The 576,716-nt window shown below is 41.2% G+C and overlaps 5 protein-coding genes, 1 non-coding gene and 1 pseudogene across 12 annotated transcripts in view; 5 read left to right on the top strand and 2 right to left on the bottom strand.

The window, feature by feature from the left end:
- Window positions 1–9,446, top strand: part of LOC121443303 (sorting nexin-12-like) — a 9,743-nt gene extending 297 nt beyond the window's left edge. For 2 of the 5 annotated variants that reach the window (XM_041645007.1, XM_041645006.1), the window contains exons 2-4: window positions 7,007–7,102; window positions 8,236–8,360; window positions 8,868–8,985. In XM_041645007.1, coding sequence (XP_041500941.1) covers window positions 7,007–7,102; window positions 8,236–8,360; window positions 8,868–8,970 — 324 coding nt within the window. In that variant the 3' untranslated portion in view covers window positions 8,971–8,985. Of the gene's footprint in view, window positions 1–7,006; window positions 7,103–8,235; window positions 8,361–8,867 lie in introns of all 5 variants that reach the window. The other 3 variants (XM_041645010.1, XM_041645009.1, XM_041645008.1) reach the window with 2 other exon arrangements.
- Window positions 9,447–86,295: 76,849 nt separating this feature from the next.
- On the top strand, window positions 86,296–86,414 carry LOC121443327. Its single transcript, XR_005973652.1, has one exon. It is a non-coding gene; the product is annotated as a small nucleolar RNA SNORA72 (small nucleolar RNA).
- Window positions 86,415–145,500: 59,086 nt separating this feature from the next.
- On the top strand, window positions 145,501–150,355 carry LOC121443311 (cationic amino acid transporter 3). The gene is made up of 11 exons (XM_041645018.1): window positions 145,501–145,870; window positions 146,396–146,554; window positions 146,738–146,915; window positions 147,063–147,175; window positions 147,294–147,516; window positions 147,702–147,841; window positions 147,925–148,027; window positions 148,743–148,909; window positions 149,354–149,520; window positions 149,830–149,938; window positions 150,056–150,355. Exons 1-11 carry the CDS (start codon window positions 145,501–145,503, stop codon window positions 150,184–150,186), a joined length of 1,860 nt encoding a protein of 619 aa, XP_041500952.1. The 3' UTR covers window positions 150,187–150,355.
- A 31,923-nt stretch (window positions 150,356–182,278) lies between these two features.
- LOC121443313 (testis-expressed protein 11-like) lies at window positions 182,279–495,210 on the top strand (the record flags this gene model as incomplete). The annotated part of the gene is given in 29 exon segments (XM_041645021.1): window positions 182,279–182,292; window positions 190,972–191,095; window positions 194,970–195,054; window positions 198,350–198,429; window positions 207,243–207,323; window positions 207,407–207,526; window positions 224,201–224,281; window positions 237,947–238,032; window positions 281,113–281,167; window positions 284,824–284,919; window positions 289,438–289,519; window positions 292,660–292,738; window positions 325,530–325,681; window positions 336,177–336,262; window positions 345,384–345,521; window positions 364,624–364,726; window positions 373,310–373,434; window positions 391,623–391,708; window positions 393,809–393,865; window positions 414,103–414,143; window positions 415,319–415,405; window positions 417,087–417,157; window positions 418,440–418,556; window positions 434,745–434,817; window positions 466,387–466,536; window positions 467,193–467,301; window positions 468,305–468,425; window positions 494,253–494,417; window positions 495,055–495,210. Coding segments are annotated over 29 exon segments (2,820 nt in total), but the record flags the coding sequence as incomplete, so codon positions are not given.
- On the top strand, window positions 292,882–293,884 carry LOC121443290 (annotated as a pseudogene).
- Window positions 495,211–509,607: 14,397 nt separating the features above from the next.
- On the bottom strand, window positions 509,608–511,240 carry LOC121443299. Its single transcript, XM_041645001.1, has 2 exons — window positions 509,936–511,240; window positions 509,608–509,769 (listed from the first exon to the last, which is right to left on the bottom strand). The coding sequence occupies exons 1-2, from the start codon at window positions 511,238–511,240 to the stop codon at window positions 509,608–509,610; spliced, it is 1,467 nt and encodes a 488-aa protein (XP_041500935.1).
- A 15,166-nt stretch (window positions 511,241–526,406) lies between these two features.
- Window positions 526,407–576,217, bottom strand: LOC121443291 (disks large homolog 3-like). 3 transcript variants are annotated; one of them, XM_041644992.1, is made up of 21 exons: window positions 575,524–576,217; window positions 572,555–572,608; window positions 572,252–572,302; window positions 571,729–571,853; window positions 571,367–571,536; window positions 570,908–571,044; window positions 570,461–570,605; window positions 569,731–569,890; window positions 568,095–568,251; window positions 567,597–567,699; window positions 548,886–549,000; window positions 536,453–536,629; window positions 535,770–535,845; window positions 533,114–533,159; window positions 531,434–531,475; window positions 530,207–530,257; window positions 529,577–529,678; window positions 528,794–528,966; window positions 527,967–528,076; window positions 527,578–527,669; window positions 526,407–526,624 (listed from the first exon to the last, which is right to left on the bottom strand). In XM_041644992.1, exons 1-21 carry the CDS (start codon window positions 575,878–575,880, stop codon window positions 526,518–526,520), a joined length of 2,550 nt encoding a protein of 849 aa, XP_041500926.1. In that variant the 5' UTR covers window positions 575,881–576,217; the 3' UTR covers window positions 526,407–526,517. The 3 variants fall into 3 exon arrangements, with proteins under 3 accessions (XP_041500926.1, XP_041500927.1, XP_041500928.1); XM_041644993.1 differs by lacking the exon at window positions 531,434–531,475; XM_041644994.1 differs by lacking the exons at window positions 533,114–533,159; window positions 569,731–569,890; window positions 570,461–570,605; ... (4 more) ...; window positions 572,555–572,608; window positions 575,524–576,217 and adding exons at window positions 534,933–535,032; window positions 569,085–569,478.
- Between the last annotated feature and the right edge of the window lie 499 nt (window positions 576,218–576,716).

Raw genomic sequence — 576,716 nt, 5'->3', positions numbered from 1 at the left:
GCTGCAGACTCAGTTGTGGCCTGGGGGTACACAAAACTCCGGAGGGGACTTCGGGCGGGGGCGGGGGTGGTGGTGAAGGAAAACAAGTACTCACGAGGCAGAAGTGGAGCACGGCTGGACAGGGTGTGGAGGATGGACAAAGATTAGTGAGGAATTCAAGTAGATTGGAATCATGATTGACAGAAGGACGAAAGGGGAGGGTGGAAGAAGGCGGCGAGGGGGGGTGGATGGAAAGCCAAGGCGATGTGTCGCTGGGTCCCATAACTAAACTAGGTTATGGAAGTCATTCTGAAGGGGGGGCGGGAAGGCTGGGCTTCTTCCTAATGAGATCTCTCTGGGATGGAGTTAAGCAAACCTTTTAGTTCGAGGAAACACACCAGAAAGGGAGGCAGTGGGCTTGTGAGAGAGAGCAGAAGTAGAAAGGAACCCCGAGGAGACCGAACGCTTTGTTGACTTTTCTAAGAATTACATCTGAAAGAGAGAAATGTTTTATGTTTGAGTTTTCTTAGGTACCACAATGCTGTGTCTTATGTGAAGCCCGGCCCTGCACTGGGATTGGTGGATTGTCAGTTGCTGCTCCCATCCTCTGCTGATCCTTTAGATTTGAAGTATCCAGAATGTTTACTTCAGTTTTTATTGGCTCTCACTTGAGATTTTTTTTTTTTTGTAAAAGGCTATTTGCCTTTTCTGTCCCTGGTCTGTATTTACTTTAATACATGGTATTTCAGAATGGCTCTAGGAATGGCTTCTTCCATTTTGCACCCTAGGGGACTTTATTCTCTTAGTCCACAGTGCTTAGTCCATAGTGCAAGGATGGAATGTGCAGATAAAGTACATGGTTCATAAGTATTTTTTTCCCCAGTTGAAGTGGAACAGGCTACAGAAATTGAGAGCCATTTTTTTTTAGTTTTCTTTGTGTTTTCTTCTCTGTTTAGAGAGCCAGGATAGTCTTTGTGAAGAGCATCCCTCTTGAATACCATTGAAGATCCAAGAGGCATATGGTGCTCTCATTTTTTAGAAGAATTGAACGAGAATGTTCTGCCTGTGCTTGACATTCTTAGGAAGAAGCGGTTCTCTCCAAACCCAGGGCCAGTGAAAACTGCATGAGAGCCCTTGTCTTCCGGAGACGAGACTATTTGAAATGATCGCTTTGGAGAAGCGTGGGATTTATGTTCTTTAAACTACGCTAAAAGAGGAGTGTTAATGGAGGAAGGCTTAATTACTCAGGGAACTTAAGTTTAACTTGCTCAGGCAGTGTAAAGACTACTTTTAGGGTTTTGGAGACTTTGTTTAAATGCATGAGAGCCTTAAGGAATAGTGAGGAAATCGTTCTCTATTCTGATAACAATAGAGACCATCCATCTAGTCCCTACAATGGGTCAGGCACAAGCTAGGCTTTAGTTTCCTTTTTTTCTGTTTTTTCGAGACAGGGTTTCTTTGTGGCTTTGGAGCCTGTCCTGGAACTAGCTCTTACAGACCAAGCTGGTCTCGAACTCACAGAGATCTGCCTGCCTCTGCCTCCCGAGTGCTGGGATTAAAGGCGTGCGCCACCACCGCCTGGCTTTTTTTCTTTTTTAAGTTTTTTTTTTTTAATTCTGAAACAGGGTTTCTCTGTGTAACAGCCCTAGCTGTCCTGGAACTCATTCTGTAGACCAGACTGGCCTCCAACTCAGAGATCTGCCTGCCTCTACCTCCCGAGTGCTGTAATTAAAGTTGTCTGTTGCGACACCTAGATAGTTTTTTGTTTGTTTGTTTTTCAACACAGGGTTTCTCTGTGTAGCTTTGGAGCCTGTTCTGGCACTCGCTCTGTAGACCAGGCTGGCCTCAAACTCACAGAGATCTACCTGCCTCTATTTCCCAAGTGCTGGGATTAAAGGTGTGCGCCACCACTACCTGGCTATACCTGGGTAGGCTTTAGTTTCTGTATACATTTTGAAAAGTAGAAATTAGGAAACATGTAGTTTTAGTAATTTTCCCAAGTGTATATAAAAGTGTCAGATAGGGGCTGGGATTTGAAACTAAGTCTCTAACTCCAAAGTCCATGTTCTTTGCACTACTTTGTTAAGGCTTAGTTGCAAAACTTAGTATGCAAAGTGTACCTAGAACTTTTTCACCAGTCCCTTCCACAATTCTAGTTGTATAATGTGGTGGTTCTTCATTCTGTGAGTTCCAGTTGATTTGAGGCTTCCACTCTTGTAATGAACTCTGATTTTTGGAAAAATCTATAAAACGATTTGTATTTATTTTTCTGGTGCCAGGGATTTAATTCAGGCCTCATGCATGCCGAGGACACACTCTTCCATTGATCTACACCTTTAGCTCTGTATAATAAATATTGATGAAGCTATTCTCTTTAATTTTATTCAGGAATGGATCCTGCTTGCCTGAGGAGTCTGGAGAGGTGCTATGGTGGTCCTCACATCCTTATACATATTCATATGGATGTTTCTTTTTTTCCCCTGAGACAGGGTTTCTCTGTGTTGCCCTGACTGTCCTGGAATGCACTTTGTAGACCAGGCTGGCCTCAAACTCAAGAGATTTGCCTGCCTTTTCCTCCCAAGTGCTGGGGTTAAAGGCATGCGCCACTGCACCTGGTTCATATGGATGTGTCATTGTGGGCTTGATTTTTGTGTTTTTTTCTTCTCCTTTCACTGTATTTTGTGTTGAACAGAACCCCCAAACCCTCAATATCCTGTATTATACAATTCCTGCTTCCTCATATGATTCGTAGTTTGCAGACCAGACACTAAACTATGTAGAAGCTGTTTTCTTAGAAGGCTAGGTGCTGAGATGGAAGGACAGTATTTTCATCATCCTTTGGGGGTAAGGAAAGAATAGGGTTTTTTGTTTTTAGTTAAACAAAGCCCATAAAATGACAGTTTTAAAAATTAAAAACTTTAAAAAATTATTTATTTTATGTGTATGAGTGTTTTACTTAAACATCTATCTATGCATCACGTGCATCCTGGAACTGGAGTTACAGACAGCTGTGAGCCACCACATGGTGCTGGACTTGAACCCGCATCCTCTGGAAGAACAAGTGATCTTAAACACCGAACCATCTTTCCAGCCCCTTAAGTTTTTTGAATTTCTGAGACAGGATTTCTCTGTGTAGCTTTGGAGTCTGTCCTGAAACTCTGTAGACCAGGCTGGCCTTGAACTCACAGAGATCTGCCTGCCTGTACCTCCTGAGTGCTAGGATTAAAGGTGCGCCTCACCACTGCCTGGCCCCTTTAAATTTTTCAAATTACATCTCTATGTATTTATTTTGTGTTCAGAGGAAGGGTTGCAGCACATGTCAGAGGACAACTTGCAGGACTTGGTTCTCTCCTACCATATAGGTCCTAGAGCTGGAACTTGGGGTGTCAGATTCTGATGCAAGCACCTTTACTTGCCCAGTTATCTCATCAGCCTCCAGTTTTGTATTTATTCTTTTGTTTTGTTTTTCTTTTCTGAGTTTCATGTAGCCTAGGCTGGCCTAAAACTCAATGTGTAGCTGAGGATGACTTTGAACTACTGACCCTCCTATTTCCACTTAGCCATCCTGTTAGGTTACTTGTTTCTTCCTTTTTTAAAAAAAAATATTTAAATAAAAACATTTTTGATTTTTTTTATTAAGAATTTTTTTTAGTACAATCTTTTCTCATTTTACATAGCTTTCCCCATTCCCACTCCCTCCCCTCCTCCTGCCCCACCCTTTCCCTTGTTTCTTCCTTTTTTTTTTTTTGGTTTTTCGAGTCAGGGTTTCTCTGTGGTTTTGGAGCCTGTCCTGGAACTAGCTCTTGTGGACCAGGCTGGTCTTGAACTCACAGAGATCCGCCTGCCTCTGCCTCCCGAGTGCTGGGATTAAATGCGTGTGCCACCACCGCCCGGCTGTTTCTTCCTTTTTAAAAATAGTTTGGTTCTTTGAGAATTTCATCCAATACATTTTGACATTGTTCACTCCTACTCTCCTCCTAATTCCTTCCTGATCTATCTTTACCTCCCTCTCTCTCCAACTTTGTGTTGCCTTTAAAAATCAAACCAAACCATTGTGTTGACCATATACTTCTGGGTACAGGGCCATCCACTGGAGGGAGCATTGTGGACATATCTGGGGACCGCACTCTAAAGAAAGCTGACTCTCTCTCATTTTGTTTACTCTTTTAAAGAATTGTTTAGATGACAAAATGTTATATATAGCAGACTCCATGTAAACCTATTGATATTTCTTGAACCTTGAAGATTTTGGGTAGAGTTGGAGCTAATGTCAGCTGGCCAGTTATTGCCTGGGGAGGTGACTTCAGGATTTGTGGACTGTAAAAATAATGTAGTAAGGACCATCTGAAGCTCTACCAGATGCTCCTTTTTTTTCCTTTTTTGGTTTTTCGAGACAGGGTTTCTTTGTAGGTTTGGAGCCTGTCCTGGAACTAGCTCTTGTAGACCAGGCTGGCCTCGAACTCACAGAGATCGGCCTGCTTTTGCATCCTGAGTGCTGGGATTAAAGGCATGCTTCACCACCACCTGGCTCAGATGCTCCTTTCTTATCAAGAAGCGGTTGTGTTGAGAAAAAAGAGATGGTTCCACCCATTGCTCTGAATTGCCTGGCAAGAAATATGGTCTAGATTAATATATGTATTTGACCATTTTCATTTAGAACTTATAGACAGGAGTGAAGAGTTGGTCTTTTTATGTGTTATAAGTTCCTCACCACTAGAGCCTGAGGGGTCTTCTCAGTGACTAAAATGTAGGAATGAGGAAGCTACAGAAAGCTAACTTATATGGAGGCTGTTCATTCTGTATTTTTTAGGTAAAAGGGGTAACTTTCTAGTTAAGTTTCTAGTTTCTATTGAGTATTGCTAACTTACATTTTGGGAGAAGCAAAAGTCATGTGCTGATTTTTTTTTTTTGAGACAGTGTCTCACTGTGTCATACTGGCAAGTCTAGAACTCTCTGTAGTGGCTTGTTCTCAAACTCACAGAGATCTGCCTGCCTCTGCCTCCCGAGTGCTGGGATTAAAGGGATACACCACCGTGCACAGTCATGTGGTTGATCTCTTCTTTTTTGCTTTTTGTTTTGTTTTTCTTGTTTTTTGAGATAGGATTTCTCTGTAGCTTTGGAGCCTGTCCTGTAATTTGCTCTGTAGACCAGGCTGGCCTCTAAGGCAGAGTTCCACCTGTCTCTACCTCTGGAGTGCTGGGATTAAAGGCATGTACCACCACCTCCCGGTTCATGTGGTTGATCTTGAGATCATCACTTAGTCATGTAGACAACATACAGGATGCATAAAACAATGTGAAGAAAACCTAGTAATGCGACATTTTATAAACTGGAGATGGAAGGATCAGAAGTTCAAGGTCACCTGCATAACACCCTTAGAAATGGGGATGTGGGTGTGTTTCAGCTGGTATGTATTTGCCTAGCATGTATATAGATAGCCCTGGGTTTGATGCCCAGCACTGCATGAACTGTGTATGGTAGTACACACCTGTAATTTCATGAGGAGGCAGGAAGACAAAAGTTCAAGGTTATCCTTGGAGGTGTAGGAAGTTTGAAGTCAGCCTATGCTATAGACAGGGTCTCAAGTAAAGTGTAACAGGGAGGAGGTAGACCACAATATACCCAGCTGGTATTATCAGGAAAATTTTTCTGAATGAAGTGAGAATTGAGGTAGGACTTATAGGAACGATTGGGATAAGAAGGCAGAGGGAAGCATGCCTTGGAAGTCTAGAGAATGATCTGAAATAGCCGTACTTTTGATTTTGAATGAGTGAGTTTAATTGTGTGACAAGTCAGAGTAAAAATAATGTAATAAGGACCATCTGAAGCTCTACCAGATGCTCCTTTTTTTTCCTTTTTTGGTTTTTCGAGACAGGGTTTCTTTGTAGGTTTGGAGCCTGTCCTGGAACTAGCTCTTGTAGACCAGGCTGGCCTCGAACTCACAGAGAAAAGAATAAATAGCAAGAGATAGACAGGTAGCAAAACATTATCAAGTCAGGTACTCAACCAGCAGAAATTGACTGGGGAAGCACCTTTAAGGAAGCCAGCTGGAGTTCCTCAAACAGTCCCAGACAGTAAGAGTGTCACCTCAGGTGAGGTTTCCAAGTAAAAGGACAAATAGCAACAAAAACCAACAAATAGCATCGTCAAGTCAGGCACCTTTAAGGTCCAGCAGAAACTATCTGGGGAAGTTAGGCAGTCAGCTGGAGTTCCTGATTGAGCTTTTTCTTCATGGCTGAGCTTCCACTTCTCATTCCCACTGCAGGTATTTTTATATCACAGGATAGTAAACATCTGTTGGAAATGCTTTACCTTCTAGTTGTTCCCAAAGACTTCCCTCCATATCACAGAGATAGAAAGGGAAGCACATCTCCAGACAGGGGAGCCTTAGAGGACACTCTAAGACAACACATGATTTACTGATGTAATGTACATTCGAACATGACTGTAAGTCTTCTCTGTAAGACAAATTTAAGTAGCAAAGAATTTTATCTGTGTGTTTATGGGGTGGAACCAAGAGCCTTGGGCATGCTAGTCAAGTGCTCTTACCACTGAGCTATGTATACTCTTCAGCCCCAGCAAGGGACTTCTGATCCCCAACTATGGTAAGATTGGTTATGGTAAGGGTTAATATATACCTCGTGGTGCTTTGGAAAAATTTCAGGTATATGGTCCATAGGATCAATTTTTCTTTTTTGTGATGCTGAGAGTCAAACCCTGGTGCTCATATGGATTAGGTAAGTGACCTACCACTGAGAAACAGAGGAACTGTTTCTTCATTGAGACTTCCAGTGGTTCTGACAGGTGGGCCCCACAGGTTGGTTGAATAGAACTTATTGCCCATTTTCAGTTTGGTTGGTTTGTATTTTTGCAATAGTGTCTCACCATGTTGCCTAGGCTGATCTGGCATTCCCTATGTGGCCTAGGTTGACATCAAACTGCTGATCCTCCTGCCTCAGCCTCTTGAGTGTTAAAAGTGCATGCCACAACACCTAGCTTCTCTTCACTCGTTCTTTCTTCCCTGTAGACAAACCTACCCATCTTCAAGCTGAAAGAATCATGTGTACGGCGACGCTACAGTGACTTTGAGTGGCTGAAAAATGAACTGGAGCGAGATAGTAAGGTATAGCTCATCCCCTAATTAGAACCATTGGAGTAGGCAATCTGTATAGGCTTGGAGGGTATAAGGTCACAGCTCATAAAGTCTTCAAGTAGGTAGGAAGGGTGAACACATTCTTATAGACGCAATCCCAATATATTGGTTCCTTTGAAACTTAGAGGTTTAGGGCAGAGTTTTGTTATTGTTGTTTTTTTCTTGTTGTTTTCAGTATTGTTCCTTTTTGTCGCCCTGGCTGTCCTGGATCTAGCTCTGTAAACCCGGTTAGCCTTGAACTCAGAGATCCACCATCTCCCAAATGCTGGGATTAAAGGCCTGCACCATCACTGCTTGGATGACTGTATTATTTTTAAATGTGTGTGTGTTGTATATGGTGTAAGGGCACACACAGTACATACAGGCTAGAGGACTAAATTGTGTGTCCTGCTTCACACATTTTAGACAGCATTTCTCACTGAATTTGGAACTAGGCCGGCAATCTCCAGTGATCCTTCTGTCTCTACCGTCCCCCCACAAATGGACTTTTTGGTTTGGGTCCTGGAGTCTATATTCATGTCCTCATGCTTGTGTAGCCAGTGTTCTTACCCGATGAGCCATCTCTTCAGCCCCATAAACAATAGTTTTTATTGTTTTGTTTTGTAGTTTGTAAAGTTAATAAACTTCTATAAGTGTAAAAACATGTCAAGAAAAGCTTAGCTAAATGCTTGGATGGTGCTGGATTGTTGAGGAAAGTGAAGAGTGCTTGGAGTTTCCTTTCTTTTGAGATGGTAAATCTGTCTTACAGAAATCAAGTTGATCCACATGAGCTAGCCTTACTGTTCTAAGGCCTTAGCTGGACCTAGGCATGGTGGATCCCAGGCCAAAAAGAATTGAGATACACAGTTTCCCTGGCAGGCAAAGCCAGGAGGATCAGAAGTTCAAGGTCATCCTTGGCTACGCAGACAGTTTGAGATGTGGGTCTCGGGAAAGGGAGAGAGAAGGAGGAAGGGAGGGAAGAAGGGAGAGAGGGAGAGAGAGAGAGAGAGAGGAGAGAGAGAAAGAAAGCGCGCACAAGAGAGAGCACAAGAGAGCACAAGTGAGCCCTTTACCATCTTATTTGCTTTCTTGCCCTCTTCAACTGGGCTGCTATTTGACTGCAGATTGTAGTACCACCACTGCCTGGGAAAGCCTTGAAGCGGCAGCTCCCTTTCCGAGGAGATGAAGGGATCTTTGAGGAATCTTTCATTGAAGAAAGGAGGCAGGGCCTCGAACAGTTTATTAACAAGTAAGTCAATTTCCTAGCTGCTCTGTTTACTGTGTCATCATGAAATCTCTCTCCCCTATCTCCCCTGCCCACTTTTCTCCCCTCCCCCTTCTTTGTTCCATACTGTCCTCTTTCCCTTTTTGCTGGGGATTGATTCCAGAGCCTTGTGTATGCTAGGCAAGCACCTCTAAGCTATTATACTCCCAGCCCATCATGATCTTTCTACATTTTTTTCTTTGTCTTTTTGTAATAGGTAATATGATGTAGCGAGCAAACTGGATAGTAAAATTCTGATCCAAGGCCTGAGAGTGTAATGCATGTTAACCCTTATAACTAGAATTTCCCTACACTGTCCTTCTGTTCCATTTCCCTTCTACAATATTAAGGTTTATGTCATACTTCACTGCTGTCCTCTAGAGTCTCAAACCTAAGGGCTGACCATGCCCTTTGTCCTCTCTTCACATTCCTATTCCTGCCAATTCTTTCTGATCCCAGAAACTACTGATAACCTTTTTGGTCTCTTTATAGAATTGCTGGGCACCCACTGGCTCAGAATGAACGCTGTCTACACATGTTCCTGCAGGAGGAGGCAACTGATAGGAACTACGTCCCTGGGAAGGTGCGCCAGTAGGAGTCCCTCTCACCACTTGCCCTCAACTTTACCTGCTGAAATGACATTGGTTTTTACACTAAGCCTCTCTCTCTTTTTGATCTGAAGTTGGCTGCCCATCCCCTGGCCTGATAGACTGTCTTGCATTGTGTCCCTTGGTACCAGACTAAACCATGTGGGCACTGTGCTAGTATCTCTTCTCTGAAGAGAGGTGGGAAACCACAGGCAGATGCTCTTTGCTTGGGGTTGGGGTGGGGGAGGGATTGGAGTGGAAGGCAATTTTTGGGCATTTTACCCATGTCAGAAGGCTAACCTTGGAGGGTGGGGGGTTTGTGCTGGTGAGGCACTGGGATATATTACTGATGCTGCAAGTCTAGGGGCTTTTTCTTATTCTTAGGTTTCACAAGGAACACTGAACAGGGAGAACCTCTGCTTTTCCTACCTGCATGACAATTTTCCTTTGGGCGGGGGAAGGTAGTAGAGACCCAAAACTTCGTGTTTTTCTAGGCCTGTTCCCAGTTTTCTCAGCAATTTTTTTGTTTGTTTTTTCTCCCTTGTTGTTTTTCCTGGCAGTAATCCTCCTAGAGTTTAACCAGTCTGATATGTGGAGCAGGGTGTATGGGTATTATGGGCTCATCATCATGGTTACTGCAAAGTCAAGAAAGCCATAGGGTAGTAGGCTGCTCCTATTGCCTAGCCCCTAGCCCTTTATGGCTCCCTACTCTGACTGTCTATATTTTGCTCACTAGCTAATGAGTCAGTATGGGCCAGCAGTTCTCCCTCCTCAACCCTTGTGAATTTATGGGTTAGTTTTGTGGGTTTGGAGGAATAAGAGCAACTTACCACTGCCAGGTGACTTCCTGAATGGTGGAGGGGGTCATGTTCTAGGTTTCTCTATGTAGTAAGGAAGAGCAACATCACTTTCCTCCTTCCATTCCTCTATTTCCCATGTCATTTAGTGCTGTTCCAAGGGCAGAAGCACACATACCACAGCTTCTGGTTTCTCCTAAGCACTTTGAGCTATCAAATGGGGCTCAGAGGCAAGAGTTGTCTGCTGCCTTCCCCGGCTTGGTCACAGGGTTATTGAACTGCCTGCACTTGTTTCCCATGGAACTCCAGTGTTGTTCCCAGAAATGGAAATAGAGCTAGCAGCTAGCTAGAGAGTTCCCCAATCTTAGAGGCTAAAGCAGCTTCTTGAGGCTGGCAGCTCTACTAGTCTATTGTTTGGAAGGTGATGGTTTGTTTACTGGGACCTGCTGTCTGTCCAAATGGTGGGATGAGAGCAAGTTAACTCTGGTACTAGGTGAAAGTGGGGCCTCGGGTTAGACTCCTTATTGTGGGAGGATTTGTGTTTTCCATGTAAGTCCTTGGGGGGAAAGGATTGCTGATTCTGATGTGATCCTGGTCCGAGAGATGAGGATTAGATTTTGACATGGTCTTGGAGCCCATCTCATTGTTGAAGATCTTTGAGATAGCTCTCTAGCTGCTGTGCCCATGCTGGGGGCTGAGCAGCCCCTTTCCCACCTCACCAGTGTCCGTGTCCTTGCTGCCTTTTGATTTGTGTCCTCTGTTACAGATATTTTTTTAAACATTTCTTCTTTCATTGTGCACAAGTGCTGAGACTCTGAGGCCCCATTTCTGCTGTGTATATATCCTGACTCGGGGCTTTTATTCAGCAAGCTGTTCATTCTTCTGTCAGACAATGTCATATTCAACTCTGTTCATATTAAACCACTGTGAAGCAAGCCTCCGTTTTCCTCCTTAAGTTGTAAATTTACTGTTTCCTAGTGTTGAGCGCGTGCTGGGTATTGTGTAGAAGTCATGCAACATGGCCATTGTCCTGAGGTGATGAGTAAACTTTGCATTTATATTACATTACAGAAAAGTAGACTCTGCTTGTAGTAGCCTATGGTTTCTTGTTACTTACAACTGTCTTTGTTACATAGATAATATATCTCCTTCCAGGAAGTAGCCATATAATACCTGTGGTTTAGGTCAGATTGAGCATATTTGATTTTTACATTTGTGGAGTTTTGCTAATTTGAGTTGAATGTATTTACATTACATGTGTTTATATATGCACAGTAATGTGTTATAACTAAACATACATATAGACCCATCCTCTGGTGCACCCACACATCACCAACAAACAACGTCTTTCATTGTCTTTTTACCTCATTTAATGTTGCTTCTTTGTGTTGTTTTTCAAACAGATTTGATGCAGACAGGAAGGTGGGTGAAATCCTGAGAACTTCTGATGGGTCTATGTTTTCATCTGACTAATATGGTCTGTTCAGAATGGGTTCCAGGAAGGTTGGAATGAGGGAGGTAGGAATCTTGGCATTTGGTAAAGATAGTTTTAGAGCTGGATATGCTAGTACATGTTTGTAATCCCAGCATGTGAGAGGTGGAGGCAGGAGGATCAGTTCACAGTCAGCCTTCATTACACGGTCAATTTGAGACCAACCTGGTCGATATGGGACCTAGTCCTCCTAGAAAAGCTACTTTTAATTTACTTGAAAATGAAACAATGGTATAGAAAATGATGTGTTCAAAAGATGAGGACATCACAGAGACACAAGAGTGATAATTTGGTTTTAAATAGAAGAGCCAGCTGAATTAAAGAAGTTAAGAAAATTTTGATCATTAGAGAATAAGCTGACTAAAATATATCTGAGGGAATAGGAAGAATAGGTATTTCTGTGAGATAAAGGAAAGGGGTGATCAAGCCATACAACCTTCATAGGCAGCAGTGTTACAGAATGAACTGGAGAATAACTAGAAAAAGCAGCTATAAAATAAAGTACTAACAATATTTTAGGTAGATAGTAGTCAGCTAGGTAGGTGTAGGGTAGGGTGGTCAAAGTACAAGTAAGAAACATTCTGTTTCTTCACAGACTTCAGGATTCAAAAGTTCTCTATATAAGACAAAAATGAGAGATAAATATGAAAGAAGTTGACCATATCTAATTATCCCCTTTCTTCACTTACTCTCTTACCTGAGGCAAGGTTTCACTTTGTAGCCCATGCTAGTCTGGAACTTGTGATCCTCCTGTCTCTGCCTTCTGGTTGATACCACTGTATGGGTGATTTCCTTTTATTATTAATTTCAATTTTCAACAAGTTCAATTTTCTACTTTTGGAGGAAAATTGGCCATTTTAAACCCAGTCACTAGGTCCTTCCACTATGAACCTTAAATCCAAGTCGTCTTACCCATCCAACGAGTGTTTACTACTAATGAGTCCCTTTTTTTCATAGCTCAGAAAGATTCAACCTTATATTGGGTTCTAGGAGAGAACAAATCTTACACATAGCTAGACCTGAAAGAAGCCTACATTTTAACATTCCAAAGATGCCTTACCCTCCCTTTGACCTATTGGAGATGAGAAGTTGAGCTAGTAAAGGTGGGAGAGGTGAACAACAACAGGCTTCACGGGATTTTGTATGCTACGTATCCTAGGTGAGATACTTCTGTGTTGAAATACTTGGTGTAATCATTTAAACAGAATCACCTGCTGTGGAAATTCAGACCAGCAGCTCACTGAAATGGATATTTCTTCATGTCCTTGTTGGCTGTTGAGTCACTCCTGGTATTCTCTTAGGCACAATAACCATTCTAATTTTCCTTCACTTGGTTTTTTAACCCTTTTATCTTTATAGTTCTGAAATTTCTCCAGTCTTCACTTGTACCTAAGCAGGGAATCTAAAACTGAGTACTACTTTAATTATAGCCTAAAGGTTAAGTGGTTGTTACTCTGATTATACATTCCTAGTAATTAAGTTTTTTTTTTTGAGATGGGTCAAGTAGTTGAGGCTGGCCTTGAACTAGCTATATAGCTGAGTAGCTCCTGAACTTCTGATTCCATTCTCAAATGTTGGTGTTACAGGCTTGTACCACCACACCTGACTTTTTTAAATTTATTTTTTATTTTATTAGACAGGGTTTCACTTTGTATCTCAGGATGACCAAGAACTCACTATTTACTTAGGCTAGGCTCAAACTCTTGGGTGATCCTGCCTCATCCTCTGAATGCTGGAGTTGCAGGAGTTAAGTCATCATGACCAGCTTCAAGGTTCTTTTAAAATATAGACTCATGGATAATTTAGTTTGTGATTCTTTGCTCCCCCCCCTTCTGACCACCCACCACTCATCATTCATCTTTTCCTTTTTTGCATTGCTTATACAATAAATTGTCTTAATTTTATTTTTAGATTTTTCTTTCCCACTTCCCTGTATGTGCGTGTGTGTGTGTCTGTCTATGCTTCTTTTTTTAAAAAATACTCATTTTTATATAAAACAAAGTAGGAATAATTATCAATATCACAAAAGGATTCTTTTTTTTTGAGACAGGGTTTCTCTGTAGCTTTGTAGCCTGTCCTGGAACTAGCTCTTGTAGACCAGGCTTGGCCTCGAACTCACAGAGATCCGCCTGCCTCTGCCTCCCGAGTGCTGGGATTAAAGGTGTGCACCACCACTGCTCAGCTTACAAAAAGCATTCTTTAAACCCTTTGAGAGCTCCTTTAAATAGGTGGTTTCTATGGTGACTTTATTTATTTGTCTGTTTTTGACAGTCTTCACTCTCTAACAGTAGCTAGCCTCAAACTCATTATGTAGCCCAGGCTGGCCTTGAACTCTTGATCGCTCCATTTACTGTTTTATGCCAAGATACCTGATTTTTTCTCAGTGGTTTCCAGTGTTTGTATGTAGATAGAAATTCCTTTACCTAGAGAAACTGAAGGTAAAGGATAAAGATGGTTGACAGGAACTGTCAGCTGGGGATTAAAAATTAGGAGAAGAGGGCTGGAGAGATGGCTCAGTGAATAAAAGCATTTGTTGCTCTTGCAGAGAACCCTAATTTAGTTCCCAGCACCCACATGATGGCTCACAACCGTTCGTGACCCCAGTTCCAGGGAATCGGATGCTCTTTTCTGACCTCCATGGGCCCTAGGCATATATGTGCCTGTGTTGCACATATATGCAGGCAAAACATTCACATAAGAGAAAACAAAATTTTGGGCATGAGAGATGATAGCTCAGTGGGTAAGAGTACTGGCTGCTCTTCCAGAGGACCCTGGTTTAATTCCTAGCTCACATATGTCAGTTTGCAACCATCTATAAGCCCAGTCTCAGGGGATCCCACATCCTCTTCTGGCTTCCATTCACTGCTTTCACATGGTACAGTACACTCACAAAGGTATACAGAAATAAATTATAAATAAATAAATAAGTACTTTTTTAAATTAGGAAAAAGCTGTAGTTTATGAATTCGTAGAAATTTTATTCATGTGTTTCTTTTAAAGAAAATGTATCAACAATGCTTTTTCATCTAGTTGCAGTAAGCTCAAAATTTTTTTTCTAACAGGTATATACATTTTAGTTTGTTAAGTATTTTTATTCTAAAATACAGTAACTTTTTGTTGAGAATCAGTTTTTCAAGGCTGTGGTAATGGAGGTATATACATTTTTTGGAGACAGGACCTCATTATATAGCCCTGGCTGTTTTGGAACTCCCTATGTAGACCAACCTAATCTCAAACTCACAGAGATATGCCTCCCCAGTGCTTAGATTAAAGAAAAAGTGAAAGATTTTTTCTTATTCTTCCCTATTCCCATTCTCTAAAACTGACTTTTAACTGGTGTATCTTAAAGCTACCCTTCCCCTCTTCTTTCTCCCCTCTGTCCTCATATATACACCTATAGGAACATCCACACATATGTATAGTTTTTTAAATAGAACATTGTTTTACTACTATGCAAATTAATATGTTATGGAATGTACTATGTATTTCTTGCATTAATAATGGTATAACATGCAATAGTATAGCTTTATTGCAATTTAACAATTCGCCTATTAATGGAAACTTGCCTCCAAGCATTCACTGTTATAAATACTACATTTAATCTTTCTCCTGTGTCTAAGTATTTGTGTAGGATAGATTTTGAGAGAAGGAATTGCTGAGTCAAAGAGTGTGTGCAATTTTTACTTTGATAGCTACAGCTGAATTACTCTTTTTTTTTTTGAGACAGGGTCTCTCTGTCAAGCCCTGTCTGGCTGGGAACTCACAGAGATACACCTACCTTCCAAGTGCTGGGTTTAAAGATATGGGCTACCAAGCTGGGCTAAATTTGTTTTCAAGAGTATAGTTTAGACCCCACACTAATACCAAATGACTTTCTGCTGCTCCCCTCAAATGATGAAATTCATGTTTCCTCAAAAGAATTTTCCCTGCTAAACGTGGTACAAATTTAAATAATCTACAATTATCAAAAATATTTAGTGAAAGTGTTGTTTTCATAATTCAAATTTGCATTTCATGATGCATTTAGTTGTAATAATACCAACTGTTAGGAATTTACAAGTTTCCCCACACATTTAATTTTGGTCATTCTAGAAGCAGTATCTTTCTGTCAGTTAAACAAATTTAGTTATCACTCTTAAGTTAATGGCCCTGAATATTCCTATTTTTTTCTACTAGCCTTTGGGGGACAGTGAAGTCCATTAGTCCATTGGCAATGCAACCATGTACTTGCAAAACCAGTTCTGTCTTAGATTAGCACTACTTGAGGTGAAGTTCAGAGTAGCTCCCATGGATCCACATGGAAATATAATTTGCTTCTTGGGCCCCAGCTTGGACTTTTTGTTATTTTTCCTAGATCCAAATCTTAAATTCTAGGAAGAGACTAAACAAAATGGTGGTGGATGCAGGAGGGGACCAAGAACAATATGTTGATTTAAATAGGAGGCCAAATTACAATATCCTGCTCTTCTGGTTGGCTGTGTGTCAATGAGAAATGAGCAAGCCTGTAGTTATTTGTATGCTGTGGAAGCACATTCCCTCTCCTGATTGGTCTCTTCATGGTGGGAAGGACTACAGAAAGCCACTGGTATGAGAAACCAATGGGAACGCTGTGATACTGCTTTCTAAAGTGAAATCTGCCTCGCTTCTGTGTCCCACAGCCTGCACATCCTTCACAGTCTCACACTTCACATGTGTTCCAGAGTTATCACCTGTTTTGATGCAGTTAACTCAGGTTATAGGTTTTATAGCTGTTAGATGAAGTCCTCCCTAGACTGTACATCAAGGCCAACTTGGAGCTCTCCCTTGGGTGTGGTTGCTGGGGTCCTGGGTCAGAGCAATGGAACATTTGCTGGCATGTTTGACCTTCCTTGCTACAACATCACAACAGGTTGGAAGCAGGAAAGGCCATAAAAGGTGGAGACTGAAGAGCTTTATACTAAGTCCATTGGAAGAACAGATGTCTGACCTAGAAATTTGTCCATTCTATGCCACCATTTCAGCTAGTCCTCTGACATCTGATTTTACTCAGTGCACCTTTATACACACATCAATTTACCATAGGAAATCCATTTTGTTATGTTTTTATTTCCTCAATTTACCATGCTTAAATGCTTTTCAGTGTTTTGAAAATTTTATGTACTAGATTCATTAAATGTGACACAGTATACACAATATGCCATAGTATGAATATAAATGGCTTATTTAACTGTTCTCTTATTGATAGATTACTGGATTGTTTTAACTTTATTATTACTTTTTACAAACAATAGTGGTTTGATGATTCTTTGACTCTTCATCTTTTCAAACTGTGATCATGGGACTCCATTGAAAAATAACTTCTCTAAAGCCAAAAATTAGAAAAGTAAAATTGACATTTTTTAAAAAGTTTACATTGATGTGTGCCCTAATAAGATACAATTGAATTCTCATATCTGTTTCTGCCTTAAATCTTTTATCTATTGTTTCCACTGAAATATATCACATATATTATTGCAAGAATATGTATATATGTATGCACATATATACTATATATAATACTCTTCACTATTCTAACTTTCTTAAAAGATTGGGTTGTGCTATATAGCCCTGACTGGCCTGTCACTTCCTATATAAACCAGGCTGGCCTCAAACTCATGGCAGTCCTGATGTCTTAGTCTTCTAAGTGCTGAGATTACAGGCATGTGTCACTACACTTTTTTGTTGTTTGTTTTGCTTTGCTTTTGTTTTTTTTTTAAAGAGAGTATTACTATATGGCCCCTTGTGGTTGTAACTCACTGTGTAGACCAGGCTGGGCTTGAATATACAGCAGTCCTCCTGCCTCTGCCTTCCAGGTGCTGAAATTACAGATATGCATACTGTGCCTGACTGTTCTAACCATTTTTAAGTGACATTAAGCATGTCTGCATTGTTGCACAACCATTACTACCACACATCTCAATACATTTTTCATCTTTCCACTTTAAACTCAATAACACCTCATTACTCCTAGCAGCCACCATCCTTTCTGTCTCTTTGAATTTGACAATCACAAGTATCCTATATAAATGCACTATTCCTTACATTTTTGTTATTGCATTTTTTTTCTGAGACAGGGTTTCTTTGTAGTTTTGGAGCCTGTCCTGAAACTTGCTCTGTAGAGCAGGCTGGCCTTGAACTCACAGAGATCTCTGCATATTTATTTGTATATGTGTGCATTTGTAAGTGCTACAGCACACGTGTGGGAATCAGACGGAAACTTGCAGGAATCAGTTCTCTCCATCTGCCACGTAGGAAGTGGAATTGAACTCAGGTTGTCGGGCTTGGTGGCAAGTGCCTTTACATGCTGACCCGTCTCACTCACCCTTATTTATCTTTTTGTGACTGGCTTCTTTCACGTTAGCATAAAACTGATGGTCATCTATGTTACAGCACATGTCAGAATGCCTAGCCTTTTAAAGGCTGCATGTTTTTCATTTATTCCCCATCCCCTCTTGTTAATTGCATCTGCCAAGGACACTTGAATTGTTTCCATTTATTTTAATTAAAAAATGTAATTACATTTATTTATTTATTTATTTATTTATTTATTTATGAGTGTGTGTACATGCATGTGCATGCTGTGGCATGTGTATGTGGGTTCAGAGGACAACTTGTGGAAGTTGATTCTCTGGTTCCAGTATATGGGTCCTGGGGATTGAACTCAGATTGTCAGGCTTGGCGGCAAACACCTTTAACCTGCTAAGATGTCTCACAGGCCTCATTTTGTGAAATTTATGCATGTGTCATGTGTATGTGTGTGTGTGGGGGGCAGAGAACAACCTTGTCATCCTTAAGAACTCTATTCCCTCTCCTTTTAAAAAAATGCTTAATAAGTATATTTCCTTGAGACCGCTGCCTAACATATGTTTCTGTTTGAAAAGTGATGATGAACATAAAAATAATAAAAAACAACACAATACAAGCTGCTCTCAAAGTTTCCCATTGTTTTCCCACCCCACAAGGCTACTTGGCTGAACTGTGGGCTTACCTTCTCTAAGTAACTCCCTGTGTCAAAGTTATGAACCTTTAATTAAAGACTTTAGATGGTGATGATATGTACCTCCAGAAGGTGTTTAACCTTTATTCCACAAATTAGTAGTGTTTACAATAAATTTAACTGGGGACTCAAGCCTGGTAGGACTTCCTCTCCTTATAGTCAGCCTCCACTGTAGAAGACATTCAGTGCAGGATTTGCCTGAAGTTTTCTGCTCTGATACATTTAGAGTTTCTATTTCAAATGTTGGATTCTTTGCTTTCTTCAATTTTAACATAATTCACCCATGTTTTCAGGCTTCCTAAGTCCCTGTAGACGTTATGATGGAGGGTTGGGCATGGTGGCACACACCTCTAATTCCAGCACTTGGATGGCAGAGGCAGGTTGATCTCTTGAGTTTGATATCAGCCTGGTTTACTGAGAAGTTCCAGGACAGCCAGAGCTGTTGCACAGAGAAACCATGTCTCAAAAATACAAAAAGAGAAAAGAAAAAAGAAAAAAAAAGCTGTGATGGTGTTTTCTATCACTTTACAGTAAATCTGGGTTAATAGAACCCTCAGAGACCTCAGGTTTTATTCCTGATTTCCACATTCAACAATCAAGGGATTCTTCTCAAAATACCTACACGAGTCAATCTGCACTTCAAGGTTGCCTCCCTCTTTTTTCCCCCTTTTTTATTTTTGAAATTATAGTTACATAATTTCTCTCTTGCCTTTCCTCCCATATATCCCCATTTTGCTCTCTTTGAAATTCATGGCCTCTTTTTTTCATTAATAGTTGTTACATGTATGTAATGTATGTATGCATATATACATATATTCCTAAATACATAATACAACCTGCTCAGTCTATATTACTTGTATGTATGTTTTCAGTGCTGATCATTGGTGTTGAATAACCAATTGGTGTGCTCTTTCCTGTGGAAGACTATTTCTCTCTCCCTCTCCCAGAAATCCTTAGTTGCCTATAGTAGGGTTGAGGCCTTGTGGGCTTTTTCCCCTCCACTTTGGCATGTTTATTGTTGTTGTCCTTGTTCAGCTCATGTTTAGACAGTCATGTTGGTGAGACTTTACAAGTGTAGCTTCTGCTATTACTAGGAGACACAGTCTTGCAGCAACCCCCCAATCTTCCACGATATTGCCTGAGCCTTAAGTGCAGGAGTGTTTTATAGATGTATCTATTAGGACTGTGCTCCACGACTCTGTATTTTGATTGGTTGTGTTTTTCTATAGTGGCCTCTGTTGGCAAAGAGAAGTTTCCTTGATGATCCTTTTGAGATGTGGTCTCTCATTGACCTAAAACGCAACCAACTAAACCAGCAGGTCCAAGGGATCCTGCTTTTCCCACCTCCGCAGCCCTACAATTACAAGTGTGTAGTACCACCATGCCTGGCTTTTTTAGGTGGGTCCTCATACTTGCAAGGCAAGTAAATATTGGCTGAAGTATCTTCCTAGACTTTTTTTTTCCATTTTGAGGCCATTATGACTCAACTACAAGATAAAACAATTGATGAAATTTTTTTTGATATATGGTTTTGTGTAGCCCAGTCTGACCTTGACTTCACCCTGTAGTCACTTTCCAAGTGCTAGGATTCAAAGTACATGCTACCACACCTGTGGGTGTTAAATCTGGCTTCATATATACTATGTATGTTTAGAGAAGCATGCTATCAACCATAGCCCAGGAAAAGCATTTAAAAACTTAATTTCAGACAGGCTTACTATGTAGCCCTGGTTGCCTGGCAGTTACCATGAAGACCAGGATGACCTTGAATTCACAGAAATGTGTGCCTCTGCTTCCCTGTGGTGGAGTTAAAGGTGTGGTGTGTAGCCATGACTAAAAAAATTTTTTTTTGAGACAGGGTTTCTCTGTGGCTTTGGAGCCTGTCCTGGAATTAGCTCTGCAGACCAGGCTGGTCTCGAACTCACAGAGATCCGCCTGCCTCTGCCTCCCGAGTGCTGGGATTAAAGGCGTGCGCCACCATCGCCCGGCTCCATGACTAAAAATTTTAATCTATATTTATTCTTTGAGAGGCTCATATGTATATACAATGTATTTTGGTTATAACCACTGTTCATTCCCCTTTCTATCTCATCCTGAACCTCCCTCCAAAGTCTACCTTCTAAGCCCTTGGTTAGAGTGCAGTGGCTGGTGCACATATGTGTGTGCATGTAGGCGTAGGGTACTCACTGAAACGTGGGCAACCTCCTGAGTGCCAGATCTCCAAAAAATCACTCTCCCTACCTCAGCCCCAGAAGTCTACTAACTCCTCAGGTAGAGATCGGGCTTCTTGAGCCTTTCCCCCACCCGTGCTGGAATGCTGGCTGCAGGTCCTCCAGGCAGCCATGGCTGCTGTGAGTTTCTGTGTGGAACAGCCCTGTCATGTCCAGAAGACATTGTTTCAGAAGTAGTCTTATCTTCTGTCTCTTAGAATCTTTAAGCGTTCTCTTTCTACAGTGTTCCCCGAGGAGTGTGTGTGTGTGTGTGTGTGTGTGTGTGTATAAAGCAAAGCACTCCATAGCCACTTATTTTTTGTACTTTTGTACTGTGACCAGTTGTGAACGTCTGTATTAACTGCTGTCAACGACAAAAAGAAAAATTTAATGAGGGCTGAGAGCTGCAGTAATCCATGGGTATAAAGAATTTAGAAGGCAGTTTGATATTATGTGTATTTGGCAAAATAATAGTAGTAGCTTTACCCCCTAGGGCCTATGACCTCCCTAGCTATTCATTCTTGGCTAGGTTTATAGTACAAACATGAATTCCTCCCCGTAGAGCAGGTCTTGAATCTAATTAGCTTAAAAACTCTTGTAGTGCTGAGGATCAAGAATTTATCCAATACTAGGTTGTTCTGAGTGATATTTTAGTTTTATACTTGATGTATTTGACAATTTTATACATGTCTATAATACATATACATGTGTATAATACAGTTCAGTCATATTTACTCTCCCACTAAGTTTTATTCTATTCTTGAAACTGTTTAGAATTGGATTTTGTAAATGATATGTTTGCACCCTCTAATGTTTTTCTAGATAGGTGATTAACTGTCCCAACATTTCTCAGTGATTTGAAGTGCTACCTATGTCATATACTCAATCTTCTCTACTGACATCTGTTTCTGGATCTTTTGTTTTGTTTTGCTTTTATCGTTCTTATGCCAACATCACACTTTTCAAACGACTACCTTAGGTTTGTTACTTTTCTTTGACACAGAGTCTTTGTATGCTGACTATGGTCTTCTCAAAATTCCATGTTCAAATGATCTTCTTGCCTTAGCCTTTTAAAAACTGGGACTATAAGCATGTGTTGCCATGTCCAGCGTGCTATGAATTTTGAAATGTGGCAAAGTCTTCCTCTGTTTTTTAAACATTTCTTTAATAATTTTTAGAAATAGCCAAACATTCCACAGAAAGTCTTGCTGTTTTTTTTCTTTTTAATTTTTTGAGTCAGGGTTTGTTGGTGTAGCCCTGACCATCCTGGAACTCACTCTGTAGACCAGGCTGGCACAGATCCGCTTGCCTCTGTATCCTGAGTGGTGGGACCAAAGCTGTGTGCCATCACTTTCTGGCCTTTTTTTTTTAAGATTATTGAATTGTCACCTTAATTTTGAGAAAGTAGCTATTTTTACATTGTAGAGTTTTCCTGAGCACAGGACTGTAGTAGATTCCTCTGTTTAATCAGGACTTGTTAATGATGTCTCTCATTTCCTTTAGGCGTCTACATATTTTGTAATACTATGTTTACTCATCTGTCTGTCTCATCTATAAACTCTCTTGGATTTTTTGTTCGTTTTTGTATTTACAATGTCTGGCACAGACTGATGGACATTTTCTACTACAGTAGTTGTTCCGAATTTGATTAAAAACCATGGACTCACCCCATAGAAGAATGCACAGAATCTTAAATACTATCTCAAGGGATAAGTAGACACTGTGCCTGATATCTGTCAGGTCTGAGTGCCCTAATCAGAAGTGAGATGCTCTATAATAGCAGTTGAATACATTTTTGTGGAACTTGAGGGAACAATTTGATACTTTAAGCACAGGCTGTCACGGAAAGCTTTATAGCCACAGATACTCTCTTTGGCCTGAGACTGAATGAGCAAATAGGATTTTCTTTGATTGTGAAGGGCAGAAAAAGAACGTTTTAGGTAGACTGGTCCACCCTCTGAAAGCCTATTTATTCTACAAGATTTTGGAATAATTTAAAAATTTTTTTTGTTAACTTTCTTAAATCCCTTTGGGCTTTCTCTTACCTTTCTCATCTTCCCTTACTGCCCACTGTTTCATCCCTTGCCAGGTATTTGCATTGTTTTCCTGGGAAGCTGAAAGCATTGTAGATAAGTTTCTATACCCTAAGTTTCCTCTTAAATTATTTCTCCTTGCTTACTTTAACAGAAACTTGGTGTCTTAGGGGTTCTATCACTGTGATAAAACATCACAAACAAAGGCAAATTGAGGAGGAAAGGATTTGTTTCATCTTACACTTCTCCATCAGTCTCATGAAGGGAATTCAAGATGGGAACTCAAGGCAGGAACCTGGAGACAGGAACAGAAACTGAGACAATGGAGGAACCACTGCTTACTGGCTTGCTCCCCAGGGCTTGCTCAGCTTGCTTTCTGATACAATTCAGGACCACCTGCCCAGGAATGGCACCACCCACAGTGGGCTGGGTCTTCCCATATCAATCATCAATTAAGAAAATGTCCTGCCAGGTGTTGGTGACTCAGGGCGGCAGAGGCAGGCAGATCTCTGTGAGTTTGAAGCCATCCTGGACTACATAGTGAATTCCAAGACAGCCAGGGCTGTTACATAGAGAAACCATATCTCCAAAAACCAAAAACCAAACAAACAAAAAAGTCCCACAGACAGGCCAATCTGATGGGAGCATTTTTCTCAATTGAGGTTCCCTCTTCTCAGATCTCTGGGTTTGTGTCAAGTTGGTAAAACCAGCACTCCTGGATTTTCTCAAAGAGTTATACTCGCCCTATTGTTATGGCGCTTTTCAGATGTGGAGATCTCACTAGGGTGCCTTAACTGATCTCCAATCTCAAACTTGTGACTCAATTCTCTTGCCTCAGTCTTCCAAGTAGGCCTGTCTACAGGTGTGTGGCACAAGTATATGTAAGTTGCTTCTTTACTAATAAACATTTAGGCGGTTTTCAGCATTTTAGTTTACAAATAATATCACACTAAGCATCCAAATAAACGTATGTTCTTGTATATGTAAATGTGCTTATAGGATAGATTGGTGGAATCTGAACACCTGGATCAAATGCATGAACATTTCAAAATTGATAAGTAGGGATGAGAGGAGATAAAAGAGGGTGAGGGTAGAGGTTAACTAGAATATATTATATATATTGATGAAAATTGTTAAAGAACAACATTAATTAATGAAAGTATTTGATAACTACTGCCATTTTTATCTTAGATGTTTATTTAAATGTATGTTATTAAAAGAACACATCAGTGTTCATTTTCTTATATTTTACCAATACTGGAGCTTTATTAATTTGGGTAAGTTTTGTTTCACAAGGAAAGTTACTGTTTTGTTTTTTCTCTTTACTACTTTGGCTTTCAGTCTATTTCTTTCAACTCTTGGATTATAAATCTCTCCTTTGAGGTGTATGCCTTTTGCAGTGTTTCCTTCCTCCTTCCCTCTCTTTTTTCCTTTCTTCCACTCTCTTCCTCTCCTTCCTTCTCTTTCTTTCTCTTTCCTTCCCCCCTGATTTTTGTTTTTGTTTTTCTTTTTTTTTTTTTTGGTTTTTTTCGAGACAGGGTTTCTCTGTGGCTTTGGAGCCTGTCCTGGAACTAGCTCTTGTAGACCAGGCTGGTCTCGAACTCACAGAGATCCACCTGCCTCTGCCTCCTGAGTGCTGGGATTAAAGGCGTGCGCCACCATCGCCCGGCCTGATTTTTGTTTTTCGAGACAGGGTTTTTCTGTGTAACAGCCATGACTGTCCTGGAACTCACTCTGTATATCAAGCTGACCTCAAACTTAAAGATCTGCCTGCCTCTGCCTCCAGAGTGCTGGGATTAAAGGTGTGCACCACTACTGCCTGGCTTTTTGTTTGTTTTGTTTTGTTTGAGACAGGGTTTCAGTCTGGAACTCTGGCTGTCCTGGAAGTCACTATGTAGACCAGGCTGGCCTTACACTCACAGAGATCCGCCTGCCTCTGCCTCCCAAGTGCTGGCATTAAAGGCATATGCCTCCATCTCTGGTCCCTCTTTTTTAAAAACCGGGTTTCATATAGTCAGCTGGCCTTTAACTCAATATGTAATAGTCACTTTTGTATTGCTGTGAAGAGTCACCATGACCAAGGCAACTCTTTTTTGTTTGTTTGTTTTGTTTTTTTGAGACAAGGTTTCTCTGTGTAGCCCTGACTGTCCTGGAACTTGCTCTGTGGACCAGGCTAGCCTCAAACTCACAGAGATCCACCTGCTTCTTCCTCCCTAGTGCTGGGATTAAGGCCTGTGCCACCACTGCCCAGCTCTATCAAGGCAACTCAAGAAAGAAAGCATTTAATTAGGGGCTAGTTTACAGTTTCATAGGTTAGTCCACTATCACCATGGCAGGAATCGTGGTGGCAAGCAGGCAGGTGCTGGGGCAGTAGCTGAGAGCTACACCCTGACCCACAGGAAAGAAGAGAGAATGTGAGAGATCTGGAGAGAGAGAATTTGTGTGTGTGTGTGTGTGTGTGTGTTGTGTGTGTGTGTGTGTGTGTGTGTGTGTGAGAGAGAGAGAGAGAGAGAGAGAGAGAGCGAGAGAGAGAGCACTTAGACCTGCTGTCACGGGCATTTGCACAGCTTTTCAGGAGACCCTTCCACATTGTTGAAGTAGGGTCCTTCATTGTTCCTGTCACTGCCCAGCATGCCAGACTAGTTGGCCCTCGAGCTTCTGTCTGATTCAGTCTCTGCCTCCCACCCTGCCTTAGGAGTGCTGGGATTACAGATGCACATCAAAGCACCCAGCCTTTTATGTTGGTTCCAGGGTGGAACTCGGGTCTTTATGTTTCTGCCCCAAGTGCTTTTACCAGGGAACCACCTTCCTGACCACCGAGATGATCTTGAGCTTCTGCTTCTCCTCCCTTTACTGCTCATTTTGCCCGGATCTCAGGCATGTGCTGCCTCATCCAGTTCATGTGCTTCTGGAGACTGAATCCAGGGCCTTGTACGTGGCAGGCAAGTACTCTAACTGTGCCAAATTCCCAGACCTTTACAAGTCTTACTGTAAACATATGTGTGAGGCCCTAGGTTTGATACCTAGCACTACAAAATATTTCAATGATTTGTAAGAATTTTAAAAATATTTTCTGGTCTTACACACTTTGTCAGATTTATGTTTTGCAGATATTTTCCCCAACTCTATACTTACCTACTTCCCTTCCTTCCTTCCTTCCTTCCTTCTCTCTTTCTCTCTCTTTCTTTTTATTCCCTCGCTTCCTTCTTTCTGTCTTTTTTTTTTTTTAGTCAGGATGTCATTATGTAGTCTTGGCTGACCCGGAAATCACTATGTAGACCAGGTTGGCCTCAAACTCAGAAATCTGCCTGCCTCTGTTTTCCAAGTGCTGGGATTAAAGATATGCACCTTATTCATTTTCTTAATGGTGTTTTTTTTTACATAAACTGAGCTTTAAATTTGGTAAAGTCTAATGTATTCACACATGTACATGCATGTGCGTGTGTGTATTTCTGTATATATTTTAAGGTATGATCTGTTATGTAGCCCAGAGCCCTGATCTAGCCTTGCAAAAGCTAACATTACAGAAGTTTGGCCAGCAAATTTATTTTGTTATTTATTTATTGTGGATGTATGCATTATTTACCCTTTGTGATTTCTAGTCCCTTGGATTGAACTCAAGTCATCTGACTTGGTGGCAGGTACTTACCTGCTCAATTATCTCACCATTTCAAATTTATTTATTTTTTGTTTTTTCAAGACCTGTGTATAACAGCTCAGGAACTCACTTTGTAGACTAGGCTGGTCTTGAACTCACAGAGATCTGCCTACCTCTGCCTCCTGAGTGCTGGGTGGCATGTGCCACCACCCCTGCTCTCAAGTTTATCATTTTTATGACCATTGTTTTCTTTGTTTTAAAACATCTTGGTCCTCAAGTCTTAAAGATTACCTTTGGACTTTCTTCTAGAAATTGATAGGTTTGCATGCATGTATGTATGTGCACCATATATGTGCCTCGTGCCTGGTGAAATCAGAATTCTCTGGAACCGGAGTACAGATGGTTGTGAACCACCATGTTGATGCTGGGAATCAAATTCAGGTCTTCTGCAAGAACAAATGCTTTTGACTCCTGAGAAGAGGCTGGCCTTGAACTCACATAGATCTTCCTACTTCTGCCTCCTGAGTTCTGGGATTCAAGGCGTGTGCCACCACTGCTTAGCTTAACATGTTTTTTTTTTAACTTCTTTGAACTAATAAAGAAAAGTTGCAGGAATAATATGAAGAATGATCATAAATCTTTAACCTAGATTTATAAATTTAAAAAATGTGATGATGTTTGTTTTTAAATATAATTTTATCTTCATAGTTTTTCCTATAGTATACTGCTAAGTACTTTAACATGGTTTTCCTAAGAACAGGGACATTTTCTTACAGAAATCACAGAATAATGATCAAAATCAGATCTTACACTTAAATTTTGTGTTTTTTTTTTTGAAACAAGGTCTTGCTCTAGCTCAGGTTGGCCTGTAACTTACTATGTAGTTCAGGGTAGCCTCCAACTCCTAAGTGTTGGAATTACTGGCATGAGCATTACATCAAGATGTCCCAATAATATCCTTTGTAGCATTTTTTCCAATCCAGAATTTGATATTAAATTAGGTTGCTATATCACTTGGTCTACTTTAACCTAGGCTACTTCTTGAGCCATTTTTCTTTTTCTTTTTCAAGACAGGGTTTCTCTGTGTAACCTTGATTGTCCTGGAACTCACTCTGTAGACCAGGTTGGCCTCAGAAATCGGAGACACTTGCCTCTGCCTCCTGAGGGCTGGGATTAAAGGAGTGTGCCACCCCCACCCAGACTCCTGGGCCTTTTTTAAAGCTTTTTTTGTGTATGTGTGTGTGGTATTCAGATTCGTGTATTCTCATGTGTATTAGTTTGTGCATGCATGTGTATGTGTGTGCATGCGTGTATGGAGACCTCAGGTTGATGCTTGACATCTTCCTGATTGCTTCCTTGATTGCTTTTTCTATGTTGAAGCATGGTGTCTCACTCAACTGAGAGCTCATCAGTTAGTTTTACTTGGTCCAGCTAGCTGGCTTGCCTGGGATCGCCTGCTTTTTTCTCTGAACTGCTGGAATCACAGATGACTCTAGTGCCTGCCTCATTTTCTTGCGTTTTCCCTAAGGATCTAGCCTTCACACTTGTGTAGCAAGTGCTTTATTCCCTGAGCTGCCTTCCCTAGCCATTTTTCCTTATCATAATATTGATACTTTCTCTTTTCTTCTTCTTTTTTTTTTTTGAGACAGGGTTTCTCTGTGTAGCCCTGGCTATCCTGGAATTCACTCTGTAGACCAGGCTGGCCTTGAACTCACAGAGATCAGTCTGCCCCTGCCTCCTGGGTGCTGGGATCAAAGGCATGTTCCACCACCACTAGGCTCTCTCTTTTTTTTTTTATTTGAGACAGTATTTGTAGCCTGGACTAGCTTCAGACTCATTATATAGCCAAGGATAACCTCGATGATCCTGTCCCCACCTCTTGAGTGATGATGTGCTCCAGTATCCAGTTTATGCAGTGCTGGGGGTGGGGCCCAGGATTATATCCTCAATCTGTGCTTGAGCACTTCATTATTTCAGGAAGCTGCCCTGGAGACAGGCTCCTCTGTTTTGGGCAGCCTTGATATTTGATGTCCCTTTCTATTAGATTGATTTTCTCTACCTGTTTGCCTTTCTTGATACTAAACATCTGTACTCATCATTTGGGTTTTTCTGTTCTGTTCATACTTCAGTTCATTGCTACCTTGCTTTGAAGATTGCCATCTAGAACATAAGCACTGTTTCAAGTACCTGTTCTAATCAGTGGAGAGGAGTGGCCTGATGACTTTGTTCTAGACCCTCTGCTCATGCACACAAAGATTAGCCCCTCCCTCTCTGGCACATCAAAAGCTCTGTGGATTTAGGTCAAGCCTATAGTTAGTTAAAGTTTCTAAGACTTCAACTCTGCTATGTTTATACATTCAGTGCTTGAACATCTGTGGTTTAGGATCTTGTACAAGTCTTTACTTTGATCTGTTTTTTTTTAATCTTGCTAAATTTATCTATCATTCCTGTTTATCAGATGTATTTGAATCCCAATGCCACTCAGTTGCACTATCTTGTTTTCCAGCTTATCTGTAAACTGGATTATGAAGCCATTGATGTTTTCATACAAATAGCTGTTGACAGATGCTAAAACAATGGCAGTGTGGAGCTCAATTATTTCCAGCCTGATTATAAACTTTCTCCCATTGAAATCAGCTCATCTGATAAGGGTAGCTGCTGTTCTACCTACCCTCTTTTGCTGTTGAATATACTTTGAACCAATTTCTAGTGTTTTCATGGATTCAGTGCTTAAAGATAAATAGGAAGGTCTGATTTTTATAAAAGTGAGGGGAGGCGGTGGCAAGATGGTTCAGTGGGTAGAGGGGCTTGTCATCAAGCCTGAAGACCTGAGTTGGATCCCCAGAACCCACACAGTGGAAGGAGAAAACGTTTCCACAGGTTGTCCTCTGAGTTTCACATCTCTGGTGTGTATGCACTCCCACCCACTCCAAATGTCAAATAACTAACTAAATACCCAAAAAGCAAGAGGGGGTTTACATAGCAAGTTTGAGGTCATCCTGGGCTCCATGGCACCCTGTCTAAAGGTTTATTTAGTCACATTTCTGGAGGTTTAAAGTCAAAGTGACAGATGACAGAACATATGTGGGACAGTAAGCACAACTTGAACCAGAAAGCAAAGAGAAGAGGAGAAGACACTCTTGTTCCTTTTATAACAACTCTTTTTTAGGAACTTGCGAATCCCATGATGGACACCTGAGTACTTCAAAGTCCCATCCCACTGATCTAAGGACCTACCTTTTATGGCCCTGCCTTATAAGGCCCCACACCATTTCCCAACATTCTCATGCTGATGACCCGTCTTCCAACACATGAACCTTTTAGGAATGTTCAAGCCACATCCAAATCACAGCAAATAGGCTTGAAGATGAAGTAAAATAAAAACATAGCAGATAAAAGCAGCTATCTGAAAGCATATACCCAACACACCCTGAGAGACGGTCTTATAATAAAGTCAGTATGTTTTTCAAGTTTCCATCAAAGCCCTGAGTATGGTCTCCAGAAAAAGAGAATGAAATGTTAAAATACAAAGAAATCCTAATTTAGCTATCTTATGGTTTGGCCAACTGAAATTGTGATCTATTAATAAAGGAAGGGCGAAGGGAGATCTTTTGCAAAGAGCATGGAAAGGACAATATTTTGTTCATTAGCTTTTTCACAGTTTCTTTTTAATTAATAGGTAATATGTATGTGAATATATATATATATATATATATATATATATATATATATATATATATATATTGGTTTTTCGAGACAGGGTTTCTCTGTGGCTTTGGAGCCTGTCCTGGAACTAGCCCTGTAGACCAGGCTGGTCTTGAACTCACAAAGATCCACCTGCCTCTGCCTCCCGAGTGCTGGGATTAAAGGCATGTGCCACCATTGCCCGGCTTTATAAATATTATAAAAATGTTAAAACATGAGCCTAAGAGTAAATTCCCTTTTCCCAGTTAACTGGTTGGATTCGAACTCACAATCCTCCTGCTTAAACTTCTTGTTGGAATCATAGGTATACACATCATAAAACCTCACACTAGCAGGCTTTTAATATAGTTGTATTTAGTAGAGAATGGCCACCAGCGTCATAATCTGATATTACCATATCCTTCAGGATATGATTTCCCTTTATTTTTCATTTAAAAATACTTGAAAATGCTACTTATTGTATTTTATCTACATATTTTGCCTGTGTGCTTCTATAGAAGTACATCGTGTTTATGTGGTGCCCAGAAAGTCAGAAGATGGTGTTGAATTCTCTAGAACTCAGTATCTGGAGTTACAGATGGCTGTGAGCCACCATGTGGGTGATGGGTTTGGAACTAGGGTTCTCAGTGAAAGCTGCAAGTTTTCTTTACCACTGGGCCATTTCTCCAGCCTCCCTTTTTATACACATGTGTGCCCGAGTATGTGTATCATGCTTGTGCAGAAACCCACAGAATTACAGATGGTTGTGAGCTGCTGTCTTAGTTAGGGCTTATAATAATATTTTATTTTTATTTTAATAAATAAAGTTTGCCTAAAGATCAGCAAAATTAAGCCACCAGAGGTCAGGCAGTGGTGGCACATACCCTTAATCCCAGGATCTGGGAGACAGAGGCAGGTGGATCTCTCTGAGTTCAAGACCACGCTGAGCTACAGAAGATCAATGACGAAACAAATCCAGGTGGTAATGCCTCATCTTTAATCCCAGTACTAGGGAGTCACATGCCTTTAATCCCAGCACTAGAGGGAATATAAAACGGGAGGAGGGAGAGGATCTGTCTGCTTAGTCTGTAGTCACCCAGCGTTGGTAGAGGTAAGACTTCTCTAGTTACTTGGCTGCTTTGCTTTTCTGGTTTTAGGGTTGAGCCCCAATATCTGTCTCTGGGTTTTTATTATTCATGCTACAAGGGCTTCTACTGAACATCAGCTTGTGTAGGAAAGGGTTTCTTTCTTTTTCTTTTTTTTTTAAAGCATTTTATTTATTTTTTTAAATATTTATTTATTTATTATGTGTACAGCATTCCCTCCATATGTGCCCGCAAGCCAGAAGGGGGTGCCAGGTCTCATTATAGATGGCTGTGAGCCACCATATGGTTGCTGGGAATTGAACTCAGGACCTCTGGAAGAGCAGTCAGTGCTCTTAATCACTGAGCCATCTCTCCAGCCCCGGAAAGGGTTTCTTTCACCACATGACAGTCCATCATGTAAGAAGATGGGCAGGAACCCAAGCAGAGACCACAGAGGCATGCTGCTTACTGGATTGCTCCTGTGACTTGTTCCTCTGCTGAGCTTCCTTTTTTTAATACACACCATGACTACCTGCCAAGAGGTGGCATCACCCATAATGATCTGGGCCTTCTCACATCAACCATTAAGATAAGTGTCCTTGTCAGGCAGTGGTGGCACACACGTTTAATCCTAGTACTCGGGAGGCAGAGGCAGGTGGATTTCTGAGTTTGAGACCAGCCTGGTCTACATAAGGAGTTCCGGGACAGCCAGGCTACACAGTGGAACCCTATCTCAAAAAACAAAATGAAACAAAACCAAAAAGAAACAAAGAAAAAGAAAAGTGCCCTACAGACTCGCCTACAGACCAATCTGGTGAGGACATTTTCTCAAGTGAAGTGTGAAGTCCCTCGTCCCAGATGACTCTAGCTTGTGTTAAGTGGACATAAAGCTAGCAAGTACAATTGACTATTTTTCAACCTTGCACAAATACATCACTATTCAGCTAGAACCACACCTTTCTTGTACATCCCCAAGATCTCATATTAGTATCAACATCACAATAGAAAGCATTCCAACTCTTAAAAGTCCCACAGTTTTTAAAAATTCAAAGATGTTAAAAGTTCAGTCTCTGTTCAGTCTCTTTAAAACATCTAAAGCCTCTTTCAAAATCTCTCTAAAATATTCCAAAATCTCTGGAAAATTTCAACACCAAAAATTCCAAAGTCTCTTAACTGTGGGTTCCTATAAAATAAAAGAGGTTATACACTTTCTTATTCCAACATCAAAGACTAAGGACATAGTTACAATCAAAGCAAAACCAAAATTTAACATACAAAGTTCTGTGCTTGACATCTGGGTCCCACTCACAACCTTCTGGGCTCCTCAAAGGGTCTGTGCTACTTCTCCAGCTCCTCAGTTTGTCTGCTAGGGTCAAGCCTGCTCCACCCACACTGCTGCTGTCCTTGGTGGTCATCCCGTGGTCCTAGCATCTCTAAAATGCTGAGGTCTCTTCTGTAACTGGGATGCACCTTCACAAGTAGCCTCTCCCAGACTCTCTTCAGGGACTCTGACATTACCACACACACTACACCAAGCCTCAACTTCTCTCTATGACCCCTTCAATCCTGGGGTTTCTACTGCAATAGAGGCTCACCTTCACCAATGGCCTCTTCTGGCTTCTCAGTACTAAGACTCAGCTGCTCTCCATGACCCCTTCCTGCTTTCAAAACCAGTACCACCTGGGTGATGCTTCCACATTACCATTCTCAGCTGCTAGTGTGAAGTGCAGCTTTCACCTGCTCTGAACCACAACTTCTGTGCACTGACCCTGAGGAGATACTTCCAGAAGATTTCATCTCAATGATGCTGCTCTCTTCTTACTCCTCACTAACTTCTTACCTCCAGCTGACCACCATCAGTCATCCCAGCAAAGCAAAGGTTTCACTTTGTTGTGATGGGAGTGGCGGGCCGCTTCCCACCACCCGGCTAGCTTTACCCAAAATAATTACACAGAAACTGTATTCTTTTAAACACTGCCTGGCCCATTAGCTCTAGCCTCTTAATGGCTAATTCTCACATCTTGATTCACCCATCTCTAATAATGTGTGTAGCACCATGAGGTGGTGGCTTACCAGAAGATCTTAACCTGCATCCATCTTGGAGAGGAGAGCTATGGCGACTGACTGACACGGCTTCTTTCTCCCAGCATTCTGTTCTGTCTACTCCACCCACCTAAGGGCTGGCCTATCAAAGGCCAAGCAGTTTCTTTATTAATTAACCAATGAAAGCAACAGATAGATGACACTCCCACATCATCACTTAGTGGTTTCTTTATTTTTAAACTTTGTTTTATTTTGTTTTTTATTATTCATCATTCTAAATTCGTTTTACATACCAGCCACAGTTTCCTCTCCCTCCTATCCTCTTATTCCTTTCCCCCAACTCCCTTCTACCCCCCCCATCCATTCCTCTGTCCCCATTCAGAAGGGGCAGGTCTCCCATGGGAATTAGTAAAGCATGGCATATCAAGTTGAGGCAGGACCAAGCTCTTCCCTGCAGCATCAAGGCTGGGCAAGGCATTCCATCACAGGGAATGGGTTTCAGATAGCTAGCTCATGCATCAGGGACAGGTCCTGGTCCCACTGCTAGGGCCCCCACAAAAGACCAAGCTACACAACTGTTACCCAGATGCAGAGGTTCAGTCCTATGCTGGCTCCCTAGCTGTTGGTCCAGAGTCTGTGAGTTACCCTCAAACTCAGGTCAGCTGTCTCTGTGGGTTTCCCCATCATGATCTTGACCCCCTCTTGCTCATAAAATCCTCCTCCTTCTCTTCAGCTGGACTTCCAGAACTTGGTTCAGTGCTTGGCTGTGGATCTCTGCATCTGTTTTCATCAGTTACTGGATAAAGGCTCTATCTATAATGACAATAAGGGTAGTCACTAATCTGATTACAGGGGAAGGTCAGTTCAGGCATCTTCTCCACTATTGATAGGAGTCTTAGCTTGGGTCATCTTTGTGGGTTCCTGGAGTTTTCTTGGCACCAGGTTTCTCCCTAAACCCATAATGGCCATCTCTATTACGATATCTCTTTTTTTACTCTCTGCCTCCATCCTGCCCCCAACTCGACCATCCTGATCCCTCATGTTCCATCCCTCATCCCCTCCCTTACACCCCTCACTTCAGTTTCCCCAGGACATCCAGTTTCCCCAGGACATTTCATGTATTTCCCCGTTTTTATTTTATGTGCATCGGTGTTTTTGCCTGCATGTATGAGGATACCAGATCCCCTGTAACTGGAGTTAGACAGTTATAAACTGCCATGTGGGTGTTGGGAATTGAACCCGGGTCCTCTGGAAGAACAGTCAGTGCTCTTAACTGCTGAGCCATCTCTTCAGCCCCTGCTTAGTGGTTCTTAATTCAAAAGACCACACATATGGCCCCTATAGAATAATTTCCCTCTGAGATGTCACAAGCCAGGCCGCCATTGCATTTCTCTCGCCATTCTTATCGCCTAAGCTCACAAAGAACCATCTATAAGCTCTGAGCACATCATGGCTTTGCCAGCCCAGAGTTCAAATGCCACCACAACAGCACCCAAAACATGTGGTCAGGTCTATCACAGCAAAACCCCATAACCTAGTACCAATTTCTGTCTTAGGGTTTCTATTTCCATGATAAAGCATCATTACCAAAAGCAACTTGGGAGGGAAGGGTTGAACTCAACTTATAGCTGTAGTTCATCACAAAGGGAAGCTAGGGCAGGACCTTGTAGGCAGCAACTAAAGCAGGACCTTGCTTAACTTGCCTTTCTAAAACACCCAGGACCATCTGCCTAGGGGCAGCACTGCCTATAATGGACTGGGCCCTTTCACATCAATTATTGATCAAGAAAATGCCCCACAGGTTTCCCTACAGGCCAGTTCTGGTGGGGGTATTTTCTCAATTGAGGTTATCTCTTTTCAAATGACTCTGGTTTGAGTCAAGTTGACATAAAAGTACCCAGCACAGTTGCCGTGCGGGTACTGGGAACCAAACCCAGGTCCTCAACAAGAGCAACCACTGAGCAATCTCTCCAACCCTGCCTTTATTTTAAAAATATGTTTACAAACTAACCTTTTCATGTGAAAACAAACTAACCTTTTCAATATGTACTTTGTCTTGCCAAGTGTGCCTGCTTGTCTCAAGTGATTGCTATGTATATATGACCTGGCACCAGTCCTAGATATCTTTGTTTCCTTTCATAGTCCAATACATTGGCATATAGTTCAGCTAATTATATGTCAATTAGGAACCGGCTAGCTTGGCTCACTGATCCTCATACTCTCAACTGCTGCGGTGCCACAAATATATCCTTTACTGCTGACTTTGTTTTTCTATGGCTGAATGCTACTGGGATCACAGGTGTAAGCCGTCATGCCTGGCTCTACATAGTTCTTGAAGTGGCTTACAGGGTCCTATAGCTTGCTCTCTCCCACCACTGTCATTTTCTACCACTCTTTATGTCAAATTATGTACCTCAGTTTCCCTTCTTGGAGTATGCTTTGCTCTTCTTTTGTGTACTCCAAACTTTCACACATGCTAGTCAATGTCTGCTCTTTCCATTTTTACTTATGTTGTGGCTTAGCAGTGAGGACAGCTTTGTGACGACTTAATCCTCCCACTTAAAAATCCCTCACCGTGTCTCTCCTACTGGTTATCATCCCTTAGTCATCATTATTCGAATCATTTATTACATAAGGTGCTCCCAAATGGTGTTCCTTCTAGTTTTCTTCCTCCTTCTGCATCTATTAGCTGAAATGTGTTTGTAAAGGGTTTTCTGTTAGTGGCCCAGCTTATTGGTTTGCCTAAAATAACAGTGTGTACATCAATGTCAGGGTAAATGCTAAATTCTTTTCTGATGATGTCTCTAAAAGTTTATTTAAATTCGTAATTCAGAGTTTTGGACAAATTTATCAGAGAAACCACTTGTAAGTAGTGGCTATCCCTGCAGACAAAAAGCTTTCTTAATCCCACAGGTTAAATGAAACATTGCACAAAAGTTATAAAAACCAAAGCTATTTTGTAATATTAGTTATTAAACAGAAGAAGACTGCGTTTTAAAGTTTAACTTGAGTGCTAGCACTTGAGAGAAAAGCAATCTTAATTAGAGAAAGAAGTGGAGGGATACTTAGGGTGATTTGAAGTGATCTGCTGAGTATCTTTAAGGGTTTCAGGGTTTGACAGCACTGTTCTTGTGTCTAATTCCACTACAAATTTAAGCCATTTTCAGTTCTTTGGTGTGTGCTCTTAGCAGCACTTTTTATATTCAGCAGCTGGGGCCCATGATGAGGATAATCCTTGGCTCACAAATGGAGAGAGGCACATTTCCCAGTGTGAATGAAAGAAGTGGCTGTGGGCGAGTGGAGTGAAACCAGCTGAGCCCAAGGTATAGACAAGAAGAAGGAATAGAAATGTCCTCACTGGGACATTAGGTATGAGGGGGACTAGTATTGGAGCTAGCATGACGAAATCAATTTAGGCCTAGTGTTGACCCTGTACTTGACTGATCCATATACTGACCGCTTCTTTGAAATTCGTGTCATAAACTAGTGACTGGGGTCTGTGGGAAACAGGACAGTGAGAGTTATGGAAAACAGATGTTAAGTTTTGAAGAGTCCTAGTGACAGAGGCCCTGGACACAGGAGTTGTAATGTGGACAGACTTTGAGCTATAGATATGAATCAAGAGTCTCTATAAAGTCAAAATAGACGGAATATTGGAGACCAAGAAAGGCTTACTAAAGAGAGCATGTTGAAGTCTAAATGATAAACCTCAAAACAATTTCTAGGCCAAAAGCATATGGTAGAGCCGGTGGGGGTGGTGCACACCTTTATCCCAGCACTCAGGAGGCAGGGGCAGGTGGGTCTCTGTGAGAAGTGTATAGCAAAGACAACTATAGAGGCATGTAGGTATAAAATAGGAGGGTTAGTGCTGGAATCTAGGGAGTAAAAGAATTTGTAGGACAGTTTATAGTTTGGTAATATTTCTCTATGGATCTTGGGGAACCATTTGAAGAACTTTTTTTTTTGTTTTTGTTTTTCAAGAGAGGGTTTCTCAATAGCTATGGAGCCAGCCCTGACCCTTGCTCTATAAACCAGGTTGGCCTCAAACTCACAGACTCTGCCTGCCTCTGCCTCCCAAGTGCTGGGATTAAAGACTTGCACCACCACCACCACCCAGCGCAACACAACCAGGCTGGCCTCGAACTCAGAGAGCTCTGCCTGCCTGTGCCTCACAAGTGTTAGGATTAAAGGTGTGCGTCCCCACTGCCTGGGCCTGTTTGAAGAACTTTTATGTTTACAAGTTATGTAGCTATATTTGTACAATATACTTTAAACATTTCTCAATACTTTATATAAATAAAGACAATATTATAATGAACCCCTATCGATTCATTAATCACATTCAATAATTATAAAATGTTTGGCAGCCGGGCGGTGGTGGCCTACAAGAGCTAGTTCCGGGGCAGCACCAAAGCTACAGAAAAACCTTGTCTTGAAAAACAAAACAAAAACAAAAAAAAAAGTTTGGCAGTATTATTTCAGCTATTCCCCCTTCCCTTTCCTTCCTCCCCTTCGCCTCTCTTCCTATCCCCTCCTCTCCACTCCCCTCCCTCTCTCATTCTTTCCTCTTGCCTCAGCCTGCCAAGTGCTGAGATTATAGTTGTGTGCCACCATGCCCACCGCATTCTTTCATTTTAGAAAATATTTGCTAAAATTTCTTTCTTTTTTTTTTTTTTTGAAATGGCCTCGTGCCCAGGCCGGCCTTAAACTCAGTAACTAGATAAGGGTGACCTTGAACTCTTGATCCTCCTGCCTCCTCCTTCCTAGTGGCAGGACTGGCAGGACTGGTGTGTCCATGCCGTCAAGCCCAGCTTGTTGAAGTGTCTTCAAAGGAATTCTAGACTTTATGCTGTTTTTACGTCTGAATAGTTAGTAAATATGCCTGAGATGTGCGGACCACTCTGTCACAATGCTATCTTAAAAAATTAATTCTGGGGCTGGAAAATACCTCAGTCATAACGTGCTTGCCGCATGTGGTGGTTAATTTTGATTCTCAACTTGGTTAGATTTATAATCACCATGGAAACAGTATTTGGGTGTGTCTGTGAGATTGACTAGATTAGGTTAGTGAGGTAGGAGGACCCACCTGAAATATGGGATGGACCGTTCCATCAGCTGGGGTCCCCTTCTGACTAGAACAGAGGAAGTGAGCTGAAAATAATCACGTGTCTCTCTCTGCTTCCCAGTTGTGGATGAAGTGTGACCAGCTCCGCCCTCCTGTCACTGTACTTTTCCTGCAGTGACAGACTGCTGTAATCTTTGGACCCGTGAACCAAAATAAACCCTTACTCCCTTAAAGCTTATTTTGTCAGATATTTGGTCATAGCAATGAGACAAGCAACTAATATACTGGGCAAGCTTGGAGACCCAAATTTGATTCTGAGCACCCACATTAAAAGCTGGAGGGGAAGCCCATGAGATGGGTCAGGGAGCAAGAGCCTGGAGATTTGAGCTAAATCCATGGAACTTGCGGTTTTTTAAAATGTATTATTATTATTATTTTAGTTTCTTGAGACAGGGTTTCTCTGTGTAACCACCCTGACTGTGGTTGTCCTGTACTTGCTCTGTAGACCAGGCTGGTCTCAAACTCACAGAGATCCATCTGCCCCTGCCCCCCAAGAGCTGGGATTTTAAGTGTGCACCACCACCGCCCGGTTTATTTTGTTTGTAATGGCTGTGGTGGAACACATCTGTAAGCACTCCTACAACAAATTGGGAGGCAGAGACAGGTGAATTGCCTGGAAGCTCATGGGCCAGATAACCTGGAGTATGTGAGGTGGCAGAAACAAGGGAGACCCTGCCTCAACAGAGTGGATTCAGGCTTCCTCTGGTGTGCCATGTCATTTGCCCACCTGCACTCACAGACATATGCATCACACACACACACACACACACACACACACACACACACACACACATTCACGCACAGGGCTAGTGCTCGTGGTATGTGCTTGTAATCCTACTGATGGTGAAGTGGAGCCAGGAAGATTCCTGGGGCTCACTGGACTTAGCTGAATTTGTAAGCCTCAGGTCCCAGTGAGGAGACTCTGTCCCCACAAATAAGATAGATAACACCTGAGGATGACATCTGAGGTTGACCTCGGGATTCCACATGCACACATATGGGTGCCCAATTATACACATGTGCCTGCACACATGTGAACATATAAATATACTAGCACATACATAACCAAATATTTAATAATTTCTTAATGGCATTTAATACACAAGTCATTTTTAAATTTCTTAGTTTGTCTTAAAAATTATCTAGCAGTTGATTTATTTAGATCATAACCCAAACAAGATCTGATCCGTATATTATATCTAGTATTGTCTCTTAATCTAGAGTGCTCTGTGCCTCACTTTTCCCTTTTCCAGGTCTTTGACTAGTTAAAGAGAGTAGTCAAATGTACTGTAGTGTTGCTCTCATCTGGATTAGATAGTTTTCATTTTATGTTGTCATTTACTTATTCTTTCATGCCACATTTTTCATAGAGGAACTTGACTTTATAAGCTTGATGATATTCAGCTTCCTTTTTCTTTCTTGGTCAAGAATACTTGGGCTAGGGGTCTGGAGAGATGGCTCAGAGGTTAAGAGAACTGACTGCTGTTTTGGAGGCCCTGAGTTCAATTCCCAGCAACCACATGATGGCTCACACCCATCTGTAATGAGATCTGGTGCCCAGAATACTATATAAATAATAAATAAATTTTAAAAAAGAATATTTTGGCTGGGCATGATGGTTTACACCTGTTTTTGGTGGTGGTGGCGGCGGTGGCGGCATATGCCTTTAATCCTAGCACTTGGGAGGCAGAGGCAGGTGGATCTTTGTGAATTTGAGGTCAGCCTGGTCTACATAGTGAGTTCCAGGACAGCTGGGGCTGTCTAGAGAGACCCTGTATGAAAGGGAAAAAGTTAGACTTCACTGTAGGCTGAGGATGGAGGTTTGGAGGTACTGTGCTTTCCTACCGTGGGCACAGCTCTGAGTTTCAGACTCAGCACTGTGAAAATAAAACAAAGACCAAAGCTTTTACTGAGGTGACCGTGTAATTTATTTGAAATCACATCTGGAGACATACCTTTGCTGTGATTTTAAATTTTTTTAAATTTATTTTTGTTTTATTTGCATTAGTGTTTTACCTGCATGTATGTCTGTGTGAGGGTGTCCTGTCTTGGATTACAGACAGTTTTGAGCTACCACGTAGGTGCTGGGAATTGAACCCGGGTCCTCTGTGAGAACAGCCTGTGCTCTTCACTGCTGAGCCATCTCTGCAGCATTCTCCCCACTTTTTCAAATGATTCATTTTATTTCTTGTGTATTGGTCTTTTGCCTGCAGGTGTGTCTGTGTGAGGGTTTCAGATCCCCTGGAGCTAGAGTTACAGACAGTTGTAAACTTCCACGTGGGTTCTGGGAATAGAACTCACATCCTTTGGAAAAACAGACACTGAGTCATCACTCCTGACTATTGCACTTTGTTTTCACCATATAGGCCACACTGCCATGGAACTATTTTCTTTCTTCCTTTAAAAATTATTTGTATCTTTATGTGCATGAGTGCATGTGCCTATGTGTGTGGGAGTATGAGTGCACGCATGATATTGTACTTGTGTGGAAGCCAGAGAGCATCTTTCAGAAGCCAGTTGTCTTCTGCCTTGTTGAGCAGGGTTTCTCCACTTTTTCTCTGCTGGGCTGGATTCTTCAGGCTAGGTGAACTTCAAACTTCAGGTGAAATCTCCTGTCTCTGCCTCTCATCTTGCCATCAAAGTATTGGGAATACAGATGTGCCACTGCATTTTTTTTAATACTATGTGTTTCGGGGGTTGATCTTAGGTTGTTAGTCTTACTCTGCAAGTGTTTTATACCTAGTGATCAATCTCTCAAACTTTTTCTTTCTAGTAGCTTTTATTGAGTTTTTTCTAATTCATAAAATTTACCTTTCTTTTTTTTTGTTTTTTGTTTTTTGAGACAGGGTTTCTCTGTGGCTTTGGAGCCTGTCCTGGAACTGGCTCTTGTAGACCAGGCTGGTCTCGAACTCACAGAGATCCGCCTGCCTCTGCCTCCCGAGTGCTGGGATTAAAGGCGTGTGCCACCACCGCCCGGCAAAATTTACCTTTCTTAAGTAGACAATTCAATACATTTTAGTAAGTTTAAGGAGTTTTGCAACCATCACTATAATCTGATTTTAGAACATTTCTAGCAGACTAAAAGATCCCCTGTTCTGTTCTCTGATCAGTCTTCATATAGAGAATTCTAATTAGTATTAATAATAAAAACACAGAGTTAGATATGGGGTAAATGCTGAAAAATCAGAGAAGTAAAGGAGCCAGCCCACTGGAGAGACCTTTTACCTCTACCGAATCCTCAGACTAAATTAGACAAGATTCTGTTTCTAAGAATCCTCAGACTGAATGGCTTGAGCGCCTGTCTCCTTCCGCCTTATATTCTTCTCTCTCTGCCCAGCCACATCCCTTCCTGTCTCCACTTTCCTAGTGTTGAGATTAAAGGTGTGAACCAACACTGCCTGGCTCTGTTTCTCTTTGAGACTGGATTAATCTAGTGTAGCCTAGGCTGGCCTCGAACCCATAGAGATCCGTCTGCCTCTGCTTCCCAAGTGCTGGAATTAAAGGTGTGCGCCACCACCACCTGGCCTCTATGGCTAACTAGTGGCTTGCTTCACATTCTGATCCTCAGGCAAGCTTTATTTGTTATAGCACAAACAAAATATCACCACATATCTTCCTTACCAATTCCTTGACCTAGGCCACCATCGATATGCTTTTCTCTATATATTTGCTTTCTTCTAAATTTCACATGAATGGAATTATATACTATACAGTTTGTAAAATATGACTGTTCTCAGTTGGCATTAAGTTCTTAAATTGGGATATATTGCACATGTCACAAAATTTACCATTTAAAAGTATAACACGCCAGGTGGTGATGGTGCACACCATTAATCCCAGCACTCGGGAGGCAGAGGCAGGCAGATCTCTGTGAGTTCAAGGCCAGCAGCCTGGTCTACAAGAGAAAGAAAAATACTCTCAAAAAATTTCTCGAAGAAAAAAAGTATAACACTGAGCGAGGTTTAATGTCTTCACAAGGCTATACAATCATCTCCACCATTAATGTCCTCTTTCCTCTCTTCCTTCCCGCCTTTCCTCTGAGTCTCCCTTTATAGTGGTTTATTATTTGTGGGTTTTTTTTTTGAGACAGGGTTTCTCTGTAGCTTTTGGAGCCTCTCCTGGGACTTGCTCTGTAGACCAGGCTGGCCTCGAACTCACAGAGATCTACCTGCCTCTAATTGGCTCAGCCATTAAAGGCTAGGCTCACAACCAAAAATATATTATTTGTGTTTTAATAAAGCTTGCCTGAAGATCAGAGGGCAAAGCAGCCATACTAGTCAGCCATACAGGCTAGAGAGTGGTCGCACACAGTTTTAATCCCAGGACTTGGAAGACAGAGGCAGAGGGATCTCTGTTAGTTCAAGACCACCCTGGGCTACACAAGATTGAATCTGTCTAAAAGAGAAACAGCTCACACAAAGGTGGTCCCTGAAACACGTGCCTTTAATCCCAGCACTAGGGAGGTGCAGACAGGAGTGATATGGCTGGGTAGAGAGAGGAATGTAAAGGGGAAGAGAAAGGAACTCAGGAGTGTGGAGTCTAAGCACTGTGGTCTAGAGCACTGCAGGATCACCCCTTGTCTGAGCCTTGGTAGAGGTATGATCTCTCTAGTGGCTGGCTGCTTTGCTTTTCTGATCTTCAGCTTGAACCCCAATATCTGCCTCTAGGTTTTTATTATTTGTGCTACATCCCCCCCCTTCTTTTTGAGAAAGGGTCTCACTTTGTAGCTCTATAGGCCAGTATTGTGACTACAGGTAACTGTGATGTTGACTTTTTCTGATTATAGGACACTAAGTTTGCTGCTTTTCAACTTCGCTAGGAATGGGACATTTTGTGATCATTCCTGGTCAAGTAATTCCCCTCTGGCAGCTACGTTGCTGTTTTTTGAGATGCCTTGCTTTGTTCTTGTACAGTTAGCTCCAGGTACCTAGGAAGGGAGATGGGAGCTGCCTCCGGGCTAAAAACACCATAGTCTCCCCTTTTGAAAACATAGGATTCATAGGTCCTCTTAAACATTTCTTAATTATTGTTCTGGTTTTAGGTCCTAAAATGATTGTTTTTGACAAATTTGTATAGTTTTATCATTTTTCAAGAACAGGATTTTCTTGATTCCAGAATTCCTGCCTAATCTATGTTTTGAGAGACAGTTCTTAAGTGTTCCTACTGAAAAATGATAAATATGTGAGAGGATCCCCTGGCAATTAGCTTGATTTAGCCGTTCTACATTCCATGATATTTCAAAACATCGTATTTATACCATAAATATATAATTTTGTCAGGTTTTAAAAATATAATTTTTTCAAATTTAGATTTAGTGTGTGTGTTGCACACACGTTTGCACGCCATGACCTGTGTGTGGTTGTTGGAAGATAACTTTCAGGAATCATTTTTCCCCCCATGTGGGCCCCGAGGATTGAACCTGGGTCATCAGGTTTTACGGTAAACACCTTTATGCTGTTCCGCCTCATCAGCCCCCAAAAAAGATCATTTTGACAGCAGTAAAGGCTAGATTGTGTGGAGGGAAAGCTGGTAGGCACAGGTATAAGATTCACTTAGCACTACTTTGTAGGAATGGCTAATACAAGGGATTGAGTTTTGGATGGGGATTGACATGGTATGGTGGGAAGGAGCGGAAGTCTCACTGTCCGTGGAGTCTTCCCAGGTAAAAGAAGAAATGAAGTCCACCTGTAGAATAAATTAGTGGGTGTTGGTCCCAATGGTGCAGTCCTGTAATGGGAACTATTTGGGAGGCTGAGACAGGAAGACCCATGCCTAAGGTCATCCTGGGCTACAGAGAATACGTAAGAGAAGAACTACGTGCATGCCTGTAATCCCAGCCCTAGGGAAAAAAGAATAGGTAAAAGGGTGAATGGATTAAGGACCTTGAGAGGAAGTTAAATGGTGAATTTAAGGACTATAAAGTATAGAAAAGGCAGGCAGAAAAGAACTGCTAAGAGCACACTCAGTGTTCAGTTTTAGAGTAGAGCCATCCCCATTGTCACTACAGAAATCAATAATCAGTAAGGTCCTGCTCAACTTCCTTAGCGATCAGGGAAATGCAAATTAAGACAACTTTAAGATACCATCTTACACCTGTCAGAATGGCTAAAATCAAAAACACCAATGGTAGCCTTTTCTGGAGAGATTGTGGAGAAAGGGGTACACTCATCCATTGCTGGTGGGAATGCAAACTTGTGCAACCACTTTGGAAAGCAGTGTGGCGGTTTCTCAGGAAATTCGGGATCAACCTACCCCTGGATCCAGTAATACCACTCTTGGGAATATACCCAAGAGATAACCCTATCATACAACAAAAGTATATGCTCAACTATGTTCATAGCAGCATTGTTTGTAATAGCCAGAACCTGGAAACAACCTAGATGCCCTTCAATGGAAGAATAGATGAAGAAAGTATGGAATATATACATATTAGAGTACTACTCAGCAGTAAAAAAACAATGACTTCTTGAATTTTGCATGCAAATGGACGGAAATATAAAACACTATCCTGAGTGAGGTAAGCCAGACCCAAAAAGAGGAACATGGGATGTACTCACTCATATTTGGTTTCTAGCCATAAACAAAGGACATTGAGCCTATAATTAGTGATCCTAGAGAAGCTAAATAAGAAGGTGGACCCAAAGAAAAACATATGGTCATCCTCCTGAATATTAACCTTCATCAGGCGATGAAAGGAGACAGAGACAGAGACCCACACTGGAGCACCCGACAGAAATCTCAAGGTCCAAATCAGGAGCAGAAGGAGAGAGAGCACGAGGAAGGAACTCGGGACCGCGAGGGGTGCACCCACACACTGAGACAATGGGGATGTTCTATCAGGAACTCACCAAGGCCAGCTGGACTGAGTCTGAAAAAACATGGGATAAAACTGGACTCGCTGAACATAGCGGACAATGAGGACTGCTGAGAAGTCAAGAACAATGGCACTGGGTTTTGATCCTACTGCACGTACTGGCTTTGTGGGAGCCTAGGCAGTTTGGATGCTCACCTTGCTAGACCTGGATGGAGATGGGTGGTCCTTGGACTTCGCACAGGGCAGGGAACCCTGATTGCTCTTTGGGCTGATGAGGGAGGGGGAGTTGATTGGGGGGGGAAGGGAAATGGGAGGCGGTGGCGGGGAGGAGACAGAAATCTTTAATAAATAAATAAATTAATTAAAAAATTCAATAATCAGAATAGATGAAGATGAGTCATAAGACATGGCCATGTCGAGGAGATGTAAGGTTTATAAGTTAGATCATCAAGGGGGATAATAAAACTTTCAGTACTAGAAGAGAAAGGAAAAAGTTATCAGTGAGAATAGGGGGAGTTTTGGAGGTTGTCATTTAACACTGAGAGAGTGATGTAACTGGGTAGTATGAACATCAGAGAAATGGGCTATTGAGTTAAGATAGTAAAGTAATACTTTGGGGATTCAATGAAGGAAGGGATAAAAATACTAGCCTGATCCTGACTTAGGTGGCAGGGTGAGCAAAGGAAGGTAAAAAAGCCTCAAATAAAGAGCTTTGCAAGGGCAACAGCATGCCTTGGGATGACAGAATTTCATTTAAGGACAGAGGCCGGAGTTGAGAATGGCAGCACACACCTCTAGTCCCAACACTTAAGAGGCAGAAGCAGGCAGAGTTCTTGAGTTTGATGCCAACATGCTCTACAGAGTGAGTTCCAGGACAGCCAGAGCTACACAGAGAAACCCTGTCTTGAAAAATAAAATAAAGCAGAACAAAACACCTCCCCAAAAATAAACAACAAAAGAAGCAAGGCTGAGTGGATGGGAAAGATCCTCCTGCCTCTGCCTCCTGAGTGCTGGGATTAAAGGCATGCACCACCACTGCCTGGCCAAAGAACAAATATTTATTACCATGTTGGGGACTTATTGTATTCTAAAATAATATGTAGGCATTTGATGGTTACCTTTCTTTTTAAAAAATATTTTTATGGTTTATTTAACTTTTATTTTATGTGCATTGGTGTGAAGGTTTCAGATCCTTTGCAACTGGAGCTTCAGACAGTTGTGAGCTGCCATGTGGGTGCTGGGAATTGAACCTGGGTCCTCTGGAAGAGCAGTCAGTGCTCTTAACCACTGAGCCATCTCTCCAGCCCCAATGGTTACCTTTCTTGATGTAATATTCATTTTTTTATTTTAGCAGCCATCAGAGAAAGAGCTAGCGAAAACCTGTGACTTATGCATCCATCTCTTCTTTTTGAGCTGTGATATTGAACTCTTGGGCAGTTAGAATTCCAGTTGATAAGGCAATCTGTTTTTTTTAATTAATGTTTTTAAACAATCTTTTCTCATTTTACATACCTATACCAGTTTCCACTACCTCCTCTCCTCCCACTCCCCCTATCCCCCATCCAGTTCTCAGAGAGGGTGAGGCTTCCCATGGGGAGTCAACAAAGCTGACATATCACTTGAGGCAGGACCAAGGCCCTCCCCCACATATCTAGGCTGAGCAAGAGATCCCTCCAAAGAGAATGGGCTCGAAAAAGACAGTTCAAGCACTAGGGATAAATCCTGGTCCCACTGCAGTGGCCTCAAAGACTGCCCCAGCCACACAGCTGTCACTCACATTCAGAGGACCTAGTTTGGTCCTATACAGGTTCCCTGTTGTCAATTCAGAGTCAGTGCACTCCCACTAGCCTGATCAGGTCAGCTGTTTCAGTGGGTTTTCCCATCATGGTCTTGACCCTTTGCTCATATTCTCACTCCTCCCTCTCTTCAACTGGACTCTGGGAGCTCAGCCCAGTGCTAGCTGTGGATCTCTGCCTCTGTTTCCATCAGTTGCTGGGTGAAGGTTCTATGATGACAATTAAGGTAGTCATCAATCTGATCACAGGGGAAGGCCAGCTCAGGCCCCCTCTCCACTATTGCTTAGTCTTAGCTAGGATCTTTCTTGTGGATTCCTGAGAATTTCCCTGGTGCCAGGTTTCTCCCTAGCCCCATAATGGCTCCAACAATCAAGATAGCTCTTTCTTTGCTCTCCCTCACTGTCCTTCTCCTGTCTGTTTGGACCTGGTGGCACCAGGTGAGTTGTCTCTCTGGACTAGTTATATAGGACCTGACTCTCTGAAAAGGATGAGAAAGAAAAAAGCAAAGAAGGAAAATATGGAAAAATATAGATAGCAATCTTAGGCCTCAGAGGAGAAGTAAAGGCCCGGGACACAGAGCAGAGGGAGAGGGAGAGGGCCCTGAGGGTTGCAGGGAATCCTGCAGAGTGGTTTCATGCACTATAAGAACTGGGAGAACTGAATCTGTTTTGAAATCTGGCTGGACTTCAAGAATGAAGAAAACTAGGCTGCACAGTAATAAAAATATCTGCGAAGGCAAGGTTAAATAGGAAGGAAATATGCTTTGAAGTTAAAATGGGCAGAAGTTGATAATTATAATGAAGTCTCTTTTTCTCATGAAATACTAGCTAGAGATAATAATTTTATCTTTAAGACTTAGAAAAATTACCTAGCTTTCTTTGTCTATACATTGATAAGGCTTATATGGTTGTCGTAATAATGAAATAAAAAGCGTGTAAATCATATTGCATTGTGCCCAACACATACTCAGAGCTCAAAACATCGCCACTATCATCAGGCGGTGGAAAGAGTAAGCACAGTAGGCCTGTCAGAAGATGAACCAACCACTCACAGTAGATATGCATTTAGTTATTTCTTCTTGGAGCATCTTGGGGAGCTTTTAGGGTCAGAATCTCTTTGCAGACTGGTCTACACTTAGGGCGAATTTGGCCCATTTGAAAGAAGGTAATCAGATTTGTTTCCTGAGTTTGTAAGAAATTAGACTAAAAGTGTAGCCAACACCTTTAATCCCAGCACTCAGGAGACAGAGGCAGGTGGATCTCTGTGTTCGAGGTTACCCTGGTGTACAAAGCAAGTTCCAGGACAGCCAGGGCTACACAGAGAAACCCTGTCTTGAAAAAAAACAAAAAGAAATTAGGGCCAGTCAGTGGTGGTGCGCACCTTTAATCCGAGCACTCCTGGGAGGCAGAGGCAGGTGGATCTCTGAGTTCAAGGCCAGCCTGGTCTACATGAGCTAGGTCCAGGACAGACTCCAAAGCTACAGAGGAACCCTGTCTCTAAAAACAAAACAAGAAATTAGATCGTTTATGGTAATATTCTTTTATGCTGTAGCTTGAATCCAGGGTCTCTTGTATATTAAACACAGTTTCTACTGCTGAGCTACATTCCCAGTCCCAGAATGGTATTTTTTTTTTTTTGGTAGAGCCTCATATAACACAGGCTGGCCTTAAACACACTGTGTAGCCAAGGTTAGCATAAACTCCTAAACCTCCTGCTTCTATCTCCTAAATTGTAGGATTAAAAGCATGTACCACTATGACTGGCCAGAATCATATTTTGAAGGCTTATATTTTTAGTTAGCATTTACTGTGTCATTTAATGTTTTTGTGTTTCTCAGAGCTTGAATTTTTTGAGAAATTGACAAAGTGGTGGACAGATTAAGTAGCCAGATGATACTGGTTGAAAACAGAGGTGATTAGAGTATACAGTTAAATTTCCTCAATAGGCAGTACAGATCACACTTTGGCTAGAATTCCCGAGTTCGAGGCCAGCCTGGTTTACAAGAGCTAGTTCCAGGACAGGCTCCAAAGCTACAGAGAAACCCTGTCTCGAAAAACCAAAAAAATCTCCTATTCCATATGTTCCCTAAAGCCCTTACAACTACTAATTTTCCCTGTTTCCATGGTGTTAATATGGTATTTTAAATATTTTTATTAGCATATGTTAGTTATATGTAATAGGTTTCATAATTATATTTAATGCATGTACATAAATATTTCAACCATATTAATCCCCTGCTGTCCTGATTTGTTCACCTCCCACTCCTGATCCCCTGTCTCTTCTCAACTAGCTCCCTCCCCTCTACTACTTTTTTTTTTTGACACGGGGTCTCACTGTGTAGCCTTGGCTGCCCTAGAGCTCACTGTGTAGACCGGGCTGGCCTTGAACTCAGAGATCTCCCTGCCTCTATCTCCCAAGTGTTGGGATTAAAGCGCCACCGTCGCCTTGCTGTTTTGAGTGTTTTTTTTTTTTTTTTGCTTTTTTTATCCTATCTTTTCATGCTCTTGCTCGCCTCTTCCTTTGCATCTGTCTACTACTGAGAGACTATGGAGACTGTGCTGGCTAGTTTTTATCAACTTGACACAAATCTAGAATTACCTGGGAAGAGGGGATTTCACTTAATGAATTACTTCCATCAAATTGGCTTGTGTGTTTGTCTGTATGGTACACATGCGTGCATGTTCATGTGAGTGTGAGCACATATGTCACAAATACATATGGAGGTCAGAGGACAAACTTGGGTGTTGGTTGTCACTTTCCACCTTGTTTGAGGCAAAGTTTCTTATTTTCACCACTGTGTGTGTACCACAGGCTAGCTGGTCCAAGTGCTTCAAGGAAGCTCCTGTCTCCACCTTTCGGATCAGTGTGCGTGCGCCGGGATTATCCATATGTGCTACCATGTTTGGCATTGCACAAGCTCTGGCCATCAGAACTCTTGTCTTCATGATTGTGTGATAAGTGCTTTACCCTCTGAGCCGTCTCCCCAGCCCCGTCTATCTTCATCTCCTTCCTCTTTATTGTTACTTTCCCCATATCTACAAATATACGCACGCCCTCAGTGCGGAAGCACATATCCTGACTTTTCTTTTTAAAATTTTTTTAAATTGTATTTCATGTGTTTGTCCGTTTTGCCTGCATGTATGTCTGTGTACCATGTATATGCCTGATCAGGGATTTTCAGGGGTGGTCAGGTGGATATGTCCTGGAGTTCAGGTACAACTTTTTTCTCTCTCCTTTTCTCTCTCTCTCTCTCTCTCTCTCTCTCTCTCTCTCTCTCTCTCTCTCACACACACACACACACACACACTGTAAAAAATTTAAAGACAGAATAAAAACAAAAAGTAGTTACATTTTGTTAAGACAAAATATTCTTGAAGGCCTACATCACTGGTCAGTGTTTAGGTGATGGTTAAAAGGATGGGGACATAGAGATTGCTTAGTCAGCTTATGGATTACCTGGAAGAAAAGGCAAAGATTGGAATCCGAGGCTAATGTTTAAAGGTGACTTCTGTCTTTGGTTCTTTTGTTTTCTCATTTAGTATTCTCCATAGGAAGGATTTTCTGTACTCATGTTTTTGAGTGTTTTCTTTTAAGATTCAATTTAGTGGTAGAGTTTTGCCTGAGCAAGGCACTGGGTTCAGTTTCGGCATCAAAAAAAGAGTCTCAGTATACTATTTCTAAGGACCAACTGGACTCTTGCTTTCTAAATCTCCACACTAAGTTTCTCTTCTCTTCTCTTCTCTTCTCTTCTCTTCTCTTCTTTTCTTTCTTTTTCTTTTGAGACAGGATTTCTCTGTGTAGTCCTAGAACTCCATCTGTAGACCAGGCTATCATCAAACTCAAGAGAGCTGCCCTTCTCCCCACCCCACCCCTGTGCTGGGATTAAAGGTATGTTGCCACCACACCCAGCTGAAGTTTTTTATGAAAGTCAGTGCTTCAGCTACTCCAAATACCAACATCATCAAGGCAAGATACAGCAAATGCCTTGTTGAACATCTGTTATATGCTTGCCGTTATTCTCAGTGCTTACATGTTTTGATTTATTTTTATGAAGTGTTACAATAGTTACTTCCATTTTACAGATGAGGAAACTGGCACATAGAAAGGGAAATAATTTGCTTGAAACCACACAGCTATGAAGTGATTATGCCCAGATTTTAGTCTAAGCAGTGTGGCCCAGTACTTATTAGACAAGAATATTAACCACTGTGTTCATTTCTTTGCCATCCCTCCCTCTCTCCCTCTCTTTCTTCCTTTTCTATTTCTTTATTTTATGTTACCTTTTTTTCTTTTTATATAACATATGTATGTATTAATTTATATATAACTACTCAGTACTATCTGATACATGTATAAAGATGACTACACATATATAGTTCTCATCTTTTTGGACTATTTCAGCATAAAGATTGAGCAGCTAAACAATAAAACTAATTACAATACTTTGGAGATAACCTAGTCAGGAGAAGTGCTTGTTAGCCAGTCTACTTGTTGAACTACAGACCAATGAGAGGCCTGTCTTAGCAAAATAAAACAAACCCCCAAATGAGATGATGTCAATTGTGGAATGACACCTGAGGTTACCTTTTTTTATTGATTTTTATTGAGCTCTACATTTTTCTCTGCTCCCTTCCCTGCCTCTCCCCTCCCCACTTCAAGCCTCCCCCAAGGTCCCCATGCTCCCAATTTACTCAAGATATCTTGTCTTTTCCTACTTCCCATGTAGATTAGATCTATGTATGCCTCTCTTAGTGTCCTCATTGTTGTCTAGGTTCTCTGGGATTGTGATTTGTGAGCTGGTTTTCTGATTGGTCATCAAAAGAACAAATAATCCAATAAAAAAATGGAGTATCGACCTAACCAGAGAACTCTCAACAGAGGAATCTAAAATGGCTGAAAGACACTTAAGGAAATATTTAACATCCTTAGTCACCAGAAAAATGCAAATCAAAACAACTCTGAGATTCCATTTTACACATGTAAGAATGGCCAAGATCAAAAACACTGATGACAATTTATGCTGGAGAGGTTGTGGGGTAAAGGGAACACTTCTGCATTGCTGGTGGGAATGCAAGCTGGTACAACCCCTTTGGATGTCAGTGTGGCAATTTCTCAGAAAATTAGGAAACAACCTTCCTCAAGACCCAGTAATACCACTTTTGGGTATATATCCAGAAGATGTTCAATCGTGCCACAATGACATGTGCTCAACTATGTTCATAGCAGCTTTGTTTGTCATAGCCAGAACCTGGAAACAACCCAAATGGCCCTTGACTGAAGAATGGATAAGGAAAATGTGGTACATTTATACAACAGAGTACTACACAGCAGAAAAAAATAATGATATGTTGAATTTTGCAGGAAAACGGATGGAGCTAGAAAACATCATTTTGAGTGAGGTAACCCAGACCCAGAAAGACAATTATCACATGTACTCACTCATAAGTGGTTTTTAAACATAAAAAGCAAAGAAAACCTTTATTTTTTTTAAATATAGGGGTTGGCCTTGAATTTGGTGTGTAGGAAAGATGACCTTGAATTCCAGATTCTTTTGTCTCTACCTCCCAAGATTTGGGATTGTAGGTAAGTACCACCATATCTGCTACCTTTAGCTTCTATAGCATCCCACACTCTCAGTTTTAATTATTTTAATCCTCTCTTTGGTTTTATTTTTATTTTTTAAAAAATATTTATTTATTTTATTATATATGTGCACCAGGTGTGTACTTGGTGCCCATGGAGATCAAAAGATTGGTATGGGATCCCCTGGACCTGGAGTTCTGAATGGCTGTCAACCACCATGTGGATGCTGGGAGTCACACCCAGATTCTCTGCAAGACCAAAAAATGTCCTTGACCACTGACTGAGCCATCCCACTGGCCCTCTCTGGGTTTCTAAGCTAGAAAGTACAGTGTCATGTTTGGCTTACTTTTGTTTTCTTTCATTTTTTTGTTTTGTTTTTTTGAGACAGGGTTTCTCTGTGCAACAGTCCTGGCTGTCCTGGAATTCAGTGACCCACCCACCTCTGCCTCCCTACCAAGTGTTGAAATTAAAGGCATGCCCCACCATGCCTGGCCTTAATGTTTTTTAAACAGATTTCTTTTATGTGAATGAGAGATTTGCTTGCATATACATCTGTGTACCATGTGCATGCCTGGTGCCTGTGGGAAAATTATGTATGTACATGAATATGTTATTTATTTTGCTTTATTTAGACAGGGTTTACTGTGTAGCCTTGGCTTCCCTGGAACTTTCTAAGTAGGCTAGGCTGGCCTTGAACTCAGAGATCTTCCTACCTTTGCATCTGTTGTCCTTAAAGGCATCCATCAGTACCTGGCTATAATTTTTTTTGCCATGATTTGGATGGAGCTTAAGGTTTTGTACATGCTAGGTAAATATTCCACCACTGTGATACACTTCCAGCTCTGTGACTGAAGTTACACTGCTATAACTCACTACAGGAATAGAACAAGAAACTGGTAGATAATATAATTGGATAGCCAGAGGTCAGAGCACAAAGAGTCTCACCTGCCTTACTGTGCCGCATGCCTAATTGGTAGCTGTTGCAGAGTGTGTGTGACTGTGGAGGCCTCAAGAATATGCCAGATGCCCTGGAGCTGGAGCTACAGGCAGCTGTGAGCAGTCACATGTCTACTGGGAACTTGTGCCCTTTGGAAGAGGAGCAAGTACTATTAACTGCTAAGCCGCATCTCCAGCTCCCTCCATCAAGGTGTTTTAAAGGAAAAGATGAAGTACATGTTAGATGTTTGGGTATAGTGTGAAGAAAGAATGGGAATAGAAGCATCAGAGGTGGAGATTTTAGACAGCAGCCTCTCAAGGAAGAATGGTGGGGCCGGAACAACAAAAAGCAGGTGATCAATCCCCAGAGGTAGTTCTTAGGGGCAATCTGTGCATGTTTGCGAAGTGAGCATGGGGAAGGCAAATGGAGTTGATAAGACCTTAAAGCTGCTAGATAGTGTTGAAATGGCTTCAAACTTTAAAGGGCTCTAGTTAGGAGCATAGATCAATGAGGACACCACTAACCTCTAATGAGATTACCAGCAGCCAAACAAGTGTGGAGGGAGGTGATGGTGCTGATGCTGAGAACCTTCTTCTCACAACAAGTGACATTTTTCTTTTTTCTTTCTCTCTCTTTCTTTTTTTAATTAAATGATCACCATTTTTATATTAGAATTGAAGAAATTGACACAGATCAAGGAGCTAGTAAAGGAATATTGTCATGTTCATTAAATAATATGAATTTATATACTCATCAGTTTTGGAAAATATTTACTTGGGTTCTTTATGTACAGTGCTCAACAAGGTAATTTGGGGCCAGCCATAATTTGAGATATGTTCTGTCCTCAAGGTTATTTTAATTAAAAGAACAGTAAATAGCTAGGACTTGATTTAGACCCAGAGGTCCATCATAGGAAAACATTTTCAGAAGTAGAAATAGTATGGAGAAAGGCTTGGAGATGGGAATGTGTCTGGTGTAATCCAGGAAGCATGAAGGATTAGTTTAAGTGTAATGACAGATACAAGCATGAGAAGAACAGAAAATGGGGGGAGAATGATAGGAGAGCAAATCATGGGAGCCTTTAAAAACCACGCTGCGGATTTTTTGACTCAGTGAAGCTAAAGAGCTGCTGAGGTTTCTTGTGCAAGGGAGAACGGGTTACCAGATGCGTTAAGAAGAAACAGTAGTGGTGCATCATGGTCTAACCTAACACTTCCTTTATCTCTCCTAGCTCTAGTTCTTTTCTTTTTTTAAATTTATTTTTGTTTTTTGTTTTTGTTTCTCTGTGTAACAGCCCTTGCTGTCTTAGAACTTGCTCTGCAGACCAGGCTGGCCTCTAACTTATAAAGATCCACCTGTCTCTGCCTCCCAAGTGCTGGGATTAAAGGTGTGCACCGCTACCACCTGAGTTTCGTTCTTTTCTTGCATCTGCTCTCTTGTCATGTATCCTGTGAATTTTCTTCATGGCATGAGTCATTTCATGTGTACTTTCTCTTCCACTAGATTGTTGTCCTGTTTACTACGGAGCCCTAGAATCTGACCACCCCAAAATGTGTAAGAGATACATGCTATATGCAAGACTTAGTAAGCAACAAAGGGGATAGAATCACTAGTTAACTAATTTATACTGTTTGCACATTGAAATGATATGATGCATTTAAAATGTTACTATCACAGCCAGGCAGTGATGGCACACGCCTTTAATCCCAGCACTCAGGAGGCAGAGGCAGGCAGATCTCTATGAGTTCGAGGCCAGCCTGGTCTATAAGAACTAGTTCCAGGACAGGCTCCAAAGCTACAGAGAAACCCTGTCTCGAATAACAAAACAAACAAAAAAAATACTAAGCCATAGAGCTTCTGAAAATCTGATTTTCCAGGCGGTGGTGGCGCAAGCCTTTAATCCCAGCACTCAGGAGGCAGAGGCAGGTGGATCTCTCTGAGTTCAAGGTTAGTCTGGTCTACAACAGCTAGTTCCAGATTAGGCTCCAAAGCCACAGAGAAACCCTGTCTCAAACAACAACAACAAAAAAAGCAAAATGTTACTATCACATATTCAAATGGTATCAATGCTGTATTTCCATGACTTAGTAGCAAAAAATAATTGAAAGCAAGTGATAATTTGTATATAGTGTTCTCTTGTTGAAGTAAAGGTTGTATTTTGAAGACAATAAAAAAGAAAAATGTAAAGGTAATTAATAATACATTTATAATTTTCCAGATTGAAATGGTAAAATATGACATTTCAAGCTGATTTAAAGAATAATTTAACTTAATTTTGTTTCTATTACTTACTCATTAAAATGATAAACTATACTTTAGAGACTTAGAGAAAAGAATAAAAATTAGAAAAACAATTTTATTATTTCTATTTTTAGGGATAACAAGCTGCATTTCAATTTAGAAGGAAAAACATTAAAATAACTAATGTATAATTTACATGCACTATTTCCTTGATAACATAACATTTCAATGACTTAGAAAAGAGAATGCAAGATTAGTAATTTATTCTTACTTTTCACACTGAATGTATTTTAAAATTACAATGCAAAGCATTTCAAAGACCTTTTGAGATGTGAACGTAACTATTTATATTGCTTCCATATTCAAATTACAGTACTTGTGAAATTTTTGGTTAAATAAAGTATATTATCAAAATCTTTCAGTGACTGGGGAGATGGCTCAGAGGATAAAGTACTTGCCATGCAAGCATGAAGACCCGAGTTTGGATCCCCAGCTCCTATATCAAAATCCAGGCTTGGGAATGAGTGCTGAGGAGAAGAAACAGATGGGTCTCTGGAGCTTGTTAGCTAGCCAATATAGTTGAATTAGTGAGTTCCCGGTTCATCGAGATACCCTGTGCGAACAAAGTTCAATAACACACATTAAAAAAAAAGATATTCATGGGCCGGGCATGGTGGTGCACGTCTTTAATCCCAGAACTCTGGAGGCAGAGGTAAGGGTATCTCTGTGAGGTCAAGGACAGCCTGGTCTACATAGTGAGTTCCAGGACATCTGCATAGCAAGACCCTGTTTCAAACAACATAAAACCCCAAGATCATTAACTATAATCAAGTTAGCTGTAAATCAGAGATGTAGAAATGGTTCAATATATGTAAATCAATAAACGTTATAAATTTCATAACTGAACTCAAGGAAAGAAATCACATGGTCATCTTGATAGTCCAAGAAAAGACTCTTTGACATAGTCTCACATGCTCTCATACTAAAAACTCAAAAGAAACTCAGAATAAAATATATATGTATATTTATATACGTAAGAAAGGCTATGTGTACTGGGTGGTGGCAGCACACACCTTTAATCCTAGCTCGCAGGGGGCAGAGGCAGGTGAATTTCTGTGAGTTTGAGGCCAGCCTGGTCTACAAAGCGAGTTCTAGCTCAGTCACAGTCACAGCAGTTACACAGAGAAATACTGTCTTGAGAAACTTAAAAAAATAAAAAGAAAAAATGAAAAAAAAAGTAAAGGCTATATGTGACAGACATACAGCCCACATCATACTGAATGGAGAAAACCCGAAGCCCTCCTACTAAGTACATACACTATTGTTGGGAGTGTGAATTAGTGTAGCCGGTATGGAAATGAGCATGGAGTTTTCTCAAAAAGCTACAAATTGAACTACCATATGACCCAGATATACTTGGGCATATGCCCAAAGGACTTTGAGCCTTATAACAGGGATAGTTGGACATCCACCTTCATTGCTGCTCTATCTACTCACAGTAGGTAGGAAATGGAGTCAGCCTAGATGCCTATCGACCAATGAATGCATAGGGAAAATGTCGTATGTGTACACAACAGAAATTTATTCAGCGATAAAGAAAAATGAAGTTTGCAGGAAAATGGATGGAACTAGAAAAGTCATCCTGAGTGGGGTAACCCAGGCCTAGCAAGCCAAATGCTGCATGCTCTTTCTCATATGTGGGTCCTAGCTTCACATTCTTATATTTGTCTGTAGGTCAGGGAACTAGAAAATGATGGGACGAGCCATTAACTGGGAGACAGGAGAGTCGAACACGTGGAATTAAAGAGGAAACTACTGGGGGATCAAGGTTTAAATGGGGATGAGGGTGGGCGGTAGGGGAAGAATTAGAGGATTGATTAACTAAAACCAGACATATGAAAAAGCCTTATAGAAACTGCTTTTTCTAGTTTCAGTTCCGTTGTACTTTTTCTTTTGTGATGGTAGATAAGTGAATAAAAATTAAAAATGAAATGTGGAAAACCCTAAGCGAATTCAGTCGCCATTCTAACTGTATGGAAGTTCCCTGAGATCGATGGAATTTGGGATCAGACAAGTGTCTGAGCGGTTTCACTAAACCAGCTGTGTGATGTTTTCATTTGTAAGCTAATTAGAAAAAAGTAATTTTATTTATTAAAAAAAGGAAAAGAGAAGCTGGGTGGTGGCACATGCCTTTAATCCCAGCACTCAGGAGCAGAGGTAGGCGAATCTCCAAGTTCAAGGCTAACCTGGTCTACAGAGCAAGTTCAAGAAAACCATGTCTCAAAGCTAGTGTTTTGTAAGCTAATTAAAAACTACAATTGAAGGGGCTCGAGAGGTGCTTGAGTGGTTAGAAGGACCTGGCGCTTTTCCAGAGAGCCCCAGTTCAGGTCACTGTGGCCACTTCACCTAGCGGCCAGCTCTAACGTCAGCCCCAGGAAATGCAGTGCTTCTGGCCTACATGGTCGCCTTCACATACACGCACCCATGGCACCGCCACACATAGTGAAAAATGAATCTTTAAAAATATGGTTTAGAAGGGGAGTTTGGGGGCTGGAGAGATGGCTTGGCAGTTAAGAGCATGGGCTGCCCTTTAAGAGGACCCAGGTCTATCCCCAGCCCCTGCAAAAGGAGTTTTAATGGAGGTACCGTGCCTGGATAGGCATTGCTTCCCCCAGAAGACATGGGTTATTGAATGAAGTTCTCAGTGCCACTGTGGATTACCTTCAGATGCGTTATTCATCAGATGGGCCTCAGACACCACTAAAGTAACACAGGTATGGGGAACAGCTGGAGCTCTGAGGGAGAAAAGTCCTGAGGGAATGTGTGTTGACACAGGCTTGGCCAGGGCAAGGATCCCGATGCTCTCAACCCATAGGAATGACAAAATCTTTCCTGAGGTAGGCTCGGGGAAATGGATGTCCTGGTCCGAGCACAAATGTTGATAGTATGTGCATAAAATGTCCAATATAGCTACCCCCATGCTAATGGCCCCATGTTCTAGACTGCTTATACCGAGATTAACAAAACGTGCCTCCTTGTTTGGCTGTATGCAAAAACCCTGCTTCCCTGTTCAGCTGTCTGTGATCAAGATGCTGCTCTCAAGGGCAGACGCCACTGCAGCTTCTCCACCAGAGCTCAGTCCACTCTGCTCAGCTCTTCTGTGTTGGTTATTTCTTCGTGCCCTTGTTGCTCCAGTTGTGTAGTGATATTTTGTTTGTGATCTAACAACTAAAGCTTGCCTGAGGATCAGAGTGCAGAGCTAAGCCACTAGAGGCCAGGCAGTGGTGGCTCAAGTCTTTAATCCCAGCACTAGGGAGATGGAGACAGGAAGGGATATGGCTGGGCACTGAGAGGAATATAAGGTGGGAGGAGACAGGAGCTTGGATGCAGTTTGAGGTTTGGTGGAGACAGTTGCAATCCGAAGATGCAGTCTGGAGATGCAGTCTGGAGATGCATTCTGAAGATGCAGTCCGAGGACGCAGTCTAAGGACAGGATCGCTGTTTTGGTCTGACCATTTGGTAGAGGTAAAAGGTCTCTCTAGTGACTGACTGTTCTGCTTTTCTGATCTCTCAGATTTCACCCCCCTAATATCTGACTCTGGGTTTTTATTAGAATTCATGCTACAAGTTAGGTCAGTCCCTGGAGGTGAGCAGGATGTGGCACGCGGGCTGTTGGCATTGCTCTTGATTGCTCACCATCGTCAAATGGTGCGACCTACTTGCTGAAGACAAATGCTCCTGGGCTGTATAGGAAAGCAGTCTGAACAAGTCACATTAAGAAAGCCAGTAAGCAGCACTCCTCCATGGCCTCTGCATCAGGTCCTGCCTCCAGGTTCCTGTCCTGTGTGAGTTCCTGTCCTGACTTCCTTCAGTGATAAACAGTGATGTGAAAACGTAAGTAAAACAAACCCTCTCTTTCCAACTCGCTTTTGATCATTGTGTTTATCACAGCAATAGAAACCCTAGCTGCTACAGTCATCAGTGGGGTTGCCTAGTGGTAGAATGCCACACTTCCTACTCCTTTCAAATAGTGCCACTCCCTAGTGACCAAGCATTCACATCTATGAGCCTATGGGGCATTCTTACTCAAACTAACACCCTTTCAACACTGTTCAGAGAAGTGGGCAATGGTCAGTGTAGAGACTCATAACTAAAGTGCTGAGACAAGTGACAATTGAGTGCTCAGCCCTAAGGGGGACATTTGTATCTACCCTCCAAGACTCCGGTGACATCACAGAGGAGAGGGAAGAAAGAATGACAGAGTCAGAGGTTGAAAAGGCGTGCTGTCTTCTGAATATAACCTGGCTGCTGTGTTTAGGAATACACAATAATAGCTGTGAGTTCCTACAGGACCTACACAAGATCAAGCCAGTCAGTGTTCCATCGTGGGAAAGGCTCCACCCCCGAGGAGATATTCGCACTTGATGACTGCTAGGAAGAGAAACTATCTTTCTTTGGGTGTGGCTGCTTGTAGGTTGCTCGTGCCCTGAATGGCCTCATGCCCATGTGCATGTAGGCAGAGTTAATTGGACTCAGTAAGTTATACAAAAAAAGGAGAAGGCATCAAGGTGGGAAGAGGAATTATTGGGGAAGGGGTATCCGGGTTGGATACAATCAAGATAGATTGAAAAAAATAAGCTTGAAGGCCAGGTGGTGGTGGCACACACCCTTAATCCCAGCACTTGGGAGGCAGAGGCAGGTGATCTCTGAGTTTGAGGCCAGCCTGATCTACAGAGTGAGTTCCAGGAAAACCCTGTCTTGGGGGAAAGAGAAGAAAAGAAAACAAGCATAAAATTGTTAAAGAACGCTTCTTTTTGTTCTTTTGAGAAAGGGTCTCATTATGTAGTCTTGATCAGCTTGGGAACTTGCTTTGTAGACTAGGATCTTCCTGCCTCTGCCTCCTGAGTGTTGGGATTAAAGGTATGTACTACCATATCTCCCTTATCGAACAATAAATTTAAGATTCTAAAAAAAAAGTTTAAACATTTCTTTAAAGTAAACTTGAAGGTGAAGAGCAGCTGAAGAAGATGCCCTCACATGCATGTGTGCATGCACATACTCACATGCATCTCACAGGTCTGTGCATATACACAAACATACATACATACATACATACATACCTAAAGAAGAACACAACATAAAATAGTTTTAAAGTACATAGAGAATCTTGAATGATGTAGTAATGTGTTTTAACTTTATTTTTTAAGCAATGACAAGCTACAACAAGACTTTTGAAGGGAACACAATCAGATCTTTCTTCAGCATGAAATTGTGAATTCCTTATGGACAGTGGCCATCTGTTATGTGGTAAATAATGGGCACAGTTGGCATTCTGAGAGTGGACATAATACATGAAGCCATAATTCAGGGAAGGGGAACCTGGCTAAGATCTACCATTTTTGATTGGAAAGACAGGTTTCAGAATTCATTCAGTTAAGTTTGATGGCTAGAATTCGAAGGGGAGATCAAATATGCCTTCCTGAGATCTACAGTATTCAGGGAGTGCCTCAACACGTGGGGTAATAACACAAGAGCAGGGAATGAACCAGAACGGGGCAGAGCTGAGAGTGGAATGCACAGGGCATTAGTTTGAGTACTTAGAAGGATGTCACCTTAAGAGTGGGGACAAATTTGCTCTAGGCCAAAGGTTGCTCTGGCCGTGTTTAACAAAACTTAAAAGCAAGTTCAGAAGAAACTGTTTCTAAGGACCTTAACTGCATCTCAGAACCAACCTCAAATATATGTAAAGAAATAGTAAAGAAAAATCAGCACTGAAAACCATAAAATTCATTGTTTGACATCCAGTAACAAATTATTAGGTATGCGAAGCAAGGGAATGTTTCCATAATTATAAGTCAAGTGAATTAATAAATTACCCAGGAAGAAAATTCATGATTGAATCAGCTGACCATAACATTGAACTAATTATGAATGTGTTCCATATGTTAATAAGGTACAGGGAGACGTGATCATGAGATCATGCTGAGGAGAGACATGGAGGATATAAAATATAAATTAGTATAAATCAGACTTCTAAAAGGTACACAGTAGTAAACACCTGTAGAAGCAGAAGGGTTAGCCTTGGCTACATAAATGAGTTCAAGGTCACTGTGGGCCATAAGAAACCCTGTCTCAAAATATCAAAACCTGCTGGGTGATGGTGGAGAACACCTTTAATCTCAGCACGTGTGAGGCAGAGGCAGGTGGGTCTCTGTGAGTTTGAGGCCAGCCTGGTCTACAAGAGCTAGTTCCAGGAAAGGCACCAAAGCTACAGAGAAACCCTGTCTCGAAAAAAAAAAATCAAAACCAAACAATCAAAACCAGCTTCTAGAGATAGTGAATACCGTGTCTGAGGAAAGCGATATACTTGGTGAGATTAGCAGATTACATGCTACTGAAATAAAGATGGACAATTTGAAGGCAAGGAAATAGAAAACTATAGGGTCAGGAGAAGGCCCCTCAGATAAAGGCACTTGGTGTTCAAGCTTGGTGAGCTGGGGTTGATACTGGGAGCCCATGTACACAGAACTCTAAAAAGTGGTCCTCTGAGTTCCACTTGTGTTGCTATGGCACGTGCCTTCTCTTCCCTACACCATACCCAGTGCAAACACTACAAAGAAAAGAAGCTAAGGGAGACTGAAGTTCTCAGGCAGGTAGAGGGGTAGGCTGGCTGCTATAGAGGCTACCAGGCAGTCTGCTGTGCTGGGAAATGTCCAAGAGGCTTGGCTTTTTAAACGGTTATTGAGAAAAATCATAAGAAAAATTAACAATAAGAAGTTGGTGACTAGCCGGGCAGTGGTGTCATATGCCTTTAATGCCAACACTGGTCAGGGGATGCGGGGGTGCGTCAGAGGCAGGCGGATCTCTGTGAGTTTGCGGCCAGTGTGATCTACGAAGCGAGTTTCAGGACAGCCAGAACTGTTATACAGAAAAACCCTTGTCTCACAAACCAAAAAAAAGAAGTCGGTGAGTTCATGGAGCAGTTTTATTGGACTGGTCTGCCTTAGAGCCCACTTTATGTGTGCTGGAGAGGATGGTGGAAAGCCGCCGGAAAAGAGGAGACCGATGGCCTAGACTGTGATAAGTGCTTTTTCTGTGCAGGGGTCATGCTCAGGACCTCTGCCCGCTCTGTCCTGGAGCTCCATCTCTAGCCCTGGATTGTGTTCACCATTATACACAAAGTCAAAAGGTCAAACTTATGAAAAATACTTTAGATTTTTCAGAGAAGTTTGGGTTTTCAAAATTACTGATAAAGACTTTGGGGTCCTGCACAACTAATTGAGAAAGCAATTTGACACCTACTGGGACAAAAGTTGGCTATGTCTTCACCCTCTCAACCAATGAATTCCATTCCTAGTGCCAAAGAACCCGTAGAAGAGTGTTCATGACAACACTGCTTGCGCCAGGGAGAACTAAAAACACTAATGTTGATTAGATGGTGAACAAGTTGTGACATATTCAAATGAAGAAAGTTAGTGTCACCTGAACTACAGCTGTGTATATAATCGTGAAATGTCTAGTGTGGTGTCGCACACCTTTAGACCCAGCAGGTAGATCTCTATTGGTGTCAGCTTGATCTACATAGGGAGCTCCAGGCTAGCTGGGGCTACACAGTGATACCTTGTCTCAAAAAAACAAAAACCAACAAACAAATCACAATATGATATATTTAGTATGATTCTACAGAATAGAGCTGAACCACCTCCGAATCTAGCCACAGAAAACATTCGTTTGCTTAAATTCTGCAGATAATCTTAAGTAGAGCCGTCTGAGCATTTCTGTTGCCATGGCAGTCAGATGGGGACCGACCGATTTACTAGAACCTCGTCTGTATGCATGAACCTGTTCCTACCATGGGAACGTTTTAAAAGGGCAAGCCCTGACAAGTGCTTTTCCAGCCTAGGCAGGCTTAGCATTTGCAGACATCTCATTGGCCAAAGCAAATCACACGACCAGCTCCAGCGCTGGCAAGGAACTAGACTACTCAAAAGTGTGGATTCAAAGACTTGTAATTCATTGGGAGCCTTCCATGTCTCCCATAACTACATATTGTTTTAGACATATGTACTACAGGTGAAGTTTAAAACAGAACATGCGCTTAAGTAAGTAGGAAAGCCTGAGAGTGGTACTCTCTGGGGAGGGAGGGAAGAGGACCAGAAAGGATAAGTTCATGGGAGGCTGTCACTTTTTTAGTGGTGCTGGAAATTGAACCTAGAGCCTGGCATGTGCTAGGCAAGCATTCTATCTTTGAAATATATCTACAGTCTCAATTTTGTTTTAATTTAAATAAAAATAGCAGCAAGGGACTGAAGAAATGGCTCAGTGGTTGAGAGCACTGGTTACTTTTCCAGAGGAGCCTGCGTTCAATTCCCAGCACCTACATGGCAGCTCACAACTGTCGGTAACTTCAACTCCAGGGTATCTGGAGGCCCTTCTGGCCCTTTTGGGTGGCCATTATGCACACACATAGTGCACACACATACCGTATATAGTTCAGGCAAGGAATCCATATACATGAAATAAAAATAAATCTTAAAAAAAACAAGAATTAAGGGGAAACTGTGGTCAGTATGTAAAATAAATGAAGAATAGTAAATAAAATTTTAAAAAACAGGAATGAAATTTGGTAAGCTGATACTATTGGCAAACTAAACTGTATTCACATGAGTATTTTTTATTATATTCTTTGCTATCCTTTTTGTTCATAAAGTATTTTCAACTTCTGAAACAAATGGGAGGTATGAAAATACAGATTAACCTTTGAAGAAGTTTGGTAAAAGGAAAGGTTGATAGGAAAAGCAGGCAGCGCCTAGACAAGAGGGCGTGGTTGAAAGAGCATGAGTTTTTAAAAGCTGGGCAAAGGCTTGAGAACATAAATAGGTTGAAGAGGAGGGGTCAGTAGGTGAGGTTGCTGAAGTTAGTCCAAGAAGCAAAGCTCTAGAGAAAAGACCCTAGTCCATTCTGACGAGCCCTGCATATGAACTCAGTTTTGTCAGCAGACAGTGCCTATAGGTGAATGAATATTGAAAGGATACAGCTAGCAGGGGGGAAAAGCAAGGCAGCAAGCAAACATACTGGCAGAGAATGGTTTTAGAATTCATTTATTTGATGACCTTTATGAACTAAATGCATTAGGATGCAAACATTAGTAAGACTTTTTTCTATTTCTGTGTCTTGCTGTGTCGTGGGGGTTGCTATCATAGAAACAGAACATTCTCTGCTGCAAATGTAACGTAGTGCTAGAGTATTTGCTTAGCACACCCAAGGCCCGAATTTTCATCCCTAGCATCAAAAAAATCGGGGGGAGGGGGATATTATAGCCCAGTGTGGTAACTCATCACAGGGAAGTGACCAGAGAGCTAGGGGCTGCGGAAAGCAGGGCAGTCCACTGCAAATAGTGCACTTTCCCTGTGGCACACTGGCTAAAGTTCAAGTTTTCAAGATAGCTGTAAAAATCCTTCCACTTACTAGATGGAAACTTAATTAGCCTCCTAACACTCTGGCTCCATTTGTAAAATGGCCACCGCGACGGTAATTACCTCACAGTACTGATTGAAGATTAAATAAGTTAATGAGCGTAACTTACTTAGAAAAGACTGCTTGATGACGGCTAGGCTGTTTATCAAGAAGGCACATATTAAAGGATAAGTGAAAATAGGCAGAAGGTGATTCTAAGAGGCGGGATGCGGGATGTGGGGATGCGGGATGTGGAGACAGCGGGGATGCAGTATGTGGAGACAGGGAGGCATAGAAGAGTGTGGAGTGTTTGGGCACTGGTCGGGAAGTTGGGCTTCAGGAACCGATAGCCATTATGTTTGAAGCTCACAGACGTGGCTGGATCCTAACCTGCTAAACCAAGGAGTCTGTTTTCTGGTGGGCACCGAGAATTCAAAAGGATGGGTTTGGTTTTGTAATAAGTAGATCAAAGATAATTTTGAAAGCAGTTGTGGAAGTTGCCTGGAAGAAGCTTGATGGGTAGGACTGCTAGTTAGCAGATGTTGTCCAAACTCAGAGCTTCAACCAGGGCACGAGGCAGGCTTGACAGAATGGCGCAGGTTCCAATAATTAGGGCGGTATGCTGATTTGTTGCATGTGCAGGGTTATAGAGACAGGGTAGTTGAGGCAAACCCACGACCTAGTTTGAAAAAAAGAACTCAATTAGAAGTCTCATGGATTGTGGAGAGAGAAGACGAAGCTGGTCTCAGATTGGTGGAGCTTGAGCTACCTTTGTAGCCTGTAGGTCAAGATGCTTAACAGTTATTTGGAAATGTCTGGAAGTGAAGCAAGCATTTGGGGCTGTTATTAAACATTTTGCAATTCATCAGTGTTAGACGACAGTTGAAGCTGTGTAAGCAGTTGAACTTTGTCCCGTGTTCTTGGGGAAGATAAGAAAGTCTAGAGCATAATCTTGGCAAATCCCAGTGAGTAAGAATTGAGCAGAGGCATTCAGACTGGGAAAGGAAAGATAGGAGAATGAGGAGACAATAAGAAGTTTTGGGAGCTAGGCAGTGGTGGCACACACCATTAATCCCAGCACTTGGGAGGCAGAGGCAGGCGGATCTCTGTGAGTTCGAGGCCAGCCTGGTCTACAAGAGCTAGCTCCAGGACAGGCTCCAAAGCCACAGAGAAACCCTGTCTTGCAAAGAAGAAAGAAGAAGAAGAAGAGGAGGAGGAGGAGGAGGAGGAGGAGGAAGAGGAAGAAGTAGTAGTAGTAGTAGTAGTTGTTTGTTTTGGGAAACAGGATCAACCAGTTGCCTTAGACTTTATAAATGTGGGACAGTGAGTTCAGCCCTAGGAAGTCTTTTCCTTCCTTCCTTCCTTCCTTCCTTCCTTCCTTCCTTCCTTCCTGTCCTTCTTCTTTGTCTCTCTCTGAATTTTTTAGACAGGGCCTCACAATGTAGTTCAGGCCAGACTAGAACTCACTCTTATAGCCCAGCTTGACCTAGAACTTGAAATGATCCTCCAGCCCTCGTCTACCAAGTGCTAAGATTGCAGGTGCGTGTGCCACCACATCTGGCTTGCATTATAGTTTGATAACGTTCTCCCAGAAGCCAGACTGCAGTGAAGTGACTCAATGGAAGAGGGAGAAGGACAAATGGTAGAGAAAGATCCATGAGTACAGACCAATCACTCCAGACACCTGACTCCGAGGAAAGGATGAGAAAAGAAGAGCAGTCTGAAGCAAGAGAGCATGCAAATCCCATTTTAAGTTTCAAATGGGAAGAGGTGAAGTATATCTGTAGGTAGGGAGAAAGGTGTGGAGGACCCAAGAGAAAGGGGATGATGGCTGGAATTCAAGTGAAGGAAGACAATTCCTCATCGATTCTTCTGGAGATCACCATGAGTAAATTGCCTTAGATTCTTGAGAATGGAATGGAAGCAGGAAGTAGGCAAAAGGGAAGGAGATCCAAAGGAACAAGTCTGTGCTCCCATTCATGCTAGAGAATAGTTCTGGTGCACTGCGAAGAGCCCTTCCTTACGTCCTAAAAGATGTTCACTTCCATGCCTAGTGGAAAATGCAGCTATGTATGCACCCCTAGAAACAATCATTTTGGGGAACTTTAACTGTTTAGATTGTTATCACATTTGTTTTACAAAATTTTGGGAACATAACAGAAAAGAATCCAGGTTTAGTGGGCATATCTGTAATCTCAGCAACTGGGAGGCAAAGATGGGTGGGTTGGCTTTCAGACAGCCCTGGCACAAAAGAAAAGTAAAGGAAGAAAGTGGGGAGGCCGGGGAGACAGAAAGACTACTAACCGTTTCCTAAGTCGAGGTTTTAGCAGCATTTGTTTGGTGGTCCCAACAGTAGATTTATCTCTGCTAATAGCATTTACCGTGGGACTCCCCAAGAAATCTTACACTTTCCTTTTCCATCTCCCTAGGTTTGAGAGCATGGCCACAGCTATCTGTTTCAAGGATTTAATTTTTTTCTTCTTGCTTCTCCATCTGAGCACCTAATGCTTTTTGCTGGGAACTGTTTAATGAGCAGCACGGAGCTTTGCTTGGTGTGCTAATGAGTATGGCAGGAACTAAGAACTTGGAAAAAGAACTGCATACTGACTTTTTAATATCAACTGTCAGCTAAGAGCTGAGATTAACTACCTGTAGAAGTAATTTTATTTTTTGCTTGCTTGGTTTTTGTGTTTTGTGTTTGCTTTTTTGAGACAGGGTTTCTCTGTGTGCTCCTTGCTGTCCTGTCCTGGAACTCGCTCTATAGATTGGGCTGCCTGCCTCTACCCTCCTAGTGCTGGAACTAAAGGTGTGCACTCCCACCACTCAGCTATGTAGAAGTGATTTTTAGAGTTTATATTTGGCTAATGTTCTTCTTTGACAATTTCATACGTGTACATAATGCATCCTATTACACTCTTAGCTCCCTCCTGCCCCGTCACTATGCCCCACCCCTTGCATTCCATCTGTCCCTTTCCAAGAATCACGACTTTTTGTTTTGTCTTATGACCTGTTTAATTTAACCAGGGCCATCTTTGACCACGGCCCTGGGGCTGTACTTCAGCCAGGTGAATTCATCATTGGTCACACAACGGAAGGCCACGATTCCCTTCTCCCTGACTCTTTTGTTAGAAAATAGCTCAACAGTGAGGGGTAGGGAGTGATGATTGATTATAATTGGAAAACAAGCTAAACTAGAACTTTAGACTTAGAAGTTTTGTGGTTTACAAAAACATTTATGAACCAGGCATGGTGGCACAGGCCTTTAATTCCAGCATAGTGAGGTGGATCTCTCTGAGTTCAAAGCCAGTCTGGTCTATATAGTCAGTTCTAGGCCAGCCAGGGGTACATAGTGAGACCCTGTCTCAAAGAAAAATCCCATATTTGCTTATTTATCTGTAGGTTTATTTTTGTTTTTCATATATAAGTGTTTGGTTTGCATGTATGTATGTGTACCATGCACATGCCTTGTGCCTGTAGAGACTAGAAGGTGTTGGATTCCCTGGAAATGGAGTTACAGACAGTTGGGAGCTGCTATGTGGTGGTGGATTTGAACCCAGGTCTTCAGGAAGAGCAACAAGTGTTCTTAACCACTGGGCCATCCCTCTAACTCTCAAACCCATATTGTGTTGATTGATTGATTGATTGAGTGTGTGTGTGTGTGTGTGTGTGTGTGTGTGTGTGGTGGGGAGGGTTCAGGTGGTATGATGCCTATGTGGCAACTGAAGGACAATTCCTGGGAGTTGGTTTTCTCCTTATGCCATATGGGCTTTAGGGATCAAACTCAAGCTCTTAGGCTTCCAGCAAGTTCCCTGACCTGCTGAGTCATCTCAACAGCCCCTGTCTGTTTAGTTTTGATACAGTCTCACTGAGTACAGTACAGGCTGAAACTCATAGTCCTCCTGCCTCAACTTTTATATTATAAGCATATGATACCACTCTGTGTATTACATAAAAGTGTATAGGAATAATTTCATGTCAGTATATATAGGGATTCCCTCAATTTTTGTGATAATATGACTTTGACAAATTTCTCAACTTTATGGTTCTTTTGTTAAGGATTGGCAAATGAGGTGTGTCCTTTGAACAGACTCCTGCATATGCAGTTCAGGGGCATTGAAGCCCTCTCCGTTGTGGTACAGCCCGGAATCATTTTCTCTAGAACTTGGTCACTATTCTTTCCCAACTTTACAGCCGCTCCTTCATTAGCTCAGGCGGCAGAGCAGACACCTGCAGGGCCTTTCTAGCCCTTCAGCGGTAACTTCCGTTTCCTCTCAGCTGCAGAAAGTACTGCGCAACTTTGTGGGATAAATTGGACTGTTTTGGTTACTCATTTAAGCGGAATCATACAACATTTATCCTTTGTTCTGGGTTATGTATTTAGTTTGCTTCATTTAGTTCAATATCTTTAATGTTTATCCATGCTGCACTAGAGTTCCTTCCTCTCTTCCGTCTGTTTCTCTCTCCCTCCTCCTCTCCCCCATATCCACCCCTTCCTGCCTCCCCTTTTTCCTTCCGAGTGCTAACCTCGTGATGGTCTCATTCAGAGCCTCCTATATGCTAGCAAGCAGTCCACACAGAGCCGACCTACCTCTAGCCCTCCTTAAAGAAAAGGCTTTAAAAAGTATATGAGAAGATTGAGGGGGCGAAGGCGCCTGTAGCCAAGCCAAACCCTGAGTTTGATCCCTGGTACCCACACGATGGAAAGAGACTGACTCTCAGAAATTGTCCTCCCCCTGCCACATGCGCACTGTGGGTCATACATGGTCCCCTCCACAAATAAATAAAGGTAAAGCAAATTAAGAAAAAAATCAAAGCCAAATGTCATTCAATTGCAGGTGTGCCTCTTTTATTGTCTTACTTGGGTTTCTTTCTGTTGCTGTGATAAACACCGGACCTAAAGCAGTTTGGCGATGAAAGCGTTCATTTGGTTTACAGATCCTGATCACAATCCATCGCTGAGGGAAGCCAAGACAAGACTTGAGCCTGGCATGATGCTACAGACAGGGGCTGAAGTAGAGGCCATGGAAGAAAGATGCTGACTAGCTTGCTCAACCTTTCTTTAACACCCAGGACCACCAGGGGTGGCATTGCCCACAGTGGGCGGGGCCCTCCCACATCCATCATTAATCAAGAAAAGTGCCCTACAGTCTTGCCTAGAGGCCAAACTGATGAAGGCATTTTTTCTCAATTGAAGTTTCTCTTCCCAGATGACTCTAGCTTGTGTCAAGTCAACAAGAACTAACCGGGACATTTATTCTAGCCATTCATTGTCAAGGACATCTGAGCTCCTCTCGCCTTTTGATTGCTGTGAAGAAGGTTGCTGTGAGGAGGTGTCCTAATACCTGTTTTCATCTCGGGTGTGTGTTTAGGGGTAAAATTGCTACAGTAATTCTGAGGGATTGTTTTCAGAACCACACACTGGTTTTCACAGAACTGTGACATTTACCTTCTTGCCAGCAGTGGACAGAGTCTCCAGTTTTGCCACATACCTGCCAACACTTATCATATTTTGTTTTTAAAAATAGCTCATTGAATATAAAGTGGTTTTGAATTTGCACTTCTCTAATAATTGGCCATGGGTGGCCCTCTTTTTATGTCCCTATTGGTTGTCTCTATATCTAGTGTGCAGAAGTGTCTGCTTAAAGTCCTTTCCTATGTAAATGGGCTTGTTTTGTTGTTGCTTTAAAGTACATACTGATTTATTTTATATGTCTGGGTGTCTTGTCTGCATGCAATGGCTATGCATCACATGTGTGCCTGTGGAGGGTGGAAGAGTGTATCAGATCCCCTGGGACTAGAGTTACAGAAGGTTTAAGCCACCATATGCTGTGAGCTGCACTCAGATCCCTTGCAAGAGCAACAAGGGCTCTTCTTAACCAGTGAACAACATCTCCAGCCACTGTTTGCTTTTTTATTATGGTTGATCTTTTGCCATGCAGCTCTGGATGGGCTGAAGTGTGCACCAGGTAGTTCCAAACTTGAGATGATCCTCGAGCCCCTGCTTCCTGAGTCCTGGGGATTACAAATGGGTGTTGACATGCTTGTGATCTTTACCTTCAAAAGACAGTGTCAATAGAGAATTCTGTGTTGGTGTGTTTTTCTTTCAGGATATCAAATACTTTAGTGCCTGTTTTCCAAGAAGTCTGGTATAATTTTAATCCTTGCTCCTTTGCAGATGAGGTTTTTTTAAAAAAAAAATATTTATTTTACATCCTTACCACAGTTACTCCTCCTTCCTCTCCTCCTAGCCCCCACCCCCACCTCCCCTTTCGTCCCTCCACTCCTTCTGTTCTTTCTGTTCAGAAAAGGGCAGGCCCCCCCATGGATCTCAACAAAACATGGCATAACAAGTTGTAGTGAGACTAAGCAACTCCCCTTGTACTAACCGTGGGCAAGAAAACCAGTAGGAGGAGAAGGGTCCCAAATGCTGGCAAAAGGGTCAGAGAGAGTCTCTGCTTCACCGTTAGGAGTCCCACACTGTAACGTCTATGCAGAGGGCCTAGGTCAGTCCCATGCAAGCTTTCTCGTTCTTGGTTCAGTCTCTGGGAGTTCCTATGAGCCCATGTTAGTTGATTCTGTGGATTTTCTTCTAATGTCCTTGACCCCTCTGGCTCCTACATTAAAATGCTGATTTCTTCCAAAATTTGTTTTGCTGTGGTTTTCTGAGTTTGACTATGGTATATCTCAGTGTAGGCTGTTTCTTTTTAAAGGAAAGAGTGGGTTGAAATTTAAGACTTTGTCTAAAATTCATATTATTTTTACAAAATATTATAATTTTTATTTGAGACAAGCTCTTACCATGTAGCCTAAGCTGGCCTTGGAGCTCTTATTATTTTAAATTTATTTGTTTGTTTCTTCTCTCTCTCTCTCTCTCTCTCTCTCTTTCTCTCTCTCTGGTGTTTTGTTTAATGTGGTGCATGTACACATTTGGAAGCTAGAAGAAGACCTTGGATATCTTCCTCTGTTGCTTGCTCTCTGCCTTATTGCCTTCAGGCAGGGTCTCTCATTAAACCATAAACTTGCTGACTCGGCTAGGCTGCCCAGACAGCTTCTTCTTACCTGGGTACCAGGGATTCGAACTCAGGTTCTCATATTTGCACAGCAAGCATTATTATTCACTGAGCCATCTCCCCAGCCCCAGCTAGCCTTGAACTGTTCAGTGATGGGATTGCAGGTATGCACTACCATGCCAGCTTCCAGTTGTCAATTATTCTTATAGGATTCCAGTCATGCTGAGTATATTTCATATCTAACTAATTAGATCCTACATGTAGTTATTTTCCACACTGTGCCATGATTAAGCTGAAATTTTATTTACAGTTGATTATTTCTAATGCTTTCTTTTTTTGCAGAATAAGGCAGAATTTTCTTTTTTGTGATAAAATAAACATAATATAAAATTTACCATTTTAACTGTTTTAAAGGCTACAATCCAGTAGCATAAAAATACATTCAGTGCTGTGGGATCATTATCTCTGTTTAGCTGTAGAACATTTTCTTATCATTCCAAATGGAAACTTTATATCATTCCTCATTTCATCCTGCCCTTGGGCCCTAGCAACCACTAATCTGTTTTCTGTTTCTATGGATTTACATATTCTAGATATTTCATATAAATAGAATTATGCAATACGTGATCTTTTGTGTTTTGCTTCTCTCTGTTAGCACGGTGGTTTCAAAGTTCACCTGAGCTGTAGTGTATGTCAACCAGCTCACGCTGGGTAACATGCCATTTCCCCACCGCAGCATTGGACTCGCCTCCACCTTTCAGCATATTTGCTTAAAGTCTTCTTTGAATATCTGCTTTTAATTCTTTTGTTTATACACATAAAATGAAATTGCCAGGTCTTAATGATAATTCTTGGTGTAACTTGTTGAGGAACTGCAGAAGTCTTTCCCCAAGCAGTTGTACCATTTTATATTCGACCCGCTATTGATAGAGTCCCATTTCTCCGCGTTCTCACTTAGCATCTGTCTGGGCATAGTCACCCTAGTCGACATGAGCAGACTGTAATTGTACCTTGAATTTGCATTTTCTTAATGGCTAGATTGTTAAGGATCTTTTCATGTATTTCTTGAATGTTATTATATCTTTTCTGGAGAAAAAAAATGCTTGCGAAAGTTGACTTGATGTACAAAATTGAAACTGGATCCCTATTTTTCAACCTGTATGAAAATCAACTCAAAATAAATCAAATACTTTAATGTAAGGCTTGAAACTTTTTATGCATAGACAAAAGGGATTTTCTTTCTTTATTAAGTTCTGATTTTAAGACATATAAATCTGTACTCATAAGGGGCACACCACTGAAAACAACAAAAAAATTGATGCTTATCCCTACTTCCAATATTCATACCAGTTTAGGATGGTTCCAAATGGAGGTAAATGTAAAAACAACATGTACAACATGTCATCACATTTTCCAGTTAGTTGTTTTTCCTAAATGGTACTTTTAAGATGCAAATTCCTGGGTCTAGAGATGGTTCAGTGGTTAGGAGCATTAACTACTCTTTCAGAAGACCTGAGTTCAATTCTCAGTACCCACATAGCAGCTCACAATTATCTGTAACTCCAATCAGGGGATCTAACACCTTCTTCTGGCTTCCATGAGCACCAGGCATGCACATAGTGCATACAAGCAAAACACACATACAATAATGACATTCCTAACTATATCTAAGGGTTTGAAATGCCCAGACAACATATGGGAAACTCCCAAGAGCTAGGCATAGGCAATGACTTTTTGAATAGGAGCCTGATAGCTCAGGAAATATTAGCAAGAATTGCCAAAATGGGATTGCATGAAACTAAAAGGCTTCTGTACAACAAAGGAAACAATTAACAGTGAAGAGACAGCCAGCAGAATAGGAGGAAAGTTTTGCTAGCTACACATCTGACAGAATAAAACTCCCGAGTTTATAATGATCTCTAGGAATTTCACACCAAAACTCCTGGTTCGTTCCATTGACAAATGGGCAAAATAATTTTTCAAATGAAAAAGTAAAGACAGAGTGGTGACCCAGCCACAGAGGAAGCAAGATGTGACTGCCTCACTGAAAAAGGTACAAAGCCACATGGCTAACATAAACAAGAATTATGGGCTAATATAAGAGTTAATAAGAAGCCTGAGCTAATGAGCCAACCAGTTTATAATTAATGTAGACCTCTGTGTGATTCTTTGGGACTTAAGGACTGCAGGACTGGATGAGACAGAAACCTCTGTCAACAGAATGGCACACATGTGAACAACTGCATTTACATAAAGCCAGAGAGAGCTTGGGAAGTAATTCTAGACATAAAATAATAGAGTTAAGCATGGCTTATTGATATCAGCATTTTCTCAGGTGGGCTCTGTTTGCTAGAGGCAAATGCATCTCTTTTAAGAGAGGTTTCCTGGCTCAGTTTTAGCTGCAAAAACTTTGCAGCCCTTTTAAGAGGCTCTGCCACAAAACACTTAAAGGGTGTTTATAAATAGCCTACAGCATGCTTCTCAGTGGCAGTGTGGACCTTGAAACACCATAGAGTTGTAGCAATAAACATGGCTCTAGCCAGTACCTCCACCATGAGACTGGAATCTCAGAAAACTAAAGAATGGAGCTGGATCCAGCCATCAAAGTCACGGGTTTAATCCTGGCCATATTGCTTAGCAAACTAAAGACTCATGTGGTCAGAAAAAAGAGAGATACAGTAAAGATAGTTTCAGACAAAAAAAACTCTAAACAATTTACAGTGTGTTTAAAAATATATGTAGGCTTGGGAAAGAAAAAAAAGGACAAAGTACTTAAAAGAAAAAAGAGAGTAGATGGGTGTGGTGGTGCACACCTTTAATCCCAACACTTGGGAGGCAGAGGCAGGCAGATTTCTGTGAGTTCAAGGACAGCCTGGTCTACAGAGTGAGTTTCAGGACAAAGATTCACAGAGAAACCCTGTCTCAAAAAATAAAAATAAAAGAAATAGAGTTTAAAATAAAGCCACATAATGATGGAAAACACAGAGTCTGGATACTGTATGTTATTATGTTCTCTTTGAATTGTTTTAATGCTGAGGAAGGAGCAACAGCTGCTAAAAGATATTTGTTTATAAATGCTGCCGAATTAATCCAAGATACGTATTTTGAAAATACCTTGACTTCAAAATTGAAGTCAAAAGGTATGTTACTTTGGAGTAGAGATTTTGCTTTTGTTTCCACAGGAAATAAGCAGCTGTGGATTCATTCTTAGTTAAGAAAAATCACGTTTGATCAAGGAAGATCCCCTGAGAAATCTCTGGTAGGAACAGATGGCCCAGATGTCTGAGTTCTACATCCAGAACAGCCTCAAGACTGCTACCTGAGATGATCAAGCTTCACAGGATACTCCAGTCAGGACTTGATCATAACTCTAAATTTTCTTTAGGTCCCCATCAAATTATCAGTGCCCCCAATCAGCAGGAAGTAGCCTGGAAAACTATGCTCACATTTCCAAAAAAATGGACTATGGATATTTTCCTTTGTTTAGAATGTTGGTTACAAGTTGTTATGGATAATGGTCAGGAGGAAAGCTAAACAAAGGATATTAGATTCAGAGTTCTTGCTTTAAAAAAAAGTGGGGGAAGTGCTGTGGGACAATGGCCTTTTATCCTGTCACTTGTATTATTTTCAATAAAATGCTGATTGGCCAGTAGCCAGGCAGGAAGTATAGGTGGGGTGATGGCAACCAGGCAGGAAGTAGAGAGTAGAGACGTAGCAATGAGAATTATGGGAAGAGGAATGAAGTTTCAGTCTACAGTCGTGACCTGGCCACAAAGGAAGCAAGATGTGACTGCTTCCCCCCAAAAGCCATGTGGCTAACATAGACAAGAACTATGGGCTAAGTTATGAGTTAATAAGAAGCCTGAACTAATAAGGCAACCAGTTTATAATTAAAAAGGAAAAAAAGAAAAAGTAAAGATAACCAAGAAACACAGGGGAAAATGTTTCCAGAAAGAACTACCTACCACATTGTCCACTCGGTATCCACCATCACTGAGTATACACCCAAAGGTATCCAGGTCAGTGCACAATGGAATTACTTTTGCGTTTGTGTTTTTGTAGCATTATTCACTATAGCCAATATATGAAATCAGCCTTGGTACACATTAACAAATGAATGGATAAAAATGTCATACCCATACACAATGAAGTTCTAATTTATTCAGCTATAAAGAAAAGCAAGCGACTGAGATTGCTCAGTTGGTAAGGTGCTTGCCCCACAAACATGAGAACCTGAGTTCCAGCCACAGCACTCATGTTAAAAAAAAAAAAAGAAAGTTGAGCATAGTGTCACAGGCTTGTAATCTCAGTGCTGGAAAGGCAGAGACAGGAGGATCCTTGAGGTCCATTGGTCATCTGGCCTAACCTAATCAGCAAGCCTCAGGGGAGAGGGCCTGTTGCAAAAAATCAGATGAATAGCTCCTGAGGAATGATAGCTGACGGTGACCTTTCGTTTCTACATGCGTATGCACACGTATGTATGAACATGGGAACATACACTCACAGGCACATGCACATGCACACTAAGGGAGCTAGAGAAATGTCTCAGTAGTTAAGAACACTAGCTGCTCTTTGCGGAAGACATGGGTTTGTTTCCCGGCGCCAACATGGAAACTCACGACCCTCTGTAACTCCAACACCTTCTTTTGATCTCTGTGGGGGACTGTGTTACATGGTACACACAGGCAAAACAATACATACATAAAAATAAAAGCAAATCCTTTTAAATAGTTTTACTTTTTATTTTATGTGTATGAGTGTTTTGCCTGGAGGTATGTCTGCGTACTACATAATACAGAAGAGGCCATTGGGTGTTCTGGAACTGGCGTTACAGAGAGTTGTGAGCCACCAAGGGGGTGCTGGGGATATCTCTCCAAATGATTTTTTTTTACAAAGAAAAAGTTGTTATTTTTAGGAAATTGGGTGGATCATCATGTTAAATGAAATAAGCCAAGTTCAGAAAAGCAAATATCACATGCTTTCTCTCACATGGGAGTCTTGCGTTGTCCTCAGAGTGAATATGATCAAATTGCAGTATATGCAGTATGATAATATCATAATGAAGTCCATTATTTTATATAATAATTATATGCTAATATTATAAAATATTTGTTACATTTATCTATTTAGTGTGTGTGTGTATGTGTGTGCGTGTACGCATGTACAGGAGCATGAATGTAGAGGTCAGAGGACAATTGTGCCACAGCTTGTGGGAATCACTTCTCTCTTTCCACCACGTGGGCCCCAAGGGCCAAACTCTGGTCTTCAGCCTTGACGGCAAGAGCATTTACTGCTTAAGGCATCTCTCGGGTCCTATATGCTAATATTTTGTGTGTGTTACCAGGCATTAAATCTAGGGTCTTATGTATACTAAGCACGTACTCTATCATTGGCCTACATCCTCAGATATTTTTAATGTTGATTTTAAGACAGGGTTCTTCTCCATTACTCAGCCTAGTCTTAAATTTATTCAGGTTATCCAGGCAAGCTTGAAGTTGTGGTCCTACTGCCTCAACCTCCTAAGTAGCTGGGATTTAGACTTGAGCAAACAGGCCTGGCTCTACTTTTAAAATTACTTCCCCCTCTTTGTTATTCAGTAATTGATCTTTATTTTATTTTTTAATTTAAAACTTTCACTTATTTCTTTCTGGCAGGCACGTGTGTAGAGATCAGGAGACCGTTTGCAGGAGTTGCTTCTCTATTTCCACCACGTGGATTCCAGGGACAGAATTTAGGCCATCCGGTTGGTGGTAAATAGCTTTATCTGCTGAGTCATCTCACTGGAGTTGTATTACTTCTTAAAAATCTTTTTATGAAGCCGGACGGATGGCTCAGGGATTAAGAGCTCTTGAAGACAATCCCTTTGGATGTCAGTGTGGCTATTTCTCAGAAAATTAGAAAACAACCTTTCTTGAGACCCAACAATACCACTCTTGGGTATATATCCAAAGGATGCTCAGTCGTGCCACAAGGACATGTGCTCAACTATGTTCATAGCAGCATTGTTTGTCATAGCCAGAACCTGGAAACAACTGAATGATTTGCCCTCAACCAAATGCCCCTCGAACCGAATGCCCCTCGACCGAAGAATGCATAAGGAAAATGTGGTACATTTACACAGTGGAGTACTACACAGCAGAAAAAATAACGACATCTTGAATTTTGCAGGAAAATGGATGGAGCTAGAAAACATCATCTTGAGTGAGGTAACCCAGACCCAGAAAGACAATTATCACATGTACTCACTCATAGGTGATTTTTAAACATAAAGCAAAGAAAAACAGCCTACAAACCACAATCCCAGAGAACTTAGACAACAATGAGGACACTAAGAGAGACTCACATAGATCTAATCTACATGGGAAGTAGAAAGTAGAAAAAGACAAGGTCTCCTGAGTAAATTGGGAGCATGGGGACCTTGGGAGAGGGAAGAGGCAGGAGGGGAGCAGAGAAAAATGTAGAGCTTAATCAATATCAACAAAAAAAGAGCTCTTGCAGAGGACTTGAGTTTGGTTCCTAGGGCCCATGATAAGCACTTACGACTGACTGACTGCCTCTGACTCCAGTTCCAGGGGGTCTGATGCCTCTGGTCTCCATTGGTCCCGCACTCAGGTATACGGATTTATACAAATACACATCATTTAAAAGTTTTTTTTTATTAAAAAAAAGTTTTTTTATAATTTAAAAAAGTAGGTTTTTTTGAGACAGGGTTTCTCTTTGTACTCTGGCTGTCCTGGAACTCGATCTGTAGACCAGGGTGGCCTTGAACTCACAGAGATAGATCCTCTTGCCTCACTGCCTGGCTTGAACTCCTGCACCCCCCCTTTTTTTTTAAAAAGAATGCCCTCGTTGAGGTACAATCTGTAACCACACAGTTCACACACTTCACGTATGTAATTTGGTTTATTTTAGTATATACATAGGTGTCATCACCGTCACGTTCCAAAGTTTTCATAAATCCCTAAAAGAAACTTCATACTTGCAGTTAGTCCCCACTAAACTTTGCTTTTCTTGAGACAAGGTCTCCTGTATCTCAGCCTGACCTCCATCTCACCGTGTCACTTTGAATTTCTGACTTTCCTGTCTCTGTTTTCAAGAGCTGGGATTGCAGGTGTTGTGGTACCACATCTACTTTATGTTGGCCTGGCGGCTGAACCCAGGGCTTTGTCGTGGTAGGCAAGCACTGTCCCGACTGAGCCACACCCTTAGACATTCAACTTTTCTGAATTTTTTTTTCTTCTTCTTCTTGTTCTGTGAGGAGTGCGCATGCCAGGCGCCCTTGTGGAGTTGGCCTTCAGCATCCGGCTTTCTGTGGGTCTGGGGATGAAGCCCAGGTTGCCGGCTTTGTGCTACGATCACCAACTCACTGGCCCCTGAGCTGTAAGGTAGATTTTGTTTGGCCTACTTGTGGTTGGCCTTTAGAACAGCGGAGCTCTACAGTTATGGTAAAGCTGTCTGCTTCCTAACCTCAGGTGTTCAGGGCTACCCTCAGCTACACTGGGAGTTCAAGACCAGCCTAGGCCACATGTGACCCTGTCTCAAAACAAAAATAAAATAAGAGACATCACGCTAAATGAGATAAACCAGGCCTTTCTAACCAGCCCCGTTTCTATATTGAAACCATCATGTAGTGTTCTACTCTTTTCCAGGTGACCACGGGTAATGCCTATAAAAAGGAACATATAGTAACATGCAACACAGATTGCCTTTAGTGAACATCCTGTCCTTGGCTCTAGGTTCCAGACTTTGATCTTTCCATTCAACTTAAAATTTGAGAGTATAGTCATGTCACAGTCGACAATAGTAATGCAATCTGAGAAACGCGTCATGAGGTAGGTTTGTCATTATAGTAACATCATGTACATCCACGAGCCTGCCTTGCAGAGCCTACTGCGGAGGCAGGATGCGCAGTACATCCATCATGCCTGCGTCTCTCAGTGACTGAAATAGCACTTTACGCTGCACGGTGCTAAGAATTTCTGCCAGGGATGTTGCAAGACTTGAAGATAAAAGTTGAGCAAGACATAGTCCTTGTCCAGGAAGGATTTATGATTTTGTGGGGAGGGGGCGTGTGTAAACAGATAATGACTATGTTATAAAGTGTAAGCCTTAGAACAGGGGTGCTATGGGGAAGGAAGCAGGCGAGCTGGAGAGTGTCCGAAGATTTTAAAAATCCTCAGAGAAAAATTATTTGAGCTATTTTTTTGGGGGGGGAAAGAGCAGTCAGCAGTGGGACAGAACCTGGGGTCGTGTGCATGTTTGACAAGTTCCCCACCACCAAACAATGTCCTTAGCCTTTGAAAAAGGCTTTAAGACAGGGTGTTACTAAGTTCCCTGGGGAGGTCTTGAACTTGTGATCCTCCTGCCTCTGCTTCCTGGCTAACTAGAATAACAGACCTGTGTCCCCAGGCTCAGCTTTGAGTAGAACACTAAAGCATAAGCTATTTGGTAGGCAAAAATTGGAGAAAGCAACATGAGGACAAAGGGGAGAGAAGGAAGAAAGAATACAGGGTGTTTGGGAGCCATCTGAAGGCTTTCCTAACCATAGGGCACACTCCTGATGGCGCAGTGGAAAGGTAGGCTGGGACTACCATGCAGTTCCTATCCTATTCCGTCAAGCAATGTTTTCCAAACTTCACCCACTCTCTTTTGCCTCCACAGTTTCACGCCGTACCTTTGGAGCCAGGAACTTACGATATGTTTTATTTATATTAACACTAAAGAGAAGCTATTAAAATAATAATAATATATGTATTGCTATACTTCATATACACTGACATTTTTTAGAAAGCTAGTACCGAGTGCATTATTGAAAGATTATGTGGGGGAGGAACACAGGAGATTACATACATTAAAGGCTATTGAAATACTCAGAGACGACAACATTCTAAACTGAAAAAAGCTTTATTGGCAAGGGTGGTGAAGAAGGGAAGGGATTTTCAAAGAGATTTAGGATAGGATTTATGATTAATTAGAGGAAGGTAGGGCTATTTATAACTGGAGTCGGGATTTGGTGACAAATTAAGAAGGGTGGAAGATTACAGGAGGGGCTACCTAGAGTTACAGGTCCCTTGGCGCAAGTGGTAACACTATTACTAAAGCAGAAAAGAGCGAAAGTGTGTTTGTGAGGAAAGGTAGGTGTTTCTGTTTTTGTTCATTTCAATTTTATTTCTAATTAAAAATCCAGCATATTCTCACTGTAACAATCAGAACAACACAAAGACACAGGATGACCGAGTTAATATTCTCTTTCCTTCTTTGTTTATATAGAGCGAGACATGCAAAAAACAACTCGTGTGTAAAATAAGATATTTTACACATCTCCTACAGTTATTTCAGTGCATAAAGGGGACAGGAACCAGGAAAATATGTGAATAACCAAATAAATAAAATAGTATAATACCTTCATGAAGGTTTCACTATAGAAACAGAGAGATTATAAGAGTCTTGTTTATCTCATTTAGCGTGATGTCTCTTATTTTATTTGGTTTTGAGACAGGGTCTCATGTAGCCTAGGCTGGTCTTGAACTCCCAGTGTAGCTGAGTGTAGCCCTGAACACCTGAGGTTAGGAAGTAGACAGCTTTACAATAACTGTGCCAAACACAGCTGGGTTAGGCTTCCTTAAGCGGCTCCAACAAGGAGTCCTACAACCCCAGGGACTTTTTAACTACTTTTAACACCTCACTAACAATTTACAATATCTTTATAAGGACAGAAAGAATTTTATCAAAAATTCAGCAAAGCAACCCGGTGTGGTGGCACACACCTTTAATCCCAGCACTTGGGAGACAGAGGCAGGCAGATCTCTGTGAGTTGAAGGCCAGCCTGGTCTACAAGAGCTAGTTCTAGGATATCCAGGACTGTTACAGAGAACCTTGTCTCAGGAAAACCCAAAAGAACAACAACAAAGAAACAAGCAAAAAGCTCAGCAAAGCGGTAGCTTGAGAAATGCATTCTCTACTTTGATGTGAATCTCCTTGGCACTGTCTTCAGCTTATTTATCCTGGTACAAGCCACTGGAAATTCAGAACATTATTTGACTCTGCCCGTCGTGATGGCACATGCCTGCAATTCCAGCACTCGGGAGGCAGGGTTAAGAGATTGCTGCAAGCTCCAGACAGCCTGCTTTATGTAATAAGTCCTTGTCTCAAACAAAAAAATGGCTAGTGTGCTCCTGCTTACAGAGCGACAATAGTCACAATCGCCACCGTCACCATGATGTCTTCTCTTTCACATCCTCCTGCCATTTGCTTGCGACATCAAGGGGCCTTTGACATAGTCATTGCAAGTTTGTATATGCATATGTAAAAAGTCTGTGATCTTGATAATGGGTATTTTCTTTTTTAAAGGCTTGCTCTCTTTTTATTTCTGTGCTTGTGTGTGTGGATGTGAGTGCAGGTGCCCATGGAGGCCATGGCTCCCCTGATGGAGGTATAGGCAACTAGTAGTGAGCTACCTGGGTGCTTGGAAATGAACCCGGGTCCCTGCAAGAGCAGTCAAGTGCTCTTAATTGCTGAGCCATCTCTTCAGCCCCAACAATGGATATTTCTCTTATAAAAATGAGGTTATTTCTTTTATATACACACGTGAACTAGCCTGCCGCCTGACTTCCTCAGCTGACCATACTGCAGTGGATGAACTCTAGGTCATTCTATACCAAGTTAACCCACGCTTTTCTGTGGGGTACAGCTCTTTGTCCTTCTTTTTTCAAACTCGCTGTATTGCATTTAAAGTGGCTTCCCAGCAAATGGCATATTTGGCTGGTGATTTTTTTAAATTTAATCTATCAATTCTGTATTTTAATTTTGCATTTGCATTGAGGTAATCGTATTGGTTGCTGAGACAAGAGCCATTAAATGATAAATATTTATCCTGTCACACTTCTGGAGCCTGAGTTGTGTGCAGGGCTGTGCTCTGCCCAGAACCTCTGAAGGGAGGACCTTTCTTTGCCTGGTCCCTGCTTCTGGTGGGGTAGCCCCAGGCGTTCCCCTACTCGCAGCGGCTTAATTGCAGTCTCTGTCCTGTGCACATGGGCCGCCTCTCCTCTGCATGTCTTCACATGGTACGCTCCTGGCATTTTCATACTCATTTCCTGTTTGTTTCTTCTGTTTCCTGTGGATTTTTATTTTATACAGGGGCTTACTATATAACCCAAGATGGCCTCAAACTTGAGAACTTTCTGCAACTTCCTCCCAAGTGCTGGATTCCAGGCATCTATCACTCCATCTCGCCTATTTATGATGGTTTTTAATTTGAAGTTTAAATGAATTATTGGTGTGTAGGTGATAGGGTGCTGGAGTGAAGGTACGTGCAAGCCAGAGGCCAGAGGACAGCTTTCTCCAGAGGCTAGCAGTCGTTGTCCTAAGTCGTGTTCACTCTCCACCTTATTCCCTTACACAGGGTCTCTCCCAGAACCTAGAGCGAGGCCGGAGGCCAGCGGAGGCCAGCGGAGGCCAGCGGAGGCCAGCAGAGGCCAGCAACCCTGATTCCACCACGTACAGCACCGGGGTTACAGGCCTGTACAGACTGGCCTTATCCTGGGGTGGTTTGAACTCGTGTCCTCATGCTTGTGGAACTAGCGCTTTTACCTGCAGAACCATCATCTCCTTAGCCCTTAGGGTCCCGTAGCTTTTATCTGTTGTTTTCCATCTGTTCTGAGATGCTATCCAGAACAGCTCAGTACCATCAGTCCCCGTGTTTCCTTGGCGCCTCTGGATTGTGACCGTTTCTCACACGTTTATTTTTAAAACCTTGATGCTTTCAGTGACTTCTTGTCAGTTGGTTTGTAAAATAATGGAGTTTGTCTGATGCATTTGTCACGATTCAGCTGAGTTATGGACTTGGGGAAGACTACGTTGGAAGACAAATTTTCACCATGTCGTGTCAAGGATACTTCCTTTCAAAACACCCCAGCACCATCAGTGTTGATCTTTCTAGGCTGGCCGAGGTAGTGCTTGCCCGACTTGATTGTCTTTACAGTCAAGTTACTACCCCCCCCACTCGATACCAGGCTTTTGGAAGCCAGTACGTACACCCCACATGAAGGAATAGAATCGCCACCACTTCTTTGAGGGAGGGGAATCTCTAGATATTATCAGAATGGAACTTTTGTCTCTTCTCCCTCGTGCATGTATGTGTGTATGAATGTGTTGGTCTGTCTGTCCATTGGTCTGTTCAGGACCATCATTATTTTTTTATCAGCAGGGACTCATGGGTATGTATTTTATACTTTGGGTTATAATTTCGCAGCCTTTGATTTCTTGCTCAGATCATTCCAGTTTGGCCGTGGGAGCTCTTGTTGCCGCTCTTAGCCCTTCTCATTTTCTGAGGGTGCAGTTTCCTGTATTTGGGCACAGTTCTAAGTTCATCGTGTGGTCTTCTGCTGTGTTCTGACAGTTCATTTACTCAGCGCTTGAAAAACATCCCACTTCCTTCTGTCCTGTGTGGCTGCAGGTGAGAAGCGTGCACTCGTTCAGATGGGGGAGCTCTGTAAGTATTTCTCTTTGAGTTACTTCAAGACTGTGTCTTTTGTTTTGTGAAGATTCATGTCGATGTGGCTTGACATGTGTTTCCTGTAATAAAACCTTTATTGAAGATTTTTATTTATTTCTGTACCAGCTGGAGATAGGGTATCCCTGTGTAGCCCTAACTGGCCTGGATCTCAGAAATAGCTGCCTGCCTGCAGCACCACACCCAGCCCAGATTTCTTCATTTTATTTCATGTGGATCAGTGTCCTGCCCACATGTATGTATGTGCAGCTACTATATGTGCCCCTGGTGCCTGTGGAGGTCACAAGAGGGCCAGAGATGCTCTGGAACTGGAGTTATAGACTGTTTTGAGCCACTGTGTGGGTACTGGGAGCCAAACCCAGGTCCTTTGCCAGAACAACAAGTACTCTTAACCACAGAGCCATCTCTGCAGCCCCTGAAATTGACTTTAAAAAGATTATTTAACTCACTTATTTTATGTATGTGTAAACATGTCCCTGTGAGTGTGTGCATGTGTTTGTCTGCAGACACGTGGCCAGTGTGTGGCCATGGAGGCTTCTCTTCTATTGCCCTACATTTTTCTTGGAGGTAGGGTCTCTCCTGGAACCTACAGCTCACATTCTGTCCTAGGGCTGGAATGCGGCAAGCCCCAGCGATGTTCCTGTCTCGGCTGCCTCAGAGCTGGGATTACAGGCATACTCCTAATGCCGGGCTTGTTAGATGGAATCTAAACCCCAGTCCTCATGATTGGGCAACAAGCCCTCTTCCCAACTGACCCATGTCTCAGCCCTCTCTTTGTTGTTTTGGTTTTTGAGACAGGTCTCATGTAACCCAGGTTGGCTTCAGACTTACTATGAGGTCAAGGATGACTTTGAACTCCTGATCCTAGTGCCTTCACCTCCTGAGTGTTGGGATATTTTCCACCATCATCACTTTCTACATTGCTAGGGATCGACTCCAGGGCTTCCTGCAAGCTAGACAAGCTCTCTATCAGCTGAGCCACAGCTGCGGTCTCATGGGATTCTCTAGTAATTGCGTACTGTATTATAGGTGAAGATACTGCAATTTAACATATGTGCTGTAGAAAGAAAATTACCAACAGAAAGGATATTGATAGCAGCAGTATTGTCACTGACAAAACTTAAACTGTCGGGTCAAAGACAACATGTTATTAATTTGGACATTTCCCCAGTGATGCAGGCTGAGTTAATCATATTCCTCAATTTATAGCATAGTATTATTTGCCTTCCGTTTTCTGTTGCCACAAACATATTTGTACATGGATGCTTGAGGTGAAAGTATGTGTAAGCATGTGCAAGTTTGTAAGGGATATATGTAGGCAGTTTATTTAGTTAGTTAGGTTTTTTTGAGACAGCATTTCTCTGTGTAACATCCCTGGCTGTCCTGGAAGTTGCTCTGTAGACCAGGTTGGTCTCAAACTCAGAGATCTGCCTGCCTCTGCCTCTGCCTCCTGAGTGCTAGGGTTAAAGGCGTGTGCCACCACTGCCTGGCATATGTATGCATTTAGACTTTAATGGGAATTACCAGATTATTTTTCAAAAAGGATACAGAGGCTCATATTTCTATCACCAGTGTAAAAGTGCCTGTCTCCATGAATCTTCCCCCAATGCCGGATATTATCATTTTCATTAAATTTGTGAGGAGCACTGCGGTATTGCTTTATTTCTATTTCCTTACTAGGACAGATGTCCGCACCTTTGGCAACTTTCTTCTGTAGATGACCTTGTTCAGAACTGATTTAGAAACACACTGAGTTTACGGTAATTATAGGCTAAAGAAGCTCATGTGAGGATGGGGCCAAGGAAATCATGGTGACTGAAGAGATAAGGGCAGGTAAAGGGAAGGCAGACACTGCACACCGAAAGGCTTGAACTCATTTGAAACACCAGCTGCAAAACAAACCCCCTCATTCTTTTCAGCTGCTAGGCTTCTGGGCAGGCTAAACACTGACCGTGCTCCATGGATGTGTCCCCAGACCTAATTGTTTCCCTAGGTATGGTATTATAAACTCAGGTGATGACCTGGGTCTGATTTACTGTATGACCATCTGCTGCGGTCATATGATGGCTAACGTCTCAGTATCATTAAGCAATCACGAGAAGCGTGACAGAGCAGCTGCCGCGGTCACTTGCCTAGAATCGGTTGTCCCGACTAAGGAATGTGTAGCAACTGTAGGGAAACGTGAATCCAGTTGCAGGTGAGGGAATTGTAAAATGACTGTTTTTCTTTTTCCGAGGTGATTCTGATATCAGAAGCACACCAGAACAGATTGCTAAAAGGTAAACCACGCGAAAGTGTTAATTTGCTTGGAGAAAACTTTCCAGGGCTTGTTAAAGAAGTAAAGGAGAAAGAGGGAGAGCATGCCTTGATAAGAGAGCTCTGGAGGGGACGCTGTTTACACAAACAAAACAAAACAAATCAGGGCCAGGCACACCCCCAGACACGAGCTTCTTTTGATGACTAAGAACAGTCTGTTGATGTCTGAGTCCTCTTCCCCACAAGACCTGACAGTAGGAGGGGAAGTCACGCCCTGGTCCTCTGCAAGAGCAGTCAGTGCCTTTGACTGCTGCCATTGACTGCCAAGCCATCTCTCTGGCCTAGACCTAAGTTTTAAATTAAATTATTTCTTTTTTAAATCAGAGAAATGTCTGGGAAACTTGTTGGGAAGAAGAAGAAAGGTTCAGTCTGGGAGGTGAGAGTCAGTCCTGGGGGTGAAGATGACACGTATATAGCAACTACTCATGGATATATATGAAACCAACAAATGAAATAAAGAAATCTAGCAATGTTACCTTTGGTGCCATTTGGAACTAATGGCGGGGACATTAACAAAACGGCACAGACTGATTCAGGTAGCACTTCTAAATAAGGCACTAATTGTACTGTTCCGTCTACGTCTCTGGGAAGGAAGTGAGAGGATTAGGTCTCCCTCCTCTAATAAGGGAGAAGAAGAGTATGGGTGATGTTTGAAACTCTGCTGTGTGCTGTAGAACTCACTAACGTCCTCACTAGCAAAGACTGTGTGTGGGCACACTGTGTGGGTGCTCAATAAATATCTGAATTTCAACTGTTCCATTATTCATTTCATCTTTGCAACGACCCTATGAAGTATTTTTACCCACATTTTGCAGATTAGAATCCCAAGATTTAGAGAGTTCATCACCTCCCTTCTGATTCACAGGAATGTGCACACACAGCTTGTCCTCATGGGAGAGAACAGGCCACTCGGGTCTTGGGGTGAGAGATGAGGGAGATGAGGCAGTGGGGAAGAAGAGCAGCTCTTTGTCCCTGTTACCATGCTTTTGAGTAGTTTCCAGAACTTGGAACTTGGAACTTTGCAGCCGGATAATTCTCTGTAGAGGGGCTCTCGGGGGCTGGGGGTGATGTTGTACAATATCCCAGGCTGTCTCTAAGATGACAACCAAAACTGTCTCCAGACCCTTGTCAGGGGTTAAAATCCCCGATTGGCAACTATGGCTTTAGACAGTGATAGGACAGTGGCAGGACTGCCCAGGAGCCTCTTGACCCTCTAACAGAGTGTCTCTTCTCCAGTTTTTACCCCAAGTCAGTGATAATCAGCCTGGTGTGAACACCAACTGACTGTGGCCAATTTTAAGTCAGCCTTTTCCCTGGGCCCTGAATAGTCCTTTAACTCTGTTACAAAGTTCTGTTTTCTCGGGGCCAGAGAGATGGCTCAGTGGTTAAGAGCGCCAATTGTTCTTCCAGTTGAACCTGGTTCCAATTCCCAGCATCCACATGACAGCTCACAACTGTAATTCCAGTTCCAGAGAGCCGACACACGTGGCAAAACACCAATGCACATTAAATAAATTGTAAAAAGTTCTGTTTTCCAAACAGGTGTGCTGATAATGCCAGCACTTGGGAGGTCGAAACAGGAGGGTCTCCAGTTCAAGGCTAGCCTACGCTACATAATGAGTTCGAAGCCCATTTGGGTTCATATCAAGACCCTCCCTGAAAGAAATGAATAAACAAACAAGCAAAAATTAAAAACAGATAGTTTGCCCTTCCTCAGGTGTCCCCCAAAACCCCAATGTGTACCCTAGCCCTTCTCCTAGATCGCCCACAGTAGTCTTGGTGCGGAACTTTATGAGGTAGGGAGCTGAAGTCACTCAGTATGTTTGAATTTTCTGGTAAAATTCAGATCTCTTCTGCTACTAAACTTTACCCTAGGCCCCGAGGCTGAGTGGCTCTGTCCCCACATCTCTGTTTCTTCGTCATAGGTCATCTCTGTCTCAAGGAGATGACAGTCATATTTGTGGAATTCCATTTCGTCTCTAACAAACAGTGCAGTCGTGACGGTCTGAACTCAAGCCTCCTGTCTCTCCTCTACCCTAGTCCTCAAACGTAATCACAGTACCCCTAAAGGCAAATTTCCAGACTGAGAAAAACAACCAACAGGAAAACAACAACAACCAAAAAAATAACCAAGGATGTTCTATTAAATTCGAATATAAGTGTGTCCCAGTTGCTACAAATATTTTTGAGTTTTGGTAAGAAATTCATTTCTCACTAATCTGAATTTCAGACTTAACTGAAAATCCTGTATTTTTCCTGGCAATCCTGCTAGAAAGCTTATCAGAACAGAAATTCCTATTTGGTAGATCTGGATGGGGCCTAAGAGTCTGTTTAAGTTGGTTTGGGGACTAGACTCTTTGAGAGCCCCTGGCATATAGGATAAACAGAAAGATAAGGGTGTTGCCTCCCTCAGAGCATCAAAGGTAAAGAGGAGAGTAGCTAAAACTTGAAGCAGTGACTTGTTTTTTTAAGTCCCCCATCCCGGCCCCATCAGGAGTCCATGTGTGAAGGGCGTGTGAATTTCAGTGTTTTTAAGAGTGTGTTTGTGGTGCCCAGAGCAAACCACAGGCCATAGGCCCGCTAGACAAGCGCCTCTCACAGGACCGCAATCCCCAGCTCAGGCTGGGAATTTTAATGGTAACAGTATGGGCTAGCTAGTCAGAGCTACGACTTGAAACACAGATACAAAACATGCTGAGAATCACTTTAGGAAGTGGTTCTTACTACGAACTCATTGTTTGATTGGGATTAGGTCCGGGAAATGCCTCAGTTTATACTCTGAAGCGGTCTTTGTTTGTTTTGTTTTATGTTTCAAAACAGGGTCTCTCTGTGTAACAGCTCTGGCTGTCCTGGAACTTTTTCTGTAGTCCAGGCTGGCCTTGAGCTCACAGAGATCTGCCTGCCTCTTCCTCCCGAGTGCTGGGATTAAATAAAAGTGTGCACCACCGCACCCAGCTATTAATCTGAAGGGTTCTTAGGAGCTAAGAAACGTTCTTTTTCCTCCTTCCACCCCCTCGCTCTCTTGTCTTCCTCCATCTGTCTTTCCTTCAGCATTTTTGGTAATTACAAAAGTAAAACATGCTCGTTGGATTTCCAACAGGCATTCTCGCGAGTCACACTTTGAAGGAGAGCTCCTCTGCAATGGCAGCCCTGAGAATAGCTCTGTTGAAGGCTGCATATTTACATGCAGGCTCTGCACAATCCAATATGTATAGTCTTATTTATTTTATTAAATCAAAATGTGAGCATACTGAACATAGTGTTCTGATGGGTTTTTTTTAATTACTATAGGATTTGGACATCTTCCAATGCCAGTCCATATGGATCTAATTTTTAAAAGATTACTGTTTAGAATTTGTGTGTATAGGTGAGTGCCTGAATGTATGTCTAGCTATATACCTTGTGAGTGTCTGGTGCCTGGGAAGACAGGAGAGGGTATCAGACCCCTCTGAAACTAGAATTCCAGGCAGTTTTAAACTACCATGTGGGTGCTGGGAACCAAACTCTGGTTCTCTGCAAGAACAGCCAGTGTTCTCAGCTGCTGAGCTGTCTCTCCAGCCTAGATCTAATTTGTAAATTAAAATATTAACACTAACTGGCACTGTCCCCTGTCCTAGCCTTCTGGTCACCCCTACACTCACTCAGCTAGCTAATATATTTTATTCTTTCTTCCCCTAAGACCTGACTCTATTCTTGAGGCAGGGTCTCACTATGTAACCTTCGCTGTCCTGTCCTGGAACTCACTCTATAGACCAGGCTGGTCTCGAACTCACAGAGATCCGCCTGCCTCTGCCTCCTGAGTGCTGGGATTAAAGGTGCGCGCCATAACCGCCTGGCCCTTTCCAGTTGTTTCTTTCTTACAGTTTGTTTACTGAAGAAACTGGGATATCGGGCCTGTAGAATCTTCTTCAAGTCTGAGTTTTGTTGCTTGTCTCTTCATGATCTAGATTCTCATAGTCTCTGAACTGTATTTTCTTTAAATATTTTCTAAGTTTATTCTTTTGGTGTGTGTACATGATGCATGTGTGGGGGCGGGCATACTTGCCACATGGCACTTGTGGAGGTCAGCGGACCCCTTTGTGGAATCAGTTCTCTCCTTCCCCCTCCGCACGTTCTGGGCACCTGAATGTAGGTCGGCAGGCTTACTTGGCAGGTGCCTTTACCTGCGAGCTATTTTGGCAGCTTCTGTCCTTTATTTTCTTTTTTTGTTATTATTTTAAGAAAGGGTCTCATGTAGCCCAGATTGGCTGAGGAGAACCTTGAGCTGATCCTCCTGCCTCCACGTCCCCAGTGCTAGGATTACAGGCATGCACCATCATGCCTGACTTGTGTTTTTGTCTTTCTCTTTGGAGTTGATTTGATCAGGCTCAGGTAGGGGGTTGGGTAAGACTAGTGCATAGATGATTTTTGTATCCTCTTAGCAGAAGGCACACGCTGTTTGCTCATCCCTCTCTGCTATTAGGAGCCATTTGTTGCTTAAAGCCTAAATCCATTTATTAATTAAGGTTTGTAGCATGGTAACATTCGAATTCTATTACTCATCGTTTATCTTCTTGGATGAAGAAAAGCATCTATTATCTGGTTGGCCAATGGTATTGTTTGTTAAGGGAAAACAATGTAAATGTTTGCCTTTTCTCTGTAATTTTTTTTCAAAATAGTTATTTGGGTTTTTTTTTACTCTAAAATGTCAGCAATATAAAAGGCAGTCACAATGAACTCGGAAATGGAACAAAATTGGTGCTTCAGGCTCATTTTGTACATTTCCTGGCATAGTCCTGAAATCACTTCTCTAAAAAGGCCTGCTTTCTGTTTTGTGGGAAATGGCACCTGAAGGCCACTGCTGTCTGCATGCATGCAGCAACCCTTGCAGGTACGGAGTTGATCAGTGTTTCAGACCTTTTAAGGGGAAAATAGTACAGGAGATATTGATTTGCTGTTGTTTTCAAAGTCAGGTCTTCAGGGTTTGTCTGAACTGTCTCACCTCCCGATCTCTTTTCGTTCATACTCGAGAATCCACAGCGATAGGAGCTAATAGGCTTAGCTAACCATGTTATTCTGCACTGGCTTTATATGCCATGCCATACACAGCTGTCTCAACAGAATATTAATGTTCCCACCACTCACAGGAGAGCAAGTCCACAGGACCTGTTGGCTCCCTTGCTGCGTGTGCACTCCGTCTGTAGTGCTTGTAGACTGCGCTTTCATGCTGAGAGACATCACTGAGTCTCAGTTCGACGTGGATCCGTGTGTGTTTATATAGTTTGTTTATCTAATGCTCACAAACAGTCCTTTCGTCCATGTTTGCCTCGCGCTTTTATTTTTCTAGAATGTTTTCTGCAGCAGATTGCTTAGGAAGGGGTCATAAGAGCGGTATTTGCGGAATGAATGCATACTGACAAGCTTGTAGACTCTATCCTTGATGGTTATTTAGCTAGGGATGTCATAAAAAACACCAGAGACTGGGTGACAACATAAACAGCAGAAATATATTTCACAGGCCTGGAGGCTAGAAGCCCAGGGGCAGGTGTTGGTGCGTTTGATTTCTCTGAGGCATCTAGCCTTGGTTGGCAGATGGCTGTCTTCTTACTGTGTGGTCGCTCACACAGCCTTTCCCCTGATAGATGCCTTTTGCCTATTATTGTTTGAGACTGGATTTTGCTGGGTAGCTCAGGCTAGCCTTGAAATTTCAACCAGATGCTGCCCTGGCAGGTCTTTAGTGTGTACGAACCACCTCCTTTAAAATGGCTTTAACAGTATGAGGATGGAACCTAGAGGCTATGGAACGCTAGGCCAGCACTGCACGACTGAGCTCCATCCCTAGGCCTCCTGCTCTTCCGGACTGCAGGCAGATGAAATGGCCTCATCCGGCTGGACCAACACGTTTACAGGCCTTACCTTCAGACACGCATGCATTCGGAGATACTGGCGGTTAAAGCTTCAACGGGGACTTTTGTGGTTTGTGAGAGGGTGCAATTCAGTTCGTAACAGTTTGGCTACAAATGAAAATTATTATGTTTTTTAACTTTCGTGTCAGTAATTGATTTTGTACTCTGAGAATTTCAAGCATGTGTGTAATGTATTTTGGTCCATTTCATACCCGATTACCCTTGTCGCCCACTTCCTTCTACCAAACAAGTTCCCCTCCTACTTCCTTCCATGTCTTTTGTTTTGCCATGTTTTATTTAGAGTGTGTGACCCACTGAGGTTTATTGGGGTTGCCTGCAAGAGCCCGGATGGGGTTGTTTACTGGATCACCCACAGCTTAGCAGTGGTTGCATCCCAGAAGCGACCATAGAGCAGGGAGGGCTCCGGAGCCCCTTCCCTATCCAAGGCGGAAATTTGACTGCTTGGGTTACATATTTTCCTCTACATCAGGAATCTGTTGTTTTCTTTTATTCCAGCATTAAGTACTGTTGCCAATATATCTGATAACTGGCTCTTTTTCTTTGTTCTCCTCACTTAGATAGAATATCTCCCCCTAAAAATTGAGTCCTTGCTTTTTTAAATATGTTGTTTCAAGTCTTTGTTCTGAGTTATTTCAGGAAACTTTTCTTGTAGTCTTTACTCTTCTGCCTTTTGAAACTTTTAACTTTATTTTTTTGAGACAGGATTGATTACTCTGTTGTCCAGGCTTTGCTGGAACTCACCATATAGCCCAGGCTGGCCTCAAGCCTGTGTTGATTCTCCTGCCTTAGCCTCCCAAGTGCTGGAATTGCAACCCCGGGCTACCACACCAGCTGTTTTCATGGGTGTGCATCCATTGTGTGTAATGTTGTGTTTTGTACAGGCAATTTCTTTCAGCTACACTAAGGGGTTTTGATCATATTCAGCCCCCCTTTCCATCCCATAAGGCTCCCTTCTCTTTACCCCGGCTGCATTAATTTTCTCCCTTCCCCTAATCTCCAGCCTGCTTGTGTGCTGTATATATGAATGCTTTCCCCAATAACTCATAGCCAGGACTACACACACACACACACACACACACACACACACACACACACACACGAGAGAGAGAGAGAGAGAGAGAGAGAGAGAGAAGAGAGAGAGGAGAGAGAGAGGAGAGAGAGGAGAGAGAAGGGAGAGAGAGAGGAGAGAGGGAGAGAGAGGGAGAGAGAGAGAGGAGAGAGAAAGAGGAGAGAGGGAGAGAGAGAGGAGAGAGGGAGAGAGAGAGAGGAGAGAGGGAGAGAGAGATAGGAGAGAGAGGAGAGAGAGAGGAGAGAGAAGGGAGAGAGAGGAGAGAGAGAGAGAGAGAGGGGAGAGAGAGAGGAGAGAGAGAGAGAGAGAGAGAGAGGAGAGAGAGGAGAGAGAGGAGAGAGAGGAGAGAGAGAGAGGAGAGAGAGATATGCACACACATATTCTCTCTAAAGGATTCTGGCAACCACAAACAAAACACACTATTTATTCTTCTATACGCGGCTTATTTTGTTCCATTTTCCGTTTTTTCTTTTCTCCTCTATATATTTGGTTTCCTTTTTCCTCTTCATTTTTGGAGGGAGGCGGTAGGATTTGAGACAGGGCCCCAGGTTGACAAGTGCTGAGGATGGTCTTGGACCTCTGGGTCCTTTTCAGCAATCACTCCACTCTTTCCTTTCCGATCTGTCCTCAGATCTGAACGCCTAGCTTCTAGTTCACAGCTGGGGTTAATTTGCTCTTTCTGGCTTAAAATTCATTTTTATTTTCCCTTCCAATTCTTTCATTGTCCCTATTATGTCATGCTTTAGTTTTCCAGACCCTGACTTCTTCCTCCTCATCTGTCCTTTGTCTATCTGGGACTTGTCTGAGGTGGGAGGCTGTAGCTTTCGTGCCTCAGAATCACGTGCTTCCCCTGTGCTGTTGATTGTCAGAGTGAGCCGTCCTCGCTGTCCTTTTTCTTCTCATAAATACTGTTGCTCGTTTTCATATGAGTTTTATAGATTCATGTGTTTATTTATTTCCATCTTTCGAGACAAGGTCTTCTTCTGCAGTCCAGACTGGCCTTGACCTTGCGGGTCTCCCGCCTCTGCCTCCTGGGTGCCAGAATGTGAGGCTCCTGTCACCACATCGTTCTTGAAATCTTCAGAAGAATAGAGACAAGGGTCACAATAGCTCTTCCGTTTTCGTGGCTTCTAGCTCCCTCTTCTGTTGCTCTCGTGTAGTTCCCCAAACTGTGACTTCCTTTCTCCGAGACCTGGGCGCTTGCTCTCTGGTCCCAGTCGTTAGGGTCTCTTCCTATATTGTCGAATCTGGATTCTGTTTCCAGCCGTGTCTTTTGCTCCTGGCGGGTTAGTGTGGAGAGCTCATAGGGTCCACACCGCTGCAGACACGTTTTTTTTCCCTGTAACCCTTTAGGCCTCACCTGCTACTGGAATATGCAAAATCCTCTCAATTTTAGCACCTGTGGTTTGTTGCATCGTTTCCTCCTTGTTCCACTCACACACTCCTAAGAACACATCTGTTCCACAGCTGTTTCTAGTTTGTACCCTTCGCAATATTTGGGCTTAATAATCTTGTTACCTAGATTTATAAAAGTTAGGGTCTATGGGTTTTGGGGTTTTCTATAGCAGATTTTCTGTTTGGGTTGTTGCGTGTTTCAGTCAGAGCTTCTTTATGGAACCCAGGCTAGCCTCAAATTCCTGAGGCTTCTGTACCAAGTGTTGTGGTTCAAGTGTGCATCACGGTGACTAACTTGCTGTCTGTTATTTATTAAGCCATCGAGGAGTGAGAATAGTTTAAAAACTATACTACCTCCATAAACCTGCTGCCAACTTTCCCATCCATTCATTTTAATTGAAATATTATATTTATAATTTTAAATATTTTAAAAATAAACTTTGAAAGCCAAGTGCAGTAGCTTATTCTTATAATCCCAGCAATTGTGAGGCAGAGGCAGGAGAGGAGGCTCTGGAGTTATCCTCAGCTACATGGTGAGTTTAAGGCTATCCTAGGTTACATGATACCCTATCTCAAAATTTAAAAAACAAACACTGGAAATAAAGAAAAAATCCTAGGGATGGTAACATACACCTATAATAGAAACACTTAGTAGCTGGAAGCAGGAGAATCAGAAGTTCAAAGTCATCCTCAGATACATAGCAAGTTCTAGGTTGACCTGGGCTGCATGGCAAGAAGCTCTCTTAAAAATCCTCTCTTAACTCCAGAATTCAGGAGACAAAAGCTAGTGAATCTTTGAGTTCAGAGCTAGCCTGGACTAGTAGCAAGTTCCAGTCCCCCCCCCCCCCCCCCGGCAAAAAAGTAGGAACTGGAAAGATGGCTCATCTCTGGGAGATGACTATGTAATTCTAGTTTCTGCATAGCTCAGTTCACGGGAATCTGACGCCCTCTTTCTGGCAATTTTGGGTAATGCATGTATGTAGTACAAACCCATTGACGCAGGCAAAAAAGGGAAAAAAACCACATGCACATTCAAAAAGAAGAAATTTTACTTCTTATTTTGGACATTTTGCATTTTTTTATTTTTAGGGATTATTGCAAGCCATCTTCCTCTTGCGTTCACATTCATCTCACCTTCATTTTTTTTAATTTGAGAAGTTCATATATGTATACAATATGTTTTGATCAAGTCTATCCTACAATTTTATCAGTTCCTCTCTACTAGGGCTCCTTCCCAACTCCCTGTACTGTTCGTTCATATGTCCTTAAGACAAATCCCTGAAGAAAACCGACTCTTCCTCCTCTGGCAGCCATCAGCTGCCAACAGCTCCTCAGCTAGGGGTGGAGCTTTATACCCCTCCCCATCCATACTGGAATTTTGATTGGCATGACTTTGTGCATGCTGTCACAGCCACTGTGAGTGCAACAGACCTGTTATGTCCAGAAAACACTATTTCACAACAGTCCTGTGATGCTCAGTCTTTCTGCCTCAGCTTCTGCTTTGATCCCTGAATGGTGGTGGTGGTGCTGGTGGGGTGGCGGTGGGGTGGTGGTGCTGGTGGTGGTGCTGGTAGGTGGTGGTGGTTGTGGGGTGCTGGTGGGGTGGCGGTGGGGTGGTGGTGCTGGTGGGTGGTGGTGGTGGTGGGGTGGTGGTGGTGGGGTGCTGGTGGGGTGGTGGTGGGTGGTGGTGCTGGTGGGTGGTGGTGGTGGTGGGGTGGTGGTGGTGGGGTGCTGGTGGGGTGGTGGTGGGGTGGTGGTGCTGGTGGGTGGTGGTGGTTGTGTGGTGGTGGTAGTGGGGTGCTGGTGGTGGGGTGGTGGTGGGGTGGTGGTGGGGTGGTGGTGCTGGTGGGTGGTGGTGCTGGTGGGTGTGGTGGTTGTGGTATAGGTGCTGCTGTCCATGTCTCATTAGGTTTGAGCACTTTGCAGTTTCTTCTTCTCTGTGCTTTGAGCAACTGTGAATCTCTGTATTAAGTATGCTATATTGCAAAAACAAGTTTCTCTGTGTAGCCCTGGCTGTTCTGGAACTTACTCTGTAGATCAGGCTGGCCTGAAACACGCAGAGATCCACCTGCCTTTGCCTTCCAAATGCTGGAATTAACGGTATGCATGCCGCTGCCCGCCCACCTTGTTTTGCTTCTTTTTAACTGAAGCGTTTGATTGCCTTTGGTATTTTCTGTTTGAGGAGAAACGATGTTGCCAGTGTGTTCTGAATATGTGTTAAGTTCCTTTCTGCAGCTCTCGGCATTCAGTCTCAAACCTTGTATAAGCTTGAATTTGCTTGAATTTTCTACACAGTATATCCGTTGGTTGAAATCTATTTCATTTCTTTCTGTTCATCTGTTGTTGAGATGGGATTTCACTGGACTCTGGCTGGCCTGGAACTCGCTATAGCCAGACAGTCCTCCTCCCTCAGTATCCTGAGTCCTGGGCTTGTAGACCTGATCCACCATTCCTGCCTCCGATCTGTTTCATTCATTCTTCTGACGCATTCTTTTGGCTTGCTTCCCATGCCATCTTCAGAACTGTCACCCTGAAGTTTTGCTTTTCTCACTGGATATAAGTCTACGTTTTCTTATTCCCCATATACAGTGGTATATTATTTGTGTTTTTTAATATTTCTTATTGTTTATTTACTTTATTTTATGTGCACTGGTGTGAAGGTGTCAGATCTCCTGGAACTGGATCTTCAGACAGTTGTGAGCTGCCATGTGGGTGCTGGGAATTGAACCCGGGTCCTCTGGAAGAGCAGTTAGTGCTCTTAACCGCTGAGCCATCTCTCCAGCCCCTATTATTTGTGTTTTAATAAACAAAGCTTTCCTGAAGATCAGAGGGCAAAGCAGCCACACTAGTCAGCCATACAGGCCAGGGAGTGGTGGCCAGGACGCGGGAGACAGAGGCAGACGGATCTCTTCAAGGCCACCCTGGGCTACCTGAGATTGAATCCAGAAACAGATCCAGGTGGTGGTGACTCACACCTTTCATCCCAGTGTTTGGGAGTCACACACCTTTAATTCAAGCACTAGGGAGGTGCAGACAGGAGTGATATGGCTGGGTGGAGAGAGGAATATGAAGGGGAAGAGACAGGAACTCACTGGAATGTGGAGTTTGAGGATTCGTGGAGACAGGATCTTGCCTTTTCAGTCTGAAGATTTGTTAGAGGTAAAAGATCTCTCCAGTGGCTGGCCGTTTTGCTTTTCTGATCTTCAGCTTGTGCCCCAGTATCTGTCTCTGGGTTTTTATTATTCGTGTTACACCCATATATTTTTCTTTCTGGTATTTACCCTGGTTTTGTAAGAGTACATCTTAGTAGCACACACCTTTAATCCCAACACTCAGGAGGTAGAGGCATGTGGATCTTTGAGTTCGAAGCCCAGCCTGGTCTACAGTGTGAGTTTCAGGACAACCAGAAATGTTATACAGAGAGACTCTGTCTCAAAACACCAAACAATAGAACACAAAAAGAGTGCATCTTAAAGTAACATATTAGAAGAAATAGATGCTCTGTGTGTCTTTTTGTTGTTGTTGCTTTTTTGAGACAGGGTTTTTTTTTTCTTTTAACAGTCCCCAGCTATCCTGGAACTTACTCTGTAGACCAGGCTGGCCTCATACTCACAGAGATCCACCTGCCTCTGCCTCCCAAGTAATGAGATTAAAAGCATGTGCCACCACCACCTGGCCATGTATTTACACTTTGGGAAATAATCTTTTGTACGCAACTTGTTTAATAATTTGGTTGAATTTTTAATTTAAGTTCAAATTGTAATACTATCAATAAGAAATTTGTGGTTCCATCTTTTTATTTAGTTTTTTTTTTGATTGTTGGGTTTTTTTTTCTTTTTTGAGACAGAATTTTCTTTATATCCTGGAACTCATTCTATAGACCAGGATGGCTGCAAACTCACAGAGATCCACCTGCCTCTGCCTCCCAGTTGCAGAGGATTAAAGGCATGTGCCAGCACCGCCCACTTTAAATTAGTTTTTATTAATAAGTTTCCTTCTTTGATAATTTCACACGTAGCTGTTGTGTGTTCATCTTTCTTTCTTTCTTTCTTCCTTCCCTTTTTTTTTTTTGAGGTAGGATTTGTCCTGGAACTCATTCCGCAGACCAGGCTGGTCTCAAACTCACAGAGATTTGCCTGCCTCTGCCTACCAAGTGCTGGGATTAAAGGTGTGTACCACCGCCGCCTGGCTATGATTTCTTTTTTTAATATTTATGTATTTGTTTGTTTATTTATTTATTTATTTATTATGTACAGTGTTCTGTCTGCCTGTAGGCCAGAAGAGGGCGCCAGATTGTTGTGAGCCATCATGTGGTTGCTGGGAATTGAACTCAGGACCTCTGGAAGAGCAGTCAGTGCTCTTAACCTTTGAGTCATCTCTCCAGCTCCTATTTGTATGTGTGGGGGGTGGGGGGGGTCGAGACAGTCTTTCTCTGTGTAGCCCTGGCTGTCCTGGAACTTGCTGGACCAGGATGGCCTCAAACTCACAGAAATCTACCTCCCTCTGCCTTCTGTGTGCTGCGATTAAAGTCCTGCACTACCACGGCCCTGCCTGGGGTTTCCTTTTTTATCATCATCATTGTCATTGTCGTCATCATTTTGTGTGTGTGTGCTTGCTGCATGTATTAGCCTGCATCCCTTGTCATATACATGGAGGTGAGAGAACAGCTTGTGGGCTCAAACTCAAGCCGCCAGGCTTACAGGACAAACAGCTCCCTTACCCACTGAGCCATCTTGCTGGTCCTGTGGTTTCCTTTTGTGGGTTCTTAATCTTGTTAAAATGATTTAAAATGGACTCGGAAGCTTGGGAACCATTATACTAGAATTTGAAAGCAAAACAGCAAATCAGGCAAGCTAGAAATCTTGGCAGCTTCCAGGAGAAGGGCTGTTCAGCAAGGAGAGGGTTTTGTATTTGAGGGGTTAGGGTCCAGAAAAGCCAGCCTATTAGAGCATGCACAGGCTTTTGGCTGGTAGCTATAAGAGACAGAAAAAAGGAAAGCTGGGGCTGGAGAGGTGGCTCAGTGGTTAAGAGTACCGGCTGCTCTTCCAGAGGTCCTGAGTTCAATTCCCAGCAACCACATGGTGGCTCACAACCACCTGTAGTCGGACCAGATGCCCTCTTCTGGCAACAACTCAATAGAGCACGCATATACATCAAAATAAACAAGGAAATCTTTTTTAAAAAAATGAAAGAAGGAAGATGAAAAGGTGTGCTTCTTTTCAGTTAGAACTCAGAAAGGCAAGCAGGCAGGCTTAGCAATGCCACGTGGCAGAAGCTCTGTACACAAGTAAACAACTGGATCCAGGGAGAGACTTCTGGCCTATCATCAAGGAGGGTAATCATTTCTCCCTTCTCCCTAGCTTGTCTTCGGGTGAATGAGCTTTCTTCTGGGGGCAGTCTTTTAGTCAGTTGATTGACAGGCCCCGCTAGATTAACACATAAGGGACAAGGTGATGGTATATTATGTTCCAGTCTTTGGAGCAGAGACAGAGCTCAGATTCCATTTTACTTTTTAAACAGGAGGAAGTCACTTTCCCTTAATGGGTCTCAACAAAGCTCCAACACCTTCATCTGTTTGTATGGTACTTTAAATCCTAAGAAGGGACAATTGTGACTCTTTCCCTTCTGTTGTTACCAGGGAGACGAGAGGTGTGGTCTAAAGCAGACCGCAAGAGAGCAGCCCATCTTCACTTTAATGGCTTCTAAATCTGCGAATCTGCTAATGTCTGTAACATTCTTCTCTACCAAAAGTCTAGCCCTTAAAATCATTTAAGAGATGGGCTGAAATTGGGACACAGAAGGGCTTAGGAGCAGAGGGTCTCAGTTCTCCTCCTCCTGTGACCCTTTAATACAGTTCCTCCTATCCTGGTGACCCCCAACCTTACCATCATTTCATTGCTACCTCATAACTGCAATTTTGTCACTATGAGTTGTAGTGTAAATAGTTGTGTTTCTCGATGGCCTTAGGCGACCCCAGTGAAAGGGTTGCTCAACCCTCAAAGAAGCTTCGACCCATGGGTTGAGAAACACTGAAGGGTCTCCATCCACTCTTGCTGACTTTTAGGCCTTGGACGGTGATCAAGGAATTACATTGCAGAGGAAAAGAGATAAAATGAAGACAGCAATTGAGCACACAAGCATGATGGTTTGAAGGAAAATGGGCCCCAAAGGGAGTGGCACTACTAGGAGGTGTGGTTTGTGTGGCCTTAAAGTAAACGTCACTGTGGAAGCGGGCTTTGAGGTCTCATATATGCTTGAGTTCATTCCCTGTTCCCTTTGGATCAAGATGTAAGACTTCTCAGCTTCAGCACCATGTCTGCCTGCAAGCTGCCTTGCTTCCTGCCACGACGACAATGGACTAAACCTCTGAACTGTAAGCTGCCACCTCAATGAAATGTTCTCCTTTAGACGAGTTGCCATGGTAATGCTGTCTCTTCACAGCGACAGAAACCCCAACGAAGAAAACAAAGTCCAAAGCTTAGTAGCATATCTACTAAGATTATAATAGACATAGCCCATTTCCCCCATGCAAATTCAGATATCCGGTTCCAAAGTTCTTCGAGGGGATGAGTGTCTACATTGGAGTTCTGGTCACACTCACACGGCTTCTAGGTAACTCTGTAAAAGGAAAGGAGAAGAAAGATAATAAGAGGCCAGACCACAGACTAGAGCCCCCAAACACGTGTGGCATTTCTGGCCAAGGATGTTTTTGGCTTCTGGCCACAGATAAGGATGGCACGGCTTGTTTCTGAGGTCCCTGCTATAAAACTGCCTGTTCTCACAAGCATAGCTTTTTCCTTTGGGCATGTATAACCATCCTATTACTACCATGGAGCAGAGATAACGTGGGACCCACAGTCATGGCAAGTGAAATAAACAGAGCAAATACTGTGGTCACTAGGTCTGTAGTAAAGGTAATGGCGCTTTTAACATCCTGCCTCCTACCTGCATGAGACCCGAAGAGGGGAATGCTAGAGTAGACAGGCAGAAGATTAGAGGAGGGCTGCCGACGTCACTTCCTTGATATCAGCACTCGTGATGAGGTGAGGCTTTTCAGCAAGGCAGCTATTTTTGAGTCGCCTATGCTCCTTTAAGTAACCCCAATAAACTCACTGGTTCACCAAGTTGGACTTCCATGAAAGTGCCACTCTGATTTGTCATTGGTGCCCCATCTGAGGAGAAGAGAGGTTTGTTCATGTCTCCCCAGGGAAAGTCATGCAATTGTTCAGAGTAGTTTTTCCTCCGTCCAATGTTGCCAGTGAGAATTCTGATGTTTCTTTCATCTTTTTTGTTGTATAGAGGGTTGAACCCAGGGACTTGGGCATACATCAGGCAGGAATTCTACTACTGAGCCATATGCCCAACCCCTAATTTTTGTTTCTTTAGGGGTAATCAACTTTTTTATTTCTGAATGTAATTACAGTTTCTCTTCATGACTTGTGAAACATTTTTGTTTTCTTTTAAATGACTCTATAAATTATTTATTTATTTATTTCTGTCTGTCTGTCTGTCTACCTGCCTACCTGTCTGCACATCTGCTTGTGTAAGGTATCTGTGGTGACTTAAAGGGAGTGTCATTTTGGGCTGCAATTATAGGCATTTGTGAACTACCTGGAGGTTGCTGGGATCTAAACTCTTACAAGTTAGCAGCAAGCATCTTCTAGCTTTTTATTGATTCTTTGTGGTTTTCACATCATGGATCCTGATCCCATTCATCTCCCTGTCCCTTCGCATCCCCACTCTGCCTTTGCAACCTTCAAAAATAAAATAAAACTTAAAAACCAAAACCAAAAGCCCAAAACAACCAAACAAAAACAAAACAAAGAATATCTCATCGTGGAAGCGGTAGTGTGGCTCAGTGAGTCACACAGTCTACCCTTTAGTCCAGACATCTTGTAAGTGATCATTGCAGTGAGTCATCAGTCTGGCTCGAGCCTCTGGCTTCTGCTACGCTATTGATAATAAGCTCTCGCTAGGATTCCTCTTGACATCCTGTTATTATCCTGTGTCACGGAGAGCCTGTAGCTTTGGATCTGCAGGGCTGGTCTGTTCCTTTCTGTGCTCCAGCAGTTCAGAGATGAGGTGGATGTTGGGGTAGGCTGCCTCATAGACCTGGTTTGTGGGCCTGGATGGTAGCTGGGTTGGTCAGCCACCAGCTTTCTCTTATCTTCACTACCTGCCTACTTCACCCAATGCAGCCTGCAGCAAGGCGGGGGACCAGAAGCTCTTGCTCTCATGCCCTTGAGGGCCAGGTCCCCCTCACCCACACCACTAGGGGGTGCTCTACTATCTTTGCTCAGGAGAGGTGCAAGGCCCGAGCAGCAAATATTCTTAACTCCAGTCCTTAATTTTTAAAAAAATTTACTTTTAAGTTAGTATATAACATGACAGGTTTCAACATTGCATCTTCATACACATAAAGCTTGTAGTCCTTTGTTCCTTTGTTCTGATTTGTCCCCTTCTTGATGCTAATCCATGTCTTCCCTATCCCCTCTGGCTTCCTTGCCCTCTGCCTCATCTGTCCCTTAAGAGAGCTTCCTCTCCTCCCTTGACTCCTTTTCTAATTCAGAACACACACACACACACACACACACACACACACACACACACACACCCCAATCCAAGTTTGAAAGAACTTTTGAAAGAACACATGTAATGCTTGTCTTTCTGAGTTTGACTTATTTTGCTAAACATGGCAATCTCCAGTTCTATTATTTAGCTGCAAATGTCATGATTTCATTTCTCTTTATAGCTAAGTAAAATTCCATTGTGAATATGTACTGCATTTTCTTTATCCATTCATCTGTGGATGGGCATTTAAGCGGTTCTGTTTCCTGGCTATCACAAGCAGTGCAGTGGTGAACACGGGTATCCAAATAGTTTGTGGTATGCTGACTGGTAGTATAACATCATATCATATCTGCATATGGGTCATCCCTCTCCCTGTTGAGCTTAGTAGGCCCTAACGCTAGTCTCCTTTCTAAAGTCTCTGTTCTCTCTGTGGTTAATTCTGTGTTCTCTGTCCTTCTTTCCATAATGTTCTTTATCATTATGCATCCGATGGTCTGGAAATGTCTCTCTATATTTAAAAATGAAAGAACTGGGTGTTGTGGTACAAGCTTAGTTATCTGAGCACTCAAAATGCAGAAGAAGGACCGGGCGGTGGTGGCGCACGCCTTTAATCCCAGCACTTGGGAGGCAGAGGCAGGAGGATCCCTGTGAGTTCGAGACCAGCCTTGTCTACAAGAGCTAGTTCCAGGACAGGCACCAAAAACTACAGAGAAACCCTGTCTTGAAAATAAAAAAAAATGCTGAAGAAGGAACATTCTGAGTTCAAAACCAGCCAGAACTCTGAGCAAGACACGAGAGAGAGAGAGAGAGAGAGAGAGAGAGAGAGAGAGAGAGGTGGGAAGGAAGAAAAGAAGTTTTGCGTCTGGAGAGCTATTTGTTTGCCAGGTCTCTTCCTGAATAGGAAGTCTAATGAAGATGGTTGCATAACAGGTCAGGGCTTGTGCCAAGTAACTTGTCTTTTGACTTAGTTTAGGGAAGCTGCCTTTGGGCAGGAGCTTCCCTATTCCTGAAATTCCTTCCCCACCCCTCCTCCTACTGCAAACTGAGGTCTGATTCTCCCGGAGTTCACCGTGGGGAACCAATGCCTGCAGTGGGCTTCCTTCCATAGGCAAGAGATTACTTACAGGAGGTGGGAGCTCTGCTGCCCCAAACAAACTGCACTGGGAATTCTCTCTAGTTGGGATGATTGCTTTTCCATAGCTGCATAGGCCCCTCCCCTTGTCCCACTCCACCTACTTTCTCTAGCCCGTCTCCAAGACCTAGAGACCACTGTGCAGCAAGGGGTGAAGTGCACAGAGCTGGTTGGCAGGAGTGACTGGATACCCAGGTGAGCGTCCCAATATCCCACCTTAACCCCTTCCTTCTGTGAGGTCAGGTAAACAGTAAACTGGACCAGCTGTAATCTTTTGAGAGCCGGCCCAGCAGGACTCCTGAAGATGGTAGCTATTTGGATAGTGTAGGCAGAAGTTTCCTGTCCCAACCACCTGTTCCCAAATAACAGGCAGCCGCTTCCCAAATAACTGACTTGGAGACTTAAATTATAAATGCTCAGCCGATAGCTCAGGCTTGTTACTACCTAATTCTTACATATGAATTAACCCATATTTCTTATCTATGCCTTGCCACATGGCTCATGGCTTGTTGCCTCATTTTCTACACATCCTGCTGCCTTGGTGACTGGCTGCTGCCTCCTCTGGACTCAACCATCCTTCTTCTAGTTTGGTTGCACGGCCTATAATTCCTGCCTGGCTACCGACCAATCAGCGTTTTATTAAACCAATTTGAGTGACAATTTTTTCTTTTTTATTGATTTTTTATTGAGCTCTACATTTTTCTCTGCTCCTCTCCCTACCTCTCCCCTCCCCTTCAGTCCTCTCTCAAGGTCTCCATACTCCCAATTTACTCAGGAGATCTTGTCTTTTTCTACTTCCCATGTAGATTAGATCTGTGTAAGTCTCTCTTAGGGTCCTCATTGTTGTCTAGGTTCTCTGGGATTGTGGTTTGTAGGCTGGTTTTCGTTGCTTTATGTTTTAAAATGACTTATGAGTGAGTACATGTGGTACGTGTCTTTCTGTGTCTGGGTTTCTTCACTCAAAATAATGTTTTCTAGCTCCATCCATTTGCCTGCAAAATTCAAGATGGAGTGAGAAATCTTTACAGTGTACAAGAGCATTATTCCACAGCAGGACAGTTCTGTCCAATGCCTCAAAATGTCACATTAGCTGTGGGACATTAGCCCCTGCACTGCCTTAGCTTTTCTTAGGACCTCCAGGTGGCTTTTACTTTTTTTTTTTTATAACAAGGTCTTGTTATGTAACCCAGGCAGGCCACAACTGGGGGGCTTTCTGCCTTTGCCTCCCAAGTGTGTGCTACCATGCCCAGTTTATTTTGTTTTCTTTTTAAAAAGCTAGGTAATAATTTGGTTCACTGTGTGAAATATGTGGATAGTGGGGTAGCAGGGAGCATGGGCAGGATTTCACTTCCTGCTTTTCCAGACCCCCTTGATTTGACCTTGAGTACTTGCCAGCTCTGAAGTGGCAGCCTCTCTGGGATTTTTCCAGACATACTTACCCATCCCTTCTGTTTCATCGGCTGATGTATTTCCAATCTTCCAGAAGTCTGTTAAGTCCATTTTCTTCTTAAGGGCTTATTCCTTTATTAGCATTTTAATGGGATGCCAGAGGAGACATAGATAAGCACATACCTTTAGACAGGCATCTTTAATTAGAACTCCTGCATCTTTATAAAAGCATAATGGCAGACTTTTGCATGAATGTAACATAGTTTATCAAATGTCCAAGTAATGGACATTTGGGTTATTTTCAGTGTTTCACTCTTTAAGGAATAATGCAGTGAGCTTCTTTTGTAGATAAATCTTTGGACACTTGAACAAATATTTAATTTAAGGCATTGGTCCATTTTGTCAATGTTTCACTTTGTGTTTCTCAAGTACAAGTGAGGCTGAAAATTTTTCCATCAGCCAGTTTCTTCTGTGAGTTGACATTTGTCTTTTTCTATTAAGAGCTCTTGGGGCTAGAGGAATGACTTAGAGGTTAAGAGGGCTTGCTGCTCTCATAGAGGACCTGAGTTCAATTCTCAGCTCCCTCCTCAGGTGGCTCACAACCACCTGTAACTCCATCTCTAGGGGATCTAACACTCTCTTCTGGCCTCCTCTGACACCTGCACAGATGTGCACATATGCATGCAGACATGTACACCTAAATAAAAATAATTTTGAAAACTACTAGGACCTCTTTTTTACATTAGACATCATGATTCTGACTCTGGATTTATATCACCAGTAACCTCGGAAGCCAGGTATGATAGATAGTACATGCGTGTAAACCCAGGGCTCTTAGAGAGGCTGGAGCACGAGGCCTCTGGAGGCCAGGGTCACACTGGGCAAAGTAGCAATATCATGTCTCAGAATGATGAAGAAATGAGTATATGTGGAATATATAGGGTGAAACAAAACTCAAGAACATTGTTGTTTCTTCCTCCAGCATCTAGAACAGGATCTTGCTGTTTAATAGCCCAGGTTTACCTGGAACTGGCTGTACTCTTGCCACAGCCTCCTCAATGCTAGGATTAGTGGCATGTACCGCCAATCCTGGCTTCTAAGTGAGCTTCTTTATTATATGACTTTAGTCTTTAATGTAGTAATACATATTATGAAGGTGTGAATTTAGCATGCAACATTTCTCAAACTAGTGTGCTATAGGACAATGGTCTGTACCCTGTCACTTGTATTTTAAATGAATGCTGATTGGCCAGTAGCCAGGCAGGAAGTATAGGCAGGGTGACCAGGCAGGAAGTAGAGGCGGGGCAAAGAGAACAGGAGAATTCTGGGAAGAGAAAGAGTCATTCAGTCAGCAGTCCACACCCAGACCCAGAGGAAGCCAGACACAGCAAGCAAGATGTGACTGCCTTGCCAAAAAAGATACCAAGCCATGTGGCTAACACTGATAAGAATTATGGGCTAATATAAGTTAAAAGAGTTACTAGGAAGCCTCAGCTACTAGGCCCAACCAGTTTATAATTCATGTAGACCTCAGTGTATTTCTTTGGGACTGAACGACTGCAGGACCGGGTGGGACAGAAACCTCTGTCAACAGGAGCCTCAGGCAACACTAGTGTGATCAGGAAACATCTGTTCTTGTAACATCGTGAGGAACTGATGCTGAAGGACATTTCTACTGGTCTATCTAGTTCTATCTAATACTAAACTCATTGAGTCTGGGCTTTTGTCTGTCTCAGTCACCATTATGTACCCATATACTTTCTATATAGTAAACACTCAGCAAATATTTGTTGAGTAGTGTGTTAATAACTAATAAATTAGCATTTTTCTTAGTGTGGTACTCTGACGGACATGGTATGAGGTGTAGTCTCGAGGCTGGAGAGATTCAGCGGTTGGAAGCACTGGCTGCTCTTGCAGAGGACCTGGGTTAGATTCCTAGCACTCTCGTGGTGACTCCCAATCATTTGTAACTCCAGTCCCAGGCGCATCCAGTGCCTTCTTCTGGACCCTTTAGGCACTGCATGCTTAGTGCATAGAAAAACCGACAGACAAAACACCTATACACATTTTTAAAAAGTTGTTGAGATACAGTTTCTCTGTGTAGCCTTAGCTGTTCTAGAACTCACTTTGTAGATCAGGCTGGCCTCCAACTCACAGATCCACCTGCCTCTGCCACCTGAATGCTGGGATTAAAGGCGTGAGCCACCACCACTTGGCAACACATAATTTTTTTAATGGGGTAGGACACCATGTGGTATTACGATATTTTATCTAAGCAATAAGCAGAAGTACACCCTCATTTTATGTACTACTACAGAAGAACAAGTTACTGACCAGACAATTTTATCATTTAGAATTTATACCTTTCATTTTGGTTTTTCGAGACAGGGTTTCTCTGTAGCTTTGGAGCCTGTCCTGGAACTAGCTCTTGTAGACCAGGCTGGCCTTGAACTCACAGAGTTCCGCCTGCCTCTGCCTCCTGAATGCTGGGATTAAAGGCATGAGCCTCCACTGCCCGGCTAGAATTTATACTTTATAAGTGTTGAAGGTTTTATTCTCTTAAGACTGTTATTATTACTATATGTGTGTGTGCCGCTGCATGTGTATGGAAGTCAGTGTATGGGGGTTGGTTCTCTCCTACATGTTGGTTCTGGGATCAGGTCACAAGACTTGCATGGCAAATGCCTTTACCCACTGAGCTCCCTTGCTGGCCTAAAGATTTTGTTTTCTTTTTTAAAAAAAGTATATTTATTTTATGTGTTTGGGCATTTTGCCTGCGTGTATGGCTATGTACCAAATGCATGTCTAGTGTCAAAGGAGGCCAGAAGAGGGCATAAGCCTGGGATCAGAGTTACAGGTGCCTGTGAGCTGTCATGTTGGTGTTAGAAATTGAACTTAGGTCCTTTGGAAGAGCACCCAGTACTCTTAACCACTGAGTCATCTTTCCACATTTTATTTTATTTTATTTTTTTACAAAGACCACAGAAATTGTGCCGTGACTGTACTTGTCTTTCATTTCCACCAATCCAAAGGTCTGTGGGAAAGGTGAGAGTGGGAAACAGGGAAAGGGAGGGGAGGAGAGATTCCGGGTTCCAGCAGAGGAAAGGGAAAAAATGGCTGCCGAGGACCAGCCCCGCCCCCTAGGCCTGGCCATCCAGTCTTTACTCCTCCACACCACAAGAGTGACCAGGAAAGGGATGAGGCAGATGGGAACGATGGTCATGGCTAAGAGGACATCCTCTGGGGGATCGGAGAAGGTGGGCTGCACCAGGGAGCAGTTGGCAAAGTGTATCAGGTGAGTCTCCAAGATGAGCCTTTCTGCCAAAGGGTTTGGGAAACCCAGGCCAAACCGCTCCGCACGGTGCTCCAAGAAATATTGTAGGTCACTGGAATGCCTGCTAATCAAAGTCCAGTTGCACCAGTACTTGACAGAGACCATATGACTATTATAAAGAAACCAGCAACGTAGGACATACATTTCAAAGCTCCCCTCCACATTCCCTTTTGACAGCAAGCTATCCTCAGTGAGAAGAGATTGATTCAGGAACTCTGGAGAAGTTGAGACAGCTGGTGGTCCCGTGCTGGCCTTGGTAGTCCAGGCCCCTTCCCCTCCAGGACCTCCCTCATCTCCCACCCGGGCCCCGGCATTGCGCTCACCGCCCAGCAGCTTTCCAGATTTTCTTTAAGACTCACTTAGAAATGGATTTTCTTTAAGGCTCTGTTTATGTATGCACACACATATATTGAATGCATACACATGTTGTATTGTTAATGGTTTTGTTATTTGAGACAGGATCTAATGTGGTTCAGGTGGGCTTTGGACTCCCCCAAATCCTTTTGCCTATACCTCTTGGAGTGCTGATGTGAGTGCCTGCATGCTCATCTTGGGAGTAGACTTTTAAGGCAGGCCGTTCTCATGCATGTTACAAAAAACATTAAAATGAAATAAAGTGGCTAAGGTGTTAACCTAGTGTTTTTAGACTTGAAATCTGATACCTTGAATTACTACTGGACCCTGCCATTTGCTGTTTCTACATAATACTTGTTGCCATTAAGAACATGGATGATTTCTACGGGAAAAACAAGTGTCCCATCATTTTCTTTCATGTCCTCATAGTCATTGTTCTGATGCTGCTGTTTCCTTTATCTTACCAGAAGGTGTCAGGCAATGACAACTGCTGCCTGGCCAGCAGACACTCAAAGATTCCAGTAACTGTAGGATGTATTTGAGCTTCAGAAACATTTAAAAACACGGACAAATGTGTATCTTTGGATGGAATTCAGTTGGTAGAGTGCTGGCCTAACATAAAACCCTGGACCCTTTATAAACCAGATGTAGGTGGTAGAACAGGCCTATAGTTCTAGCAGGTGGAATGAGGGATATCAGAAATTCAAGGTCATCGGCTGCTGCTTTCTGAGACTGAGGCCAGTTTGAGTTACATAAGACCCTGTCTCAAAAAAAAAGGATGGAGGGAAATGGGATAGAGGCTGGGGGGGCTGGAGAGATGGCTCAGCGGTTAAGAGCATATGCTGTTCTTCCAGAGGGCCTGAGTTAGGTTCCCAACACTTATGTCAGTTGGCTCCCAGCCACCTATAACTCCAGTTCCAGAAGAGCTAGTGTCTCTGGCTTCTGTGGGCATCTGCCTTCAGGTATCCGCATGCATGCATGCGCGCGCACGCGCACACACACACACACACACACACACACACACAAATTAAAAATAAATCTTTTAAAAGGAAAGAGAAATGTGTATTGTAGAATCCACTAAATACGTAATTATTATCATTTTCCTTTTCCTGAATTAATTTAATTCTTTTCAGCTAAATTTAATTCTCTCTTGTCCTTTGTAACCCACAGTCTCAGAAGACAGGTCGGTACTTACTGTTCCTTTCTTTCTAGTCCCTCCCTGTTCAATGCATTCTGGTTCTCACAATTCCAATGGCAGTCTGTTCTCAGCCCTTAATCACAGCTATTTAACAACCAGTAAATCTGTATTGTCCATTGGAAAAAACGAGCCCAGCATCTTAGAGCTTGATGGTCACTTCACCCTGCTCTCGTTTTAAAAATTTTTATTGAAACTTTTATTTATTTTACATACCAACTACAGTTTTCCCTCCCTCCTCTCCTCACGTTTCAGATCAGCCAGAACCATGTGATGAGACCCTGTTTCAATAAGAAGGAAGAAGGAGGAGAAGAAGATAATGAAATTTCTTTTTTTCTTTTTTAAAATTAGCTTCACAGCTTTTAAAAAAGATTTCTTTTACATTTTATGTGTATGAATGTTTTTCCTGCATGTATGTTCCTGGTGCCTGAGGAAATCAGATGAGGGCATTGGGTACCCTGGGACTGGAGTATTTTAGATGGTTGTGAGTCACTTTACTGGTGCTAGGGATTTGACCTGGGCCCTCTGCAAGAGCAGCAAGTGCTCGGGTTGGGGTTACATTAACCATCTGAGTCATCTCTCCAGTCCCGAGGCTCTTCCTTTGATGACATAAAAAAGACAGCTCTCACCTCAAAGAGGATTTAAAGTAGTTTATTTTAGAGACAAATATCAGTAAACATGTTCTGAAAACACAGATTTAAGTCACCCAAATTCTGTATTCCAATGTGGCACCAGTTTCATGCAAGGTTTTTTTAAATTTTTATTTTATTTTATTTTTCTGGGGGGGGGGAGTACTGGACCAAAGATGATAACAAACGGAGACTCTTTTAGAATAGCAAGTAGGCAGATTACAGCAAAGCTGGGGACTCTCTCTCATAGCCCCCACTTGCTGAGATCTCTCCTCCAGGCCTTGCCTACTAATCACAAGGATGCTAGATCATACACATATCTTAAACGTTGCGCTTATGGGTTCGTACCAGCACACCTAATTTATGCAGTATTGGGAGTCAAAGCTAGAGCTTTGTGCTTGTTGGGCAAGAACAGCTCCGTGCTTGTTCCCCCTCTCTATAGCTTTGGTTTAGAATCCGTATATCCCACAATTCACCTGTGTACGTATTCTTGGCTGCTCACAGAAGTGAGCAATTATCAGGACAATCAATTTTAGAATATTTTCATCATCTCGGTTCAGAACTTTATACTCACTGTGAATTACTCTGTGTTCGCTCTCAACCCACCTAGCCCCTGGCAACTACTAATTTACTTTGTTTCTCTGTGTCTATAATGGGCATTTTGTATAAATGAATATATGGACTTTTGCGATCGGCTCTTCTCACCTAGCCTACAGTTTTCAAGATTCACAGAACTTATTTATTTGGAGAGGTATTTATTACTATTTTCTTATTTCTGAGCAGTGTCTTCCTGTGTGGGCCAGGCTGGCTTTGAACTTGCTGTCGCTTTGTCAGCACCCAGACTCCTGAGTGCTGGAGCTACAGGTGCTACAGGTGTGTGCCACTTCTAGTGCCCAGCATTTTATTCAATTGGTAGGTGTTTAAGGCTGTTTATTTTTTTTAGCTCTTATATTAACATGGCTATAAATACTAGGCATATACTTTTGTGTGCATGGGTTTTCATTTTTCTTTTCTTTTCTTTTTTTTTTTTTTTTGGATTTTCGAGACAGGGTTTCTCCGTAGCTTTTTGGTTCCTGTCCTGGAACGAGCTCTTGTAGACCAGGCGGGTTTTCATTTTTCTTGAGTATATACTTTAGAAAAGAGCTGAAATAGACAGGTTAGCCTTTTGAAGAACCTCCAGACTTCTTTACAAAGGTTGTGCCATTTTACACTCCCACAAGATCATTCCACGTCTTCACCAGTCCTTGGTATGGTTGGGCTTTTTGTACATAGCCATCCTATTGGTATGGTTTTGATTTTGAGCTTTCTGGTAGCTGCTTGTATTGAACACCCTTTCCTGGTCTGTTTTGGCTTTTTACATATACTTTAGAAGGGACATCTGCTCAGATGCTTTGCCAATTTCTAAAGTAGGGTAGTAGGAGAGAAAGGGAAGACCTTTCACAGTGCTAAGGAAGAAATAGATGGCCATCTTATTTTTATTGTGGTAAAATATGTACAACAAAAAAGTTACCATTTTGACTCTGTTTATAACTGAGGATGGACGCACCACAGCATACACAGTGTGTGGAGGTCAAAGGGGAATGTTTGGAAGGCAGTTCCTGCCTTCCTCCTCGCGGAGGCAGGGCCTTCTTCCTGTTTTTGCTCCCGTGCAGCAATGTCCTCTGGGCTAGACTGGCCAGTGGGTTTCTGGCCAACTGTGCTGTCTCTACCTCCCATCTCCAGGAAGAAATTCTGGGAATGCAATACATACCACCACATCCAGCTTTTTATATAGGTTCAGGGGATCAAGCTCAGGTCTTTAGGCTTGTATAGCTAGTGCTGATCCATCTCTCAGGCCCGTTAACCATTACTTAAAATGAACTTATATTCAATGTATCCACACACATGCGCAATGGTATGCATGTGAAGATCAGGGGACAGCTTACAGAGGTTCATTCTCTCTTTCCATAATGTGGACCCTTGGGGATCGACTCACATCTCAGATTGGACATCAAGTGCCTTTACCTGTGGAGCCGTCTCACTGACCTCTCTGAGCTATTTTAAAGTATGTAGTTCTATATTGTTAAATTCCATGCTATTGCGTTTCATAGCGTTCACATTGTCATGAAACTAACACCACTGTCCAATTCCAGAACGTTATAATTTTTCCCAGCTCAATCTCTGTACCCATTAAATACTGTCTCTCTATCTCCTCCTGCCTTCAATCCCTGGAAACCATGTTTTTTTGTTTGGTTAACTTTTGAGACAGGATTTCTCTGTGTAACGCTTCTGACTGTCCTGGTACTTGCTCTGTAGACCAGGCTGGCTTTTAACTTACAGAGATCTGCCTGCCTCTGTCTTCTGAGTGCTGGGATTAAAGGCGTGCGCCACCACTGCCTGGCTGAAAGCACCACTTTTTGTCTCAATGAATTTGACTGCTTTGCAGACCTCCCAGGAGAGGACTCAGGCAGTATTTGTCCTTCTGCTTAGTTCCTGTAGTGTGATGGCCTGAAGTTTTATCTATAAGCTTTCGTCCATTTTTCTTTCTTTTTGATGGGAGCTTACAAAGAGCCTTTATTGCTTACAACACTAAGTAAGGAGAGACAAGAACACATCAACAGTCACTCCAAGTACAGTGTCAGCCATCTGCTGGGAATAATACTTCTGTCAGTGTGGGTAGGGCAAGCATTGCTCAGGTCCCTGCCGTCCCTTTGTGTGAAGATACACCGAGGAGAGGAAGCGCTGAGTCCCATGAGATGTTATGTTTTAAGTTTTCAAGGAATCATCAGAATGTTTTCTGTAGTGACAACAGAATTTATATTTCAAGAATAGTGGACGATGGGTCCAGTTCCCTCATGTCTTCTCGGACGTTTGAGAATCTCTGGTTGGTTGGTTGGTTTGCTTTTCTAATGCAAAGGGATAGAACCCAGGAACTTGTGACTGCTACTGAGCTCTCAACCTTGGAGCCACACCCTCAGTTTGCTTTCCTCCCAGAGGTTTGCTTTTGCAAAAATCTTAGTATTATTGAGTTCTAAAGTATTTTAGCCTCCACCTCCCAAGCGTTGAGATCGTGAGTACACATATCTTATCTAGTGCTTCCATTTCTCTCTCTCTCTCTCTCTCTCTCTCTCTCTCTCTCTCTCTCTCCCTCTCTCTCTCTCTCTCTCTCTCTCTCCTTTCTTACTCCTCCTTCTTCTTTTGGGGGGTTTCAAGATAGGGTTTCTCTGTAGCTCTGGTTGTCCTGGAACTCACTCTGTAGACCAGGCTGGCCTCGAACTCAGAGATCCACCTGCCTCTGCCTCCTAAATGCTGGGATTAAAGGCGTGCACCACCACTGCCTGGCTAACATTGCTTTCTTGATGGTATGTTTGAAGAATAGAGTTTCTGGTTCTTTGTCCACTGCCCCAAGACAAGGTTTCTCTATGAAACAGCCTTGGCTGTCCTAGAACTTGCTTTGTAGTCCAGGCTGGCCTCAAACTCAACAGAGATTCATTCACCTGCCTCTGCCTCCTGAGTGCTGGGATTAAAGGAATGTGCCACTACGTCTGGCTTGAAGAACAAGAGTTTTAATATTTGTCTATCCTTAAACCCGTGGTACTGTAGTTTGTCATCATATTTAAGAACCAATCGTCAGGCCCATGGTCATAAAAATTTACATCTCTATGTTTTTACAAGAGCTTTGTGATTTTAGTGTTTATATTTAGGCCCTTGATCTATTTGAATTAATGTTGTATAGTTAGTTATATAATGTTGTACAGTGAGAGGTAGGGTCACACTTCCTTCTTTTATGCATTCATATCTAGTTGGTTTCAGAGTGACTTGTTGAAAAGATTTCTTCTTTCCTTACATTTCTTGGCACTCTTACCAGAAGACTCATGACTTTATTTGTGGACTTTCAAGTCTCTTTCACTAGCTTATATGTCTGCCTTTATGCCTGATACCATACTGTACTGATTACTGTAGCATTACAGTAAGCTTTTGTTTTACTTTATTTTATGATTTTTTTCCTCAAAGCTGAGTCACATGTGTCCCAGTCTGGCTTGGACTTTACTATGAGGTCAAGAACAACCTTGAACTTCTGATCTGCCTGCTTCCACCTACCACGTGCTGAGATTATAAGTGTGAGCCACCACCCCCAGTTTATATAGTGCTGGACACTGAACCTAGGGCTCCATGCACTCTCGGCAGGTACACTACCCACCGAGCTCTATCCTTCAGCCCTGTAGTATGTACGCTACCCACCAAGCTCTATCCTTCAGCCCTGTAGTATGTTTTTTGCTTTCAAAATTTTGTTTCCAGGTGGATCTCTGTGAGGTTGAGGTCAGACTGGTCTACACAGTAAGTTGCAGGACAGCCAGAGCTACATAAAGAGACTTTGTTTTAAATTATTTTAAATTTTTTTAAAAAATTGGTCCTTTGGATTTCTTTTCTTTAAACTTTTCTTTTTAATATTAGTTGAATATTTGATTGAATACATATACAGATAATGCTGTGATAAACTTATTTTAGAAATAATTTTTTTTCAAGAGCCACATGTATTGTTGTAGGCTAATTTTCTAGAAGCAGAACAATGGGGTGGATACAGAAACAGGAAAAGTAGTTTTCATTTCTTTTGCCCTGTGGACTACAGATGTGTTAGGAAGAAAGGCTGTAGGGGGCATTGGTGACTCTACTAGGTGCCCTAAGTTTTTGTCGTGTAAGTCCTTAACCAAATTGAGACATTCAGTGTTTTTATCAGCCCTTTAAATATACATTAAAATTTTTTTCAGATTATAATATAATTATATTATATATTATTATATATTATAATCATATCATTTTCCTCTCATGTACCTCATTTTGGTTTCATTAAATTTTCTGGCCTCTTTTTTAGTTGCTGTTCCATATGTGTGTGTATATAACATTTATGTATGTATAATTATGCTTAAATACATAAGCATATTTATATATGTTGTTACATTTGTGCATATATGCTTTAAATACATTAATACTACCTTCCCAGTCTATATAATGTTACTTGTATGTGTATTTTCAGGGTTGAGCTTTTTTTTTTTTTTTTTTTTTTTTTTTAGTTTTTCGAGACAGGGTTTCTCTGTAGCTTTGGAGCCTGTCCTGGCACTAGCTCTTGTAGACCAGACTGGCCTCGAACTCACAGAGATCCGCCTGCCTAGTGCTGGGATTAAAGGCGTGTGCCACCACTGCCCGGCCCAGGGTTGAGCATTTGGCATTGTATAACCAATTGATGTGGTCTTCCCTGGGGAAGACTATTTCTCCCTCTCTCGGCATTTCTTACTTGCCTAAAGTTCTGTGTGTTAACTTTTCAGTTGAAGTGTAATTTTAATACAGAAAAGGGTCCAAGTCATATGTGTTCAACTCAATGCATTAATATAGAGTGAAACATTATATAACATCATGCAGGTTGAGAAACAGAATATTCCATGCATACCAGAAACTCATTCCGAGTACTACTATATTGCTTTCAAAAATTAATCTGTTCTTTGATAATTTCCTACACATGTGACACATCTGATCATATTCATCTTTCCACCATCCCTTATCTTCCTCCCATCCCCACTGGTTCCCTGCTCCTCCCACCAAGTCCCCCTTTCATTTTTGTGTTTTTTTGTTTAATCAAGGCTGTGCCCTTGGACATGGGCATGAAGCTGTCCACTGGAGCATGGGTAATTGACCAGTAGCCACACCACTGAAGACAGTGACTTCCTCTCTCCGTGAAGCTAGACTGCCATTAGCTCCTCTAGTTAGAGTGGGGCCCAGAGCTTTGAAAACTCGAGGTAAATCCTATAAATCAAAAATCCAAGCCCAGCCAGGCGGTGGTGGCGCACGCCTTTAATCCCAGCACTTGGGAGGCAGAGGCAGGCGGATCTCTGTGAGTTCAATACCAGCCTGGTCTACAGAGCTAGTTCCAGAACAGGATCCAAAACCACAGAGAAACCCTGTCTCGAAAAACCAAAAGAAAAAAAAATCCAAGCCCAACAATTTCCATGTATACCAATAATAGTATCCACAAGACACAGACTGCTGCTGTACAAGAAGTTAGCCTTTAACGTGCTACGTGGTTAATATCTTCCTGTCACTGGTCACTCTTTGGATATGATTTTATAAAGCCTACCAAATATTAAATTCCATAGACATTTGCAAACATCCCTATGTTTTCTTTTTTTTCACCATTTTTTAACTTTTTTTATTGAAAAAAAAATTTCCACCTCCTCCCAGCCTCCCATTTCCCTCCCCCTCCTCCCACTCCTCTCCCCTTCCCCCCACTCCTCTCCCCCTCCCTCTCCAGTCTGAAGAGCAGTCAGGGTTCCCTGCCCTGTGGAAAGCCAAAGTCCCCCCCCCCAATCCTGGTCTAGGAAGGTGAACATCCAAACTGGCTAGGCTCCCACAAAGCCAGAACATGAAGTAGGATCAAAACCCAGTGCCATTGTCCTTGGCTTCTCAGCAGCCCTCATTGTCTGCCATATTCAGAGAGTCCGGTTGTATCCCATGCTTTTTCAGTCACAGTCCAGCTGGCCTTGGTGAGCTCCCAATAGATCAGCCCCACTGTCTCCGTGGGTGGGTGCACCCCTTGTGGTCCTGACTTCTTTGCTCATGTTCTCCCTCCTTCTGCTCCTCATTGGGACATTGGGAGCTCAGTCCAGTGCTCCAGTGTGGGTCTCTGTCTCTATCTCCATCCATCGCCAGATGAAGATTCTATGGTGATATGCAAGATATTCATCAGTATGGCTATAGGATAGGGTCATTTCAGGTTCCCTATCCTCAGCTGCCCCAGGAACTAACTGGGGACATTGCCCTGGGCACCTGGGAGCCCCTCTAGGTCCAAGTCTTTTGCCAACCCTAAGATGGCTCCCTTAATTAAGATATGTGCTTCCCTGCTCCCCTATCCAACCTTCCTTTATCCCAATCATCCCGTTTCCCCAAGTTCCCCCATCCTCCCCTTCTCACTTTTCTCTCCCCATCTCCCCTTACCCCCATCACACCCCACCCCCAAGATCTCAATTTTTTGCCTGGCAATCTTGTCTACTTCCCATAACCATGAGGATAGCTATATGTTTTTCTTTGGGTTCACCTTCTTATTTAGCTTCTTTAGGATATCAAATTATAGACTCAATGACCTTTATTTATGGCTAGAAACCAATTATGAGTGAGTACATCCCATGTTCATCTTTTTGGGTCTGGGTTACCTCACTCAGGATAGTGTTTTCTATTTCCATCCATTTGCATGCAAAATTCGAGAGACTTAACAGCCCACCTGAAAGCTCTAGAAAAAAAAAAGAAGCAGACTCACCTAGGAGGAGTAGAAGACTGGAAATAATCAAACTGAGGGTGGAAATCAACAAAATAGAAACACAGAAAACAATCCAAAGAATCAATGAAACAAAAAGCTGGTTCCTGGAGAAAATCAACAAGATTGATAAACCCCTATCCAAACTAATCAAACGGCAGAGAGAGAATTTGCAAATTAATAAGATCAGAAATGAAAAGGGGGACATAACCACAGACACAGAGGAAATTCAGAGAATCATTAGATCTTACTACAAAAGCCTGTATGCCACAAAACTGGAAAATGTAAAAGAAATGGACACTTTTTTAGATAAATACCATATACCAAAGTTAAACCAGGACCAGGTGAACAATCTAAATAGACCTGTTAGTCGCGAAGAATTAGAAGCTGTTATCAAAAAACCTCCCTACCAAAAAAAGCCCAGGACCAGATGGTTTCAATCTACCAGAACTTCCAAGAAGACCTAATACCTATGTTTTCAATGTTGTCACTCATCAGCTTACAGGAGGGAAGGTTGATTTGTGGCTCATGGCTTCAGAGGTTTCTGCCCAAGCTCAGGTGGCCCTGTCAAACCGGCTTAGGTTGAGGCCGATCATTGAGGCAGGGTGGGTGTGGTGGAGTAAAGCCACTGGGGACTAAAGAGAGAAGGTGCAGGACACAGACACCAGCTTCAGGGGCAGCGTCTGTCTTCTTCCAAGTTACTCCACCTTCAACTTTTTACCATGCTGTCAAATTATTTGACCCTTCTTGTAAGTGAGGAAGGAACAGAGTCCAAAGTTCCTGACTCCTCAGAAACAAATAGCAGCTGGGGCATTAAGCCGCAGAGCAGATATCGGCCTCCATGATCCACTGGGTTTCCAAAGGCCTCTCTGCACATCGCCTTAAAGACAGTCTTCAATGCCTGAACCATGTCGAAGATACTTTATATTTAAACCATAATAGTAATCCCATTTGTCCGCCAACACTCATAAGCAAAGCTTTAATGAATGATACAGGATAAAATTGTTCCATAACCTTGTAGTTAATTCTTTAAGAAAATTTAGGCAAACAGGATGGCTGATTAAAAGAACATTAACTTTTTCCTGTGATTTTTTTTTAAGCTGCCAGACATGAAAGCCAGGACCCTTCACATGCCTGGCAAGTTCTTTGTCCCAGAACTATACTCTCACCCCTCAAGGTTCTTGATTGTCTAAATCATTCCAGCCATCAGAATCTGAACACGTATATTCTCCCAGCAGTGAATGTGTGCACATTTTCTTTACTGCTATGATGCACCAAATATAGATACTCTAAAAGTCTTTGTAGACTTGCTGCAACCTTTGAATTTACATTTCAAATATATGTGAAGTTCGGCTACAAAACACAGGCTTATACTCACTTTGATTTCCTCAGGCACACGAGTAGGCCCTCCTCAAGCTGTGTGGCACCCGGTGACAACAAGCCACAGTTCACATGCAGCGCCCTGTCCTGCTGTGGAACCCTGGAGGGCCACAGCTGATGTTCAGATTTGCTGAGTCCCTGCTTTCCACACCTAGTGAAGGTAAAATGACATCTTCTCTTTGTGTGTTAGAGGACAGAATCCAGTGGAGAATTCCCTCCTGAGGACTAGAGGATCCTATCAGCCAGCAGTTCTGAGACTCTGAACTGAGGCCTGAGGAGACCTGAGACCTGGAGTTGAGGTAGGTGACACATAGGAAGTCAGGAGGTTCTGTCTCGGAGTGTGCAGTGAATATTGGTCGTCAATTTGACAGGATCTAGAATCACAAGGAGGCGAGACCCTGAGTACACCTGTGAGCCATTATCTTGTTTCCGTTAAATAAGGCAAGAAAACCGACTCTAAAGGTGGGCACCATTCCTGGGGGCCGAGATCCTTGACTTGACTGAACCGGGGAAAGCAAGCTGGGCACAAACATCTCTGATTTCTGCTTTTGGACTGCCGTTTCGGTGTGACCAGCCACCGTCTCAGTCTCCCACTGCAGGGATTCGGCCACCATGGAACCCTCGAACTGCGAGTCAAAGCAAACTCATTCCTCTTCTCTTAAGTGCTTTTCTCAGGATATTTTATCCTTTTCAATCAGTTGGGCAGTAGTGGCGCACACCTTTAATCCCAGCACTCAGGAGACAGAGGCAGGCAGATCTCTGTGGGTTCGAGGCCAGCCTGGTCTACAGAGTGAGTTCCAGGACAGTCAGGGCTGTTACACAGTGAAAACCCGAAGAAAACCCCAAGAATAAATTGTAAAAAGAGAGAAAAAAAACGCTTTTCAGTTAACTTTTCACTTCCTATACTTTCTAGCACCTCCTAAAATCATCTGCAGTGGGGGAAGTAGGAAGGAGTTCCTGGATTTCCATACAAAGTTCAGACTTACTGCATCTGTTTCTGTAAGATGTCAACTTGGAATTTTGACGACAATTGTGGCTATTGCTTAAACCCTCCTCTGGCAATTTGGAGAGTATTGCCTTCCTAACAGGATCAAGTCTTCAGACCCAAGAACGAGTGCTATTTGTCCATCTACCTAGGTCTTTGATTTCTTTCAGCTATTTTTTTTAAAGTTTACACTCTGATAAATTTATTCCTAAAATTCTATTCTTTTGATACTACTATAAATGCAATGAGTCCCTTATAATATTTTTATTTACTACTTCAGTATAGAAAAATTCAGTTCTTTTGTTTTGGTTTGTTTGTTTTGCTTTAGAGGTGGTATTTTGCTATGTAGCCCTGATTGGCTGATACAGTGTAAACAAGGTTGAGCTCAGATATGTAGTGATGGCACTCCTGCTTCTGAGTCTCTGAGACCTGGGATGGCATGTGTGTGCTGCTATGTTTGATCTTACTGTTGAACTTGTACTGTGCAATTTAGCTCAACTCATTCATTAGATCTATTATTTTTAGTAGATTCCTTGGGAAATAATTTACTTCTTCATTTCCAATTATTTTGCCTTTACTTCATTTTCTTGCCCAATTGCCCTGCCTAGGACTGATTATACAATGTAGAATAAAAATGACAAGAGTCAGGGCTGGAGAGATGGTTCAGTGGTTAAAAGCACTGGCTGTTCTTTTCGAGGTCTTGAGTTCAATTCCCAGTCCTCACATGGTGGCCCACAACCATCTGTAATAGGACCTGATGCCTTCTTCTGGCCTGTAGGTACACAGGCAGAGTGCTCAAACATAAAACATAAATAAATAAAAATTTTAAAGAATGACAAGAATGCAGACATTTTTGTCTTGTTACTGATCTTTTATGAAAAGATTTATGTATTTATTATGTATACAGAGTTCTGCAAGCGTGTCTGCCTGCACCCCAGAAGAGAGCACCAGATCTTATAACAGATGGTTGTGAGCCAACATGTGGGTGCTGGGAAATGAACTCAGGACCTCTGGAATAGCAGCCAGTGCTCTTAACTGTTGAGCCACCTCTCCAGCCCTTGTTGCTGATCTTAGGAGAAAACAGTCACCATTTGGCCATTAAATATGGTAGGCATGGGCTTTTATAGTTCTTGAGGATGCTTCTTCACCTGAGCTACTTCTCCAAGTGTCTATTGGAAGGGCAGGGTAAGACAGTAGCCTGTTTCTTTTGTAGAGAGATTCACACCTATTTGACTCAAAAGGTGTTTGAATGCCTTGGTAGCCTTGGTAGCCTTTGGCCATTGTGGTACCTCAGCTCTACAAGCTAGCTGTGACAAGGGCCAACAAGGTTGCGGCTTTATTTATTTATTTATTTTGAGACAGGCTTTCTCTGACTGTTCTGGAATTCATTTTGTAGACCAGGCTGACCTCCAACTCACAGAGATCCGCCGGCCTCTGCCTGGTTTCCGTTGCAGTATTTTTGTCTTGCTACATCTGAAAGGGCCTGTGCACTGAGTGGAAGCTGAACGGAGAAAAGGATTCCTTAATCTTTTAGCCTCATTTGCAGAAATTTGGCTGGCCTGCCCTTCCTGAGGATATACCACGGCTCCAGCTGGGACTTGGGATGAGAAGCACTGTCTTTTTGGTCATAGCAGCCTGTGGAGCTTTATGATGAGCTGGGCTGATTGAGGGTATAAGTTCTGTAATCGGCGAGAGTGGTTTAAGTTCCCTTGTTCTTATGGAACTTTAATTTCTTCATTTGTTCTAGGCTTCTATGGCAATTTCTAGAGCTTAAAGTTGTGTGCTTGTGTGTTTAATTAAATGATTCTCTACAGTTCTGTGTGTTTCACCAGGGAACATGGAGTTCTTTACACTGCCCTTTGTAAGTAGTAGCTCCTTCATTCTTTTTTTGTTGTTCTGTTTCTTTTTTCAAGACTGGCTCTCATTATGTAGCTCTGGCTGTCCTGGGACACACTACGTAGACCAGGCTCTCTTGGAACTCACAGAGATCCACCTGTCTCTGCCTCCCAAATTCTGGGATTAAAGAGGTGCACCGCTCTGCCTGTCTAAATTTTTTTTTAGAGTCTCCCTATGTAGCTCAGGCTGGTCTTGAACTCAAACCACTCTTGCCGATTACAGGCCTGCATCACCATGCCCAGCTTTTAAGTGCTTGGTTCTTCTTTTCTCTTAAATTTAGAATCTGCCTCAGCATGGCGAACATATCTGAGGTAACCCCATGGTGTCACACGTTGTATAACCCTGTCCTCTAAAGGACAGACAGCTCTTGGGACTTGCATCACTCACAATGTGGCCAAGATGATGGATTATACTCCCTTGATTAAGAAGCACTATATGACAATGGTGATAGATTGCCATTATAGCAGGTTTTAGGAAACTTGATTTCAACCAAAATTGAATAAGAAAAACTTCCCCATTACCCTTAAAGATGCAAATTACCATGATTTAAATCATTAGCGAAGAAGGCCATGGCAATCTCTAGGAACCGAGGGTGTCAGGGTGTCAACCCTACGACCATCAGAAACTAAATTCTGCCATTGGCCCTGTGAACTTTGAAGGACATTCTGCTCTACAGCTGCTAGCTTTGCCTACAACACATATTTTATGTCTGGTGGGATTCTGAGACGAGAACCCAGCTACTTTATGCTTGAACTCCTGACCCAGACGGCCTGAGATAATAGATAGGATTATCTTAAAGTGTAGTAGATAAGTAATACACTTATATTGTTGATTCATTTAGAATTTATTTCAATGAATGGTTCCAGGCATTTTTCCATCTTTATGTGTTTTCTTAACTCTGTTTCTTTTATTCTTATTTTTTAATTTTGGGTTTTTTTTTTTTTTTGAGACAGGGTTTTTCTGTGTATCCTTGATTGTCCTCAAACTCGCTCTGTAGACCAGGCTGGCCTCAAACTCAGAGATCCACCTGCCTCTGCCTTCTGAGTGCTGGGATTAAAGGCATGTGCCACCATGCCTGGCTACTCTATTTCTTTTTTTAAGGACTTTATCCTTTTTCTTTTCTCTCCCAAGTTTATTTTTAAACACACTGTAAAATTTAGAGATTTTTTTTTCATCTGAATATGTCTTTACTGCATATCTTTATCTTTTTCTGACCACATGAGTCTTTACTAAGCAGTATGACTAGGATTAAAACTGCAGCTTTGGTAGCTGGTTCTGCCCCATTCTTTAGCTTTCTGAGAGTCTAGCTTCATGGTGGAGGTACTGGCAGGAGTCATGTTTATTGCCACAACTCTGTGGAGTTTCTAGGTCCGTGCCACCACTGAGAAGAATGCTGCCAGCTGCTCATAGATACCATTTGAGGGATTCATGGTAGGGCCTTGTGAGCTTCACTATAGTCATTGCGTCATATGGTGGCTCCCTCCTTTACCTGTGCTTGATGGCAGAAACTAATGGAGCCAGAATGTATAATCCACAAATGGTACACACTAAATAGGTTTCCTAGAATGGGGATTTCTCTTCACCAGAATCTCTTTTTCCTAAAGTCTGTACTTACTTTAAGAATTAGGGAAGAATGAAGAGATGTCAGCCGGGCATGATGGCACAGTCCTTTAGTCCCAACCCTGGGTGATAGAGGCAGATGCACCTCTGAGTTTGAAGCCAGCCTAACTTACAGAGCAAGTTCCTGGGTAGCCAGCCAGGAACAGGGCTATACAGAGAAACTCTGACTCTAAAAACCAAAACCCAGAGAGAGGTGGGGGAAGAATAAAAAAAGAAAAAATGCCATCTTCTGTGTATAGTTGTATCTAGTGTGTACAATTTATTACTGGGACAAGGACATTACACAAAGTTTTAATCAAGGAAACCTGAATGTCTTCCCAGTTTTAAAAAAAGGTATATCTTTGTTACGTGTCTGTTTTGTCTGCATGTATGTCTATACACCACATGGTGCCTGTGTACTCACAGAAGTTAGAAAGGGACGTTGGATCCCCTGGAACTGGAGTTACAGATAATTGGGAGCCACCGTATGGATGTAAGGAACCAAACCCTCATCCCCTTGAAGAGCAACCGGTGCTTCTAACCACCGTCCTCAGCATCCTTTCTCCAGTTTTTAAGGTAGACCCTAGAGTATTTCTTGGCTGTAATGGAGGGGTTCATTTTCGCCCCTGGGGTAAAGCTGATACAAAGGAAATGGTTCAGACCATGATGCTGCGCTCTGCTTGAAATCAGCATCGTGGTGGTGTTCTCCGTAACAGAAATAATGGAAGCGAAGACTTTGTGTTTTACTAGGATTGATCTTAAGAGCAGATAGAGACTTTTCTAGAATGCAGAAGGAAAATTAATCCAGCTATTCTCTGTGTGTGTGTGTTTCAGGACAGGGTTTCTCTGTGTAACAACAGCCTTAGCTGTCCTGGAACTCGCTTGTAGACCAGGCTGGCCTCCGAATTCGCAGAGATCCGCCTGTCTCTGCCTTCTGCGTGCTGGGATTGAAGGCCTGCTCCATCATTCCTGGACTCCAGCCATTCCTATTGAAACAAGAATGTATCTTGCATACCCAGTTTTCTATTCTTGCAGCATTATTATAATAACGAAATCTGAAAAGAGGATGGTGCTTCTTTCAGGATGCTTTAACAGCGTGCTCTGCTGAGCTGAGTGTGATAGGACATGCTGCAACCCCCGACACGTGGAAGACTGTGGCAGGAGGATTGGAAGCTTGAGACCAGCCTGCCTGGCTCAGTATTTTTTTTTTCTTTTGAGAAAGGGTTTCTCTGTGCAACACCCCTAGCTGTCCCGAACTCACTCTGTAGACCAGGTTGGCCTCGAACTCACCTGCCTCTGCCTCCCTAGTGCTGGCATTAAAGGCACGTGCTACCACGCCTAGTTCAAAAAAAAACCTTTTTTTTCCCTTTGAGACAGGTTTTCTTTGTCAAAATATTTTTTTAAAAGTGCTAGGGATGTATTTCAGTGTTAGAGCAATTGCCTAGCCTGCCTAAACATTTTGGTTTCATTCCCAGCACTGTAAAGCAAACAAGGCTGAGGGTGTGGGTCAGTAATAGGCCATTTGCCTAGTATGCTCAAGCCTTGAGTTCAATCCCCAGTACTAAAATAAACAAAGACGCAGGAGTGGTCAATGTGGCAGAACTGACTACACTTACTTAATTTCCGGGGACATTTTAATTGTCAGTTGAGCACTCAGAATTGGCTCTTTTGAGTACACTTCTGCTTTTCACTAAGTATGGAAATGTACAGGGCTTGTCAGAGGAGGGGTTAAGTGCTCTACCACCAAGTTGCATCCTTGGCCCCCAAACAACTTTTTTAACCTGAAAAACTGGAGATTATATTCAACAGTGATACTACCGTCTACTACTCCAGAATGCTACTCTAGAACCTTTCATCTGGCCTCTCCATTGCCATCTAATTCGAATTCCTTTCCTGAGACAATGTTGAAATTAAAGCACCCACATCACATTTTTTTTAAGAGAAAAAACAAGTCTCCCTCAAGGCTGGCCTCAAACGTGGGATTCTCCTGCCTCTGCCTCCTGAGCACTGAGATTAACAGTGTGTGCCGTCAGCCAGGTTCCACATTTTCTCTATGGGAGTAGACTATAGGATGTCAAAGCAAAGACCTTGCCTGCGGGCAGACTCATGCGGGCAGACGCAGGCGGCAGGACTGGCAGGGACCCGTGCAGTGGCAGACACAGGCGGCGGGGACCGGCGTGCAACACCGAGAGCAGATCGCCCCACTACAATTAAATCAAAGAGGTAGGCCTTTTGTTGGCGAGGTCCCTGGCAAACAGGGAGCCTGGTCCTGTTCCTGAAGACCCTTCTGAGGGGTGAGAGGGATCTTGGCCCTTGGCAGGAGCCAGGAAACAGAGCGAGGGAATTTTGTAAGAGGAGCCCCTGGCCAGCAGAGAAACCTGATCCGGTTTTAAAAGACACATTAGATAGCATTGATAGGAGGAGATAGGCAGGCGCCAAGGCAAGAATTCACCCAATAATCTGAAAAACAACATGAAAACACCAGAACCCAATGATCTTACAACAGAAGGACTTGAACACCCTAACACAGAAGAAGTGGAAAAAATTGACTTTATGAAAGCAATAGAGTCCCTTAAACAACATGTAAAAAACGCCCTTATAGAAATGGATGAGAAGTATAACAGAAAGTTTGAAGAAATGAGTAAATACGTACATGATACCCTGGGAAACCAAGAAAAAACAATCAAACAGGTAATGGAAACACTTCAAGAATTGAAAATTGAAATGGAAGCAAGGAAGAAAACACAAACTGAGGACCAGCTGGATATGGAAAATCTAGGTCAATGAGCAGAGTCTACAGAAACAAGCATAATCAATAGAATACAAGAGATAGAAGAAAGAATCTCAGATTCTGAGGACACTATAGAGAAAATAAACGCACTGATCAAAGAAAACAGCAAAGCCAACAAATTCTCATCACAAGGGGGCTGGAGAGATAGCTCAGAGGTTAAGAGCATTGCCTGCTCTTCCAAAGGTCCTGAGTTCAATTCCCAGCAACCACATGGTGGCTCACAACCATCTGTAATGAGGTCTGGTGCTCTCTTCTGGCCTTCAGGTGTACACACAGACAGAACATTGTATACATAATAAATAAATAAATATTTTAAAAAAATTCTCATCACAAAACATTCAGGAAATATGGGACACAATAAAAAGACCAAACCTAAGAATAATAGGAATAGAAGAAGAAGAGTCACAGCTCAAAGGCCCAGAAAATATTTTTAAGTAAATTATGGAAGAAAACTTTCCCAACATAAAGAAAGATATTCCTTTGAATATTCAAGAAGCATACAGAACACCAAACAGACTAGATAAAGAAAAACATCCCCTTGCCATATAATAATCAAAACACAAAATATACAGGTTAAAGAAAGAATATTAAGAGCTGCAAAGGAAAAAGGCCAAGTAACTTATAAAGGTAAACCGATCAGACTTACGCCTGACTTCTCTATGGAAACCATGAAAGCCAGAAGGTCCTGGATAGAGGTACTACAGAAACTAAGAGACCATGGATGCAAACCCAAACTACTATACCCAGCCAAGCTATTGTTCACTATCAATGGAGAAAACAAGACATTCCAAGATAAAGACAGATTTAAACAATACGTAGCCACAAATCCAACCCTACAGAAAGTAATAGAAGGAAAATCACAACCCAAGGAATCCAACATTGCCAACACTGCCTACAATAATTCAGGCATCTAGCAACCCTTCACCAGCACAACTCAAAGAAGGGAGACACACAAACTCTACTACAAAAACAAAAAGAATAACCGGAGTAAACAACCACTGGTCATTAATATCACATAATATTAATGGTCTCAATTCACCTATAAAAAGGCACAGGCTAGCCGGGCGGTGGTGGCACACGCCTTTAATCCCAGCACTCGGGAGGCAGAGGTAGGCAGATCTCTGTGAGTTCGAGGCCAGCCTGGTCTACAAGAGCTAGTTCCAGGACCGGAACCAAAAAAGCTATGGAGAAACCCTGTCTCGAAAATTAAAAAAAAAAAGGCACAGGCTAAGAGATTGAATACGAAAACAGGATCCAACATTCTGCTGTTTGCAAGAAACACATCTCAACCACAAAGACAGGCATCTACTCAGAGTAAAGGGTTGGGAAAAGGTGTTTCAAGCAAATGGTCCTAAGAAAAAAGCAGGTGTGGCCATACTAATTTCTAACAAAACTGACTTCAAACTAAAATCAATCAGAAGAGATCGAGATGGACACTTTATACTCATAACAGGAACAATTCATCAGGATGACATCTCAATCCTGAATATCTACGCCCTAATATAAAAGCACCCACTTATATAAAAGAAATATTACTAGAACTCAAGGTAGACATCAAACCACACACACTAGTAGTAGGAGACTTCAACACACCTCTCTCTCCAATGGACAGGTCAATCAGACAGAAACCTAATAGAGAATTAAGAGAATTATTGGAGGTAATGAAGCAAATGGACTTAACAGACATCTATAGAACACTCCACCCAAATAGGAAAGAATATACCTTCTTCTCTGCAGCTCATGGAACCTTCTCAAAAATTGACCACATACTCGGAAACAAAGGAAACCTCCACAGATACAAAAAAAAATCAGTGTCCACCTGTGTCTTATCAGATCACCACAGATTAAAGTTAGAAGGCAACAACAATGCTACCCCCAGAAAGCCGACAAACTCATGGAAACTGAACAGTCAACTACTGAACCACACCTGGGTCAATGAAGAAATTAAGAAAGAAATTGAAGTCTTCCTTGAATTTAATGAAAATAAAGAGACAACATACTCAAACCTATGGGACAGGATGAAAGCAGTGCTTAGAGGAAAGTTCATAGCACTAAGTGCCCACTTAAAGAAAACAGAGAAAGCATACATTGGGGACTTAACAGCACACCTGAAAGCTCTAGAAAAAAAGAAGCAGATGTGCCCAGGAGGAGTAGAAGACTGGAAATAATCAAACCGAGGGCAGAAATCAACAAAATAGAAACACAGAAAACAGTCCAAAGAATCAATGAAACAAAAAGTTGGTTCTTGGAGAAAATCAACAAGATCGACAAACCCCTATCCAAACTAACTAAACGACAGAGAGAGAACACACAAATAAATAAGATCAGAAATGAAAAGGGGGACATAACCACAGACACAGAGGAAATTCAGAGAATCATTAGATCTTACTACAAAAGCCTGTATGCCACAAAACTGGAAAATGCAAAAGAAATGGACATTTTTTTAGATAAGTACCATATACCAAAGCTAAACCAAGACCAGGTGAACGATCTAAATAGACCTGTTAGTCGTGAAGAACTAGAAACTGTTATCAAAAATCTCCCTTCCAAAAAAAGCCCAGGACCAGATGGTTTCAATGCAGAATTCTACCAGAACTTCCAAGAAGAGCTAATACCTATACTCCTTAATGTATTTCACAATATAGAAACAGAAGAGTCATTGCTAAATTCCTTTTATGAAGCTACAGTTACCCTGATACCAAAATCACACAAAGACCCAACCAAGAAAGAGAATTACAGGCCTATTTCACTCATGAATATCGACGCAAAAATTCTCAATAAAATACTGGCAAATCGAATCCAAGAACACATTAGAAAAATTATCCATTATGATCAAGTAGGCTTCATCCCAGAGATGCAGGGCTGGTTCAACATATGCAAATCTATCAATGTAATCCACCATATAAATAAACTGAAAGAAGAAAACCATATGATCATTTCATTAGATGCTGAAAAAGCATTCGACAAAATTCAACACCCCTTTATGATAAAGATCTTGGAGAGATTAGGGATACAAGGGTCATACCTAAATATAATAAAAAGCTATTTACAGCAAGGCGACAGCTAACATTAAATTAAACGGAGAAAAACTCAAAGTTATCCCACTAAAATCAGGAACACGACAAGGCTGTCCACTCTCTCCATACCTCTTCAATATAGTGCTTGAAGTTCTAGCAATAGCAATAAGACAACATAAGAGGATCAAGGGGATTCGTATTGGAAAGGAAGAAGTTAAGTTTCGTTATTTGCAGATGATATATTGTTATGATAGTATACATAAGCGACCCCAAACACTCTACCAAAGAACTCCTACAGCTGATAAACACCTTTAGTAATGTGGCAGGATACAAGATCAACTCCAAAAAATCAGTTGCCTTCCTATACATCAAGGATAAGGAAGCAGAGAGGGAAATCAGAGAAGCCTCACCTTTCACGATAGCCACAGATAGCATAAAATATCTTGGGGTAACTCTGACCAAGGAAGTGAAAGATCTATTTGACAGGAACTTTAAGTCTTTGAAGAAAGAAATTGAAGAGGACACCAGAAAATGGAAGAATCTCCCTTGCTCTTGGATTGGGAGGATCAACATAGTAAAAATGGCAATTCTACCAAAAGCAATCTATAGAGTCAATGCAATCCCCATCAAAATCCCATCAAAATTCTTCACAGAACTGGAGAAGAAAATAATCAACTTTATATGGAAAAACAAAAAACCCAGGATAGCCAAAACAATCTTATACAATAAAGGATTGTCTGGAGGCATTACCATCCCTGACTTCAAACTCTATTACAGAGCTACAGTATTGAAAACAGCTTGGTATTGGCATAAAAACAGAGAAGTCGACCAATGGAATCGTACAGAAGACCCTGACTTTAACCCACAAACCTATAAACACCGGATTTTTGATAAAGGAGCTAAAAGTATACAATGGAAAAAAGAAAGCATCTTCAACAAATGGTGCTGGCAAAACTGTAGAAGAATGAAAATAGATCCATATCTATCACCATGCACAAAACTCAAGTCCAAATGGATTAAAGACCTCAATATCAGTCCGAACACACTAAACCTGATAGAAGAGAAAGTGGGAAGTACTCTACAACACATGGGCACAGGAGACCACCTCCTACGTATAACCCCAGCAGCACAAACATTAAGGGCATCATTGAATAAATCGGACCTCCTGAGGCTGAGAAGCTTCTGTAAAGCAAAGGACACTGTCCCTAAGAAAAAAAGGCAACCCACTGACTGGGAGAAGATCTTCACCAACCCCGCAACTGAAAAAGGTCTGATCTCCAAAATATATAAAGATCTCAAGAAACTAGACCGTAAAAGGCTAATCAACCCAATTATAAAATGGGGCACTGAGCTGAACAGAAAATTCTCAACAGAAGAAGTTCAAATGGCCAAAAGACACTTAAGGTCATGCTCAACTTCCTTAGTGATCAGGGAAATGCAAATCAAGACAACTTTAAAGATACCATCTTACACCTGTCAGAATGGCTAAAATAAAAAACACCAGTGATTGCCTTTTCTGGAGAGGTTGTGGAGAAAGGGGTACACTCATCCATTGCTGGTGGGAATGCAAACTTGTGCAACCACTTTGGAAAGCAGTGTGGCAGTTTCTCAGGACATTCGGGATCAACCTACCCCTGGACCCAGCAATACCACTCTTGGGAATATACCCAAGTGATGCCCTATCATACAACAAAAGTATATGCTCAACTGTGTTCATAGCAGCATTGTTTGTAATAGCCAGAACCTGGAAACAACCGAGATGCCCTTCAATGGAAGAATAGATGAAGAAAGTATGGAATATATACATATTAGAGTACTACTCAGCAGTAAAAAAACAAGGACTTCTTGAATTTTGCATACAAATGGATGGAAATAGAAAACACTATCCTGAGTGAGGTAAGCCAGACCCAAAAAGAGGAACATGGGATGTACTCACTCATATTTGGTTTCTAGCCATAAATAAAGGACATTGAGCCTATAATTCGCGATCCTAGAGAAGCTAATTAAGAAAGTGAATCCAAGCCGGGCGGTGGTGGCGCACGCCTTTAATCCCAGCACTTGGGAGGCAGAGGCAGGCGGATCTCTGTGAGTTCGAGACCAGCCTGGACTACAAGAGCTAGTTCCAGGACAGGCTCCAAAACCACAGAGAAACCCTGTCTCGAAAAACCAAAAAAAAAAAAAAAAAAGAAAGTGAATCCAAAGACAAACATATAGGCATCCTCCTGAATATTAACCTTCATCAGGCGATGAAAGGAGACAGAGACAGAGACCCACATTGGAGCACCGGACAGAAATCTCAAGGTCCAAATCAGGAGCAGAAGGAGAGAGAGCACAAGCGAGGAACTCAGGACCACGAGGGGTGCACCCACACACTGAGAGAATGGGGATGTTCTATTGGGAACTCACCAAGACCAGCTGGCCTGGATCTGAAAAAGCCTGGGATAAAACTGGACTTGCTGAACATAGCGGACAATGAGAACTACTGGGAACTCAAGAACAATGGCAATGGGTTTTTGATCCTACTGCACGTACTGGCTTTGGGGGAGCCTAGGCAGTTTGGATGCTCACCTTACTGATGGAGGTGGGTGGTCCTTGGACTTCGCACAGGGCAGGGAACCCTGATTGCTCTTTGGGCTGACGAGGGAGGGGGACATGATTAGGGGAGGGGGTGGGAAATGGGAGGCGGTGGCGGGGAAGAGACAGAAATCTTTAATAAAAAAAAAAAAGACCTTGCCTGCCATGGTCTAGCAACACCATTGGCTGTGTATGAGCCCAAAGCCCCCATCCGTGTGTCTTCAGATTCCCCTGAAACACTCATTTCTCTTCACTAGCATGCCTGTGCCTGCTCACTGCCGTCTTTCGGGGCTCTTCTTTCATGGCTCGAGCCCGTGACTTGCATCCTTCTGCCTTTTCTTCAGATACTGCTGGTTTAGCCTGCTCACTCACTCACACCAAGTGTTCTGTCTCTTCCTGCCAGGTCCTCAGGTCATGTGCCTGCTCCCAGCGCAGTCTATAATTAAAAAGACAAAAAGTTGGTGAAGGACAATGTGGCATTCGTTAGAGGGTTAGCATTCCTAAGGTAGCCTCAAGCAAGAGTTTAGTGAAAAGATCAGGAGTAGTCAGATAGCAGAAAAACTAGTGGACAGAGTTTAATTAAACTTGTAACAACTTTTGAAAAGGTTTATATCAGAGGTGACCAAAGAGAATGGATCACCTAGCTCCCCTCGTGAAGACCAGCACTTAGTCAGATGCCAGCTGGTGGCATTTGAGTAGACCCACCTCATGAAGGAAATGAACGTGTGCTATGGCTTCTCTTTAATCTAGGCGGTGCTGTGCTAGGCATGGGAACAGGGACCTACACTGAGTCAGGACTACTCAGAGAGCGAGAGGTGTGCGTGATGGCGTCACAGAGTGACACTACACACGGCAGAGGATTTAAAAAGATGTATTTATTAATAATGTATGAAGTGTTCTGTCTGCATGGATGCTTGCAGGCCAGAAGAGGGCACCAGATCCCATTATACATGGCTGTGAGCCAACATGTGGTTACTGGAATTTGAACTCAGGACTTCTGGAAGAGCAGCCAGTGCTCTTAACTTCTGAGTCATCTCTCCATCCCTATAACATCTTCTTGATAGTTTGAAGACAAGTGAGGAAAGCAGTCATAGGAGACAAATAAATGGAGTTCAAAATGCCCTATTTTTTGTTCAGTTTTTTTCAAGACAGGGTTTCTCTGTGTAACCCTGGCTGTCCTGGAACTCGCTTCATAGACCAGGGTGGCCTCCAATTCACAGAGATCTGCCTTCTTCTGCTTCCCTGAGTGCTGGGATTAAAAGCACGTGCCACCCCAGAATTCTTACTGCGTGGCCAAGAACCGTTTTTGTTCATAACAGTCTCACTATACAACCCAGGATGTCTTCAAATTCAGGATCCTCCTGCCTCTGTTTCCAAAATGATTCCATACCTTGCCTGCCAAGTGGGCCTTTTAAACATTCTCTGGCATGCATAGGGGAGACTTACTTAGCTGGGCAAGCTGGGGCACCAGAAAGCTTGTCCGGATCAGAATGGACCTTCACCAGACAAGGTGACTTACACATTGGGAACCAAGAACTGAGCCATACAAACATTAGATCAAACCCATTATATTGACCTTTTTTTTCTCTAGCCAGCCCTGGAAAGACACAGAAAGTGAAAACAGTTCCCAGCAGAGCAGTAGACCCTGGTCTGCTCAGGCCTGCAGAGACTGCCTCTTCCCTGGCCTGTGGGACTCTACTGGGGCTACACATAAAAGCTCCCTGCACTCCTGAGTGCAGAGCTGGCATCTAACCTGGGCCTGCCCATTTGTGGTACCCTAGAACCTTGGGATGCACGCTGCTTTAAAAAGCAGAGGCAGGAGCTGGGGAGGCAGGTCAGTGTTAACAGCGCTTCCTGCTCTTCCAGAGGACCCAGGTTCAGTTCCCAGCGCCTGTGTTGTGCTGCTCACAGCCCTCTGCCACACCAGCTCCAGGGAACCTAGTGGACTCTTTCAAACTCCGTGTGTGTGTGTCTCCGTGTGTGTGTGTGTCTCTCTCTGTGTGTGTGTGTGTGTGTGTGTGTGTGTGTGTAGAGATATATATTCTTGAGCGGAAGTGTCCACAGAGGCCAGAGGCCTTGGACCAAATCCCTTGGAGCTGGAGTTACAGAGGTTGTGAGCCATCTGACACGGGGGTGCTGGGAACTAAACTGCAGTCTTATGCAAGAGAAATATGCACTCTTAACTGCTGAACCATCTCTTCAGTCTCTCTAGAAGTTGACACTTGTCTAACTTATGTAGGAGGCCCTAGATTCCATCCCCAGTACCAAAAACAAGAGAGAGAGAGAGAGAGAGAGAGAGAGAGAGAGAGAGAGAGAGAGAAAGGAAGGAAGGAAGGAAGAAAACCGCCTAATCAATGACTTGAATTTTATTGAGACAGGTCTATGAAGCCCAGGCTGGCCAGAAACTCACTGTCCTCTGTTTCATAAGTGTTTTGGGTTACAAGCATCTAGTTCATCTAGACAGTGCACTGTTCATCTAGACAGTCTTTTGGATTGTAACTGTAGACAGCACACATAATACAAGTTGCTATAAGGAGAAGGAAGAGAACAATCCTGATGCCATTGCCTGAATCTCATTCCTAAAGTCTAATCTTTCTTTGCATATCTCAGCTTCATAAATCAATGTAATCCCCTCCCTTTTTTCTTATATCAGAGTTGGGTTTCAGATGTGTAATAAAGAAAAAGTCCTATTCAATAGTCTTGAAAAATGAATTGGCATTTTTAGGCAAAGAAGACAAGGGCATTTCAGATAAGAGAAAATTTTGGGGAAAGGTCTGGAGGTCAGGAAACAGAAAATGAAGGAGAATATCTTACAGGGAAGACATTGCAAAATAGGCATTTTCTGTTTTAGTTTTAATTTTTGTTTGTGCCTTTTGTGTGTATGTGTGGTATGTGCGTTCATTTCTTGTATATTCCCATGTGCATGGGCAGGTGTGCACGCATGTGTGTGCACACATGTGTGCGTGTGTGTGCGTGTGTGTGTCTGTGAACATGTGGGAGGTTGACATCGGGTAGGTGTCTTATTGGATCACTGTCCTTTTTTTTTTCCTGGAGCTTGCTTACCAGATTTGGCTAGTCTAGCCAGCCAGCTTGCCCCAGGGGGCCCTGTTCCCAAGCACTGGGTTTCCAGGTTGCCTGACTGGCCAGGTAATCAGAAAGCTAGTTCTTGTGCTTGCATGGCAAGCACTTATCCACTGAGCCCCAGGGCATTTTCTTAATGTGGTAAAGTGACTCCAAACTAGCAATCATACTTACTCCCCCACCCCCTTTTTTTTGAGACAGAGTATCACTGTGTAGCTCTGGCTGGCCTGGAACCCCTTATGTAGAACGGACTGACTTAAACTCACAAAGACCCACCTGCCTGTGCCTCCTGAGTACTGGGATTAAAGGTGGTACTGCCATGCTTGGCTTTACTTGCTCCCTTTCAAAATGAAAATAAAATAAGGGTGCTTGTTGTTGTCACTATTATTTGCTATTGTTGTCTTGGTGTTTTGGCCATTACAATAGATTTAGAACTGCAATAAGAGGAATCAATATTTGAAAAGAAAGACATTCTCCAGATAAGAGAAAATGTCATGCAAAGAGGCTCAGATGATCTGTGATACTAAATGGTATTTACTGGGGGGGAGGTGTCTTAGAATTGTAAGTAGGGAAACTTTCTGGTAGAAAACGTTTCTGGTAGGAAACGTTCTGGTAGAAACCACCAATATTCTTGAAAAACCAAAAAAAAAAAAAAGAAAGAAAGAAACCACCAATGTGTCCCATGAGGAAGAAGGTTGCAGGGCTAGCTAAGGGAAAAAGAGGAAGTTCAAATGTGTTGCATAGGTTGCCTATCAAGAATTATGATTATAAGATAACTTTATTTTTTCTTTTCATCATTTATCATCATCATCATCATCATCTCTCTCTCTCTCCTCTCTCTCTCTCTCTCTCTCTTTCTCTCTCTCTCTCTCTCTCTCTCTCTCCTCTTCCCCCATCTTCCCTTCTTCCCTTTTCCTTTACCCTTCCATAACCCACTATATAAATATCCAACTTTACTGTGAAAAAAAAGAATATTCTGGTAAGATGAGTTGAATTTATTGTGATTTTATTCAGAACTTCAGAAAGATTTTTTTCTGAGAATGAAACCAGTCAGTTTTGCTCTATCAAAACATGCATTTCTAAAAATCAGCACACTGCTCAAAATCGTGCAATTTAAAATCACAGGACTTGAGTAAGATGTGATTAGAGCATCGCACTGAGAGCCTTTGTCAGTGGCATGAAAAAAAAAAAAGAAAAAAAAAGAAAGGTATGTAGCCCATGGCTTGAAAGGTCACAAGCCCTAGGGGGGAACCCATTACTGTTGTGTTGCTAAATGAATGTGTGGTCAAGCTGCTTTCTAAATATTCACGTCCGTGCAGTAGATTAGTGCTGCTCTCAGCCTTGGCCTGGAAGTTTCTTTATTAAATTGGCAACAGTTAGTGCGGGGACTCCTGACTAGTAAAAGTGACGAGAGTAAATGGCTGTTGAGTGCTCAGCCCTAAATGGGACACAACCCCTGTTCAAGGAGCATCATGGAAGAGGAAGGAGGAAGACTGGAAGAGCAGGAGAGTGGGGAGGAGAGCTGTGAAATGCCATCTTCCGAACACGACACGGTCCTTGCACTCAGGAAGTCACGGCAGCTGCCGGGACCCGCTCACTGTCAAGCAAAGGAGATCAGCCAGCATTCTAGCAGGCAGCACTAATTGGAGTCAGTGGGTTCCAAAAGAGAGGGCACAAGGTGGAATGGGAACGTGCTAGGGGCAGTGGGGAGGAGGGAGTTGGGGTGGGTGTGATCAAGATACTTTATATTCATGTTTGAACTTGTCAAAAAAGACAAATACAGGCTATTCTAAAAAACATAACGGAACTTCGGGAAAATGGTATCCTTTTTTAACTGTTTAATGATAAACTTTTTAAGCTATTTAATGATAAAAATGGCATGAGTACTTTGATAATATAATGCTTTTCTTGAAAAAGACCTGGCATTTGCTCATGGAAAGGGATGTCTAGGGTCTGGGGAGATGACTCCGCTGTTAGCAGCACCTCCAGAGGACCTAGGTTTGATTCCCAGCACCCTCAGCTAACAACCTTCAATAACTCTACTTCCAGGGGATCTGACGCTCTTTTCTGGTTTTTGCAGGCACTGTATGCATGTGGTGCACAGATATACATGTAGGCAAGACACCCAGATACATAAAATAAAATTAGATAAATCTCAAGAAAAACTTAAAAATAAAAATAAAAGAAATGGGTGTCAAGAATTACACCTTGTGGGTTATTGTGTTGTGGTAAAAGGAACATTATATGAAATTTGATGGAAAGTTCTAGCACCAAATGAACACGGGTATATGGGTCATAACATCTGTAGTGAGTGTAGACAGAAAATACACATATATAGAGCATTCATGGGCTCTTTATATGTATTCTTGCATGGTTTGGGCTAGAAACAGTTTTCTGCATCGCCCTCCTCCTTACAGAGGCTGAAATCATATATCACACATGACCAAAGGAAAATTAGCATTCTGCTCCTATTATCACCCTTGGAACAAATTTGCATCTCCAAAATGGTATTAAAACATAATTGGCTGTAAAGCATTTCCTTTTAAAATTCAAACGTCTTGGAATACTTTGCAAAAGGATGGACTCCTGCCTCACCAAATGTTAACGCTCGGCACAGAAACAGTTACTGAAAATAGTGTGCTGGCCACTCACTGTAGCCAAGAAATGTACTTAAACTGTCCATCAGCTGAGATGCGGATAAAGAGATGGAGATCTTGCACAGGTACTCACCACTGCTGCGAGTTCAAGAGCCATGCGAGTTCAATAGCCTTGCCATGCCTGGAAATCGACTTGCCACACAGCTCTCCTGCCTTTTCTCCTGAATGGTCCCTGAGCCTGGGGATAGTGGTGCTATAGACTTATGACTGAGCAATAAAATATTTTTGAGAAAAAAAATCAAGGGTTAAGAATATAGGTGAAGGGGCTGGAGAGATGGCTCAGAGGTTAAGAGCACTGGCTGCTCTTCCAGAGGTCCTGAGTTCAATTCCCAGCAACCACATGGTGGCTCACAACCATCTGTAATGAGGTCTGGTGCCCTCTTCCGGCCAGCAGGCATACACATACAGAATATTGTATACATAATAAATAAATAAATATTTTAAATAAGGGATATGGGTGAGCAAGTGTATGTGCCTGCCATGGTACACATGTGGAGGTCAGATGATAACTTGCAGGTGTTGGCTCTCTTATCCACCATGTGGGTCCTAGGGATTTACCTACTGAGCCATTTTGCCAGGCCCTGCCTTGTTTTTGTTGTTTGTTTCGAGACAAGTTTCTGAGTAGCCCAGGATGACCTTGATCTTACAATCCTCCTCCTGCATCAGCTTCTTAAATTTGGTTTCATTACATGCATCACCCTTGGACTCAAATAAATCTATCTATCTATCTATCTATCTATCTATCCATCCATCCATCGATCTATTTATTTATTGAGACTTGGCTTCACTGCATAGCTCTTGCTGGCCAGGAACTTGCTATGTAAACCAGACTGGCTTTGACCTCAGAGAGACCACCTGCCTCTGCCTTCCAACTGTTATGATTAAAAACATGCATCACCACCTCCAGTGTAACCTTAGTGTTACACTGGTGAATCTGTCATGCTGTATGGTACAGGAATCTTTGAGTAGTGATTATGCTTACCAATAAGTAGACCTTAAAATAAGAAAATTGTTGCCCGGCGGTGGTGGCACACGCCTTTAATCCCAGCACTCAGGAGGCAGAGGCAGAGGCAGGTGGATCTCTGTGAGTTCGAGGCCAGCCTGGTCTACAAGAGGTAGTTCCAGGACAGGCTCCAAAGCAACACAGAGAAACCCTGTCTAGAAAAAACAAAAAGAAGATTGTCTTGGGTATAATCACACAAGCCCTTAAATGGAAGCATGACACTAGAGTGTAGCTCAGTGGTAGGTCCCACGGTTAGTGAGACTAGAGTGTAGCTCAGTGGTAGGTCCCACCATTAGTAGGCATAAGGATTCACTCTCCAGTACTCCACCCTCCAAAAAGTAGATGCGGAGAAACCAGAAGGGTTTCCAACATAGCTGGAAGGTGGAGCATCTGCAGTGTGACCGGTTCAAGTATGGTACAGCACCCCCACCTGTCCTTAGTCATGCTCTAAGCCTCCACAGGTATTCATTCCACAGAGCTGAACCTCCATAGCTTCCAATCAGCGATCAATGCTGAAGGGTTTGCAACTGTCCAGGCAGGAAAGATTTCTTTTTTTTTTTATTTTTTAAATTTATTTATTTATTAAGGATTTCTGCCTCGTCCCCACAACCGCTTCCCATTTCCCTCCCCCTCCCCAGATCAAGTCCCCCTCCCTCATCTGCTCAAAGAGCAATCAGGGTTCCCTGACCTGTGGGAAGCCCAAGGACTGCCCACCTCTATCCAGGTCTCGTAAGGTGAGCATCCAAACTCAAAGCCAGTACGTGCAGTAGGATCAAAAACCCACTGCAATTGTTCTTGAATTCTCAGTATTCCTCATTGTCCGCTATGTTCAGCTAGTCCGGATTTATCCCATGCTTTTTCAGACGTAGGCCAGCTGGCCTTGGTGAGATCTCAATAGAACATCCCCATTGTCTTAGTGTGTGGGTGCACCCCTCGTGGTCCTGAGTTCCTTGCTCGTGCTCTCTCTCCTTCTGCTCCTGATTTGGACCTTGAGATTTCTGTCTGGTGCTCCCGTGTGGGTCTCTGTCTCTGTCTCCTTTCATCGCCTGATGAAGGTTAATATTCCTGAGGATGCCTATGTGTTTGTCTTTGGATTCACCTTATTTAGCTTCTCTAGGAACATGAATTATAAGCTCAATGTCCTTTATTTATGGCTAGAAACCAAATATGAGTGAGTACATCCCACGTTCCTCTTTTTGGGTCTGGGACACCTCACTCAGGATAGTGTTTTCTATTTCCATCCATTTGTATGCAAAATTCAAGAAGTCCTTGCTTTTTACTGCTCAAAGAGACACCTGGGCCCCTCCCTTAGGCTATCAGACCGTGGAGACAATGGATTCCAGGGACTGGAATTTCCCCTAGAGTCTCAAACTCCAGAGGTGGGAGTTTGTCTTTCTGGAAGAAATCTCACACTACTTGTCAGCCCACCTTGTACAAGAAACTGAAGCTGGGACCACAGCTTGACAGGGACTGCTTAAATCCCTCGACCTCTAAGCCTCAGCCTCAAGTGAGTGCTCTGAAGAGGGGGAGTGGTGCTCCCAGTGCTCCCAGGACTTAACTATCCCTCTTCCCAATGTGGCACATTCAAGAAATCGCTTTTCTCTGTTTTTCGCTATTAATTGTGTCTTTTACTTTTGTTAAAGTGCTTGTTGTGGCTGCTAGGATCCCCCAGGCTTTGCCTTTAAAGTCTCTTTTGAGAGGTTTGGGGTCACCAACAGCTGGAGTAAGTGTTGGGAGGAAATGAGCAGTTACCAGGAATGGGCCTCGGGTTTCCTTTGGTGGTGAAAACGTTCTTAAACTGAAGGACGCACAACTCTGTGACTAGAGCTAAACCCTAATGAATTGCACACCTTAAAAGGGCGAATTTTGCCATGGCTGGCCATGGTGGAACAGGTAGGATGATGAGTTCAAAACTATCCTGAGCTACATATAGACACACACACACACACACACACACACACACACACACATATATATATATATATATATAGAGAGAGAGAGAGAGAGAGCGCAGGGCAATTTGGGCTACATGAGCCTGTGTCAGAAAGCTGCGAACTTTTTGATGTAAATATTCTCTCTGTAAGTAATTTCATCGTTTGTAATAAATTGCACACATTTGTTTGATATTCAGCCTAATTTCTGGGTACCCAGTTTCTAAAGTCCTTGGATTCTCCAAAGTGATTTTTGTTATCTCCAAATGTCTTTTGTATTGCTAATGATGCCTGCTGGCTGGGGGTTCCAGAACAGCTTCCGGATGGGGGTTGGTTGCCAAGGGAACCAAATTGGGATCTGAAGGATTTCAAGAAATATTGTTTATTTGTACATGTGAGATACTTGATAATCCTGGAGAGGGACATCTGTTATTACCAAGCCCTGTAGGGCTTTCCAACACCAGCTAGAGGCCTTTACTCTCCCCTGGCTTCTTGCATCTTTGTAGCTCCACAGCTCAGTCAGCCCACATTCCTTAAGGTTCAGCTTAAGCCCTTGCAACTCTTTCCCCTCAATGTCTTACAAACGAAGCCTTCCTTAGCATTCCAGTCTGTACTATCTGTCCGAACATTTATTAGTTTGCCAATTAATCTCATATTGCCGTCAATCACTGAGGTGAAGCAGCCACGATGTTGTCATATACACTAATACATTATTTTGAATCTGCATCAGATTTTCATTGAATAGTCCTCTGTGCCAGACAGGAAGACTTGACTTCATAACGCCATTGAAGCAGCCCCAAGTACCCAATCATCCAAGAAAGAGATCCAGGTGTGCTAGAAGTGTCTTGTGACCAAAGTCATGCAAAGGCTGTAACGCTCCCTCAGAAAAACAATTCTATAAATCACGGAAAACAGTCACTGCTTCCCCACAGTTCTGCAAGGCCTAAGCACTTTAAAAAGCCAAATATTCATTCCGGTATTTACCCTAGATGCAGTGAAGAAACCTGTTCCATTCTAATGTTTGCCTTGGAGACATGATTGCTAGTCTCCCGCAAGTTGTTTCACCAGCTGTTCAGCGACTGCATCCTTTTTGTTTGTTTGTGGTGTGGAGGTGAGTGGGGGTGGGGTGGCCAACAGAAACCTCACACATCCTGGCTAGGCAAGCCCTCTACCACTGAGCCATCTCTGTAGCTTGCTTTATGGAATGCCCAAGAGGTGCTTTATGCAGCTGAAAAGAACGATTCCTTTGAAAACGAATTTGTAATCGGGGTTGGTGGGGCAGCTTTGTAACCAAACATTTTAGGAAGCTGAAGCCTGCAGGAGTATAACTAGTATAAGGCTAGCCTGAGCTAAGGAGGAAATTTCTGGTGACCCCGGGCTAGAGAGGAGACTCTCAAGAAGGCTTTGGCGGCTAGATGAGCACTGGCAGGTTCCTAGTGAATCATGAAAGGAGACCATGTGTTTTGGGCTATCCTGAGTTGCTAAGATGGCTTCGTGGAAGGGAACAACACTTACAACCAAGGCGGTAAGAGTTCTATCTAAGAACTTCAGTCTCTTACTGTTTCCTAGTAACTCAGAGCCTAAAAGGCCCCACCGCTTGCTTGAGCTTCACGTTTCCTCTCTCTTGTGCATTTAAATGAGGTAGAGGGCCTGTGGGAGACAGACCTGAAAACAATAGGCTGGGTTTATCAGAAGGGTGATTTCCATAATAATTATGAAGCTCCAAACTTCAGTTAGTCCCAGTGAAACGGAACCAAAAGGGTGGGGCTGTAGCAGCTCATTGATAAAGCCTCAGCATTGACCCCCATCACTACAAATTTTAAAAAGTTTCTCTCCCTCAATAGTAGTAATTTCACATTTATTGTTGATAGGCAGGTAGAGAGATGCTGCAAATACCTTGTGGCCTAGAACTCTACACAGGAGTAATTATCCGTGGACAGGTGGTTTGAAACGGTCTTCCGCTCATCCTCTTGTTGTCTGCATTAGAAACAGTTGAGGCCGAGAGCTGAGGGGCAGCAGTCAGATGGCTGGCTGCCCAGAGTCCTGCACGGTCCTTCCGAAGGGTTTCATGCCGACAGGAACGAGATGGAGACTTGGTGCTATTTGCCTCGCCAGCCTTCACACAAACCCAATTCTCTTTATTCGTTCCCCTCCCCAGTGCTGCCTATAATCACTGTTTCTGACTAATCCTGCACAAAAGTAGAAAATTCCCAGGGGATCTATGATCAGGAAGCTTCTTGTCCTCTGACCACCAGAGAGGCAAATGGGAAAAGGTTATCCTCCCGCCTTTCCCATTCCCCGCCATGCCCTGCTTGCTGTTTTTGGTTGGGAAGCAATCTCAGGCTTGCAAAGCCAAGTAACTCGTGTGTGTGTTGTGTGCCCGTACACTAGCCTGCGCATGGGTACGTATATTGTGTTGTGTGTCATGCGTAGGATCCCATGACATTACTGGTTCCTCCTTCTAGTGAATATAGGGGCGCTTGGTGTGCAACGACCTTAAGCAGCAGCATTGAAGCCTGAGCAGCTTCTGTCTGCAGACCCAGCCCAACTCTGAAGTCAGCCTCACCGAACCAGATCTGAGAATCTCCTTTCTCTGGGCTTGCCACAGCTCTCTGGTAAGCCTTTGGGGCCAACACGTGTGTCAGTGGGGAGGGGGAGGGTCCTCAAGTACCTAGGCTTCTCAGGCAACCACGGCCTGCAGTTGCATCAGCGGGCTGTGTGACCTGTTGCTGGCAAGACCCTAACCCAGGGTCCAGGGCTCCCTAGCTCCAGCGCAGCCGCAGACCGTTTCTAGATGGAGTCATAAAATCTAGATGCTAAATTTAGGACCATCGGGCGGGACCCCTAGTCTGTGAAGAAGGGAGTGTGAGCCATCTAGGGCTGGCTTTGTACCCCCCCCGGGGGGCGCATCTCCCAATTTCAGATACCGAAGCCCTGCTGGATCCTCACAGACCAGCCTAAGGCAGGCGGGAGGAAGTGGGGGAACATTTGCTGGCTCAGGTGGAGCGCTGTGTGCTTGGTGAGGAGGGATGAGATCGAGACAGTGCCCACTTTTAACCTGCAGCAAGGTCAGTCCCTCTCTTCCAGGCGGTGGGTAGCCATGTCTTTTTGAAGCCTTCCAGGCGCACACCGAAAGGGATGTGGATATTGGGTGTGAGAAAGCCCTCTCCCAGAGTTGCCCTGAGTTGAGTTCCTCTCGATTCACCAGGAGCTGCAGGCCAGGAAGCAGAAACGTTACATTTCAGGGCTGCTGGGCTGAGCTCTAGGGTAAATCCCATAGGTTCTTGGCCAGAAAAGGAAGAAACATAGTGTCCAAGCACTTACTAGAGGCCAACCACTGTGCTACAAAGGGTTTTCACTTGCCTCTTCTGCGCAATGAGTTCACCAGCCTCAGAGATACTGTAATTCCTACTTGCATTATTATTGTAATTCCTATTTGCCTATGAAGAATTGGATGTTAGAGGTAAAGTGGCTCGCTCCCCGCACACCTACCTTCCTTTGTCCCTGTAGTGGAGTGGGCTTTGTAATTCACTTTCTGAGCTTAGGGATAATGAGACCCATTAAAGGGCTTTTGTCTTGTTTTTTTCACCAGAACCTAGCATCCTCTTCAATGCCAGCCAGAATGCTGTGGCAGGCACTTAGAAGATTCGGTCAAAAGCTGGTGCGTAGACGCATGTTGGAGCCAGGCATGGGCGACACCCGCCTTGCCAGATGCCTAACCACCCTCGACTTAGTGGCCCTGGGTGTGGGCAGCACATTGGGTGCAGGTGTGTATGTCCTGGCTGGTGAGGTGGCCAAAGATAAAGCAGGGCCATCCATTGTGATCTGCTTTTTGGTGGCTGCTTTTTCTTCTGTGTTGGCTGGACTGTGCTATGCTGAGTTTGGTGCCCGGGTCCCCCGCTCTGGTTCTGCATATCTCTACAGTTATGTTACTGTCGGTGAACTCTGGGCCTTCACCACCGGCTGGAACCTCATCCTCTCCTACGTCATTGGTGAGATAGATGCTTGGGGTGCGATGGGGGGGGGGTTGGAGTGGGTGACTATCCAAGTAGCGAAGGGATTATAGATCCAGAAATCTGAGTGGAATAGTGAAGCCGAACTTTTCATTATTTTTCCTAGTATCGAAATACTTCTAGATGTTTACTTTATATTTTTATTTGTAGGGGTGTGGGGGGGATTGATGAAGGGGGGGTTGAAGGTGAAGAACAATTGTATACCTTTGTTTGGTGTTCATTCATTAAGATACTGGTTTGGGCTTTAAAAATTAATAGCAGGAGCTGGTTGTGTTGGTGTGCACCCGTGATCCCAGTACTCAGGAGGCTGAAGTGGGAGGGTCCTAAATTTGTTGAGTTCAAGGCCAGGCTAAGTTAAGTAGAGACCTGTCACCTCCCTCCCCCCAGGGTAAGATGGGTAATAATGGTGAGGATCAGTGTGAGCCTGTGTAGGTCGGAGGGAACTTGACCTCATCATTTTCCTGAGTATTGGGATTATAGTACAAAATGCAATTGCTATACCAGGTACAGCCAGTGTGGCCCGGGCTTGGAGCTCTGCTTTTGACAATCTGATTGGGAACCACATCTCTGAGACTCTGAAGGGGACCATCTCACTGCATGTACCCCGTGTTCTCGCAGAATATCCAGATTTCTTTGCTTTGGCCCTTGTGTTGCTGCTCACTGGTGAGGCAAGGGGCGGGGTTGAATGATGGGCGGGGTTGGGCCTGGAAGGGCTTGAGGGTGTGGAGTGGTAAGGAAGGGGAGGGAAGGAAGCTGGGAAGGAAGGAGTCTGCCTCACGGAGGCAGGAAAAGCAAACTTGGAGGAAGGATTTAGTCTCTCAGGATCCTGAACAATTCTCTCCACAGGATTGTTGGCCATGGGGGCTAGTGAATCAGCCCTGGTTACCAAAGTGTTCACAGGGGCCAACCTCTTGGTTCTCGGGTTTGTCTTCATCTCTGGCTTCGTTATGGGAGACCCGAAGAACTGGAGCCTCACAAAAGAGGATTATTGCTTGACCATGGGTGGACCCAATGACACTTGTAGGTTAGAGACCCACAAAGCTGGGACCCTCATGGGGGAGGAAGGGGAATCCAGAATGGGAGTGGGAGACAACAAGCAGCTATGCCTTAGAGAAAAGGTACAGGCTTAGCTGAACAAACTCTAACCATTTCTGTTCCTCTTGCACTCTAGCTTCGAGTCTATGGGCTCTGGAGGTTTCATGCCTTTTGGCGTGGAAGGGATGCTCCGTGGCGCTGCTACCTGTTTCTATGCCTTCGTTGGTTTTGACTGTATTGCGACCACTGGTCAGTCACACCCTCCTGGCTCACCTTGGATGCAGTGTGTGATCATACAGACTAGGGGTGCTAGGGGACCGAGCCTACTCCCCTGGTTCAGAACATTGTGCCATGTGTTTTCTTACAGGGGAAGAGGCTCAGAATCCACAGCGCTCCATCCCTATGGGTATCGTGGTCTCACTGTCTGTCTGCTTTTTGGCTTATTTTGGTGTGTCTTCGGCACTTACCCTCATGATGCCTTACTACCAGCTTCTGCCGGAGAGCCCTTTGCCTGAGGCATTTTCCTACATTGGCTGGGATCCTGCCAGCTACCTTGTGGCTATTGGCTCCCTCTGTGCTCTTTCCACTAGGTAGGTCAGTGTTTAATATTTGTTTCCTCAGTGGCTGTAGTTCCCAGTTATGTCCATTTTGTGCCAGAGAATGTTCCTTAGGAGGGCTGGAAGGGGAGGTGGAGATGCTATGAACACATAGGCTCAGAACAGATACCTTAGTGAACTTATTGTCACTTGGATTCATTAGGCATTGTCTTTTTCAGCCTTTTGGGCTCTATGTTTCCTATGCCTCGGGTGATCTATGCAATGGCTGAAGATGGCCTCCTGTTCCGTGTCCTTGCTAGGGTACACAGTGGCACACGCACCCCCATTGTGGCCACTGTGGTATCTGGTGTTATCGCAGGTAACAAAACAGAAACACCCCTTTTTATTGTTTCACCAGCTCCTTTTACTTCCTTCTCACCGCTTTCTGCCTTCCCATTTTAGCATTCATGGCCTTCCTCTTCGAGCTCGCTGATCTTGTGGACCTCATGTCGATTGGGACTCTGCTCGCTTACTCCCTGGTTTCCATCTGTGTTCTCATTCTCAGGTAAGACTTGCGTTTGCGTTTCTGGGTAAGGCTGAGGTGCTCATTCCTTCTCTGCCTTCTGTCATCCTGACTCTCCTTGAGTAATGTGGGTATCTTGTCCTGTCCAAAAGAGCTTCTCTCCCACCCCCATCCCCCGTGTATGTAAGTGTGTGTATGAGTCAGAGTTAGGTGTCTATCCACATCCCTCTACATCCCTCTCCACTGTATTTCTTTAGATGGAGTCTCTCATTGAAGCTGGAGCTCACTGGTTAGCAAAGTTGGCTGACTAATGGGAATTCCAGGAATCCTAGCTCCAACCCCCTGGCACTGGGGTTACAGGACACCTGGGTTTTAAATGAGTGCTAGCTATCTGAATTCAAGTCCAATAATCATGCTTGTGTGGCAGACACTTGAATATTTAAAAATAAATTCTCTGTGTCTGTCTGTCTGTCTATCTGGTGTCCTTGGGGGCCAGAAGAGGATATTGAATCCCTTGGAGCTAGAGCTATAGGTGGTCTTGATCTGCCCAATGAGAGTACTAGGAACTAAACTTAGGTCCTCTGAAGAGAAGTAAACACCTTTAACTAACTGCCAAGCCGTCTCTCCAGACCCTTTACAGGCTGAGTCATCTCCCCAGCCCAAGCTTCTACCTTCAATGGCCATAAAGAAGCTACCTGGAAAAATACGGAGAACTGTTAGGAGATGCTCTTAAAATTGGTTCTTACTTTTGCCACAGATATCAGCCAGACCAGGAAATGAAGAATGGTGAAGAGGAAGTGGAATTGCAGGAGGAGAAGACACTTGAAGCAGAGAAGCTGACTGTCCAGGCCCTGTTTTATCCAATCAGCTCCATCCCCACCCCCCTTTCTGGCCGAGTTGTCTATGTTTGCTCCTCACTGCTTGGTGAGCAGTGGATTCTTCTTTCCTTTCCTTTTGTTTGTTTGTTATCTATTTATTTACTTTTATGTGTATGAGCATTTTGCCTGCATGAGTGTCTGTGTGCTGTATGTATGCCTGGTACCTACATAGATCAGAAGAAGGCATCTGATCTCCTGGAACTGGAGTTATAGCCAATTGTGAGTTGCCAAATTGTACTGGGAACCAAACTGAGGTCTTCTGGAAGAGCAACAAGTGCTCTTAACTGCTGAGCCATATCACCAGTCCCAAGCAGTGGTTTTATTCTTTTGGGAAAGTTTGGAGAGCCCAGCTTGACAGGGTGGACATTATGTGGTAGCATTCGGTGAGAGAGGTCAAGCAAGAGGGTAACCCTTCTGGGAATGGAGGGCTTAGCATCTTTGCATATTCCACAAGAGTTGGTTTTGATGCCTCTCCACTTGACTTTTGAAGCTCTACTACTGATTGTTCTTTGCCTGGTGCTGAAATGGTGGACAACTCCACTTAGTTCTAGAGACCCTGTGTGGGTCACAGTGATTGTGCTGATCCTGGGGCTCATTCTTGGAATTGTTGGAGTTATCCGGAAACAGCCACAGAGCAACACCCCCCTTCACTTTAAGGTAAATGATGTCTCTTCCCCTGACCAATCCATCTTGGGACAATTGGGGCTTGTATCTTATATTCTTTAATTGGACACAAGAAGGTAGGTGTTATAACTATTTAGGCCAGACTCGTTGCTGATGCTCTCTAGTTCCTCCTTTCTGGTTCCATTTTCTTAAGTTCTGGATGTGGGGAGTCTAATAATATGTGTGGCAAATGAGTAGCCTCTGGGATCCAGGCCATGAGGAGAAGAGTAGGGGTTGAACTCAGCCTGCTCTGCCCCCAGTAAGGTAAGAACCCTTGTGTTGTATGTCTATCTTGTTTTGCAGGTGCCTGGTCTGCCTCTGCTCCCACTGGTGAGCATCTTTGTGAATGTTTACCTGATGATGCAAATGACAGCTGGCACTTGGGCCCGATTTGGGATCTGGATGCTGGTTGGTAGGTGTCTGCTTCTCTGTCCTACACCGGCTCCTTTCTCTCTTGATCTCCAGTTGGAGACCTATTAAACCATTCCAGGTTACATTTCCCCACCTTACAGTTGTCTTTCCTTACTAGGATTTGCTATCTACTTTGGCTATGGAATCCAGCATAGTGTGGAAGAAGTTAAGAATCATCAAACCCTACCCAGACCAAGGGCCCGAACTGTAGACCTTGATCTCACCGCTTCCTGTGTTCACACAGTTTGACCTAATCATACCTGAGTGCTGTCTAGGCCCCTTACACAATCATGGGGAGCACTCTTGACCCCACGGAGAGCTGGGCCTCTCCTGTGATACTAGTGGGGGATACTAAATAGAGCTCTATTTATTGTGGAACAGTGGATGTGTCTATTCTGTTTCTCCTTTACTTTTTGTTTACTTGTCTACTTTGAAATTGTCTCTGTAGCTGTTTCCTGGCTTTGGAAAAAATGCTATTAAAAAAAACTGGGAAAAAAACTGTCCTGTTCTTTGCTAATTAGAGGTGATATACAGTTTGACTCTAAGGCTGGAGAGACTCCAGGAAGTGTCCTGTCTTTTTCTCTAGTGGCCACAATGTTCTCTGGGGTTGGCGTGGACTCTGGTCTCAACACTGGCTGGCTTATACAGTCAGACCAGTGTCTTCAACTGCACATCTTTGAGTGGGATTAGTCTCAGACTCCAGTCATTACCTGGGCAACACAGTTCATAGGAGCTGTGGGCACTAGAGGGCCTTTTTTAAGGTTCATATGTGCTAGGGAACTGCTTGCCATAGAACAGTAGGAGATCAGTGCTTAAAACTCCACTCAGATAAAAAAAAGTATGCATTTATTCACTTACTCAACAAATATGTAAAATTGTAGACCCTGTGCTGGGGGCTGGTGACACAAAACAGTGAAACTCTGATCTCAAGGAACTCCCCATCTAGTGAGGAACCGATTGGACTAGCCCGGTGAGTGTGGAAGCACAAAAGGACCACATTTGACCTGAGGGCTTGAGAAGTAGACTGAAGGGAGGGTGTGATTGCCAGTGAGCTGGGAAACAATCAGATTAGGAGAAAACAGAGTCTTTGGCCTGACTGCAGTTGTAGTGGAACTGGAAGTAGCATGCACATAGTTATGTATGCGTGCATGTCTTTGTACACCCCAGGGAACTGGGAACTTCCCTTCTGGATGGGGTGCCTGTGTGTAAGGAAGGGATAGTGAGTCACAGGACTTAGGGTGAATTTTCAGTGTAGCTGGGAAGCCAGGGCAGGGAGATAATGCTACCTTTTATGGAGTATTTATGCCAGTTCTGCATAAATCTCATTTTGTTATTAAGCCTACAAAGTAGATATAATTGTGTTTTACAGATGAAAGAACAGGATTTTGGCGGGTGTGCCCTAGTCACATAAGTTCAAAAGACTGAGGCCAGAAGGAAATTCAGTCACAGGTCTGGTGACTTTATAAATATGCATGTGGGTTTAGTTTCACATAGGTAAAAATAGCCAGTAACTTGAACTAGAGGCCTAGATCAGGGTGACAGATTTAAGTCATCAACACAGGTCATATGTGATAGAAGCCTTGTGGAACTAAAGATTGTTCCAGAATAAAATGGGATAATGCAGAAGTTGAATAATTTCCTTTATGTATGGAGAGATAAATATGAGCACTAGATAGGCCATTTCCAGAAAAAAAAATGACCAATACAAGAAAAGATCCTTATCCTCACTTACTAAAAAGAAAAAGCAGTTGTGTGGTGGTAGCACATGCCTGGGAGGCAGATGGAGCTCTGAGTTCGAGGCCAGCCTGGACTACAAGAGCTAGTTCCAGTATAGCTAGGGTTGTTACACAGAGAAATCCTGTCTCAAAAAAAAATCGAAAGAAAAAGTGGCATTCAACTTGAGAGTGTGAGGGGATATGGCGGGTGGCTGAGGGGAGAGTGATATAATGTATTCCAATTAAAAACATTAAAATAAATATGGGCTGGATTGATGGTTTAGCGATTGGGAGGGAGCACAGGTTGCTCTTTCAGAGGACCTAAGATCAATTCCCAGCACCCACACGGTGTCCATTTTTGGATGCCCTCTTCTGGCTTTTGCAGCAACCAGGCACGCACATTGTGCACAAAAATGCAAATGGGCAAAACACATACATAAAAATTTCTTATTAAAGTTCATGGGCCTCATGTGGTTTAGGCAAGTGGTCTATCGACTGAGCCACACCCTTCAGCTAAATGTACTTATTTTATTCTTTTATTTATTCATTGGTTGGTTTTTTCGAGACAAGGTTTCTATGTATAAAAGCCCTGGCTATCCTGGAAGTTACTCTGTAGCCCAGGCTGTCCTGGAACTCACAGAGTTCTGCCTGCCTCTGCCTCCTGGTGCCAGGGTGAAATGTGTGCGCCACCACCACCTGACAAATATGATTATTTAAAAAAAAAACTTTGACCATTACCTAAAATGGAAGAAGGGGTGCCTAAAATAATTGTGTACCATATGTTGGAAATATTCATGTAGCTAACGCAGTGAATAATCTGCCTGGTACTAGGCGTGAAGATGGCGTGGAAAATGGCTTTGGGTATGCTCTCATCTTGATTTCCTTGAGGAGATGGATAAAATTGACCTAAATAAACAAAAAGACAGAAAGGAGAAAATTAGAAGTGTCCCCAGACAGGTGTGTATTGATGACCATGAATATTGACAGGAGGCCTCACTCAGGTGGTTTGGGGACGTGTTTGGCAAAGTCAAGGCTTTTTCTGAGGTTTATTTTTTTTTTTTTTGAAATATTTATTTATTTATTATGCATACAATATTGTCTTGTGTATATGCCTGAAGGCCAGAAGAGTGCACCAGACCTCATTACAGATGGTTGTGAGCCACCATGTGGTTGCTGGGAATTGAACTCAGGACCTTTGGAAGAGCAGGCAATGCTCTTAACCTCTGAGCCATCTCTCCAGCCCCTTTTTCTGAGGTTTAAAAATGACAGGTACAATAAGCCAAATCTGGTGGTATGTGTGCTTGTCATCTTAGCCTTTAGAGGGTGGGGGCAGGAGGGCCCTGAGCTCTACATCATTCTTGGCTAGGGAGTTTGAGGTTGCTTGGACAACGGGAAACACTCTTTAAACCAAAAAGGACAAAATGTGTCAGTTCAGAAACTGGGAGGGAAATTTGTGTAGAAGCAATGAGATGAGAAAGCTCAAAGTTCAGGTTGCCCACAGCCTAGGATTTTTGAAGGTTTAAAGTGAAAAATGAAGACAAAAAGAGCAGATTCCTAAGGCTACTCCAAGATCCTGAGTGGCAGGAAGTGTGTGGGTGGGAGGGGGCGGAGAGAGTTGGATAATCATACCCAAACAACACTTAGATAGGAAGAAGTCCTACTGTTCTATAGCACTTTAGGGTAACTGTAGTTTCCAACAACTCGATGAACTAGCAGAGAGGAATTCAAAGGCTCCCAACCCGTAGAAATGATATGCTATTACACAGTATGATGACTAAAGGTGGTCATATTATATAACTCAAAAAGCCACGAGAAAGGATTTGGAATGTTTTTACCATTTATTTCATTGCTGTAACCAAATGCTGGACAAAAAGACAACTTAATGAAAAGGTTTTTTTTTTTTTCTCCCTCACAGTTCGCAGAGATGTTAATCATGAGGAGAAAGCATGATGAGAGGAACAGTTGGTCTGCAGTGCCAACCAGGAAACTGGATTTCTCTACTTTCCCTTTTTATTCAGTTGGAGACCCCAGCCTAGGTGATGGTGCTGTCCACATTCAGGGTTCATTTTTCATCCTCTGTTCAATCTCTCTAGAAACTTTGTTTCCAGACACATGCAAAGACACGTGCAGAAGTGTATCTCCCAGGTGATTCCAAACCCAGTCATATTGACAATGAAGGTCAAACCATTACAATAGATAAGTTATTTTGTTTTTTTCAATTATTTTTTTAAGTTAACATATAAACTAATGGGTTTTATCATGGCATCTTTATACGTATGTGTCATACTTCGCTCTCATTCATTCCCCTCTTCTACTGTCCTCATGCCCCTCCCTCTCCTAGTTCCCTTTCTTGCCCCAGTTAGTCCCCACCTTCTGCATCTCTGTCATGTGGATTCCATTACTATTTCCCACTTCTCTTTAGCTCTCTTCCTCCCCTCATTAATCACCTTTCTGTTTTCATGACCTGCAAACACGCATATATCAATATGCATATGCAGTAATGGTTAATTTTAGGTTCAGTGTATGAGAGACAACATGCAGTGTTTGTCTTTCTGAGTCTGCCCTTTTCTCTCTTCATAATTTTTAGCTGCATCCATTTTCTTGCAAATGTAATGATTTTGTTTTTCTTTTACACCTAAATAAAACTTTGTTGTGTATATGTTCCTTCCTTCCTTCCTTCCTTCCTTCCTTCCTTTCTTTCTTCCCTTTTTTTAAAAGATTTAGCTGGTTATGGTGGTGTATGCCTTTAAATCCAGTGCTCAGGAGGCAGGGACAGGTGAATCTATGAGTTAGAGGCTAGCCTGGTCTATGTAGCCTGTTCTGGACTAGCCAGAACTACAAAGTAAGACCCTGACTTTAGAAAAAAAAAAGATTTGAAAATATTTTTTTGTTTATTCTTTGACAATTTAATACATATATGGAATAGATCTTGAAAATATCCCCCTTTTGTACCCACTCACATACCCTACTTGCCCCTTCTGCATCCACCTACATACCCGAATTGCCCCTTCTGCATCCACCTACATACCCGAATTGCCCCTTCTGTACCCACTCACATACCCGAATTGCCCTTTCTGTACCCACATACATCTCCCACCTTCATGCCGTCTCATTTCTTTTTGTAACTTACTGAGTTCAAATAGTGCTACCAGCTGGAATGTAGATTGACCTTGCTGACTTGGTGGCACACATCTAACATCTTAGCATCAGGAGATAAAGGCAGGAGGATTGCTAATTTAAGGCTAGCCTGAGTGAGGCCCTGTCTAAAACAAAAGAGATATGGCAGTTGTTTGAGCAGCTGGAAGTGCCAATTACCCTGATTTGGTCATTACGCATTGAATGATTACATTATACCTCATAAGTGCGTATAATTATGTGTCAGTTACAAAGTGGAAACGGCCTGGAGTGTTGTGCAATGCGCAGTGCATTTGACCTCTAGACAAATAGTAAAAATGCACGAATGATAGTGTTGGGACAGGAAGAAGGGTGATTCAATCTCTGCAACCTACAGAAGTCGTCAGAATTTAGGCTTCAGCAATCACTAATTCAAACGGGGCTGCGTCTACAACTCACCTAGCTTCCCAGCTCACTTGCTCAAGTAACCCCGCTGCAATTCTTTGACACCACGTGAAGCCTCCAATTCTTTTTTTAAATATTTATTTATTTATTATGTATACAATATTCTGTCTGTGTGTATGCCTGAAGGCCAGAAGAGGGCGCCAGACCTCTTTACAGATGGTTGTGAGCCACCATGTGGTTGCTGGGAATTGAACTCAGGACCTTTGGAAGAGCAGGCAATGCTCTTAACCACTGAGCCATCTCTCCAGCCCCCAAGCCTCCAATTCTTTAACCCCTCCCACACACTCTCTCCTTACACCATTCTCTTTCCCTCTTCACTTGCTTTCTTACCCACCTAAATTCCTGAATTACTATCACGATTGCTATTTTGCAAATGCCTCCAACTCCCCAGTCAAGGCTCCAGCTTCCCTTCCAACCCCTGCAGGAATCCAAATATTCATAGCTGCACTTTAACCTGTGCCGATCTCCAGTTGTTAAGGACATTTCCGTGACTGGGAAGGTTAACGAGGATCACTCACGACTAGGCCCTGCATGCTCTTAATCACCTCGCTCTCTCTTTTTTTTTAAAAAAATATTTATTTATTTATTTATTTATTTATTATGTATACAATATTCTGTCTGTGTATATGTCTGCAGGCTAGAAGAGGGCACCAGATCTCATTACAGATGGTTGTGAGCCACCATGTGGTTGCCGGGAATTGAACTCAGGATCTCTGGAAGAGCAGGCAATGCTCTTAACCACTGAGCCATCTCTCCAGCCCTCACCTCGCTCTCTTAAACAACTCGTTCTTACCTTGTTCACATTCTTCATATCATCCCCTCCTGCTCTCCACTCTTGAGTTGCCTCCTGTTTTGTTGGGGGAAAATATATGCCAAGCCGATAAAAATGTCATCTTTCTGTGTGTTTTTCTTTCTTATGAACATTAACCTTAACTTTGTCTTCTAATGACAAAGCAGCTGTTCATTGTAGGGAGACTAAGACCACAGAAAAATATAAAGGAAAGGTAGCCTGAGGGTCTAGCTCAGTGGCAGAGTGATTGCCTGTCATGCATGGAACCCAGGGTTTGATTTTTGGTAGCTAGAAACAGAGAGAATGCTCCTAAATTCCGCTTCTCAATGACAGAGCTGTTGGCATTTTGCTAATATCCTTCCAGACATTTTGATTCAAACATAAATGTAAATTTTTGATTTTTTTTAAAAAAGGCTAACATTTTACTTATTGTTGTTGCTTGTGCGCACAAGCAGCCTGTGTGAGTTTTCATGTCACGGCGTGCTCGTGGAGGACAGATGACGGTTTGTGGAGATGGCTCTCTCCTTCCACATTTATATCAGCTCTAGGGATTAAACTCAGGTTTCCAGGCTTGCAGAACAATGCTTTTACCTGCTGAACCATGTTTGCTGGCCTTTTATGTGTTTTTAAATTTTTAAAGTTATTTCCTATTTTTCTTTTCTCATGTGCATTTGCACATGCATGTTTTGAGTGTGTGTGGACACACACACAAGCATAGGTGGAAATGCATGTGGGTGTGCATGCTGGCGAAGGCCCAAACTTGATGTCGGGGATCATCCTTTACTGTTCTTCTACCTTATTCACTGAGGCAGTTTCTCAATCAAACCCAGAGCTCGCAATATGGCTAGTCGTACCAGCTAGCTTGTTTTAGGGATCCCTAGTTTCTGTCTCCCAAGGCAGGTCACCACATCCACTCAGCATTTGGTAGGCTCTGTGGATCCAAACAATGGTCTTCACGCTTGCACAAGAACCATGTCCCCAGCTCCCCTTTTCAGTTTTTGAGACACAGTCTCATTCTCCAGCCTAAGCTGTTGTGCTGGCTGGTTTTGTGTCAGCTTGACCTAAGTTACAGTCACCTGAGAGGAGGGAGTCTCAATTGAGAAAATGCCTCCCTAAGACTGTGTGGTAGGCAAGCCTGTAGGGAATTTTCTTAATTAGTATTAATGGGGGAGGGCCCCGCCCATAGTGGGTGGTGCTATCCCTGGGCTGGTTGATGGTCCTGGGTTCTAAAAGAAAGGTTGAACAAACCATGTAAAACAAACCACTAAGCAGCATCCCTCCATGGCCTCTGCATCAGCTCCTGCCTCCAGGATTCTGCTCTGCTTGATTTCCTGTCCTGACTTCCTTCAGCGATGAACAGCAATGTTGAAGTATAAACCAAATAAACCCTTTCCTCCCCAGCTTGCTTTCTAGTCAGGGTGTTTTGTCACAGCTATAGAAACCCTAAGACAGCTGTCCTGAAATTTACTCAGCCCAGGCTGTCCTCAAACCCAAGCAGATCCTCCTGCCTCAGGCTGAGTGTTGGGATTATAGGCATGAGCCACTTTCCTAGACCCACAATAAAAGACTTTTGTGCATATTGCCAAACTATCTTCCTTCCAGAAAATTATAATTTGTGTTCTTACCAAAAGGAAACATGTCTGTTTTGCAATCTTACTAAATTTGAGATTTTGTTAATCTTTTTAAATCTTTGTCAGTCTGCTTAGTGAAAATATTTACCTAGCTTTAATTTGCCCTTCTATTATGATGGCTAGCTGGTAAGGTCGAATATCTCTTCTTGTTTTTATTGGCTCTAATTCTTCCTGTTTAAGAGTTATCTGACCATGTCCTTTGGTTATTTGCTAGAACATTTGGTGTTCTCCTTTTTAATTTGAAGAGCTCTTTTTATATTAAAAATGTTAACTTTGCCTGATATATATTTTGTAAAATCATTCTCTAGTCTGTGTTTTTCTTTCAGTTTTGCCCTTTGCAAGGTTTTATTTTCTTTCTTTCTTCATTCCCTTCTACCCCCTTTCTTTCCTTTTTGGTTTTTCGAGACAGGGTTTCTCTCTGTAGTCCTGGCTGTCCTGGAACTTGCTTTGTAGACCAGATTGGCCTTGAACTCACTGAGATCCTCTTGCCTTTGCCTCCCAAGTGTTGGGATTAAAGGCAGATGAAGGTTTTATTTTTTTTTATTTTTTTTTTAATAATTTTTTTATTAAGAAAAGAAGAAAGAAAACATAAACAAAAAACAAGTTTCCACCTCCTCCCAGCCTCCCATCTCCCTCCCCCTCCTCCCACCCTTCTCCCCCTCCTCCCACCCTTCTACCCCTCCCCCCACTCCTCTCCCCCTCCCTCTCCAGTCCACAGAGCAGTCCAGGTTCCCTGCCCTGTGGCAAGTCCTAGGTCCTCCCCCCTCCGTCCATATCTAGGAAGGTGAACATCCAAACTGGCTAGGCTTCCACAAAGCCAGCACATTAAGTAGGATCAAAACCCCGTGCCATTGTCCTTGGCGTCTCATCAGCCCTCATTGTTCGCCATGTTCAGAGAGTCTGGCTTTATCCCATGCTTTTTCAGTCACAGTCCAGCTGGCCTTGGTGAGCTCCCAGTAGATCAGCTCCACTGTCTCAGTGGGTGGGTGCACGCCTCGTGGTCCCGACTTCTTTGCTCATGTTCTCCCTCCTTCTGCTCCTCATTGGGACCTTGGGAGCTCAGTCCAGTGCTCCAGTGTGGGTCTCTGTCTCTGTCTCCATCCATCACCAGATGAAGGTTCTATGATGATATGCAAGATATTCGTCAGTATTGCTCTCGGATAGGGTCATTTCAGGTTCCCAATCCTCAGCTACCCAAGGAACTAACTGGGAACCTCATGTTGGGCACTTGGGAGCCCCTCTAGGGTCAAATCTCTTGCTCACCCTAAAGTGGTTCCCTTAACTAAGAATTGTGGTTCCGTGCTCCCCTATCCACCTTTCCTTTATCCCAATTCTCCTGGTTCCCCAAGTCCCCCCTCCTTCCCTTCTACCTTTTCTCTCCCCATCTCCCCTTACCCCCATCCCACCCCACCCCCAAAATCCTAATTTTCTCCCCGGCAATTGGGTCTACTTCCCTTAGCCAAGAGGATAACTATATGTTTTTCCTTGGGTTCACCTTCTTACTTAGCTTCTTTAGGTTCACCTATTGTAGACTCCGTGGCCCTAATTTATGGCTAGAAACCAATTATGAGCGAGTACATCCCATGTTCATCTTTTTGGGTCTGGGACACCTCACTCAGGATAGTGTTTTCTATTTCCATCCATTTGCCTGCAAAATTCGAGAAGTCATTGTTTTTTACCGCAGCGTAGTACTCTAGCGTGTATATATTCCATACTTTCTTCATCCATTCTTCCATTGAAGGGCATCTAGGTTGTTTCCAGGTTCTGGCTATTACAAATAATACTGCTATGAACATAGTTGAACAAATGCTTTTGTCATATGATAGAGCATCTCTTGGGTATATTCCCAGGAGTGGTATTGCTGGGTCCAGGGGTAAGTTGATCCCGAATTTCCTGAGAAACCGAAACACTGACTTCCACAGTGGTTGCACAAGATGGCATTCCCACCAGCAATGGATGAGGGTACCCGTTCCTCCACAGCCTCTCCAGCAAAGGTTATCCTTGGTGTTTTTGACTTTAGCCATTCTGACAGGTGTAAGATGATATCTCAAAGTTGTTTTGATTTGCATTTCCCTGATTGCTAAGGAAGTTGAGCACGACTTTAAGTGTCTTTTGGCCATTTGAACTTCCTCTGCTGAGAATTCTCTGTTCAGTTCAGTGCCCCATTTTTTAATTGGGTTAATTAGCATTTTAAAGTCTAGTTTCTTAAGTTCTCTATATATTTTGGAGATCAGACCTTTGTCTGTTGTGGGGTTGGTGAAGATCTTCTCCCAATCAGTAGGTTGCCTTTGTGTCTTATTGACTATGTCCTTTGCTTTACAGAAGCTTCTCAGTTTAAGTAGGTCCCATTTATTCAATGTTGCCCTTAATGTCTGTGCTTCTGGGGTTATACATAGGAAGCGATCTCCTGTGCCCAGCTCCTGTAGGGTACTTCCCACTTTCTCTTCTATCAGGTTCAGTGTGTTCGGGCTGATATTGAGGTCTTTAATCCATTTGGACTTGAGTTTTGTGCACGGTGATAGATAAGGGTCTATTTTCATTCTTCTACAAGATGACATCCAGTTGTGCCAGCACCATTTGTTGAAGATGCTTTCTTTCTTCCATTTTATACTTTTAGCTCCTTTATCGAAAATCAGGTGTTCATAGGTTTGTGGGATAAAATTCGGGTCTTCTATACGATTCCATTGGTCGACTTCTCTGTTTTTATGCCAGTACCACACTGTTTTCATTACTGTAGCTCTGTAATAGAGTTTGAAGTCAGGGATGGTAATGCCTCCAGAAGATCCTTTATTGTATAGGATTGTTTTGGCTATCCTGGGTTTTTTGTTTTTCCATATAAAGTTGATTATTGTCCTCTCCAGATCTGTGAAGAATTTTGATGGGATCTTGATGGGGATTGCATTGAATCTATAAATAGCCTTTGGTAGAATTGCCATTTTTACTATGTTGATCCTCCCAATCCAAGAGCAAGGGAGGTCCATCCATTTTTTGGTATCCTCTTCAATTTCTTTCTTCAATGCCTTAAAGTTCTTGTCAAATAGATCTTTCACTTCCTTGGTTAGATGTACCCCAAGATATTTTATGCTGTTTTTGGCTATTGTGAATGGTGAAGCTTCTCTGATTTCCCTCTCTGCTTCCATATCCTTTGTGTATAAGAGGGCGACTGATTTTTTGGAGTTGATCTTGTATCCTGCCACATTACTAAAGCTGTTTATCAGCTGTAGGAGTTCTTTGGTGGAGTTTTTGGGGTCGCTTATGTACACTATCATATCATCTGCAAATAACGAAAGTTTAACTTCTTCCTTTCCAATTCGAATCCCCTTGATTCCATTATGTTGTCTTATTGCTATTGCTAGAACTTCAAGCACTATATTGAAGAGGTATGGGGAGAGTGGACAGCCTTGTCGTGTTCCTGAGTTAAGTGGGATGGCTTTGAGTTTCTCTCCGTTTAATTTGATGTTAGTTGTCGGCTTGCTGTATATAGCTTTTATTATATTTAGGTATGACCCTTGTATCCCTAATCTCTCCAAGACTTTTAACATAAATGGATGTTGAATTTTGTCAAATGCTTTTTCAGCATCTAATGAGATGATCATATGGTTTTTTTCTTTCAGTTTATTTATATGCTGGATTACATTGATAGATTTTCGTATGTTGAACCAGCCCTGCATCTCAGGAATGAAGCCTACTTGATCATAATGGATAATTTTTCGGATGTGTTCTTGGATTCGATTTGCCAGTATTTTGTTGAGGATTTTTGCGTCGATATTCATGAGTGAGATTGGCCTGTAGTTCTCTTTCCTGGTTGAGTCTTTGAGTGGTTTTGGTATCAGAGTAATTGTGGCTTCATAAAAGGAGTTTGGTAATGACCCTTCTGTTTCTATCTTGTGGAATACATTAAGGAGTATAGGTATTAGATCTTCTTGGAAGATCTGGTAGAATTCCGCATTGAAACCATCTGGTCCTGGGCTTTTTTTGGTAGGGAGGTTTTTGATAACCTCTTCTAATTCTTCGCGACTAACAGGTCTATTTAGATTGTTCACCAGGTCCTGATTTAACTTTGGTATATGATATTTATCTAAAAAAGTATCCATTTCCTTTACATTTTCCAATTTTGTGGCATATAGGCTTTTGTAGTAAGATCTAATGATTCTCTGAATTTCCTCTGTGTCTGTGGTTATGTCCCCCTTTTCATTTCTGATCTTATTAATTTGCAAATTCTCTCTCTGCCGTTTGATTAGCTTGGATAGTGGTTTGTCAATCTTGTTGATTTTCTCCAGGAACCAGCTTTTTGTTTCATTGATTTTTTGTATTGTTTTCTGTGTTTCTATTTTGTTGATTTCAGCCCTCAGTTTGATTATTTCCAGTCTTCTACTCCTCCTAGGTGAGTCTGCTTCTTTTTTTTCTAGAGCTTTCAGGTGGGCTGTTAAGTCTCCAATGTGAGCTTTCTCTGTTTTCTTTAAGTGGGCACTTAGTGCTATGAACTTTCCTCTTAGGACTGCTTTCATAGTGTCCCATAAGTTTGAGTATGTTGTTTCTTTATTTTCATTGAATTCCAGGAAGACTTTAATTTCTTTCTTTATTTCTTCCTTAATCCAGCTATGGTTCAATAGTTGACTGTTCAGTTTCCATGACTTTGTATGCTTTCTGGGGGTAGCATTATTGTTGAATTCTAACTTTAATCCATGGTGATCTGATAAGACACAGGTGGTTACTAATATTTTTTTGTAACTGTGGATGTTTGCTTTGTTACCGACTATGTGGTCGATTTTCGAGAAGGTTCCATGAGCTGCAGAGAAGAAGGTATATTCTTTCCTGTTTGGATGGAATGTTCTATAGATGTCTGTTAAGTCCATTTGATTCATTACCTCCACTAATTCTCTTATTTCTCTGTTAGGTTCCTGTCTGATTGACCTGTCCATTGGTGAGAGAGGAGTGTTGAAGTCTCCTACTATTAGTGTGTGCGGTTTGATGGCTGCCTTGAATTTTAGCAATGTTTCTTTTATGTACGTGGGTGCTTTTATATTAGGGGCATAGATGTTCAGGATTGAGACTTCATCCTGATGAACTGTTCCTGTTATGAGTATAAAGTGCCCCTCTCCATCTCTTCTGATTGATTTAAGTTTAAAGTCAACTTTGTTAGAGATTAGTATGGCCACACCAGCCTGTTTCTTAGGACCATTTGCTTGATAGGCCTTTTCCCAGCCCTTTACTCTGAGTAGGTGCCTGTCTTTGTGGTTGAGGTGTGTTTCTTGTAAACAGCAGAATGTTGGATCCTGTTTTCTTATCCAATCTCTTAGCCTGTGCCTTTTTATAGGTGAGTTGAGTCCATTGACATTAAGTGATATTAATGACCAGTGGTTGTTAACTCCGGTCATTTTTTTTTTTTAGTCGTAGAGTTTGTGAGTTTCCCTTCTTTGTTTTGTGTTGGTGAAGGGTCTCTAGATGTCTGAGGTATTGTGGTCATTGTTGGACTCCTTGGTTAGTGATTTTCCTTCAATTACTTTCTGTAAGGCTGGATTTGTGGCTGCGTATTGTTTAAATTTGTTTTTATCCTGGAAAATTTTATTTTCTCCATTTATAGTGAATGAAAGCTTGGCTGGGTATAGTAATCTGGGCTTGCACCCATGGTCTCTCAGTTTCTGCAGTACATCTAACCAGGACCTTCTGGCTTTCATGGTTTCCATGGAGAAGTCAGGTGTAAGTCTGATAGGTTTACCTTTATAAGTAATTTGGCCTTTTTCCTTTGCAGCTCTTAATATTCTTTCCTTATTTTGTATGCTTTGTGTTTTGATAATTATATGGCGAGGGGATGTTTTTTTTTGATCCAGCCTATTCGGTGTTCTGTATGCTTCTTGCACCTTCATAGGAAAATCTTTCCTTAGGTTGGGAAAGTTTTCTTCTATAATTTTATTAAATAGATTTTCTGGACCATTGAGCTGCCCTTCTTCTCCTTCTTCTACTCCTATTATTCTTAGGTTTGGTCTTTTTATTGTGTCCCATATTTCCTGAATGTTTTGTGATGAGAGTTTGTTGGACTTGCTGTTTTCTTTGATCAGTGTGTTTATTTTCTCTATGGTATCTTCAGAATCCGAGAGTCTTTCTTCTATCTCTTGTATTCTGCTGGTTATGCTTGTTTCTGTAGTCTCTATTCGTTTACCTAGATTTTCCATGTCCAGACGGCCCTCTGTTTGTGTTTTCTTCTTTGCCTCCATTTCAGTTTTCAGGTCTTGAACTGTTTCCATTATCTGTTTGATTGTTTTTCCTTGGTTTTCTAGGGTATCATTCACTGATTTATTCAATTCTTCAAACTTTCTGTTATATTTCTCATCCATTTCTATAAGGGCGTTTTTTACATGCTGTTTAAGGGTGTCAATCACTTTCATGAAGTCAATCTTTTCTCCTTCCTCTTGATTAAGGGGTTCTTGTCCTCCCGTTGTGAGGTCGCTTGTTTCTGGTAGCTTCATGTTGCTTTTCAGCTTGTTGGGCGAATTCTTGCCTTGACGTCGGCCCATCTCTTCTTCCAAATGCTCCCTATGGATCTTCTTTTACCGGATTAGGTCTCCTTGCCTACCAAACGCTGTCTCTCCCCAATGTTGGCTCTCCCAATGCTGGGACTCCCCAATGCTGGGTCTCCTGGCGCCGAAAGATCAGGCCTCCGTGCTGGTTGGGCAGCTCGCAGACAAAGCGCCTACCCCGCTTGGTGCAGGCAGGCCACAGAAACAAAGGAACTGCTGCCCCCCGGGAGCCCCGGCTACTCGGACTCAGCGCCCAGATAGGCTGGGCTGGGAGAGGGCAGTGGGGGCGAAGTGGGGAGGGCTCTGGACGGAAGCTGGGTGGGCCAGGAAGAAAGAGGCAGCACCCGGGGAGTAGAGGCCCTGCAGAGAGCCCAAGCAGGACAGGGGGCCAAGAAACCCCCGAGCTCCCCGTCCCAGGCTGGCGCCGTGGGCCAGAAACTCACCCCAATGCTGGGTCTCCTGGCGCCGAAAGATCAGGCCTCCGTGCTGGTTGGGCAGCCCGCAGACAAAGCGCCTACCCCGCTTGGTGCAGGCAGGCCACAGAAACAAAGGAACTGCTGCCCGCCCGGGAGCCCCGGGTACTCGGACCCAGCGCCCAGATAGGCTGCGCTGGGCGATGCTACGCGCCAAAAGAGGGCAGTGGGGGCGAAGTGGGGAGGGGTCTGGACGGAAGCTGGGTGGGCCAGGAAGAAAGAGGCAGCAGAGAGCCCAAGCAGGACAGGGGGCCAAGAAACCCCCGAGCTCCCCGTCCCAGGCTGGCGCCGTGGGCCAGAAACTCACCCCAATGCTGGGTCTCCTGGCGCCGAAAGATCAGGCCTCCGTGCTGGTTGGGCAGCCCGCAGACAAAGCGCCTACCCCGCTTGGTGCAGGCAGGCCACAGAAACAAAGGAACTGCTGCCCCCCGGGAGCCCCGGCTACTCGGACCCAGCGCCCAGATAGGCTGCGCTGGGCGATGCTACGCGCCAAAAGAGGGCAGTGGGGGCGAAGTGGGGAGGGCTCTGGACGGAAGCTGGGTGGGCCAGGAAGAAAGAGGCAGCAGAGAGCCCAAGCAGGACAGGGGGCCAAGAAACCCCCGAGCTCCCCGTCCCAGGCTGGCGCCGTGGGCCAGAAACTCACCCCAATGCTGGGTCTCCTGGCGCCGAAAGATCAGGCCTCCGTGCTGGTTGGGCAGCCCGCAGACAAAGCGCCTACCCCGCTTGGTGCAGGCAGGCCACAGAAACAAAGGAACTGCTGCCCGCCCGGGAGCCCCGGGTACTCGGACCCAGCGCCCAGATAGGCTGCGCTGGGCGATGCTACGCGCCAAAAGAGGGCAGTCGAAGGTTTTATTTTTAATGTGTTTCTGAAACATATTAAAGGCCAGGCATGCTGGGCACATGACTTTAATTCCAGCAGGCAAATCTTTGTGAGTTTGAGGCAAGCCTAGTCTACACTGAATTCCAATCAGAGCTGTAGAGTGAGACCTTGTCTTCAAAATAGAAATAGCAGCAACAAACTTACTAGAGCCGAGGCTAGAACACTTGCCTAGCATGTATGAGGCCCTAGATTTAATCCCCATGATCGAAAAACCAAAACAAAACATGATAATTTCCCCCAAATACATGCTCCCCTGCAAAAAAAAAAAAAACAAACCCTATCATGTTCCTTTGTGTTTGTGACTGTTGATCATGCCTAGAATTTGGTTTGGTTTGTGAAATCATAAAGATCTTGGTTTTTGCCTTAGAAAAGAAAAGAAATGGCTATCCAGTAGTTCCAAATTTTTTCTTGAATGATTCTTTACCCCATAGATTTAAATAGTTCCTATATTGTATTTCTTTGGGTTTGCTTCTGAATTCTATTTTTTTTTTGAGACAGAGTCTTACTGTGCAGTCCCAGTTGACCTGGAACTCACTCTGTAGACCAGGCTGACCTTAACTCAGAGATCCACTTGCTCTGCCTCTACGGTGCTAGGATGAAAGGTATGTACAATTACACCCAGCCTCCTATTCTGTTCTTTTATCTGTTTGCACTATTGCCTTGTAATTTCCTTTTATTATCTGGAAGAACAAACTGGCCTTTCTCATACTGTTGATAATTTGTTTTTAAAAATTTCCTGGCTACCATTGCATGTTTATTCTGAGAATCCTTTTCTTCTTTTAACACTGAGTCATGCTACTTTGTGAATCGGTTTGCATTCTTGCTCCCTTTTCTCTCTTTGGACCCATACTGTTAATGACAGTCTTTTCAGGTTCTCATTTTAGAGTTCAAGCTGTCCACTCATCTTCGGCACTGTCTAATTCACAAGATTTTGTTAGATAGGACAAATAATTTATAGCTTATTCTAGTATAGGGAAAAAATTCTATGGCATCAGGGCCTCCAGTGGATAATTAAAGGGCCTTTCTTCCCACTGAGACAGGGTTTCATGTAGCCCAGGCTGGCTTCAAACTCAATGTGTAGCAAAGATGTCCTTGCCATTTATTATTATTGCATAGTCTCAATATGCACCTGCTTTGTTTATATTCTCTCTTCGTTTCTTTTATTTTGTTTTATTGTTTAAATTCTCATTTGTAGAATCTAGAGAGGCCACATATGTCAAAAAAGAATTGGGGATACTCATGCAATAAAAAGTTTTCTACCTTTTTGGTGTGTATTTTCCTTTATTTACTGGTCCTTCCACTGCAGTGGCATCTCTGACTTTGTAGTCCTATTTACAAACAATGTTAACCAATAGTTATGTGATTCGTGTATGCCTTTTCTCTTTTTTATTTCGTGTGCATAGTTGTTTTGTCTGCATGCATGTCTGTGTGAAGGTGTCAGAACCCCTGGAACTGGAGTTACAGACAGTTGTGAGCTGTCATGCGGGTGCTGGAATTGAACCTGGGTCCTCTGGAAGAGCAGCCGGTGCTGTTAATTAACCACTGAGCATCTCTCTAGGCCCCTTGATGTCTTTTCTAATATTAAATAATCATTAAGAGTTAAGAGCGCTAAGATAAACGTGAAAGGGTTGTTGTAGGTTGTTCATTTATCTGCTTATCTATGAATAAAAAAAGCTATGGTTGAATCAGAAGTCTACATGTGGTAATAGCATTAGGAAGCCCTTGATTTGCCAGCCAGGAAATGGGAAACAATAATAGGAATGGACAGTTGTTATTTATTGTATTCTATTTGCCCCATTCTACATTCTTTTTTTTGTAACTATGAAACATGTAGCAGGCTTTCTTTTTTTCCTTATTTATTTATTTATTAATTATGTATACAATATTCTGTCTGTATGTATGTCTGCAGGCCAGAAGAGGGCACCAGACCTCATTACAGATGGTTGTGAGCCACCATGTGGTTGCTGGGAATTGAACTCAGGACCTTTGGAAGAGCAGGCAATGCTTTTAACCACTGAGCCATCTCCCCAGCCCCCTACATTCTTTTTTTAAAGATGTATTTATTTATTTTGTGGACTGTATTCTTTCTGAATGTATGCCTGCAGGCCAGAAGAGGGCGCCAGGTCTCATTACAGATGGTTGTGAGCCACCACGTTGTTGCTTGGAATTTAACTCAGGACTTCTGGAAGAATATCCAGTGATCTCAATTGCTGAGCCATCTTTCCAGCCCTGTTCTACATTCTTTTTTGTTTTGATTTTTGTGTTTTTTTTTTCAAGATAGGATTTCTCTGTGTAGCTTTGATGCCTGCCCTGGAACTGGCTTTTGTAAGACCAGACTGGCCTCGAACTCACAGAGATCTGACTGTCTCTGCTCCTGAGTGCTGAGATTAAGGCGTGCACCACCACCACCCAGCACCTGTTCTACATTCTTTCTGCTTGTTTGTTTGTTTTTTGAGACAGGGTTTCTCTATAGCTTTGGAGCCTGTCCTGGAACTAGTTCTTGTAGACCAGGCTGGTCTCAAACTCACAGAGATCTGCCTGCCCCTGCCTCCCTGGGATTAAAGGTGTGTGCCACCACCTCCCAGCCCTGTTCTACATTCTTTATGTGTAGGTGGAGACTGTTCTTTTGTTTCCCAGCTGCCCAGACCCGAAATAGTCACACAGAAACTATATTAATTAAAACACTGCTTGACCTATTAGCTTAGGATTCTTATTAATTCTTACTAACTCTTACATATTAAATTAACCCATTTCTATTATTCTGTGTATCGCCACAAGGCTGTGTCTTACCCAATAAAGTTCCAGTGTCTGTCTCCTACACGGCATCTCTCTGACTCTGCCTTCTTTTCTCCTCTATCTCTGTTTGGAATTCCTGCCTTGCTTTATTCTGCTCTGCCATAGGCCGAGGCAGCTTCTTTGTTAACCAATGGTAATAAAACATATTCACAGAATACAGTGGAAAATCCCACATCACCTTCCCTTTTCTGTCTAAATTAAAAAAATTTAACTTTAACATAGCAAAATTACATATGACAAAATAGGTATCAAACAAGAATTACAGTTACAATATTTATATCTATTTTATCTTTTATCATAATTAAGGTAAACTATAATTATAGATATCTATTCTTCAATTCCATCAAAGACTCCAAAAGGATATAATATTACCTAAATTAACAGGAAGCACATTGTAAGGAACCTCCAAAACTCTATAATTGACAGAGACATCTCACTGCCTGGACAGTCACCCAAAGTTCTTCTGTAACTTTGGGGCATCCATAGTCAGCCTATAGGCTCATAGTATGTGTCAGACTTTTCCATGAAGCAGGAAATTTGAAGATCTCTTATGCCTTATACTGGAAAAGTTTATCATACTGGCAAAGCTTATCAGTTGCTTTCCTCTGTGTCTTGCAAAATGTCTGGCAGTTCTCTCATGAAGCAGGAACCCTGAAGGATGGTCTCACCTTTTTTTGGTAAGTTCAACAGTCATTTTTCTGCAGGTCCTCATGTCTAGTTCATACAGCATACCATCAAGCAGTCCAGAAAGAGCAGTTTCTTGCTCAAATGGCTAACAAACTCCATAAGGTGCCTGTTTGATGCCCATCATTGTCTTGAAGTAGATTGGTGCTGCCAAGAGCAGATGTGTCTCATTGTCATGAAAAGTCCTAAATTCTTAAAACATTTTAAATGCCACATTCTATTAGTCTTTGAAAGTTTGAATAATACCTATCCATCTGGAGTACATCTCCGTACATCTAGAAAACTTAACTAACATGACTACAAGTTTGACTAATATAGAAAACTATTAACCTCTATTTCTTAATTATACATTACATTTTAAATGAGCTGCACAAACACAATACCTGAAATAAGAGCAGAAATACATATACACAGTATAATAAAATTGACCTTAAATTTGTATCAATAAACCAAGATCCATAGCAATGCAAAGTAGTCATCTCTATACTATATCCCCTTTAAATGAAAACAAACATTTATAAACAATATTTGGGAATTACAGTGTAGTTCTCTCCAAACTGCTTCCTGCTTTTTGTTGGGTGAAGTGTTTTGGGGGGTGGAGACCTTTCACAGGGTTTTGGTCCATTGAACCACATTAGTCTGGAAGGAGTCCATAGGTTCTCATCTTCTGTGGAAACAAAAACAGATCTTCTTTTCCAAAGTAACATATCCTTAGAGTCAAATTTTGAATTCAAGATAACTTTAAAATACATATGTTGGTTTAGCTTAGCCGTCCTCAGAATCAAATGTCTCTCTGTAATCAAAAAATTCAAGGAAAATACAACAACATGCCTAATCCAGACTCTCTGTGTATTTTCCATCTTTATGTGGCTTTTTTTACTCTACAACTTTTTAATATTTATTTCACTATCTTTATTCCTTTAATCTATGACTATCTAATCTGTCTCTTTGAAGACTTTGCTTTACTCTTTTTCTTCTCTCTCCTAAGCTTATGTACATTTATCCAACACCGTGATCAATTCAGAGGTCTTTTTCATCTGAATATGGCTTTATTTTGTATTTGTAATCATTTTCTGACCAAAAGCACTTTTTAAAAAAAAGTGCTAAGCAGGCATGGCTAGGACCAACTAGCCCTTTCTGTTTGTTCTGCCCAGTCCAGTTCAAAATGACAGCAGCGTGTTCACTGTCTCTGAAAGTCATGCATACCACTCCAGCTCCAGGGACACAGCTGGTCTATGCTGCCATTAAGCAACTAGTAGCATGCTGTTCACAAACTCCATTTAAGTGCTTGGCCTTCTGAAAGAGCCAGAGTTCATGCTGCCAGCACGAACCAGGAAACAGCTGCTTCTTATGCTGAGCCAGTAAGTCAAATGTTAAAGGAGCCACAATACCCCTGCTAGCCTCCATCAAACAGAGCCTATCTGAAAAAAATGTGGTTACTAAGAAGCCATGCTTAAGTTTGTTCTTTTGTGACTAGAATTTCTTTCCAAAATCTCTCAGGTTTTATATGGATGTAGTTGCCCACATTGGTGCCCTTTTGTAATGGTGGAGGCTGCTTGTTCGTTCTCAGCTTCCCAGACCCGAAATAATCACACAGAAACTATATTAATTACAACACTGTTTGGCCAATAGCGTATGCATATTTCTAGCTCACTTTTACATCTTAAATTAACCCATTTCTATTAATCTGTGAATCACCACAAGGTTGTAGCCTACCAATAAGGTTCTGGCTGGTGGCTGGCATCTTTCTCTTTCTACAGCTACAGAGCTTCTTCCTGACTCTGCTTACTCTATATATCTCTGTTCAGATTTCCTACCTGGCTCGCTTCTGCCCTGTCATAGGCCCAAGCAGCCTCTTTATTAACCAATGGTAGTAAAACATATTCACAGCATGCAGAGGGGAATCCCACATCATTTATGTACATAATTAATTGAACCAGAAACCTGGAATTAATTTTATTCCCATTTTGTGGATGAGAAAATTAGGCTGGATTTGAACAACTGTATTCTAAGAGGTATCACAAGGCTATACATTATGTGATACATGGACATTTAGTTAACTCTAGAAAGATGTAGAAGTTGGGGTGCTAATTACAATACAATCCCCTTAGCCACATAAACTATATTTCAGGTCCTCCAGTGGACAATTAATACCATGGACAATACTGGACCATATATATACATATACATATATGTATATATATATATATACACACACACTATGGGTTTTTCCTCTATATTCACAACTATGATAAAGATAATTGTTAAATTATACACAAAAAGAGGCTAGAAAATTATGACATTTTATAAACTACTTTGATAAAAGTAACGTAAAATTATAAATCATTTATCAAGTTTTTCATGCAATATTTTCAGATCATAATTGGTCATTTTTTCAAAGAAAAACATCAGGCAAAAGCAGGATTGCTGTGTTTTCTTCATTGTTTTGTTTGCTTTAGATAAAGGGAAAAAATTTCGAGACAGAGTCTCATGCTGGCTTTAAACTCAAAGAGATCTGTCTGCTTTTGCTTTCTGTGTGCTGGGTTAAAGGCATGAGGATTTATGACTGGCTAGATGCAGAGAAATTTGAAGAGGGTAAAGAAATTAGCTTTAGATATCCCGTTTTTTCCATATGATACATAATGATTGCTTTTGATACTTTCGGAGTTAGAAGGAAATTTTGCTAATGTTTTCAAAATAAGAACCCAAGTCTCTGTTCATCACCCTGTTAGCTAGCTCCACACCAAAGCTGACTGAAATGCATAGGGCTTAAAGAAATGACACACAGGGTTCTATCATATGATGAAAGAAGTCAGAGCCTTGCTAATGCTGCTTTAAAAAAATATCTTTTGGGTATTGGGGATTGAAGCCAGGATCTGCCAAATGCTTGCTACTGTTTTGATATTGGGTCTGTCTGCAAATCTGGAGGCTGTGCTGTGTCTTACTAGAGATTTCAGTACAAATCTTTTTCCTAACTTGCAGGCATTGTGTATGTATTAGGTGGAAGCCAGTTTATTTACTCATATATTCTAAACCATTTGAAGGAGGATGGGATATATAAACTTGCTGTGAGTCTAATTTGACAGGAGTTATAGGAGACGTAGATCAGTGGGTAGGATGCTGTCCTAACATAGTGCACCTGGACTACATTAAAGTCGGATGCAAAACACCAGAATTGATAAGAGCAAGAGCAGCAGAAGCATGCCTTGGAACTAACTAAAAATTCACAAATTAAGCTATTATCGCTTTATGTGTATGAGCCTGCTATGTGTGTGCACCATTTGGGTATAATGCCTGTGGGGCCCAGAAGATGACCTTGGATCCCCTGGAGCTGGAGTTACAGATGAATTGAGGCTGCCATGTGGGTGTTGGGAATTGAACCTGGGTCCTCTGGAAGAGCTGCCAGTGCTCTTAAACTGCTGAGCCATCTCTTGAATTTACTCCTTTTGGGTTTGATTTCTTTTTTTTTGTTCTTGAGCTTTCATATGTGCCATTAAGTTACTAATATGAGATCTCTCCATTTTTTATATAAACACTATAAACACTTAGTGCTATGAACTTGCCTCTTAGAACTGCGTTTATTAGGTCTCATATAGTTGGGTATGTTGTGTTTTCATTTTCATTCAATTCTAGAAAGTCTTCAACTTATTAATTTCTGTCTTGATCCATTTTTATTCAGTAGTAAGTTGTTCATTTTCCGTGAGTTTGTAAGCTTTCTGTTGTTACTATCCAGATTTAATTTGTGGTCATCAGTAGAATGTAGGGTGTTATTTCAATTTTTTTCGTATCTGTTGAGACTTGATTTGTGTCTGAGTATGTGATAAGTTTTGGGGAAAGTTCCATCAGGTGAAGTTATATTCTTCTGTATTTGGATGAATATGTGTTCTATAAATATCTGTTAGATCCATTTGGTTTATAATGTCAGTTAGCTCCAATGTTTCTTTGTGTAGTTTTTGTCTGGATGACCTGTCTGTTGATTAGAGCAGGGTATTGATGTCTCCCACTGTCACTGTGTGAGGGACAATATGTGGTTTAAGCTGCAGATGTCTTTCTTTCTTTCTTTCTTTCTTTCTTTCTTTCTTTCTTTCTTTTTTGAGATAGGGTTTCTCTGTAGCTTTGGAGCCTGTCCTGGAACTAGTTCTTGTAGACCAGGCTGATCTCAAACTCACAGAGATCCACCTGCCTCTGCCTCCCAAGTGCTGGGATTAAAGGCGTGTGCCACCACCACCCGGCCCTGTAGTTGTGTTTCTTTTATGAACTTGGGTGCCCTTGTGTTTGGTGTATAGAAGTTAAGAACTGAAATGTCCTCTTGGTGGATTTTTTTTTTTTTTAGTATTTAGTTCCTTACCTATCCTTTCTGATTAATTTTAGTTTGAAGTCCATTTTTTTTCAGCTATTGAAATGGCTATGCCAGCTAGCTTCTTAGATCCATTTGATTGGAATGTCTTTTTCCATCCTTTTATCCTGAGTTGATGTATTTCCCTGCTCTTCAGGTCTATTTCTTTAATGCAGCAGAAGGATGGATGCTGTTTTTGCACCCATTCTGTTAGTCTGTCCTGTGTTTTTTTATTAGGGAATTGAGACCATTGAAAATTAGAGATGTTAATAAGCACTGTTTGTTGATTCCTGTTATTTTGTTGTTGTGTGTATTTCCCCTCTTTTGATTTGCTGTTCTGTGTTTATTCATTACTTGTGTTTTCTTGGGTGTAGTAAAGTCTTTAGGTTAGCGTTTTCCTTCTAGCACCTTCTGTAGGATTGCATTTTTATGTAAATATTGTTTAATTTTTTTATCATGGAGTGTCTTATATTGTCCATGTTTTGTTATTGAAAGTTTTGCTGCTATAGTAGTTTGGGCTGGCATCTGTGGTCTATTAGCATCTGCTCAGGGCCTTCTGACTTTTAGAGTCTCCAGTGAGAACCCAGGTACAATTCTAAGAAATTTGCCTTTATTTGTTTCTTTGTCTTTTTTCCTTGCAAATTTTAACTGCAAGTTTGATTATTAGATGCTGATGGGCTTCTCTTTTCTTCTCCAGTCTATTTGTTGCTCTGTATTTTTTTTGTACCTTGATAGACATCTTCTTCTTTAGGTTAGGGAAGAATTTTTTTTTGAGACAGGGTTTCTCTGTAGCTTTGGAGCCTGTCCTGGAACTAGCTCTTGTAGACCAGGCTGGTCTCGAACTCACAAAGATCTACCTGCCCCTGCCTCCAAAGAGCTGGGATTAAAGGCATGCGCCACCACTGCCCAGCAGGAAGTTTTCTTCTATGATTTTGTTGAAAATATTTTCTGTGGGAGGGGGAGGGAAATGGGAGGCGGTGGCAGGGAGGAGGCAGAAATCCTTAATAAATAAATAAATTAAAAAAAAAGAAAATATTTTCTGTGCCTTTGACCTGAGTTTCTTTTCCTTCCTTTATTCCTATTATTCATAGATTTGGTCTTTTTATTGTGTCCCAGACTTCCTGGATGTTTTGTGCCAGGATTTTAAAATATTTAACATTTTCTTTGAGGTATCCATTTCTTTTATCATGTCTTTAATGCCTGAGAATCTCTCTTCCATATTCTGTTGGTGAGACTTGCCTCTGAGGTTTCTGCCCCTAAATTTTTCATTTCCAAGTTCCCCTCAATTTGGGTTTCCTTTGTTGGTTCTAGCTAGTTTCACTTTCAAGTCTTCAACAATCTTATTCATTTCCTTCTACTGTTTGTGTTTTTATAGATTTCTTTAAGGAATTTATTTCCTCTTTAAGGACCTCTATCATATTCATAAATGCTGTTTTAAGGTCTTTTTCTTGTGCTTTGGCTATGTTGCTATTCTCAGTGCCTGCTGTGGTAGGATTGCTGGGCTCTAGAGGAGACATGTTATCCTGCTCGTTACAGATTGTGCTTTTATGTGAAGTCTAGGCATTTGGGTTTGGGAAGCTTGTAATTGTGCGTGCTGTTCTCTGGTCTTGGCTTTGTTGGATGGATGTTTTGTTCTTTGGTTTCTGTTGTTCTCTCTGGTTCTTACATAGGAGGGTATGGCGACTGTGTGGTGCCTCATAGGAAATTCTGGGATCTTGATAGGTGTGTCCACTAGGGGTTCTGGGTAAAACGTTTTTCTAGGCATTGGAAGCCGATACTTAGGAATAGGGGTGGGCTAGGAGGTTAGGATGAAGTGGTCCATAAGAGAGATGGAAAGCATGGTGTTCCACCAGGATCTGCGTAGTCCCCTGGGAATGGGAGCCGAGGGGGAGGAGAGGCAGCAGCCGGTAGTCAGCTACAAAGCTGGGATGAGACCGGGGATTGGACTGAAAAGAATGGAGGAAGAGGTGGAGGTCTGCAGTTTGCCTAGCTGCTTATCTGGCTGGAGTGCTCAACTTCTTATTTATTTGTTTTGTGGTTTTGACACTACTTTGCTGGCTTTCCCAGGTGGATCCAGAATGCCTGGCTCAATGGATTCTCTTGTTTTAGCCTCTGACTACTGGGACTCCAAGTCTGTGCTGTTGTGCCCTATTCCTCCCCAGTTTTAAACGCTGAGCAGCAGTGTCTCCTTTCTCCCCCCTATCTTTGTAGTGTGCAAGCATGTGAATTCCTGCTCTTTTCTTTCTGTAATCCTTGCTGCCACCTGTCCCGTCCTTGAACGGCGGTACACCTCTGGCTTTACAGCACAGCCCTTGCCATGAGAGTCTCATTCCACTTTCGTCCAATGAAGAGAATCTAGATGGGATTCTTCCAACGCTTAGGATCGATATAGGTTAAAGGCCAATTGGGAGTGGTCTTTGTTGACGTATGGAGGGGGAGGGGCTTTGCTCCCTGTAGGCGTATATGAGGCACATTTGAGGCCTAGGAACTGGCTTGACAGCAGGTGAGTGGTTTTGTGGGCAGGAAGTGCTTCAGCCTTGTCAGCTGGTTTCTTTCATCTTGTCTGTGTGTGTTTTTATTGAACTCAAGGCCTCTCTCTTGCAGCCCAAGTTTGCCCTTTAAAACTAGCAAGAAGAGCCGGGCGGTGGTGGCGCACGCCTTTAATCCCAGCACTCGGGAGGCAGAGGCAGGCGGATCTCTGTGATTTCGAGACCAGCTTGGTCTACAGAGCTAGTTCCAGGATAGGCTCCAAAACCACAGAGAAACCCTGTCTCGAAAAACCAAAAAAAAACCCAAAAAACAAACAAAAAAAACTAGCAAGAAGAATGGGCCATTTGATGGATACTTTTTAGAGCCGCCCCAAGCAAATGTTTGGAGCGAGCAGTTTGTGAGTAGTCGTCACTTTGATGAGGTTGGAGGGGTGTGAACTGCAGGGCCGCGCCAGAAATCGTTGGCTCCTGAGCAGCGATGAGGGCAAAAGCGGGGAAGAGCGGCGAGGAACGAGATGGCTGATGGGATGCGTCTGAGAAGGGTTGAACAAAGAGGTGGGCGGGGCCCCGCGTGCCAGTCCAGCCAATCACAGAGCGCGGCTCAGACCAGGTCTCGCCTTGCGCAGTGAGGGCCTCGGGAGGCTTCGTGATAGTCTTTCTGCAGTGAGACAGCAGAGAGGCGCTCCTCAAGAACTTTCTCCTGGGGTTTCGGCTTCCTCAACTTCCCCGCACTTTTAGGTAATAAGTAATGGGAGAAATTGTCTGGGAATAAAAGTGTTTTTGAGGGGCTGGAGAGATAGCTCAGCGGTTAAGAGCATTGCTTGTTCTCCCAGAGGACCGGGGTTCAATTTCCAGCACCCACACCTCTCTGTAATTCCTGTTCCAGGGCTTCTGACACCCTCACACACATATGTGCAGACAAAATGCCAATGCACATAAACTAAAAGTAAATTTAAAATACGTTTCTGAGAAATTAGAGAATAAAGTATTTATTCATACATAAGTAAGTATGTTTTTCTTGTTTCATAGGCTGGATCCAGAGATCTAAGAAATGGATGGCGCTGATGACTTTTGCTTCATGAACTTTAAAGGTACCAAGCTTTGCATGGTAACAGAAATGGCAAAGTCTTTTTTGTATTGTTTAAGGTTTTTAACCACCCTTTTAACGGCTGGCTTCTTGTGACAGTTTTTACCGTGTCTCAGCCTGACCTAACCTTATGTAGCTCAGGCTAGCCTCAGATTTGCAATCCTTTGACCTCAGCATCCAGAGTGTGGGTGTCAACCACCATACCTGGCCTACAATGCCAGCATTTGCAATACTGCTGTACCTCAAGTATCTCTGTCTCAAAAAACAAAGCAAAACATAAAAGACCTATGTGATAGCTGTGTGGGAGCGTTTGCCTTTCACGTGTAAAGCCCAGGATTGGAGGCCTGGGATGTAGGGATGTCTCTTAAGTCTATCTTTTCAGAGTATCCGTTGCTCTGGCTTTCCTCATTTATGCACCAGAAACACTAGATATTTCTGGTACCTTTTATGAGCTAGTGTAAGGAAACAAAGTTCACAATCCATAGCTTATTTTTCTGGTCATAGTCCATATTTTTTTCCTGGAATTTTAGGATATACAGAATTATACTGTTTCAGTTGAAAAATTCTGTTTTGAAAGTACATTTAAAAATTATTGCAAGCAGGATGATACTAGAAACCTATTGTTGGAGGTAGTGGAGATGCTTAAGATCTTCTCTTGTCCTAAGTATAAGGCCTGAAGAAGGGCAGTGAGCTCTGCCTCTGGGGCAGTGATTTGAGGAAGTGCATTTGCTTCTATGGTGCCAAGGCAACTAACCACTGTATACCCTGCTTTTTAAACGTGTTTAACAGAACACTGCCACCATCCACAAACCATTCAACCTCAGGGCTATAAAGAGGTGGATCTTCAAAAAAATTACTGTAAGGGCAGGTGAGTTGCTTAGTCAATAAAAATGCCTGCCACCAAGCCAGATGACCTGTTGGTCTCTGGGATCCAAGTGGTAGAAGGAGAGAACCAATTCTGGAAAACTGTCCTCTAACCTACGTACTGGTGACAAGCTAACATACACACACACACACACACACGCACACTGAGATAAATAAAAATAAAAACAATTACTGCAAGATAGGAAACTAGTTTGAGGTCATTCTAGGCAGCATAATGAGCCTATACCTCACAAAGGGTATTATCAAGCTTCATAACATTCTATTCTAATAGAATTCTATTGTAGCATGAATTCTAATTGGTGTTAATAATAAAAACCCAGAGTCAGATATAGAAGTTGATGCTAAAGATCAGAGAAGCAGAGCAGCCAGCCACCAGAGAGTTCTTTTACCTATACCAATGCTCAGATCAAAGGGGTGATCCTGTCCTCAGATTGCCTCCTCAGTCTGCAACTGTCTCCACCAAACCCTCAGAGGGCACTGAGCTTCTGTCTCTTCCTGCCTTATAGTTCTCTCTCCATCCAGCCGTATCACTCCTGTCTCCACCTCTCTAGTGCTGGGATCACCTTTGTGTGAGCTCTGTTTCTCTTTTAGACAGATTCTGTTTCTCTTTGAAACAGTTCAGGGTGACTTGAACCAACATACCTGTCTGCCTCTGTCTCCTAAATCCTGGGATTAAAGGTGTGTGTCCCCACTCTTTGGCCTTTAGTGGCTTAGTTCTGCACTTTGATCTTCAGGCAAACTTTATTTGTTAAAACATAAACAAAATATTACTACATCCTTTGTCACTAAGCTTGCCCCCAAATGCCTCTATCCACAGAACCTTGGCCTGTCTTCCTGGTTTTAGATAATAGCTATCATAGCAGGTATGAAGTGCTATGTCATTTTCTTCTCTTGCTTTGTTTGTTTGTTTGTTTTTTGAGACAGGGTTTCTCTGTATAACAGCTCTGGCTGTCCTGGAACTCACTTCATAGACCAGGCTGGCCTTGAACTCACAGAGATCCACCTGCCTCTGCCTCCCAAGTGCTGGGATTAAAGGCATGTGCCCCACTGTCCAGATCGCCTTCTAATTTTTAGTTTATTCCTTTTTTTTTTTTATTAAATTTATTTATTTATTAAGGATTTCTGCCTCGTCCCCACAACCGCTTCCCATTTCCCTCCCCCTCCCCCGATCAATTCCCCCTCCCTCATCTGCTCGAAGAGCAATCAGGGTTCCCTGACCTGTGGGAAGCCCAAGGACTGCCCACCTCTATCCAGGTCTCGTAAGGTGAGCATCCAAACTGCCTAGGCTCCCACAAAGCCAGTACGTGCAGTAGGATCAAAAACCCACTGCAATTGTTCTTGAATTCTCAGTATTCCTCATTGTCCGCTATGTTCAGCTAGTCCGGATTTATCCCATGTTTTTTCAGACCTAGGCCAGCTGGCCTTGGTGAGATCCCAATAGAACATCCCCATTGTCTTAGTGTGTGGGTGCACCCCTCGTGGTCCTGAGTTCCTTGCTCGTGCTCCGTCTCCTTCTGCTCCTGATTTGGACCTTGAGATTTCTGTCCGGTGCTCCTGTGTGGGTCTCTGTCTCTGTCTCCTTTCATCGCCTGATGAAGGTTAATATTCCTGAGGATGCCTATGTGTTTGTCTTTGGATTCACCTTCTTATTTAGCTTCTCTAGGAACATGAATTATAAGCTCAATGTCCTTTATTTATGGCTAGAAACCAAATATGAGTGAGTACATCCCATGTTCCTCTTTTTGGGTCTGGCTTACCTCACTCAGGACAGTGTTTTCTATTTCCATCCATCTGCATGCAAAATTCAAGAAGTCCTTGTTTTTTACTGCTGAGTAATACTCTAATATGTATATATTCCACACTTTCTTCATCCATTCTTCCGTTGAAGGGCATCTAGGTTGTTTCCAGGTTCTGGCCATTACAAACAATGCTGCCATGAACATAGTTGAGCATATACTTTTGTTGTATGATAGGGCCTCTCTTGGGTATATTCCCAAGAGTGGTATTGCTGGATCCAGGGGTAGGTTGATCCCGAATTTCCTGAGAAACCGAAACACTGCTTTCCAGAGTGGTTGCACAAGTTTGCATTCCCACCAGCAATGGGTGAGTGTACCCCTTTCTCCACAACCTCTCCAGCAAAGGCTATCATTGGTGTTTTTTATTTTCGCCATTCTGACAGGTGTAAGGTGGTATCTTAAAGTTGTCTTGATTTGCATTTCCCTGATTGCTAAGGAAGTTGAGCATGACCTTAAATGTCTTTTGGCCATTTGAAGTTCTTCTGTTGAGAATTCTCTGTTCAGATCAGTGCCCCACTTTATAAGTGGGTTGATTAGCCTTTTACGGTCTAGTTTCTTGAGTTCTCTATATATTTTGGAGATCAAACCTTTGTCAGTAGCAGGGTTGGTGAAGATCTTCTCCCAGTCAGTGGGCCGTCCTCCTGTCCTAGTGACAGTGTCCCCCGCTCTACAGAAGCCTCTCAGCCTCAGGGAGTCCCATTCATTCAATGATGCCCCCAGTGTCTGTGCTGCTGGGGCTATACACAGGAAGTGGTCTCCCGTGCCCATGTGCTGTAGAGTACTTCCCACTTTCTCCTCCACCAGGTTCAGTGTGTTCGGACTGACATTGAGGTCTTTAATCCATTTGGATTTGAGTTTTGTGCATGGTGATAGATATGGATCTATTTTCATTCTTCTACAGATTGACATCCAGTTTTGCCAGCACCATTTGTTGAAGATGCTCTCTTTTTTCCATTGTATACTTTTAGCTCCTTTATCGAAGATCAGGTGTTCATAGGTTTGTGGGTTAATGTCAGGGTCTTCTATTCGATTCCATTGGTCGACTTCTCTGTTTTTATGCCAATACCAAGCTGTTTTCAATACTGTAGCTCTGTAATAGAGTTTGAAGTCAGGGATGGTAATGCCTCCAGACAATCCTTTATTGTATAAGATTGTTTTGGCTATCCTGGGTTTTTTGTTTTTCCATATAAAGTTGATTATTGTCTTCTCCAGATCTGTGAAGAATTTTGATGGGATTTTGATGGGGATTGCATTGAATCTATAGATTGCTTTTGGTAGAATTGCCATTTTTACTATGTTGATCCTCCCAATCCAAGAGCAAGGGAGGTCTTTCCATTTTCTGGTGTCTTCTTCAATTTCTTTCTTCAAAGACTTATAGTTCTTGTCAAGTAGATCTTTCACTTCCTTGGTCAGGGTTACCCCAAGGTATTTTATGCTATTTGTGGCTATCGTGAAAGGTGATGCTTCTCTGATTTCCCTCTCTGCTTCCTTATCCTTAGTGTATAGGAAGGCAACTGATTTTTTGGAGTTGATCTTGTATCCTGCCACATTACTAAAGCTGTTTATCAGCTGTAGGAGTTCTTTGGTAGAATTTTTGGGGTCGCTTATGTACACTATCATATCATCTGCAAATAACGAAAGCTTAACTTCTTCCTTTCCAATACGAATCCCCTTGATCTCCTTATGTTGTCTTATTGCTATTGCTAGAATTTCAAGCACTATATTGAAGAGGTATGGAGAGAGTGGACATCCTTGTCGTGTTCCTGATTTAAGTGGGATGGCTTTGAGTTTTTCTCCGTTTAATTTAATGTTAGCTGTTGGCTTGCTGTAAATAGCTTTTATTATATTTAGGTAGGACCCTTGTATCCCTATTCTCTCCAAGACCTTTATCATAAAGGGGTGTTGAATTTTGTCGAATGCTTTTTCAGCATCTAGTGAAATGATCATTTGGTTTTTTTCTTTCAGTTTATTTATATGGTGGATTACATTGATAGATTTGCGTATGTTGAACCAGCCCTGCATCTCTGGGATGAAGCCTACTTGATCATAATGGATAATTTTTCTTATGTGTTCTTGGATTCGGTTTGCCAGTATTTTATTGAAAATTTTTGCGTCGATGTTCATGAGTGAGATCGGTCTGTAATTCTCTTTCTTGGTTGGGTCTTTTTGTGGTTTTGGTATCAGGGTAACTGTAGCTTCATAAAAGGAATTTGGCAATGACTCTTCTGATTCTATATTGTGAAATACATTAAGGAGTATAGGTATTAGTTCTTCTTGGAAGTTCTGGTAGAATTCTGCATTGAAACCATCTGGTCCTGGGCTTTTTTTCGAAGGGAGATTTTTGATAACCATTTCTAATTCTTCGCGAGAAACCGGTCTATTTAGATCATTCACCTGGTCTTGGTTTAGCTTTGGTATGTGGTACTTATTTAAAAAAATGTCCATTTCTTTTGTATTTTCCAGTTTTGTGGCATACAGGCTTTTGTAGTAAGATCTAATGATTCTCTGAATTTCCTCTGTGTCTGTGGTTATGTCCCCCTTTTCATTTCTGATCTTATTTATTTGCGTGTTCTCTCTCTGTCGTTTAATTAGTTTGGATAGGGGTTTGTCGATCTTGTTGATTTTCTCCAAGAACCAGCTTTTTGTTTCATTGATTCTTTGGACTGTTTTCTTTGTTTCTATTTTGTTGATTTCAGCCCTCAGTTTTATTATTTCCAGTCTTCTACTTCTCCTGGGCGCGTCTGCTTCTTTTTTTTCTAGAGCTTTCAGGTGTGTTGTTAAGTCCCCAATGTATGCATTCTCCGTTTTCTTTAAGTGGGCACTTAGTGCTATGAACTTTCCTCTTAGCACTGCTTTCATTGTGTCCCATAGGTTTGAGTATGTTGTCCCTTTATTTTCATTAAATTCAAGGAAGACTTTAATTTCTTTCTTGATTTCTTCCTTGACCCAGGTGTGGTTCAGTAGTTGACTGTTCAGTTTCCATGAGTTTGTCGGTTTTTTGGGGGCAGCGTGGTTGTTGCCTTCTAATTTTAATCCGTGATGATCTGATAAGACACAGGTGGACACTGATATTTTTTTGTATCTGTGGAGGTTTCCTTTGTTTCCGAGTATGTGGTCAATTTTTGAGAAGGTTCCATGAGCTGCAGAGAAGAAGGTATATTCTTTCCTATTTGGGTGGAGTGTTCTATAGATGTCTGTTAAGTCCATTTGCTTCATTACCTCCAATAATTCTCTTAATTCTCTATTAGGTTTCTGTCTGATTGACCTGTCCCTTGGAGAGAGAGGTGTGTTGAAGTCTCCTACTAATAGTGTGTGTGGTTTGATGTCTACCTTGAGTTCTAGTAATATTTCTTTTACATAAGTAGGTGCTTTTATATTGGGGGCGTATATTTTCAGGATTGAGACCTCCTCCTGATGAATTGTTCCTGTTATGAGTATAAAGTGACCGTCTCGGTCTCTTCTGATTGATTTTAGTTTGAAGTCAGTTTTGTTAGAAATTAGTATGGCCACACCTGCTTTTTTCTTAGGACCATTTGCTTGAAACACCTTTTCCCAACCCTTTACTCTGAGTAGGTGCCTGTCTTTGTGGTTGAGATGTGTTTCTTGCAAACAGCAGAATGTTGGATCCTGTTTTCGTATCCAATCTTTTAGCCTGTGCCTTTTTATAGGTGAATTGAGCCCATTAATATTAAGTGATATTAATGACCAGTGGTTGTTTACTCCGGTTATTCTTATTGCTTTTGGTAGTAGAGATTGTTTCCCTTCTTTGAGATGTGCTCGTGAAGGGTCATTAGATGCCTGGGTTATTGTAGGCAGTGTTGGCAGTGTTGGATTCCTTGGGTTGTGATTTTCCTTCTATTACTTTCTGTAGGGCTGGATTTGTGGCTATGTATTGTTTAAATTTGTTCTTATCCTGGAATGTTTTGTTTTCTCCATTGATAATGAATGATAGCTTGGCTGGGTATAGTAGTTTGGGTTTGCATCCATGGTCTCTTAGCTTCTGCAGAACCTCTATCCAGGACCTTCTGGCTTTCATAGTTTCCATCGAGAAGTCAGGTGTAAGTCTGATCGGTTTACCTTTATAAGTTACTTGCCCTTTTTCTTTTGCAGCTCTTAATATTTTTTCTTTAACCTGTATATTTTGTGTTTTGATTATTATATGGCGAGGAGATGTTTTTCTTTGATCCAGTCTGTTTGGTGTTCTGTATGCTTCTTGAATATTTAAGTGAATATCTTTCTTTAAGTTGGGAAAGTTTTCTTCCATAATTTTGTTGAAAATATTTTCTGGGCCTTTGAGCTGTGACTCTTCTCCTTCTTCTATTCCTATTATTCTTAGGTTTGGTTTTTTTATTGTGTCCCATAGTTCCTGAATGTTTTGTGTTGAGAATTTGTTGGCTTTGCTGTTTTCTTTGATCTGTTCGTTTATTTTCTCTATGGTGTCCTCAGCATCTGAGAGTCTTTCTTCTAGCTCTTGTATTCTATTGATTATGCTTGTTTCTGTAGACTCTGCTCGTTGGCCTAGATTTTCCATATCCAGCTGGTCCTCAGTTTGTATTTTCTTCTTTGCCTTCATTTCAGTTTTCAATTCTTGAACTGTTTTCATTACCTGTTTGATGGTTTTTTCTTGGTTTCCCAGGGTATCATGTACGTATTTACTCATTTCTTCAAACTTTTTGTTATACTTCTCATCCATTTCTATAAGGGCATTTTTTACATGTTGTTTAAGGGACTCTATTATCTTCATAAAGTCGATTTTTTCCATTTCTTCTGTGTTAGGTTGTTCAAATACTTCTGTTGTAAGATCATTGGGTTCTGATGTTTTCATGTTGTTTTTCGGATTATTGGGAGAATTCTTGCCTTGACGCCTGCCCATCTCCTCCTATTGATCCTATCCAATGGGTCCTTTTAAAACCGGATCAGGTTTCCCTGCTGGCCAAGGGCTCCGCTTACAAAATGCCCTCACTCTCTTTCGTGGTTCCTGCTGCAGGCCAAGAACCCTCTCACCCCTCTGAAGGATCTTCAGGACAGGACCAGGCTCCCCTTGTGCCAGTGACCTGGCCAACCAAAGGCCTACCTCTTTGATTCGATTGTAGTAGGGCGATCTGCTCTCCTTATTGCACGCCTGTTCCCGCCGCTTGGGTCTGTCTCTGCGCCGGTCCCCGAAAGCCTCTTCCTGTATGCGGTGTTGCTCCGCCGCGTCTGGCCGCCGCCGCTCCGCCGCGTCTGGCCGCCGCCGCTCCGCCGCGTCTGGCCGCCGCCGCTCCGCCGCGTCTGGCCGCCGCCGCTCCGCCGCGTCTGGCCGCCGCCGCTCCGCCGCGTCTGGCCGCCGCCGCTCCGCCGCGTCTGGCCGCCGCCGCTCCGCCGCGTCTGGCCGCCGCCGCTCCGCCGCGTCTGGCCGCCGCCGCTCCGCCGCGTCTGGCCGCCGCCGCTCCGCCGCGTCTGGCCGCCGCCGCTCCGCCGCGTCTGGCCGCCGCCGCTCCGCCGCGTCTGGCCGCCGCCGCTCCGCCGCGTCTGGCCGCCGCCGCTCCGCCTCTGTGCGTCTGGCCGCCGCCGCTCCGCCTCTGTGCGTCTGGCCGCCGCCGCTCCGCCTCTGTGCGTCTGGCCGCCGCCGCTCCGCCTCTGTGCGTCTGGCCGCCGCCGCTCCGCCTCTGTGCGTCTGGCCGCCGCCGCTCCGCCTCTGTGCGTCTGGCCGCCGCCGCTCCGCCTCTGTGCGTCTGGCCGCCGCCGCTCCGCCTCTGTGCGTCTGGCCGCCGCCGCTCCGCCTCTGTGCGTCTGGCCGCCGCCGCTCCGCCTCTGTGCGTCTGGCCGCCGCCGCTCCGCCTCTGTGCGTCTGGCCGCCGCCGCTCCGCCTCTGTGCGTCTGGCCGCCGCCGCTCCGCCTCTGTGCGTCTGGCCGCCGCCGCTCCGCCTCTGTGCGTCTGGCCGCCGCCGCTCCGCCTCTGTGCGTCTGGCCGCCGCCGCTCCGCCTCTGTGCGTCTGGCCGCCGCCGCTCCGCCTCTGTCTAGTTTATTCCTTTTTATGTGTGTGTGTGTACATGCTCACACATACCATGGTGTACATATGGAGGTCAAAGGACAACTTGTAGGGATCAGTTCTCTCCTTCCACCATGTGAGTCCTAGGACTGAATTTGGGTTGCCAAGCTTGGCAGCAAGTGCCTTTACCCATGGAGCTGTCTCACTAGCCTGTGTACTGGAATTCTTACTTCGTTCATAGATTGTTCTCTTGATTTCAGTGAGCATGTTCACAGGAATTGTTGTTTTAGATCCTTTGTCAGGTAAATCATAGAATTTTTCAATAGGATCAGTTTCTGGAGGTTTCTTCCTCTGGAACATTTTTGCTTCATTCTTCATTTTCCTTGACTGTTGGTTTTTGTGCATTAGGCCAAGGACAGCATCTTCCTGTCTTCATGGACCTTTGTGCAGGAAAAGACCCCTACTAGTCAAGTCAGCCCAGCTTCTCTGAGAGCCTCTACCAACTCATTTCTTCCCCAGGGAGAAGTAGGCAGCTGGGCTTTTTGTTTGCTTGCTCTGTGCTAAGGCAGAGGGTGTTGAGCAGTGGCTCCTAACAGTCTAGGCCATGTTACTACGTTTCCCTGAGAGGCTAAACCATGCTGGACTCAGAGCTTTAAACTGAAGACACAATTTTTTAAGGGGGGTAGCCTGAAGAAGATGATGGGACACTAACTTTTTATCTCTCCAGGGGAAGCTAGGAGCTAGGATTGTTCATTTGTGAAGCTCTATCATGACTGCTTGTTTTGTTCATGAAGTTAGTTTGCCCTGCATCTTTCCCTTGTTTCCTTCTAGGATTAGGATAATGTTCATATGTGTAGCACATTGCTCTGATTAGGTGCCTGGGCACTATGATGCATGCAGCTTTACTTTCTACATGAGACAACTTACTGCTTGGATTCACTAGCATCTTACTCATTTCATGTTGGGACTTCCTGAAACATGATTATCCTGCCACACACAGCAATGAATTAGAGTGTGATTTTAGTCTATGGCCAAGTCTGTTTGCCATACTATCCACTTTTTTTTTTGATATTTGAGCTGTTTTTTTTTATTTGTACCAGTCTCTGCAATTAGAATAGTTTAGATTAGCATACAGTTGGAGCCCTAGTGTGGTACTCTGAATGGTTTTGGTACATCTCCTTTCTGTCCCACCCCCACCCCTATAGTTTTCTTGGTCTGTCACCTTGTCCCACAGCCTTGTTATATTCTGTTTGTGTTGCCTAAGAAGTTGGGCTATCTTTTGTAAGTCTCTTCATTTCTGCTAGGTAAGTGCTCTACTGCTACTCTACACTGTTCCACTGCCTTTTCAGTGCTAGGGGTTGAAGCCATTGTACAAAATACTAAGATCTCCTGTATAGAGTAGTTTAGCAGTTAAATGAGAATGCACCTGACAAAAGCCTTGATCTGAAGCACTATGCAAATTTCTACCCCCCCTTTTGAGTTTGAGATCTCACTCTGTAGCCCAGACTGGTTTTTCAGGTTCTTAGATTACAGGTGTGAGCCATCACATCTCACTTTTGGTTCTTTTCTCCCTAAAGAAGATGCATGTAATCATTGTGACATGAAGTAGAATCTTGAACTGACCCTGGTAGACCTTTGAGTTGCTTTGGCTTTTGACTGACTGGTTGAGCTGATGGAGGTCACTGAGGGTGGGAGACACGGGCAGGCCTTTTGATAGATTTTTCTATGTAGTAACAGAGATTTCCTTCTTCAAAGACAGGGGAAATGTTTATTTTTTTATTGCACTGTACTTAGAATCTTGTCTACCTAATTAGCATTAATTGATGCTGGTTAACAGGGCCACCACAAATGAATGATGCCGGAGTTTTAGCTAGCAGGAATCTTATTTCAATTAGATAGACTGAAATCATGTCATAATTATACTTTATTCTGATAGCATAGTTTAATCATTTTTTTGTTTACAGTGTTAGTGTTGTATGATACAACCTTAATATGACATGCTGTCTTCACATCTTAGGAAAATTACATTAAGAAGCTCTTTTGTGAGCTTATTCCAGAAGTAAATTTCCCCTTCGTAGTGTAACCCCTATTCAGCCGTGTGATCTTTAGTCTCTACCTAGCTTTTCTGACTGCATTTTATCCTAAAGGACTGCAGTATGATTTTGCCTCTGCTGGCGTCAATCAAGTTGTTCCACTGAGTGACACTGAAAATGTGTTTTGAAAGGATCAGAATTATTTCGATAAAGGGGAATTATATAAAACATTAACTGCTTAAAATATTCAGAACTCAAAATTATTACTTCACAGTCTTATATATGCTGCAGCCAGAAATTATAGTAGTTTGTCTACCATGACATCTTAGGGTCTTTTATTGTTTAGTTATTGTGGCAGGGTCTCACAGTGTAGCCGTGGCTGGCCTGAAACTCACTATGTAGACCAGTCTAGCCTTGGATTTATGATGATCTGCTTGTCTCTGCCTTCTGAGTGCTGGGATTATAGGAAAGCCCCTTAAATCATATTTTGTGATTTAAAAAAAAAACCCAGCAACTCAAAAACCTATATGGGTTTGTGGCTGGAGAATGTAACTCAGTAGTAGAACATGTAACTAGCATTTAAAAGGCCTTGGATCTACTACCTAACACCAAAAATTTTTATTGCGGTTTGTCTTATTTTTAATATTCCAAGTGTGGCTATCGAAGTCAGTGTTAAAATACCTGTATGGTATTCTTGAGGATTTAAGTTTGATATCTAGAACTTATTATTATTTTAAATAAAAAATCTGCTTTAAAACGGCATTTGGCCAGGTGATGGTGGCACATGCCTTCAATTCCAGCACTCAGGAGGCAGAAGCAGGTGGATTTCAGAGTTTGAGACCAGCCTGATCTACAGAGTGAGCTCTAGAACAGCCAGGTCTACACAGAGAAGCCCTGTCTTGAAAAACAACAACAACAAAACAAAAAGTCAGTATTTGGATTTTTAAAAACATCATTTAAGAATATCTCTCACCCTGTTACCAATATTTTAAGCCAGGACTATAATATATGAATATCATCTCAAAATAAATTTACCTGATCTTTGAAGAATCAAGCTTTTTTATAGATTTTTATTTTTTACCCAAGACCTTGTGCATGCTAGCAAGTGCTGTACCACTAAGTTATATCCCCTGTCCAAGCTGTTGTATATGAATCTTTAGTTAAATAATTTATGGAAAGGAGAAAAGGTACAGATTTGTTTTTGCATATATATCTTATCACCTATTGTATTAAAAGTATGTGTGGTATATTTTTGATAATATTTATGCTTATCCAGTGATATCCTAATAGTTAGGGTTAATATTGCTGTGATTAAACATCATGATCAAAAGCAAATTGGGGAGGGAAGAGTTTATTTGGCTTACACTTCAGCTGTGCTGTTCATCACTGAAGGAAGTCAGAACAGGAACTCAAACAGCAAGAACCTGGAGGCAGGTATTTATACAGAGGTCATGGAGGGGTGCTGCTTATTGGCTTGGTAATCATGGCTTGCTCAGCCTGCTTTCCTTTCTTTTCCCTTCCCCCTTCCCGTCCCCCCTCCCTTCCCTTCTCCCTTCCCCCCTTCCCTTCTTCCTTCCCTTTCTCTTTATCTCTCTCTGTCTTTTTCTTTCTTTCTTTCTTTTTTTGAGACAGGATTTCCTTTGTGAAACAGTCCTATTTGTTCTGGAACTCATTCTGTATACGAGGCTGGCTGCGACCTCACAGAGATCCATCTGCCTCTGCCTCCCAAGTGCTGGGATTAAAGGCATTCATTACCACTGCTTGGCCTTAGCCAACTTTCTTATAGAACTCAGGACTACCAGCCCAAGTATGGCACCACCCACAATGGACTGGACACTTCTCCATTAATCATTAATTAAGAAAATGCCATACAGCCAGCTGTTATGGAGGCATTTTCTCAATTGAGGGACCTTCCTTTCAGATAACTCTAGTGTGGGTCAAGCTGACATATAACTAGCCAACACAAATGGATACTAAAGATTCCATGTGCTATAGAAATATTTGAGCATAATTTGCTTTTACACTTTATTTAAATCCACTTTCTAACATTTAGGTGAAAATGATAATTTATTGTAGCAGATTAAAGATCTGTTCATTGAATTTGGAAGTATCGATTAGTGTTATAGCACTTGCCTAACATGTATGAGGCCCTGAATCCCAACATGCACGTACACCCCTTCAGATATACATCTGTTTAGCACTGTTCGAAGATACTTTTATAATATTTTTATAAATAATAATAACATTTTTTGCATTTTGTATGATGGTCAGAAATGTTAAAGGAAAAGATGTATCATATGAAAACTTTGTTACATGAGTTTGAAAAAAATTCCTCAATTTTGGTAATATGAAAGGTATCAATTTTGACTCTACATCATGGTCTTGTTTTAATGAATTCCATAACTTAGTAAGATTCAGCTATAGGGAGGATCTGGTGCTCAGATTGTTTAGAAAATAGTGACATCATCTATACAGATTCAGTAACTGGATAATGTTGTCTCTAATTGGATATGTCATTTCTTTTATTACAAAGCAAGGCCAATACTTCCAAGCCAACATAAATTAATGTTTTACTAATTTTTGCAAGTAATAATATTTCAGTTTTGCAAAATATATATCTACCCTCCTTAATTTCTATATTTTTAAAGTTTCAAGACATTGTTAATGTCTATTTTATAGTATTTTTAACTTTATAATAACATTACATTTTGTGGGGTCAATATATTTCACTTTCTGAGAATGAGTAGTGATAACCAAGTTCAAGTTAATTTCAGTGAAGACTATCTTCTTTTCATTTTAAACACCTCTTAAGTTGATTAAATAAAATGCCCTTCACAAAGTTTTCCCTCACAACGAGAGGAATTGAGAACAATTTCATTGTAATCATTAAGTAAGAACTAACACCAAAAATACATGTAATATCAACTCATTCCTGTTGAATCTAGTTCATTATGGGGTTTCTCAACATTCTTGGATGGAATCTTCCCTTCCCCCCGAGAATCTTTCCTAAGTGTTTTAAAAACTCTACCAAGGTGTGAGAGTTCCTGGAGACACAGTTGATCCCTGCCCCCTCCACCAGTGGATCCAGATGTTTTTCTAGTCAATGGTTCTTCTGCCTGGGCTCTAGCACATTTGCCTGGGTTCTAAAACATCCGTTTTCAAGAATGTCTATGTGGATTACCCGACTTTTTTTTTCCTGTACCCTATCTTTAGCTAAAAGAAATTTTATTTTCAGTTTCTACTTTTAGGATAATTTCAAGTTCCTTAGCGTTGTATTTATTTGGCCAAAGATCTAGGAACAAGTTTTACAATGCTTTGCTAACTTTAATTGTGATAAGTTCGTAACACATTTATTACTCATTGTTATTTCAGAAATTGTTAGAACCCTGATCATAAGTGGTAATTCACGGAGACTGCGTGAAATAATTGACAGAGTCTTCGTGAACATACCAAATGTCAACAGTGAGTCTCTGGCTGAAATACAGAGTATTCAGGTTTGTAAAAAATTATTTTGTTTATGGTAATCTTTTGGTGATAAGTTTGTTTAAAGTTTTATTTTTAACTATATACAGTTGTGTGTCTGCACATGGGTTTGTGGATGTTCATGAGTGCCTGTGGAGGCCAGAGTCTTCAGATCCCCTGGAGCTATGCTCAGGTCCTCTGCAACAGTAGTATATGCTCTTAACCACACACTCTTTTTAAAGACAGGGTTTCATACTGAACCTGGAGTTCACTGACTGGCCAAGACTAGCTGGCCAGCAGGCCCTAGTGAGCCTTCTGTTTCTGCCTTCCCAGTGCTAGCACCCTAGGTGTGCACCACCATGTCTGGATTTTATGTGGGTGATTGAGGCTCTGAGCTCAGGTCCTCATTGTTGTACAGCTCTCTAGCACCTATTCCTGTATTTTCCTGTAAGGGTTTTAGGGCCAGTCAGATGGCTTAGCGGGTAAAGTATCTCTTGCCAAGCCAGACAACCTAAGTTTGATTCCTAAGGTTCACATGGTGGATGGAGAAAATCAATTTCCATAAGTTGTCCTCGAACCTGTGTAATAGGAGGATCAGGCTGCTTGTCCTCCCAGCTGCCCGGCTTTCTTACACCCAAAATAATCACACAGAAACTGTATTTATTTAAACACAGCCTGGCCCATTAGCTCTAGCCTCTTATTGGCTAACTCTCACATCTTGATTTAATCCATTTCTAATAATCTGTATGTCACCATGAGGTCATGGCTTACTGGGAAAGATTCAGCATGTCTGACCTGGCAGCTCCATGGCAGCTCTCTCCTGACTCTGCTTTCTTCCTCCCAGAATTAGTTCTGTCTTCTCAGCCTACCTAAGTTTTGTCCTATCAGGTCAAGCAGTTTCTTTATTAATTAACCAATGAAAGCAACACACAAACTGAAGGAACTCCTACACCAAACCTGCATATGTGTCCCCTACCATACAGAATAAATAAAAATTTAAGATTTATTTTTATTATTTTTAATTATGTGTGTGTGGGTATGTGCTTGTGAGGGCAGATACCTATGGAGGCCAGAGGCATTGGATGCTCCAGGAGCTAGAGTTACAGGTAACTGTGAGTCTGCCCAACTGGAAGCTGAATTTTGGTCCTCTGGAAGAACAAGAAGTATTTTTTTTTTTAGCGTGGAATATTCTTTTTTTTTAACTTTTTTTTTATTGAGAAAAGAGAAAAAAAAAACAAATTTCCTCCTCCTCCCAGCCTCCCATTTCCCTCCCCCTCCTCCCACCCTTCTCCCCCTCCCCCCACTCCTCTCCACCTCCCTCTCCAGCCCAAAGAGCAGTCAGATTTCCCTGACCTGTGGTAAGTCCTAGGTCCTCCCCCCTCTGTGCATTTCTAGGAAGGTGAACATCCAAACTGGCTAGGCTCCCACAAAGCCAGCACATTACGTAGGTTCAAAACCCCGTGCCATTGTCCTTGGGTTCTCATCAGCCCTCATTGTTCGCCATGCTCAGAGAGTCCAGTTTTATCCCATGCTTTTTCAGTCACAGTCCAGCTGGCCTTGGTGAGCTCCCAATAGATCAGCTCCACTGTCTCAGTGGGTGGGTAGCGTGGAATATTCTTGCCTATGTATCTTGATTCTGTCAGTGAAACTTATTTATTTATTTATTTGTTTATTATGTATACAACATTCTGCCTCCATGTATGCCCGCATGCCAGAGGAGGGCACCAGATCTCATTACAGATGGTTGTGAGTCACCATGTGGTTGCTGGGAATTGAACTCAGGACCTCTGGAAGAGCAGCCAGTGCTCTTAACCAATGAGCCATCTCTCCAGCCCCAATTTTTTTTTTTCGAGACAAGGTTTCTCTGTGACTTTGGAGCCTGTCCTGGAACTAGCTCTTGTAGACTAGGCTGGCCTCGAACTCACAGAGATCCACCTACCTCAGCCTCCCGAGTGCTGGGATTAAAGGCATGCACCACCACCGCCCAGTCTAAGTAATCTTTTATCTTTTTTTTTTTAAAGATTACATGTGCCTTACCCTCTCTGAGGAGTGGATGGGGCGGTTAGGTAGAGGGAATGGGAGGAGGGGAGAGAGTGGGAACTGGGATTGGTATGTAAAATGAAAAAAGATTGTTGATTCATTTAGAATTTATTTCAGTGAATGGTTCTAGGTATTTTTCCATCCTTATGTGTTTTCTTAACTCTGTTTCTTTTATTCTTATTTTTTAATTTTGGATTTTTTTTTTGAGACAGGGTTTTTCTGTGTATCCTTGACTGTCCTGGAACTGGCTCTGTAGATTAGGCTGGCCCCAAACTCACAGAGATCCACCTGCTTTTACCTTCCAACTGCTGGGATTGAAGGCATGTACCACAATGCTCAGGGGCCACTATTTTATTTTTAATTTGTATTCCGTGTATGTGACTATGTGTGTGTTGGGAGCACACATGTGGATCCAGTTCTTTCCTGTCACTTTAGTGTAGTTCCAGGGATTGAACTCAGGTTGTCAAGCTTGTGTGACAAGATCCATCTCACTGTCTATGACTACTATTTTAAATGGCAGAATCATATCCTTTCAAGGGAATTTGTCATAATTCATTTATGTATTTCTTTATTATCAAATATTTACATTGGTTCACATTTCCTCTATCACAGTGATAAAAGGAACATTATTAAGTGCAAAGATTGTTTACCCACTTGTACTATTTTCTTAGAATAGAATCTTAGAAGAGTAATTATATGACAACTTTACATGTTGTCAAATTGCTTTCCAAAAATGCCAAAAGATAGTTCTTAAGATCTTTTAATATCAATGTTCACCCCTTCTCTTAAAATTTAGAGTCAAATATTAGCTTCACATGTTGTTGGTGACATAAATCAGTAATACTTCATGTGAAAGTCATCATTCAGTCAGTGATGGCATGATTAAACTATGTGAGAGGAATGAAGGTGACCCTGAGAATTTGCCGCAGAATAGTAAAGTAAAATGATACCTGTGCTAAATTATCTGTCTTTCTGAATGGAATCTCATCAGAAAATAAGGTGGAGGTGTAGATGAGAAAGGTAGTTCTGGAAAAAGACAGTAAAATATAGAGCTGGAGTTATACTGCAGTGGTAAATAAGCATCTTGTCCTGTATACTGTTGGCTTCCATCCTAGTAAGGAATAAAAACTTACACCACCATTGCTATTTATAGTGTGTATGTATTTGCCTTTTTCTTCTTAGTCAGTTACTCTCAATCTATTTGTCGTAAGGTAATGAATGGTATGTAGATTCTATCATTATTCAACATCATCCCTTGGACGATTTAAGTCAGGGCTGTGCTATATTGGTCTCAGATAGTAGTAACATCCAAGCTCAGTTACTGCTTCTGAGGTTGCTTCCCAGAAACCAAACTAGTCTCCAATTTTTTTTTCTTTTTAGAACTGGGGATTAAATCTAGGGAAGCATGATATCAGTAAAATGTAGTGACTACTGAAAGTTTTATGGATGTTGCTTCTAAGACTCAAATGGGTTTTATTTACATAAGGACAAAGGGAAGGGGTATAATTCAGGTTAAAGTGAGCATTATGAATAAAGACACATAAATAGGCTGGGTGTGGTGGAGGCAGGCCAGCCTGATCTACATGGTGAGTTCCAGGACAGTCAGGGCTACACAGAGAAACCCTGTCTGGAAAACTACCCCCAAAGACACATAAATAGGAAAACACAAATTGTGTGTTCAGGGGGCAAAATAATTTCTATTAAGAGATGCTAAGTTTTTTGTGAAGTGAGGTTGATTGAGATTATATTTGGAGGATCAGGAAATGACCCACAATACCTATACAGGCATTCAACATATAAGAAATAATCTATTATTGATGGTGGTAAGTATCTTAACTGGCTAAAGAAATGTTTCCCTTTGTCTAGATTGAAGAAACTGCAGTGAACTTGTGGAACTGGACAGTTACTAGGAGAATAGAATTGTCTGTGAGTGAAAGCCAGACAGCTAAATGTACGTACACATTTTGTGACCCATTATGAAAATAGTCTTACTAGATACTGGGTAATATTCCTAAAGTTTGACTGTTTTGACCAGTTATTAGATAGGGATTATTTTGTTAAGGGACAGACAAATTGTTTGAAAGCACTGGTTTCTGTTTCCCAAGCAAATAGCTTCCCACTGTTTATGATTTTTCAGAGGTATCTCTTTGTTAATACAAGTTTTAAGGTACCACTACAAGATAGTCTAGAGATAAACAACAAAGGTGAGAAAAGAAAAACTAGAGGGAATATGAAAGAAGACAGGTCACTGGGAAGACACAGTCAAAATCTTCCGGATTCTAAAGGACTTTCAAATAGTAGTTTCCCCTCTCTGCTAATATTAGAATGAAAGACGTTGCCATGTGAGGGATTTAGATTTTAAAATTTTTATGTACTTAAATGTATTGGTATTTTGCCTGCATATATACTTGCATACCACATGCCTGAGTTACAGACGGCTGTGAGCCACCATGTGGGTGTTGGGTATTGAACTCAGGTCCTCTGGAAGAGTAGTTAGAACTTCTAACTACTAAGCCATCTCTCTAGCCTCTTGATTTTTAAAAAATTAAAAAAAAATATTTCCTTATGATGTAAGCCAATAAACATAGTGGTGAACTACTAAGAAAAACTGTAGAAATAATTTCTATTTGTAAGAGCAAAAAAATGAGAATAGTAAAACAAGCAAACAAACAGAAAACCCAAGTCAAACATCTTTTTGAATGCTTTAGTGTTTGGTAAAGATTTAGTTACTTTAGCTAAACAATTAAGGCTTAACTTTGCTGACAGTTGCTGGTTTTGTAAATTTTACGTGTGTGTGTGTGTGTGTGTGTGTGTCTGTGTGTGTGTTTGTGTAATGTTTGGAAGTGAAGGCCTCATGTATAAAGTTGTAACGTTGGGAAACATTTTTCTTTAGTAATGGCAAGAAAACAAAGGCAGATAGATTATTCATTTAAGAAGTTTGGTAGCTGGAGAGATAGCCCAGTGGTTAAGAGCACTGGCTGCTCTTCTGGAGAACCTGGGTTTGATTTTCAGCACCCATATGGTGGCTCACAACCATCTGTCACTCCGGTTCCAGGAGACCTGACACCTTCTTCTGGCCTTCTTGAGCACCAGGCATGCATGTGGTGCACAGACAAATACTTATGCACATAAAGAGTTAAAATTTTTTAGGAAGTTTGGCAGTGAAAGGAAAGGAGAAATAGGATACAGGTTTGAAACACAATAAAGTTATTTTTTGAGGTAGGGATGAAGTATGTTTGAAAGTAGAATGAAGAAAAAATTGGAGATGGTATTGAAGATAACTTTAAGAGGAGGAGTATTGAACTATTGGCTCTCGAAAATAACTAAAGACTTAATAAACATTAACAAAAAGGAAACATTTTCTAAAACATTTCAAAAATGGAAATTAGAATTATTTACCAATTAGAAATATTTTACCAAAATATTTGTCAGAAGAAGAAACTTTATGAGATTTCATTATAATCGATAAAAATATGACCACTTCAGTAATCCTATAATTTTAGCTGGGAAATTAAATTTTTTTACAGTGGGACATTTATTGTATTAGAAATGGTACCAGCAAGAACAGAATGATTACTGAGATTTGGCATAAAGTTGATTGGGTATGTACTTGAGCTGGAAGAGTACTTGTCCTCCAGCATGTATGGAATCCTGGGTTCCGTCCCCAGCACTACAGAAACCAGGCAGTTGTGCATGCCTGTCATCTGAGGACTCAGAGGATCAGAAGGTCAAGGTCACTCTTGGGTCCATAGTAAGTTTGAGGCTATCCTGGGCTACATGAGACTATCTCAAAAGAAAAAGGTAACTAGTTCAGTGGTATATAAACTCATTTTTAAAAACTTGCCTATGTTTCATGATAAGTCAGATATGAACAAGTTGCATTCATGCAGACTTTCAATTTTTTAGTGACAGTGAACTATATAATAAGGGCACCTGTATTTTATGAATTATGCTTCAAGAACTTTTATTTCATCTAAGAAAATATGTATTTAGAGAGTTTCAGATTTAGAAGAAAATGTTAAACTGCCCTCATATCCAGAAACTTGTCAGATGATGAAGCTATAGATTGCAGCTCTACTGAGAAGAATTTTGTCAGCATGATTCATGAGCATTATGTGGAATCAGGTATCCTCAATGAGGACTTAGGATTTAACTCCTATAGAAATTAAAATGTTAGAGTGATAAATATTATAATATATAATTGTGTGTACATGTGACTGGAATTAGTAAGGAAGCAATTCATTTGATAAGCTTCAGGTCATTTGCTTTTGAAAACTGATTTTTAAATAGGCTTTAAAATTTCTTATTTTGGGCTCAGGAGTGTAGCTCTGTGCTGTAACAGTTACTTAATGTGTGAGTTTTTAAACCTTAGCATTAGAAAAATGCACAAACCCCTACGTATCTACTTACTAGGTGAATGTTTGAACCTCAGCATGGGAAAAAGTAAAACAGAAGATAAAACAAAAAGCTAGATATAACACAAAGTAGACTCCATGTGTTTTGTGTGTTTTTTGTTTTGTTTTAGTATTTTTGTCTTAATGGGTTTTTTATTTGTTTTAATTTTCATATTTTTGAGAGAGAGAGCATGAAGTTGGGTGGGTAGGGAGGTGGGAAGGATCTGGAAGGAGTTGGGGGAAGGGAAAAGTATGATCAAAATATATTGTTTGAAAAAATTTTAAAGAAAAAACAATTCTGAATGTGGTAGCCCATGTCTGTAATTCTATCTTTTATGAGATGAAGGCTGAATGTTTTGGAGTTCAATGCTATCCTCAGCTACATAGTGAATTAGAGGCCAGCCTGGGCTATATGAGACCCTGTCTCAAACAACAACAAAAATGCAGACTAAACAAAATCTACAACAAAACTCTGCAAAAAAAAAAAAACCCAAAAAAACAAATAAAACCCAACTTCTTTCTTTCCTTTTTTTGGTTTCGTTTTGTTTTTCAAGACAAGGTTTCTTTGTGTAGCTTTAGAGCCCGTGGGAACTTGCTCTGTAGACCAGGCTGGCCTCAAATTCACAGAGATCCACCTGCCTCTGTCTCCTGAGTGCTGGGATGAAAAGTATGTGCCACCACCTCCCTGCCAACTTTTTTTTTTATAATAAAACTGGCTTCACTTTAATCATTGCTAATTTTGTGTGTATTTATGTGTGTGTATACATATGTATACACACACATAAACACACACACATATATAGATAGATTGTGTGCTTTGTATTTAATGGATATCTAATTACTCTTTTGCAGTATGTTATGTTGCTTGCAAGCTGGTATATAGGTATGGAATCTTAATTTCTTCAGAAGAAGCTCTTCAAAGACAGATATGGGTAAGCCCTGATTCATTGAAGATCCGAAGTAAAATGACATGACATAGTGGTTACTTGTATGAAAATAATTGAAGTTATAAACTGGAAGAATCCTTTAGTGTTATCCATGTTCCTTTTATTGTTAGTATATCTAGTACAGTTTTAGATCTCAGAAGTACTGTAGTTAATAGAATGCTTCAATGAAGAGAATATTGAAGGTATACTTCTATATTTATGACTTCTTTTATACATTTATTACCTCCAACTTGATAGAGTAACAGTTTTCCACATAAGAGGATGATGGTATTTCATCTTAAAAGATTTTTTTCTAGGCCAGGTATGGTAGCACATACTTGTAATTGCAGTACTTAGGAAGCTAAGGCAAGAGGATCTCAAATTTGAAGTCAGCCTGGGCTTTAGAGAGTTTTACATCAGACTGGGCTATATAATGAGACCCTGTCTCAAAAAGCAAAACACAAGCTTTTTTCTCATGAAAAATTTAAACTGTTCAGCAACGAAAGGAGTTCAGGATTGGTTGATTTGTTTTGGTTATTTGAGACAGGGTTTTGTACCCCAGTATTTTAGCTGGATTTCTAATTGCTGTGACAAAATACTGTGATATAAACAACATCGGGGAGGAAGGGTCTCTTTTGGCTCATGGTTTCAGAGGTGTCAGTCTGTTATAGCAGAATGCATGTGGGAAAGCAGAACACTTCACATCATGCTAGCCAGAAAGCAAAGAAAAGGCAGGAAGAAAGCTAGGCAGAGTGGCACATGCCTGCAGTCTCAGCATTTTGAGGACTGAGTCAGGAGGATTGATGAAAGTTAGAGGCCATTTCAAACTATACAGTGACTACCAGACTGATTAGGGAGGGCTACGTATCAAGACCATGTCTGAATATTTTTCCCTCGAAATGGAAGCAGTCAGAGACAAGGTGGCCTTAAGGACCTATTCTCAGTGCCTGACTTCTTCCAGCCAGGTCTGACTCACTGAAGTTTCCAGTAGTGCCACCAACTGAAAGCTAAGTCTCAAGACAAGGGCCTGTGGAGAACATTTCATATTCAAACCATAGCCCCCAGGCTGACTTGGAACTCATGATCCTTCTGCCTTAGCCTCCTGCGGTGCTGAGATTAAAGATGTGTGCCATCATGCTTGGCTTGCTTGCTTATTTATTTACTTATTTATTACTTATTTACTTAAAGAATTTATGTTTGAGTATTTTGCCTGCACCATTTGTGTGACTTGGAAACCAGAAGAGGGCATCATATCCCCTGGAACTAGAGTTACAGATTGTTATGAATTACATTATGGGTACTTGGAATTCAACCTGGGTCCTCTGAAGAGCTACAGGTGCTTAATCACAGACCATCTCTTTGGCCCTACTTTATTTTTTGAGACAAGAGCTTACTACGTAGTCCTGACTGTCTTGGAATTTGTTACCTAGACCAAGCTGGCCTTGAACTCAGAGAGGTACTCCTCCCTTTACCTCTACCTCTCTGGTACTGGCATTAAAGGTATGACACTTATTTATTCATTTACTTTTGAGGCAAGAGTCTCACTCTATTGCCCAGGCTAATTTCAAACTCCTTGTCTCAAACAATCCTCTTGCAGCAGTCTCCTGAGTAACTGGGCCGGCCTATCGGCTTACATACCCAGCAAGAATATAACAGGTTTGAATTCTCGCCCTGTGACTTGCTATCTTACTTTGAAAGATTTGTTTTCTCATTTGTAAAATGAGGTTAATAATATTTAGTGTACAATGCTATAGGGTTAAATTATAGTTTTATGAGAGGTGTTTTGTGAACTACAAATACGTAAGTATGCTAATAGTATATAAATGAACATCTGTCATATGTTATGGGATAAAACTATGTTGAATGTGGGGGTTTACATTTTGTGTTTCTCCTTTTTCAAAGATTGCAGTCACCAGTGTTTTGTGCAGCTTTTATAAAATGCTATGTTCCGTGGGAAGACTGGTTTAAAATATTCTGTCATAGATGGAGCAGAAAGTCCTCTTTCATTATTATTATTTAAAAACAGCATAGGATTTATCCCATGCTTTTTCAGACCCAGGCCAGCTGGCCTTGGTGGGTTTCCGATAGAACATCCCCATTGTCTCAGTGTGTGGGTGCACCCCTCGCGGTCCTGAATTCTTTGCTCATGCTCTCTCTCCTTCTGCTCCTGATTTGGACCTTGAGATTTCTGTCAGGTGCTCCAATGTGGGTCTCTGTCTCTGTCTCCTTTCATCGCCTGATGAAGGTTAATATCCAGGAAGATGACTATATGTTTTTCTTTGGGTTCACCTTCTTATTTTTTTTTTTTTTGGTTTTTCGAGACTTATTTAGCTTCTCTAGGATTGCGAATTACAGGCTCAATGTCCTTTATTAATTCAAGAACAATGGCACTGGGTTTTTGATCCTACTGCACGTACTGGCTTTGGGGGAGCCTAGGCAGTTTGGATGCTCACCTTACTAGACCTGGATGGAGGTGGGTGGTCCTTGGACTTCCCACAGGGCAGGGAACCCTGATTGCTCTTTGGGCTGATGAGGGAGGGGGAGTTGATGGGAGAGGGGGAGGGAAATGGGAGGCGGTGGCGGGGAGGAGGCAGAAATCTTTAATAAATAAATAAATAAATAAATAAATAAATAAATAAAAAGAAAGAAAGAAAAAAAGCAAAATAAAAAAACAAAAATAAAATAAAAATAAAAACAGCATAGGAGCTTGGCATAGTAGTGCACACCTGTAGGGGTTCAAATACAGTTTCTTAGCTATGCAAGGCAACATAAGAGAAACCTAAGCCCTAAAACAATAAAGATCAAGCATACAGAAAAATCAATTAAGATGGTACTCCACTTCCTCTGATTATTTAGCACTAAATAGAATAATTAGTTCATGGTCACTCTTCTTTTTCTTTTTAATTTTTAAAACATTTATTGAATTTTCAGTTAGTATATGTACTAAATAAGGGTCTCATATCAATTTGATACACATATATACTTGTGCTTTGCTTATACTAGCCTCCCTATTATGTTCTCTCGACTTCTTTCTGCCCTTCCTTTATTTCCCTTCCTCTCCCAAATGATCTCTTTTCTACTTTCATAGTGTATATGTGTGTGTGTGCACGCATGCACACATGTGAAGAGAGAGAGAGATTGATTCTATATATGAAAGAAACTATGTGGTATTTGTTTTTCTGAATGTGGTTCATTTCCCTTAACAGGATGATTCATTTTTCTGAAAATTACCTGATTTTGTTCTTTATAGTTGAATAAACTTCATTATTGTATATTTTTCACATTTTGTTTATATTCATCTGTTGATGAATGTCTATGCTCTGTATCTTGATAGTTGTGAATAGTCTGTAATAAACATAGATGTGCATATATTTCTGTGGTATGCTGACTTAGATTCCTAGGGGTACTTGCCTTTGAGTGGTAGAGCTGAATCCATTGGTTGTTCTAATTTTAGATTTTTTGTTTTAGAAAACTCCATTCATTACACTAATGTACACCTTCCCCTTAGCAGTGTGCAATAGCTCTTCCCACACTTCCCTCTGCATCTCTTTAGCATTTTGTCGTTATTTGTTCCTTTGATGGTAGGTAGCCTGACTGGGGGGGAGATGTAATATCAATCTGATTTTGATTTTTAGTTTCCTGATGCATAATGATGCTGAATATTTTCTTTCATATATTCATTGGCGAGTAGTATTTCTTTTAAGAATTTTTCTGTTGGACTGGGGAAATGACTCAGTCATTACACAGCCAAAATATAAGAGAATTTTCTGTTCAATTCGCTTCTGTTCAGTCCATTTATTGACTGGATGATTTCTTTGCTAAGTATTTTATTTTATTTTATCTTATTTTATTCTTCCTTGTCCTCTTGAATGCTAGGACTTAAGGTGTCTTCATATCCAGTACTGTTTGTTTTTGTGTTTTGTTTGTTTTTCTTGTCTTTAATATAGTGTCTTTCTGTGTAGCCCTGGATGGAACTCACTAATGTAGGCTCTGATCTTGAACTTACAGTGATCCTCCTGTCTCTGACTCTCAAATACTGGAAGTGTAAGCATATGCCATTGGCCAAAATATTGTTTTATTGGGGTAGGAATATAGCAAATAAATGGAAACATTTCACATATATCCCTTGTTTTAGACAAAAACTTATTATGTAGCCCAGGCTGGCCTTGAATTTGTTACTCCTCCTGTGTACTTGGATTACTGTTGTGCACCCCTACACCTGACTAGATTCCATATATAGTTTTCTCTACCTCAGGTTTTACTTATTTAATCATATGCCTGTGTATAGCAATATATATATTTCTATGTATAACTAGGTATTTCTCACTAGTATCCAGTTTTGGGGGGCTGGAGATATTTCTCAGTGGTTGACAACCCTGGCTGCTCTTTCAGAGGACTGGAGTTTGATTCCTAGAACCCACATGGTAGCTTGCAGCAAGCTATAACTCCAGTTCCAGGGTACCTTGATGCTCCCTTCTGGCCTCCTTCCCTGCCAAACACCTATATGCATAACATAAAAGAAATAAAGAAAAATACCTCTGTACTATTCAATTGATTTATATATGTTTCTACATTCAATTGGAGGTTCCTTGATGGTCCTTTGGGTTGTATGGTGAATTACTTTCTGTGTGTATCTTTGCTAGTTTTTCTTGCAGTGCTAGGGGTTAAACTCCGGGCCTGCCACATGCTAGGCAAGCACTCCAGTGAGCTACTTCCTCATCTCTCATTGCCAGTTTAAGGCCATTACTTGTAACTACTTCTGTTTCCATTTTCATGGCTACCTCCATATATCTTTTTTGGGGTGGGTGGCTGGGTTTGAGACAGAGTCTTACTATGTAGTTCTGGCTGTCCTAAAATTCACTATGTAGACCAGGCTGGCCTTGAACTCACATAGATTCGTCTTTAAGTGTTAGGATTAAAGGCCTGCACCACCATGCCCATCTATCTCCATATATTTTAATCGTATGCTTTTATCACTGTATTGATTTTCTATGGCTTCCATAACAAAATATTGTAAATTGCATGGCTTAAATAACAGAAATTAATTTTCTCACAGTTCTGGAGGCTAGAAGTTCAAGACCAATATGTTTAGTTTCTTCTGAGTCCCCTTATCTTGATTTTCAGTTCTCCTCCTCTTTCTTTTGTCCTTGCATGGCCTTTCTTCTTGTACATCTTTGTATATCTAAATTCTTTCTTGTAAGGATACAGTAAGATTTAATTAGGCTCTTCCCCACCAATTTTCTTTAATATTGTTATGATGATGATGACGACTATACTTGCGTGTGAATGTGTGCATGCATGTGCATGTCACATCATGTGTGAAGATCAAAGGAAAAACGCTGTGGATTCAGTTCTCCCCTTCCATCTTTATGTGGGATCTGAGGATTGACCCACGACCATCAGGCTTGAGTGGCAGTGAAAGAGCTTGCAGCCCTTGATTAGATTTTACAGCCTTATTTACCATAATCGTCTCTTAAAGTCCCTATATTCAAATATACTCATACTCTGAGGTACTTGAAGTGGGGACTTCAACATAGAATTGTTGAGAAGTAGCACTTTTTCTATATTAATAACTCATTTTTAACCTTTTTTTTTTTTTTTGCTTTTTCGAGACAGGGTTTCTCTGTGGCTTTGGAGCCTGTCCTGGAACTAGCTCTGTAGACCAGGCTGGTCTCAACTCACAGAGATCCGCCTGCCTCTGCCTCCCGAGTGCTGGGATTAAAGGCATGCGCCACCATCGCCCGGCTCATTTTTAATCTTAATGGTAGAATGGATGCTTAGTATATGTGAGGCTTTGTATTCAAGCCCCAGCACTGCAATACAAAAACAACAAAAAACTTGACAATAAAAACAACTACTTCTTGATATACCATTTTTATGTTATCTATTTACTTGAGATCATGAGATATGAGGAGTTATTTCAGGTTCTGTTATTTTCCTTGATCTTTTCTCCATTTTTGCTATAGTATACAATTTAAAGCTTACCTGATGATTATCTTTAAAATATTTCTAGAGGGTCTCACTATATAGTCCTAATTATCCTGGAAATTTTTTAAAAATTAAACAATGTGTTTAATATTTTCCCCATAGGTTTTGAAGATTAGATTTTTACTTTCCACTTCATTAGCATATTAGTAATATAGTTTATTAGTACCTTTGCCATTCCACATCTCTTCCCCTTCAACCTTTCAACTTTTGTCACCTGTAATTTTCAATTTGGGCTTTGATAATCTCAAAAAAATGAAAACTTACAGGAGCATGCTGTTGACTGGGGTTATTATTTAAATCTATGAATAAATAGTTTATTTCCTTTTTGCTTTCTCTTTCTCTCCCTCTCCCTTCTCTTTGGTTTTTCGAGACAAGGTTTCTCTGTGTAACTTTGGAGTCCTTCCTGGAACTCTCTCTGTAGACAAAGCTGGCCTCAAACTCACAGAGATCCACCTGCCTCTGCCTTCCACGTGCTGAGATTTAAAGATGTATGTGTGCCACCACTGCTTAGCATTTTTATTGAATTTCTTTAATTCTACTTCCTCAGGTATTCTGTTTGTTGAGTGTTGCAGAATATTTGTTTAGCTATGTAAAGATGTGTTGCATTTGTTTAACTATGTAAATATGTGTTATATTTATTTATGTTGTGGAATATTTGTTTAACTTTGTAAAGATGTGTGGCATTTGTTTGATGATGTAAAGATGTGTTGCTATTTCACCTTGCCTGCCTAAGGCACCTGATTGGTCTAATAAAAAGTTGAATGACCAATAGTGAGGGAAGAGGTATAGGTAGAACTTCTGGACAGTGAGTGTAAGTAGGAGGAAGAATTTAGGCTAGTGGAGAAAGTAAAGGAGATGCCAGGGAGATGCCAGGGGCCAGCCAGACACAGAGGAAGCAGGAAAGTAAGAGCTACAAAATGAATGAAAGGTAAATAGCCCCAGGGAAAATGTAGATGATGGGAAACAGGTTAGATTTAATTATAAGAGCTAGTGGGACAAACCTAAGCTAAGGCAGAACATTCATAATTAACAAGTTTGTGTCTTTTTTGGGAGCTGGCTGCTACCCCAAAGAAAATTCCAACTATAGTTGAGTGTGAAATACTTTCATAGTATTGCTTTTCCTTATTAGTTCGATAACTCTTGTCCATATTTGATTTGAGACTCCTTGGCAGTTTTCTTTGAATGCAGTGTCATAGTATTTACTAAAACCTGAAGCCAGTGACTGATGATGAAGTAAGACTAGATATTTTACATTAATCTATGTTGTCAGCTATCTGAAACTCTATTTCCTTTCAGCATAAGAATTGTATGCACTACTATTCTCTGAAGAGGGGAAGAAACAGCAACCCCACAAAATGTCTTATTTTCTTTTTTGCCATTTCTGGTGATTTACACTAGAAGAGATAGTTGTATCGTGTGCTCCTTCTTCCATCTCAGTTCAGTCCTTATTTGCTCCCACAGCATTTGTACATATTACATATCAGTTATTACTTACAATCAGTTACAGTACTGAGAATATTTCCCAGGGTGCCTGACAGGTAAAGGATTTTTAAATAATGATTCAATCATTGAGTTATTCAAAACTATACTAGAGATGTGATTAAAAACTAGAACTCGTGTGTGCTGCCTCATAGTCCATTGTTCATCCTATAACTTTTTTTTACTGTTTTTGTTTTTAAAGATTTTATTTAATATGTATATAGTGTTCTGCCTGTATGTATGCTTGCATGCCAGAAGAGGGCGCCAGATCTCATTAAGATGGTTATAAGCCACCATGTGGTTGCTGGGAATTGAACTCAGGACCTCTGGAAGAGGAATCTTTTTTTTTAAAAAAAATATTTATTTATTATGTATACAACATTCTGTCTGTGTGTATGCTTGCAGGCCAGAAGAGGACACCAGACCCCATTACAGATGGTTGTGAGCCACCATGTGTTTTCTGGGAATTGAACTCAGGACCTTTGGAAGAGCAAGCAATGCTCTTAACCTCTGAGCCATCTCTCCAGCCCCTGGAAGAGCAATCTTAATGTCTTAACCTCTGAGTCATCTCTCCAACCCTCTTATAACTTTTTTTCAATTATGTGAAGCATTAAGTTCTCAGAACTTTTCTTTTTATATAAATTATAACTATTAAAAATATTGAAATAATTGAATATTTGAGCACTTCATAATCACCATCCAATATATTAAAAATATTTTCTCAGAAGGTGTTTTCAAGGCATTGTTCTAGTTTCATTTCTGTTGCTGTGATGAAATACCCAGACAAAAAGTAATGTAGAGGAGAAAGGATTTGACTTACAATTTTAGGTCACAGTCCATTGTTAAAGGAAAGGCAAGGCAGGAACTCAAGAAGTCATATTATATCTATAGTCAGTATCAAAGAGAAAATATACATCCTTGCTTGCTTGCTCTTATCCAGCATTCTCTTGCTTTATGAAGTGCAAGGTCCCCTACCTAAGAGATGAGAGCACCCAAGATGGTCTGTGTCTTCCTACATCAGTTAACAGTTGAGAGAATCTCCCAACAACATATCTCCAGGGCAATCTGATCTTGATAATTTGTCATTAAGACTTTCTTCCCAGGTGATTCTAGGTTGTGTCAAGTTGACATTAAAACTTACCAGCACAAACATTAATCTTTTGTTCCTGCTGCTTTTCTCAAAAACACTTCTCTTAAGTTGAAATTCAGAGCACAGAAGTAAGTGCTGATTGCTGTTTTTTTACCCCTATGTATTGTGTCTCAATATACAAGATAATTTTTCTCTATTATCTTTCAACCAATTTGGGAGAGCTGTGAAGTTTTAAAATTATTTCCTAACTTGTGTTTTCTAGATGAATATAAAAACAGGAAAAGAATGGTTGGATACTGGAAATGCCCCGATTGCTGATGAATTTTTTCAAGCTGCCATGGCTGTAAGTTACAATTGGTTTTCAGCTGTGGCAGTTATTAGTAACATCTATGCTAAGTCTCATGCTTGTGTTGTTTTATTTTCCAGGATCTGGAGAAATTATATGTCAAATTAATGCGGAGTTGCCACACTGAGGCCAACTTGACCATGCATAAGGTCACAGTGGAGAAGGGTATCTTCTGCGCGCTTTCTTTTCAAGCTGAGTCAGTAGGTATCATGAACACTGTGGCCTTATAACAGGACATTTTGTATATGTAAATGTAAAAGTGATAATATGAGTCCTTGGTTCTAAGGATATTATGGTATAATAGTTGTTAATTAGTGGGGGCTGTAGTCTGTGTAGGGTAAGTGAGAGTGAAAAGAAAGATAATAGCTAAGCATAATTTTCAACCAATCCATTTAACATCTGCTATTTATGACAACTTTTACTTGAAATGCTGTCTCTGAGAGTCTTGTTTTAAACTATTCTTTTTCATGTATGTGGGTGTGTGGTATGTATGATGCATGCATGTGAGTGTGTGGGGAGGCTGTGCACATGCAGAGAGGCTGGAGCAAGACATCGAGTGTCTTTCTTTATCTTCTCTGCCTTAGTCCCTTGAAATAGGGTGTATTACTGGGCTGGAAGCTTGCTGTTTGGACTAGGCTGGTTGACCTAGTATGTCCTGGGGATTTGAACTCAGATCTTATGCTTGGAGAGCAGTTGCTCTTACAAACTGAGACATCTAGCCAGTCTTGAGTTTCTTACATTCACAGTGAGCTCTAAATAGTTGACCTCAAAGGTGCCTTCTCATTTATAATTGTTCTGTGTTGTTCATTGATACTTTAAAAGTCTGCTGGTATTATGTAAATGTTAACACTTCAGAATTGTGCTTTATCATTTGTTGCTTTATTAGTTTCCTTGTTTTGTCATTATGTAGTTAGGTGTGTATTTTTAGTTGGCAAATATAAACTGTGATGTTTGCCTACAATAATTCTAGAAATGAAAGAGGCCTTATATATTCTTATTATTTTAACATCTTTATTGACTTATAATTTCTACACTATAAACTTTACCTATTTATAATGTGTCAGTGATTTTTATATATTTATAGACTCATGTAGTGCTCATCACAGTCTGAATTTAGTACATATTTTACTCCATTATGAGCCATCCTACACATTTCTCCTGACCCCAGTTTTTATAACCCATTTTTAACCTAAATTTGCCTATTCTGGACATTTCATGCAAGTAGAGACATAGAGTAAGTTTTCTTTGTGATTAACTTCTATTCGTTTCTTTTTTATTTTATTTTTTATTACTTTATAAATAATATCATTCAAAATTTCCACTTTTTCCTTTCCTCCCACTTCCCTCCCGTTCCCCACTCACCCCCTCTTCTTTCCCCTCCAGTCCTAAGAGAGGGCAGGGTACCCTGCCCTGTGGGAAGTCCAAGGTCCTCCCCCCTCCATCCAGGCTTAGGAAGCTGTGCATAGGATTCCAAAAAGCCAGTACATGCAGTAGAGACAAATCCCAGTGCCATTATCATTGGCTTCTCAGTCTGCCCCAATTGTCAGCCACATTCAGAGAGTCCAGTTTGATCCCATGCTCATTCAGTCCTAGTCCAGCTGGCCTTGGTGAACTCCCATTAGATCATGCACACTGTCTCAGTGGGTGGACCAACCCCTCGAGGTCCTGACTTCCTTGCTCATATTCTAAAAAAAAAATATTTAAAAGTTCTTTTTTATTTTGCATACCAACCACAGTTCCCCCTCCCGCCTCTCCTCCTGTTCTCACCACCTTCCCCCAGCTCAACCCCCCATCCACTCCTCAGAAAGAGTGAGGCCTTCCATGGGAAGCCAACAAAGCCTGGCATGTCAAGTTGAGGCAGGATCAAGCCCCTCCCCCCTGTATCAAGGCTGAGCAGGGTATCTTTCTTATAGGGAATGGGCTCCAAAACCAGCTCATGCACTGGGGATAAATCCTGGTCCCACTTCCAGTGGCCCCGCAGATTGCCCAAGCCACAGAGAATGTGATTAACTTCTTTATTTAGCATAATTTGTTAAGGTTCAGTCATGTTACACTATGCTTCACTTTGCAGATATACTCTGTTTATTTGTCCATCCATCCATTGATTGACATTTGAGTCGTTCCCAATATTTGGTTATTATACATTATTGTACCATGAACATTCATGTGCAGAGTTTTGTATCTACATGTTTTCATTACTCTTGTGTATATACCTAGAATTGTAATTGCTGGATAGCATTGTAGGTGTAACTTATTTTAGACTTAGCAACTCTTTTGAGAAAGTGCCAGATTATCTTTCACAGTGACTGTGCCATTTTATATTTCCACTAGCAGTGCATGGAAGCTCCATTTTCCCCATATCTGAAAGTTTGATTGTTTCAAGTAATTATATTTACGACTATGATCTATTTTAATTTATTTCTAGGTATAAAATGAGACAGATATCTAACACCATTCTTTTTGGTACACATGGCTATCCTGTTATCTCAAATGTCACTTGTTGAAAAACTGCTTTCCTTGTTAAGTTGTCTTGGTAACTTTGCCAAAAATAAATTGATCACAAATGTGAGGGCTTAATTTTGGTCTGTATTCTACTATGTTGGTTGGATATATCTGTCTTTGCACTAGCACCAGACTGTCCTGATTATTTTAATCATATAGTAAGTTTTAAAATTAACAAGTATGAGTTGCCCAGTTTTTCCATATTGTTTTGAGTATTCTGGGTCCCTTATAGTTCCATGTGAATTTTAGGATTAAATTGTCACTTTGTACAAAGAAGCCAGCTATAATTGCAATAGGGATAGAGTTGGATCTATAGACCATGTTGAGGAGTATTGCTATCTTCATAATATAAAGTGTTCTGATATACAAACATTTATATATATTAAATATACGTATTTTCTTTGTCTTTTGAGGCAGTGTCTCACTATGTATATAGCCCTGTTTGGCCTAAAACTCAATATGTAGACCAGTCTACCCCACAGAGGTCTGCCTCTGCCTCCTGAGTGCTGGGAATAAAGGTGTGCACATATATATTTCTTATATTTTCTATTAAAAATTTAAATTGTCACAAAATTTATGGGATGTATGTTTTGATATATGTATATATTGTGCATTATTCAAATCAGGGTGTGTTTTATTTTGTAATGATGAAACTGAAGTTCATAGAAGAGGCATTATTTATCCGAAGATCCAAGACCAGAATCAAAATGTTCTTTTTTTCTTAAACTGTTTTGAGAATTTCATACATGAGTACTGTATTTAAATCACTCTGTCCCTTATTCCTTTTTTTCCCCTCTAGTTCTTCCCATGTTTCTCCCCCTCAAACTATTGATCTTTCCTTCTTTAATTATTACACACACACACAAACCTTGCTGAGTTCATTTAGTCTTGTTCATATGTGTGTGTTTACAGCTGACTACTAGGGATTGGATAACTTGTCAGGGAGATCATCTCTGGAGAAGACTGATTCTCCCTCTCTCGGTAGCCATGAATTACCTCTATCTTTTCATTAGGGGTAGGACCTGGGAGCTTTCCCCCATCTGCATCTGCACTGGTATGTCAACTGGTGGTGTCATTGTACAGGTCCTGTTTAAGCAACCATGTTGATATTTCATCAGTGTAGCTTCCTTTTCATCCCCCCGCTTTCAGTAGAAATCCTAGTCTTCTGGCTCTTATACTCTTTCTGCCCCCTCTTTTGAGCTGTTCCCTAACCTTAACTCTAGGGCTTGCGTTGTAGATGCATTTATTGGGGTTGGGCACTCCATGGTCTACAGTTCTCTACATTTTGACCAGTTATGGATTTCTGTAATAATTTCCATCTGCTTAAAAAAGAAGCTTCTTTGATGAGGGTGAGACCTACACTTATCTGTGGGTACAAGGATCAGTATTTCGAATGGTGGTAGGAATTCTATTGGGGTAGGAAAGTGACAGTAGTAAGTTCTCCTCTAGGGTTCATGATTTTACTAGTCTTAGCTAACTTTACAGTACCAGGTATGAATTCCTTCCTATCAAGGAGGCCTTAAGTCCAGTTGGATGGTTTCTGGTTATCCCCAAGATATAAATGCCACTAGATTTTTTGTCTATATTTGCTTTAATACACTGCACATGAGATTGATCATATAAATGAATTTCTTCTTCATAATTTTTGTATTATCTTTTATTGTTAATATATTTTGTGAACTACTTTAAGGCAATTAATAAAATAACTGATATAAAGTCTAGCAAGCCTTGGACTTACAATTATTATTACTATTATTATTATTATTATTGTTTTTTGAAATAGGATATGTAGGCAAGACTAGCCTTGAGCTCTTAATCCTCCTGCCTCAGTCTCCTGGGTGAGAATTGTGTGTGTACCACCATGCTCAGTTCTACACCTTAACTTTTATCAATTTGTTCTATGCCTTTGAACTGTCACTTGACATTTCTTAGCCAATATTTCAGTTAAGCAAGTAACTATGTATGTACAAGACTGCCAATTGCCTATATACTAGACTGAGACAAGGGTACATGTGGCTTGATTGTAGTTCATGTGAAAAAGATCTGTATCCAATGTAACAGTTTATATCGATTATCAATTAGACAGTGTCTAAAATCACCTAGGAGACAAACCTCTGCGCATGTCTGGGAAAGATTAATCTAGATTTGGTTAGAGATCTGTGTATGTCTGTGAGGGATTGTGAGGTTAACTGTGGTAAGAAGACTCATTATGAATATGGACAGCCCCAGTTCATGAGCTCAGATCTGGTTCTGAATAGAAAACAGAAAGTTGGTTGGGCACTAGCATTTATTGCTCCATTCTTTCTGGTCGTGGATGCACTGTGACCTCACATTCCTGACACCATGCCTTTTCCTGCTATGGTGGACTTCCCTTGAACTGTAATCCAAAAATAACCCTTCCTTTCTTAAGTTACTTTTGTCAGTATTAGATCACAGCCATGAGGAAAGTAACTAATACTGCCAGAGTACTAATTCCTTCCCACAGTTACGGTTGTTCTGAGCTGAGGCTCTAACATCACTTGTGTAGCTTGGTCCTCTTGTGGGATGCCTAACAATGGGAACAGGGACAGTCTCAGATTCTTTTGCTGGCTTTTGGGACCCTGCTTCTCATACTAGGTCACCTTACCCAGCCTTAATACAAGGGGAGGTGCTTTGTCTCATTGCAACTTGATAAACCATGTTTTGTTGATAACTCACGGGAGACGTGCCCTTCCCTGAACAGAAACAGAGGAGGAGTGAATTAGGGGTGGGAGCAGAAGGGCTGGGGGAGGGACTGGGAGGAGAGGAGGGAGGGAAACTGTGGCAGATAGGTAAAAGAAATAAATTAATTAATTAAAAAGATCACTTGAGACCAGGAGTTTGAGACTAGCCTGACCTACATAGTGAAAGCCTGTATCATAGCCTATTTTAATAATCTCTAGGAAGGCATTTTACATTATTTAACTAAATTTCAAGTATTGTGATCATTTCTAGGCATTACACTTTAATTGGGTTAATATAGTGAATATACTATGTGAAAATATCTGGAGAATATAATGATGTCTATGCTGAAAAAACCGAGACAGTAGGAATGACAGCCTTTCTTTGAATGTTTTAAGAACCAAGGACTGAAATATTAAAGAGCAATCAAACTCCACAGAACAGAATGAAGACCAGAGATAAAACCTACAGGAAGACCAATTTCAGAGCAGTGTAAAGAGTAATATTTATTAGATAGTAACCCTATAATCTGGCAGCTTTGTTGAAAGATAGCTAATTTCTGTTGTCACTAGAAGATTGTGAACAAAGGTATGAGCATCCTAACAATTATGTATTACAGAAAGGATTCCTTCATTAGATACTAAGTTAGATTTCTGAGTCTTACGGCTTTCTTAGTGCTAAGAGTCTAGGCTTCTAGAAAACCTTCAGTTTTTATAGCATTTCTTCGGTGTTCTAGATGTTGATTTCAAAATGGCATCTTTAGCTAGCTGAAACTTTTAATAGTAGCTATGATTAGTAATGAGAATTATAGGCTCATGCCACCAAATTCAGTTAAGGGTAATTCTGTTTGTTCTTCTAACTCTAAGACATCCTCATCATTAGGACCTAAGAGTTTTGTTGATAACGTCTTGGCAGAAGATATCTTTAAAGGCCATTATTAAAATTACTAGCATTATTGTTATACGGTAATATATAATACTCTATATTGTGTAGTATATATTATGTTAATATGTATATGTATATATTATGTTAATAGGGTTTCTCTTGCCCAGCAAATAGCCTATGAGATATTTCTTAGAGATTTAACAGGCTTTATCATTTTTTAGGTACTTACCATTGAACTAGTTAGATAATTGCTTTATTATTTATTAAATTATTCAGCAGATAATATCTGTAGTGATCAGGGTACTCTTCTAGGATTGTGAGGGTGGCTGGTCTTGAGTAGCAACTTGACAGTATTTAGAATCACCTAGGAGACACACCTGAGCCTGCCTGTGAAGGTGTTTCTGGAGAGAATGAACAGGATAGACCTACATTCAAAATGGGTGGAACTTGCAGTGGGTGATCCAGATATAAAGAGGTCCAAGTTAGAATCAGTGTATGTGTGCCTTCCTTGTCTTCTTCCTGGCTGCTGCTGAGACACGCTTTTCACATCAGACTCCAGCTTCAGCTGTCCAGCATGCACTCAAGCAACACTAGGGAGCTTCCAGGCTTTCAGGAACAGATTGGGACTGTGATGGTATTCAGCTTCGTGGGGTCAGTAGCTACTGGGATCTCTGTCTCTCCAAGTGTGCAGACTGTGATGGAGGCCTGGCTTGTGAAGAATTGGAGGGAAGTTTGAGAGGCCCTCAAAGGCTCTATCAGGGCTGTTAATGTGATATCTTGAATTAAGAACCCATGGGTTCTGGTCAGCTAGGGCTGAAAGATCAGTTGTGAGTAATGAGAGTTCAGCACCATCAAAGTGAAACCTTTTATTTACTGGGACAGTCAGTGATCATTAGTTGGACTGAAAAATCAGCTGTGAGCCCAGCATCATTGAGATGAAATCTTCTAGAAAGTATTTTCTCAGTGTCAGCTTGCAGAGCTATGGTCCAGAGAGATCAGGGATACATCTCAAGGTAGCAACCAAGTTTGTTAATTTTTAAGAATCTCCCATATGCTATTGGTTTTGAAAGCACGTTGCAGATTGCAGGTCTCATGAGAGCAGCTGAGGTTTGGTACTGTGTGTGACACGATAGAGTTGGAGTCCCTGAAAAGGGGCCAGGAGAGGCCACTGGTGAAGGTGCAACCCAGTTGCAGCAAAGACCCCAGCATATTTTAAATGCCAGGACTGCAGGGTGATCACCAAGGACAGCAGTAGATGTGGAGGTGGCCTGAACCTATGAGACAAGTTATGTGTTTGTGTGTGTGTGTGTGTAGGGCAGATCCAGAGAGATGGAGCTTCCCAAACCCTTTGTATCCCAGAAGACTGAGTTTCAGACATTGGTTACTGAGCTATTCACACTGTTAGGTTTTTGGTTTTGCTTTGATTTAATTATAAGTGTGTCTGGTTCTTTTCTCTTGGAATAAGAAGTATGTGGCTTATTTTTGATTTTGTAGGAGCCCACAGTTGAGAGACTTTGAACTTTTTTTTTTTTTCGAGACAGCGTTTCTCTGTGGCTTTGGAACCTGTCCTGGGATTAGATCTTGTAGACCAGGCTGGCCTCGAACTCACAGATATCTGCCTGCCTCTGCCTCCCAAGTGCTGGGATTAAAAGTGTGCACCACCACTGCCTGGTGAGACTTTGAACTTTTAAAGAGACATTGGATGCCGGACATGGTGGCCTACATTTTTAATTCCAGCACTTGGGAAGCAGAGGCAGGTAGATCTATGTGAGGTCAAGGCCAGCCTAGTCTATATTTGTTGAGTTGCAGGATAGACAGTGATACACATTGAGAACACCCTTCCTCAAAACAAAACAAAAACAAAACAGAAAAAAATTCACCCCTCAATCAAAACTTAAGAATTGGACCTTTCCCAGTTATGTTATGGGATCCAGTATAGCATATAGCTTTGGTTCTGATGAGAGTGCTTCATAGCCTTATTAACAATGTCTGAGACCCCATGAGACACTACTTTCCTCAACCTTACCAGAACATTTGGGTAGCAATGGAGTTGATAACCTTCATAGGTTATAAAATTGGGAGTGCTGATAAAAGAAGTAACCCACTGCTTGAGTCCAGCAAAGATGAGCTGTCTCTTGGCTAAAGTTAAGTGAGCTATGTTACATGGGAGCATGGAGCATTGCTGTAAACTTGTTCAAGTACCACTTGTGATGTGGCATCAATAAATACATCTGAGATGCAAAAAGAGAGATTAGATATTTTTTTTTAATTTATTTATTTATTAAGGATTTCTGCCTCGTCCCCACAACCGCTTCCCATTTCCCTTCCCCTCCCCCGATCAAGTCCCCCCCCATCTGCTCGAAGAGCAATCAGGGTTCCCTGACCTGTGGGAAGCCCAAGGACTGCCCACCTCTATCCAGGTCTCGTAAGGTGAGCATTCAAACTGCCTAGGCTCCCACAAAGCCAGTACGTGCAGTAGGATCAGAGACCCACTGCAATTGTTCTTGAATTCTCAGTATTCCTCATTGTCCGCTATGTTCAGCTAGTCCGGATTTATCCCATGCTTTTTCAGACCTAGGCCAGCTGGCCTTGGTGAGATCCCAATAGAACATCCCCATTGTCTTAGTGTGTGGGTGCACCCCTCGTGGTCCTGAGTTCTTTGCTCGTGCTCCGTCTCCTTCTGCTCCTGATTTGGACCTTGAGATTTCTGTCCGGTGCTCCCGTGTGGGTCTCTGTCTCTGTCTCCTTTCATCGCCTGATGAAGGTTAATATTCCTGAGGATGCCTATGTGTTTGTCTTTGGATTCACCTTATTTAGCTTCTCTAGGAACATGAATTATAGGCTCAATGTCCTTTATTTATGGCTAGAAACCAAATATGAGTGAGTACATCCCATGTTCCTCTTTTTGGGTCTGGCTTACCTCACTCAGGATAGTGTTTTCTATTTCCATCCATTTGTATGCAAAATTCAAGAAGTCCTTGTTTTTTACTGCTGAGTAATACTCTAATATGTATATATTCCATACTTTCTTCATCCATTCTTCCGTTGAAGGGCATCTAGGTTGTTTCCAGGTTCTGGCTATTACAAACAATGCTGCCATGAACATAGTTGAGCATATACTTTTGTTGTATGCTAGGGCCTCTCTTGGGTATATTCCCAAGAGTGGTATTGCTGGATCCAGGGGTAGGTTGATCCCGAATTTCCTGAGAAACCGAAACACTGCTTTCCAGAGTGGTTGCACAAGTTTGCATTCCCACCAGCAATGGGTGAGTGTACCCCTTTCTCCACAACCTCTCCAGCAAAGGCTATCATTGGTGTTTTTTATTTTAGCCATTCTGACAGGTGTAAGGTGGTATCTTAAAGTTGTCTTGATTTGCATTTCCCTGATCGCTAAGGAAGTTGAGCATGACCTTAAGTGTCTTTTGGCCATTTGAAGTTCTTCTGTTGAGAATTCTCTGTTCAGATCACACAGGAGACCACTTCCTGTGTATAACCCCAGCAGCACAGACACTAAGGGCATCATTGAATAAATGGGACTTCCTGAGGCTGAGAAGCTTCTGTAAAGCAAAGGACACTGTCACTAAGACAAAAAGACAACCCACTGACTGGGAGAAGATCTTCACCAACCCTGCAACTGAGATTGGATATTTTAAAGAGACTGAACTTAAAGTGTTTGAATATTTTGAAGACTGGGGATTTTAAAATTGTACTATGTTCTGTATTGTGAGATTAATATAAGATCACGGGGATAAACAAGAAAGGAAAAGTTATGATTTAATAGTAATGTATTGTTATGTCAAGATATCACGAGGTCAAATTTCCCGACTAGTTTTTTTTTTTTTCAATCTTGACACAGCTATAGTTATCTTGGGAGAACCTCAGTCGAGAAGATGCCTTCATCAGATTGCCTGTAGGCAAGTCTGGGCGGGCATTTTCTTGATTAATGGTGGATATGGGACCATCCAGCTTACTGTGGGCAGTGCTACTCCTGAGCTGCTGGTCCTGAGTGGTATAAGAAAGCAGGCCTAGGAAGTTGTGGAAAACAAGCCATTAAACAACATTTTTCCACTGACTCTGCTTTAGTTCTTGGCTTCAACTTCTTGCCCTAGGTTCTTTCCCTAATTCCCTTCATGAAGGGCTTGTAAGTATGTAAGGTAAGAGAAACTCCTTTCTCTCCAAATTAAATGTAAAGGTCACGTCCTTTATCACAGCAACAGAAAGCAAACTAATTCACTCATCTCAGAGACATCTCTCCTAGGACTGTCTAAGGGTTTTTCCAGAGAGGATAACCAAGAGGGAAGACTGGCTTTTAACTCGGATAGCGCAGTCTACAGACCAGATGTGAAGAAGTCTGAGGAAATGCAGTGCGCATGCACCTGCTTTCTTGTCATCTTCCTGAGCAAGTTTGTAGATCACTGCTACCAAGATTGTCCACTGCCTTCCAACGTGAAATCAATATCAGTGACTCTGCAGGAAATGCCCAGACTTCAGCGTCAAATTGATACTGCTGAGGTATCCAACTTCTTGAACCAAGCAGCTACTGGCTTCTTTGCCTCTTCTTCTTACAGACAGCATTGAACAAGCCACCTCTGGCATGTAGACCAATATAATAACCCTTTTAAAATGTGTATACATTGTGTTGGTCTTGTTCTTTTAGAGCCCAGCTTTTAAATCTGTGAGTAATGACTGTATATATGGTCACGCAGTTGAGAGTGTGGTTGTGAAAAAATTGGCAAAAATAAAAGTTTGTTCCCAAGAGCTCTAGATACTTAACAAGAAACTGAGAAATTTGGTATTTGCTCTGAATTTCAATTTTGTTTTGTTCTATTCAGACTTCTTTTTTAACTGGGCTGGCCTTGAATTCGCAGAGATTAGCTTGCCTCTGTCCCCGAGTGCTGGGGTTAAAGTTGTGTGCCACCACCACCTGGACTTTTCACTAGTTAAATCTTTATTGTTGATTTGTGATCTTCTATTTCATGCTCTGTGCCATAGTTGACAGCTACTGTCACCAGTATGCCTTCTTTGCTATAATGGACTATAAACTTAAACTGGGATCCAGCATAAGCCTTCCTGAGGAAATACAGGATAAAGTTGCCCCCTTAGGCTTGCTCTTTGCAGTTTACTTATTGGCAGGGGAACACTGAGTGATTTTCTTTCTGAAGTCCTGACAAGATAGCCCAGAAAGGGCAATTTGTAAGCTGAGTTCTACCTTGCCTTTCCTACCACCATGCCATTCCTGGGCTGAATTCTTGCCAGTAAGTTTTTCTGTCCAGGCTTGCCAATGTGGGAAGTACAGGCACAGCCTTCAAAATGGTCCCACCAACTGAGCCAGAGGACTACTTGGTCGGATGGTCCCTCATACCAGAATCTCTGTTCTTGAGAATGTGGGTGTGGAAAATACCTGAGTTTTCTGTATTCCTGTTAAATTTCTCTGTTACTCTCAGTGTGGAAACCACCGCAGCAAAACAGCCCACACTTGTAGGGCAAGTTATAGGGCACTGAGTAGTTCTTGGTACCCTGGCCATGCCAGCCTTGTTCTAGCAATCCCAGCCCTCACAGACCCACACAAAACTAGTTATTTATCTCTTCCTAGAGGTCAGACTGTTACATGTATGGGTCATAGTCCAAAGGTCACCCGTATACTTAAGATTTACAGGTTCTTGTGTTTCCTAACAAAAAAAATTAGACAAAAATTTGATAGTTGTAAAAATAAAGCAGTTTATTGAGAGAGCAGTTCTGGGATTAGAAATGGGCCATCAGTTTCTAGTCTTTAGGTCAACTGGCTTCTTTTATATGCTAATCTTTGCCTTTTTCTCCCTGCCCTACTGTTGCCTGTTGCTAGACTGCAATTCCCAAATGTTATCTGCCTTTGTTATTTTTTCTCTTTATGTGGCCTATACTTCCTGTCCAAGTAGATCTGAGCCCCATCCCCACAAGTCTTTGTCTAAGTCACAAGCTGTTTTCTGGGCCCACACCGATTCTCTAGGTGGTTATTCCCTTACCCAGTGGAGAGCAGAATGCATTTGGGGGTAGGAATTATAGAACTGTAGGGGATTCTGCTCTTCTGATAGTGATTTGACTGTGAGACTTCTCTTAGATGATTCCCTCTTGCAGCATCAGTGAATGAGCTAGAAAATACAGGGAACCCGTTGTCATTCTGCCTGCTGCCTGATTGCAGATCATTTAGCTTGAACTGTAATTTTGCAGATTGCCAGATTGTGTGCCTGTGGAGCTCATCAAGGCTTTCCTTTTCTTTTTTGCTGAAAACCCCACTTCTTTACTATATTGTCAAGTGCTTTATGTTTTGTTTCAGATATAAAATTGAATTTTCTGGTTACCATCTAGTTATAATTGTTGTTCCTTTTTACTGTTCATGCTACTCCCATCTCCTTTAGCCACACAGATTTTATCCCCACACATCTAATGCTTTGCTTCAAATTTGTGGAGATTGCAAAATTATCTTTAACTTATTATCTTCTCTGCGGATTAAAATATATTTACTGTTTTTAGTGTGTGTATGATTTGTGTGTGTGTGCGCATGTGCAGAGGTCAGAGTAAAACTTTTGGGAATCAGTTTTCTCCTTCCACTATGGGTTCTGGGATTTAACTCAGGTCATTAAGCTTGTGAGATAAGTTATTTTCCCACTGAGCCATTTCACCAGCCTTCTTTTGATTGTTTCTTATGTATTATGTCACTGTATACTAACATTTGCATTTTAAATGTGAAGTTTTTTTAAATTACCATTTTATGTTCTTTTTTATGAAAACATCTATTGGTTAAAGATTGATTGAAAATGTAAGTAGACTTAAGGTTCTTAATGTAAGCAAATGATGAAAGATTTAATAAGCTTGAATTTTGGTATTGTATAGAAGAATTTCCACAAATATCTGAAAAGACTTTTCAAACTACATGCATGTATTAAATTAAATTTTCTTCATATACTCAATCATAAGCATAATATAGAAAGAAGAATCCAGGCATCATGTAATGCTACAAATTAAATAGATCTGTAAAGATATAAAATGATACTTTCCACTACTTTTTTGTTTTGGAATAATTTAGCTTGCTTTTTATAACAGTGTTAATATGTAAACTTGAGGCAAGGCAATGCGATGTAGCCCATGCTTGCCTTTAATTCACTCGTAGCCTAGGATTGCCAAAACCCATGCCAGTCTTGCAGCCTCAGTTTAGGAGTGCAATGCTGCGATTACATGTGGACACTGCTACATCCAGATGCTTCGCTTTATTTATTTATTTATTTATTTACTTACTTACTTACTTATTTGGGACATGATCACTCTATGTAGCCCTATCTATTCTGGAACTTGCTATATAGACCAGGCTGGCCTGGAACTCATAGATATTCACCTGCTCTGCCTTCTGAGTTTTGGGATTAAAGTTACATGTCATCACACCCAGTTTTTTTGTTATTTTTAAAATAAATAACATTTTTTGTTTTAATTCATACTATTGGTAAATATTAATTGAGATAAAATAGCTTAAAGTTTTTGAAAACTAAAAAGATATTTTTGATTGTGAGTGTGTGTGCCCATGCACCTGTGCATGCCACATGTGTGTGGGTGCCCATGGAGGGCAGAAGGTGGCATTGAATCCCCTGGAGCTGGGGTTACAGGTGATTTTAAGCTGCCTGATGTGAATTCTGGGAACCAAATTTAGGTACTTTGCAAGAGCACCAAGTGCCTTTACCTCTAACCATCTCACCAACCCAAGTCTTTAATAATTTTTCAGTTCAAGTGTTACTGAGACCAAAAGGATAGAATTGGTCTACAGATGTGATTTTCCGAGTGTGGTTTGTGGTTCCTGGACCAACAGCATCTACATCATTTGGAAAATAGTCAGAAATTCACATCAAGAAATTGCATATTCTGAGGGTAGGGCCAACAATCTTCATTTTGACAAGGCTTGTAAATGATTTTATTGGATGTTAAAATTTGAGAACAATTAGTGCAGTGCATTATGCCAGAGTATTTAACAATGAGAAAAAAAGGGAGGGAGGAGTAAACACAAAGGAAGAAGGATAGAAAGAACAAAAAAGAGGAAAAGAGCAGGAAATTTGGGTTGTAGATTCCCATGGTCAATGGAAAGTTATTTTATTTCAAGATAGAATATATATGAAATTCTTATAGGTGAATTGTCAAAAGTCAGGGAGAAGCAGAGTGGAGGAGGTGGATAAAGAAGAGAGAGCTACAGATTGAAAGAGATAAAATTAATCTAGGGGAGCAGCAAGATGTCTTAGTTGGTAAATGTGTTTGTCTTGCAAGCCTGGTAATGTGAGTTCCATACCTGGGACCCATAAAGGGAGTAGAGAACTGACTTATCCTCTGACCTCCATACAAACACTGTCACATATGCTCACTCACATACCCCCATTACATATATACTAATAATATACACATATGCTCACTCACATACCCCCCATTACATATATACTAATAATATACACATATGCTCACTCACATACCCCCATTACATATATACTAATAATATACACATATGCTCACTCATATACCCCATTACATACACACTAATAACAAACACATATGCTCACTCACATACCCCCATTACATATATACTAATAATATACACATACGCTCACTCATATACCCCATTACATATACACTAATAACAAACACATATGCTCACTCACATACCCCATTACATATACAGTAATAATATACACATATGCTCACTCACATACCCCCATTACATATACAGTAATAATATACACATATGCTCACTCACATACCCCCATTACATATACAGTAATAATATACACATATGCTCACTCATATACCCCATTACATATACACTAATAACAAACACATATGCTCACTCACATACCCCCATTACATATATACTAATAATATACACATACGCTCACTCATATACCCCATTACATATACACTAATAACAAACACATATGCTCACTCACATACCCCCATTACATATATACTAATAATATACACATACGCTCACTCATACACCATTACATATACACTAATAACAAACACATATGCTCACTCACATACCCCCATTACATATACAGTAATAATATACACATATGCTCACTCACATACCCTCATTACATATACAGTAATAATATACACATATGCTCACTCACATACCCCCATTACATATACAGTAATAATATACACATATGCTCACTCACATACCCCCATTACATATACAGTAATAATATACACATATGCTCACTCACATACCCTCATTACATATACAGTAATAATACACACATATGCTCACTCACATACCCCCATTACATATATACTAATAATATACACATATGCTCACTCACATACCCCCATTACATATACAGTAATAATATACACATATGCTCACTCACATACCCCCATTACATATACAGTAATAATATACACATATGCTCACTCACATACCCCCACTATATATACACTAATAATATATACATATGCTCACTCACATACCCCCATTACATATACACTAATACCCCCACTATATATACACTAATAATATACACATATGCTCACTCACATACCCCCACTACATACTCACTCACATACCCCCTCTATATATACACTAATAATATACACATATGCTCACTCACATTCCCCCACTACACATACACTAACAATAAAATGTAAATTAGAAAAGGAAAATTAATGTGATCAGATGCAAATGTAGAGTGATGAACAGTTAATTGGTGGTTACTATGTGAATTGCTGCTCTGTGCCCTAGTGATAAAAAAAATCAGTAAGTTTAATATGTAGTACCTGTCTTATGAAAACTTAAGCTTTGCGGAGAATACAAATTCATAGACAGATGCATTGCAGCAGGGTAATTGCTTTAAAGGGGGAAATTACATAGTACAACAAAAAAATGAGTAGATGACAATATGTGATAATTAAGACTGTGGGGAAGCTGGCTGTATAGCTCAGTGGTAGAACACTTGCCCAGAATGCATGATGCCCTGGGATTGAAGGAAAAGATTGTGAATTTTTCTCAGAAGGAAAGGAATGTAAAATATGCTTTTTAAATTGCAAAAATTACAGGATAAAAATGTACCTCAGGCAAGAAGTCAATCTTGGGGAGGGGTAGGATAGGTAGGAGGATATGTCCTGTTATGGAAGACCAGAAATCACACAATGTTCGACCTTTGTGGGAAACGTATTAAGTATATCAAAAAAGAAAAATTAATTTTGACCGAGTGTCACTTAGTATTGATAGCTATAACATTTTTATCTGCTGATCAGCAAAGAGGGTCCAATTAGCAGTATAAATTTGTTCTGGATCCATTTTGTATAATTTACTGTATTTAGATTGATTGTATTGTTGTCTATTGTATAATGGTCACTCTAGCATTTAATCCTTGTGTAACAATAGGTATAATCTATTGCTGAGCAACAGTTCAAATCCAACCTTAGAGCTCTTCTAAATCTAAGAATCTTGATCCATTAGGATAATGTATAATACTTTATTGATTTGTCAGAATATGATTTCAGAGAAGTTTCTTTATCATTGCTAAATGCTGTATAGGAAAATGTAACTTTTCTCTGAATTCTTGACACTGATGGAAGTTTTGGTTGTCAAAAATGTTCTTCTCTTCTTTCCTGCTCCCTTCCTCTCTCTTCCCCACCCCTTCTCTTTCTTCTGTTTTAGTTAATTAAACCTAGACCATATTAGAAGTGTTCTATCACTGAGCAATATTCCCAACTTCAGTGTGAGACAATTATCTTGCCATTTAACCAATTGTTGATGTCCTCTTTCTTAGGCTGTTGCTCAAGGGGATTTCAGGAAAGCATCTCTGTGCGCATTACGTTGTAAAGATATGCTGATGAGGCTGCCTGAAATGGTGAGCGAATGTTCTGCCCTGATTCTCCGAGAGTTTGAAAATATGCTGTATCAAGTCCACAAAGAGTTATCACTGCTGCCTGGAACCTTTTGGAGACTCTGTTTGAGATCATTTCTACGTTTTTAGCTGATCTTTAAAACAATTTGCTTCCCTTGTTCTTTATGAGAAAGGGCATTTCAAAAGGTGACACCAGTTCATAGATTTCTTTGCTTATCCTTTTATTGTCAAATCATTTTGATAACATTTTGTACTATATAATCAAAGAAGAAAAATGAGGGTTTATTTCCCTTCTGATGAGGTTGAATGCAGTTAATGGTGTCACTGTCCTAGTATTTTTCTCCACCAGGATTTGGAGCTATGAGAGATTCAATAGGATAAAGACTGCTTTCTTTACTGGAGCTCATCAAAATTTCCAAATATAGCCTTTTGCTTTTCTTCTTTTTTCTTTCTCGCCCTGCTTTCTCCCACTGAGCAGCTTTTCCTTCGTTGTTTATTCCTGCTTCAGGCTTTACTCTTTCGAAGGGATTAATGACAGAGATATAGTTGGATGTTAGGGAGAATGTGTTAAAGGTTATATAAATTGTACCTGTGAGATTGTTAATTTCCCTTAAATATTTTCTTTAATGTAGAACTGAATTTATATATTTGTACATTGCATATAATATACCAGGTACTCTGTTAAGTTTTAATATTTTATATTAACAAAAGTTACAAAAATAGTATAAAAACTCACATATCTTTTATCCTGAGAGTTCAGATTCAACTTTTCCAGCTATGCCCTATATAGAAAAAAGATTTAATCTATGATTATAGTCTCTAGGCTGCTCCTCTCTGGAATAATTCTTCATCTTGCTTTGACATTAATGACCTTGACAACTTTTAGTCTGTGACTTGATCTTGAATTTGGTGTCTTGTAATCAGAGAAGAGACACTATGTTCATGTTTTCCTATTGGGTTGCATAGAGGATTCATTTATCATAGTGTTGCTTCTGCTAATTTTGATCAGCTATGTTGATAGCTCTGGTATTATTCTTTTGTGTGGGGAGACTTTAGGTGTCCTAGGTTTATTGTATTTCAAATATGAATCCTAAGATTCCCCTTTCTATTTCTTTGAAATGAAATGAAATTGGAGTCTTATTCTGTGAATAGGAATGGAATCTTGATGTTGGGATTGCATTGAATCTGTATATCACCTTTGGTAGTATAGCCATTTTCACAATATCAATTCTTCTGATTTATTAGCCTGGGGAATGTTTCCATTTTTGTTATCTTCTTCAATTTCTTTCTTTAGTGTTTTAAAGTTACTGTAGAGGTCTTTCAGTCCTCATTGAAGTTTACTATAAGGTACCATTTTACTTTATTTTTGAGACAATTGTAAGGCTATTTTCCTGATTTCTTTCTCAGCATATTAGCTATTTTTGTATAGGAAGGCTACTGATTTTTGTATCTTGTTGCTTTGCTGAAAGTACTTATCAGTTATAGGATTTTTCTGGTGGTGTCTAGATTCTCTTAGGTATAGAATCATCTTATCTGCAAATAAAAACAGTTTGACCTCTTCCTTTCTTATTTCTTTCTCTTTTATTTCTTTGTCCTGTCTTAATGCTCTAGTTAGTGCACCAAGCATTATATCAAGTAAGAGTAGATACAGTGGGCACTCGCCTATTCTTGCTATTAGTGGAAATGCTTTGAGTTTACTCTTAAAGGTTTTGAAAACCCTTAAAGGTTTTTTTAAATTTTTTAAAAAATTTAAATTGGACCTCGTGTTACAGGCCTATAATCCCAGCTATTTAGGGGACTGAGGCAGAAGGATTACAAGTTCAAGGCCAACTATGGAAACTTAGTGAGATACTGTCTCAAAATAAAAAGTAAAAGGGAATTGGGGATAAAGCTCAGCTGGAGAACACTCATCTAGCATACATTTTAATCAATAAACTGAAAGATAAAAGGATGTAGATGCCTTTCAATATTTGTTTACTATCCAGCAACTTTTCTGAACTTTTGCTATTATTTTTGTGGGTTTTTTTTTCCATTTTTTTATTGAGAAAAGGAGAAAAAAAAACAAGTTTCTACCTCCTCCCAGCCTCCCATTTCCCTCCCCCTCCTCCCACCCTTCTCCCCCTCCCCCCACTCCTCTTCCCCTCCCTCTCCAGTCCAAAGAGCAGTCAGGGTTCCCTGCCCTGTGGTAAGTCCTAGGTCCTCCCCTCTCCGTCCATTTCTAGGAAGGTGAACATCCAAACTGGCTAGGCTCCCACAAAGCCAGCACATTACGTAGGTTCAAAACCCCATGTCATTGTATTTTTGTGGTTTTTGAGATAACGTCTGTTTTAGCCCAGAGTTGCCTTGAACTTCTGGTTCTCCTATCTCTACCTCCTGGGATCTGGTATGTGTATTCAAGTCCAGTTATGTAGTATTGGGGACTGAACCCAGGGCTTTGTGTATGGTATGCAAGCACTCTAGTAAATGAGTGATATCTCTAGCCCTCTTGTTAATATTAATAATTGCATAGTCTCTTGGATTGTTTACATTTGCATGGGTTTTACTGTCCCTTTTGACCCTGTTGCTGTCTTTCAGATTATAAACTACTAGAACACAGAAAGTTGTTTTTAATATTCTTTGTAAAGTAAGTGGATATTGAGTTGTATGTCCAACACCATGAAAGGAGATAAGTAGTACTAGGGCAAGGAGAACTAACTTGTGCAGTGTTAGATGTGGTAAAGGGAAACAAAACAAGGAGAGGACCAAATTAGAGTACTCAGCATGATATGTAACAGAGTAGTTAGGACTTTGTCAGGATAAAGTTACTAATAAATGGCTATAAGTTCAGAATTGAGTTTGTGTTTTATTTGGGAGTTCTATAGTGATAGAACTGTATTAGTAGAGCTGTACTTTTAATTCTAAAGGTTAGTGCAATTATTTAGAGTGTGTAGTTTTTGGTGGGCTTACAGCTTAGCTAAAGGACCTGAAAATACAATGTAGGAAATCTACAATGAGAGGAAATGATAGGATAAAGGTTGGAGATGAGTTAATAAAACTAACAGTTCAATTAATATTAATTAATGAATTCAACCTATTCTGTTTCTTTGCCTGAGACATCCTTCCTGTGTCTCATTGAAAGGGATTTGCAGCAGTGTCAAGAACCAGCTTCTACAAAAATACCCCTTGCCAGGATAGGGGTGTGAGGATTTAAATATAGTAAAGAATACAAAGACACACTTAAATTTTTTTATAAAAACAGAAACATATACGATAGTACCAGGAGGGAGTTCCAGTGAGTACTGAAATTTAATTTCCAATTGCTTAAAATGCCCCTGACCCCAAAAGGTAGGAGTAAGACAAAAAGATGCATTAACAAGATAATAAGAAAATTAACAGACCAATTGAAGGTCGTGGGCTGTGTCTGTAAAGGTTCTATTGCTAGAACAAAACAAGTCATGCCCACACACTAGACTAAAACATTCTGTAGACAGACAAACCACTCCCTGGGTGGAATCCAAAGCTATATCCTTAAAGGAACTGGAACTTGGTTGGATCCTAAGACTTTTGTCTATTCCTGAAATACAAGGTCTAGCTATTAGCTACACCTGCTGACAATAACCTTGAGAGAGAGAGAGAGAGAGAGAGAGAGAGAGAGAGAGAGAGAGAGAAAGCGCAGAACTGTCTGTTATAAATCTAGGTGGGATTTCTAACACCTAGGTAGAAACACAATAACTTTGAAAGAATAGAGGTAAGTTCCAACTCTCTGACCTTTGGTCAACGTGCAAATAGGCTCAAAATTTTGGGCCTCCACACAGCAGAAAACAATGCTTTATTATTTAGAGGCAGAGAGAAAAATATCTAGAAAGTTGGATATATACAAATATATTTATATCTTAGAATTCTGCAAAAAACACTCATTGAAATAGTTTAGGGTTAGAGAAAGCTCACTAAGAGTACAAGGCACGTTTCTTAAAGCTAGTCAATCAGCACTTGATTTTTTAAATATAATAATTCAATAAGGTATAAAATGAATAATTTATTATTTCTTTAATATAATTGAAAAATATAAAAATTCATTATCTGTTAATGTTTAAAAGATAATAAAATCACTGGGCAGTGGTGCCGCATGCCTTTAATCTCAACACTCGGGAGGTAGTGACAGGCTGTGAGTTTGAGGTCAGGCTGGTCTACAGTGTGACTTCCAGGACAGCCAGGGCTGTTGCACAGAGAAACCCTGTCTTGGAAAACCAATAATAATAATAGTAAAGTCAAGAGAAAAATACACTAGGAATGTGAGACAGAAAAAATAATGATTGGCCTAAGGAGATGGTTCAGCAGGTAAAGTGCTTGCTGCATAGAAATGAGGACCATGAGTTTGTATTCCCATTACCAACGTAAAGGCCTGGTTTGAGGGCACACATTTGTAATCCTGACATTTGGTGTTATGAGTTTGTTGACACAGGTGGATCCCTAGAGATAAGCAGATCTGAGACTACTCCCAGCTAGCCTAGCAAATTGGTGAACTCCAGGTTCAGTGCAATACCCTGTATCAAAATAGTAAAAAATGGAAAGTAAGTGATAAAGAGACCCAGTGTCAGGCTCTGGCCACCATGTGTGTGCCTGTGCATGAATACATATACCACAGCACATATATACACACATACAGATATGATAAGGCAAGAAAGGGAAGGGGAAACTTGCACGAGTTATTCATCTAATTAAAATAAAAGGCCTCATATCAAACACAAAGGTTGGTAGATAAGATAATTTTAATTAAATTGGGGCCACCATCTATATAGTCTCATCTTAGCATTGCAAAGTAGTAGTATGAAGTCATCATTTCTGGGCCAGTGGCTGGAAATTCCTAGAGCTTTATTAATTCCTTTTCTGTGTGACCAGTATGTTGTAGACTTGCATATCTATTTTCTTTGTGTTATTTTTGCTATAGTGTGTTTGCTGGCAAAGTATGATGTGTTCATAAATGCATGTAATCCTAGCTCCAAAGAGAATTGCTGGGGCTTGCTGGCTTTCAACCTAGTTGAAGAGATCTAGCCTCAAAAAGGAATGAATTAAGAGTGATAGTGGAGTACATCTCATGCCCTTGCTCTGTCTCTGTCCATGTGCACATGTGGGCCCGCCCTCATATACATGTGTATACACATACACATAGATACTCACAAGCAAATAAATATATCCTCTTAAAAAACAAACTATGCGGTTAAGAATGTAGTTTAACTGGTAGAATGATTGCCTAGCATGCAGAAAGTTGTGGGTTTCATCTTAGCATCACATAAACCAGACATGGTGCTGCATATCTATGGTCTCAACAGTAGAGAAGTTGGGCCAGGGAGATCAAAAATTTACGATCATCTCTGACTAGCCAATGAACTTGAGACCCTTTGTTATATATATAAATTATGACCTAAAGAGGTAAAGCAGGCATTCTAACCAACTAAATAATCCTTTCTTTGTGTCATTATACTTCTTAACCAGAATGAATATGTTTTACCTTTCTGTCTACTGTCATTTGTACTCTGTTAAGTATTTATTTGATGTTTGTAGTATTTGAAATAATTCATTATCTTTTAAAAATAGTGAATGTTTAAAGTTAGCATACAAGACAATGGGTTTTGTTATAGAATTTTTATATATGTCATTGTGGGATATTTTATTTATTTTTAAATTAACATACAAAGGACAGGTTTTTCTTTTTTCTTTTTTTTTAAAAAAAAATAAACTATCTTTTTACATTTTACATACCAATCCCAGTTCCCACTTCCTCCCCTCTAGGCTGAGCAAGGTATCCATCCAAAGAGAATGGGTTCCCAAAAAGCCAGTACAAGCAGTAGGGATAAATCCTGGTGCCACTGCCAGTGGCCCTGCAGCCTGCCCCAGCCATATAACTGTTACCCACATACAGAGGGTCTAGTTTGGTCCTATACTGGTTTCTTCCCTGTCTGGCCAGAGCTCCCATTAGCTCAGGTAGACTGTTTCAGTGGGTGTTCCCATCATGGTCTTGACCTCTTTGCTCATATTCTCATTTCTCCCATTCTTCAACTGGACTTTGGGTGCTCTGTTGCGGGTTTCTGCCTCTGTCCTTCTTTCATCTTGACTATCCCATTCCCTCAAGTTCTTCCCTCCTCCCCTTCTCCCCTCTTTGTAATGATTGTTCTGTCAAGAGAAAAGTCACGCCCACTCCCTCCCCCATCCACTGAGACAGACTGATCTTCAGCTTCCAGCCTGAGCTCTCTCTTTTTTCATCTTCCTCTCAGAGAAGCAGCTTCTGCCTTTCTCCCCGCTTCTCCCCTTCCCCCGCTTCTGTCTCTCTTCTCTCTTCTCTTTCCTCTCTCTTCTCCCTTCTCTCTCTCTCTCTCTCTCTCACTCTGTCTCTCTCTCTCTTTCTCTCTCTCTCTCCCCTTTTCTCTTCCCCTCTATAACCCATGAATAAACATCGCACCTCACTCTGCATGGTGTGCCTATTCATGTCTCTGTCTCTTGCCTGCCCACCATGTGTCTCCCTGCCTGGGACCAGCCATTGCTTGGGGACCAGCAGCTGTCTCTGCCTGGCACTGGCTGCTCTCAGGGCCCGCTGCCTGCTACCACATGGCCCGCTACCACTGCTTGGGGACCTACAGCATTTCTGCTGCCTGTTGCCACCAGGGATTCTGCAGCATTTTTAATTTTTCCATTACACTCTTCCTCCCCTTCCTTATTCCCCCATCCCCATGCTCCCATTTTTTTCAGGCGATCTTGTCTATTTTTCCTTTCCAGGTGGACCTATGTATGTTTTTCTTAGGGTTCACCTTGTTACTTGGCTTCTCTAGGATCATGGACTATGGGCTCATCATTCTTTGCTTTACAGCTAGTATCCTCTTATGAGTGAGTATATACCATATATGTCTATCTGGGTATGGGTTACTACACTCAAATGTTTTTTTCTAATTTCATCTATTTGCATACACATTTCAAGATGTCATATTTTTTAACCCCTGAGTAGTACTCCATTGTGTAAATGTACCACATTTTCTTTATCCATTCTTTGGATGAGGGACATCTCGGTTGTTTTCAGGTTCTGACTATTACAAATAATGCTGCTATGAATACAGTTGAGCTAATGTCCTTCTGGTATGAGTGTGCATCCTTTTGGTATATGCCCAAGAGTGGTATTGCTGGGACTTGAGGTATATTGATTCCCATTTTTCTGAACAACTGCCATACTCCACATCCTCTCCGGCATAAGCTATCATTGGTGTTTTTGATCTTAGCCATTCTGATAGGTGTAGGATGGCATCTCAGAGTCAGTTTACTTTGCATGTCCCTGATGACTAAGGATATTGGGCAATTCATTAAGTGTCTTTCAGCCATTTGAAATTCTTCTGTTGAGAATTCTCTGTTTATATCTGTACCCCATTTTTTTGATTGGATTATTTGGTAATTTGATGTCTAGTTTCTTGAGTTCTTTATATATATTGGCTACTTTGGTGACTTATTTAACCAGGAAACATAGGCTCTTAAAGTCTTAATTTCTATGTTTCATCTACTATTTTCCATAAGTGAGAATTTCCATTGATCATTAACCCTAACCTCTACACTAAAAAGTGTTGGCCTTTGTCCCATAACTACCTTAGTTTGTGTTAAAATTGTCAGTAATCCTTATTAAATTAAAGTGTAGGCTATATTCCACCTTTGAGTTTGGGAATAGTTCTGCAACTAGTTTATGGAGAGCACAGGCCCCAGCCCAGGACCTTGTGCATGATAGGTGAGCTACATTCCTCAGCCCAACTTGGCTTAACCTTGTACAATCTTTAGCATAGATGTGCCCCCCCCCGAAATCTCAGTTCATGCATTTTAACATCCCATGTAAGGCTAAAAGAACCTTTATTACTTGCTTTTTCTCTTCCTTCCTTCCCTGTATTTTTCCAGTGCTATGAATCAAAGGTTTAGAGCATGGAAACATATTTTTTAAACAGATATTTTTATGAATCTTCTTATTTCACATCACATTAGAAATGTTTTATTTCTAATGGACAGATAGGAATTTCTGTCCATTTTTTCAGTGATGTGTAGTTAAGTTATAGAATAATGCCTATTATGCTTAGTAAATAAATGCTATTGAATATATAAATGAATGAGTCAATGAAGCAGTGTTGGTAATTTTTGGTCATTGCATTAAAAATGCTACAAATGCCTTCAAAGCATTTTAGCCTTTTATGTTTTGTTGTTATGGTTAGTATTTTGTTCTTTTCCCCTCTAAGAAGTAGCCTTCAGTGTAAATAGATTTGTAAGAATGATGAGGGCAGAAACAGAAAATACTGAAGAAATTGGGTAAAGGCTTAGTATATATAATTGTTCATCAGAATTTTGTTTGACATTTTCCTCTGAACCAGTTCTGTTGTAGGCCTCTGTGCAGTAAGTTGGTGAGAACAGCTTTACAGCTACATAATTAGGATGGCCTTGTGTGAACCTATGGGAACTGGAGCATGTAATGAGTTAAACTGTTTTTACTGCAGTGTAAAGAATACATTTAAATACCAATGGACTCTTTTCAAACACATATTAGCAAGATTAACAAGACTATTTATTTTAGATTCAGATATACAGTAGATCTGGTATGCTCAGTCATGCATATTGAATTTCTACTTTTTGAAACTTTTTAAAAAAGAAAGCCAAGGCTTTATACATTACTCATGAATAACTTGCCTCAGATCTTACATTCTTAATTGGGGCTCTGCTTCTGTAGTCTTGCTCTGGTAAAACTTACAAAGAATTCCTTTTTTATGGGTAGACTCTAGGTAGGTGATTTCTTTAAATACTCATGAGGTATTTAGATAAATTACTAGAATTATAAAACAGCTTTACAGGTTATCTCCCAATATTTTGAGAGTTCAAAATTCAATAAAACGTCCTATTGCTATATCCCTACTGATATATTGATTGAATTAATGAATTGGTTGAATGCTCATAGCATTATTTTCCTATGGCTTAATTCATATGCTTGCTCCTGCTTTTGTCTCAATGGTAATTTATGTAAAGGAAATTTAATGGAGACATTAAACTATTTTCAAAGAAGCCTTATAGCTGCATAGTTTTGTATATTTTTCAAATTTTAGAATTTTTGAGAATTTCATTTTGTCTTTGAGTATATTTTCTATTTTAACACCTTTGCCGGATCTAACAACCCCAAGCAATATTTTTGTTTATCATTTTGCTAGGCAAGTAATCAGAGTTATTTTTTAAAATATTTTAATTAATTTTTTGAGAAAAACTTGCAATATATTTTCATCATATTTAATCTCCCAACCTTTTTCAGACCTACACCTACCTCCCTACCCACCCAATTTTGTCTTTAAAACTTTTTAAAATGTGTTTTCATGTGAGTCAGACACAGTGAGTAGTACACGTCTTTAATCCCAGCACTTGGGAGTCAGAGGCAGGTGGATCTCTCTGAGTTCGAGGCCTGGTCTACATAACTTGAGTTCCATGACAGCCAGAGCTACATTGTAAGAACCTGTTTCAGAAATATTATTATGTGTATGGGTGTTTTGCTCGCATTTGGACACCACATGTGTGCCTGGTGCCCACAGAAGCCAGAAAAGGGTGTTGGAGCCTCTAGGACTAGAGTTACAGAGGTTGTTAGCTACCATGTAGGTGCTGAAAATCAAATCTGGGTCCTTTGGAAGAGCAGTCAATATTTTTAACCACTGAGCCATCTTTCTAGCCCTGTATCTTCCTTTAAAAAAATCCCATCAAACTGAGCAACGGTGAAGAACACCTTTAATCCCAGCACTCAGGAGGGAGAGACAAATGGCTCTCTGTGAGTTTGAGGACAGCTTGGTCTACAGAGTGAGTTTCAGAACAGCCAGGGCTACACAGAGAAACCTTGTCTTGAAAAATAATGCCATCAAGTCCAATTTGTGTTGCCCAAGTACTTTTGGGTATGGGGTCCTAGAGCCTGGTAAAGCTATCAGGTGTCACATCCTTAAAGAAAATGTACTCTATCAGCAGCTGTGGTTACCAGTAGCTCCGTACTAGTGTTAGGACTTCATGATCATCCCATCCTCTACTCCAGTCTTGGAATTTTGTCCGTTTTGAAGTTGTACAGGTCTTGTGTATTTTGTTATAATTACTGTGAGTTCACCAGGCACGAGAACAGTTATGACTACCCTGTTATAGTCATTCATTGCCTCTTTTTTTCCTACCCTTGTTTTTCATAAAAGCCCCTGAGCCTCTCGGGAAGATGTGCAACATAGATATCCCATTTGGAACTGAGTACTCCAAAGTTTGCTTCTTATTCTCTGCATGTTGATCAGTTATGGATCTCTGTGTTAATCAGTATCACTACAAAAATACACTCTAATGAAGGTTGAGAAATGTAGTAATCTATAGGCATACAGTAAGTCATTAGGAGTCAGTTTAATACCATGTCCATTTAGCAATGTAATAGTAGCAGTTCTCCTCCCAGTTGTCATCATAGAACCTACATTCAATAACTGATGGAAGCAGATACAGAGATCCACAGCCAAGCACTGAGTTGAGCACCTGGTTTCCAGGAGGAGAGGGAGGAATGATAATATGGGCAATGGGGTGAAGACCATGATGGGGAAACCCACAGAAACAGCTGACCCGAGTAAGTGGGAACTCTCTGACTCTAGACTGACAGCTGGGGAACCTGCATGGAACCAAACTAGGCCCTCTAAATGTGGGTGAGAGTTGTGTGACTTGGGCAGTCTGTGGGGCCACTAGCAGTGGAACCAGTATTTATCCCTAGTGCATGATCTGGCTTTTTGGAGCCCATTCCTTATGGAGAGATGCCTTGCTCAGCCTTGCTACAGTGGGGAGGGCCTTGGTCCTGCCTCAGGTGATGTGACAGACTTTGTTGACTCCATATGGGAGGCCTTACCCTCTCTGTGGAGTGAATGGGGGAAGGTGAGGGGAGAATGTGGGGGAGGGTGGGAGGGTGAGAGGGAGAGGGAACTGGGATTGATATGTAAAATAAGATTGTTTTAAAAATAAAAATAAAAAAGATACTGATAAGAGTGACAGGCATGAATTTATTATTGTGGAGTTGGCCTTAGATCCAATCAAAAGGTGATTGGTTATGCCCATAACAGCTGATCCACTATTGCACCAATTGACATATTTTGCAGGACAGTTGTTACTGTAGTTTGCAGGGTTCACAGTTAAGTAAGATTGATGATGACATTTCCCCCTAATAGTATTCATATCCTTCCAGTATTATGAAAGCTAGCCTTTTAATCTTCCAGGTCAGTACCAGCTTATTTCTCCATGTACTTTGATTCGAGTATGTGCTGTCTTTAGCAATAGGATCTAGGGCCTTACCATCAAGTTCTGGAGAGTAACCAAGAGTAATGGTAATAACCCATAATATTTGGTGGTCTATGGTATCCGTTTGGCCAATAAGTCCAAAAGAAGGGTTTTTTAATTTGTAGCCTATGGTGTCTATTAGAGACATTGTCTCACCATTAAAGGGTATTTAAACTTGTAAATTTGTGTGTGTGTGTGTGTGTGTGTGTGTGTGTGTGTATGGAATCTTCTATAGTAGTTGGTTTCCATATGACTTTTTCAAAAGGCCACTAAAACGAGTTATTCCCTCCTCTATCCTGTCCTTCCCTCCCCAACCCCATTTAACCCTTCCTATTCTCTTATTCCCCCTTCCCCTTCATGTAACTGCAATCTATCTCTTCCTTTCAAAGCCCTCCCCAACTCTATGGCCTGTTACTAGTTCTTTGACCTCTATAGGTATTCGAAATGAAACACATATCTAAATATTCAAAGTTGGCATTCATGTGTGAGAGGAAACATACAATGTTTTTCTCCCTTGGTCTGGATTACCTCACCCAAGATGATTGTTTCCAGCTCCAGCCATTTAACTGCAAATTATATAATTTTATTTTTCTTAACAACTGAGTCATATTGCATTGTGTAAATGTGTAACATTTTTTGTTATCCACATCACATTTTCATTTTCCACTCACCAGTTCATAGATATCAAGGCTGTTTTCCCTTTCCTGGCTATTATGAATAGAAAGCAATGCACATATATGAGCAAGTATCTCTATAGTAGGATATAGAGTCATTTAGGTTTATGTCCAAGAGTAGTATAGCTGGATGATATGATAGATCAATTTCTAGCATTTTGAACAACTACGATACTGATTTCTGCAGCAGCTGCAACCTGTTTGGACACCCACCATTCTTGTAATCTTTTTCCTCATATCCACACCAGCATTTATTTATTTTTTTTAAATCTTAGCCATTTTGACTGGGATGAGATGAAATCTGAAAGTAGTTTTGTTTTGCATTTCTCTGCTATTTCTAAGCCATTTACCATTTCATCTTTTGAGAATTTTCTGTTAGTTCTTTGACCCAATTTTTCATTGGATCTTAAAATTTTTTCTTTTTAATTCTTTATATATTTTAGACACTAACACTCTTGGATGTGTGATTGGTAAATGAAGACTACTTCTTAATTCAAATGATGACATCCCTTGCTATACAGAAGGGTTTTGGTTTCATGAGGTTTCGTTTGTCAGTTGTTGGTCTCAGTACCTGTGCTATCAGGGTCTTGTTGAGAAAGTCCTTTTCTGTGTGTATAAACTGAAACATTTCCTACTTTCTCTTCTATCAGGTTTAGGATATTAGATCTTATATTGAAGTATTTGATCCATTTTAGAATTGAGTTTTATTCAGTTTGAGAGATAAGGATCTACTTTCATTCTTCTACACATAACTATTTAGTTTGACCAGAACCATTTGTTTAATGTGTTGTCTTTTCTGCAGTGTGTGTCTTTGGCCTCTGTCAAAAATCAGGTGGCTGTGTATGCATGGACTTGTATCCAGATCCTTAATTTTAGTCCACTGATCAATGTGGTTGTTTTTAGGTCAGTACCATACTGTTTCTAAATTACTGTTACTCTGTAGTATAACTTAAACCATGAATGATGATGATTCTAGCAGTTCTTTGATTGTTCCGAATTGTTTTGACTATCCTGGTTATTTTTATGCTTCTATAGGAAATTTAGGATTACTTTAAAAATTTCTGTGAAGACTTCCTAGATATGGACGGAGCGGGGAGGACCTAGGACTTACCACAGGGCAGGGAACCCTGACTGCTCTTTGGACTGGAGAGGGATGGGGAGAGGAGTGGGGGGAGAGGGAGAAGGGTGGGAGGAGGGGGAGAAGGGTGGGAGGAGGGGGAGGGAAATGGGAGGCTGGGAGGAGGTGGAAACTTGTTTTTTTTTCTCCTTTTCTCAATAAAAAAAATTTCTGTGAAGAATTGTGTTGGACTTTTGATAGGATTAAGCTGAATCTGTAAATTGCTTTTAGGACAGTTTTTTTCCACAATAACTGGTTGTAATGTTTTCCACATATAACTAAAATCCAAACTTGAATGCTTTCTATCTCTCTTTTATATAAATTGAGAATTTTTGATAATGATGGTTATTTATGTAGATTTGGCTTGCCTGGAACTCATGGAAACCAAGTGGGCCTCAAATTCATAGAGATCTGTCTGCATTTACCTCCTGAGTGCTGAGGTGAAAGGTGTGTGCCATCGCTTCTGGCCGTTTTAAGACTCTAGACACACACACACACATACTTTATAAATTATAAAATAAATTTATTAATATATATTAACTTGAAGAAATTAATTAATGTTTTATATTACAGATTGAATATCTTCATGTACTCTGTTACAACTTTGGAGTAGAAGCACACAAGCAGAATAAATATAAAGAGAGTTCATTCTGGCTTAGGTAAGTAAAAAAAATGAAAATTCATGGATATTATGATACAGACCAGTTAGTATTTGCTGTTCATTTAAATCTTTTCTAACATCAAAAGCCAACATGCCAATTTTATTTGCTTCTTTCACATGTGTTATTCAGAATTCTCTAGAGGAATGGAACTGATAGAAAGTATGTATGTTACAAAGGGAATTTACTGTAATGATTTATAACCAATAATGGCTCTGTGCACATTGGAGAGGCAGAGAACCTGGTTGCTGTCAGTCTATGAAGCTGGCTGCCTCAGCAGTTTCAGTCTGGTATCAAAGGCATTGAGGGATTCTGAGCCTGATGAAGGTAGATTCTGATGTACGCAGAGAATGGCTGCAGCAACAGAGTTAGATGAACTCAATAGCAAGAAGCAAAGGCGGGGAGGCAAGCAGCAGTGCTTCTTTCCAGGGCTGGATCACTATCTGTGCTTTAGTTAGAATATGCAACCCACTCTCAGGACGACTATTCTTCCCTCAGTTAATCTTTCTGGAAGTGCTCACACATTCCCAGATAGAGGCAGATCCAGTCAGGTTAACAACCAAGATTAGTCATCACAAGTCCACCTTTGCCAACTTGATACCCAACCGTTTCTTTTTATGTAATGTTTGATTTCCAAATGAAGACAGTAGCATGGTGTTAATTCTACCTAATGTAATATAAATATTCCACATATAACAGAAATGCAATATCCTACTCCAAGAATAAATGAAAAATGCCCTTGAGGGATGACTGGTTTCTTAATATTCTATAACTTAAACATGGCAGTATATTTTTACTAACACTTAGCTACTGATATTATTGATGTTATATTAAACAATATGGTGGTTTGATTGAGAATAGCCCCTGTCTTATCATTACTCTGTTTCTGTGAAGACACTGTGATCAAGGCAGCTTTGAAAGAAAACATTTTATTGGAGGCCTACTAACAGTTGAAAAGGGTTAGTCTGTGATCATCATGGTGGGGAGCATGGCGGCAGACAGACAGGCACAGTGTGGGAGAGTAGTTGAGTACTTAACTCCTGGTCTGCAGGCAGGAGACAGACAGAGATGGAGATGGAGATGGAGAGGGAGAGGGAAAGGGAGAGGGAGAGGGAGAGAGAGAGAGAGAGAGAAAGAGAGAGAGAGAGAGAGAGAGAGTCATGGGCCATTGAAACCTCAAAGTCAACCCCCAGTGACATACCTCCTCCAACAAGGCTGCACCTACCAATCCTTCCTAAATAGTTTACCAGCTGGGAACCAAACATTCAAATATATGAGCCTATGGGGGTTATTCTCATTCAGACCACCACAGCTCCCATAGAGTCATGTATTTTAATACCTGGTCTACAGTTTGTGCAACTGTTTGGAGACGTAGCCTTGGAAACGTGTTACTGGGGGTGGGCTGTGAGGTTTCAAAAGAATCATGAGATTCCAGATACTCTCTCTACTCTCTCTCTAACTTGTGTTTGTGGATCAACATGTGAGTTCTTAGTTCTTCCTCTGTCTGCTATCTTGGACCTTATGAAAAAATAAGACAAATTGAATTCTTTCATTTAGAAGTTTCCTTGGTCATGATATTTCATCATACCAGTGGAACAGTAACTAGAACACATGGTAAAGATGCTAAGTGATCACCCTGAAAATGAACATATAAGTAATATTATATGTAGTCAACAGGCATATATATATGCCGTAACAATGTAAAAAAGGCCATGAATTTGATAGGAGTGTTGGAAGGAGGAAAGGGAAGGCAGAAGTGAGGTAATTAAATTACGATCTCAAAATAAACAATAAAAATATTATTACATAAGAAGTGCCATCTTGACTTTAAAAGAGTGAAGAAAGAAAACCACAAATATCTGCTTAATACATATGTATATATGTACAAACATATTTTTGACAAAAACAGATGAAACACACATGGTAAATACAGTCCTCATTTTGGTAATTGGCCTTGTGGCCTTATTTGGTATTTATAACTATCTTCTATTATCCGTTCTCTTTTCCCTCTATCTTCAGTAAGTAAGTAGCTCAGCAGGTTTTGGTTCATTGCCTGCAAAGGTGACCCACATCTCCATTCCTGAAGGTTATATGTATGTATGTATATATACATACATACACACATATACACACATACATACATACATACATACATACATACATACATACCATATATAATTTTACCTCAGTTGGGTTGTGGCTTAGGGTCTTTATTGCTGTGAAGAGACACCATGACCATGGCAACTCTTATAAAGGAAACATTTAATTAAGGTGGCTGTTTATAGTTTCAGAGGTTTAGTCTATTCTCATCATGACAGGATGTAAAACTACACTGATTCTGTTCCACGGTTTACTCGCTCCATGCTACAGGAACTAGGCAGAAGATTTAAAAACACAAACACAGACAGAGACAGATGGACAGACAGGGCCGCGGGGACATCCTTGATACAAGAATGCCCCCTTTATTGTGCTCAGGGGCAGTTTATATAGAGCTCTGGCCACGCCCTAGCTCTTGGAATCTTTCAGCTGCAGGCTCATCAGAACCCACTCCCCTGCCATCAGGGTCTCGCGCTTAGAGCAGCTGTAGGCTGCTCAGAGCAGAGGAAAACAAGTTGTTTACAAGAAATTCAGGGTCTGGTGGTCTGTAGTTCCCAACAACAGGGAGCATGATGGTATGCAGGCAGAAATGGTGCTAGCTGCATCTTGATCAGAAGGCAACAGGAAGTAATCTGTCATGGCTTGAGCATATATGAGACCTCAAAGCCTGCCTCCACAGTGACACACTTTCTCCAACAAGGCCACACTTCCTAGTAGTGCTACTCCTTTTGGGGGCCATTTTCTTTCAAGCAACCACAGATTGTTAAAGATTTCTGTTGCCCTTAATCACAGGACATGATCACAGAACACCAAGAGATGCCTTGAGGATCTCCAGAACTTCAGACATAATCTTCCTTACCTCTTTTGAGGTGGTCTACATCAATCTCCCCTGCTAAAACTAAATCTTTTCTTAGCCAGTTGACTGAAGGGCATCAGGAATCCAAAGTGACCATGGATAAATCTTAGTTCCTAGTTCAGTGGAATGGTTGTTGTGCTTCTTTGGCAGAACCATTCCTCCCTTTGCAACAAAGATTTTTAGGCCAGAAAAGCATAAGGTTGCAAGAACAGTGTAAAGCCACTAGTGTGTCACTAGTGGTGATAGTAAAATGGTACCAATTCCCATTTCTACCCATTGATTTCTGGGCCTTAGGGTTTCTCTTGCTGTGAAGAGATACCATAACCAAGGCAACTTAGATAAGGAAAACATTTAATTGGAAATGGTTTACAGTGTCAGAGGTTTAGTCCATTATCATGGTGGGAAGCAGGACAGTGTACAGGCAGACATGGTGCTGTAGAAGGAGCTGAGAGTTCTATGTCTTGATCTGCAGGCAACAGGAGACTATCTCCCACACTGTATGTACCTTGAGCATATGAGACCTCAAAGCCCACCCCCACAGTGACACACTTCTTCCACACCTACTCCACCAAGGCCATATATCCTAATAGTGCCTCTCCCTATGGGGCAAGCATTCAAACACATGAGTCTACGGGGGCCATTCCTATTCAAACCACAAAAGTTTTATTTATTTCCTTCAACTATTTGTTAGTTTTTTTTCTTAGCTTTCTTTAATGGATTTATTCATTTCCTCCAATTTTTTGTTTGTTTTTTTCCTCACTTTCTTTAAGGGATTCATTTATTTGCTCTTTAAGGACCTCTGGCATCTTTATAATGTTGGTTTTAAGGCCATTTCCTTGTGCTTCAGCTATGTTGGAATATTCAGAGCCTGCTGTAGTATGATAAGTAGGCTCTGGTGGTGACATGTGTCCTGGTTGTTGTTGATTGTGTTCTTATACTGGTATGTAAGCATCTGGGTTTGGGTTGATTATATGTTTAGGTGTTGATTTCTGAGTTTGTCTTCGTTGGATAAGTGTTTTGTTCCTTGGTTTCTGTTCCCTTTCTGGTCTTCTGGGCCGAGTGGCCTGTGATTTCCATCTGAGTTGGGGGTGGATTTCTGATGGCTGGGGTGACCTCTGGTTGAGTAGAGGATTTCTGCCCAAGGTGTGGGTTGGAGTTCTGGTGACTGGCGTGGGCTCTGGTCCAGCCGGGGTCCCTCCACTCTAGTTGGGAGCCAGAATGTGGTGATAGGAAGGGGTCGGGTAATTTGGGGTAGGTAGGTTGGGCAGTCACTGAGTGAAGACAGTGTGTAGGTGGGTGGACTACCTGGAGTTCTGATGACTGGCATGGAATCTGATCAAGCAGGGGGCCTTACACAGGAGCTGGAGGGTGGGATACCATGACAAGGAGGGTAGGGGTGTTTGGGGGTAGGATGGATGGGCACTGAGAGAGTGGAAGTAGTTTGTGGGGGTAGCCTACCTGGAGTTCTGGTGGACATAGGCTGGGCAGGCACTGTGGGAGTGGTGGTGGTCCGAAGGAAGGAGGCTTATTCTGGTTGCCTGCCTGGCCTCTGGTGGAACACAGTTTCCACCAGAGATGTGGGCTCTCCTTCCTTCCTCTCCTTCCTTCCTTCCTTCCTTCCTTCCTCTCCTTCCTTCCTTCCTTCCTTCCTTCCTTCCTTCCTTCCCCTACCTTCCTGCCTGCCTGCCTTTGAAGCTCAGTGAATTTCCTTAAAGCATCTATTTTAAATTATCCATCCTAGAGTCTGTTCATAGTAGTTAGTATCTAGTCAGATTTTAGTGTGTTGTCTTAATCCTTAGGTGGGATCTTGGTTTCCTGGAAACATCTGTTATTTGTGTAGCATCCTCTGAGCTTTGAAATTATTTAAACTGACTTTGTGTATATTTTTTCCAGAAATTCTAAGCAGTCTGTTGATTTCCTCTGAGTTTATGGTAAATTCCACTCTTTTAGCCCTGAATATGCTCTTTCCCAGTTTCTTGATGTTGGTATATTATCACTAACAGTATTAGAGTACAATCTAAGTCCAAGTTTGCCCCAAATCTGTAATTGGTGTGTTATTCAGCATAAATTCCAGGACTCCACAAGGGTAGTTCATGCAATCTCCCGACTTCTTCCTCTTGTTGGGAATAGATCAGATGCCTTATTCATAGTTATAGGGATTTGGTTTGGACACTGCAGGATTTTTTTTTTACTTTTCTCTGTTGAGAAATCAACATCAGGCTTCTATTCATGCATGTGACTAATGCCACAACAATGTCATGTGCAATACCCACAGCCTGCCAAAACAAACATAGCATCAAGAAAGCTGCCTACTTCAGTGTTGGATATTGCCTAAGAATAATGAAACAAGCCACAAGCAATGCTAGCCTGAATAGCAGTTTGATAGATGAGTGATGCTGCATGTGCATTCTTGGCAGTAGTGCTTTTCCAGAAAGTCTGTTCATGGGTACTCGTCTGACTTCCTTAAATCTTCTGAAGATTAGTTTGATGCATTAACAATCACTGAAATTGTGTCTGTGGTGAGACAGTTTCTGGAGGATCATACTCAGCTATCATCTTGCTTTGGACACTTTTCAAAATGCTCATTTTAAACAAATGATAATTTATCAAAATTAGTATTTTACATATATATAGTAAAATTTGCTAGTTAGCAAATCTACTCATATTGTTATTTCCTATTTCCTGGTAAGAACATTTAAGATTGTCTCTTAACAAATTTTACATATAAAATGCAATTTATCAACATTTAGTCACTGAGTTGTAAATTAAATCTTGAGAACTTAGCCATCCTACATAACTGAAGCATTATGCCCTCTGAACAATATATCCCCATATCTCCCCATAATCTGATAACTATCTATCATTCAATTATTTGTTTCTTTGAGTTTTACTGTTTTTAAAATCTACATCTTGCAGTATTCATCTCTCAGTGTTTGGCATATTTTACTTAGTATAATGTCCTCCATGTTCATGTTCATCAGTGTTGTGGCAAATGAGAGAATTTTCTTTTTTTTTATATACTTCCTACCATACATACACACACACACACACACACACACACACACACACACACACGTTTGACATTTTCTTTATTCGTTTACCTGTTAATAGAGTTGAATTGTTTCTATGTCTTGGCTGTTGTGAACATAGGAGTTCCTATGTAAAAGGAGACTGCTCTTAAGTTTCCTGGCCACCCAGACCCAAATAATCACACAGAAATTGTATTAATTACAATACTGTTTGGCAAATAGCTTAGACATATTCCTACCTATCTCTTATATTTTATATTAACCCATTTCTATTAATCTGTGTATTGCCATGTGGCTGTGGCTTACCAGAAAGGTTCTGGTGGCAGTGTCTTTCTCCTTTGGCAGGTACATGGCATCTCCTTGATTCTGCCTACTCTTTCTCTATATCTCTGTTCAGATTTCCTGCCTGGCTTTACTCTGCTAAGCCATTGGCCAAACAGCTTTATTCATTAACCAATAAAAGCAACACATATACAGAAGAACATCCCACATCATCTACCCCTTTTCTGTCTAATTAAAAAGAAAGGTTTTAACTTTAACAGTAAAATTACATATAACAAAGCAGGATTCAAGCAAGAATTATAGTTACAATATTTAGTTCATTTACATTTGGCAAATTAAGGAAAATATTCTATCATCTATCCTATCTTCCTGAGTCTAAAGTTTTATGTCTAATGTATCTTTTATCATAATTAAGGAAAACTATAACTATCTGTCTTCAACTCTTCAAAGACCCCAGAAAGATATAACATTACCTAAGTAAACAAGAAGTGCATTGTAAACAACTTCCAAAGTTCTAGAATTGACAGAGACATCTTGCTGCCTGAACAGTCACCCATAGTTCTTCTGTAACATTGGGGCATCCATATTCAGCACACATGCCCATAGTATCCAGCAGACTTTTCCATGAAGCAGGAAATTTGAAGATCTTTTCTGCCTTATAATGACAAATTTTATTAATTGCCCTCTTCTGTGTCCTGCAGAATGTTTTCTGTGAAGCAGGAACCCTGAAGGACCATCCCATCTTTTGGAAAACTCAGAAGTTACTTTTCTGTGGGTCCTGCATATTCAGTTCATACAGCATACCATAAAGCAGTCCAGGCAAGAACAGTTTGTTAGAAATTGACTGTGACCATTAATCACTTATAATCAACATCCTTTAAATGAATACAAACCTTTATAAACAATCATTTTGGGAATTTAGGCATAGTTTTCTCCAAACTGTTTCCTGCTGTTTATTGGACAAAGTATTTTTAGGGTTTATAGAGACCTTTTGTGGGGTCTTGATTCATCCAACCACATTAGCCTGGAAGCAATCCACAGGTTCTCATCTTCTGTGGAAACAAAAGCAGAACCTTTTTCCCAAAGTAACATATCCTTAGACTCAAATTTTGAATTAAAACACCTTTATGTTGGTTTAGCTTAACATCCCCCAGAATCAAATATCTCTCTGCAGTCAAAAAATTAAAGAAGCATAATAATATACACAATCCAGACTCTCTGTGTATATTCCATCTTTACATGGCTTATTTTTCTTTACTCTTTTAATCTATGACTATACTCTTTTATATTACTTTTACTGTCTCTTTAAAGACTTTTATTTTTTAAACCTATTTCTTTTTTTTCCATTTTTTTATTGAGAAAAGGAGAAAAAAAAACAAACAAGTTTCCACCTCCTCCCAGCCTCCCATTTCCCTCCCCCTCCTCCCACCCTTCTCCCCCTCCTCCCACCCTTCTCCCCCTCCCCCCACTCCTCTCCCCATCCCTCTCCAGTCCAAAGAGCAGTCAGGGTTCCCTGCCCTGTGGTAAGTCCTAAGTCCTCCCCTCTCCATCCATTTCTAGGAAGGTGAACATCCAAACTGGCTAGGCTCCCACAAAGCCAGCACATTATGTAGGTTCAAATCCCCGTGCCATTGTCCTTTGCTTCTCATCAGCCCTCATTGTTCGACATGCTCAGAGTCCAGTTTTATCCCATGCTTTTTCAGTCACAGTCCAGCTGGCCTTGGTGAGCTCCCAATAGATCAGCTCCACTGTCTCCGTGGGTGGGTGTACCCCTCGTGGTCCCGACTTCTTTGCTCATGTTCTCCCTCCTTCTGCTCCTCATTGGGACCTTGGGAGCTCAGTCCAGTGCTCCAGTGTGGGTCTCTGTCTCTATCTCCATCCATCACCAGATGAAGGTTCTATGATGATATGCAAGATATTCGTCAGTATTGCTATAGGATAGGGTCATTTCAGGTTCCCTATCCTCAGCTGCCCAAGGAACTGACTGGGGACCTTGGCTTGGGCATCTGGGAGCCACTCTAGGTTCAAGTCTCTTGCCAACTCTAAGGTGGCTCCCTTAACTAAGAATTGTGCTTCCGTGCTCCCCTATCCAACCTTCCTTTATCCCAATCCTCCACAAATCCAGCCTTACAGAAAGTAATAGAAGGAAAACCACAATAAACCTATTTCTTTTTATAGCTGTCTATACTCTTTTTTCTTCTCTCTCCCAAGCCTATGTACATTTATTCAACACTGAACCATTCAGAGGCCTTTTTAATCTGAATATGTCTTTATTGTGTATCTGTAATCATTTTCCGAGTAGGAGCACTTTTTAAAAAAAATGCTAAGCAGGAGTGGCTAGGAGTGTGTGTGTGTGTGTGTGTGTGTGTGTGTGTGTGTGTATGTGTGTGTGCGTGCTTTGGAACTGTTTTCTTTTTCCTGTACATTTTTGGTACGTTTGATTTCCATTTTTCTTTGTCTAATAATGTTTTTTGTATTTGTGTGTATGTGTGGTCTGCATATGTGTGTATATGTGGAGGCTACTTAAGATTGACATTAGATTTCTTATTTGATTGTTCTCCAACTTATTCTTTGAGGCAAGATCTCTCAATTGAACCTATTACTTGAAGATAGGGCTAGAATAATTTGGGCTAGACTAATTTAGCTTTCTAGCTTGTTCTGACAATCTGTCTCTGACTTGTAAGCACCTAAATTATAAGAAGGCTGTCAAATCTGCTGCCTGGCATTTATGCGAGTTTCAGGGATTCAAACTCCAGACTTCTTGCTTGTGTGGCAAGCATGTTATCCACTGAACAATTTCCCATGTCTCTATCTCAAAATCTTTTAAATTTTTCTTTCAGTTTCTTCATTGACTATTCAAGAACATGGTTAATTTCCATCTCTTTGCAATTTTATAAAATTCCTCTTGATAGTAATTTCTAGTTACATATAATGAATAGAAAGGATGCTTGATGTGATTTCAACTTTAAATTTTGGGAGGCTTATTTTGTGCCTTAACATGTGATGTATCCTAGAGAATATTCTATGAGAACTTAAGAATATGAATTTCTTTGCTTTAGGGTGGGTGGAATGTTTTATATTTTTTAGGTTCACGTGATACAAAATATTGATCAAGTCCAAAGTTTCCTTATTAATTTTCTGTATGGGAGATCTGTTCATTGGGAAAGTAGGATATTGAGGTTTTCTAGTATTATATTGTAGTCTATTTGATGCCTTTGAATCTTTAGTTTTATATATTTAGATATCCTATTTGTGGTGCATATATACTTACAATTTTTATATCTTCTCAATAAATTGATACCTTCGTGTTATATAATGACTTTGTTTTCTCTTATTCTAGATATTTAATCTCTTCTCTGAAGTATAGCTAACAAAGGTTTTATACCATTCTGTACTTTGTTTTTTCTTGTTAGGCAAGTTAGAAAAGTATTTGAACACTTTAAGTGGATCATCCTAGTAGGAACATGGAAGACAGAGATAGTGAGAATGATTTGAACTGTGGGGGTTTAAGAGGTTTCAGCGTAGAAAAATATTAATATGTGGTATAGAGGTTGTTCTAGTGATATTTCGGTAAAGAATGTGGCTGCTTTCTGCCTACTTCCAAAAAAATATCTGCCTGAGGCCAAATTGAGTTTTGGACTAATGGTGTTGGCAGAGGAGATTTCCAGAAAACCTACTATTGACTGTGTCACATAGTTATTAGTGATCTCTCTTATTCAAATCTATAATGAAAAGGAGCAAGCTGAGAAAGGAAAAATACAAAATGTATAATTGGAGGAGAAAGGGAACATCAGGAAGTATAAACAGATTAAAGAAAAGTCTGATGCTAAGTGAAATAAAGGGAGTGGTGACCTCAGAGCCAGGACCCACCCAGTTGAGCTTCTAACTCATTGAAAGGAATTAAATTAATGCTTAGGGTCAGGTATGGTGATGCACGCCTTTAATCCTAGCACTCAGAATTGCAGAGGCTGATGGATCTCTGAGTTCAAGGCCAGCCTGGTCTACAAGTTCCAGGACAGCCAAACTTAGGCAGTAAAGGAAACTATTGAAAACAGAAATCAGTGAAGATATAATTTAATGAGGAGGCCATGTTCCAGCTCCATTGAGCAACAGAACTTGGCAGCCCCAGCAAGAGTCAAGGATAGAAAAGGATTATGGAATCTTTCTCTGTGACTAAGGAAAGCTGCTGAGGCCAGGCATGTGTTAGGAGTCTTCCTGCATGGAAGCCTAGAGAGACCATTGCATGAAACTGTGAAGGTGAAGCCTGGATTCCTTGGAGACCCTAAGATGTTAGAGATGCCAGAATTGTGGGATACCTGCTGAGGAAAGCAGCTAATGGGGAGTGGAACCAGCCCAAGAGAAAGAAGTATGTTGCAGTCAATGAGGCTGAAAGCAATTGGAGATCTATGAGATCAGACATGGAGATGCAGAATTTGGAGTTTTCCCAGCTAATTTTTGGTGATGTTTGGGTCCAGTATTTCCTCACTATGCTACTTTCCTCTCTTTTGGAAGGGTAATGTACATCCTGTGTCACTGTGTGTTGGAAGTATGTGATCTACTTTTCGATTTTGTTTTTACGGGGGATTGCAGTTAAGAGATTTCCATGAGTCTCAGAAGACTTTGAACTTTGGACTTTTAAGAAATGCTGATACTTTTATAGACTCTAGGACTTTTGAAGTTGAACTGAATGCATTTTTAATTATGATATGGCTATAAGCCTGTGGGGGCCAGGGGAATAGAATGTGGTGGTTTGAATGAAAATGGCCATCATAGGCTCATACAGAGTGGCACTATTAAGAGATGTGACGTCATTGGAATAGTTGTGACCTTGTTAGTAAAAGTATGTCACTGGTGGCAAGTGTGGGGGTGTGGGTAGACTTTGAGGTTTCAGAAGCTCAATGTTGATCATAGCTCACTCTTCCTGCTCCCTGAGGATCCAGATGTAGATCTCTCAGCCCCTTTCTAGCACCATGTCTGCCTGCATGCTGCCTTGCTTCCTGCCATGACAATAATGGACTAAACCTCTGAGTTGTAAGCCAGCCCCAATTAAATGTTTTCCATTGTAAGAGTTGCTATGATCATAGTGTCTCTTCACAGCAATTGGACACTGACTAAGGCAATCCACTTATAAGAGAAAACATACAATATTTGTCTTTTTGGGTTTGAGTTACCTCACTCAAGGTGATTTTTTTCTAGTTTCATCCATTTATCTACAAATTTCACATTTTTAAGAGCTGAGTTATATTCCACTGTGTAAATGTACCACATTTTCATTATCTGTACATCTATTGATAGGCATCTAGGCTGTTTCCAATTTCTGTGTTTTATGACTAGAGCAGAATGAACATGGATGAATAAAGTATGTAGTAGAATATAGAATACTTTTGGGTATAGTCTCAAGAGTGGTATAGCTTGATCTTAGGATAAATCTATTCCCAGCCTTCTGATGAACTATCATACTGATTTCCATAGTGGCTGTACATGTTTGCACTTCCACCAGCAATGAATAAGCGTTCTTCTTTCTTCACATTCTCATTAGCATGAGCTGTCATTTGTTTTATTGATCTTGGCCATTCTGACTGACTTAAGATGAAAGCTCAGAATAGCTTTGATTTGCATCTCCATGAAGACTAGTGTGTTGGTTTGAATGAAAATGGCTCCCATAGACTCAGAGGGAGTGATGTTATTAGGGTTATGATCTTGGTGGAGTAGGTGTGGCCTTGTTAGAGGAAGTGTGTCTCTGGGGTTGGGCTTTGAGATTTCAGAGGCTCAAAACAGGACTAGTGGCTCACTATCTCTTCTTGCTACCTGTGGATCCAGATGTAGAACTCTTCAGCTACCTCTCCAGCACCGTGTCTGCCTACATGCCACCATGCTTTCCACCATAACAATAATGGCCTAAACCTCTGAACTGTAAGCCATTTCCAGGGAAATATTTTCCTTTGTAAGAGTTTCCATGGTCATGGTGTCTCTTCACAGCAATAAAACACTAACTAAGACAAGTAAAGATGTTGAACATTTCTTTAAGTGTTTTTCAGCCATTTGTGTTTCATCTTTTGAGAACTCTCTGCTTAATTCTGTATGCCATTTTTAAATTGGGTTATTTGCTTTATAGATATCCAGTCTTTTAAATTATGTATTTTAAACACTAGCCCTCTATTGATGTGTGTTTGGTAAAGACCTTTACCCATTCTACCTTAACCAAGGCTACCAAAGTAGCCTGCCACTTTGCCCAAATGATGGTATCCTTTGCCATATAGAAGCTTTTCAGTTTCATATGGTCCTTTTGATTTTAGTGTCTGTTTGTGTCATCAATGTTCTGTTTAGAAAGTCTTTTCCTGTGCCAGCAAGTTAAAGCTTATTCCCCAATATTTCTTCTTTCAGATAGACTGAGGGTATTTGGTGTTAGGGTATCTGGTCTTATGTTGACGTTCTCAATCCATTTGGAGTTGAGTTTTGTGTAGGATGGTAAATATGGACCTACTTGCTTTTGTCTACATGCAGCCATCCAGTTTGAACAGCACCATCTGTACAAGATTCTATCTTTTCTTCTGCATGTATTTTGACTTCTTTGTAAAAAGTCAGGTGTTCATATGTTGGCATACAAAAGAGTTCCACAGTAGACTGGAATGGAGTATAACAAAGGTTTATTTATCTAGGGATAAACTCACAGAAACAGTAGCGATCTGCAGTCCTCTGCATGTGCTGGGAGCTGGAACTGAATCCAGCAGCCAAGGGGCCCATGCATGCGTTTCATCTGCATTTATAGTACACGAGACCATGATTTTAAAGGCTGTTGGCTGAAGGAGTTCCCACAGCACCCACAGATATATGAACTTATGCCTGGATCTTCAATTCAATTCCATTGAACAACATGTCTGTTTTTATGCCAATGACATGCTGTTTTTTATTACTTACAGTTTTTAAAATAATTCATTGAGAATTTTTGCATCTATGTTCATAAGAGATATTTGATGTGTAATTTTTTTTCTTTGTTGGGTCTTTATGTAGTTTGGGTATCAGGGTAATTGTGGTGGGTAATTGTGGCTATATAATACCAATTGGCCAATGCTCCTTTGTTTTTATAGGAATAATTCTTTGAAGGTCTCATAGAATTCTGCTCGTAATCCACCTGGCCCTGGACATTTTTTTGGTTGAGAATCTTTTAATTACTGCTTCTATTTGGCTAGGTGTTAAAGATCTATTTAAATTGCCTATCTGATCTTTTTTTATTTTTTATTGAAAATTTCCACCTTCTCCCCTCCTCCCACTTCCCTCCCCTCCCCCACTTCCCCTCTCCCTCCCTCTCCAGACCAAAGAGCAGTCAGGGTCCCCTAGCCTATGGGAAGTCCAAGGTCCTCCCTGCTCCCCCCAGGTCCGGGAAGGTGAGCATCCAAACAGACTAGGCTCCCACAAAGCCCATCCATGCAGTAGAATCAAAACCCAGTGCCATTGTCCTTGACTTCTCTGTCAGCCCCCACCATCAGCCACATTCAGAGAGTCCGGTTTGATCACATGCTCCATCAGTCCCAGTCCAACTGGCCTTGGTGAGCTCCCATTAGATCAGTCCCACCGTCTCAGTGGGTGGACGCACCCCTCGCAGTCCTGACTTCCTTGCTCATGTTCTCCCTCCTTCTGCTCTTCATATAGACCTTGGGAGCTCAGTCCAGTGCTCCAATGTGAATCTCTGTCTCTATCTCCATCCATCGCCAGATGAAGGTTCCCTCTGGATGGAACTACTCAGCACTCGCCTATCTGATCTTGATTTAACTTTGGTAGGTCATATATATCAAGAAATTCATCCATTTCTTTTAGGGTTTCCAGTTTAGTGGAGAACAGGTTTTTAAGGTATGTCCTTATGATTCTCCTCAGTGTCTGTTATAATATTCCCCCTTTAGTCTATAATTTTATTACTTTGGATCTTTTCTCCTCATTTTAAAGCTAATTTGGCTAAGTATTTGTCCATTTTGTTGATTTTCTCAATGAAATTACTCTTATATTATTGAGTCTTTGTTTTCCTCCTTATTTTTGTTTCTATTTCATTGATTTCTGACTTGAGTTTGATTATTTTTTGCCATCTTCTCTTTGGATGTTATTCTGTCTTTTTGTTCTAGAGCTTTCAGGTATGCCACTAAGTTGGTAATATGAAATGTCTACTTTTTTTTAATGTTGGTACTCAGTGATATGAACTCTCTTCTTAGAACTGTCATCATTGTGTCCCATAGATTTGGGTATGTTGTGTTTTCACTTTAATTCAATTATAATAAAGTAGTTTTAATTCCCTTTTTGCTTTTTTTCATCTATTTTCCATTTAGTAGTGAATTGTTTGAAGCAGTAATTTAAAAATTACGCATAAAGAAAATTCCAGGACCAGACATATTCACTGCTTAATTCTACCAAATGCTTAAGGAAGAGGTATCGTTAAGTTTAATACTTAGCTCGGGCAGCCTTAAACAAATTGTAGTCCTCCTATGTCAGTCTCCTGAATGTTGAAACAACAGATATGAGTTGACAGATCTTGCTTGCCATCAAACTCTTAAAATCTGAAGAAAAAGAGTGAAAGTTGAATATAAGAGTAGAAAACCTTGTAACATGAACAATCTCCCATAAGATGATCCACCAGATTTCTCAAGAGAAATCTTACAGGCCAGAAAAAGGAGAATGATTTATTCAAAGTCCTGAAAGAAGAAATACACGTCCAGAAAGAATATCATTATAAAAACTATGCTTTCGAAATGAAGGAAAGAGCAACATCCACAGACAAACTCAAAGTTTAGGAGTTCATCCCCAGTAGACCTAACTTATAAGAAATGACAAAAGAAGTTTCTCAAGTTTGAACAAGAGATTACTAATTTTGCTGGCTAGTTTTATGCCAACTTGATAAACACTAGAGTTATCTGAGAGGAGGGACCTCAATTGAGAAAATGCCTCCATAAGATCCAGCTATAAAGCATTTTGTTAATTAGTGATTGTTGGGAGAGGATCCAGACCATTGTGGGTGGTACTATACCTGGAATTGTGGTCCTGGATGCTGTAAGAAAGTAGGTTGAGCAAGCCATGGGATGCATGCTATTCAGCAGCACTTATTCATGGCTGCTGCATCATGATGCTCCTTCCTCTAGGTTCCTATCCTATTTGAGTTTCTGCCTTGATTTTCTTTGGTGATGAACAGTGGTATGGAAATGTAAGCCAAATAAACCCTTTCTTCCCCAACTTGCTTTTGGTCATGTTGTTTCATCACAATAATAGTAACCCAAACCAAGATGCTAGTTAACAAGAGGAAAAAATATAAAAGGATAAAATTCATCCTAAAGTATGTGTATTGTCAAATTCACAATTCTACAATACAACTAACCATGGCATATACAATATGAAATGTAATAAAACATAATAATCATATTAATTTGTTGATGAATACTGTGGTGGTGATTTCTAGGCTGACCATGTGATCCTGTCTCATAAAATCATGCATTAACACCAACAAAAAAGGTTTTGATGAAGAGTTTTTATATTTATTCTACTTGACATTCTTTGTATTTCATGTGTATGCATATTCTTTTCTCTCCATAGATTATAGACATTTTCTGTCATTATTCCCTTATACAACAAAATAACTTAAAATAGGATGGATGTTTTCTTTTTTTTTATTTTTTATTTTTTAATTTATTTATTTATTAAGGATTTCTGCCTCGTCCCCACAACCGCTTCCCATTTCCCTCCCCCTCCCCCGATCAAGTCCCCCCCCTCATCTGCTCGAAGAGCAGTCAGGGTTCCCTGACCTGTGGGAAGCCCAAGGACTGCCCACCTCTATCCAGGTCTCGTAAGGTGAGCATTCAAACTGCCTAGGCTCCCACAAAGCCAGTACGTGCAGTAGGATCAAAAACCCACTGCAATTGTTCTTGAATTCTCAGTATTCCTCATTGTCTGCTATGTTCAGCTGGTCCGATTTATCCCATGCTTTTTCAGACCTAGGCCAGGATGGATGTTTTCTATTTCTGTGTTAATTACTTTGTTTTGGAAATACCATAATGTTTTGTTTTTGTCTTATAGTATCTAATAAATCTCCCTTTCTTCTTTTTTTCCATTCTTGTTTTTGTTTCTTTGCATAATTTTAAATCTTTGAGTTTGTTGATTTTTTGGCTACATCAAGTCTTCAGGTAATAGACATGAGTATTGAGGTTTATGTGGTGTGCCAGCCTCTTAAACCTCTCAGAATCTAGAAGGAATACTATAGCAAGCAAAAACTGACTAAAAGGGATCTAAGGGTGAATGAATTAGTTCATACTTGTTTTCTTTTCATGTCTCATTTATTCTTCAGTGCTCTTTTGATTCCACATGAGTTCTGGTTTATATATCCACACACACATGATTAACAGTTCTTTGGCAATAACAAGGATATCATGCATTTCACAGGGCCAAGAAGTCAGAATAGGCTGACAAAGCAGGTGCCTGTTAGCTTGCTTCTGCCTCAGAGGGAGTGTGACTGTGAAGGGTCTCTGCATATTTGAGGAGGGCAAATAAAGGAAGGCGCTTTTTTTTTCTAAAAAGGGGAAAGGGAGTTTGTGTGTTAACTACATTTGTGTGGTTAGTTAAGCTAGAAGTTTGTAATTAGTAAATGTAGAAAAATAAGGAAGAAAAATGCAGCTTTGCTGTGTACTTTTTAAGCACTTCCGTTCCCACAGTGGCTGGGAACACAGCATTTGTGGTAGCCATGGCAACTAATGTAAGCTACTGGAAGGAAATGGATGGCACTTGGTCCGCATTGGTATCTTTGCTAAATGCTTGCTGATTAAAGGGGAATGGAATCTCTTAGCACTAGATTAAAGAGAAAAACTGCTGCTACGTAAATTCCAGAAACTACTCCTTTCAGTCCTGGGCTAATCAGTGCTTATACCCGCTGATGCCCAGGTGAGAAAGAATTCCTTTCTCTGGGGCTAGTTTAGTGATCCAAGTATTTTTCCTGTATCTCTAGGGGTAAAGGCACAAACAGTTAATCTTGTGTCAGATGAAACTGAGGTGAAGGTAAGTACAGAATATTAATAGCTTGTTAGGGTAGAGCAAGGGCCCCATAGGCTATACTCTCCTGAGCTGACTGTTAGAGAATTTAGGATCGCCCAGTCCTGCTTATCAGTAAGGGCAGACAGGCTGTATCTCCTACTCAGTGCCTGTCTTTTGAGGTTGTGAATGTGCTCTATTTGTAAGGCTCCTCTCCTTATTGGATATTCTTCCATAACGGGTAATTGTGAGGGGCTAGCTTTATGTAGATTTGACCATGAGAACAAAGGTTTCTTTGAGTGAATACTCTCACATCATGGCCCCAGAGTTTGGTAACAGGTCATCCAGTATAATGCCCAATAATTGTTTTAATACACTGCTGAGATTTTTTTGGGGGGGGATGAATCCCACTATGGAAAGAGGGGAACACTATGGTTTCACAAAGGATTTACAGAAATGACAGTGATTTTTCAAAAGGCAGGTATTCTCAAAGCATTACAAATTGGTTTTCCTCACTGGAATACTCCCGTGAGTTAGTCTACAGATTTGTCAGCTGTACTTCTCACTGTATGTAGTAGGAAAAATCTTCACTGATGCACTATAACTCCAATTAGACCAAATTAGACCAAATCAAAAATGTCCATGTTTAATAAATGCAGCGCTCTTGGATGGCTGGGAGTATGGTGGGGGTGGGGGAGACAGAGAGAGAGTACTTGTAAAACCTGAAGCCACGTGTTCCATTTTCTGGTGGGAACCTAAATAGGCTGTGGGGAGGGGTCAGTGCTTGGCAGGCTGGGAGTTGGAGTCCGGACCAAGGCAACTCCCAGGCCAGGGGCTGGGGTGATACTTGAAACTGAATATTACATTCCAGATTCTTTTGATATAGGGGTTAGGGGACTGGGGTCTCATTTTCTACCAAACAGTATGGTCCTGTGGACCACAGCACATGAACTATGAAAGAGGATATAAAGCTAGTTGGTTTGTAGTTCTTTGCCAAGGAATTTTCATTTTGGGTGATAGATAAGTGCATAAAAATATATTTGATGGTGTTGATGGTGAAAGTGTAAAATCCATTGTGAGGGTTCATAGCTTCAAAATTCTAGCTATACAGAAGTTCATTATAGACTTTCATATGTGTATAGAAGTTCATGTATAGACTTTTGGTGTGATTAATTTTGACATGTGATATTCATTTTATTTCCAAGTTTCTTTTGAGTAATATTTTTAAAATAAAATATAAAAAAGTCTGTTAAATGTCCTGTGGATTTTTCAGTGACATCATTTTATTCTTGTTAAATTTTATTTTATTACTTTAAAAAATACCAATCCAAATTCTCACTCCCTCCCTTCCTACCACTCCCTTCCTACTCCCTCTACACACCCTCCCACCCCACCCCCTCCAATCCTAAGAGAAGGCAAGGCACCCTGCCCTGTGGAAAGTCCAAGGCCCTCCCTACTACATTTTAGGTTGAGCAAGGTATACATCCAAAGAGAATAGGATCCCCAAAAGCCAATAAATGCAGTAGAGACAAATCCCAGTGCCACTGTCAGTGGCCCCTCAGTCTGCCCCAACTGTCAACCACATTCAGAGGGATTAGTTTGATCCCATGCTCATTCACTCCCAGTACAGCTGGAGTTGGTGAGCTCACATTCGCTCAGGCAAACTGTCTCAGTGGGTGAACCCCTCATAATCTTGATTTCCTTGTTCATACTCTCACTCTTTCCACTCTTCAACTGGACCTCAGGAGCTCAGGCAGTGCTCTGATGTGGGTCTCTGCCTCTGTTTCCATCTGTTGTTGGATGAAGGATCTATGGTGATATTTAAGATATTCAACAGTCTGACTACAGGGCAAGGCCAGTTCAGGCACCCTCTCCTCTATTGCTTAGGGTCTTAGCTGGGGTCATCCTTTTGGATTCCTGGGAATTTCTGTAGTGCCAGGTTTCTTGCTAACCCCATAATGGTTCCCTCAGTCAGGATATTTCTCTCCTTGCTCTCTGTCCTTCCTCCATCTCGACTATCCCATTCCCTCAAATTCTCCTCAACCCCCCCTTCTCCCCCTCAGCCACATGCTTCCAAATTTTGTCAGGTGATCTTGTTTGTTTCTCATTTCCAGGTGGGTCTATATATGTTCTTAAGCAGGTTATATCTGTAAAATAATGTGATTTGTCTCTAAACTCTGTTCTTAGTGCTAGGGGCATGGCTCAGTGGTAGAACACTTGACAGCCAATAAAAGCAATATACAGCAAGCCGACAGCTAACATCAAATTAAATGGAGACAAACTCAAAGCAATTCCACTAAAATCAGGAACAAGACAAGGCTGTCCACTCTCTCCATATCTTTTCAACATAGTGCTTGAAGTTTTAGCAATAGCAATAAGACAACAAAAGATCAAGGGTTTCAAATTGGAAAGGAAGAAGTCAAACTTTTGTCATTTGCAGATGATATGATAGTGTACATAAGTGACCCCAAAACTCTACCAGAGAACTCCTACAGCTGATAAATACCTTCAGTGATGTAGCAGGATACAAGATCAACTAAAAAAAATCAGAAGCCCTCCTATACACAAAGGGTAAAGAAGCTGAGAGAGAAATAATAGAAACATCACTCTTCACAATAGCCACAATAACATAAAATAACTTGGGGGTAACACTAACCAAAGAAGTGAAAGACCTACTTGACAAGACCTTTAAGTCTTTGAAGAAAGAAATTGAAGAAGATACCAGAAAATGGAAAGATCTCCCATGCTCTTGAATAGGAAGGAACAACATAGTAAAAATGGCAATCCCACCGAAAGCAATGTATAGATTTAATGCCATCCCCATCAAAATCCCAAGAAAATTCTTCACAGACCTTGAAAAAACAATAATCAACTTCATATGGAAAAACAAAAAACCCAGGATAGCCAAAACAATCCTATACAATAAAGGAACTTCTGGAGGCATTACCATTCTTGACAAGCTCTATTACAGAGCTACAGTAATGAAAACAGCTTGGTATTGGCATAAAAACAGAAACATTGACCAATGGAATCAAATTGAAGAACTGGATATTAATCCACACCTATTAACACCTGATTTTTGACAAAGAAGCTAAAATTATACAATGGAAGAAAGAAAGCATCTTCAACAAATGGTGGTGGCACAACTGGATGTCAACTTGTAGAAGAATGGAAAATAGATCCATATCTATTGCCTTGCACAAAACTCAAGTCCAAATGGATTAAAGACCACAGTGAACCTGATAGAGGAGAAAGTGGGAAGTAGCTTTCAATGCATGGGCACAGGAGACCACTTCCTAAATATAACCCCAGTAGCACAGACAATAAGACCAACAATAAATAATGGGACCTCCTGAAACTGAGAAGCTTCTGTAAAGCAAAGGACACAGTCAATAAGGCAAAAAGGCAGCCTACTGAATGGGAAAAGATCTTTACCAATCTCACTTCAGACAAAGGACTGATCTCCTATATATATATCACTCAAGAAATTAGACATTAAACTTCTAAATAACCCAATTTAAAAATGGTGTACTAAACTAAACAGAATTCTCAACGAAAGAATTTTGAATGGCCCAAAGATACTTAAGGACATGTTCAACTTCCTTAACTATCAGGGAAATGGAAATGCAAATCAAAACAACTCTGAGATACCATCTTATACCTGTCCAATGATAGCTTATGCTGAAGAGGATGTGGAATAAGGGGAACATTCATCCATTGCTGGTGGGAATGCAAATTTGTATAACCACTCTGGAAATCAGTGTGGCAGTTTCTCATCATTATATTCTTTAATTTCAGGTTTATTTTAGTTTTCTTTTATATGGCTTCTCTTTGTTGAACTCATTTTGTTCATATATTATTTCTGAGTTTTCTTGTCTTTTTATTTTTAACTCATTGAGCCTTTTCAGAGGTGAATATTTAGAAATTTCTTTATAGTGGATTTCCATCTAGTTACAGTTGGTTACTGGTACTTTAATTTGTTCCATGTTTTTTGTTATCTTTTATTCTCATGACTACTCTTTGCTATATAAATATTTGAACATGTAGATGGTTCTCCCAGTCTTTATAGGCTGGTTTTAGTATGGAAGTTCATTTACTAACCAGCCAGTCCAACAGTTCTTGGTGAATCATTTAGTGGTTTTTATGGGTTTGTTTGCTTCAAATATGCTGGCCTGATATCTTTGTCTACAGTGACCAGAATACAGCTTATTTTTTGTGAGAATTTTTAAATTATTAGGTTCACTGAAGTTAATCACTGGACCCTATGTTATTTGGTACAACTTGGAGCTGGAGTAGGCTTTGAATTTGTTGTGGCTAGACTGGTAATGAGGTGTGTCTGAAGTAAGTAAATAAATACTTCCCTAGAGCTTGCTATGATACAGGCTATCATGGAACTCAGGGTTACAGGAGCCAGCATCATGCTAGGATATGTTTGCAGCCTGAGACTATAAGGGCAGGATATAAGTCTTCAGCTCAGGGTTGTGGCTGTCACTAGGATATTTCTGGAGCCTGAAGTGGATACATAGTCACAATGGTACAGACTTCAAGTCTTGTCTATAGTATTGGACCTAAGAAAAACCTTCAAGCACTAGGGATAATTCCTGTTCCTACTGCTAGTGGCCTCACAGACTGCCCAAGCCTCACAACTGTCCCCCACATTTAGTGGGCCTAGTTTGGACCTATGCAGGTTCTCCTGCTATCACTCCAGAGTCAGCTATTTCTGTGGGTATCACCTTTATGACCCCTTTGCTCCTCCCTCACTTGGGCTGGTCTCTGGTAACTCGGCCCAGTGCTTCATTGTAGATTTCTGTATTTGCTTCAATCAGTTGCTGGTTGAAGGTTCTATGATGACAATTAAGGGGTCATCAATCTAATTATAGGGGAGGGCCAGTTTAGGCTTCCTTTCCACTGTTGCTTAGAGTCTTAGCTGGTGTCATCCTTGTGGATTTCTGGAAATTTTCCTAGTGCCATATTTCTCATTATTCCTTTAATGGCTCCCTCAACCAAGATATCCCTTTTCTTTCTCTCCCTCATTGTCCTTCCCCTTTCTTGAGCATCCCATTTCCTCCTGTTCTTCTCCTCCCTCCCCCTTCTCCTCTGCCCCTCCCCTTCCACCCTCCCTTCTCCCTGCCTCCTGATTTTCTCCATAGGTCTTGTCTGTTTCCCTTTCCCAGGGGGATCCATGTATGTCTCTCTTAGGGTTCTTCTTGTTTCCTGGCTTGTCTGGATCTGTGGACTGTAGGCTGGTTATCCTTTACTTTACAGCTAATATCTACTTATGAGTGAGTACATACCATGTTTGTCTATCTGGGTTTGGGTTATCTCACTCAGGATGGCTTTTTCTAGTTCCATCCATTTGCCTGCAAATTTCAAGATGTCATTGTTTCTACTGCTGAGTAGTATTCCATTGTGCAAATGTATTACATTTTCTTTATCCATTCTTCAGTTGAGGGGCATCTAGGTTGTTTCTAGGTTCTGGATATTGCAAACAATGCTGCTATGAATACAGTTGAGCAAATGTCCTTGTGGTATGAGTGTGCATCCTTTGGGTATATGCCCAAGATAACCCATTTTTTGATTGGATTATTTGGTAATTTGATGTCTAGTTTCTTGAGTTCTTTATATATTTTGGAGATCAGTCCTCTGTCCGATGTGGGGTTGATGAAGATCTTTTCCCATTCTGTAGGCTGTCATTTTGTCTTGTTGACCATGTCCTTTGCTTTACAGAAGCTTCTCAGTTTTAGGAGGTCCCATTTATGAATTTTTGCTTTCAGTGTCTTGCTACTGGAGTTATATTTAGGAAGTAGTCTCCTGTGCCAAGGCTACTTCCCACTTTTTCTTCTCTCTATGAGGTTCAGTGTGGTTGGTTTTATGTTGAGGTCATTGATCCATTTGGACTTGAGTTTTATGCATGACAATATGTATGGATTTATTTTCATTCTTCTACATGTTGACATCCAGTTATGCCAGCACCATTTGTTGAAGGTGCTTTCTTTTTCCCATTGTCTAATTTTAGCTTCTTTGTCAAAAATCAGGTGTTCATAGGTATGTGGGTTGATATCCAGGTCTTTGATTCAATTCCATTGGTCCTCTTGTCTGTTTTTATGCCAATACCAAGCTGTTTTCATTACTGTAGCTCTGTAGTAGAGTTTTAAGTCAGGGGTGGTGATGCCTCCAGAAGTTTCTTTATTGTCTAGGTATGTTTCTTGTATTCCTGTTCTCTCCAAGACCTTTATCATGAAGGGGTGTTGAATTTTATCAAAGGCTTTTTCAGCATCTAATAAGATATTCATGTGTTTTTTCTTTTAGTTTGTTTATATGGTGAATTACATTGATAGATTTTCATTTGTTGAACCATCATCCGTGCATCTCTGGGATGCCTATTTGTTCTTGGATTCGGTTTGCCAGTATTTTTACATCAATGTTCATGAGGGGAAATGGTCTGTAATTCTCTGTCTTAGTATTGTCTTTCTGTGGTTTGGGTATCAGGGTAATTGTAGCCTCATAAAAAGAGTTGGCAGCCGGGCGGTGGTGGCACACGCCTTTAATCCCAGCACTCGGGAGGCAGAGGCAGGCGGATCTCTGTGAGTTCGAGACCAGCCTGTTCTACAAGAGCTAGTTCCAGGACAGGCTCCAAAACCACAGAGAAACCCTGTCTCGAAAAAACCAAAAAAAAAAAAAAGAGTTGGCAATGTTCCTTCTGTTTCTAATGTGTGGAACAATTTGAGGAGTATTAGTATTGGTATTAGTTCTTTGAAGTTCTTGTAGAATTCTGTGCTGAAACTATCTGGCCCTGGGCTCTTTTTGGTTGGGAGACTTTTGATGACTGTTTCTATTTCCTTAGCAGTTATAGGTCCATTTAATTTGCTTATCTGGTCTTTATTTAATTTAGGTATGTGGTGCTTATCCAGAAAGTTGTCCATTTTCTTTAAGGTTTCCAATTTTTTGAAGTACAAGTTTTTAAAGTATGACCTGATGATTCTCTGGATTTCCTCCATGTCTGTTGTTATGTCTCTCTTTTCCTTTTTGCTTTCATTAATTTGGATATTCTCTCTCTGCCTTTGGTTTGTTTGGATAAAGGTTTGTCTATTTTGTTGATTTTTCTCTGGTTCAGATGTGGCTATTGCTCCAATGGTCACTACTCCAGTTGTAGTCGGGGTTGAGGCTAAGGCTCCAGTGGTCAGACAACATCTGGAGGCTACTGCTGTCCTCATGGCCTGTTTTGCTGCTGAGGCTTCCTCTCCTGGTGGCCTCCACCCTCGACCTTCAAGTTTTTAATTATAGCAAATAAACTTGGGAGAGAATAGTTGAAATGCAAGGGTAATAGTAATTGGTGTAATAAATAAATTGTACAATTTTTCGCTTTGTTAAATAAGTTAGTTGTGCTCATTATAGCAATTAGATTATTACATAAAATGGAAAGTTAATTTTCTACAGTACACTATCATAGGTACTCCCAAATAACATTTTAGTTATATTCCTTTGACGGTTTTAAAAACATAGCTTCTTTTACATCAATTAGTGTACGTAAATTAATAAATATATTTAAACTATTTGGGAGGCAAACAGCTATATGGTTCAGTGGGCAAAGGCACTTGCCACCAACCCTGATAACCAAAGTTGTATCCACAGAAGCCACATGGTGGAAAGAGAGACCCAAACTTCTACAAGTTGTTCTCTGGCCTCCATATATGCATTGTTGCATTGGCACTCACATCCCCATGCACATCCACACATATGTGGGAATACACACACACACACACACACACACACACACACACAAATGTAAAAGATACCTAAATAACTATTTTTTTCTTTTTTTTTATTGAGAAAAAAAAATTTCTGCCTCCTCCCAGCCTCCCACTCCTCCCCCCTCCCCGCACTCCTCTCCCCGTCCCCCCACTCCTCTCCCCCTCCCCCCACTCCTCTCCCCCTCCCTCTCAAGTCTGAAGAGCAGTCAGAGTTCCCTGCCCTGTGGAAAGTCCAAAGTCCTCCCCATTCCTTACTGGTCTAGGAAGGTGAACATCCATACTGGCTAGGCTCCCACAAAGCCAGTACATGCAGTAGGATCAAAATCCTGTGCCATTGTCCTTGGCTTCTCAGCAGCCCTCATTGTCTGCCATATTCAGAGAGTCCGGTTTTATCCCCTGCTTTTTCAGTCACAGTCCAGCTGGCCTTGGTAAACTCCCAATAGATCAGCCCCACTGTCTCCGTGGGTGGGTGCACCCCTCTTAGTCCTAACTTCCTTGCTCATCTTCTCCCTCCTTCTGTTCCTCATTGGGACTTTGGGAGCTCAGTCCAGTGCTCCAGTGTGGGTCTCTGTCTCTATCTCCATCCATCACCAGATGAAGGTTCTATGGTGATATGCAAGATATTCGTCAGTATTGCTATAGGATAGGATCATTTCAGGTTCCCTATCTTCAGCTGCCTCAGGAACTAACTGGGGACCTCGCCTTGGGCACCTGCAAGCCTCTCTAGGTCTAAGTCCCTTCCCAACCCTAAGATGGCTCCCTTAATTAAGATATGTGCTTCCCTGCTCCCCTATCCAACCGTCCTTTATTATCCCGTTGCCTCAAGTTCTCCCCATCCTACCCTTCTCACTTTTCTCTCCCCATCTCCCCTTACCCCCTCCCACCCACCCTTAAGATCCCGATTTTTTGCCTGGCAATCTTGTCTACTTCCCCTACTCAGGAGGATAGCTATATGTTTTTCTTTGGGTTCACCTTCTTATTTAGCTTCTTTAGGATATCGAATTATAGACTCACTGACCTTTATTTATGGCTAGAAACCAATTATGAGTGAGTACATCCCATGTTGATCTTTTTGGGTCTGGGTTACCTCACTCAGGATAGTATTTTCTATTTCCATCCATTTGCATGCAAAATTTGAGAAGTCATTGCTTTTTACCGCTGAGTAGTACTCTAATGAGTATATATTCCACACTTTCTTCATCCATTCTTCCATTGAAGGACCTCTAGGTTGTTTCCAGGTTCTGGCTATTACAAATAATGCTGCTATGAACATAGTTGAACAAATGCCCTTGTCATATGATTGGGCATCACTTGGGTATATTCCCGAGACTGGTATTGCTGGGTCCAGGAGTAGGTTGATCCCGAATTTCCTGAGAAACCGAAACACTGCTTTCCAAAGTGGTTGCACAAGTTTGCATTCCCACCAGCAATGGATGAGGGAACCCCTTCCTCCACAACCTCTCCAGCAGAGGCTGTCATTGGTGTTTTTTATTTTAGCCATTCTGACAGGTGTAAGATGATATCTCAAAGTTGTTTTGATTTGCATTTCCCTGATCGCTAAGGAGGTTGAGCATGAACTTAAGTGTCTTTTGGCCATTTGAACTTCTTCTGTTGAGAATTCTCTGTTCAGATCAGTGCCCCATTTTTTAATTGGGTTAATTAGCATTTTAAAGTCTAGTTTCTTGAGTTCTCTATATATTTTGGAGATCAGACCTTTGTCTGTTGCGGGGTTGGTGAAGATCTTCTCCCAGTCAGTGAGTTGCCTTTTTGTCTTAGTGACAGTGTCCTTTGCTTTACAGAAGCTTCTCAGTTTTAGTAGGTCCCATTTATTCAATGTTGCCCTTAATGTCTGTGCTGCTGGGGTTATACATAGGAAGCGATCTCCTGTGCCCATCTGTTGTAGGGTACCTCCCAATTTCACTTCTATCACGTTCAGTGTGCTCGTAATGATATTGAGGTCTTTGATCCATTTGGACTTGTGTTTTGTGCATGGTGATAGATATGGGTCAATTTTCATTCTTCTACAGGTTGACATCCAGTTGTGCCAGTACCATTTGTTGAAGATGCTTTCTTTCTTCCATTGTATACTTTTAGCTCCTTTATCAAAAATGAGGTGTTCATAGGTTTGTGGGTTAGAATCTGGGTCTTCTATAGGATTCCATTGGTCGACTTCTCTGTTTTTATACCAATACCAAGCTGTTTTCAATACTGTAGCTCTGTAGTAGAGTTTGATATCAGGGATGGTAATGCCTCCAGAAGTTCCTTTATTATATAAGACTGTTTTGGCTATCCTGGGTTTTTTGTTTTTCCATATAAAGTTGATTATTGTCCTCTCAAGATCTGTGAAGAATTTTGATGGGACCTTGATGGGGATTGCATTGAATCTATAAATTGCCTTTGGTAGAATTGCCATTTTTACTCTGTTGATCCTCCCAATCCAAGAGCAAGGGAGATCTTTCCACTTTCTGGTATCCTCTTCAATTTCTTTCTTCAATTCCTTAAAGTTCTTGTCAAATAGATCTTTCACTTCCTTGGTTAGAGTTACCCCATGATATTTTATGCTATTTGTGGCTCTTGTGAAAGGTGATGCTTCTCTGATTTCCCTCTCTGCCTCCATATTCTTTGTGTATAGGAGGGCGACTGATATTTTGGAGTTGATATTGTATCCTGCCACATTACTAAAGGTGTTTATCAGCTTTAGGAGTTCTTTGGTGGAGTTTTTGGAGTCGCTTATGTACACTATCATATCATCTGCAAATAATGAAAGTTTAACCTCTTCCTTCCCAATTCGAATCCCCTTGATCCCCTTATGTTGTCTTATTGCTATTGCTAAAACTTCAAGCACTATATTGAAGAGGTATGGAGAAAGTGGACAGCCTTGCCGTGTTCCTGATTTTAGTTGGATGGCTTTGAGTTTCTCTCCGTTTAGTTTGATGTTAGCTGTCGGCTTGCTGTAAATAGCCTTTATTATATTTACGTATGACCCATGTATCCCTAATCTCTCCAAGACTTTTATCATAAAGGGATGTTGAATTTTGTCAAAAGCTTTTTCAGCATCTAATGAAATGATCATATGATTTTTTTCTTTCAGTTTATTTATATGATGGATTACATTGATAGATTTTCGTATGTTGAACCAGCCCTGCATCTCTGGGATGAAGCCTACTTGACCATAATGGATGATTTTTCTAATGTGTTCTTGGATACGGTTTGCCAGTATTTTGTTGAGTATTTTTGCGTTGATGTTCATGAGTGAGATTGGCCTGTAATTCTCATTCTTGGTTGAGTCTTTGTGTGGTTTTGGTATCAGAGTAACTGTAGCTTCATAAAAGGAATTTGGCAATGACTCTTCTGTTTCTATATTGTGAAACTCATTAGGAGTATAGGTATAAGCTCTTCTTGGAAGTTCTGGTAGAATTCGGCATTGAAACCATCTGGTCCTGGGCTTTTTTTGGTAGGGAGGTTTTTGATGACAGCTTCTAATTCTTCGCGACTAACAGGTCTATTTAGATTGTTCACCTGGTCCTTGTTTAACTTTGGTATATGGTATTTATCTAAAAACGTGTCCATTTCTTTTACATTTTCCAGTTTTGTGGCATACAGGCTTTTGTAGTAAGATCTAATGATTCTTTGAATTTCCTCTGTGTCTGTGGTTATGTCCCCCTTTTCATTTCTGATCTTATTAATTTGCATATTCTCTCTCTGCTGTTTGATTAGTTTGGATAGGGGTTTATCAATCTTGTTGATTTTCTCTAGGAACCAGCTTTTTATTTCATTGAATCTTTGGATTGTTTTCTGTGTTTCTATTTTGTTGATTTCTGCCCTCAGTTTGATTATTTCCAGTCTTCTACTACTCCTAGGTGAGTCTGCTTCTTTTTTTTTTCTATAGCTTTCAGGTGGGCTGTTAAGTCTCCAATGTGAGCTTTCTCTGTTTTCTTTAAGTGGGCACTTAGTGCTATGAACTTTCCTCTCAGGACTGCTTTCATAGTGTCCCATTAGTTTGAATAGGCTGTTTCTCTATTTTCATTGAATTCAAGGAAGACTTTGATTTCTTTCTTTATTTCTTCCTTGATCCAGGTGTGGTTCAGAAGTTGACTGTTCAGTTTCCATGAGTTTGTAGGCTTTCTGGGGGTATCATTGTTGTTGAATTCTAACTTTAATCCATGGTGGTCTGATAAGATGCAGGAGGTTACGAATATTTTTTTGTAACTGTGGAAGTTTGCTTTGTTACCGTGTATGTGGTCAATTTTCGAGAAGGTTCCATGAGCTGCAGAGAAGAAGGTATATTCTTTCCTCTTTGGGTGGAATGTTCTATAGATGTCTGTTAAGTCCATTTGCTTCATTACCTCCATTAATTCTCTTATTTCTCTGTTAGGTTTCTGTCTGATTGACCTGTCCATTGGTGAGAGAGGAGTGTTGAAGTCTCCTACTATTATTGTGTGCGGTTTGATGGCAGCCTTGAGTTTTAGTAATGTTTCTTTTACGTACGTGGGTGCTTTCATATTAGGGGCATAGATATTCAGGATTGAGACTTCATCCTGATGAATTGTTCCTGTTATGAGTATAAAATGTTCCTCTCTCTCTTTTCTGATTGATTTAAGTTTGAAGTCAACTTTGTTAGAAATTAGTATGGCCACACCTGCTTGTTTCTTGGGTCCATTTGCTTGATAAGCCTTTCCCCAGCCCTTTACTCTGAGTAGGTGCCTGTCTTTGTGGTTGAGGTGTGTTTCTTGTAAACAGCAGAATGTTGGATCCTGTTTTCTTATCCAATCTCTTAGCCTGTGCCTTTTTATTGGTGAGTTGAGTCCATTGACATTAAGTGATATTAATGACCAGTGGTTGTTAACTCAGGTCACTTTTTTAGTAGTAGAGTTTGTGTTTTCTTCCTTGAGTTGTGCTGGTGAAGGGTCTCTAGATGTTTGAGTTATTGTGGTCATTTTTGGACTCCTTGGTTTGTGATTTTCCTTCTATTACTTTCTGTAAGGCTGGATTTGTGGCTACATATTGTTTAAATTTGTTTTTATCCTGGAAGATTTTGTTTTCTCCATTTATAGTGAACGAAAGCTTGGCTGGGTATAGTAGTCTGGGCTTGCATCCATGGTCTCTTACTTTCTGAAGTACATCTCTCCAGGACCTTCTGGCTTTCATGGTTTCCATAGAGAAGTCAGGTGTAAGTCTGATATATTTACCCTTATAAGTAACTTGACCCTTTTCCTTTGCAGCTCTTAATATTCTTTCTTTATTCTGTATGTTTTGTGTTTTGATTATTATATGGTGAGGAGATTTTTTTTTTGGTCCAGTCTATTCCGTGTTCTGTATGCTTCTTGAACCTTCAAAGGAATATCTTTCTTTAGGCTGGGAAAGTTTTCTTTTTTTTTCTTTTTTTCTTAACTTTTTTTTATTGAGAAAAGAGAAAAAAAAAACAAATATCCTCCTCCTCCCAGCCTCCCATTTCCCTCCCCCTCCTCCCACCCTTCTCCCCCTCCCCCCACTCCTCTCCCCCTCCCTCTCCAGCCCAAAGAGCAGTCAGATTTCCCTGCCCTGTGGTAAGTCCTAGGTCCTCCCCCCTCCGTGCATTTCTAGGAAGGTGAACATCCAAACTGGCTAGGCTCCCACAAAGCCAGCACATTATGTAGGTTCAAAACCCCGTGCCATTGTCCTTGGGTTCTCATCAGCCCTCATTGTTGGCCATGCTCAGAGAGTCCAGTTTTATCCCATGCTTTTTCAGTCACAGTCCAGCTGGCCTTGGTGACCTCCCAATAGATAAGCTCCACTGTCTCAGTGGGTGGGTGCTCCCCTCGTGGTCCCGACTTCTTTGCTCATGTTCTCCCTCCTTCTGCTCCTCATTGGGACCTTGGGAGCTCAGTCCAGTGCTCCAGTGTGGGTCTCTGTCTCTGTCTCCATCCATCACCAGATGAAGGTTCTATGATGATATGCAAGATATTCGTCAGTATTGCTCTAGGATAGGGTCATTTCAGGTTCCCCATCCTCAGCTGCCCAAGGAACTGGATGAAGAAAGTGTGGAATATCTACACATTAGAGTACTATGCTGCGGTAAAAAACAATGACTTCTCGAATTTTGCATGCAAATGGATGGAAATAGAAAGTTTTCTTCTATAATTTTATTAAATATATTTTCTGAACCATTGAGCTGTACTTCTTCTCCTTCTTCTATCCCAATTATTCTTAGGTTTGGTCTTTTTATTGTGTCCCATATTTCCTGAATGTTTTGTGATGAGAATTTGTTGGTTTTGCTGTTTTTTTTTATCAGTGTGTTTATTTTCTCTATGGTATCTTCAGTGTCTGACATTCTTTCTTCTATCTCTTGTAATCTGTTGTTAGTACTTGTCTCTGTAGTTCCTGTTCGTTTACCCAGATTTTCCATCTCCATCCTTCTCTCGGTTTGTGCTTTCTTCATTGCTTCCATTTCATTCTTCAAGTCTTGAACCACTTCCCTAACCTGTTTGATTGCTTTTTCTTGTTTCTCTTGGTTTTCTTGCGTGTCTTTGAGCGATTTATTCATTTCCTCTACCTTTTGGTTTGTAATCTCTAATTGTTTATGGCAGTTTTTCACCTCCTGTTTAAGGTCCTCTATTATTTTCATATAGTTCACTTTTGAGTCGATTTCTTCTAATTCTTCTGGAGTAGGGTGTACAATTCTTCTTATTTCGGGATCCCTGGATTCTGGTGGTGTCATGTTGCCTTTCAGGTTGTTGGAGGAATTCTTGCATTGGCGCCTTCCCATCTCTTCCTTCAAATGGAGCCAGGAGAGGCCTGGTGTCTTGGTCCAGTCTTTGCTGTGATTGACTCTCTGGGTGTATCTCTTCAGTGTAGAAACAGGAACTGTTCCCGTCCAGATGAACTCCGCAGCACCAAAACATGGACGCCTGGTAGTCCAATGACCCGAAGACAAAAGGGAGAACTTGGGGGGGCAGGTTGGGGACTAGTAGAATACAGGACACCCTTCAGCACAGGCTGAAGGTGCATGTGCTCCCTTACCGGGGGTCCTTGAGGCCTGCCACTTAGGTAGGCTCTCACCGCTCTGGGTGGGTAGCCTTAGTGTAGGAGCAGAAAACTGTTCCCGAGCAAAGGACCTTGCAGAAAACGAAGACTTGGCGGGGGGGGGGGGGGTCATGTGTAAGAAAGCCCTGCAGAAGGAGCTGGGGGAGGGGGGTTTGTGCTCTCTTCCGGGACAATCCGCCCCTGGATAGCACACAGTCACCCATCCAGATGGGATTCCTCAGCAACTAAACAGGGCCGTCTGGTAGCCCAATGATCCGGGGATAAGAGGGTGAATGGAGCAAGGCGGGGGGGGGGGGGGGGGGGGGGGGGGGGCGGCGGTATCCAGAAGAGCACAGGAGAGCCTGGCGCATGCACGAGCTGAAGGTGCCCGGGCTCCCTTACAGGGGATCCTGAGGCCTGCCCGGTAGGCAGGCACTCACCGCTCTCCTAAATAACTATTTTGGAAAACTGCCAAAGTAATAGAAGTAAAATGTTAATAGTGAGTGCTGTCGAGTCAGCTCTCCAGCCTGACATACACATAAGTTTTTTAAAAAAGCTTTTTGTAAGTCATGCATGGTATCTTATGCTTCTGATCCAAGGATTTGGGAGACCAAGGCAAGGGAACCGACATAAGTTTGAGAGCAGCCTGGGTTACATAGTGAGTTCCATGCCAACCCAGCTAAGGTATAGCATGTGAACTGTGTCAAAGAAACAGCTAAATAAATACATAAATGGCTAACTAAATAAAAAAATCATTTATGGAAATTAAAAAAGATGTTGTCAAAGATTAAAAATGCTTTTTATATAAAATAAAAACAAAATAACAGGAATTACGTTGCTGATTTTGAAATTTACAATACTTAAGTTTATTGAACCTAAATTTGTAATTTCCATAATGATTTTAAAAATAGGTATTATATTTACAGTGTTTTAATTTGAGATAATTTTATTCATCATTGCTTGTCATTTACTGTTGTTACATATGCTAGAGGGTCTGTATATATAACTTACCAGTAGAGGGCTTGTCAAGCATGCATAAGGCTCTGAGTTTGGTTTTCAGTATTACTGAAAAAAATGTATACCACCAGAATTACTAGAGGTATTATTGTAAAAAGTAAGCAAAATACAAATGTGTTTTATACACAAATATTAGTGGTCCACTAATAGGAGCTAAAATAAGATTTGTAGAGTTTTCAGTGCTTGTTAATATTAATTTATTTTTTTCCTGTTTGTTCAATAAAGATCTTGAGAATTTGACATTATATACAATAGTGCAGTGTGATCTGGGAGAAATTGCAGAGATGCCAAGAAAAAAATCTTACTAAGGGTCAACTGACTTTGACTCATTACTGTGCGCCACAATGTCTTTACTTGAAAAGTTAAGTACAATACCATGTATATCATAGGTGTGTGGTGAGGGTAACAATAAGTAGCTTAATAGTAGCTTTACAAGTTAACCTCCTACTCCCCGTGGTGCCTTTCTAGTTTCCTGGCTTCTACAGGTATCCCACATTAAGATACACAAATCTAAAGATTTGCTGCTATGGGTGAAAACATACAGTGTTGTCTTTCTGGGTTTGTGTTATCTTATTCAGTATAATTTGGAAAAGGACATAGTAGAACATGGGTTACATGAAGGGGGAAAGAAATAATGGGGGGTTTAAGTAGGAAAGGAGATGGGAGTATAGTACAGAGGAAGGGATGGGATGGTGGCCAAATAACTAATAGTAAGGATGTTTGAAAAGTCATATGGAAACCTAGCATTTTATATGCAGCCACACATATACACATAAATGAAGGCAAAGTGAAGTTGACAAGGACATATGAGGCAAAGTTCTGGGAGAACTTGAGGAAAGTTCAGGGTGAATATAATCAAACCATATTGGATGCATGTAAGAAATTCTCCAAGAAAAAAAATGAAAAACATATTGAAAAGATTAAGAATTTAGCTATGTACCATGACAAATTATTAACTATAAAACAATCATATACAGACTGATTTTAATAAAAAAATGAAACATATTAGCACCATCTAGTGGAAACACAAATCAAGCATTAATAATTTTAACCTAGAATATAATTTAATATTGATATTAATTTTGTGCTAGAAGAAATTGTATGAATTGTCTAGGAATTTAGAAGCCGTTTTCTGTAGTGCTCTTGGGTCCTGCCAGAAAAACACATTCTCTAAGTTTCCTTGTATATAAAATGTTTGAAAAATGAATGATATATACAACTTTAATTCTGTACAGATCAGGAAATAGAAATGTTCCCAGAGTAAGATATTTATTCAAGAGTGCACAGCTCGGTGTTAATCTTTAATTTTCTAGGGATAATCTTTCTCCTGGTGTCAAGAGTGTTTGTTCCTTCATTTCTAATTTTAATAATTTAAAACTTCTTGCTCATTTTCCATGTCAATAAAGCTAATGGCTTTCCCTTGGGTATTTGATCTTTTGAAAGCACCAGATTTTGGGTTTCTTAGTTATCCCCATTGTTTTTTAATTTTATCTCATTTCCATGCTAATCTTTGTGTTTTCTTTTCTTCTGCACTGTTGATGCTCCTTTTTCTCCCTTGTCCTTGGGTAGATTATTGGATCTTGACTTGATAATTTTATTCCTCTTTAAGTGTTAGAATTTCTATCTATACATGTTCCTGAAAGTATTGCTTTAGCTATATTCCATAAGCTTTGTTTTCACCTGATCAACCCTCCTCCATCACAAGGTATTTTTGTAATTCCTCTCCTGATTTTATTAATTGAACCATTGGTTTTTCATCTGTATATTGTTTAATTTTCACTTTTAGCAATTCACCAAATTTTCTTTTGTAGTTAGTCTTAAACTTAATTCCATGCTGAAGGAATATACTTTATGATTACAAGTTTCTTAAATCTAATGTGATTTTGTTTGGCCAGTATATGTTCTGTTCCCAAGTACCTTTTAGGTACATTTGAACAGAATGTTGGTGGTCTGTACTACAAATGGATTTTAGGGTTTAGTAGATTTATAGTGTTGTTAAGTCTTCTTGTATATGTTTTGAGTTATGCTGACTTCTATCCATTATTGAAAGAAGGATATCGAAAGTCCCAGTTATTGTTAAGTAATGTGTTTTTGCTTTCAATTTTGTCAGATTTTTTTCATGTGTTTTTGTGCTGTGTACTTATTATTATAATAAAGTATCTCCTCTTTGTTTTGTTTCATTTTTTGAAACAGGGTTTCATATAAACCAGGGAATCCATTAAATACAAGTAGATTAAATAATACAATAAAATTGTATTTGTAGAAGATGGCCTTGAACTACTGACCTTTTCCCTCTACCTCCCAAGTGCTGGAATTAAGGTGTGCACCACCATGTCTTGTTCTGAAATATTGTTCTTTATCTCTAGATAGTTAATTTTTTATTTTGAAGTTTCTCTTATATTTCCACAACCAATTAAGTTTTCTTAGAGTTATTTTTTATTATATTTTGTTCTATTTCTTTACTTTCAATCTCTTTGTACTTTTGAAAATTGTGTGGATTTTTATAGATAACAAGTAGTTGGATTTTATTTTTAATCTAATGTGAGAGCATCTCTGATATTTTATTGTATTTTAAAATTCATCTGTATTTAACATTACTGTTAATATTGATAGATTTATGCTTTTCTGTTCTTTCATATATATCTGATGATTCCTTTTCCTACTTTTGCTCCTTTCTTATCTCTTTTGTTTTTATTACTTATTTAAATAATACACAGTGATGAATTTTATTATGGCATTTCATACATATATTTCATTATACTCTGTTCTTACTCATCTCCTATTCCCACTGCCCTACCCATCCCCCAGGTTAGTGTTAATTTTTGACTTGATGAAATCTATAACCTCTTAAGAGATGGTCCTCTGGGCATGCCTATGCATTAATTGAGGTGGCAGGACCCGTCTTAATTTTGGATGGTACCACTCCCTGGGCAAGGAATCCTGGTACAGTTAAATGGAGAAAGCAATCTGAGGATTGGCATGCTTTCATCCTTCTGTATTTTACCCCCACTTAGGCTTTTTATTTATATGTGTTTTTATAAGTCCTAGAGTTTTTCCTCCTATGTTTTCATTTTGATCTTCATTGTTCATAATGCTCACTGAGGTTGTCGGTACAATGAAACCAGACTGGGATGCAAGCAGATTTGTTTTTTTTTTCTCTCTTTCTAGGTCTTTGAACTGCGTATCAAATCTGGGACTGATCATTCCACAGTTGGTGGACCTGTTTGTGAGGTTCACAATAATTTTTCCCAGCTCTATGATAATTAGTGATTTCAAATTCGCCAATATAACCATGCTTTATCATCACACTCTTGAGAGCTGTTTTAGTCAGTACTGTTGCTATGAAGAGACACCATGGTCATAGTAACTTTTGTCAAAGAAAACATTTAATTGGGGCTTGTTTACGGTTTCAGAGGTTTAGTTCACTGTCATCATGGCAGGGAGCATGGTGGCATGCAGACAGACAATGTTAGAGAAGTAACTGAGAGTTCTACCTTCTGGGTTTTTTTTTTTGAGACAGGATTTCTTTGTAGCTTTAGAGCCTGTCCTGGAACTAACTCTTTAGCCCAGGCTGGCCTCTAACTCACAGATATCCGCTGTCTGCCTCTGCCTCCCAAATGCTGGGATTAAAGGTGTGTGCCACCACCTCCTGGAAGCAGGAAGAAAAAAAAACACTGGGCCTGATTTGAACTTCTGAAACCGCAAAGCCCCCCCCCCATTCACACACTTCCTCCAACAAGGCCACACCTACTCCAACAAGGCCATACCTTCTAATCTCTCCAAAGTAGTACCACTCCCTGGTGACTAAGCATTCAGATATATGGGCCTATGGGGTGCTATTCTTATTGAAACCACCACAAGGGCATAGGACAGGATATTCATATGCACCATGGTGATGGCCTAGAAAGATGGCAGTAAAAATCTTCCCCGTTTCTTTGTTGTAGTTGCAATATGACTAATTGCTTCAAGCTCTTGTTGCCTTGATTTTCCCACCATGATTGACTCTACTCCTAAACAGAAAGCCAGGATAAACTATTTCTCCCTGAAGTTGCTTCTGACAGGGTCTTTTAATCACAGTGGCAGGATAAAAACTAGGATAGCCCCCATCCTTTTCTTCCCCAAAGGATCTTCCCTTCTGCTATCATGTTATAAGAATTACATTACCATTTTTCCATCTATTTCTCACCCTTAAAAATTTCTTCCTCCTCTCCCATGGTTCCCTTTTTATTTTCACAACCACCCACATGCATGTGTACAGGCACACACATATATACAGAAATTTAAATTTAGGTTTTGTATATGACAGAAAACAGAAGGTATTTATGTGAGTCTGATTTATTTTGCATAATGTAATGACCTCTGGCTTCATGCATATTCCTTCAAATATCATGGACTCAATTTTCACTTTGACTGACTAAAATTCCATTGTGCATATATACCCTATTTTTATTTATCCATTCATTTGTTGATAGACATTGAGATCAGTTTCTTTTCATAGTTATTGTGATTATGTAAGTATGAATGTGCACGTATCTCTACTGGATGTTGATTTAGAGTTCTTCAGGTATACATTCATGAGTGGTTTAGCTGAATCATATAGCAGTTTCAAATTTTGATTTTTTTTAAGAACCTTAAGTCTGACTTCAAAAGTGGCTGTGTGAGTTACATTTCCACCAAAAATGTATAAAGATTCCTCTTCCCCCACATCATTGCCAGTATTTGTTGTCCTTAAAAATAGTTTATTATTTTTTTTTTAGCTATCATGGGTTTTTTGTTTTTCCATATGAAGTTGAGCATTGTTCTTTCAAGGTCTGTGACGAATTGTGTTGGGATTTTGATGGGGATTTCATTAAATTAGTAGATTGCTTTTGGAAAGATTGCCAGTTTTACTATGTTAATCCTACTGATCCATGAGCATGGGAGACCTTTCCATTTTCTTATCTCTTCCCCCAATTTCTTTCTTCAAAGACTTAAAATCTTGTCTTATAGACCTTTCACTTTTTGGGTTAGAGTTATAATAATTTTATATTATTTGTGACTATTGTAAAGGTTATTATAATGAATTAAATAAAATGCTGTGGGATCCCCGGCAGCTGTAGCAGTAGAAACGCTGCAGGTCCCCACGCGGCGGTGGCAGCAGGCCATGCGGTGGCAAGCTGTGGCCCCTAGAGCAGCCAGTCCTAGGCAGGGACTGGCACAGTTCTCCTAGTGGCTGCAATAGGCCATATGAGAGACAGACAGATAGGTACTCCATGAGACCACACTGCAGGTCTCTGAAGGCGGCTGGTCTCCGGCAGGGAGACACACAGTGGAGTGAGAGAGACAGAGGCATGGATAGGCACACCGTGCAGAGTGGGGTCGGATATTTATTTAGTGGGTTATGGAGGGGGAAGGGAGAAGGGGAGAAGAGAGGGGGGAGGGCGGGAGGGAAAAAGGGAGAGAGAGAGGGGAGAGATAGAAACTACCTCTTCGAGAGGACAATGTAGGAGAGACTCAGGCTGTAAGCAGGAAGGAAGACCTGCCTCAGCAGATGGGGGGGGGGGGCATGACACACGTGCTTGTCTCTTAAAGAGACAGGACAGACCATTACAGTTGTTGTTTGTCTTATTTCTTTCTCAGCCCATTTATCATTTGTATATAGGACGCCTACTGATTCTTTTAGTTAATCTTGTGTCCTGTGACATTACTGAAGGTGTTTATCAGCTGTAGGAGTTCACTGGTAGAATTTTTGGCTTACTTATATATATATTATCATATCATCTACAAATAGTGAAAGTTTGATTACTTCTATTTAAATTTGTATCCCCTTGATCTCCTTTTGTTGCCTTATTGCTGTAGCTAGAACCTTGAGTGCTATATTGAATAGATATGGAGAGAGTGGTAGACAACCTTGTGTTTTCTCTGATTTTAATGGAATCGTTTTGTTTTTCTCTCCATTTAATTTGGTGTTGGCCATTGGCTTGTTATAAATTGCCTTTATTATTATGTTTAGATATATTCCTTGAATCCTGTTCTCTCCAGAACCTTTATCATGAAGGAGTGTTTGATTTTGTCAAAGGCTTTTCTAACATTTAGAGATGATCATGTGGGGTTTTTTTTCTTTCAGTTTGTTTATATGGTGGATTACACTGACAGATTTTCATATGTTGAACTATTCCAGAATCTCTGGGATGAAGCCTACTTGATAATGGTGGATGATGTTTTCAATGTGTTGTTGGGTTTGGTTTGCCAGTATTTTGCTGAGTATTTTTGTATCAATGTTCATGAGGGAGACTGGTCTATAATTCTCTTTCTTTGTTACATCTTTGTTTGGTTTGGGTATCAGGGTGACTCTGGCCTCTTATAAAGAATTTGGCAGTGTTCCTTTTGCTTCTATTGTGTGGAACAATTTGAGGAGTATTGGTATTAGTTCTTCTTTGAAATATTTGTATAATTCTGGGCTGAAACCATCTGGCCCTAGGCTTTTTTGGTTGTCAGATTTTTAATGGTTATTTTCATTTCCTTAGGGGTTATAGGCCCATTTAATTTGCTTATCTGGTCTTGATTTAATTTTGGTATGTAGTACCCATCAAGAGAGTTGTCTATTTATTTTAGATTTTCTAATTTTGTGTAGTCAGATTTTTGAAGTATGACTTAATGTTTTTCTGTATTTCCTCAGTGCCTTCTGTATTTATCATATTGTCTTCTGTAATATTTTGGAAAGTATATTGTGGCACACCTACATGCTATTGCTCTTCCTTTGGAGCTGTTTTTCTTATTCTTCTAGTCATCTGGACTAATTTGGTAAAATTTATTTTCCTTACAATTTGTGGTCTCTAGTGGTTTCTTCTCAGAGTTTTCTTTTTATTTGTTTAGAGTTAATTTTCACAGTTAAAGAAATTTGTTGTTGTGCTCTGCAGTCAGATAGGGACTAGTAATTATCTTTCATTAGTAGATTATCTTTCACTTGTGAGAGAACAGAATGTTAGGCAAATAACATCTCTCTCAAACCTTAGGTAGGAGGTTGATTGGCTTTTTAAGTTTACCTTTCTGAGAACCACCCTTTATCTTAGCTTAATTTTCATTTGGTGTTTAGTCAGAAATTCTGCTTAAGCCTATTGAGCCACTTTGGCTGAAGAGTCTTTGCTAATGGATCTGTGTATGCCTTAAGTAATGCTTTCTAGTTTGTCTTAGTGCTGCCTTTGATTGGGCCTCTCTGGATGCAGCTTTGTACGTGGGTTTCTTGAACCCTCGAAGATAATTGTGACCCTAAGATGTTGTTCCTGTCTATTTTTTCCTTGCTTCTTTATGCTAACCTTTTGCATGTTTTACTTGTTACTGCTATCATGGAGCAACTAGGCTCCTTGTATTTACTACCTCTGGTCTCTGTCCAAATAAAATCACCTCCCCTGGGAAGAAATCCAGAGAACGTTTTACTGCCTGCCTTCTCTCTCTATTGGGCAGAACCACTGTGTCACTTGACCAGGGCAGGTAGCAGGAAAACTATGAGAATTCTTGCCTATGATGGAGGTCTCTTACTTCAAAACACCATAGCTTTACAAACTTAACAAAGTTAAGGTGTCCATAATTCCAGAGGCTAGGGTCCTAGACAGTCAACGGCCATCAGAGCTACCCTAGAGCTTCTGGGTCCTTTGCCAAAGGGAGGGACAGAATTGTCTCTAGAGTCACACTACCCTTCTAGGATGATCCAGTCGCACACTTTCATTGCTGTTTTTGACTGGAAGAAGGGTTAGCATTCCAGAATATATCTCTATAAAATAGGACTGGCAGTACTAGGCAAGCACTATATCTTTGCTAGCATGCTATTTACTCAGTTTTCTCATTTCTGTTTTTTTCTTTAGATGTAATCTAACTCTATAGTCCAGGTTGGTCTTGAACTCACCATCCTCCTGCTTTTAAGTACAGGAGTTATAGGCATGTACTGGCATACATAGCCTTTTCCCCCTTTAGGACAAAGTCTCATTATGTATATCAAGCTGGCCCTGAATTCACCATGTAGTCTAGTTTTTGTGTTGCTGAGGCAGGGTCTCATGTGACTGTAACTGGCCTTTAACTCCTTATCCTTCTGACTCCACCTCCCAAGTGCTAAGTTATAGTCATGTGCCTGCACTTCTGGTCTTGGATCTGTTTATGTAAAAAGTTTTTATATTTCAAAATATTATAACCATCTGACTGAAGATATTCTAAAGAGAGGCTTTTTTCTGTCCCTTTGTTTAGCTATCAAACTGTCCAAACAATGATTTTTCCTCAAATGTGGAATTTTTACCAGGAATCTCGTGCTGGAAGAAGGATAAGGCTGAAGCCTGGTGTTAACCAGAGGAAGAACTTTCCCTTAGAAAGAGATTTCATGTAGATTTGATGACTTATTAACTATCTTGAAAGACAGGATTTGAGACAATGATGGGTCAATGATGGGTGTGTGTGTGTGTGATCACATCTTAACTATGACAGTTCAGTTATACATACCCCTTGCCCTCATTTAAAACCTAAACATCATGTCATTACCCCCAAAAATAGATTTGGAGGAGACCACTGGACTGTATTTGTTATTCTTCCCAATGTGGTCACATAATTCCCTTTTTTGGTCCTTCACTAATACTTATCTCTTTTATTGGCATATTGACAATGTGTGTGTGAACTAGTTTGTTAGGGCTGTTACCACCCAGATTTTGTGCCCCCAAAACTCCAGTAATAGTATTGTTTTTGTGTTGGATAGTTTTATTTCAACTTGACACAAGCCAGGGTCGTCTGAGGGAACCTCAATTAAGAAATGCTTCCAAAAAAAATCTGTCTGTAGACAGGCTTGTAGGGCATTTCCTTAATTAGTGATCAGTTGGGGACCAGTGTGGGTGGGGCCAACCCTGGACTGGTGGTCCCAGGGTTCTGTAAGAAAGCAGGCTGAGCAAGCCATGGCAAGCAAGCCAGTAAACAACACTCCTCCATGACCTCTGCATCAGCTCCTGCCTCCAGGTTCCTGATGCAGAGGCCATGGAGGGGAAATGCTTACTGACTTGCTTCCCATGGCTTGCTCAGCCTGCTTTTTTATAGAACCTAGGATCAACAGCCCAGGGATACAGAATTCCTCCTTGGCTTCTGCTTCAGTTCCTGCCTCCAGGTTCCTGCCCTTACTTCATTCAGTGATAGAGTATGGCCCAACAGTTCTAAGAAATAAATCCTTTCCTCCTCAAGTTGCTTTTAGCCATAGTGTCTTATCACAGCCAAAGAAACCTTAACTAAGATATATGTATATATTCTTATATACTACATTAAAGTAGTTTACATATGTATGTAAGCTTTTACTTAACAAAAATTGAAGGCTGTTATATCCACACACACACACACACACACACACACACACACACACACACACACATATATATATATATATATATACATATAAAGTATTGTTTTCACAAGAACGAATATATTTATGATATTCAGTAATGTACTGGGTGGTTTTGTGTGTCAACTTGACACAAGCTAGCATCATCAAAGGAAGGAGCCTCAACTGAGAAAATGCCTCTGTAATGCCTTAGTGATCAATGGGGGAGGGCTCAGCCCATGATGGGTGGTACCACCCCCAGTGGGCTGGGTCCTCCTATATAAATCATTAATCAAGAAAAATGCTTCCATAAGCTTGTCCATAGACCAGTTTGGTAGGGGTATTTTTTAAATTTGAGTCCTCTCTTCTCAAATGACTGCCTAACTTGTATTAAGGTGACAAAAACCCTAACCAGGACAGCACACACACACACACACACACACACACACACACACACACACGGGCATTACTATAATTACTATAATTAAATGTTGATTTGTTGTTTATCTCCTCAGAAAGTTTTGGTTTTCTACAGTTACAAAGCATTGCTTTATAAAATTGATTTTTATGTGTTATTGACTAGTCTGTTGTTATGCCAAACAGAAAAATTGGAATAAAGTATGATTATACCATATCTTTTTAGTAATATATAGTTCTAAGTATATATATATACATATATATATATTTGAAATGAATATGTACACATATATTTTTCTTTTTTAATGATAGCCAAAGCTATGAAATTGGGAAGATGGATACAGATTCTGTTGAACCAGAAATGCTGGTAAGGATCATTAAATATTGGAGAAGTAGATTAAAGAAATATAGTTTATGCTATTATAAAGTTGTAATAGATAATCCCTCATTGGTGAATAGATTTTATACTGGGCACGTAATTTAACATTTTAGTGCATTAATTTCCATAAAATTTATATAATGATGTAATATACCCCATAAGTTCATAATCTAGTTCTGAATTAGTATATATAAAGCATTTTGAACAGTGTTTTCTTTGTAAGTTATAGCTTTTATTATTGCATAGTTTAAAATTTAATTGTTTTCCTTAAAATGCCAAGATAGAACATTCCTCCATCAATGTTCAACCTCTTAAAGACTTCACAACCTTCTCCAAAAGAACCACCAAATATGTGAGCTTCTAGCGGGACAGTTCTTCTGTTTAATTATTAAAAAGACTTTCCATACAATATATTCTGACCTTGGTTTCCCCTCTCTCAAATCCTTCCAGATCCCCTGCAAATCTACATCTTCTTTACCTTTCTCTTTAGAAGACAAACAGGAAACATAATATACTAGTAAAAGACCAGTAAGACAAAAAATGCCCAAAGTGATAAGAGACAAAAAGTTTACAAATATATTATTGACGTGATTTTGTGTCATCTATCCGTCTAATGCTGGGCATGGGATATCCACAGTGAGACTCCATTGATAAAACTAATTATTCCTTTGCAAGTGGGTATCAATTGTAGACAGCCCCTTGGTTAGGGGTGAGAGCCTATGTCCACCTGCCCCTCTCATCAGTGGACCCTGTCTAGATTGAACCTGTGCAAGCAGGCCCTGTGCATGCTGCCACAGTCTCTGTGAGTCCATATGTGCATCAGTCCTGTTGTGTTTAGAAGACAGTTTCCTTGGAGTCATTTAAACCTTCTGGTTCTTACAATCTTTCTGTTTTCTCTTCCTCGTAGCTCCCTGATCCCTGAGGGGAGGGTTTTGATGAAGACATCTCATTTAGAATTGAGTGTTCCAAGGTCTCTCTCTCACTCTCTGCACATTGTCCAGGTGTGGGTTTCTGTGTTAGCTGGCATCTACTGAAAGAGAAAGCTTCTCTGATAATGGCTGAGTGAGGCACTGATCTAGCACGATGTCATGCCCATGGTCTATCTAGTTTCAGGTTCTTGGTCACCTGAGCAATGCCAGACCGAGGCTACATCTTGTAAAGTGGGCCATTACATCCAATAAGATAATGTTTTATTGCTCCAACAAAATTTGTGCAATTATTGCACCCGCATGCCTTGCAAACAGGTCACCACTGTAGATTGAAGAGTTTGTAGTTGGTTTGATGTTTACCTTTCTCCTCTGGTAGCATTCAAGGTACCTTCTAGCACCTTGAACACTAGTCAGTAGGAGTGAAGGCTCTAAATAAGCACCAGTTTAACTTCTCTATGTTCCATGAGTTGTGTAGGTGTTGTCTTTAGCAATAAGGCCTTATCATCAGTTAGTAGAGAACAACCTTGGCAACAGCCTGTGCTTGGGGATTCCTATAAAAGTATAGCTAAATTTTATGTTTTTAAAAAATTTTCACATACCACTTTGTGAAAATTCACAGGCCATGCTTTTAATGTTTTTGAACTTTTCTGTATATATTTTATACCTGGATCAAATTTTAAAATGTATTTAAAGAACGGTAGTGCCAGTGAAATAAATGATACCTTAAGGATGTAGAAGGGTGCTAGAAAAGAGACAGGGTTAACTAGATTTTGGTAGGAGATAGGTCTTGTAGATAGAAGTCACAGAGTGAAAAAAAGAGGGACGAAGAATTTAGATGAGAGGATATCTTGCGAAGAAAGATAGAAAATAGTACCTATGTTATAGTGATATTTTGTGTTTTATTTTTTTATTTTTTTTTTATTTTTCGAGACAGGGTTTCTCCGTAGCTTTTGGTTCCTGTCCTGGAACTACCTCTTGTGGACCAGGCTGGCCTCGAACTCACAGAGATCTACCTGCCTCTGCCTCCCAAGTGCTGGGATTAAAGGCTTGAGCCACCACCACCCGGCCTTTATTTGTGTTTTAATAAATAAATCTTGCCTGAAAATAAGAGTGCAAAGCTAGTCATACTAGTCCGCCATACAGGCCAGGCCATGGTGGCACACACCTTTAATCCCAGCAGCCACACTAGTTAGCCATAGACTATCTAGTGGTGGTGCACGCCTTTAACCCCAGCACTAGAGAGGAACAGGAGGAGACAGGAGCTCAGTGTCTCAGTCTGCAGTCAGTCTGCATCCACGCAGAGAACAGGATCACCCAGCCTTGGTAGAGGTATGAACTCTCTTGTGGTTATCTGACTCTGGGTTTTTATTATTTGTGCTACATTATGTGACTGAAGAGGAATGTTACTTTGAAAAGTGTGGTGGAGTAGTATTTTGAAGTAATTTTTTCATTATCATAGGAATAACTTACTGAAGTATAATTTAGTGATAGTAAATTCCACAAATCTTAAGTACACAGCTTGTTGATTATTTTATAGTCTTCTAACCATAAGATTTAGAAACTGTTACCACTCTGTGCCAGTTAATACACACTCCTGACTTTTATTGTAGATTATCTTGGGCTATTCTTAAGTTTTGTATAAATGGAAATATCCAACATGTACTAGTTGACGTCTGGCTCATTTTTTAAAATATAAATCCTGAGATTTATCTATTCTCATGTCTTTCTAACAAGGGAATACTTTGGATATAATGAAATAGCTACAGTATTTCTTAGAGATTCCATATTTGCTCCATAAAATTTCTCTATAGGAGCTTTTAAACTCTTACAGAATTGCTTCACGGCAATTGTATTACTTTATTTAAATCTTATTTTATCCATCTTAGTTTTTAAATTTAAAAATTAAGAGAAATGATAATTCAAACATCATTCCTCTGGATTCCTCTTTATGCTTAACATTAAAAAAAAATCAGTAGGTCATCTTTGCCTTGTCTTACTATCCCTATTATACTTAGAGGCAGACACACTTATTGAAATATAAACTCTTATTTTTAACATTTGTTTATTATTAATATTTTACTAGTCATGTGCATATAATACATTTGTATTCAACATATTATTCTCTGTTCTCCTCCTCCAGTTCTTCCTATAAATCTGTAAACTCATCCACATTGATCACAATTACTCCCTGTATCAGTGCTGTCCTGGTTGGAGACGTTGACTTGATTAAATGATACTTTATTCATTTTAAAATGCTGCTAAGTTAAGTTTTAAATTAGGGATGATAAAGTACTTTAATGGTAAGATGCCATTAAGAAATAAATTGTGTTAATTAGGACACAGTGCCATTTGCATCCAAGAAGATCCCAGAGGGTTCTTAGGCCAGCAGGACCTTGTCTCAAAAAACTAACCCCTGCCAAAAACCCCAAAGCAAGAAACAAACAAAAACTACTACCACCAAAAGCAAAATAAAGAAAAAACACACACAAAAAAGGAAGATAGTCATTTTAACAGTTATATTGAATTTAAACAAGTCAGAAGTATAAATAATGCTATCATTTCTCAGATAATGTTTGGTATCCACTAGTGCAGTGAGAGTACATGCTATTACAAAAAGATAGCTTATTTTGAGATAGTGTCATCATTGGGCAAATGCCAGTCTGTTGTTGTAGTTTAATTCTTCAGCTAGAAGCTCTTCTCTGTTGTTTATTATAGGCTAAGGCTCTGCGATTACTGGCCACTGTTTATTTGGATTGTAATGATGAAGAATATTATGGTAAGGCCCTCATTGCTGTACGTCTAGCAAACAAGGTATGAGACATTTACTTTTTGATATTAATTTAAAATTTTCCAAGTTTCAATTCACAGTTTGAAATCCAATTTAGACATTTATTTGCTTTAGTATGCTTCTTTGATTTTTTTATTGATTTTTATCGAGCTCTACATGTTTCTCTGCTCCCCTCCCTGACTCTCTTCTCCCCTTCAACCTTCCCCCAAGGTCCCCATGCTCCCAATTTACTCAGGAGATCTTGTCTTTTTCTACTTCCCATGTAGATTAGATCTATGTAAATCTCTCTTAGTGTCCTCATTGTTGTCTAAGTTCTCTGGGGTTGTGTTTTGTAGGCTGGTTTTCTTTGCTTTATGTTTAAAAACCACCTATGAGTGAGTGCATGTGATAATTGTCTTTCTGTGTCTGGGTTACCTCACCCAAAATAATGTTTTCTAGCTCCGCCCATTTTCCTGCAAAATTCAAGCTGTCGTTATTTTTTTCTGCTGTGTAATACTCCATTGTGTAAATATACCACATTTTCCTTATCCATTCTTCAGTCAAGGGCCATTTAGGTTGTTTCCAGGTTCTGGCTATGACAAACAAAGCTGCTATGAACATAGTTGAGCACATGTCCTTGTGGCACGATTGAGCATCCTTTGGGTATATATCCAAAAGTGGTATTACTGGGTCTTGAGGAAGGTTGTTTCCTAATTTTCTGGGAAATCGCCACACTGACATCCAAAGGGGTTGTACCAGCTTGCATTCCCACCAGCAATGCAGGAGTGTTCCCTTTACCCCACAACCTCTCCAGCATAAGTTGTCATCAGTGTTTTTGATCTTGGCCATTCTTACAGGTGTGAGATGGAATCTCAGAGTTGTTTTGATTTGCATTTCTCTGATGACTAAGGTGTTGAACATTTCCTTAAGTGTCTTTCAGCCATTTTAGATTCCTCTGTTGAGAGTTTTCTGTTTGTGTCTGTACTCCATTTTTTTTATTGGATTATGTGATCTTTTGGTGTCTAATTTCTTGAGTTCTTTGTATATTTTGGAGCTCAGACCTCTGTCTGATGTGGGGTTAGTGAAGATCTTTTCCCATTCTGTAGGCTGTCATTTTGTCTTGTTGACCATGTCCTTTACTGTACAGAGAAGCGTTTCAGTTTCAGGAGGTCCCATTTATTAGTTGTTTCTTTCAGTGTCTGTGCTTTAAAAAACACAACACATTGTTACACTCTATTCTGTAGTACATAAAGGTAAAATAAAATATTTCTGTGATCTGAATTTTTGTGTTCCTCTGTAATTTTTATGTTGAAATTTAATCTTCAAGGTTACAGAATTATGTTGGGACTTTGGGAAGTGATTAAATGAATGTCAACTTCTCTTGAATGTCATTAGCAGTTTTATTTTTAAGAAAGACAGGTGGTGCGCATGCCATAGTGCATGTGTGCTAGCCAGTGGTTAGCATGGTGGATGTTTTTTTTCTTACTTTATGTGGGGTTCTGGGTAATTAGGCTTATGCAGCAACTTAGGCCACTCTGGCATCTCAGAAGTCGAGTTGTGCTGTGATTTAAGAAACACAGATTTGAAATTTGCCCCCATCAGTGTGGTTTACCTACATATGAAGCTTTTGTGGGATGTTCATAATCTGAGAATTTTATTTTTTCCAAGATTACAATATTGAAGATTCCAGAATTGTTTTTGAGGATTTTATTTTTAACCACTTATTAAGTATATTTGTAGAAGTACTTATGAACTTCATGTGAGTAAATCAATTTTTCAGAGGAGTCAAATTCTTACGTAATTTTAAAGACAAATGTGCTGGTTGCCACTGGTTCTATTCCCTTGACATTTCTGAATTAATTATTCCTCAGGCTGTAAGCTTGGTTCTATAGCTAGCTTGCTTATAGGGTCTTATGAGAGAAAGATTCTTATTGTGAATAAGCATTCGGTTTTAGATGAACAGAACTACTACATCAAATAAAACAAATCTTTTTAAAACAACAACATAAACTAGCAATGAATACCATTTAGCTTAACATTATAGTTTAAACCAGGGCTCTTTTCTTTCACCCTTTCTTTGCCTGAGAATTTTTTTTTTTCCGAGACAGGGTTTCTCTGTAGCTTTGGAGCCTGTCCTGAAACTCCCTTTGTAGACCAGGCTGGTCTCAAACTCACAGAGATCCACCTGCCTCTGCCTCCCGAGTGCTGGGATTAAAGGCTTGAGCCACCACCGCCCGGCTGCCTGAGAAATTTTTATGTGATCCCCAGTATACATGAATATAAAACAGGTCTACAAATCAGAATTTTACTCATAATAACTTGTAAAGAAAGTTATTAAACAAACCTTTGGCATACATATAGTTTTATAAAATTTATAAAATGAATTTATCCATTTATTTAGGATGAAAGTAAATTTGACACTAATGAAAAAATAAAAGGCCTAAGGAATGACCCTTGTACCTTGTATGGACAAATGTTGCAAGAAGATAGTTACTACAGAAAGGGGACTTTACCACATGCTGAATCTGCTATGTGCTAGTTAGGTTTGTATTACTATGATAACACCATGACCAAAAGCAACTTAGGGAGGAAGCAGTTCATTTCAGTTCACAGATTTCAGTTCATCATCAAGGCAGAAATTCAAGCAGGCCAGGAATCTGGAGGCAGGAACTGAGAAAGAAGAGGCCATGGAGGAAGGCTGTGTACTGGCTTGCTCCTCTTGGTTTGCTCAGTTTGCTTTCTTATATACCCCATGACTCATAGATGGCACCTCACTGAGATGGCTGGGCCCTTCCACATCAGTCATCAATCAAGAAAATTCCTTACAGGCTTGCCTGCAGACTAGTTTGATGGGGTTATCTGTCCCCCATTGAGTGTAGGCTGGGTAAGCCTGCGTTAAGATAATCAACTTAAGAAAAATTTAGTAAGTCTTAAAGTTGAAGAAGTTTCAGTTTGTGGACTGTCAGCCTGTTACTTTTGGGCAGGTGACAGGCTAGGACATCATAGTGGGAGCATGTGATAGAAGAGACCTATTCACCTCATAGCACCTGAGAAGCAGGCCACAGGAGCAGGAGAGGGAGGAGAGACAGTGTATGTTCGAAGCACCAAAGTGCCAGTATCTCCTTCAGTAGGATTGCTCTCCCCTTTTCCAATAAGCTCTACCTACTAAAGACCCATCATCTCCAAATAGCACTAGAAGCTGGGGAACACACTAATAACATGGTTTTTTTGTTTGACAATTCAGATCCAAATTATAATGTTATAATATACATAGTTTATATGCTTGGGTGTGGGTATGTATATATATATATATATATATATACACACATGATATATGTCACACTCGAAAATATTCACATTACATTTGAAGTAGTGGGAAATCAGATAATGTGATGATATGAAGTCTCAGGTTAGAGTGAGCTTCAAAGAAGGCAGAATGGAAAGATACAGTATGAGAAATCTAATCACAGTAATAAATCAGAATGAAAGTTGACTAATTTATTCTCTGTATTTATGTCATATATATCAGTAAATATTTACAGAGTATGGATCCAGTAAGTACATTATTTATTTATAAGCTAACTGTCATTGTCGAAGGAATGGTTCGGTGCCTAGTCTGTACATTGTTTTAAAGATTTATTTCATATTATATACAGTGTTCTGCCGGCATGTATACCTACATGCCACAAGAGGGCACCAGATCCCATTACAGAAGGTTGTGAGCTACCATGTGATGGCTGGGAATTGAACTCAGGACCTCTGGAAGTGCTCTTAACGTCAGAGCCAGTTCTCCAGCCCCAAACAGTACATTTTTAAAGAGCTTTCACCCTCTACATTCTTTTAGGTTTAGCCAGTTGTAGCAATGGCAAAAGTAGAGACAGACAAGAATTCACAGTTGGCTAAGGGCTAGCCAACAATAACTTAGAAATATCATTCAGACAACATTATTAGTGGCAGACATGATAGCTATGTCATATAGAAACAATGATACATTTTATGGATTTTCTGCTATTCTTTAAAAAGGACGCTTATACATACAAATGACATTATACAGACTGAGAAGGTTACATTTAGGAATATATATGTATATATAAGCATTATATAAAGTTGATACATGTATATATATGAAATTAGTGAAAACGAGGCCATGAATTTGGAAGAGAGCAGGGAGGTGTATATTATAGAGTTTTGAGGGAGAAAAGGGAAGAGAGAAAGGTTGTAATTATAATCTCAAAAATAAGAAAACTAGAAGTGGAAAATAATTCTAACTGATATTTAAGGTTTTCCTTAGAATATGGTGTGAGATTTGCCATTTGAATATTTACATTGTCATTAAATGTTTGTCAGACCATGGAAATGTTTTGCATACTTTTTCTTGTATTATGTTATTGAGGTTGAATAAAGTTTTAGAAACTATACTTAGAGATAGAACAGTTGTTATTATATGATTTCCTTTGATTCTGAGTCATCATGTAAAGGTTGAACAAAACAGGCAATTAACTTGAAAATTGTCTTTTCACTCCAGAGTTATAATATCATTGTGATTTCTTTCTTTAAAATAGGAACACTTAGATCCAGCTGGGCTTTTCTTAAAGATGAGAATCCTCATGAAAAACAAAACATGTAATGGAGAACTCCTTGAAGGTATCATTTCTCTGTGTAAAGAACATACAATTTTGAAATATCAGCACAAAGAAATTTTGTAATTTACTAACAATAGGTATAATTTGGAGGTGGTTGAGATGGAAACTGATCAATAGAAAAGGAATTATTGACTAGGAGGAAAGAGAGAAGAAAGAATAGGAGCGAAATTAAAAGGTGCTTTTAAAAAGGACCAAATCAAAGCAATCAGTTTCCTTTTAGTTTAGCAGAAAATTACAGCTGCTTGACCTTTATGAAAATTTCTACAATCATGAACAAAGAATTCTTGTTTTGGAGGGGTCATGCGAAAAGAATGACCATTTTATTGAGGGACTTGGAGATGGGCATGGGGATTGAGGAAGTACTAAGGGGAACAATGAGATCTGTGTTCTCAGGCTGAGATATTCCTGGCCTCCTCCACAGTTTCTGAAAGAGAAAAACTAGTCATTGAATGAGACTGTCTAATGATGTTCTTTTAAATAATTACTTGTATAAACATTGTTGTTTGTTTTTCAGTTATGCTTAAGGGTGTAGAATATGCATAGAAACAAATATACTCATATATAGATGTATGTCTTTGGCAAGTACCTATTTTGTGTTTCAGCTTATCTGCAAAAGAGATACAATAATAATAATAATAATAATAATAATATCTATCTTATGTTGTTTGGCAAATCTTACAAGAAAATGTATGTAAAGCATTTATCACATATATCCTATATAGCTCAGGCTGTACTTGAATTCTCTAAGTAGCTGAAGACGGACTTAAACTCTTAATCCTCTTGCTTCCATTTTCCACATTCTGGGGTTGTAAATCCACCATGCCTGGATATTTTAGTAATCTTTAAGAACTGAGTTATTTGTACTATATAAAAATATGTGTTAGTATAATTAATCATACAATAAAAAATGTTTAATAATTAGGACAGTAATCAAATTTGGCAGTAGCTCTAAGTTTTGTGCTAATAATTGGCAAATCTTTCTGTGTGCTCTAGAAGTTTAGTCACTCAGAAGACCTCAGAAGACCAGGTGGTGGGGGGGCACTCTAGAGGCAGAGGCAGGGGGATTTCTAAGTTCAAGGCCAGCCTGGTCTACAGAGCAAGTTCTAGGAGAGCCAGGGCTATACAGAGAAACCCTGTCTCGAAGAAAGAAAAAAGGAAGCCCAAATATAAAGAGGATTCCATATCACCTCCACATACATAGACTGAAAACTACTAAGAACCAGGGTGACAACTCCACTTTCTTGCATTAGGAGGCTGAAGATGTTAACCCCCTTAAGGAATAGACTTGCTAAAACTATTCCTATGTATGAAAATAAGATATATTATTGAAATTACCAAGTTTGAAATTGGTTAGTTTTGGAATTAGAATTCATCATTACAATGTTTATCTAAATGTAATATCAGAAGCATAGTTTAAAGGAATTTTTCTGAAATTGTTATAAATTATGAGACTTCTATAAATTTAAGGTTTTTCTATTAAAGCAATAAATATTTTACTTTACTATTTTGAGGAAGTAAGTTTATAATCTGTTCAATTTTACACTGCTGGGGACCGTGCATGCTAGGCAAGTTCTGTACTACTCAGCTCCATCCCTAGCTGTAGTCTGGTCATTTCTTTACAAAAGTATTTTCCTTTTACAGTGATTAACTTAATTGCAGGCATTAGAGTTCCTCTGGTATTTTTATAACAGAAAAATTTAGAAAAACACCTTTTATTTGAGACAAAATCTCATAGCCTTAGCTGGCCTGGAATTTGCTGTGTAGACCAGGTTGGCTTTGAACTCAGAGAGATGTGTATGCCTCTGCCTCCCGAGAACTGGGATTAAAGACGTGTGCCACCATACCTGGCTAAAATTTTAAAGTAGACAGGTTTTCTTTATCGTGAAATAATATCACAAACCATCAAAGAAAAATTTGGATGATACTCAAAATACTTATGTTTCCACTATCCCCTAGAACAGGGGTTCTCAACCTGTGGGTTGCAACCCTTTTGGGGTTGCATGACCCTTCACAAGTGTTGCCTAAGATGATCATAAAACACAGATATTTACATTATGACTCATAACAGTAGTAAAGTTACAGTTATGAAGTAGCAACAGAAATAATTTTATGGCTGGGGTCACCAAGCATGAGGAACTGTGTTAAAGGGTCACAGCATTAGGCAGCTTGAGAACCACTGATGTAGAATATAATCTTGATAGCAAAGCTTTTTGTGTATTTTGTCTAGTGCTAGATTCCTAGTACAGATAATAGTGACAAGTTCAGAGAATATATTCACTAAATATTTGGAGAATTAATCATTAAATCTAAGCATAGTAAATTTTAGCAATTTGATGATATTGTTAGCATTTTCTTAGTCTACTTTGTGTTTTTATAGAATTAATATTGCATATAAATTGGTTTTTAAATTTTGTATTTACTGGTAGTTGGAAATATTCTTATGTTAGTGTATAGTCAGTTTTTCATGTTGCTTAATGGTTAATGTTAGCAATGGTTATATGATAATTTATGGTTACACATTTCAAGATATTTTTTTCTGCTTTTTATAGTATAAACTCTTTTGAATATCTTTTTTCAGAATTTTTTCCATATTTCAGATGACTTTTCAGAAGTATAATTTTTGAAGGAAGGGAGTAACAATAATAGCAGTTGTCATTTATTTAATGTTTAGTAAGTGATACATTGCTTTATAATATCCATATATTATCTCATGGAATCTTCTTGATAACAAAAAGATATTGGTAGTATAGTCACCATTTTACATGTGACAAAACTAAGGTAAAGAAAAAGGAAATAACTTGCCCATAGTTTTACAGGTGGTAACTGGTATCAAGTTTACATCCGACTTCAGATTTCAAGCTCTTAAAGTTGATTTTGGAAGGTTTGCAGTAGGTTACCTTGTGGTCCACATTAGGGTGTCAATGTCACTACCCTCTTTCTAGTATTGGATATTAATCTGTTAAAAAGATCTTGGTGAATTATTAGGTAAAATATGGTATATGGCAAATATTTAATATGGCTATTTTGAACAGAAAAATTATTGAAAGCAGCTCAACTTCCTATAAATGAATTTGATATGATTTTTTCATTTTCATTCATTTTTTTCTTAGTATGATTAATGAATTAATTTTTCTTTGTTAGCTGTCATGGAAATACTACATCTTGCTATGCCCTTGGAGTTCTGTCTGAGTGTTACTCAATTCCTTATTGATAATAAAAGGTAGGAAAATCGATTTTTTTCTTTCTATAATGAATAACTTTTTCTGTGTTTTTGTTAACACATTGAATCTTTATATATTCATGTTCATTCTTAGAAAGTATGACATTATTATACTTATCAGTATAATACTTATCAGTATAATAATGAGAGTACTGCTTTCTAAGTCACTTAGACAATAGTAAAATTAATTTTAAAGTTTGTATTAAGTTTTTCAAAGTAATGAAAAAACCCACCCTACACTGGTTTTGTAAAAACGAACAGTTGAAGGCCCGGTAGGCCTAAATGGTGGCAGCTGCGGGCCACAGTGGCAACTGCAAGGCAGCACTGTCACGAAGCAGCAAAGTCTGAGTGCTGGTGGAGAAATTCATGCGGGAGAAGGCTGTGGAGAGAAGGAGTGTTATCAACGAACATAGTAGTAACTTTAAAGCTGTGTATATTCCTGTCAATGAATATTGTCTCCATAAAACTGGCTTGAGAGCAAGAAAGGGCAGCTTAGCCCATCTGTATGATTAATTATCTTCTTGTTTATCTTGGGTGTCATCAATCTATTCATGCTGCTTGTCATCTGAGCTGTAATTGGCATTGGTCCAAATGGCTGTAACAGCATGGAGTTTCATGAAAGCGATCTGCTGCTATTCAAGCAAGTATTTGATTCGGGAGCCATCCATTCTTCTTATAAGCGCACAGTAGGAGGAAGAGGGAATGAAAACCTGGTCATTAGGCAAAAATCAGCCTGTTTGTTTTTCAGCAAAGGACAACCAAGCTGAGTATAGAAAAAAACAAAACCTCAATCACAAAATTTTTCCACCTAAGGACACAAAAGGTTTTATTCTGCAGGGCTCTGGGAATTTCATCTGCCAAATGGAGTGAAAAGTTTGAATGTTGAGAAAGCATCAACCGAAAGGATGAGCAGCAGTGCTACCAGTGATTTCTATATCAGAGTTGACAACAGCATCATCCTCAATGGAACTGTGATGGTTAACCCACCTTGTCTGCTCAGTTCCTCCAGCAGTGACCAGTCAGGGGGTGGTGATTGGGTGCACTACAAGCTCTGCATACATGCCTTCAGCTTTCTTCAAAGTACAAATAACAGGCCACAACATGGACGGCCAGGTCTCAGATGACCCTTGAAGAAGCACTCATTAGACTATCTGTCCCCAGGAGCCAATATGTTCAGATCTCAGCTTGATCTTTTCTTTTAAAGAACTCATGTGAACCATGATTGTAGAGTTTGGGATAACTTGTAATTATTTTAACGGGGGAGCACCACTAATATCTATTATGCACTTTCTGTATTTAAGGGATTTTGAGTAGCTAAATTCTAATAAACTTTATTTAGTTGCACTGATCTTTAAATGTAAGTTCTCTAAAATAATTATGGAAATTAATAATGCTGAGCAGTGGTGGCACACATATTTAATTCTAGCACTTGGGAGGCAGAGGCAGACAGATCTCGAGTTCCAGGCCAGCCTGCCTACAGAGGGAGTTCCAGGACAGCCAGGACTACAGGAAGAAACCCTGTCTTGGAAAAACAAACAGAGGTGGGGGGGAGAAGGGAGGAAGGGAGAGAGAGTAATAAAATCAAAATTAATCTTAAAAAACCCAAGATCCCATAGAGTTAGGCTACATTAGCTTGCGTGCCAGAGTAGGTGAAACAGGAAGGAATGAGTATGTGTTATTTTACAGTTTTTATGTTCTTTGGGTTTATTTTCATGGGATCATGAGTTAGGTCTAAAGAGTCTTTACAATTTTTTAGAGACATTTTAGTGTTTGTCAAACTTTAATGTCAAGGACCAGCCTCAATAAAAGTACTTTTTACCAGGGTAGGGGTATGGGAATTGAAGAAATATAAGTAAAGAATATGAAGACACATAAAAATAATAGGACAGAAAACAGAGAATTGGGAGGGCATTCCAATGACTGCAATCCTGAAAATCCCTCCCCACCCAGTTTATTTTTCCACAGCTTTTATATACTCAAAGTAAATGGGGGAAGAAGGTAACAACGACTTTATCAACATGATACAGAAGCATAATTCACACAGTCAATGGTTTATCACTCTGAGACATCAAATCATTAGCATTCTGTTGTCTAGGTAGAAGAAGGTGCTCTAGGTCACAATGGGGAAGACCACCCTGCCCTTCCCTAGGTGACCTCATAGTTACTAAAGAAGGAGCGGAAGTACATTTACATATTCTGACCCCCTATTAGGACGGTGTGGGCTTACTAGAATGAGCTGTCTAATTTCAAAAGAACCAAGCAATCACCTCCTGAGTTAGGACACACACAACTATATTTGTCATATCTCCAAACTCTCTTGATGGTCAGACAAGGTGGAAATGGGCCTGCATTTTTCAGCCTCCACACTTTAACATCATCAAAATCAATATGGAATAACCACTATCATTTGCCATTAGGGAAATGCAAACCAAAACCACAATGTGAAGCTAGCCACTGGGATGGCTGTAATTTTTCAGTCTTGGGGCCATTATGGGTGTTAGGGTTCACTCTCACAGGTGATCTGGTTGGCTGACTTTGATGACATTCTATCATAAATGGACATGTTGCTGGTAGAATTTCTTTCAGGATGCATGAGTTTTATAATACCTATTGCTTTGTAACAAGCAACCCTAAAACTTACTGATTTGCCTCATTAAATCACTCTCTTGGAGTTCTGTGGCTTGATTGAGCTCACCTTGGGTGGCTATTGCTTGGGAGGTCTTGTGGATGCAATCAGAAAGCAACTGGTGCTAGAAATATTTAAACTTGTAGATTCTAAAAAAATGACTGGGCCGAATATTCATTATGTTTTCTTCACTTACATACCTGTTGCCTGAAATGTTTGAAACATCTGGAAGTTAATCAGCTATCTTCTTCTTATCTACTTAGCTTAGACTTCCTTATAACATGAAAAATTTGAGGAAGTTTGATATCTTACATCATGATATGGTTTATCCAGAGTTGCAAGAAATAAGAAACTAGAAGGCAAGAATATATTAGCATCAGAAATCAATAAGACTCAGGAAATAATAGCAAGGAGTGATAAGCTAGATTGTATCACATTAAAAAATCAGTATGCTGGGGACTGGAGAGATTGCTCAGTGGTTAAGAATGCATAATGTTCTTGCAGAGATCCTGAAGTGGATTTCTAGCATGGATGCTGGGCAGTTTACAACAGCTTCTAACATCAGCTCCAGGCAGACCAGGCAGCTCTGGCCTCCATGAGCACCTGCCGTAAATACACACTCTCTCTCTCTCTCACACACACACACACACACACTCACACACACACATACACACCCACACACACATACACACACACATACACACAATTATAAATAAACTTAAAAAAACAGTCTGCATTGTAAAAGAAACAGTGGTTCAAAGAAATGGTCTAAAGAATGAAATAAAATATTCACTAGCTATTTATTGGACAAGGAATTAATAACTAGAATGTATAAATATCAAGCACTAAGTTTCTAAATAATCCAATCAGTAAATAGGTAAGTGAGCTGAATGAAGCAGTGCAAATGGAGCTAGTGAGACCGCTTGGTGGGTAAGGGCACATGCTATGCGAGCCTGGTCACCTGCATTCGAGTTCCAGAGCCCATCTAAAGGTGATAGGAAAGAAGGAACTCCAAAAAATTATCTTTTGACTTCCACATACATGCCCATGTACACATCTTGCACTGTGAACACATGCACACACACTAATAATAAGATAAACCTTCTAAAAAGTACCAATAGTAAACACACAAAAAAAACTCACCAAATGGTACTGGTCAAACAGGATAGCTGCACGTAGAAGAATGAAACTAATTCCTTATCTCTCACCTAAAAAAAACCAAACAAAACAAAACTCAACTCCAAATGGATCAAGGAACCTTAGCATAAGACTGGATACTCTGAATCTGACAGAAGATAAATGGGGAATATGCTTCTATTTTTGGGCACAGAATAGGACTTTCTGAATAGGACCCCAGTAGTACAGGCAGTAAGACCAACCACTGACAAATGGGATACCATAAAACTAAAAAAAAAAAACTCTGTACAATAAAGAACACAACATCATTTGAGTGAAGAGGCAGCCTACAGAATGGAAAAAAAAACTACTGGCTATACATCAGACATATCTAGCATACATAAAACAACCTCAAAACTAAACATCAAGAAAGCAAACAACCCAATTAAAAATTGGAGCTAGAAACTAAGAGTACTCAAAGATGAAATGTAAATGGATGAGAAATTGTTTTAAAATGTGCAAGATCCTTAGTCATCAGGGAAATGCAAATCAAAAGTACCTTGAGATTTTTATATTATCCCAGTCAGAATGGCTAAGATAAAAAAGCATAAACAAACAAAACAACAACAAAACCAAATGACAACAAATGCTGCCAAAGATGTGGGGAATGAAGAACACTAATTTATTGTTGGTTGGAGTCCAAAATGGAGCAACTACTGTCCATGTGTAGGTTTCTCAAAGAACTAGATATAGGTTAACTATATGATCCAGCTATTCTACTCTTGGGCATATTCAGAAAAATTCTAATTCCTACTACAGAGATCCTTGCTTATCTGTATTCATTGCTGCTCTATTTATAATAGCCAGGGAATTGAAACAGCCTAGATGTCTGTCAGTGGATGAATGGATAATGAAAAATGCCTCTGTCTGTCTGTCTGTCTGTCTATCTGTCTATCTGTCTATCTATCTACATGGTAGAATATTATTCAGTCAGAAAAATAAATTGTGATAATCTCAGGTAAATGGGTGAAGTTGGAAATAATTATTCTTATTGAGGTAATCCAGACCCTCAAAGGAAAATGCTGTATGTAAGAACCTTTGATTCTTTACATATTAGTATTTAAATTGGAATGCCCATAGAAGTAAAAAAACTAGTAAGGAACCTTTGGGCAGGGAGATGAAGAAAAGTGGGAATAATGCAGGTGGTTTAAGTGGGTAAAGGGAATAGTAGAGTTACATGGGTTGGGGATTTGAAAGAGAGAGAAAATGACTATTATTGAGAATGATAACAAGTACTAAAGACCTTTGGAAAGGCCGTGTGGAAACCTATTATAGAAGTTTCTAAAATATCTATGTATATAAAGGGGTTTAGATGGAGTCACTTTATAATGGGGAGTCAGTGCCTTCTGCCAGATACCATAGATTGTCAAATAAAAACTCTATTGACAGGTATGTTACTACTTTGCAAATTGTTTGTCAGTGGGGTCCCATAGAACTTCCATCCCCCCAAAAAAATTATAGGCTATTACCATTGATCTTGGTTACTTTCTAGACCTTGATGGTAAGAACTTTTTTTGCTGGATTTGCTACTTACCTGAGTCACAGGAGTTAGAAGTTTCATCCCTATTGGCTAGCTTTCATAGTCCTGGAAGGTTCTATGTATACTATTTGGGAGAAAAGTCATCAACAGTCTTACCCGCGTGTGAGCCCTGTGAGTTCCAGTAATGATTGGTCTGTCAAGATATGCCCACTGGTGGAAAATAGTGTAATGAATGTTATGAGAGTAACCAACCACTTTTTGATTGAATTTAAAGTTGTATCTGTAAGATGGAACCCATGTCTGGTATCTTTAGCTGAGCAATAAACCTATGGCTGATTAAGTCATAGCCCCTATGGGAGAACCTAGTCCTATTATTCTACTAATTGGATGGCAATAATATACCACATATACCCCATATTCATGCATCTTTCAACCCTCCTGAAAGAAGCTTCTTTTTGCAGATGATGAGGTCAGTGTACAGAGACTAAGACATTGTAGTGTTCAGAGCTAAATAGGACATCTGTATCACAGCTTCTTTTTCCAAAGCTCAGGAGTCATTTCAGAAGAGGGGGTGGAAAAATTCTAAGAGCCAGGGAGGGTAGATATATCTTCAGCAAAACGATATTTATCAGACACAACAGGACAGCTGCCCACACAGTTGTAACACGGATTCTAATTAGTTTTAATAATAAAAACTCAGAGTCAGCTATTGGGCGTGAGAGCTGAAGAATCAGAGAAGCAGAGCCACTAGAGAGTTCTTACCTCTACCAATGCTTAGACCAAAGGGGTGATCCTGTCCCTAGGAATGCTCAAACTGACTGCTGTCTCTGTGAAACCTCAGACTACATGTTCAGACTGAATCCTTAAACTGTATCTGAGCTCCTGTCTCCACCTGCCTTATATTCTTCTATCTACCCAGCCATATCACTCCTGTCTCCTCTTCTCTAGTGCTGGGATTAAAGGCATGCGATCCCAAGTGCTAGAATCACCTTTGTTTGAACTCTGTTTCTCTTTTATTATTTTTTTTGTTCTTTCTTTATTTTTTTTGAGACAAGTTTTTTCTGTAGCTTTGGAGCCTGCCCTGGAACTAGCTCTTGTAGACTAGGCTTCCTCAAACTCACTGATCCACCTGTCTCTGCCTCCTTAGTGCTGGGATTAAAGGTGTGCACCACCACTACCCAGCCTTGTTTCTCTTTTAGACAGATTCCAGAGATCTGTCTGCCTCTGTGTCCCAAGTGCTGGAATTAAAGGTGTGTGACACCACTGCCTGGCCTCTATGGCTAACTAGTGGCTTAGCTCTGCACTCTGATCTTCAGGCAAGCTTTATTTGTTAGATTACAAACAAAATACCACTACATACAAAATCAAACTAGCCCAAATCCCAGATGGTTGGGGAAGGGGTTCTTAATTGCTGTCCCTATCTGAGGAACTATTGACAATTGATGACTGCTAAGGAAGGGAGAGTCCGTTTCCTTCAGAGATACAGATCGTGAGAGGCTACCCATGCTTCGGTAGATGGTTCCACACCTGTGCACATACATAAAAAGAACATGCTTAAATGGACTCAGTAGGTAGTGTTTAAAAAGGAACCTTGTAACTTGGAAGGGGAAAGTGATGAGGTGATAGGGGAGGAATTGGAGAAAAGGAAATGGGGGTGTATTTGATCAAAACATTATATGCTAGTATGACTATTAAATAAAATAAAAGTGTTCAACATAGTTAGCCACCAGGGAAGTGTAAAATTAAACTACTGGTTTAAATTTCTCACCCTGGTCAGAATGGCTGTAATTAAGTACCTACAAACCAGCAAACACTTGTGGAATAGTAGCAGGGAAAGAAAATTTTTTTCGTTAGTTCTTTGATAATTTCTTGATCATATTCACCCTCCCTCACCCTACTCTTCCCATATCCACCTCTTTCCTTTCCGACCCAACTTGGTGTCCTTTTTTTATCCCTACTAAGGCCAATACATGGTGCCCAAATATTCTTTCATATGTGACTTTCCACTGGAGAATGGTTAAGATATCACAATCTCAGAGAAAACTGACCATTTGGGAAGGAACTCTTTTATGCTACTAGTGAGAATAGCCTAGACTCAGTGGGAATTAGTATGGGGAGGCTTCAAAAATTAAAAATACGACTATCATATAATTCAACATACCATTTCTGGTATATACTCAAAAGAATCAGAGTATACTTATAATAGAAATACCTATATACCCATGTTTATTGTAGCCCTGTTCACAAATTGTTGAGTTTTGGAATCAGTCTGTCAATAAAATGGATCGATAAAGAAGTGTGTTAAATAACAAGTGTGGATTCAGAGCTAACAGGAGCACAATAGATCAGATACTCACTTTGAGGCAACTGGCAGAAAAATACGAAGAATTTGGAAAAGACTTATATATCTGTTACATTGACTTTAGGAAGGCATTCAATAGCATTTGGAGGAAAGGACTTGGGGGAAACAATGAGGTTCTACAGGTACCCAGAGAAAATTATAAGAATACTAAAAAAATACCTATAAAGATACTTTTGCATCACTCAAAGTCTGTGGGGAATTAAGTAATCAGTTTAAGACAATCTTAAGAGTGTTGTTGGGATGCGTCCTCTCACCACTATTCTTTAATATATTCCTGGAATTTATGATAGCAACATCCCTGGAGGATGAGGAGATAGACGTGCAGATAAGTGGTGTGCAAATCAATAACTTGTATTTTGCCAACAATAAAGCGTTACTGGCTGAAAGTCCAAATGAGCTGCAGGCCATGGTAAACAGAGTGGTGGAAGTCAGTGAAAACCTTGGTATGAAAGTACACATGGGACAGGTGTACAAAGATTTTAACACTGTAATAAAGAATCAGAACCTCAAGCAAACAGTCAACTTTGTTTATCTGGGAGGAAACCTCAGTTCAAAGGAGGGAACTATTTCAGACGTCAAGAGGCGGATAGGGATCGTGAGCACTGTGTTCCAGGCAAGTAGGAAAGGTTTGGTCAGCAAGCGACATAACAACAACAACAAAATTACAAGCATATGAGACACTTGTCTTGAGCTGCCTTGTTTACAGCTCTGAAACCTGAACAGTGAAAGGCTCCTCAGAACAGCAGCTGAATGTGTTTGAGATGGCAGGTCTCAGGAGGATTCTAGGCATCACAAGAAGAGATAGCCTGCACAACAGTGACATTAAGAAACATCTCCATCTACAGAAGGAAGTAAACTACAGGATATGGCAATGGCGCTTGAGATACTTTGGCCATGTTATGAGAATGAATGACGGCAGATGCCCGGAGATAGTACTGCTGGGAGACATGCACGGGATAAGGCCAAGAGGAAGACCCCCCCCCCAAAAAAAAACGCTGAATAGACAGCATAAAGGAAGACTGTGGAACCTTAGGATGACAATAACATAAGCATCTAGGACTACCCAGGATAGGAACAACTTGAGAACCGCCATAATGGGCTGCCCATGCATGCTTAAGCATTGCTGGGGCATAAATGATGATGATGATGTTAAATATACAGAATGAGTCTTACTTGGATATAAAAAACAAAATTATGACATTCTAAAGAAAATATTTGCAGCCAATGAATATCTTCTTAAGCAAAAGAACCCAGAATCAAAGTCAATATATGTTTCTCTTATGTGCATCAATTAAAATAAGAAAAGAGAGGAAAGTAGAAGATTATTAGCCATATGGGTGGGGGAAGGGCCTAAGTAAGGTTTAATGATGTTATTAATATGATCATAGTATGTTATGTGTATATCTGAAAATGTCATAATGAAATCAATTACTTTGGGTAATTAAAATATGCTTGTAATAAAAACAAGCCACAAAGCCAGTCCAGATTCCAGGAGAAAAGATCTTAGCAGGCTGTGAATACCAAGAAGCATAATTCATTGGGAGGATATGTTTAGAAACTAGCTATTACAGTGTGCTAGACACACTAGTCCCACCCCCACTTTGATGTGGGAATTAGAGGGATTTTCGCTACTATTCGAGTTGATTTCCTTCTTCCTTATCCTTTCCCCCAAGTCTGCATCCTCTGCTTGTTATGTAAGCTGAAGCTGATTCCTTCTTATATTGCTTACAAAACTGTTGGACAGAAAAGCCCGGCTTCAAAATATAAGTGGTCCGTATTGCTTGTTACACAGTGGAGAATCGGATGAATGTTTGCAGTTCTTCTGTTGTTCCTAGGTTCCATTAATTTCTGACTTAATAGACTTTCCTAGGCTGTTTATTTTTAGTTGAGTGAGCTCACTATTCAACTATTTATTGTCTTTTGTTTCTTTTTGGTTTCAATATTCTCATCCCTAATTTTTATTTTTCTAATTGCATTTGCTTTTAATTACAGAAATTTTTCAAAGTTTCTAAGCACCGACCATATTTTCCTATTCTCTGGCTCTGTGCTGGATTTATTCTCATATTTATTCTGTTATTTTTCTTGAGATAAATAATAATGAGATGGATGTGATTGTTTATTTTTATGTAATTCTTGGCTGAACACTTGATAAGGCATGGTGTATTTTTCAGTATTGACCCATATTTTCATTTTACAATTCTCAAAACAGAGTCAGTATTAAAAACATCAGCAATCTGTTTAGGTCCATTTCAGAAATTGTTGGAGATTCTGTCCTTATCTGAAGCCAAACTATCTGGAACAGCAGAAGATTACTCAGGCCTACCCCATTCTTTCCCCCCTTCCCACATGGCTAGCTAGCTTAGATGGAGCATGTCTTCTTTTATCGCTGTCCACTGTTTTGTTTTAGGACATGGTCACTCACTGAATCTGGAGCTGGCTGTTTCAGAGCTCAGTAGAACCTCTGAGATCCTCTTGTCTCTGCCAACCCCTCATGTTGGTTGAGGGGGGTTGTAGAGTTGTATACATTTTAGGTGCTAACTTCATATTGAATATGTGGTATGAAATATTTCCTCTAACTTTACGGATTATCTTTTCATTTTGTTAAATGTTTCCATTGTTGTATAGAAACACTTTAGATTTACATAATCCTAATTGTTTATTTTTAGTTTTGCTTTTGTCTTTTATATTTTAAATCGTTGACAAGATTAATGTCAAAAAGCTTGTTCCCTATTTTTTTCTTTTAGATGTTTTATGGCTTTAGGTATTATACTTAAGTCTTTAATACATGTAGGATTATTTTTTTGTTTTGTTTTGTTTTTGTGAGACAAGGTTTCTCTGTAGCTTTGGTGCCTGTCCTGGAACTAGCTCTTGTAGACCAGGCTGGCCTCAAACTCACAGAGCTCCGCCTGCCTCTGCCCCCTGAGTCCTGGGATTAAAGGTGTGCGCTACCACTGCCCAGCTTTATAGAATTAATTTTGTGAATAGTGTAAAATAAAGGTGAAGTTTCATGATCTTGAATGTGAATATCTATTTCCCAACATTATGAAGAGACATTTTTTTTCTGCTATTTTATAGGTACTCTTACTGAAAAAAATAAGTTTTTTCTTGGTTTTCAATATTGTGCATTGTTCTGTGTTTCTGTTTTGATGGCAGTATCATACTGTAGCTTTGTAGTATAATTTGAAACCAGGAAGTATGATACCTCTAACTTTGTTTTTTTCTTAAGATTTATTTTCATTCTGTTTGTGTGTATGTGTCTCTGTGGATGTGTACGAATGCTTGAAAAAGCCAGAAGAAGGCATCCTGTTCCCTGGGTCTGGACTTACGGGCAGTTGGGAGCCCCCTGACTTGGGTGCTGAGAACCAAACAATCCTCTTGAAGAGTAGGGATGTCTCTTAACTTCTGATTCATATTTTAGCCCTGGCTTTTTATTTTTACAATTTTATTGGTCATTTAGGTTCTTTTGTAGTTTATAAGATTTTAGTATTCTATTTCTATAAAAAGATACTAGAATTTTGATAGAGATTACCATTAATCTGTAGTTTATAGGGGGATAAGCATAAATATGTTAGCACCATTAATTCTTTTAGTTCATGAGAATGTTAGTTTTTCATTTATTTTAATATTTCACCTTAGTTAAGTTTATTCTTAAATATTTATCTTTTCATGTTATAGTAAATGGAAAATACTTTTTTTTACTTGCAGGATATTTCATTGAGATATAAATAAATGATATAGAGTTTTGTATCTCAAAATTTTACAGAATTTATTTATTCTAGTGGCTTCTTGTAATGGTTGCTTGTGCAACCATTGAAATTTTAGCTGTAATACTTATGTCTTGGATCCATTTGGGGTTCTTTATACATGATTCAAAGAAAAAGTCCAGTTTCTTTTTTATAATTAAATTTATTTTTTTAAAAACAATCTTTTCTCATTTTACATACCTATCCCAGTTCCCACTCCTTTCCCTCCTTCCTGTCCCCTGACACTTCCTCCACCCCAGCCCTCCATCCACTCCTCAGAGAGGGTAAGACTTCCCAAGTGGAGTCAACAAACTCTGACACATCACTTTGAGGCAGGACCAAGGCCCTACCCCTACATCTAGGCTGAGCAAGGTATCCCTCCAAAAAGAATGGGTTCTAAAATGCAAAAGTTCAAGCACTAGGGATAAATCCTAGTCCCACTGCCAATGGCCCCACAGACTGCCCAAGCCACACAACTGTCACCCACATTCAGAGGGCCTAGTTTGGTCCTATGCAGGTTCCACCACTATCAGTTCAGAGTCAGTGAACTCTCATTAGCACAGGTCAGCTGTTTCTGTGGGTATCCCCATTATGGTCATGACTCATTTTATCACTTTTCTCTCTCTTGGGCTGGTCTCCAGAAGATCAGTCTAGCATTTAGCTGTGGATCTCTGCATCTGCTTCCATTAGTTGCTGGGTGAAGGTTCTATGATGACAATTAAGGTAGTCATCAATCCGATTACAGGGGGAGACCAGCTCAGGCACCCTCTCCACTATTGCTGAGGGTCTTAGTTGGGGTCATTCTCATGGATTCCTAAGAATTTCCCTAGTGTCAGGTTTCTTGCTAACCCCATAATAGCTCCCTCAATCAAGATATCTCTTTCCTTGTTCTCCCTCTCTGTTCTCCTATCTCAACCATCCCATTCCATCATGTTCTCCTTCTCCCTCCCTGCTTTCCACCCTCTCTTCTCCCCCCACTCCCATTTTTCTCAGGAGATCTTGTCTATTTTCCCTTCCCAGGGGGATTCATGTATGTCTCTCTTAGGGTTCTCCTTGCTACCTAGCTTCTCTGGGACTGTGGACTATAGGCTGGTTATCCTTTGCTTTACGTCTAATATCCACTTATGCATGAGTATGTAACATGTTTGTCTTTCTGGGTCTTAGTTACCTCATTCAGGATGTTTTTTTCTAGTTCCATTCATTTGCATGCCAGTATCAAGATGTCATTGTTTTTTACTGATGAGTAGTACTCCTTTTTGTAAATGTAACACATTTTCTTTATCCATTCTTCAGATGAGGGACATCTAGGTTGTTTCCAGGTTCTGACTATTACAAATAATGCTGTTATGAATGCAGTTGAGGTAATGTCCTTGTACTATGAGTGAGCATCCTTTCAGTATATGTCCAAGAGTGGTATTGTTGGGTCTTGAGGTAGATTGATTCCCAATTTTCTGAACAACTGCCATACGGATTTCCAAAGTAGCTGTACAAGTTTGCACTCCCACCAGTAATGGAGGAGTGTTCTCCTTAATCTGCATCCTCTCCAGCATAAGCTATCATTGGTGTTTTTGATCTTAGCCATTCTGATAGGTGTAGGATGGTATCTCAGATTCGGTTTGCTTTGCATGTTCTTGATGACTAAGGATGTTGAGCAGTTCCTTAAGTGTCTTTTGGCCATTTGCAATTCTTCTGTTGAGAATTCTCTTTTTAGTTCTGTACCCCATTTTTTGATTAGATTATTTGGTATTTCAATATCTAGTTTCTTGAGTTCTTTATATATTTTGGAGATTAGTCCTCAGTCAGATGTGGGGTTAGTGAAGATCTTTTCCCATTCTGTAGGATGCTGTTTTGTCTTATTGATTGCGTCCTTTGCCTTACAGAAGCTTCTAAGTTTCAGGAGGTCCCATTTATTAATTATTGCTCTCAGTATTTGTGCTCCTGATGTTATATTTAGGAAGTGGTCTCCTGTGCCCATGTGTTCAAGACTACTTCCCACTTTCTCTTCAGTGAGGTTCAGTGTGGCTAGATTTATGTTGAGGTCTTTGATCCATTTGGACTTGACTTTTGTGGAGGGCGTAGATATGGATCTATTTGCGTTCTACATGTCAACATCCACTTATGCCAGCATCATTTGTTGAAGATGCTTTTTTCCATTGTATAATTTTAGCTTCTTTATCAAAATCATGTGTTCATAGGTGTGTGGATTAATATCAGGCTCTTCAATTCGATTCCATTGGTTCACCTGTCTGTTATTATGCCAATATCAAGCTGTTTTCATCATTATAGCTCTATAGTAGAGCTTGATGTCAGGGATGGTGATGCCTCTGAAGGTCCCTTTATTGTACAGGATTGTTTTGGCTATCCTGGGTTTTTTGTTTTTCCATATGAAGTTGATTATTGTTCTTTCAAGGTCTGTGAAGAATTGTGTTGGGATTTTTTTTTTGGAGATTTCATTGGAATCTATAGATTGCTTTTTAATAGGACTGCCATTTTTATTATATTTATCCTACCTATTTAATAGCATGGGAAATCTTTCCATTTTCTGATAGCTTTTCAATTTCTTTCTTCAAAGACTTAAAGTTCTTTTCATACAAGTCTTTCGCTGCTTTGGTTAGCATTACAGCAAGATATTTTATATTACTTGTGGCTATTGGTTTTGTTTGTTTGTTTGTTTTGTTTTAGTTTTGGTTTTGGTTTTTTGAGACAGGATTTCTCAGTGTAGCTTTGGCTCTCCTGGAACTCTTTCTGTAGACTAGGCTGGCCTCTAACTCACAGAGATCCATCTGCCTCTGCCTCCCACGTGCTGGGATTAAAGACATGCACCACCACTGACTGGCCCGTAAAGGGTGATGGTTCTCTGACTTCTCTCTTGGCTCTTTTATCATTTGTATATAGGAGGGCTACTGATTTTTTTTTCTTTTTGCTACTTAATTTTTTTTTTTGAGTTGATCTTATATCCTGTCACATTACTAAAGGAATTCCCTGGTAGAATTTTTGGGGTCGCTTATATATACTATCATATATCATCTGCAAATAATGAAAGTTTGACTTCTTTCTTTTTTGTTTGTATTCTCTTGATCTCCTCTTGTTGTCTTATTGTTCTAGCTGGGACTTTGAATACTATATTGAATAGATATGGAGAGAGTGGACAGACTTGCCTTGTTCTTGATCTTAGTGGAATAGCTTTGAGTTTCTCTCTATTTTAATTTGATGTTGGCTGCCAGCTTGCTGTATTTTGCTTTTATAATGTTTAGGCACATTCCTTATATCCCTGCACTCTCCAAGACCTTTATCATGAAGGGAGGTTGTATTTTGTCAAATGCTTTTTCAGCATCTAATAAGATAATCAATCATATGGTTTTTTTCTCTCAGTTTATTTACATTGTGGATTACATTGACTGATTTTTGTATGTTGAACCAGCCCTGAATCACTGAGATGAAGCCTACTTTATCATGGTGGATGATTTTTTTGATGTGTTCTTGGATTTGGTTTGCCAGTATTTTGAGTATTTTTGCATCAATATTCATGAGAGAGATTGGTCTGTAATTCTCTTTCTTGGTAGAGTCTTTGTGTGGCTTGGGTATCAGGGTAACTGTAGCCTCATAAAAGGAGTTTAGCAGTGTCCCTTATGTTTCTGTTGTGTGGGATAATTTGAGAAGTATAGGTATTAGCTCTTCTTTGAAATTCTGGTAGAATTCTGTACTGAAACCATGTGGTCCTGGGCTGCTTTTGGTTGACTGCTTTTGATGACTGTTTTTATTTCCTTAGGGCTATAGGTCTATTTAAATAGTTTTTCTAGTCTTGATTTAGCTTTTGGTATGGAATATCTATCCAGAAAATTGTCCATTTCTTTTACTTTTTCCAGTTTTGTAGAGTACCAGTTTTTGAAGTTTGACCTAATGATTCTTTGTATTTCCTCAGTGTCTGATATTATGTCTGCCTTTTCATTTCTGATTTTGTTAATTTGGATATTCTCTACCTGTCTTCTGGTTAATTTGGATAAGGATTTGTCTATCTTGTTGATATTCTCGAAGAACCAACTCTTTGTTTCATTGGTTCTTTGTATTGTTTTCTTTGTTTCTATTGTATTAATTTCAGTCCTCAATTTGATTATTTCCTGTTGTCTAACTCTCCTGAATGAGTGAACTTCTTTTTGTTCTAGAGCATTCAGATGTGCGGTTAAGTCTCTTGTGTGTGATTTCTCCATTTTCTTTATGTAGGCACTTAGTTCTATGAACTTTCCTCTTAGCACTGCTTTCATAGTATCCCATAGATTTGGTATGTTGTGCATTCATTTTCATTGGTTTCTAGGAAGACTTTAATTTCTTTCTTTATTTCTTCCTTGATCCAGGGGTGATTCACTTGAGCATTGTTCAATTTCCGTGAGTTTGTAGACTATCTGCAATTAGTGTTGTTGTTGAATTCTAACTTTAAACCATGATGATTCAATAAGATGCAGGGGCTTATTCCATTTTTTTTGATGTTTGCTTTGTTACGACTATGTGGTCAATTTTAGAGAAAGTTCCATGAGGTGCTGAGAAGAAGCTATATTCTTTTGTGTTTGGGTGAAATGCTCTGTAGATATCTGTTATGCCCATTTAAGTCATGACATCTGTTAGCTCTCTTATTTCTCTATTAAGTTTCTGTCTGACCTGTCCATTGGTGAGAGTGGGGTGCTGAAGTCTCCTACTATTAGTGTGTGGGCTTTAATGTGCGATTTAAGCTTTAGTAATGTCTCTTTTACATATATGGGTGCTCTTGTATTTGAGGCATAGATGTTCAAAATTGGGACTTCATCTTAATGGATTTTTCTGTGCTGAGTATGAAGTGTCCTTCGCCACCTCTTTTGATTGATTTTAGTTTGAAGTCTATTTTGTTAGATATTAGGATAACTACACCCATCCACTTTTTTCTTAGGTTCATTTGATTGGAAAATATTTTCCAAACCCTTAACTCTGAGGTAATGTCTGTTTTTGAGGTTGAGGTGTGTTTCTCGTATGCAGCAGAATGGGTGGGTCCTGTTTTTGTATCCATTCTCTTAGCCTGTGTCTTTTTATAGGTGAATTGAGTCCATTGATATTAAGAGATATTAATGACCAGTGATTGCTAATTCCTGTTATTTTTAGATGGTAGTGTGTGTGTGTGTGTGTGTGTGTGTGTGTGTGTTTTCCTTATTTGAGGTTTGCTGGTATTAGGTTATCTATTGCCTGTGTTTTTTTTTTAAATTTATTTATTAAGGATTTCTGCCTCCTCCCCACAACCGCTTCCCATTTCCCTCCCCCTCTCCCGATCAAGTCCCCCTCCCTCATCTGCTCGAAGAGCAATCAGGGTTCCCTGACCTGTGGGAAGCCCAAGGACCGCCCACCTCTATCCAGGTCTAGTAAGGTGAGCATCCAAACTGCCTAGGCTCCCCCAAAGCCAGTATGTGCAGTAGGATCAAAAACCCACTGCGACTGTTCTTGAGTTCTCAGTATTCCTCATTGTCCGCTATGTTCAGCTAGTCCGGATTTATCCCATGCTTTTTCAGACCTAGGCCAGTTGGCCTTGGTGAGTTCCCGATAGAACATCCCCATTGTCTCAGTGTGTGGGTGCACCCCTCGTGGTCGTCCTGAGTTACTTGCTCGTGCTCCGTCTCCTTCTGCTCCTGATTTGGACCTTGAGATTTCTGTCCGGTGCTCCCATGTGGGTCTCTGTCTCTGTCTCCTTTCATCGCCTGATGAAGGTTAATATTCCTGAGGATGCCTATGTGTTTGTCTTTGGATTCACATTCTTATTTAGCTTCTCTAGGAACATGAATTATAAGCTCAATATCCTTTATTTATGGCTAGAAACCAAATATGAGTGAGTACATCCCATGTTCCTCTTTTTGGGTCTGGCTTAACTCACTCAGGATAGTGTTTTCTATTTCCATCCATTTGTATGCAAAATTCAAGAAGTCCTTGTTTTTTACTGCTGAGTAATAGTCTAATATGTATATATTCCATACTTTCTTCATCCATTTTTCTGTTGAAGGGCATCTAGGTTGTTTCCAGGTTCTGGTTATCACAAACAATGCTGCCATGAACATAGTTGAGCATATACTTTTGTTGTATGATAGGGCCTCTCTTGGGTATATTCCCAAGAGTGGTATTGCTGGATCCAGGGGTAGGTTGATCCCAAATTTCCTGAGAAACCGAAACACTGCTTTCCAGAATGGTTGCACAAGTTTGCATTCCCACCAGCAATGGGTGAGTGTACCCCTTTCTCCACAACCTCTCCAGCAAAGGCTATCATTGGTGTTTTTTATTTTAGCCATTCTGACAGGTGTAAGATGGTATCTTTAAAGTTGTCTTGATTTGCATTTCCCTGATCGCTAAGGAAGTTGAGCATGACCTTAAGTGTCTTTTGGCCGTTTGAACTTCTTCTGTTGAGAATTCTCTGTTCAGCTCACTGCCCCATTTTATAATTGGGTTGATTAGCCTTTTACGGTCTAGTTTCTTGATTTCTTTATATATTTTTGAGATCAGACCTTTGTCAGTTGCGGGGTTGGTGAAAATCTTCTCCCAGTAAGTAGGTTGCCTTTTTGTCTTAGTGACAGTGTCCTTTGCTTTACAGAAGCTTCTGAGCCTCAGGAGGTCCCATTTATTCAATGATGCCCTTAGTGTCTGTGCTGCTGGGGTTATACATAGGAAGTGGTCTCCTGTGCCCATGTGCTGTAGAGTACTTCCCACTTTCTCTTCTATCAGGTTCAGTGTGTTCGGACTGATACTGAGGTCTTTAATCCATTTGTACTTGAGTTTTGGGCACGGCGATAGATATGGATCTCTTTTCATTCTTCTACAGATTGACATCCAGTTTTGCCAGCACAATTTGTTGAAGATGCTCTCTCTTTTCCATTGTACACTTTTAGCTCCTTTATCGAAAATCAGGTGTTCATAGATTTGTGGGTTAAAGTCAGGGTCTTCTGTTCGATTCCATTGGTCGACTTCTCTGTTTTTATGCCAATTCCAAGCTGTTTTCAATACTGTAGCTCTGTAATAGAGTTTGAAATCCGGGATGGTAATGCCTCCAGACAATCCTTTATTGAATAAGATTGTTTTGGCTATCCTGGGTTTTTTGTTTTTCCATATAAAGTTGATTATTGTCTTCTCCAGATCTGTGAAGAATTTTGATGGGATTTTGATGGGGATTGCATTGAATCTATAGATTGCTTTTGGTAGAATTGCCATTTTTACTATGTTGATCCTCCCAATCCAAGAGCAAGGGAGGTCCATCCATTTTCTGGTGTCTTCTTCAATTTCTTTCTTCAAAGACTTATAGTTCTTGTCAAATAGATCTTTCACTTCCTTGGTCAGAGTTTCCCCAGTATATTTTATGCTATTTGTAGCTATTGTGAAAGGTGATGCTTCTCTGATTTCCCTCTCTGCTTCCTTATCCTTAGTGTATAGGAAGGCAACTGATTTTTTTGGAGTTGATCTTGTATCCTGCCACATTACTAAAGGTGTTTATCAGCTGTAGGAGTTCTTTGGTAGAATTTTTGGGGTCGCTTATGTACACTATCATATCATCTGCAAATAACGAAAGCTTAACTTCTTCCTTTCCAATACGAATCCCCTTGATCTCCTTATGTTGTCTTTTTTTTTAATGTGGATTTTATTTTATTTTTAATTAAAAAGTACATTTCTCATCCAAATATGCTAGATGACATTTAAAGCTAGAAAAGAGTTTCCAGCTAACTCACCTTTACAATTAACTCTTTTTTTTCTTTCTTTTTTTTTTATTAAGAAAAGAAGAAAAAAAACATAAACAAAAAACAAGTTTCCACCTCCTCCCAGCCTCCCATTTCCCTCCCCCTCCTCCCACCCTTCTCCCCCTCCTCCCACCCTTCTACCCCTCCCCCCACTCCTCTCCCCCTCCCTCTCCAGTCCACAGAGCAGTCCAGGTTCCCTGCCATGTGGTAAGTCCTAGGTCCTCCCCCCTCCGTCCATATCTAGGAAGGTGAACATCCAAACTGGCTAGGCTTCCACAAAGCCAGCACATTAAGTAGGATCAAAACCCCGTGCCATTGTCCTTGGCGTCTCATCAGCCCTCATTGTTCGCCATGTTCAGAGAGTCCGGTTTTATCCCTTGCTTTTTCGGTCACAGTCCAGCTGGCCTTGGTGAGCTCCCAGTAGATCAGCTCCACTGTCTCAGTGGGTGGGTGCACGCCTCGTGGTCCCGACTTCTTTGCTCATGTTCTCCCTCCTTCTGCTCCTCATTGGGACCTTGGGAGCTCAGTCCAGTGCTCCAGTGTGGGTCTCTGTCTCTGTCTCGATCCATCACCAGATGAAGGTTCTATGATGGTATGCAAGATATTCGTCAGTATTGCTCTCGGATAGGGTCATTTCAGGTTCCCAATCCTCAGCTACCCAAGGAACTAACTGGGAACCTCATGTTGGGCACTTGGGAGCCCCTCTAGGGTCAAATCTCTTGCTCACCCTAAAGTGGCTCCCTTAACTAAGAATTGTGGTTCCGTGCTCCCCTATCCACCTTTCCTTTATCCCAATTCTCCTGATTCCCCAAGTCCCCCCTCCTTCCCTTCTACCTTTTCTCTCCCCATCTCCCCTTACCCCGATCCCACCCCACCCCCAAGATCCTAATTTTCTCCCCGGCAATTGGGTCTACTTCCCTTAGCCAAGAGGATAACTATATGTTTTTCCTTGGGTTCACCTTCTTACTTAGCTTCTTTAGGTTCACCTATTGTAGACTCCGTGGCCCTAATTTATGGCTAGAAACCAATTATGAGCGAGTACATCCCATGTTCATCTTTTTGGGTCTGGGACACCTCACTCAGGATAGTGTTTTCTATTTCCATCCATTTGCCTGCAAAATTCGAGAAGTCATTGTTTTTTACCGCAGCGTAGTACTCTAGCGTGTATATATTCCATACTTTCTTCATCCATTCTTCCATTGAAGGGCATCTAGGTTGTTTCCAGGTTCTGGCTATTACAAATAATACTGCTATGAACATAGTTGAACAAATGCTTTTGTCATATCTCTTGGGTATATTCCCAGGAGTGGTATTGCTGGGTCCAGGGGTAAGTTGATCCCGAATTTCCTGAGAAACCGAAACACTGACTTCCACAGTGGTTGCACAAGATGGCATTCCCACCAGCAATGGATGAGGGTACCCGTTCCTCCACAGCCTCTCCAGCAAAGGTTATCCTTGGTGTTTTTGACTTTAGCCATTCTGACAGGTGTAAGATGATATCTCAAAGTTGTTTTGATTTGCATTTCCCTGATTGCTAAGGAGGTTGAGCATGACCTTAAGTGTCTTTTGGCCATTTGAACTTCCTCTGCTGAGAATTCTCTGTTCAGTTCAGTGCCCCATTTTTTAATTGGGTTAATTAGCATTTTAAAGTCTAGTTTCTTGAGTTCTTTATATATTTTGGAGATCAGACCTTTGTCTGTTGTGGGGTTGGTGAAGATCTTCTCCCAATCAGTAGGTTGCCTTTGTGTCTTATTGACTATGTCCTTTGCTTTACAGAAGCTTCTCAGTTTAAGTAGGTCCCATTTATTCAATGTTGCCCTTAATGTCTGTGCTTCTGGGGTTATACATAGGAAGCGATCTCCTGTGCCCAGCTCCTGTAGGGTACTTCCCACTTTCTCTTCTATCAGGTTCAGTGTGTTCGGGCTGATATTGAGGTCTTTAATCCATTTGGACTTGAGTTTTGTGCACGGTGATAGATAAGGGTCTATTTTCATTCTTCTACAAGATGACATCCAGTTGTGCCAGCACCATTTGTTGAAGATGCTTTCTTTCTTCCATTTTATACTTTTAGCTCCTTTATCGAAAATCAGGTGTTCATAGGTTTGTGGGATAAAATCCGGGTCTTCTATACGATTCCATTGGTCGACTTCTCTGTTTTTATGCCAGTACCACACTGTTTTCATTACTGTAGCTCTGTAATAGAGTTTGAAGTCAGGGATGGTAATGCCTCCAGAAGATCCTTTATTGTATAGGATTGTTTTGGCTATCCTGGGTTTTTTGTTTTTCCATATAAAGTTGATTATTGTCCTCTCCAGATCTGTGAAGAATTTTGATGGGATCTTGATGGGGATTGCATTGAATCTATAAATAGCCTTTGGTAGAATTGCCATTTTTACTATGTTGATCCTCCCAATCCAAGAGCAAGGGAGGTCCATCCATTTTTTGGTATCCTCTCCAATTTCTTTCTTCAATGCCTTAAAGTTCTTGTCAAATAGATCTTTCACTTCCTTGGTTAGATGAACCCCAAGATATTTTATGCTGTTTTTGGCTATTGTGAATGGTGAAGCTTCTCTGATTTCCCTCTCTGCTTCCATATCCTTTGTGTATAAGAGGGCGACTGATTTTTTGGAGTTGATCTTGTATCCTGCCACATTACTAAAGCTGTTTATCAGCTGTAGGAGTTCTTTGGTGGAGTTTTTGGGGTCGCTTATGTACACTATCATATCATCTGCAAATAACGAAAGTTTAACTTCTTCCTTTCCAATTCGAATCCCCTTGATTCCATTATGTTGTCTTATTGCTATTGCTAGAACTTCAAGCACTATATTGAAGAGGTATGGGGAGAGTGGACAGCCTTGTCGTGTTCCTGAGTTAAGTGGGATGGCTTTGAGTTTCTCTCCGTTTAATTTGATGTTAGCTGTCGGCTTGCTGTATATAGCTTTTATTATATTTAGGTATGACCCTTGTATCCCTAATCTCTCCAAGACTTTTAACATAAATGGATGTTGAATTTTGTCAAATGCTTTTTCAGCATCTAATGAAATGATCATATGGTTTTTTTCTTTCAGTTTATTTATATGCTGGATTACATTGATAGATTTTCGTATATTGAACCAGCCCTGCATCTCAGGAATGAAGCCTACTTGATCATAATGGATAATTTTTCAGATGTGTTCTTGGATTCGATTTGCCAGTATTTTGTTGAGGATTTTTGCGTCGATATTCATGAGTGAGATTGGCCTGTAGTTCTCTTTCCTGGTTGAGTCTTTGAGTGGTTTTGGTATCAGAGTAATTGTGGCTTCATAAAAGGAGTTTGGTAATGACCCTTCTGTTTCTATCTTGTGGAATACCTTAAGGAGTATAGGTATTAGATCTTCTTGGAAGATCTGGTAGAATTCCGCATTGAAACCATCTGGTCCTGGGCTTTTTTTGGTAGGGAGGTTTTTGATAACCTCTTCTAATTCTTCGCGACTAACAGGTCTATTTAGATTGTTCACCAGGTCCTGATTTAACTTTGGTATATGATATTTATCTAAAAAAGTATCCATTTCCTTTACATTTTCCAATTTTGTGGCATATAGGCTTTTGTAGTAAGATCTAATGATTCTCTGAATTTCCTCTGTGTCTGTGGTTATGTCCCCCTTTTCATTTCTGATCTTATTAATTTGCAAATTCTCTCTCTGCCGTTTGATTAGCTTGGATAGTGGTTTGTCAATCTTGTTGATTTTCTCCAGGAACCAGCTTTTTGTTTCATTGATTTTTTGTATTGTTTTCTGTGTTTCTATTTTGTTGATTTCAGCCCTCATTTTGATTATTTCCAGTCTTCTACTCCTCCTAGGTGAGTCTGCTTCTTTTTTTTTCTAGAGCTTTCAGGTGGGCTGTTAAGTCTCCAATGTGAGCTTTCTCTGTTTTCTTTAAGTGGGCACTTAATGCTATGAACTTTCCTCTTAGGACTGCTTTCATAGTGTCCCATAAGTTTCAGTATGTTGTTTCTTTATTTTCATTGAATTCCAGGAAGACTTTAATTTCTTTCTTTATTTCTTCCTTAATCCAGCTATGGTTCAATAGTTGACTGTTCAGTTTCCATGACTTTGTATGCTTTCTGGGGGTAGCATTTTTGTTGAATTCTAACTTTAATCCATGGTGATCTGATAAGACACAGGTGGTTACTAATATTTTTTTGTAACTGTGGATGTTTGCTTTGTTACCGACTATGTGGTCGATTTTCGAGAAGGTTCCATGAGCTGCAGAGAAGAAGGTAAATTCTTTCCTATTTGGATGGAATGTTCTATAGATGTCTGTTAAGTCCATTTGATTCATTTCCTCCACTAATTCTCTTATTTCTCTGTTAGGTTCCTGTCTGATTGACCTGTCCATTGGTGAGAGAGGAGTGTTGAAGTCTCCTACTATTAGTGTGTGCGGTTTGATGGCTGCCTTGAATTTTAGCAATGTTTCTTTTATGTACGTGGGTGCTTTTATATTAGGGGCATAGATGTTCAGGATTGAGACTTCATCCTGATGAACTGTTCCTGTTATGAGTATAAAATGCCCCTCTCCATCTCTTCTGATTGATTTAAGTTTAAAGTCAACTTTGTTAGAGATTAGTATGGCCACACCTGCCTGTTTCTTAGGTCCATTTGCTTGATAGGCCTTTTCCCAGCCCTTTACTCTGAGTAGGTGCCTGTCTTTGTGGTTGAGGTGTGTTTCTTGTAAACAGCAGAATGTTGGATCCTGTTTTCTTATCCAATCTCTTAGCCTGTGCCTTTTTATAGGTGAGTTGAGTCCATTGACATTAAGTGATATTAATGACCAGTGGTTGTTAACTCCGGTCATTTTTTTTTTAGTCGTAGAGTTTGTGTGTTTCCCTTCTTTGTTTTGTGTTGGTGAAGGGTCTCTAGATATCTGAGTTATTGTGGTCATTGTTGGACTCCTTGATTAGTGATTTTCCTTCAATTACTTTCTGTAAGGCTGGATTTGTGGCTGCGTATTGTTTAAATTTGTTTTTATCCTGGAAAATTTTATTTTCTCCATTTATAGTGACTGAAAGCTTGGCAGGGTATAGTAATCTGGGCTTGCACCCATGGTCTCTCAGTTTCTGCAGTACATCTATCCAGGACCTTCTGGCTTTCATGGTTTCCATGGAGAAGTCAGGTGTAAGTCTGATAGGTTTACCTTTATAAGTAATTTGGCCTTTTTCCTTTGCAGCTCTTAATATTCTTTCCTTATTCTGTATGCTTTGTGTTTTGATAATTATATGGCGAGGTAATGTTTTTTTTTGATCCAGCCTATTCGGTGTTCTGTATGCTTCTTGCACCTTCATAGGAAAATCTTTCCTTAGGTTGGGAAAGTTTTCTTCTATAATTTTATTAAATAGATTTTCTGGACCGTTGAGCTGCCCTTCTTCTCCTTCTTCTACTCCTATTATTCTTAGGTTTGGTCTTTTTATTGTGTCCCATATTTCCTGAATGTTTTGTGATGAGAGTTTGTTGGACTTGCTGTTTTCTTTGATCAGTGTGTTTATTTTCTCTATGGTATCTTCAGAATCCGAGAGTCTTTCTTCTATCTCTTGTATTCTGCTAGTTATGCTTGTTTCTGTAGTCTCTATTCGTTTACCTAGATTTTCCATGTCCAGACGGCCCTCTGTTTGTGTTTTCTTCTTTGCCTCCATTTCAGTTTTCAGGTCTTGAACTGTTTCCATTATCTGTTTGATTGTTTTTCCTTGGTTTTCTAGGGTATCATTCACTGATTTATTCAATTCTTCAAACTTTCTGTTATATTTCTCATCCATTTCTATAAGGGCGTTTTTTACATGCTGTTTAAGGGTGTCAATCACTTTCATGAAGTCAATCTTTTCTCCTTCCTCTTGATTAAGGTGTTCTTGTCCTCCCGTTGTGAGGTCGCTTGTTTCTGGTAGCTTCATGTTGCTTTTCAGCTTGTTGGGCGAATTCTTGCCTTGACGTCGGCCCATCTCTTCTTCCAAATGCTCCCTATGGATCTTCTTTTACCGGATTAGGTCTCCTTGCCTACCAAACGCTGTCTCTCCCCAATGTTGGCTCTCCCAATGCTGGGTCTCCTGGCGCCGAAAGATCAGGCCTCCGTGCTGGTTGGGCAGCTCGCAGACAAAGCGCCTACCCCGCTTGGTGCAGGCAGGCCACAGAAACAAAGGAACTGCTGCCCGCCCCGGAGCTCCGGATACTCGGACCCTGTGCCCAGATAGGCTGGGCTGGGCGATGCCACGCGCCTAAAGAGGGCAGTGGGGGCGAAGTGGGGAGGGCTCTGGACGGAAGCTGGGTGGGCCAGGAAGAAAGAGGCAGCACCCGGGGAGTAGAGGCCCTGCAGAGAGCCCAAGCAGGGCAGGGGGCCAAGAAACCCCCGAGCTCCCCATCCCAGGCTGGCGCCGTGGGCCTGAAACTCACCCCAATGCTGGGTCTCCTGGCGCCGAAAGATCAGGCCTCCGTGCTTGTTGGGCCGCTCGCAGACAAAGCGCCTACCCCGCTTGGTGCAGGCAGGCCACAGAAACAAAGGAACTGCTGCCCCCCGGGAGCCCCGGGTACTCGGACTCAGCGCCCAGATAGGCTGGGCTGGGCGATGCCACGCGCCAAAAGAGGGCAGTGGGGGCGAAGTGGGGAGGGCTCTGGACGGAAGCTGGGTGGGCCAGGAAGAAAGAGGCAGCACCCGGGGAGTAGAGGCCCTGCAGAGAGCCCAAGCAGGACAGGGGGCCAAGAAACCCCCGAGCTCCCCGTCCCAGGCTGGCGCCGTGGGCCTGAAACTCACCCCAATGCTGGGTCTCCTGGCGCCGAAAGATCAGGCCTCCGTGCTGGTTGGGCAGCTTGCAGACAAAGCGCCTACCCTGCTTGGTGCAGGCAGGCCACAGAAACAAAGGAACTGCTGCCCGCCCGGGAGCCCCGGGTACTCGGACCCAGCGCCCAGATAGGCTGCGCTGGGCGATGCCACGCGCCAAAAGAGGGCAGTGGGGGCGAAGTGGGGAGGGCTCTGGACGGAAGCTGGGTGGGCCAGGAAGAAAGAGGCAGCAGAGAGCCCAAGCAGGACAGGGGGCCAAGAAACCCCCGAGCTCCCCGTCCCAGGCTGGCGCCGTGGGCCAGAAACTCACCCCAATGCTGGGTCTCCTGGCGCCGAAAGATCAGGCCTCCGTACTGGTTGGGCAGCTCGCAGACAAAGCGCCTACCCCGCTTGGTGCAGGCAGGCCACAGACACAAAGGAACTGCTGCCCTCCCGGGAGCCCCGGGTACTCGGACCCAGCGCCCAGATAGGCTGCGCTGGGCGATGCCACGCGCCAAAAGAGGGCAGTGGGGGCGAAGTGGGGAGGGCTCTGGACGGAAGCTGGGTGGGCCAGGAAGAAAGAGGCAGCAGAGAGCCCAAGCAGGACAGGGGGCCAAGAAACCCCCGAGCTCCCCGTCCCAGGCTGGCGCCGTGGGCCTGAAACTCACCCCAATGCTGGGTCTCCTGGCGCCGAAAGATCAGGCCTCCGTGCTGGTTGGGCAGCTCGCAGACAAAGCGCCTACCCTGCTTGGTGCAGGCAGGCCACAGAAACAAAGGAACTGCTGCCCCCCGGGAGCCCCGGGTACTCGGACTCAGCGCCCAGATAGGCTGGGCTGGGCGATGCCACGCGCCAAAAGAGGGCAGTGGGGGCGAAGTGGGGAGGGCTCTGGACGGAAGCTGGGTGGGCCAGGAAGAAAGAGGCAGCACCCGGGGAGTAGAGGCCCTGCAGAGAGCCCAAGCAGGACAGGGGGCCAAGAAACCCCCGAGCTCCCCGTCCCAGGCTGGCGCCGTGGGCCTGAAACTCACCCCAATGCTGGGTCTCCTGGCGCCGAAAGATCAGGCCTCCGTGCTGGTTGGGCAGCTCGCAGACAAAGCGCCTACCCTGCTTGGTGCAGGCAGGCCACAGAAACAAAGGAACTGCTGCCCCCCGGGAGCCCCGGGTACTCGGACTCAGCGCCCAGATAGGCTGGGCTGGGCGATGCCACGCGCCAAAAGAGGGCAGTGGGGGCGAAGTGGGGAGGGCTCTGGACGGAAGCTGGGTGGGCCAGGAAGAAAGAGGCAGCACCCGGGGAGTAGAGGCCCTGCAGAGAGCCCAAGCAGGACAGGGGGCCAAGAAACCCCCGAGCTCCCCGTCCCAGGCTGGCGCCGTGGGCCTGAAACTCACCCCAATGCTGGGTCTCCTGGCGCCGAAAGATCAGGCCTCCGTGCTGGTTGGGCAGCTCGCAGACAAAGCGCCTACCCCGCTTGGTGCAGGCAGGCCACAGAAACAAAGGAACTGCTGCCCCCCGGGAGCCCCGGGTACTCGGACTCAGCGCCCAGATAGGCTGGGCTGGGCGATGCCACGCGCCAAAAGAGGGCAGTGGGGGCCTCCTTATGTTGTCTTATTGCTATTGCTAGAACTTAAGCACTATATTGAAGAGGTATGGAGAGAGTGGACATCCTTGTCGTGTTCCTGATCTTAGTGGGATGGCTTTGAGTTTTTCTCCGTTTAATTTAATGTTAGCTGTTGGCTTGCTGTAAATAGCTTTTATTATATTTAGGTAGGACCCTTGTATCCCTATTCTCTCTAAGACCTTTATCATAAAGGGGTGTTGAATTTTGTCGAATGCTTTTTCAGCATCTAATGAAATGATCATATGGTTTTTTTCTTTCAGTTTATTTATATGGTGGATTACATTGATAGATTTGCGTATGTTGAACCAGCCCTGCATCTCTGAGATGAAGCCTACTTGATCATACTAGATAATTTTTCTTATGTGTTCTTGGATTCGGTTTGCCAGTATTTTATTGAGAATTTTTGCGTCGATGTTCATGAGTGAGATAGGTCTGTAATTCTCTTTCTTGGTTGGGTCTTTGTGTGGTTTTGGTATCAGGGTAACTGTAGCTTCATAAAAGGAATTTGGCAATGACTCTTCTGTTTCTATATTGTGAAATACATTAAGGAGTATAGGTATTAGGTCTTCTTGGAAGTTCTGGTAGAATTCTGCATTGAAACCATCGGGTCCCGGGCTTTTTCTCGAATGGAGATTTTTGATAACCGTTTCTAATTCTTCGCGAGTAACCGGTCTATTTAGATCAATCACCTGGTCTTGGTTTAGCTTTGGTATATGGTACTTATTTTAAAAATTGTCCATTTCTTTTGTATTTTCCAGTTTTGTGGCATACAGGCTTTTGTAGTAAGATCTAATGATTCTCTGAATTTCCTCTGTGTCTGTGGTTATGTCCCCCTTTTCATTTCTGATCTTATTAATTTGCAAATTCTCTCTCTGCCGTTTGATTAGCTTGGATAGTGGTTTGTCAATCTTGTTGATTTTCTCCAGGAACCAGCTTTTTGTTTCATTGATTTTTTGTATTGTTTTCTGTGTTTCTATTTTGTTGATTTCAGCCCTCAGTTTTATTCTTTCCAGTCTTCTACTCCCCCTAGGTGAGTCTGCTTCTTTTTTTTCTAGAGCTTTCAGGTGTGTTTTTAAGTCCCCAATGTATGCATTCTCCGTTTTCTTTAAGTGGGCACTTAGTGCTATGAGCTTTCCTCTTAGCACTGCTTTCATCGTGTCCCATAGGTTTGAGTATGTTGTCCCTTTATTTTCATTAAGTTCAAGGAAGACTTTAATTTCTTTCTTGATTTCTTCCTTGACCCAGGTGTGCTTCAGTAGTTGACTGTTCAGTTTCCATGAGTTTGTCGGTTTTTTGGGGGTAGTGTGGTTGTTGCCTTCTAACTTTAATCCGTGGTGATCTGATAAGACACAGGTGGACACTGGTATTTTTTTGTAACTGTGGAGTTTTCCTTTGTTTCCGAGTATGTGGTCAATTTTTGGGAAGGTTCCATGAGCTGCAGAGAAGAAGGTATATTCTTTCCTATTTGGGTGGAATGTTCTATAGATGTCTGTTAAGTCCATTTGCTTCATTACCTCCAATAATTCTCTTAATTCTCTATTAGGTTTCTGTCTGATTGACCTGTCCCTTGGAGAGAGAGGTGTGTTGAAGTCTCCTACTAATAGTGTGTGTGGTTTGATGTCTACCTTGAGTTCTAGTAATATTTCTTTTACATAAGTAGGTGCTTTTATATTGGGGGCGTAGATATTCAGGATTGAGACGTCATCCTGATGAATTGTTCCTGTTATGAGTATAAAGTAACCATCTCGGTCTCTTCTGATTGATTTTAGTTTGAAGTCAGTTTTGTTAGAAATTAGTATGGCCACACCTGCTTTTTTCTTAGGACCATTTGCTTGAAACACCTTTTCCCACCCCTTTACTCTGAGTAGGTGCCTGTCTTTGTGGTTGAGATGTGTTTCTTGTAAACAGCAGAATATTGGATCCTGTTTTCTTATCCAATCTCTTAGCCTGCGCCTTTTTATAGGTGAATTGAGCCCATTAATATTAAGTGATATTAATGACCAGTGGTTGTTTACTCCGGTTATTCTTATTGCTTTTGGTAGTAGAGATTGTGTGTCTCCCTTCTTTGAGATGTGCTGGTGAAGGATCACTAGATGCCTGGGTTATTGTAGCCAGTGTTGTCAGTGTTGGATTCCTTGGGTTGCGATTTACCTTCTAATACTTTCTGTAGGGCTGGATTTGTGGCTATGTATTGTTTAAATTTGTTCTTATCCTGGAATGTCTTGTTTTCTCCATTGATAATGAACGATAGCTTGGCTGGGTATAGTCGTTTGGGTTTGCATCCATGGTCTCTTTGCCTGTGTATTTGTGGGTGCAGTTAGCTTCCTTGTGTTGGAGTTTTTCTTCTAATACTTTCTATAAGGCTGAATTTGTGGATAGGTATTGTTTAAATCTGGTTTTATCATGGAATATCTTGTTTTCTTCGTCTATATTAATGAAATCGTTACTAGGTATAGTAGTCTGGACTTGCATCTGTGATCTCTTAGTGTCTACATCACATCTGTCCAGGACCTTCCGGCTTTCAGAGTTGCCATTGAGAATATGGGTGTAATTCTGATTGGTCTGCCTTTATATGTTATTCTTCCTTTATTCTGTACATTTACTGTTTTGATTATTATATGGCAAGTGGTCTTTTTTTCCTGGTCTAGTCTATTTGGTGTTCTGAAAGCTTCTTGTATGTTCATAGGGTTATCCTTCTTTAGGTTGGGAAAGTAGTCCTCTATGATTTTTGTTGAATATATTTATGTGCCTTTAAGGTGGACGACTTCTCCTTCTTCTAACCCTATTATTCTTAGATTTGGTCTTTTCATGGTGTCTCAGATTTCCTGGATGTTTTGTGCTAAATATTAGTAGGATTTAACATTTTCTTTGAATGATGAATCTATTTCCTCTATAAGTATCTTCAACACCTAACTCTCTTCCATCTCTTGTAATCTGTTGGTTATACTTGCATCTGTAGTTCTTGTTTGTTTACCCAGATTTTCCATTTTCAAAATTCCCTCGGTTTGTGTTTTCTTTGTTGACTCTATTTCAATTTTCAAGTCTTGAACTGTTTGAACTATTTGCTTCACCTGTTTGATTGTTTTTTTTCTTGATTTTCTTGGCTTTCTTTAAGAGATTTATTGATTTAATTCAATTTCTTGTTTGTCTTTTCCTCCATTTCTTTAAGGGATTTTTTTCATTTCCTCTTTTAGGGTCTCTATCATCTTCATAAAGTTATACTTAAGGTCATTTTCTTCTGTGTCTTCTGGGTTAGGATGTTCTTGTCTTCTTGTTATAGGATCACTAGGTTTTGGTGGTGCCATATTGCTCTTTATGTTGTTGAATGTGTTCTTACACTTCTGTCTGCCCATCTCTTCCTCTAGTGGGTGCAAGTGGGGTCTGTGCTTCAGAGTCCCTCTTCCTCCAATTGGTGAAGATTGGGCCTGTGGCTTAGGTGGACACTCTTCTTCCAGGTGCAGGCAGGTTTGTGCCTCTAGTGGATGCTAATAATGTTTTGGGACTCCTCCAGGTATTGGTGGGGCCAAGGCTCCCTCCAGGCGCAGTCAGGGCCAAGACTCTGGTGGTCACAGATGCTCTCCAGGGGCAGTCTGGGCCATGACTCCAGTGGTCACAGATGAGGTAGGGGGAATAAGGTTGCACCTGTGAGGATGCTGCTCCAGAATCTCTGGGGTTTGGTGGGTGGAGTTGGGGCATGGTTGTTTCTCCCAGGGCTTGAGCTCAGAGAGCAGAGCTCTCCAACTGGGTACCCAGCAGACACTTACTTTCTAGGGGCAGTATGTGCCAAGGCTCCGGTGGGCACAGATGCGGTGGAGGATGGTTGTGTATATGGGGAGGTTACTCCAGGATCTCTAGGGTTTGGTAGGTAGGGATGGGGCATGGGATGTGCTTCCTGAGGCTAGGGCACAGAGAGCAGAGCCCTCCAACCGGGAACCCAGACACTCACCTCTCCGGGGGCAGTCTGGGCAAAACTCCGTAGGTGCAGTTATGGTGGGGGATGGTCCATGTGTCGAGAAATACTTCTGTAATTCTAAATTTTCTCAGTTAATCAGTAAAGATGGAAAGGACTTATCTGGAATGAAAACACCATCAGGGTCATAGATGGCCTAAGCCAGAACAGCAACCTTGTTACTACTTGTACTCTGGGGTCCTGGCACCCGTGATGCCGAGCCTTGGGCAAAAGAGCTACCTTAGATTGGCCCACAAGGTGAGTTGGGCAGGATCAACTCAATTTCTTTTGGATGTGAAATTTTCCTTATTTTTTCATCATTTGTTTAAAGACTTATTTCACCATTAAATGGTTGTAGGACCTTCATCAAAAATCATTTGGCTATATGCCAAGGTTTACTTCTGTGTTCTCTATTTTATTTCATTGGCTTATAGGTATGTATTTATGCCAGTTCCATACATTTTGGTTGCTGTATCTTTGTAATAAGTTTTAACATTAGAAAGCATGAGTTGTCCAACTTTGGTCTTTGTTTTCATATTTTTGGGATTATTTCAGGACCTTTGAAATTCTGTATGAATTTTATGATACATATTTTAATTTCTCAAAAAGAGATACTGTCTCAAAAATTTGTTAGTATTTCAGTAGGTATTACATTAAATATTTATAATATGTTGAGAGTATTCACATTTTAATAATATTAAAAACCAGACATAGGGGCTTATGTTTGGACTCCTATCCCTTAGAAAGCCAAGACAAGAGGATTCCTAGAAGTTTAAGACTTGGCTACATAATAAGTTCAAGGCAAACTTGGGCTACAGAGTGAGAACTTTTCTTGAGAAAAAAAACCAAATAAACAAAACGATAAAGAAAATGTTGGGCTGGCAATATGGCTCAATAGTAATTATGCCCACCTCCAAGCTTGAGGACCTAAGCTCCATTTCTGGGACGTACATGATGGAAGGAAAGAATCCGTTTTCATAATTTGTTGTCTGCCCTCTACATGCATTCCCTGATACGGATACATTCTCTCTCTCTCTCTCTCTCTCTCTCTCTCTCTCTGTCTCTCTCTCTCTCTCTCTCTGTCTCTCTCTGTCGCTCTGTCTCTCTCTGTCTCTCTCTCTCTCTCCTTCCTCCCTCCTCACACACACACACACATAATAAAAATTTGAAGAAAATATTGCTATAATTAAATGATCTATTATTGACAAATAGGCATTTGATGGCATCAACTATCAACTAAGCTTGTTTTGGCTGACATTGAAATTATTTTAATCCCATTAATCAAAAAACCAGTTCTGTTTATAATGCTTAAAATTATGTCTTTTGGACAGAGATTCTGTTGGGTTTTCTTTTCTGAGGATCATCTCTGATCATTTTAAGTTGGCAGAAGATAGTAGAAAAGTTGAATTGTTCTGCATCGACATGCTTTTACAGAAAGATCAAGTCCTGTTTGCTGAAGAGAAGATTAAAGAAATCCTTAGAGGTCAGTAAGATTCTGCATTTCCTAAAAGTTGTTAATGTGCTTATTATTTTAAGATAAATGTCAGAGCAATGGCAAAATCCTCAGGGTTTTCACATTTTTTTCTTTCTCCTTAATGTTTTTCAACAACAGTGTAACTATCTAGAGGTCACAAGTTTGGTGTGCTATAATGAACAGCTAAGCAAAAATGACAAAACATCTTCAAAATAAAGACAAACCTCTGATCTTAAAGTCCATCTGTAGTAGAAAATTATGAGGTTTATAAACCCAAGTTCATGTTTCTTATTTGAGCTCAAGTTAGCTATGTGCATTTGGGCAAGTCAGTATCTCTGTACTCTGGCTTTTCAGCTGTAAAGTGAATATTGTGAACAGAATTCTTTCTTTTAAAGCTCTTACCAACATCATTATTTTGATACAGTCTTTACACAAACTCCACCCAGATAAAACATTTGATTTTCTGTACTTAAAGCAGAGGTATAGAACCAACTCTGCTCAACATTGCCCTATCTACTCTCTGTACAACAGCTATACCTTAAAGTATACAGATGATAGAACCTATTTCTTGAAAGATTCTCTGCCTGACCTCATCTTTCCATCAGTAGTGATAGTCACTAAATGTTAAGAATGAGGTCTGTTCTGAGTGGTGACATTTAGGGTGATGTGTTGCTTCTATCATATTTTACTGCATTGCTTAAATTTGCATGTTTTCATAAAAGCAAAGACAGTAGTAGTTTCTGGAAGGATCATCAGATGTTAAGAGCTTTTTGAATTCTATTTCCTATGAAATATATTTTTCTTTTTTTTTAAAATCAGTCAATTTTATTTTCATTTCTGGAATATCTTTTTTTTATTGAGAAAAAAAATTTCTGCCTCCTCCCAGCCTCCCACTCCTCCCCCTCCCCCCACACCTCTCCCTGTCCACCCATTCCTCTCCCCCTTCCCCCACTCCTCTCCCCCTCCCCCCACTCCTCTCCCCCTCCCTCTCAAGTCTGAAGAGCAGTCAGGGTTCCCTGCCCTGTGGAAAGTCCAAAGTCCTCCCCCATCCATCCTGGTCTAGGAAGGTGAATATCCAAACTGGCTAGGCTCCCACAAAGCCAGAACATGAAGTAGGATCAAAACCCTGTGCCATTGTCCTTGGTTTCTCAGCAGCCCTCATTGTCCGCCATATTCAGAGAGTCCGGTTTTATCCCATGCTTTTTCAGTCACAGTCCAGCTGGCCTTGGTGAGCTCCCAATAGATCAGCCCCACTGTCTCCGTGGGTGGGTGCACCCCTCGTGGTCCCGACTTCTTTGCTCATGTTCTCCCTCCTTCTGTTCCTCATTGGGACTTTGGGAGTTCAGTCCAGTGCTCCAGTGTGGGTCTCTATCTCTATCTCCATCCATCGCCAGATGAAGGTTCTATGGTGATATGCAAAATATTCATCAGTATTGCTATAGGATAGGATCATTTCAGGTACCCTATTTTCAGCTGCCCCAGGAACTAACTGGGGAGCTCGCCTTGGGCACCTGCAAGCCCCTCTAGGTCCAAGTCTCTTCCCAACCCTAAGATGGCTCCCTTAATTAAGATATGTGCTTCCCTGCTCCCCTATTCAACCTTCCTTTATCCCCATCATCCCGTTGCCCCAAGTTCTCCCCATCCTACACTTCTCACTTTTCTCTCCCCATCTCCCCTTACCCCCCTCCCACCCCACCCTTAAGATCCCGATTTTTTTGCCTGGCAATCTTGTCTACTTCCCCTACCCAGGAGGATAGCTATATGTTTTTCTTTGGGTTCACCTTCTTATTTAGCTTCGTTAGGATATCAAATTATAGACTCACTGACCTTTATTTATGGCTAGAAACCTATTATGAGTGAGTACATCCCATGTTCATCTTTTTGGGTCTGGATTACCTCACTCAGGATAGTGTTTTCTGTTTCCATCCATTTGCATGCAAAATTTGAGAAGTCATTGTTTTTTACCGCTGAGTAGTACTCTAATGTGTATATATTCCACACTTTCTTCATCCATTGAAGGACCTCTAGGTTGTTTCCAGGTTCTGGCTATTACAAATAATGCTGCTATGAACATAGTTGAACAAATGCCCTTGTCATATGATCGGGCATCTCTTGGGTATATTCCCAGGAGTGGTATTGCTGGGTCCAGGGGTAGGTTGATCCCGAATTTCCTGAGAAACCGAAACACTGCTTTCCAAAGTGGCTGCACAAGTTTGCATTCCCACCAGCAATGGATGAGGGTTCCCCTTCCTCCACAGCCTCTCCAGCAAAGGCTATCCTAGGTGTTTTTGACTTTAGCCATTCTGACAGGTGTAAGATGGTATCTCAAAGTTGTTTTGATTTGCATTTCCCTGATTGCTAAGGAAGTTGAGCACGACCTTAAGTGTCCTTTGGGCATTTGAACTTCTTCTGTTTAGAATTCTCTATTCAGTTCAGTGCCCCATTTTTTATTGGGTTAATTAGCATTTTAAAGTCTAGTTTCTTGAGTTCTCTATATATTTTGGAGATCAGACCTTTGTCTGTTGCGGGGTTGGTGAAGATCTTCTCCCAGTCAGTAGGTTGCCTTTGTGTCTTAGTGACAGTGTCCTTTGCTTTACAGAAGCTTCTCAGTTTAAGTAGGTCCCATTTATTCAATGTTGCCCTTAACGTCCGTGCTTCTGGGGTTATACATAGGAAGCGATCTCCTGTGCCCATCTGTTGTAGGGTATTTCCCACTTTCTCTTCTATCAGGTTCAGTGTGTTCTGACTGATAGTGAGGTCCTTAATCCATTTGGACTTGAGTTTTGTGCACAATGATAGATATGGATCTATTTTCATTCTTCTACAGGTTGACATCCAGTTGTGCCAGCACCATTTGTTGAAGATGCTTTCTTTCTTCCATTGTATACTTTTAGCTCCTTTATCGAAAATGAGGTGTTCATAGGTTTGTGGGATAAAATCCGGGTCTTCTATACGATTCCATTGGTCTACTTCTCTGTTTTTATGCCAGTACCACACTGTTTTCATCACTGTAGCTCTGTAGTAGAGTTTGAAGTCAGGGATGGTAATGCCTCCAGAAGTTCCTTTATTATATAAGACTGTTTTGGCTATCCTGGGTTTTTTGTTTTTCCATATAAAGTTGATTATTGTCCTCTCAAGATCTGTGAAGAATTTTGATGGGATCTTGATGGGGATTGCATTGAATCTATAAATTGCCTTTGGTAGAATTGCCATTTTTACTATGTTGATCCTCCCAATCCAAGAGCAAGGGAGGTCCATCCATTTTTTGGTATCCTCTTCAATTTCTTTCTTCAATGCCTTAAAGTTCTTGTCAAATAGATCTTTCACTTCCTTGGTTAGAGTTACCCCAAGATATTTTATGCTGTTTGTGGCTATCGTGAAAGGTGATGCTTCTCTGATTTCCCTCTCTGCTTCCATATCCTTTGTGTATAAGAGGGCGACTGATTTTTTGGAGTTGATCTTGTATCCTGCCACATTACTAAAGCTGTTTATCAGCTGTAAAAGTTCTTTGGTGGAGTTTTTGGGGTCGCTTATGTACACTATCATATCATCTGCGAATAACGAAAGTTTAACTTCTTCCTTTCCAATTTGAATCCCCTTGATCCCCTTATGTTGTCTTATTGCTATTGCTAGAACTTCAAACACTATATTGAAGTGGTATGGCCAGAGTGGACAGCCTTGTCGTGTTCCTGAGTTAAGCGGGATGGCTTTGAGTTTCTCTCCGTTTAATTTGATGTTAGCTGTCGGCTTGCTATATATAGCTTTTATTATATTTAGGTATGACCCTTGTATCCCTAATCTCCCCAAGACTTTTAACATAAATGGATGCTGAATTTTGTCAAATGCTTTTTAAGCATCTAATGAAATGATCATATGGTTTTTTTCTTTCAGTTTATTTATATGATGGATTACATTGATAGATTTTCGTATGTTGAACCAGCCCTGCATCCCTGGGATGAAGCCTACTTGATCATAATGGATAATTTTTCTAATGTGTTCTTGGATTCGGTTTGCCAGTATTTTGTTGAGGATTTTTGCGTCGATATTCATGAGTGAGATTGGCCTGTAATTCTCTTTCCTGGTTGAGTCTTTGTGTGGTTTTGGTATCAGAGTAACTGTAGCTTCATAAAAGGAATTTGGTAATGACCCTTCTATTTCTATGTTGTGGAATACATTAAGGAGTATAGATATTAGGTTTTCTTGGAAGTTCTGGTAGAAATCTGCATTGAAACCATCTGGTCCTGGGCTTTTTTTTGGTAGGGAGGTTTTTGATAACAGCTTCTAATTCTTCGCGACTGACAGGTCTGTTTAGATTGTTCACCTGGTCCAGGTTTAATTTTGGTAAATGGTATTTATCTAAAAAAGTGTCCATTTCTTTTACATTTTCCAGTTTTGTGGCATACAGGATTTTGTAGTAAGATCTAATGACTCTCTGAATTTCCTCTGTGTCTGTGGTTATGTCCCCCTTTTCATTTCTGATCTTATTAATTTGCATATTCTCTCTCCGTCGTTTGATTAGTTTGGATAGGGGTTTGTCAATCTTGTTGATTTTTCTCCAGGAACCAGTTTTTTGTTTCATTGATTCTTTGTATTGTTTTCTGTGTTTCTATTTTGTTGATTTCAGCCCTCAGTTTTATTCTTTCCAGTCTTCTACTCCCCCTAGGTGAGTCTGCTTCTTTTTTTTCTAGAGCTTTCAGGTGGGCTGTTAAGTCTCCAATATGTGCTTTCTCTGTTTTCTTTAAGTGGGCACTTAGTGCTATGAACTTTCCTCTTAGAACTGCTTTCATAGTGTCCCATAAGTTCGAGTATGTTGTTTCTTTATTTTCAATGAATTCAAGGAAGACTTTAATTTCTTTCTTTATTTCTTCCTTAATCCAGGTATGGTTCAGTAGTTGACTGTTCAGTTTCCATGAGTTTGTAGGCTTTTTGGGGGTAGCATTGTTGTTGAATTCTAACTTTAATCCATGGTGATCTGATAAGACACAGGTGGTTACTAATATTTTTTTGTAACTGTGTAAGTTAGCTTTGTTACCGAGTATGTGGTCAATTTTCGAGAAGGTTCCATGAGCTGCAGAGAAGAAGGTATATTCTTTCCTCTTTGGGTGGAATAATCTATAAATGTCTGTTAAGTCCATTTGCTTCATTACCTCCATTAATTCTCTTATTTCTCTGTTAGGTTTCTGTCTGATTGACCTGTCCCTTGGTGAGAGAGGCGTTTTGAAGTCTCCTACTATTAGTGTGTGCGGTTTGATGGCTGCCTTGAGTTTTAGTAATGTTTCTTTTACGTACGTGGGTGCTTTTATATTAGGGGCATAGATATTCAGGATTGAGACTTCTTCCTGATGAATTGTTCCTGTTATGAGTATAAAATGCCCCTCTCCATCTCTTGTGATTGATTTAAGTTTGAAGTAAACTTTGTTAGAGATTAGTATGGCCACACCTGCTTGTTTCTTAGGTCCATTTGCTTGATAAGCCTTTCCCCAGCCCTTTACTCTGAGTAGGTGCCTGTCTTTGTGGTTGAGGTGTGTTTCTTGTAGATAGCAGAATCTTGGATCCTGTTTTCTTAATCAATCTCTTAGCCTGTGCCTTTTTATAGGTGAGTTGAGTCCATTGACATTAAGTGATATTAATGACCAGTGGTTGTTAACTCTGGTCCCTTTTTTAGTAGTAGGGTTGGTGTGTATCCCTTCTTTGAGTTGCGCTGTTGAAGGGCCTCTAGATGTCTGGGTTATAGTGGTCATTGTTGGACTCCTTAGTTAGTGATTTTCCTTCTATTATTTTCTGTAAGGCTGGATTTGTGGCTTCGTATTGTTTAAATTTGTTTTTATCCTGGAAAATTTTGTTTTCTCCATTTATAGTGAACGAAAGCTTGGCTGGATATAGTAGTCTGGGCTTGCATCCATGGTCTCTTAGTTTCTGAAGTACATCTATCCAGGACCTTCTGGCTTTCATGGTTTCCATAGAGAAGTCAGGTGTAAGTCTGATACGTTTACCTTTATAAGTAACTTGGCCTTTTTCCTTTGCGGCTCTTAATATTCTTTCTTTATTCTGTATATTTTGTGTTTTGATTATTATATGGCGAGGGGATGTTTTTTTTTTTTATCCAGCCTATTTGGTGTTCTGTATGCTTCTTGAACCTTCATAGTTACCTCTTTCTTCAGGTTGGGAAAGTTTTCTTCTATAATTTTATTAAATATATTTTCTGGACCGTTGAGCTGCCCTTCTTCTCCTTCTTCTGCTCCTATTATTCTTAAGTTTGGTCTTTTTATTGTGTCCCATATTTCCTGAATGTTTTGTGATGAGAGTTTGTTGGACTTGCTGTTTTCTTTGATCAGTGCGTTTATTTTCTCTATGCTATCCTCAGAATCTGAGATTCTTTCTTCCATCTCTTGTATTCTGCTGGTTATGCTTGTTTCTGTAGTCTCTATTCGTTTACCTAGATTTCCCATGTCCAGCCAGCCCTCTGTTTGTGTTTTCTTCTTTGCCTCCATTTCAGTTTTCAAGTCATGAACTGTTTCCATTATCTGTTTGATTGTTTTTCCTTGGTTTCCTAGGGTATCATTCACTGATTTACTCAATTCCTCGAACTTTCTGTTATACTTCTCATCCATTTCCATAAGGGCGTCTTTTATATGCTGTTTAAGGGTGTCAATCACTTTCATGAAGTCAGTTTTTTCTACTTCTTGATTAAGGTGTTCATGTCCTCCTGTTGTGAGGTCGCTGGCTTCTGGTGGTTTCGTGTTGTTTTTCAGATTGTTGGGTGAATTCTTGCATTGGCGTCTGCCCATCTCTTCCTTCCAATACTCCCCTATGGATCTTCTTTTACAGAATCAGGTCTTTTTGTCCACTGATGTACCTTCCCAGTGATGTCACTCCCCAGTGATGTTTCTCCTGGTGTCCAGGTCGGATCTCCGTGCTGCTTGGTTAGCTCGCAAACAAAGGGCCCACCCTGCTTGCTGCAGGCAGGCTATGGGGACAAAGGAGCTACCGCCCTCCCCTTTGCCCTCCCAATTCGGGTTCAGTCCCAGAGCCAAGCAGGCTGAGCTGGGAGGCGCTATGTCGACAAAGAAGGGAGGGAGGGAGGGAGGGAGGAAGACAGGGGGTGGGGGTTCTGGGTGTAAGCTGGATGGGATAGGAAGAGAGAGGAGGTATCGGGCAGTATAGCCCCTGTAGGATGACCAGGAAGTGTAGGCGGGCTGAGGTCCATCTGATTTCCCTGTTCCCGGCTGCCGCAGCACTCACTCACCACAATGATGTTTCACTCGTTGCCCAGATCGAAACTCCATGCTGCTTGGTTAGCTCGCAAACAAAGGGACTTCTCTGTTTTTATACCAATACCAAGCTGTTTTCAATACTGTAGCTCTGTAGTAGAGTTTGAAGTCAGGGATGGTAATGCCTCCAGAAGTTCCTTTATTATATAAGACTGTTTTGGCTATCCTGGGTTTTTTGTTTTTCCATATAAAGTTGATTATTGTCCTCTCAAGATCTGTGAAGAATTTTGATGGGACCTTGATGGGGATTGCATTGAATCTATAAATTGCCTTTGGTAGAATTGCCATTTTTACTTTGTTGATCCTCCCAATCCAAGAGCAAGGGAGGTCCTTCCATTTTCTGGTATACTCCTCAGTTTCTTTCTTCAATTCCTTAAAGTTCTTGTCAAATAGATCTTTCACTTCCTTGGTTAGAGTTACCCCAAGATATTTTATGCTATTTGTGGCTATTGTGAAAGGTGATGCTTCTCTGACTTCCCTCTCTGCTTCCATATCCTTTGTGTATAAGAGGGCACCTGATTTTTTGGAGTTGATCTTGTATTTTTCTAATGATACCCTTTCTCCAGATCTTCGTTAAGAATTCAATTACTTTTTGGATCCCTTTTGATAATCTTGGTTATCTGGTTTTCTGGCCCTTGGCATTTCTTTTAATTTGTTTATTTTACATCCTGGTTTTCCGTCTCTGTGAGCTCCTATGAGCCTAGGTTAGTTGATTCTGTGGGTTTTCTTGTGATGTCCTTGATCCCCTGGCTCCTACAATCCTTCCTCTCTTCAGCAGGATTCCCCAAACTCAGCCTACTTTGACTGGGTCTCTGTATCTGTTTCCATCAGTTGCTGGATGAAGCCTCTCTGATGACAGTTGGGCTAGGCACCAATCTATGAGTACAGCAGTCTATCGTTAGGCATCATCACACTTAACTTTTTTGTCAGTTATGTTTGGTTCTATCCTAGGTCTCTGGGCCATGGAGTCTCTGGGTCCTGGCACTCCAGGCAGCGTCAGCGGTGGGTTCACTCACATGGTATGGGTCTAAGGCTGGACCAGTTATTGGTTGGCCACTCCTATAATCTTTGTGCCACTTTGACCCCAGCACATCCCTTAAGCAGGGCAGACTGTAGGTTGAAGATTAGGTGACTGGATCGGGGTCCCAGTCCATCCACTAGAAGTCTCACCTCATCATGGGAGATGGCCAGTTCAGGCTACTTCTCCACTATTGCTAGTAATCTTAGCTGGGTCATCTCTGTAGATTCCTGGGAGTTTCCCTTGCAAAAGGTTTCTACCTGACCCCGAAATGCCCCCCCTTTCCAGTTCGCTGGCCCTTGGCATTTTAATGATATCTTATTACAAATAGATAAGATTCATAAGTTAACCTGACTGTATGGGAGGAAGAACTATAATTGTTCTTTTTCAGAGGTTAGTCTCTGGAAATAATATGTAGCTACAGAAATAAAAGAATTAGGAAATAATAATTATATATATGAATGAGAAAGAGAGAATCTCTCCCCTCACCCTGTGTTACAGAGGTTAGAGCCTGACCTCAGGTGTCATTCCTCTAGAGCCATCCACCTTATCTTTTAAGATAAGGTTTCACTGGGATCTGGGATTTTTAAAATTCAGCTAGACAGACTCAGTAGGACCTCGATTTGCTAATTCAATTAGATTCCTAAACTCCATGGATCCTTCTATCTCTGCCTCCTCAGTACTGGGGTTCCAAATGCATGCTACCACACCTGGCTCGTTATGTGGGTGTGGAGCTCCAAACTCGGGTCCTCATGCCTGCACGGCACAGCCAGCTGAACACTTCACTAACTGAGCTATTTCCTTAGCCCCAGACAAGTTATGTATTTCAGAAATAGCGCCTTGCTGTGTTTCTCATCCTGTGCTCCTGTGAATCTGCTCCCTCAGCCTCTCAACTAGCTGGGAGTCTAAGTGTTTTGCTTACTGCAATAAAGTGATAGTACCATAAAATGTAGTAGTTAGTTTCTTGGTGATGTTGACCTTCAATGGGCAAGGAAAGGTTAAATTTTACATAAGAGAACCAGAAAGTCAGACATTTATTTATATTTTATGTTTTTATATGTGTATGTACATGTATGTGGAGGGTGTGTGCACACCCTCATGTCCAGAGTGCAACCTGAGGTATTTTTCCTCAGGAACTGTCTACCTTATCTAATTAGCTCAGAGTGAACTGAGTAAACTAGACCGCCCTAGCAGTGAGCCACAGTGATCCACTTTTATCCTCCTCTCCAGCACAATACGAACATGTGCTGCCATGCTTGACTTTTTACATGAGTTCTGGGAATTAAACTCTGCTCCTTATTCTTACAGAGCAAGCAGTTTACTGATTGAGCTATTTCCCTAGCCCTAGACTGCATGTTTAAAGAAAGGAAATTGTTAGCTAACTAAAAAATGTTGATTTTACAGAATAATTCATTTTCAAAAAATTTCAGTTAGAGTTTACACATATAATCAAAGTATTATAATCTTTTAAGGAGACATATAAAGTAGCTGGTTACTCTTACATAAATGTTTTTAAGCCATGAAACAAGCTACATTTGCTGATTCCATTGGTGAGTCCATGAGTATTAGTGTTCTAATGAAGACATTTTCAGAAATTGATGGTTTGTGTCAAAAGGGCAATGAGAAAGGGGTATAGAATTCTATTGCAGTTTAAACTTAACCTTAATGTGCTAATGTATTTGAATCCTGTAAATGTCTAGGTCAGAAATAATCAGGCCCAAGTTACAATTTAAATGAATAAAGTTTATCTGTAAACGTGGTCTTAAAGTACTTTTTAAAAGCTTTAAGGTATAATTGGCCTTTCTTGTGAACTTGATCTGATCTTTTTCTGTATAATAGTATGAGCAGTTCTTATTAATGATTTCTGACATTGCTGTCTGCTCATTCACAATAACCTTATTAGGGCACCAGATGATAATCTAATTTGGAACATAAAAAATAAGTTAAAAAGAGACTAAGCTGGAAATCTATCGCAGACTTTGGAAGAATTACAGTGATTCTAGCAAACTCTGATTGTATCATATAATCAATTTTAGCGGTAAACCTAAAATTGAAGGTGAAAGCCTGTGTGATTGCTTTTATAGACATTACTTAAAGATTAAGTACAGTTATAAGATTAAGTGTCCTGTGAAAATAGTTAGCTTTCTTTGTTTAATGCAATGGATCTAGGTTCTTCTCAGAACTTGGTTTTTGTTTTGTTTTGTTTCATTTTCAGGTCACCAAACAAGAAGTCAACTGACAAGGGATTTAGTAAATTGGTTACACAACATTCTGTGGGAAAAAGCTGCCAGAAGTTTTAAGGTTTGGGAATACTCTTTCATTCATTGTATTTTTCTCCTCTGCAACAAATAAAACACAATGTTCAGTATAAAAATCAGAGAAGAGCAGATGAGTGATACAACACTTCTGTAGCATCTGTAAGACCCTAGATTCTATGCTTATTACTACATAAGCAAATAAACAGGCAAACAAAAATTTAATAATCTCTATTTTTAGACATGTCTATGTATTAAATATTCACAATGCAGAGTGTCAATGGGTATTGTGTGAACGTTTATTCAAAAATAGTAAGACATGATTCTTCTTCATTGTGAACTTTTGTAAAGGCATCACTGATAGGAAAGTAATTTGATGTGAAAGGCAAGAAAGTTGGGTGGTGGTGGTGATGGTTATTCCTTTAAAGTATTGGTGCATTTAAGAGTAGCTTTAAAAATTATAAAACAATCCTGGTTTCCTGTGTAAATACTTCAAACTACAGATAATTGGTTTTTAAAAGCAAAGTACAATTACTCTTCGTTACATCATTTAAGAAAATTTTGGATATTTGTGTACATGTACGGGAAATACTTTCTTTTAAAATTATAAGTTGTTTAGTACTTCTATTTTCAACCAAAATGTAGCAATAAGAACCATTTTGTGTCCCTGCTTAAACAAAAGTCCTCCCAAAAATATAAGTCAAAGTCCCTGGCTTGGTAGCACATACTCATGATCTCAGCTTCCAGGAGGTGGAGGCAGGTGGATATCTGGGGATTTGAGGTCAGTTTGGGCTAACATTGAGAGTTCTAGGCCAGACTGGACCACATATTGAGATCCTGTCTCAAAAAAAAACCCAAAAGAACAAAAAAAACCAAAGCAACAAATTCTCCCCCCCCCCGCCCAAAACACCCTGAAATACTTGAAAAAAGTCAGTTTAATGGCGTTGAATATCAGCCAGTGATCGCTGAAAGATAAAATGAGCAAATCAGCTATTTGGCTTACTGCCATGTATTTCCAGACAACAGCGGAGGAAGGGGAACTGACAAGCATTCTGATTTGAAGAGATGGAGTGGAAAGTCTGGGGAGGCCAAGAGCTAGACTTCATAGAACAGGGTATCAGAATGAGAGCATAATAGAGAGAGATCCTAGTTATCAGAAGTTCCTGCCCTAGTGATTTGGATAGTTTTAGTGACAACATACACATGGAATGAAACTATCTCAAGTCAGAGGAATAGCCATCTGAAAATATTAATGAACCTAGAAAAGAATTCTGAATTCTCAATGTACAGAATATATTTGTATGACAATGTTTTCATGTAACACAGCACAATGTACAATGAATGCATACAATATTTTTAAAAATACACCTGCTTTTAAGAATTGTTTCTTTAAATAAATAGTTTAATTGGGAAAAGATAAGGAATTGTGATACATACTACAATGTGGATGAATCTTGAGAATGAATATTCTAAGTGAAGTAAGCTAGTCAAGTAGATAGTTGTCAGTTCCACTTAAGTGAGAAGCACGGCGTAGTCACATTCACAGAGATGTAATGTACATGGTTGCTGTCAGGGATTTGGGATGATGTAAAAATGTGGAGAATGGGTAGAGAGTTTTGTTTTGTTTTTATGCTGACTGTATTATACCTTCAGTCCTCAGAATTTTACATTTTTAAAAAACGGGTAAGTTTTGGAGATTGGTTACATAATATGGTGAATACTAGTGACCTGCATAGTTATTATTAGTTAAGATAGGGTTTTTTGGGGGGAGTAGTGGTAAGAATTTTACTCAATGATACATAACAAAATCTTGTTTCTCTCTTTTCAAAAGTTATGATGATAAATTTCTTATTATTCATTTTATCATGATTAAAAGCAACTTTTAAAATGAAACCCAAATGAAGACTTTAAGATGTTCAAAAGTTCTGTAGCTCCCGTTGCTAGGAGTCTTAGCCAGGAGTCACCCACGTAGACTCCTGGGAGTTTCCATTGCACTAGGTTTCTAGCTCATCTCAGAGATGCCCCTGATTCCAGCTGTCTTTCCCAGTACTCTCTCCTTCCATCCTCCCCTCATCTGATCCCTCCTGTTCCCACGCCTAACCCCCATCTAGATTCCCCAGTCTACCTGCGATGTCTATTCTATTTCCCCTTCACAGTGAGATTCATGTGTTTCCCCTTGAACTTCCTTGTTACTTAGCCTCTCTGGATTGTAGCATGGTTATCCTTGACTTTACAGCTAATGTCCACTTATAAGTGAATGCATACCATGTTTGTCTTTCTCAGTTTGTGTTACCTCCATTTGCCAGCAAGTTTCATAATGTCATTGCTTTTAACAGCTAAGTAATACTCCATTGTGTAAATGTACCACATTTTCTTTATTGTTCTTTAGTTGAGGAGCACCTAGGTTGTTCCCAGGTTCCGGATATCACAAACAAAGCTGCTATGAACATAATTGAGCAAATGTCCCTGTGGTATAATTGAGCATCCTTTGGGTATATACCCAGGAGTAGTATTGCTGGGTCTGGTAGGTTGATTCCCAATTTTCTGAGAAGCTGTCATACTAACTTCTAAGTGCCTGTACCAGTTTGCACTCCCAACAGCAATGGAGGAGAGTTCCCTTACCCTATCCTTTTTAGCATGAGCTGCCCTATGTGATCTTAGTTATTCTGAAAGGAGTAAGGTGAAATTTCAAGATATTTTTGGCTTGCTTGTCCCTGTTGGCTAAGGGTGTTGAATAGTTCCTTAAGTGTCTTTCGACCATTTGAGAGTCTTCTGTTGAGAATTTTCTTTTTAGGTCTGTACCCCATTTTTACTTGGATTATTTGGTTTGTTGATGGCTAGTTTCTTGAGTTCTTTATATATTTTGGAACTCAACCCTTTGTCAGATGTGGAGTTGGTAAAGATCTTTTCCTATTCTGTAGGCTGCTGTTTTTGTCCTTTTGATGGTGCTGTTTGCCTTATAGAAGCTTTTCAGTTTAATGAGGTCCCATTTATTAATTGTTGCTCTCAGTGCCTGTGCTATTGGTATTCTGTTCAGGAAGTTGACCGGCCATCTCCTATAACCAGGCAAGACTCCCAGTGAAGGGTTTGGAACACCAACCCAGCCACATAACCTTTGATCTACAATTTGCCCTGCCTATGCTAGGGTAAAGTTGGCACAGAAATTATGGGAGAGGCCAACTAATGACCAATCCAGCTTAAGACCCATACTATGAGAGGAAGTCTACCCTTGATACTACCTGGAAGGCCAGGACCCAGAGGCTGGATGTCTTATAGACCTAGAATAGAACCAAACACGACTAGCAAAAAATGAAAAGATTCCTAATGATAGTCTATTTATTATACTCATAGATCATTGCCTAGCCCAGCTGCCATCAGTGAGGCTTCACCCAGCAACTAGTGGAAACAGATGCAGAGAGCCACAGCCAAGCATTAGGTAGACCTCGGGGGATTCTGTGGAAGAAGGGAAGGGCTGCAGGAGCCAGAGGGTCAAGAACATCACAAGAAAAATCACAGAATCAACTAACCTGGCTTATAGGAACACACAGACTGAACAACCAGGGAGCCTTTATGGGACTGGCCTAGGCCCTCCACATATATATGACAGTTGTATAGCTTAGCCTTCTTGTGGAACTCCTAACAGTGGGAGAAGGGCTCTTTCTGACTCTTTTACTGGCTTTTGGGACCCTTTCCTCCTACTGGGTTGCCTTGTCTAGGCTTCATAGGAAAGGCAGTGTCTAGAATCACAGCAACTTGCTATGCCTTGACTGGCTGACATACATGGGATATGTGCACTTTTCTGAAAAGAGGAGGAATGGATGAGGGGGAGGACTGGGAGGAGAGGAGGGAGGGGAAAATGTGATCGGACTGGGAAAAATTCATTAAATAAATAAATAGTGAAATAATCAGTTCCCGAAAAGTAAAAAAAAAAAAGGATATTCAAAAGCTACAATAACTTGAGCAGAGTGCCAGAGCCACATTATGAAGAAGTCCTTCAAGCAGAAGGAAACCGATCCCAGCAAGATATGTGGGTCTGTACAAAAGAATGAAGAGCATTTGAAGTGCTAATTACATGAATAAACATTAAGATATTTTCCTCTTATTAAAATCTCTTTAAGGCTGGGGCTATAGCTGAGTTGGTAAAGTGCTTGCCATATAAGCATGGGACCCTAAATTTGATTTCCAGCACCCATGCCAAAAAAAAGAAAGACACAGGCTGATAATCCCAGTGCTGGCGATAAAACAGGTTCCTAGGGCTCTCTGAGCAACCATATAGCCTAATCAGAGAGTTCCTGCCCTAATGAGAAATCCTGTCTCAAAAAACAAGGTAGATGGCTCCCAAGGAATAACATTGATCTACACTCATACACGCACATGTATGCATGTACATTCTTGCCCAGATGAACACTCATATGCACATAAATAATTTGTTGTTGTTTTTAGAGACAGGGCTTCTTTGTGTAGCCCTGGCAGTCTTGGAACTCACTCTGTAGACCAGGCTGGCCTCTACCTTCCAAGTGCTGGAATTAAAGGTGTGTGCTACCACTGCCCAGCCCAGAAATAAATTAAAAAAAAATGGTTGCTTAAACAAAAATAATAAGGTTTTTTTGTATGGGGTTTTTAACATATGGAAAAGTATCATGTATCACACTTGCATGATAATAACATATACAGGCTAAGAGGAGAAAAATAGAAATACATAATTGTGAAGTCCGTACAATAATAAGTTAAACATTATACAATATACTCTAACACAGTAAGACAAAGTTACAACTAATAAATCAATAAAGGAGAATAAAAAGCAAATCCCCACTGGTGGTGGCGGCACAGGGATGCATGTGGTACACATGCATGCTTGCAGGCAAAACACAATACACATAAAAATTTTAAAGCCTTTATTTTAAAGTTAGATGAAATAAATAGAAAGCAAATGGCAATAAGCTGGGCAAGGAATAGCATATGCCTTTTATTCTAGCAACCAGGACACTGAGGCAAGGAGATCACAACTTCTATACCAATCTAAACTATGTAGCAGTGACTTGCTAAAAGAGAAACATAATCAAATAGCAAGATGATAGATGTAAATGTAAGCAGATAAAAATGTCATATTAAATGAAATAACTATACCACTCCAGTGAAAATGTAGAGATTGTCAAGTTGGATTTGGTTTTTTTGTTTTGTTTTGTTTGAGACAGGATTTCTCTGTGTAACAGTCCTGGTTATTCTGGAATTCATTCTGTAGACCAGTCTGGCCTCAAATTCACTGAAATCCACTTGCCTCTGCCTCTCAAGTGCTGGGATTAAAGGTGTGCACCATCACTGCCCAGCTCAAGTATATATTCTTAAAGCTACAAGTAACCTACAAGCAAAAGAATGAGAAAACTATATAGAGAAATGATATTATTCTAAAACTCATCAGAATAAATTTCAATAATTATCATATAGTCACAGCATTTCTCTATAGACTATAATAATGTCAAAAGCATAGACACAGATCAACAGAAATAAAGAACCCCAAAATAATTCTACACAAATATGCTCAACTGTTTTGTTTTTTACCAAGTATATAAATAAATCTATGGGAGATAAATCTTTAAAACTAATGTTACTAGACCAATTGGACACTCATTGTCAAAATAATTGAAAATTAACACTAAAAGATAAGAACAGAAATTACACAAATGTTCTGGTACAGTAATCAATGAAAGAAGATGATTTATGAGTCATTAGGGAACCACAAATTAAAACCCTAAGGGGATACTACTTAGAATAATCAAAATAAAAAAAATTGGACTTACCAATTGTAGTAGGAATATTAAGGAATTGAAACCTTTATGGTGGCATTAAGAAACAATACAGTTTAGAAAGTAGTTTGGCTATTTCCTAAAATATTTCCCCTTTCATACAATTTGTTTTAAATTCCATGCATATATTCAAGAGAAAAGTAAATATCCATACAAAATTTATGCATAGAAGTTGCATATACAAAAACTTACACATAAAGTAAATTTGCCTTAGTTAGGGTTCCTATTGCTGTGGTAAAATGACCAAAAACAACTCAAGGAGAGAAGTATGTATTTCACCTTATACTTCCAGGTAACAGTTCATCACTGAGTAAGTCAGGGCAGAAACATGGAAGCAAGAACTGATACAGAGGCTATTGATGGGTGCTGCTTACTGGCTCACTCTTTTTGGCTGGCTCAGTTTTTCTTCTTAGAGCACCCAGGATCACCATCTAGGGCTGAGAGCACTCATGGTGAGCTGGGCTCTCCCCCATCAATCATCAATTAAAAAAATGCACCTTAGGTTTGCCTATAGCCCCATCTCTTGGGAGCATATTCCCAATCAAAATTCTCTCCTCCAGAATGACTCTAGCTGTGTCCAGTCATCAAATGAGCTAGCACAATTGATCCTTTTTGTCAACTTGACATAGAAACACATTACTATCAAACCATAGCCTTTCCTTTCTTGTTCATCGTCCAGGCCTTATATTAATAACATCACAATAAAACATTCCAACTTTTAAAAGTCCCACAGTCTTTACAAATTGAAACACTTTAAATGTTCAGTCCCTTTTAGATTTCCAAGACTCTTAAAATACCCAGCCTCTAAAATGTCTAAAATCTCTCTGAAACTGTAAAGTCTCTCAAGAATTCTAAAGTCTCTTTCAAATACTCAGTTTCTCTAAAGTTCCAAAGTCTCTGTAAAATAGCTAAGGTTTCTCTAAAACATCCAAGGTCTCATAACAGTGGCCCCTGCTAAATAAAAAAAAACAGTAAAATATTTTCTTACTCCAAGAAGGAAGAACAAGGGTACAGTCACAATTTGAGCAAAGCAAAACCAAGCTCCAACAGTGTAAATAATATAGTGACCAGTGTCTTGGGTTCAGTGTTCTGGACTCCAAAGAGCTTAGACAGTTGTATTTCTTTGCCTCTACCCTTTATATAGCACATGACATTTTTATTATGTTAATTCTACCTACCCAAGAGCATGGGAGATCATTCCACTTTCCGGTGTCTTCTATTTCTTTCTTCAAAGATTTAAAATTTTTACCATACACTTGTTTGGTTAGAGTTACTCTGAGACATTTTATGCTATTTGTAGCTATTGTGAAGGGTGATGTTTCTCTGATTTTTTTCTCAGACCATTTATCATCTGTGTAAAGGAGGGCTACTGATTTTTTTGAGTTCATCTTGTATCCTGCTACATTCGTGAAAGTGTTTATGAGTTGTAGAAGTTCCTTGGTAAAATTTTTGAGGTTGCTTATGTAAAGTATCATATCATCGGCAAATAGTGAGAGTTTGAGTTCTTCTTTTTCAATTTGTATCCCCTTGATCTCCTTCTGTTGTCTTATTGCTCTAGCTAGGACCTTAAGAACTATATTGAATAGATATGGAGAGAGTGGACTCAAGGCAGGAACTTGGAGGTAAGAACTGATGCAGAGGCTATGAAGGAGTGCTGCTTACTGGCTTACTACTCCTCATGCGTGCTCAGCCTTATACCACCCATGATCAAGGTTGGCACTACTCTCAGTGGAAGGGACCGACCCACATCAATGAAAATTAAGAAATGAATCACAGGCTTGCCCACAGTCCAATCTAGTAAAAGTATTTTCTCAATTAAGAGTCCCTCGTCCAAAATGACTGTAGCCTGTGTCAAGTTGACGTAAAAACGTACCAGGAAGATCCGTAACATTTGAAAAATGACCCAAATGTCCATCAATAAATGAATATATAAGCTATCTGTGGTATCTCCATATAATGAAATACTACTTATCAATAAAAGGAAATGAATTATTGATACATGCAGCAGCAGGGATAAATCTTGAAACTATTTGGTGAAATGGAAGAGGGCAGACTAAAAAGTCCACATTACCTGGCAAGCATGAGATCCCTGGATTCATGTTACGAAGTACACTGTGGTAGATTTTGTAGGTAAGTTAAAGTTGAAAAGAAAAAAAAGAAGGTAAAGGAAAAAATAGAAAACAAGAAATTAGATTCAAGACAAAGAAGCAGAATCATATAGAGACATACACAGGGCTTACAGTTCATCGCTGCAAACCAAATCATCACTTTTCTCTCTTTTAGGGCTTCTTTATTTCTGTACTGAGAAGGTGAAAAATTACTTCAGAATCATATCCTTTCTCCTTTTGATTCTGTTTTCCCCTTCGTTTCCCAATTTTTCTAACTCTTAAACTTTCACATTCAATAATGAAGACTAATCATATGTTCAGATAGTCAAAGGCAGTGTCTTACCTTACTACCATAGCTGGCACCTGCTCAGTATATGAGCTTGGGTGCCTCAGCTTAAAAATGGCATCTTATCCCTTTGAGGTTCTAATGACTCCAGTCATTAATTGAAAGACAGGAAGCCTCTTAACAGGGACTCATTTACCTTACATAGTGTTTATAAATAATTTGTTGTCTTGTGATTGAAATAATTAATCAGACTATTTTTATTAGATTGCTCCTAGTTGTTTCTTACAATTGAAGAATTGACAGTAACATTTTTTGTGCAGGAAAACAGTAGCATTAATTTTAATGGTTAAAACCCTGGAAATTCAGCAAATTATGAAGCTAAGAAAATACTACATTAATTTGACTATTTACTTTAAAATTAGTAATTGAAAACTAACAATCTAGATAATATCTACAAAATCAGATTAAATGGAAAGACTAAAATATGAAATTGCATATAAACTATGATAACCACAGTTTACATATATAAAAAGATAAAGTTAAAATGTTATATAGAAAACGAATACATATATATGTATTAGCATGGTCATTTATAGATGCTGTCTTTAAAGATTTTTATCATTGTCCTTTTGGTAGCTTTTAAAATGGCTTCAGTTTTTTACAGACTGTGTACTACTTTTTAGACTCTTCATGCTCTGAGTGTAATACATAACTTCTGTACTTCTGGTATGGGGAATGAACCCAGGTCCTTGTGCTAAGCATCTGTTATGTCACTGAAGCACAACTCCTCTGAACTCTGTAGAGTGTAGGAGACAGAATATGAGACTAACTTAGGACTCAATTAAGTAGGTATTACTTTGAATGTCTAAAGGATTAAACCTGTAGCAACTCATTTGGTCATAGAGGGTATTTGGGAAAATTTAGAGTGAATTTTAGAGACATGTGATTTTTTTGTTTTTTTAACTTTAGGTTCAAAATTACACGGATGCTTTACACTGGTACAGCTATTCTCTGAAGTTGTATGAATGTGATCAAGAGAAGCTGGATTTGGTCAAGCTGAAGAGGAACATGGCCTCCTGTTACTTACATTTGAAACAACTTGATAAGGTGCTTTAATTTACTTACTCTATTTTCTTTTTTTTAACTTTTTTTTTATTGAGAAAAGGAGAAAAAAAAACCAAGTTTCCACCTCCTCCCAGCCTCCCATTTCCCTCCCCCTCCTCTCACCCTTCTCCCCCTCCTCCCACCCTTCTCCTCTTCCTCCCACCCTTCTCTCCCTCCCCCCACTCCTCTCCCCCTCCCTCTCCAGTCCAAAGAGCAGTCAGGGTTCCCTGCCCTGTGGTAAGTCCAAGGTAGTCCCCCCTCCGTCCAGGTCTAGGAAGGTGAACATCCAAAGTGGCTAGGCTCCCACAAAGCCAGAACATGAAGTAGGATCAAAACCCTGTGCCATTGTCCTTGGCGTCTCATCAGCCCTCATTGTTCACCATGTTCAGAGAATCCGGTTTTATCCCATGCTTTTTCGGTCACAGTCCAGCTGGCCTTGGTGAGCTCCCAATAGATCAGCTCCACTGTCTCAGTGGGTGGGTGCACCCCTCGTGGTCCCTACTTTGCTCATATTCTCCCTCCTTCTGCTCCTCATTGGGACCTTGGGCGCTCAGTCCAGTGCTCCAGTGTGGGTCTCTGTCTCTATCTCCATCCATCACCAGATGAAGGTTCTATGATGATATGCAAGATATTCGTCAGTATTGCTATAGGATAGGGTCATTTCAGGTTCCCTATCCTCAGCTGCCCAAGGAACTAACTGGGGACCTCAGCTTGGGCACCTGGGAGCCACTCTAGGTTCAAGTCTCTTGCCAACCCTAAGGTGGCTTTCTTAACGAAGAATTGTGCTTCCGTGCTCCCCTATCCAACCTTCCTTTATCACAATCCTCCTTTTTCCCCAAGTTCCCCCCATCCTCCACTTCTCCTTTTTCTCTCCCATCTCCCCTTACCCCATCCCACCCCATCCCCAAGATCCCAATTTTCTCCCCAGCAATTTTGTCTACTTCCCATAGCCAAGAGGACAACTATATGTTTTTCCTTTGGTTCACCTTCTTACTTAGCTTCTTTGGGATCACCAATTGTAGACTCTGTGACCCTTATTTATGGCTAGAAACCAATTATAAGTGAGTACATCCCATATTCATCTTTTTGGGTCTGGGTTACCTCACTCAGGATAGTGTTTTCTGTATCCATCCATTTGCATGCAAAATTCGAGAAGTCATTGTTTTTTACCACAGCATAGTACTCTATGTGTAGATATTCCACACTTTCTTCATCCATTCTTCCATTGAAGGGCATCTAGGTTGTTTCCAGGTTCTGGCTATTACAAATAATACTGCTGTGAACATAGTTGAACAAATGCTCTTGTCATATGATAGGGCATCTCTTGGGTATATTCCCAGGAGTGGTATTGCTGGGTCCAGGGGTAGGTTGATCCCGAATTTCCTGAGAAACCGAAACACAGATTTCCAAAGTGGTTGCACAAGATTGCATTCCCACCAGCAATGGATGAGGGTACCCCTTCCTCCCCAGCCTCTCCAGCAAAGGCTATCATTGGAGTTTTTTATTTTAGCCATTCTGACAGGTGTAAGATGATATCTCAAAGTTGTTTTGATTTGCATTTCCCTGATCGCTAAGGAGGTTGGGCATGACCTTAAGTGTCTTTTGGCCATTTGAACTTCCTCTGCTGAGAATTCTCTGTTCAGTTCAGTGCCCCATTTTTTAATTGGGTTAATTAGCCTTTTAAAGTCTAGTTTCCTGAGTTCTCTATATATTTTGGAGATAAGACCTTTGTCAGTTGCGGGGTTGGTGAAGATCTTCTCCCAGTCAGTAGGTTGCCTTTTTGTCTTGGTGACAGTGTCCTTTGCTTTACAGAAGCTTCTCAGTTTTAGTAGGTCCCATTTATTCAATGTTGCCCTTAATGTCTGTGCTGTTGGTGTTACACATAGGAAGCGATCTCCTGTGCCCATCTGTTGTAGGGTATTTCCCACTTTCTCTTCTATCAGGTTCAATGTGTTCTGACTGATAGTGAGGTCCTTAATCCATTTGGACTTGAGTTTTGTGCACGGTGATAGATATGGGTCTATTTTCATTCTTCTACAGGTTGACATCCAGTTATGCCAGCACCATTTGTTGAAGATGCTTTCTTTCTTCCATTGTATACTTTTAGCTCCTTTATCGAAAATGAGGTGTTCATAGGTTTGTGGGATAAAATCCGGGTCTTCTATACGATTCCATTGGTCTACTTCTCTGTTTTTATGCCAGTACCACACTGTTTTCATTACTGTAGCTCTGTAATAGAGTTTGAAGTCAGGGATGGTAATGCCTCCAGAAGATCCTTTATTGTATAGGATTGTTTTGGCTATCCTGAGTTTTTTGTTTTTCCATATAAAGTTGATTATTGTCCTCTCAAGATCTGTGAAGAATTTTGATGGGATCTTGATGGGGATTGTATTGAATCTATAAATTGCTTTTGGTAGAATTGCCATTTTTACTATGTTGATCCTCCCAATCCAAGAGCAAGGGAGGTCCATCCATTTTTTGGTATCCTCTTCAATTTCTTTCTTCAATGCCTTAAAGTTCTTGTCAAATAGATCTTTCACTTCCTTGGTTAGAGTTACCCCAAGATATTTTATGCTGTTTGTGGCTATCGTGAATGGTGACGCTTCTCTGATTTCCCTCTCTGCTTCCATATCCTTTGTGTATAAGAGGGCGACTGATTTTTTGGAGTTGATCTTGTATCCTGCCACATTACTAAAACTGTTTATCAGCTGTAAAAGTTCTTTGGTGGAGTTTTGGGGGTCGCTTATGTATACTATCATATCATCTGCAAATAACGAAAGTTTAACTTCTTCCTTTCCAATTCGAATCCCCTTGATCCCCTTATGTTGTCTTATTGCTATTGCTAAAACTTCAAGCACTATATTGAAGAGGTATGGCGAGAGTGGACAGCCTTGTCGTGTTCCTGAGTTTAGTGGGATGCCTTTGAGTTTCTCTCCATTTAATTTGATGTTAGCTGTCGGCTTGCTGTATATAGCTTTTATTATATTAAGGTATGACCCTTGTATCCCTAATCTCTCCAATACTTTTATCATAAATGGATGTTGAATTTTGTCAAATGCTTTTTCAACATCTAATGAAATGATCATATGATTTTTTTCTTTCAGTTTATTTATATGATGGATTACATTGATAGATTTTCGTATGTTGAACCAGCCCTGCATCCCTGGGATGAAGCCTACTTGATCATAATGGATAATTTTTCTAATGTGTTCTTGGATTCGGTTTGCCAGTATTTTGTTGAGGATTTTTGCATCGATGTTCATGAGTGAGATTGGTTTATAATTCTCTTTCTTGGTTGAGTTTTCGTGTGGGTTTGGTATCAGAGTAACTGTAGCTTCATAAAAAGAATTTGGCGATGCCTCTTCTGTTTCTATATTGTGAAATACATTAAGGAGTATAGGTATTAGGTCTTCTTGGAAGTTCTGGTAGAATTCCGCATTGAAACCATCTGGTCCTGGGCTTTTTTTGGTAGGGAGGTTTTTGATAACAGCTTCTAATTCTTCGCGACTAACAGGTCTATTTAGATTGTTCACCTGGTCCTGGTTTAACTTTGGTATATGGTATTTATCTAAAAAAGTGTCCATTTCTTTTACATTTTCCAGTTTTGTGGCATATAGACTTTTGTAGTAATATCTAATGATTCTCTGAATTTCCTCTGTGTCTGTGGTTATGTCCCCCTTTTCATTTCTGATCTTATTAATTTGCGTATTCTCTCTCTGCCGTTTGATTAGTTTGGATAGGGGTTTGTCAATCTTGTTGATTTTCTCCAGGAACCAGCTTTTTGTTTCATTGATTCTTTGGATTGTTTTCTGTGTTTCTATTTTGTTGATTTCAGCCCTCAGTTTTATTCTTTCCAGTCTTCTACTCCTCCTAGGTGAGTTTGCTTCTTTTTTTTCTAGAGCATTCAGGTGGGCTGTTAAGTCTCCAATGTGAGCTTTCTCTGTTTTCTTTAAGTGGGCACTTAGTGCTATGAACTTTCCTCTCAGGACTGCTTTCATTGTGTCCCATAAGTTTAAGTATGTTGTTTCTTTATTTTCATTGAATTCCAGGAAGACTTTAATTTCTTTCTTAATTTCTTCCTTAATCCAGGTATGGTTCAGTAGTTGACTGTTCAGTTTCCATGAATTTGTAGGCTTTCTGGGGTTGGCATTGTTGTTGAATTCTAACTTTAATCCATTGTGATCTGATAAGACACAGGTTGTTACTAATATTTTTTTGTAACTGTGGATGTTTGCTTTGTTACCGACTATGTGGTCGATTTTTGAGAAGTTTCCATTAGCTGCAGAGAAGAAGGTATATTCTTTCCTCTTTGGGTGGAATGTTTTATAGATGTCTGTTAAGTCCATTTGATTCATTACCTCCATTAATTCTCTTATTTCTCTGTTAGGTTTCTGTCTGATTGACCTGTCCCTTGGTGAGAGAGGAGTGTTAAAGTCTCCTACTCTTAGTGTGTGTGGTTTGATGGCTGCCTTGAGTTTTAGCAATGTTTCTTTTATGTACGTGGGTGCTTTTATATTAGGGGCATAGATGTTCAGGATTAAGACTTCATCCTGATGAATTGTTCCTGTTATGAGTATAAAATGCCCCTCTCCATCTCTTATGATTGATATAAGTTTGAAGTAAACTTTGTTAGAGATTAGTATGGCCACACCTGCTTGTTTCTTATGTCCATTTGCTTGATAAGCCTTTTCCCAGGCCTTTACTCTGAGTAGGTGCCTGTCTTTGTGGTTGAGGTGTGTTTCTTGTAAACAGCAGAATGTTGGATCCTGTTTTCTTATTCAATCTCTTAGCCTGTGCCTTTTTATAGGTGAGTTGAGTCCATTGACATTAAGTGATATTAATGACCAGTGGTTGTTAACTCCGGTCATTTTTTTAGTCGTAGAGTTTGTGTGTTTCCCTTCTTTGATTTGTGTTGGTGAAGGGTCTCTAGATGTCTGAGTTATTGTGGTCATTGTTGGACTCCTTGATTAGTGATTTTCCTTCTATTACTTTCTGTAAGGCTGGATTTGTGGCTGTGTATTATTTAAATTTGTTTTTATCCTGGAAAATTTTATTTTCTCCATTTATAGTGAACGAAAGCTTGGCTGGGTATAGTAATCTGGGCTTGCATCCATGGTCTCTCAGTTTCTGCAGTACATCTCTCCAGGACCTTCTGGCTTTCATGGTTTCCATGGAGAAGTCAGGTGTAAATCTGATAGGTTTACCTTTATAAGTAATTTGGCCTTTTTCCTTTGCAGCTCTTTATATTCTTTCCTTATTCTGTATGGTTTGTGTTTTGATAATTATATGGCAAGGGGATGTTTTTTTTTTGATCCAGCCTATTTGGTGTTCTGTATGCTTCTTGAACCTTCATAGGTATATCTTTCTTTAGGTTGGGGAAGTTTTCTTCTATAATTTTATTAAATATATTTTCTGAACCATTGAGCTGCCCTTCTTCTCCTTCTTCTGCTCCTATTATTCTTAGGTTTGGTCTTTTTATTGTGTCCCATATTTCCTGAATGTTTTGTGATGAGAGTTTGTTGGACTTGCTGTTTTCTTTGATCAGTGTGTTTATTTTCTCTATGGTATCTTCAGAATCTGAGATTCTTTCTTCTAACTCTTGTATTCTGTTGGTTATACTTGTTTCTATAGACTCTGTTTGTTTACTTAAATTTTCCATGTCCAGCCGGCCCTCTGTTTGTGTTTTCTTCTTTGCCTCCATTTCAGTTTTCAAGTCATGAACTGTTTCCATTATCTGTTTGATTGTTTTTCCTTGGTTTCCTAGGGTATCATTCACTGATTTATTCAATTCTTCAAACTTTCTGTTATATTTCTCATCCATTCCTATAAGGGCGTTTTTTACATGCTGTTTAAGGGCGTCAATCACTTTCATGAAGTCAGTCTTTTCTACTTCTTCTTGATTAAGGTGTTCATGTCCTCCCGTTGTGAGGTCGCTGGTTTCTGGTGGCTTCATGTTGCTTTTCAGCTTGTTGGGCGAATTCTTGCCTTGGCGTCTGCCCATCTCTTCTTCCAAATGCTCCCTTATGGATCTTCTTTTACCGGATCAGGTCTCCTTGCCTCCCCAACGCTGGCTCTCCCCAACGTTCGCTCTGCTGGCGCCGAGAGATCAGGTCTCCATGCTGGTTGCACAGCTCGCAAACAAAGCGCTTACCCTGCTTGGTGCAGGCAGGCCATAGAAACAAAGGAACTCCCGCCCACTTGGGTGCCCCGAGGATTCGGACCCAGTGCCCAGACAGGCTTGGCTGGGTGATGTTATGTGTCGAAAGTGGACGGTGGGGCCGAAGTGGGGAGGGTTCTGGATGGAAGCTGGGTGGGCTAGGAAGAAAGAGGCAGTATGCAGGGAGTAGAGGCCCTGCAGAGAGCCCAAGAAGGATAGGGGGCCAAGGAACCTCTGAGCTCCCCGTGCCAGGCTGGCGCTGCGGGGCCAGAAACTCACCCCAACACTGGCTCTCCTGGTGCCGAGAGATCAGGTCTCCGTGCTGGTTGGGCAGCTCGCAAACAAAGCGCCTACCCTGCTTGGTGCAGGCAGGCCATAGAAACAAAGGAACTCCCGCCCGCTTGGGTGCCCCGAGGATTCGGACCCAGTGCCCAGACAGGCTGGGCTGGGTGATGTTATGTGCCGAAAGAGCTACTTACTCTATTTTCAGAGGCAGCATATGTTCTGTGCACTGGCACATAGATAAATGCAGTGTTCTGACGTCATAACTACTTACGGATGTTGAAAGTTCCGTTGTATATGAACAAGGTCAAATTGACATCTTCTTGGTTTGTATACTGTGAATATGAAGCAGAAGTTTTAAAGGGAGAGAGTATTTGGAAAATTCCTTTACTTACTCATCTTACCCTTTATCATTTACCATATTCTGAAATGCTATTTGCTGTTAATCATATGCTATATAGTCCTTAAAGCAGACTAAAATCTTAAGGTCTACATTTTTTGTTAAACATCATTGAGAGCAGATACTTGCATAAAGAACCTAGTTTTTTTACTTTTAGGTTCTTATCTTGTATTTATAACCACTCAAGAAAAGTTCAGTACTTAACTTCATTAGGAAACAATATGGAAAGTACAAGATAAATAAGATTTTGTGAATGATGGGTCCGTTTATATTTCCAATAGCATGTAAGGCATTTCTCCCTTTGTATATCATACAATGTGTACATAATCTGAGGTATTGATTCCTAGAAGAACAAAAAATGAGAAGGACAAGTATGGGCTAAATGGAATCTGAAAGTTGATGTTTCCTTTTAAGTTTTATGTTAGCTTTCAGGGGAAATATGTGAATAAGTATAGTGGTTTGATAGGTTTTTTTGAAAGTCTGTACATTATCAGGGTTCTTTAGAAGAACAGAACCAATAGAATGATACATTCAACAATGGCTGTTTACATTCCGAAGGCTGGGATTCTGGTAGCCTGCTCAATATATGAGCTTGGGTGCCTCAGCAGTCCCAGTCTGATGCTTAAAAGGCCTAGAGGATTCCTGAAAAGTCACTTGTCTTCAGTCCCCAATTGGAACGCTGAAGAAGCTGGGTTTTGATGACACTGAAGTATGACAGTAGCAGTGGCAGCAACTGTGGTAGTAGCAGCGACAGAGTAGAGGCACTCATCAACAGGAAGCAAAAAGCTGTACCCTTGGACCTTCTTATATCTGGGTTGTGGCTAGGAGGCATTGCCATAAACTCGGTGGGTGGGAGATCTTCTTTCCTAACTTATCCTTCCAGAAAATACCTTTACAGACCTGCCCAGACTAATGTCTCTTAGTTAATTCTAGATCCAGTCAAGTTGACAACCAAAGTCAACTATCATAACCTATCTTTGAAATGATATTTACATGATGGATAAAGAGGAGGAAAGTGAATGAAGTTCATTTCAGTGGCTGTTACAAGCTCAGGAAACCACACATTGATGCCTTTTGCTAAACTAAAGAAGATTTTGTGGAGATCAAGAACAGAAAAATGTTAGCATTAATTATAAACTTGACACAGCTTAGAGCCATCTAAAAAAATTACCAGAAGAGCAATGCAAGTTGACTAGGTCTAGTCTTGCTCTATAAGAATTAGAAATTTTTGTGTGGTGCTCGAGTTTGAGCTTAGAGCTTCACATATACTAGGAAAATGGCCTGCCACTGAAGCACATCCATAGCCTAAAGCAGTACTTCTTAACATCTCTGACTAACGACAGGATTGGTTCTCGAGTTAGTACAGAACTGAGCCTATAATTGGAGTTCAAATGTTGTTAGCGGTAAGGAGGAGAAACTAGGCATGCAGGAAACCGGTATGTTTTATTAGCATGTAACCTTGTTTGTTGCTTAGCATATTTCTCATTTTATCCTTCCTTTCTTCCTCGCAGACACTGGATACTTTGCACATGTAAAAAATTTTATTAGCACGTAACCTTGTTTGTTGCTTAGCATATTTCTCATTTTATCCTTCCTTTCTTCCTCGCAGACACTGGATACTTTGCACATGTAAAAAATACTTTCCTACATAGTAGAACAGATAGAAAGATAGAGAGAGGAAAAATGCAGCCCGTCAGTGTTTTACTGTTCTCATCTTGCCATTGTTAACTCTGCTAATTTCGTTGTCTGCCATTTTGATTGCTTCCTTTTCTTAGCAAAAGGTCTCCATGTGTGATTTGCTGAGCTTGTAGCAACTGTCATGAACTTCATCAAAGTATTTCCTCTTCACTCGTCCTTTCTTTTATTTCAGAGAAATAAGTACTTTTTTTGGTAACTTTACTCTGCACATCTCAGTCCTAGTTCATAAATATTTCTTTGCCGTTTCTCCTTTATTACAATTATTTTCAAGTGCTGTTTATTAAAAGAAATCCTTCATCCTTCACTTCTCTTCAAAATTCATTTCCATTGTCCCCCTTTTTATTGCCAGACTTTCTAACCCAAAAGAACTATTTCTATTTTTCAGTAGTTATTTATTTAAAAGTATTTCCTGAGTGCTCCATGTTAAGTAGTATTTATATTGAGAATATAAGAATGAACAGATAGGATAAATAGCCTGACTCTGAGGAGTTAGTTTATCTGGAGAGGCCGTTTTTCCCCAGTATGATATGTTATAGGTGTCAGCAGTTTTTGTGTAAAGAGCTACACAGCAGATGCTTAAGATTTTTCAAGTCACATGGTCCCTGATGCGACACTCAGCTCTGCTCGTATACCTAACACTGCCATAGCTAATATGTAAGCAGGTACCCATAGTGTGATCTAATTAAACCTTTATATTTAGGAATACTAAATTTTGAGTTTCATGTGATTTTCTTGTGGCGTTAAATATTTGTCTTTTGATTCATTTCAGTCATCTAACACCAATAAAACTATTCTTAACCTGCGGACTTTGCAAAAACAGAGGGGTGTTTCAGATTTTACCAACGACTGTAGTAGTCTCTTGACCTGTGACTAAATAAATAGTGATAACTACTAAGAAGAAAACCTGAGCAGAAAAAGGGCAATGTTATATGACCACAAAATGGCTGTAAGAGTTAAAGCAGCCACAAAGATAAGACTGCTTACTGAATATTTATCTTTCATTTTCTGGTTTCATATTGTTTCTACTGACTATGTAAAGCTCTAAATATCATACCCTTCCATTACAGCTTGTGGTCACTGTACATAATCTAGTGGTATTCACTAGATGGCACTGTGGCTTCTGTTTGTACTTTTGAAGGTTTTGTAATGATTTTATTGCCTTCCCTTCAGATATAGCTGTATAGGTGTAAATAAAAGCATTTAATGAAATATGAGGTGAAGATTAATTTTGGCTCAACCAAAGAAGTTCTACTGTATTAAACACCTAACTTGAGGTTTTAAGTCAACAAGTAATTGAATGCTTATTTTATTTTATTTTTTTTTCTTGGAGAGGCTGTGGAGAAGGGGTACCCTCATCCATCATTGCTGGTGGGAATGCAATCTTGTGCAACCACTTTGGAAATCTGTGTTTTGGTTTCTCAGGAAATTCGGGATCAACCTACCCCTGGACTCAGCAATATCACTCCTGGGAATATATCCAAGAGATGTCCTGTCATATGACAAGAGCATTTGTTCAACTATGTTCATAGCAGCATTATTTGTAATAGCCAGAACCTGGAAACAACCTAGATGCCCTTCAATGGAAGAATGGATGAAGAAAGTGTGGAATATCTACACATTAGAGTACTATGCTGTGGTAAAAAACAATGACCTCGAATTTTGCATGCAAATGGATGGAAATAGAATGCTTATTTTAAATGGTACTATAGAATAAGTAGATTTACTTTACTCCACTATATAAATGTTTTTAAAATATTATTTCAGAGACAAGATTTACATGTATAATTATATAGTAACAAAAGAGAGGTATAAATTAAGTATCAAATATTGTGGAATATCATATGGAATTAGAATAAGAATATGAAGATCAGGACCGTTTATAACTATTCATTGAATGTAGCACATAGCACAAAGCTAAAAAGGGCAACTGATATGTTAGAAGACAGTCAGATCCGAAGGAACCTTGATATACTGAAATAATGAAGCCATTCTCAGAAGATGGAGACAAACAGGAAACAATAAAACATCTTGTGCTGAATCTCCAAAGCCAGCCGTAATAGAATGGAATGGATGAATGGGGGTTTTAACAGAAGCACATGTGCATCACTTGGGGCTTTTCGTTGTCTATGAACTAAACAAGAAACAATACTAAGAAAGTTCACTTACATTATATTGAATCAGTCAGCTTTTTGTATCCATGCATTTTCCATCTATGAATGTAACCTAGTGCAGATCAAAAGCACTTAGAAAAAATCAGATTAGTACTGGACTTGTACAGAGTATATTGTCAGTATTTGTTACATAATATGGTGAAGTAATGGTTTACGCCACATTTCATTGTATCAGGTATTTTAAATAATCTGGAGATGATTTGAAACAGACAGGAGGATAAGTATAGGTTATGTATAAGCAAGAAACTTGAGCATCCACAGATTTTGGCATCCGAAAGGAAGTAGGGAGCTCTGGATCCAATCTTGCACAGATACTGAGGGTGACTCTATAATGCATACAAGGATACAGTGAGCATTCTGTGATCTGCTCTGTAGCAGATCTGAAGCATAATATTGGGCTGGGGACTAATTTTGAAGAAAGATATTGACAAGCTCTAATGTGCCAAGAGGAAGACATTCAAAGACTAACGAAGACACTAAAGGCAACTCGTTTTATGACTAGAGCTAAAAGGCAGTATGGAGTTTAAACTTGAAAAATGAAACTTAAGAAATAAATGATATAGTTCTTCCAATATGTGTGTGGCTACTAGTAAGAAAACATTTATACAATGCTTGTTTCCATGGGTGAATGAAATTTTCAGTCATGACAAGAGGACCTTATCTGACAATTAGATTTATCTACAGTTTAGTTTTTTAAAAGATATGATGAATGCCCTCTTCTTGAAGGTATTGAAATACGGATAGATTGGTCACTTCATCTTAATGTTATTGAAGATATTTGCATCTGAAGAATTTTCAAACATCAGATCTCTCTCTATTGCATGGTTTAATAATAAAATTTAATAAATTCTAGTTTGATAATTTAACAAATCTGGTTCTGATAATATAATTTAATAAATTCTACTCTGGTCAAAAAGACTGTGGAGGACTATAGATTTTTTAATTTTAGAACTAAGATCTCATATGATTGCTATGTTCATTAAGAAATATTTATTGAAATATAATTTAAATATTGAAATATATTCACTTTGTTATATAGTTAAATAATTTTGGCAAATATATACTCTAGTGTAACCACTATCACAATCTGGATATAGAATATCTAGAATATGCATTATGTAAAAGGTTTTACTGTTTTCCTTTCTATTCAATCCCCAGATCAACTCCCAGGTCCAAGTAGTGAGTTATATGTTTTCTACCACTATAGGTTAAATTTTTCCCTCTTAGAGTTTCATATAAATTATCCAGCCTACTGTATATCAAAATGTATGCCTGGCCAAGACATATTCAGGGAAGTTGGTGTTGTAAATCTCTCAATATTGATAATGATTATGTAGTTTTGGTCATTGTGTGATAATTGGTTTTATACTGACAATATGTATATTTATAGATGCAGTATACAAATAAAATTTTAATTAAAATATTATAGGCTAGTGCTGAAGTAGCACTTAGTGGGAAATACATTAAATATTTTGCATAAATATATTATAAGAAAATTGTAAATGCTAAAGCAAATATTCTTCACTAGAAATTACTAAAACAAGTGCAAGATGAACTCAAAAGAGCATTTTAAAGAAAACTATTTACCTGCAGAAATTTCCCATATATTGAGCAAACAGATAGTAGAAGGGACCTAGAAAGTCAAAACCATGTTCTTTGAAAAAACTAATAAAACAGGCAAATTTCTAGTAAGACAAAGAAGGAATAAAAATGAGAGAAAGAAAATGAGGAAGACAAAGTGAGCATTGGTATTTGAACAACTTTATGCATGAATGCATTCCTGGAAAACATATAATTTATCATACTGAATTAAGAAAAGAACAAGAAATATATGAGCAGTCCCATATGTAACTATTAATGTCATTTAATCAATGGTTTAAAAATCCACAAACAAGATCCAAACCCAAATACTATTACTTTTTAATTTTATTAAACTTAAAATAAAATCTATCCTCAACTAATTTCTTGTGCATAATACAGTATTGCTGACTTCAATATAACATTATATGACAAATTTTGATATCTTTCTTGCCTATAACTAGTTATTAATTTGTAACTCCCTACCAATCTCTTCTAATACCTGGAAATCACTATTTCACTCTTAAATTCTATGAATTTGACTATTTTAGATATTGTAAAGAAGTAGAAATCATACACTATTTGTTTATCTATGACTCTGCTATTTCGGTGAATGCAACATCTTCAGGGTTTATCCCTGTTATGATGCATTACAGATTTTTTATTGAGACTGAATAATATTCCATTAAATGCACACATTTCTTTTCAAGAATTATTTATATTTTTTATTCATTTTACATACCAACCACAGTTTTCCCTCCATTCCCTCCTTCCCCTCCCCCCACCTTCCTCTAACCCCCTCCCATCCACTCCTCAGAAATGTTAAGGCCGCCAGGGGGAATCGATAAAGCCTGACACAGTCAATTGAGGCAGGACCAAGACCCTCCCCCACCATCAACTAGACTCCCCTGTAGCTCAGCCTGGTGCTTGGCTGTGGATCTCTGCATCTGGTTCCATCAGTTACTGGATGAAGGTTCTATGATGATAATTAGGGTAGTCACAAATCTGACTATAGGGGAAGCCCAGTTAGGCACCCTCTCCACTATTACTAGGAGTCTTAGCTGGGATCATCCTTGTGGATTCCTGGGAATTTCCCTAGTGCCAGTTTTCTCCAAGACCTTTATCATAAAAGGGTGTTGGATTTTGTCAAAGGCTTTTTTGGCATCTAATGAGATGATCATGTGTTTTTTCTTTCCGTTTGTTTACATGGTGGATTACATTGACAAATTTTCATATGTTGAACCATCCCTGCATCTCCGGGATGAAGCCTACTTCATCATGGTGTATGATTTTTTTTTTAGTGTTCTTGGATTCAGTTTGCCAATAGTTTTTTTAATATTTTTACATCAATGTTCATGAGGGAGATTGGTCTGTAATTCTCTTTCTTTGTTGTATCTTTGAGTGGTTTGGGTATCAGGGTAATTGTAGTCTCATAAAAAGTGTTTGACAATGTTTCTTCTGATTCTATTGTTTGGAACAATTTGAGGAATATTGGTATTAGCTCTTCTTCGAAATTCTGGTAGAATTCTTTGCTGAAGATAAAGCTATTGGCTAATCTGTTTAATTAGACCAAGGTAAGATGACTGGCAAAGGAAAGGATGGGTGAGGAAAAGAGTGTCTCATCAAAGGTAGCTCATGTAGAAAGCAGGTTCACAAATCACGGATTGTGCAGATGGCTATTGGCACAGGGGTGGATGGGTGGGTATCTTTTGTAGAGCTGGCTTAGTGTTCATAAAGTCCTTAAATACATTGGTTTTTTTTAATCATGAAAAGGTTTTCTTTCTCCATCAACTATAACAATTTCACAGAATATTATATCTGTACTGGCATCTCCCTTCTTTTAAAACTTGTTGACTGTCAGTCAAGGCCCTTCTGGCTCCCACAGTCTCCATTAAAAAGTCAGTTGTTATTCTGATGGGCTTGCTTTTATATGTGAGTTGTTCCTTCTTATAGCTTTTAGTATCCTTTCTTTGTTTTGAATTTCTTTTCTGGTCCTGTCTATTTAATATTCTGTATGCCTCTAGGAATCTTTTCCTTAGGCTGGGGGAGTTTTGTTCTATAATTAGGTTGGAAATATTTCCTGCACCTTTGACCTGGGTTTCTTGTCCTTCTTCTATATCTATAATTCATAGGTTTGGCCTTTTTATAATGTTTCAGAGTTCCCAAATGTTCTATTTCTATTTTATATTTTATTGAACATTTTCTTTGACTGGTACAATTTCTCTACCTCTTCTTCAAGCCTTAGCCTTCTCTTTTCCACTTGATCTATTCCGTTGCTGAGACTTTCTATCGACTTTTTAATTTACTGACTGAATTTTTCATTTCAAGGTTTATTTTATTTTAGCTTTTTAGAAAGCTCTTTTTATTAAATTCTCTTTTCAGAATTTAACTGAGTTGTTTTATTCCCTTCCACTGTTTGCTTGTGCTTTCACAGTCTTTATTTCAGAATTTATGCATATCACCTTTGAGTTCCTTGAGCACATCTGCAATTACTATTTTGAAATCATTACCTTCTACATCAACCAACTTGCTTTTCTCAGGGAAAGTATTATAGGGGTACTGGGTATAATTTCTGGAAGATACACATTATCTTGATTATTCACGTTGCTTATGTTTTTTGATGAGCCTTAGGTATCTGAAGTTAGATCATTGATGGTAGTCTTGATATGGCCTCACTTTTGTTGAGTGAGTGCTTGCATCTTTGTTTGATGTTTCTACAATTTGTCATGTTGTGAACTAGCTGAATGTGTTTGGAGTTCAATCTTGGTGAAACCCTGTGTTGATTTGCAAATGGGGTGTCAAAAACAGTCCCAGCTGTAGCTAGGAACTTCTGACCCTAGGAGCAAATCATTTGTACTTTTAGAAGATCCTCCTGCTGGTATTCAACAGTGATGGAAGGGTCATTGGTTTCTAAAGGTGATTTTTAATTATCAATGGCTAGGATTACAACAGGGATAGGTGGTACTCCCTGGGGGCAGGGTATAGGATAGCACACCATTCCTTAGAAAGCAAGGAGGCCAGACTGAGGGTCCCTGCCACAAGTTAGGGATACAGCTTACATATGGTCTAGGGCACCCTGATGAATGAGGTAGGCAGGCTCAAAGTTCCCTTCCTGGGTTTGAGGTTGCAGGACTTCTCATAGTCCTTGGTTGTGTGGTAGGTAGGGTGGCTGTTGACTATGTTGGAGGACAAATGGGCTACCTGAGTCCAGAGTTGCAGGATGTCAGTGGCTGGTGGGCAGCCAGACAGTTGGGTTGTAAGGCTCCCTACTTAGGCTCAGGGTCACAGAACACCACCAACGATTGGATTTTAATAGCAAAAATGTGTTTGGTTTTAAAGAAACTATGAAATTCTCTTTGAAAGTAGCTAAATTATTTTTTGCTTCTACCACCAGTGAATGAGAGTTCTAGTACATACCTCCACAACTTACCAATATTAGCTTTGAATTTTAGCCATTATAATAAATGTGTAGTAGCATTCAGTGTTTAATTTGTACACACTGATGCTATGTTAGGCATTTTGTGTGCTTATTTTCCACATGTATGTCTTACTTGATAAAGTGGCTCTTCAATTGTTTTGCTTAATTTATAATTTAGTTGTTTTCTTATTGTTGAATTTTAAAAACTTCATTATATATTAGAAGTATCAGTCCTTTGTCAGTTACATGTTTTTCAGATATTTTCTTTTTTCATTTTTTTATTATTAATTAAATTTATTCATTTATTCATTTATTTTACTGAAGTTTTGCCTCTCTCCTCTCCTCCCATTCCCTCCCTACCTTCCCTCTGTTCCCAATTCATTTTTCCTCTCTTTCTGTTCAGAAAGGGGTAGGCCTCTCATGGGTCAATAAAGCGTAGGACTAAGTTTCTTCCCTCATATTAAGGCTGAACGGGGCAACCCAGTATGAGGAATGGGTTCCCAAAAGCCAGCCAAAGTGGAATAGCTGGGTCTTCAGGTAGATTGATTCCCAATTTTCTGAGAAGCCACCATACCAATTTCCAAAGTGACTGTACAAGTTTGCACTCCCAGAGCAACAGTGGAGGAATGTCCGCCTTGCTCCACATCCTCATCAGCATGCGGTGTCAGTGTGTTTTTGACCTTAGCCATTCTGACAGGTGTAAGATGAAATTTTAGAGTTGTTTTGATTTGCATTTCCCTGATGGCTAAGGATGTTGAACAATTCTTCGAGTGTGTTTCAGCCATTTGAAATTCTTCCGTTGAGAGTTCTGTTAAAATATGTAGTCCATTTTTAATTGGATTATTTTTGATGTCTAATTTCTTGAGTTCTTTACATATTTTGGAGACCAGCCCTCTGTCAGATGTGGGGCGGGTGAAGATTCTGTAGGCTTCTGTTTTGTCTTATTGACAGTGTCCTATGCCTTACAAAAATCTTTCAGTTTTATAAGGTCCCATTTAGTAATTGCTGATCTCCGCGTCTGTGCTATTGGTTTTCTATTCAGGAAGTTGTCTCCTGTGCAAATGTGTTCAAGGTTATTTCCCATTTTCTCTTCTATCAGATTCAGTGTATCTGTATTTATGTTGAGGTCTTTGATCCACTTGGATTTGAGTTTTGTGGAGAGCAATACGTATAGATCTATTTATATTGTCCTTGCATGCCAACATCTAGTTATGCCAGCACCATTTGTTGGAGAGGCTCTCTTTTTTTCCATTGTGTGATTTTGGATTCTTTGTCAAAAATTAGGTGTTCATAGGTGTGTGAATTTATGTCATAATCTTCAATTTGATTCTATTGGTCCACTGTCTTTTTTTATACCAATTTTATATTTTCTCCTAATGTGTAATTTGCCGTTTACAAGGCCTAGGCTAGCCTTGACCTTGCTGTTTTCCTGCCTCAACCTTCTGTCAGAGTACTGAGAATGCAGGTGTGCTCTGTCATATCTGTATCAGAAATTCAGAAATTTTAAATTTTAATGGAGTCTAGCTTGCCATTTGTTTTTCTTTTTTGGAAATGCTTTTGGTTTCATACATAAAAAGTTATTGCCAAACTCAAAGTTACCTAGATCTTTTTCTTTTTCTGTGAGTTTTATATTTTTTAAAATTTTTTCTGCCTGCTTTATAAAAGTTATTTACCTTTATTTTATGTGCATTGGCATCAGAGTCTGTGAAACTGGAGTTACAGACAGCTGTGAGCTGCCATGTGGGTGCTGGGAATTGAACCTGGGTCCTGGTTCAAGCAGTGCTCATAACTGCTGAGCCATCTCTCCAGGCCCTGAGTTTTATAGTTTTAAGTTTTCCATTTAAGATATAATCTATTTTTAGTTAATTTCCAGTGAAAATTTTATGGTCTGTGTCTAGGCTTCTGTGTTTGTTAGTTTTTGCATGTGCATGTCTAGTCATTCCAGCACCATTTGTTGGAAAGACGGTCCTCAGTGTTTCTCTTTTACATTTCATCTTCTCTCTTGTGCTCATATGAAAGTTAGTGTCTTGTTTTAGTTACTGGCCTAGAAAGTATACAATTCTTTCTTAACTGCCCTCCATATTTATAATCTCTCTCGCTGACTTATTCTTTATGATAGTATTTTATTATTGTCACGATTGTGGTGCTGGAGGCCAAACCAAGGGCATTGTTCATGCTAGGCATGAATCCTCTACCAGTGCTTTACTCCATTCTCTTTGTTACTTCTTTTCTCTTTTACCTTCCATTTAATTCCTCTTCATCTATTTCTAACCTACTATTCAACATATTTGTTTTATTTTCATTTTACTTATTATACATTTCACTTCAAGAAGTTTCCTTTCTTCAAACTTTTAAGAGCCATGAAGTTCATTGATAGTCAAAAATGTTAAAACTGTTACAGTATAGAAATAACTAATTAGAATGCATACAAGCTTGAATAATCACTATAACTGTTTCACTAGGTGCTTACTACTATTAATCTGCCTACTTGCATTTTTAATATAACTTTTATTTTTTTGAACTTTGAAAGCATAGATGTTTTGTCACTAGTTTTATTATTCTAGTTTCTGAATCTTGAATATCTTTCTGTTAGCTGTCATTTCTGCTGTTATTCTTTTATGGCGTCTGGTTTTATATGGTGCTTGGTTAATGTTTACAGCTCATCATTGTTGAAAATTTTTATGTAATATTTTTAAGCTGAAAATGAATATCCCTTAATAGGTTTGGGAGCAGTTATTCATAACTGTAGGTCTTTTGAGCCCTCTAGCCACCAGATTCTATAATTTAGGACTGTAAACAAGCAAGTCTACTTGTATTATAGCTCAAGGAACATTTCCCCTGTGTGTTGTGCTGTCTTCTACTCAGTGCCAAAGTAACCTTCTCTGTGGTCTTCTGGAATGGCTATGGGTAGGTACAAGTTTACTTCTGACTTAGTCTACCCATGTGATCTTGTGGAACTTGATATCTATTTCCTGATTTACCAAAACCCGTCAAATTTTCAGTAAACATTTGTCTACATGCACAAATACCCACCAGCCAAAATTAGTTTTAATTCTCTGCTTACTTTTCTGTGCCTTCACTTTTCCTTAGGTTTGGTTTGATAAATGTGTTGCTACATTTCCATTTGTCCTATTATTTTATTTAATATTTTTAGAAAAATTCTAAGCATATTATTCAACGTGTATGGTTGTTTTCAGAAGAAAAGTTATTTTGATATGGCTTATTCACTCTGGTTCTAGAAGCAAAACTATTTCTGTAGCCTTCTAAGACAATAGGTCTCTAAATTTTTTAGATTCCTTTCTTTTCTTAGTTGAGTACCCCTCAACTATTGTAACTATCAATGATATTAGTAAAATACTATACGGACTTTTATAAAATCAATTCTATGTTTTTCTTTTCAGGCTAAAGAGGCAGTAACAGAAACTGAGCAACAGGATCCTACAAACATTTTCACTCAGTTTTATATATTCAAGATTGCAGTCATGGAGGGCAACTCTGACAGAGGTATAAATACTCTGTGTATTAATGTGAACAATGAAAATCCCCAAAGAATAAAAATCCACAATAAGAAAATAGATACACTGTTTTGAAGATAACTGTGCTGAATAGGTATAATTACTTTTGCATAAAATTATACAACAATGCACAAAGAAACTGGGGGTATGAGAAAGTAAAAAAAAAACACAGCTACCTATCTAGAGGATCTGAAATGGGAAAATATTGGACAAGAATTGGGGATAATTTTTATCACTGTTCTTGTTTATACTTTGCCATTTGAGCCAGCCTACTCAAAAGTTTTAAAAGTTATGGGAAGGGACAGTCTTAATAAAAATTTACATCAGTTAAGAATTGACCTAAAAACCAAAGTCTTTGGGTACCTTTTGACTCTGTTCACTAATGTTGTAAAACAATAATAAAAACCCCAATCTTTAAGTGGAATTATTCTTCACAAAGTGATAGTGATAGAATGGTATGTACATGATGCATATCCCATCAGTGTTGTGTTCTCCCATTAACTCAAGCATAGTTTCTTAGCTGGTGTGTCAGCACACACATATGTATCTTTAATTAGTTATGTATATACATGTACTCATTTAAGGTTTTCAGCCTTTCTACCCTTGGGTAGTTGTGCAAATTCTGAAGCAGTCTGAACTGTAGACAAGTTGCCATTTATAAAGGAAGTTGAGATGTTTATGCAAATAGATGGAGCAGAAACTATACCAATCTAATCACTAAACTATTTACAGTTACTGTGCACCAGAGATTCTGTTATTCATGCTAGAAAAAAGATAATTTAATATATAATAAAAAGTGTTATATACCTCAAAAATAATAAAAAAGTAGTTAGCGTTAGCTCTGTATCAAGGCTAATATTTTTTTCATGGCTTTCTTTACTGTTTTCGGAACAGACTTCTGGACATTTGTTTTACACACACACACACACACACACACATTTCTTACTGTTTTTCAAGACGGGGTCTCATTATGTAGCCCTGGCTGTCCTAGAACTCACTTTGTAGACCAGACTGGCCATGAACTCACAGAGATCCACTTGCCTATGCCTCCCAAATACTGGGATTAAAGGCATGTTGATATAGTATATTAAGGGAAAAAAGAATTTTAAATTTCATGAGGCATTTTTATCAGTGAAATGTGAAAAGTTTCCTTATTAAACCTTTCCCTTTAACTTTATTTTGAATAGAGTTATTTCAAAACCTATTAAACTAAAAAATTATTTATGTGTGTGAGAATGTGTATATTTGTACATGATGTCACAGTATTTGGATTTTAAATAAAACCTTCATGGAGTTGGTTCTCTCCCACCTTCATATGGGTTCTGGGATTGAACTCAGGTCAGCAGGCTTGTGAAGTAAGCACTTTTACCCACTAAGCCATTTTTACCATCCCTTTTCAATGTTTCTATTTAAATAGTATATATTGATTATATAGAATAGTAAGTTTTATTATGATGTTTCATATATGGATATGGTATATTTCAATCATATTCATATTTACCTCCTGTTACTCTTTATTGTCCTTCTGATCTCCCACTGATGCCCCTCCTTTTCCTCAACTAGTTCCCCTTCTCCATATTTTTTTGAAGACCTAATGAATTTCATTAGGGTTGTTTACATGAAGCATGGGTAAAGGCTTATTTATAGGAGCATGAGCACCTTATCAGTGGTCACACCACAGAATAAAATACTCCCCTTCCCTATTAACCAGTAAATGTGTTTAAATATTCAAGGAAGTGTGGAGCCCAAGATTTCTTCCCTTCTCCATGACAGGATGTTGACTGACCCAAGCATATACACAAAGAACTACAGGCAACTAAGGAATGCTGAGAGTAGGAGAAATAGTCTTCCCTAGAGAAGAGTACACTCATTGGTTATCCAATACCAAATGGTCAGCTCTGAAAATATACATACAAGTGACATACATTCTGTGCAGGCTATATTTATATGTGTGTAAATACATGTATACATATGCATGCAATAACAATTAATGAATAAAAGAGGTCTTTGAAAGAGAGCAAGGAAAGGTATAGGGAAGGGTTTGAAGAGAGGAAAAGGAAGGTAGAGACACATGACAGAGGGCTGAGCTCCAAAATATATAAAGAACACAAGAAGCTAAACATCAAAATAACAAATGATCTAATTAAAATTGGGGTGCACGGACTGAGCTCCCAAGGTCCAGTTGAAGAGAAGAAAGAGGGAGAAGATGAGCAAGGAAGTCAGGACCGCGAGGGGTTTGTCCACCTACTGAGACGGTGTGACTGATCTAAGGGGAGCTCACCAAGGCCATCTGGACTGGGACTGAATGAGTATGGGTTCAAACTGAACTCTCTAAATGTGGATGACAATGGTGGCAGACTGAGAAGCCATAGATAAAGGCACTGGGATTTGATTCTACTGCATGTACTGGCTTTTTGGGACCCTAGTCTATTTGGATGCACACCTTCCTAGGCCTGGATGGACCAGGGAGGGCCTTAGGACTGGAGGGGGAAGTGGGAGGGTGAGTGGAGGAAAGTGGGAGGAGGAGAGGAGGTGGAAATTTTGAATGGTATTATTTACAAAGCAAAAAATGTTTGAATTTAAAAAAAGAATCAACTAAGCAGGGCTCATAGGGGCTCATGGACACTAAAGTGACAATCAGGGAGTTTGTATGGGTCTGACTTAGATCCTCTGAGTATATGTTATATGTGTGTAGCTTGGCATTCTTGTGGAGCTCTTAACAATGGGTGCAGGTTTGTTTCTGACTCTTTTGCTTGCTTTAGAGATCTTTTTCTTCCTACTGGGTTGCCTTGTCCATCCTTGATATGCAATTTTGTGCCTAGTCTTATTGTATCTTTTTATGACATGTTTGGTTGATATACCTTGGAGGCCTGCTCTTTTCTGAAGAGAAACAGGGAAGTGGATCTGTGGGAAAGGGAAGATGGCAGAGAGGGACTGAGAGGAGAGAAGGGAGAGTAAACTGTGGTTGATATTTAATATATGAGAGGAAAAGAAATACAAAAAATAAATAAGAAGAAACAACACAAAAAATAAAATAAATAAAATTGGGGTGCAGATCTAAACAGAGAATTCTCAACAGAAGAATCTCAAATGGCTGAAAGACATTTAAGGAATTGCTCAACGTCCTTAGTCACCAGGGAAATGCAAATCTAAACAACTCTGAGAATTAGTCTTACACCCAACAGAATGGCTAAGATAAAAAACATATTGACACCACATGCTGGAGAAGATGTGGAGTAAGGAGAACACTCCTCCATTGTTGGTGGGAGTGCAAATTTGTACAACCACTTTGGAAATTGGTACGGTGGTTTCTTAGAAAATTGGGAATCAATTTACCTCAAGACCCAGCAATACCAATTTAGACAGGTTGCTCAATCATACCACAAGGACACTTTCTTAACTATGTTCATAGCAACATTATTCCTAATAGCCAGAACCTGGAAACAACCTAAATGCCCCTCAACTGAAGAATGGATAAAGAAAATGTGGTCCATTTACGCAATAGAGTACTACTCAACTGTTGAAAACAATGACATCATGAAATTTGCAGGCAAATGAATGGGGCTAGAAAAAAAGCCATTCTGAGTGAGGTAACCCAGACCCAGAAAGACAAACATGGTATGTACACACTCACAAATGGTTATTAAGAGTAACGTATAAGATAATCAACCTATAATCCACAGTCCCAGAAAGGCTTTATAACAAGGGGGGCCCAAATAGGGATGCATGGGTTTCCCTGGGAAAGGGAAGCAGAAAAGATCTCCTCAGTAAACTGGAGGCAGGGGTTGGGGGAATGAAGAGATGAGAACTAGAGAGAGTGGATTGGGTGGGCTGGGTGCAGGAGGCAGATAGAGGAAGGATGGAGGGGGAGAGTAAAGAAAGAGACTTCTTGATGGGGGAGAATTTTGGGGTTAAGGAAAAACTGGTGCCAGGGAAACCCCCAGAACCCACAAGGATGACCCCAATTAAGACTCCTAGCAATAGTGGAAAGGGTGCCTGAAAACTGACCATCTACTATAAGCAGATTGTTGACTTCCATAATTGCCATCACAGATAATCTATCCAGCAACTAAATGAAGCAGAGGCAGAGACCCACAGACAAGTACTATGCTGAGCTCTGACAGTCTAGCAGAAGAAAGGGAGGAGGGATTATACCAGCCAGGGGTGTAGTAGGAGATTGCTTGTCTGTTTCCCAGCGGCCCAGACCTGAAATAATCACATAGAAACTGTACTAATTTAAAACATTGCTTGGCCTATTAGCTTAGGCTTCTTGTTAACTCTTACATCTTAAATTAACCCATTTTTATTATTTTTTTATTTTACCATGAGGCTCATGGTTTACTGGTAAGGTTCCTGGGCATCTCCCTGACTCTGCTTTCTTTTCTCCTCTATCTCTGGAATTCCTGCCTTCCTCTATTCTGCCCTGCCGTGGGCCCAAGTAGCTTCTTTATTAACCAATGGTAATAAAACATATTCACAGCATACAGAGGGGAATCCCACATCAGAGGGGGGTCATCATGGGAGAACCCACAGAAACAACTGACCCGAGCTTGTGGAGACTGGACCAACAGTCAAAGAGCCTATGTGGGACCGCCCTAGGCCCTCTGCATGTGTGGGACAATAATGTAGCTTAATCTCTTAGTTAATTCTTCTAACAGTGAGAGCACGAGCTCTCCCTTGCACATATCTGGCTTTTGGTAACCTGTTCCCCATGCTGGATTACCTGGCCTGGCCTTGATGTAAGGGGAGGATCTTGGTCCTGCCTCAACTTGATGTGCTATGCTTTGTGCAAGCCCATGGGAGGTCTGCCCCATTCTGAACAGAGATGGAGGAGGAGTTGATGGGGAGGGGAAGATGGGAAAGGGGAGAGGATGGGAGGAGAGGAGGGAGTGGAAACTGGTTGGTATGTAAAATAAATGAAAAAATGGCGAACAATGAGGGCTGATGAGAAGCCAAGGACAATGGCACGGAGTTTTGAACCTACATAATGTGCTGGCTTTGTGGGAACCTAGCCAGTTTGGATGTTCACCTTCCTAGAAATGGATGGAGAGGGGAGGACCTAGGACTTACCACAGGGCATGGAACCCTGACTGCTCTTTGGACTGGAGAGGGATGGGGAGAGGAGTGGGGGGAGGGGGAGAAGGGTGGGAGGAGGGGGAAAGGGTGGGAGGAGGGGGAGGGAAATGGGAGGCTGGGAGGAGGTGGAAACTTGTTTTTTTTTCTCCTTTTCTCAATAAAAAAAATGGAAAAAAAAGAAAAATCTAAAATAAAAAAAATTATTTAAATAAAAATAATTCTGTATAAAATATTCAAGTATTATAAATGGAATAATATTAAGAGTAAAATTTGTTGAAAATGTATGATAGACTCTCAAATTGAAATATTATAACTGTGTATAAAATAGTGACTCTCCAAAGTGGTATATAATACATACAAGTAAATTGCCTTAGATTCTTTAATAAAAAAGAAAAGGAAGGGAGAAGTGTTGTAGTTATAATCTCAACCATAAGAAATATACTTTAGTACTGTGAAATGGTCTTTTTGTCTTTTTTTAATTTTTGCTGATAATTTAATTTGGCTTGTATAAATACAGATAATCTAGCTCTATTTTGCCATGCATTTATGTGGAATGTCTTTTTCTATCTCATCACATTCAAACTATGTGTTCTTAAAGGCTTTCTTGAAAAGTATCTTATAGATACAATATTTCCCTGGTTTTAATCCATTCACTCACTCTGTATGTTTTGATTACAGAATTAAGTCATTTACATTCAAGACAATTATTGATATCCAAAGTGTTAATTGCCACCATGGTGGCAACCTGCCTCTGCCACCAAAGCAGTTATGTCATCATACCATAAGCTATGTGACATGTGCACCCCTTAAGAGTGCCTGTCAGGCACAGCTTACTTTCTTGCTTCTTCCTCTCGTTTCTTCACTGTCTCTGTCTGCCTGCCTCTCTCACACCCTCACTCCAACATGGCCTTTCATTCTTTGTCCTCCTCCCAATAAACATCTTGCACTAACTTTGTTGTGCACAGTGTCTTTGCTTAGTGGTATTCCTTGGCAGGGCCCGCCAAAAAACTTCACCTTTCCTTTTTCATCCTTACACAAGGACTTATTGCCATTCCACTAATTCTTATTGTTTTATATATCTTTTGCTCTTTCTACATGTTGTCTTTCTTTGTAATCGGGTGATATTCTATGGTTATCTACTTTGATTACTATATGTCATGTAATAATTATAGTTTGTTCTTGTGATTATCACAGGCTTATTTAAAACATAATAAATAGGCTGTTTTAAGCTGATAATTACTTTACTTTGATCATACCATCCACCTGCTTCCCCATAGTTTATATTTTTGATCAACTTATATTTTATATTAAATATTCTTTAAAATTATTATAGATATCTTTTAATAATTTAATTTTAACCTTCATTCTATTTTATTTTATTTTATTTATTTATTATGTATGCAACATTCTGTCTGTGTGTATGCCTGCAGGCCAGAAGAGGGCACCAGACCCCATTACAGATGGTTGTGAGCCACCATGTGGTTGCTGGGAATTGAACTCAGGACCTTTGGAAGAGCAGGCAATGCTCTTAACCTCTGAGCCATCTCTCCAGCCCTTAACCTTCATTCTAAAGCTATAGATGAGTTACACACTTATTATTATTGAATTTAACTGTATACTTTGATGGTTTAGTTTTGATCTTGCTAATCAATATACTTTTCCTTCAGTTCCTTTAATGTTTGTTTATCTGGGAATTTTCATTCCCCTTAATTTCCTTGCCAAGTATTCCTAGTTAGCAGTTTTTTCCATCTGTACTTTGGATCTGTCTTCTCAACTTTTCATGGCTGGTAATGTTTCTGCCAAGAAACATCAGTACTGCTAGACTATTGGCCCACCCGTTTATGTGCTGCCTCTTTTCAGCTGCTGCTTTCAAGATCTTCAGTCTTTGCTTTTGTATTATTTGATAATGTCTTGGTAAGTCTTGCTTGCATTAAATCTGCTTAGACAGTTGTCACCTTCCTCCAAAGTTTAGAGTCTAAATGGATACTTACATCTATTTTGAAATGTATTGTTTTAAAAATGTGTGGCAATCAGAGGAAAACTTGGAGTCAGTTCTCATCTTCAGCCGTGTGAGCTCCAGGGATCAAATTCAGGTCATCAGGTTTAACAACAAGCATCTCACTAGCCCTGTTTCTCTGCATCCTTGATGTTTATTAAGCTTCTTTGAAATGTGTTATTTTGCATTATTAGTTGGGCAGTTTACAAATCTACACTTCTTTTTTTAAATATCTTATTATTACCCAGGCTGGTTTCAAATGCCTATGGACACGTGAGCCTCACACCTTGGTATTCAGAATGCTAGGACGACAGGTCTGTGTTTGCAGTTTGTATGACTCTCCAGTTCTTTTAGAGACTCTTACCTTACTTACTATTGGAGTAATGTATTCCATGATTGTGTTTGATCTTTGTGGCCTTGCATTGATGTCTGCATATTTGAGGAAGGAGGGAATTACTGTCTGTGGTTGTTGCCAAATCGCTTGATCTAGAAAGTCCTTTCATCAGTCAGTTCATTTGAAGATTTGGGGCAGGGTGATTGGTAAGCTTGTTGTTTATGTCCTTGGGCATGTCTCAGATAGATCAGTGAAGCTTGTGTCTGGAAACAGGTTTAGATCTGGAGGTAAATCCATTGACTGGACCTCATGATTGGGTTCTCTCCTTCCACCATGTGGGTCCCAGGTATAAAATCAGATCATCAGGGTTGTGGATGAAGGTCTTAACACATCTCACTAGCCCACTTTTGCATCTTATATTATGAAATTTTGTCATTGGATCTATAAACAATTTGGTTTATATCTTCATTGAATTGATTCATTTATCAGCTTGAAATATCCTATTCTAGGTAATTGTTCTTTATTCTGAAATCTTTTGTCTCCTTTTTGGATTATTAGGTATAACTTATATGTCACTTAATATCTTTTATATCCACTTAACTTATAATTATCTACCTTTATGACAAATAATGGGATATAAGACCTCATTTCATTTTAATAGTGTTATAAATACCCCCAATTTTGGTGCTCCACAATGCATCCAGTCCATCTATTAGTAATGGAATTTAGGCTCTAGGTTCCATATTTTATTCTTTTTATTTATTTATTTTTACTTAAAGATTTCCACCTCCCATTTCCCTCCTCCTCTCTCCTTCCCCTGCCCCTCCCTCTCCAGTCCAAAGAGCAGTCAGTGTTCCCTGCCCTGTGGGAAGTCCAAGGTCCTCCCCCCCTCCATCCAGGTCAAATAGTACTAGATGAACATCTTGTATTTATTTGCTTTTGAAGCTAATTGTATAGATAAATTTACAAAAGTGTAGTTGCTCAGTTAGGCATTTTTCTAATATTCAAGTCCTTCTTGATGGCTTATTAATGCATATGACTTAATAATTTTATATTTCTAAAAATATGACTATCTTAAGGTGATTCAAAATCCATTATGATATAATTAACCATAAGTAAGTATTACCCTTGATGAAAATATCTCACATTCTTATTGTTTATTTCAGCTTTACAGGTGGTCCATACTTTAGAGAAATTATTAACAGATGAAGAACTGGATGATGATGGTCTATTTGAAAGTGAAGTTTCACCTACCAAAATCCTAAGTTTGGCTATACTGTTTGCTCTAGAGGTAATTCATATTTATCCACTATTATACTCTTTTTCTTTTTGAAAAAGAATGCATCACCATCAGCTTAGCATAGGAGAGTTCTTCTTTTACTGTTTTGTCTCATATTTTCATACCAAGATTCTTATATAATAGTCTTGTTTTTATCTTATTTATCTTATTTTGAGGCAACAGATTTGTGTTTAAAACAAACAAAAATAAACACATCAAACACTAATTTTAAAAGAACCCCTAGGATCAGTGAGATGGCTCAGTGGGTAAAGACACTTGTCAGAAGCCTGGTGATCTGAGTTCAATCCCCTGAACCCACATAAAGGTGGAAGGAGAGAACCAACTTCACAAAGTTGTTCTCTAACCTCCACATGTTTCCTACACACACACACACACACACACACACACACACACACAAATAGTGGCTATGATGATAATGATGATGAATATGATGATAATGATAGGAAAGATATTTAAAAATCAAAGAAACTTCAGATTTTAAAAATGTTGTTTCAGGGGCAGAGAATGTCGCTTATGGTAGAGCATTTGCCTAGCATGCACTAAGCCCTGTTTGTATCCTCAGCTCTATGAAAAGCTAGGGTGGGGGTATATCATGACATGCAAATAAATATGTATCTACTTAGAAATTTATATCTATCATCAATTTAAATGAATATAGTTTAAACACTTGTGATCTTTCTTTCTTCCTTGGGAGGGATGTTCTCACGATACAACTCTGGCTGGCCTAGAGCTTAGTATGTAGGTAGACTAGGCTGGCTTTGAACTTAGAGATCTACCTGTCTGTGTCTCCCAAGTACTGGGCTTAAAGACGTTTGCTACTGCTATGACTAACCTGTGTCTTTTATAACAATAAAATATTAATTTTTGTTTAATAATATATCTATTTTTATTTGCAAAACTTTGGTCTTAATGAGATACAGAATGAGAAAAGATGCCATACCAGCTTTGGAACTCTTGGCCTGAATGGAATATTGGACCCGCCTTTTAATAAATGCCTAACTTAAAATAAATCTTAATACCACCATTAGCAAATAAAGGTATTGCTTCAAAGACTTTTGTAAAAATTAACTAAGATGATTGAAAATGTGATTTATAAACTATGACTCTTTAAAAAGATTTAATTTTTTATTTTCTGTATAATGAATATTTTGCCTGCGTGTATATACATATACTACCTATGTGTCTGGTGCTCTAGGTACTGGAGCTGCAGATGGCTGAGAACTGTCATATGTGCGCTGAGAATTGAACCAGGTCCTCTGGAAGAACAGCCAAATGCTCTTAACTGCTGATCCATCTCTTTGGCACCCTAAGCTACGACTCTTGGTCTTACTTAAACTACTTCTGTTTCTGATTCTTTTGCTTAGATGAAAACCAAATTTATGCTTGGAACTTAATTTCTACAATTCTCTACTACTTGTCTGTTTTTTATGTTAAATGTAGAATTTTAATATATTTAGTGTGTGTGTGTGTGTGTGTGTGTGTGTGCGCGCGCACGCACGTATGCATGAGTTCATATACACCACACAGGAGCCTGTGAAGGCCAGAAAATGGAATTGGTTGCTCCTAGAACTGAAGTTACAGGCAAGCTTTGAGCCACCATGTGGGTGCTGGTAACTTAATTTGGGTCCACTACAAGAGCAGTGATTGTTCTTAAACACGGAGCCATCTCTATTCAAACCACTATAACCACCAACTGGAAACTAAGTATTCAAGTATATGAGCCTATGGGAGACATTTTACATTCAAACCACAATACTAGTCACTCGTAAAATACCCTCCAAAGTGATATAGCATGCATATTCTAGTTTGTAAAATCCAAGGAACCCTGGAAGAGAACCTCCATAGATTCATACTACGACCTCTCTGCACATTGTAGTGATATTTTTGTTTATGTTTTAACAAATAAAGCTTGCCTGAAGATCAGAGTGCAGAGTTAAGCCACAAGAGGCCAGGGAGTGGTGGCACACACCTTTAATCCCAGTATTTGGAAGACAGAGGCAGAGGGATCTCTGTTAGTTCAAGGCCACCTTGGGCTACACAAGATTGTATCTGCCTAAAAGAGAAACAGAGCTCACACAAAGGCGATCCCAGCACTTGGGATCCCATGCCTCGAATTCCAGTACTAGGGAGGTGGAGATAGGAATGATATGGCTGGGTGGAGAGAGGAATATAAGGTGGGAAGGAGACAGGAGCTCAGTGCAACCTGCAGTTCAGTGGAGAAAGTTGCAGTCTGAGGTTTGGTGGAGACAGATGGAGTCTGGAGATGCATTCTGAGGATAGGATCACCTCTTTGGTTAGAGCATTGGTAGAGGTAAAAGAACTGTTTAGTGGCTGGCCTCTCTGCTTCACTGATCTTCAGCATTCACCCCTATATCTGACTCTGGGTTCTAATTATTAAGAATAACTAGAAGTCATGCTACAGCACATGCCAGGCATCTTATATTCTACCTTCTCAACCGTTGTTGTGGGTGAACTATTCACATTCCTGCCTAAAGGCAGTCTCTCAACTTAAGCACTTGCTTCTGAAATCACCTATTGTTGCCTTTGCATTCCCTTTTACTGAGTTATTCTCATAGATTATAAATATACTCTTGTCCTATTCAAATGAACAGAAAATTAAAACAAAAAAAAACTATCTTAACCATTTTCTTATCAAATACTGCCCAGCTTATTTTCTTTCTTTGGTAACAAAACTCCTCTGAAATGTTGTCTATACTTATTATTCCTCCATATCTCCTGAGTTTTTGTTCTGTCAAGCTTTTGTCAGAAAGTCAGCTTTTGTTGAGGTCACTGGTGACCTCTGTCTAGTATATTGCAATGGTTAAATCTTAGTTCTTATCATATTTTACCTATTAGCTGTAGTCAAAACAGTTAACCATTCTTTGAAACACAATTGGTTTCTAGTACTTCTTGTTTTATTCTTACCTTATCAGTTGCTCTTTTTACTCTCTTTTTGATAGATTATTTTTTCATTTCTCTTAAACTTGCTGTCAAATAATGGCATTGGGAGATATGTATAGGAGATTTGAGAAGACAGGATAAGGTATGAATTAATTATTCATAAAAGCAGGAAATGAATGATTAAAGAAGTGTCAAAATTGATTAAAGAAGTGTCAAGTGCCGGGCGGTTGTGGCGCATGCCTTTAATCCCAGCACTCGGGAGGCAGAGGCAGGCGGATCTCTGTGAGTTCGAGACCAGCCTGGTCTACAGAGCTAGTTCCAGGACAGGCTCCAAAGCCACAGAGAAACCCTGTCTCGTAAAAGAAAAAAAAAAGAAGTGTCAAGTGCTTGCTAATAGGATTAAGACTCAGTTGATGATGCTCAGAAATAAAGCAAATAGCTGGATGGTGGTGGCGCACGCCTTTAATCCCAGCATTCAAGAGACAGAGGCAAGCAGATCTCTATGAGTTTGAGGCCAGCCTGGTTTACAGAGCGAGTTCCAGGACAGCCACAGCAGTTACACAGAGAAACCCTGTCTTGAAAAACCAAAAAAAAGAAAAAAGAAAAGAAAGAAAAAAGCAAATGGTTGTGTAATTTTAAACAACTTCTGGATTCTGCTGAATGAATGAAAGAACAAAAGTCAATGCAAAGTTTGGCTTAACAAGACTTTAGTTTTTGTAAAATAAATTTAATGAATGAAAACTATCAGTAAAATTGGAGTAATTATAGTGAATACTTCTAGAATTTTAAGTGGGTGTATCAGAAGACATTAAGGGAATGAGATACAAGGAAAAGTTGGAAGCATCAATGAGTTGGAGGTTTTACTGCAGGATTGCTGGAATCAGAGTAATAAAGAGGATGCATAGATAGGTAAGAGAGTGGTCAGAAAATGAAATTATTCTCAATACCAGGAAATGGAAGGAGCCTAGATGTCCATCAATCAGTGAACTGATAATGAAGTTGTAGTACATATATACAATGTAATTTTATTCAAATTAATATGAAATTTCAGGAAATTGGAACTGAAAAGAATTATACTGTGTGAGGATATCCAGACCCAAATAGATAAGCACATGTTCTCTCTCATATGCAAGCCTTAGCTTAGAATTCTTTGACTGATATGTTTAAGTTGGAGTGTCATGGAGGTCAGGAAGCTAGAAAGAGATCATTAAATGTGGAGTGGAAAAAGAAACCTTAAGGAAGGAGGCTAGAAGAACATTTGATATGAAAGTGGAGAAGGGGAAAACTTGGGGTGGAAAGATTTAAATTGTAGCAGATATCAGGAAATGGGGGAAACAAGATGGGAAGAGTTAACTAAAACTAAGGATAGATGAGAAAGCCCTGTGCAAACCTACCATTTTGTAAGTAAATTAAAAAGATTAGAGTCCTCTTGCATGGGTGGATAATGCTCCTTCCAGAAGCCAAAGGTTACTAAATAAGAACTCCAGTACCAGGTCTGGGATACCCTCCTATGAGCTGTTGGTAAAGGAGGCTACAGATGCCACTAAAACAACATCCTTGTTTGCCCATCAGAATTATATCATAAGACCCTATTACTAAAGACACCAGAATTCAAGTGGAATAAGCTGGAATTTTCCTCCATGTTGGGTAGCAAGCTGCTGGGAAAGTCGTTAGCAGTCCTATCTAACTGTGGACCCTATGAACTATGACAATGACCTGCCTGACAAGATACACTTACTGGTACAATAGTGGCATGGCTCTTATGGGGGTAACAAAGTGTTTTCTGATTGAATTTGAGGCTCACACCACAGATGGAAACTCATACCTTATATTAGCAACCTGGTCAAGAGCCTGTGGCTGAGGAGGTCATAGGCTCTAGGAGAAAACCAACTACTGTTGTTTTGCTAAAGTGGATATGGTATCAAACAGCCTTGTTAATATCCACGTCTATATGTTGTTCTCAGTCTTTATCATAAGAGAGTTTTTTCACAGTGGATGTAAGGTAACATAGAAACTCAACTGGTCAAAGTGCAGAGAATACGTGACTGTAGAGTACTAGGTCCTAAGTGAATCATATGATTATCCCCTTCGAGATTCAGGGAACATTGCAGAAGAGAATGAAAGGAATGTAAGAGTCAGAGTTTGGGAAGGGATCCTACAAAACAATGTGTTCTAGACACAGCTATTACATATATGAACTCTGTTGTTAACTGTACAAGATTAGACCTCTCACTGTTTCATCATACATGACAGAGAGGATTGTAAGGCTTCCACCCCTCAGTTAAGGACTGTGAGCAGGTAATCCAGTAGTTGTTAGATATGGTCATGTAATTTCTTCAGTGATAAAACCATTGATACATTGCCTATGTTCCAGTAAAAACTCCATACACACTCATGCTCATGCAGGCGACTACAGTTAAACTCAGTGGGTCAGAAAAAAAGACACCAGAATTGAAGTGGGGGACTTGTTGGGAAGAAGAAAGGTTTCATTGAGGAGGGTTGTGTGTGTGTGTGTTTGTGTGTGGGCATTTGTGTGTGTGAGAGAGAGAGAAAGAGAAGGAGAGAGAGAGAGAGAGAGAGAGAGAGAGAGAGAGAGAGGGAGAGAGAGAGAAATGGTGGGTAAATGGTGGGTAAAACTGCCCATAAAACAGAATTCACATGTATGATATTGTCAAAGTTTAAATGTCATACTTGAAAAGCTCGGATGAAGAACAAGGGTAAGACAATAAAGTAACTGGGGCTCAAAACTTGAAGCACCTATTCAGGGTCTTACAGGCATAGGCTTGCTACTTACAGTATTCTGAGAGTAAGTGGAGTACCTTCTTAAATGGTGCACTCTGAAGTATTTCACTTGTTGACCCAAATCCTCATGTTTCCACGCTTCCTAAGTATAGATTCATATATATATCATCTGCATTCTCATAGAACATAGTACCTACATGGGCTATTGACTCTGGTTCTCGATTATTTCAGCTAGGACTATAGAAACACATTTCTCCTCACAGTTTCCATGGTGTAAGATATCAAGAACTTAGCAATTCATGGAAAGATTTTGTCACCGATTTTTCATTCGTAAAATTCACTACCTTCTGATGAGAGAAGACTGTTCAGGTTCTTAAATATAACTTTCAGAAATTCTCTACCTAGACAAGAGTTCAAGACTATATCTACAGCATGTTCTGCTTTTAGTGTTTGTGACTGGTGTTAGTATATCAAACACTGAGATAGCATTAGAATTGTAAATTGTTATGTCATAACAGACAATTTACCCAGCCGTACACTGTAGAATTCTCTTTTTTCTTTTTAATCTTATTTATCAATTTAATTTTTTACAGATATGCTTTGTGGTAAACATATCCCCCCATTTCCCTGTTTCTTTTTCTCCCTCTCCTCTTTCATTTGCTTCATTTATTCCCCTTCATTTATTCACATCTAATGTTGTTTTATAGGCATATTCGTGGTTTTATGTGACTAAATAAAATCTAGGAACCACAAATGAGAGAAAACATATTAATATTTGTCTTTCTGAGGTGGGCCAAACTTATGTCCAGTTTCATTTATTTCCTTGATAATAACATAGCTTCATTCTTCTTTATGTTGAAAAAAATCCCTTGTGTAATACACACCCTTTCTTATTTGTTACTCTGTTATTAGAGACGTAGTTTGACTCTATTACTTAGCTATGAACAGTGTTGTAATAAACATCAATGCACAAGTGTCTCTGTAATATGTTGACTTGGAGTCTTCCAGACAAATATCCATAGGGTAGATCTAGTTTTCTATATCCGAAGTAGCTGGACTACTTAACATCTCTTCAATTCATCAGCAGATTGTGCTTTTCAAATGACCCAGAATCTGACTACTTCTTCTAGTCCTCATTATTGCTACCCTGATCTCTGCCACCTTCCCTCACCCAGTTTTTTTTTTGTATTTTATTTATTTATATATTTTTGCAAGAGCCTCTTTATTTTAACTCTACTTAGGATCTGGAGTGATCCTGTTAAATTATGGGAGTTATTGTTACTCTTCTGTCCAGAGCTCTTTTATGAAAAAACCAAAGCCTCACCTACAGACCCCATAATCTGACTTATTTTCTTTAATAATAAAATAAAAGAGAGAACAAAAAATTAATACATGGGAATTGAACAAAACAAAGAAACAGAAGGAAAAGAACCTAAGAGACGGCACAAGAAACAGAGACCTACTCATTTGTACATTCAAAACTCCCATAAAAATACTAAACTGGAAGCCATAATAAATACTTGGAGGAACTGATACAGACCTGTGCAGGCCCTGTGTATGCTGCCTTAGACTCTCTGAGTTAATGTGTGCATCAATCCTGTTGATTTAGAGGGCCTTGTTTTCTTGGTATCCTCCATTCCCTCTGGCTCTTACATTCTTCCTGCCTCCTCTTCCACATGGTTTTCTGAGCCATGAAGGGAGGCATTTGGTAGAGACATCCCTTTATTATTATTATTATTTTATAAATAATACAAGTCTAAGTTTCCACTTCCTCCCCTAGAGACATCCCTTTTAGGGCTGAGTGTTCCAAGGTCTCACTTTCTGCATAATGATCTGGCTGTGAGTCTGTGTATTTGTCCCCATCTGCTGCAGGAGGAAGCTTCTCTAATGATGACTGATAAGGCATTATGAGTGTAGCAGAATATCATTAGGAGTCATTTTGTCATTGTTGTTTTAATAAAAGTAGTATTTGGTTTTCCCCTAGGTTCCTGAACTATCTAGTCTCAGGTTCACGGTCTCCCAAGCAGGGTCGGGTATGGGTTCCATCTCGTGGAGTGGACCTTCAGTCAAATCGGACATTGGTTTGTTACTCCCACACACTTTGTACCACCATTCCACTAACATACCTTGCAGGCAGAACACTATTGTAGATCACAGGGTTTGTGTCTGGGCTGGTGTTTATGTTTCTCCTTTTGTGGCTTTCAGAGTACCCTCCTATATACCCATGACACTACAACATAGGCTCCATCTCAACCTTTCCATATTCAATGAGTTGTGTAGGTGTTTTCTTTAGCAATGGGGCCTTGCCATCAGTTTGTGGAGAACAAAATATAGTCCTGGTAACAGCCTGGGTTATTTAGGGATTCTCATCTTTGACAAACAACTCAGTTGGATGTAATCCAGTACCAGCACTAGAAGCTTTATTTGGTGACAAGAGATGACACTCTTTCTCGCTCATTATTTAGTGATTTCATTTAGATGAACTTCATACACGTATATATTTTATCAAGCTTCTACTGTGTTATGTTTCCATATTACCCCTCAAATGGTCCTTAATTTCACCTTCTCTTCACAGGTTTTATTAATAAAATCGGAGAGAACTCAATCTAAAGAATATGAGGCATTTAGAACTTTGCATGACTTTTTTGACACTAACTTCTAGGCAGCATGATAATGGTCATGTGGTTATACAGATGCATCCTTGAAATATGTATGGGTGTGATGATGATCTGGAAAAGTCTTCAAAATAATATGGAAGAAGTAGTTGCAGATTTACAGTGGGATAAGATGGATGAGATATTGAAGCTGGGCGGTAGGCATATGGGAGGTAAGCATAGCCTGGCTATTAACATTGGGACGTCTTTGAAATTATCAGCAATAAAATTGTTTTTTAAGGGGTAGGGAGTCAGGAAATTCAGATCTAAACTTTAATAGCTGGTGTACTGTAAAAGTTCGCTGATGGCTGGGAGTATTTGTATTTGTTTTTGTATCCCTGGGACCTAGCTTAGCATCAGGCACATAATTGCCACTCTGTATTTAAATGTCTGAATATCAGTGTCTTTTACGGTTTTTTGACTTATAGTACTTTGTAAGTCATACCTGTGGCATATTCTCAAACCTCACTTGTTAATTCTTACTTGGAAGTAGGTAAGGGAGGAGGATTTTGTGTGAATTGGTAATAAATTGCAGAACATTAAAGTATACTTTTATTGCTTTAAAATACATATAATAATACAGAACATCCAGTGGTTTCTTTTCAGGTTCAAGTTTGCACTGAATATAATAAAAAATTATACTAAAAACAAGCCTGTTCACCATACCCTCAAAAAACCCAAAATAAACCCGATCAAGCAAGGAAAATGCCTCTACAATGGAAATTTTAAAACCCTGAAGAAGATTCTAGAAAAATAGTAAGAACTACCATGCTCATTGATTGACAGAATTAATATTATGAACATGTCTATAGTATCAAACTGATCTATAGATTCAGTATAATCATCAAAATTCCAGTGACATTTTTCACAGAAATAGGAAAAGATGTTCTAAATTTCACTTGTTGAAAAATTTTAGTACCTAACTCGATGATACAAATCAAAATAAATGAATTGTTTCACTTTGCCTTACTTTTCACAATGGTGACTTAAATTCTCTAAGCTTTATTTTCCTCATCTCTTAAGAGTCTTAAAAATCTTGACAGGACAATTTTTGCTCTGTTCTAAATTTCCTATAGCTTTGGATTAATAATACCTGCCTAAACACCATTTATGAACAAGATTATTTAAAAGCAGTTTTCTCTAAAATAATGTATCCCTTTCCATATGCTCATTTTTTTCTGTGCTATTTATTTGCATTCATGGACCCTAAGTTGTTCTATATTTCCACCAAGTTATATAGTGAAGGAGTCAACTTTAGCTCAGCTGAAATTCAAACTAAGAGAAGTTGACTATAAAAAGTCACTACATATATTTGTAAGTCCCTTTAATGTTCATCCCTGCAAGGAGATTACAAGGTTGAGACCAGTCTCAGTTACACAGGGAGTTTAAGTCAGCATGAGCAACATAGAAGACCCTGTCTTGAGGAAAAGGAGGAGAAAATGGAGGAGGAAGGGGCAATTCGTTACTGAAAAGCTCTTACTTTTCCTGAAAGTTACTCTTTGTTAAATAATAGTCCAGCATTTCCTGATAAGGTCAGTCTTTTTTTAATTGATTTTTATTGAGTTCTATATTTTTTCCTCTGCTCCCCTCCCTGCTTCTCCCTTCCCCTTCAACCTGCCCACAAGGTCCCCATGCTCCCAATTTACTCAGGAGATCTTGTCTTTTTCTACTTCCCATGTAGATTAGATCTATGTATGTCTCCCTTAGGGTCCTCATTGTTGTCTAGGTTCTCTGAGATTGTGGTTTGTAGGCTGGCTTTCTTTGCTTTATGTTTAAAAACCACCTATGAGTGAGTACATGTGATAATTGTCTTTCTGGGTCTGGTTACCTCACTCAAAATAGTGTTTTCTAGCTCTATCTATTTGCCTGCAAATTTCAAGATGTCATTATTTTTTTTTTCTGCTGTGTAGTACTCCATTGTGTAAATGTACCACATTTTCCTTATCCATTCTTTGGTCGAGGAGCACTTAGGTTGTTTCCAGGTTCTGGCTATTACAAACAACACTGCTATGAATATTGTTGAGCACATGCCCTTGTGGCATGATTGAGCGTCCTTTGGATATATACCCAAAAGTGTTATTACTGGGTCTTAAGGAAGGTTGTTTCCTAATTTTCTGAGAAATCGCCACACTGACATCCAAAGGGGTTGTACCAGCTTGCATTCTCCCCAGCGATGCAGAAGTGTTCCCTTTACCCCACAACCTCTCCAGCATAAGTTGTTATCAGTATTTTTGATCTTGGCCATTCTTACAGGTGGATTCTGTTTTCATATACAATCTGTTAGCCTGTGTCTTTTTATAGGTGAGTTGAGTCCACTTATATTAAGGGATATTAATGGCCAGTGATTGCTGTTTCCTGTTAATTTAGTTTTCATTGTTGGTGATGTTAATTTGTGCGTTTTTCCCTTCTTTGGGATTTGCTGTGGTGAGATCATCAATTGTCTGTGTTTTGTTGATGTAGCCAACTTCCTTGTGTTGGAGTTTTCCTTATTTTATTTTGTGTAGGGCTGGGTTTGTGGCTAGGTATTGGTTAAATCTGGTTTTGTCATGGAATATCTTGTCTTGTCCTTCTATGGTGATCAAAAATTTTGCTAGGTATAGTAGTCTGGGCTGGTATCTGTGGTCCCTTAATTTCTGCATAAAGCTTGACCATGACCTTCTGGTTTTCATTGTCTCCAATGAAAAGCCAGGTGTAATTCTTTTTTTTTTGTCGTCATGTGCACTTTATTGAATCCACTGTGGACAGATGCAGGAAGGTAACATTTGCGTACATGTAGGGTAAAGGAAGGGTCACTGGACGGGCAGCTGTGGACTGTGGCGCGCGGGGCAGGACTAGAATCCAGATTGCGGCATTCTCTGTGAAAAGGCTTCACAGAGTAGGCATAGGCAATGAAACCCAGGCAACAGACGTTCAAGAAGAGTGCATTGAACAGGGACCAGACCACATGGTCAGGCACAGAGACCTCTCTGGGCATGTTGATCACGGTGGTTCTCACCACAGCTGAGTTGTGGGGTTCCCCCAGCTCAGTCACCCCATACTCCTCTTTGATTGTCTCATAGCTTGGGGGAAGTCCGGCATTGGTGCTCATGAAGGCTTGGGTATTATGGCTCATGGTACTGACTCAAACAATCACCCCGTCTGGAGGAGCGGATGGCTCAGTCAGGTGTAATTCTGATAGGTCTGCCTTCGTATGTTCCTTGGCCTTTTTCCTTTGTAGCTCTTAATATTCTTTTTTTACTCTGTATGTTTAGTGTTTTGATTATTATGTGGCGAGGAGCCTTTTTTTTATTTGATCCAGTCTATTTGGTATTCTGTAAGCTTGTATCTTCATAGGCATATCTTTCTTTAGGTTGGCAAAGTTTTCTTGTATGATTTTGTCAAATATATTTTCTGTGCTTTTGAGTTGAACTTCTCCTTCTTTTATATCTATTATTCTTAGGTTTGGCCTTTTCATGGTGTCCCATATTTCCCGGATATTTTGGGTTAAGCTTTTGTTAGAGTTAATGTTTTCTTTGACTGATAAGTCTATTTCCTCTATTGTATCTTTAGCGCTTGAGATTCTCTCTTCCATCTCTTGTATTCTGCTGTTCATGCTTGCATTTGTGGTTCCTGATCATTTTCTCATGATTTTTGTTTCTATAATTTCCCCCAGCTTCTGTTTTTTTTTATTGTATCTATTTAAGTTTTCAAGTCTTGAATAGTTTCTTTCATATGTTTGATTGCTTTTTCTTGGTTTTTTTTAAGGGATTTGCTGATGTCTTTCAATTTTTTGTTTGTCTTTTCCTCTATTTCTTTGAGAAATTTCTCATTTCCTCTTTAAGAGTTTCAAACATTCTCCTGAAGTTACTTTTTCAGTCATTTTCTTCTGCTTCTTCTATATTTGTTTGTTCAAGTCTTGCTGCTGTAGGGTCTTTAGGTTTTACTGGTGTCATGTTGCTGTTTGGTGCTGTGTGTGTTCTTACCCTTCTGCTCATCCTTTCCTCTAATAGGTGTGCTTAGGGCTGGCTGTCATTCTGTTGATTAATCTTCTAGGTGCCAGTGAATCCAAGGCTCAGATGGTTGTTCCTTGTGATATAGTCAGTGCCATGGTTCCAGCCAGTCACCTCATTGGTCACTTTGTGTTCCTGGAAGTCGCTCAGCACTCCCAGGTTTTGCTCCACTCCCTTGGAGTTTGCTGTCTCAGGCCTGCTCTAGCTAGGTTGTCAGCTCAGACCTGTTTCTGTAAATGCCCCTGGTCTGGATCTGTTCCTGCAGAGGTCACTGGCTTGGGCTTGGTACTTTAAAGAACTCTGGCTCCAGTCTACTCCCTCAGAGTTCCCAGGCTTGGGTATGCCCATACTTGCAGAGGACCTGGCTCAGGCTTACTCTCTTAGAGGTCCCAGACTCATGCTTAGACCTGCAAAGGTTTCTGGTTCCTGCCTATTCTCTTTGATGTCACAGAACAACACCCAGACCCACAGAGGTCCTGGCTCAGGCCTATTCCATCTGAGGTCCCAATTCATGCACTCACTCAGCAGTTGCTCCCTTGTACCTGTTTCCTTGGATTTTGCTGTCTCAGGTCTGCTTTGGCCCAGGTTGCTGGCTCAGTCCTGGTCTGCCAATGTCCCTGGACTGGATCCACTCCCACTCCCATGGAGCTTGCTTTCTCAGGCCCATTCCGGCCTAGGTAGCTGGTTCAGGCCAAGGTCAGTTTTATTATGGACTTTTTATCACAAATTTCTTTAGTTGAGATTGCCAGTACTCCAATATTAATCCTCTGTTTAATTAAAATGATTTTTTTCTATTAGATTTTCTTATTTTGTTTTTTAGTTTGAGAATTCATACAAACATGTTTGTTTCCATCAAATCTAGCTTTCCCTTTTTCCCCTTTGGTTCCTTCCCATTCCCCACTTTTTCTTCCCAACTTTATGTATCCCTTTTTAAAATAAATTTGGTTTTGTTATTATTTGAAGGTTTCATACATGAGTATATTATATTTCCATCCTTTCCACACTCTTCTGCCTCCCAACTCTTCCTGTGTCCACACCACACCCTTTCAAATTCAGGACCTTTTAGTTATGTGTGTGGTGTGTGTGTATGTATGTTATGTTATGTATGTATGTATAAAACTGATTCCAACTTACATTGGAACTTGCATGTTTTTGGATCTGAACCCTTAGGATTGTGGGTCTTCTGTATGAAATAAAGAAATAAAACTGGTTTTTCCTCCCTTAGCAGCCATTGACTGCCTGTAGCTCATCATCTAGGGGATGGGTGCTTGGGGGCTTTATCTGTGTTGATGTGTAAATGGGTGTTGTTTTTATAGGTCTTATACAGATAACCATGTTGTTGAATGTTCATGTGAACTCTATCTCTTCCCTGTCCAGAAAAAAAAACTATCTTATGGCTGTCATCCCAGTCCTTAGGTTTTTACAGTCTCTCTACCCACTCTATGACAATTTTCCCTGAGACTTAGGTGTAGACTTGTGATAGAGATGTCCCATTTAGGGCTAGGTACCCCACAGTCACCTTTTTCTTGCCTTTTTTTAAAAACCAGTTATAGATCTCTCTAATAGTCTCCATCTGCTGGGGGGAAAAGAATCTTCTTCAGTGAGATCTGAGAGTTGCACTTCTCTTAGGTCAGAAGGATGGGTATTTAGAATTCAGTTGGAAACTTTTATTCCTTTAGTAATATGGTAGTACTAAGTTCCCCTTTATGACTTGCATTAGTTACTTTTCTATTGCTGTGATAAAATACCATGGCTACAGCAACTTAGAGAAGGAAGGGTTTGTTTGGTACTTACAGTTCCAGAGGGATGAGAGTCCATCAGAATCATGGAAGGAAGTGTGTGAGCAAGCACAGTGTTTGAGCAACAAGTTGAGAGTTCACATCTTTTTTATTTTTTGCCTTTTTATTGAAAAATTCATATAATATATTCTGATCATATTTTCTCTCCTATTCCAAATACCATCCTCTACCCACCCAAATCCATGCCCTGTCTTTTAAAAAGAAAAGAAATAAACAGCCAGGTGGTGGTGGCGCATGTCTTTAATTTCAGCACTTGGGAGACAGAAGCAGGCAGATCTCCGTGAGTTCGAGGCCAGCCTGGTTTACAGAGCAAGTTCCAGGACAGCTAGGGCTGTTACACAGAGAAACCCTGTCTTGAAAAACCAAAACCAAACAAAAAATAAATAAATAAAAAAGAGAAACTCACAGAAAAAAAACCAAAACACAAAATTGAACACCAAAATCTTCAGGCAAAAGACAAATAAGACAAAAAAAAATGCGCCCTCAAAATAAGAAAGATGAACTGAAAAAAGCAAATGGCTTTTGAAACCTCAGAGCCTATCCCTGGTGATGTACTTCCTCCAGCAAGACCACATCTCCTAAGCCTCCCTGAACCATAAAACCAAGTATTCAAATACCTGAGGATGTGGGCAACATCTTATTCAAATCATGACCATGGTTTCTTGGCTAGGTTTATAATACCAGGAATGAGTTCTCTCCAATTGAGTGGGCTTTAGTTTCAATTACACAGTTATTTGTTGTCTCAAGATATAAGTGTTGACCCTGTTGCCAGAAGCACAAGCAAGCCAGCCCTGGGGCCATGAGAGTGGGAGAGTTGCCCGCCCCCCCCATCTGCCATGTGGTGGGAAAGATGCCCCACTTTCACCTCTCATGGCCTGTGGCAGTTTGGAGAGCCAGCCAGAGGTTATGAGAGTAAGAGAGCTGGCCTTGCGCCTAGCCTGGGCAGCACAGTAGAGCTGACCCTGTTGGTGGGGGCTTCCGTGAACTGGTCCTGAGAGAGTGTGAGAGCAGGAGAGCCCACCCCGCCCCTCCCCTTGCTGCTTGCTGCATTAGGTAAGCTGCGGGTTATGGGTGGGGTAGGGGAGGTGAGGGATGGGTGGAGGTATAGTGCTAGAGAGCTCGCCCTGGCAGTGCAGATGAGGAAGAGTGAGCCAGTGTGCTGACCAACCCAGCTGCTACCCAGGCAGAATCAGGGCTAAGAGTTGTCCTACCCAAATATCCATCACATCTATGATGTGCTGGAGCACGTGAAGGGGCTGGTCCTGCAGATCCAAACCTGCAGAATCTCCATGACACAGGGCAACAGCAGAAAGTCCAAGAGGAGTCCCAGTGACGAGTGAGGGCCCATCAGAAGCCAGAGGCCTCGAACTGGACCAATGACATTGCAGTGAACACTTGAAAGATGTATGGACTAAAGGGTGCACTGTGACTCACTGTGTCACACTGCAGCTTCCATGACCAGATTTTTCCTTTTCTTTAAAATGGTATTTTCTTTTGTTTTGGGGGGAGGCTGCAGGAGCATAGGCTAGATGTGAAAGGGTAGGGAGATGAATGTGATCCCAGTGCCTGATATGAAATCCACCAAGAAACAATAAAAAGTAAAAAGATACAGAGACACAGATAGCACTATTGGACCATTGGGAATGTCCTGCTGATCTCATTGTGATTATTGGGCTTTATAGCTAGGTAGGACTGTTGGTAACTTGTTTTCTTGACAGTTTGCAAAATCAACTTTTAACACTATTAGAGCTAGCCTTCAGTCAGCTAGCTTCCAGGTCAGTACCAGCTGGATTTCTTCAATTCCTATGGCCCAAAATATGGTATCTTCATCAAAAGGGTCTTATGTTCGTGTTCTGACAGGCAACCAAGAGCAATGGCTAATAGCCTATATTATTTGAGGTAGGTCTGTTTGACTCCTTGACCAACAGTTTGAAGGACAGTATTCCCTACCTGGTGGCACTGGGGATTTTGTAAAATAATCATTGACTCTCACGGGAGCGTTATTTTACTGTGCAATTTTAAGGAAGCTTATAAAATACTAGGTTTCCCTATGGTCTTTTTATACATAATTTCTTCTTCTTTTCCTCTTCTCACTCTATATTTACCCTCCTGTTAATCCCCCCTTCCATTTTTCACATACCCTCTTCATAGTGTCCGTGCCCTACTTCCACTTTTCTTTAGTGCTTTTTCCCACTTCCCCTAATGGTCTCTTTCTGCTTTCCTGTCTTTTATAGTTAATCCAGGTTAAACACTCAGACCTAAGGTTAATATCTAGGATCCCAGAATAAGAAAGAGACAGCATGTGGCATTTGTATCTCTCTGTCTGCGTCATCTCACTCAGTTTATTATCCAGCTCTATCCATTTACCTGAAAAGTTCACCCCTCTACAGCTGGATAGAATTCCATTGTATATAGTCCCACATTTCATTTTCCATTCATCAGCTGATGAATATCTAGGCTGTTTCCATTTCCTGGCTATTGTGAATAAAGCAGCAATAAGCTGGGATGAACAAGTATCTCTGGCATAGTCTATAGAACCTTTTGGGAATATGCTCAGGAGTGATGTATCTGAACAATGGTGAATCTATTTCTAGCTTTGGAAGAACCACCGCACTGATTTCCAATGACTTCACCAGTTTTTATTTTTTTAAAAAAATGTATGACCGTGACTGACAAGGAGGGCTGACTGAGAAGCCAAGGATAATGGCACTGGGTTTTGATTCTACTGCATGTACTGGCTTTGTGGGAGCCTAGTCTGTTTGAATGCTCACCTTCCTAGACCTGGATGGAGGGGGGAGGACCTTGGACTTCCCACAGGACAGGGAACCCTGACTTCTCTTAGGACTGGAGAGGGAGGGGGAGGAGGGAGGGGGGAGGGGGAGGGAAATGGGAGGAGGGGAGGAGGTGGAAATTTGTAATAATAATAATAATCTTATTTCAGAAGAAGAAAGTAAATCCTTTCAGAGTAGTTTATGACAGTATGAAATTGTTTTAAGATTGCTAATGGAATGAAGGTTAAGCTATTTGAGAGGCTAGAATTTTAGCGAGATCTTTCTGTGCATTAAAAATGCTGAGAGAGGGAAGAAGGAGAAGGAGGGTGGGTGGGTAAAATAACTTAGCGGTAGTTAATTCATCCACAAACCATAGAAACAAGGGAAATAGAGACCATGGCAACAACAAAGGATACAGGTACCATGGCAACAGTAAGGTATATAGAGATCATGGTGACAATAAGGGATATAATATGATGACAAAATTTCAAAGTGGTGATTTTTAGGAAAGAAAGAGTGAGAATAACATGAAAATAATACTGAAGGATTAAGGCACACACTCCACCTCTAGAGTGGAAGGGCAGTGAAAGTAAATCTATTGTTACTTGAGAAGTTTCCCATGTAAGCAGTGTCCAAGGACAAAGCCTACATTTCCATTGCAGAAATAGTGAGGAAACTTTCAGAGAAGAGGTCTCTCATAGGGAGATCTCTGGTAATGGACTAAATTTACAAGTTAGGATGGAAGGGTTGGAGGAGCTGGGAGAAACGAGAAAAGGATACAAATAGGGATAAACAGAGTCTTTGAGCTATAAGAGTACCAGAAGTGAGGGAGTTCAACAGTTTGGGTTTCTTTTGGTTACTACTGAAAATGAGGATAAAGAGGATAAAGCAAGGCTGCAATTGTGGATAGGAAGCTATGAGCTTTTTTTTTTAATTGAAAATAGATTGTTTTCATATAATTTATTCTGATTACCATTTTCTCCCCCCTAGTTCTCTCAATGCCTCCTCATCTCCCCTCCCATCCTGTTTTACACACTTTTTGACTCATTAGAAAAGAAGAATTAGATACAATACAATAAGATAAAACAAAAACAAATTAAAATAGGACAAAACAAACAATAAAAAGAGCCAAAGAAAGAACACAAGAAAAACGTGTGAGTTCCTGAGGATAAAATGAACCTGTTTTCTTTTTGTCAGTGAATTACAGCTTCATTCTACATTGTTAGATAACCCTTTTGAGAAAAAAATGGATATTCTTTTGTAATAGGCAGGATATAGACAACTTGCTGCTGTAATTTACCATACTATGTTTGTTCTTTTTAGAATGGGCAACAATTTGTGGCAGCCAAAGCTTTGGAATGTTTATCTCAACTTTCAGAAGACCCAAAATAAGTACTTGGAGCTTTAAAGTAAGCTGCCCTTCATACTTTTAATTTATAAACTTTGCTAAAACTGCTGATGATATCAAAGCCTTTAAGAACCAATAATGAAGATGCATAGTTTTTTTTTTTTAAAGGCAAAGGTTAGTGGTTGAACCTTATCTCCCCTGTTCCTTTTAGAAAGGAAAAGTCTTTTTTCAAAGGGATCTTTCATGTGTAATCCTGAGAGTTAGATTTGGCCATGATGACCCTATAGTTGTGACTGGGGAAAAAGAACCCAAAGCAGGCTATGTTTGTTCTACTGCTAGTCAGTTCTACTTCAGGCCATGCTTCTCATGGGAAATAGAGTGATAGAATTGAAGTTGACATACCAGCATACATTCAATCAAGTAAATACATAAAATCACTCAGGACACATAACATTTCTTTTCCTTAAATCATTTTTTTCAGTGTTAGAAACAGAATCTAGGGCTTCATCCCTGTGAGGCAAGCAACAACTCCAGCCTCACACCCCTTTTTGAGACAGAGTCTCACTATATAGCTTTGGCTAGCCTGGAACTGGTTGGTCTTGAACCTTCTGCTTCTATCTCCTGACTGCTGTGTTTATTACAGTCATACACCACCACACCTGGCCCGCGGTTCACATCATTTTATTTTATTTTATTATTTTAAGTTTTACTTCATTTTATTATTTTATTTTATTTTATAGGCAGGATCTTACTATGTATCTCAGGCTAACCTTACCCTCCCAAGTGTCGAGATTATAGGGGGTGTACCAGGCTCAGATAGTTTTCCATTCCAAAGTATTTTCAAGTTTGAAATTACCAATGATTCATCATATCATTTTGTAGTAAAGCTTCCAGATTCTTTCAAAGATTAGTGGTTCTTTCTTCTGTGAGACCCCAAAACCAATTACAGCTTTCTTACATAAAAAAATAAAGAATTATACACCATACTTGATATTTCTGTGTTGATATGAACTTGGAACACTTTAATAGCTTATTATAAATAACATTTTGTTTTAAACTTATTTTATTAAATTTTATTTCCAAAAATCATAAAATTTGTTTTTATTGCAACCTTTAGAACAATACAAAGATCTACAAATAAGATTAATTTTCCCTTTTTTTCATTTCTGCACTCTGGGATACTCAAAGTTAATAAACTGGCACCATAACTTTGACATATTTCTTCCTAAGAATTTCTCTCCCTTTGCTTGCTCTTGCTTTACCTGTCATTCTCTCCCTCCCCCTCTCTTTCCTGTTTATAGTGTTGGGAATAGAACCTAGGGCCTCTACCCTAGTTTACTTCTATTGCTGTGATGAAACACCATGATCAAAAGCAACTTGAGGAGGAAAGGGTTTGTTTGTCTTATACATCCCGATCATAGTCCATCACTGAGGGAAGTTAGCAGGATCTGAAGTCGGGGACTGGAGGCAGAAACTAAAGTAGAGGCCCTGGAGGAGTGCTGCTTACTGGCTTGCTCATCATGGCTTGCTCAGCCTGCTTTCTTTTTATAATTAATTAGTTAATTTAAAAAATGATCTTTTCTCATTTTACATACCAATCCCAGTTCCCACTCCCTCCCCTCCTACCACTCCCTTCACATTCCCCCACCCCCATCCATTCCTCAGAGAGGGTAAGGTTTCCCATGGGGAGTCAACAAAGTCTAGCATATCACTTTGAGGCAGGACCAAGGCCCTCCCCCACTTTATCTAGGCTGAGCAAGGTATCCCTCCAAAGAAAATGAATTCCAAAAAGACAGTTCTAACAACAGTGGCCCCACAGTCTAACCCTGCCAATGTCACACATTCAGAGGGCCTAGTTTAGTCTATACTGGTTCCCCCACTGTCATCAGTCTGCTTCCTTATATACCCCAGGACCACCTGCCCAGGAATGGCACCGCCCACAGTGGACTGAGCCCACCCACTTCAATCATAAATTAAGAAATGCCTACAGGCCAATCTGATGAAAGCATTGTCTCCATTGAGGTTCCATCGTCCAGATCATCTTAGCTTTTGTCAGACTGAGGGAAACTAGCACAGCCTCACACATAGTAGGCAACCACTTTACCACTAATCTGCATTCCTCACACCCAAGAATCTTCTTCTGTATTGTCTTTTGACACAGGTGTCTGGTTCGAATTATTCTTCAACAAGTTTCTCGTATGCCAGAATCTGAAAATAAGTAAGTTTTTTTTTCATGAGAAATAATGTAATTGCCATTAGAAAATTTAGAGTAGATTTAAATGAAAACCTTATATTGAAATATGTATTGTATAGTGGGTGAAATTAATATATATTTTAGCCAGTCTTCCTGGTTTCATATTCTATGTGGTTATTTATGAGATATATAGCTTAGATAAGTTTCTTATTTTTTCCTTCAGTTTTTCCATCTGTAAAAGGGAAATACCAATGTATATCTCATGGAGTTTCTGTAATTACTCAGTGAATTAATACATTTAAAAGTTAAAAAATGTACTTGGCAGTTTATAATCCCTCACATTTTGCATATGACCTGGTTATGATATTGTATCTGTTCCCCCTTTAACGGTAGACTCAATGGGAATTCACAAAGATTCTGGTTCTCTATTATCTCAGCTTGAACTAGAGAAACACTTTTCTCTTCACAGTTTTCATGGTATATGATATCAATAACTGGAACTAGAGAGGTGGCTCAGCAGTTAAGAGCACTAACTGCTCTTCCAGGGGAACTAGGTTCAATTCCCAGCACCTACATGGCAGCTCACAACTCCAATTTCAGGGGACCCAACACTTTCACAGACATGCATATGGGCAAAACACGAATGCACATGAAATAAAAATCAGTAAAAAATAATAAGAACTTAACATTTTTTGAAAGGATTTTGTCACCAATTTTTCATTCATAAAATTCACTCTCTTCTGGTGAGTTGAGAGAAAACTTGGTTCAAGTTCTTGACTAAATGTAGCTTTCAGAAAATAGCACCCATCTCTTCATTCTATGCTTAGACAAAACTCTGTAACAGACTTTATCTACTGCATGTTCTGTGTCTATTGTTTACAATTGGTAGCACAATATTATTTCAACTAAATTTTGGAAGAAATATTGATCACTGAGATAACTTGGAATTGTAACATGTTTTGTCATAACACACAGTCTGCTCAGGCGTACATTGTAGGATTCATCTTTTCTTAACAGGCTTTATCAATCAAATAGAAGAGAATTCAATCTAAAGAATATGAGGCACTTAGAACTTTGCATAATGGCTGTATTTTGACATTAACTTCTAGGCAGCACGATAGTAGTAATGTTGTTATGCTGTTTTAAGAAACATTATCTATCTCCAAGAAATGACTCCTTGAAATATGTATGGGTGTGATGAAGTGATAGCTGGAATTTTTTTTCAAAATAATATGGAAGAAGTAGTTGAGATTTACAGTGGGATAAGATGGATATGTTAATAATTGTTGAAGCTGGGTGGGAAGGAAACATGACTTCTCTTTTAACATTGGAACATCTTTGAAATTATCAACAATAAGATTGTTTTTTAAGGGGTGGAAAGTCAGTAAATTCAGAACTAAACTTTAATAGCTGCCATATTCTAAGAGTCCCTTGACTGTGGGACTATTTGTATTTATCTGCATATCTCTGGGACCTAGCTTAGCAACAGGCACATAATTGCCACTCAGCATATTTGAATGTCTGAATATCAGTGTCTTATATTTTCTGTTGATGTTATAAAACACCATGACCAACACAACTTAGAGAAGAACGTGTCTATTTAGAGCTTAAGATTTCAGAGGGTTAGAGTCCATAGTGGCAGGGTAAGAGGAGCAGCTGAGAGCTCACATCTTAAACTTCAGATAGGAAGCACAGAAGCACAATGGTACCCCAGAGCCCTGCCCCAGTGTCATTATTCCTTTTGGAAGACCACACCACCTAATCGTCTCCAAACAAACACCAATTGAGACCAAGTATTCAAATGCCCAAGATTTATGGGGGCATTTCGTTCAAATTACCATAATTACTGTTTTATAAGCACTTCAGTGCAGGACTTAAAAGTGCTTCATAATCCATATAACTGTAGCACACAGTCAAACCCCACAGTATCTGTGTAAATTATGTGCTTAGTTATTTAAACCAGTTTGTCTTTTACGTATATATGTTTTTGTGTCCTGGGTCTTATTTGTGATGCATTTTACATGACCTTGTCTGGGTTGTTCCATATAGCCACTGAATTAAAGCACCGAAGTTAACTTTAGCTTAACTTAAATTCAAACTGATAAAAGTTTTCTATAAAGTCATTATACATAAATTTGTAAGACTTTTAAGATTTGTCCCCAGAAAGTACAAATATTAATGAACACCCTTTACAATAGTCTCAAATAATATGAAATATCTTGCTGTAACTCTAACCAAGCAAGGGAAAGACAGGTATGACTTGATCTCCTTTTCTTTATAACCAAAAAAAAATCTCCTTTTTTAGAAGGAAGTTGCAGATTTAGCCACTGTACTGAACAAGAATTCAAACAGCAGTACTAGTCTAGTAAATGCATCAACTCTCATTTATATAGGACATGCTTACATAGAAAGAGAATGCTTAGGCCATCTTTTTATTAACCTGTATTAATTATACATATTATTAAGTCTTATTTTGACATTTACATATATGCATATGTCATATAATGATCATGTCTACCCGTCCTTCTACTTTCTCCTTCCTGTTCGTTCCTGCCCCACAGCCCCTTATCAATCCGTATTATTTCCTCTTCTACTCTCAATGTGAGAGAAGATGTATGATACTTATCTTTTCCATGTTTGGCTTATTTTATTTAATATGATGCCATTCAGTTTTATCTATTTTTCCACTAATGACATAATTTCATCTTCTTTAGGGATGATTAATGCTTCATTTTATATATATATATATCTGCTGATGAACATCTAGGATGATCCATATTTTGGCTACTATAACTAGTGCAGCCATAAAAAGAGGTGTTCAGATATTTCTTTGTGTGCTGGTTTCATTTCTTTCAGCTACCCAGGATTGGTATACCTGGATCATATAGTAGTTCTATTTTTAATGTTTAAAAGGACTTTTGTACTGTTTTAGAAAATGGCTGGGATAATTTGTATTCCTACCAACAATGAGTAGGTGTTCATTTTTTTCTGTACATCCTTGGCAGTACTTGTTGTTTTTGAGTTTTCATTTTGTTTTTATAATAACCATTCTAGCTGGAGTGAGATGCAACTTCAGTGTAACTATAATTTGTATTTTTGTGATGACTTAATAATACTATATTTTTTTATATTTACTGGCTATTTGTACTTACTCATTTGGAACATGTCTTTTCAGTTCATTTGCCAATTTAATTGATTGTATTATTTACTCTTTCAGTGTTATTTTAAAAAATTATATATATATTCTGGATATCTATCCCTTACTCAATGATTAGCTAATAGATTTTTCTCCTGTTGTCTATCTTTTCCTAGATTATTTCCTTTGTTTTCCAGAAGCTTTTTAATTGGACATCATTTCATTTATGAATTCTTGCTTTTGTTTGTCCTATTACAGAAAACATTGCCTGTGTCAATATTTTAAAGTGTTTGTCCTGTTTTCTTGAAATAGTTTCAAGTATCACATTAAAGCCTTTTATCATTTTAACTTGATTTTTATCTCAGGTTGAGAGTCATTGCTTTAGTTTTAGTCTTTTATATGCTGATATCCAGTTTCCTCACCACCACTTATTAAAAGGCTACTCTTCTCCAGTGCATGTTTTTGAGGCAGGGTCTCACGCCTAGCCCAGAGTGGCTCTGAATTTACTGGCCTTGAACTCACAACAATCCTCCTGCTTCTACCTTCCAAGTGCTGGGATTACAGGCGTGTGCCACCATGCCCAGTCATAGATCTTTGGAAGATGCTTATCCAAACCATCACAATATTTCTTCACTGTTCTAATTAACACTGATAAAAAGCTTTGTGCAAACACCTCTGACTGGATTCTATCCTGGACCAAAGATTATATACAAAAAAGGTTTATTTGTTTGTTTGAAACAGACTCTTACCAATTTAGTCTCTTTAGAGTCAAAAATAAAATTTAAATTTAGTCAAGGCACTTAACCATTTGAAAAAAAAGGGCTTTTACCATATAATCTTTTGGTACCTTCATGGAGAATCTGGGCTCTCTATTCTATTCCATTCATCTCTGAGTCTGTTTTATGCCAGTACCATGTAGTTTTTATTACTATGACCCTGTAACATATTTTAAAGTCAGATATTGCTATATTGCTCTTTTTAGTCAAGAATTGCTTTTGACTTTTCAAGTTCTTTTGTGGTTCCATGTGAATATTAAGATTTTTTTCCATATCTGTGTCGCTGATGTTTAGATGGGGATTTCATTAACTATCTAGATCAAATTAAGCTGTCTCATTAGGCAATACAATTGCCTTTACCTCGGTTTTGCCAAATAAAAACACAACTTGTCCCATGAGGACCTTAGGAATATTAACATGAAAGACTATAAAATAGCTGGGCATGGTGGCACAGGCCCTTAGTCCCAGCACTTGGGAAGCAGAAGTAGGCAGATTCGAGGCCAACGTGGTCTACATAGCAAGTTCCAGGACAATTAGGACTACAAAGACAGACACTGTAATTTTTTTAAAGGAAATCTATAAAATACAGTTGTAGTTCCCTGTTTAGAGATATTCCTGTTTCCAGCACTTGTAGTTGTAGCTACTTTGATAGGGTGTCAAACAGAACATTGAGGTAATATGAAGGAGATAAAAAAAAAAAAACAAATAGCCTTCATGTCAGTATTTAATCCCTTGGGAAGAATTGTATTTATACCAACATCTTTTCCAGCCTCTTTCTCCTAGTTCACTAGAACTAGACTATCTATTGGGGATACTCCCTTAGTGCCCCTCATATCTTGCACACTTATCAAGATTTGTAATCCAGCCTATACCCACTCATTATTTATTTCATCTCATCGTTCTTTGTATTTTTATCTTTAAAATACATATATATTTAAAAACATAGTATTTTCAATTAAGAATTTCTTCATGACATTTTATTCCTATATTGATCCATATATACATAATTATATCTGTTAAATAGCAACAGGTTTTGTAGGAATATTTAACAAACTTCCTTAGTTATGCAACAATAAGCTTGCTGAGTACTTTGTTGAAAGTGCTATGCTTCTGTTTGCAAAACCTTATGAGACTTAATGTATAATAAAATGAAAACTCAATTATTTTTTTCATAATTCTTTTCACATACATTGGTAGAAATGTCAGATGAGCAGGTTACAGAAAAATGGGGGAAACTCAGATATTGCTTTGTGGGAGCCTAGCCTGTTTGGAGGCTCACCTTCCTAGACCTGGATGGAGGGGGGAGGACCTTGGACTTTCCACAGGGCAGGGAACCCTGACTGCTCTTTGGACTGGAGAGGGAGGGGGAAAGGAGGGGGGAGGGGGAAGGAAATGGGAGGCGGGGAGGAGGCGGAAATTTTTAATAAAAAAAAGAAAGAAATGAAAGGGCTAAAAATAAGAAAGGAAGAAGTCAGTTTCTTTACTATAGGTGATGCTCAGTTCCTTCTAAAGAGTCCACTAGAAACTCTATGTCTGACTTAATATCCCTATGACTATTGGGTCAATCCTTTGAACTGTAGAAACAAACCACTAGGGTCTACCATTCTTTGTATTTTTATGTTTACATTCTATGAACTTATCATTAACAGGCTTTGGTTTCATTGATAGGTTTTGGTTTTACAGTACTAGGAGTGGGAGCATTTTCCAGTCAGACTGTATCTATTGTTATAAATCATTTAAATAAAAGATATACAACTTTTATATAAAGTTTGAACCTCACATTTTAGTCAGGTGCACTACCACTAAACTATATTCCCAGCCCTATCCCGCACTGTTTTTAACAACCATTGTTTAAATTGCCTGTTCATCATCTCTGTTACTCAGAGGAAGAACTTTGGCCATTGTTAGTAAGAATTGTAAAATGTGATTTTTTTTTTAGTCTGAGGAAATGTGACTCAGCAGGTCACACCAACATGATATATTCTGTTCTAGTTGTCTTATACCATGGTGAGCATTTTTATACAACACCAGGCAAGCAAAACTCACTTTAGAGTTAACAGTCTATTCCCATTAAGATCTCCCGTGACTATCAGCATCAATTCAGTCTGCTAGCTGTTCTCAGGGCCATCTTCAACTGTTGTCTCTCCTTGGAAAACAGAACAGTTGTTGGCCTTCTGTACCTTGGAGGGTATAAAAAGGTTGCATCAACACCCAGCCTCTCTCTCTGAATTAATGCAGAGCCTTGATGTTCACTTATTTCATCACACCAGGTGGCCAATTCAAGGGAGCATACAGGGATATCTACTTGATAGCTCCAATCACCTTCTAAATCGAGCAGGTGCTTCTGATAAATAGCAGCAGGTCCTATTCTAATGTACCTCTAGGACATTATAGTGGTTTTCCATAGGGCTGTGCCTCATAAATACATCCTTTGAAAGACCAATTTTCCATTACCCTTCTGTCTGATTATATGGCCAGGCCTTTAGTCCCTGCCGGTGAGTCAGTACCCAAACACAGGGTGTTTTCCAGTGTTCCATTCTTCTGTTACTGCTGACGAAACAGTATATAGTCTGTTGAACTGGTTTGCTTTTACTTTTTATTTATTTAATTAATTAATTTATTTATTTTATAGAGTGCTTTCCTTCCAAATCTTGGAAGTGCCACCCATGTATTAAAAGACTCTTTTCTGTTTGGTCAGTTGAGAGCTTATTGGACTGTGTGTGTGTTTGCGTGTGTGCGTGTAAAAATGCTTCCATCTGAGCACTATCCACTCTTTTAGGATATTTTTCCAACATCACCTGAGACATTGTGGGTATTGCAGCTTTGGAGAAGATTTTGTGTATTTTATTTATAGGACAGTTTCCATTAATTTCCAGTAGCAAGCTTATATATGCCTTCATGTGTCCCGTTTAGCCCATCCAACTAACAATAGTAGATTTACATGTCTTTTGTTTTATAATAGTACATAAAAGAAATATTTCTCAGTAAGATTTCAGTATTCAAACTTACCCTGCAATCAAGTAAAAGAGACATAACCATGTCATGAAAAGCCTATCAAAATATATTAGGCCTCCTCCAAACTTTCCCCTTCACCCCATGACCCTTTACATTTCTAAGATTAGTTTCCATTAGCATAGTATCAACAGGTTTTGATTCCATTGATGCATCTTTATTTTATAGCACTAGAAAGAGAGGCATTTCCCAGTCAGACACTATCCACTTGCGTGAAGCATTTAGATAAAGGATACACAGTTTGTTTATACAAAGTCTGCTTAAACATTCCAATTTCTTTTTTTTTTTTTTTTTTTTTTGGTTTTTCGAGGCAGGGTTTCTCTGTGGTTTTGGAGCCTGTCCTGGAACTAGCTCTTGTAGACCAGGCTGGTCTCGAACTCGCAGAGATCCGCCTGCCTCTGCCTCCCAAGTGCTGGCATTAAAGGCGTGTGCCACCACCACCCGGCTTTTTCTTTTCTTTTTTTTTTTTTGGACATTCCAATTTCCACCCACATTTCTGCCTTAATCTATGAACCTTTATACTGTTGTGCCTTCCCAGTTGTTAGGACTTCAACAACAGGTTTGAGTGCCACTGTGCATGAGGCTCCTATGCTAAAAAGTTCTACAAACTTTTCTTCTCCATATCTAATTTTGCCTACTTACATGCAAGCCTTGGGTCCCAAGTAAAGTTTATCATTAAAGGAATACAGCTTCTTTTTCAATCTCTAACATCTGCAAAACTGTTATCCCACATGATTTAAGATAAGAAATTTTTGCACTTTATAATTTTCTACCTTACGGCTTTTTAAACTTCCCCAAAGTGGGATAAATAGAAGAGACTTGTTTAGAGCCCTTTAGTGTTGTGGAACCAGTAGAGACTCTCTTTGGTCTTACCAGCCTCTGGTAATGCAACATTCAAAGCCAGTGACACTGTCACAAATTTGACACTTTCAGAATCTTTTGGGAGACTTTCAGAAAACTAATTATACCAATCTACAAAATGAAACCTCATATTATATTACCTGCTTTCAATACTTTATTGGTTTTGCATGACCCCCTTTTTTTTACTACTCTTTTGTTTCAGAAGTGTTTTCTCAGACAAAAAGAACATGGTTTCAAAAGGGAGTAATGAGGTAGTGCATGGAAGGGATTGGAGGAAGGAAAGGAAGGGGGAAATGATGAAATTATATCTTAATTTACAAAAATATGATAAAAAGAGAAAAACTCAAAATATGCCCCATAAAAGTGTTTTATCTATTCTTCTTTTTTCTCTTGGTGACTAAGCTACTTTAGGCTAGTTGCCAACACAGACTTAATAAAATCTGAGCTCAGGCTAATATTAAATTATAATCCAACTTCTTTCTTTTCCATCTAGCTATTACAGATACTGATGCAATGGATTGAATATGTCACCCTTACTTACTAATTTTCATTTCCTTGTGGATCCAATGAAACAACTGTCTGGGAATTGGAACCATTCTAAATTCCAATGTAAACTTTTACTAAGCACAAATCAGCTGCTACTCCATGCCTTGAGTGGCCATGTGACTACTCAGGTCTCAAGGTCCTTGACCCTTGCCCTTTCATTTTTTCTCTATTCAAACCATATTCATATGAGCCAAGACAGTCTAACAAATACTTGTCCTGATTCCAGTGCCAACAAATGACACCATGAAGTCTACTCTTCACAAGTTAAAGGGTTCAGCCCTATAAAACTGCCCCTACTTCACATGCCAATGCAAATCCAGGCCTCAGATATTTCTGACTGGCCCAGACAGGAAATCCAAGGTCCCCTTTTCCAAATTCATTAATTGCTAGTCTGACTTGCAGTACTCAGCAAAACACTTGACTTATTTTACAGTTTATTATTAATTGTTAGTTCAGGAAGAGCTGGATGAAACATATACATGACACAAAGTGCTAGGCAGTATAGGGTGTTCTTGCCCTCTCCAGGCTAACCATCATCCCAGTACCTCCAAGTGTTCACCAGTCTACAAGATATATATAGAGAGATATAGATATATATTATATAATTTCATTTTACATTCCAACCCCAATTCTCCCTCCCACCCCTCCTACCCCCTTATCTCCCCACCATGTCTAGGAGTTCTTTAGGCCCACTTTTAATTGAGTTGTCTTCTTTATGTTGAGTCTTATGAATTCTTTATATACTTTAGATGTCAGTTATTTATCTGATGTGTCTTTTTCAGGTATTTTCTACCAATCTGTGGCTTGTCTTTATTGTCTTGATACTGAATTGTGAAAAATAGGAGTTTTTTATTTTAAAGTGGCCTAGTTTATCAAGCATTGCTCCAATATACCATGCATTGTTGTTGGTTTTTACTCTTCACTCTTTGCTCTTTGCTCTTTGGCTCTTTGGGGGGCCTCCACTCAGCTCCCATATAAATCACACATGGAGTCTTATTCTTACTTATGAATACATGGCCTTAGTGTGGCTTATTTCTAGCCAGATTTTCTTAAATTATCCTGTCTACCTTTTGCCTCTGTATTTCTGAATACCTTTCTTTCTTTGTATCTTTATCCGTGGCTTGCTGTGTAACTGGGTGGCTGTCTCCTGGAATCCTCCTCCTTCTCTAGCTCCGAAAGCTTTTTCATCCCAGATTTCTTCTCACACTTATTCTCTCTGCCTACCAGTTCTGTCTATCCTTTTCTGCCAAGCTATTGGCCGTTCAACTTTTTATTTAAACCAATCAAGTATTTTAAACAGATAAAGTAACACAGCTTCACAGTTAAACAAATGCAAAATAAAAGACTGCAACACATCTTTGCATCATTAAACAAATGTTCCACAGCATAAACAATTGTAACACATCTTAATGTTCTAGAACATTTCACCCTTTGTCTACATAAAAATGAAAGGTTTTAACTTTAACATAGTAAAACTGTATACAACAAAAGCAGTTGTCAAGTAAGAATTACATTTACAATATTCAGTCTATATGTATTTAGCGAATTCAGAGAAAATACTCCATTATCGATCTTAGTGATTCCAAAGTTTTATACATAATTCACTTTCTGTCATAGCTAAGGAAAGCTATGCCTCTAATTATTTAGTCTTTAGCTCCATCAAAGACCCAGAAGGATATAATATTACCCGAGTAAAGAGGAAGTATATTGCAAGCAACTTCCAAAACTCTAGAAATGACAGAGACATCTGACTGCCTGGACAGTCACCCAAAGTTCCTCTGCAATGTCAGGACATCCATCTTCATCATACAGGCCTAGAGTATCTGGCAGACTTTTCAGTGAAGCAGGAAATAGGAAGGACTGCCCTGCCTTGTACTGACAGTTTGTCAGCCTCTTTCCTCTGTGCTCTGCAGAATTTCTGGCAGACTCTTTGTGAAGCAGGAACCCTGAAGGACCATCCCACCTTTGTTTTGGCAAAGTTCAGCAGTTACTTTCCTGAGGGTCCTGCATTTCCAATTTATACATCATACTGTAAAGCAATCAAGGCAAAAGAAGTTTCTTTCCCAAATTGATTACCTTGCCACAATGGAAGCAAACTACTATGGAGTTTCTTCAATGCCCATCATCCTTTTATAAAGTAAATTGGTGCTTCCAGGAGCAGATGTGTCTCATTTTATTAAAATCTCTATGTTAACAAAACATTTTAAATGCCATATTTTATATGTATTTGAAATGTTTGAAGACCATTTATATATGGAAAATATATCTCTGTATGATCTTGAGAACATGTCTAATGTGACTACAAGTCTGATCACCATAGATTAACTATTAACCTCGTTTCTACATTGCATTTTAAAAATGAGCTGCATTAGCACAATACCCCAAACAAGAGTAGAAACATATATACAGTATAACAAAATAACTTTAAATTTGTATTAATAAATTATATTCTCCTAAATGATCAAAAGCATCCATAACTCACCAAATAACCAACAACCTCCCATACACTCTTCTTGGGAAGGGTAGCTATCACGTTCTCCAAACTGATTCCTGCTGTCTGCGGGAAAAGGCATCTTTAATGGTTCCTGAGAAAATTTGAGATAATGGCCAAGTGCTGAGAAGACCAGCTATTACCTTTGTTGATATATATCACTTGTCAAGATTCAGGAGGTCTCCTTTTATCAAGCCTGATCCATATCATTCCTGAAGGGATCCACAGCCTCCCGTCTCCTGTGGGAACAAAAACAGGAACACTTCTCCACAGCATTTTTTTTAATTTTTTTTATTGAGAAAAGGAGAAAAAAAACATAAAAAAACAAGTTTCCACCTCCTCCCAGCCTCCCATTTCCCTCCCCCTCCTCCCACCCTTCTCCCCCTCCTCCCACTCTTCTCCCCCTCCCCCCACTCCTCTCCCCCTCCCTCTCCAGACCACAGAGCAGTCCGGGTTCCCTGCCCTATGGTAAGTCCTAGGTCCTCCCCCCTCCGTCCATATCTAGGAAGGTGAATATCCAAACTGGCTAGGCTCCCGCAAAGCCAGCACATTACGTAGGATCAAAACCCCGTGCCATTGTCCTTGGCGTCTCATCAGCCCTCATTGTTCGCCATGTTCAGAGAGTCCGGTTTTATCCAATGCTTTTTCAGTCACAGTCCAGCTGGCCTTGGTGAGCTCCCAGTAGATCAGCCCCACTGTCTCAGTGGGTGGGTGCACCCCTCGTGGTCCCTACTTCTTTGCTCATGTTCTCCCTCCTTCTGCTCCTCATTGGGACCTTGGGAGCTCAGTCCAGTGCTCCAGTGTGGGTCTCTGTCTCTATCTCCATCCATCACCAGATGAAGGTTCTATGATGATATGCAAGATATTCGTCAGTATTGCTCTCGGATAGGGTCATTTCAGGTTCCCTATCCTCAGCTGCCCAAGGAACTAACTGGGAACCTCATCTTGGGCACTTGGGAGCCCCTCTAGGGTCAAGTCTCTTGCCCACCCTAAAGTGGCTCCCTTAACTAAGAATTGTGGTTCCGTGCTCCCCTATACACTCTTCCTTTATCCCAATCCTCCTGTTTCCCCAAGTCCCCCCTCCTTCCCTTCTCTACCTTTTCTCTCCCCATCACCCCTTACCCCCATCCCACCCCACCCCCAAGATCCCAATTTTCTCCCCGGGGCAATTTGGTCTACTTCCCTTAGCCAAGAGGATAACTATATGTTTTTCCTTGGGTTCACCTTCTCCACAGCATTTTTAACTTCCATTTGACAAATGCATTTTGACTTCTTTTTTAAAGTTAAGATAGCCCTAATGTATCTAAGTTGGTTCATTTTTGCAGTCCTCTTCACAAGCCCATATTTGCCAGTAGTTGTTTCCTCATCAGCATTCAAAAAATTCAGAACCAACACAATACTATATAGGATCCAGACTCCCTGTGTGTTTCCCATCTTACGTGGCTTTTTTCTTTTATATTACTTTTTAAAGGCCTTATTATTTTTAAAACTGTTTGTCTTTCTCTGTCTATACTCATATTCTTTCTTTTTTGTTTTTTCCTTTATTATTATTAAAAATTTCCACCCCCTCCCCTCCTCCCATTTCTCTCCCCCATCCCCCAATTCCCCTCCCCCTCCCTCTCCAGTCCAAAGAGCAGTCAGGGTTCCCTGCCCTGTGGGAAGTCCAAGATCCTCCCCCCTCCATCCACGTCTAGGAAGGTGTGCATCCAAACAGAATAGGCTCCCACAAAGCCAGTACATGCAGTAGGATCAAAATCCAGTGCCATTGTCCTTGGCTTCTCAGTCAGCCACCATTGTCCGCCACGTTCAGAGAATCCGGTTTGATCCCATGTTTCATCAGTCCCAGTCCAGCTGGCCTTGGTGAGCTCCCATTAGATCAGCCCCACTGTCTCAGTGGGTGGGCACACCCCTCGCGGTCCTGACTTCCTTCCTCGTGTTCTCCCTCCATCTGCTCCTCATTTGGACCTTGGGAGCTCAGTCCAGTGCTCCAATGTGGATCTCTTTATCTCCATCCATCGCCAGATGAAGGTTCTATGGTGATATGCAAGATATTCATCAGTGTGGCTATAGGATAGGGCCATTTCAGGCTCCCTCTCCTCAGCTGCCCAAGGAACTAGCTAGGGACATCTCCTTGGACACCTGAGAACCCCTCTAGAGTCCAGTCTCTTGTCAACCCTAAAATGGCTCCCTTAATTAAGATATCATCTTCCCTGCTCCCACATCCACCCCTCCTCCATCCGAACCATCCCATTCCCCCAAGCTCTCCCCATCCCCCCTTCTCACTTTTCTCTCCCCATCTCTTCTTACCCCCACCCCACCCCCAAGTTCCCAATTTTTGCCTGGCAATCTTGTCTACTTCCAATATCCAGGAGGATAACTATATGTTTTTCTTTGGGTTCACCTTCTTATTTAGCTTCTCTAGGATCACGAATTATAGGCTCAATGTCCTTTCTTTCTTAAGCCTGTGCACATTATAAAACACACTGGAACCTGTTTAGAGGGTTTTTTCCCCACCTGGACCTCTTTTTATTTATTTTATTTTTTATTTTTTTGGAAAAAAAATTTCCGCCTCCTCCCAACCTCCCGTTTTTCTCCCCCTCCTCCCACTCCTCTCCCCCTCCCTCTCCAGTCTGAAGAGCAGTCAGGGTTCCCTGCCCTGTGGAAAGTCCAAAGTCCTCCCGCCTCCATCCTGGTCTAGGAAGGTGAACATCCAAACTGGCTAGGCTCCCACAAAGCCAGAACATGAAGTAGGATCAAAACCCAGTGCCATTGTCCTTGGCTTCTCAGCAGCCCTCATTGTCCGCCATATTCAGAGTCCACCTGGACCTCTTTTACTGCATGTTTCTAGTCTTTTTGACCATTTGCACAAACCTAAAACTGCTAAGCTACACCTGGATCCTCTGCTAGGCTTTTGGCTGACTCTGCCTGCTTCTAGGTTTGTGAGAGCCAAGCCTAACGCTCATGGCCTGGTTGGAGGTTTTTCTGACCAGAAACTGCAGTCAACCCTCCTATAGCTTTAGAGTGCTGATGCTTATGCTGTGGCAGGCGTTTTTACTTCGTTTTTAGTTCCTACCCAATGTACTAGCTGCTCAGGAGCTCACAAACAGGCAGAAACTCTTTTTTTATGCTTTTTTAAAGAAAACAAACTATCTTTTTTTTATTATACATACCAATCAAAGTTCCCACTCCCTCCCCTCCTCCCATTCCCTCCACTTACCCCCGCATCCCACCCCCATCCACTCCTCAGAGAGGGTAAGGCACATTGCTTTGGGGAAGGTCCAAGGCCCTCCCTACTATATCTAGGCTGAGCAAGGTATCTATCCAAAGAGAATGGGTTCCCAAAAAGCCAGTATAAGCAGTAGGGATAAATCCTGGTGCCACTTCCAGTGTCTCCGCAGTCTGCCCCAGCCATGCAACTGTCAACCACATTCACAGGGACTAGTTTGGTTTTATGCTGGTTCCTTCCCTGGCCGGCTGGAGTTGGTGAGCTCCCATTAGCTCAGGTAGACTATTTCAGTGGATGACCCCATTATGATCTTGACTTTCCAAATAGATCTATATATGTTTTCCTTAGGGTTCACCTTATTACTTAACTTCTCTAGGATCATGAACTATAAGCTCAAGAAGCTATATCCTCTTTTTTAAACCAGCTTTCTCAGGCCCTACATGGAAATTTGAGAGCCTCATATGCCAAAATGCATATACTATTTTATCTAAAAAGGAATGAGTGTATTCAAGGTCATATATGTTTTCTTTGATGTTATTATATGTGAGTTTTATACTTTTGTTACTTACATTTAGTTCCATGGTCTGTTTTTAGCTAATTATTATAAAAAGAAAGGTCTATGTATGCATTATATATTTTGCACATGAATGTCTCATTGTTTCACTACTGTCTCAAAGAATACCTTTGCTCCTTTGTCAAAGATCAGTTGACTAAATTTATGAAGGCCTGCTTCAAGTCTCCCCACTTCCTTGATGAGAGATACTATAGGGAAAAGTATCTAGAACATAGTTAGGAATTGTGCTGGTTTTGTTTAGTGGTGGTTGTAGGTTCTCCTTTAGGATCCATGGCTTCACTAGCCCTGGGTATTTGGCTAGGTTTCCAGTGCCAGGAATGATTTTCCTCTTGTTAAGTGGGAAGTCCATTTAGAGAACTTTTGATTACCTCCAGAGTATGGATCACACTACTGCCATGTTGGTTGTTTGTTGTGGTTTCATTGTTGTAATAGCTGGATAGGTTTGCTGGTTGTTTCCCTCCTTAGGAAACGTTCATGGTACCTTCTGGGAGTCCTCAGGGAGGAGGCATTCAGGTCAGTTCCAGCTCAGGATCCTCTAGGTCCCTTGTCTGAAGTACATGGTGTCTTCAGCAATAGGTATTTACATTCCAACCGCAGTTTTTCTTCCCACCACTACTCTTGCCCCCCTCACCTTCTCCCAGCCACCCCCCATTCATTCCTTCCAATGGGTAAGGGCTCCCATGGGGAGTCAACAAAGTCTGGCACATTAATTTGGGCAGGACCAAGCCCCTTCCTCCGCATTAAGGCTGAGCATGGCATCCCACCATAGCGAATGGGCTCTCGCTCCACGGATAGATCCTGGTCCTACTGACAAGGTCCCTCAGATAGTCCAAGCTTCATCACTGTTACAGAAAAAAATACTGTCTTGAAGAGCCAAAAAAATCTTTCATTACTCTCCCACTCCGTCCCTTTGAGATACTTCTTAGTCATTTTTTCTTCTTTTGAGAACTCTTTCTATTCAGGTCCCAGGCTCATTTTTTTATTATTGAAAATCCATACAATATATTCCAATCGCAGTTTCCCTTCTCCTCTCCTCCCATATCCTTGTCCACCTTCCTATTCACCCAATTCCGCGTCCTTTTCTCCTTCTCTTTTGAAAACCCACAGGCAAACAAGCAAACAAAAAACCCCCAAACAAACCAGAATATATATGAAAAATAAAAAAGCACAAAAAGTACACACTATAAAACATATAGAAACACAAAAATCGGAAACCATAGTATACAAGAAAAGATCAGTAAGATTTTTAAAAAGTACCCAAACAAAGCAATATGAGACAAAATAAAACTATAACACCATTGGCTTCATTTTGTGTTGGCATCTACTTCTGGGCATGGGGCCTTACCCTAAGTGTGGTTTATGCACGCCGTGAGATTTCATTGGAGAAAACTAATTTTGCCTTTGCAAGCAGTTGACAATTGGAGATTGTTTTTTGGTTAGAAATGGGAAGATTGCTTTTTGGTTAGAAATGGGAACTGATGTTCAGTTCTTCCTCTCAACTCTGGAGCCCTGCCTGGCTTGAACCTGTGCACGTTGCCCCAGTTTCTGTGAGTTCATCAGTCTTGTTGTGTCTGGAAAACAAGGTTTCCTTGGAGTCATCCATCCCCTCTGGCTCTTATAATCTTTCCATCTCCTCTTTCCGCATAGCTCCCTGAGTTCTGAGGGGGAGGGTTTTGATGAAGATATCCCATTTAGGACTGTCTGTTCCCAAGTGACTCACTCTTTGTACAGTTTGACTGTATTAGTTCCAATCTACAGAAGGAAGATGCTTCTCTAATGATGGTTTAGGAAAATACAGATCTATGGATGTAACAGAATATAATTGGGAGTCATTTTATTGCTATATTACTTTAATAGAAGAGTAGTATTTGGTTTTTACATAGGCCTGTGACCTATCTAGTTTCAGACACCCAAGAAGTGTCAAGCATGGGCTCTGTCTCGTAGAATGAACCTTGAATCCAATCAGATAGTGCTTGGTTACTCCCACAATGTTTGTGCCACTATTGTACCATTGTAGCATGCAAGTATGTCACCACTGTAGATCGCAGGGTTTATAGCTGGGTTAATGAAGGCTCTAGAGGCAGCAATTCAACCTCTCTGTGTTCAGCATGTGTGTCCTGGTTCAAACCTTGAGTGTGGAGTTAGATCTGGCAGGGTGGAGAGGTTTGACATGGTGTGGGAGGCACCAATGGATCAGAGTGGGCAGGGTGGGTCCTGGGGGTATCCTATAGATTAGTTACTATTCAGGTAGCAGTGGCCTGACTAAGCTGAGGCATTGGACTTAGGACTTGGGATAGATCTAATGGGTTTTGGATGGTTCGTAAGGAAGAGGACTAGGAAGACTCAACTGGGTTAGACCTTGGAGAAGGATGTATGGGGTTTTACTGGGTAGAAAGGTTGGATGCAGCATGGGAGAGACTTGTTGGTTGGGGTAAGCAGGACAGGTCCTCTATCTGGAATTATTTTTTATTTCAAATTCCATTTGATCTTTGTTGATATAGGAAAGTACTCGGTGTCTATATATTTACCTTGTAGTCTGAAACCCTGTGGTGACTATTTATGAATTCCAGTATTTCAGGTGAGAGTGGGTAGAGTTTGGGGGAGCTGGTGGAGTCAGTTATTTTTATTCTCTAGAGAGCCAAGTCACCTGAGAACAAATACAGTTCCTTCACACCTCTCTGAATACCTCTCTCCCCATTTTATTGTCTTATGTAATAGACAGGTGTCTTGGCCCACTAAAAATATGACAGATAAAAAGTCTTTTGTTTACTTCCAGTGATAGGGATCAAACATGGGACCATGTGCATGTTAGACAAGTGCTGTCTCACTGGCTTACATCCTCAACTTTCCATTTAGACGGTTACGATAAAATATTCTACAACAGAAATTGCTTACAATTCTAAATGCCAGAAAGTTTACATTGGCAAGGCATAGATTCAATGTCTTTTGACCATTTTCTTAGAAATAGTCATGTTCTTATTTACTTTTTGTTTTTCTAAAGAAGTCTTTTCTTCTCCTTTAAAAGTTTTTATAGAGTACAGAATTCAAACTTGGTCATTTTTTTCTCTCTTAATATTTTAAATGTTTGACTCTGCTATCTTTTTTGTGAGGTTTTTGGTGTGGTTTGGACATAGGTTGAGGTCCCGACCTTTGTGATTGAAGTCTTGGCTCACAGGAAGGCAGTATTGAGAGATTTGTGATATGGAAGCAGGGCCTAGTCGGAAGTCCTTTGATCACTGGGAATGTATTCTCAGAGGGGATTGTAGGAATCCCAGTTTCTTCCCTCCTCCTGTATGATTTCCTGCTTGGCTATGTAAGCGCTTCTACATGCATGTGCTCCTGACTGGGGTGGTGTGATCTGCCGCTCCTGCCACGCATGTCAGCTGTATGATAAATAGACCTGGTTTTAACACACACACACACACACACACACACACACACACACACAGAGAGAGAGAGAGAGAGAGAGAGAGAGAGAGAGAGAGGAAAGAGAGTCCTAATCTGATCATTTTATCATCTCTCCCATGTCTGTCTAATGCTGCCTCTGTGTCTTCAAATTACTTTTTGCCTTTTAGTATAATTTTCTATTTCCTCAAGAGACAGACATGATGTGTCAAGAACTGCTGCAAATATGCTATTTAGTTGTGTGGTGATGAGTTATTGGGGAGAGAAATAGTTCTACTATTTCCTCTACTCCCCCCCCCCCATTTATATGGACACAGTGGCTTAAGTAAACTGGTTTTAGCTAGTTCCATTGAATCAAGCTCTGGAAATACACCCAAAGGTTAAACTCTGGTAAAGTAGCTTGCTTAGAGGACAGGTATTATTTTGAAAGAACACAACAAGGTGGCTCAGCTGGTAAAGGCTCTTGCTAAGCAAGCCTGGCAACCCTAAGTTTGCTCTCTGGATAAAGATGGAAGTATAGAACTGACTCCACAAGGTTGTCCTCCGCCCTTCAGACATGCACTGTGGCATTTATATCCACACACAGTAACAAGAAATAATTTCTAAAAGAGCATAGGGACTGGGGCAGTGGCTCATCCATTAAGAGCTATGGTGTACTTGTAGAGGACCTGAATTTGGTTTAACGCCCACATGGTGGATTACCATCCACAACTCCAGTTTCAGGGGGATCTGACACTCTCATCTGACCACCATGGACTCCAAGCAAAATATATTTTGCATGTGCATATATGCAAGCAAAGTAGTCATATACACAAAATAAAAACAAATATTTTTTAAAGAACATGGTATTTTGGAACATTTCAAAATGATTCACTTTCCCCATGCTTGCCAGAAACATGACAGGATTTTTCTCCAGTGCCTACTGTGAGTACCTGGCTAAGCAATGGAGCTGAATTTTGTAAAAGTGTTGAGGCCTCCTTTATGACTGGATCACCTTGTAGTTTTTAGCTCTAAGACTTGTCCAGAATAAGCATCCAGTGATTTGCCAACCATAATCCAGCTTTTCTAACTAAGGCTTTAGTTCCCCCCATCATTTCCAGGCCCAAGACTCTGCTCTGTGTCTCACTGTATTCACTGGTCCACCTCAGCAGTAACTTGCCCTTGTTCCTCACTACTGTTATGGAGTCAAGAAGAGTTGTTGATTTTTCAGTCTGTTCTGCTTTTTACTTGTTAGGTCAGAATATCCACTTCCAGTCTCCTAAAAATAGAATGGGAAGCCATAATCCTTTGCTAAAATTTCTTAACCCCTTAAACCAATTTAACAGAAGATTAAAAGATCAGGGTAAAAAACTTGACTTTGTCACTAACTGTGTCACCTCCTGTAAACCATTCCCTGCTATAAGGTGTGTTTCCTCAACTGTAGAATGGGGAGTTTGTATTAGATAAACAGGTTTTTTAGATGGCTTTCCACAGAATGATGGAAATTATGTGATATTTCCTTAAAGATGAGGTTCCAGTCCACCATCTACTCTTACTTCCCTCGGAGCACCTCCACTTCTTTTCAGTGCTGGAGACAGAATCTAAAGCATCTCATTTGAGACAAGTATTCTACCCCTGAACATTACTTTTTCTTAGACATTAGGCATCTATACAATTTTACTTAAGCCAGAGATTCAAATCCCTGTCCTGAAACAAACAAAACAAAACAAAACACACACACACAGACAGAAAAAACAGACAGCCTGGAGAGGAGGTTCAGCAATTAAGAGCACTTGTTCCTGCAGAGGACCCAGGTTCAGTTCCCAGCTCACAACCACCAGTAACTGTAGTTTCAGAGGATCTGATGTGCTCTTCTGGCCTCTGTAGGTACTGCACACATGTGGTACATATACATGCGTGCAGGCGAACACACATACACATAAAATACATAAACCTTTAGAAAGGAAGCAGAGCTTATAAATCCCAGAGGTCACTACCTGCTCCCAAATATGAAAGCTTGTCAGTTATTGAAATCATTCGCTGAGAATAGTAGAAATAGAGAGAAAAGTGTGAGCACACTGGTCTGAGTGACTGTGTCAGACAGCGGAGGGAATGTGCTGGATCATAGATTATCATTGAACTAGAAACTGTACATTTTGTCATTTTTAGCCCAATTCTCAGACACAGTGTTTCTTTCAATTATTTTCTACAGTAAAGGTTTAGTACATAAAGACTCCCTTTTCTTCAATTTTTAGAAAGAAAGAAATGGACAAACTTCTGACTTACTTGAACACAGGTAATTATGTCCTTACTATTTTCAATCCTTCATCTTGCCTCTATCCTCTCTTGAATTCTCCCAATATATTGAACATACTGACTCTAATATTTTAAACTTAATGTTCATTATTAATGTTTACCACAGGGAACTATTTTAGTTTTTTATCCACAAGAAGGGAAATGTTTGCCATTACTAACATCTACTTCTAAATGTGATTTTAGTACATTTTTATCCTAATTTGTTTTAAAGATACTTCCTTCCCTCCTGCTCACTTTCCCTCCCCCTCATCCTTCCTTCCCTTTTAATTTCCTGTCCTATAATTGAACATGTAAAAATGAACATGACGAATGAAATTCTCTGAGCACTGCTGGTTGTTTTGTGCCTTCTTAATCTAACTTGAATTGTTTGTTCTCTGATTTTGTCTATTTACACAAGTCAGTGTCATCTCCTCTCCTCTATCTACGCATAATCTTTCCTGGCCACTTCTATAAACTGGTATCTACAACACCACATTCTTTTTACTAGCACCATGCTTTATTTGGTGGTGTCCCTTCTACTCAAAGGATATGTCATTTCTGAGTACACCCAAAAGTCTGTATCTTAGAAACTTTAATCTACTTACAACAATAGTTGAATTTTATATTCAAATACAGGATTATAAACATAGCAAAATGACTCAAAGCCAAAGCTTTTCAAAGAAAACTTTACTGGTTGGTATTCTTTTTCTGAGAAGAGCATGTGGTGAGTAATAAATGCTTTCTTGTGGTGATAGCATGTTCTGGTTCTATATTATGCTTATTGTGGAAGCTAAGTAAATATTATGCCAGCCCACTGATACTATGAATTATTTTAGGGTGTTTTGTTTGGTGCCAGAGATTGAACCCAGAGATTCATGTATACTAAGCATCATTTTAGCATTTTACTTATTATTCCTGCTTTTTATTCTGTGTGCCTCAAGTAGTGAATAATTGTAATAATTAAATTTATAATCCTCTCTAAAGATATGTTTGTTCCCTCAAAGTTTGAGTTAATGCTTTCATGAAACATAGTAATGCTTTTTCTCGCTTGGATTATTTTTGATATGCAATTATATATATACAGAAATGAACCTTCTAGGTTCATACTATCTTAAAGGATGATTAAGAACTTTGCTAGCATGTAAGATAAATATCCCATTTTCCTATTTGATACAGCACTCCTGAAATTTTATCAGTGTTTTGATGAAGATCCTTCAACTTTGGATTCTAGAGTTAATGATGCCAATTGGTTCAGGAAAATAGGTAAAAGAAAATCTGTGGGCATTATACCATTCTATTATACCACTGGCTCTTTCTTTTGAACCTTTGGTATACGTATATAACTTGCTGAATCTTGGTTTCATTGTGTGTAAAATAGAAATGCATAATCTCTTATGTAGGATCATTTATTAAGGATTTTATATGAAAGAGTATATTTATCTCACACATAACAAAGTATTCCATACCAATTTTCTTTTCTGTGGAGAGTGATCAAAAACAAAATGATGAACTATAACTTTTATTTTCCAAATTATTTTCCTAAACCTGCTCTAGAAAGCGGAACTTATTCTTTGATGTGATCCACCAAAAATAAACTACATGCAACAATATGGATACATCTCAGAAACATATTGTTGAATAAAAAGAGCCAGACATTAAAGAGTACAGAATGCATGATTCAGTTTATGCACAGTTAGATTCAGTGTTAAAAATCCAATGGTGATCTGTTTAGGAGGTAAGGAAGAAAAACATTGAGGGGAAATGGGGTCAGTGTGCACTATATTCATGTGTGTAGAAGTTTCTATGACTTTATCATGCAAATAATATGAAAATAATTTTTAAAAATATAATCTGAAGAAAAGAATTAAGGTAGTGTTTACCATAAAAAGGGATCCTGGACTTGAAGGGAGCTTGCAGTTTTCTGGGAATGACCAAAATCTTTCTTGGTGTGGATATATGTTTATTTTATTACAGTTCATTAAATGACACAATTCATAATTGTGCCATTTTCTTTTTCTGGACTTTAATTAATGAAAATGATATAAAAATTACTGAGGCAGTTAAGGACTTAACAATATCACAGAGTGAACTGGTTCTACATGAACCCTGTCCTGTTTTGTGGGATTCCTTGAGGATTTCATCTGGGCAAAAGGGCAAATAGTGTGAATTCTAAGAAATTTGGAAAATAAGTATTTTAAAATATATAAATATTTAATGACTTTGACCTTTTAAAAGTTTGAAAAGATAATGGTATTTTTATCACTCACCTTGTTTTACCTACTTGGGACTTTTACTAAACTTTGGAAAATAGAAAATGCTCCATAAATACTCTAAACATTGATTTTAGTATATTCTGATCTTTCCTAAGCTTGAACTTATTTTTTGATGACTTGGTGACTTTCAGTTACCACTTAGAGACTCTCTTCTTTGCATGTATTTTTAATTAATATATAATTACATCATTTCCCCTCTCCCCTTTCTCCCTCCAACCTCTCCCATTTTTCACTCCACAAACATCTCACTCCCTTTCAAATTCATGACCTGTTTCTTTGTTACTGTTACAGAGAGGTATGTGGTTATAGAGATAGATTTACTACTGAGAATTCTTTTTGTATGTCTCAAACTTAAAAAAAAATTAAACAGTACCTCATTTGTCATTGATTTAGAATGGATGATTAGAAGTGATAGAAATCTCTAAATTTCTTGGCAAAAAGTTTCTCCACAAACATAAAGTCTAATTTCTTTTTCCAAAAACAAAATAGCTTATTTACCTATTTAATTTCATTTTAATTAATTTCAAACTTAAAAATTTAAGTAAAATATAATTAATCCCAAGAACCCCTTTTCTAGTAAATTAGTATTGAAAATGTTGACAGTAGAGATTATGGTGATATAGACTAAACAGTCAATTTTTCACAATTATAGTATTCATCTTAACTTTCAGCTTGGAACTTAGCTCTGCAGTCTGCTAAGGATCGGGAGACAATGAAAAACTTTTTCATGGTTTCCTATAAGGTAAATTTCATCACAAACATTACAGAACTATTCCATTCCCTTTGTCAGGACAGATCCAGAGTCCTATGTTAAAACAGAAGTCTCTTTAGAATGGGCATGCTCCAATGTTCCCAGCTACGAACACGTTTGGAAAGGTCACATAAAAACACCTGTCGAAATGTAGTATAAGTACCTGTGAACAGCACGGGTTGAAAAGGGAGATGAGAAGTTTGAGTGTCCTTTTTTTTTCTGGAGCAGGTTCTATATGTAAGAATTTGTGACCTTATTATTCACTCTTAAGCACCCAAAAATAGTCATTTACCTCCAAATCAGACATTAAAAAGTTAGAAAGAGGTTCAAATACTGGTGGGGGAATGAAAGCAGAGGGGTTACAGAATATAACTCATCTGACAATTTGAGACCAAGTCAATGTTCTGAATTTTCGAGCTGGAATGAACTGAAGAGCACAGTTCCCTCACCTTAAGTAACCCAAAACCTAAGAGATTGGACAACTTAAATGTTATTTATTCAGTGAAGGTCATGATTGTTATCCCTAAATGTTTGGGAAGATTAAGCAAGTCTTTGGAGGACTGGGGATGCTTCTCAGTGGTGGAATACTTATCTAGCATGTACAAGGTCCTGGGCTCAATCCAATCCCAAGTACCAGTAAAAAAAAGAAAAAGAAAAAAAAGTCTGCAAGTTCTGCACATTTCTGTATAAATGCAGTTTTAATTAAATGGCATAAGTCCATTTCAGCTTTGACATTTGTGGTGATGCTTGTACAAGATTGGCGTGTAGAAATCAAAGTGGCTTAGAGTTTTATTATAGTAAAAAGCTCAGAATTTCCGAAAACTAGAGGACAAGGTTTAATGATGAGGTTAAGTTTAATGCCTGTCAGGATTTGACATTGTCCTCTTCAAACATAACAATATAAGTACTGATTTGGGCTCTGTTCGGTACAAAGGAAAAACTACTTCCCAGGGGGAAAATCACCTATAAATGGCAGCATCACCCAAGAAGTAAATTGCTAGATAGGCATTCGGGGCCTAATGACAGTACCTGTCATTGAGAAAACAACTAAAGAAGAGAAGCTTTTTATCTCCAGGAAGATACTAAAGACAATGAAAAGTAATATAAAATTAAAACTGTAAATCATTGTGATAGTCTGTATCATTTTTATGGCAACATGTGGTTTTCCTGCAGAATTTTCTCATTCAGACAAGACGTTGCTGATTTTGATTCTGATTGTGTTCAGCTGACAGAATTCTCCGCATTCATTGATGTTGTGGTTTTTTCTTATCAGCTGTCCCTTTTTTGTCCTTCTGATCAAGGACTACTGATTGCACAGAAAACATGTTTACTCGTAGCAGCTGCAGCTGATCTAGAGCAAGGAAGAAAAGCTCCAACAACTTATGAGCAGGTAGTGTTCAATCTTCAGAGAACAGCTGAGGGTTAAGTGTGCTGTTTGCTCTATTTATTTTCCCTGACACATTTATTTTTATTCCCCTTCAGAAAATCTTTTCCTCCATTCTATAAGTATTTTGATTTCAGAGGTTTATAATGGTCAATTCCTTCCTAAGGAAAGGTTACATTTGACTTAACCTCTTCTTTTTAGCTGCCCCTTCCCATGGACTAATTCCTAATCTGTTCTTATATTTATCTTCATTGTCTCTCTGTGGTTATATATATGACCAATCAAAGTGTTTCCTCTACTTTTGTTTCCTTTCACACATTTGCTATGAAAGAACTCATCTTTTTCTAGAGTTTTATAGCCAAGTGAACCGATTTCCTTAGCTTATTTTTTCATTCAATTACATTTGCTTAAATATGTCATCATTATCTTATGTCTAACAAGGCATAAGATTACCTTTGCCTGAATTCCATGCTCAATTCCTTTCTTAATAGTTTTTATGATATAAGGTTTCAAATTATACACCATATGGCCTCAAACTCATGATAGTCCTCCTGCCTCATCCTCTTTAAGATTACAGATGTTAGCCATAACACCTACCTCCACTCTTTTTTAAATTGTTTTTATTGAACTATATACTTTCCCTGCTCTTCTCCCTTCCTCTCCACTTCCCTTATACCCTCTCCCATGGTCCCCATGCTCCCAATTTACTCAAGAGATCTTGTATTTTTCTACTTCCCATGTAGATTAGATCCATGTGTGTCTCTCTTAGTGTCCTCATTGTTGTCTAGGTTCTCTGGGATTGTGAATTGTAGGCTGGTTTTCTTTGTTTTATGTCTAAAAGCCACTTATGAGTGAGTACATACGATATTGGTCTTTCTGGGTCTGGGTTACCTCATTCAATATGATGTTTTCTAGATCCATCCATTTGCCTGCAGATTTCAAGATGTCATTATTTTTTCTGCTGTGTAGTAAGTACTCCATTGTGTATATGTACCACATTTTCCTCATCGAGGGGCATTTAGATTGTTTCCAGGTTCTGGCTATGACAAACAAAGCTGCTATGAACATAGTTGAGCACACCCTTGTGGCACGATTGAACATCCTTTGGGTATATACCCAAAAGTGGTATTACTGGGTCTTGAGGAAGGTTGTTTCCTAATTTTCTGAGAAATCACCATACTGATATCCAAAGGGGCTGTTCCAGTTTGTATTCCCACCAGCAATGCAGAAGTGTCCCCTTTCCCCCACAACCTCTCCAGCATAACTTGTCATCAGTGTTTTTGATCTTGCCCATTCTTACAGGTGTAAGATGGAATCTGAGAGTTGTTTTGATTTGCATTTCTCTGCTGGCTAAGGATGTTGAGCATTTCCTTAAGTGTCTCTCAACCATTTTAGATTCCTCTGTTGAGATTTCTCTGTTTAAGTCTATACTCCATTTTTATTGGATTATTTGTTCTTTTGATGACCAATTTCTTGAATTATTTATGTATTTTAGAGATCAGAACTCTGTCTGATGTGGGGTTGGTGAAGATCTTTTCCCATTCTGTAGGCTGCCGTTTTGTCTTGTTGACCATGTCCTTTGCTTTACTGAAACTTTTCATTCTCGGGAGGTCCCATTTATTGTTTATCTCAGTGTCTGTGCTACTGGGGTTGTATTTAGGAAGTGGTCTTCTGTGCCAATGTGTTCAAGTGTACTTCCCACTTTCTCTTCTATGCTACCTCCACTCTTAAACCTACCTTTTTAGGAGCTACCAGAATTACCATCTCCCACACACCTTCTTCCTTCTTCAAAGAAAGTTGTCCAGTCATATAATTATCACTTTCTGTTTGATTTTTAAGAATTAATGGGGCATTTCCAACCCACAATTCATTGGTTACATGCAGCCTGGGATAGCTATGAATGCAGCCCAGTGAAAAATTGTAAACGTACTTGAAACATGAGGGTTTTTAAATTTTTTTTTTCACTCAACCAAATGGTTCTCCAGCACAGCTTTGTAAATGACAATGTCAGGTTACAATGTCAAGAAGTCAAACACACCTGAGTTCTCTCTCTGCTTGGTTTCTCTTGTCTATAAAAAGAAAACACCTTAATTTCCCATACTTGTTAGGTTCTCATTTCTCCAACAGGCTTAAAGCTCATTTTGCTCTTTACCCTCTCTCTTCTGTTATTCACTTCTTTCATATTATTCTTTAAATTTAGAATAAACTCTCATCATATGTCTGTTTCTTGTGAGGTATTCACCATGGTATTTAAGCCAATAGAAAGCCTTTACTGGCTGGAGACTACACTAGGTGTCTAGGATTTCAGTGGAGCCCCTAGCCTTTCTCGGGGTGAGCTTTTAAGTACAAAAACCATGCTCTGAGTTGACATATTTCATTTACCAAGAATAGTTAACCAAAAGCATAACTATAGAAGCCAAAAAACAAGGCTAGTACATTTGCAGGCTTTCCTATTAACTGTGGACTTTGATGGATTAGATCTTTCTTTTAGTTTTGACAGGTAGTACTGTCTATGTGCTGAGTTTTATAGCCTGAATGGTTCTTTAATCATGGAGTCAGTTGTGCTAAGATCTGGGGGACATAGTAAGGTCTGGGGCCTGTTACATTTCTTTGTGTTCCTTTTTTGAGTTCAGCTCAAAAAACATTTGAGAGGCTGGAGAGATCGCTCAGTGGTTAAGGGCACTGGCTGCTTTCCCAGTGGATCCAGGTTAGATTCCCAGCACCTTCATGGTTGCTCACAACCATCTGTAACACCAGTTCCAAGGGGATCAAAGTTCCTCTTCTATTTTCTATGGGCATCAAGCATGCACAAGTTACACAAACAAAACATTTATACACATGGAATTAAAAGAAAAAATTTGCACATCAATTTCTTACTAGATACTAGACATACAGAGATGTCCTTGTTCATGAGGGTAAATGAGCCCCTGTAAGAAATCTTTTCCATTAAAAAAGAATAGAAAAGAAAATAATCTGACTTCCCCAGTGAAAAACTAGGCAAGAATTTAACTTCTTAAAAAATAAAGGTGAATGTAATTTTATTCTCTATAAGCACTTTTGCTTTACTGAAAATAGCAGTACCATGTGATGGTTAATGTTGCCAACTTAACAGGACCTAGAATTACCAAAGAGACAAGCCTCTGGGCAGATCTGTGAGGGACTGCCTAGATTAGTTAACTAAGGTGGGAGAACCAGCCCTAAATGTGAGTAATACCATACCATAAACTGGGATCCCAGACTTGCATTAAAAAGAGAAAAGTAGCTGAGAACCAGCATCCAGCACTATCTGCTTTCCCTCTAATGTACAGTGTAACCAGCTGCCTCCTGCCCCTGCTGCCATGCCTTCTTCAACATGATGGACTGTTTCCTCATAAACTGTAAGCCAGAATAAACTCTTTGTTCCGTAAGTTGCTTCTTTATTACAGAACTGACAAAAGAAACTAATATAACATGTTCTCCTCATGATACTTGGAACTTTTTAAAAGTTACTCCTTTTTAGTTCAGTCTGGGTACGTTAAACTATCTATCCCAATGAATACAGACAGATTAAGTTGACATGCAGGAAATTTTGCCAACAAGTTTATGGTACCAACAGCAATGAAGGAATGTTCCCCTTACTCCACATCCTTTCCTGCATGAACTGTCACTATGTTTTTGATCTTAGCCATTATGAGAGGTGTAAGATGAAATCTCAAAGTAGTTTTTATTTGCATTTTTCTGATGACTCAGAATGTTGAACATTTCTTTAAGTACTTTTCAGCCATTTGAGTTTTCTATTTTGAGAATTCTCCTTGTAGATGTATATCCCATTTTTTTAAAGTGAATAATTTTCTTAATACCTAGTTTCTGAGTTTTTTTATATATTTTGATATTTTCCCTTTATCAGATATGGAGTTGGTAAACATCTTTTCCCATTCTGTACATTACTGCTTTGTCTATATGAGTGTTCTTTACCTTACAGAAGCTTTTAAGTTTTGTGAGGTCCGTTAATTAATTGTTTATCTTAGTTCCTGTACTTTCAGTGTTCTGTTCAGAAAGTTGTCTTGTGTGCCAATGCATTGAAGATTATTCCAAACTTTCTTTTCTATAAGGCTTAATGTATCTGGTTTTATATTGAAGTCTTTGATCCATTTTGGGTTGAGTTTTGTGTGGGGTGGTAAGTATAGATTTATTTGGATCCTTCTATATGCAACCATCCAGTTTGATCAGCATCTTCAACGCTGTCTTTTTTCCAAAGTAATAATATTTCTGGCTTCTTTACATAAACAGGTGTCTATAGGTGTATGGATATGTCTGGATCTTTCATTTGATTTCTGTTTTGTGTCAATATCATGTTTTTTTTTGTTACTATAACTCTGTAGTAAAATTTGAGGATAGGGATTAATACCTCAAGCAGTTCTTTAATCATACATGATTGTTTTAGGTATTCTGAAATTTTTTGTGTTTCTATATGTAGCTGAAAATTGTCCTTTCAAGGACTTTAGAGTATTGTGTTGGGATTTTGATGGGAATCGCATTGAATCTTTAGATTGCTTTGGTAGGATGGCCATTTTTACTGTTATGAACTTGGGAGATCTTTCCATCTAAATTTTAATAGACTTGGTGAGGTATAATTCATATATCCTGTATGTAATTCACCCATTTGTTTTGATTTTGGACATTGTTGAGAATTAATCTCAGGGCCTGTGCATTCTAGGCACATATGCTGCCACCAAGCTTTATCTCCATTCCAAACCATCCATTTATGTGTACATTTTAATACTTTTTAATATATTTTGAGCTGTACAACTATCAACAAAATCTAACTTTAGAATCTTTTTATCATTCTAAAAAGAATTTTTTTACCCATTAGCTGGTACTCCTCATTATTGTCACCAGCTCTAAGCAACCAGTAATCTACTTTCTGTCCATATTGTTTGCCTATTGCGAGCTTTTTATGTAAATCTAATAATATGACTTGTGCTGTGGAATAATCCTATGCACTGTGAATATGTATGTATTATTCTCTTTGGTTAATAAAAAGATGACAGGCTGATAGCTCAGGCTTGTTATTAGCTAACACTTAGACTTAAATTAACTCATATTTCTTATCTATGCTTCGCCATGTAGCTCATGGCTTGCTACTTCATTTTCTTTACATCCTGCTTCCTCAGCAGCTGGCTGACCTCTCCCTCACTCTACCCCCCAAAAGAAACAAACTTTAAACTCACCAAGATAGGATAGACAATGGAATATTTTCTCTGAATTTGTCAATGGTAAATGGACTGGACATTGTTAATATAATTCTTATCTGTATATTTTGTACATAGTTATTCTATTTATTGTATATAGTTTTACTATCTTAATTAAAACCTTTGCTTTTTATTTAGAAAAAATGGGGAAATATGTGATATTTTGATTGTGTTCTGACAAATAAAGCTTGCTTGGCAAGGAAAGAGATATCTTGATAGATGGAGCCATTATGGAGATAGGGAGAAACCTGGTACTTAGAGAAACTCCCAGGAATCCACAAGGATGACCCCAGCTAAAACTCCAAGCAATAGTGGAGAAGATGTCTGAACTGGCCTTCCTCTATAATCAGATTGATGACCACCCTAACTGTCATCATAGAACATCATCCAGTAATTGATGGAACCATAGGCAGAGATCCACAGCCAAGCACTGGGCCGGTCTCCTGGAGTCCAGCCGTAGAGAGGAAGAAGGGATAATATGAGCAAAGGGGTCAAGATCATGATGGGGAAATCCACAGAAATAGCTGACCCAAGCTAGTAGGAACTCACTGACTCAGAGGACCCAGATTTATTTCCAACACCTACATGATGGCTCACAACTGTCTGTAACTCCAGATCCAGGGAATCTGACTCCCTGTTTTTGACCACATGGATATCAAGCATCTAAGCATATACATGCATGCATGCAAACAAACATTCATACACATAAAATAAAACATTTTTTAAAAAATTATGAAGTCTTAGCCAGGCTGTGGTGGCGCACGCCTTTAATCCCAGCACTTGGGAGGCAGAGGCAGGCGGATCTCTGTGAGTTCGAGACCAGCCTGGTCTACAAGAGCTAGTTCCAGGACAGGCTCCAAAACCACAGAGAAACCCTGTCTCGAAAAACGAAAAAAAAAATTATGAAGTCTTAATAAACATACAAATATTTGTGTGAATGTTTTCATTTTGAGCATATATATTGACATTAGATTGATGGCATGTTTGATTATATTTGTTAGGTATATATTTTATGGGTATTAAATATTATATACCTTTGATGATGTTTATCCTAGTTTTATTGTTTATAGAGATGTTAAAATATCTAACTCATAGTCTTTTTCCATCTTTTTATTTTCAGTTTTTTGGGAGAGGTTTTCTCTGTGTAACATCTCTGGTTGTCCTGGAACTCACTTTGTAGACCAGGCTGGCCTAAAACTCACAGAAATCCACCTGCCTCTGCCTCCCAAGTGCACCACCATGCCCAGCTCTCATCCTTTTATTTTCATCCTGTGTCTCTAGATATGGTGCTTATCTCCTATAGGCAGAATATAAATTATATTTTAAACTAGTGTGGCAACTTCTGTCTCTTATTTCATAGTTTTAACACATTGACAATTGATATTATCTTATAGTCAAATCTTCTACCATTTTATTTTGTCTCACATGTATTTTCCTTATTTTTTATTTATGTATATGTGCACAAAGCGCAAAAGAAGGCATCAGATCTCCTGGAACTGTAGTTCCAGGGGGTAGTGAGCTACCTGATGTGAGTTCTGGGAATGCAACCTGGGTCTTCTGCAAGAACATGGAATGCTTTTAACCACTCATGTGTCTTTATTCTCATTGTTTACTTTCTTTTGCATTGAGTACACAGGGGGGTGGTTGTTGTTAATGATTGCTCTAGGAATAAAAAAATGTAGATTTTAATTTATCTGACTCTACTTTGTATTACAAATTCAATTTTAGTATGATGCAGAAATGTTATTCATGTTAATTCTGGTTCTCTCTCCCTTTTTATTTTATTGCACATATTACTTTTATATGTATTTCAAGCATAGCAGATATATCTTATAATACTACTTTATATAATTGTATGCTTTTTGAAGAAATTAAGGAAGTTTATATTATAGTTTTTTTTATTTTTCTTGTTTACCATTTCAATTTTTTCACCTCTTCCTGTGGCCTTGAATTACCATATGGCCTCATTTCCTTCTCTGAAGACAGCTTTGCTCCCACCTGCCTCTTCTGTGCTATTATTGTTAAGTGTATTACATTTCTATGTATAAGAAGTCCAGTAATAGAACAGTATACACATGCGCGCGCACGTGTGTGTGTGTATGTGTGTACAGCTTAAATGAATAATATAACGGCTTTATTTGCTAGTTTTGGTACTAGAGACTGAACCCAAGACCTGTACATGCTAAGCACACATTCTACTTCTAAGGTGTCCCTCCAGCTCAATAATCACTTTTAAAAACATTTTTGTTTACTGGTTGCTGCTTCTGTCAACTCACACCAAATGTTGCTTTTCTCACAAATTTGAATTTCAACTGTATTTTTTAAATAAATAAACTGATTTATTTATTTTGCATCCCTGCTGCAGTTTCCCCACCTTCTTTTCCTCCCAATCCTCCCCCACATCCCTTCTCTCTTCCCACCCCCATCCATTCCTCCTTCTGGTTAGGAAGGGGCAAGTCTCCCATGAGCATCAGCAAAGCATGGCATATCAAGTTGCAGTAAGTCTAAGCACCTCTTTATGTATTAAGCCTAGGCAAGGCAACCTAGGATAATAGGGTCCCAAAAGCCAGCAAGAGTCAGAGACAGCCCCTGCTCCCACTGTCAGGAGTCCCACAAAAGAACCAATCTACACAGCTGTAACATATAGCAGAGAGCCTAGGTCAGTCTCATGTAGGCCCCCTGATTGTCGGTTTAGTCTCTGTGAGCTCCTATGAGTTCAAGTTAGTTGATTCTTATGAGTTTTCCTGTGATGTCCTTGACCCCTCTTAATCTTACAATCCTTCTGCAGGATTCTCAGAACTCCATCCAGTTTTTGACTGTGGGTCTGCATCTGTTTCCATCAGTTGCTGGATGAAGCCTCTTTGCTGACTATTGGGCTAGGCACCAATCTGGTCACAGGAGATGGCCAGTTCAGGCTACTTATCTGCTATTGCTGTTGCTAAGATGGGGTCTTTCTTGTAGATTCCTGGGAGATCCCCTTGTGCCAGGTTTTTACCTGACCCTAAAATGCCTTTTCCTTCCAGTAGTCTCTTTCAGTACTCTCCCTTCCTACCCTCACCTGATCATTCATGTTCCCATCCCCACCCACCCTCAGTCCACGTACAAAATTTCTTTTATTTCCCCTTCCCAGGGAGATCTAGATGCCCCCCATGAACCTTCATTGTTACCTAACCTCTCTGGGTCTGGGATTGTAATATGGTTATCCTTTATTTTACAGCTAATAGCCATGTTTGTTTTTCTCAGTGTGGGTTACCTCACTCAGGATAGTTTTTCCTAGTTCTATTCATTTGTCTTCAAATTTTCTGTTGTCATTGTTTTTAACAGCTGAATGTACCATTGTGTGAATGTACCACATTTTCTTTATCCATTCCTCAGTTGAGGGACATCTAGGTTGTTTTCAGGTTCTGGCTATTGAAAATAAAGTTGCTATGAACGTAATTGAGCAAATGCCTTTGTGGTATGACTGAGCATCCTTTGACTATATGCCTAAGATTGGTATAGCTGGGTCTTTTAATAGATTGATTCCCAGTTTTCTGAGAAACCACCACACTGATTTCCAAAGTGGCTGTACAAGTTTGCACTTCCACCAGCAGTGAAGGAGTATTCTTTTTTTTTAATTGGTTCTGATATATTTTATTTTATTTTTAATTTATTTATTTTTTATTGAAAATTTCCACCCCCTCTCTTCCTCCCACTTTCCTCCACTCCCCCACCCCTCCCTCTCCAGTCCAAGGAGCAGTCAGGGTTCCCTACCCTATGGGGAGTCCAAGGTCCTCCCCCCTCCACCCAGGTCCAGGAAGGTGAGCATCCAAACAGACTAGGCTCCCACAAAGCCCGTCCATGCGGTAGACTCAAAACCTAGCACCATTGTCCTTGGCTTCTCTGTCAGCCCCCACCATCAGCCACATTCAGAGAGTCCGGTTTGATCACATGCTCCATCAGTTCCAGTCCAACTGGCCTTGGTGAACTCCCATTAGATCAGTCCCACCGTCTCAGTGGGTGGGTGCACCCCTCGCGGTCCTGTCTTCCTTGCTCAAGTTCTCCCTCCTCTGCTCTTCATATGGACCTTGGGAGCTCAGTCCAGTGCTCCAATGTGGGTTTCTGTCTCTATCCCCATCCGTCGCCGGATGAAGGTTCTGTGGTGATATGCAAGATATTCATCAGTGTGACCAGTTCAGGCACCCTCTCCTCTGCTGCCCAAGGAACAAGCTGGGGACATCTCCTTGGACACCTGGGAACCCCTCCAGAATCAAGTCTCTTGCCAACCTTAAAATGGCTCCCTTAATTAAGATATCTACTTCCCTGCTCCCTCATCTACCCCTCCTCCATCCCAACCATCCCATTCTCTTAAGCTCTCCTCATCCTCCCCTTCTCCCTTCTCTCTCCCCATCTCCCCTTATCCCCACGCCACCCCCACCTCCGTGCTCCCAACCCCTGTCCCACAATCTTGTCCACTTCTAATATCCAGGAGGACAACTATTTGTTATTCTTTGGATTTACCTTCTTATTTACCTTCTCTAGAATCACGAATTATAGGCTCAATGTCTTTTATTTATGGCTAGAATCCATTTATGAGTGAGTACATACCATATTCATCTTTTTGGGTCTGGGTTTCCTCACTTAGGATAGTGTTTTTTTTTGTTGTTGTTGTTGTTTTTTGTGCTTGTTCATTTATTTTTCACGCCCTTACTTAAACAATTCAGTTTTAAAACTCAATTCTTTTGCTACATGTACAATGTTGCCTTATTCTTACAGTGTAAACCTTTGAGTTCCTCTCTGCTTTCAAACTGCCAGTGCATGCTTCCACATGCATCACATGCCATGTAGAGCTTCCTGTAGTTTAGTGATAGACACCTAACTTGAATGTTGTGCCTCCTCGATGATGAATCTCATTCTCTATGGCACATACACATAGGAAACAGCTACTTAATACCTGCACCAAAGGGCAATATTTAGTCTCCTCCTATTTGTCTTTTTTTTCCATTTTTTTATTGAAAAAGGAGAAAAAAAAACAAGTTTCCACCTCCTCCCAGCCTCCCATTTCCCTCCCCCTCCTCCCACCCTTCTCCCCCTCCCCCCACTCCTCCCCCTCTCCCTCTCCAGTCCAAAGAGCAGTCAGGGTTCCCTGCCCTGTGGTAAGTCCTAGGTCCTCCCAGTGTTTTCTGTTTCCATCCATTTGCATGCAAAATTCAAGATGTCATTGTTTTTTTACCGCTGAGTAGAACTCTAAAGTGTATATGTGCCACACCTTCTTTATCCATTCTTCCATTGAGGGGCACCTAGGTTGTTTCCAGGTTCTGGCTATTACAAATAGGGCTGCTATGAACATAGTTGAACAAATGCTTTTGTAGTATGATTGGGCATCTCTTGGGTCTATTACCAAGAGTGGAATTGCTGGGTCCTGAGGTAGGAGGAGTATTCTTGTTCCACATGTTCTCAAACATGACTTGTCACTTGTGCTTTCAATCTTAGCCATTCTGACTGGCATAAGATGGAATTTCAGTCATTTTGATTTACGTTTCCCTGATGGCTAAGTGTCTCCTTAAGTGTTTCTCAGCCATTTGAGATTCTTCTGTTAAGAATTCTCTGTTTAGATCTGTACTCCATTTTTAATTGGATTATTTGGTTTGTTGATATCTAGTTTCTTGAGTTCTTTATATATTTTGGAAATCAGCATTCTGTTAGATGTGGGGTTGGTAGAGATCTTTTCCCATTCTGTAGACTGCTGTTTTGTTCTATTAATGGTATGCTTTGCCTTACAGAATCTTTTCAGTTTCATGAGATCCAATCCCATTTATTAGTTGTCAATATTAGTATCTGTGCTACTGGTGTTCTATTCAGAAAATGTTTCCTTTACCAATGTGTTTGAGATTGTTTTCCATTGACTCTTCTATCAGGTTCAGTATATATGGATATATGTTGAGGTCTTTGATTCACTTGGCCTTGAGTTTTTGCGGGGTGATAGATATAGATTGATTAGCATTCTTCTACATGCTGACATCTAGCTAGGACAGCACCATTTGTTGAAGATGCTTTCAACATTTTCAGCATTGAAAATTATTGACATCTTTGTTGAAAATCATAGGTATGTAGATTTATTCCTGGGTCTTTGATTTGATTCAGTTGATCAACCTGTTTATTTTTATGCCAATACTATGTGGTTTTTATTGCTATAGTTCTGTAGTAAAGCTTGAGATAAGAGATGGTGATACCTCCAGAATCACTAAATCCAAATTCTTTTATTTTACAGAATTGTTTAGCTATCCTGGCTTTTTTGTTTTTCCAAATGAAGTTGAATATTGTTCTTTCAAGATCTCTAAAGAATTGTTCAACTGTATTTTTGATTCTAGAATTTCTATTTGATTACTTTTATAATTTATATGACTTTATTGAGCTATATTTGATGCAGATTCTTACCATACCTTCCTTCTTTAAATGTGGTTTCCTTTAGTTATCTAAGTATATTTAAAATAGCTGCTTTGAAATATGTGTCTAGTTTAACATCTGGACCTTTACAAAGTTATTTCTATTTTTTATGTGTTTGAATGTCTGCCTGCATGTGCACTACATACTTGCCTGGTGCTCTTGGAGGCCAGAAATGGGAACTAGAATACAGGCAATTGTGAGCTGCTTTATGCATTCTGGAAATCAAATTTAGGTCCTCTGCAAGAGCAGCAAATGTTATTAACTAATTTCTATCTCCAACCCCTGTTAGTTCACTTTTTGTAATTGTTTAGTGAATTGACTAGACTAGTCCATTGAGCTCTATTTGCCCCCATAGTACAGTGGCTCAATTTTTACTCCACAGAGGGTAATCGTTGCTTGTGAAAACATCGTGACCCATCTTCCTGAAAGGAGATGGCAGTGGTTTTATATCATGGCAGTGTTTTCATATCATACCTTTTCCCTAATCGTCCTCTGTTATTTATTTTTTAAGTTCTATTTTTATATTAGTTTTCTGTTGCTTTTCTGACAAAAGCAACTTAAGGGAGAATGGTTTACTTTGGCTTACAGTTCCAGGGCAATATGGTTCATCCTGGCAAGGAAGACATGGTAGAAGGCAGGAAAAGCATGCTGGCAGTATCAGAAGGCTTGTTGGTCACATTGTATCCACGCTTAGGAAACAGCGAATGAATAGAAAATTGAGCCTGGCTATAATGTATTAAGGTCCACACCTAGTGACTACCTTCCTTCAACAAATCTCCAACCTGTTAAAGGTTCCACACCTTTCCCAAACAGTGCTACCAAATAGGGTCTAAGTATTCAAACATTTGGCCCTATGGGAAGCATTTCCTATTCAAACCACATTATGCTCCTGGTCTCCATTTTTTCGTGGCCATGTTTTAATGGCATTCAATCCAACTTCAGAAGTTTCTGTAATCTTTAACAGCCCCAACATTGTTCAAAAGTCCAAAATCTAAAGTATTTTCTGATAATGGAGGCAATATCTTAGCTGTGACCTTCTGTAAAAAAGAAATTATGTAATTCCAACATAAAATGGCACAGAAGATACATTTCAATTCCAAAATGGAGTAGCACGCAAAGATTGTATGAATACCAAGCAACACCAAAAGCCAGCACAGCAACATCGAATCCTGCAGCTCTATATCTGGCATCTGTAAGTCAGAACGGAATCATCTCAGTTCCAATGGGCTTAGTTTAGTTAGCCCTGACCCTCCAGCTCTGCTGCCTTTCTCTTGGTTCGGCTCTACTCCATATATGCAACATTCATCAGTGGGCATTTATGGTCCTGGTTCCTTCCTGCAGTGGCCTTTCAAGACCTCTTTAAAGGGACTCGGACTCTGGAGCATGTTGCTTGTCCGCAGCAGCTCTCTAGAACTGTGGTGCAAAACTTCATGACCCTCTCAGTTTTGTAACTTTCATGCCTGCAAAACCACTACCACATGAATGACAGTGCCAGATTTTCCTTTGATCTTAGGGTGAAGCTTGGTCCCCTTGAATCACAATTGCATCAGCTTTTGTTTGCTAACCCTGGAGAAACACTTCTCTAGACAGTTGCTTTCCAGAACAGGAAACCCTTTTGGCATTGTGAGTTTATCTTTTCTCCTTTAAAATAATTCTCATTTTCATACATTAGATCTTTTGATGAGCGGAGTCTTAACCTCAAGGCACCTACATTATTGTCTCTGTGCAGAAAAGGAGATTTCTTTTTAATGAAATTAAACTCTTTAACAATTATAGATGCTTTATCATCTACATTTTCTTTGTTCACAACTTTAAATGTTTTCATACAACTTTCCTCACCAAACTTCACATTTTAAATTTTCTTTTTATTCCACTTTATCTTTCCTAAAATGAGAGCAGTGAGTAGCAACTATGACATATCCTGTACCAAACAAGTTAGGCTATAACTTAAATTCAACTTCACTTAAGTTCTTGGGACAAGGGCAAAATGCAGCCTGATTATTTATGTAAATATAAACTAAATGGCTTCTAGCCCAAAAAGAGCCCCATCACCCTCCAAAACCTCTTAAGCTTGTCTTCTATAGTTCACATTATTCTATGCTTTCTGTTCTTCCAAATTCCTATTAGAATTGTCCTTTAAGATCTGCATTTAAGGGCTTTTCCAGCTCAAAGTTTCAAACTCTTACACATTTCTGGTGTAAAATACTCCCAAAGGCCTACGATTCACACGGTCAAGTTTATCACAATAGCAGTCCCACTTCCCAGTACCAATTTCTCTGTTAGTTATGTTTCTTTTGCTGTGATAAAATGCCCTGACTTAAGGAATTTTACTTAAAGGATAAGGACTTTATTCAGGCTTACAGTTTCAGACAGACACAGTCTACTATGGCAAGCAGATGTGGCAGAGTTAATCACACCCGGCAGGAATAAGACCACCACCACAATTTTGAACCAAATTTGAAGTATCTTTAATTAAATACTGGCCAGAGGAGGATCACCTCTAGTCAGGTCCATTCCTGGATTCCCAGAAAAATGGGCATTAGTCAAACTTTGCAGAGGCTTTAAAAGGACATCAAATTTCCCACCAAGTCTAATAAGGGGCAAGCAGATATCTTGGCATGCCCCCTTCCTGTATACAGCCATCAAGACTCCCATCTCATACCCAATCAGGGACAAGAATATATCCTGACTTATTTCCTGTCCATGTACCTCCCACCCACATGTGATCAAGCATATCTAGTGAAATTGGGCCAAACAAAGTTGTCTAGGGGAGTGAAAACATGAACAATAGCCTCCAACATTTAACATTGCTTCTCACTGCAGCAGGCAAGAAGGCAGAGTGGCAGGAGCAAGAGAATAAGCTTGTCACATTACAACCACAGTCAGGAAGCAGACAGTAAACAGGAAGTGGGACTGGGCTATAAAACATTAAGGTCTGTTCCCAGTGATCCATTTCTTCCAGTGAGACTCCTCCTGATAAATATTCCACAACTTTTCCAAATACCATCACCAGCTGGGGACCAAGTGTTCAAACAAGTGAACCTATGGGGAACATTTCACATTCAAACCACAGTTTTATTTTTTGATAATTTTATGTATATATAATGTGATCATATTCACCAGCTACCACCCACTTTTCTTTCCCTTCCAACTCCTGATGACTCCCTTCTCCTCACCTAGTCTCCTTTCTACCTTCATGTAGTTTTTAGTACAGGCACTGTGCAGCTTGATCTCCTTTTTAAGCTTCTAAATGGCCTTCTGTTAATGTCCATACTACTTGCTAGTTGATTGTGTCCTCTCTCGCTCTTTCACTCTCTAGTGCTCTTGGATATAAATTTCTCTACAGTGTGATCCACTTAAAATAATGCCCCTTTGAATGGAAAAGGACATTTATAATTGCCTATTTACCCAGTTTGTCTGTAAACCTCAAATTGGTCTGTTTTGTGTTATCAGTCCCCTCTTGTGTTCACTAGCAAAATCTTTAAGAGTTTTTACAGTGACCTTGGACTTGAATTTCTCTAGGCTCTGTTCTAATTAAAATCCTTTTCCTTAGGGAAAACTTCAGAGCTCATAACATGCCTTTTACTAAGATGGAATAGAGCCACTGTTTTAGGTCTGAGGGATAAGGATAGTAGTGCTTGGTTTATATCAGATATTCAGCTCTATGAGTAGAAGACTGTGCAATACTTACGGTCCTTGGTACTTTTGCTTTGTGTCTCTTGGCATAGAAACTCTCCTCTAAGCTCATTGAGATGAGAACAGTTGAGACCAAGTATTCAAGCTTGCCTTGCTTTTGCCCTGTAATAGTTCTATAACATAAATCCAGTCTGAGTAGAAGACTTGTGCTTGTTTGTAATAGATCTTAGTGGAGGCTAAGTCCAGCAGTCTTGGACCTCCTAGGAATCCCAGCCTGGAAGCTTGGCCGTGTCTGATTAAAGCAGTTCTTCTATCACACTGCCATGAGGGTTAATAAAAACATGTCATGTCTCATATATCATAGGCTCTCACTGCTCACTGATACCTAGCAGGGTTCTGAGAGCAAATAAATACATATCCTCTGGGCAATTTTCTGTGACTTTGTGTGATTGCATTTTGTTCGATTTTATTGAGATGAGAGAGAACAAAGTTTTGGGACATAAAACTAGTGCGCCACACATGCTAAGCCAGCTCTGGACTACTGGACTGTACCCCTAGCCTGACATGATTATGTTTTATAATTTTCACCAGTTATTTTTTGAAGAGCTTATTTATGGAGCTCCTCATACAACTACCCAGGGGAAAGATTTTCTTATATTCTATATTATTAAAGAAATTGGTAATGATCAAGATTTTCTGTTAATCTTCATTTTCTTAGTACAATAAGGAAAAGAACATTTGAAAGTTAGTATTGCTATACTTATTGCAAAGTGTTTGGTTAAAAATAATTTTCTATTATCTTACTAATAACTATTTTAATGAATATAATTTGAAATTATATTAATTTGCATGAAGTTGTTTTCATTTAGATTAATTATCTGTTATTTTTATGTATATATAGACAAGGTTACTGAGAATGTCACTTGAGCACACCCAGAAATGCAAAATTGTCTGGAATCGCCTGAAACAAACAGGTACAGTGGGGCTTGGGCTTGGTAACACATTTACAAAGGGAGTTTATGCTGAGGATGTAGTTCAGTAGTACAGTGCTTGCCTACTGTGCATGAGACCCTGGGTTTAATCCCAGCACCGCAAAAAGAAGAGAGTTCATGATCTAAATAATAAAGTCACTAGAAAATTTGGCTACCAGAGTTTGGACCATACTCCATAACCAGTAAAATTATTCTTTTAGAATTTTTCTATGCTGTATGTTAGAATTTTTACTCCTTAGTACAGTGCTTGTAGTGAGAATAATACTTTCTAAGGAATGATAATATTAAACTTAAAAGCAGGTCGCTATTGTCTAACATAATGTGTTGCTCTTAGGTCATTTGGATTTCACACTATCTTATTTGCCAGTAGACTTCAAATCAAATATTACATACTGCTAAAGTTTGTTATCAAAACTCTAAACATTTTGAAGTTATAAAATAGGTTCTTTCTGTTTTCCTTAGTAGATATTGGCTTTTAGATTTTTTTTATAGTGTGTCCATCTGTTCATGTATTTGAATTGTTTTGAGTCAATGGGTATTGTCAGATTCTGAAGAGATAATCATGTTTATCTTTTAAACTACCAGTATACTGAATCATAATAATAAATTTCCTAAAATTAAATCATCATTGCTTTTCTGGAATAAAGTTTATTTGGTCATGGTTTATTTTACTATGTGGATGAATTATGTTTCATAGGATTTAGAAATAATTGACCTTTTGAGTTTTTTGAGCATATGTGATATCTTTGACAGATTTTAATAAAAAGAGGTGAGCACAAAAATTAACTTAAAATACATGAGATTTGTTTTTCAATCTGTGACAGCCATTTAATTAAATAAAACAGCAAAAGTCAAGATTTAAGAAGACATAAATAACATATCTACTATAGAAGATTTCATAAAATCCTAATGATGTCTGAAAACATGTGTTACATCTTAAGAACAGAAAACATACCTTGTTCTATGTGTGCTTATTTCAATATTTACAGAATTAATGACAAAAAGATCTGAATATATTATAAGATATGTAAGTAAAATAAAAATTATCTGATAAAACAAAAATCAGGAGTTAATAAACAAATCAGAAAAAACACAGCCTGAGTATCTTTTAAAACAAAATGAAAGAGTATCCTGAAAATACCTCATACTAGGATGATGAGAGTGGTAAGGAAGAATTTATGAAGTGGACGAAGATGAAAATATTGACAGGAAAGAGAATAGAGGTGAAGGGAGCAGTGAAAAAGAAAATTTAGATGCCACACAGATGTTGATGATAAAGAGGAGAAAAAGAAAGTAGGAAGATGAAAAAAGGAAGCAAGAAACAGATATTGGAGGACATGATTAAGATCATAATACCTGAAAGATCAAAAACTGGTCAGTGCCAGTGGAATTTCTCAAGGATTGTTTTCAAAATAGGACAGGACATTTACCCAGCCAAAGAGCCAAAGAATAAGTCCGGTAGCATTCCATCTACCTTCGAGTCTTGTGAGTAATCTATCATTTAGCTTGGGGTCTTCACCCCAAGAAAATTGAGAGTATTGTTAGGTTTTGATAGAAGATATTTTAAAGACTCTTGTTGTAGGATGAGTAGCTGTGATTTCTGAGTTGAGTTGCCATAAATACCAGTTATGTTGAGGGGAGAGAAAATACCTCATAATAGAATCAAATAGGTAGGTAGGTAGATAGATAGATAGATAGATAGATAGATAGATAGATAGATAGATAGATCTAATTATCTATAGTCCAAGTGTATATGTGAATATATATATACATATATACATACATACACACACACCTAAATACACATGTGGATTGCACATGCTCAGTGTAAAGTGTACCTAACATGTGAGGCTCTGTGTTTGTTCCCTTGTACTACATATAGATGTATATAAAATCATGCATCATTCATAGCTTAACAATGTAGCAGTTAAAAATGGATTGAGTATACAACAGTGATGCCTGTAAACTTGTTGCCTAGTGACATCATAGCTCTCATGTATAAGTATACTCTATGATGTTTGCATAATGGTGCATTTCTCCCCATCATTAAGTGATCTATGGCTCTTTGATGTATGTATATGTATTTATATGTGTATATATGCTTACATATACAGTTACTAAGGAACTTCAAATGAATACCACACTGAAATACTACTAGACAAATATATAAGTGACCAAATCCAAAACAAAGCATAACATATCAAGTTGAGGTGGAACTAAGCTCCTCCCCTCATATTAAAGCTTGGTAAGGCAGTCCAGCCCGAGAAATAGGTTCCCCAAAACCTGCCAAAGAATCAGGAACAGGCCTCATTCCCACTGCTAAGAGTGCCCAAGTAGGCCAAGCTATACAATTGTCACACATATGTAGTGGGCCTAGGTCGGTCCCATGCAGACTCCTTAGCTGTTTGTCCAGTGTCTGTGAGCTCCTATGAGCCTAGATTAGTTGTCTCTGAGGGTTCCCTTGTGATGACCCTGACACCCAATCCCTACCTCCATCCCTCCACTCCCTCCCGCACCTCACCCTCAGGCTCCTATAATCCTCACTCTCTTCAACAAGTTTCCCAGAGCTTGGCCCATTACTTGGCTGTGGATCTCTGCATTTGTTTCCACCAGTTGCTGGATAAAACCTCTCTGATGACAATTAAGGTAATCACCAATCTGATTAGAGATGACAGTTCAGGCACCCTTTCCACTCACTATTGCTAGGAGTCTTAGCTGGGGTCATCCTTGTAGGTTCTTGGGAGTTTCCCTTGCGCCAGGTTTCTACCTGACCCGGAAATGCCCCTCATCAAGACATCTTTCATTACTCTCCCCCTCTATCCCTACCCCAACCCCATTGTTCATGTTCCCATCCCCAGTTTACCCAGGGGATGTCTTCTATTTCCCCTTCCCAGGGAAACCCATGTGTCCCTCTTTGGGCCCTCCTTGTTACCTAGCCTCTCCGGGGTTGTGGACTATAGTCTGGTTACCCTTTGCTTTACATCTAGTATCCACTTATGAGTGAGTAGATACCATGTTTGTCTTTCTGGGTCTGAGTTACCTCACTCAAGATGATTTTTTTCTAGTTCTATCCATTTGCCTGCAAATTTCCTGATGTCATTGTTTTTAACAGCTAAGAGATACTTTATTGTGTAAATGTACCACATTTTCTTTATTCATTCGTCTATATGCTTCTAAATTCAGAAGTGATTTCTGGGAAGCCTGACTTGATCCACTGGTGAGATCTGAAAGTTGTCTACGTGCTGTTGGCTCAGAAGCTCTAAGAATCTCCTCTGACATGTCAGTACCTACTGCTGCTTTTTTTGTGGAGCATTTAGAATCTTGTGCTCTGTTCAAAATATAATGTCTGACCAATAATATATAGCAGATTCCTCAGACATCAGAGGTTCTGAAAAATTGGTAAATTACCCAAGCGTGATGGCACACCTTTAATCCCAGAACTCAGTCAAAGCCAGTGTGGTCTACACAGTAAGTTCTAGGTTAGCCAAGGATGCATAGTGAGACCATTTCTCCAAAAAGAGGATAAATTATATAGATTTAGCATCTGCAGTTTAATTTAGGGTCACCAATAATATTAGAATGTAGGAAACTAAAATCATTTTTTCTTCTATTGTAATTATTCAGTCATATTAAATGTATAAACCACTGGGTTACACTGTGAAATTTTTATACGTGCATATACCTTACTTAGATCTTATCCAAGAAAAGACTAAATTCTTATTTGTTTTGAGTGTGTATTTGTACACATGTGCATGTACGTGTACCCAAGCACATGCACTTGTCACAGCATAGCTGTGGAGGTCAGAAGATGATTGCGTATAGTTGGTTTTCTCTCTCCACTTTTACGTGGGTTCCAGGGCTTGAACTCCGGTCATCAGGTTTGTATGGCAAATGCCTTTACTCACTAAGCCATCTCTTTAGCCCCAACAAGATCCTTTGTTGGAATACAATGCATAACTGTTTCAGAAAAGCTTTGATTGCAGCAACATATAGAACATAAGTTTAATACTTGTGCCATTTTCGTGTATAAGTTATACAATCCAGCATCATTGCATCTGGATGTGGTGGTTCCCACTTGAAATCCCAGCACTTAGGGGGCTGAAGCAGAAGGCTAGTGTGAGCCACATAATGAGTTCCAGTCTAGACAGGCTTATATGTCAACTTTCTCTAAAGAAAGAAGGACTGGGGAGATGGCTCAGTGGTTAAGAGCACTTGCTGTTCTTGCAGACCAGTTTGGTTCTTAGTACTCAAGTCAGGAGGTTTGCAACTGCCTGTAACTGTAGCTCCTGGCCACTGCAAGCATCAATACAAGTGTCCTATGTATATGTACATAAATAAAATTATTTTTAAAAGTCAATATATTAATTACAGTCAGTCATGGTTTTATATACCATTTTGTATTATGAGATTATTTTTCACCAGTAGAAAAGTTGTGTACCACATTAAGCAGTAACCACCAATTCTCTGAGCCTGATGTCCCTAGAAAGCTGTCATTTTTTTCTGTCTCTAGAATTTTCACATTGTAGATTGTTTGTTTATATATTATCACATATGTCCTTTGTGAGTTATTTCTCTTAACATAATTTTAAAGTTCATGTTATAGTATTTATTAATACTTCATTCCTTTTTTACTACTCCAATGTGAATATATCACTTTTGCCTATCCTTTCATCAGTAGATAGGCACTTGTTTTTTTCTATTTTTTTTAGCTGTTATTACTGATAGTATGGTCATTGGTACATAGGCTTTCTTATTTGAGATATATACCTAGAAGTAAGATTGAAGGGTCACCTGATATTTCTATATCTAAAGATTTGAAGAACTACCACAGCAGCTGTACCATTTTATATTCCTACCAATAATGCATTGCAGTTTCAATTCTTTAAAATATTCTAATTTTCTAAATTATAGCCATTCTGGTAGGTATGAAGTGGTATGTCATAGTTTGGTTTGCATTTTCTAATGGCTAAGGATGCTGAACATCTTTCCATATACTTATAGATCATTTTGTATTATCCTTGTAGAGGAACACTTACCTGTTTAAGTCAAATATACGATTTGCAATGTTTTGTCCTATTTTGCCTTTTTGTTCTTTTCATAATGTCCTTTACTACATGGAAACTTTTTTTTTGTAACCAAAATTAAATTTATTAGTTTCGTGACAAAAATTAAAATACTGGAAATATAGAAGCATTATTCAAAGTTCTATCCATTCTGAACATACAGATTTACATTATTCTGTTGACAACAAGGCAGTCATATGGCACAATATTAATGGGTACAGAATGCAGAAAGAAAATAAATAAGAGCAATGAGTTTGATTTTCAAAGATACTTCTGGATATAACACAATCACTAACACCGTGTTCTTGGTAACAGAGTTTAATTTTACACCTAAAGGTACCCACTGACAAAGTATCTGTGCAATATATTGATGAAGATCATTTTTCTTTTATTCTTAAAACATGTACTCTGAAAAGTACAGTATATGAAAGATTTCTACTTTTTTTAAGTGCAACTTTTCTTCTTTCCTTTCATTGCTTTTGCTTTGGGTGTTACATTTAATAATACATTGCCAAGTCTAAGAAATAAATATTTGGGGCTGGAGAGATGGCTCAGTGGTTAAGAGCACTGGCTGCTCTTCCAAAGGACCCGAGTTCAATTCGCAGCAACCACATGGTGGCTCACAGCCATCTGTAATGAGATCTGGTGCCCTCTTCTGGCCTGCACGCATATATGGAGGCAGAATGTTGTATACATAATAAATAAATAAAATCTTTAAAAAAATAAATATTTGCCCCTTTTGGGTTGGAGAGATAGCTCAGCAGCTAAAAGTGTGTACTGCTCTTTCAGAGGACCAGGGTTAAATACCCAACACCCATATTAGGTAGCTCTCAGCTGCTTTTAATTCCAGTTACAGGGAATCTGACACACTCCTCTGACCTCTGCAGGCACCTGCACTCATATGCCCATAACCCATACAGATATATATATGTAATTAAAAATAAAACATAAAATCTAGTAAAAAGAAAAAGATTTGCCACTTTTTAATAATAATTTTTATAATATTAGCTTTTTAATTATGGCATTAATGCATTTTAGTTATGTTGTGCTTAGTGGTATAGTAGGCATATGATTTCATTCTTTTATCTATGGAAATCCAATTGCCTTAGCATCATTTGCTAAAGGTATTATTCTTCTCCCGTGTAATGGTCTTGATATCTATTTGCTGAAATCAGCTAGCCATACATGCTGAGTGAGCTTATTTCTTGACTCTTAATTCTATCCTACCACTGTAGTATATAACCTTATAGTATTACCACACTGTTTTGATTACTGTATGGGTGTGACATTTTTGAAATAATAAAGTATTAATGCTATTACTTTGTTGTTTTGTTATTTTTTTCTTTCTAGATTTCTTTTGGCATGTTGGGGAGGGCTTTTAAAATTCCATGTTAGTGTAAAGATTGACTTTTTCAATTCTGAGGGGCAAACAGTCTTCAAATTTTAGTAGGAATTGCTGAGGACATGAATATATTTATAGTCTAAAGTCTTCTAGCCCATGAATGTATGGATTTTTATTTATTTAAATCTTCTTTCATATCTTTCATAAGTGTTTTAGTTATCACTGTGTGGATCTTTCAACTCCTTGATCATTTAATTCCTGCCAGCTATTGTAAGTTGAATTATTTTATTTCCATGTATATATTTAATGTATTTGTAGCATTCGTTCCACATTTTCCTCTCTTGCTTTCCTCCCAGTTCTAATGATTACTCTCTTCTTCCCAACTAGTCCCCTTCTACTTTCTTGCCTTTGTGTGCGTGTGCTTTAATGAGTTTAGTTAGGATTGCTCATTGGAGCTTTTATGGACATTTGTTTATAGCAGCATGAGTCACCTTACCTGTGGTTGTACCACAGAGGAAATGTCTCCCGGTACATGTTCAGGGAGATACTATCTTCTGTATGTAATAGGAGAGTTGTACACAAGATATCTCAACAATATGATTGCCTAAAAAAAAAAACTAAAAAGTGACAGCATCAATAACATGCCCATATGGATAGGAGAATTCTCATAAGGCTTCCTCCTTAGAAAACAAGCCCTTAATAGTTTAGCCATATCCAGAGGTCAGCCTTAAACAAATATGAGCAACACTAAATACTCTCAGCAGGTTATATTTAAAAGTTTCTGTGTGTGTGTGTGTGTGTGTATAATAAATAATAAGAGACCACTAATTTGAAAAGGAGTATGGAGAAATATGAGGAATTTGAGGGTGGAATGATATAAACAGTTTTCATATATGAAATTCTCAAAAACAAAAAAAAATGTGATTAAAATATGTAAGTGAGAGGGAAAAAAAGATACCTCCCAGAAATCATGTTTGCCTGTAGCTCCTCAAGAAGGGATGGGACCCCATGAGCCCCTCCTCCTCCATGACAGAATCACATATATTATATGAAAATTTTGTACTTGTTTTCAATGCCTTTTTCTTATATCAACCTTCTTACCCCTTCCAACTTTTCCTAGATTCTCAGAACATCTTCCCCTCCCAACTTCATGTTCTCTTTTATTTTTCAATAGCATACTGAGTCCAATTAGGGCTGCCTATATGTGCTTGAGTGTGGGGCTATCCATCATGACAGTATAATGATGGAACCCACTCTTGTGAAGGACTTGAGTCCAAAAAGCCATGTCATGTCCAGAAGATATCATCCCTATAGTGCTTACATTCTTTCCATTCTCCTTCACAATATTCTCTGAGTTTTGATATAGTTATTACATTTAGAGCTGAACATTACATAGTCACTTATTCTCAGCACTTTGAATAATTATGAGTCTGTAGTTATTGCTAATGCAAAGAGAAGCTTCTGAGATTAAAGCCGAGAGTAGCATTGATCTATAGTGATATGATGGACACATTATATTCATTTAGAAAAACAATAGCAGTATTGTTTTCACTAGGGCCTGTACCTGCCTAACCATGAGGCTTTTGACCAGGTTTATAGTTACAAGACATGAAGTCCCTTCTGTGGAGCAGGTTTCAGTTCCAATCAAAAAGCAATTGTTAGGCCAGCGAGATGACTTGGGGGGTAAAGGTAGCTTGCCACCAAGCCTGATGACCTGACCTTGATCCAGGACACACATGGTAGGAGAGAACTGATCCCTTTAAGGTGTCCTCTGACTTCCATATGCCATGGTACGTTCACAGTCACACAAAATAAATAAATGTAATAAAAATCTAAGTGTTGAGAAATGTTGTTTACTACCATAGCAGGCTTTCCATTCTTGCCTGATTGGTTGGGAGTGTAACATTCAGGGTCCAAAGCTGAGTAAGACTGTTAATGATATTTCTTCCCCATCATGTTTCCCAGTTTAGCCATCAGGGAGGAAGCTTCAAGACCAGTTCCAGCTGCATTTCTGCATCCTATAAACAGGACACATGATATCTTCAACAGGTTTTTATGATCTGGTTCTGGTGAACAACCAACAGCAATGGCAATTGCTCATATTATTCGAGGATTGTAGAAGCCTCTAAAGAAGAACTGACAGTGGAATAGCCCACTGCAGACACTGCTGATTTCATTGAATAACCCATGGCTTCCGAGATGGGCTTTATAAATCCACTCAGGGTACCTCTAGTCATTTTTTTATGTAAACTTTTTATTTTTGCAGATTTCACACATGAGTACAAGATTTACATTATTTCTACCCCTTCCTCTCTCCCATTCAGCTCTTCCTATGTCCCCTCCTCAAATCCATGACCTCTTCTTTAATCACTGTTACACACATCTGCACAGCCTACTAAATCCAGTTAGTATTGATCATATGTACATGTGTTTAGGGTTGGCCACTTGGGATTGAATAACCTATGAGGAGTATTTTTTAAATTAGCTTACCAGGTATCAGGCTTGTGTGTGTGTGTGTGTGTGTGTGTGTGTGTGTTTCTTATATTTTTGTTTTATTTTTGATTAGTTTTGGTTAAGCCTCCTATTCTCCATCTCTCTATCCTGACCCAGCCATTTCACTTTTTTCACTCTCAATATTTACCTTAGCATTTTCAGATTGAATGTGTTCTTTTACCCTCTCCCACTCTTAAAGCCTTCTTCTCCACTCATGGACCCCTCCCTAGACATCTGTCCTCTACAGGAGCAAGCTTCATTTTCCGTGAGAAAGAGAAGCATATGCTTATTTTTAATTATTCTACATGATATAATTTCTGCTATTTTTTGCTGTATTTTAGGGGAGAGAATTGTTTGCTGCTGTTCTTGTGTGGTTTTATTTTGTATACTTTCTTCTTTGAAACAGATTCAATATGTATCCTAGGCTGGTCTTTAATTTGTGATCGTCCTGCTTCTTGGGTGCTGGAATTCCAGGCATAAAAGCTAACAACCACTTGTTTAATGTTTAACCTTTATTCAAAATTTCAAGTTCAAAGGAAAATTTGAAGGCTGCAGTTTATGTACACAGACATAGCAGACTAGCAGAGATTATGAACGTGTGTATCACACTTTCTATCTTTGCAAGCCTTCCTCCCTTTGAGCTTTTACTGGCGTCAGACTTCTGATATTATGTGGGATTATAGCCATGCACCACTACACCTATCTGCTGCCATCCTTTTAAAAAGAAGAATGAACACATTAACATGACACAATCATATTGCTGTTTTAAAAATGGAAATAATAGTATATAAACTGAAAACTATACTGAGTAACCAACGTGAAAATATTCAATTTTACTTAAGAATTATGTAGATATCCAATGATTATATACTAAATAACTTCAATATTAACCCAGTGTTTTAAATTAAGTAAATAACTTTGAAATAATTTAAATATGGCATACTACAAAACATAGGTATTGATGAAAAAGAGTTTGTCAAAATACGGAGTCAGTTTTAGGGAGATTTACATTTTCAGTATCTTAAATACTATTAAATTACTATGTCAATTTCCATTAAAGAAAAACAAATGAGCAAATAAAATGTATATATGTTTAATACTTTACAAAAGTAAACAAAGAGGTATAGTTTTTTATTATTTAAGACAGGATTTCATTTTGTAATCCTGGAACTCTATGTAGAACAGGCTGGATTCAAACTCATAGAGGCAGTAAAATACCTGAGACTCAGTGATCAGCCCGTCTAGTTTAATTGGTAAGCTTTGGAAAAGTGATAGACCCTGCCTCAAAAGGAAGTAGATGGAACTCCTAAGGATGACATCCAAGGTTGCTCTTGAACCTCTACATATATACATCCATGTTTTTACACGCGCGCGCATCCGCACAGAGTCTAAAGGGGGATATTTTAAGAATTTATATAAGTATGTATGTTTATAAACCAATTGGAACAGAACATCCTTTAATTCAGAACACTTTTGTAGTATTCCCCCAAAGACAAAAGATTTTCCACATTCAAAGTGCAATGTCAAGACTTCTCTCAATTACAGACACACAAGCACAGAAATATAGAGATCTTTTTAATTTAGATCTTGGAATGTTGGGGCTAAAGAATAATCTTAGTTACTGAATTTCTTAAAATTCTTTATTTTGTAACATGAGTAAAATTATTATAAAACTATAAGAGAAAGTACTCTACAGCACATGGGCACAGGAGACCACTTCCTATGTATAACCCCAGCAGCACAGACACTAAGGGCATCATTGAATAAATGGGACTTCCTGAGGCTGAGAAGCTTCTGTAAAGCAAAGGACACTGTCACTAAGACAAAAAGACAACCCACTGACTGGGAGAAGATCTTCACCAACCCTGCAACTGACAAAGGTTTGATCTCCAAAATATATAAAGAACTCAAGAAACTAGACCGTAAAAGGCTAATCAACCCAATTATAAAATGGGGCACTGATCTGAACAGAGAATTCTCAACAGAAGAACTTCAAATGGCCAAAAGACACTTAAGGTCATGCTCAACTTCCTTAGCGATCAGGGAAATGCAAATCAAGACAACTTTAAGATACCACCTTACACCTGTCAGAATGGCTAAAATAAAAAACACCAATGATAGCCTTTGCTGGAGAGGTTGTGGAGAAAGGGGTACACTCACCCATTGCTGGTGGGAATGCAAACTTGTGCAACCACTCTGGAAAGCAGTGTTTCGGTTTCTCAGGAAATTCGGGATCAACCTACCCCTGGATCCAGCAATACCACTCTTGGGAATATACCCAAGAGAGGCCCTAGCATACAACAAAAGTATATGCTCAACTATGTTCATGGCAGCATTGTTTGTAATAGCCAGAACCTGGAAACAACCTAGATGCCCTTCAACGGAAGAATGGATGAAGAAAGTATGGAATATATACATATTAGAGTATTACTCAGCAGTAAAAAACAAGGACTTCTTGAATTTTGCATACAAATGGATGGAAATAGAAAACACTATCCTGAGTGAGGTAAGCCAGACCCAAAAAGAGGAACATGGGATGTACTCACTCATATTTGGTTTCTAGCCATAAATAAAGGACATTGAGCCTATAATTCTTGTTTCTAGAGAAGCTAAATAAGGAGAACCCAAAGACAAACACATAGGCATCCTCAGGAATATTAACCTTCATCAGGCGATGAAAGGAGACAGAGACAGAGACCCACACGGGAGCACCGGACAGAAATCTCAAGGTCCAAATCAGGAGCAGAAGGAGACGGAGCACGAGCAAGGAACTCAGGACGACCACGAGGGGTGCACCCACACACTGAGACAATGGGGGTTTTCTATTGGGATCTCACCAAGGCCAGCTGGCCTAGGTCTGAAAAAGCATGGGATAAATCCGGACTAGCTGAACATAGTGGACAATGAGGAATACTGAGAATTCAAGAACAATTGCAGTGGGTTTTTGTTCCTACTGCAGGTACTGGCTTTGTGGGAGCCTAGGCAGTTTGAATGCTCACCTTACGAGACCTGGATAGAGGTGGGCAGTCCTTGGGCTTCCCACATGTCAGGGAACCCTGATGGCTCTTCGAGCAGATGAGGGGGGGGGACTTGATCGGGGGAGGGGGAGGGAAATGGGAAGCGGTTGTGGGGACGAGGCAGAAATCCTTAATAAATAAATAAATTAAAAAAAAAACTATAAGAGAAAACTCTTTAATTCTTTCATGGGATTTCATTTATCTCTAGTGATAAAATCATGACTTTGGCATAAAGTAACAACAGTTTATTACAGAAAGTCTTAGTGGTTAATATAAACAAGACACACTATTGGAGAGCTTTAGAACAAAGCCTAGAATTAATCTTCTGCCAGGAGAAATATAGTTCAGCTGGCAGGGCAGAGTAGTGTGTGTGTGTTTGTGTGTGTGTGTGTGTGTGTGTGTGTTATATCATATATTTATATATTATGGGCTTCTAGCCCATAACTGAAAAAGTCATTCTAGTTTATCTAAATATCACAGATGGCAGATAACATTTAAGAAGAGTTATGTTGGATTTATGGGGGGGGAAGTCTATTCTGTTTAGAAACTAAAACTCACATTACATGTCTGTCCCTTCAGCAGGCAGTCTTTACTTGATAGTTCCATTGATTTAATAAGTACTCAGTCAGTCATGGCTTACTTTTGCTGTAGAGATGACTTCTCAATGGCTAAGAAATACTTAAAGATTGTTTTCAGATTGCCCAAGAGAAAAGGCAATTGTAGTTAATCTTTATGTATGCTAAACAAACAAGTGGATTTTCTAGAGTACATTTTAGGTCAGGAATTCTGCCCCAGAAATAAAATGTGACTTTCAGGGTTTTTCTTTTAAAGGAAATTAGATAATTAGCTGGAGTACTGTATTCATACATGTCCCCTCAATACCAGTCTGTTAAAAGCTTGGTCTTCAACCCAAAAAGAGGAACATGGGATGTACTCACTCATAATTGGTTCTAGCCATAAATAAAGGACATTGAGCCTATAATTAGTGATCCTAGAGAAGCTAAATAAGGAGAACCCAAAGAAAAACATATAGACATCCTCCTGAATATTAACCTTCAGCAAGTGATGAAAGGAGACAGAGACAGAAACCCACATTGGAGCACAGGACTGAAATCTCAAGGTCCAAATCAGGATCAGAAGGAGACGGAGCACAAGCAAGGAACTCAGGACCACGAGGGGTGCACCCACACACTGAGACAATGGGGATGTTCTACTGGGAACTCACCAAGACCAGCTGGCCTGGGTCTGGAAAAGCATGGGATAAAACCGGACTCGCTGAACATAGTGGACAATGAGGACTACTGAGAACTCAAGAACAATGAGGACTACTGAGAACTCAAGAACAATGGCAATGGGTTTTTGATCCTACTGCACGCACTGGCTTTGTGGGAGCCTAGGCAGTTTGGATGCTCAACTTACTAGACCAGGATGGAGGTGGGGGTTCCTTGGACTTTCCACAGGACAGGGAACCCTGATTGCTTTTCGGGCTGAGGGGGGGGGTACTTAATTGGGAGAGGGGGAGGGAATTGGGAGGCGGTGGCGGGGAAGAGACAGAAATCTTTAATAAATAAATTTAAAAAAAAAGGACATTGAGCCTATAACAAGCTAAATAAGAAGGTGAACCCAAAGAAAAACATATAGGCATCCTCCTGGATATTAACCTTCATCAGGTGATGAAAGGAGATAGAGACAGAGACCCACATTGGAGCACCAGACTGAAATTCCAAGGTCCAAATCAGGAGCAGAAGGAGAGAGAGCATGAGCAAGGAACTCAGGACCACGAGGGGTGCACCCACACACTGAGACAATGGGGATGTTCTACTGGGAACTCACCAAGGCCAGCTGGCCTGGATCTGAAAAAGCATGGGATAAAACTGGATTCACTGAACATAGCGGACAATGAGGACTACTGAGAACTCAAGAACAATGGCAATGGGTTTTTGATCCTACTGTACGTACTGGCTTTGTGGGAGCTTAGGCAGTTTGGATGCTCAACTTACTAGACCTGGATGGAGGTGGGTGGTCCTTGGACTTCCCACAGGGCAGGGAACCCTGATTGCTCTTTGGGCTGATGAGGGAGGGGGACTTGATTGGGGGAGGGGGAGGGAAATGGGAGGCGGTGGCGGGGAGGAGGCAGAAATCTTTAATAAATAAATAAATAAATAAATAAGAAAAGCCCATTTGGGGGAAAAAAAGCTTGGTCTTCAGCTTGATGCTATCAGGAGGTAGTGGAACCTTTGAGAAGTGAGGCCTTAGTAAAAAAGGAAGTAAAGTCATTAGAAGCATGCCTTTGAAGAGGATACTGGGACCTAGACCCCCACCCCTCTTTCTGCTTTTTGATACCATGAAATGACACACATTGAGATGCCCGAATATCTGGTAGACGTTGATCTAGATGTCTTCAGTTTGGGCAGCATTTGGTTTTATAAACTTACTCTAACAACACGAGATAAAGCCCTAACGGCAGTAAGTAGAGGGAGAGATGAGGAAGTCATTGAAGATTCAAGATATGGTGACAACTACCATTCCTTTTCCTTAATGGCTGACCTAAGCAGGAATGCCATTCAAGTTTCTGTAGTCCTAACTAGATCTCATTGCATCTTTCCTTTATAAATACACAAATGTAAATCCAGATATTTTCCCATACAGTTATCTTAACACAGTGTCTCCTGATCAAAGGATGTACTGTAGTTGATCTACAAATATTCATTATTATTTGTGCAAGATTTCCCAAACTCTAAGCCTCAGTTAATACCTATTGAGACATATATAGAATAATACACTTATTAACCATAGAATGTGTACTATCTTTGAGAGATTTTGTAACATTTTCCAAAATGGATTTTATGCTATAATAAGGTTGGCCATAGACAAAATGAATAAATTCCTTGAAAGCTCTATTCTTTTTTTCCTGACAGGAGAATCAGAATTGGCCCAAAGAGAAAGAATCTGAACAATCCAGTTTCAAATGTTTTGAATAGTTCTGTGCCTGTTAAACAAATGAAATCTTAAATACCTTTATGTAAAGGAAATTATCTCATTAGTAGATTCTTCCAAATATATTAAGAAGTAATGGCAGTCTTGTACAAATATCTCTTACCCACCCCTAGACAAAGAACTATAGGAAACCAGTGACTTCTGGGAGGAGAATTAGCCCCTCCCAGGGATGTGTCACCTTATTGGCTGTCCAGTGCAGAGAGGTCAGCCCTGAAACCATATACTTATAAACAACAAAAGCACAGACTCAGTGGTGGTGGGGGCATATACACATACATATATATGTAACAATCATAAAGAGAAAGAGAACATAGGGAGGACATGGAGGGAGGGGAGCTGGAAGGGGCTAGAGGGAGGAAAGAGAGTGGAGAAAGTGATTTAATTCCATTTCAATATAAAACATATGAAAAATAGATAAGTAACATAATGATGTTAGGCTACCATGACCCTGATATCAGAATCAGAAAAGAGTATCCGTTATACATACATACATACACAAAAAAAAACCACACTACATGTCCTTATCTTGGGTGAGGTCCTTATCCTGAATGATAGGTACAGAAGTCCTAAAAAAATTAGTATGTTTAATCCAGTTATATACAAAGAGAATAATTTATGGCCAATTAGTATTTAGTTTAAGAATACAGCAATGCAAAAGGTAGTGCACATTAACCAAAAAGGGGGGAAAATGTGCTCTTCTTGATGAAAAAGAAATGAAAGAAAGACTGAAAACTCAAGATGTTTATATACAAACCAAATAAAGAAAATGCAAACTGGAAACACATTTGAAACTTACATGCAAACACACACACACACACACACACACACACACACAAAAGGCCAACTTCTCTAATACACAATGTGTGATTGAAAACCAATAAGACAAATGTGCAAGGATCATGATAGATCATGCAAAATGGAATGTAAACATATTGTTTATTTAGAAATTAGCTAAGAGCATCAGCTCCAGACTACCTGCTAGGCTTGCCATGCTACCCCGTGTCTGCTTAATCTTGGACATGTAACTTTCCTCTCTGGGTCTCATATGTCATGTCTATCAAAAGAGAATAACACTATTTAATTCATAAAAATGCTGAGCTCACACATGTGCTTGGAAACCTTCACAAATACACAATGGCATAAAATGGCTATAAATAAATATGTGGGAACCGTGAAAAAAAAAGAATGCTGAGCTAATTCATTTAAAATGTAAAGTGATTATAAAAATACCTAGAATGGAAGGGGAAATCATATATCAAATAAATAAAAATCAAGAAACAATGAAAAAAAAGAAATGAAAGAAAAATACCCATTCATGATGAAAGTATGCAAAAAACTAAGACTGGAAGATGACATCTTCATTGTGACAAAAATTACCAATATTACTCTTCAATTCATTTTTAATGATGGATATGAAGATTTCTCTACTTGTGCCAAGAAACGAGGTATATGCTACCATTGCCTCCACCAAACATTGTGTTGGGATAATTCCAGGACTACCAGAAATCACTTTCTCCTGGCTAGCTCCTGAAGATTATCTGTGATCATCTTGATGTAAGGCCATTTCAAAATATTTGCTAGTTCTCTCTTTGTCAGGCTAAATACTTCAAAAATTAGTCTCTGGGGGTTTCGTTCCAACTGTCTAGCCAGTCACACCTCCCCCCTACTTGTCTTTTAGTAGTAGATTGTGAATCAGAACACCTGAGAGTACAGGCCTGCCTGAGTCTGCATTAGTTTGATGGACATCTGTCTATGGAAAGATTGATCTCTCAGCTTTAATTTGTCCAAACTGTCCTGAACTTGCATTCTTCCTGCTTCAACCTCCTGAGTGCTGGAATCATAGGTATGAACCACCATATCTGATTCTCAGCCTTAATTTCTGTATTAGAAAGTGGAGCAAACACTCTCTGCCCTGCATATATATTGGTTGGGAGTTCTGCCTCCCTAAACAGATCATAAAAGTGGAGCAGTTTTATATACTATGACTTTGAATGTGTTATCTATGGATAACCGAACAATCTGCCATTCCTAGGATATGCTTATATAATTAATTCTATCAGGAACCCAGAAAATAAATTGAAATTGATAAATGAACTATGATACACCTTTGTAATACAATGCTGTTCAGTGATAAATTGATATTAAATGTATTTACTAAGTTAAAAATGACAGACTATATCTATATGGAGATAATCGCATTTGTTTGGCACCCTGAAATAAATGAAAGTATAGTAACCAAAAATAACTTTTGTGATTGCCAGAAGTTTGACATGAGATGAATTCACTTTAAAGGGGCAATACAAGAAATAAAATCAAAGGGATGTTTTGTAAGGAGCCGTGATATGTATGTATATACTATCAAAACCCACTTAACTCTATGCTATAAAGAGTAATTTCACTATATAACATAAAAATAAATCAGCCAGATTGTGGAGGGAACTACACATAGAATTAACACTGTGATAAGTGAGTCTGACGATATAAAAATTTAACCACACAAACATACTGAAGGAGCTGAAGAAAGAATTCTGACTTAAATAACTTTGAAAAATACTGTTTTGACTTGGACACAAGGTTAAAGACAAACATACTGTGCACAATCCTGTGCTCTGGTTAAGAACTCTGATTTCATGGGTGTATAGATTAGCAATAATGTATATGCTGCTGTAGATAGCATGTAGATAGTCATTTGTGCTGTAGCATAACATATGTGTTACTAAAAATGATTCTACCATGCAAATGTGTGCAATAAATTCTAAGGAGCTGTGGAGAAAATGAAGTTAGGAATATACATGAGAGCTTAAAGACATATTTTATAAAGATAACAACCTAATAAAATTTTGTAAGCATTTGGTGTATGTTAAATGACTAAAATACATCAATACTTCAATAAATACGGCATTTTCTCTTGAAATAGTCCTGATGGCTGCTTGTAAGAAAGGACATCGAAAGGATTGCAGCTTGTGAAATAGGAAGTAATGGAAGGAGGAGTATCTGAAGTCTGAGGGAATGTGTAGCAATAGACATAGATGACCATACCTCATAACATATGCCGTGAACTGAGATGGCTGATACAAATCTGAGTTGTACACTTAAATGTGTTTTATGGATTCCTATAGAGCATAGTACAGCTAGGTGTAGTTCTCTGCATTCATCTACTATTTGATATAGAAATGTAAACTTAAAGGAACACTTAATTTAAATTATATCTAATATTCCCTGATAGACCTATCATGTTGGAGCAAATTCAAATTTTCAAAAAAGTTGTTAGAACTGTAAGTGCATGTGTCTCTGTGCATATGCCCAGATGCACAGGCACACTGATAATGTGGCTTTTGATAGCTGTTTTATTTTTATTAATGTTGGAAAAATAAGTGATTCTGGTAATGGCTAGTAGATACAGGCCATTATACAAAATTAATTCTATTTCTATATTCTAGCAAGAATGGTAGAGAAAGAACTTTTGAAATACCACTTTAAATACCATTCAATGCTTAGAAATTAACTGATAAAGATGTAGAAGACTTCTACTATGAAATTTTTTGAAACACTAGATTTTTTTTCTTTTTTTATTTAGTGGGTTATGGAGGGGAAAGGGAATAGGATGGAAGGGGAGAAGGGAAAAGATCAGAGAGAAACAGAGGGAGAGAGAGACAGGGGAAGGGAGAAGTAGGGTGAATGGGGAGAGGCAGAAGCTGCCTCTTTGGGAGAGAGACAGAAAAGGGGAAACATTAGAAATTTTTAAAGACCTAAAGTAATAAGGATAATATATATGTGTATATGTATATACTCATATTAAGTATAATGTTCATAAGCTAGAAAAGTAAATATTATTAAGCAGGTTTTTCAAATTTGATCCATAGATTTATGGAATCCCAGTCAAAAATTTCAGCTTATTTAATTGCAGAAATTGACAGAATGATATGAAATTGATTTTGGAGATGCAAAGGACAATTGTGGAAATGATAGGTAGAATTCTAGGACTTATAATCACAAAACAGAGAATCCAGAAATAGGCCAACAAGTAGTGATTTGATTTGCAACACACATGTCCAGTGCTTTACAATGGGGCCAGGTCTGTTGTGTTGCTCTTGTTTTATATTAAAATAGTGTCAGCATGGGAAAGACATTAACCTTGATCCCTCCTTCATACCATATACAAACATTGATCTGAGATAGGCTGAGCACATTGGCACAATCTGTAATCATGGCTAACAGGAGGCTAAGGAGTTCAGGGCCATCCTGGGCAATATGATAAGATCCCATTTCAAAAAATGGTATATCATAATGTAAAACAATAAAATTTGTAAGAAAAATCATAGAGGAATATCTGTATGATCTAGAGAATGCAAAGAATTGTCAACTATATATGAAAATAATTTAAAATACACCTTGCTACAATTAAGACTTTAGATTGTCAAAAGCTACCACTGAGAAAAGTACAAACCACAAATAGGAAGAAGACAACACGGAAGTTTGACAAATTTCAGACTATGTAAAAAAAAAATACTCCTACAATTCAACAAGACAATCCAGGGCAAAATAGGTGCGAGAATTACATGGGAATATCACAAAAGAAAATAACCAAGTAGGCCAATGCTTAATGTCATTATTCATCAAGGAAAAATAAATTAGAAGCAAAACGTGATGCTACTTTGTGTTAATTACCTTCTGTTGTGATGAAATGTCATAACCAAAAGAAACTTAGAGAAGAAAAGGATGCATTGGGGGGGGGGGAGATGGCTCAGTGGTTAAGAGCCCAGGCTGATCTTCCAGAGGTCCTGAGTTCAATTCCCAGCAACCACATGGTGGCTCACAACCATCTGTAATGAGATCTGGCGCCCTCTTCTGGCATTCAGGCACACATGGAGGCAGAATGTTGTATACATAATAAATAAATAAAATCTTTAAAAAAAAAAAGAAAGAAAAACAAAAAACCCAGGATAGCCAAAACAATCCTATACAATAAAGGATCTTCTGGAGGCATTACCATCCCTGACTTCAAACTCTATTACAGAGCTACAGTAATGAAAACAGTGTGGTACTGGCATAAAAACAGAGAAGTCGACCAATGGAATCGTATAGAAGACCCGGATTTTATCCCACAAACCTATGAACACCTCATTTTCGATAAAGGAGCTAAAAGTATGCAATGGAAGAAAGAAAGCATCTTCAACAAATGGTGCTGGCACAACTGGATGTCAACCTGTAGAAGAATGAAAATAGACCCATATCTCTCACCGTGCACAAAACTCAAGTCCAAATGGATTAAAGACCTCAATATCAGTCCGAACACACTGAACCTGATAGAAGAGAAAGTGGGAAATACCCTACAACAGATGGGCACAGGAGATCGCTTCCTATGTATAACCCCAGAAGCACAGACATTAAGGGCAACATTGAATAAATGGGACCTACTTAAACTGAGAAGCTTCTGTAAAGCAAAGGACACTGTCACTAAGACACAAAGGCAACCTACTGACTGGGAGAAGATCTTCACCAACCCCGCAACAGACAAAGGTCTGATCTCCAAAATATATAGAGAACTCAAGAAACTAGACTTTAAAATGCTAATTAACCCAATTAAAAATGGGGCACTGAACTGAACAGAGAATTCTCAACAGAAGAAGTTCAAATGGCCAAAAGACACTTAAGGTCGTGCTCAACTTCCTTAGCAATCAGGGAAATGCAAATCAAAACAGCTTTGAGATATCATCTTACACCTGTCAGAATGGCTAAACTCAAAAACACCAAGGATAACCTTTGCTGGAGAGGCTGTGGAAGAACGGGTACCCTCATCCATTGCTGGTGGGAATGCAATCTTGTGCAACCACTGTGGAAGTCAGTGTTTCGGTTTCTCAGGAAATTCGGGATCAACTTACCCCTGGACCCAGCAATACCACTCTTGGGAATATACCCAAGAGATGCTCTATCAAATGACAAAAGCATTTGTTCAACTATGTTCATAGCAGTATTATTTGTAATAGCCAGAACCTGGAAACAACCTAGATGCCCTTCAATGGAAGAATGGATGAAGAAAGTATGGAATATATACACGCTAGAGTACTACGCTGCGGTAAAAAACAATGACTTCTCGAATTTTGCATGCAAATGGATGGAAATAGAAAAAACTATCCTGAGTGAGGTGTCCCAGACCCAAAAAGATGAATATGGGATGTACTCACTCATAATTGGTTTCTAGCCATAAATAAGGACCACGGAGTCTACAAGAGGTGAACCTAAAGAAGCTAAGGAAGAAGGTGAACCGAAGGAAAAACATATAGTTGTCCTCTTCGCCAAGGGAAGTAGACCAAATTTCCGGGGAGAAAATGGGATCTTGGGGGGGGGGTGGGATGGGGGTAAGGGGAGATGGGGAGAGAAAAGGTAGAAGGGAAGGAGGGGGGACCTGGGAAACGGGAGAATTGGGATAAAGGAAAGGTGGATAGGGGTGCACGGAACCACAATTCTTAGTTAAGGGAGCCACTTTAGGGTGGGCAAGCGACTTGACCCTAGAGGGGCTCCCTAGTGCCCAAGATGAGGTTCCCAGTTAGTTCCTTGGGCAGCTGAGGATTGGGAACCTGAAATGACCCTATCCTAGAGCAATACTGACGAATATCTTGCATATCATCATAGAATCTTCATCTGGTGATGGATAGAGATCGAGACAGTGACCCACACAGGAGCATTGGACTGAGCTCCCAAGGTCCCAAGGAGGAGCAGAAGGAGGGAGAACATGAGCAAAGAATTCGGGACCACGAGGCGTCCATCCACCCACTGAGACAGAGGAGCTGATCTACGGGGAGCTCACCAAGGCCAGCTGGACTGTGACCGAAAAAGCATGGGATAAAACCGGACTCTCTGAACATGGCGAACAATGAGGGCTGATGAGACACCAAGGACAATGGCAGGGGGTTTTGATCCTACTTAATGTGCTGGCTTTGTGGGAGCCTAGCCAGTTTGGATGTTCACCTTCCTAGATATGGACGGAGAGGACCTAGGACTTACCACAGGGCAGGGAACCCGGACTGCTCTGTGGACTGGAGAGGGAGGGGGAGAGGAGTGGGGGGAGGGGGAGAAGGGTGGGAGGAGGGGGAGAAGGGGGGGAGAAGGGTGGGAGGAGGGGAAGGGAAATGGGAGGCTGGGAGGAGGTGGAAATTTGTTTTTTGTTTATGTTTTTTTTTCTTCTTTTCGCAATAAAAAAAAAGAAAGAAAGAAAGAAAGAAAGAAAGAAAAGGATGCATTGGGGCTAACAGTTCCAAAGAGATACTGTCCATCATGGTGGGGAGGGCATGGCAACAGGGAGAGAATTCCTGTCAGCAGAAGAGGAAAGCTGTCTGATCATATTTTCATCATCACATGAGAAGCAGAGAATAACAGGAAGTTGGACAAGACCATAAATCTTCAAAGCCTGTCCCTCATGACATACTTTCCCCACAAGGCTTCATCTCCTAAAGGTTTCATAAACTTCCAAACAATACCACTAGCTAGGGATTAAGGGTTCGAATCCATGGTCCATGGGAGACTACTTTTTTGTGGGGTGCTTCTTTTTTCAAAACAGGGTTTCTCTGTGTAGCCCTGGCTGTCCTAGAACTCCATAGATCAGGATGGCCTCAAACTCACCTGCCTCTGCCTCCTAAATGCTGGAACTCAAGGTGTGTGCCACCATTACCACACATTGAAAACACATTAAAGTGCCTAACATCAAAATACCAACTGTTGGGCTGCCAAGATGACTCCATGGGTAAAAACATTAAAAACATTTTCTGTACAACCATGCAAGTTCGATGACCTGAATTCAATCTCTAGGACCTATGGAAAGGTAGAGAGAAATGACTGATAAACTTGTCCTCTGATCTCCACATACACCACCAAGGCATGCATGCCCCACCCCTGGGATAATAAAGTTTAAAAGACTTTTGAAAATCCCAACTGTTAAAAAGGATGGGAAGCAACTGAATCATTTGATGCACTGCTGGGAGGCATGCAATTGGTTAAATCGCCTTGGAAAACTGTTTAGTGGCATCTCCTCAAACCTGACACTCACACATTTATCAGTGATCTTGCTGTCTCACCCAGAAGCACATATTCAAGGAGAATAAATGTATCTATTCAGTAAAATAAGCACAAGAACCTTCACATTATTTCTATTCATAAGAGCAAAAAACTGAAACAACTATGTCAACAAAAGGATATATTTTTAAAAATTGAATCATTTTCATATAATGGGATACTGCAAAACAACAAAAGGAAATAGTCTCTAGTCCATGCAAAAATATAGATGAAAATTACAGGTATTATCCTGAGGAAAAGAAATCAAGCTCAGTAGGATATACCGAATTCAACTGGAAAAACAAATGTGGGGGCCAGAGAGGTGGCTTAGCAATCAAGAATACTTCTTGATTTTCAAAGGATCCCAATTCAGTTCCTGGCACCCACATTGACAGTTCATAGCCACCTGCAAATACAGTACTAACGGATCCAGTGGCTTTTGCTGGTCTCTGCAGGTGCCCCGACATGTGACGTACACTTTCAGGCAACCACACAAACAAACTAGTTAGTATTTTAACTTTTAATTTTTCTTTGAAAAAATGAATGTAATAGGATATAACTCATGCCATACAATTTTCCCATAAAATGTATAATTCAATAGATTCTATTATATACAGATATCTGCTACCATACTAAGAGAACATTTCATTACCTCGTGAAGAAACTTGGAACCTTTTCTCAGCTCTTGCATTTCACGAACGACTAATTTATGATCTATTCAAATAGATTCGCATATTCTGAATGTTTCATGTAGATGAAATTATATTGTATGTATGTTTTGTGACTACATTATTTAATATAGACTGTTTCTTTTCTTCAGGGTTTCTCTGTAGCTTTGGAGCCTGTCCTGGAACTAGTTCTTGTAGACCAGGCTGGCCTCAGCCTCATAGAATCTGCCTGCCTCTGCCTCATAAGTGCTGGGATTAAAGGAGTGTGCCACCACCGCCCGGCTCAAATATACTATTTTATTTTACTTATCTATTGATCAATGATAGACATTTGGCTTGTTTCTAGCTTATGGTAATTATGAGGAATGCTGCTATAAATATTTATATAGACATTTTGTCTGTACATATTTTTACTTTTCTTGGGTATGTACCTAGAAGTGGAATTGCTAATAATATGATAACTATGCTTAATCATAGGAGAAGCTGCCAAAATATTTTCCAAAGAATTTGTACATTTTTACATCCCAATTAGTAGTATATAGAGCTTCAAATTTCTTTACCTTATTAGCAATATTTTTTTTAATTCCTGCCACCCTAGTGAGTGTGCGGTGGTAGGTTATGATGGCTTTGATTTTCCTGGTGACTATTTTTCCTGATGACAATGATGTGCATTTTTCAGATAGCTCTTATCTACTGTATAATTTGTCTCATAATTCTAGAGGCCGGGGGGTCCAAAATCAGCGAAGGTATCTATGAGAGCATAACGTGGCAGAAGGTTAAAGGGTAAGCTAGTATGTAACAAGAAGAAACAGGAAGGATAGCTATACCTTTTCAGAACCCACTAACAAGGCAAACTGTGCAGATGTATTTTCTATTTCTATTTCTATTTTCTCTGCTAGCATCTGATTGGCTACACAGTTTGCCTTGGTGCTTTTATATTTGGCCATTACTATCAAAGAAATACTCTCTTAGCTATCATTCTTCAATCAGTGCACTAAAGATAAAAATATAGAACAAAAGATGACTTGTTTAATATTACTGATATCAACTAGCTGTTGTTTTACAGCAATATGATACAGAAACAGTTCCCATCTGTCACTATATCCATGAATTCTTTTTATTAGTATATCCTAAATAAATATCTATAAATTGTCAAATAAAGAAAAAAAGAGCCCACTAACCCAGTGCCCAATCTAGTCCCTTCAGACTGGAATTCACCCAGAAAAAAAGGATTGATCCATTTTGAATTTTTTTGTATGTGTTATCAGGTAAAATTCCAGTTTCATTCTTTATCATGTAATTGTCTGCTTTGTTTCAAAAGCCAGTCATTCCCTCTGGATAGTCTTTTCTCACTTGTGAAAAATGAGTCTGACATCTATGCATGTCTGTATTCTGGATTATCAATTAGGTCTCATTGGTGTATGCATCTGTTCTTATGGCAGTACCCTAATATCCATCCTTTCATTCCTTTGTAGTAAACTTTGAAATCAGATATTCTTTCAAGATTATTCTCCTTATTCTGTGTAAGTTAACTTTCCATATGAATTTTTGAAACAACTTGTCAGTTTCTTGGGGAAAATATTCCTGATGGGATTATATCAAATCTGAATATCATTTGCCTTCTTAACAGTGTTAAATCTAAGTCTTTAACACTTCATTATATCTTTATTTCTTTTTTTCACTTTTTATTTTTTAAAACAATCTTTTTAATTTTACATACCAATCCCACTTTCCTCTCCCTCCCCTCCTCCTACTCTCCTCACGTTCCCCCCACCCCACTACCCAACCACTCCTCAGAAAGGGTGAGGCCTCCTATGGGGAATCAACAAAGTCTGTCACATCACTTGAGGCAGGACCAAACCTTCCTCCCTGTATCTAGTCTGAGCAAGGTTTCCATAGGGAATGGACTCCAAAAAGTGAGCTCATGAACCAGGGATGAATACAGTTCCACAACCAGAGACCCCACACACTGTTCAAGCCACACAACTGTCACCCACATTCAGAGGACCTAGTTCAGTCCTATGCAGGTTCTCCAGCTGTCAGTCCAAAGTCAGTGAGCTCCCACTAGCTCGGGTCAACTGTTTCTGTGAGTATCCCCATCGTGGTCTTGACCCCTTTGCTCATATTATTGCTCCTCCCTCTCTATGAGTGGACTCCAGGAGATTGGCCCAGTGCTCAGCATCTGCTTCCATCAGTTACTGGATGAAGGTTCTATGATGGCAATTAGGGGAGTCACCAATCTGAATACAGGGGAAGACTGGTTCAGGTACCCTGTCCACTATTGCTTTAGAGTGTTAGCTGGAGTCATCCTTGTGGATTCCTGGGAATTTCCCAAGTTCCAGGTTTCTTGATAACTCTATAATGGCTTCTTCTATCAAGATATGTCTTTCCTTGCTCTCCTCTGTCCTTCCCCTAACTTGACTTTCCCAATCCCTCATATTCTCCTCCCCTCTATCCTCTTCCCCTCCCCACTTCCTTTGCACCCTCCCTCTTACCCCTACACTCCCAATTTACTAAGTAGGTCTTGTCTATTTCCCCTTTCTAGGGGATCCATGTATGTCTTTCTTAGGGTCCTCCTTGTTACCTGGCTTCTCTGGGGTTGTGGACTGTAGGCTGGTTATTCTTTGCTTTATGTCTAATACCCACTTATGAGTGAGTACATACCATGTTTGTCTTTCTGAGTCTGGGTTACCTTAATCAGGATGGTTTTTTTTTTTTTAGTTTCATTCATTTGCCTGCAAATTTCCTGACATAATATTTTTTTTTACCACTGAATAATACTCCATTGTGTAAATGTACCACATTTTCTTTATCCATTCTTTGGTTGATGGGCATCTAGGTTGTTTCCATATTCTGGCTATTATGAATAATGCTCTTATGAACATAGTTGAGCAAATGTCCTTGTACTATGAGTGTGTATCCTTTGGATATATGCCCAAGAATGGTATTGCTGGGTCTTGAGGTAGCTTGATTCCCAATTTTTTGAGAAACTGACATACTGATTTCCAAAGTGACACCCATCAGCAATGGAGGAGTGTTCCCCTTATTCCATCCACATCTTCTCCAACATAAGTCGTCATTAGTGTTTTTTGTCTTAGCCATTCTGACAGGTGTAAGATGTCTCAGAGTTGTTTTGATTTGCATTTCTCTGATAGCTAAGGATGTGGAGCATTTTCTTAAGTGCCTTTCAGCCATTTTAGATTACTCTGTTGAGAGTTCTCTGCTTAAATCTATACCCCAATTTTTAATTGGATTATTTGGCATTTTGATGTCTAGTTTCTTGAGTTCTTTGTATATTTTGGAGATCAGCCCTCTGTCTGATGTGGGGTTGGCAAAGAAGTTTCCCATTCTGTAGGCTGCCATTTTATCTTGTTAACCCTGTCCTTTGCTTTACAAAAACTTTTCAGTTTCAGGAGGCCCCATTTATTATAGCTTTTCTCAGTATCTGTGCTATTAGTGTTATATTCAGGAAGTGGTCTCCTGTGCCAATGCGTTCAAGGCTACTTCCTACTTTTTCTACTATGAAGTTCAATGTGGCTGGATTCATGTTGGATTCATGTTGACGTCTTTGATCCATTTGAACATAGGTTTTGTGCATGGGGATGAATATGGATTTACTTTCATTCTTCTACATGTACACATCCAGTTATACCAGCATCATTTGTTGAAGATGTTTTCTTTTTCCTATTGCATAATTTTAGCTTCTTTGTCATAACTCAGGTGTCCATAGGTGTGTGGACTGATACCTAGATCTTTGATTCGATTCTATTGGTTCACCTGTCTGGTTTTGTGCCAATACCAAGCTGGTTTTATTACTATAGCCCTATAGTATAACTTGAAGTCAGGGATGGTGATGCCTCCAGAAGTTCCTTTATTGTACAGGATTGTTTTGGCTATCCTGGTTTTTTGTTTTTCCATATGAAGTTGAGTATTGTTCTTTCGGGGTCATTGAAGAATTGTGTTGGGATTTTGATAGGAATTGCATTGAATCTGTAGATTGCTTTTGGTAGGATTGCCAATTTTACTGTGTTGTCCTACCTATCAAAGAGCATAGGAGATCTTTCCATTTTCTGATATCTTCTTAGATTTCTTTCTTCAAAGACTTTATTTCTATGGTATTTATGTGTAAGTCATATATCAACACAGCATTAACTGATCAAATCAAGGTTAATTAACATTTTTATCTGTTGAATTATCTCAAGTCAAGAAAAAAGCAGGCTAGCTAAAGGATAGAAACAGTACCATTTAGTTTTCATGCAGGTACACTGAAATCTAGTGTCTGTTACTATGAATGGACCTCTTCCCAATGATTTTATCAAAGTGATACTCTATATTGTCATTTGTAAAATGTTATTTCCCTAATTATGAAGGTTGTCCAAACATTGGCACATTAATTTATACAATAAAATAGTTATATTTGTTATATATTAAAATTTTAGCAAATGATATTCGTTTTTGTTAATATAAGTAATCTCAGAAGAAAAATCTTTAGATGTTCTTTGGTAAGCTACCATCTCATAGTGATGAAAACAGTGTTTTAATATTCTAACACTTGGGCTGGAAAGATGGATCAGAGGTTAAGGTAACTGACTGCTCTTCCAGAGGATCCAGATTTAATTCTCAGCACCCACATGGAAGCTCATAAGCATCTGTAACTTCAGTTCTAGGGGATCCAATGCCTTTGTCTAGCCTCCACAGCTACCAGATGTAGTGCATAGACATGCATGCAGACAAACACATATAAACATGAAATTAAAAAAATAAATCTAAAATAATTTATTTCAAACATGTGCTTGAAATATCAAGTTTAATATTGGCAAAAATAATGCTACTATTCTTAAAGGAACAGCTTTCTTTTGTTAATTTTAGCTAAAATATTTAGTCAGATGCCTAAATTTGAATGCCTGTACTTTATTATCTATTCTTTAAAGTAAAATTATGCTTCAAAAATAAAGCACTAATTTTAATGATTAGAAAAGAATTTAAAGCTTCAGAGCCATACATAAGAACCAAAGAAGACAATGAAAAATCATCTGACTTTGGCGTTGGCTCACCAACATTCCTAAGATCAAGTTAGGGATCACAACTGGGGCCTAAGGTTTCCTAGGACTGCCACAAAGTCGTTTGATAAAAAAGACTTGGACTGAGTATGTTGTAGAATGTGCTGCGAAGGGTCCACACTGGCCTTCACGCCACTGTTCCTAGAAAGTGTTGTAGTGTCTTGTAAAGAGTAGTTGAAGCCATGTGATTGGACACCAGGAAGGAGTAAAAGAAAAAAACAAAACACCAGGAAAGGTTGAAAAACTAGAACAGCTGAAAAATTATTGAAGAAATGAACGTTCTTTGCAACCAGAGTAAACTCATTTGGAAAACTGTGCAAAACTGAAAGAACCCACTAAAGTTTCTATAAATTTAATGGTAGTATTATTTAGGAGGTAACATAAAACTGTAGGCAAATCATGTTCTAACTTCAGTACTAATGATGACAGGTATAGAAGTTTCCTATCTATGGCTGTGATTATAAATTACAATTTATTTTGCAGATTGAAATCTGAAAATCCAAATCGCAAAATTCTCCAAAATCCAAACATTTTAGGATAGATATAATTCCACAAGGGGAAAATTCTACATTTGACCTCATATGACCAGTCAGAGTAAAAACCAAAGAGTACTAAAGATATTATATAAGCTGAGTACTTTGGTTCACACCTATAATTCCAGTACTCAAGAGGTGGGGAGCGGAGGAGGATGAATTCAGGGCCAACCTTGACTTCATACCAAAACCTGTCTAAAAAGTGAGGGGAAAGCCTGCAAAATGGCAAGATAGGTAAAAGGGCTTGCTGTCAATCCTGATGACCTGAGTTTGATCCCTAGGATGCATATGGTAGGTGGAGAGAACCAACCCCTGCAAGTTGTCCTCTAAACTCCAGTTGCCTGCACACATATAAATAAATAGAAGGAAAAGGAAGAAAGGAGAGATAAAGGAGGGAGAAAGGCAGAAAAGACATATACAAAATTACCTTCATGTTCTGCATAGACATGGAGAGATGTCTAGGAACAAATGAATTTTGTCTTTAGATTTTGTCTAATTCTCAATATATTTCATAAATATGCAAGTATTCAAAATCTAGAAAACTCTGAAATACTTCTGCTCCTAAGCATTTTCAGAAAGGGCGCTCTCTTGTGTAGCAGTTTTCTCCATGATCAAAACTTTTCATCTTGGAAGGAAGTTCATTAAACCCAGGATATTAAAGGGAGTGCAACAATAGGATATTTTAAGACAGGATGTATATTCAAAGACCAGTGCAACACCAGGATATCCTAAGGGGGACTCATTAAAACACAGGGTGGTTGTAGGGAGTTAAAACAATGGGATGTTCTAAGGCAAAGTAAAACCTCCCTGCTGTAGACAAACTCCTTAAAATCAGGAAGTAAACAACTTACTGGCTTTAAGAAGTCCCTGAAACTGGCCAGATGCACTGGGTCCTTCCCTCCTGAAGCATATTTAAGCAGTAAGAACTTCTGAGAGATATTCTTAAGCTGAGCTGCCTGGAAGAAGCAGAGATGAGCAAGCTGCCTAGAAGATGCTCAGAACAACTGAACTACCTTGAAAGGGCACTCTCGAACCTGTGAGATGCTCGCAGTTTGTGCAGTGCACTCCAGATTTCCAGCTTGTGTGAGCTGCCACTCATGCTGGGGTGGGCTTTTGATAATGCAGCTGTCTTTGAGTCATTTCTGCTCCTGTAAGTGACCCCTCAATGATATTTCTGTAAGTGATACCAATAAAACTCATTGGTTCACCAAGCTGGTCTTTGGTGGTATCCTTACTTTGGTGAATCTTCAGTTCCCTGTCTGGCATGAGTGGATGTTTTGTCACATCTCCCTAGGAATAGTGACACATGATAATTAATCCAGCATTTTATTTATGACTAATTAGCCCTTTGTTATTTTGCAGCTTTTGTACTAAAATGAGAACATTCCATGAACAAAAAGTTAACTTGATGAACTCTCTAGCTGATTATGATGGCACATACTGTAATCCTAGCGGATGCAAGACAGAAAGTTTTAGAACAACCTGAACTTTACAAGGAGACTATCTCAAACAAACCAAAACACAACACAGCAAATCATTCTGAACTCTAGTCAAATAGTGGTTCAAAGCAGACTTAGGATATAGAAATTCATCCAGTTGTTAATGAGGTTTAGAGATACTTCATTCTGTTTATTGTACTTACTCTATACCTTAAAACGTTTTAAACAGGATCCTGCACTGTAGTTCAGGCTGGCTTTCAATTCTCAATGATCCTGCCCTCAGCATCCCAAGGCCAAGATTGCAGGTGTGTAGCACCATACCTAGTGCACCACCATGCCATGCTACTGCACTCAGCTACCTCAAACATTCATTCAACAGAAGGTAAATGAAACCGTCTCACAAAATATGCTGTATGTCATCTGAAATAAGATTCTTTCCGTGAGGAGAACTATCGGCCTAACAAATGAAACAAATTTGCAAACTCTTTTGCTCAAAGTAAAACCAGTTAGTTCATACAGCATTGTATTTTCTGTTTAATTGCGCTATGGCAGTGAACACGGATATAAGTTCAAGCTCAAAGGAGGCAAGTAAGAATCTTATCAACAGCAGCAGAGAATTTTCAGCCCAGTTACAAGCATGGCAACAGAACTTGCAGAATATAAAAGAAATGCTAGTAAATGCATTACAGATAATAAATAATAAATAGCAAAGATGGTGATGTGTTTATAGATAATAAAATGTTGAGAATCTATTGCTAGAGACTGCGATGACCTTCCAATTGTAAGTGAAATCAGTTTTTCCTTATGGGAAGACCTGTCCACTTAGGTTAGCCCAGGAGGCAGTACTAACGTGCAGTAACAGAAAATGTTATACTTTGCCTTTTCTTTAGGAGACTTCTCGGGTGATCACTGTGGAACAATGCTTCTGTTGTATGAGTTTGAAGTTAAGACCAAAACGAATGACCCATCGCTGTACAGCTTCCTGGATTCAGTATGGAAAATGCCTGATATAGAAAGCAGAACACTTGAAACAATAGCGTGTAAGTGCTTTATTTCTGCTTGTGTAAGGTTAGTGCCCATTTAGATCCTACTGTTTTCTCTCTGCTGACCTTGAGCTAGAAAATGATTTTTTTTTCTAATAGTACTTTGTTTCTCCCTCTGCGATGACATTCTTAAACTGTTTTGAACTGGAATAATTTATGTGTTTATCTAGATATTTTCACTCTATGTGATTGTAACCTCATTAGAGTCGTTAGCAATAGTTACATATATGTATTCTACTAATAAATCTTAGTGGAAAACACTGCTCACAATAGGTGCTCAAATATATTATATATGTGGAATTTAGTTATGTAACTACATGATAGGGGAAGCTCAAACTTTAGAAAGTTGGTTTTATTTAGGCAGCTAGAAATCATAACTAGCTACTTTGATGATCAAAAGATGACTCGACCTTAGTAATTTGCTAAAATCTATAGAGCAATTTGGAAATATTTAAATATTTGATGCAGTATTACATTTTATTTAGTGTGTATGTGTGTGTGTGTGTGTGTGTGTGAGAGAGAGAGAGAGAGAGAGAGAGAGAGAGAGAGAGAGAATCTTGCTCCATTAGAGAGTGCAGGTTGTCGCTGTGCATGCAAACTGCAATGAATAAGATCATGGTGGTGCTGACAGCCATTTCCCTTCCCTCTTCTAGTACTAGCTATGGATAAGCCTGCACACTATCCTGCTATTGCACGGAAGGCCTTGACAAGACTTTTATTCATCCACAAAAATAAACAGCCAATTGATGTTTTGAAATACAGGTTAGTAAATGTAATTTGACACCTAAATCAGGGTTTTTTTGGAAGTCAAAAAAATTGTAATCAGTGTCTCATAAGTCATCCACAATAATCAGCTGGGCCAACATAGAAGATGATAGCGAAACTAACCTGTGAACTGCTCTGTAGTAAGAATTATATTAGACATTAGACACTGGGGAATGTTAAGGAAGATCAAGGAATCTGCTGTTCCTGGGAGAGAAAAAAGGGGTGTATCTTGATTTTCATTGTCTAGTTATATAATAAAATATTTCTATGTATCTTTCTTCCTTCATGTCATTGGCTGAATATCCAAAGTGATCAGAAATTAGTAGCCACCACTCAACTTCAACAGCTTTTCTTTGTTTTCTTCTTTTTACCTACTACTTGTCTTTAAGTAACAATAATAGGTGATATGGGGGGTTTTCTCTTGAAAAATTTGTGACAGTCTTTCTGTTCTAAGAAGTGAGATTTCCATTTCTTTACAATTTAAATCCCAGTTCCTTTGTCCAGTTAGAGAAGTAGCATGATCCTTTAAATGCCCATAAGTTGAATCAGCTCATAGAATATGACAGTGGCATAATTTGGCCAGCAAAATGGTGCAGCAGATGAAAGTGCCTGTTCTCAGATCTGAAGATCTGAGTTCAACCTCCAGGATTCACATAGTGGGAAGAGAGAACCATCTCTAGAAAATCGTCCCCTGACCTCCTTATGAGCAGACGCATATGTACACAGATATGCACACACACACACACAAACTTAAACAATTCCTCCATGAAGGAAATGCAAGGTTGTCTAAAAAGACATCACAGGCATGATCAAAGGAAGGACTGGTGGACCTCTATTACGCCTTCAGAAATCTGTCTTCCAAGTTAGAAGCAAGAGAAAATGGAGGAAAGCAGAAATGCTGTGAAGCTCTTGGTGTAGATGAGACTCAAATTTGACTTCTTAGCCCTAGGGCCATTGATTTCATTCCTTATGGGATGACTCTTCTCTTTTTGTTTTTCAGTGAATGCATGCGCAACTTGATTGAACTCTTGATGTCAGATGCAGTATCAAGTATAGTTCTGTATTCTCTGAGAGAGATTTGGGACCATTTAAAAAATGCTCTGAGCCTCATTAGCCAAACTGTAAGTCAAAGAGCAATATTAAACTTTGAGCTGATTTTAAGGAGCCAATGTGTCTTGTATAATAGAATTCATATAGAATGATACTTTCTTTTTTTTAATTTTTTAATTTATTTATTTATTAAAGATTTCTGTCTCTTCCCCGCCACCGCCTCCCATTTCCCTCCCCCTCCCCCAATTAAGTCCCCCCCCCTCAGCCCGAAAAGCAATCAGGGTTCCCTGTCCTGTGGGAAGTCCAAGGAACCCCCACCTCCATCCAGGTCTAGTAAGTTGAGCATCCAAACTGCCTAGGCTCCCACAAAGTCAGTGTGTGCAGTAGGATCAGAAACCCATTGCCATTTTTCTTGAGTTCTCAGTAGTCCTCATTGTCCGCTATGTTCAGAGAGTCCGGTTTTATCCCAGGCTTTTCCAGACCCAGGCCAGCTGGCCTTGGTGAGTTCCCAATAGAACATCCCCATTGTCTAAGTGTGTGGGTGCACCCCTCGCGGTCCTGAGTTCCTTGCTCGTGCTCTCTCTCCTTCTGCTCCTGATTTGGACCTTGAGATTTCAGTCCTGTGCTCCAATGTGGGTCTCTGTCTCTGTCTCCTTTCATCACTTGCTGAAGGTTAATATTCAGGAGGATGCCTTTATGTTTTTCTTTGGGTTCTCCTTATTTAGTTTCTCTAGGATCACTAATTATAGGCTCAATGTCCTTGGTTTATGGCTAGAAACCAAATATGAGTGAGTACATCCCATGTTCCTATTTTTGGGTCTGGCTTACCTCACTCAGGATAGTGTTTTCTATATCCGTCCATTTGCATGCAAAATTCAAGAAGTCATTGTTTTTTACTGCTGAGTAGTACTCTAATATGTATATATTCCACACTTTCTTCATCCATTCTTCCATTGAAGGGCATCTAGGTTGTTTCCAGGTTCTGGCTATTACAAACAATGCTGCTATGAACATAGTTGAGCATATAATTTTGTTGTATGATAGGGCCTCTCTTGGGTATATTCCCAAGAGTGGTATTGCCGGGTCCAGGGGTAGGTTGATCCCAAATTTCCTGAGAAACTGCCACACTGTTTCCAAAGTGGTTGCACAAGTTTGCATTCCCACCAGCAATGGATGAGTGTACCCCTTTCTCCACAACCTCTCCAGAAAAGGCTATCTTTGGTGTTTTTTATTTTAGCCATTCTGACAGGTGTAAGATGGTATCTTAAAGTTGTCTTAATTTGCATTTCCCTGATCGCTAAGGAAGTTGAGCATGACCTTAAGTGTCTTTTGGCCATTTGAACTTCTTCTGTTGAGAATTTTCTGTTCAGCTCAGTGCCCCATTTTATAATTGGGTTGATTAGTCTTTTACGGTCTAGTTTCTTGAGATCTTTATATATTTTGGAGATCAGACCTTTGTCAGTTGTGGGGCTGGTGAAGATCTTCTCCCAGTAAGTGGGTTGCCTTTGTGTCTTAGTGACCGTGTCCTTTGCTTTAGAGAAGCTTCTCAATCTCAGGAGGTCCCATTTATTCAATGAGGTCCTTAATGTCTGTGCTGCTGGGGTTGTACATAAGAAGTGGTCTCCTGTGCCCATGTGTTGTAGAGTACTTCCCACTTTCTCTTCTATCAGGTTCAGTGTGTTCGAACTGATAATGAGGTCTTTAATCCATTTGGACTTGAGTTTTGTGCATGGTGATAGATACGGATCTATTTTCATTCTTCTACAGGTTGACATAGAATGATACTTTCTGATAAGAGTTTTGTGGTGAATTTATATTACAAGGAAGATACATACTACAAAGTATTTATGAATTATAAATAGTTAATGGTAGGAATTTTCTAGTATAAGTTTTCTAAGGAATAGGTTTTTATAGTGATATATTATTTGTGTTTTAATAAATAAAGCTTGCCTAAAGAGCAGTACAAAGCAGCCACACTAGTCAGCCATACAGGCCAGGCCCTGGTTGCATACATCTATAATCCCAGCAGCCACACTAGTTAGCCATACAGGCCGGGCAGTAGTGGTGCACACCTTTAATCCCAGCCCTAGAGAGGAATATAAAACAGAAGGAGACAAGTCTCACCCCCAGTCTCAATCTGAGGATTTATAGAGGCAGGATTGCCCATTTGTTTATTTTTAGCCTTCTCATGGGACTCCTTTCCTCCTACTGGGTTGCCTCATCCAGCCCTAATATGAGGGTTTGTGGCAGGTCTTATTGTATGCTGTTATGCTGGGTTTGGTGGATATCCCTGAAGGGACAGAGAAGCAATGGATCTGGGGGAGAGGGAAGGTAGAGGCAAAAAGAGGAGAGATTGTGGTTGGAATATATTGTATAAGAGAAAAATAAAGAAAAAGGGAAAAAAGAAAATCTACTTTCATTTTAAAATTTCAAGCTAAAAATAAGAATGAAATACTGGTAAAGTGATAGCATAGAAGAACCTCAAAGGAGTTTATATGCCAGTATCTGCAGTTCATGATGTGATATAGTAGGATGCCAACCTAGAGCAAACTATCAGTGACTAGAGGAACCTCTAATTCTCCTGTAACAATTAAATTCTGACCTATCTGAATTTAAAGATGGGAAAGCTTCAGCACTGAACAATTTGGATGTCTTTTCTTTTGCAACCCTCTAGTAAGAGGGAAAAATCATCTTCTAAGACAGGAGCTGCATCCTGCCCTTCAGCTATGTTTTCTATATAAATTAGACTTACTGTAACTCCATATTGACTATTTGTCAATCTGCATGGTTCCATGAGAGACTTCTTCCACAGCTGCTCTAAGGAACTTGCTTTTACCACCTCTATTACATCACACTACAGTTCCAGTCCCCGTCCCTCATCTCTTAGAGAGCCTGGTGTTTCCTACTTTTCTGATGCGTTTCCTGTCTGTTATTGCCCATACCCTGAAACATGACCATATGCTTAGCTTTTTATACAGAGAGTAATTTAGTGACTCTATTAGCTCTTTATCTTCTATGTTTTGCTTTTTTATTGAATGTGCTATATATCTGCTTTGTTTTAAATACTCCAGAGAAAAGTCTCCATTTATCATTTTTCATTATCTATTAAGCTGATAACTTTTATCAGCTACCTCCATACATTGGCAAAATGCCTATTACACAAATACAAAATACAAAACCTCTGCCTAATACATCATGTTACAGTTTGCTTTTTTTTTTTTGGTTTTTGGTTTTTCAGGATCGAATTTCTCTGTGTAACAGTCCTGGCTATCGTGGAACTTCCTTGGTAGACTTGACTGACCTCAGACTCACAGAGATCCGCCTGCCTCTACCTCCCAAGTGCTGGGATTAAAGGCGTGCGCCACCACTGCCTGGCCATGTTTTACTTTTAGATCATTATCTCATGATTCCCCCACAGTGATTCTATAGACAGTGACACTACTATTTATCTTGGGTTTACAATTAAAGACATTTTTAAATTCAAAAAAATCAAGGCACTCATTCAGATAAAAATCATTTGTAGTTAACGAATGGGAGTCAGATCTAGAAGCCAGGTCTTAGTTTGGACTGCTATAGTGAGATATCATAGACTGGGTGCATTATAATTTAGGCTAGCAAGATGGCTCGATGAGTAAAAGTTCTTGCCACATAAACATGACGGCCTGAGTTTGATGCTGAGAACTTATGACAGAAGAAGAGAGCCAATTCCCAAGAGTTGTCCTCTAACCTCCATATGCATGCTGGGGTATACATGTGCTCCATCTCAATGCACATGCACACACACTCACTCACACACACACACACACACACACACACGCACACACACACACACATATATATACATATATATTAATTATATATATATTAATAATAAAGAAATATTTTTTTTTGGTTTTTCAAGACAGGGTTTCTCTGTGGTTTTGGAGCCTGTCCTGGAACTAGCTCTTGTAGACCAGGCTGGTCTCGAACTCACAAAGATCTGCCTGCCTCTGCCTCCCAAGTGCTGGGATTAAAGGCGTGCGCCACCACCGCCCGGCATAAAGAAATATTTTTAAATAGAAATTTACTTTCCTCAACTTTTTCTCAGCCGAGAAGTCCCTGAGATTAAGGCCTAATGCAGTCTCTGTAAGAGCCTGCTCCCTCATTGATGAGATCATTTTTTACTGTAACCTCAGATGGCAGAAACGACAAGGTATCGCTCTAGGATTTTTTAGACTTGCACTAACCCTATTTCTGAAGACTGCCATTATTATCTAACCACTTCTTGATGATCCAAACTTCTAATATTGGCACTTTGAAGGTTAGGACTTTAACATGTGACTTGGGAGGCTATATAAACATTCAGTCAATTGCCTCTAATTCCTGGACTCGTTCTACAAGAACAGACATCTTTACCAGTTTTTGCTAGGAAATCTCGGGTCATATGAGAAGCTTGGGTTTCTATTCAGAGCTAGTAGCAATGAAAAAGCCCAGTGGGGAGGGGATCACATTATAAGTAGGCATTCCTATGTACTCTAATAATAGGTTCATAATCTAGATTCTTTTTAAAGAATCAGGTTGTTTAGACTCCTTAACTAAATTTTTATTTTGAAATAATTATACTTAAGAAATAACATAGCAATCTTGTATACTCTTTACGTAGCTTCCCCCAAATAATAATACCTTACAAAACAACAACACAACATAATTATCAAAAGCCAAGTATGGTGACACATACTCATAATCCCAGCACACAGGACATGGAGGTATGAAAGTTAGGAGTTGAAGGCTATACTCTACTACATAGAGAGTTTGAGTCCAATCTGTGCTACGTATATACCTGCCTCAAAACCTAAGAAAGAAAAAAAGAAAATCACAACCAAAATGTTGGCATTATTTCAAGCAACACAGAGAACATCTCCATCAGCACAGATATCCTTGTTGCCCTTTTATGCCTCCCACTTCTCTCAGACCCAGCTTTAAAAATAACCAACTACTAGCACATTGCCAGTTTCTATATTCTATAACTTTGTCATTCCAAGACTGTTATCTAAATGGAGTCATACACACACATACACACACACACTCAGCTTTGGAAAAGGATAACATATAACCTTCTGAAATTGACGTTTTCGACTCATCATCATTCTCTGGAGGTTCATCAAGTTATTATGTGTCACAGTAGGATAAATCTGTATGGCTCCACTTACATGAAGTACCAAGAGTGGTAAAATTGATAAATATCAAAAATAGAGTGGTGGTGGTTGCTAGGGACAGGGCCCAGGAAATTTGAGTTTTTAAGATTAAAGCAGTTTTGTAGGTGGGGGTAGTGGTGATAATAGCCCAGCAATGTGAATGTGAAGTGTACACTTAAAAGTACTCAGGTAGTAAACTGTGCTGTAGTTTACTACTATTTTTTAAAGCCAAAGAAAAAATCTTTAGCACATATTGTAACATTTTGGTCATCTCGGAAATATTAAGTGGTTGTCTTTTTTGTTGTTCAGTGGAAGATATTCTGAGTTCTTAGTTTAGTGAATTTTTTTTACTGAAATATAGACATTTTATGTCACCTTGAGACCTTGAATCTCATTTAGCCTTCTGTTTTAGCTGGCTTTTTCTAGCACCACAGTGCAGGGGAGGATGCTTGCCCCTGGTGCTTCCAAACAGAAGCCCTGCACCAGCACTCACACACATGCGCACAAGTGTTACACATACAACACACTTAAACATACGTTTTTGTCCACTTGGCCTCTGTTGATGCTTGAAGCAAAGGACTCCTTGTTCCTGTGGGTCCCTTTACTAGAGAGAACATATTGTTTTTGTTTGCATCTGATTTTGGTCTCTAGTATCTCGTCTGGGGATATGTAAAGCAAAAGAATACCCAGGGATCCTACAACAGTAAGTTTTTCCCTAGAACCTGTGACCTATCTAGTCTGAGGTTGGTCACTTTAATGTGAGGTGTGGATTCCATCTCATGGAGTGGGCCTTAAATTCAATCAAAATGTAATGGGCTACTGCCATCACACCTGTGCTATTTCACCTGTATATGATGCAGGCAGGTGAATGTGGTAGGCCAAAGGCTTTGTACGTGGGTGACACTGATAATAGCTTCCCTCCTTCAGTAGCTTGCAGAGCACCTTCCAGCATATGAGTATTGGTCAGTAGGAGTAAAGCTTCTTTCTAATTGAGCACCAGTTTGATTTCTCTTACATTCAGTGACATAAATAAATGGTGTCTTCAGATTGTGGAGAAATAGCCTTGGCAATAGCCTGTGATGTTTGTAGAGGTCTATAAGACCTCTTTGGCCAATGAATCAGCAACATGTAACCCATTCCTAGCACTGAAGGTTTTAATTTGTGGCATAAGATGTCTAGTTGAGACCTTGTCTACCTCAGTATATGGTGACTCCATTTAAATTCCTTTATATATGTATACGTTTTAGGAAATGACTATAGTAATAGATTTCCTTATACTTTTCAAAAAGGCCTTTAGTGTTAGCTTCCCTCCCCATATTTCTTCCTTTATGCGGCTTTCCAGTTCCTCGCCTCATTTAATACTTCTAGTCTTCTTTATCTCTTTATAATGCTGTATTCTCTTTTCCTTCCATTAGAAGATTCCCTCCTCTCCTCTGAGGCCATACTAGCCACCTGACCTCTGGATATTCTGAATGAAACACACATATTCTTTATAAATTATGGACACTAACTATTAGTTATAGAATTGATAAAGTTTTTCCCGTTCTGCAGGCTTCTAATTGCTAGAATGGTGATGTCCTTTGCTATACAGAAGCTTTTAGCTTCATGAGGTCCTGTTTCTTTTTTTTTCCTTTTTTTCTTGAATTTTATTGAGTTATGCATTTTTCTCTTCTCCCCTCCCTTCCTCTCCCCTCCCCTTCTACCTTCTTCCATGGTCCCCATGCTCCCAATTTACCCAGGAGATATTTATCCAGAAAATTGTCCATTTCCTTTAGGTTTTCCAATTTTGTGGAGTACAGGTTTTGGAACTATGACCTAATGACTCTCTGGATTTCCTTCATGTCTGTAGTTTTGTACCCCTTTTTGTTTCTGATTTTGTTAATTTGGATATTCTCTTTCTGCCTTTTGGTTATTTTGGATAAAGGTTTGTCTACTTTGTTGATTTTTTTTCAAAGAGCCAACTCTTTGTCTCATTGATTCTTTGCATTGTTTTCTTTGTTTCGATTTTGTTGAATTCAGCTCTCATTTTGATTATTTCCTGCCATCTAGTTCTCTTGGGTGAGTTTGCTTCTTTTGGTTCTAGAGTTTTCAAATGTTCTGCTAACTCACTAGTGTGGGATTTTTCCAGCTTTTTTATGTAGGCATTTAGCGCTATGAACTTTCCTCTTTTTTTTTTCTTTTTTTTTTCCACCCCATCCCCAAGATCCCATTTTCTCCCCGGAAATTTGGTCTACTTCCCTTAGCCAAGAGGACAACTATATGTTTTTCCTTCGGTTCACCTTCTTCCTTAACTTCTTTAGGTTCACCTCTTGTAGACTCCGTGGTCCTTATTTATGGCTAGAAACCAATTATGAGTGAGTACATCCCATATTCATCTTTTTGGGTCTGGGACACCTCACTCAGGATAGTGTTTTCTATTTCCATCCATTTGCATGCAAAATTCGAGAAGTCACTGTTTTTTACCGCAGCGTAGTACTCTAGTGTGTATATATTCCATACTTTCTTCATCCATTCTTCCATTGAAGGGCATCTAGGTTGTTTCCAGGTTCTGGCTATTACAAATAATACTGCTATGAACATAGTTGAACAAATGCTTTTGTCATTTGATAGAGCATCTCTTGGGTATATTCCCAAGAGTGGTATTGCTGGGTCCAGGGGTAAGTTGATCCCGAATTTCCTGAGAAACCGAAACACTGACTTCCACAGTGGTTGCACAAGATTGCATTCCCACCAGCAATGGATGAGGGTACCCGTTCCTCCACAGCCTCTCCAGCAAAGGTTATCCTTGGTGTTTTTGAGTTTAGCCATTCTGACAGGTGTAAGATGATATCTCAAAGTTGTTTTGATTTGCATTTCCCTGATTGCTAAGGAAGTTGAGCACAACCTTAAGTGTCTTTTGGCCATTTGAACTTCTTCTGTTGAGAATTCTCTGTTCAGTTCAGTGCCCCATTTTTTAATTGGGTTAATTAGCATTTTAAAGTCTAGTTTCTTGAGTTCTCTATATATTTTGGAGATCAGACCTTTGTCTGTTGTGGGGTTGGTGAAAATCTTCTCCCAGTCAGTAGGCTGCCTTTGTGTCTTAGTGACCATGTCCTTTGCTTTACAGAAGCTTCTCAGTTTAAGTAGGTCCCATTTATTCAATGTTGCCCTTAATGTCTGTGCTTCTGGGGTTATACATAGGAAGCGATCTCCTGTGCCCATCTGTTGTAGGGTATTTCCTACTTTCTCTTCTATCAGGTTCAGTGTGTTTGGGCTGATATTGAGGTCTTTAATCCATTTGGACTTGAGTTTTGTGCACGGTGAGAGATATGGGTCTATTTTCATTCTTCTACAGGTTGACATCCAGTTGTGCCAGCACCATTTGTTGAAGATGCTTTCTTTCTTCCATTGTATACTTTTAGCTCCTTTATCGAAAATGAGGTGTTCATAGGTTTGTGGGATAAAATCCGGGTCTTCTATACGATTCCATTGGTCGACTTCTCTGTTTTTATGCCAGTACCATACTGTTTTCATTACTGTAGCTCTGTAATAGAGTTTGAAGTCAGGGATGGTAATGCCTCCAGAAGATCCTTTATTGTATAGGATTGTTTTGGCTATCCTGGGTTTTTTGTTTTTCCATATAAAGTTGATTATTGTCTTCTCCAGATCTGTGAAGAATTTTGATGGGATCTTGATGGGGATTGCATTGAATCTATAAATTGCCTTAGGTAGAATTGCCATTTTTACTATGTTGATCCTCCCAATCCAAGAGCAAGGGAGGTCCATCCATTTTTTGGTATCCTCTTCAATTTCTTTCTTCAATGCCTTAAAGTTCTTGTCAAATAGATCTTTCACTTCCTTGGTTAGATTTACCCCTGGATATTTTATGCTGTTTGTGCCTATCCTGAATGGTGAAGCTTCTCTGATTTCCCTCTCTGCTTCCATATCCTTTGTGTATAAGAGGGCGACTGATTTTTTGGAGTTGATCTTGTATCCTGCCACATTACTAAAGCTGTTTATCAGCTGTATAAGTTCTTTGGTGGAGTTTTGGGGGTCGCTTATGTACACTATCATATCATCTGCAAATAACGAAAGTTTAACTTCTTCCTTTCCAATTCGAATCCCCTTGATCCCATTATGTTGTCTTATTGCTATTGCTAGAACTTCAAGCACTATATTGAAGAGGTATGGCGAGAGTGGACAGCCTTGCCGTGTTCCTGAGTTAAGTGGGATGGCATTGAGTTTCTCTCCGTTTAATTTGATGTTAGCTGTCGGCTTGCTGTATATAGCTTTTATTATATTTAGGTATGACCCTTGTATCCCTAATCTCTCCAAGACTTTTAACATAAATGGATGTTGAATTTTGTCAAATGCTTTTTCAGCATCTAATGAAATGATCATATGGTTTTTTTCTTTCAGTTTATTTATATGCTGGATTACATTGATAGATTTTCGTATGTTGAACCAGCCCTGCATCTGAGGAATGAAGCCTACTTGATCATAATGGATAATTTTTCGGATGTGTTCTTGGATTCGATTTGCCAGTATTTTGTTGAGGATTTTTGCGTCGATATTCATGAGTGAGATTGGCCTGTAGTTCTCTTTCCTGGTTGAGTCTTTGAGAGGTTTTGGTATCAGAGTAATTGTGGCTTCATAAAAGGAATTTGGTAATGACCCTTCTGTTTCTATATTGTGGAATACATTAAGGAGTATAGGTATGAGGTCTTCTTGGAAGTTCTGGTAGAATTCTGCATTGAAACCATCTGGTCCTGGGCTTTTTTTGGTAGGGAGGTTTTTGATAACAGCTTCTAATTCTTCGCGACTTACAGGTCTGTTTAGATTGTTCACCTGGTCCTGGTTTAGTTTTGGTAAATGGTATTTATCTAAAAAAGCGTCCATTTCTTTTACATTTTCCAGTTTTGTGGCATACAGGCTTTTGTAGTAAGATCTAATGACTCTCTGAATTTCCTCTGTGTCTGTGGTTATGTCCCCCTTTTCATTTCTGATCTTATTAATTTGCGTGTTCTCTCTCTGTCGTTTGATTAGTTTGGATAGGGGTTTATCAATCTTGTTGATTTTCTCCAGGAACCAGCTTTTTGTTTCATTGATTCTTTGGATTGTTTTCTGTGTTTCTATTTTGTTGATTTCAGCCCTCAATTTGATTATTTCCAGTCTTCTGCTCCTCCTAGGTGAGTCTGCTTCTTTTTTTTCTAGAGCTTTCAAGTGGGCTGTTAAGTCTCCAGTATGTGCTTTCTCTGTTTTCTTTAGGTGGGCACTTAGTGCTATGAACTTTCCTCTCAGGACTGCTTTCATAGTGTCCCATAAGTTCGAGTATGTTGTTTCTTTATTTTCATTGAATTCAAGGAAGACTTTAATTTCTTTCTTTATTTCTTCCTTAATCCAGGTATGGTTCAGTAGTTGACTGTTCAGTTTCCATGAGTTTGTAGGCTTTCTGGGGGTAGCATTGTTGTTGAATTCTAACTTTAATCCATGGTGATCTGATAAGACACAGGTGGTTACTAATATTTTTTTGTAACTGTGTAAGTTAGCTTTGTTACCAAGTATATGGTCAATTTTTGAGAAGGTTCCATGAGCTGCAGAGAAGAGGTATATTCTTTCCTCTTTGGGTGGAATAATCTATAGATGTCTGTTAAGTCCATTTGCTTCATTACCTCCATTAATTCTCTAATTTCTCTGTTAGGTTTCTGTCTGATTGACCTGTCCATTGGTGAGAGAGGAGTGTTGAAGTCTCCTACTAATAGTGTGTGCGGTTTGATGTCTGCCTTGAGTTTTAGTAATGTTTCTGTTACGTACGTGGGTGCTTTTATATTAGGGGCATAGATATTCAGGATTGAGACTTCTTCCTGATGAATTGTTCCTGTTATGAGTATAAAATGTCCCTCTCCATCTCTTCTGATTGATTTAAGTTTGAAGTCAACTTTGTTAGAAATTAGTATGGCCACACCTGCTTGTTTCTTAGGTCCATTTGCTTGATAAGCCTTTTCCCAGCCCTTTACTCTGAGTAGGTGCCTGTCTTTGTGGTTGAGGTGTGTTTCTTGTAGACAGCAGAATGTTGGATCCTGTTTTCTTATCCAATCTCTTAGCCTGTGCCTTTTTATAGGTGAGTTGAGCCCATTGATATTAAGTGATATTAATGACCAGTGGTTGTTAACTCCGGTCACTTTTTTAGTAGTAGGGTTTGTGTGTTTTCCTTCTTTGATTGGCGCTGGTGAAGAGTCTCTAGATGTCTGAGTTATTGTGGTCATTGTTGGACTCCTTGGTTAGTGATTTTCCTTCTATTATTTTCTGTAAGGCTGGATTTGTGGCTACGTATTGTTTAAATTTGTTTTTATCCTGGAAAATTTTGTTTTCTCCATTTATAGTGAATGAAAGTTTGGCTGGATATAGTAGTCTGGGCTTGCATCCGTGGTCTCTTAGTTTTTGGAGAACATCTATCCAGGACCTTCTGGCTTTCATGGTTTCCATAGAGAAGTCAGGTGTAAGTCTGATAGGTTTACCTTTATAAGTAACTTGGCCTTTTTCCTTTGCGGCTCTTAATATTCTTTCTTTATTCTGTATATTTTGTGTTTTGATTATTATATGGCGAGGGGATGTTTTCTTTTGATCCAGCCTATTTGGTGTTCTGTATGCTTCTTGAACCTTCATAGGTACATCTGTCTTCAGTTTGGGAAAGTTTTCTTCTATAATTTTATTAAATATATTTTCTGTACCGTTGAGCTGCACTTCTTCTCCTTCTTCTACTCCAATTATTCTTAGGTTTGGTCTTTTTATTGTGTCCCATATTTCCTGAATGTTTTGTGATGAGAGTTTGTTGGACTTGCTGTTTTCTTTGATCAGAGTGTTTATTTTCTCTATATTATCCTCAGAATCTGAGATTCTTTCTTCTATCTCTTGTATTCTGCTGGTTATACTTGATTCTGTAGTCTCTATTCGTTTACCTAGATTTTCCATGTCCAGCCGGCCCTCTGTTTGTGTTTTCTTCTTTGCCTCCATTTCAGTTTTCAAGTCATGAACTGTTTCCTTTATCTGCTTGATTGTTTTTCCTTGGTTTCCTAGGGTATCATTCACTGATTTACTCAATTCCTCGAACTTTCTATTATACTTCTCATCCATTTCCATAAGGGCGTTTTTTATATGCTGTTTAAGGGTGTCAATCACTTTCATGAAGTCAGTTTTTTCTACTTCTTCTTGATTAAGCTGTTCATGTCCTCCTGTTGTGGGGTCACTGGCTTCTGGTGGTTTCGTGTTGTTTTTCAGATTGTTGGGAGAATTCCTGCATTGGCATCTGCCCATCTCTTCCTCCCAATACTCCCCTTTGGATCTTCTTTTACAGGATCAGGTCTTCTTGCCCACTGATGTACCTTCCCAGTGATGTCACTCCCCAGAGATGTTTCTCCACAATGATGTTTCACTCGGTGCCCAGATCGAAACTCCGCGCGCTGCTTGGTTAGCTCGCGAACAAAGGGCCCACCCCGCTCGCTGCGGGCAGGCTATGGGAACAAAGGAGCTACCGGCCACCCCTTTGTCCTCCCGGTTCTGATTTGGGCCCAGCGTCCTAGCAGGCTGGGCAGGGAGGCGCTATGCCCCAAAGGAGGGAGAGAGGGAGGGAGACAGGGGGTGTGGGGATCTGGATGTAAGCTGAATGGGATAGAAATAGAGAGGCGGTTTGGGCAGTATAGCCCCTGTAGGATGGCCTGGAAGTGTGGGCGGGCTGAGGTATGTTCCCAGCTGCCGCAGCACTCACTCACCACAATGATGTTTCACTAGGTGCCCAGATCGAAACTCCGCGCGCTGCTTGGTTAGCTCGCGAACAAAGGGCCCACCCCGCTCGCTGCGGGCAGGCTATGGGAACAAAGGAGCTACCGGCCACCCCTTTGTCCTCCCGGTTCGGATTCGGTCCCAGCGTCCTAGCAGGCTGGGCAGGGAGGTGCTATGCCCCAAAGGAGGGAGAGAGGGAGGGCTGAACTTTCCTCTTAACACTGCTTTCATTGTGTCTTATAAATCTGAGTAGGTTGTGTGGTCTTTTTCACTGAATTTTAGGAACTTTTTAATTTCTCCCTTTATTTCTTCCTTAACTCATTGATGATTCAGGTGAGCATTGTTTAATTTCCATGTGTTTGTGGACTTTCTTGAATTAGTGTTGCTGTTGAATTCTAGTTTTAAGCCATGGTGATCTGATAAGATACATGGGGTTATTCCAGTTTTTTGCATCTGTTGAGATTTGCTTTGTTACCAGTATGTGGTCAATTTTTGAGAAGATTCCATGAGGTGCTGAGAAGGTATATTCTTTTATGTTTGGATAGAATGTTCTATAGATGTCTGTTAAGTCCATTTGAGTTATAACATCTGCTAGTTCCCTTATTTCTCTGTTAATTTTCAGTCTGACAGACCTGTCCAGTGGTAAGAATGGGGTATTGAAGTCTCCCACTATTAGTGTGTGGAGTTTAATGTGTGATTAAAGCTTTAGAAGTGTTTCTTTTACATATGAGGGTACCCTTGTATTTGGGGCATAGATGTTCAGTATTGAGATTTTCTCTTGATGGATTTTTCTTATGACTAATGTCCTTCTTTGTCTCTTTTGATTGATTTTAGTTTGAAGTCTAATTTGTTAGATATTAGGATAGCTATACCCACTTGTTTCTTAGGTCCATTTGATTGGAAAATTTTTTGTCCAACCCTTTACTCTGAGATGTGTATCAGAGTGAGGTGTGTTTCTTGTATGCAGAAGAAGGATGGATCCTGTTTTCATATACAATCTGTTAGCCTGTGTCTTTTTATGGGTGAGTTGAGTTCATTTATATTAATGGATATTAATGACCAGTGATTGCTAGCTCCTGTTATTTTATTTTTCATTGTTGGTGATGTTATCATACGTGTTTTTCACTTCTTTGGGATTTGCTGCTGTGACATCATCTATTGTCTGTGGTTTTTTGGATATAGCTGACTTGGGTTGGAGTTTTCCTTCTAGTCCTTTGTGTAGGGCTGGGTTTGTGACTTAGTATTAGTTACATGTGATTCTGTCATGGAATATCTTACTTTGTCCGTGTATGGTGATTGAAAGTTTTGCTGAGTATAGTAGTCTGGGCTGGCATCTGTGGTCTCTTATTGTCTGCATAACACTTGACCAGGATCTTCTGGCTTTCATTGTTTCCGTTGAGAAGTCAGGTGTAATTCTGATAGGTCTGCCTTTGTATGTTACTTGGCATTTTTCCTTTGCAGCTCTTAATAGTCTTTTTTTTATTCTGTATGTTTAGTGTTTTGATTATTATTTGGCAAGGGGACTTCATTTTTGATCCAGTCTATTTGGTGTTCTGCATGCTTCTTGTATCTTCATAGCCATATCTTTCTTTAGGTTGGGAAAGTTTTCTTCTATGATTTTGTTAAATATATTTTCTGTGCTTTTGAGTTGAACTTCTTCTCCTTCTTCAATACCCATTATTCTTAGGTTTGACCTTTTCATGGTGTCCCATATTTCCTGGGTATTTTTGTTTAAGCTTTGTTAATGTTTTCTTTGACTGATGATGAGTCTGTTTCCTCTATTGTATCTTCAGTGCTTGAGATTCTCTGTTCCATCTCTTGTATTCTGTTGTTCATGCTTGCATTTGTGGTTCCTGATCGTTTTCTCATATTTCTGTTTCTATAATTCCCTCAGCTTGTGTTTTCTTTATTGTCTCTATTTCAGTTTTCTTTTTTTTTGTTTTTGGTTTTGTTTTTGGTTTTGGTTTTGGTTTTTCGAGACAGGGTTTCTCTGTGGCTTTGGAGCCTGTCCTGGAACAATCTCTGTAGACCAGGCTGGTCTCAAACTCCCAGAGTCTTGAATAGCTTCTTTCATATGTTTGATTGCTTTTTCATGGTTTTCTTTAAGGGATTTGCTGATGTCTTCCAATTTTTTGTTTGTCTTTTCCTGCATTTCTTTGAGGGAATTTCTCACTTTATCTTTAAGAGCCTCAAACATTCTCTTGAAGTTATTTTTAGGTCATTTTCTTCTGCTTCATCTATATTTGGTTGTTCAAGTCTTGCTGCTGTAGGGTCTTTAGGTTTTACTGGTGTCATGTTGCTCTTTGTGGTGTTGTATGTGTTCTTACCTCTTCTACTCATCTTTTCCTCTAATAGGTGTGGTTGGGGCTGTCTGAGATTCTATTGATTAATCTTCTAGGTGCCAGTGAATTCAAGGCTCATATGGTTGTTCCTTGTGATACAGTCAGTGCCATGGTTCTAGTTACTCCGTGGGTCACTCCATGTTCCTGGAGGTCGCTCAGCACTCCCAGGTTTTGCTCCACTCCCTTGGAGTTTGCTGTCTCAGGCCTGCGCTAGCCTAGGTTGTCAGCTCAGACCTGTTTCTGTAAATGCCCCTGGTCTGGATCTGTTCCTGCAGAGGTCACTGGCTTGGGGTTAGTCCTGTAAAGGATCCTGGCTCTGGTCTACTTCCTCAGAGTTACCAGACTTGGGTACACCCAGACCCACAGAGGACCTGGCTCAGGCTTACTCCCTCAGAGGTCCCAGACTCATGATCAGACCCGCAGATGTTTCTGGTTCCTGCCTATTCCCTTTGATGTCCCAGCCCAACGCCCAGACCCACGGAGGTCCTGGCTCAGTCTTAGTTCCTCAGACGTACTAGACTTACACCTCACACCCAGACCCACAGGGGTCCTGGCTTAGGTTTACTCCCTTGAAGGTCCCAGATCTGGACCCTCAGCGGTCTCTGGCTCTGGCTCTAGCTCACTCACTCAGCAGTTGCTCCCCTGTACTTGTTCTGGTGGCTTTCGCTGTCTAGGGTATGCTCTGGTCCAGGTTGATGACTCAGTCCTGTTCTGCCAATCTTAAATCGTTTTTTTCATCTCTTTGACTGCTTTTCCTTGGTTTTCTTTAAGGGATTTGTTGATTTCTTCTAATTTTTTGTTTGTCTTTTCCTCCATTTCTTTGAGGGAATTTTTTATTTCCTCTTTAAGGGCCTCAAATATTCTCCTAAAGTTATTTTTTAGGTCATTTTCTTCTTCATCATCTATATTTGGTTGTTCAAGTCTTGCTGTTGTAGGACCACTAGTTTTTTTTTTTTATTGGTGTGTTGTTACTCTTTTGTGGCGCTGTGTGTTCTTACCTTGTCTACCTATTGTTTCCTCTGAGTGGTGTAGTTGGGGCTGTATCTCTGGTGATCAATCTTCCCAGTGGATCCAAGATGTCAATGGATCCAAGGCTCAGATGGTTGCTCCTCGTGGTGCAGTCAGGACCATGGTTCCAGTCACCCTGGAAGTCACTCAGTGTTCCTGGAAGTCTCTCAGGACTCCCAGGGGTCATTCTGCAATACCAGGGGTCATTTGGGCCTGCTCCCACAGAGGTTGCTTGCTTGGGGCTGCTTCTGCCAAGGTTGATGCCTTGGGCCTGCTCCTGCAGAGGTCGCTGGTTCAGGCCCTCTTCAGCAGAAGTTGCTGGCTTGGGCCTACTTCAGCAGAGGTGACTGGCTCAGGCTTGTTCCTGTAGATTTTCCTGGCTTGGGCCTGCTCCCGCAGAGGTCCCTGGCTTGGGCCCAGTCCTGCAGAGGTCTCTGGCTCAGGCCTGTTCCCTCAGTGGTGGCTCCCTTGTACCTGCTCCTGTGGAGGTCATTGCCTCAGGCCTGGATTCTATTTTTAAGCCAGTCTGTCTTTTTATTGGGGAATTGAGATCAGTAATATTGAGAGTTATTAGTGAACAGTATTTATCGAGTCCTATTATTTTGGTGTAGCTTTCTTGCCATCTTTTGATTAACTGTGCTGGGATTATTTATTCCTAATGTCCTCTTGGGTGTAGTTAACCTTCTCTTCAAATTTAAGGTTTCATTCTAATGATTTCTGTAGATCTGGATTGGTAGAAAGAAACTGCTTAAATTTGTTTTAACCATGGGATGTTTTTCATTCTCTGTTAATTGTGATTGGTAGTTTTGCTCGGTATAGTATTCTGGGCTGGAATCTGTGATCTCTCAGAGCTAGAAGAATATCCATCATAGCCCTTCTAGTTTTCAGGGTCTGCACTGAAAACTCATGTGTTATTCTAATGGGCCCCCCCTTTATATGTGAGTTGGTCTTTTTCCCTTGTGACTTTTAATATCTGTTCTTTGTTCTATACATTTAGTATTTTGATTGTTATGTAACATGAGGAGTTTCTTTTCATCTATTTGGTGTCCTAGATGCCCTTTGAACCTTGATATGAATCTCTTTCCTTAGGTTTTGGAAATGTTTTTGTATGATTTTGTTAAAAATATTTTATGTGCTTCTCACTTAGGCTTTTTCCCTTGTTCTTTATTATTAAAAAGCTTGGTCTTTTCATAATGACCCAGATTTCCTGGATGCCTTGACTTGGATATTTTTATATTTAACATTTTCTTTGACTGTATTATCCATTTCTTCTACCTGTATTCAAGACCTGAAATTCTCTCTTCCATGTTTTTTAATCTATTGGTAAGGCTTATCCCTGAGGCTTTTGTTTGGCATCCTGGAGGAGGCATATTTTCTTGATTATGGTTTTGTACTTGGATCTAGACATCTGGAGTTACAACATTTGATGTGCTTCTTGGTGTGTGTATCTCGTTTCATCATTGAATGGGTGTTCCATACTTTACTTGCTATTGCCCACTCTGGGTCTTAGTCAAATGTGCTAGCTGTGGTGGAGTCCCTGAGGCTCAGTCTAGCACAGCCACTGTGGGTCCCTGTTAGAGAGGGGTTCTGCAGGTTGGCAGAAGTCACAAAGGAATAGATGTACTAGAAGGAAAAAATAAAGGGGGTGGCAGGAAATTATTAGGAGCCTCTGGGTTTTCACCAAGAGGCTGAGTCCCTAGGAGATGGATGTAGGCTTGGAGAAGCGAAAATCTAAATTTTAAGAATATTTCTATATGCATATTAGCATCTGAGAAACTTACTTAGCAATATTGTCTTCTCTCTTATGATCATCTACTAGTTTAGGTAACACCATTGGGATTTAAAAATCATATAAATTTTCATTCTATGACCTGGAGAATTAATAGTCTTTGGGGTTACCAAATTAAATGTCTAATTTTTTGTATAGTGTCTCAGTATGTGTTTCAATTTGGTTTTAAGCTCACGATCATCCTGCATCAGCTCCCTGAGTGCTGGGATTATAGGTGTGCATAACTATACTACATTGAGTTCGTTATTTTGTCAATTGAGGCATTGAAAGGTTAAATATCTTATATAAGGCATGCAAATATGTAATGGAAAAGCCAAGAATTGAAACTAGAATTCTTTCTTCACAGCACAATGGTCCTTGGGTTTCCATTCATCTAAATCTTATTTCTTCCTGTCCTCGTATTTTTCTAGCATTGGAATTGAGGTTTCTACAAAGGCATCTTTGAGTCAGATTTGGAAAGTTTGTTTTCTCCTCTGTTTCTGTAGTTTGATTCCTAGTTTCTCTTTGTCTCTTTCTTCTTTTGTTTTTCCTCTGTATCCCTACCAAGTATATCTTCCCAAAGCACAACCTTTATATATCACTTTCTTCCCCCTAAGTCTCTAGTAGCTTTTGTATTTCCCAAATCCTTATCCTGAGCCTCATCCAAATGAAAAACAAGATGGTCCCTTGCCCATCCAGTAATCAACATTGTCTTGTTTATAAACTATCCTGTCTTCCTCTCCCTGCTGTATACTATTTACATAACACCCCCTGCTGCTTCTTTTCACTTAAAATCTACCTCTAAGAGCCAGGCACAGTGGCACACATCCATAACACTAGCACTTGAGAGACTGAGGCAAGAAGACTATCAATTTGAGATGAGCCTGGCTATATTTTGAGTTCCAGAGAGCCTGAAATACATAAAGAGACCCTATCTCAATCCAAAGGAAGCTAATTATGTCTTTTACATGTTAATTAGCCAGTGTTGTCATGGGCTGGAATTCCTAGGCTGATTTTCCCTCCTTGATAATTTCATAGTTATTTGTTATTCTGTGTGATTTTGCTACCCATCTTGGCAGTTGTTTAACCTCACAGAAATTCCATACAGGTAGCTTACTATTTCATTTATTCATATTCATTGCCAACTCAAAAATTTTATTTTGTTTTGCTCTTTTTTAAGACAGGGTTTCATGTAGCTGTCCTCAAACTCATTGTATAGCTGAGAATAATCTTGAATGCCTAGTCTTCCTGCATCTATGTTCCAATTGCTGATTGCCAGAATGTACCAGCACATCGGGTTCAGTTTCTCTAAAACAGAATCCTAAATCTTTTGTGATCTTGTATTGGGAAATGGATTTTTAGATCCCCTATCATGAAATGAAATAAAAATAAATAATTCGTTTTGAGACAAATTTAAACATTTTCCTATAAAAGACACCACTAAGGAAATAAAAAAAATAGCTGAAAGCATGGGAGTAAATGTTGGAGAAAAGAGATTTGCATTTGGAATATATAAAAAGAAATCTTACAACTCCATAAGAACAGCCACATTTTTCCAGTGGGGGAAGAATGGAAGTTGCTGTTTTTCCAGAAAAGATAGTTATATGACCATCAAGCATATGAAAAGATGTTCAGTATAATTAGTTATCACAGATATACAAATACAAAAATAAAGCGATCTGTCACTTTTACATCCAATAAGATGACTATACTCAAAAAGACAGAAAAAAACAACTATTGGCAAATAATTAGTGCTCTCAACAAAGACTGTGATTACAAAGCAAAGTGGTGCAGAAGCTTTGAAAATCAGCTGAAGGGTGATCAGTGCATGCCTTGAATGTGCAAGGTCCTGGATTTGATTCCCAACAACGTAAAAGGGGAAGAAGGAAGAAGAAGAGCCTAAAAGTGTCTCCAAAGGTTAATATATTTTCCATATGACCCAGAAATTCCATCCCTGCTTATATACCCAAGAGAAACAATGTATACTGGAAGTGAGACTGTAATTCTTGCTTGACACCTATTTTGTTATATGTAATTGTTATGTGTTAAAGTTAAAACCTTCCTTTTTATTTAAAAAGAAAAGGGGAGATAATGTGTGGTTCCCCTCTGTATGCTGTGAATACCATTGGTTAATAAAGAAATTGTCTTGGTCTATGATAGGGCAAAAGAGTAGAGCTAGGCTGGGGAAACTAAACTGAATGCTGGGAGAAGGAAGGCAGAGTGTAGAGACGACATGTAGTCACCGCTGGGAACAGACAAGCAGGAACCTTGCCAGTAAGCCACAGCCACATGGCGACACACAGATTAATAGAAATTGGTTAAATTAAGATGTAACAGCTAGCCAATAAGAAGCTAGAGCTAGTAGGCCAAGCAGTAATTTAATTAATACAGTTTCTGTGTGGTTATTTCAGGGCTAAGCAGCCAGGAACAAACAAGCAGCCTCCTACAACAGTATACAAATAGGAACACATACACAAATACTCAAAGCAGATTCATTCATACAGGAAAAAGGCACATAACTCAAATGTCTTATCAAATGATTAGTAAATATGTGTTGTGATATTTCCATATGATGGAGTATTGTTTGACCAAGAGAAAGAATGGCATACTGATACATGCTATAGAATGAATAAATCTTAAAACTGTTATGTGGGGTTAGGAATTTACCAGTTAATAGAGTGCCCACCTAGTATGGAAAAACAAAAATCCCAGAATAGCCAAAACAATCCTGTACAACCAAAGAACTTCTGAAGGCATCACAATACCTGACTTCAAACTCTACTGCAGAGCTACAGTACTGAAAACAGTCTGGTATTGGCATAAAAACAGACAGGAGGACCAATGGAATCTAATCGAAGACCTGGATATCAATCCACACACCTACAAACACCTAATTTTTGACAAAGAAGCAAAAAATATAAAATGGAAAAAGAAAGCATATTCAACAAATGGTGCTGACAAAACGGAATATCACCATGTAGAAGAATGCAAATAGACTGATATCTATTGCCATGCACAAAACCCATGTCTAAATGGATCAAAGACCCCAACATAAAACCAACCACACTGAACCTTATAGAAAAGAAGGTAGGAAGTAGCCTTGATCACATTGGCACAGGAGACCACCTCCTAAATATAACACCAATAATACAGACACTGGGAGCAACAGTTAATAAATGGGACTTCATGAAACTGAGAAGCTTCTGTTCAGCAAAGGATATGGTCAACAAGACAAAATGACAGCCTACAGAATGGGAAAAGATCTCCACCAACCCCACATTGGACAGAGGACTGATCTCAAAATATACAAAGAACTCAAGAAACTTGTCTTTTTTCTCTTACACCCAACTATGGACAGTTGCATCATTCTCTACTCTTTTCTTCCCTGCATTCTGTGTTCCCTTCATTGAATTGACATGCTCTAATTATTATCTGCTGCTGTCTACAAGGTAGCTCCAAAATTACCTTAAATCCCACATGCATAAAACAGAACTAACCAGTCAAGTATGGTGGTGCATATCTGTAATCCAAGCACTCAGGGTCATGAGTTCAAGGCCAGTCTAGGCTACATAGGAAGGACCCTGTCTTGAAAAGAAATATAGGGCTGCCACAATAGCTCAGTGGGTAAAGGCACTTACTGCTAACCCTGACAAGCTTATTTAGGTTCCCAAGACCCACATGGTTGAAGGAGAGAACCAACTCCTGCAAATCATCTGACCTCTACCCAAGTAGAGTGCCATGCACATATACACACACAAATAAATAGATAATAATCCTGAAGTCTTGGGATGAGGGTGTGACCCAATGGTAGACTGCTTTCCTAGCATGCCCTGAGTTTAATCCCCAGCACCAGATAAAACTAGTTTCAGCTGGGCCTGGTGGTCCGCGTCTATCATCCCAGTACTCATGAGACTGAGGCAGGAAGATCTCCAGGCTTAGGCTAGTCTAACTACATCGCACGAGAGAGAAAGAGACAGAAGAGGGGAAAGAGAGGAGAAAGAAAAATCCCTCTTCATCTCATCATTTCCCTTTTCATGAAGTGTTGCTAAAATCCCTTCCCAGAAGGAAACATAAAGCAGCATCTACCCTTCCTCCTAATGTCCCAGTCACAAACCTAGGCACAATTCTGCCAGAGTTCACTCTGGGTAATCAATCAATTTATTGGGCTTCTTTACAGAGCTTCAGTGTGGGCTGACGACTTTCAGGGGTGTGGGCACACCTCTCCCAACCTGCCAAACCTGAAAAGCTTTAACAAGCAGGGATGAGAGCTTCCCTGTAGCCATATAGGTCTCCCACCTAGCTCTAATCTTCTCTGGCCTCTGTATTCTCTAACTCCTCCCCCAGGCCACATAAAGCATTGCAGAGCTGTATACAGCTAAAGAAACAGCTGTATACTCAGGTTCAAATCTCAGACCTACTCTGCACAGCTATGAGAGGCTGTAAACCTTGAACCAGATCAGCTGGGATGATCTTTTGCAAAGGGGACGTAGTTGAACTCCTTAAAATAGTGGTTTCTTGGCTCAAAGGACAGTCACTGAGACACAAAACATTTCAGTGACTTCCCAAGAGTAGCTTGGTAGTCTAAGCTCTGGTGTGTAATGCAAAACTGTAGTTGGCACTTTTTTAAAAAATATTATTTATTTATTATGTATACAATATTCTGTCTGTATGCCTGAAGGCCAGAAGAGGGCGCCAAACCTCTTTACAGATAGTTGTGAGCCACCGTGTGGTTGCTGGGAATTGAACTCAGGACCTTTGGAAGAGCAGGCAATGCTCTTAACCACTGAGCCATCTCTCCAGCCCTAGTTGGCACTTTCTTTGGGTCACCAACCAGCTCCCAAATAAAGACACGAAATTTATTATTAGTTATTATTAATTATGAATGCTCAGCCTTAGCTTAGGCTTGTCCCACTAGCTCTTTTAACTTAACCTGTTTCTAGTTACCTGTGTTTTTTCTGGGGCTTTTTACCTTTCTTTCATTCTGTAGGTTCTACTTTCCTGCTTCCTTTGTGTCTGGCTGTCTACCCCCTGGCATCTTCCTGGCATCTTTTCTTTCTTCCTCAAGCCTAAATTCCTCCTCCTACTTAATCTCCCTGCCTAGAAGTTCCACCTATACCTCCTCTCTCACTATTGACCATTCAGCTTTTTATTAGACCAATCAGGTGCCTTAGGCAGGCAAGGTAAAACAGCAACGCATCTTTACATAGTTAAGCAAACATTCCACAACATAAAACAAATGCAGCACATCTTTCATAGTTAAACAAATATTCCACAACATGAAACACTTTACACTCCAGCCCTTATGGTGTCGTAAGTGTTCCACATGCCTTGTATTAACAGTTACATGCAACAACATATTTTAAATATGCATTGGTGTTTTGCCTGCATGTATGTCTGTATGAGATGTCATATCCCCTAGAACCTGTTTTAGACAGTTGTGAACTGCCATGTGGGTGCTGGGAATTTTACCTGCGTCCTCTGGAAGAGCAGCCAGTACTCTCAGCTGCTGAGCCATCTCTCCAGCCTCACAACATTTTTTACTATAAAACTTTCTTAAGCTTGCAATGAATTAATATGTGTCCTAATGCTTTAAGAGAGTGGCCTATTGAACGCAGAATTCCAAATGAATGTATTTCACTGAAGTACCACATTCGACTATCTCATGCCAACACTATTCTGAGGAAATGCTCAGAAATTTGATCCTGCATTTGTGAACTTGTTTCCCTTTCTTTTTTATTTTTTCCATTCAAAAATTTACACTTCCTCCCCTCCTCCCATTCCCCTCCCGCTTCCCCACTTCCCCTCTTCCCTCCCCCTCCCTCCTTAAGAGAGGGCAGGATACCCTGCCCTGTGGGAAGTCCAAAGCCCTCCCCGCTCCATCCAGGCCTAGGAAGCTGTGCATCCAAACAGACTAGGGTCCCAAAAAGCCAGTACATCCAGTAGAAACAGGTCCTAGTGCCTTTATCAATGGCTTCTCAATCCGCCCCCATTGTCAGCCATATTCAGAGAGTCCAGTTTGATCACATGCTCATTCAGTCCTGGTCCAGCTGGCCTTGGTGAGCTCCCATTAGATCAGTCCCACCATCTCAGTGGGTGGACACACCCCTCGCGGTCCTTACTTCCTTGCTCATGTTCTCCCTCCTTCTGCTCTTCAACTGGACCTTGGGGGCTCAGTCCGTTGCTCTGATGAGGGTCTGTCTCTATCTCCATTCATCGCTGGACGAAGACTCTAGGGTGATATTCGAGATAATCATCAGTGTGATAGTGGGACAAGACCAGTTCAGGCACCCTCTCCTCTGCTGCCCAAGGACCTAGCCGGGGACATCCCCGTGGAGCTAAGTCTCTTGCCATTTTAGGGTTTCACTGAGAAAGTCACATTTGATTGAAGATTGGACCATTTCTTCATTCATTAATTCATTCAGCGAATGTATTGCACCTCTGTTGAATGCTATGCATAGTGTTGTACTCTGAGGATACAAAAATGAAACAAAAAAATCTGTATACCACAAAGAACTCAACAGGCTGAAGAAATAAATATATAGTGTTTTTCAAAATGATGTGTTATAAATTATATTAGAGAAATGTAAAGCTTGCTATAGAAATGGAAAGAAACAACTCTAAATTTGCAAAGCCGATGTTTCGGCAAACTAGACTGCCTCTGACCAAGCTCTGCAGTGTTCTTCCCTATCACTGTATCAGGACTGTGCCTCTTGTCCACGTCACTCCAACAAACCCTTAACCACACCTTGGGAAGCCATTTTCCCTTGTGATATTAAGGGTGAAATTCGGGGCCTCATACGCTTGGCAAGCTTTCTGTCACTGAGCTGTCCTCTCAGATCCACGAAGTCATCTTTCTATGCTGATGCCTTGTTACCCCAAAGCTGCTGTGGGTCCTTTAAGATGAGAGCCTCCTTATCGTACTGTCTTATACATAGTAGTTTTTATGAATCCAACTGAAGGACAGCTGGGTATGATGGTATGGGTCTGTAGTTCCAGCACGTGGCAGGCTGAGGTGGGACAGTCAGAGGAACCCAGGGGTTTAAGAGCAGACTAGGCAACATAGCAAGGTCCCTGTCTTAAACAAAACAAAAGTGCATAAAAGCCAAGACAACACCCTTGCCACTCAAGAAGCGTCTTCCCAAATCTTCTGTCACATCTTTGCCCTCCAGGGCCTGAGCCATATTTGGTATGTGGCTTCAACATGAGTGCTGTCTTTGTTCTCCATCTCCTTTACAAGGACAGGGAAAGTTTCTTCTTATATTAATCCTTTTCACTATTACAAAATACAATGAAGAATCAAATATAATTTTGTGATTAGCGGAGTTAAAAACCACTGATAAGGCTTTAGTACCATCTTAGAAATGGGCCCTTTGTTCGTAGCTTAGTAGATTATCTTAACACTAAAGATTAATATTTCTTTTGCAAGAACAGAAATTCATTGTGGTCAGGGGAATTAAGAGACTCAACAAAACAGTTTCTTGACCATGTCAGAAAAGAAAACGTGGGGATTGAGAAGACAATTAGCTGAGGACAGCAGCAACAGGAGAGTCAAGCCGGATGCAGATTTTCTTCTGCTTCAGAAAGAGCAGGAATTAGTCTCTTTGATATTTTTTCTTTCAGTGGTAGAGGGCCTCATTGCCTTTTTCCATTTTTGTGTCACTCCACAAGACTTCACTGTGGAACATTCTACAGCTGCCATGCCGTCAAGGTACTCGCCTGCTCTCCAAGAGCGGTCTTTCCTTAGGGCTAGCTGAGCACCTCTTGTTTAATAGCAATGGGACATGATACAGTTGTTATGATCAGCAGTGACAGTGACAACTTTGAAACACTCACTCCGTTGGATTTTAGGAGGGCTACCCAGAAGAGGAGATTCTCTGGCTAATGATCAAGTCTTGGAAAACTGGAATATTGATGTACAGCAGGAACATGTATGATTCTGCAAAAAGATGGGCTGGCCTGGCACTGGATTTCCTCAGCCACCTTGGCTCCCTCAAAACAAGCTATGAAGCTAAGGTAGGAGGGGAATTCTGCAGTAGGTGGAGGACTTAGAGGGCACAGAAGTCATGACAGGCTCCCATAAGCACATCTTACCTTGCTTGACTTGGGGGAAATCTTCATCTTTGAAGAGCTCAGTGATTCCATATCATTTCATGAGGTAGGAGACAAGGTAGTAATTTCTTAGGGTGAACACCGAGAAGAATGGGGAACAGCAAACACAGGGATGGTGAACAGAATCTGATCAGGAGGACTGCACTGCCAGGAGTGAGCTCCGGAAAGATGTATCACTGCCAGTGCCAATGGATGTGGGCCAGGGCTGACCTCTGCAGACAATGGCTGCTCAAACCCCAATTTCCCCAGGGATTGTTATTCTCAGTTTCAAGCGTCTAGACCATTAGCTAACCAGGGTAGGTTTGGGAAGGGAAAAGCCTTATTACCAAATAAGAATAAATTTTGTTTTGAGTACCTCCTCCCTTACTAGAGTTGTCTGTTCTTAATTAAACAGACCTCCTGCCCTCGGATTCCACTTTCTCAAGAGAGGACTGTGTGTACTCCCCAAATGGCAACTTAGACCAGACTTCGCTGTGGGTCCGGGAATCTTTCCTACATTACTTTTTTCTTCTCAAAGTTTATTTTCTGTCTTCTTTCTCAGGTGAATCTTCTGTATGTCAACCTCATGGAAGCATTAGATAAAAGGTGGGAGTTAAGATCTGCCGAGATGGCTGAGCGGTTAAGAGCACTGATTGAGCCTCCCAGGGACCTGGGTTCAGTTCCCAGCACCTGCACGACAGCTCGCCACCATCTGTAACTCCAGTTCGAGGGGTACCAGGTATTTGATGGTACCAGATCCCTGTGGGGTCTCTTCTGATCCCCAGGGGTACCAGGCATACACATGGCACAGGCCCATGAAATAAAATTGATATTTATTTTTAAAGGAGTCTATCTTTCAGTGAAGGGTGATGCTGATTGGAAGAGGGTGGATAAGCAGGCTGGCTCAGACAAAGTTGAAGGTGTATCTTCATAAGCTGTTGAATAGTTCAGTTTTTGCCATATGTTCCCTTGAACTTTTTGTTCTCTTAAGCACTATTTTTATGTTCAATGAAATTTTCTCAAATAAAAACATTTTGACTTTCACTCGGTGATCAGCTAATTTCCTAACTACTAAGAGTTATATTGGAAGATTCCATGCTAGAGCAAGATACCTCTTGTAAATTAAATGGAGTGGCTACCCCTGCCCAAAGTGCCCAAACTCCCCAAACTAAAGGATAATAAAAAACCGCAAACGTCATTGGAAGTGACCTTAATGGTCACTGGCTCTTGGATTTATCAGAGTCATGAAATCTTTCTTTCAAATCCGTGAGAATTGGTTACCCCATCTCTATTATATCCTATCTTGTGCTCCAGTCAGCGCCGGTCAGAGAGTGGGAGAGGAGAATGAATCACATCCTGTGACTCTTCAATCACATCCTTCTTTTTGGCTTGTCTAATTGGTAAAAAGCTTTTCCTTATACTGAACAAAAATCTGTTTCCCAGTAATAACTCAGCTAGTGCCTTTCAGGTGCCCTTTAGATAATCAAAGACGGAAATTGTCCCCACTCCCCACCACCACCATTCCGTCATCCAGCTTTTTCTTCTTCAGGTTCAGCATCCTCTCAGTCATCCTTCCTGTGATCTGGTCCCCTTACGTTCCAAGAGCCAAATCCCCATTCCCGAGAGGCCTGGCCCGTGCAGGGTCAGTATGCTCATTCTGCCTGCACTAACAGTGGTATGGTGCAGTACCACATTGCTGTCCCGCTCCTGCTTGGTTCCTATTCCACTTACAACATTTTCAACCTTTGGTTCCCAAATACCTGTGGATGGAATAAAAGTTGTAGGTTAGCACAAACACCTGCTGTGCGCCCTTCCTCCACTTCCCTGGATTCTAATTGGCCACGTTGCCTTATTTCTGCTTGCTTGCTTTCTCAGTCCCTTGAGATTGTTCCGCAGACTCTCTGGGGATGGGCAGTCTTCTGCATCAAATTCCCAGTGACTCCTCCACTCCTTGTGATCCATGAACTGAAGCATGCTATGTGTTGAGCACTTGGCATTAGAGGGAGAAGATGGCGAATGTAATGAGCACTTGCCTGAGAGGGACACTCTGCGATCCTGGAAACCTGTTGGGGAGGTGACCCAGGGACACGCCACCATGGACATTAGAGGAGCTCCTTTATTACCCTCTAATTTTGCTTATGAGAACATGCTTGAGTAAGATTTGGTCACTCACTTCGCTCCTAGTTCCAAAACCTGGAAGAGATGTCGAGAAGATAATATTTAAAGTGAATTTTGTAAGATGTGATGTGTTTGGCACTAGACAGATTTTCACAGTTTCTTACGCATGTTTCAGGGCTGATATTTGAGTTTAGTCTTAACTCTAAATGCTTATTCGTGACATCTTTGGCAGCACGATCTTCTCAGATTCTTAATAGGCTTCTGAACTCTTCAAACTCTTTGCTTGCTGATTTTTTTTTAAAAACCTCCTTTAAAATTTCTAAACTGTAAACAATAAGGACCATGTACAGAGATGCTATGTATATATAGGACTACTGTCTGGTTTGTTTTCCATTGTGTCAAAAATCCCTAAGAAAGTCAACTTAGAGGGAGAAAGATTAATTTTGGCTCATACTTTTGGAGGTTTCTGTATGCGATCACTCGGCTCTGTTGTCTCTGGACATGTGGTTAGAATATCATAGTCAAGAATGCATGGCAGGACAAGAGAAGGAGCCCAAAACAAAACGTACGCTCACTGCTGCAAGAGTGCACATTGTAAAAATGTCCTGCATGCCTAGCCATGGCACAAACATCAGAATCAGAAGGCCAGCAATGCTCCAGTTCCAGCGTCTGCCCCACGTGCCACTGGCTGTCCCCATCATCCTTCACAAATTCAAGATCACAAGCTGTACTGAGTTGTCACGTTTTTTATCTCTTGCAAATGACCTTAGCTTTTCTTCCGAGAACAGACTAAGGGCTCTGTAGCCTGAGCCTCAGTTTTGGTGGGTCAGATGTTTCCTGCTGATTAGATTCTCTTTACTCCCTTTGGACAGGCAGCGCTGCAACAACAGTGTGTTCCTGGTGCGGCCCACCAGCAAGCTCTCAGTGTCAGTTCGCCCTGTTACTCACTGAAGTTAAGACGATCTCTGCCAGGCTTCTCCGGTGTGAGGTTAATTGATAAACACTTTGTACTTAGTAATTAGTAAATAATTAGGAGGTTCTTGGTGGAAGCTAATTTGAGACTAAGCAAATATCCTGTTCCTCATTAATGTTCACAAACAAGTTTTAGCATCAAGTGTTAATTCTTACCTGAATTCCTTTTTAGGTGATGTCTTGGTAAGTGGTGGTTTTTCTTTCTCCTTGTTCCCTTTCCTAGGTGGCCTTGGTAAAATAAGGCCTTTTCTGATCCACTTCTTCTTCTTCTTCTTCTTCTTTTTTTTTTGGTTTGTTTTTTTGAGATAGGGTTTCTCTGTGTAACAGCCTTAGCTGCCCTGGAACTTGGTCTGTAAACCAGGCTGGCCTCCAACTCACAGAGGTCTGCCTACCTCTGTCTCCCGAGTGCTGGGATTAAAGGCGCGTGCACACTGGCAGCCCCTCCACTTCTTATCCCCTCCAAGGACTTGTCCATGCAAATGCTCTGTTACTCGGCTCATCTCCACTTATTTATTCAGCCATTCTTTTAACCTACATTTTAGCATACATTTAATAGAGTCTTACTTATTGAGTGACCGATAGTTCACCATCGTTATTTGTCCTGTGCTCTTTTGGTATGTCCCCATTTTCTGTAAGCACTTCTTTACCTATGGCACAGTGAGATGCTCCGGGCTCATCTCAGACACTTCCTGCTCCAATCTTAGATCAGAGATCAGTGATTTCTCCAAAGAGACCTGGTTCCTTTAGACAGAAAATGGTGATATGTCCCAGGATCTAGTTCCTAGTTACATTCATTATTAACTAGGGTCACACTGTTGCTAGGTCTTCGGAGCCAATGGAGCTAGGAAATAAACTTGTGGGTGTATGTGCATACACGCTTATGCCTATACATGATCCCCAACACTCATGCACACACACACACATATACACACACTTATATAATAGATTATACTGATGCCTCCATTTTCAATCCAGTACTCAGATTCTAGCCTTCCTATTGTCAGAGGTTTCTGTCCCAGCCAGTCCTGCAGCCATTCAGTCCCAAAGAAACACACAGAGGCCTACATTAATTATAAACTGATTGGCCTATTAGCACATGCTTCTTATTAACTAATTCTTACATCTTAAATTCGCCCATAATTCTTGTCTGTGTTAGCCACATGGCTTGGCACCTTTTTTTTAATCAGGCATTCTCAACTTGTTTCCTCTGTGTCTAGGTGATTACTGCAGACCGAGCCTTTCCTCTTCCCAGAATTCTCCTGTTCTTGTCGCCCTGCCTATACTTCCTGCCTAGCTACTGGCCAATCAGCATTTTATTAAATCAGTACAAAGACAAATCTTTACAGGGTACAAGACCATTGTCCCGCACCTTCCCTCCTTTACATATTTGTTAGCTCTTCCACCATTGTGATTTGCTCCTTTTCTCTGCATGGCCCCAATCTCCCAGCCACTCAGCCCTTCTAAGCTGTAGCCCCCCCACCAGCTGCCCCTCTCACTCCATCCCACTCTTCTGCAAGGCTCTCATTCCAGATCCTCCTGCCTCCACCTTCCAAGTGCTGAGAAAACAATTGTGCACTGCCGCAGCCAGTTATGGGGTACTGGGGGCTGACTCCAGGCTTTCATGCACACTAGGAAGCATTCTGCCAGCTGAACTACCTCTCCCAGCCCCATCCTCAGTATCTCCTGAGCTCCAGGAAGACACTGCAATATGTTTTCCTTACAACTGTACATTCCAATGACTCATACAGCACCTACACTTATAAATATTGTTAAAAGAATGAATGAAATTTCTATGCTTGCTTTTCCATCTATATTGATATTAATAAATCGTCTGCTTATATGCACAGATTTAAAAAGAAATCTAATACGTGTTCTCATTTATCAGTCAAAATAACTGTCAGATAGGTGATTCTATACCTCTCTCTGCTCCCCTCCCCACCTTGTCATTCTGTGGCACATGAAGCTTGGCGAGTTTAAGGAACTTAGAGTGACTTAATTACTTTTCTGGTGTGATAAAGCTCTCTGACAAGAGCAGCTTACAGGAGAAAGGATTTATTTCAGCTCACGGGCTCAGATGAATCCAGTCCATTGTGGCAAGGAAGACATGGTAGCAGGCAGGAGAGACAGGGAGGCAGGAGCAAGAAGCTGGATAATCACATTGAACCGAGTCTTAGGAAGCAGAGAACAAAGGGGGCCAGACTAGAAAGCACTGACTTCCTCCACGAAGGTTCTACCTTCCCAAGTTCCAAGTAGCATCACCATGTGGGGACTGAATTCAAATGCATGAATCTACAGAAGACATTTCACATTCAAACCACAGCACAACAAAACACCTGGTGAGTGGCGCAGATGTGACTTAAAGTCAGACCTAAGCTGACCTTAGTGGGATAATTGTTATTCTAATTACTTTGGAGGCTGGGGTAAGAGAATCACAAGTTCAAGGCCAGCCTAGACAATTTAACAAGAACCTGTCTCAAAATAAAAAGCAAAAAGGGCAAGGAGATAGACTCCATGGTACAGCCCTTGCCCAGCATGCACAAGGCCCCCAGTTACACAGGACCCAACCCCCCGCCTTCACATCACCCTTATGTCCTCTGAATTCTTCCAAATCTGCCTTCTTAACTTTTAAGACAAAACACTTCAGTACTGTCTAGGTTTGAACTCTCACAAGCTCTAAGATGGTACTATGTGGTCATCTGCAAGGCTCCACTTTACCAATCATTATGGGTCAGTTCTTTATGGGTATGGAATTAAGTCAGAATAACAAAGAATCCCTCTTGGAGAGTTTGTTGTTCTCTCTGATGGGTAATGCTGTCAGGAAGAAAGGTAAAGACTCTTTAAATGTTCTGCAGATGAATCTTAAAGTAACTTTTATTTTTGAGACAGGTTCTCCTCCAACTCATAATGTAGCTTGTGATGACCTTGAATTTCCTGTTTGCATCACCCAAGTGCTAGGATTATGATGTGTGTCACCATGTCCAACACAGCAAATCTGGTCCAAGTCTCTCAATTCCACTGTATTTAGCCATGTTAAAACGTTGGTGTCCTGTATCCATCAGTAGATCACGACATCCATTTACGACTTTCTCCTGGGCAGTGGAATGTAATGTATTTCACTCTTTCACTTCCTTTCTCCTTGTAAATGTCACATCTGTGTCGAGGACTCTGCCTTCACCTCTGTGGGTTTTTATTTATATAGCACAGTGTCACCTCCCATTCTAGAAGGTATCTGCTTAATATTTCTTTTAATGCCAGATTCCCCTTGTAAGTTGAATCCCTCTAAAACTTAGTGGCTCCTAATCTTACATGCTTTATCTTGAGCTAGCACTTCAACTTTACTGTTAGGTAGAACCATATGGAGCTGCCATTTTGTAGGTCAAAAATAGTTGAATACTGGCGATTTCATATGGTTCAACTTAATGTTTGTGCTGAGCATTGGAACAGAAAGTTCTCAAGTTGTAAGTTCGATGTGTGTGCTGTTTTCTAGATACATCCTCCTTTGGCTTCATGAGTGGCTTCCTGAGAGCCGCTCTTGCTGTCATATCTAAGATTATCTGCATGCAGTTGATTTTCATATCAAAGTACTTTTCTCTTTTCCCCTCTGCTTCCAATTTAAAGTTTTCTTTATCACATAATCAAAGCTCTAGGAAACATATTTCCCCAGTTATCACAGAGAGCTTTGTTCCTCTGTTCTTAGCTAAGAGTCCAGTAATCCAGCATTTCAAACCATTTTCTTCTAAAATCCCATCTCTAAATACAGCCACCTCCATCTTCCACAGCTCCCTGGAAATGGGACTACATCATCAGTGACCTTCGTCATGTAGCAGTCACATACCTATTAATGAGAAACCTTGAATGTTTATTCATACATGTGCTCTTTTATACATTCATCTGTCCTTCCAGTCAATAAATGATTGTGGTTTGGACCAAGACCTTTCTCTCAGGGAGTTTTGTGTTCTGATAGCAGAAAGGGCTGGGCTTGCATTTTAAGAGATTGGATGTAGAAGAGTTCTGTGGAACTGTCTAGTCAGGGAAGAACAAGGATTCCAGAGCAGAAGAGCAGGACGTGCTTAGTGAAGGGTGTTGGAGCAGGCTTTAAAGACAAGATTCGAGCTCAGCATGGTGAGGTTTGCCCAGAGTCCCAGTACTCTGGAGGCTGGGCAGAGGATCACATCTGTAGCCGTCCTGGGCAACAGAACACGACAGAAAGAAAGAGGAGATGTGTACGATTTGGACATAAGCATGAGGGGAAGGCCGTGACCGAGGGAAGCATGCAGGCTCCTGGAGGAGGCGCTGCGAGGCTCTGTGCCTTTGCCATGCTGGGGCTCAAAGGAGAATACTGGGAGAGGAAGGGCTTTAAAGGTAGGGCGAAGGATTCCCACTATCTTTCTAAGGACTTTGAAGGATTATTTTTATTGAGCTCAAGAACAGGCTTATTGGAGTTTAAAAGAAAAACAGCAGAGCAGGCAAGTTGGAAATCTGAGCAGCTGCCCACAGGAGAGCGGGAGAGGGAAGGAGAAAGCCGCAGCATCTGAGTGAAGAGCGTGGAGATGGACCACATGGCAGTAGCAGCCACATGGCAGAGGTGGGGCTGTGGTGACTAATCTTGGTTGTCAACTTGACTGCTTCTGAGACCAACTAAAACACAAGCTGCTGGGACTCCTCGGAGGGGTTTCCTTCATCAGATCATTCGAAGCAGGGAAACATACTCTAGATGTGGGTGGCGCCTTCTGGAGGCAGCCCAGAAAAAGAGGACATGAGAGAAGGAATGGCTTGGGCCTGTTTCCCTCCCTCTCGCTGTCAGGTTTATCAGTTCCACGGCTGCAGCATCCTTTCTCTGGTTCCAGCCAGGGCTTCTTAGGGCTCCCAACACAGGCTGTCAGGCAGCAGCTCTGCAGGAATCCTGCAGCACGCCGGTGCCAGACTGAGACTACTGAGCCATCCAGCCTAGTAGCCAACTACCAGATCCTCGGCCTCTCCAGTGTGAGACAGCCATCCGTTCTGTTCCCTGAGAGAAATCCGCCTCCGCAGATTGAGGCACCAGAAAGTAGGTTGTTGCTGGGGACAACCAGACTGTGTTGTTTCTTTTTGGTATTTTGTTCTGTTCTGTTTTGTTTTGTTTTATTGCTGCTGTTGTTGTTTGGTTTTGAGGAATGTAGAAGACTTTGGACCTTTGGACTAAGAAGTTGGTTGAATGCTGTAAGTAGAGTTTAGTGGACTTTCCTAGCACAGACCTGGAAAACAGCAATGCTGAGAATCAGCTGGACTTGGAGGCCTGGCTCCACAGGTGTCAGAGGGAATCAAGAGCACCAGGGCTAGAGACCATTTCTGCCCATGTTCTGGGAACTTTCCTGAAGTCAAATTGAAAGTACTGGACTAATATTTTTTGCAAAGGAGGTAACAAGGCTGCATAATGTCTTAAGTATTTGTGGCAGGACATGCTGCTTAGTTTTATGTCAACTTGACACAAACTGGAGTCATTTTGGAAGAGGGAACCTCAGTTGAGAAAATGCCCCCACTATACTGGCTTCTGGGCAAGTCTGTGGTGCATTTTCCTGGTTAATGTTTGATGTGGAAGGGTCCATGTATGACACTGTGGATGGTGTCACCCCTGGGCTGGTGGTCTTGGGTGCTATCATCAGGCCAGGCAAGCCATGAGAAACAAGTCAGTAAGCAGAGTTCCTCAATGATTTCTGCTTCAGCTCCTGCCCCCAGGCTCCTGCCTGTTTGAGTTTCTGTCTTGACCTTCGTCAGCAATGGACTGTGATGTGGGGGTGCAATCAAAAGAAATCCTTTCTTTCTCAAGTTGCCTGTGGTGACGATATTTTATCATAGCCATAGAAAACATAACTGAAAGACCCCAGTGGTGGGCAGTCTTTCAGGCTGAGGAGACCCTCCCAAGGAGCAGCGAGTCACTCTTCGGATGCAAATAGCAAGAGGCTTTATTTAGTACACAGGTACCTGGGGCGACTTAGTCTCTCGGAAGACAAGCGCGCCTGCAGACTGGGGGAAGGTCTTTTTATAGGAAAGAGGGCAGCAGAAGCAGATTACAGAAGCAAATGCATCGTTAGTGGTCAGTTGGAATGAGGCAAGGGGCACAGGTGGTTTTTCCTCTCCCAGCACAGATGTATGGGAACAGATATCCTGTTAATTGATGTCCTGTCCTAATCTATGGATATAAAGATCCTGTTTTGCAGCCAGGGACCCTGACCTTACTCTGCACTTACAGTCGTTCATCAAAAGCTTTGTGAAATGACGTTACAGCAGATAAGCTGGGATCTTTCATAGGGGGAGTTGTCTCTTCTGTGAATTACTGATATTCTAAGTTGGGCACATGTGCTGACTATAGGCATCCTGTTTCCCTAAGCAAACGGGATGTTCTCATTAGAGCAGGCCAGCTGCGGGTTCCTTATCGCTTGGGGCCAGATGGCTGACCGGCTGACCGCAGATATCTCGCCTGGCTTCTCCGCCCTTGTTCTCAAGTCGAACTTCCCTGCTCTAATTACTTGCGTTGCTCCAAAGTTTTAAGCCTTGCAAAATGGCGTTACTGCTGCTTAGTGAGTGGGGGTCTTTCATTCCCCCCTTTTTCTATATCCTGAATAAAACCCTTTATTCACTCAGCTGCGGTATCCCTATTCTCGGGATCAAATTGTCTAAGTTGGTGGTACTGTTGTGTCAGGACCAAAGCCTGGATGACAGACAGCCTGTCCTTCATAAATTGTACTAGCCGGTTGAGAATGCATGGTCCGAAAAGCAGAATCAATAGTAGTATGATTAGGGGTCCCATAATGGGGGAAATCAGGGTGGTGAACCAGGGCGATCTGTTGAACAGTCCCTCAAACCAGCCTTGGTCAGATTCAAAGAGCTGCTGTCTCTGCTTAAGTCTTTCCCTCAGCTTTGCCATGTTGTCTCTGACTAATCCTGTGTGGTCTGCATAAAAGCAGCATTCTTCCTTTAGGGCTGCACAAAGTCCTCCTTCCTGCAGGAACAATATGTCTAGTCCCCGCCTGTTTTGTAGGACTACCTCAGACAGTGAGGTTAAGGACTTTTCCAATGCACTGACCGATTCCTCCAAGGCTTTTATGTCAGTGTGCATGGCTGCCTGTAGCTGCCTAAACTGCTGGGTGGCGGCAAGGGCTGTTGCTCCGGTCCCTATCCCTGCCGTGATGCCTCCAACAGTCAATCCCCCAAGCAGGAGGGCTAGGGTGAGGGACACTGGCTCTCTCCTGAATCTAGGTCTTCCTTCAAACTGAGCATACACATATTCTGGTTCATGGTAAGTTATTTTTGGCCATAACTCAATTAACACGCAATAATCAGAGGATATGTTTAAGACTGAGGAAGACACACAGGGGTCAGTCCCGTGCTACAGGCCCAGTAAGTGCCATTGGGAGGTGTTAGGTAATAAGTGCCCTGGGGCAGGGCTAGTGTGGTGTTGCAGAGAAGTGAATGTGAGGGTGGGACTTTTCCTATACAAAGGCCCTCTCCTGACACCTCCGATAGCGTCAGCTTGTGCCGTGGTATATCGGAGCATTGGGCTGGTGGGGAGGTCTGATTGGTAAAATTCCCCATGAGTGCCAACCCTTCATAATAGGGGGGCCTAGGTAGTAGGCAGAGCCAGCATTCTTGAGTCCGGTTAGGGTTAGTCAGGTTTAAGGCTTGATATGCCCCCTGTATAAGGCCGACCAACCTGTCCCCAGTTCCGGATACCGCCGGAGTGGGTACTGACGGGGACGAGTCCTCCGCTGAAGAAGTTGAGAAGGGTGCCTGGGTGGCGTTTCCTGAGGGGGGTTGGGCTGGCGCTGGGGGAGGTTTGGGAGGGGATGGAGCCTGTTGGTCGCCCAGGACTGAGTTGGGGCCCAGGGACGAGGATGGAGAATCTGGGGTGAAGCCATAAGTGAGAGTGATTATAGCTCCATGATCTGGACCGGTGGGGTCGTATCGCCGGATCCCCCATGATCCTGTTAGGGCAGGGGCCTGATCCTTACATTTTGAAAAGGTCAGGCGAATGTTTGGGCCGGAGGGGTAAGGGGTCTTATCCCAGTATTCTATGTGTAGGGGATCATTTCCCTGGGGGGTTCCCCAAGAGCTAGCCAGGGATCCCCAGGAGGAGGTTTCGCAGCCCCAAGTGTTACAATAATATTGGTTAGCCGTGCTATGTGAGCATCGTTTATGGCTCCGGGTCCCCGGACAGGCATACCAATCAGCATTGTTACCGGGAACCGGTCCACTGCCTGGAACAAGGTGACTAGATTGGCTTTCATTTCGGGTGGGCATCCTAGATTCTTGGGTCCCTTCATGGTTGTGACATTGAGGACCACATCTGTACCAGCTACTATGAGGGTCCAGGTGCTCTTCCCCACAATGTGGGGCGAGACTGAGTGTCCTCCCAGGGCGCGAGGGGGGGTTATAAGCATCACCAAGACTAGGTACGGGAAAGTCTTATCTTTAGAGGGTTTTGTGTGCGGTGGACCCTCCGTGATGCCCCGGTTGTGGTTTCATCAGGAGGGCTGGCTGCTTTGACGTGCGACGCGTGGACCCAGGCTGCGATGCCGTCAACTTTCAGCGCGGTCGGGGTGGTCAGTAGCACGGTATAGGGTCCCTTCCAGCGGGGTTCCAGATTCTTAACCTGATGCCTGCGGACCCACACGGTGTCGCCAATCTGGTAGTTATGGGGCACCACTGGTCTGTCCAATTGCTCCTGGTAGGCTGCAGCAAGTGGTTTCCAGACCTCACGTTGCACGATTTGGAGTGCCTGCAAATGAGCTTGCAGAGAAGGACTATTAGCAAAGTCTGAAATATTGGAATCAAAGAAATTAATGAAGGGCGGGGGCGCCCCGTATAGTATTTCAAAGGGAGTGAGTCCATGGGGTCCTGGAGTGTTTCTGGCCCTGTATAGAGCCAAGGGTAGTAGGAGTACCCAGTCTCTAGAGCCAGTTGCAAGCGTTAATTTGGTCAAAGTCTCCTTAATAGTTCTATTCATTCTTTCTACCTGTCCTGAACTCTGGGGTCTGTATGTACAGTGTAATTTCCAATCAATCCCCAATAGCTTGGCCACCAACTGACTTACTTGGGAGACGAAGGCAGGTCCATTATCAGTGCCCAGCACTTGGGGCATGCCATACCTGGGGAAGATTTCTTCCAGTAGCTTTTTGGTCACAATTTTTGCGGTCTCATGCTTGGTCGGGAAGGCTTCTACCCATCCCGAAAAGGTGTCCATAAATACCAATAAGTACCGGTATCCATACATGCCTGGTTTTATTTCAGTAAAGTCAATTTCCCATTGTACTCCTGGTCGATGTCCGCGGATTCGCACCCCCTGCCCCACCTTGGTTTTTCCTGCATTTACCTGTGCACATGCTCTACATTTGTCCATAACTTTTTGGAGGATGCTGTCTCGCCCCAGTAAATAGCAAAAAGTTTCCTGCCGATCTAACAAGGTTTTCATCTTTCGGGGGCTTAGATGGGTCAATTTATGTAAGTAATCAAGCATCTTATAAGTGTATGCCATCGGCATCACTGTTTTTCCCTTCCATGTCCATTCGCCCGTTTTCTGGTCCTGCTCCGCTCCCATGTCTGCCAGGAGCTTTAGATCCTCCTCATCATATTTGAGGGGGTCTCTCTTATCTTGGTGCATGGGCAGTATGGCTAGCGGAGCCTGCAGGGCCACCTGTTTGGCGGCTTCATCAGCCAGCCGGTTTCCTCGAGCCTCAGGGCTGTCTCCTTTCTGGTGTCCTGGGCAATGTATAATGCTCAGTTTTCGAGGCAGAAATAAAGCTTTTAACAAGGCTAAGATCTCTGTTTTATTTTTAATTTCCTTTCCTTCTGAAGTCAGTAGCCCTCTTCTTCTGTATATTTCCCCATGAACATGAGCAGTGGCAAAAGCATATCGGCTGTCAGTGTAGACATTGAGCTTCTTACCTTCTGCCATCCTCAAAGCTTGTGTCAAGGCGACAAGCTCTGCTCGCTGCACAGAAGTCCCTGCAGGCAGAGGCTGTGCCCAGATCACTTCGGTCTCCGTGGTTACCGCTGCACCCGCCTTTCGCTCACCTTCCCGCAGAAAGCTGCTGCCGTCAGTGTACCAGGTGACATCCGCATCCCGGAGGGGTTGATCCGTCAGGTCCGGTCTGGTCCCGTGCATTTCCGCCAGGATCTCGAGACAGTCGTGTTGGTCCGTCTCCCCCTCCTCTGGGAGTGGTAGCAGGGTTGCAGGATTGAGCGCCACCACTGGTCCGAAATGGATTCGGTCCGAGTCCAGGAGCATGGCCTGATAATGGGTCATGCGGGCATTGGAGAGCCAGCGATCTGGGGGTTGTCTGATTAGAGTCTCAATTGCGTGTGGGGCCAGGATGGTCAAAGGTTGGCCCATAGTCAGTTTGCCAGCGTCCTTGGTGAGGACTGCCACTGCTGCTACCATTCTGAGGCATGGGGGCCATCCTGTGGCCACGGGGTCCAACTTCTTGGATAGGTAGGCTATTGGCCGCCGCCAGGGCCCCAGCCTCTGGGTCAAGACCCCTTTTGCATATCCTTGCTTCTCGTCAACAAACAAATCAAAAGGCTTAGTCAGGTCAGGGAGGCCTAAGGCTGGGGCTGTAAGCAGAGCCCGTTTGATTTTCTGAAAAGCCTCGTCCTGATCCGATCCCCATGAGTACATCACCCCCTGCTTCGTCAGTGGGTACAAGGGGGCTGCCAGTTCCGCGAATCCGGGGATCCAGAGCCGGCAGAATCCCGCTGTCCCTAGAAATTCTCTCAGCTGGCGGGGTGTCCGAGGGGTAGGGATTTTTATAACTGTGTCTTTCCTGGCCTCCGTTAGCCATCTCTGTCCTTCTCTGATTTGGTACCCTAAGTAGGTGACCTGCCGTTGACATATTTGGGCCTTTTTGGCAGAAGCTCGGTACCCTAGATCCCCCAAGGCTTGTAGTAATGCCTCAGTTCCTTTTATACAGTCCTGAGCCGAAGTAGCAGCTAACAAGAGATCATCAACATACTGTAACAGCATCAGGCCAGGATGCCTCACCCTGAAATCCGCTAAGTCTCGGTGTAGGGCCTCATCGAACAGGGTGGGGCTATTTCTGAAACCCTGAGGCAACCTGGTCCAGGTCAGCTGTCCTGAAATCCCCAGCCTAGGGTCCTTCCATTCAAAGGCAAATATGGGCTGACTTCTGGGGTGCAGTCTCAGACAGAAGAATGCATCCTTAAGGTCCAGGACGGTATACCAAGTATATGAGGGTGATAGTCCACTTAACAGATTGTAGGGGTTAGGAACTGTCGGGTGTATGTCTTCCACCCGTTTATTGACCTCTCTTAGATCTTGCACAGGTCTATAGTCCCCAGTCCCTGGCTTTTTTACGGGCAGCAAGGGGGTATTCCAAGGGGACCGGCAGGGGACTAATATTCCCTGGTCAAGAAGCCTTTTGATGTGAGGCCTTATTCCTTCCCTTGCCTCGTGAGACATGGGATACTGTTTAATCGAGACAGGAGTAGCAGTTGTCTTGAGGCTTACCACTAGAGGGGGCTGCTGTCTGGCCAGCCCCATTCCCCCGGTTTCTGCCCATGCCTGGGGAAAGCGATCCAGCCAATAAGCCTCAGTGGGGGCCGCAGTGGTACTGTCTTTTTCATGCAGCCTATATTCATCCTCTAGGCTGAGAGTCAGCACATGTAAGGGTTGTCCCTGAGGGCCAACTACCTGTGCTCCGGTTTCTTTGAAGTAAATTTGGGCTTTTAATTTTGTGAGCAAGTCCCTTCCTAGGAGCGGATATGGACAGTCAGGCACGTGGAGGAAAGAATGAGTCACCTTACCGGTTGCTAAGTGAACCTTGCGATCTGTGGTCCATCGGTATCGTTTTCCACCAGTGGCTCCTTGGACCCAGGCAGATTTGTCACTCAGGGGTCCCGGGTCCCGGGTTAACACCGAATGTTGAGCGCCTGTATCGACTAGGAAGGTGACCGGTTGCCCCCCAACTTCTAGGGTTATCCTGGGCTCGGGGGGGGGGCTCGTGACCCCGACCCCCCTAGTCATCAAGAGTTAGGAGGGAGGCACGGCGTGGTCCAGGTCTTTTAAATCCGTCCGGTTTCTTAGGGCAATCTCTTGCCCAGTGTCCCTTCTCTTTGCAATAGGCACATTGATCCTTGTCAAGAGGGGGCCTCCTTCTGTCTCCTCCCTGTCTATCCTGCCTCTGTCCCGACACTACAGTGGCCAAGAGTTTACTCATTTCCCTGTGTCTCTTACGGTCTCTCTCCTTTTCCTTTTCTTCATACTCCTTCCTAAAACGATCCTCTCGTTCCTCGGCTTCTCTTCGGAGGCGATCTTCCCTCTCTTCCTGAGTCTCCCTCTTATTAAAAATCTTCTCTGCCTCTTTTAACAGATCCCTGAGTGAGCTTTCCCTGAGGTTCTCTAGACGCTCCAATTTGCGTCTGATATCTGGAGCTGACTGCCAAATAAAAGACATGGAGATATTGGTCTCCTGTCCGGGGTCATCAGGGTCATAGGGAGTATATCTGCGGTAAGCCTCTTTGAGCCTCTCAAGGAACGCAGAGGGAGTTTCCTCTGACCCCTGGATAACCTGCTTTACCTGAGCCAAATTCGTTGGGCGTCGAGCCGCCCTGTGGAGACCCGCTATGAGCAACTGGCGATAGAGGGCTAGGTGATTCCTACCTTCTATCATGGTGAAATCCCAAGAGGGGCGTTCAAGTGGAAAGGCAGAATCTATTTCATTAGGCAATTGGGTGGGGCGGCCATTAGGTCCCCGGACTTCCTTCCGGGCCTCCAGGAGGACTCTCTGCCGTTCCTCCGAGGTCAGCAAAGCCTGCAACATCTGTTGGCAGTCGTCCCATGTAGGCTGATGGGTAATCAAAATGGATTCAATTAAAGCTGTCAACCTAGAGGGGTCCTCGGAAAAAGAAGGATTGTTATTTTTCCAGTTATACAGATCTGAGGCAGAGAACGGCCAGTATTGGAGTTGGCCGTTCATTCCTGTGCGAAGAGGGAATGCCTGGGAGGAGGTTGTATCCGCCGCAGGTGGTTGATCCCTCCTTCCCCTCAGGCGTGCAGCCATCGGAGAAGGATCGGCAGAGGCAGCAGAGGCTGGCGCCGCTTGCTCCTCTCTTCTTTCGGTTGAGTCAGCCTCATTTGGAGGCCGCAGAGCTGGCTCCCGATACGGGGGAGGGTCCTCCGTGAGGAGGTCCATCAGGAGGTCATCATCTGGGGGTAAGACTTTTGGGGGAGGGGGCTTGGGCATCGGGGACTTGGTGAGGGTTGGGTACAGGGAGGAGTGGGGTGGGGGTCCCGCCGGGGTGGGGAGGAGTGGAGGGGGCAAAGTAGGTGCAGAGGGAGTAAGGGCAGGGGTCTTTGGTGTAATAAAAGGCTTGACCCATGGTGGCGGGTCATAAGCCATTGCTTCCCAGGTCACGATATATGCAGTCTGATCTGGGTGCCCGTGAGGGCCAGGATCCATCACCTTAGCTTTTACCTGCAGGATGACATTAATGTCAAAAATACCATCCCTAGGCCAACCCACATTGAACGTTGGCCATTCTGAGGAACAAAAAGTTACCCAGCGTCTCTTCCGGATGTCCACTGACTGGTTGTTTGCAATGTCTTGGACGTCTCGCCAGTGCTGTAAAGTTAGGCTTAAAGGGGTGGTTATAGATTGGCCCATTCTCTCAACCGCGGTGACAGTAACAATCAGACAAACAACCAAAACACAACTTAGACCGACACAAAAGCACGCAGCGCGGCTTCGGCGTAATACCGAAAGCAAAACTTCAGACGGAGACTCTGAGGACCCGGATTCCTCGTCTCCCAGAAGAATCACGTACCCTTCGGACTGTGGGGGTGCCCCGAACAGTCCTACCCGGGAAGGATTCACAGGATTACTGATGGGCCAGGAACCACATCTGGCCCCAGATGCCTCTGAGACGTCTCCCAGGGCTGCGGCCGGGAGTGCGAGCTCGTCAGCTCCTCCGCGGGTCCGCCAGATACAGATCTAGTCAGCTAACTAGTACAGATTCGGTCGCAGGCGCAAACACAGAAACACCGAAGCACAGATATTCACGGAAAACAATCGCTGGCCAGCTTACCTCCCGGTGGTGGGTCGGTGATCCCTGGGCAGGGGTCTCCAGATCTCGGTGGAACCTCCAAATGAAAGACCCCAGTGGTGGGCAGTCTTTCAGGCTGAGGAGACCCTCCCAAGGAGCAGCGAGTCACTCTTCGGATGCAAATAGCAAGAGGCTTTATTTAGTACACAGGTACCTGGGGCGACTTAGTCTCTCGGAAGACAAGCGCGCCTGCAGACTGGGGGAAGGTCTTTTTATAGGAAAGAGGGCAGCAGAAGCAGATTACAGAAGCAAATGCATCGTTAGTGGTCAGTTGGAATGGGGCAAGGGGCACAGGTGGTTTTTCCTCTCCCAGCACAGATGTATGGGAACAGATATCCTGTTAATTGATGTCCTGTCCTAATCTATGGATATAAAGATCCTGTTTTGCAGCCAGGGACCCTGACCTTACTCTGCACTTACAGTCGTTCGTCAAAAGCTTTGTGAAATGACGTTACAGCAGATAAGCTGGGATCTTTCATAGGGGGAGTTGTCTCTTCTGTGAATTACTGATATTCTAAGTTGGGCACATGTGCTGACTATAGGCATCCTGTTTCCCTAAGCAAACGGGATGTTCTCATTAGAGCAGGCCAGCTGCGGGTTCCTTATCGCTTGGGGCCAGATGGCTGACCGGCTGACCGCAGATATCTCGCCTGGCTTCTCCGCCCTTGTTCTCAAGTCGAACTTCCCTGCTCTAATTACTTGCGTTGCTCCAAAGTTTAAGCCTTGCAAAATGGCGTTACTGCTGCTTAGTGAGTGGGGGTCTTTCATAACTAAGACAGAAAATGGTGCCAAGTCATGGGGTATTGCTGTGGCAGACCTGCCCGTGTTTTTTGGTAAGGATTTTAGTGGCAGTTGACTGTAAAAGCCATTGAGCGTTTAGTGCTCAGTGGACTGTTCTGTGGGAGCTTGGAAGATGAGAATGGCGGAAGAAATGCAGGTGATGGAGGCCTGGTTTATTACAACTGTTAAGGCCATTCTATATTTTCAGTGGAGAATTTCTGGTTCTAGTCATGTGGGGCTGAGAAGTCAGCTGTCATTAACAAAAGACCAGAGCCACGAAAGTGGAAGCGTTGCTTTTCTGGAACAATTGCAGTCTTCTGAGAAGTGTTTCCTCAGGTCAGCACACAGAAGCTGTGGTCCAGAATAGGCTGAGGCTGAATCTCATGCTGCCAGCTGAATCTGATGTTACAGCGAGTACTGGTGGGTTTAAAAGTATGAAGGGGCCATGGGGAGCAGCTGAGACATGACTTATGATATTTGAGACAGGCCACTGGCGAAAGTGAAGCCCCGGTATCAGTGAGCACCCCAGTGTGGAAGGAGTTATGGAGAGAGACTGAGGCTGGGCACTATGTAGCTGGTTTAGACTCCCTAAAGAGAACCTGGGAGAAGCTATGTTAAAGGTGCAGCCCAGCTCCAAAGGAGACGCCTGCTGGGACTAATGAGTCCTGGCCTTCAGCTGGATGTTGGGACTAATGAATCCTTGCCTTCAGCTGCTCTTCCCTCCTAGAACCTTCTAATTAAAGTTACTAGAAGCTGTGCCTAGTTAGAGGATCAGAGGATGGGATTTTCAGCTGTTGGGCATTGACTGCAGTGTATTTAAGCCTACATGTTGCTAGTAAAGAGGGGCTTTGGTATCAGTGTTAAAAGGTCTGCGTGTCGGTCTGTCTCTGCTTCTGTGTTCTCAACCTCCAGCCCCTTGCCCCAAGCTTGTGAACTGGGGTCTAATGCATAGGGCTGCAGTGCGCGGCAGACGCCAGCATTTTGGAGATGCCAGTATAATGGGAAAACAGCAACCATGGAGTGGTGCTGGCCTGATCCTGCAAGACAAGCTGTGTGTGCTATGTGTGGATGGCTGCACAGCCCTTCGGAGCCCAGAAGATGCTGAGTGAGTCCCAGGGGTCTTTATCAGTGTGAGAGTTTGGTTTTACTTTATTCACATTGTCACTGTTCTTCCTCCTTGGATTAAAAAATTATGAGGCTTATTTTTTCATTTTACAGGAGCCCACAGTTAAGAGACCATGAAATTTTACAGAGACTTTGGCTGTTTTAGAGAAACTTGGGAGACTGTATGTTGTTCCTTTTGGAGACTACAGCTCCCAGCATTCCCCTTGACTACGGATACCAGCACGATGAGAGGCTGCACATGCGCAGGACATTTCTCCCAGACGCCCCTGCGTTCCCCGTTAAAAACGAGGGTCGCCTCAAGCCGTGCCCTCTCTCCCTCCCTTCCCTTTCGTCTCTTCACACCTGTCCCTTACTTGTTGTTACCCCCCCCCCCATTAAAGTGCACCCACGTGGGGCTGCCGCGTGTCCATGTCTCCTTCCTAACCCCGCACCGCCGTGTGTCTCGCGTTTCGTCTCCGTCTCCAACCCCGCAGAAAGAATAACACTGTAGAGAAACACTGAGCTTTGAAAGAAACTTTACATGTTTTAAATTTACAGATTGGAACTTTTAAACTTAACTTGTTTGCATTGTCATTTTAATGTTAATGTGCCATCTTGGGGATAAACAAGAAAAGGTTCTAGTTGAATAGTGACATGTCTGTGTGTCAAGTTGACAAAGGTCAATTGTGCTGTCAAGCTTTATGTCAACTTGGCACAAGCTAGGGAGCTTTTGGAAGAAAGATCCTCAGTTGAGAAAATGCTCCCACCAGATTGACTTGTAGGCAAGCCTGTGGTCCATTTTCTTGGTTGGTGATTGATGTGGGAGGACCCAGCCCCAAAAAGGTAGTCCTGGATGCTATATGAAATGAAGCCAAGCAAGCCATGGAGAACAAACCAGTAAGCAGTGCTCCTCCATGCGTCTACATCAATTCCTGCCTCTGGGATTCTACCTTGAGTTCCTGGCCGGACTTCCATAGATGTTGGTCTTTGATGTGGAAGCATACGCAAAATAATACCCTTTCCTTCCTGGGTTCCTTATGGTCAAGGTGTTTTAGCACAGTAACAGACACCCTAAGACACGTGGTCATTATTGATTTTTCTTATTTGGGCCTACAATGTCAAGAGCAAGTGGAGCAAAAGCAATAAAAAAGGTACAGTTTGGACAGGAAGGCACTAAGAAGCTTAATGTTACAGCATGTGCTGAGAGAGCTTGTAATTGCTAAGGAGATTAGTGCCACTAAGCTTTGGAACAATGGGAATGGTACCCTCAGGTCAAGAGCCCCACATAGCTAAGCTTCCAATTTGTGAAAGGAAGAAGCCTAATGAGTTTTCTGCTTCCAGAACACAGCATACAGAGTGTACTGCAAATATGACTTAAGGGACCAGGGTCCATCCCAAGGTCCACTCAGACGTGGCTGTGTCATCCACAGGATGTGGTTTGGGAGACAGGCAAAGTGGAAGGTCATGTATTCTTCCACGATGGTTTCAGGGAGCCACCGAGGGTGGGCAAGGTGTGACAATGCTGGAGTCACTACAAGAAGAGGGCCCTGACAGGACGCTATGTGACGCTGCAAAGATGACCCCAAGATGTTGGAGATACCAGAGCTGTTCTGCCAGTGAGAGCTGCATACAGGGAGGCGAACCAGCCCAAGAAAGAAATGTGTGTTGTAGGGCGCAAAGCTGGGAGGCTGGGGCCATCTAAGCCCTTGGAAGCTGAAGTCCCAGATACCAGATACGGAACTACAGGATGGGGTTCATTATTGGTTTTGGCCAGTATTTCCTCGCTATGCCCCCGTTCCTTCCTTTTTGAATGGCAATGGATAGTCCATGCCATTGTGTGCTATAAGGATGTAATTTGCTTTTTTAGTTTATGGGAGAGGGTTATAATGAAAAGTTTGCCTTGCGTCTCAGAAAAGACTTTGGATTTTTAAACTATGTTTAGACTGTGATAGACTATGGGAACTTTCGAAGTTGGACTAAATGCATTTTACATTATGATATGGCTCTGGGAGCCAAAGAATGGAGCAGAGTGTTTGGAATGAGACCATCCATGCTACCCCCCACCACAGGCACGTGTGTTTGAACACTTGGTCCCCAGCTGATACCCGTTTGGAGCTAGTTGTAAAATCCTTAGGAGGTATGGAGGAAGTCTGTCACTGGGAGCAGATTTTAAGAGCCTGTGGCCCACCCTGCTTCCAGTTGGCTCTCTCTGTTCCATGTTTGCAGCTGGAGCTGTTCTCTCTCTGCCTCCCCAACCATTGTAGACGCCCTCCTTTGAAGCTAAAGGGCAAACGAAAGTCTTTCTTTCTTGGGTTGTTTTGGTCATGGCATTTATCACAGCACCGGAGAAATAACTAATATGGTGAGTTTTCAGGAAGAGTGACCAAGCCCTCAGTATAAGGAGAAAGCGTACTTAGGTTCTAGGCAGTGTCCAAAAGAAAGAGTCAAGAAAAAGCTGCCCTTTCCTGAGTCAGTAGCAACTTAACCACTGAAGGAGTTTAAGCCGAGAACTGGCAGAGGCAGAACCGGCCCTTAAGAATGGTAACCTAGGCAACAGTGGGTAAATTGGGGAAGGGAGCGTGAAGAAGCAGGAAGGCTAATTTGGAAGCCCTTGCAGTTACTCGCTGAACCTTCAACAATAGAACTTAGCAGTAAATACATATTTATGTGATTATTTTCTGATCAGCCCCAAGACTATACCCTATGCCAGGGCACAGTGTCCTCTGCGCGTAACAGCCATTTCCTTCCTCGGAGCAGCAGTGCGTTCCTGCAAGACTCTTGCCCTCAGGCCTGTTGAGATTTCCTCACAGAAGAGGCTAGGAGGGTCATTAGATTCCACCTGAGATCTCAGCCACACCCTCCTGCAGCTCCCTGCCAGCTAGGCGCAACCTTGCCTGGGCGGCACACCGGGCGCAGCCTTGCCCGGGTGGCACACGGGCTGGTGGTCTCAGGAAATAAGAGTATATAGGCGAAAGGTTAACTGAAGGGGCTAGGCTTCGCTCAGACAGCTATGGAGAGGGTGAGACTTTTCATGGTTTGGCTGTTCACCCAGGCTTCCATAATGAAGTTAAAGAAATTCATTAGCTCCCCAAATTGATAGAATTGGACTTTGTCCTCCCCCCCCCCTTTTTTTTGGCTTACTGGATACACGTTACAAGTTTAATTAATGTCTTTCCTTTTTTTTTTCTTCGAGACAGGGTTTCTCTGTAGCTTTGGAACCTGTCCTGGAACTAGCTCTTGTAGACCAGGCTGGCCTCAGACTCACAGAGATCCACCTGCCTCAGCCTTTCAAGTGCTGGGATTAGAGGGGCACGCTACCACCGCCCAACTTTAGAATTGGATTTTAATTTGTGATTGGTGCCTTATGCAGGGTAAGTAGGCATTTGTTCCCATTTCCTTAGGAAAAGCTCCCCAAACTCTTGGTGCCTAAGACAGAGAGAGACATGACAGAACCAGAACTAAGTTTGGAAGGGGGTGACTGCACAGCCCTGCAGCAGGGGCTGAGGCCTTCAAGTGAGGCCGATCCATGAAAGAGTAGCGAGTCCGCAGGGACCATCCTGATGTGGCTCCCTCTCCCCATGTAGTGTGCTATAGTGTGCTTCCTCACTGTGCTGGTGACTGCACACCTGTGCCAGATGACGGGCCATCTAAGCAAGGGCAAGCTGAGAGGGAGCATTCTTGGTGGGAATTCTATGGTCACCATCTTCTCTATCTAGTCCGTGTGCCGTGGCAACTGGATGGATGAGATGTCCCCCAAACCGTTGATGAACTAGAGAACACACCACACTCCCTGAAAGGAGCTGGGGTGTCAGGTGCATGAGTTGGCTGAAAAGATATGCAACTGAGGTGCAGCTCTCAGCACAGAGAAAACCTTGACCACATAGTGAGGAATCACAAGAAGACGACATGCTATCCTCTGCATTTGCCTCCGATTTGTAACGTAGGAAATGGAACGGCGAGATGGAGGTGTTGCCTTGCTGTACTTTTTATTGCTTGCTTGCTTGCTTGCTTGAGTTAGGGTCTCATGTGGCCCAGACTGGCTCTATGTAGCTAAGGATGGTCTTGAACCTCTGACCCTCATGTCTTCACATCCCTGGTACGGGGTTTATAGGCATATGCCACAGAGTCCAGTATGCAGTGCTGGGGACGAAGCCCAGGGCTCTGTGCATACTCAGTAGGCACACACTCTATCAGCTGAGCTGAAGCTGCACTCAGCCCCAGCCCCGGCTTGCTGTTTCTTCAAGATGGCAGGGTGCAGGGAAAGGAGAGTATAAGTTATATCTATGCTAGAGAGCCCTTCTTGGGCTCTAAAACCTTGGAAACCGTGGGAAGAATTGTACAGCATGAAGAAAGTAAGGTGGACATTGAACAAGATAACCCTTGGGTCCAACATATTACAGAGGAAGAGAACATCCATGACTCGGCATACAGGCCAGAGCCTTAAAAATGGTCCAGTACACTGTTATAATCTGGGAATACTCAGCCCTGGGGCTGCTTGATTTAGGGGAAGGTATGCTAAAGGAATGAAAGAGCCTCTCACAGCCTGGCTTACGAGGGTGGTGAGACATGGGATAGGATCAGTCTGAGTCCTCTGCAGGATATAACTCTTCCAGAGCTGCACGACCTGAGGCAATCTGAGGGAAATCAGTCACCGATGGACAGGCTCCTGTGGGCCAGTCAGGACACCTGGTTATCACAGGCTGAGGTCTGCGTGAATGTCAGGGAGTGGACGAAGATGACAGAGGAGTCAGGAGTTACTGAGGGAACTGGGCATGCCCAAGGTGATGTTTGATGCCCAGTTCGCTGAGCTGGATAAGACTCTGTTCACCAGACAGTTAAGTATTTAAAACTGCAGGTGGTGGCACACACCTTTAATCCCAACACTTGGGAGGCAGAGGCAGGTGGATCTCTGTGAGTTCGAGGTCAGCCTGGTCTACAGATAGTTTCAGAATAGCCAGGCCTGTTACACAGAGAGACCCTGTCTCAAACAAAAATGAAAAAAAACACACAATAAAAGACTTTAATTCATTATGGACTTGGGAACTTAAGGAACTTTAGTGGCCTTGCTGAGCCCCTTGGTGAGGCATTTTGTGAGGTCGGAGAGGCTTTGGCTGATCTGAGTGACTTAGATTGACATATAAATTGGGCCTGTAAAATGATAAAGCAATCCAGAAATGACAGCGAAGGGCAGAGCAGAGAAAGGTGTCAAGCCTTTCCAAGGGGGGCAGGGCAATGACAGCCAAATGCTGTGATGGAGGAGGGTCATCTGTCTGTGTTACTTTCATTGGTTAATAAAGAAAACTGCCTTGGCTTTTGATAGGACAGCGGCTTAGATAGGTGGAGTAGACAGAACAGAATGCTGGGAGGAAGAAGGCAGTGAGGCAGATGCTATAGCTCTCCTCTCCAAGATGGACGCAGGTTAAGATCCTATCCGGTAAGCCACCACCTTGTGGTGCTACACAGATTATTAGAAATGGGTTAATCAAGATATGAGAGTTAGCCAGTAAGAGGCTAGAGCTAATGGGCCAAAAGTGTTTAAAAGAATACAATTTGTGTGTTGTTGTTTCGGGTATAAAGCTAGCTGGGCAGGAATGCAACCCACCACACCTATCACTACAATGCTGTACTAGTGAACCTTCTAGAAGACTAAAGTTCATAGAAGGCATAAATGTATATAAAAAGATGCTCAAGGTAAAGATGGTATGTCCCAGGGGTGGGCAGGTATCCTCCAGAGTAAGCTGTGTCCATTTCTCTCCTACACAAAAAGTATGCAAGGGCAGAGATTGTCACCCAGCTAGGGTCCCTCTCAGCAGCCAGGTGAGTTTGATGCGAGCCAGCAGCTGCAGCCACAGTGCTAACCCAGAGCCTATCAGACCAGGGAGGGTGAGCGGGGAGCAGCCAAAGCAATGAGCAAGCCAGGAGAGCAAGTCCAGCCTCACTCTCTTGAGCTAGGCCAAGCAGTTTGAGTCAGCCTCATGAAGCCCATTTGGGCTGGGGAGATGCAGCCTATGGCAGCACCACGGCTTGAGAATGATTGTTGGTTGTAGAGATGCAGATTATAGATGGTAGATTATAAAGATGGTAGGTTATATAGGCAGGACCACCATCCATGCCAATGTACCCAACTTTGCTCTTCTGATGAAAACAACTGATAGAAGCGATAAGGTCAGCCCATGCTTTTTTGAACTTTGCTAATGTTCTTGAGTACCTGTCCATTAAGGTGCTGACTCTTGGAACAACTGGTGCTTGCTTGGTGGCATGAACAGAGTAGTGGGCCTTCCGAGAGTCTGCCTTGTCTCTATAACAAGACTGTATCATAGAGATGGTCTAGGAAGATTCTAGCCATTCCTCTTATGCTTCTCTCAAAGCTGTAAGTGAGTCTCGTGGTTTCCAGAGGTGATACCAGTACAGTGGAGAATTGATTCCATCTGTGCTCCTACGGGGACGTCATCTAGTCTCAGGCGACTTTTTGGTGGTGTGCTACTTTGGGGTCACTCACATTCTGTACCTAACCCCTCCCCCATGCTCTTTAAGTAAGGTCACCGGGAAGACAAACTGAGCCCTCCGCTGGCTGCAGGGCACTGGGAGCAGGACTCTCACCGGGTTAGAATCACCCAGGATTCCACCCTGCCACCTTCTTGCTGCTTCGGTAGCCCCATTCAGGCAAGGCCCACCACCTCATCTCTTCAAAGGCAGGCATCTGGGTGGTTTTTGTTTGTTTGTTTGTTTGTACCTTTATTCCAGAATTTCCCCAGCTACAACTTCTTTATGAAATTTGAATGATCTATTCTAATCCAGAGCTTCCTAGTTTTTCAATCTGCTCTGGAATTTGACCTCTGTGAGCAGCCAATAGAAACGACTTCCCCTGGTCTGAGCCCCAGGACCTGTTCCCTTGCTCCTTAGAAGAAAGCCCCTAGCCTGCCAAGGATTACTGTTTGGCTGTGTGGTAACAAATGCTCGTCTTCAGCAGCTGTTCTTACACCTTTTACGTTACCCGTTTTGTTGGTCTCAAGTGCAAGTTCACAGAAACATGACCTTTTTGTCAAGGACCTGGCAAAGTCACCTTACCATTCTACTGAATCATTTCAGTAAGTGTTAGAGCAGGGAGAGCCTTGACATCACCTCAGTTTCAAGGAAGACTGAGGCCCAGAAAGGAAAATTTTGACAGTCACTTAGCCAGCACTGGTAAAGTAGGGTGTGTATTAGCCCCAGGGTATGGCGGGATCCAACAGCGGTGCTCCAGGCCTCCTAGAAGCCTCGTCTAGTTGGAGAAGTACATATGAATACAGCCAACGTGCAAAAAGGAGTAAGTCAGGAGAAACTATTAGGAGGGTGGAAGAGGGGGTCTCTTCTTGAGAGGTCACTGACATTTCAGCGGAAGTTTCAAGGTTTCTTCACAGAAGAGATGTGAACTACAAAGACTCCAGACAGGGGCCTTGCTCCTAGGTAAAAAGCATGGATCTACACTGGTCTTTCAAGAAATGTCAAGCAGTTAGCCCTGTAAGCACAGAGTGCTCAGCAAAACCTGTCCCCTCCCCCACTCCCCTGCTCCTTCCCCAGTGGCTTTTTCTGCAGGTCTTAAAGGTCTTGATCTGAATTTCACCTCCAGAGGTGTCCCCGTGCACCCTTTCCTAAGCACACTTCCCATCCTGTGTATTTCCTTCATCGCCTTCGCCCTAAGGTAAAATTCCGTGGGCTATTTCTTTGCTCCTTACGAGATCAGAGATAACAGGCTCCTTCAGACTGGGACTGTTCTTGTGCCCTTGTCGTTCTATCACCAAGAGGAAGGCCTGTCTACAGTGATATGCAGGCTGGACAGGGATGGCAATAAAGAAGTATATTGAAGAGTCATAAATATTCAACAAGTTTTGGCTGGAAAGTCCATATGATGACCCAAGGAGTCGGATCAGGTTTGAGCCTTGGGGATAGGAAAATGTGGTGCACCCACAGGGACAGGGACAAATCTGCCAGCTGGGTGAGCACTGGAAGGGAAGGATTCTGCTCAGAGCTAAATGAGGTTCCCTGTGGAGAGTAGGGACAGGGCCCGGAATGTCCTGCTGGGGAAAAAGGCTGGCATCTGAGCGCTTTCTGGTGCAGTTCAAGGATAGCTGTAGTTGAGCCCTAGGGCTGTCGCTTGTCTGTGGTGCAAGGTGGGTGGCCAGTTAGCTCTGGGAGGACAGCAGAGCGCAAAGAGGAATGAGCAGAGCAAAGCAGAGTGCTCGAAGATGAATAGAAATTAAGCAAATGGAGTAAGATCCCTATGGAAGAAGCAAGGTCAGAAAGCAAAGCGTTGCCCACAGGCAGGAGCCTAGTCAGATCCCTGTTCCCAGGGTTGAGATAGACTGCAGCTCATTAATCCGCTCCACCCTCTGGGGCAGCACTTGGGTGTGTGGAGGAGCAGCGAGACTGCTCTCAGAAAGAAAGACAAATGGGCAAGCCGAGGTCCCATGTCCTGAGCAAAGGTACAGGCTGCTGGGGTGCCTGGGAGCATAGCTGCTGTAGCCATAGGCTGTTTGGCTCATGGTTCTGTGACTTATTAACCACATGATCACACCGTGCCTCAGTTTCCTTACCTAGGAAAGTGATAAGGCAGCTCCTTCCCAGCTGCTCTTTGCAATGGATGACGAGAGCACATGTGTGAATGGTGACAAAGATGACAAGGTATTAAAAGAGATCAGTTCTATCTCCTGGTGGGAAGAGGGTGCAGCCCCGTGAGAGGGAATGAATGAGATTCTTGTACCAAGTCTTCACATATTAATGGGTCTTCTAGGGAACTATGAAAGGGGAGTGGGCATTTCTAGGCAGAGAACCAAGACTCAGGGTATTTGCGGGGAGGGGAGAGGGCAGCGCCTTCAGGGAAAGCAAATGGCTGGAGGAGGCTGCCATGGAAGAAAAAGCCAAGGGCTGACAGGCCACGCCAAAGAGCAATGGGCTCCTGGAGGTGAACAACGGGCCAAGTAGCACTCTGCCTCTGTTCCTCCCTGGCCGAGTGCTGACGGGCAACCAAGTCGGGGAGGGCTAGGCTTAGGAAGTAGCTCATGCAGTCTGATGTACATGGGAAAAACCCACTAGAAGGAGTCACCGTGCCCAGTGGTGATGGGTCTGCACACACACAGTACTTAGGGTGTCACTGCTAAGGTTCTAGTTTCTGACAAAGCCCAGTCTCAACACTTCTGGTGGGAGGTGAAGAAGCGCAGAAGCTAGTTCTAATTTCTCTTGGAAGTCATGGAGGTTTTTGGGGAAATTGGGTTTGAGCTTCAGAAATGATTTGCAATGATAATACAATGTCCTAGAGGTGCCTAGGAAATTACCGAATGGGTAAAAAAAAATTAGTGGAATTAAGGACTTGGAAGCCCAGCTGGAAACCAGGCTGATAGACAAAACTTGAGAAGTGGCAAGGCTAAGTGGCCATGGACCAGCCACGTGGAGAATGAGGCCTCTGGGCCTGTGCTGTGCTCAGCACTAACTTGCTGGCTGTCCTGAAAAAGTGAATGCTGGGAACCCCGTTCATCTCATTGCTTCCTCGGCTTAAACAGTGCTTAGAACTAGGCAGGCAATGTCCCTTCAGGAAAGATTCTGGTGGCCATTAGCAGTGACTGTTCAATTTGAGCCCAAAGGTTCCTTCTCGGCCCCACCTTTCTTCTGGCTATCCAAGTCCTCAACTTCATTCTTTTGTGTCCTTATTAGCTTCATTCCTGGCCTCTCAACTCCTACATTTGCTTCAGGTAAAGAATTCACTTCCATTAGCTAATGTTCAAATTAGGATAAAGTTGGTAATTAGGGTTCTAACAAGTATTTTATTTAGTTATAGATAGGTATCACCCTTTGGATATTTTGAGTTCTTCCTGTTAGAGAAGAAGAAATTGAGTCAGGCCTGGCCTCAGTCAGCAGCAGACTTGGGAAGAGCCCGCCTGACTTCATAGATCCAAGGCACTGCTGGCAGTCAGGCCCCACACACTAGGGCCCGTTTCCCTTTGGCCTTCCCAAGTTACTCAGTTGTTTTCTTGTGTTGGGGCTTAATTTTCTCCAGCTGTCCTCCCTCTCGATGGGCCATCCACTGTGAAGACGGACTCTCAGCACAGTGCGACTACAGGCCAACTCTATTCCCTTTGCTCTTGCCAAGTGAATTTCCTCAACCCCGCAGAGCTGTTAAGGGCTCCCCTCTAACAACTGAGAATGTATGGAGGCAAGAGCTGTGCATGCCATGAAAGCCCACAGAGGAGGTGATCATCCCTCCTGGGGCTCAGCCCACACACCTTAGGGGTGGCCCAACCATTCAGGTTTCACTCTTGCACCTTAATTATGGCAGCACCATCTCAGGTTTCTTCCCACGAGCTGCCTGCATGGCATCAGCCATGGTCAGAAATACCTGCTTCAAGCACTTCTCCCAGTGTCTGAGGGCCACAAGGACGCCTGCCACCTTCTCCCCCGGGGCCCATGCTACCTCCACTGTGGTAAAGTGGTAGCTGGCAGGTGGCTTTCTCTTACCATTCTTCTCAGTTCCGTGCTGCCAGGCTGGCTCCTGCTTCTTTAGCATGTGTCTTTGTTATGGTACCATCTTCCAAATCAACCCAACTTTTAGAAAAGTACCAGTATTTGCCACCAAAGACATGGGCTCCGTGTAGCTGGTGATGTGAAGGCAGCTTCTAGGTCAGAGTGAAGCCCAAGTACACACTCTTAGCTTCATTGTAGCAAAGGGTGCAGCACCACCCTGGGCCACATTCTTCTCGAGGACTGCCCTGCGAGCCCTCCTCCCCCATCTCTAAAAGCATTGGTCTGAGTTGTTCCTCCTGTTGTTGGGCCCCAACCACCCTCCTCGACTACTTCAAAAAGGTCTCTGAGCCATGGTTCATTGCAACTATCATTTATTAAAAAATATATGTCTCCTTGGAAGGAACACTGGTAAACCAACTATTATCATGCTTACTTTGAATCTTTGCTTTTCTTCCCTGGAGGGAGGGCTGAGCATTGTACAGACACGTCAGTTCCCATCAGAGAATCAACACTCCCTGCTCACCCCCCTCATGAGAGTCACAATCATCTGTCGCTTTATCCCTCTTTGCCTTCAATCCAGTGTACTGCCCAAGAGAAAGCTGCTGCCTTTTCTTTCTCCTAGATCTGGGCCCCACATTATGTCACAGTTAGCCTCGTTATGCTGGTAGGATACCTGTGACCAGAGAGAGTTCCTGAATGTGGCTGGTAGTGCTTTAAAGTGTCAACACCGAGTTGCCTGCAATGGTCCTAACCCAGGAGGGCCAAGCAATTCTATGTTCTCCCCTGCGTCATCCCTCCAATGTGGAGGTGAGGGAGGCACATTGGCTTCAAAGGAGCACAGTGGGGTGGGGTAGGGCCTGGACCACACCTGCTGCCTGCACTGGCGGCGGGAGGAAAACTACCTGGACCAGTCACTGCCATCAGACTCTGGGGAAAAAAGCAACAAGATTTCACAGCTCACCAGTAAGCGAGTCTTAGCGCTACAGCTCAAATTTACAGCATTAAAGTCTACTTTCGTCTTGAAGAAACAGTAAGCTACCAGCTGTTGGTGAGGGGGTCGGGGGAGGGCAAATGGAGCAGTTGCAAAAGAAAAGAACCCAAATCCAACTCACTACATGGCTGGCCAAGCCTGGTGCTCTTTCACTGTCCCAGCACAGAGCTGAAAGGCAAGCACCCTGTATCCCTGCCAGTGGCCCCATGAAGGAACCTCCAGCTAAGTCCAGCATGGGAACTCTGAGCCTCAGCTTCTCCTCTCTGCCCTCACCAGCCCCTGCTTTCCCTCTGCTGACTGGATGGCCAGGCCTAAGTTACCTGCTGTATCCCAGGCCTGGCTCCTTCAGAACCTCACAAGCCTTGAGAGCACTGGCAAATAGGATTCTACGCATTCACTGAAATAGGAAAAGGACAATTTGGAGGAATGAGAAGGCCGACACAGTAGCACGACATGGTTTTGGTTTAACAGCAGCTTAGAAATGAACAAAAAGAAAACCTCTCATGCAGACACATCAGGCGGCATAAAACAATAGGCAATTTTATCCGGAGCATCATTAGCCATTCATTCTCTCTTTTCTGCACAGGAACGACTGCCCTGCATGGGCAGCAACTGCTTTCAGTCAAGTCTCCAATTTCAAGCTCCCAGTCAAAGCCCCTTCTCTCATGCTGCAGGTTGGCCCCACCTGGAGCAAACCTTAGCTTTGAAGAGAATGACCAAATTCGAGAGAGTGCTTTGGTATAGCACTTACTACCGTTGTCAAACCCCTTCCCAACCAGGTGGAACATAAGATGTCATCTGATTGGAATATGAAAATTAAAGCATTTCTCTAATAACATAGTACCATTGATGGACATCTCCATAGATTTTCTAGTCCCAATGTATGTGTGTGTGTGTGTGTGTGTGTGTGTGTGTGTGTGTATATATATATATATATATATATATATTATAGAAGAGTGTATAATATATATATATAATTTCTATATATTTTATATAAATTACATATATATATCTATATATAAATAAGATACTTTCTGTCGCCATTACGTTGCACTGTTCAGAGCTGCAAGCCAGCAGTACAGGGTAGAAATGCCCAGGAGCACCTCATCACGTGGGCTCTTTCGCTCACTTCACAAGCTGTGCAGTTGTCCAGAGTCTGTCTTTCCATCAGTCCTCTTCTCTTCGCTTCTGCTGGGTGTTTACGAAAACAACTCTGATGGATTTGCACCTGTGCTAGCGCTTGGGAAAGGTCCATGCAGGAATGGGCACAGTCACATGATGAGTGAGAGAGATGGCATCATCCCAAAAACTTAACTAAAACAAAACAAAACTTTTTAAAAAGAACAGGACTAGAAAACTCAAATTTGACAGTAGTCATTTGTTCTCCCCATGGGGACAAGAATGAAGAGGAAGGAGGGAAGAGGGCTTGGTTTTCTTCTGTTCACAAGAGAATGGTTGGAGGGGGTTCTTCAGAGTTTTTCAGGGGATGGGACCCAAATGTAGTGCACAGACTGGTCCTCAATGATTTGTTTGATTTTGTTATAAATCTCTTCCAGCGAGTCACCCTGTACAATGGCTAAAGTGAAGAGAGAGAGAAAAAGTTATCACTGTGGTCCATAAGCCTCCCCTCTATGCCCCAGCCGTCCTGCCTCTCTTATGATCAACCCTCCTGTAATGTCCCTGGGGATGATGGGCGCTCACAGAAACATGGGTCTGGCTTCTTGTGTTAACTGTCTAGAGTTGAGTGCAGAAGTGTAGTTGGCTAGATGCCCAGAGCCCAGGGCTGGACATCTGGCTGAACTAGGCCAGAGACAGTGAGACTAGCAGTGAATAGGAAATGCATGTATTGTGAAGATATTTACTGAGTACCCAATGCATGCCAGCCACTGAAGCTCCCATTGCTTTTGTCTGCCATGGGCTGGCAGCCTATAATTCTAAAGCAGCTTCACCCAAAGCTTTGGAAAACCCCAGTCATGCAGAGGAAGAGCAGAAACCACAATTTCTGGCAAAAGGCAGAGCTCCTATGAGCCATCACATCTGCTGTGTCAGGGGTCAGTTTGACAAACAAAGACAGAGATATGGATGCTTAAAAGGACTCCAAAGACCCATGGCATGTAAATAATTTCCTAACTTCGTGCACCACCACCGGCCGGCCTTCCCAATCTTCTAAAGTAGGTGACATGCACACACGTGCAGACTGACAGACAACTTAAACACCACACTAAGAAAACATCAACAAATATTTACTCAGCACAAAATTCAAGAAGAAAAGCAGGGAGGAAAAGAGTCGAAGGAACATGCAATCTCACAGCGCAAGAAAACAAACAAAGCAACCTACAAGAGCAGTGTCTGGGAGTGGCCTGTACTAGAACCTGGCTAACTGGTGGCTGACAGGAAACCTGAGTGCTGGAGAAAGGTCTGTGCTCAGTGACTGGAAAGCTCCCCAGGCAGTTTCGCTCTGCTTAAGTCTCCCTGAGCTGGCCTGGCTGATCCCACAGACTCGGGAGTGCACGGACTCCTGGATCTTACCTGTAAAGTACTCTCCAAACTCTTGCTCCAGTTTCATGGCTTTGTCATAGATCTTATTTGCTTGTTCATATGTCTGCCGTCGGTTCATTTCCCTGCCGAAGACATAGGAGCAATGCATTTCTAAAAGAGCTTATGATTTAATTAACACAATAATGTTCTAGAGTTCCTAAAAATCTGCTATACAACACCTTAGAGTAGCGCACGGCAAACTCCTCCTCAAAGCCTTCAAGTCTAAAGCCCAACTGGGAAGGAAGCGCATGCCCAGGCCCCCAAACAGGAGGAACAGCAGGCACTCAGAGTTGGTTTCAGGATTTCTCTGGGTCCTACTCCTGCCCAACACATCTATTTCCTTTCCTCTCCAAGGTCACCTGAGTCCCATGGACACTTACATAAGTGCTTCAATGGACTTGGGCTTGATGAAAATGGCAATGGGGTAAAGTTGTGCTTGCTGCAGTCTCTTTATAGCGTTGCCAGAAACATCTAAGATGCAGTGCTTGCCCTGAAAAAGCAGACCCATATCAGTTCATCCAGTCCCTGGCTACAGGGCCCCACCAAGAAATGAGGGGGTATTCCACACGTCAACTGAGGGCCAACCAGAGAAGTCCTCAAAGCCTATTTTTTTTTTTTGTTTCTGTGGCGGTTCGTCTTCTCTGTTGAATCAGATTAAGAAGTCCCTTGAGATTAGTGAAGCTCTCTGCTGTGACTGTGAGGGCCATCCCAGGAAGGATTAATTCAGGGGAAAGAACTGTCATCCCATGGCCTTGGAAACCCCAGATGGAATAAAAAGGGGGAAAGAAGAAAGCTCCCTATAAAGCAGGTTCTCTGTGCTTCCTGCCTGACATGAGACAAGCAGGCTATAAGCAGCTCCGGCGGGCGTTACTATGCCCGCACTAACACAAGTGACTAGCTTCTGAAGCCATAGCCAAAATCACTGTTTCCTCCAAGTTGTTTTGTCACCGTGACAAGAAGTCTGATGAACACGGCTTCCACAAATCAGAAAAGGTGGTTGCTCCTAGGGCCTTTTTCCCTGTTGCCTGGTGCTCCAATGAGAGTTGCAGAACAGAGACATAATGCCATAACTGGGGGCTTGGCCCGTGGAGAGACACCATGGCTTTGGTAGGCAGTGTGGGAAGGATGTGAATGTGAGTGGATGCCAGGCCTGAGCATTTGTCTTCCTATGGCTCAAGGGTAGCCAGACCACCTCTTCTCTGCTTACCCTCTCTGCAACTGCCCGAACTGACTGGATGCTGGTCCCATAGAGATTATCGTTGAACTGGCCTGCCTCAATGAACTTGTTGTCCTGAATATCCTTCTCCATCTGTTCCCGGGAAACCACAAAGTGGTAATCTTGTCCATCTACTTCATTGTCACGGCGAGGCAGAGTGGTATCTGAAGGGAGGGAGGGAGGGAGGGAAAAAGGAAGGAAATGATATGTGCCTCAAAGAATGATCTGGGCTATAAAAGCCCACTTCATCCTTTCTCATGGGAGGCCACTACACAATTTTTCAGATGAATGAGAAAAAGCATTTGGAAAGAATTTTGTCTGGCCTATTTCTCTTCCAAACTCCAGATATTAAATACAGGGTGCCTGAGGTTAACATGGATCAAAAAGGTAGAGATTCCTAAAACATGGCCTGGTGGAGGGCATAAAACTTGGCATGGGAGTTAGAGAAACCAAACAGATCATTCCTCAAACCACTTTGTGTACTTTGTGTACCTAGGTTTAATCCCCAGCACCACAAAGAAAAACCCAAACAATGATGGGCCTCCTCATTTGTAAAATCAATCCTGACCATCACCGCCCAAACTTTTACTCTGGAGCATAAATCAAGCAGCCAAGTTGGATGTCAACCCTACCAATCCCATGTACTGTGGGTGCATTGTTGCTACTTACTCTCTTCCAGGAGGTCCCCAAAGGCCCTGGTTCTAGACCCTGTCTTAAAGTACATACTTCCCAGAGTACCAAACCTCACTCCTCTGGGTCTGCCTGGGCTCTTACGTGGCACACAGGATCCAAATTTATGAGTGAATTCAGAGATCAGGTCATCATTGACTCGGTCCTTCATAGGGCCCAAGATGATCACGGGCCTGGCATAGTGAACTGGGGAGAGCACAAGACAGTGAGTGAGCAGAGGTCCTGCAGGACAACCTGCCCCAACTCTGAGGACAGAGGCTCTGTGACCACCACTCAGACAAGGTGAAGCAACTATGCCTATTCTCTGGTTTTTAACTATAAAAACTTCAAAGAGTCTTTAAATTTGACAATCTTAGGTTCAGACAAGTCTGAAATCAGATGCATCTCCCTTTCCAACAGAGTCAGGAAAAATTTCCACAGAGGTTCTTGCAAAGAAGATTCCCAGGGGAGGATACAGCCCCCCCTCTTTACAACCACACTGCCTCCGCTGAAACAGACCTTCCATTGCTTTCCTCAAATTCCGCCTGCCCTTTGGAAGGCGTCCTAGCAGTGTGCAAAAGTATGTGCAGCATGGCATATGCCCAGGGATGATAGGGAGGAGCCAACGGCTGGATGTGCCAAGCTTCCTCCTCCCCTGCCCCCTAGCTACCCTCTATACTGAGCCCCATGACCGGGAGACTGGCACAAAGGCAAGACTCTCAGAAGGGGGCTTACTTTCTTGTCGTGTCACTGGCTCATATGACAAAATAGCATCCTCTTGTCCTTCTGCAACAAAAAGGGAAACACATTAGTCCTTTATGATCTGTCTGTACATAGTGCTCACCATAGCCCACACCCACCACAACAGTATCACCTTCTGTTGAAAAGAAGGCTAAGAAGCCATTCACCAGCCTTGGGCTGGGTGGTTTCATTCAGTAAAATATTGCCCAATTTATGGACCAAGACCCAGAAGCCAAGAAGTCTCTACCAAACTATCCCAAGCTCTAGGGAACTACTTACAGGTACTAGTTGGTTATATTCAGTGGCCCCCTTATTCTGAAGAAAACCACAGAGAAGCTCCAAGCGATTGAAACACATCTGCCAGAGTCACTTTACCTGAGTCCACACACTTAGTCCAAGCGCCAAAGCTTCAGCCTAATGTCACCCCTTTGTGGATCTATTTACCCACTTTACACATCTAGGAAGCATTTGGAAAGTGAGGAACATCTGAGCTAAGGCCCCAGTGCCCTTTAAGAGCAACGCTGAGCCTGCTCTCTGCTCATGGTGGACCCCATGCAACCTGGCAATCAAGAAGTCTTCCTAAAACAGTCACCAAGACACTTGGTGCTGGGTGCCTATGTTCCCCAAACTAGCAATGGCTTCTGCATGGAGCCACAGGGTACTTGCTATGGGGCTTCTTCTGAGCCTGAGACTGACTCCTGGGCGGAGTTCTTAAGACCTCTAGTCACTGCGGCTCCTCAAAGGCCAGTGTTCCAAAGCTTGTGAGGTTTGAACCATAGGCACTCCCAAAGCATACTGGACAATTTCCTTCCTATGTAACCCAGTCGGAAGTTAAAGTGGTCCTAGGTGCCCAGAAAGGCAGATGGAAGTCAGAAGCCATTTACTTTTGGTCTCTGAGCAAATGTGTAAACCTGGCAGTCTCAACAGTCTACATGCCTGTGGCAGGGACCTGATCATTGGCAGTTTACCCTTCCCTCAATAGCCCAGGGCTGGTTTCAAACCAGATCCTGGGCAGAGCTATGGGGCTTATTCTCTCTCTAATCTACACATTCCATCCAACAAAGTGAATGAACTGGCCACGGCATCTCCAGGGGCTCAAAGTGTACATGGCTAAAAGGAGCAGCAGCCTCTGAGCAGGGATGGCAGCGGTGCAACAGTGGAATGATGATGGCTGGGAGACATGGGGGAGCTACAGGACATGGGGGCATGACACACACTTACTGGAACTGCTTTCGCTGTCACTGGTGTTGGATGTCACTCCCTCTGCAAGCCAACAAAAAAGAGGCTCCAATTCAGAACACACCACTCAGAGGTCCCATGCAGCACAAACTCAAATGCACCGGGAGAGACACTGAGCTGCCAGTCAAGTCAGGCCACAGGAGGCCCGCCACATCCAGGCAACCAACTGGGAAGCAGAACTCCAATCCTGAGGTTCTGGCCATCTTCTCCATGTCCCCAGAGACCACTCAGTTTGCCAAGTCCCTCCATGGGCACTAGAAGGCTTACTCCCTTTCATAGCATTCTCTTTATCTGAATCAAGCCAGCTGATTTGGATGGCTTCCAAATCCTGCCTCAGAACTCATCTCCTAAGGCTAATGGGCAGGAGAGAAATAGGGCAGTCAAAGAGAAAAGTCTAGGCATGCTGCTGCCCACACATTTCCTCCCAAGACAGAGTCGCCAAAAGTACAGAATCGGGTGACACTCTCCAACTTAGAGGCTTATCACTGGATGATGGAACAGTCACCAGGTACACTACACTGATCTTCAGGAGGACCCATAGCCACCTTTCTCCCATTGCTGAGGAAAACTTGGCTTCAGCAGTGGGGGGGGGTGTATGTGTCTATCCACCACAAAACACATGTCAGATAGAAACAACAAGCCAGTAAGACTATCTGGAAGACAAGCCAGCCCTCCCATCACAGACAGTTGGGGCCAGCCCATCTTGGAGTGTGGGTGGAGAAAGCTCAAGCAAAGAGCTGCATTCACAGGAGGCACAGACATGGCAGCCCTCTCAAAAGAACAGCAGGCAAATGGAAATGAGACACAGACACACCAAACATGGAGAGACGCTGCTCGTTTCAGCCAGGACCATAATATGCTGTGCCCACCTCCCTAAGGACTTGCTGAGTTGTCGTGACACATGGCTCGGCCCTGAATAGCCCCCAAGGACAGTTACTGTGTCTTCCACCTTTATCTTTTACTGAGGGAAAACATATGTGGACAGAGTCCACCCATAAGGCTGTACTGTGGATGTGTGCAGTAAGCAAGGGTAGCTTCTAAGGAACCTTCATCTAGGCCCTCCTAGTCCTCAATCTGGACTAAGTTCTAGAATAAAGATGTCAGTTAGAGCATTTCTGAGATAAAAGCACTAACTATACATGGACCTTAAGTGGTGCAGGTGGCCCCACAAGGCCATCTTGGTCCCTTAGAGATGCTCTATGGACAGCTGGCCTTGGCCTCATGGTAACACCTGGACCCCCTGGGACAGCTCAGATGTGGGGTTCACCATGTCTCCGGTTAGAAGGACTGGAAAAGCTGCAGTTCCTAACCTTGACTTTTTGATGTAGGGTTACTTGGAGAAAATGCAAGCAACAGGTCCCCACCCTCCCCAGGAAGCTAAACATCAGCGAGCACGCACCCTGTTAACGCACCTAGACCCAGCCACCGAGCTCATGCCCTACCACTCAGAGGTGTAGGAGGAAAACACAGACAGGAATGCTAGAGATTTGTTAGAATACCAGGGACAATGGTATTGAAGCCACACACATTTCCTTCTGCCATGGGAAAGGGTCTCACAAACACTGCCCTCCCTCACCCTTTTACCCATGTGCCCTACACCCCCACTCCCATGATCTCCACTCATGCCACAAATACAGTTAATGGTGTGTATGTTTGACTTACTCAGGTTCTTTGCTCCATAATAATCGTCACTTAACCCAGGGAAGTCCTGATTTCACAGACAGCAGGGACAGAAGGGGTACAGGAAGGGGAGGGAGGGACAAAAAGGAGAAAACCGGGGAAAAGAGAAAAAAACAGAAAAACGAGGGGAAGGAAGAATACAGAGGCAGGTGAGCATCAGCGATAGGAGTATAAAGTCCAATGAAGACTTAGAACTACAGTAAAGTGAAGTTATCTGCTGAAGAAAGAATAGCCCATGTCATATAAGATATCTGGCCCTGGTGCTATTTGGCTTGTGGCCAAAAGGCCTTGGAGTAGACAGTCTTTCTGACGTAGTCTATATCCCATATACCCATAGCCTACAACAGGCAACACTCCAGGGCTTAAAAACACCTTCTTTGATCAAATTTATGTTGTAGAGGCCAGGTCTCTGCTTTGCCCCTGCAACACATCTCCCATTGGTGCATGAAAGAGACACGTCTATATGCCAACTGTGCAGAAAGAATTATCACCCCCTGGGAACGTGCCACCATACTACCCCAATCTGTCCAAGCCCTTCAAAGCAAACTTCTCTGTGGTGTGGTATCCAAAGCTCCCCAAACTGGGTTTCTGGAAAACAGGCACCAAAAAATTGCAACCCTATTGGCCAATGGGCACCCCCAACTGGCTAGGCCATTAAACAGTGACATCTCCCCAGGCTAGGCTCCATGAGGAGGTTCTGGGCTTATCTGGTAAACTGTGGCAACATTATCTCAGATCTTTGTCTCAGGTTCCCACTGCTCATGAGCAGAATCAACCTCCTCTGTCCCCTGCCACTGAGCAAGCCCAGGACAGTAAGCCCTGGTCTTCATTTGGATGAAGACACCTTGTCCTATCAAGGTTATCCCAAGTGGCCACAACCCACACATATCACAATCATGAACTAGGTGGGCCTACTAGGGGCCATTTTCTAACCAGAACTAGTCAGTCTCCTGTCAGATCCCACACTCCTAGATGACAAGATTGCTCCATGAAAGATGGAGGAGTGATTGGTAAATGAGAGACATCTACAATTCACAATGTCACAATGACATGAATGAGAACCTACTGTACAAACCTGACATGGTATTTAAGGTTACTGTCAGAGCAACTAATTTCTGAGGCATGTGGTAGGGTAAGATGATGTATCAGGATTGAATTGGTTCCTAAAGCAGCCTGTTCTACCAAATTAGCCTTGTGTTTCTCAATAAATCTTTATTTAGATAATGCTGAGCAACAAACACTGTGTCCACATCAACTCATGTGAGCAGGAATATTTTCTTGTGGTAACTAACGCTGCATAACAGGAAGCCTGCCATGAGTCACGTGGGTACCCTTACACTTGCATATGTGTGTGCATTCCAAAAGCAGCCCCCAACTTTAGAGATCTGGGGAGGGACAGGCTCTTCTCTTAACAAGCATGAATGAAACTGCGGGAAAGAAAACATAAAATGCGGGAGCCAGGAGAGCAACTTAGTTCCTTGATCTTGTTCTCCTGAAAACCCATTTTCTAACCCTGACCCTAGCTGCAAACCGTTCTTTATCACCACAGCACAGCTCTGTCTCACACTTCCAGCACAGGTGCCTGGGCCATCCTCAGAGCCTCCGACATTGAATAAGTGAGGGGCTGTGCAATAAGCCCCAACATCTCCCTGTGCAGTCCAGGTTCTAGCCTGACTAGAAGTAGGCAGGTGCGTGCAGACAAGCACTTGGTGGCCACCGACTCCTTCTAAGGGAAGGGGCAACTGAGGACGAGAAGACAGGGCTGTGAATGGTCTGCTCTCTGGACTCTGCTGCTACTTACGTTCCTGTATGCTGTTCTCCTGGGCCATGTTTTCTTTGCTCTTGTAAAATGGAAACTTTCGAGAGAGACGAAAACTCTTTTTACGTTTCGTTTTGATCGACTGTGAAAGAACATGAAGATGGAGGGGGGAAGGACAAAAGAAAAAAAAACAACAATGGATTTTAAAGCATGCAAGAAAAACTAAAATGGAGACAATGATGAACTAAATAAAAGACCATCTTCCACAAATGGAGTCTATGAGATTAAATGAAAGTTGATGTTAAGAAGAGAATCATGTTTATAGGAAAATGTGGTAGGGATGTTAGATGCTCTGCTTAGTCCAGCATCACTCACTGGCTTCCTACAGAGTAAAGGTCACTGTTGCCTCCTAGACACAGCCCCAAGGTGCCACTGACACAGTCATCTACTCCATGCCTTTCTTCCCTCTACTGCTTCCCAAGTTCATAAGAGAAAATGATGGGAGAGTCCCCTTGCCCTGTGCTGTCTGGAGGCAGGCAGAAGCTCTGGGGCTGGCCCTCGGCAAGATGACGACACCAGGTTCTGCTCAGGGTCTCCATAGCTCTGGCAGGGTCTGCTGCCAGGGAGACAAGCACAAGTGGTTTCATCTTCCCCACCAAGTCAGCCAGCTCCAACCCTTCCAGAATCAGTCACCCAACAGCAGGGCCACACACTAACTGGGCTTTCAGTGCTCCCGCTGCTTGCTGAAAAGCAGGCAATTTCCTAGCAGGACAGAGCCAGCCCCCTGAAAAAGACAGCCTTCCATGCTTCCCAGTTCTCCCGCCTCTCACCCCTCTTTACACCTTGGCTGCCTGCCTTGGCCAGGGGGTCCCCACTTACCCGGTTAGACTCAATCATCCCTGTCCTGGCATGGAACTTCACAGTTTTCAACCGAGCTCGCTCTTTCTTTTCAACCCTGTTTGGAAGTCAGGAAGTTTAGTTATTGCCAGCACATGGGCTCAGCAACCACACTGGCTCATTCAGTCAATACCATGTCCCAAGTCCTGACTCTTTCTAAAAGGCCTAACAAGGCCTATACAATGCTCTCAAGGAACTTACAGTATGACAGGCCAACAAAGATAAATAACAAAGCCTGAGCCGGGCAGTGGCGCGTGCCTTTAATCCCAGCACTCAGGAGGCACAAGGCCAGCCTGGTCTACAAGAGCGAGTTCCAGGACAGGCTCCAAAGCTACAGAGAAACCCTGTCTCAAAAAAACAGAAAACAAAAAACAAAAACAAAACATCAAGCCTGGTGAGCTGGAACACAACTGATTCCTAGTACTCTGGAGGCAGAGGCAGTAGGATTGCAACAAGTTTGAGGCCAGCCTAGGCTAAACAGGAAGTTCCAGGCTAGTCTGTGCTACAAAGTGAGACATTGTCTCACAAAACAAATAAAGTAACTAGAGAGAGAGAAGGGAGGGGGGGTGGCGACGACAGAGGGGGGGGGGAGGGAGAGGGAGAGGGAGGGGGGCGGAGAACACAACAAGTCAGAAAAGGTCTTGCTAAAAACCTTGACAACTCACCTCTTTTTACTGGGGATCACACCAATCTGCTCACTCTCTCCATGTGGAGTCACCAGTCGTGCTTGCCACCACTCATCATCAGAGGCATTAATGACGTGCAGAATGTCACCATAAGAGAAACTGAGTCCCTGACTTGGCAGGCAGCTGTCGCGGGTCCGATCATAATCAAACAGGGCCCTGAAACACATGAGAAGTGAAGAGATCACCCCACCCCTGAATTCTGGGAGGCTGGCAGTCAGACAGGAGAGGAAAGAGAGGCAGCCCAATAACAGCCCAGGTATAGTAGTCTTGGCAGACAGAAAGACCCCGTGAGATGGTAGCCTTTCAGTCCCCAGTGAGTAAATATATACCTGCATTTCAAAGAAATGTTCCCCGGTGAACATAAGGGGAAATTCTTTCACAAATTCTATGTTCTCCCAGCTTCTAGATAGACAGTAGCAGCCCAAAGTAGGACCTGCTCAGCTGTCTACTCTCTACTCTCAAATGCAGTAGGATGTAAGAGCAGGAGATTTGGAAGCAAATATAAAACAAAGCTCCAAAATTCAAGTCTTGGGGAAGCTAGCTTCTCACCACAGCTTCTTGCTCTGGAAACAAACACACCTGAGTAAACTATCCATCCCAGCTTATAGTAACTCTGAGTGTGTAGGGCCAGCACAAATAGGGGACTTCAGTAACAAGCTCTGATCAAAAGCCCTTTAATTCTCAATGCATACACTCCAACAATAAGAGCAGAGGCAGAGGCCAGCAGACAAGGTATTTGGTCTATAAGGTCTTTTCCAAGCTCTATGTGTCAGGACCAGACTCAATGCATTTGAAATGAACTGAGTTCCATGCAACCTAAAGCAAGGCAGGCATCTGTCAGCTGTTCTACAAAGACCCACAAGCTGGAGCAACCTAATTCTAACTGATGAGCAATACATAATAGCATTATGAGCTTCAAAATTGGAGAAGAACAGAATTTGTATTAAGCACACTTTAGTTTAGAAGTTTGGAGGAGGAGCAGAAAGATGTCAAAATGAATCAGGAGTTGGGTATAGTGGCCCAGGCTGGTAGGTCACAGCACTGGAGAGACTCAGGCAGAAGGATCATAAGCGCATGGCATACACAGCGTAGTGGTTTAAATGAGGATGGCCCCCATAGGCTCAGAGATTTAATGCTTGGTCTACTTGGTAGAACTGTTTGGGAAGGATTAAGAACTGTGGTCTTTTGGGAGGGGGTGTGTCAACTGAAGGTGGGCCCACACTATTGCCAGTTAGCTATCTCTGCCTGCTGCTGGTTGATCAGATGCAAGCTTTTAGCTACTGCTCCAGTGACATGCCTCCTTTCCTGCAGCCATGCTCCCCACCATGATGGCCATGCACTGACCCTCTGAAACTGTAAGGAAGCCCCCAATTAATGCTTTCTCTTATTAGGTGCTTGGTCATGGTATTTTTTCACAGTAATAAAAAAGTAACTAAGACAACCAGCAAGATCCTGTCTCACAAATTAAAACCAAAACTAAAGCCAAACAAAAGAATTAAGGTAAACTAGAATGTACATGTATAAGAAGGCAGGGTTGACTGGGTAGAAATATAAGGCATATTTTAGCACCCAAAAAACAGGGCTTGCTTGGCCTTTGTTAACAACAATAGCAAGCTGGGGAACATAGGAGAAAGTAATATATTTTCTAGAATCCAATAATTTGTCAGCTTAAAACATCTGAAGGTTTTACTAAAACTTCATGACATCTTCCAAGATAAGCTCAGGCACTGAACAACAGTAAACAAAGCCTGATCAAAGCCAGCAAGAAAGGCGGCACTTATCGATGCACATTAGGAGCTGTACTGCTCGCTTTGTTTGTAACCACAGCGTGTGTTCCTTTTACCATTTCCAAAAATGTAAGTCGATTAAAGAAGAAATTGAGAAACAGCTCCACTAAGTACAGGCTTGAGTCTTTTACTTCAGGAGAGGCTCTAAGTTCCCCGGCAAATAAGGTCAAAAGTTACATAACTCCAAATTCCCACTAAAAAGTAGCACCTGTTCCATCTGGATTTTGTTTGACAGCTTTATGAATGATGGGCAAGCCTACACCAAAGACAGGGATGGACAATGCTTTTAAGCCACAGCTTTGTTAAGGACACAGGAACATGAAATCTCAGTTTGAAATTGTAACTTATATATGCAGTTACAAACCCAAAGATGAATAAAGAATTTCCTTTTCTATCAATCAGGGTTGCCAATAGGAAAATAACTCAGCAGAACATTGGGCCCTCCAAGTTCACTTTGTCCACTTTCCTGTCTAAAGGGGGGAATTTCTTACACATTCTTGGAGCTTCTTTCTAGCTCTAGAGCTTGCTGAGTCTGGATCTTTCCTTCAACAATTCCTTGCTTTGTCCTGATTTTGATCTGTTTTCCAAACCCATGATATGGCCTTTTCCTTTAAGTCTACTCCTCCTCTTTTCCTGCTGAAATTATGTTATGCTAAGAACTAGAAGGCATCCTCCTAGATGAAGGTCAGACCCAGCAGTACACAGGACAGCATTCTGCACTATCAGATCAGGACCCTTAAATGTCAAAAAAAATGTCATGAGGTCTAAGTCATAGCCAGGTATCTTTAAAAATAAACACACTAATTTGCCATATGGCTATATCTATAAAATACCATTCCTTCATTATTTACGTACATTTGGAGTATTCTTTCTGCAGGCATTGTGTTAAATAGGAGAAGCACAAAATAATGTTGTGCTAGGTTTTTTCTATTTGCATTTTGGATTGACAGAAAAAAAGCTCTTATTAAATCTTTAATATTCTTAACTGAATGGCCTAGCAGAGCATGCTCTCTGACAGAGGAGTACAGCACACTGAGTGTGGTGCAGCAACAAGCACAGAAACGAGGCAAAGCAAAGCCTAGAGCATTCCCAGGGAGTACACAGCACCTGAGAAGCAATAAAACGGTATTGATTTTTGAATAGAGTCTCAATAAAGGTTCAAGATTTCCAAAGGTAAAGATAAGGAGAAAATAGTCTCTCTAGGCAGAGTAAGCAAAGACCAGGAAGGAAGAAACAAAAGGTATGGGCAAGCTTCATCATTGCATCCATATCTGATTGGGTCACAGTGAAGAGCAGCTGGACTGTCCAGCTGAGGGGTGTGACATTCACTTACTAGGCCTGTGTAAGCCACTTCATTGCCTTGACTTTTTCATTATCATCATGTTATGCTTTCATGTGGAAATGAACACAGCAAAGGAGAACAAGCCAGGGGATTAAAGTCAATCTCTCACATAGCATGCTTCATGTAGCCAAAAAAGGTATATAAATTAAACCTTAATAAACATTTAAAAAGATATCAGCAATCATCTAAGATCTTTGAAAAGCATGCTATGGGCTGGAAACATGGCTCAGAGGTTAAGAGCACTTGTTGCTCTTGCAGAGGACCTGAGTTCTGTTCTTAGCACCCACATGGTAGGTCATAATGAATCCAGTTCCAGGAGACCGGACCCCAGCTTCTGACCTCCACAGGCACCAGGCACACAATGATACACTTATGTATCTGCAGGCAAAATACTCATGCACATTAAGTCTTTTTTTAATCTAAATTTTTTTTAAGAAAAAGCATGCTAAACTGGGAACATCTAACACGGCTGCTGAAGAGAAGGGAGTCATTTTCTTCCATGCCACTGAGAAGTTCCCCAGGCTCCAGTAAATAACTCGCCATTCACGCTCATGCAAGCAATAATAATTAACCTCAGTGGGTCACAAACAAAAGGGACGAGAGAGGGTAATGGGGGTGACAACTGACCAAAATACATCTCTCTCCCTCTCTCTCCTCCCCCTCACACAAATATATCCTTATGAAATTGCCAACGAATTGAAAAGAAAATTGTGGCCTTCTATCAGCAACAGTCAGTCAAGCAGCCTAGAGTCCTAAAAAAGTGATGGTCCAAACCTTTTATTCTAAGCACCTTCTTCATCCATGACCCCCATAGTTCCTCCTCTCCACCTTTAGCCTAAGGAAGTTAAGATAGATACTGGCCCCCTTTTAAGTCAAACTGAATCACTGCCACAGAACTGAAGTTTATCACATGCAAGGCCCAAATGACACAGAACCATTTCAACATCTGATTCAAAGAGACAGAAAGAAAGAAAAAAAGAAAGCCAAACCTTTGTCTTCACACACCTAAAAAATGACATAATAAAATGAGCTGCCACTGTGTGTGTACACAAAGAAGCTTGCCTGTGGATGGCTGTGTTGAAGACTAAAAGACTGAGAACCCCCCCTGATGGAGGAAGGTCATTGGCTAATAAAGGCACTTCCCTGGCCCATTTTATTGGTTAGAGGATAGGTGGGAGGAGTAAACAGAACAAAATGCTGGGAGGAAGAGGAAGTGAGCTCAGAGACTCCACAGCTCTCTCGGGAGCAGACGCCTCAGAGAGAGACGCCATGCCCGGCTCCCGGGATGAAGCTCCGACCCAGGATGGACTAGGCTAGAATCTCCCTGGTAAGCGCACCTTGGGGTGCTACACACAGATGATTATAAATGGGCTAAATTAATATGTGAGAATTAGCCTAGAAGAGAATGGGCCAGGCAGTGTTTAAATGAATACAGTTTGTGTGTTGTTATTTCGGGCATAAGCTAGCCGGGCAGGCGGCTGGGGTGCCAGGGATGCAGCCCCACCACCTCCCCTATTATTACACCCCCCCACCTTTTTTTCTCTTAACTTTTTTTTTTTTGGTTTTATTCAAAGACAGGGTTTCTCCGTATAACAACCCTGTCCTGAAACTCACTCTGTAGTCTGGGCTGGCCTTGAAGTCACAGAGATCCACCTGTCTCTGCCTCCCAAGTGTGGGGATTAAAGGCGTGCACCACCGCCATCTGGCTCTTAACTTCTTTTTTAACTTAACTTCTTCCTCAATTATTATTATTATTATTAGTAGTAGTTGTTGTTGTTGTTGTTATTCACAATGAATGTCACAGCACATTGTGGAGATCCCAGAACAATTTTGTGGGGTTGGTTATCTGCTTTAATTAACCTTTAGGTGGGATCCAGCCAATCAAATTCAGGTCATCAGGCTTCAATGGGAGACACCTTCCCCCCTAGCCATCTTTTTGGCTCAATAAAAAGAATTTTAAGAAGTTAAGGTTAAGTTAATGATCAGTGATGTCACTAAGAAACACTATGTTATGAAAGACCAAAGCTTCCAAAAATATTCCCACTCCCAAATCCATAGCCACAGTGTTCTGTGTACACAGCAGAAGGTGACTTCCCAGCTCTGACCATGGCTGTGTATCTAAAAAGCCCCAAGGAGAGACAGATCCCTACAACTTTCCAATCATCAAGGTCAAAGCAGAAAAATATTAAATTGTTTAGAAAAGAAGCTAAGCAATATGGCCTAGGAAAATAAGTAAGAGCACACAACAAAGAAGCCTTTGGTGCTGTTCCATCAGCACGAGAAGGAATAGAGCTTCCAGGAGTGTATACGTTCAAGCCCCAGACTGGTAGCATACCAACACTGAAGGCCACAGCCTGCTTCTCTAAGGAGACAATGTTTCCAACCGTCTTGAAGCTATATTGTTTAAGAGGTGACCTTTTAAATATCCATAAAGAGATCTTGCATGTGCCCATCCACAGGGGTAATATATATTCTGAGGAGCACTGCCAATCCTCATTTCAGCTGACCCTTCTCTAGTGGAGGGGAAAGCAAGGATATAATCAGCTCTAAGCAAACAGATTACCTAGCGAAAGTCTTTGCAGTTCAGATCTTAAATTGTGAAGCTTGAGTATAAAAGATCCAGAGAAATCATAAGCACCTCGCACACCCACTGTGGCACCTGAAACTTAACAAGCCAGAATACAATAAAAACACAACTAATTGGAGGGAACTGGTTAGGCAGGTTTCCCAACACAGAGCAAACATTTTAGTACTAAGAGCCTCAAAGGCAAGGGGCTGCTTCTACAGAACTCTCTTAGGATCATGCCCATTTCCTGACCTACTGAAGGCCATCTGTCTTGCCTGGGTTGTGTGCCTTCCCTCAGTCCCCTGCATAAATCCTCCATGGCCCAGCCCAAGTTTCTCATCCCTGCTTTGTGATCCTGCTTCTTAATCCATTCCAGGCATTTGGTACCAACCTTCCCAATTTATTGCCATTAATTCTCCCATGATTCCTTTTGAGTTTTCATAGTATTATCACCAAGAAAGCCCTTCATTCATTCATTCATTCATTCACTTATTTATTTATGTGTATATGGCCAGAAGAGGGCACCAGACCCCATTACAGATGGTTGTGAGCCACCATGTGGTTGCTGGGAATTGAACTCAGGACCTTTGGAAGAGCCATCTCTCCAGCCCCCAAGGGGCCCCTTCTGAGTGCTTGTGAAGTGGATGAGCCCAGGCCATCCTACAGATACCCTCAAATTATTATCCCTTCATGTTCTGCTGTGCTTCCCTTCTACTGCACCTGAGGCCTGGTGCATTGCTAAAATGCTATGTATTCTAGGGCACATATAATCCAAAGACTGAATAGCCCATCCATTGCCTGGTTGACCTAACACAAACACAGAAACCCATAGAGTCCACACCAGTTCTTGACCTTGCTACAAAGTTAAAGGTTCCAGCAGCTTCCAAGAACATCCTAAAATTCTAAAGCCAAACTTTCAGGGAGACACTCATAAGAGTGTCTATGTATGAGTGTCTATGTGCACCAAATGTGGCTAGCAGAGTCAGTCATCTTGATGCACCTTCCAAAAAGGAGGTCAGGGACTTCATCTCTAGTCTATCTAAAAGTACCAGGCCCTAAACAGGCAACCATGAAACTTAAGAGATATTCAAGGACCAACAACTCACAATAAGAGACCATGCAGGGCTCCCAGACCCTGCAAATGATGGAATGAGCAGGATTACTAGCACTAGCTCTTGGAACCATGCAGTTCCAGCACCACTGGTAGCACTGGTGACTTCCATATATTACTGGTGCTTTTAACAAACCTGGGTGTAGTTCAGCAGTAAACTACTTGCCTAGTCCATGTGAGGCCCTATATTTGACCCCTAGCCCTCCAAAAATAAATTAATATTGTTGCCACTCCCAAATTCTGTCAGACAGTAAAGCCTGCCAACATTTTCTTATTAGCATTTTCATCTACTACTGAAACGTATTAGTGAATAAACCAAGCTGGGCTTCAACGAACACTACTGGGTAAAAGTATCCTGCTGTTGATGGAAGAAGCACCCCCTAGTCTTTTGATGACCAAGCCAATATCCTAACATTGTCCCATTGAATGGAAACTACAGATCCCAACAGGATCTCCATTTTCTAGTGGGAAGAAGGCTGGAAGATGGCCAGCCAGGAGGCCAAAATTCCTAAACTGCCAGAATGCTGTCCTGAGGCAGCGAAGACTACAGCCAGTCGAGGCTGCACAGAATTTCAAAAGCAACCTCTAAGCCGGGCGGTGGTGGCGCACGCCTTTAATCCCAGCACTTGGGAGGCAGCGGCAGTCGGATCTCTGTGAGTTCGAGACCAGCCTGGTCTACAAGAGCTAGTTCCAGGACAGGCTCCAAAACCACAGAGAAACCCTGTCTCGAAAAACCAAAAAAAAAAAAAAAAAAAAAAAGCAACCTCTACAGTTGCGCTTACAGAGCCTCCTGGCAACCTTTAGAGGCCAAGGTCATTCATTCATTCATTTATAAAATCAAAGTCACCTCTGGAATGCTAACCTAATTAGCAGTTTTGGTGGGCCTTCACAGACAAATGGCCTAAATTAAACACCTAGCCAGCATATTGGGAGCCAGTGGCATGACAGGTGATTTCTGTAGTCTCTACCAGCAAACACTGCAGTAGCAGAGCAAAAGCCCTAGGCTGGGCAAGAAAAGGCTCTGCTTATCACACTCACCCAATAAGAGATTATTCTAGTACAGTAAAGAGTGGAAGCCGGGCGATGGTGCGCACACCTTTAATCCCAGCACTTGGGAGGCAGAGGCAGGCGGATCTCTGTGAGTTCGAGACCAGCCTGGTCTACAGAGCTAGTTCCAGGACAGGCTTCAAAGCCACAGAGAAACCCTGTCTCGAAAAACCAAAAATAAATAAATAAATAGAGTGGAAAGGCCTTTCTCATTAAGTTCCTGGTGGCTTTACACTGTTATCTTTCCTTCTTCCTCCTGCGTCCCTCTTCAAAACTCCCATCTCCCTATGGTTAAAACAGTTGCAGCTCCCAGGGTTTCACCTTGTACAGCCTCAGTGCAGCTATGAGAGGGAGTTACCTCCTTCAAAATAGCTCTGCAAACCCATGCAAACAGGAGGGGGATAGAACAGGGGGGAGGGAAGGTACAGGGGAGGGGAGGGGAAGAGAGAAAAGAAAAAGGAAAAAGTGTCAAGAGGGGAAACAGTAACCGAACTGAAACCCGGAACTGCAAAGTGCAGCTGCATCACCCTCTTGAGTAAAAGGCGAGCTGCAGGACAGGCACAGACGGCCGCTTCCCTGAATTTACCCCAGCAACCAGCTCAAGTTATTAGTTCTGTGCTACCGCCTTCCAGAGAACAGGAAACATAATGTTTAGCTGCTCCACTGATGTAAAAATAAGCGTCAATCATGGCATAAAGTGGCCATTCTTGAGCATTCTAACTGTTAAAAACACATTTTGTACCAGACTTGGTGGCAAAGGCCTGTAATCCCAGCTACTTGAGATGCTGGGGTGGGAGGATCACAAGATTGAGGTCAGCCTGGTTCACACCGTGAAACTCTCTCAAAGGAAAAGAGGGCTGAGCATGTAGCCCAGAGGTAAGAGGCCCTAGGTTCAATCAACCCCAAGTACTAGAGGGGAAATACCAACTGACCAAACAAACAATAGCAACCACAACCAAAAAATTCACTATGCAGTGACCTGAGTCTCTAGAAGAGGGAGCTAGGAATGTATTTTTACCAGCAACCCAGCCAATTCCCATCAGTCAGTAGTGGGCTGGGAAAATTTAAGAAAGAATTACATTTTATTAAAGGTCAGTGCAACTCAGTTCCAATTTAGGAACTTCTTAGCAGCCTGAGTCAAGCCTCAGTTTTCTCATATGCAAAATGGGATCATAATATAGCATTATTTAAAGGATTTTTGAAAACATTTCAAAAGAATAACAAAGGTCATGAAGTGTGGTGGCTGAAGATGCCAGTGCACTACGGAAAGCTTCTGTGCAGAACAGGCCTAGAATACTGCCTTAACTTTAACTCTGCACCACCCAGGGCAAAAGGCCACCCGGGCTCTTGTATAACCCCTTCAGTGACCAAAAAAAAAATCAAGTATCTTCTCTCAAAAAAGCAGTCCATTCCTTTGCAGACTTTCGATTATGAGCATTCTTCCTTACAGTGAGCTGAAATATGCCCTGGGTGACAGAACAAATCTAATCCCTTTTCCACATGACAAGGTAAGGCAATTAACTTCAGCAGCTCTGGGAGGAGGGAGGGAGAAGAACCTGGTTTGTTGGAGCAGGAGGTGAGCGGTTTTAGTTTGTGCATATGTCCATCAGGTTGTACGGGCTGGAGGTCATTTCTACAACTGTTTGATGGAGAGCTTTGGGGGGCAATGGTATTGCCATCTCAGGACAAGAGCCAACGAGGTGTTTAGAGACACTGAGCAAGGTAGACAGAGCCTTTGAAGCAGCAAGCAAGACCCTTGGAGAAACACAGGTGATGAAGAGGTCAGACTGGTGCTAAAGAACCAGTGAACCGGTCACTGAGTATGGCGGCCGAGGTCACTGCTGATCTCTGACAAGGGCTCCTTTGGAGCCTTCCTGGGCTGCTCAGAAGGCCTATCACCAGGCTGAAAAGCTGCTCTCATGTCATGCGAGGCCACTGAAAAAAGTGATTGGAAGAAGTGGCAGCAGAGAGTACAGATGACTCCAAACTTTCCCAGTCTGGATGTTAGGAGGATAGGCTTCTGCAAATGATATTCCTTTGTTGATATTTCTAGGGGCAACACTGCCTAAGACCGTGTTTTCTGGACTAAAAACAGTGGAGAAATCTATTCCTCAGAAAAGTACTTGGTATGCAAACATGAGGGCCTGAGTTCAGTCCCTAGCACCTACAGAAAAATGCTGGGCAGGACGGTCCATGCCCCTAATCCCAGTGCTGGGGAAGCAAAGGCAAGAGGATTCCTGGCAGCCAGCCTGGCCTACACATGCACACACAGGTATGCAAGCATACAGTTGAGCACACATACACACAAAGAAGAACCCTATTTTCCTCTGTTTAAGCCCGTATTTGCCCAGTTCAACTAAAGAACTTGCTTTTCTATGCAGTCATAGTAATCTTTTAAGGAACTAGTGTTTCCTACCACAGAATGCAGTGAAAGAAGAGAGGAGGTAATAGTTTAAGGAACTATTGGTATGAATGGAATGCTTTTTTTCCTTATTAAGAATGTAAGAAACAAGCTGAAACTAGTTGTGCAGGCCTGTAATCCCAACTACTCAAAAAGCTGAGGCAAGAGGACCATGTGGGGCTACAAGGCGCTTTACAGGCCAGCATGCATATCTTAAATTTTAAAAATTAATAAATAAAAGGGGCCGAGATGTGGCTGAGTGATAGAGTTCTTGCCTAGCATGTGTGAGACCTTAAGTCCAAGTCCCAACATAGTTCCCAGTCACCACCACCACCAGCCACGAAAGAAGCCAGTGTGTTCACATACAGAAGAAAGTCCAGTAGGACTGTGCCAGGGACAGAGGTGGGCAGACCAACGGGCTAACCCAGGAAGGGGCTCCCGCTCCCAGCTGTAACCATAAAACATCCTTTCTCCCCTGGTTGCATCTAGTGATCATAAGCAGTTCTTATTCCTTTCCTCAGAGGACACAGTTATCTAGGCAGGGTTAGGAGTGGATTGTATCAAACTGCTTCACCAGCAAGGGCGTCCTGGTCTTTCCCTTCCTTCCCAGAGTCCAGCTGACTGCATGCCTTGCCTGAGCCACACAAGGGTGCTCCACATCAAGAGCCAGTGCCCGGTTCCCTACCCAGGCAGGGACAGCACTAGCAGAGGCTAGGCGGAGAGGAGAGATCTAAAAATAAAGCTCTCTGAAGGAACTGTCTTGCCTAAAGAGAGCTTCCCACGCACACTGGAGTGCCACATCTGCGGGGGCTGGAAGCACAGAATGGAACAATCCTGACCAAGTCACATAAGTATTCCCCACTTTTGGGGGTAATAGCACATGATGGTTCCCCCCATCAGAGACCCACTGCCCATGTTGGAGATCCCGAGCAAGGGCTTTAGTGACCACCAGCAGGCCTTTCTTCTCCAGGAGGGAACCTGGGAGGATGGCTGGGCCTTGCCAAGCCTCTCTTCTACCCTTTTCTGCTGCCAGCAGGAGGCGAATGCAGCAAATGCTCTCCACCCACAAAGAGCAGAGTGCAGGGTTCACTTTAGAAAAGAGCTCAAAGGGCTCTAGTGGGCCTCAGATGCACAAAATGCTCCCTAGGCTGACTCCCTGCAGCAGGGTCAGTGATAACCAACTGTGGAAAAAGAAAAGGAGCACGTGAGAACTGCAATTAGCATTGACATCAGCTAGCTACCGTCATTTCACACCCCAAGGACACAATAATTGTCACGTTACCAGGCAACTGGCCTCTCCTTCCCGCCTCCAGCAAGTATCAGAAGCCACCATAAAATGTTCAACCAGTTAAATAAGCCTGGAACTACTTCGGGCTCTGGGAAGTAACCCCACCACCTTTCTATAAGGTGTCTGCCCTTTAGAGCTACAATGTACTGGTGGCCAGATTTTGCTCAATAGCCCGGCAGGAAGGAAACTACCCCTAATTCTAAGAAAAGTTCAGTACCCCCCTTATCAGTCTACCAGTTGAAGGTTTTGTACTTTGACCCCTCAAGGGTCAAAAACTCAGTCTTGACAATGTCACCACATAGCTTTCATCAGTTCGTACAGTGTGATCATCTGTCCCTGCCTTTCTCTTCTTAGGGAGCATACACCATTTTGTCCTATGAATCACATGCAGCGGGTGGAGAGAGGGGGATAGAAACACAGCAAAACATGCAGAATACAGCAACCTGCCAGCTCTTTGGTCTCTTAAGAGACACTATACTAGAACACTGTGATAACTGATATGCTCAAACACAAACCCTTGTGCCTATCGTGACTATATGGAAGTGGAAGGGGATGGGGATGCTAAGCTTTCCCCTCAAAGCACAGACTGCAAGCACCATGCTTTGAATATTCAAGTGTTATTTGAATGCTGACTAGCAACAATCACCTAATAGTTGTACAATTAGAGCAAACTGAACATTTCCCGTACTGACTGACTCATTCATGAGTGAAGAGGAAGAAACCAGTTCACAGAAGGGAGGAGATACTGACCATAAAATACACAGCCTGAGCACACAGTGCAAAGTGTAGTTTTAGTGCAGGGAGTACACAAGCCCCACCCTACCAGTTAGAGAAGAAAGGCTAGGCCTGGCGCTCAGAGGGGCAACTTACCTGACATACAAGGACCTCTTCTCACTGGTTCGGAGAGACCCAGACCCAGAGCTCATGCTGCTGTTCATCATTTGTTCTCGCAAGTCATGTATCTTGGATTCAAAGCGACTATACTCTGTCAGGGAGACAAGGGGAAAGACGGGAAAACAATGAACCCAAGGAGCTCCCTGGGCCAGCACACCCGCGGCCACAAAGCCAGGAGACTTAGCTTCAAAGCAGCCGGGAGGTGGAATCTTTGCTTTGATAAGCAAAGTCCCTCCCCCAGGTTGAGAAAGACAGACCAACACCCCCCCAGAGAAAAAAAGCACCAAGAAAAAAAATGTTGCATTTGGGCTTGTCAAATGGAAACTGCTTTTATCTGCTTCAAAATCTCACTGATCTTTAAAAAATAACAACTGGAAAGAGGTTCCAGGGTAGCCTTTATAAATCTTTAGAGAAGGCACTAAGGCCAAAGGAGAGCAGATGGGCAAGGAGACTTTCCCAAAAAGCCCAGTGCAGAGAACAGATGGCCCTGAGATGCAGGGCAGGGGGGCTGGAAAGGACCAGCGGCTATTCAATCACTGTGAGGTAAGGAGGACAGCTTTCCCAGGACGACTTTTTAGTGAGGAGATAGTGGATCCCAGTACAAAGTCTAAAAAGAAACAAACTGCAATCATTTGTCAAGCATTAAATCTAATGTCTTCTTACACAACATTTTTCAGGTCTATAATTGCTTTGTAAAATGGGGCATACTGAGAGACACAGGCTTATAGAAATGGCAGAAAACAAGGCATACTTCAATGACAAGCTAACTTTAAAAGCTGTCAAAATTTATACTGGACGTTGAAGGTTGGACAACTGCTTAAAAACACTTCCAGGGAAAAACTTCCACAAAAGCATTTTCATGCACCATAGAGGGGCTGGCAAGAAGAACCCCACCTAGTCTGTGTGACTCTGTGGGAGAAAACACAACACCTGCTCCAACACCTGCCCTCCCCCTTGCCTCCCTCAGCTCCCTGGGCAAAGCAACCTGACCTTCAGCTGGGTGAAAAGGGAAATGCTAAGAAGCCAAGCGGGAGGAGGGAGTGGAGTTAAAAGTCAGGTAAATAACCTCTTCTCAAAGTTGGTTTTCTTCACAGTGGTATCAATGAAGGCAACTAGTTAAATTCGTGTGTTCTTTCATTCATCACGCACCGAGTGTTACAGTGATTTGTCCTCATTACTTAACTCCTGTCCCTACTATCCTGGAGAAAGCACTGGAGTCACTGACTCACCTATTAAATGTGGGGGGAGGGGCACAGCAGCTGGACATTGTCCCTGTTCTGAGACTTACAAGGCAGCACATCAATATAAATAAGGCGTCTTAATCTAAATGTAAAGGGTGGTGACTGGTTTGTCATAGCCGCCTTAGGCTGTGCAGAGAGACAGGCTACTGACCTCACCCCAGGGCTTAGCCTCTAACCCTGAACAGGGATCATTTCTTGCTCCTTCCTTCTGGCCCTCTCTTCTGGCTCACTCAGGGAGGAACCTTGCAGGCAAGAGATTTGACTAGGCAGCACGTCCTTGATGATAATGAACCAAAGAACTATACACAGAACCCGGAACCAGACTAGCACAGTGGCTCATACCTATAATCACAGCACCCATAGGACTAGGGCAGAAGGCTCATAAGTTCCAGGCTAGCCCAAAGTACAAAATAAGACCCTGCCTCACTAAAACAACACAACCCCTAAACTCAGAACAATAACAGCAAAATGACATCCAATTTGTCTCCAAGCGTTTTGCTCTTGTCTATGCATTGCCTTCTTTGGAGGTGACCCTGTCCACTGAACTCTAACTGAGCAGCAGCAGGTCATAGCGGTTGCTTAGTAACTGTGTTTTTCAAAAAATCCTTTAAAAACAACCACCAAACCACCATTTCCTCAAAACTCATAATCCAAGGTTGATAATTCTGGACCAGAGGACCCAATTAAAATAACAGAGGGAAGGGGAGCAAAGTTGCTGCTTTGAGGAATCTGTTATTGGTTTTCAAGTTCCTTAGGCTGTGTTATTAATTTTTCTTATTCAGATGAGCCCCCTAGAGTTTCATTCCTTATCAGTTTCTGGCTTCTATTTAGATAGTTATCTAATGTCCATAGGCACCTAGTAGCCTGTGCTAAATAACAAGTAAATGAGGGACAATTTAGAAAACTGTATCCATCTCTTATCAAACTAATAAAGCAAATGATTTATTTAACTGGTGGGGCCAGCTTCACAGAGGATTTTCAAAGGTAATAAAAAAAAGTACTGAGGGGCTGGAGAGATAGCTCAGCGATTAAGAGCACCAGGTTGCTCTTGTGGAGAGCCCAGAGTTTGGTTCCCAGCCCCCACGTGACAGCTCACACCTGTCTCTAACTACAGTTCCAGGAGAGGTGATGCTTTGGTTCTAGAGGGTAACTCCTGGGAGCCACTGAGATTGCCCAACACCCTTTAGGGTGTTAATAACCCCCTGTTGGGCACTGAGTTAACAGGGCAGCAGTGCTAGGGAGGGAACAGAGGCCTTCTGCATGCAAGGCAGAAGTAAGCTATATGCTAGACTGGTTAACAGACTTTGTACAGAACAAAGACAAAAGGTCATTCCAACAAAAAAGCATGTGGAATGAACTTAAGACAGTGACTCTTAATATTGTTAAATATTTCCCCATGACAAAAGCATCACTTAAAAGAACAGCTCAATTGCAAGACTTCGCAAGATTTTTCCTTCCCTTCCACTTACCAGTAAAACAGTCATTATTTGGAGGGCATCTCTTAGGCCCAAGTCACTGCGTAGGAAGCTACTTGACCAGCCTTCCTTCTGAGAGGCCCCACTTCAAATAGGCTACTTTAAAGAAGCACCACCTATTACTAAAATCTCAAGTCTATTAAACTGCACTTTATTCATTTTTCCCATTCAGATAAACGCAACCATTTGTGACCCACAAAGATATCCATGATGAGTCATCCTTTGCTTCCTCCTTCCCTTTTACCAATGCTAATCACACAGAAAGAAAGAAGCCAGAACGGGCACAAATAGAAGCCAGTACAGAAAGAGGGTTTCTCAAGGACCATACATAGCAGGCCTTAAGATCAGAATTCTGGAAAGCCCCCCCTACCCAACCTCTGATACACTGCATCAAAAGTCACTGAACAGAGCTGAGCCCTGGGATCGACCTCCAAAAAGCATCAAGGAACTGCCATGCCCCATCAAGTTGGAAATTGCTGGTCTGGGAGGGAATCGGTTTGGTTTCAGTCCTTCAGAAAGCTTTCAAAGGAAGGCATGGCAAGAAGGACTGGGTGCTCCCCCAAATAAACCTGACAATACAATCTCAAATCCACAAAAAAGTACCATGCAAAAGAGGCCATTGCCTAATGTGAGGTTTCTTTTCTTTCTTTTTGTTTTGTTTTGTTTCGGTTTTTGGTTTTTCGAGACAGGGTTTCTCTGTGTAGCGCTGGCTGGCCTGGAACTCACAGAGATCCACCTGCCTCTGCCCCCCAAGAGTTGGGATTAAAGGTGTGCGCCCAGCTCTGGAAAGTTAAAAAAAACTCACCCTGCTTTGTATGTTGCATGTGTGTGTTTTCTCACCCCTCAATAAATGCCTTTTTTCAACTGCAAAAAAAAAATCTACAAAAGTAACACATGATTCATTAAACATTTTGCAGCACTGGGAGTCAAACCCAAGACTTCACATATGCTAAGGCGGGTACTCTACCACTGGGCTTCAGGCCAGCCTTTGACTTTAAAAAATGTTTCCACTTTCTTCTTTTGAAATTTCTGTATGGTTTCCTCTTTCCACTATTCAGAAGCAACCACTGTTAGTATTTTTCTTATGTGACCATCCAAGCTTACCTTCATACATCTTTTATATCAATGTATTCACAGATCACACAGATTCATACACATACTTTTTTATTCTCTGATATGTCACAGAAACCTGCTCACATTCACTACAAAAATATAAGACCTCATACATATTAATGGCCACAAAGTGTTGCATGTTGTGGAGGCCATAATATCTTCTTCAGTCATATCCTGGTCAATGTACATTTAAACTATTTGCTCACTGGGACAGGGTCTTGCTATACAACCAGGATAGCCTAGTGTTCAGTTGTTGTATAGCCCAGGCTGGCCTTCAATTCAATGCAATCCTGCCTTTGTCTCTGTAGTGTAGGGATTACAGGTGTGCACTAACATACACATAATAATTTTTAATATTGCAATCAATGTTGCATTATAATTGTATGAACCCATCTGAAGTATAGATTTCCCAAAGTGAAAGTTCAGAGTCAAATGACCAATCACTGCACATCCAAATCACAGGGCTCAGGATACAGGACAGTGGTAGAGCATTTGCCTAATATGCATATGACCCCGAGCTTCATCTCAGCGCTACAAAAAAGCAAATTTTTGCTTGTCACTACACTAAATGGAACCCTAACATTCTGAAGCCCTTCTGACTGTGGAAATAAAATGATATTTGGAGGCTTCCAGAAGTTTTTTGGTTTCTGCAGAAGTAGAGGCAAAATTTACCTTTGAGGACAGACTGATCTTTTGTTTGGGAAATAAGACTTTAATGAGCCTTTCAGTAATGCAAAGTAAAGGCAAGATTTTACTCTGGAACAGAAACCATTTCCTGACCTTCTGACTAAGATGAAGTATGGAAAGGAAGAGACAAAGGAAGGTAGAACGTTCTCTGCACAATAATGGAAAGGGCTGCTCTACTGGTGGGTGTAGTTGCTAGTACTCTAGCATTAGGCCCCAGTCACAGGTCTCCCTCTCCCTTTTCCAAGCACTGTTAATTCCTTGTTTCAGCTACGACCTTTAAGATGTTCTACCTACCTGCCTCTATAAACATCTAAGACTAGACTTGACCACCCAGTGTGCCTTCTCCTACTCAAAACCCAAGCCTTTCTTTCCTGACACTAAAATGTCCCAATACTATAACTGACACCCCCACTTTTCCTGTGCACAGCCAACATGTTTCCCAAGTTCTGATCTTTCTTCTTGATCACATCATGTCCTCAACCTACCTCTTGCTTTCTGACTATTGCCTTTCTACTGTTTTCTTTCTTTTCTCTTCATTTTCTCTTGACTATTTTATTTTCTTTAGAGACCAGTCTCACTGTCACCCAAGCCTGCTGAAAATCCTGGCTTCAAATGATCCTCCACCCTCGACCTCCTGAATAGCTGGAACTACAAGTATGTGCAGCCACACCAGTGTCAGAATGTTTTATCTCTACCCCAGCCCTGCCCTGTTTTGACTTAGGTCACATTGTGTCACCTTTTCTCTAGGCCACTGCTCTATTGTACTAACTGGTCTTTAGATCCTTATTTGGTCACCATGAAACTTCAGCTTCTAGACCTCACCATCCAAGTATCTATGATCACAGCAACTAAAGAACCTTACCTTGATATTTGAACTAAACATTCAAGGACTGCTCCATCATTCTCCTGCCTATTATCTACATGTTTCTCATTATACACATGCTCTTGATATCTGTGGTCTGGGAGCCTTGAATATAATTCATTCACATCTGTTAACCCCTCCTCCTGAAATTCTCTCCACTGCCTAAAGCCAAACCTTTTTTCTGCCCTTCAACACCATTCTTTTATCACCGTAGGAGTTTTATCCATTCATGTATTTATTCAAGTGTCTACTGCGTGCCACTGTGTTAGCTGTAATCAAAACGGTCTCCATAAACTACAATCATATCAACAAAAACTATTTAATTACAATTTCAATTACAACTGCTAAAACTGTAATAAATAAAAATGTAGAGGGAGATTTAGAAAGGGTGCCCCAATCTACTTGGAGCGGTAGATCTCAGCAAAGTTCTCCCTGGGGGGAGTAACATGTAAGTCCATAGGAAGAATAGAGAGAGAACTTAGAACTTTCTGGCCTTGAGGCCCCACAAAATGCTGAGTAGGAAAGGCATGGCTGAATCCTACCTAGCTCATGTTCAAAATGAATAAACAGCTATCCAAAAAGCTTATCCGTCCTTATGGAAGTATGGCCATTCAGATATGAAACTCACATAGTTCTTGTTTGCCATTGTGGAGACTCCCAAAGGCTTTAAGGACTCACCAATTATGAAAAATTCTAGAGCACTGGTGGAAACAAAGTTACAAGCTCCACAGAGAGGCACAGATTTGATGAGTGTAAGTCATTTCAGCCTTTTATGGTTTTCTTTGGAGGATGAACCATTGGGATGTGTGTGAACTCCAAGCACGTATGGGAACACTCTAGCCCTTTCTATCTTCCAAATAAATGAATGGAGTTGAAGGTAAAATAAGTGCATCAAGATACCTGTTAGCAAGCCAGGCATGGTGACACACATCTGTAATCTCAGCATTCAGGAAGGCGAGGCACAGAACTGCTGCAATGTCAAGGCTAGCCTGAGCTACACAGTGAGTTCCAGGTCAGGTTGAACTATAGTGATACCATTCTCAACAGAACAGCAACAAGAAACCTGTTAGTACAGCATACATGAATTGCCAAAAAGTACACTTCTCTGAATCACAATTAATCAAGAAGCTTTGGGTTATGGGCCCACTACTTAAATAATCCAATATCTCTAAAGCTAAACAATTCTGAAAGTCTCTTCTAATTATAACACTATGATTATAAAAAAAATCAGCGAGGTTCATAAGGAATCAAATCTAGGATTACGCTAATTTATTTAACAAAATCTAAAAATCTACAAATAACCTCAAACTCTTTGAATTAAAAAAGCAAAATGTATAAATTGCAAAAAAAATTCTCAAGGCTATGTAAGAAAGCACAAGTGACAAACAGCTTCCATATGGACAAATACTGCTTAAGGAAAACTACTTCCAGGTCTACCCTTAGAACAATGGTTGAAATGATGACTAGCACTAAACAGAAACCTGTTCTGATCTGTGCCCTGTCACAATGTACTTTCTCAGTCATACACACATTTAGCCAGGGCTCTGATAGCATCATGAGGTATGCTGAGAAAAAAAACAGAAAACAAGATGCACTGTGTAAGCATGCCATAAAAAATTCCAGTTTATCCCTACAGACTGGGTGGTTAGTTTTTTGCTTCATTTTGTTTTGGTGCATGTGTACGTTCGTGTGTGTGTGTGTGTGTGTGTGTGTGTGTGTGGTGTGTCTGTCTGTCTACATGTCTGTCTCACAAGCATCTAGTGAGGATGTAGGAAGAGCTAGCCATTTGGGTGAAAGTGCTATGCTCACTAAAGGTTTTATTACACTCAGTCACCTGGTCTGAAATGAGTACAAAAGTGCCTTGCATCCATCAAGCTAAGAATGAGTATTCACATTGGGTAAAAGCTTCAGATAGGGCCTTCTCCCTACTTCAAAGGAAACTTCACATAGCATGTTCCAACGAAAGATTAACAAAGTGTTTGGCTTCCTTACTGCACAAGTCAAAGTATATAGAAAGGTTACCCAAAGCAAAATACCTCTTGCAGAAAACCTTAGAATAAAGGCAGAATTCTACCTTTACCCTGCTCTCAGTACCAAGTAGGCATTCTCAGAACAAATTTTTACTTAATGGTGATGCTACCTCATAATGACCAAAATACACACAGCTTATGATGAAGCTTGCCAATCTAAATTGATGTAACCAATTTCTGTATTTTACCAGGTCAACAATCTAATCTCAACCTCCTTTCACAGTAACACTCCCACAGAATCCAAAGCTCTTCCACCATCTTTACTACAGCATCATCTGAATCTCTTTTAGGTTCAGTTTCTGTAGAAGGAGGCCAGAAACAGAAAAAGAAACCTAGAGAAAGATCCCTCTAACTTGTAGTTGCTAAAATATCTGTGGTTGCTTTTAGGTAATCTCTCCTTAAAACAATAAGATAATCCAGGTAAAACGTGACAGAAGAAAATAAGAAACCCCAAATCCAAATTATGAATATATAAAATAAATTTGCTTATAATAAAGGTGGAAATTTAAGACAGTGGGGAAATGGAGTGCTTGATAAATGGGAATGAAGTAACTCATTACAGTTTGGAACAGAAAGAATACCTGTCTCCTTTACAGCGTAAGTAAACTGTAGGCAAGGTAAGGCTTTAAATATGAAACGAAAACATTAAATAACCAGAAGAAAATACAGCCAGGTATTTATTTTCTGTCAAGATAGGGAAGGACCTTCGAGACCTCCCAACAGAGACCAAATAAATGAAAGGGAAACACTGGATGGGAGCTGTAATCCCAGCACATGGGGAGCTGAGGCAGGAGGATGCTTGAGTTCAAAGCCTGCCTAGACTACACAGCAGCACCATCTCAAACAAAAAGGGCCAGGAGTGTAGCTCAGTAGTAAAGAGTCTTACTAGCTTACGTGAGGTCTTCGGACTTGATTCTCAGCACTGAAATAAGGTTACTGGCCCTGTTGTTGGCTGCCCACCAGAACTAGAGGTTAAGATCCTACTACTGGGGGCTGGAGAAATGGCTCAGCGGTTAAGAACACTGACTGCTCTTCTAGAGGACCCGGGTTCAATTCCCAGCACCCACATGGCAGCTCAAAACTGTCTGAAAATCCAGTTCCAGGGGATCTGACACCTTCACACCAATGCACATAAAATAAAGATAAATAAATCAAAAAAAAGAAAAAAAAGATCCTACTACTGAAGGTACACATACTTTGGTCACAGGGCATGGAGAAATTAAGCTGGAACTGAGTTGGCAGCTTCCTCTTTAGCTGGCTAGTCTTCATAGTGCTAGAGAGTGCTACCCAGGCTACTAGAAGAGAAGTTATCAACAGTCTTAATCCATCTGTGACCCTGTAAACTACAACAATGACCAGCCTGGCAAGATGTACCCATTGATGCAATGATGGAATGAATGATGGATGGAAGTAACTCTTTGTGAGTGGATTTGAGGACCACCCCACAAGGGAATTCAAGCTGTATACTGTAAACCTGGTCAAGAGCTGATGGTTATAGATCATAGGCTCTATCATTTTTTTCTGGGTGGATATGCGGTCAAAGAGCCGACTAAGCACTCATGTCTATATCCATGGATCAGTGTTATTCTCCGCTTTTATCAGAAAAGCTACTTACTGAATTGAATGGTGGTTAATGAAGGGACTCAGAATTGGTGGAAGTGCTGAGAATAAGGAATGGTAAAGTGTTAGCCCTAAATGGATTTTCACCATCACCTGCTTCCAAGGCTTGGCCAGATCAAGATGGAGTGAAAAGAATAGAAGAGCTGGAGGATGGGGAAGTATGTTGCAAAAAAAAAAAAGACACCGTGATTTCACTCACAAACTCACTGCAACCCTGCTTATCTACATAAGACCTGCACAAGATTGGGGAGGCCCATCAACGTTTCATCATGGAAGGGGGAGGGGCTCATGAAGCTCCAGTCCCACAAGCAGCTATTGCCAATTAATGGTGGCTCGGAAGGGCTGTCTCTCTCTTTAATGGTACAGTGATTGATGATAAGTTGCCCTTGCTCTGGTAAATAACTTCCCACCTATGTTCATGCAAGGAACCCTAATTAAACTCAGTGGGGGCACACAAGCAAAAAGACATGAAAGTAGGTGAGGAATGTGTTGGGAAGAAGGGGTTCAGCAGAAGAGGGGAGGAAATAAAAGAGGGTAATGGGAGGTGGAAAAGACTGAAATTCATTATATGCATGTATAAAACTGCCAAAAGAATGAAAATAAAATTAATCCACATTAGTGAGAATCTTGGAGGGAGAACCTTCCTTATACTGCTTGCAGAGGTAAAAACTAATTTGAAAAACAAATGCATCAAAAGCATTAAACATGTTCATATCCTTTAAATGAATAATTCCACTTAAAGGAACATATTCTCAGGAAATAATTATAGATTCATAGAAACCTTGCACAAGGATATTCATCAAAGTATTTTAGAAGAACAAAATATTGGGAGAAAAACTAAGTATCCACAGTCAATAACAGAAGAATGGTTACCTGGTTACCTGAACTATGGCACACACAAGGGACTATTTAACAACTTCAAATAATTTTTTCAAATCATATATAATGACTTAGGAAAATATTCATGATGTGGTTTGAAACATTAGAAAGAATATAAAACTACCTTAATCGAATAATCTAATTTTTAAAAGCTTACAGACACATTAAATGATAGATAAAATATAAATACATAAAGTTTGAAAAGAAATATACGAAGATGCACATAAACCAAGGATTATCCCTGTAGGTGGTTTGACGGGTGATTTGAATTTTTTTGACTGTGTATTTTCTATATTTCCAATTGTCCATAAATGTATATCTAACATTTTTATATCCCGGAATAAAATTTAAGGGATCTTGGTAAGCAGGCACACTGAACAGACCAACAGCGTACTAAGGATAAAACTTATGCTTGTACTAGAAATTTCTATATACACTGCTCCTAGCTCAGCAAACAGATGCAAACAGATCCACATGAACACATACATAACTGTTCTAACCCAGCCATTTTAGACAAAAACAAGGAACCGAGTGCCTTACTGAAATCCGCATACCCCACAGCCACACTTTCCTAACCCGCAAAGCAGTAAACCTGTCCACTGAGAGAGGCAGACTAGTGCTTACAACTTCTTTCTCAGGGTGCTTAGAAAACACTAGAAAATTTAGTCTGGAATTTAACCCCACATTTACAAAATTCTTTCTCTCTTTTGAAGTCCAAATCCTAAAAGTACATATTTATAGAAAACATGTTTATCTTCATTTTTTTAATCTAACAAACTATTTCATCATTTAATTTTGTCAAGCAGAAAATTCAAAAAATCTCTGGGGCCTTTGCTTTTAAAGAAACTGTGAATTGAGTGAAAAGTAAACAGAAGCCTTTTTCAAGATGATAAAAGCCTATCGCAAGAAAGAGGGATGGACAGGAGCCTTTATCAAAGCAAGGCAGCTATTAGTTCAAGACCGTGTGATTTAATAAGTGGATAGATACAAGCAAGAATTCATAGTTGAATTCAAAACTTACTTCCACTGATCTAAATACAGAATTTTAGCTAGAAAACATATCACCAGTCATTTTGCATAATATCCTCTCTTTATACATTAGAAAACTAAGTCTAAGAGTCAAGGACTTTTATCCATTTAAAGAAAAACTCAGAAGTAGCTCTCAGGAGCTTGGATTCTCTGATGTAGATAGATATATTATCGCTATATCATATATGTATAAGTCTAGTGTCCACTGAGCTAACAGATATATGTGTGGGGATGTACATTTGTGTTTGCATGTATTCTTACACAAGGTCAGCAAAGAATTGTTTTAATTTCAGGGGCAATGGTAGTCCCAAATTATTCGACTTCTATTCCTCTGTTTAGAGCAACAGAACATTATCCCTATCGTGAAATATAATTCTAAAGTATTTTTCAACAACAGTGTCAATATCAGGGTCAAGTTTTCAACACATAACACAATGAATTAAAAAAAGAAACCCTCAAACTCTATAATTACATTAAGAAATAATCCATTTTCATTACTACATATTACGGTAAGTAATCATTCCACCTGGCAGGAAGATCTGATATTTTACTAACAGCAAAGCTCCTAGGACTCTGACTCACACCACCTAGCAAGGACAAGAAAGCACCTGCCTAGCTAGGTTCAAAATGCTGTGCCAAATCTCACTACCATGTCCTTGGGCTACAGAAACACGGAATATGGAAAAGCCCAACACAAACACACATGCAGCGCCAGGGAACAAAACCATAAGGAAAGCTTCACACTCAGTCTTCTAAGTTTACAAAACTGGGTGGGCCTGAAAGGGTGTAATCACTTTGAGAAAAAAGTCTGGCAGTTCCTCAAAGTCTGCAGTTACCTTCTGACCCATAGCAACTTCACTCCCAGGTGTGAATCCAAGAAAGCTGAAAACATCTGTTCACACAAAAACTTCTTCAGGAATGTTTGTAACACAGTATTCGCAGGAGTGGGGAAGTGAAGAGAACACAAATGCCCATCAACTCAAGAATGGAGAAAAACAAAATGTGCTCTAACTATAGACTGCACTATTATTCCACCCTGAAACACTGAAGAACGGACACGTGTCACAACATGACTGAACCATGAAAAGCTTACACTAAGCGAAGCTGGGCACAAAAGGCCACATATTGCAAGGTTTATATGAACTACCCACAAAAGATTAGAAGGTGCCTAGGGCTGTCTGGAGGGAAAGAGCTAAGGGGAAACAAGGAGTGACTGCTAGGGTCAAGGCTTTTGGGAGGCAAGAAAATATTCCTAAAATTGTAATCAAAATGCTTTTCTGAAAATTGTAAAAACAACTGAAATGTATATTTCAAGCGAACATGCTTGTATTATGGCATGTGAATTATATCCCAATAAGGTGGGCCCTATCTTTTCATCAGGTCAGCATTTCTAGCTAAAGGACCTTTACTCAAGTCTTAAACCCCTGCAGCACACGCAGGTGATAAGAATGAAAGCTAGTTACCCTCAGGTGCCTTCTCATCATTGGCCCAATAGCATGCTGGGTCTTCTATTTATTCTCAAGTTAATCTATAAGCAGGATAAGAATCCAGTCAGAGCAAAACTGAGCAGCAAACAATAAGCCTGTGAAATACACTCAACATTACTATCAGGGAATGCAAATCCAAACCACAATGAGATACCACTTCACACAAAGCAGGATGGTGTCAACCAAAAGGACAAGTGCTGGGGAGGACACAAAAATGGTACAGGCCTGGACAGGCCTTTAAAGGGTGAACATTGAGTGTTCACTTGATTCCAAATCCAGAGACTATTTCCAAGAAATATGTATGCTTATGTCCATTGAAAAATATGAATATTAATGTTCATAAAGTATTACTTATAATCATTCTAGAGTAGAAACAACTCAAAAACAACACACACAGGCAAAGGAATATTATTTATTCATAAAGAGAAATGAAGTACCGACACATGCTACAACATAAATTAGCCTTGATCTTGTGCTAAGTGAAAGGAGCCAGTCTCAAAAGGCCACATGCCATGTAATTTCACTTACATGAAAAATTCAGAAAAAACAATAACCCCACAAGCATCAGAAAGGAGATTTGTGGTTGCCTGGGGCTAAGGGAGATAAGAAGTTTGGGGATGATGGTTAAGCTGTTAAGCTCCATTTATGTGTAGTCTGAAATAAATTGTTAAGGTCATAAAAAATGAGTGACAGGGCTGAGATGTCGCTCAGTGGTACCACCCCTGCTTAACATACATAAAGCCCTGGATATCAATGTATAGCTTAATAAAAACAAAAAAAATTAAAAAGAAATGAGAAATGCCTACTTATGCCATTAACATTCTTAAACCTGTATACATTTGCTATAAAATTGAGCAACACAACTTCTACCTTTTGGCACCTCCCGGAAATGCCCCCCCTCCCACAACAAAATCACTCTCTGTGGGAAATTCACTTTGTTTCTGCAGGAGAGCCTCTCACACTCTTCCAGAAACCCCTTGTCCACTACTATTTCTTTGGGGACAGGATTGTACAATCACCTGAACTGAAAAGCTGAGATAAATGAGGTGTAGTAGCACACACCCTTAATCCCACCAGCATTTGGGGAGGCAAAGGCAAATGCTTCTATGAAGTTTGACACCAGTCTGATCTACATAGCAAGTTCCAAGCCAGTCAAAGCTACAAAGTGAAACCTTCTCAAAAAACAAAACAAAGGCACGCTTTTAATCCCGGAACTGGGAGGCTGAGGCAGGAAGATCTCTGAGTTTGAGGCCAGCCTGGTCTACAGAGTGAATTCCAGGACAGCCAGGGCTACCTACACAGAGAAACCCTGTCTCAGAAAAAAAGTATCATAGTGATACTAAATAAAGCAATTTAACAACCTATGTGCCAAGTCCACAGGTTAGATGATGTCCAACCCCTACTTGTGCAGGGGAGATACACTAGAAAGCAAGTATCTTCAACCTGTCACCCTCCCAAAGCTTGCCCCTCTCTGTGTATTAAAAGGAGAGGAACAGAGAAAATCTCCCATTCCTCCCTTCACCACAGCCCTAGGTCCTTTGCTTCCATTAATTTGCCTCTTATGGCCCATATATGTAAATAAAATCATGCAATATGTGGTTTATATTGTGTTTTTGTTGGTTTGGTTTGGTTTTTGAGGCAGGGTCTATGTAGCCCTGGCTGGTCTGAATTTCCTATATAGACCAGACCGGCCTCAGAGTCATAGATACCTGCTTGCCTCCGCCTCTCAAGTGCTGGTGGGAGTACTTCATGCTTTTAAGGTTCACAAGCATGTTGTGACAATCAGTTCTTTATTCTGTTTGATGGTAAAATAAAAACCTGGTCTCTGCTGAGAGTGCATTTTGTTTACCCTTTCTTGGCTTGATGGATATTTGGGGCCTTTCCACCTCTTCACTACTGAGGAACCATCTTTGTCCTCGCCTTGGTCTTGCTTTAGGAATGTAGTAGGTGTTTCAAACTTTCTTTGCCTTGATGTACTTTTAGCTCTGCTCTCATGACAGATCATACTGATAGGGTAGTAATGTTTACACCCTTCATTTCCAGATTTGGAGAAATGTTGTGGGAAAAATAACCCTTTGAAACATTCTAGTTGTTAGCTGCCCTGGCCTCTAGCTGTTCAGGCCTTCTGTGAAAGGGTTTCTGTGGTGAGCCCATTCAGCCCCTTAAAATGGAAAAAGTCATTCTCTCGACTGGCATACTCATACCCTATGTGGATGTGCATTCCAGTAGGAAAAAACTGTTCACAAAGGATCAGTCCCCAGTTGGGCTACTTTAGGTGATCAATTTCTGACTCACTTCTTGATTTGAACATCAGGTTTCTACTCTAAAAACAAAAGGTCTTTCCAGAAAAACACTAGCTCAATTTAAGCAAAGGTGGGGGAGGGGGAGGAAAATGGGAGGCGGTGGCTGGGAGGAGGCAGAAATCTTTAATAAATAAATAAAAAAAAGGAAAAAAAATTAAGCAAAGGCCAAAACAGAGTAACTAGGCAAACAAAATGTACATTTCAAAATGTTAATGGCAAGCCCACCTTCACCTTGGTGCCACAATTCCATAAGTCAATGAGGCTTATTATCCAGTTTAAAAGAGTTTGGAAGAAAGCCTCTGCCAAGTACCAGTTGTTTAAATTTTTCCATTTTGATGTTTTTAGCTAACAGGTAGGATTTTGAAATCCACTACAGTTTGGAGCAGTCAGAAGTGAAACTATTAAATAACATCTTTTACTGTGGTGTCTTGTCATTTAGCAGTTCTATTTCTATTTCATTATTTCCAAAACTCCATCATGAAAACACTTTGTAAGACACCCATGCTAGGCACAATATAAAGCACAAATAGAGAGAGCCAATTCCTATACCTCATTAGTTCACACTAAGCAAACATATTTACAAAAAGTCTCAAGGTATGAGCATTTTAAATTGCCATCCAGCCCCCTGAATGTTCAAGGGAGATACATTAGGAAGCGACTGCCTATCACATCCCCAATGCTTGTCCTTCATTATGTATTCAAATGAGAGGGGGTCATAAAAATGTTGTAAATTTATCTGTGGCAATACAGGCACAACTCTGTGTCATTGAACTATAGACCTACATGTGGGAAGTGAGTGCTATTATGACTTATATCTCATCTAAACCATTTTAAAAGGCAGGGAAAAAGTTCTTATCCTGACTGTTCTAATTAGTCAGCGCTATTTTAAGCACTTGTGCTAAATATGATGTAGTCAAAGCCTGCACGGGAACGGCGCCTTCGCAGAGTCCCCTTCCATTCGATCTGTCTTTCCCGCATTCCTTTAGCCCCCTGGTATTTCTCCACCCTGGTTCCTGGTGGGCTTCCACTCTGCACGAGTCTTGGGTCACAGTTGTTACAAGCACTGCATGTGCCCCTGGTGGACCTCAAAATCAAATGGTTTGCTGACCCTCAGCAACTCTGCCTGTGTGACCTCGGGCCACTTGAGTTCTAACTCTCCCACAGTTGTTCCAGTCTGCACAGTAGGGGTGCCGACTGTGATCTGACCCTTTCCAGTGCTCACGTTCTAAGTGAGAAATCCAACTCGAACGGTTGCTTAGCCAATAGTATGCAAAGTCTCTGCCACTTTTGCCAACAGACACATTTATTTGGATTATTCACCTCGCAAGCAGCCACCATGATGCAATCCTCCAAAGAACCATTTTTAATGTATTTTTAAATTACCAATGTGGAATCCTTACCATTAAATACAAGGATTTAATCTAAGAAAAGTGTGGATTCAATACAGAATGTCTGATGTCTCGACCAGTACCTAAAGATACATTTGCAAATGAAGACAAAGCTTGGCTTATTAGGGCTCTGTTGAATTGAGCAAATCAAAGAAAAAATAAGGCTGGGGAGGCATTGCTAAGCAGTGCTTCAACTAATTCCTGAAAGGAAGGCCCTGTGCAGCAAGTGGAAGAAGGACTTGCCACAAGACAGCTCCTCAGGCGATGTCATAAACTCAAAAACACACTGAGAGCAGCAAACCCTGCAGCAATCACTTTAGCTACTTACAGCTTTTTATGCAGACCAGTTGCATTCCCCAAACAAAAGTCAAAGAAACAGTTAGTCACCAGTTTCCAGCATACCACCACCAGACAAACTCAACAGTATTGTTTCCATATGCCCAGCATCAGAGAGAAAACCGAAACAGCATCGGCTCTTCAGACACACACACACACAGAGAGAGAGAGAGAGGGAGAGAAGGAGAGAGGGAGAGAAGGAGAGAGGGAGAGAGGGAGGGAGGGAGGGAGAGAGAGAGAGAGAGAGAGAGAGAGAGAGCAGTGAGGGGGACAGGCAGGCAATGAGAAGCCATTTCCTTTGCAGAACCCACTCTTAAACTGAGAGCCAAAACTGATAACTGTTAGTTGCTAAGAAAAAATCCAAAAGCGAATTCTCTCCTGAGAAGCAAACCGCACAAGCCTGATTCATAAAAAACAAGACCCATAAGGTGCGTTCATTCCCTGTCAGGAAGCTGAAAGCCAAACATGGAGATGAAGGAGTCGAGATGTCCATTTGCATCTCTCTTTCCAATTACCTGAGACTAACGAGATCGCCTATTAGTTAACTCCCTTCACTCGTATCTCCCAAGGAGCCTGGTAAAGGGTGACAAGGCCATCTCTCTTTAGGGCTCAGAAAGCACGGAACCAGCGTGGGGGAGGGGCAGGAAGGACAAAGGTGGTCGCTTTTTTGAGGCTTCCTAGCTTTGCCACAGGGATCCCGGGTGGCTTCTCCTGTTCTGCTCGCAAAACTGGAGCACCTGCCAGGGCCAGGTCCCTTCCTCCACATGGGTTACAGGCCTGCAGGGCCTAGGTGTCCAAGGAAACCCGGGCGCTGCAGCCCTAAGGGACAAAGACCAGCCTTACAAGAGGGAGGGGGGACGAAAGACGTCTGGTACCGAATGAAAGCTTTGAGAAGACGGGGGGGCACGAGAATCCTAAACTAATCGCCGGCATTCTTAGGGTTAGGGAGAGAAAATGCGCATGGGGGAAAGGGACGATTTCGAAAATTCCTGCGAGGACTCGAGGGCAGCTAGGAACGCAGCAGGAAGGAGGCTGTGGGCAGCACTGAGGCTTAAGGGGGCACAGCTGATGCGTGAGAAGCGGTGATGGCACGGAGGTGAAAGCCAGGGTTCGGTGGACCGAGAGCCCCTCGCGGCCCAGATGCAGGCCGAGCAAACCCCGAAGGTGGAGAAGGGGCCGCGGGGTGCGCAGCTCAGGCTTTCGAGGGAGAGGACAGAGATGGGGCGCAATGTTGGAAAAAAGGCTGAGAACAGAACAGTGGAGAGGCTAGGGGGGCCTGCGAGGGGGCCTGGCCCCGGTCCGTCCCACCTCACCTGGCGCCCAGTCGGAGTTCAGGTCTAGTGTCGAGAAAGCCCCGGCTCCGGCCGGTCCCTCTGTCCCGCGCAGGAGACCACGGACACAAAGCAGGGCGCGCGAGAGGAGGGGAGAAGGGGAGGAGGGGGAGGGGATGGAGGAGGAGACGCCAGAGGCGCAAGGGGAGGAGGGGCGCCCGTCGCCCTCCGCCTGGGTCAGGGGGCGGGGCGTGCGGCTGGAGGCCGCGCTCGGCGCGCCAATGGTTGTCCAGCAGGCTCGCAGGCTGGGGCGCGCCTTCCTATGGTTCACCTCAGCACCTGGGCCTCCGCGGGCCCCGGCCAATCAAACACCTTTGTTTGTATAGCTGGCCCCGCCCACTCGCCCCTGCTGAGGACCTGCTAGCTGAGAAAACAAATTTCTCCATCTGGCTGAGTCTTCTCCTGAAATCCCCCCCCCCCACTGCGCCCCATCCCAAGGGTTTAGCATCACCTTTCAAAGCCTGTGTGGGTCTTGCAGTCATTTTGATGAAGGGAGATAAATGGGATTCACAAATATTTGACCCAAGATCGCTTAGGATTTCTTACTCTGAAGTCCTTCTAACCGAGAGTTACTCTTTTTCCAGGGCACACAATTCCAATCACCGCCTCTGAGCCCTCCGCTTCTCCTTGGCTTTTCCAGTTGCCCTAAAATCTGTGGCCCTTCTTCCCCGTGGGCTGCTGCCCACTACTGGCTTTGTGCAATATTGCACCCCTCATCAGCAGGCTCTAAACGCCCCTTGATTGATGCTCCCAAACCACCCAAACCAACCACACTGTCTAGAAGGGAAAGGAAATAAGAGGTTACCGCACTAGAGGACCGCAGATTTGGTCAAAGGCTTTGTTTCCTTTGGTAGGAAAAGCCAACACTAAGTATAGGTTTCAACTCGTCTTCCAGTCTTCCCTTACCTTCAGGTCTGTACTGGGCCACAATGGTGACTGACTGGCCAGCCCGTTTCAGGGCAGCTGCTGCCTGCTCATGAGTGGCATTCCTCAGGTTGACTCCGTTTACCTGTCCAGAGAGAGAGCTGTGAGTCACCCCAATGGCAAGAAAGAGTCATAGCAGTTAGAAAGGGGCTTACAGCCCATCTCTCAGCCGATTTGGATTTGTTTTCCCCAAATTCCATTCTTGCCCCCCCCCCAAATTAGGCCTATCACTAGTATAATAATTATTTTTGTGGAAGTCAAATGCCAATCAAACTTAAGATCCAGGGACATTCATTTCTTCCTCAAGTACAGTCTTGGTCCCTTTTCCCTCATTAAAGATATTTATAAAGACAATTTACATTTTCTTCAGTTCTTAGCCCTTCCCTCATCTCAAGAAATATTTCTTGGCGGACACAAGGGCTCCCCTCCTCCCTTTTAGTTTGGCACAGCACCCATCCTCCCACCTCGCCTTTGTCTCACCGATAAGATCCGGTCTCCCCTTCGCAACTCCCCACTCAGGTCGGCTGGGCCTCCTGCCAGGATGAAGGAAACAAAAATGCCTTCTCCATCCTCTCCTCCCACGATGTTGAAGCCCAGGCCTGTAGACCCTTTGTGCAGGATGATCTTGCGGGGCTCTCTGGAGGAAAAGGAGTAAAGACATGACAGGGAGGTCAGGACCAAGGATGACAGGAACTGTTGACCCTGCGAAGACCAGTTTGTCACGAGAGCCATACTTGCTGTAGGAAAAGACTTGGGCTTTTATATGTGATACCCTGTTTTCCCCTTTGGCTCTTGAAACCTGCTTGGCTGCTCTGGTATGGCAGGTGCCAAGTTTCAGTTCCTCTTCCTAAAGCGCCCTAGTCAATTTCCCAATGGGCATTCCTCCGCACTCTCGGGTCAACAGAACCTCAGCCAGAACTCTAGAGCCCACATTTCCCAGCTCACTCGCTCATCTTCCCCTGAGTCTTCCGGTCTGTGAAAGGCCCTAGGCTGAAAGAGAAACCCATTAAGGGCAGTGGAGTGACCCTGGGTTGATGGCCCTCATCATCCAAAAGATACTTCCACTACACCTGCTACTTCAAAGCTCTGAAGTCCCACCCTCCAATTTAGGACCCTTTCTACCCTCCCCCAACAACCTAACAGCTACTGCTGGCCAGTGTGGAAGACAGAGATGAAAAAAATCCCAGGTCCCGAAATGGTGCTTAAGGGCTACACTGAAGAGAGGAGACAAATATATTTCTTTAAAAAACTGACTAAAACTGGCCATATTCAAGGAAGCTGTCTCTAAATGGTCATAGTGCCACCAGGTGAGCGGAATTCTCTGCACATGTGTATCTCGACAACTCGCCCGACTCCCCAGCACGTTGTCCCATCCTGCCATCTTCATCTGTTACATCTTTCCTCGCCCAGGCCTCAAATGAGCCTCTTCCTTTCTTGCTGTTCCGAGTCTTGGGGTGCGATGCTCCCTACCTGGCATCCCCTCCGGGCCTCAGAGAGCGGAGCGGCCAGGCCCACCTCTGCGAGGCCCTCCTCCAGGCCGAAGCCGAGGCCGTGCCCAAACCCAGGGCCAAGCTTGAGCCTGAGAACTTGCGAGCCCTCTCCATGGCTCCTCTGGTTCTCCCCGGCTCAGCCTACCCTTCCGTCTCCACTGCAGCCGGCCCAGCAGCCACCTGGGCCCCACCCCGCAAACCTGTCCCCCTGCAACCCTGGCCGGCCTGACCAGTTCAACGGCCCCGGCCCGCCGCCACCACCACGGGGCGGAGCCCTTCCCCGCGCGGTCCCGGGCCGGCCTGGCGGTCTCTCAGAGTCCCGACGACCCCGTGGGCTGAAAGACCTTCCTCAGTGATTATGTATGGCTACCGCAGAGAGGATTGCCACTGTCGCGGGGCAGGAAACCCCCGTCACCCGACCCCTCCCCCCAGCCCCCTAAATGCTTCACCCCACCCCGGATCTGCTTTTTCTGTTCTGGGCCACTCGCTAGGCACTCCCCCTGACGGCAGAACTCGTTCTTGCAGCCACCTCTGCCCCCTCCTAGAGTCCCAAGGCCTCACTGTTGCCGGCCAGAAAATGGCATCCTCACTCCACTCTAGGTGGAAAGAATAGGATAGGGTCTTACCTGGTGAAGTCTTCCTCAGCCAGCATGTGCCTGGGAATGGGAGAGTAGCGTGTAGGGGGCACCTGAGGAGGAGCAGGGTAGGTGACCTTGCTCTCGACTGCCCCGAGATAACCCAGGTTGGAATTATGGCTTATGTGGTTGTCAGCCAAGGCAGTGAAAGCTGAGGTGGAAAAAGAAAGAAAATGGTCCAGAGATGCCCCCACTATGGAATTTTTCCCAACCCCCTTCAAGGATTTTTCCATACACCCTACCTCAGGTGCAAAAAACGACCCAGGGATGCTGATTACCTAGGCGCAGCCCTCTGTTTTATCCACTCCCCCACTCTCACCCCAGGGTTCCTCCTCCTCAGTCCTTTTCTAAACCCTGGGCTTACCCCTGGGCCTCTTAGAAAGAGCTGAAGTCAAGGCAGTCGACAAAGAAAGGCATGGGTAGGGGTGTGACTAATAATAATCCCTCACATCTCTATAGCCTACGAGTTTTCCAAAGGCTTTCTCATCCATGATCCCATTTGATCCTTGCACCAGCCCAATGAGGAAGGCAGCATAAGTATCATTAGCTCCTTTAGGCTGAAGAGGAAACTAAAGGTGCGAAAAGAACCTGCCCAAGGACACCCAACTCCCAAGCACAGGGACTGGGGCCTGGACTCAGTTATGACACAGGCATTTGTATTTGTACAGACATTTTACCCCCGGCCCCCCGAAACCAAGGCCAAAGACCAATGGGTACGTACTGCTGGCGTAGTCAGGGGGAGCATACATGTCGTTGAGGTGGAGGCTGCCTGGCTTGGCCACCTTCAGATAGACCATATCTGATGTGTTCTTCAGTGAGGCTACAGCTTCCTCATGCCTCACGTCCTGCAGATTGGTGTTGTTCACCTGGAAGAGGAGACACCCTGGGGTGGGTCTAAGAAAGAGAAACCTCTCCAGGGAGCTCAAAGGAATGGCCTTTAAGTATACTAACAGGTCCAAGTGAGGTAGTACTAAAGGGATATAAAGGTGCTTGACCCTACCATGAAAAGAACTAGGGTCTTGATTCCTGGGTATACACAACTCAAGTGATAGTCTTGAAATTCTCCGAAATGCCTCCTTCTCTGCTGAGGCTTAGGTGTAGTGAGAGGGTCACCAGGGCTGCCCCTCCCCACCCTCCCACTTGGGCATCCCCATGAAGGCTGTCTCACCGCAAGCAGCCGGTCCCCAATCTGTAGGCGGCCATCCTTCTGAGCAGCTCCTCCTTCGATGATCTTGGTGATGTAGATGCTGTTGTCTCCTGGGATATGCTGGTTGCCAATGCCTCCAGCAATGCTGAAACCCAGGCCTAAAGGGCACCCAGCAGGAAGGTGGGAAAGGGCCACAAAAAGAGATCAGCACAGTTCCTACATTGCAAAGTTGATTCCCTACCAGCTATCCCAATATCCCTTCCAAAAGCTCCTTTCCCACCAGGAACCCCAAACACCAGCCTAGCACCCCAAGGGCAGTAAGGGGTGAAACCTGAGGTCAAGAAAGAAGGCTATGAGCTGGGACTGGAGGACTCATGCTAGGAGGAAGGCCACTCCCTTCCATTCCCCCACGGAGCAGCTGTGACCTAGGACCTGGGGGTGGGGGTGGGGGGCTAGAGCTAGGAACCAGGGGGGCCACACCTTTGGGCCCTTTGAGCAGGTTGACCTCCATGATAGTCTCAGGCGGGGGCTGTCGCCGCCGCACCACCAACCGCACCACAGGGCCTGCCTCCTTCAGCGCCTCCACAGCCCGGCTGTGCACCACCTCGGACACGTCCACTTCATTCACCCGTAGCACACAGTCGTTCACCCTGTGGGGAAAGCCCGAGAGGCATGACACCATGCCACCATCCCTCTACCGTGTCTTCTATAGCCTCCCTCTCCTCTCCCTTTCTCCTTTCCCTCTCTGATCTAACAGAAGGGTCATGCTGCCAGGCTGACCCTCGTCTTCTCGCCTCCATCCTGTTCCTTCCACCCACAGCCCTGCTTCCAGGCCATCTCACCCCAGCCTCCCATCCATGGCAGCTGCTCCACCAGGAATGATCTTGGTAATAAAGATGCCAGGGTCATCAGGGACATGAGGGTTGTCGATGCCACCTGCGATACTGAAGCCCAGGCCAGAGTTGCCCTGAGAAGGGGGTGGAAGGGCATAGTCATTTCATTCTGAGAGCACAGGAAAGAAGGGTCTTGGCACTCCATCTCCCTCTATGTTCCAGAGTAGGTTCTCCAGGTCCCATGGTAGGATGGGGCACATTCATCAGAAGCCTAGCAGTTTCTCAGCCTGTGTTGACCATTTGGGTGGGGAGGCCTCGGCAAACCAACCCCCCACCCCAATTCTCCAGGCCTCAGTAAGCAAGATCAATGAACATTTATTTGGTAGATGAATGATATGGCTTCTGAGGGCCCTGTTTCCCCATACTCTCAATAAGGCTCCCCTTCGAGTCTTGAAATGCTGCTCAGGGCCCTCCCCTCTCCTGGATGCAACCCTTGCTTCCCATTTCCCACCCTCCCTACTGGAAAACTTACCCGCTCCAGTACTATCTCCTCGTACTTGAACATGCCATCACTGCTGTTCACCTAAGGGAACACAGAGTGCTTCCTTCAGAGTTTCCTGCCCTCCCAGCCAGCTGCCCTCTAATCAATGTGCTTCCTTCCCCGCTCCCACAAAGATCTCAAGCACACCACTGGATATCACTAGAGCACAGATGGGGACAGGCTGACCCCAAGCGAGCACACCCCTCCCCTTGCATTCAACCATAAGTCCAAAGCCAGCAGCTTGTTTAGTTCAGATCAATTGTCTGAGACTGAGCCAATCAGTGGTGCACTCACCGATAGGCTGGGCTCCAGGGCCTCGGGGTTCACTAGGAGGGGTGCAGGGCTGGCCTAAGGGGGATGGCAGAGATGGAGCATGGTGGGCAAACCATACCACACCCAGCATCAATAGGAAGTGCCCAGAAGCCCGGCTAGGGAACCTCTCCGTTTCTGAACCACAGCTCCCCCTGACTTCGGGATCATACATTCCCACAATGTCAGATACAGGAAGACAGCACACACCATCTTAGCCAACCACTTTCACATGACAGCTGGGGACACTAAGACCCAGAGAGGTTGTAGGGTGTGCCTAAGGGCACACTGGGAGTTGGGGTGTAAAACCTGTGTAGGTGCTCTTTGGATTATAGGAGGCTTCAAGGCCAGGGGCATTTTGGCTACTCATCCCTTCTCCGTGTTATTTCTGTCAGAGTACCTTGGAAGCCCTATTTTTACACTTTCTTCAAAGGTTCCAGAAATTCAAGTTCTCAAATGGACGGGAGTAAAAATTCTAATCCATTTTTTTTCCCAAGGGACTTTCAACTTGAATCCTTTGTGTCCCAGAAGAAAGGGTCGGGGTGGGAACTGGTCAGGAGTCTAAGGACAAACCAGGGGTAGGACAGGACTGGAGTAGGCAAAATTCCCCGTGAAGGAGAACCTGATGGCCCACAGACATTGAAGCAGAACATGTGCCCTTTAACACACAGTGGCCATGAGAAGACAGGCAAGAAAATGATTCCCAAATCACAGGCTGTTTTCAGCAGCACACAGACATGGCCTTCCTGACAAGACAAGCTTGTGGCCGGTTTTCCAGCGGAAATCTGATTCTTCCCAGACAAGTACACCTGCTTCTTCATTCCCACATTCATTTCCAAGACTAAAGAAGCCCCCTTGTCTCTCTCCCCAAGTGTCCCAGCACTAATCCACATTTCAATGGCCATCTTGCACCTTTCGGAAGTTTCCGCCCCAGGGGAGAACTGCTGGAAAGGGTGAGGGCTCATTTGTTTTTCCGGCTCTGCTTCCCCCTTCCCAGTCCCATCCTTTGCAGGGCTGGCTTCAAGAGTGCTGACTAGCCATCCCGCCCTTATTCCCTCCTTCTTGTTCTGTGGTCTTAAGGAGTCAGTGGTAGGATTCCAGCCTCATCCTGGTCCCAGGAGGAAAACAACCTCTGGCTCTTCAGAGACCCCACCCCCAGACCAACACAGTTGACTGAAGTACAATGCAATAACTACAGAGGAAAAGAAAATCCATGCAGCTCTTTTGTGCCCCTGGTGCACCATGTGTGCCCACATGTGCCAAGCCATGCCCCCCAAGCTCAGTTTGGGTGGTACCTGGAGGTCTCAGCTCCCAGTTGCTCACGCTCTAGCCCTGGTCCCACTCCCACTCAGAACCCTTGCCACCCAAAGATCAGTCTGGATAAAGAAATGGTACCCAATGAGCCCAGCCCTGGAATTGGCACCTATCTCCCACTGGGCAGGCCAAGCATGAGCATGTGTTTGTAAGGGAAAAGCAAAGGAGAGGGGATTCACTGGAGAGGGCAAAAACCAAGGCTAGGGGACACAGGAAGAGGTGTAGGCAGACAGAAAAGCAGTACATAGGATCCCTCACTCCAAGAAGCCCCCTCTTTTTCTTCTAGGTGGAAACACATCCCATCCTCAGAGGAGGACAGGGATGGTCAGAATGGTCACCAGCTTGGGGCACTCAGCACATGGCCATCAATGGCAAAGCCTCCTCCTCTCCTTCCACCCTGGGGGCGGCAGAACTAGAGAGGCCCTCCGCATGCATGCCAGAGACCTGGCTCTGCCGGCCCAGCCTCCATTTTGCTGCTTCTCCCACAGATGCTCCTTCCATTTTCTAAGCTGGCAGTTCAGGCTGGGAGTGGAAGCCGGAGTTGTGCCCAGCACCCAGGGGCTCCCAAGCTGTGCCAAATCAGAGCTGGGGAGCTAAGTTCTCCCACATCTGTGGGTACCTACAAGGGCCATGCCCCACTCGGGGAAGACCCTGCACTAGGGCAGTTACCCTTCGCCTGGCTTCAGGCAATAAGCCTGCTTTGGAGCAAAGAGACTTGTTTAACACCTCCCACCCCTCACCCCCCCCCCCCCACCAGCAGACACACTTCAGAGCAAGCGGCTTGGACAAAAGAGTCTGTCCTTCTCAGCAGCCTCTCAGCCTCGCTCGGGACGTGTCTCGCCTCCTCCCCCTCCCCTCTTTTTCCTGTCAAGCGCTTCTCACCAGGGACAACACACACACATGTATACACACGCGTGCGCGGGCACACACACGTGTACACTCTTGAAACCACATGCTTACACACATATACATGGAGACACACACATAGGCAAACACAACTACTCCTGAAGCCTCGTCTACAGAGCCACCTCCACATCCAGAGAGACATCCTCACACATCCATGTGCACGTTCACACACAAAGGGACTGGGATGGAGAGGGACTCATGGTATTGAGATGAAGCTCAGCCAGTCCCGCACATGGGTTCCGCTACATACATTCACACAAGCTCCATTACTTTCCTCCACACACCCCAACATACATACAAACACATATGTTCCCCCCCCTACGCAGAGCACCATGCCCCCTCCTCCCCTCCTGTGGAGACACACACCACATACAACCCCCGCAGAACCTCCCGCCCCCTGCCAGACACAGAGACACTGCCAACCTCCCCCCCTCGCCGCACTGAGACAAACCCAAATCCCCCACACTAGAAAATGTGCCCCTCCGCCATACCATCACCCCCGACACAAACAGCTCCTCCCAATCCCCTTCAAATGGAGACCCCCTAAACAGACACACAAGGGTGCACATATTTGCAACACTATATTTTTGGTCAGCCGCAGTGTTAAGGCTCAGGGTCCAGAGACTTGGAGCCCCAGCAATCCCTACTGTTTCCCAGACTTCCTAGACCCCAATCCCTAGTCCTTTTGGGTTGTCCCACCAGCCCCCACCACCCGCCCATCCGCTGGTCCTTACCTGCTCATACCAATCTCGGTTGGTACAGGTGCACTCGGGCCACCAGCTGGTGCCACTGCCGTTAAGTTTAGGGGTGCTCTTGCCGGGGACTGGCTTAGGGGGCACTGGCCCCACATCTCGGCCTGTGGGGATGAGCTTGGCCTTGGTGCGAGGGGTGGGGGTAGCCCCTGCCTGTGAAGGCAGGGTCTGCGAGCTGTAACCTCCATAACTGGAGCTGGCCCCATTGCCCCCGCTTGGCCCATAGGGGTCCGGCACCTGCCAATCCCCGTAGCCAGGGGGCTCAAGACGCCGCAGGGCGGCCAGGCGGGTCACCTCATAGCACTCGGGGCACTTACAGCAGTGCTGGTGCTTGTGCATGGCACTGCCCCCCGCGGCTCGGACCCCCCAGCCCACGCCAGTTTCCACGCCGCCACCACCACCACCACCACCACCGGGCTCCCGAGCACACTCGCACTGCTCAGACCAGGATGGGGGGGTCACCCGTGGGGGTGCCCGGGCGGAGCGGGGCCTGGGGCCGGGCGGGCGTCCCGGGGCTTCTGCCCCCACGCTGCCCCGAGCCCACGGCTCCCCCTCCAGCACTGGTGGCTCCGTGTCGCCCGTTGTGGCTTCTGGGCCAAGGCCCAGCGGCAAAGAAGAAGCGGGAGCCCAGGCAAAGGCTAGGCGCGGCGAGAACCTCTTCTGCTCAGGTCCCCAGGATGGATCTGAGTGTAGTCAAGAGCATCTCTTCCCTGGCTCCCTTCTCAATTGATTCCAGCCAATCAGCGTACAGAATCAGGCAGCGGCGGTGGCAGCAGCAGGAATGCTAAACAGCCGCTCCTTAAAGGAACAGAAGCAGAGGCGCCCCCCCGAGCTCAGCCACAGCTCCCCCGTTCTCGGGGGTACTTGATACCCTGGTCTAGGTGACTGAGATTTGGACCACTGGAGAGCTGAGGAGCACGACCCCCTGTCCCTCTGTCGCCAATTTCAGGCTGTCTTCTGCCCACTCCACCCCGCCCCACTTCCAAGAGGGAGTTGCAGTGAGATGCTCAATGGGTCCCTAAGCCTGCTCTAAGCTAGGGCCACCAGAAGTAAAGACAGCAACAGAACAGACCAAAGGGGCATCTGGGCAGGGTGCGAGAAGTGCTGCCTCCTGCAGGGGACCAAGGAAGAGGGCAGCATCTAGATCTATTAAATATCCGAATCGGGACCATTGT

Source organism: Microtus oregoni, unplaced genomic scaffold (genome assembly GCF_018167655.1).
Source record: "Microtus oregoni isolate MIOR12 unplaced genomic scaffold, Mior012 000104F_ref0000108, whole genome shotgun sequence".
NCBI classification, from domain to species: Eukaryota; Metazoa; Chordata; class Mammalia; order Rodentia; family Cricetidae; genus Microtus; species Microtus oregoni.
This window is presented reverse-complemented; position numbering and strand designations above follow the sequence as displayed.

Excerpts from the sequence above, each read along its gene's own strand:
- LOC121443311 (XM_041645018.1), top strand. The coding sequence starts at position 145,501 with ATGCTGTGGCAGGCACTTAGAAGATTCGGTCAAAAGCTGGTGCGTAGA. Across the intron at positions 146,555-146,737 it reads CCTTGTGTTGCTGCTCACTG|GATTGTTGGCCATGGGGGCT; the intron begins GTGAGGCAAGGG and ends TTCTCTCCACAG. Across the intron at positions 149,939-150,055 it reads TGGGATCTGGATGCTGGTTG|GATTTGCTATCTACTTTGGC; the intron begins GTAGGTGTCTGC and ends TTTCCTTACTAG.
- LOC121443299 (XM_041645001.1), bottom strand. The coding sequence starts at position 511,240 with ATGGGCCAATCTATAACCACCCCTTTAAGCCTAACTTTACAGCACTGG. Across the intron at positions 509,770-509,935 it reads TCAGGGATCTGTTAAAAGAG|TGTCGGGACAGAGGCAGGAT; the intron begins GCAGAGAAGATT and ends TGGCCACTGTAG.
- LOC121443291 (XM_041644992.1), bottom strand. The coding sequence starts at position 575,880 with ATGCACAAGCACCAGCACTGCTGTAAGTGCCCCGAGTGCTATGAGGTG. Across the intron at positions 530,258-531,433 it reads TGACAGCGAAAGCAGTTCCA|AAGGACAAGAGGATGCTATT; the intron begins GTAAGTGTGTGT and ends TTTTTGTTGCAG. Across the intron at positions 529,679-530,206 it reads GCCAGTGACACGACAAGAAA|TTCACTATGCCAGGCCCGTG; the intron begins GTAAGCCCCCTT and ends TGCTCTCCCCAG.